Source organism: Phalacrocorax aristotelis, chromosome 1, assembly GCF_949628215.1.
Source record: "Phalacrocorax aristotelis chromosome 1, bGulAri2.1, whole genome shotgun sequence".
Classification (NCBI taxonomy): domain Eukaryota; kingdom Metazoa; phylum Chordata; class Aves; order Suliformes; family Phalacrocoracidae; genus Phalacrocorax; species Phalacrocorax aristotelis.
In genome coordinates this window covers 87,193,662-87,740,662 of record NC_134276.1, presented here as the reverse complement: position 1 = coordinate 87,740,662, position 547,001 = coordinate 87,193,662, and the positions used below count along the sequence as shown (strand labels likewise).

At 40.4% G+C, this 547,001-nt stretch overlaps 4 protein-coding genes and 1 long non-coding RNA gene across 22 annotated transcripts; 2 read left to right on the top strand and 3 right to left on the bottom strand.

Annotated features, from left to right (window-relative positions):
- Positions 1–14,535: 14,535 nt before the first annotated feature.
- On the bottom strand, positions 14,536–62,292 carry MBTPS2 (membrane bound transcription factor peptidase, site 2). Of its 5 annotated transcripts, XR_012661147.1 has the most exons (12): positions 62,117–62,291; positions 56,780–56,928; positions 55,001–55,139; positions 51,021–51,124; positions 48,407–48,534; positions 44,474–44,592; positions 43,326–43,506; positions 36,304–36,398; positions 34,182–34,377; positions 33,985–34,049; positions 28,366–28,441; positions 25,984–26,599 (listed from the first exon to the last, which is right to left on the bottom strand). XR_012661147.1 is itself a non-coding variant. In XM_075096939.1 (11 exons), exons 1-11 carry the CDS (start codon positions 62,189–62,191, stop codon positions 26,495–26,497), a joined length of 1,377 nt encoding a protein of 458 aa, XP_074953040.1. In that variant the 5' UTR covers positions 62,192–62,292; the 3' UTR covers positions 25,984–26,494. The 5 variants fall into 5 exon arrangements, 4 of the variants coding, with proteins under 4 accessions (XP_074953061.1, XP_074953040.1, XP_074953031.1 ...); XM_075096939.1 differs by lacking the exon at positions 33,985–34,049 and having other exon boundaries at positions 25,984–26,609; positions 62,117–62,292; XM_075096930.1 differs by lacking the exon at positions 33,985–34,049.
- LOC142058923 (uncharacterized) lies at positions 61,295–61,578 on the bottom strand. The gene is made up of 2 exons (XR_012661154.1): positions 61,497–61,578; positions 61,295–61,401 (listed from the first exon to the last, which is right to left on the bottom strand). It is a non-coding gene; the product is annotated as an uncharacterized LOC142058923 (long non-coding RNA).
- Positions 62,293–73,982: 11,690 nt separating the features above from the next.
- SMPX (small muscle protein X-linked) lies at positions 73,983–119,345 on the top strand. 9 transcript variants are annotated; one of them, XR_012661141.1, is made up of 6 exons: positions 74,154–74,314; positions 77,987–78,046; positions 83,288–83,377; positions 86,914–87,067; positions 93,456–93,512; positions 93,964–94,174. XR_012661141.1 is itself a non-coding variant. In XM_075096896.1 (5 exons), the coding sequence occupies exons 2-4, from the start codon at positions 78,008–78,010 to the stop codon at positions 87,052–87,054; spliced, it is 270 nt and encodes an 89-aa protein (XP_074952997.1). In that variant the 5' UTR covers positions 73,983–74,289; positions 77,987–78,007; the 3' UTR covers positions 87,055–87,067; positions 93,964–94,174. The 9 variants fall into 9 exon arrangements, 5 of the variants coding, with proteins under 5 accessions (XP_074952997.1, XP_074952959.1, XP_074953012.1 ...); XR_012661142.1 differs by having other exon boundaries at positions 74,181–74,289; XR_012661140.1 differs by having other exon boundaries at positions 74,186–74,334; positions 93,461–93,512.
- Positions 119,346–138,037: 18,692 nt separating this feature from the next.
- On the top strand, positions 138,038–141,031 carry KLHL34 (kelch like family member 34). The gene has a single exon (XM_075096845.1). It carries the CDS (start codon positions 138,038–138,040, stop codon positions 139,820–139,822), a length of 1,785 nt encoding a protein of 594 aa, XP_074952946.1. The 3' UTR covers positions 139,823–141,031.
- On the bottom strand, positions 141,002–366,385 carry CNKSR2 (connector enhancer of kinase suppressor of Ras 2). 6 transcript variants are annotated; one of them, XM_075096786.1, is made up of 22 exons: positions 365,811–366,385; positions 326,728–326,891; positions 314,736–314,938; positions 302,544–302,631; positions 286,899–286,940; positions 270,469–270,588; positions 263,774–263,833; positions 259,212–259,280; positions 242,083–242,229; positions 231,858–231,991; positions 229,013–229,224; positions 224,995–225,084; positions 223,159–223,373; positions 202,781–202,829; positions 201,741–201,913; positions 200,451–200,524; positions 197,933–198,004; positions 191,281–191,348; positions 185,619–185,719; positions 183,915–184,452; positions 146,350–146,546; positions 141,002–143,491 (listed from the first exon to the last, which is right to left on the bottom strand). In XM_075096786.1, the coding sequence occupies exons 1-22, from the start codon at positions 365,872–365,874 to the stop codon at positions 143,276–143,278; spliced, it is 3,096 nt and encodes a 1,031-aa protein (XP_074952887.1). In that variant the 5' UTR covers positions 365,875–366,385; the 3' UTR covers positions 141,002–143,275. The 6 variants fall into 6 exon arrangements, with proteins under 6 accessions (XP_074952887.1, XP_074952905.1, XP_074952896.1 ...); XM_075096804.1 differs by lacking the exon at positions 242,083–242,229 and having other exon boundaries at positions 365,811–366,053; XM_075096795.1 differs by lacking the exon at positions 224,995–225,084 and having other exon boundaries at positions 365,811–365,957.
- Between the last annotated feature and the right edge of the window lie 180,616 nt (positions 366,386–547,001).

Genomic DNA, 547,001 nt, shown 5'->3' with positions numbered 1-547,001 from the left:
TTAATGATAGGACCGATGTTTAACTTTGTGGGTCACTACAAGTTTCACAGCTCTTGGTTCCTTTAATTTGTTTGCAGGATTGAGGTTGAATTTGCACAGTATCACGGCCCTGGCGATTTCATATGATTTCCACAGTTAAAAGATGATGTTCACGAGTAATCATTAATGCATAGTCTAATGTACTACCATACCATAATTTCTGTAAGTTGCAGTAATGTTTTTTCAATGCAAGCTTACGGTATCCTTGTTTTGAAGGCTACCATTCCGCCTGTGCATCCTGAGCAAAGCAAAAACATTCACTGGAGGTAGATCAAAAGAGGCACAAACATCGGCAGGGATAATAACTACATTTTAGTCAGCTGGTGTTCCTTTGACACAGCCTATCTATGAGGGGTTTTTTTTTTAATGATTAGTTAGCTAAAGCATAGGGCTTTGCAGGTTCCCATTACACATCTTTGATCCAATCCTGGATGTTACAGGGGATTACATAGTCCTGTTTGGGTAGATTGGGTATTCTTGGTGCCATTTCACCAGGTATTCTAATTTTTATTTGTGCCATGCTTTTTTTTTTTTTTTTTTTTTTTTTAAACGAAAATCAGTGCTTTCTTGCTCTCATCTCTGATCCCTCTGCTCTTTTTTTCAGACATGCAGCTGCCACGCGACAGCCAGGAAAATCCTGGTACTTTATGATTGCATGTGTCTCTTGCCTTTGCTTATGGCGGCTGCAGATGTTTCAGTTACCTCATTACATAAAGGAGCTTACTGGATTGTTTTTTGCTGTCTTCAGTGGCAGCAAGGAACTAACCCATGCCTTTTGTTCAGTTCAGCCTATTACATTATCTTTCCATTGTGGAATAGCTGGAAGAAGGTAATAGTGATGTTGTCACTTAAGTACCTTCAATTGTATTTGTTCATACGTGCCAGGTGCCTCACTAAATTATGCCCTTATATACACATGGGCAGCTTTACTGGCTTTACAGGGAAAAAAAAAACCATCAATTTGTCATGCAAATCTTTTCCTGGAGTTATTTTTGCTGCTTAAGGCTGACCATTTCTGACTGGAACTTGAAGAGGGGTGGAGCATCATCTTTTTAATTACATTTGCTATGGAAAAAAAGAAACAGTTGTTTTACCATGTCATTTTTATATGGATGGGAATATTATGGGTTAGTAGTGGACTTCAACTGAAGAGGCTAATGAAAAGGCTAATGAATTATTTCAGAGAACAGTATGAAGTCTGTCTTTCTTAAACTTTGACTTAAAGGACAGTTATTAGCCATAAATGGCTTTCACAGCTGTTCATTAGGTTAGGTGGAGCGGGGAAAGCTGGCAAAACAGCACGGACAAATGCAAAAAAGAAATATGGGTGGAAAAGAAGAGGTTTGTCTTGGAAACATTGGTAGAGCTGTAGGAAAAGATTCAACAAGAGGAAGAAATCTGCAATATCAACATGTAGGAGTGAAAGTGGACAGTAAATCACATATGGTCTTACAGAACAGAGCAATAACAAAGCCCATGGAATTTAAGCCTCCGTGTGAAGGATCCCATTGCTGAGGAAGAAGCTAATAGCCTTTCTCTTCCGCTTCTTTGGCATGACTACCCTGTGCATACTACTTAACTAGGTCATGCCTGGGATATTTTTGGGAATCTTGCTGTTAGAAAATTACACCAAAGGGAATTTAAAGAGAGCAATTAAAATAATTAAAGAGATGGAGGGATTGATTTATGAGGCAAGATCAAAAGAGCTGGAATATTAAAACATGTTTCACAAATGCTGTGGAGTTTGGATGACATCATATTTTTAGATTAGCACAGGCTATATGGAAAGAGTTTATTCAGTGTAAGATTACGTGCATATTCTGAAACCAGTAGAGACTGCAATAGTGGGTGCAACAGTGAAAAAAGGGTTGAGACACCAGCATTTGCCAGACTATGGAAAGCTTTGTGCTGAAAAACAAGGGCAGAGGCCCTACCCTCTACAGGTAGATTGGACAGATTAGATAAAAGACACAGGCTGACGGGAACAATCTTGCACTGGAAAAAAGTTGGGACAAAGTCCTTGTGTGGTATGCAATAACCTGCTCTAGAGATGCATTTTAGCCTGCATCGCCTCTGTTCTCTGTACAGGTCCACAGTGGACTGAAACACCAAGTGTTCCACATCTCAAGGCTTTTCAAGCAGAGCACAACAGCAGTTTTAATCACAGGCTCCGAGTTCATCTTCCCTGACTACATCCACCTGTGTGCATTGGTCTGAAAATATTTCAGCTACAAGTGCCACAATCCAAAGTTCACCTCAGGAGTTGAAGTTAAAAACAACTTTTTCCCATAGACAGCTAAGAAATATCCTTTAACAGGAAGATTTTTTTCCTCATGTTTTTAATGACCTCTTCAACAAACTTCAGGTCTTTCTGAAGCCTACTTAGAGTGCACTAGGATTGCTTGGTGTTAATAACCTTTTTTTTCTGAATGGCTGAACAAGTCTCTAAAGCGATGATACATTTGCGACAGGAGTTCACAAAGGTTGTGTTTGCACTTGTTTAGGAATACCAGTAAATCTCATGGGTTTGTCACTCATTAATAGCATGGTCATCTCACAATGATAATTAAAACCTTGAAATCAAACATACCTATTTAAAATATACATGCGCACACAGGTTCTCTCCCCATGCCTGATTCTGTATATTCAAGGTATTTTTAAATGTTGTAAATGTAATCAATTTATGCTAAGCAGAGGCATTTATACAGTACAATTAAATAAGAAGCATAACATGTGCAAACATGTAGCCCTATGCTGCAGCGACTGCTAGAAGATAGTACCAAAATGGGAAAAGCAGGGGCTGCAGACAAAAGAGGGTTAGAGTTTGATGCAGACACTTGGAAGCAGTTTCATCACCTTCTCTGTTTATGCATCATATTGGGTTTTTTAACCAGGTGTGTTTGGTTTGTTGCTTTTTTTTTTTAAACACAGCTCTAGTCCTTTAGTGTTTGCTTATAATTGATAGAAGGCATGGTAAATTTGGAGGGGTAGGAGAGGGAAGATGATAATTCATTTTAGAAAAGTATTATGTGGGGAAAAAGGTCTTGTAAGTTAGTGGTTGTTCTTAGAAACTGATTTGAGGTAAGAACATTGTACCACAATCATGACGAATGAAGAAGTTCACCTCTTTGCAGAATGGTGTATCTTATTATTTAATGACAACTTAATGTTTTCTAGAGGTAAATGTCTGGTTAATACAGCTCAGAAAACTAGAACTCAGTATTCTAATGAATTTACTTCTTTCATTCTTATTTATACTTTTGTGTCTGAGCATGTTAGTGTTTACTAAAACAAATACAATTTGTCTCCCCCGTCTTGGATGCTCACAATCAAATACGTAGACTTGCTGGGGCATTGCTCTGGAGACTTAAGGAAAAAAAGATAGCAAACTGTCTCTTTCAAATTAAATTTAGGCAGCGTGAAGCCTACATCTTACTGTAAAGCATGAAAAAAAGTCTCTAAGAACAAGCATACCGAGTTGAACAAGGAAACACATTCAAGTAGATTACAAGATGAGTAAGGATTTTTTATTTTTTTTTAAGTTCCGCAAACAAGAACCGTGGAGAGTCAAACTATATCATAGGATGTAAGACTTCTTACAGAACAAGAGAACAATTTCAGGAAGTTTTCCTAAACTCAGATAAGAATTAATTGCTTAAATAAGTGCTACCATAAATTGTAGCAGCTATTATACTCTCTGCTTTTTGAGGGCCCTCTGCTGGATTTTAGCCAGAGTGCTGCATTTGAACCTTTATGATGGGATTTCCTTTGATCCAAATAGACTCCAGTCTGCCTCTTTTGGTCAGAGGTTATTTACCACGGAGGGAGACCTCAGGTCCAGTGGCCCCAGGATCCTGGTCAACCCTGCACACCTGCTTCAGGGACACCCTACTTGTGTTAACACACTCACTAATGAGGTTTCAGGCTTGACAAAGACTAACTAATTATTTTGCTAACACTGAGAAGTAGCCATGGAAACCACTGACAGACCATTCCTTACCTTTTCCTCCCCACCAGCATCCTCTAAGCTTAGCCCAGGGTCATACCTCTAACCTGCACGTAGTGGGGGTTTTGGGGGTTGGGTTTTTTTTACCTTAACCACCAAAATGCCACGGGCCTGACAGAGTTTCTTTCTATGTTTCTATAGATGTTTGACCATACAACAGAATTCCCCAGAATCCCAACTAATATTTCCTCATCCCCAAACCAAATACAAGGAAAATCTAGGTGAACATTGCATTTCCACCCCAACTGCAGTCTTGCCCATGAACCCATCACATGATGCAGTAAAACAGGGTCAGGCTTTTCCTTAACATCTGTGTCATCTCGCAGAACAACTACATCCTATAAACAGTCCCTTTTGGTGTTTGAAAATAGCCCCTGAGAAACCTTTTTATAACTCTTATCAGATGACCTCTTCCACTCCCTCTTCATCCCCAGTCATCATCTGATCTCATGGCCAGCTCATCAGGTGATCCCAATCCCACACCAGATGATCATTATCTTGGATAGCAATCAAAGCGCTTGCCTGGCTTGTCCACCTTCTTTCTCATTCCTGTCATGTAGTCTGGATATACCTCTTCAGACATTGACAGAGCTTGCTAGTTCTAGTCTTCCTTTACGCAAGTTACGTTTGATAACTCTATCAGCTTGTTAGAATATCTTAACTGCTCACAAGTGGTGACTTACAGCCCCAGTTACAGGACAGGACCTGTGCTTCACAACCAAAAAGAACATCAATGGAAAAAATTGAATTCTGATGCCTGGTTTCCTTGTGCATAAAGCAGAACGATAGCAAGCTCAGGTGAGGTCAGACAACCAGTGCTGGGGTGGCTGCGTGTGATATGGTTGGGACTTCAGGATAGCCCTCGCCTTGTTTCCATCAGCGATAAAAGAGTAATTTTTCTGTTACCATAAGCTAGTTTTTTTTCCTGTTCTCCTGTTTTGTCTTATCTTTCCTAATAATTACAATCACAAAACCAATAATGCACAGTCCATTTTCCCAATCCAGCCGGGTCACAACATCTTGTCTAGTGATTGATCATTTCATATGTTATGCAGGTGACTGCAGAAAGAGTTTTGCCCCAGGATATCAAAAAACCACACACAAAAGGTAAATGTCCTATGTTTTTCATCACAGCGCTCTGTATCCAGTGGGCAGCATTGTCCTTTCTTTTGATCAAAATTAGCAGTTACAGTTGAAATAATGTAAAAAATAAATCAGACCAATGAAATCTTTAAAACAAAATACCTGGTGAGGGAAGGAATTTCTTCTTGTACCTTTTAAAACTCTGTAAATTAGGGGAAAATATACATGGTTTAATAATTTGTAACCCTAGCCTTGCATAACATGGAGGAAGTACTATTCTTTCTGATCAAAGTGTTTATAGGGAAGGAGGGAAGTCCTGCACAGAGAAGAATGAATGGTAAATTGGTTAAAATTAGAATTATTAATTCATCCAGGCAGCATGAAGAGGCACTAAAACAGATGACCAAAAGAGAGGCAGTGTGAAAAAGGACAGTGGAAAAGATGTTTTACCTGAATAAGAGACCAGTAACACCTTACTTTATATGCATGTTGTACAATACCGTTGCTCATAAACTTGTTCCTTTTAGTTGTCTTTTCTAATTGCTTTTTGAGTGATGATGTCTCTGTGTGCACTCTGTGAGAAATGCTGGTAAACGATGGTGTGACTTTTTTCTCACATCAGTATTATGCACTGGATTCAGGGCTTCTTACATGAAATGCTGTTGCCGCCAAAGTCAAGTCAAAGACAGACTTACTACTGACTTCAAGGGAGCTAGAATTTCAGTCTTTGATGCACCGCAGGCAAGATTAGATTAATACTCTCTTTGTTACATGGTCATTTGACTATCCAGGCAGAATTGTGCATAACTGCATTCAAAATATAAAACCAAAGAGAATGAACAAAATGCCTAAATACATGCCAATAAATCATACTAACTACAATTAAGTCTACATGTGCTGTCATAACTCTGTAAGGGGTATTAGTTTATGTTCACTAGGTCAGCTTTTTTATTATGAGCAGAGATATTACCATATTGCCTGTCATGAGTGAACCTTTTGGTTGCAAGTGCAAGACAAATTCCAAGTAAAAAGACAGTCTCTGCCTCAAAGGAATTTCCAGATTAAATAAAGGTGCCTGTCTAAAAGGCCAAAGTGTCAGTGCAGAACAGCTGTTCCACATCAGGCTCTCCTGTGATCCCTGTGTGTGAAGCTCATCTCATCTAACTTCAGATGTCTATAATCCAGAAGCCTGTATTTGATCTGCTTGTCTTGACTGCCTTCACAACCAGCAGAGAGCCATTTTTAAGATGCGATTCATCTCACCCTGCAGTAGATGTCTAAAACAGATCAGATAAAATGTGCTTTGCTTCTGTCTATTGGCTATGGACAGTTCAGGTGAATTCCACATCAATGGAGTGTTTTGCACAGATTAAATTCATTTCCTTCTATTCAGAGATACTCTCAACACAAAATAAGAGTTGCCGTGTGGGGAGTTAGAGCCATGATTACTCTTTAAAACTTTTCCCCTTAGCAGAAACTTTTGCACAAACTTCCTCATTAAGTTTCTATTGTAAATAAGAAACAACATGTGCTTAGGAAAGAGAGATGACTTTTCCAAGGGAAAAAACAATACAGTAAGAAAATGCTGATCAACTCAGCAGGCCATGATCTCATTTAATTGGCTGCCAGACCATTTCTGATTTTATTAAAGGCATCACAGAAAAAAGTTGGAAGAACTTTGTGAAGGACTTTGTGACTGTTCACAGACAGTTCCTCTAAGAAGTTATCAGGTAACATCTAATTGTAAACCTGTATTCTTAAATGCAAGGTAATTAAATCAAAATGTAGAGTCAAGAATATAATCCAAAGTGACTGATCCGTTAAACCTGAATCCTTTCACAATTAGAGCTACAATGAATAGACCAAATTTGGAGAAAGAGACAAAAATGTGGTTCATCCTCCAAAACTTAAATAAAATTACTAAACCTATTGATAAGGTAAAATATTAACGTATTGTAGCCTGATACCGATACTTCAGCAGAACTCAATAAAGTAATAGTTGGCACTAATTACAGCAAAGTGACTTTTGGAATTAGCGTAAAAATTTTCAGCTTAAACAGCCTGTCGCCTTAAATATCAGAAAACTTACATGTCCTTACAACCCAGAAGTTTGTCAAAAAACATACATTTGTTAATGGATTTTGGTCCTCACTGGTGCCAGTTCAGCCTTTACTAAAATGTCTCAGCTAATACTTTAAGAGAAAGAAATGTCTTCTAATTAGAGCAGTAGGTCAGGAGTTGGGCGATCAGTGTTTTCATTCTTAAACTACTACTGATTATTCCACCTTGGATAAATTAGAACCTATCTGAAAAGTGGTGGTAGCAGCAGTTTCTTTCTCTATTAGTTTGTAAACCTGTGAGGACAGAAACTGTTTTAGCTGTGACATTTTTAAAAATACATATTCAACAGTTAACTATAAATTTGTGTTGTGAACAGTGTATTTGATATTCTACATAAATTTTCCATAATGCTTCTTTATTACTTGCCTTACATTATCTGAATAATTCCTTAGTCAGTCTTTATTACATTCTCCAGTTATTTAACATTAGGGTAAGAAATTTTTTTTTTTTATTTTTTTTTTTAGTTTTTCTTCATTACTCCAAAACTTAATTTTGTACTGAAAGAACTTCTGATGACACAAAATTATACGTGTAGCTATTGTTAATGATTGTGCAGTTGTTCCAAAGATAACAAGTAGTGTGCTTAGAGGTTTTTGGCTGCAACACTTCTAGAATGGCTAATCTTGCCAGCCACGATAACCTAGCATAAAAAAAAATCAGAAAATTAATCAGATAGGAATACTTACCGTATGCAGAGTTCAAATGCAACTTCTTTTTTTCTTCCCAGCATCAGAATTCTGGAAGGTTTTTTTCAAAGAGGTGAGAGGTGAAAATCTTGAGAAGCAAGATTTCAAATACTTAAAGGGATTTCCGGTAGCAACTGTAGCTGTGTTGTACTGGTAACAGCCGAGTACAATTTTCACAGGCAGGACTTTTGAGTACGATTTCCATTTTGACTTTTAGGCTGAAAATTATGAGAGAAATGCAGACTTCCAAAAAGAGACGGAGCAAAAGAATTTATAGAAAAATCAAAACGTCATTCATTTCATCTGTCTGGACAAAATTAGAAGAGAAAAATCCTTTGAGAGTTATGTCAAAGCATAGGCAATGAAGATGCCAGTGGCTTTGATAAACAAAGGCATAAGATCGTTCGCCAGCATAAAGGAAGGCTATTCATACAGGATTTTGTCATTTAAGGCCTTCAAATATCTTATGCAATAACATGGCATTGTATTTTCTTCTTTAAAATTTATTAATTCAGAGTCTTACTTCTGTGAGTGTATGAATCCTGAAAAGAGTGAGTAGCTATTTTATTTCCTGTAATTCCCCAATCCCAACTTCACTCGCATGACGTGCAAATTTACAAATGTCCGTGAATAGATAGTGTCCCTAGAATTTCTGGTTTGGAAACATTTTAATTTTTCAATTAGATCTTGATAGAAAGGTTGCTTTTATGACCTAAAGCAAATGGTGGGTAATTTAGCTTAGTCTGGCTCCTATGCTTTCAGTGTTTGTTGGAACTGTTACTATGCAGAGGTTCAGTTGTAAGACGAAAAGAATGTATTGTCATACCTGCAGGGGTATTAAAATCACAGTTAGGTTTCTTTTCTGATCTAGGCAGTGATATGGTGGCGCTGAGTTTGTACTCTGATGAATTCAAGCAACGAGCTGCTCTGTTCTGAGTGCTCACTTCTGCCTTACTTCTTTTTCTGTTTTGCCCTGTTTTCAAGGGCTACATCTATCATAGTCTACAATACTGTGTCTCGTTGTGCCAAAAGAGCTCAAGTTGGTGTCTCGCCAAGTCCACACAATGCCAAAAGACATTGACTCGAAAAGACATTTCAGAATGTTGAAATTAAACTTCTGGATTACATTTTCTTGATTCCTGTTTTAAAGTATACACTATTGTATTTCTCTTCATCACCTACTCAAACCAGCACAGCCCCATGCAACAACAAACAATACTGAACTGCCAGCCTTTAACGTTTACTGTTTGCTTAGGAAGTGTGTGAGAGCTAATGTGAAACCATATTAATTTGTTTTTTGACCAGCATATGATGAATAACAGATTTTGCAGGAAAAATGGTTCAGGAAAAGACAAGATACCTTTTCCGTGTGACAGCCACTTTTGACAAAGTCAGACAAAGCCATAAAACTTAACTGTAGCCAATATGTCATACAGTCTTTTTGGAACAAAGTTACACAGTTGCCTGACTCCATTCTTTCAGAAATCTTTTCCACAGATTTTATTACACTCTGACACGGTTACACTATGCCACTGAGAGCCGCTGGCACAAGGAGCCCAGGGCTTTCCTGGCAGATGAGACCAACAGTCCTTTGTGTTGCGGGCAGTTACGTGCAGCCAGACTTACTGTAGAGCCTTTGCTGCCTCCAGCACTGTAAGCGTGTAGAAGCAGCGTGTACAGCTCTGCTTTCCTGCTTTGAAACTATTCAGCTGGATTAAAAGACCTGGTCCTAAGAGATAAAAGCTTATCCTGTCATAAACCAGACATGAGTAATGATGTCGGACAACCTCCCACCTATCTGATCTGCAGAAACGTTATTTGCTGCAGCGCTTTCTAATGGTATCAAAACAAGCTCCGTAGGATCATGCTGGAAGGGGTCACAGTAGAGTTGCCGGAGGAAGCCAAGATGGTCGGAGGAAATACTAGTAAGCACCTTGCTCTTTAAGTATTCAGCTTTTCTGACAATATGTTCTTGTCAGCATTCCTACCATTGGATCCCTCCTTCCAGTTATGAGACCACACGATCATGATTTTGCAGGGTAAACCTAAGGGACTCTTTTAGTTTCTTCATTTCTTGACAAGAGAGCAAGTCCACTATTACTACACCTATAGGACTGTTTAGACTACCGACCACTTGGCAACAAACTGGCTTTACTTTCAATTAGTCTTATTTTACTATTGTTTTTCTTTCTCATTCATGGATAATATCAAGCTAAAAATACATTTAAATTTTTTGCGTATGTTTTTATTCAAAATGAAAATAGCAGTTTTTGATGGGAAAGAGAACATTGTTTCTGCTTGTAGGTAATATTTCTAGTCGAATTATGTTGTCAGTAGCATTAGCTTTAGGGATACTTCTGTTAGTGAGCCTCACTTCTACCTTCACAATAATTGACAGAGCCTAACTTTAAGGGACAGTGCATGCGTTATTGGCAAACTAGTCCTATTCATATGACATATTAATCACGCACGGCGTATTTCATTGCCTGGATTGCAGTCTGTCTGACCCCAAGTAACACATTACAGTATATTCTTCTGTAGAACAAGAGTGTTCAGAGCTCTATTTATAAACTATTTAGGAGTTAAATGTCTTGTAAATGTTCCTGTCCATAAAAGCAAGAGTTTCTGCTTCCTATGTATTAGTGAAATGCACCCATTTATTCGCAAATCAGTCTCTGGACTGGTTTTATCAATTCTAAAACCCAGCTGAATCAATGAAATTTTCTCTCATCAGCTGGGTTTCAGTCAAGCCCACAATCACTTTCCCTGCGTGCCTTGAATGTTTAATCAGTAAACACTGCAGGGAAATATTTAACTGCAAACAAAAATCTATCATCACTGCTATGTCATAAACACATAGGGAAATTCCTATTTAATTTTGTGAAAGTGCTTGCTCGCAGCACTAAATATGTGGGATTAAACTGACTGTAAGAAAATGCAAACTGAGAAGCAATATGATGCTTTTGGCCCTATGCTGCTTCTGTAGGCTTTGCAAAGATGCTATCGTGCAGCATTTCAGTCATGGCAGGAATGAACTGGAAGTTGCTTTAGAAGAAGTGGAGGGTAGGTAAAAGGTTGCTATAAAAGCTTAAACCTCCCCTAAGGTCATATTGCAAGCTGCTTGAAATAGCAAATGTTAAAAACAAGTAATGCAACTGTGGTGTAAATATAAAAGTGCTGTCTAACAAGACAGGGAGGTAAAAAGACAGAAAAGATGAGGTACCTCTGAATGAACGGGAAGTAATGGCTATCTATATGACCTTGCATTAATCCTTACATCCCTTCCGCAGTTTCAAGCCCCAATCATATCTCCCATTCACCCTCTGAGCATCCCATCTTCTCAGTTCTATTCTCTCTTCTTTCTTTTGTGTGATCACCGTTTAACATCTTTGCTGACTAGAGGCCTCCTTTAATGCTCTCCCAGTTATTTCCCCTCTGTCAGCTTGGTTTTTCATTTGCTGCATGTTACTCCAGCCCTGCTTCTGACTACAGGTCTTTGTTACCTAGTTAACCTTATTATCTTTCATTCATCTTTGCATCTTTATCTGTTATTTAGAAATCAGTGGAGCTTTCTGTCTTCCCATTCAAACGGCACTGTCACTCGCCCAGCCTGTTCTGAACGAAGCACTGTTTGCTCTCAGATCTGTCTTCCTTTCCTCTTCTTTCCCTAAGCCATACTTTATTCTGTTTGATACTAGTCATTTGCATCCTCTCCTGCTGCGAGTCCTTTGCATGATGTTCATTCCATCAGTTTCTGTCTTCTCTGCTGTTTACAACCTCTTTATCTTGCTCTGCCTGCACTGTTGTTGACTTCTTGACTGAATTAGTTTTCAAAATGCACACCGCTGTTTGGGTTTAGACTCTGTGACAGAGATCATGTTTAAGAGCTAGTATCTCTTTTCTGGAAGCCAGTCTTTCCAGTGCATGCTACTCTCAAACCATCCTTTTATCAATACCTGGAAACCCCGCTCCCCAACGCTGAATTACAACCGCACGTCACTGCACTCAGAAGAGAGGGTTTCTACACAGAGAATTTACAATCCAAATACTGACAGGAAAAGGGATCAGCAAAACCTCATTCATCCTGTTTGACAGTGGCTGAGCTGAGTTTAATAAATCAGACCTTGTAAAACTTAGTCCGATTTGTTAATGGTGGAAATATTATGCAACTTGGACTGTCATCTCCCTGGTTCTCCTAGAAGCCAAGCCACTCCTGGGCAGATGTGGAGATTTTCTCAGCATCTGCCTTAGTTACGCAGTGTCACAGTTAAGGTGCTGCCAATTTTGAAGATGGCTGTATAGCAGACTTTACTGTGAAGTGCAAGCAAACAGTAGAAACTGGTTCAAGGGCACTAAAACAGGCTGCTATTATTTCAGCTGTCCGGGAAGCTGTTGCGACTGTGTGTAACAATATGGTCAGTGCCCTTATTGGCAACCATTTTCTGGTTTTCCAACCTTTTTCCTTTCAGTGAGAAGTAAACCACAAACATTCACTAACACAAATATTAGTATGTAGTAAGCAATGTTTCTGGTGTGCAAGTTGGCTCTTTTTAAAGGACTTGATTTTCTGCTCTGTTGCATTGGAAAAGTAAATCCTTTGGAATGGGAATCTTAAAAACATACCCACATTCAGTGTTCACTTTCCAGAATCTTGGCCGCATCCTTATATGATGCATGTAATGCTTATTTGCTGTAAAAAACCTCTTTCTTCCTAAAGCAAATTACCCTTCAACATGAATCCAGGTTTCACCCTCACATCTCTAATGCCCTCAAGGGAGATAAAGCATTAAGCAATGGATTGTATGAGAGTGTATAACCTGGTATATATAAACTGCTAATAATCCCCATCCAGAAGTGCAGCTGCAGCTGGCAAACTGAACATAATTAGGTACTGAGTCATAATTCTACAAACAGTCCTTCTCAATCATATGACCACAGTAATTTCTTTTAAAGAGATGTAAAGACCAGAAGGGTTAACAAATATATTTGCTAATTAAGTTCTCAGCTAAATCAGGAGTAAAACACACAGGTGCCTTCTTCCTCCTTTCCTTTCTCACGACTGCATAGGAATGGCTTGCTGAGATTCTCACTTTGTCATTTAAAACCCATGTTTTTTCTGACAAAACAAAGGCAGGCAGCTACTAATAACTCTTCAAAGTGGTTCTGGATTTCTTAGTGAGAAAGTGAAGTCAAGATGGGGAGGTGAGGGAGGTGCTGGGAAAGGCAGGAGGCAGAAGAAATACAGGTTGCGAATGCAGTGTCAAACTGGTAATGAATGTGATAGTGGTAATCAGCTCTGACAGGGCAGATGTATTTCTAACTGGCTTTGCAATCCGCAATCTTGGTCTTGGCAGAAAGATGGAGAAAAGGCTAGTGAACAATTCTGTAGGTGAAACCATAATTAATTATTTACAACTACAGCAGAGATGTACAGTGTGGGAGGTGGAAAGGGGCCATTTGAGGCCACACACCTAATTGAGAATCCCTGTCTTTAAGCATACATTTGGCTTATTTCTAAGCCTATCCTAGCTAGGTTGATTTCTAAAACACTATCTTCATCATCAATATTTTTAAGCATTATTTTCAACTTTGCTGACTCATTTTATTGTAATTTTTCCTTTAAAAATAGGAAGACATTGACAATGCCAGATACTTAGCAATTTCAAGTTGTTCATCATCATCATCATGTTTCAATGATCTTAATGACACAGGCACATATAAAAAGTGATATTCTGTTACTAGATTAAAATATTTCGAAAGCAGGAATGATTCAGACAAATACTTACAATTTTTAGAACCTGTTCTAAAACATTGTTTAGAGGAATGTGGTATGCATGAATAAAGACCTTTTGAGTAAGGTAGTTGGCCACAAACCAGTGTTTATTCGTGCAAACCTTTTTATTCATTAACGTGCTATGGACAAAAGAAAGAAGAAACAAGGCAGTGTAATACTCACTGGTTCCAAGGTACTTGTATGTTTTTTTGCGGGGTACTGTTTTATCCCAGTACGCTATATATTGCCTGTCTAGGTGCTTTGAGCAATTCTATTTATTAACGTATTCCTTCTTCAGTGTGGCAGGCTGTAGCTAGGCTGAGTACCTAGTCTGTGTACCTAGGCTGTGTCTATAGTGTGTTGGGTGAGAAGCAGCCCCACAGCGTGATTGCTCCTCAGATGTCTATCTGTGGTGGCATCTCGTTCTTTATTGACTGTAGAGAGAGGAAAAGATGACTATCCAAATGCCTAAAGCAAGTGACTCAAGCTAGGTGGGGATGAATCCCTGAATTCCTCCCCTCATAGCAGCACCCTGTTCAGTCAACCAGCAGCCTTGAAAGCTCGTTACAGCCCAAAGCAGAGAAAACTTGAATTCCATTTGATTGCTACATACTTTTAAAATAAGTTTTGCTACATAACTTTTACAAGATCTGTTTAGAAGAATAGGCCTGTCTTACACTACGCAAGTAAGGGGCCTTGCAAAACACGTTAACTACAGAAAGGGAAACCTCTTGCTTCATTCTATCGATTGAAGAAACTGGGGCATGGGAACTGTTTTCCTACCTCGGCAGGTCCAGTTCTGTCACTGTTTTTTAGGCTATGTCACCTTATTCCACTGTTACTTTAATGCTTGAAATTCCACTCCATATAGGGATGGGATGTTTCCCACTGACGTCAGCATAGCCAGATAATTTCTGTGGTGAATAAGGATGGAAGAAAGGAGTCCTTTATATTTTCATATTGATAACAGCTTATTACTCATGCACAATTTGGCTCTGTTTTCATGTGAACATCGTATTAAAAGATTACTTCATGGGATGTTTAATTTGGACCTAGGATTTTCTGATATCAGGTCTAATTGTCTCACTGCAGTGTTAGATTTCATAGGACAGCATTCCAAAGCCTGGGATGCACCAGCAGCAATTTCTGATTTCAGATGCCCAACTAGCTAATAATTTAAGCTATTCTTAAACCAGATTACTGTCCTTAGGGCTAGAGAACAGCAACCTTTTATCAGCAACAAGCTTGCTACAGTTTCTTCTCAATGATACATCAAGGTCAAACATTGGGAGCAGTTGAAGACAGCCCATTTCACAGCTCCCTTGTTCATAAGCTTCCATCTCCAAAGAAGTATCAAGTTAGCTGTGAATAAAGTTAGATTTATGGGTTTTTTTAAAACATAGAAAAGGTATTTCAGCAAATACTGTAGAAAAGCAGAACAACTATGCAAATTTTAAAGCACTTTTATTCTTTAAAATAATAGTTGTCTTTTCCCCAAAGTTTAAAATTAACGGTAGCTCTTTAACATTGCTCTCCAGCAAGACAACACCTCATTCTCACATGGTTTGTACACATATGTAGAGGAGACATCCCCACACAGACGGCTGCATGATACTAGAATTAATGGCCCTGGATACCAAACTCCTTATACTCCAAAACAAATACAGCAAATATTTTAAAAACCCAACAATCAAAAGACACAACTTAAAACATTCCTGGAAACATCATGGCTCTGGATATTGTAAGTAGGTCCTGGCCAAGATCTCAAATTCACCTATATTATTATATAAACAGTCTGGACAGTGGTTCACGAAATAGACATTGGATTGTATCCTGAATGTTTCCCATCCACTATAGCCCGCTCCCACCTGTGCACACAGCATTTTCAAAGACAGAAGTAACCCCTGTTGTATTTTGTGGGATGCTTGATTTAAGACTTCCATGCTGAGACCAAGTGCTCAGGTGAACCTCTCGGGCAAGAGGAACAGCAGGCGTCATTGCCAGACCCCAGCCTGAATGTCATGCATGAGCTCTTCTGCAGCAGGCCTGGGCACGTGCAGAAGACAACTTCAGGGCTATTTTGAGTAAAAATCTGAGCTAATTTTGGAGGCCTATTAACCCTGGGGTGAGCAGGATCCTAACTGTAGAGCTCGGTGTGCTCCACTGGCCAAAGTCCCTCCTTAGGACTGTAGGTCCCTTCCCGAGCCTGGCCCCAACAGACCACTGCGGGTCGCACCAGGAAGGTGGAGCACAGCAGGCGACCTATCCCGCTGGGGGGTCTCGCATCCTCGGCCCATACGGAGCTGCTGAAACACTTTTCTTCACTGCAAGCTTTTATTTATGGATCTGACAATGCTGTTTCTGTTTCCTTCACTGTAGCTACAGCCTGTATGTCTCACAGCTTTCTAAGGCCAGTAACGATCATTATTTTTACCTAAGCTGATGATAGTTCAGGTCAGAAGTTAACCAAGTGCTTATCAAATTAGCATCTGTGTGTATACACAAAACCATGCTGAAGAAAATATGTTTATTTTGCATTTCAAAGTACACTTTTGATCTAGAAGAGGGCCTTCATTTAAGAGGCGTTTTTTCAAGTTATTTTCTTATTTGTAATTAACAACAAAAATTATTATTTTTTAAACCCGCATGATCATTCGTTTTCTGGATTCTTTTTGCTATTTTACGTCAGAGTATGACAAGTTTGGTTTCACGACTCGTTAATCAGCTACATTCACTATCTAGATTTTTTTCCTTATTACTGTAACGAACTAAGTTCACCAAACCTAGACTCCCAGTTTGGCTGCAACCTTTATATCTTCAGGTACACTGTACAGCTATAAAAGCACATGCAAATAATCCTCATTGCACTTGCATTTGACTTAGTATAGAGCATGGGAAATGAACTGGAGAATCACATATATGAGAACAGAGTGATTTATCACATTTAGTATCACATTTAATATCACATTATTAAATGATACAGTTTAATTTTTACACCATCATTTGCACGTGCTAAAAGCAAGCCCCTCTAAGTAACCCTGTAAGTGAAAGCTGAGATGTTGTCTTCAGAATTGCTTTTGGTATTTTCATGTCAAGATAAAAAATAAAGGTTAAAAAAATTGTGCAGTTCCCAGTTAGGTAAAGTCTCAAGTGAAAAATAGGTTTCTGCACATTTATGAAAATGTACTGCTTGATAATATGTTAAAGTTTTCCCAACTATTTCAGTAATATTTTAACTTCTGGCTCAGTTATATTTAATTGCAGCTAAAGTGGTACGCGAAGGCCAGTTAGGTTAACTACTCAAGCACTCTCCCTAGAGTAACTTGGAAGATAAATGCTGGAAAAATAACCACAGCCCTCATATATGACTAATAACTTACTGCACTGGTCCAGTAAATGAAACAGTGAATTTTGTCTAGTGGTAAAAAGCATACAAGACAAGTTTTGTTCTTCCATTTTTATCTTCAGTGCTGCAGCATTGAGCATTGCAAGCACCTTGCAGAACACTTTCAGGGAATAAATTCAATCACCTGATAAAGAGGAGTAAACAAGTCGCAGTGGAAAAAACCCAAAGTTTGTTGGTACCCAGGAATTTGTGGTTTATAACGCATGTTCATAATCTGGCTTTGTTGATTTTGCAGCGATGATAGATACACGGGTGGTTTGGCCTACTTTCTGCTAGTTATTCAAATAGCTGCAGGAATGAAAACAAAGCCAAGGGGCAAAACATTATAAAAGTGGATTAATTTTTCTTAATAATTGCATTTGTGAATTCAACTCGTGCTGAAGAGGGAATGTGGCAACAGGAGAAGAGTTCTTATTTGTAGGTTAAGGCCTAATCCTTAACACAGAGAGGGACATGACTCCAAGGTCTAAATGCCCTGATCTGCTATCTAGAAGGACAGGCTTTTATTGCCTCTCTGATCTTACTACATGGGATGGTTCTACCCATGATGGAAGCTTGTTAGTTTTATTTGCAGGTCAGCTCTATAAACACCTCAAGGAAAGAAAAAAAAAAAAAGTAAAAATGCTTATCATGGAGTTACTAAACAGCACTTACATCTCCGCTCACAAAGTATACATGCTCTCTTTCTGATTTAAAAGATTTGGTAAATGAACAAGCCACCTCTCCCTGTCATGCCTCTTCCCTGATTTTATCCCACTCCTAACTCGTAAGTTTCACACTTCTTTTCTCCTGCAAGGAAAAAAGAGTTAAGTACACAATTGTGGCCATTGGCCAAGACAACCATAGTCCCCTCACACAGCCTTGTCTCCACCTGGTGCCTCTTCATCGCTTCCTGTCAGCCTGTACACTGCTGCTACCACCACTCCACATCTGGAGACAGATGGTATTTTCCTTATAACATAAGCCTTCCTTTTTCTTGCTGTAGATAAGGCAGCGATACTCATTTCTGCTGCTTCCAGACTTAAGGTCTGAAGAGCAGGAGAAGGCATGTATTCTGCTAGCCTAACTTTTATAAAACAGCCTGTATAGAACTATTATGCACAAACAAAAAAGCTTAGATGTGTTTTTGTGTGAAATAAAACTCAGTCAAAAAGCCTCAGGTCCCACTTCAATTCATGAGTCAAAAAGAAGAGAAATGCAAGGAAAGAAAAGGAGTCAGTCAGGCTTGATTTTTTGCTCACATATAAGCATCTGGTGTGACACAAAATACCCTCATGTACCCCTCCCAGTATCCAGCTGCTGGTCCAGAATGTCTCTGATCTCCTATAGGGCCTCACCCACATCTGCCAGCCCCATGCGTAGGCCTTAGAAACCCTAAGACCCAAACCAACAGGAGACAAATGGGGACAAGTGGGGGATGAGTTTCAAAATGTGGTTCCAAGTCAGATTATTAACCTAATTATTAACACTTTAGGATATTTCAGACCACACTAGATCCTGTGTGGATAACTGAATCAAATTCAGTGGGCTTAGAGGAATTTACACTTCAAAAATATCTGGTAGTATTTTAACAGAGATCCTCACAGAGCTGTGAAAGGGAAAAAGAAACAGATGCTTTCATAATATAATAGCAAGTAAAAAGGATGACATTTAACAAAAAAAAAAAAGTATTTCTTTGTAGTTTGAAAGATTGAAAGATTGCTTTCAGGGAAAGTGAAAAAGGATGTACAACTATGTGTTTTCAGAACTGTCAGAAGTGGTGGTTACATAGTGTTCAGCCACTACTATATTTGCAAAGAACTAAAAAGAGGTAGAATTAATCAGAAATGTAGAGAATAAGATACATAATTGGTAAGAACATCAAATTCTATTTCAACAACGCTGCAGCCTTAAAAGCAGCAAAGCAAACACCAGACCCACATCTGTCTGAGGTGAAGAAAGGGGGAAAAAGTTAGTAGAAGGCTGGGTCACTGCTGCTTAGCCCTCATGAATGCTGTGGATTCTCTCCCAGTTTACCACCACAAGATTAGAATCAAACCTTAAGCTGTATTTCATTGGGTCGTTCAAATCATTACATTGGGTCGCTCAAAAATCATTAAATAAGATTTAAATAAGTGAGTCGAATGCGTACAGATCTACTAAAGATGTTTAAGAATGCTTCTGCTTGGTGATTCAAACTAGTATGATCAGAGACAGAATTATATTAAGCCTTCTCTATAAAGTTACCAGCAGTAAGACTCACAGATACAGTATTTCTTTTAAAATCTTAATTCTGAAATGATATTAGTAATTAAGGCAACTTTCCTCAAGAGGACATTAAGACATCACCGATTTTGTCAGATCAAATCAGATCTGATTTTATTCTAGACTACAGAACATACATAATCAGAACAAGGGATAACATTTTCAAAACCAACTGAAAAACCTCAGGATCCTTCTAGAAGCTTAAATGCTTTGGAAGAAATAAACTATTGTCTCTACCTTTATCATGGGTAAGAGAACAGAGGGGGGAAAAAAAAAATTTCCTCAGCAAGTATTCAGAAAATTGCATAGCGACCTATCTGGGAAATCTGGCCGATGTGTCCGATCTGTGCTTTGTGCCTATTTCTCATGGTAATCTTTTATCTGGGAACAAAGCCATGCTTGCTGAAACAGCTCTGCTTGCATAAAGTAACAGCTTGTCCAATAAGCAACAAAGGACAATTTAGTCCTCAGTACAAATAACCTGGCTAACTCCAGATGAGCTTGCTCAAGAAACTGAGCTATAAAGGTTCATTCTCAAATAAAGATAAACGACCTGGTTACACCACGCCAATGCAGCCCCAGATAGCATCTGGGTACCCAGGTATACTTGTTCCGAACTAGCCAGATGTGCCCAGCTCTGGCCCAGCCTGAATATACAAATCAAAGGTGATACATAACATTGCCTCAATGTCATTCAAAGATGTGACTTTTTAAGTTCTTCACACAGGACTGGCCTTACCACCCAGAGAGGTGGTTTCACTTAGTTGGACTATGACATCCCGTTTCAAATATTTCACTGCAAACTAAGCTAACAGAAGTCCACAAGTCCAGAAGAGAAGAATTACATAGGAACTAAGCCAAGAGAAAGGCATTTGCACCTTCCATAAGAGAGTCACTTTGTACCTTGGTCACATTATAATGAAGCTAGCTTTGCTCCGGAACAACATGTAGGTGTTTGTCTGGATGTACGTCTACTGCAACTCAAACTATTACTGTGATAAGCTGGTAAACAAGGGAAAGTAAAGTGATAGTTATTGCTCATTTTAGGAGGCGGTCAGATACTGAAAACGATAGTGGTACCTTGTGGCACCTTGTCGGTACCCAGACAGAGAATATAAATGACATATGAAGAGTATGAGAATATAGGAGAGAATATGCTAATTGCCACAAATAAGGAATTATATCACTCTTACCTTATTTTTAAAAACAGATTTAAGCACATTAACAATCAAACAATGAATTTATTTCCAGGATACATTTATCATACATAGAAAACAATAGTTATTGTTTGGTTGATTAAACAGAGAAAAAGGCAAAACAAAAACACAATACATTATTCAGTGTGTTCCATATATTTGTTAGCTGACATTTTAAAAATGAAGCTTTTTTCTTTTCTTTTTTTTTTTTTTTTTAAAAACCATGATCATGAACAATGCATAGTGGGAACAAAGGGTCTAGAAATCTAACATTCCACAGCTGTGAGTCAGTGTGAAAAATAAGACTATGTAGAGGAAAAAACCCCACAGAGAATTTCAAAACAATACATATTCCATTGACAGGCTTCAGATAAGATCATCTGAGCGTATGAAATCTAAAAGCAAAGTTGTATAAGGAGAGGAGGAATTTAGAATATTAACAACCAACTTGGGAAGGAAGAAACTGGATTTCTCCAGTGACGGCCTGGAAATAGCTTCCAAACTTTCAGACTAGTATCAAGTGAAGGTCAATTACACTATGGTGCTGCAAAAATCAACCCAAGGTGAACATCTAGAGGTGAGAAATATCCACGTCCGTTTTACTGAATAAGCTACAAGTACCCACACCGCTTACTGAGCACATGGAATGACAAAGTGAAAAAAGAAAAAAGTTTGATCACCAGTCCCTGAACGATTCAGCGAAGGGCTGGAAAACACATCTGCATGCTCTGAAATGTTCACTGCAAGTTCTTTTCACATTTCAAGCCAATGTAAATGGAATGAATGGAATTGCAGTGTCATATCCTGCTCTTTGTTCCTCTCCTTTCACACTGGGTCAGCAGTGTGAAGATTTCATAAAGCTGCCATAACCGAGGTCCTTCGCTGCCCTGAGTTGCTGCCATCTGCTCTTCACATGATCATAGTGGATGAGTCGACGGAACAAGAGTCACTGAGCTGCCACTTTCTGGCAGTCCCTAGCACAATGCTTCCCAAATGCTGCATTAATACAGCATACGTACCCCAGATAACTCAGCCACATTAAATAACTAACCTATATATAGTGTTACGTGAAAATCAGGATAAAGAGAGTATAAAATAACTGCTAATATTGGATCTTACCTGAGTTAGATTCAGCTTCCTTACTCACAAGGTCACAAGAACAAAGCTGAGGCAAGACTGGTTGTGAGAACTGGTCTGAATGCAGGTGTGCAGAGTGCGTATTTTACAAATAACTAGGCTACATAACCCTTTATAATCCTTCTTCATCTGTCATAAATGATATCCAGATAAAAATTCAGATCTTTCAGATAGAAGACACACAGAATTTGTTTTTAAAATTATTTGCTACAGGTCACCTTTTGCCATCATGTAAAATTTATAGGAAACTGTTGGGAAAACTTGGACTGTTGACGTTCTAAACTGAACAAAAATATATGCCTGTATCAAGAAAGCTGAAACACCCTGACTGCCATGTGGAGGTCTGTCCTGAAAACATTATTTCTTCAGTATACTCTACGCAGTCTCGGTCATCCCAGTTATGATTCAGAAAAGCACAAACAGCAGCATTTAGAGTGATGGATTCTAAGGTCACCCTGAAAAATCTGTTTGTAGGTGAGGCCTCACAGAAAGCAAGAAACATATTTTAAACATCAGCTGAACAAAATTCATGCAGCTGTGGTTAGATTACGTCCATCACTTGTCTTCTGTTAACAAAGAAATTAGATCAGTTACGGGAGAAAAACATAGCTGCAATTTTAAAATGCAGAGAAAGCCATGGAATTCATAGAAAGAAAGAAAAAGAAAAAAAGGCTACATTGCAGCGTATGGAGGACTGCTCTAAGTTATCCCTAAAAAAGCAGCAATACAGACAGTGGCTGCATATGTATCTGTTATATGTATGTATACACGTATACATCCCCCCCGCCCCAAATGCTGAGTCATCATCACTGAAAAATATAACTGTCGATGCAGTTGGTTGTTTCATTCTAAATAAAAAGGATGAGTTAACAGACTTGCCATTGTTGTTCATAAATTTGGGCTGACTAATCTGAAAGTTTGCCCATTCTTTTTCTAATGAAGTCTCTTTCATTTAACTTGTATGGAAGCAAGCTGGTTTTAATTTCCTAAGTTAGCAAAGAGCATGTAACTTCCCACATGCTATGAAGTTAGCCATTTTCATGTCTTATCATGCATTATCAGAACGTGCCATGGAAGTCTTTGCTGATATAGAAAAATTCTCATAAAAAACAAATCAGATCATCGACTGATTACACTTATGGAATTCATCTGGCAATTTTCAAGTAAAAGCTACTTGAAACAGTATAACACTTCCCAATGTTAGACATTACTTTTTCCATCTGATACAGATTTAAAAAGCATAGTATATACATAAAAAGTAGTATGTACCCTATCTTTAGGAGTGTTCTGTTTTACACTCCAGTCAATATGCCCAATAATAGTATTGATGGGTTATGTATTAAAGAATACGTTACGTTCTGAGGGGATAATTAGAATGAGAAGTGGAAAGATTTCATTTTAAGGAAAGGCTTCCTTTCAATTTTTACAAAAACAGAAGAAACATTGCAAATAGTCCAGGGTAAAAATCCAACACACAAAAAACATTGTGTCCTTCTGTGTTCTCTCTCACTAAACAATCGAACAAAACCCCACCAAAACCCCTCCCAATAACTGTAGGTATGGCACTTGCTTATCAGAATATAATCCATATGTTAGGATTATAGAACAATGAAATGGATCCACTGAACAACTTTTTCTCCAGAGAGTGGTCCAACCTAACTATTACCTTTGCCCACAGGTAATCTAAGATGTACTGGGTCACCATTCATACCCAGTTTGCTTAAAGTCTTGATTCAAAGCACCTGTGCGTAACTAAATCAACCCTTCCTCAGTAGAATTCCAGCACATGGAGAAAAGGACCCATGAATTATTTTTAAACACTTCTAGTACTATCTCTCTCATAGAAGATAATCAAGGTTTTTACAGTGTACTAGTGTCTGTTTTGCTGAAACCATGACCAGTATCTTCTCCACCCTCTTTTTGATTATGAGGTCAAACACAGACTGAAGTTCTACTTCATATAACTGTGGCTTTCAGTGACTGTGTAAAGTAAAATAAACTGGATTTATTTTCCTCTGATAAAACATCATGTTTTGGTAGCACATTAAATAACCAGGAACAACCTGCCGGCCTCATTATAGCAGATGTAATTTCTGTATGTTAAATCAGAAAGTCTGGTTTTTTTAATCTCTTGCCTACGTCTCCAGGAAGGGTACTATGCTAAAAGATTGTCCCAAGCAGTTGTAGTCAACATGAATATATAAAGTGTCAAAATTGAAATGTTTTTCACATAATATTTTTGAAATCACCACAGATGCATTTGTTTTGCTGTAGATAACAAGACAGCACTGCAACTCTGATACATAAACAGTACCCATTTTGAAAAGTAAATATCCTGTCTTACTAAATGGCATTAAAGCTCGTAAGTGCAAATTAATTTTGTGCACCGTAGATTGGACAAGACACAGAGACAGAGGAAAGTGGCACAGAGCCACTGAAAGGAAGAGCTCAGATTAGTAAGCACCCACTTTGATGAGTGAGCAGGCTTCTGAAGCATGGCTTCAGAGCCAGGCTTTGTGCAAGAACCAGGCTGCTCCTACCCTTCCTGCCCACAGAGAGATGGCAGAGTGGCCCGTCAGAACTGCTTCCCTGAAACCTCTATACGTTTCCAGGGGTGATGATGAGTTAGACTTTCCTGAAGAAACCGAAGCCTGCTGGTAGTTTCTGATAGGTTGTTTTTCCTTTCTTGCACTTTGTGTGACTTTTAACAGTCCCCAAAGGGACCGACTCATGCTGGATTGACTGGAGGATTTACTGTCTCTTACCAGGATCTGCGCCAACATGCCTGGGTTGAAATAGTCGAAAATGAGAGGCACAGGCCTGCCACCCCACAGAGGTGAACTTCAAGAGGCCCACCCAGCCTGTGACAGCGCTGGAGAGGTAAGTAAACTAAGAAAACAACAAATAAACAAACATGCTCTCTCATTACTGCTGGCATCACCTGAAGAAAAGAATACATCTTAAGTAAGTGTGAAGGCTACTGTGCAAAAATACCGTAACACACCAGTGGGCAAATGCAGACATCATAGTTACACATCCATGCAGTAGTGCCAGGCATCGGGCTCAACCCCACTTTTAAAATTACCTAAGCTTTTACCTCTAGTGCCAAGAGAATCTATGTTAGCTGGTCATGAATGCTTCAGTACTCCCTGAACGCCAGTATCTGTGAGCTTAGCTTCCACTTCAGTTCCTGATGGAAAGGCCGTTGCTGTAAAGGAACTCTGAGCTGCAGCAGCTCCTATGGGGAGCACTGTATGAGCCAGAAGTTGCAGGGTGTTCTTCAAAATTTTCTTATTTCAAATATTTAAGCTCCCAAACTAGAGATTATTTTTTTATTTTTTTAAAATATCAGCCCATATTGAGGCAAGGCTCTGACTGAACCCAATTTCTATAAACAAGGCAATATATCACAGGAGGACATGACAGTCAATATGTAATCCTATTGGGCACAAAATATTACAGACTTAAAGAGCTTCAAAGTATGTCAGACATACTTCAGCCAGCAAAACACTGACTGTTCTTCCACTGTTCACTTCAGAACAAGGATATGATCTGTATTCATTTCAGAAAGCAAAGTTTAAATAGTTCAATTCACAATCATATTCTTCCTCTAAACAATTCTGATCCAAGACCAGCTACAGCTAAACGTCATTGTTAGCTATCTTTGAACAGAATGAACCCTAGCAATGGAAAACAACACTCTGAAATACAGAAAACCACCAGTGAATTACTGTACATATTACATGCATAGCATCAGAAGATAGACACCATAAAAACAACAGGTTTCACTTTTAACTGTAAACAGGTGTAACACAGTATTATTTTCTGAGTAAAACAACACAAACGTTACTTATCACTTAGGAATAACTGCGCACAGCATACTTCAGCACTCAGAAACTAAATTTCAGTTATCTTGTAGCTATTGCTGACAAATATTGCCTTTAAAAAATCTTCAGCTGTCATGATACTATACAACTGAATGTGTAAGAAACACAGACATGTGGGCTTTGTTATCCTCCCACATGCCTCACTCTTAACAGACTTTGGCACTTCTCATTTCCATCCTGAGGACAACATGCTTCCAGTCATTTTGGCCAGCTGAAAAGCAAAGATACTAACCCATATGGCCTCTCTCTCCTCATTAACACATGGTAAGCGTTTACTTAGCTTTTCACCATTTTAAGATCAGACTTTAGGGCTTCTTAGAGTCCAGTTTGGTCGAATACCAGATTAAAAAAACAAAACAAGACACTCAAGACTACGCTGACTGAGAAATAATCAGAGACCACACAGATTTTCTGACAATTATTCAAATTATAAAATAAAACCTAAGTGTTTTTTTCTCCCACTTTACAAATGTTTGAGGCTAAATAATTCCCTTATTTTGAGATCTAAATTAATGAAATCTTAGGCTTTTTCCTGTGAAGCTTTACAATACAATTTCTCCAAAATTAGTATAGTGCTTAAAGAGTATATAAAAAGGTTCCTACTTCTTTCTATTAGATTTCCCATTACTATGGGCACAATGTTGTACAGTTTTAAATTATAACAGCAGCCACCAGTGATTGTTCTTTCAGTGTCACTTTAAGGGAATTATTTCAATCTCAGTACTGAAAAAGTTTGAAATGGCAATGGATTAATTATTTCTGTGTACTTTGAGAACTGATGGAAGCATATCCAATGTTCTATCGTGCTGTCACCATCCAAAGTCCCAGTGCAACGTTGGCAGCCAAAAGTGCACTACCACAAAGCAAAACTAAAAAGCCAACAAGCTCTCTGTTTTGTTTTTCTACAATCAGGGAGCTAAGAGTGGCTTCCAGGAATGAGTTTAATATCCACTGACCATCCAAAGCAAAGCAGGGTACAGCATTGATGACTGCCAGTGCTCCTGACAGTGAAATTAGGTACCTGGTTGACACTGGTTAAGGTTCATGAATAATATCCAAGAAGATGTAAAAAAAGAATACAAAATATTTTATTTCCAGTGTGCAGAGAGAAACATATGAGGATTATTTTTTTCAGCTGATATTCTGTTTCACAGAAATTACGTGAGTACAATGAGTTTTACACCATAACATACCAGCTCAGAGAATTGCCTTCATAGATTCATTTGGTTTTAAGCATTAGGCTTGGATACTTAAACAACCTGCACTCTTCACAACATGGATAAAAGCAGGAGACAGCAAAACCACACTTAATACTCCCCATCTTCCTCCCTTGCTTTGTGTGGTTTTGGAGGAAGGTTATAGCTCTGACTCCATGCTTGAAGTAAGAAGGTATTCTAGACCTATGACCTAAGTCTGAAATAATGATTAGGAATATTTTCCAAAACACTCCCTCGCTGGAGTAAGTAAATGGCTAGAATATAATTGGAATTCTGGCCTCTCTCTCCTACTTACCTGTTAGACAGAAAAGTTGAGTGGATTTCTGTACGTGCATGTGCATGTGAGAATGAGGCAAGGGTAGGTAGTTTTTATTGTTGGTAAAGGCTTGCTAACTGTAATACTTACCTCCATTTTATAATGGCCAGACAAGAAGACAGATGACTCAGAAAGGAGATGGGTCAGTGTGAACCTTGGTGTCTTCCCAGAAAAGGGGAGCTTACGTAGCATCTTTACTCTAGTTTTATGGACTACACTGAACTACGCTGTTTAATTTTTCTAAAGCCATGCATAAACATTTCAGTTTCTAAGGCTAAGCATTCTTAGATTAGCCATATTCAAGCCTACTAACCTTTATGTATGCGTATATAGAATCATAGAATGGTTTAGGTTGGAAGGGACCTTTAGAGGTCATCTAGTCCAACCCCCCTGCAATGAGCAGGGACATCTTCAATGAGATCAGGTTGCTCAGAGCCCCGTCCAACCTGACCTTGAACGTCTCTAGGGATGGGGCCTCCACAACCTCTCTGGGCAACCTATGCCAGTGTTTCACCACCCCCACTGTAAAAAATTTTTTTCCCTATATCCAGTCTAAATCTCCTTTAGCTTAAAACTATTACCCCTTGTCCTGTCACAACAGGCCTTGCTAAAGAGATTGTCCCCATCCTTCCTATAGTCCCCCTTTAAGTACTGAAAGGCTGCAACAAGGTGGCCCTGCAGCCTTCTCTTCTCTGGGCTCAACAACCTCAACCTTCAGCCTGTCCTCGTAACAACCCCAACTCCCTCAGGCTGTCCTCATATCTATCTCATTCATTAATAAGCATGTATTAACTGAATTATCATCCTGCTTTTGGAATAGGCTTTTCTCTTCTGTAGAAGAAGAAGGAAAAAAAAAAAAAGAACAACCATACACTGTTATTTAGGTCAGTATAGGGACTCAAAAATGATAAAGCTCTGACATACTGAAGCTGGCCATAATATCTCATTTGCCCTGCCATAAATTCAGGCTTACTTTGACTTTCTCGTCAGAGCTGTTAAGACTCACCCTCAAGAAAGAGTTAAAAAAAGCACTGACCGAAAATATCCTGCTAAGCACACGAAAGTGAGAGTTTTCATTTTGAGCTTGGCACATTAACGATAATCAATGCAGAGATAGGATAGAGATGTCAAAACTCTACAGAAATGTTTCAGAGCATCCTGTCTAAAATGATATCTAACTGAAATTTGCTGGGTCACCAAATTCTAATCAGTTCCCTGCTTGCCTTAAAAGAACAAACATACTTCAAAGGATACTTGCAAAATGTCTCTATCACCACAGGCAGATCGATGCTTAGAAAGTTTTGTCGTGGTACAAAACTGCTGAGACTTACTGAAATGAAAATATAAAGATAAACGAAACATGAACTGTCATTCTGGGATTATAACATTATGTATTTTTGGATTGTAGTTTTGCAGAAAAATCAGATCTGAAATGACATTTCTTCAAAGATGTATAACCAATGTAAATATTATTCTGCTTGGGTTTTGTTTGTAAGAGTGCATCTTTCTTAAACATGGTCACTGTCAGAGTAAAGTCACTCCACAAAATACAATTAGCATGATTTCAGTAAAAGTAGATCTAAGATACATATTTTCAGAGGCAATTGGACATCTGTAGTCATGAAGGCCACATTGTGTAATTTAAGTCCTTTTCAAAGAAAAACATATAAAAAGAGATTATAGTTACCAGACTTTTTCAGCATATGCAGTCCACATGTATACATTTATACTGTGGGTGCACACGTGCACTTCCTCTGAAGGCCAGAAAATTCTCTTGCAGGACCTGCAGAAGATTCCCCCCCAACCCAAGGCTAAGCTCATGGTGTATAAGGAGCAGGGCCGATAGGGAGCAGAGTTCTGTGACTCTGAGAAAGCAAAGGCTAGGAGATGATGCACAGCTGCATTACGCATCTTATCACTAGTCAACCAGTATGTAAGTAGCTTCCTTTTTCTGTTTTCAGATGATACCGTAAGTGACTCCAAGATGGTGCAACTTAAAAACCTGGGAAGTGGGACTCACCATCCTTCCTGTAAATAGTGACTGGAAAATTGCAGTGTCAAGCGCTGCATGACCTTGAAAGACTTCTTTAGTACTCCAAATTCTTCAAAGGTGTACATGAAGCTTCAGCTGACTGCATGTCAAATGTTTATGAGAGACTCCTCAAAGAAAACTGAGGTAGCCTGAGGCCTCCCAGAGTGAACTCTGCTCCATCTGGGTTGTCTCATAAAAAGTCTTGACTCAGTCTCCCAAAGTAAACAGCAGTCTCAGTCTGCCAGCCTCAGGGACCATTTGAAAGCCTTAGTTCTGTGACAGCTGGAAGAAAGACACCTTTCCTGCTAGAAAGCTCCACTCATAGCAGAGCAGAGTCTTATCCCCAGAAAGAAGAGGTTTAGGCAAATTAAGGCAGAATTAGGGCATCACCTTAAGAATGAGCTTGCAGTATCAACAATAGTCACCCTGTCCCTAAAGAACAACTTTGGATGCAAGTTGAGGCCAGCCTCAATGGCCTGAATTTTCCCTGCCAACCTGGGAAAAAATTATAGCCATAAGAATTACCATCTCCAAAGAGATCTTAAAGCAAGAGTTAAAATCCTACTCAATAAAAGTATCTCTTGGGAAGGGAACAATTTAACACATCCTTTGAGAAATTTTAAAACCATAGGCTAAGAGAACACTGAGAACCTCACAGCACTAGTACATAACATACCAAAAGTACTGCTAAGTGTGTCTTAATTAAGAGCAAGATCAGATTTCTTCAGGTTCAATAAACAATTCAAGGACACCAGAACAAAGATGAAGGGAAAATAGTTCCAAAGGCACATAAGGCGGAGAACTGGTCCACTCAGTCACATAAACACATTTTCTTCTGTTAATAGAGGCCTTTCTGATGAGTCAGAAGCGATAATTAGTCCAATGAGCAATGGTACCATGGGATGGAGGTTTTTGGATAGCAAGGAGGCCCAAAAAACGGATGGGTTTGGTGCGGCAACAAGCAGAGAACTTTCCAATACCAAAACTGCCACAACTGTGCCAAGACAGCTTAAAAATTATGTTCTCTCTTACCTTAGCTTAAGAAAAACCTTTGATTTAGGGGAACTGAGAGGAAATAAACAAGACTCTTGGACTACTGAGTGAAGAACATCACAGACAGAAATCCTGGACACCACCCAGCTCAGAAAGTCAGCAGAGGCATCCAAGTCAAGTGATATCCAAAGCAAACAACTCATCAAGCTGAAGGCTGGTATCAGAACATCTGATCAGACCTCTTGTTCATGAGCCAAAAGAGCAAAATGGCTGAGGCAGCCAGTGTATTCAAAGGTTTCAAAAGGCGCACACTGCAATATACTGTAATTTCAAAGTTTGACTGCCTCTTGACAAACATCTAATGGCCACTAACAAGTCATCACCCTGAACCTTAAAATCATTGCGAATGGATCACTAATCTCCTTCCCTTTTTGTTAAATTGACTTGTCTGTTGTCCCTGACAGACACTAGACATGGTTCTAAACTCCAAACCTTGCTGCTGAAGCAATCTCTGAAACACACAGAAACTCTTCAGGAAGTTGCTGGACTGAGCTCTATACACTGTAATACGAGGCAATTAATTTAGTGGCTGTAACAGATCAAACCTAATGGCAGCAGGCAAATCTGTCCTTCAAGGAATAACAAAAGAATTACAAAAATTATGTTCTCCAGGCTTTTCTTCAGAAGACGCTGCTGGGAAGAGGTGAACAGCAATGTGGCTGGGTGAGAGAAAACAGTAATTGTTTTCCCACTCTAATTAAACAATTCTTTGACCTGGAATTAACATTTCTTTTGTTGGCTAATGCTAGATGGTGTTGGCAAATATTGAGAAGAATGTACAACGGACACAATTTTAATTAGAAGTGATTTGGAGACTAGGTTGACCAAAGAGCTTTTCAAAACCTCTTCATGGGGGAAAGGGCATGTATGCTATGGAGGAGAGGGACAGTATGGCATGAGATATTTCCATGTTGTCTCCAGAAGAACTATACGTGTAACCCTTTAATATAGGCTGAAAGCAAAGAAGGATCATCCTCAGCTATAAGGGGAAACAAGCATGGAAATACTGAGAAATCAGACTGTACCAGATAGACCTTCATCAGCAATTATGGCTGTTGTTGCCCAAAAAGCTCCCCAAAGCTAGGCAGTGGCTGTTTTTCAGAAGACGTGGATACAACAGAAGTAGGAGACTGGTCCAGTTTGGGGAAATTATCTTCTAGGTAAGTTCTATCTTCTCTTCATGAAGGAAATCTTGCAGTTTTTGATCCTGATGGGTGATGCAGATACAGTAACATACAGGGATATATGATCTTCCCTCAAGCAGTGTGAATTCCAGATGTGAACGTTAGTCACCAGATTCTTCCCAACCAACAAGGGCCAGAGAAGGAAGCCAAGATTTTGCAATATCAGAAACGGCATGAAGGAATGAAAAACCCCATACAAAATAACGAAGAAACACTGCAAAGTTGCACGGTAATAATGACAGGGCCCTCCATTAAATAGCATCTGTCCAACATAGGGAGAGCCTCTAGAGCATAACAGGCCTGCAATAAGAGAAATCTAAAAGCCTCGAGTAACACCACATGAATTAAACCCACAGTATGAATTTATACTGGGTTACATTAGACGCTTTTTACAGAGAGAATGCTAATTAAAATGATTAATCAATGTGTCCATCCTGAACAACATGCATTCATAATCATTCCTTCTGTTTTGGCTTTGGCCAGATCTCCAGCACTGTAAGTTCATTTATGATTATGATTCTTTACAGGTGTTTTTTTTAATATACTGGAGACAAAAGCTATATATAGCATCCACATCAACAAAAAATATTTTTGCTAGGATATTTTACTTTGAGGAAACAGAAACATTTCATAGAAGCAAGCTATACAGTCTATTTCTTATAAATAGCTAATATGGATATAAATTTTTAAAAATATTGTATCTGGAAGCTTCTTCAAATGAAAATATGAAATAATTACTGCTTCTCCATAAATCAGGACTATCACAACAACAATACAAGCCTAAGTAGAAAATAATACATGCGTAATCTTAGAATGTTTTTCAAACATTACTTTAGTGACATTTCTAGAGAAAGTAACATCATGGTACACACTAGTGCAACTCCCATATCAAGTTGTGTGTTAAATGTAGCACCACTCTAAAAAGTAATGTGTCCTGCAGGCAGAAAGATCACGCTAAAGAATAAGGCATTTTGCTAAAACGTATTCCTATTTCAAAATTCACACAGTACAGGAAGAAATTATCTCCCTTTCTTTACTGTAAAAAAAACGGTTACCACATTCTGATTGGTCACACTTTGGGGGGGGGGGTGGGGGGTGTGGAATCTAACCTGTTGGCTCCAAGCCAATATTGTACAGTGCAAAGTCTGAAATATTTAGAAGTTGTTTCATAGGAATGCATGGAACTCTGTGATGCTGCAGTGGGCTACCTGCTGCCCAAGCCAGGATCCTATAATTTTAGCTCTGGTGTTTTTCCAAGGGGAACACAGAGCATGGGTTGCATTTGCAGCAAAGTTTGTAATGAAGTCAAGCTTTTAGCTTTCAAACGAACACATTCAATGTGCAATTCCCAGGGTACAGTAAATCACTTTAGAATTATATTTCTGTAAATATGCTGTATAAATTGTGTTTTCCCACAGCAACTCCTTGAAGTAGAACTACTTCTTTAGATGCAATAACATTCTTCTCTGACTTCTGAAAGACTGACAGGTTCGACAGTTTTGCAGAATTACTGTTCTGTAGGAAACACTCCAACATATTGGAAACGAGAACGATATTAATTGTTCTAGAGTACCTACAGTTTGTATTGTTAGAGACCAAGAAGGGGAACTTAAAATAATTATCAAAATCTATTCTTAAAATTTGTTGCTGCATTTGGAATCATCAGATATAGAACTGTGTGTAGTTATCACACAGGTGAACAATGTTTTCCTCCTAAATGGCAAGATGGCAGAAATAACGAGTGAAGAGATCATATTTTGGGCTTAAATAAGGGTATAGCATAAACAAGTAGTAATAAAGAATTTGTCACGGAGTATCAAAATATGACCAGCACAGAAAGATAAAGACAGATTAACTAAAAGTATGTTTATGCAAGAATGCTAATGGATTTACACTACCAGATTTCACCACTGTTTCTAAAGCTCTTTTGTACCTATTCCCTGTGCTTATTCAGAAAAGTACAATGCCTTGCTAAGGAGGTACTTCAAGGTGTCTGAAGTAAAATCCCCCCGTGAGGTTAAGCCCTCTGTGAGGAACAGACAGGTTCCTCACAGGAAAGGCAGTAGTTTAACACTTCATACTTTTTTAAGCCCATCTGAAGGTGATTTTCACTGTGCCACTCAAGCTACTAAGTAGGGATACTGATGAGGTTGTTCATTCTTTCCATACTTGCTCCAAGAGCAGAATTACTTTTTACTTGTATACCTGGCTCAAGGATATAAGATTGCCTAAAGAAGAGCCACAGTCCGTTTAAAAGTAAGGAACTAAACCGTTATAGTTATTGAATTCAGGGCACTCAAATAAATAAAAAAATAATAACGAAAAAACTGTGTTGTGATTGTACTTGTGGCTCAGTAGTCGTGGGAATCTGTCACAGACACTTGGATATTAGGTGTGATTTAAGCAGTCATGCTAATATTCCAGGCAAGGTGTTAGAGCAAGATGCCCTAGAGATTTTACAATAGCATTTTGAGAAGTTTACGTGTTAGGAAAATGCAGGTGCCTGGCTCCCATAACTAGCCTGAGTGAGATCTGGTATAGAAATAGCCCTTTCATACTTTTCTGAAAAAACAACCATCTCATATCACATATGGTTTCTATTACCTTCGTAACTCATTGCACTGTGCACATTTCATTTTAGGCCTGAGTAGTCCATGTCTCTCCACTGGCTGTAACAAGAAATGGATTCTGCATTAAACAAGTTAACTGACAAGCGCTCCAAGACCTTGTTCAAGCAGCCAGGTGAAGTAAACCATATTAGAAATCTTTTTTGTTAAACTGTTTTAAGAAATAATACCAACCTGTGTACTGAAGATGCATGGGGTGTCCTACATACAGCATGTCAATATGGGGTGGATGTTTTACCCTGATTAGCCTTGTTTGGTTCTCTAAAGAAGGAGTCACACAAAAGCTTGGAACAAAGTCCTTCTGGCAGTCCATGTTGGTTCGACAAACTTTGCTGGCCTCAATAACTTTTCGTGCTGGCAGACAGGCATACTGCAAAAGGCAATTAAAATTATTATAAAATTTAAAGGTATTTTCCAACAGATCAGGAAAAAGGTACTATATATTCCTTTTTAAAACAAAGGAAGTGCCACACTGATATACTACCAGCCCATGAAGAGCTGAAATCTGATTTTTTTTAGTTTTTTTTGTCAAACCCTGCAGAACCTCTACCTGATACATATTCATCTTGTCATTCTATTTTTGGTAGAATGGGGAAAAGAGGTGTGCACATGTACCAAAATAAAAGCTAACTAATTTTAAAAATGTACACACATGCACAACAAAAAAATCAAGGCATCTAAGTATAAGTCAGTGATTTCTAATGAACTGAGCCTCTATCAACATACTAGTGACTTACCTGTTTAAGAAGTTTTAGTCTTCATTGATCTAAAACCTCATTTGGATGAATAAAACATTCTGTTCAGCAAACAAACCAACAAACCTACCAGCTGCGTGGTAGCTAAGAAGCTATTCTCAACTAAGATGAACACAGGACTTAATGCAGTGCTGTGTCCCAAGTCCTACCTATAACACTCTTTCACTCTACATTCTGAAAGACAAGATCTTTCTTGCTCCCCACGGGGCAAAGAGAGTATAGCAGAAAGGAACAGGAAATGTTTTTTTCCCCTCATGTCTCTTGTAAAAACTCAGTGATAATCTTCCTTTTGTTCTTAAACAGAAGCAAGGAAATTTCTTCACCTACTGTTTGCCTTACGAAAAAAAAATAAAAAGGATTTTCTTGCTTCTTGGCCTGATAGTTACACTGCCCATAGATGCGTGAGTGTCAGACACTCTCCATTAACCTCAGTACAAGCTCTTTCCATTCTAATGAAGGGGAGAGGGCACACTTTCAAATACTGCTGCATAGCACTGCAGAGACTATTTAAAATAATTGTTCAAAGACTCACAGCCAGTCTAAGGATACTTGAAGGTCACAGGCTTCTGGATGCTTTTATTTCTTCTCTGTTCCTAAGTAGCAGCTATAAGCTTAAGAATGTCAAAGCTCAGTGGGGTAGTGATTTATCAAGTCTTGCTGAACTCCAGAATGTTACAAGCCACTGTCATATTTCAAATGAACTGCTGGTCTGTGCTCAGTTCTTAGCGGTTAAATACCACAAAAACACCCTGGAGCAGGAAGTTTACCGTTGTAGAAATTCTAAACATAGCAGATGTAGGAACAGATTTATTTCCATTTCTTTAGGTATTTATCACTAGAGGTCAGAACAATAACAAACTGGTACATGCAGAAAAGTTTACACAGTTGGTGCTTGTGCTCTTCTTCTTGTAAAGAGAACTGTTAGAAATATTACATCACTGTCAACGTGGATCATGTATTTTAACAAACGTTTCTGTTCTTTGAAGAGAGTAAGTCCAAATCCTACTGAGAAACTTTATGTTTCCACATGTTACAAGAAAACCAACACGGTGAAAAATTGGACAATCTCTAGGACCTTCTCTTGCATGTTTTTAGGTTAACCTAGTGAGCAGCACTGCTGGCTTCAGACAAAGTAACTGAACAGATAGTCCAGTGCTTTGCTTTGCCTGTAGTTCTTAGTACCTTTAAGGACTGAAGCACCAAAGTAAGCAATTTCATCTTGTTCACAAAAGTTGTTTTTCTCACCAATCTTCTCATCCAGTGGTGAAAATGGGGAAGGTATCTTTCTGCCTATAGGAACGACAGGTGTAAGATCTTTTCTGGTTCTTTCAGAGACTCCCTGATCTATCATGGGGAAAATCATAACTAATACTTTGGGGTTTTAAGCTGTAAATGGGGAGAATAGCATACACACATCTTTATTACAAACTGTAGGTATTCTTAAGCGCTTGACTATGCTGCGTAAATGTTGGTAAATATTACTAATTTAATTTAAATAATTTCAGATTTATCAAACAGAATTAGCAGTTTAAGTAACTTACCAGGTGGCTGTCCGAGTTACTGCTATATGAAAAGCAAATGTCTGTGAGGCTGCTGTTACTACAACATTCAACTGTGCCGTCGAGTCTTCTATAGACTAAAGAACACAGGCATAGAGCAAACGATCAATATTATAGTAACTTCCTGAAAAGAAATTCGTCTCTGAATAAAGTTAAACAAGCATTCTGTTGCCTTCAAGAATTATAATAATGCACAGAGCCTAGCTGTGGTTCAGTCACAACTGAAAATAAGCTTCACCACTTTAACAATGTCACCTGATTTCAATCATTTCACATACTGATTTTTTCATCTTAATAAATCTCCTCAAGATACTGGGGGTCTACCACTGCAATGTTCTGAGCATTATGAGTTACAACGCACTTTTATCCGTTGCCCCTAACTTGCATTAAAGTTTGGCATAGAAATTTGTTAACTGCTACTGTACTAATTTCACTGGCTGGCTATGGAAATGACCAAGACTCAAAATGTCCTCTTTAAAACGTGAAAGCCTATACAAGATTCAGGTTTTGAAAGCTCCCTAAGCCTTGCAGGCTACAGCAGTGAATAAATGATGTTTTAAACCATGATTTAAATAGTCTGGTACAGAATCTTTGTACGGATGTTCTTTAAATGAATTAAACCTAACCTACTCTACAAAAACAGCTTTAAAAAAAAACAACACAAAAGAATAGTCACTGTAGTAATGTGCATCACAGCAACACTGCAGTACCTTCCTTAGGAAGATCAAGCCTGCGATACTGCTTGCTGCTTTATCACCGCATCACCTGCAGTCCACCAACATGGAGTTTTATGCCTGGGGCTTACAGGTGCAAGCACTGTACCGTACAATCCTTTCTTCAAGTACCCTGAGGCTAAGCAACCACATATATGTTTGAATAGTGAATGACCGTGAAATTAGTTTCCTTATAAGCTACACTGAAAACACTTTTTTTTTTTTAATTTCAAGAAGGCCCGTGGGGCATTGTTTTCTGCCTAGCTTCATAGTCAAATATTTTACTCTCCATTTGTTTTATGGTCAAGTAGATAGGGTCCATTTGCTGGATACATTTTTATTGATTTTCTGGATTTATGTCAAGTTGTGAACTGTCAAGATTTTGAGAAATGACAGCTGCTAGAGACCGAACAGAGTTCACTGAATTTCAGAAGAATATTTCTCACTGCTGGAGGCTTGCGGCTCTGAAAATGCAGACAGACTGGTCTGATTAGAATGCAGCAGTGGGACAATGGACTACTAACACAATACAGCAACCAAGCTTGGAAACAATATTGAGTCTGTAGTATTAAGTCTCTAGTATTTCAATCTAAATAGGACTGGTTCAGTCGCCGAATATACAGTTTTATTATCCATGACTCTGAAATTGCATTTCAGAGAATAGCAGAATCTGAGCACATCTGAGCATTGGTTCTTACTTGTCATCCCTGCCCAGCTGAAAGCATGTGCCAAAGTTGCCCTCCTCTTCAAGACGGATAACCTAAACTGCTAGGTCTCTAAAAGCAGGATCTTACCAATACTCTGCCAGTTTCCAGCTTAAGTAGTTATCTTAGTTCCAGCTGTAAGATTACTTTCATTGCATACTAAAAAAAATTAGTTACCTTTTCAGTCTCACAAGAGAACTATAATGTATCAAAAAACATGGGTAGTTGAGCTGCCTGAACTCCTGTTTACTTCCAGTACAAGGGAAAAATGCAATGACAATTTTAAAGCTCCGAATAGCATCATATAGGTTTTGCTCAGCGTCAGTTCCTTACCTTTGGAATTCACTCTCCATAGATGGTTACCTGAAACAAACTCTAGAGAGCTTTAGGGCATAGACTCACAAAATTACAGAAACATTTAGGTTGGAAAAGACCTTTAAGATCATCAAGTCCAACCCTTAACCTAGCACTGCCAAGTCCACCACTAAACCATGTCCCTCAGTGCCACATCTACATATCTTTTAAACACCTCCAGGGGTGGTGACCCTACCACTTCCCTGGGCAGCCTGTTCTAGTGCTTGACAACCCTTTCGGTAAAGAAATATTTCCTAATATCTAATCTAAACCTCCCCTGGCCCAGCTTGAGGACATTTCCTTTTGTCCTACTGCTTGTTACTAGGGAGAAGAGACTGACCCCGCCTCGCTACAGCCTCCTTTCAGGTAGTTGTAGAGAGCGATAAGGTCTCCCCTCAGCCTCCTTTTCACCAGACTAAACAACTCCAGTTCCCTCAGCCGCTCCTCATAAGACTTGTGCTCTAGATGTCTCACCAGCTTCATTGCCCTTCTTTAGACACACTCTGGCACCTCAATGTCTTTCTTGCAGTGAGGCACCCAAAACTGAACACAGTATTCGAGGTGCGGCCCCACCAGTGCCAAGTACAGGGGCACGATCACCTCCCTGCTCCTGCTGGCCACACTATTCCTGATACAAGCCAGGATGCTGCTGGCCTTCTTGGCCACCCGGGCACACTGCTGGCTCCTGTTCAGGTGGCTGTCACTCAACATCCCCAGGTCCTTTTCTGCCATGCAGCTCTCCAGCCACTCCTCCCCAAGCCTGTAGCGTTGCATGGGGTTGTTGTGACCCAAGAGCAGGACCCAGCACTTGGCCTTGTTGAATCTCAAACAGCTGGCCTCGGCCCATTGATCAAGCCTGTCCAGATCTCTCTATAGAGCCTTCCTGCCCTCAAGCACATCAGCACTCCCACCCAGCTTGGTGTCATCTGCAAACTTACTGAGGGTGCACTCAATCCCCTCACTCAGATCATTGATAAAGATATTGAACAGAGCTGGCCTCAGTACTGAGCCCTGGGGAACACCACTTGTGACCGGCCGCCAACTGGATTTAACTCCATTCACCACCACTCTTTGGGCCTGGCCATCCAGCCTGTTTTTTACCCAGCAAAGAGGATGCCCATACAAGCCATAAGCAGCCAGTTTCACCAGGAGACTGCTGTGGGAAACAGTGTCAAAGGCTTTACTAAAGTCTAGGTAGATAAAATCCACCGCCTTTCCCTCATCCACTAGGTGGGTCACCTGGTTACAGAATAAGATCAGGTTAGTCAAGCAGGACCTGCTTTTCACAAACACATGCTGACTGGGCCTGACCCTCTGATCACACATGCTGCGTGATGGCACTGAAGATGATCTGCTCCATAACCTTCCCGGGCACCAAGGTCAGACTGACAGGCCTGTAGTCATCTTCCTTCTGGCCCTTCTTGTAGACAGGCATCACATTTGCTAACCTCCAGTCAACTGGGACCTCCCTGGTTAGCCAGGGCTGCTGATAAAGGATTGAAAGTGGCTTGGTGAGCACTTCTGCCAGCTCCCTCAGTACCCTTGGGTGGATCCCATCCAGATCCATAGACCTGTGTGTGTCTAAGTGGTGTAGCAGGTTGCTAACCATTTCCCCTTGGGTTATGGGGGCTTCATTCTGCTCCCGGTCCCTGTCTTCCAGCTCAGGGGCCTGGGTACCTGGAGAACAACTGGCCTTACTATTAAAGGCTGAGGCAAAGAAGGCATTAAGTACCTCAGCCTTTTTTCTCAGTGTTGTCACTATGTTTCCTCCCGCATCCAAGAAAGGATGGAGATTCTCCTTAGTCCTCCTTTTATTGCCAATGTATTTATAGAAACATTTTTTACTGTCTTACAGCAGTAGCCAGATTAAGTTCTAGTTGGGCTTTGGCCCTTCTAATTTTCTCCCTGCATAACCTCAAAACATCTTTGTAGTCTTCCTGGCTTGCCTGCCCCTTCTTCCAAGGGTCATAAACCCTCCTTTTTTACCCCGTGTTCCAGCCAAAGCTCTCTGTTCAGCCAGGATGGACTTCCCTGCCAGCTCATCTTCCCACACATAGGGATGGCCTGCTTCTACACCTTGAATATTTTCTTCTTGAAGAATGTCCAGCCTTCCTGGACTCCTTTGCCCTTCAGGGCTGTGTCCCAAGGCACTCAGCAGGCTCCTAAACCGGCCAAAGTCTGCCCTCTGGAAGTCCAAGGTGGCAGTTCCACTGACCCCCCTTACTTCTCTGAGAATTGAAAACTATCATTTTGTGATTGCTATGCCCAAGATGGCCTCCAACCGTCACGTCACCCCCAAGTTCTTCTCTGTTCACAAATCACTGGTCCAGCAGGGCGCCTTCCCTAGTTGGTTCACTCACCAACTGTGTCAGGAAGTTATCTTCCACATACTCCAGGAACCTCCTAGACTGTTTACTCTCTGCTGTCTTGTATTTCCAGCAGACATCTGGTAAGCTGAAGTCCCCCATGAGAACAAGGGCTAGTGATTGGGAGACTTCTCCCAGCTGCTTATGGAATATTTCATCTGCTTCTTCATTCTGACTGGGTGGTCTATAACAGACTCCTACCACAGTATCTGCCACGTTGGCCTTCCCCCTGATTCTTACCCATAAACACTTAACCCCATCATCTCCATTTTCAAGCTCTAGACAGTCAAAACACTGCCTAACATATCGGGCTACCCCACAGCCTCTCCTTCCTTGCCTATCCCTTCTGAAGGGTTTATAGCCACTGCAGCAGCACTCCAGTGTGCGAGTCATCCCACCATGTTTCCTTGATTCCAAGTATATCACAGTTCTCCAGCTGCATAACGGCTTCCAGCTCCTCCTGTTTGTTACCCATGCTGCATGCATTGGTGTAGATGCACTTCAGTTGGCCTATTGATCCTGCCACCTTTTTGGGCGGAGAAGCCCTAATTCCCATATGACCATTCTCAGGCACTTCTGTGGTTTCTAACACATCCATAACCCTTACATCTTTGCTGTCATGTGGATCTCCATCCCTCACCTCCACTGAGATAGCAGAATGAAGGACCTTGCTAGCACACCATCCCTCAAATGTTGGCACGCTGCCTCCAGGCTTGTCTCTAGCGTGCCTGGTTTCATCCCTTTACCCCTTCAAATCTAGCTTAAAGCTCCTTCAATAAGCCCTGCTAACTCCTGTGCAAAGATCCTTTTCCCCCATTGAGACAGGTGTACCCTGTCTGTTCCCAGCAGGCCTGGTGTTGTGTAGACCAACCCATGTCCAAAAGACCCAAAATTCTGCTGGTGACACCAGGCTCTGAGCCAGGTGTTGATCTGCTGGCTCTTCCTGTTTCTTCTCTCATCACTCCCTGCAACTGGAGGGATAGAGGAGAACACTATTTGCGCTTCTGATCCCTTAACCAGTCGTCCCAAGGCCCTGAAATCTCTCTTGATTGCCCTTGGACTTCTCGTTGCAACCTCATCACTGCCTACCTGAAAAATCAGTAATGGATAATACCCTGAGAGCCGTACCAGGGTAGGAAGCTTTCTCTTCACACCGTTAACCTGGGCCCCAGGGATGCAGCAGACAGGTGGGTCCGGTCTGCATGTTGGGCCTTCTGTACCCTTCGGAAGAGAGTCTCCTATGACAACCCCTCTTCTTTTCTTTATGGAAGTGGTTTTGATACAGGGCATAGGCCGGCTTAACCTCAGTGACCCCTCCAAGCTAGATGAACCATCATCCTCGTTATTGTTCGATTTAACTTGCAGAGCCTTGTACCTATTAAGCAAGGGCACTTGGGAAGGTGGGTAGTCACAGAGAAGATGCGCCTGCTGCACCAGGTAGGAACGTGTCACCATTGCCCCCCTATCCTTTAAGTCACCATGTTCAGCCAGGTGGAGAGAGGACAGGGAAACCTATGCATCATGCGTCCTGTCTGCCTGCTGGGCCCATCCCAGGGAAGGTACAGTGCAATTCCAGTAGTCTCTCTCTCGCACTCCCTGATACTCCTCAACCTACTCATCTCCTCCTCCTGGAGCTCTGTTGCTAAGCAGAGGAGTTCCCCTACCTGGGCGCACCTCCCACAGGTGTGCTCACTGCTGCCACCCAGTACTGGCATAAAAGCAGGGCACACAGTGCAGCTGGACACCTGGGTGGCAGCATGTTCCTGCTGGAACTCTGTCTGGGAAGCTGTGTCAGTTGTGGAGGGTGCAAAGCTTAGAGAGGCCAGGGCTTTCTGCCAGGTGGATACCATTGCTCCCTGGTCAAGCTGGCAGAGCTTCAGCGCCCTTCCTGCATGCCCTTCCTCACAAACTGCCATGCCATGCCCTTGCTGACGCGCCATGCCCTGGTCACTAGCACTCCCCAGGGGCTTCTTTTATACGTGTGGTGGGGTCTGGCTGCCGTTGCTCCTGGCCCTGACCAGGTCTCATCAGTCACTGTCTGCAGGCTCCTGGTGGCTCTCTTGGCTTCCCCTGAGGTACCCTCGGTTTGGGAACCTGCCCTGCGCACTGCGCTAGAGTGCTCCAGAGGTGCTCGCCTCGGCGACAGGCACAAGACATTCAACCAATTTAACTTGACTGTTCTTTTTTTGTTCTACTTAATTTTTGTTTGTTCTGGTTTAGTTCAGTTCACATTTTTTTGTTTCTCAGGGGTAAGCCCTTACTGCAACAAGCACTCTAATGTATGAATGAAAACAGAAGGAAATTGACTTCTAGAAGCAATATGCGCAATCCAGATAAAACGGAGTTTATGGACAATGACATTGTGAGGTTGAAGAAGCAAATGAAACATAAAACCCGTATAGCGACACACATCAGAAGAAGTGGCCATAATAAAGCACATCATTGGGTTAAGCCATACAATTTGTAATGCCATGCTGATCAAAGCAGTAAGGTAATGTGTGGAATTTACATCTGCAAAAGATCACTGAATTGATCTATATAACTGAACTAAAAATAGAGGAGACAATTGTATTACTGCTAATAACCAAGTCATGCAATATCCTGAAGAGGCAAATTTCATTATTCAGATGATACAGGATATTTGTATAGGATGACTGGAAGACCAGAGGAATTCTTCTATCTTCTGTCTACCTCTTCCTCACTTTAAGATTTCAAAAAATGAAAGGCATATTGGTCACTGCTTAAGACAGGATGGCAGGCTTGACTTATGAGAAATCTGTCCCCACCAACAAATCCTCAATCCAAAATAGTCTTTAAGACATGATCAAATTACTATAAAGTAATGAAGAGAGCACCTAAAGTCATACCTCTAGCTGGAAAGCTTAACTGCTGTAGGGTCGCTGCACTTACGCAGTAGCCGACCTGTGACTTCTCTGAAATGTCTCCCAGACAGGAATTCCAGTCTTCTACACTATAAACTGGGCAGTCTTGTAGGTTAGTGACAAGGTCTCCCACAAAAAGACCTCTTGGTCCATTGGCAGGAGAATCCTGAGAAGAAACAGTAAAGTCAGTCATGTTATTATACTTAAAACTACAAGGATTTGTTTATAGTTCTGCCCAATAGCCATGAAATCTTTAGGTTAAGACACTATTTCCAGAGAAACAGAAAAACCTCAGGCTCCACTAGAACTGATTATTTCAACTTATGATAGAGCATTACAAAAACAACATACCATACAAAGAATAACTTATTTATTGCAAAGAAAAAGGAAAGGGCAAGTCTCCACGTGTTCCAGGGGACCTCTTCAAATTTGAGTAATTATTTTCATAAAAGTTAATATGCTGTGGTTTTTTCCTACCATTTTAAGTTCAAGAAGTTTAAATTAATACCCCAAATCTTTCAGCAAAGCAGGGTGTACCTATACTTTCGAAGGTATAAAACATAATGAATGTCACTCTCCTCCTGAGTTATATCAATTAACTTTTAGATCCAAGAAAGACTGAATGCTTTTAGCTCTGCTGTTCAACTGGGCTGTATTTGATTAAGTCAGAAAAAAATCAGTCCTTTCCAGAAACTCAGCAGTCTATCTCTACTTTGCTTCCAGCTGACCAAACAAGCAAGCAAATCAGCTCAAAATATTCTTTAACATTAAAAACAGATAGCAATAACTAGAGTGATAATGCAGTTTCCAGTAGATATACTTGGGGCCAATACTGAAAAGAAGTTAAAAAAGAAGTTTTAAAAAACCCCAGAAATAAGCCTGCAAACTCATTTCAAATGTCTAAACAGTTTTATAGTACACTGAATAGCCTATAATTAGTCATGCCATGTTCTTTCATTTCCTAATACTAAAAACCATGAGACTGAGAAGGAAACTTTAAGCAGACAAAAAGTGCAATGTATTAGATTCTGCAGAGTGCTGCACTGACCAAATCTGACTGTGGTAATAAGAGACACAGGTACATTTCAGGTCACAAAGTACATAATATGAAAATGGTACAGATTTTTTCTTACCTCTGCAACCTCAGTGACAAGTGCCCCAACACCCGTGTAATAGAAAGGGAAAAGAATGGCTGGCAGCAGAAATAAAACCATGAAACTTGCAACACCAAGAACAAAATTATGCCACACTCCTAAAAAGAAGGGAAGAATCACATTTATAGATAAACAGTAATAACAAAAAGGTGTTTTTGAAATGCAAGGTTCTACAGTTACCTTCTAATTAAATTTCCTGAAATAATGACGGTAGGAATGGATGAAAAGTTAATTTGTGAACATAGCCATGAAAGAAACATACGTATGTTACTTTACAAACTTAAGTTTCTATGATGTTACTTTGAAGGGGAGTTTTAGAGAAGCCTCTGAACCCCTGAGAATTATACTATCAGAAAAGACAGGGAAGTGCTAAGTCCATTCTAAAGGTGTCATTCTACCATATTGATATTTCATCACTTAACACTACTTTTCTAAGCACGTAGTGGGCAGAGTATCCAGAAATAAAACTGGGCTTCTGAATCAATTATTAAACTACAGCTTCTACGTACAGAGTTGTCATCAATATGAAAAAACTAGCGGAATAAAATGTATTACGTGTCACTTTCTACCACAATAAACTTTTGAATTTAAGAATCTGGGCTTATATGTGAGTAAATACTGTTTGTCCTGGTCAGCAAGATGTCTGAAATGTAGTTGCAGTTCAGTATTTTTCATGGTTATTTCCACTGTATCAATGAAAATAATTACATATATATGTGCCAAACAAGTTTACAAAATTATTTGAAAAATGGCTTCTTTTACAAGAAAATCTGGACCTAAAACCACATCAAGAAAATAAGTTGTGCAATCAGCATTTTCTGACGCATTATTTTGGGCAACCTACTTGCAGCTGCAGTCTTTATAGCATGCTGTTCTACATAGGAAGAAATGAATCACTATCATAGGACACACTTGGCATCCTTCAACATCCAGTACCATACAAATCGTCTCATTTCATTTGTGTTCTTGGACAAATATTTTGTATGACCAATGCAGGAAAACTATTCAATGTTGAAGACTCCTGATTTCCCTCTTACAGTGCTTCATCTTGTTAAGGAGGGGTCTAATTCAATTCTATATTTACAGTGCAGTTACAGGACAGGAACTGAAGTAAGTATGTTTAAAAACATATTAAACCTATCTTTCTTAAACTGTATATAACACAGGAATCATAACATATGGAAGACTCTTATTTCCTCTGGCTATCTCTACACGTCACCCGGTCTTCTTTCACATTTCTAATGCTGCAGAAATGAGAGACGTTTCTGGAGTACTTTAACTAAAGATTTGTTGCCATTTCCACTAGTAGATGTTTCTTAAAGTGATTTCTCTTTCTAAAGTTCTTAATCATATCTCACTGAAAGGCAATCAGACAGATGAAGTGTTTCAGCATTCAGTTCTCTCTATCTCACATCCATACATTTATGTGTGCACACCCACATAAGTGCAACAAACCCAGAAGTATTAAGTAAATATTTAAACTTCATTGTTTTAACTTTTTTATCTTAAATTATTTTTTCAGCTTAACAAAAGATAAAAATCTAAGACAGAAACAAAATTCCTTTGTAACAGTGTGGCCGCCAGAGAGAGTAAGCTGGAAAAAAATATAAAAAAGGTGATGGAACTGCTAGAGGGTGACAAGGAATACTTTCAAACAGCTAGGAAAACATGGGCCTTAATACCATAATTTACACAGTTTGCTGTGTGGAATACAGCAGAAAGTCTAAGATAGAAAGGCTTCAAATTCACCCCAGGTGATCCATAGTAAAATAAACAGGCTCAAAACGAGAGTACCTCTAGAGGCACACTGCTGAGTATACCATCAATTTCATTTTGCAGAAACAGCCTCATCCTTGGATACCTAATTCCTTATACTTAAAAAGGGATACTTTACACAACCCTTAAAACACCTTAAAATAATGTTTTAAAAATCTTTAACTCCTCCTTCTGTTAAAGACAAGACCAAATGTATTAAAAAGGATCTCAAAAAATACAAATATTTGAACTAATTGTAAGAAAGTGCTGCCCAGAATCACTTTTCATCTACTAGGCATGGAATTAATGCTAAAAATATCACAGGTCTTACAAGAACGCTGATTCACTATTCTTGAACTCATGATGCCATCTGCTGTACAACAAATATACTCTTTAATCTCTAGAGTACAGGTGGACTACAAAAGGAATATTCAGTGTTGTTCTCTACTCTCTCTCTTTTACTTAGCTGCCGTACAAAAAATCCGAAAGCATGTCTCTGTAAACACAGAACTTCAGAACACAGGTTCATTCAACTACTCTGATAATGAAGAAACACTGAGTCAAGTTTACTGAATATCACCTTTTATCACTATGAGACATCCCAGTTCTGAAAGATACCTATCATTAGCTGTAAAAAATTTAATATATTTGTTATACCTAACTGGTAACAGGCCACTGATACTAACCAGTCTTGCAACATGCTTGTTCCTACCTTGTATCCCCCTCTTTCAGGTTTCCCAAGAAACCTGAAAAAATATGGCAGGTGTTTGCTTATCATCAAAAACATGCAAGCAATTATTTTCTATTACAGCTTATAATCTTTTTTTTTTCTAGATGATTTCTCAGGAATGTATATAAGCAACCCATTTCGAAAATCAGTATGACTGGTCATTCAGTACTGTTCACAGTAGCTGGAAGTGGAAATTGATTAATTTGAGAAACAGGGCTTCAAAAAAGTTATCCTATTGCACTGAATCATTTTGGTTCATCAGGGTATTTGGAATATAGATATATTTACTTACCTAACATTTATCATCATTTACTTGATTTATGAAAGCTTGAAAACATGCTTTGCTAAAGGCTTCTGTATGCCCAGCCTAAAACCCTCTATATAACTTTTTAGTTACAATATTCAAGAAACAATGTTAGTTTCTAAACATTACAACAGGCTGACTGCCTCCTACTGTCCCCTGCAATAGAAAGCCATCATTGCCAAGAGCTAAACCAGGATGCTAACTTTTCTATCTTTATTTCAATAGTTTGGGAACCACCTTTGTTTCTAGAAAGTCAATAATACAAGCGGTTCAGGTAGCGTAACACAGTCTAATTTCCCATAGTAACAGGGCTCTTCTTCCCGCTAGCCAGAGACTTCAAAAAGCATCAAATCAAAATCATTTGGAAGCTACTTGGAGCCATAAGCTGTGATTCTCTTTGGATGTTTGTGTGTTAGCCTTTACTTCCTCCTAATAGCAACATCAAAACACAGCGACCTGTATAATAACATAACTCACATGTCACTGATAATCACTCACAATACTACTGAAAAATCACATTAATGGATTGCTCCTATTGCAGCAAATGGTAGTGAGTTGCTCCAGGGTGTTCACCTGTGTCAGCAAGTCATGTTTGCATACCACGAGTCTTCTGACTGAGTACTTCCCAGCTTACACGCTCCAAGGTTTTGCTACTTTGGCCATACAATAGGCAAAAAAACCCACAAAAGACAGGGAACTTCTGCACCTGGGCTGGTATAAGAGGTTTTACTGAGCTGGTGTAAGAGCTTTTTCTAATGAGAGAAACAAGTCAGAAACCACATTTTCCCCCCAACTACACAACTGGAATTTCTTATGCACAACTATTCTCAATCAGATCTAGGATATAATAACATTTTTCATGACAGCAAATTGGTACTCATTTAAGCTCCTAGAAACTCATGTCTCTCCTTCAGAAAACAGCACAATATGGAGAGTAATGATCAAATGATTTTCTGAAATCACAATTTAGGTTCAGAACAGAAGGATCACCTTCAGGTAAAGAGAAGCTTTGGTACTTCTTTGTTTTAAAACTTCGATTCTCTATCAAGGATTCCCAAATGATGCCTGTAGAATAAGTAACTGTGCTAAGAAAAGATTTAATAAAAAAAGCACAAACTATCACCTGCACAAAATATCCGTAATTGCTGGACTGGAGATATCAATTGCAAGTGAGTTGTGAAGAGGTCAACAAATGCTCCAGGATAGACAATGAAGATAAAAATCCCAAATCCATTAAATCGTACTTGTTCTCTTAAAAAGAAGAAAACAAAAACGAAGTGGTGTTACCGCAAAGAAACAAATGAAAAACTGATTCTATATAGCACACACATTTTTGTCTACAAGAATAACTAAAATTATAATTATAAAACTAACTTATTTTTCATAATATGAATAACTGAAAGATAATTAAACTAAAGGACGTTTTCTGCAGTAGTTGTCACTTCTAAGCAGCAAACATTTGTGAGCCTGACAAAAAATAAAGGATAAGTTCAATGTCTTTTCTGCATCCTGGTAACAGTAACACACAAAATACTTTTTTAAAAAAAAAACTACTTTCGATTTAGTATATATTTTAACACTTGGGGTTGTTTTTTTTTTAAGTAAAAAATGGCAGCCTGTAGGATGCAGTTTCAAACTAATCTATGAAAAATTATCTGGAAGAAGCAATCGCTTTCCTCTTAAAAAAGCACTTACAGATTTCTGGAATTTATCATTTCTCTGTTCTTCGAATTTAAATTTAGAGTAAATTGTAAACTAACAAAAATGAGGGAAATGCCATCTGAAAAAAATGAAAACAAGTCAAGAGGTTAAAAGGACAAATGCTATTTAAATATATTCGTAGCTGACACTGTCATACAGATAATATATATATATTTCAGAGGTTTTACAATTGCTTTTAAATGACACTTTTTGGAATAACTACTTAAAGTTTTTATGAAGCTAGAAATTTCATAAGGGACTAATAGAGCATGACGATCATGTTCCAAGACAATTACATTCCAATTATTATTCCAAGACAATCATGTTCCAAGACAAACCAAGCACAGATCAGCAAATCCCATATCTTTGCTGAGACAGTACACTGGGCATAACATTTTATTTATTCACATTTATGTATTTATTTATTGTGCACACACAATAAGAGAAGACACAGAATTATACAAAATTAATCAGAATAAAGTAATACATTAATTCCATGGAGTTAACTCACCAGACCTACCCATGCTACCAATTAGTAATGGGCAGTGTAATGCCTATACAGCATTTCATCACTTGGGTAGGAGGTACAGAGGGAAAAAGAAAAAGGCTTTTTTGGGACAAGCCTTGACTAAACTAAGGCTCAAATATTTTAAAGTCTTGAAGTTCACAGTCAATACTATCTTGAACTGAAGCTGTCGAAAGTGTATTAGATTTCAGGAAGTCAAACTGATTTGCCAGAATTATAAAATTTGCCCACAGCACAGATATTTAGTAAAGCCTAAACCTTCACAATTGACCCTAATAGCAGTATAGACCCAACCCGTGCTACGGGGAGAGAGAAAAAAAACAAGTCAAGCAGAAAGCAGCAGCAATGTACATTGGACAAACTATTTTTTCCCCTGGAAACAGCTGGGAATCAATTTTTTTGACAAAAACATAACCCAAACTTGAATATTCAGAGCCTTTGCTCCTGATCTTGAATCAAGATATCACACCACTAAGGTATAAGAATTATTCATTCTGGTTAAAAAGAGGTCAATAGTTACTCCTGGCTTTTCTGCAGTAAGCCAGCAGCATGTGAAGGCACTGCAAAAGAAAGGAAATTTTGTTGCTTCTTCCTGTGCTGGGATGACCAAGAGCAAGTGCTTTATCCTCCACAGAAAAATCCCTGTGAATATTACGGGGAAAAAGCTGAAAGACAAACAGAGCATATGAAACACAGAGGGGCCCAAACCACCCCTTTAATTGAGAACTTTTGGGGTTATAAAAAAGGTAGCAATGTGTTAATATGCAGTCATGACTCCCTACACTCAAGAAAAACAGAGAAACAACTTAGGGCTTCATGCTCATGGGACAGATAACGACGACGTCCAGGAGAAACGCCAAGGACACCTGAATACCAGCCCCAGTAGCCACCACTTAACCCTCTTATGCTAGAGTGTCATTTAGCAGTAATGACTAACCATGTCAAGTAACTTTTTTGTGAAGTAATCATCATAGTTAAGTGGCATTAAAAATATCGTCTTTGATCAAAACACAGTGCTGAGGTTAATAGGGGCAAATCACATTTGACTGAGTTACTGCTTCAGCCTGTTCATACGTTACTTCGCAAGCTATGTTTAAACAAATCAATTTAAAATCTATTTTAAAGTACCATTGTGCAATAGCACATGGGTCCTCTTCAAGTGCCACAGCTGCAGAAATGCAATTGCTGTGGGAAAAACAGGAGCACTTAAGAGAATTGTTATTTTAAACCTGATGTGGGAAAAACAGGGGCACTTAAGTATTATTTTAAACCTGATGCAGCATGGTGTATTTGCAAAGCAGAAGTCCTTTCTCATTAATAGACACTATATTAAAACTCTATCCTTAATTGTGTGCCCTTCCAATTTTAAAATCTAGGGAAGATATGAAATACAGAATAAACAGACTCTCTAGATAAACCAAAGAAGTGCTAACACCATTCACAGGTAAGTAAATGCTCTGGAATATTAGGCTTTGTTGGCTCATGATAATAGGAAAATAATATGTATTACCGAATAGCTGCCACCCCATGGCCGACTTCGTGTATCACACCACTGATGAGGATTGCAGAGAAGAAATAGGTCAGCTGGCTGACTGGCAAATTTACACCAGGCACCTGTTGATGTGGGCATGACAACAAAATAAAACACACGAGGAAACCAAGAAGTACAAAGACAAATCATTCTGCCCCTAAATTTGCTGCCTTCACTCACTTCTTCAGACCCACAACAGAAAAGGGGCCGTTCTCACACAGCACTATCAGTTTGTACCTCTTCTCCCAATTTATTCAATGTATTTTAAAATATATTTAATATATATTCTTTTGTTGAAGGTTAAAAAGCATTCCAGGTCCAAAAGCCTTCTCCCTTCCCTACTTACTCCCCACAGCCCTGACCGAATGTGTCCTCCTCTATATTAAGCTCAAGAAGTTTATAAAAATGTATACAGACTTCCACTCAGATGAGACAGGCTTGGCAACTAATGTGAGCATTAGTTTACAATTTCCTGCAGCGAGTCATGTAGCTATAGTAAAGATCCACCCCTCAAAAAAAAAAACCCAAAAACCAAAATCGTATGGCACTTAGAGCACTCTGAGCCCTAGAAGTTCAAAAAATGAGCCTACATCTGAAATTGCCCGTTTCCCTTCTCTTTGCCCATCCAAATCATGAGACTATCCCAAATTTACAAGGTCAAAAAAAAGGGTAGCCTATTGTTCAACTTTTGGCAGTCTACATATGGCAGTTTAACCTTCAAAAAAACCCCACTTGAGTATACTATTTTAATTTATGTAAGACTCCTCACATTCCTCCTGTTGCTGCAGATTCCCACCACTCCCCAAGTCCTTCACTGCACTAGTCATGAGACACCAACTCCTTCCAGACAGGCTTCAAAGCAGTCACGAGTCAGAGAATGAGGAGCCATCTGCCCTTTCCTCCTGATGGACTTTCCTCCTGCTCGGTTCCTGTCCCCACTCAAGGGCCATACTGCCGTGGGATGATAAGGCCGCTTCTGCTGCTTGCTCTGGGGCAGATCTCCTGCCTGCTCCACAGCTCTCCCCACTCGAGGCAGGGTGCACTCCAGTACAGCCACTAACAGCTGACATGAACACAACTTGAATTCCAATCCAGTGGCAGAGAAGAGATGCTACGGGCAAAACTTCCTGGTCTGTCTATAGGGCTCTCTAAAAACTACCCTTGTGGGACACAGAAGACTGCACAGCCAACTGAACACCTGCCGTTTGATCCTACCTTCATTCAGTCCTGCACATTCCTCAATTACACGCATTTACCCACCCATGCAGCGGAACTCTACAATACAATAGGTTGGTGAGACAATCTAGCTAAAAGAAATCCTTCAAAAGACTTGGTTTTATTCATGTTAAACCAAATCACTTCACTAATTCTGCCCAGCCTGTGATCACGGCCAAGATATTAATCTTAACTGGCATGACTATCGTACGTCACTGCATGAGGACAGCTGGTCTTCAGTCGTTAAGCATCCATTGCTTGTATTACAGCAACAGCTGGTGGCACTAATGCACCAGTTAACCGGCGTTGCCAGTGGCGCTCAGCCCCAGGCACGTAGGAGGACAGACAGCAACAGCAAGGGTTGCCGTCTTAATGCCACCATAACTCTATAGCCTGTTAGAACACAGCACTGGATGCTTTCAGACTTCATGTCAAAGAACCTAGTTTAAGATTCACCGAAAAGGGAAGTTAAGTCTCATGAAGGGTTCTGAAATCAATATCAGTATTTTGTTAAAGAGCATTGTCGTCTTATATTTTATGGTCTTCTGGAAATGCCTTTAGTAAAAGAAGATCCTTTGCTAGTAATTGATCTGCCTCCTTCCCACTTTTGTAAACAGGCAACCAACCCAAGAGGGAGCAGCTAAAAAAACCAGCCCAGTTTCCTACAGATAGGTATTTTAAATAAAGTACATGACTGAACAAAAGAGGAAGGGTATAAAAATCTTAATCAATAAAACATAAGCAGAACTGTATCTCCCCCTCTCCATAGCTAAAGGCTAAACAGATTTATGCTGCAGGCTAAAGTTGAGTTAAAAAAAAGCCTGGTGGAGGTTTTTGTTGTTTTCTTTTAAAAACTAACTCAACTCTCCTCCAGGCAGTCAAATACAAATAACTAATTTAAATGAGGAGAAGGTCCTCCTGACTTGTCCTTTGCCTCTTTGCAACCACACATGGGTCAACTTACACTAGCACAATCCCCTCAAAAAGAATCCTGAAAGTCTTTAAAGGCAGAATTATACAACTATGACCATTCAGAAATGACAGAATGAGGTAGGAAAGAAAGAGAACCACAAGTCAATTTACCTTATCCCCATCCATGACATTACATTGTCCCTATACATTACATCTGTTTCAGTGCCAGTCTGTCCTTGGTTTAAACGGAGTGATATTGCCAGTAGGCAGTCACTGAGGAATCAATTCCACATTGAATTGAGAACATTATCCTAGGTTTCTGCTTCCATAGTTCTAAATCACACCAGATAAATTCCAAAGGCTTGTCTTTACTTTGGTTGCCTCTATGTTATTTTCTCAAAAGAGCAGTGTATTGCAAATGACCACTTTACTCTGGTGTCAAAAGTGTGGATAGATCCATATCATAATCTCAGAAAATGAAGATGTAAGGGAGGCTTTTCTTACTCCAGAGTGCAGCAGACATACATGCTTAGGATAGACCCCGCTGGCATGTAAATTAAAAATTTTCTGTCTCATGTTCAACTAGTGCTCTACTGGACGCACAGACTGCCCACTCCTGTTTGCTTCTGGAGATAATTCAGGAGCAGGCTGTGGACCAGGTGACTGCAGTGGCAGTACCAGCAGTTCTCTCCCAGGTCTGGTTGCCTGCTTTTGCCAACACACACTGCATTTGCTATATTCACCCTGCATGTGTGAAACAGACCCAAACATCCCAAAGGCACTGAGTTTATGACACATGCTAATGGTCAGGCTTCCTGCACTCATGCAATCTAGCTGCACACAGTCAGTTTAGCACTTATAGGAAGGCCGATTATCATGGCAGCACACAATTCCCAACTTCTGTTCACTAGATTAGCTGAATACTTAAATACAGTAAAATGGTTGGGCAACTCTGCTCTAAGCCATGCAGCAGAAGGCAGAGCAATCTCATAGGACTTTCTGCTTTTCTGGAAAATGACCATAGTAAATTCTGGCCAGACAGCGCTCTTGGGGAAATAAGGGTAGGTAGGAATCCTTCCAGGTTAAAACTGTTCTAAGGGCAATGTCAGTTCTTCCATTACTGTCTTGTGTAAAGATAAGAGAGACAGTATTTGCAATCTCTCCCATTCTGTGAAATACATTCCTTTCTAAAATCATACAAGATATTGTCCAGCATCAGAAATCCATAAAACAATTAAATACATCATTATTAGGCCTTTGACTAGACACTGTCAGAAACAGCACTTTCAAATTCACAATTAGGACATAAGTCCTTGAAAGATCAAAAAACATGTCATCTCCTCACTAATGAAACTTTGCTTCCACTATCACACAAAGCTCTTCACACTTCTTTCCTTTTCCACTGATGTTTTGTATTGTAATAAACAAAACTCCTCTCTTCTTGTGGATTATGGATGTGCTCTGCAATTTTAAGGCCACCAGTGCCTCTACATTGCACAGCTCAGAGGCGGCAAATTCTTAGCTCTGTGTTGTACTGCTGTACTTAGTACTATGATAATCTAGGGTTTTTCAAAACTACTAGCCAGTTCTCATTCCTGAGAATTTTTAACATAAACTCTTCCACATGTTTGCCTTCACTTGTCTTCCCCTCTTTTACTACCTCCACTCCCCATTTTTAAGGCTGATAACAAACCAGCAAACTTTTATGTAGATGAGTATCAGGAGTTAGGTTATTGTTGCATGGGAGGATTTAAGCATCACATTCCCTGTTTAGAAGCTGGTTAAGACCAGTTCACAGCTCTCAAATAAAGACCTGAGGAGGGAAGACTTACTACAACTTGCAGCATACGATCATTCTGGGCTTTTGGTGCCTCGGTAAGCATCTGTGTCAGAGTTTGCATCAGCGTCTTTCCGAGAAGAATAACGGAGCCAAACATGGCAACTATACCAAACACCATTCCTATGCTGAACCTACAACGAGAAGCAAGTAGTTTAGCAGTGCACAGCCACAAGAAGATAGGGTATATTCTTTGCATATGTAACTGCTTTATTGCAGTTTAGCACACCAAACTCACAGGGCAAAACTGATCTAATGCTACTACCATTCGCGTATCAACAATCCAATAAAAAAATATTAGCTAAAGGAAACTAATAACAATAATAACATATACTAATAACATTGACTAATGATATAGAATATTTTCCTTGTTTAATAAATGTTTTACATCCAAACCACACCCTGATTAATTTTCAAATATTTTTATGCCCTTCTTACATGTTCTAAATTTTATTCAGTTACCTAATACATGTAACTTGCCATTAGCTATGAATATAAAAACATAACTAAGAATATATCATTAACCACCTGGATTCAAATGGTAGGGTAGCATACATGTTTATTTACAGAAATTTTAAAAATAAAATTTGGACCTTCCTCACAAACAATAAAAAGTGCTAAAGAACAATAAATGATCCTCAACCTTTTTTACAGAAGAACTAAAATGTACAACTGCAAAGGTAGTTAAAATCAACTACTTAAAACACATTGTTCTTCTCACCAATTTATTTTTCATCAAAATCAGTGTTGAAAATCATTTCAATTTACATCAATCCATCCAGTGGTGAATTTTTGTTCAGCATTATTGTTACTATTTTACACTGTCCAACAGTTGAAGGATGCGATAGTTTATTTTCTAGCTAAAATCCTTCAATTCACTACCAGTCCTTCACAACAGCATAATTTTTCTCTTACCATCCTTAATGAAGCTCACTGGGAATTAGCAAATTTATTTATTTTAAGCAACATGTACTTGTAGCATTAATTAAAGAGACTGGTGGAAACACTATACTGTAATAAATTATACACATTAAAAATCGTGATTGATATAGAACTATTTCAAACTGAAATAGCAAAATCATTACATATGAGAAAAACCAATGTGAAGCAGACCTCTCTTTCATTACTCTCTCACTGAAAAGAAATTCAAACCTTACTCATTTTATATTTTCAGAGCAGATATAGAGTAATGCTAGGAAAGCAACTAAGCAGTAGTTTTCTAAACGAGTCCAGGAACACCCATACTAACCACCCCGCTTATTTACCTGTTCCCAGCAGTCTGTGCAATCTTAGCAGGGAAGCGTGCCAGCAGATAGAAGACGGAAGGTGAGCAATGGGCTTCTGAGCAGGTATAGCTGCCGAATGTCTGGGCAATGACTGACAACAGGGACACAACTGCCTCTGAATACAGTTTGAAGCTGCTTTCAGACTTGCTTCTGTATGCAGTATTACATGTCATAGCTGTACTCTTAAGAACTACAGTTCAAACCATCGGTAAAAAATAGTTTACCAATTTCTAGTTTTATAGCATCTCAATATGCAACCTGTATTACAGCTATGTATTTTTCAGCAGAGGAGAAAGACTTATACTGGCACAGTACAATTATGGCAACCAAACTATGGTTGGTTTTATGATCAACCTAGTGAAATAACCATGTCTATCCATTACACTTTTAAGGCTACAAAGTAAAGATGTGGTTAAGTTGTGCTTAAGGTGTGGGTAAGTGTTAAGTTCTCTGTATTTGACAGAAGAAAAAAAATCCTGAATTTATACCATAAATGCAGAAATCTGGGTTTCCATCTCCCCCAGCTGTAGAACTGGCGGTTGAAAAGAGCTGTTTGCCATCGCATGTGAAAAGGTGAGACGCTCAAGCCGTATGTCAGCAGCCAGTCTTCATAAGATGCCTTCAGAGAGTTGGATGACTGCAAAACAATGGAAAATTAGTTTAACCAAAACTGTTATGTGACCAAGCAGTAAACGTGATCTGTTTACATAAAAATGGATGTATAACTTCAGGCAAATGTCCTGCACATTGCTTATATTTTGACATATAGGTAGGTGTGACATGTAATATGAAAAAATCACGCCACTACTTCGATGTAAATCGCAAATGTAAATCTAGGATTGTGAAACAGATCAGGTATCCAGCGTTGTTTGACAAGATCTTATATCAACTTTCCTAGCGATAAATCACTTTCAGTAGTTTTTAAGTACTTAGAAAGCTAAAGACTGAACTGTTCACGGTATTTTTTCAATGTGCAATTATATTTTTAAAATTACAATAGAGAAAAATGTTTCTTTTGGCTTCAGCTGAAAAAAACTGTTTCTATTATTGTTGAGATATGGATCAGTACTGTGGACACCCTTTAGTAAGGGTAAAAATGCGATCTAGGTCTACTTTTCAAACACAGAGACTATGCCTAAAGAGACTGAAATATTTGATCATACTAACAAAAAGCAAGAAGGAACTTAAAATTATCAACCTCTGTTGCAACAGTGATTTCACTATGATAATTTCCCAGCATTTCAAGACACTGCTAGAATGCCTTCTCAATAGTCCCAAAGATTTCTCTTTCTGAGAAATGTGCCCAATAAACTACATGATTAATACTCATCTGCAGTATTATCTGATATTACAGACCAAGAGACAGTTTTGCAATTTCTGCTTTATGTTATATGGCGCTTGTCTTCTCAATAGACTTTGTTCAGCCTGCTTCATGGAAGCTAGTATCAGAAACCCAACAGAGAGAATGCTTTCCTTGGAGGTGAGAGAGGAACCCACAGCTCAGGAAAAGTGCACCAATGTGTTAAGCCTTCTGACACTGAGCAGTTCCCAAGGGAGGGGTGTCTCTGACACAATCCAGACACGTCTTCGGAGCTGTCTGACCTGGAACATTGTTCCCAAGTTTCCTTATGAGCAGCAGCACCTACTGAAGACTTTGGAGAATGCGTAGTTCACAACAGGCTCCCCTCGTCCCCACCAAGAAGAACTTCACACGTTTCTGGCTGTCATCCGTAGTTCTTTAAACGAATTTAGAACTTGCCAAGTTCCTTGTATTCCTCCTGTCCTGCTACAGTGGTGTGGGAGAGTGAGGATCTCATTTGGTACAACTATATTGATAACTTTTGTCATTTTGTGGACATAATTAAAATCTGAACACTAAAAATTTATCTTAAATAACAACTTTCTTAGGACACAAGACCCATTTACTCAGGTCATTGTTCATTTATCACCATTTATCCTTCTGCCTATATATTTCTGTGTCATTTCCTTCTTCACCCTACTGATTTCAGTCACATTTTCGTTCAAGTCAGCTGAGGACACCGACAGAAATTTTCATCACCATGTACTCCCTAATCAACACTAGTCACTCCCTATGACACCACACCACTAAATTTAGTGTCCACAACCACATCAGCATTTGTTAACCCAGCACTTGCCAACTTTAACAGAAGAGATCACAAAGATGGTTACACTTTTACACATAATGCATAAGCCAAAGAAACAAAGAAAAAGACCTCCTTACATAATCTACCAAATAATTAAGAATTATCTTAAAATACATATGACATAAATACCTCTGACATGACAAACTGTTTTTTGGGAATTGAGTAAACACATCCTGTTCATTCACACAGAGTCCAAACCGACCACATACTATTATAATAAAGCCAATTGGATATATTGACTTGGCAATTCAAAAATGATTCCTTTTATCACATGCAAAAACCCCTAGAAATGCCAGAAATTCATCCCTTCAAATTCATTCCAATCACATCACAGCCCCACTGTACTAGCAAGGCAAGAGAAATAGGGGATTTCCAGGAGAAATACGGGATTACTGATCATACATTTGCCAAACGGGGGGGAAAAAATTAAAGGTACCAAAATTCATTTTCCTTTTGCATTTTCCTCACAAGTTGTGTGAATGGTATTCATGATCACTAAATGACTGCATCCCTTTGCAAATTATATTAAAAAGCTCTGTGCAAACTTCTGCTCCTTCTGTCCTGAACCCCGCAGGATCACTTGCATGTGCTCACTGCAACATGCACCCTCACGCCCCGGTGTGAGGTATGTTGGTATCTTTTGTTTCATTTCAAACTTCCTTCACACAAGCCTTGGCTCTGCTTCTTTGAGTTCTAAGTGATCTTTGTTATATTAATTTTACTATAAAAGCAATACCTTTTTTATTTATGCAAGCCTTCAAAATAATGAACGCCTGTTAAATACTCCAGGAGCTCCATAAATATCTGCCAGCAAGCAGAGTCCTTAACATTCTTCTTTGCTGACAAAATCTGTTCAAGAGCTCTGAACCATTTCAGCTTCCTGACCTTAAAAGCTGAAGGCTAACCCTGACTGAATGCGTCTAATGCATCCTTTATTTCTCACAGCAGAAGGAGGGACAACCTTCTACCCTTTGCTCATTCCTGATCCTTCAGGCAGAATGAAATGGGATGATTTAGGATGCTGGAGAGCAGGAATTTAGGGGTCTGCCTGAGTGATTCCCTTTTGTAGGACCCAAGCTCCAATGGAAACTTTCACGCCAGTGGTTCAATGAAGAGCAACACGAGGGACTTAAAATTCCATGTCCCAGCTTGATTTGGCATTTTTCAGTTTGCCAATACAAATGTGTCTTGTAACTCTAGCAATATTATGTGAATTTATTTGTGCAAAAATGCATTTAACCACACTGTTATTCCTTCTATATTATAGACTTTCTAAGAGTCAGACGGCCTAACAAAGTATTTGAAATCTGAACAAAACCAATAAGGGAACAAGCAGAGCAAGAGACATTGCATATTGAACAAGTTTACAGAATAAACATCAACCACCAGTTACAGCACACATCCTTCTTTTTGTTGAAAATACCAACAGGAAAAGTACTCCTCACTCACGCTCTGTATGCCCTTTTGGTACAATGAAACTGCAAGTGATTTGAGGGGACTGCCTCAAAGCAGGGACTGCCTTTTCCTACAGTTGCTAGCAACCTTGGCTTACGAATGTGGTGGGAGATTTACAGTACCAGCAATAAAACAAGCAACCCTCAGTTTCCTGATTATATAAATCTGGTTATTTAATCAAAATTCTGTTTTGGCTGTGGTGCTCACAGTGAAACTTATCATTGAGATGTACACACATGCGATCTACCACTGAGTTCACTAAAATCCCACAGCTCCCACATACTTCCTTACAATTAATAAGCTTTGTCAACTTTTAGTTAAAAGATCAAAGTTAAATTTTAACTCCTGGACTCTCTTGCTTGCTATAGCACTCCAGGCATTCCCCCATCTTTTTCCAACATAAATCAGGCACTAAGTTGGCTCCAAACAATGCGTGGTTTGTTTGGGTTTTTTTTCTCCCTTGCTGCTCCTAAGCTCTACCAGAGGTTGTAACGAGAAAAGCAGTGGCTATTCTTACTTACAAAAGAGAATGCTTTTAAGGTCTAATGCTGAAAGAGATCTTCAGAATCTCAGAGATACAAATGGATCTCAGTGAAGCGGCACAACAGGACCATAACCTGAATTCAGCTCTTGCTTTGCACTCTGAGATTCTTCATCAGACACGAAGTTGCTGCCAAAAGAAAACTCGGCTGTTGGCTGACCCTTCCAGTGGTTTTTGGTGTGTCTCGCTACAGTCAGGAGTGCATTTTCCTGGTACCCAGCCAATCTTCTAATTTGTTTCAAAACAACGCCACGTTTGTTTCCAAATACCTAATACAGACTTGACATAATAAAATTTGAAAAATCTTCAGATAAATTACTGTACTTTTATTGTCATTACATACAGACTTGTATTTGTCAATTAATAGCTCTCATCGTTTACTGAGCTACGTTTGGTCTCCAACAATTAGCAGCAGGGGGAGCCACTTATTTTTCCAAGTTTTCTCACCACCTAAAACTTCTTGTATATTTCTTCCCATATTTTACAGGAGTGACAAAATTAACTTTTTTTTTTTTACTTAGAAATCACTAGGCCCTATCTGCACTTGGCAGAAACAGATACAGCTCCTGGACTGTAACGTTAACGTAAAAAAGAAAATTACAGCACAAACCTGTCATTTTCCCTCATATTTAACCAGCACACATCCTATTTTGCATAACTACACCACAATTTCAGTCATCTCTTCGAAATCACACCTCTCGTGCTTTAAAAAATACTCAACGAAACTTGTGCAACGCACAAATGCATCCCTATGTATAATGAACGATGTCTTGTTGGTGTGTTTTCTTTTCAAACCTTCCCGTCTCCATCAGGAGGGAAAAGATGAGTCTTACAATACTCTCTGAAGATTAAAGTTTATTTCTTTAAAAAGGATTTCTATTGAGTTCTGTCTCAACTTGTTTTTTTTCAGTAGAACTAAGCACATTCAGAAGAAAAAGAAATGAAGGAACTGAAAGAATGAAGAAAAAATTAGTTATGTTTTTACATACAGTAATTTTAGGAAAATCATCCTTATGAAACACATAGTCTAGACAGAAAACTTACTGAATTAAGGGGTTTTTTTAGAAAGACATAACACTTTAAACCCCAGAAAGCACACTGAAGAGCCGCAGGACTCTTTAAGCAGGAGATTAAGAGCTGGCTGCCCGTCGTTCCACAGCTTTGGTCCTTGCACGCAGACCCGACGCACCCGCAGCCGCCGGAGAGGCGTTTTCAGCCCCAGCGACGGGCGGAGGCAAAACGTCGCCCCCCTCAATCCTTCCCCGGCCGCCGCCGCGGAGGCTGCCGGCACAGCGGAGGGGCCCCGTTTCTGGGGCGCGGAGCCAGGCCCCGAGGGCGCGGGTGGCCTCCGCAGCCCGCCCGGGGGGAGGGCAGCAGGGCGAGGGGGGCGGGCACGGCCCTGGCCCTTCACAGCCGCCGGCACCCGCGGAGCGGGACGGGGCCCGGCGCCCGCGCCGAGCTCTGTGGGGAAGGCAGGCGGGCCCGCGGTGCCTCCCCCGCTCGGAGCCCGGCCGGCCGCGGCCGGCAGATCCCGGCGCCGCAACGGGGCGGGCCGGCGCCCTCCTCCCGGCGCCGGCGGGCTGCGAGGGGCGAAGCGGCACTTGCTGCCCCGGCGTGCGCGGGGCTGGGGGCTCCCCGTTCGGCTGTGCCTCCGCAGCCCTCACCTTGAGCAGCGTATCCGCCAGGTAGATGGCGCACCAGCCCCCCAGCACGCACACCACCACCGGGATCGGGATCATTGTTGCGGCCGAAGCGGTGGCGGCGGCCGCGGTTCATGCGGAGGAACCCCCGGAACTAAACCTGCCCCGGAACCTTTCTCCACCGGCTTTAGTGCCCGGTCGGGCGCTTCCGGGCACCGCGTCGAGCTTAGGGCAGGTGCCGGAATTACGTCAGAGCTACGGCGCAGGGGAGCGGGCGTAATGACGTACATGTGTGCTGTTGTTACGCTACTCGTTGAATGAGGGAGGCGGTCGCAGGCCAGCTCTTCTCTCCCACGTCACTTCGCCTTGGCGGGGTTCACCCGTCGTTCCCTGTGGTGGTGGGAGTAAAGCGGGTTGTGGAAGCGCTTCAGCGACGAGGGAGTGATAGGATTCCCTTTAACTACTAACGTTCTGCCAGAAGTTTAACGTTGGCTTCATGACATAATAAAATGGTTTCTTGAGGGACTTTCAGGCAAGCGCTCTCTGAGCCATTGTGTTTCTTTCCCACTATGAGATAGTCTGCTATCATACTGATTCTCTGATTTTATGCCTCTCTTGACCTCTCCTGCTCCTCTTGGGTGTGTTTGTCACTGTTACTAGAAGTGGAACGTGCCATGAGGTCACTAATCATAAGACTTGATTTCTCAGGGCCTTTCCCAGTTTCAAAACTTTTGCTCAGAGCTTGGGCACTGAAAGCAAACACGTACAAGATTTGGCAAAGGTTAAGGGAAAGTGTTTATTTGCCTACACAAACTATGCAAATTGAACTGCCCCTCCCCCCTGTGAAAAAGATGCCGTATTCCTCAGTTTTCACATGATTTCTAAAGATTTTTTAGCAATCAAAACAGCAGCAGTGTGAGAGCCCTCTGCAGTTTGTGGCTTCCAGTCCACCTTTGCTTTGTGCTTCAGATCAACTCCTTGGCCTTGGTTTGTGAGAAATCAGTCAGGAGAACATCTCTCACCTGAAAATGCTTATGCCATCTGTCCTTCAGCTCTGATGAGTTAGTCTGTGGGTTCATGGACCATTCTGTGGAAGAGCTGAGACTGTCATTAGGAGAAGAGTTCATAAAATCAACCGCAGCCTATCTTTTCTACACAGAAAGCCTTGTAGAAGTTGTATTTTTAAATAGATGTACCAGAGTCCTTTGAATCCAAAAATGCCTCAAGCCCTCCCTTTGCTAGAATTTAGGTGTTTTTAATGCTGTTTTTCAGTCACATTTTCAGAGTTTTCAGCTGTTTCTTTGTTCCATATATGCTGTTTCATCCTGTCCTTCCCAAAGCAGATGCTGAGAGCTTGCCTTATGCTACCAGCAGGAAGAACATCTCAGCCCTGAACTCCTTGGCTCTTTTCAGCTCCCTTTTCACTGATAACGTGGCATAACATCCCAAGGGGATGCAAGTATAAAGGGCTGTACCCCAGGAGACACTTAAATCAGCAAGCAAGTAGGGGGAGACAGCCCTGGACAATTTCTCATCATTGGCTATTGTGGGTGTATAGTGGGAAGAGAACTGGTAACACCAGCCTGCTTTCACTTGTTCTCTGGTGAATTTTCATCTCAGGGATGAAAGGATGGTCAGGGATGGTTTTCCACCAAGTTTAGAGCTTCCATTGTCCTTAAACTCCTGCCCATTGGTAGGAGCTGTTCATGTTATCCAAAGCCTTATGAGAACTTCTGAAAGAATTTAATCCTAACATAAAAGCTCAAGAATTACAGGAAATGTATCCAGCCTTGCATGCAGTCAAACTTGAGTTTGTGCACTGACATAGACAACTTTAAGATGTCCTCAGTATCTAAAACAAATAACTAAGTCCCAGAATTATCAGATCTGTCTACGGCTTTTCTACAATGGTTCCCTATCTAGCAAGTTCAATTGTGAATCACTGAGAAACGATGCAGATATGGTTAATTCTACACCTTATTCTTTGAAAACTCAAGTTTTCTCATAGACTAACATGCATTTAATATAAATATTAAAAAAATTATTGTAGTGGTGGTCTTTGGAAACAATGGAGGGGATTCGTATTCAAATAGTTAAGAATGTGAGTACTTTTACTAATGGCATAGTCCCACTGAAATCAAGCATAGTAAAATGGGTGTGGGGCCTGCTGTTTAAAAGATCCAGTCAATAAACCACTTCTGTAACACTATTGTATTTTTCTTCTATGCTCATTTAGTATACTGCATAAAATACAGAACTGAATTTTATAGAGTTGGCATAGAAATTGGCAGTGTAGATAAAAATGAATGTATCTCAAAAACACAGTGTGTATTTTATTGCTGGAAAGTTTATTGCAAGAAAACAAAAATGAGAATTTTTTAGAATGTAGGCGACAGATATTCTGGGTGAACTGTCAGCCGCACTGTTTTTACTTGTGTAACTTTAGTGGTTATTTTGCCCCTGGCAGAAAGGCAAAGCTAATCCTTGTACTCATGGAATGAAACTGCTGCAGACTGTGAAGTGTTACAAGGAGGGACTGCACTTTGCACTTTGAAACAGAAGGTGTTCAGGATTAAAGTTGCCACTTTAAAATTGTTCAGGATGTAGTACAGACGTTGATACACTTTATACCACTGCTTGTTTTTCCTTACAGCCACATAGTAAGCTACAGTAGTGACTAATGCAAAATGCCATACAGTAATCAGGTTAGTGCACAGTGTTCATACCGTGTTAACAAAGCAGCATAATTATCAGAGTTTTGGAAGTCATAGCTGGGGTTTGCGTTAATGGGAGGGTATGGGTGGACCTCAAAAGGACCAGTACTAAAGAATGTTAGAAAAGGATATGTATCAGTCATTGCGCAAGAGTATCTAAGCCCATGCAAAGACTTTAAACAAAAAAGAATAATCTCACAAGCAAAATAATACTGATTAAATGTAATTTGACAAGTAAATACTAAACAGAATGTGTTAATAATACTTTAATTAAGATATCAAAATCAGTTAGTGGCTTAATATCATAGGCATCTTTTCCTAGACATAGTAAACATATTTATCTTAAAATTAATTATCAACATGTCTAATAATTAATCCCTTCAACTATGATCTATTATTGAAGTAGATATGTGATTATGCAGATATTACCATGCATGACATGTTGCAAAACAAAAGTAAAACCAGTCTTAACCACACTTTCAAAAGCTCTGATGTTAGAGGGATTTGCAGGGCTTCAGGGAATTGTACCTGCTTGCAGTCCGTCACAGACTCAGACCTAAACCCAGCCAAGATGCAGATTTTGGCATGGAGAGGTGGTAAATTTTGCCAGTTTGAAGACAATACAGTCAGAACATGACTTGGTTGGATAAGTGTTTGAGCTTTGAGGAGAGTAAATGGGGTTTTCGATATGTTCAGAGTAGTATTCGTTAGTAGGTTGTTGGGCATTGAGATGAGCTAAACAGAGGAAAGGAAGGCTGGAACAAAATGTGGCATGATTCTGCAAACCTTTATGTGCCGGTATAACTTTGAATGAAGGGGGCTTTAATAGGGTACGTGAACATTTGCAGTATGAGTATCCAAATCTAGCTGAGAATTTCAAGTACAGACAAGGATGCATGAAAGAAGAAATAGATGGGTAAAGATTAAATAAATGGTCCATTAAGCACTTACGCAGGCTAGGAGATTGCTTCTGGAGGGAATAAAAAGACCAGAGTAAAGAAGAAATCTGAGACACGGGAAGAGAGCTATAGAGACCAGCATACTACAGAGATGTATGTAGCATTGGTTGTAAACATTTGAAGGACAAATATACTTTCATTTACCTTACTAATATTATTATGTAAACATCTCAGTATATGGGAGAAATTCAGGTAATGAGGTCTCTATTGACATGTAATATATGTGGTCTTTTAAACTGAAACCCAAACAAAAAAAGAAAAACACCTCTGGTCTTTGCTGTGCCTAGAAAAGAAAAGCGCAGAACGTTACACAGTTTTCTTGATAGTTTTTTATGTTCCAGCACAAAACTGCCTTGCTTTATTTAAATAGAAATGAGGTCAAAGTATTCTGTTAAGGTTCAGGATTCGTTTGCAGTATGTAACCTGGTTACCAAACATACGTGCTGGAAAAGTGGGATTTTGACTCTTTTAAAACAAATTAAATTTATTTTTACGTCACTGTTCATATGAATAGTGTAAGTAAAGAAAAAGCACAAGTATACATAGAAACATGACTTTACTAGGTTAATCTGCTACAAAGAACAGTTGTACATGTTTTTTTCACCATTTGTTGTTAATTACTAGTGCCTATAACAAAACAAATTACAGGTCTTTCTTAACTGAGATCAATTTTCAACATTTACCTATCTGTCATAATTCTGTTAGGCACATCATGACTGAAATGACATCTAAAAGAAGGTCCTTCAAAGCTGTTGTGCTTCAAGGAGAAGTGGTTGTCAGACTCTAAAGAAAAACAAAGGAAAAGGAGGAACTCAAGTGATGAGGCTGCAATGCTATTCTAGAATGCAGTTCTGAAAGAATATTAGTTTGAGGCTTCAGCTACTCATTTTAGCTGATAATCTCACTTGCCCACCAGTTGTGCTTTGCATCCTCTGCAACAATTTGGAAGTTGTACATGAGAAAAACCATGGAATATCTACTTGCAGAGTAGCTACTCAGCATGAGATCCTGTGTTGGGATCCTTGCACAACTTTAAAAGTCTGTCCTTGAAAATGACTCTACTGAAACTGCAGGGAAAAAAGCGCTCACTCAGTGAAGGAGGAGAGATACCGCGGGAAGCTGATGCCAAGCAGCTGTTGTGGGGGTCTTTTTGCTTTAAATTACCTGTGAAGTCTCTAGGTACACAAACCCTTATCCTACTGCAGTATGCAAAATAAATATAGAATAGTTTCAGTCTAATGGGTGTTGTTTCATGCTCACTGTAACCTAAAGTAAATGCACATGATAGCATTAGACCTATCAAGTTTGAACTCCAAAACCTGTAGGGCAGCCTTGAACCGTAGGGAGAGAAGTGCACTTAGCTGGAGTAAGTCAAGGCGAGATGATACTTTGAAGAACACAAAGGAGTTTGTAGTTCATTCTTTAGCAGTCGTAAAGCCTGTAGCCCTACTATTCACCTATGCATACATGGCACGTGGCTGTTCTGAGTAACAGGAATATCTTTCACAAGATGAACTGATGAGGGTATCAACACAACTGCCCGGCTGGACTGTACAGGTGGTTGAAGTAGCTGCTGAATCGGTTCATCGTACAGCATAGCACTCAGTTAAACCAGCACTGGTTTTGTTCTGCCTCAAGGACAGGGCTGTAAGGAGCTGCTTCATGATCACATAGCCTTCCACGCAGTGGATAAACTGTAATCTTGACTGGTGTTCCAGTACTTCAAATCCCGTCTGCCCCTTGTCAGCCAGAGTACCTCTGAACTACCCATGACAAAAAAGTGGTTTTGCCTTACATATGTCACTTTATGTTAGGAACCCGAGCTAAGAACTTTTCGTAATAGAAATTAATTATCAGTTTGAGAGTTGGCTGCAGTAAAGCTGTGAACATCTTCATGGATACTCTCATCAGAGTATAAAAATTATGGCCTAGCACCTCACTGATAGTTGGCGGGCACAGGAAACACAGAGCAGGCTGCAGTTCTCAAAAGTCATTTCCAGGACAGGTGATTTTCAAGCACCACTTTTAGCTCCAGATCTTGAGAACTGAACTGTACTTCAAAGGGCTACCTGCTCTGTGGCACAGCCTGATGTGATTGAATGAAGAAGTTTCATATTTATAGTTTCTTTTTTTCAGGTTCGGTATTATCCTTGGGTAGAAGATATTGCCAGTCCACAACCCTACTTCGTATGGGTGCAAAGTAAGATGTGAAGATTTTTTAAAACACTTTGTGTGATTTCCTAAGAGAAACTGTTTATACTATTTTTAACACTTGAGATTTGATATTGTATTGGGAAACATCATTTAGAAATTAGCAGCTGCAGGACTTTACTGGTCTTCTGTGCCAACACTGATTTCTGTTGGCAATTTCTCTCTGAAAAAGGTACAATATTTGTATGGCAGGAGACCACAGATGATTGAAAAATATTCCTGTAGCAGATATGATTCAATAAAAGTAAGGCTTGATATAGATCATGTTTGACTGCTTGATAGATAGGTATGACTAGTAGATTTATTCATATCTTCACCATGGAAAGCATTCATTCTTAATTGTCTTATTTTTTCTGAACATTGAAGTTATGAGAAGCTAAGGATTTTTTTCCTTATGACTCATGGGAACTAAGATAAGTGTCCTGATATTGATTCAAACTTTAAAAATCTTCACACCCACAGTTTATCAATCTTCATCATTTATTTTCTGCTCAGCAGATACAAACCAAAGATAGCAACTGATCAATCACATATGATTCAGCAGGTTGGTGCATTTGTCCTTGAATGTGGTCATTTTTTATCTGAAGGCATTCATTTCTTTGTAATAGCCTTGATATTCTGCTTCCTCCAGCCCATTGCCTGTCTCCCTTGTACTGGGTCCATCTTCCTACTGGGCAGATTTTTCATGCCTCAACTTGGCTTTATTCCTGTGAATATGCCATTTAGATGAGGAATCATCAGAAATTAGCCTTTTTTCTCTTTGTTAGACTTCAGATGATTGTTCTACTCAAGTCTACTACATTTATTCTCACAGTGGGATCACAGCTGTGTGTGAGCTGATTCCCTGCACAGCTGCAATTTTGTTTCATGCTTTATTACAAGAGATAAGTACTTTGCTTTGAGTGGTGCCGAGTCCCCAAGTCCTCTGGTATATCTGTACCTACTTCTTCTGCATCCTTGGGTCAAATGGGTATGATGGCAAAATTCCACACTGAACATCGGGTGAGGTCTTAATCTGGCCATTGAAGACAAGAGATAATAATGTTCAGCAGGTGTAATCAACTGATTGGGATGACCTTCATCATAAGAAATCTATTATGAGATCGAAAAAGGTAACAGATGCCTATTTGAATTATTCTGATTTGTGAAAACGATGAGTAGTCTTTCTCTTCAAAACTTCGCCAATGATTCAGTCAGTTCCTATTTTGTAAAACTTGTTTGCTCAGAACAATATCTGATGCTCCAATGTCATGGTTTTTGTTTCTTTTCTAAATGATGCTGAATCATTATAGCAGACAGGATGTTTACAAAATCAGCGTGTTATTTAAAATTCATATTCCCTTCAAAACCCGCTAGTACCCTTGCTCTTTCTTATGGTATCAGCTTTGCCAGGTATAGTGGCTAAAATTTCCCAGGAGAAAAGTGGAAACAAATTTGTTGCTTGTGCATCATCATCACGTTTCAGTTACTCAAAACATTTTAGTAAGTAGGAGTTTTACAGAATACAAAGGTACAGAGAATATGGCTTTTGGGTAATTCAGCAGTCAAAGCTATGATTTTTAGAACTTAATACAAATTCTTAGATGATGCTAACAACGCTATTAAAAGATGCTGGCACTCTGAAATTTAGAACAAGGTCACTGGCAGCCTCTAATGAGACCATCTTCGTAATACAAGGCTAATTATTTCTTGATGGAACAGTCTGTGATAATAATCACCATGCTTTTATATGGAAAAGAAGGAGCATGCAGGAGTTGAACTAATATTTAGCAGCTCAGAAATGTCACAGAAACAAATCAGCTAATTTAGATATGTTTGTTGATTTCCTGTCCACTAGATAATAGCAAACATTTTTGCATGCTATTTTATGTCACTCATTATTTAAATAGCCTGATGTTATTGTTGTTGGCATAGCTGTACAAGTAGAAACTTGAGGAAGTTCTTGATTTTTTCTTGATATTAAGAAACATATAGATTGGGGGAAACTGGGAGAAACAATCAAACAGTAGATGATACTTCCTCAAACAACATTTCTTTTGACAACGCAGCTAAGCTCTGATACTCTTTCTGCAATCTAGGATTCAAAATTATTTTCAGTTTAAAGCAAGAGTAAGAATGGGCTCTGATGCCTGGTAATCGCTAGCTTCGCTGTATTTTAAGTTTTTGTAGTTCTGCCTAACCTCGTATGTCTGGGAACTATTGCTAAAAGTCTGTATCTTTCATCAAGCCTACTTGCCAAATCACTGTTACATGGAGTAGATATATCTTTACTAAGGGAAAAGAGCCAAAAAGTACAAATAAAATCTGTGTGAGTTAGAAAATGGACGGTGTTATTTTTTATGCCAGCATCCTCCATGTTAATCCTCTGCTAAATCTGTCTGATAGCAGATTTCTTATTTTTAAGTCTTAGTCAATAACTTAGGTGCATTGAATGAAGAGAATAGTTCATCTTGCTCTGCAACTTTAGTGTTCATATTCTTCACCAAAAAATTAGAATGGAGGTAGTGATAGGAAATAATTAACCAAATACTTAATATCCTGGGCCCACTATTCTTACCTGGTCATGAACTGTAATTTATAGGTCTAAAATTGAGATTGGGAAGCCAACTTTTGCATTGCCAAAGATCTGTAACGTGTAGCTACTACTTGGTAATTTGAAGCAAAACTCCAGGAATGTATTTATTAACTTCTTACTTTAAAGAAGACTTATTTCAAGTGAGCCAAGGTTCTGACTGCTCCTCTGTTGACTTGCATTTTCAATTGTAAAATGTTTGCATGACACTAAAACATTTTGGATTATAGTAGAAAAAATATTTTTCTTTTGGGAGCCTCAGGGAAGTCATAGCTGTGCTCTTGAGGTTTGTCAAAAAGCAAAACATTTAAGTAAGCATATTAAGTAATGACAGCTTAAAGAAACAATTCTGACATTATACAGTGAAATGCCTCAGTCAAGAGGTAAGGTACATGCATGTTTCTGTTACGTATCAACTTTGTTTTCAAAACCAATGAGCTGTTCCAGGAAGCAGGTTAATTAGACAAGCTTCTACGAATGCAACAAAAGTATATTTTGAACTATATTGGGATTTTCATACTTCAAATAAATACATTGTTGCTATGTCTTTTGGATCTCTGCACATAAGAAATAATAATTTTATGCAGCGTGTGTCAATGTACTGTTATCTGGCCCTAACGTGCCAGGCATTGAATTTATCATCTGAAATGCACATGTGCCTCATTATTCACTTACTAAATCATCTGCCTCGTGTATTTTGCAGATGAATCTACCAGTCATGGGGCTGTGATTCCCAGTGGTTATTCAAAGGCAATGGTACTCTGCAATATAATAAGTGTCTATTTTTCCCTTTAAAATCTACTGAAATCTACATTTTGTGATATTAGCGATAAAGTTTGGGTTTACTCCTTTTATCACAACAATTTAATACACTTTAGGTGTGATAGTTTATGGCTGTTAGGTATGTGGCAGAGGTAGATTATTTTCCTATTTACACATCACTAAGGCTATCCATTACATACACAACTCTATGGGACCTGATGAGATGCCTCCCAGAGTCCTGAGAGGATTGGCTGATGTTATTGCCAAGCCACTCTCCATGATATTTGAAAAGTCATGGCAGTCAGGTGAAGTCCTGGGGACTGGGAAAAGGGAATCATTGCACCCATTTTTAAACAGGGTACAAAGGAGGAGCCTGGGAACTACCTGCTTGTCAGCATCACCTCTGTGCCTGGGAAGATCATGGAAGAGATCCTCCCAGAAACTACGCTAAGGCACATGGAGGACAGGGAGGTGATTCAAGACACCACTGTGGCTTCACCAAGGGCAAGTCCTGCCTGATCAACCTAGTAGCCTTCTGTGATGGAGTGACGCCTCAGTGGACAGGGGAAGAGCTACAGATGTCATCTATCTGGCTTTCTGTAAGGCCTTTGACATGGGCCCCCACAGCATCCTTCTCTCTAAACTGGAGAGATATGGTTTTGATGGGCAGACTGTTAGGTGGATAAGGAATTGGTTGGATGGTCGCATCCAGAGAGTAGTGGTCGATGGCTCAATGTCCAGATGGAGACTGGTGGCAAGTGGTGTCCGCCAGGGGTCCGTACTGGGACCAGTACTGTTTAATATCTTCATCAGTGACATAGACAGTGAGATTGAGTGCACCCTCAGCAAATCTGCAGATGACACCAAGCTGAGCGGTGAGGTTGATGCACCTGAGGGACAGGGTGCCATCCAGAGGGACCTGGACAAGCTCAGGAAGTGGGCCCATGGGAACCTCATGAAGTTCAACAAGGCCAAGTGCAAGGTCCTGCACCTGGGTCAGGGCAACCCCCCATATCAATACAGGCTGGGGGATGAAGGGATTGAGAGCAGCCCTGTGGAGAAGAAGGACTTGGGGGTACCGGTAGATGAAAGGCTGGACATGAGCCAACAATGTGCGCTTGCAGCCCAGAAGGCCAACCGTATCCTGGGCTGCATCAAAAGCAGCATGGCCAGCAGGTCGAGGGAGGTGGTTCTGCCCCTCTACTCCGCTCTGGTGAGACCCCACCTGGAGTGCTGCATCCAGCTCTGGAGCCCTCAGCACAGGATCCGAGGGCTGGAGCACCTCTCCTACGAGGACAGGCTGAGAGAGTTGGTGTTGTTGAGTGTAGAGAAGAGGAGGCTGCAGGGAGACCTTATTGCAGCCTTTCAGTCCTTAAAGGTGGCTTATAAGAAAGACGGGGACAAACATTTTAGCAGGGCCTGTTGCTACCGGAGAAAGGGTAATGGTTTTAAACTAAAAGAGGGTAGATTTAGACTAGATAGAAGGAAGAATTTTTTTACAATGAGGGTGGCGAAACACTGGCACAGGTTGCCCAGAGAGGTGGCAGATGCCCCATCCCTGGAAGCATTCAAGGTGAGGTTGGATGGGGCTCTGAGCAACCTGATGTAGTTGAAGATGCCCCTGCTCATTGCAGGGGGTTTGGACTAGATGATCTTTAAAGGTGCCTTCCAACCCAAACTATTCTATGATTCTATAAATTGCTTGTTATTGCTATGACAATTTGTTGAAGGAAACAATGTTGAGCTGGTATTTCTTAGGCACATTTGCAAGATCATGGGATTATAAAATGTAAGCAATGGATACCTTTGTTAAAGTAATGATACATGGAAGAAACAACTGTGTATCCCAGAGCTGTTTTTTTGCCTCTTTCATTGGATCTTCACCAGGCGTACATAAGTCACTTATCTGCCTCCAGCTTTGGTTTAACATGGTCTCAATCACAGGAAAGCAGGTCCTTAAACTGTATCAGCAAACTCTTCCATTCTAGGTAAAATACAGGTCTGTTGCAAGCAGCAGAAAGTGGCCAGTACAGTATCACCCACAAAGACACTGCTGTTGTTACCATTAGTGCTGTGGGTCAGGTGGAGAACAGGTAAGGCAGAGGAGTGATGAAGAGGAAAGTTCACTCTTGTGGACAGGAAGCTGTGCTTCTGGGAGTGGAAGCATGAGGCTGTGCCCCACACACAACTTGCTATGGCAGATCTCCTTCAGTAGCCTTCACTGAAGACAGTACTCCAGCCAGCACGAGCGTGACTGTACAATAATGTTTTGCTTCCCTTATGAGCTATAGCATCTCCCCACACACTCTTCCTTTACCTTCTCTTCATCCACACACCCTAGTGTTCAGCAGCCAGCAGCTATGGCCTCACAGGGTCAGAAGCCCTCCTCTCCATGAACGTGGCTGGCTGCCTGCATGCAGGAACACTATGCCAGCCCCCCAAGGGAGCTGCTGTGTGAGTTTGCTCTTAACCCGGCAGTGATACAGTCACACTGGTGTGGCGTTCACCTCCCTTAGTTAGTCCCTCCGAGGTGACTTCTCCATAATTATGTCTCCATAATTATTTCTTTCTCCAGTGTGGCAGTAGGGAGGCACACGCTGCCCCAAACACCAGGGGAGGTGTTGTGCGTTACTTTCTGCCACCATATGCCTGGTGCTTGTGAAAAGCCCAGCACTACAGGGAGAGGGAGGGCAGGAAAAGGACCCAAAGGTGTGTTCCTTCAACACCTTCTGCTTGACACTTGAGCCCTGGTTTTACGATGGTCAAGTGTCACAGGGGACCAAGTTACAGGGTGAATCAAACTCTATATTTAGGAAGAACAACTGGAAGCTATGACAGGAATTCCCTTTTACACTTTGCTTCTCAGCCGAGTCCCACTCCAGCCTGAAGCAGCTCTCAGTGCCGTCCGGGCTGAAAGCATCGGAGCTATTTCAGACACATTAAAAGGATCACAGTCAATACCTCAGCTGGTAGAAGAAGGTACCTCTTTCAGCATCAAAAGGAGGTGCACATACTCACTTGACGGTTTGGAACTTTTCTTATATAAGTAAATAAGTAAGCTAATCTTGAAGGGGTCAACTAAAAACTTGAAAGACCCTTATGAAAACTCTTTAATAACTGCTACGAGGTGACTGCAATAATTGTGGGTTTCTGCTTACTTTAATGTCTTGTGCAGCATATCAGCATATTCAGAGCAGTGTTATAGTTATTGCTTCATAGTCTATGAAAGACTTAAAACAGATTTTAAACAGAAAGTCATTTAAATGCCTAGTGACTCGTGAGAAGCCTAACTGTATTAGCTCAAATACTGTAGTACATAGGTACATGCTTATTGTTTCCTACATGTTGGTTATAGCTAGTGAATTATTACATGGGGGTTTTGATGATAAGAGAGGTGTTCTTTCGTAGTGAGCTTAACAGGTAACTGTAGCGGAGACAACTGCATTACGGAAAATATTATCGCATTTGCCTAGAGTAAGTAGTAAGTTTTTGTATAACAGACTGGAAGCTGCAAAGTGGGGGTTTCTCTTCTTTCTTTTTACTAGCTGGGTCTCACAGTAGCGTAGTTCCTGTCAAAGCCTTTTAATAAGATAATAAATACACTGCAATTCTGTCTCCAAAATACCCATTGTGCTTGATGCTGTGAGTGCGGTGGGGGGGAAAGGACAGCTTCCAGCTGGGGCAGGGGGAGGTCTCTTTCTGTTGTCTGTGTGTTACTGTACATCTCTTGTACGGATTACAAAAGATGCCATTATGATATCCCATCGTATTTAAAGCAAATTGAATAAGTCAGCTTATTATCTTGCTGCAGCCCTGTCAGAAATTATTTTTAGCAGAGGGACAGAAGATAGATCCTTTGTTTTACACGGGTTCTTTTCAAAACACTGATTTATTTCACTGTGGTAGTCTTGTATTTCACAAGTAGTCCTGTTCACAATTGTAAAGCAAGGGAATTTGCAGGGGAAGTCTGGCATAAAACAGCTCCAAACTGAACTAATGTTGCCATTGCTTTCTAAGTTTGGCTCAGCATGCAGCCCATAAAAGGTAAAAGGTAAGGTGTGGGGAGGTTAAAAAGACACCGGGGAATACAGGCTGTGTGAGTCTGCATTTTGCTGGGTGCATATATGTGAAATCCTGTGATGGAAATGAGGGTGAAGAGTGATTTTTTTCAAGTTGCAGAGCTGATTGGAATGCCAGAAATAATTTAATACAATCAGTGCAGCACTCTTGACTCTCTCCAAGATGCATGGCAAAAGAACAAAGGAATTTGTAAAAGTGAACTAATCACTTCAGTAGTGGATGCATCTGTAATCTAAGGTTTATTTTCCTGTGGCTGATGGTCAGTATTGCTCTGGAGGGAAACTCAGGGAAGGGAGAGAAGGGGAGAGAGCCAGAGAAGATTGTCTATTTTTACTCAGTAGTGTGCTGCTGTCCTGATTTCTCTGGTGGTAATGAGGACAGCATGAACTGGTAGGAAAATCACCTCCTCCAAAAGCAGTCCTACACAATTGTATCATGCATCTGTCTTTAGGAACCGGTGTCTGATTGCAGTAATTTTGAACACAGACTTCTTGTGAACCCAGGGCACCTCACTCAGAAGCACGATTGCTGTGCCTGTTTTAAAGTCGAGATTCAGTTGCCTGCCTAGCTCTTTGGGGCCCAAGAAGCGTGTATCAGTGTTTTTGCAATGCACAGGCACGCAAGAGAGAGAAGTACATCCTAGCTTGAATTTCTCTGTGACAGTGTTTAGAAGGTAGATCCACAGTGTTTTAAAATGTTTTATGTTAGCAACCTGATCTAGTTGAAGATGTCCCTGCTCACAGCAGGGGGGTTGGACTAGATGACCTCTAAAGGTCCCTTCCAACCCAAACTGTTCTATGATTCTATGTTAATTTCCTGTGCTTTTGTTTCCATTTTTCATTCTGATTAGAAAGAGGAGAAGATGATAAGAAAAATTAATTAAACGTTTGTGTAATATGAGTCCTATCTTTCCAATAAACCGGAGGATTGTTTTGTATTTATCTTTGGAATTCAACAACTGGTTAACAGCACAGTTATTTCTATGCATAGCAAAGATTTTCAAAAAGGAAAGAGAGAGTGTGTAGTAAATCCTTTTGGCTTTTTGAAATCTGTGCAAATTTTGTCATGAACTTCAGTGGCCGAGATTTCATCCCCCAAAGTGAATTCTGACTTTTTAAAACTACCTCAGATTTTAAGATTGTAAAGGTAAATGTAAAACCACAACATAAAACTGACTGGAAGCATGCTGGTTTTATTGTGCACAGTGGGATTTTTTTTTCTGATTTATTTAGTGGAAGAAATTTAAACCCGAAGCAACCTACAAAGGTGATATCCTCTGACTTAAGGCTATGTGTTGGTTTGGACAGCACTCTTTACAGCTCAGAGTGCAATCAGAGGGAGACCTCTAATGGCAGGTCATTTTTTCTTTAAGTTCTGCTCAGCATTATACGCATATTTAAAGCCATTGTGAGAATATGCAAGAGCAAGTCTTCCATGCAGCTCCAGTGATACAATTTCAGACTGATATTCCAGGCTGAAGCTGACCTACAACTCATCGATACTTTTCTCTGGCACTGCTGCCATGTGACAGCTATACTCTCTGGAGTACCAAAGTCTTTGACCCACTTTTGATTTCTCAGTGTACTTCTACTGTCATCTCCTACGTCATTTATTAATTCTCCTCAATATTTTCTTAGTCATCTCAGGTTAAATATTGTAGCCAAAATATGTTGTAGTTTGCTTGTGATTAATGAACTTATTTCTCACCTTTTAGTATTACTATCTCATCTTGCATTATAATGAGATAGGTTAAATAATCAGACTCTGATGAAGGTCTAGTCCAGTTCAAATCTTAATTCTCAGTGAAAGAATAAAAGACTGAGACAATGTTTCAATTAATGTGATATAAAATTTCTTTCTTGCCTTTTTTTTTTTTAACCTTTACACAATCTTTTTACTTTGGTGTATTTCCCTTTGTTATTGCATATAAATACTGTATCAGTCCGTATTTCTATGCCTGCATAAAATTATATGGAAACTTCTGTTCTTTTTTATCTTATTGCCAAAGAAAATCAATAAATATATATGATTGAAAACTTTGAAGAGAGGCTACTCTGTGCCCAAGCAATTATCAAACAGAACTTTACAGTTGACCACCCTGATCATTTTCAGTCTATCGGCATTAAAGATTTGCAAGGATTTGTGAGTCAGAAAATTATGTCTACAAAACATCAGTGTTTTGTAGCAAGTTATGCTTTATTTGAAAAAGGTTTAAACTGAGGGTTCTGATAATTGCCACGTACATACTGTGACGGAAATAATCATACATTGTTTATCTTCAAACGCTTCCCTTAATTTTTACTAATTTTACAATGCCATTAATGTTTGAGAGATTCCTTATCTCTACTCATCATTGTTTTTAATGTGAAAGATAGCTCCATTTGTGGCTATGAAAGATTAATTGGAGAAGCTCAGGTGTTCGGTCTCCTTGTGATATTCAGAAGGAATAACTAAGCAACTCTGAACCTGAGATGGAAATAGGAGCTGGGCAGATGAAATGGATGCCTGTCAAGAGGCAGCATGGGTCAAGTTCTAGTTTATCTCCCCTAGCTATCAGAATGTCAGAGCCTGTAACACTTTCCCATTTTGTTTGCAGGGATAAGCCTCTGTCTTAAAAATGTCAAAACAGCCAGCGTCACATGTCAGAGCCATTCAGGTAAGAGACAGTATTTATGTTTCTAATATAATAAAGTAACCTCCATTGCTTGGCAAACTGCATTTTGCTCATACAAAACACTGCAGAGGTGCTAACTGGTGATTATTCTTTTAAAGTGAAAAGCTTGGTAGATCTGAAAGCACTGCAAAAGTTTGACTTGAAGAGCATCTTATGATCTGAGACAATAAAAAACCGGATCAGATAAGTTGGTTGATAGCTTGCTTGCATGGTCTTTCCAGTGTTAGGTTATGTCTGTCGGTGGATCAGCTAAGCGAAACACGGTGATACATCTGCATAACTGATCAGCATTATGAGTAAAACTAATTCTCGCAACTATTAAATTTTCCACAGAGTTAAAATAATGCTGGAAGAACTGTAGGCAGAAAAGATGGTATAGGTATTGTGAAGTTTTTCATGTCTGTGTTCCTTTAGGAAAAAAACCCACAACTTCCAATATTTGTTTAAGAAGCATTTTATTTAAAAGCCAAAGTAAAATGAGAGAAATGTTGATGTTTTAATTTTTTTCATTTAAAAAAGTCTTGTATGTTACATACCCCCTCAAATGGCATATGTTCACAAGGATGAAGTTGGTTGTTACATACTTGTAAAAGAAACAGCTGGAGAACTTTCACAATATCGTCAAGAAGTAACATCATGAAGACTGTATTTAGTTCATGCTCTCATTGATCCTTAGCAAAGGCCAAAATACCTCCTGAGCTCCAGAATTTTACAGAATTTTCATGTATTTTGTAAAATGTACTTGCAATCACATTTTCTCAGAGGTTCAGATTCCCTTAAAATTACATAAAGAACACAGAGAGTCTGATCTACCCTCTGTTTCTCCAAGATAATACTAACTCAATGAATTGGAGTATCAAGAAGATTGATTACCTAGTGGCTAGACAGCCACTACTGAAGTTGCAAGGCACTGTAAAAATGCTAATTCTCTTAATCATCACCAACTCCACTGGAACAGGCATGCAAACTTCTGTACTTTAATTCGGTTGAACTTAGCGGAAGCTTGCCATTAATTTAACTCAGTTCAAATTTTCATCCCTTTTTTACAGTGACTATGGAAATATTTGTATGATTAATGAAAAAATGTAGATAATTTAGAGCTCAAAAGTATTTGCATTTTACATTGAAACTCCACAGGCACATACAAACATTTTTACGGAATCAATTTGCCTTACTCTTTTCCTTGAAGTAAAGAAGTAGTTTCCTTTTTAGTTTTATGATGACTTTCCAACTTCTAAATGTAAAAAAATTCTTCTAGTTTGTCCATTAAAAAAGTGCATTAAGCTTAAGCACCAAAGTTAATATTTTAAGAAACATTAAGAAAATACGTAAGAGTATTTTTGCAAAGGTAATTTGAATTATGAGAAAAATAACAGCACCAACTGTAAAATAAATCTATTAAACATTGTGTCAAAGGTTGCTCCAGCAAGGAAACTTGCACTTGAATTGATGCCTATTATACTTTGAGCACTCTAAGAACCATGACGCAAAATGCATATTACCTTTATACATTGTGATTCATAGAATCATAGAGTCATTAAGGTTGGAAAAGACCTCTAGGATCATCAAGTCCAACCATCAACCCAGCCCTACCATGTCTCCTAAACCGTGCCCTGAAGCGCCAAGTCTACGCGTCTTTTAAATACCTCCAGAGATGGTGACTCCGCCAACTCTCTGGGCAGCCAGTAAAATCATATATTATGATCCTTTGCTATTATGTCCTATTATAGTAGGCGCGACATCCCCTGGAGAATATACGTTATGCTGCTGCAATGGAAATGTAATGACACTTTACTGACTGAAGTATTTCATGGTACTCTTGTGTCAGAAGTGGATTCTTTCTGACTGTATGAGATGTACACTAAAATCTTCACTTCCTGACAGCCACTAAATACAGATGTGTGAGTGTTAAAGGTAGCAACTGGTTCCCGAGAGTAGTTTGGGGCACTAAAGGACCAAAATACTGTTGATACCTGGTAACATTCATTGCTGACCTCCCCTGCTCAGTGTGTAAAAGGCTGTGTATAGCCCTGGCTGACAATTATTCTACCTACGAACACCACTCTTAGCTTTCCCCAGAGGTAAGGGTGAGGGGTTTCCTAATTTTTTTTCTGAATTACATTCAGTTTTCTCTGTAGTTGTTTTATTTATTTATTTATTTTTAACTTGAATATGTTTATACTGATGTGGCTTTCCAGCTGATTCCATCATTCTTCTGGACAGCTAAGAATGGCTGTAATGCTCTGGAGAACTTACCCGCAACAGTCCTCAACTCATGCAGGGCTGCCAGCAATTCAAGACCCAACAGTTTCTGATCTGGATCCCCTGTGTCTAGGAAACAAAAAGAACACAAACACATCTCTAAATACCAGTTTAATTGAGTCAAACCAGCAATATATGTTGTATTTCATGTTTACAGATATTTTCCCTTTGATCTGTTCAGGAAGACCTTAGTCCAGTACCTCAGTGTGCATACCTCCTCATTATGAAAACTGCAATGACATCCAGAATATGGTAGGCACTTTCCAAAAACAAAGGAAGATGTAAACCCAACAGTTTTAATAATTAGTATGATTAAAAATAATAATAACACCTAAAAAGTCTGTCTAAAGCAATTATAGTTTAGGATTTCAGGGGGTTGGAACAAAAGAAATTCTGTTTAGCATTTCACTGGGTGGGAGCAGGTGAGGAAGGGATCACTAAGGGTCCTATCTCCACCCTAGTAGACAGGTGACAAGAGCCATGAAAAGTATTTTTAAAACAAAATTGCAAAGTTGTGCTGATTGTAGCACAACACAATCCTTACAGAGCTACACTGGCGTACAGAATTTGGTCCGCTGTTCACCCATTACACGGCTGCTCATCCACAGGAGGGGATTGGCATTGGATTAAGAGGGAGATCTACAGTTCAGGACTCTGGTACCTCTGGTCAGGAACTGTTCGGAAATCAGTCATAATTGTGATAATGGTGATGGTGTGATTCATAATTCATCACATAAATGTGATTATGATGAAAAAAGGCATTTCATACTAGCAATATTTTAATTTATAGTATGTTATCAGATCCAGACAGTGTTAGACTACGTCTTAAAGGCTGCTCGTTTTACCAAGTTAATATTTCATGTCTGCGTAACTCTTGTCCAAACTCCAATGTGAATGCATTTATTGCAGATAAAATAGTTCAAACTGCTTTAGTGTGACACAGATTACTGTGAAAATGCTGAAGCAGACCAAAGAGTGTTTTATTTAATTTAATTAGCAGTCTGGCACTTAGTGGCTCATTTTTGTTTCCTGAACCATTTTCAGTCACAGTTGGTCTGTCAATCAGAGTAGGAAATGCAAGAGCTGGATATCAGAATTAACACGCTGTGGTATGTCCTGTGTGGCCGTGGGAGGCTGGCTTCTACTTTGATTGACTCCAAGGGGAAGAAATGCCTGAATTCAAAATGAGCACCAAGAGGAGAGAGAGATAACTCTTAATGTTTCAACTCTGCAAGCCTGTATGACCGCGCTAGCTGTAAAGTGCAAAGAAGTTTCATATTCCAAAAAAAGAGAAGCTGACTGGAGGTACCAGAACCTGGCGGGAGAGATGCTTAAATTTAAAAATAGCAAAGCTGTTTTTTTCCACTCCTAGATGAAATAATTGGTTAAGTACTGCAAAGCTGAAAATGACCTGCCTCCTGGGAAGTTAGGAAGTGCAGATGAAAGGTTTCGCAATACGTAAACCAATGCTCAGTGAAGAAGCATTATGAAGTGAATACCCAGTTATCTATAAACTACATGGCCCTACAGACATTTGCCAGCCCCACTGAAATGGCAGCATCACATTTCATATGTAAAATAACAGGAAATAGATAAATAGAATAAAAGCAAAGGTTCTTATTTCTTAGCAAATGGATTCTTAGTTTGCTCAACATTTGATTACAGCTCTCAGAACATTTGCTGTTACTAAAAACAGTGGGCTCTTTTCCTGGGATTGCCCAACCTCGGGCATGATCTGCAAGACCACGATTTGAACAGAAGGACAGGATTATTCATCTTCATTTAATGCAAATCAGTCGGATGGTAAACTACAATAACACAGCTCGCTGTTGGAAGGTTCTCCATTTCTGCTCCATAACATTACCGATTCACCCCCTTGTTTTACTAGTGGGAGTCATGATATTTTAATGACATTTCCTAGGAGCAGCTTCTCTTCTGAGATCATGAGATAAGAATAGGTATAAATTGTGCATTTAGTTGATCACGCCATTTGACTTTTAAAATAATCCAGGCTGGGTCACATCAGGAAATAGATGTATTTTAGCTGCTCTTTCCTAAGCAACAATTCCTGCCATTCTTCCCTCAAAAATCTTTACTTTTAAGGTATCTATTATAAGCCTCATTTATGTTATGGCTACTGACTTTCTGCCACAGGTGAAAAATCAGATTGATGCAGTTGTGTGGGTATCATTCTGGAGGGAGTTTGCTAAAGCCAAGGGCTAGCGGTCTGTCTGGTGTTAGAGCCGGCTTAGCCTGCTCTGACCCATGAGCCCCCACTGCAGACCGGGCTGGGGTGGCAGGGCAAAACCCAGCAGGGGCTGGAGGGTCAAAAAGCCTTCTTGCCTTTTCCCACAGATCCTTTCTGCAACCGAGGGGTGTATTCCTAGGACTCAGGCATTACATCTGCAGTTTGTAGCACCCATGGGTAAATTTTGCCAGTAAAATCACATTTTAAACATTTGTGGCTTAAGTTGGCTCAGGAGAGGCTTTCCTTCCTAACTGCCTGTGATTAAGTGGAGTGAGAACTGGTGTCACTTGGGAGCGAGAGTGGTCAAGTGGTTTGGGTGTTATTGTAGGACTTGGGTGATTTACACTTAAATCCTTATTCTGGCACTCTCTGCTTGACCTTGACCAAATTGAAGCAGGCCCAGATGCCTAAAGACACTTTGGTGTCTAGTACTCATTTGTTTAAAGCCCAGTGAAATCAGGGAGCATTAGACTGAAGTGCAGAACTTCAAAAGCTTTCTAGGTAGCTTTGTGTTTTCACTTTCCATCTTTAAAATGGAGATGAAAGCATTTCCCTTTCCCGTGGGAGTGGTGTGATGATGCGTTCACCGAAACGTAAGTGCTCAGAAACCACGATAATGTCTATACTCTTGTCCTACCCCTTCTGAGTTTTGCCATTTACCAACTGTTTATTTATCAGTCACTATTATATGCGTCGTCATTTTCTTCTCACAGGCTAATATTAACATCCCAATGGGAGCATTTCGACCTGGTGCGGGCCACCCTCATAAAAGAAAAGAACTTACACCTGAAGAAGTGGAGGAGGTAAGAAAAAAAGGGGTTCCTGATTTTTTTTTCCCCTCAGGAAGATCCCTGCCGTTGATGGAAGAAAGCCTCTTAATCGATCTTCTAGTGCTACATACCAGTCTTAGGTATCACAGCTGAACACGCACTGATCATTCATGGAAGTAACTGGCCACCTACTAAACACTTCATATATACATTGTTCTGGTTTTGATGCCAAGGCACCTATAGGAATTTAAACCATTTCACCAGCAGTATTTATCTAGATGGGAGTTGGTGGAATACATCAAGGAAAGTTATAGCAAGGTTTTGGAAGAATATGCTACTACCTGCTGCCCTGTGGTGCGATTTATTGTTGCAGCTTAACAATATTGGAACAGGTTTTCAGACCTGATATTTTTTGGAATATTTATCAACAAGGAGAAATTCCATGTGGAGACTATACATTCGCAAATTAAAACCAGAAATTGTGAACCCATTTACCTGCTTTGGGGTGAAAATACTCCATTTTAGACTGAATGCTGTGTTTGCATGCCTGTGTTTTGCAGTGATTATTTAACACTGAGTTTTGAATATGAAGTCCAATTTCTACCTTAACTAATGCTGATCACAAAGATTCTGATTAAACACAGGTATCATATTTCTGGATGATATTAAAACATGTTTTCACCATGTACTTTTACAATAAATAAGAACTAAAACCATTGGTGGAAGAAAAGATACTGGGATACTCCAAACAAACAAAAAAATTAAAGATGGGTGGTTATGGCTTCCTGAACGGCTGGTGACATTTGGTCTTAGACTCCTCACCTGAGAACTGGTCCTGCTGGGCCAGAGCTACAGATGCTTCCCAGAACCAAGGGCAGGAAGGGCTCAAATCGACCCCATACAGCCAGGCTGCCTCTGGCAGGACTCAGCCGGGTGGACTTGCTGCCATGTGGGTGAAGCAAAGCTGTCGTGGCTGGAGGGAGTCGTGCCCTCACGGAGAGCAGAGCCATGATGAGCAGGAGGGAGGTGGATAGCCACTTGTCTCCAGGCATGCAGTGGCACTGCTGGGGATTCAGCCCGAAACAAGAAGCAGGCAGATTAGTTTTGGACAAACCATCATCTCCTCCTGACCTGGTACAGGCACTTAAAGTGGCCAGGTTTTGTAACTTAAGAGCTAATTCTTCCTTTTCTGTTTAAATCAGACAGATTTTTTTTCTGAATTTTGACGTCTTTGTAATAAATAGTGCTCTGTTTACAGAGAACTTTCCTGAAGAAATCAAACCCAGGCTGACTTAACTCTTCTTGAGAAGATTTAAAAAAAACAAAACCAAACATACAAAGTGACCTTGAACATATACTGTGGCTTTCTCTCCTGGAAAGAAATCAAAGCATATTCTTTCTGCAGTAATTAAAACTGGTGAAGGAGTGAAGGTTATTAAGCAGAAACTAATATAGCATGTGTGAATTCTGGTAGTATCTGAGAAATAAAATAAATGAATAGTGTTGATAATTAGATTTGGTTGGGTAATTGAATATTGCTTTGCTTCTCAGTTATGTGAATGCTATATATGAGAGAGATATTGCAGAATGAAACTTCTTGGCCCTGGTTTTATAGCCAATATGCAACCAAAGCATAGGGTGTAAAGACTACAGACACAGAGCTTGCAACCGGAATAGAATAAAAACACTACCAGTGGACTTATCTTTTCAGCTTTCTCATCCCTTTAAGTTTTGCAGCACAGCTTGTGATTCTTTAGATCAGACAAATACAACTTTCTAACAGTGCTTAGCATCTTTTACTATATTTTAAAACCTTAGGAAAGGAAATGTGAGAAAAACAGGTCTTACTCAAAGCATTGGTGGAGTCAGAAGAGAATGTGTGTTGAAGGCCAGTGGAGCAGACGTATTAACATGCAACAGAAATGGGGGGTGGGAAATTCAGAAAATAACTCTTCTTCAGTCAGAGCATTTCCATGCAGGTATTTGTTAACTCTTGTCATATATCTAAGTCACTCTTCAGACTTCCTTCAATAAAACCGAAGGTCAAGGTGTGATCTCAGCTGTGCACTGCACACAGAGTGGGTGATGGGGGGTGGGCAGCGTGCAGTAGTAAACAGCACATACCTGAGATTAGAAGGGAAAGCTAACATCAATTTTTGGAGCGCAAAGCGTCCAAACATGGTCAAAATTTGCACCATGAGAAGGAATGGTATTGTAGATTACTTGAAACAGTATTTTCAACACAGTATCTGCTTATTGGGGTTTGGGGGATGGTAGTTTTTCCCAGTTATTCAGATTAGCTAGCCGTGCAAGAAAACAGCTTAAGCTCATGGCTTAAAGATCAGATAGGAAGAAAATGTCAGTTTTCTAAAATTCCTTGTTTATTTGGCACTTGACATTGCAAAAAACCTGCTTCCCCGTTATCATGTGGTCCATTAGTGAACAGAATAAAGAGGGGTTTACTGGCCAATAGTATTTGACAGATAACATTGTAGTTTTAAAAATTAATTCAAATATTAGGAATTGAATGTTCAAGGTCAATATACCTTTTCAAAAAGGGTGGCTAATGAGTCCAAATACTGAATTAACTCCAAAAAGGCCACCCTAAGAAGACATTCACAGGGTAATCAAAAAAGAAAACATAATTTCATGGTGAAATTACTTGCAGTAAAATATTAATTCATGTCTAAACCTACATGATTCCCCCTCTATGTCAGCTTTATAAAATACAGAACAGGCTGGATGAACCTTAAACTCCCTACTGGAAACAATTCCTTCAAAACATTTATCATTCTAGAATAGAAATTGTCTAAAATACATGCTCCACCTCACCTAGGAGCAATATTACAGCCAAAGAAGTACCAAGAACTGAAATACTGTGGTCCACTGGGAAATTAGCTGAGAAGCTCACTACTGTGTAAGTGCTGTTATTTAGCCTGAATTTTTACAGAGTCAGCAAAATAGCTGTCAGGCACTACCATAATTCAAACATAAAATGACAAAAACCCTTCTGGTATTACAACTGAGGTTAAGAAAAATTAAACATCAACTTGAACTGAGCTTGGATGAAGCTTTTGGGGTCCATAAGCTACTATCATAGCTCTTCTCCAGAGCTGCAGAAGTGCATGATGGTCTCCCTCCCCAGTTTGCCAACAACTGTGGGACTGTGAAAGAAAATAGATGGTAAAAATGGTTCTTTCACTTTTTTCCCTAAAACATGAAGGAGCTGGGAGTTGTCTTTAATGCTCCACTCAGTTAATTTTCCACTGATTGTCTGACAGTATAAATTCTTACACATTTACCAAAAGATCCACATTCCTCTGCACTGGGCACCTTCAGGGTTGTTTGGTTTTGGTTTTTTGGTTTTGTATTTTTTTTTCCCTGAATGGTTTTAGACATTTTAGACAACAACAAACACAACAACATATCTCTTCCTGACCCCACCCAATTTTCATTAGGATTGCATTTAGCATAAAAACATCATTTCCTGTTTCTCAAATAACTGACCAATGCTCATGCTCGAGAGATTGCTGTTGTGGCAGTAAGGTCACTGGTATCCTTTTGTGCAGAGTGTTCCTGCTTCGACAGAGGAGGAGAAAGACAAGAAACATCTCCCAGGAGCTAAGAAACTTCCAGGTCCTGCTGTCAACTTGTCAGAGATTCAGAACATAAAAAGTGAGCTGAAATTTGTCCCCAGAGCTGAACAGTAGCTGGAACAAGCCGGTGAGTAAAAGAGAGGTTCTTTGCATGGTGCTAGGAGAAGCAGGCTGATCCAGAAACCTCTTTGTGTCAGAAGATGGCTTTCCAATTATTTCATAGGGCCCAGAATCACACCCCATATTCCAAAGGAGAAAAGCTCATAATCTTTTGAATTCTTTGTTATTTCAAACATGGAACATGTAGGAGACTATATCTGATGACATATGGCACCCATCAACCAGCCTAACAAAAAGTGTATTCAGCTATTAGGAATATTGAAACCCGCTTGAAAATAACAGCTTCTTGCTTTGCAAGCACAAGTTTTACAGAATATAGGACTTGTGTTTGTAAACACTAGCTACAAATAAATGTATTGCAATGCAAACAAATTTATTGCAGTGATGGACAAGAAGGTCAGTATTTTTAAAAATCTCCTTTGGAATATTACATATTTGATATTATTTTATTTCTGTAATTAGAACTGACACACTAATGGATCCGTGAATTTGATGACAAAAAGTACCCAGTGCCACTTGTGGCACTGGACTTGCTATATATCTCTGTGTGGCTCAGGAATATGATACAGGACCTTGGGAAGATCTGTGCTCCTCTGGAGTGGCAGCAGCAGACCAGGCAGGGACCCTCAGGCACTGCAGACAGCAACAGACACCTATGGGTTGAGCCAGTGGTCTATGATTAGCAACACAGCTCATACTTCATCTTATTTTGAGCAACGTCCGGACAGAGATAAGTGACAAGTGGTGTCCGCCAGGGGTCCGTACTGGGACCAGTACTGTTTAATATCTTCATCAGTGACATAGACAGTGAGATTGAGTGCACCCTCAGCAAATCTGCAGATGACACCAAGCTGAGCGGTGAGGTTGATGCACCTGAGGGACAGGGTGCCATCCAGAGGGACCTGGACAAGCTCAGGAAGTGGGCCCATGGGAACCTCATGAAGTTCAACAAGGCCAAGTGCAAGGTCCTGCACCTGGGTCAGGGCAACCCCCCATATCAATACAGGCTGGGGGATGAAGGGATTGAGAGCAGCCCTGTGGAGAAGAAGGACTTGGGGGTACCGGTAGATGAAAGGCTGGACATGAGCCAACAATGTGCGCTTGCAGCCCAGAAGGCCAACCGTATCCTGGGCTGCATCAAAAGCAGCATGGCCAGCAGGTCGAGGGAGGTGGTTCTGCCCCTCTACTCCGCTCTGGTGAGACCCCACCTGGAGTGCTGCATCCAGCTCTGGAGCCCTCAGCACAGGATCCGAGGGCTGGAGCACCTCTCCTACAAGGACAGGCTGAGAGAGTTGGTGTTGTTGAGTGTAGAGAAGAGGAGGCTGCGGGGAGACCTTATTGCGGCCTTTCAGTCCTTAAAGGTGGCTTATAAGAAAGACGGGGGCAAACATTTTAGCAGGGCCTGTTGCTACCGGAGAAAGGGTAATGGTTTTAAACTAAAAGAGGGTAGATTTAGACTAGATAGAAGGAAGAATTTTTTTACAATGAGGGTGGCGAAACACTGGCACAGGTTGCCCAGAGAGGTGGCAGATGCCCCATCCCTGGAAGCATTCAAGGTGAGGTTGGATGGGGCTCTGAGCAACCTGATGTAGTTGAAGATGTCCCTGCTCATTGCAGGGGGTTTGGACTAGATGATCTTTAAAGGTGCCTTCCAACCCAAACTATTCTATTATTCTGTGGTGATTTTATTTAAAAGGAAATATTCAGCACTTCAACGCAGATTTCAGAATTATTTCTGTCTGATTTCAAACAAGGCCCATAAGTGTCTGTTGTTCTATATTCTAAAACTTAAAGAAAGTAATGATCATTTCTGTCCATGACATTATCCTCTGATTTTGTTTGAAAAGCCTGAGTCAGTAACGATGTATTAGGCAGTCACAGTGAAAATTCAGCTGTACCGAGAAGTTTCAATTCAAAAAAACCCTGGCTACAGTCAGAAAAAGATTGTTGTGTCGCATAGTAGTCATCTGAATTGCCAGTTGTGCCTATTGACAGAAGTCCTTTTTATCATGAAGAGAGGCAGAGGAGCTAAGCTGAATAGGGGAACGTCATCTGGAATTTACTGCACCAAAACATAAATGAAGAACAGAAGAAAACAGAAAGCAGTGCAAAAGACTTCTTGGAATGCAGAAGCACTTTGGACCAGGAATCTTGAAAGAAATGGCATCTAATCTGAGTGAATTGCCCCTATAAACACTGCAGCATTAACTTATTTTTATGTACAGCATAAATATGCCATTTTGAAGGAAAAAGTGTTTAGTTTTTTCTTGCTTTTACCCTGTTGTGTCATAATGTTCCTGTTATTTTTAAAAAACAATGGAATCTTTCTCTTCAGAAAACTTGGGAAAAGGAAAATTAGCATTTTGTAAAATGTAACATTGTAGTCATCCACTAAAGCAGTGCCCAGAGAAATATGAATTTTTAATGTGAGGCTTTAAAAAGGTTTTCCTCTGTAAGAGCTATTCAGACATAAACTTAACTCCATATTTTTTTTCTGAGATGATTGCTATTTGCAACATTTAAAAGACTTTTTTAATAATCACTGAATCACAGAATGGTAGGGTTTGAAAAGGACCTCTGGAGATCATCTTGTCCAACCCCCCTGCTTGAGCAGGCACACCCAGAGCAGGGAGCACAGGAACGCATCCAGGTGGGTTTTCAATGTCTCCAGGGAAGGAGACTCCACAGCCTCCCTGGGCAGCCTGTGCCCCTGCTCTGGCACCCTCACAGGAAAGGAGTTTTTTCTCATGTTTAGGTGGAACTTCCTGTGTTTCAGTTTGTGCCCATCGCCCCTTGTCCTGTCGTTGGGCACTATTGAAAAGAGCCTAGTCCCATCGTCCTGACACCCACCCTTTAGATATCTATAGGTATTGATGAAATCCCACTCAGTCTTCTCTTCTCCAGGCTGAACAAACCCAAGTCTCTCAGCCTGTCCTCATAAGGGAGAAGCTCAAGTCCCCTGATCTCTCCACTGGACTTGCTCAGGCAGTTCCCTATCTTTCTTGAACTGGGGGGGCCCAAAACTGGACACAGTACTCCAAATGTGGTCTCACTAGGGCAGAGTAAAGGGGGAGGATAACCTCTCTCAATCTGCTGGCCACACTACTTTTAATGCAGCCCAGGAGACCATTGGCCTTCTTGGCCACAAGGGCACAGTGCTGGCTCAGGGTCAGCCAGCTGCCCACCAGCACTCCCAGGTCCTTCTCAGCGGAGCTGCTTTCCAGTAGTTCAGCCCCCAGCCTGTACTGGTGCCTGGGGTTGTTCCTCCCCAGGTGCAGGACCTTACACTTGTTCTTGCTGAATTTCATGAGGTTCCCCTCGGCCCAGCTCTCCAGCCTGCCCAGCTCTCACTGGATGGCAGCACAGCCTGCTGGTGTATCAGCCACTCCTCCCAGCTTGGTGTCATCAGCGAACTTGCTGAGGGTACCCTCTGTCCCTTCATCCAGGTCATTGATGAGTATGTTGAACAGGGCTGGACCCAGCACAGACCCCTGGGGAACACCACTAGGTTATGAGCTTACTGAAAGCCTGAGAGAAACATTTAGGGTGTGCACAGTGATTCACTCTAAAGAAAAAATTTCTACAGAAAGGTCAGCAAAGTGAAGGGCATCTTGAAGGCTGTGATGTCATTGTGAAGTAATTTCTGTCTCCATCTTTCTTTTGACATTGTATTGGTTATCAGGTTCTGACAGAGGCACAGATTTCTAGATATTTGGATAGTACAGTCACAGATCATATCTGAAAACCTAGTTTCCATAAGAGTTGCAGGCATCATACACACTGGAGACTAGGAGTTTTGTTTTGGTTGCAGGGCAGAACTAAGCATGTACATAAATTCTACATAAAATTGAGATGTAAATCAGTCACTTGCCACATCCAGCAGCCTTGAATGGTACTAAATCTAAGGATTGTCCCTTATAGACGTCATTCATCAGTTCTGTTGTTTTAGGCATGACCTGCAGGACTGTATAAAACATGATATAGTCAGTGATTTGTTTTATGACTGACCACACCAAGCCAGTAAATATTATCTTTATTTGCAAGAAATCCACACTTATATCTGCCTGATACTTTGCTTTATCTCAAAGAAGGGGTTCCTGATCATCCTTTGGATGTGATGCTCTCTAAAGAATGGTAAACTGACTGGTCAAGAGAAACGCTTGTGCAGAGTGCATACTGATAAATGAGGGTGTTCTTTGGTTTTCACAGTTTGGAAATGAATTCTCTCTCACATCAGTACAATAAACTCTTCATATATTCACTGTCGAGGGATTTCTCTTTGTTAGAATTTTTATATTTCTTGTGGTACTCTGTAGGAAATACCCACTGAAAGTGGTAGGATAACTCAAAATTCTCTGGATAATTTCCATTGTGCTGTGATTCTATAACATGATAACACAAAAGCATCAAAAATATACATAAATATGTCAAAAATACCAAAGGTTTTACAACTACAACAATTATTTCTAACACTTCCTCCTACTGTCATTTTTCATCTCATAGTTTCAGTAAATTGCAAGAAAACATGATCAATTTTGTTTTAAATTTGATCCATGCAAGAAAATCTTGCGTGGTTTTACAGAGTGCAACAGCATCAGCAAAAATAAGGAACATGAAAAACAGTAGGTTGGTTCATTATTTACAAACCATTCCTACATAGTTTGCACTTTAGAGTAACTTTTGTTAAATATTTTTGGTCTTGCTCTTTCACCAGATTAGGAAACATGAATAGACTTGCTAAGATCATAGTTGTGAGTCTAAGAGTTTGTGGGAGGGATATAATTAGTGAGATGTCATGAAGCTGGATTCGATGAACGTCATAAAGCGCTTATTAGTTAAGATATTCCTGTAGTTTAATGCAGCTAGTTTTAATATACAAAATGAGTTGTGGTTCCTTTTCCTTTTTTCCATCTACATTTTTATTTTTGCTGCTCCCTTCGTGCGTGCACGTTTCTACTGCACAACAGTGAAACGTATGCAAAATAAAATAGTAACAAAGTAGCACACACTAATCAGCTAAATATATGTCCTATGGAATAAGTAATGGTAGGAAGCATTCAACTTGTGACAAATGGAACCTGCTATGGCTGAGGTTTAACCTTGGTTGTTGTGGTATCTCATGTGATAACTAGCATGGTGGCTGTACCTGAAGACAGGACTGAGCACAAACTGACATTTCACCTGAGCGTGTATGTTAATCACAGCCTGTTACTGCCGCAGCTCACGTTTGGGTTCTTTCCTCATTCTGTACCCCATCACATTTTGTGTCCTGAAGTGTGGGGGTTGTGTAACAAGACTTTTTACAATGTGCTGTGAAGGGTCATGGGGTCTGAATGCTGGACTTCGGTTTTAAAGGACCAAAACCTTCAGATACAGTGGTCCAGTCTGTTCCTCTTGAAAGAGGCATCCATACTTACCGAAGGAACTTCTCAAAAGGCAAAAAGAGAAATTTACTGCCTTGAAGTTACAAAAGAAGTCTGTCGTGGACATACAGGCAGCACTCCTGGCACTGTGTCCTGGCCATTTTTGGAGACAGGGCTTGTCAGGATCCCCATCACAGTTCTACTCAGAATTTGCTCAGACAAGGATGCTGAGCCATGCCTGGGCTGTTCCTGATGGGGTACCTATCTTGTTCAGGTGTGAGAAACCATGCAACTGGCACTTGTAGATTGCCTGTTGTCTTTACTTGGAAATCTACTAGGGAGGGTGGTTTAATTGCAGAAGCTGAATGGTAGTTCTGTTGACAGGTTACAGAAGCAAGAGAGTTGTATTTTGAGGGCAGAAGATTCAACCGCTGGGATAAGCTTCCCAGGAGCTTAGACTTTATATTACTTGCAGTATTACCTCTTCTGTTACATACTGGGAATGTGCCTTGCAAACAATGAGGAATCTTGTCAACAGAGCAGCCTCTGAGATTGGCATCACTTGGGGAAGAAAGAGAGACAAGGGGGAAAAAAAAAAGCCAGAGAAGTCCCTTAGGGACTAGAGCTCCTATATCCATACTTAATAAGACGTTGCTTGGTGTAGCTTTTAATTATTTACAAAAAATGTTAATTACCCTGGGCTAAAAATACATTATAACTTTGTCCACTGAGTACTGTGGATTTTAATTGCAGTTTCATGCTATATCCTGCTCTTAAACTGCATCTCAGTTAACAGTAGCCATCTGCCTCTCCCAGTGTCACTGCTCTGACACGCTGTTCAATTATTGTGTCTCATGCCTGTGCTCACTTGGACCAGAGGGATATGGTTAAACTGCTGTACAGTAACAAGCAAAGTTATTGCCATTTTGTCCAGCAAACACATCCTGTGCCTTGCTAGTAGAGGAACTCTGATGTGCTATGAGCTCTTGAAACAGCCTCACAGTTTTAAGAAAATGTGTTCATTTGATTAAGCCCAGGCAGCCAGCCCTTGTGTGAAAGAAGGGAATCCTGCATCCAGAGGATGCCAAGGTAGGTCAGGAGCTCTGATCTGCTTCGCTGGAGTGGGAACAACGCGGTGAAGGAGGAATATGTGCTGCAAGAATTTCTGCAGGACCCTTCTGCCAAAGTCAGAGGAGGCTTGTGGGGGATCTCATCAATGTATATAAATACCTGAAGGGAGGGTGCAAAGAGGACAGAGCCAGGCTCCTTTCAGTGGTGCCCAGTGATGGGCCATCCCCAGACCCACTCATTGTTTGGCCTGTGTTAATTCAAAGTAGTTCTTGTAGTTTTCTATCCTTGGTTTCCTACTCTCCTGCTTTGGTTCAGAGTTCCCAGATTAGCAGCACGTGGGGATTTCATGGCCAGCCACCAATTTTGCCCTGTCACTTCTGTTTGTAAAATTGTCCTAAGAAACCAGGTAGTCGGGGGGTTTTAAGATTTTTTAACAGCATGTTTAAGGTTCTTTTGGTTTGCCTTACAGGTTTTTTGAGCCTACTTATGTCATGCTTTCAGACTTTACAACAGAAGAGCTAGAAATTTCTTTTCAAAGAGAAAACTGGAATCCCCAGGACATAATTTAATATCAGAGGAACTTTGGAATCATGTTATTTCCTCGAGCAAAAAAAGTTATTCGTGTTTTGTTTCCCAGAGTTTCTGTGTTCAGAAGTAAAAATATAGTTCATTGTCAGCTGTCTGATGTGAACTGAGTCTCTTCTCTACCACCGATGAAATGCTGTGGTAAGCGCCCAGAGTGTCATTCCTCAGGCCTTTGCAAGTCAAGGCGAGGTTTCCTTCTCATTCTCTTGTTGGATGGTGGAAGTGAGGAGGAAAGCATACCAGAGAGACTCTGCTTTCTAGATGCCTAAGAAAGCTTGAAAGTACACATTAGGAGGTTGATTTTTACTGAGTAAAGAAAAGGGCACATTCTTATGAACAACGCATGCTTCTACATAAACTAGTTTGGAAAAGATTGTGTTTTGTGATTTTGAAAACTGCCTGATAACTTCAAAACAAACACTGAAAGATTAGAAAACATTTTGCTCCAAAGCAAACAAGAATGGATACTTGTATTTTTTCCAAACATAAAATATGCCAAAAACCCCCTTTTATTTTCAAGCTGTGTCTTCAAGCAGAGCATTTTTATTTCTGGAAGAGACAAGCACAAAGTAATAACTCAAAGAACTCCCTACTAATTTTTGGAACATGAGCGTGTTATTCACTCTTCTACCTTCACAACGTTCAAGAGAGTTTGCAGCCTCCTAGAGATGAATAGGCCTCTACACACAGACAGAACAAAATTCTTCAATGAGCCTCTCATTTTGAAACGTTAATGCTCTTAAAGTAAAAAAATACTTCCCGTGATGGCAATGTGGTCCCACAAATCTCTGTTCCATTCTCGAGTGAGAAATATCAGTTTCTTGGAGAAAGTTCCAACTTTTTTGTTTGAAAGCTGAAAATTCTCCTTTAAAAAAAAAAAATTAAAACACTGCTATTTAATAACTGCTTTCCTGTGACAACTCTGTTGATTACTTGGCCCTGAACTTTTATTGTCAGACTCTTTTGTATAGAAACTCCTATGTTCCCTTCAGTGCTGTTCATGACAGATTTTTGTAAGAACTAAATTTTTTAGTAAATTCCCTGAGCTGGATGCAATTTCTGGGGTGACTTTCCTCAAACGAAGCTCAGAAAGACAGGAGGCCTCCGGTAGATATCGAGTGTCGAGGGATCGGTGAAGTGTGAAGATGGGATACAGCCCGCAGGCTTTTTCTTGCTTCTCTCTGCCATATGTATTAAGAAGTAGTATGAATGAACTGCAGCATTAAACAATAAATACCACTGGAATGTATTCCTCTTGGAAATCTCGGAACAGGATATCAGGAATCCCTAAACCTTGAGCTATTTGCTGTGTGAACAGATCCTGCTTTTTAGAGAAGGTCCTGTGACTTAAATGGTGCTTACCCCGAGGTACATGCGTATAAACCCATGCAGAACTAATTGTCACCAGGGAATTGTGGGCATTAGAAACTGTTTGGAGAGTGCGTAAGAGGTAGTACTGACGACTATTAAAGAGTAATGAGTGAGATGAGAGTGATGCTGTTTCTCTGTACCTGGGAACTGTCCCGCCAGCATTAGGTATTCCTGGTGCACCCAGACGCTGTAATGACAGTCGTCATCAGGAGCCCAAAATAAAAAGTAATTCCAGTGTCTCTAAACTTACACAGTTCAAAACGTGTTCAGCAGGAAGGTTTTTAAGTGCCTACAGCAGAGTAAAAAAGTTAACTGCTTTTGAATACATGAAGTGCAACTTCCTACGTTATTAAGAGCTCAGATAGTTTTATCAAATCTACATAAATTGCAGCCAATTAAGCTGACAGTATGATCTGGAATATCACATCTCTGATGTGATAATCAAATGAATTTTCTTCTAAATTTAGTGCCTCATCATTTTGTTTTATGGTTTTTATTCGTTTCATTTGATAAAAGACTACCTAATCATGTTTTCACAGCCTTGTACTCAAGAACCGCATAAATTACTGCATCACTGTACTTTGTCATCTCTTGCAGAGATGGCTTGATGCTGCATGAGCCTTGTGATCCCTGTCTGGGGGCAGGCCATCTGTAAGTGTCATAAGCCCTGCTCTGTACTTAGGAATCGGCCTGCTTCAGCCACCGAATTGCTCCTAACGTGCCTTGTTTTGAAAAGCGTAGCTCTTTTTAATGCCAAGGCTACCTCTATTCCACACTTGGCTGCAAATTACTTCTGAGAATAGGTAACATCATATAGTGGTAGAGCTCACCATATATAGGTAGAACATCATATATAGGTACAGCTCACCATTACAGTGGTACCAATATCTGTTGCCCAGTTGGCAACGCTACTGAGGAAATGTTACATTGCAGATGTTACTGTTTTTTGCTGTCCCTGTCTGCTGCCGCTTTAACCTCCTAATTCCCCTTTGACTTGCAGCAGTAGTCTCAAATACACTGTATTTCCATGCACTACGAGAACTAAGTACACAGCATAAATAAGCATTTCCCACTGGAATGTGTATTGGTTTTACTCTCAGTGCTGGTCATACTTTATTTTTCACATTTGATTTCCTGCAAGTTGTAGCTAGTTGAAAGGAAACTCAGATGAACTAACCTTTACTTGAACTTGGGAACAAGTATAAAGTCTGGTCTTCTCTCCCTCCATTTAGTAGTTATATTAGTATAGCTGCATTTGTTTCTGACTGCAAATGGCTGAGCTCCACGGACGGACATGGATTCAGTAAAAACAGAATAAAGCCCTCAGACCTGGTGCTCAGAACTTACTCAGCCACTTTGGTAAAGTTGCTGTAATATTGCTTTTAATTTAATAATTCAGTTATTGAGCTGATAAAAAAATAAACCGCGTCCTTCAGCTTCCAGCTCTCCTGGGTCTTTGTTCCTGTTTGTTGCCTTAGAGCGAACCTCATCTTAAAATTGCTGTTGCTTCTGCACAGCCTTACAGAGCCTTTCACGGTACAGAAATGTAATCTTGGAGCACACAATAGCTGTGGCCGTGAATGCACTTAGGGAAGAAGTGGGCGATAGCTGCACTCGCCCTGCTTCCTAGCAAATGAACCACAGGAGAAGCAGGCTAACAGGCCCATGTCCGCTGCCGTGTTAGTGCTGTTTAACAGTGGCGGTAGCAGCAATACCGGCGCGCACAGGGCGAGAGCAGGACTGGCAAAATTACTTTTACTGAGGAAACATCAAAGAACAAAAAGCTTCCCCCAAAGCCAAACTGCTGCTGTTCTGAGGGAAGGACATGATGACAGTAACTAACTAGATGGTGTTATTTGAAGGCTTTGAAAAGTGCAGCCTTTATGTATAAGATGAAACCAACACAAAGTGTGTACTGAAATGGAAGAAAATACAAATCCAAAGACTTGAAACCAGATATTTGAGCTGAAATAGGCAGAATACAAGAAAAAGCAAACCTCCAGTTGTTTCTGTGTGTGCAAATCATGCTGTTCTTGAGTGCAGTGTCCTTTCCAAAGACTGTCAAAGACCAGGACAGAGTATGTCCTCTGCTCTACATAGCATTTAAATAAGTACCTCAGATCTTTCTCTTTTGAATTTCTCAATTTCATTGGGTTTATGGTTTTATAAGAAAATAATTGAATTCATCTGTCTCTTTAGGGTCTGAATGGAAGCTTTTATTTTGGAAAAAAAGTGTGATCTCTCTCCCTTTTAGTTCTCAAGACAAGAAGAGTTCTATCTGTGAAGACGAGGCATATTTTCAGTTTTCAGTCCTCCATTTTCCTGAAAGTGAAGTGAATCCAGATGGGCATATCTCATATGTACCTTTGGGTTTTTTTTTAGTTTAAGGCCTTCATTCAAAAAGTACCAAATTAGGCAATGATGTAGTATTGCAGTCCTTTCCATTCTTCATATGCTTTTCTTCTTTTTATTCTTCAGTTTTGCATATCTTGGAATAGATTTGCTATTAGGTGTTTGAACAATTACTTCTGGGGCAAATCAGTTCTGCTTCTCTCCACCGGTGGGGGAGTGAGCGAGCGGCTCTGTGGGGCTGAGTTGCCGGCTAAACCACAACAAGGAGCTATGTGTTGGCTGTCGAGTTACTGCAGTTTAACACATTAGTAGGCAACACCTGAGTCACTGTCGAGCATGTGCATGCTTCAGTCTTTGACAAACAGGTAGAAACCTCGGTGAAGGTGTTCATGTTTTGCTTCATATGTGCAGAGAATAAGAGGTTGACCCTGGCCAAATGCAACTCAGCTGACAGCAGTAGCTTACTGGGTCACAGAGCAACTTGGTTAGATGTCCAAGTGTGAAGTTATTTGCAGTTTGGTTAAAATTAAAGAAATCTGTTTCCCTAAGGCAGGATGAGAAGTAGAGCAATTAGCTCCAACTCCTTCAATAACTTACTTTAATAGACACCGCAGAGATGACTGGAGACTGGCTCCCAGCAAAGCTTTTGCTGATGTGAGGCTAAACACCTCATTTTTGAGCTGAAGATTGACCATCCTTCAGCAAAGGAACATCCTCAGGATCCCAGCTGCAGTGAGAGTTTTGGCATCTAGCCACTTCCATAAAGGCAAGCCTCTGGTATGAAAATCATGTGCAATGGCATTAGAGTGCCTTGAGCTAATGGAGCAGTCCTTCATGTCCCTCACCAGTGGCTGGCTGTTTTTCTTAAAAGCACAGGGATCAGGTACATTTTAGGGAGAACAATGCAGGCAGTTGATTTTTGTAGCCGTGGAGGATGGCAGAACAATGCATTGTACCACCGCGTACTCGTTTACCTCAGAGAGGCACTACAAGCTCTGTGTCTCCCAGTCTTTACCATGGAGGTGATACTCGTGCATGATCCACCAGTGGATACAACAGCCTGGACTCTGCCTTCTGTTAAACACCTACTGTCTGGCTGCCTTCACCATTAAAGAGGGAAGCTGAAGTGCCCCAGGCCCTGGGGGTAGGCAGACGGGAGTGGAGAAGAGATGGCCCAGAGCATATGGTGCCACCTCCTGCCCTGATTGCTGTGTCCCAAGGGCTGGATAAAGGCCAGCATTGTCTTCCCCTGCCAGGGTGCACTAGCATGGCTCAGGTACAAGTCCTTGTCCCTCCCAAGAGGAAACTGGCTGTAAGGAGATGTAAAAGGTTGCAGAGAGAAGAAAGGGAGGTGAAGACCCGCCTCATCCGTAGTACCCAGTGTCTCTGATCACACAGGTCCATTCAGAAACCTTCTTCCCTGCAGAAGCCTGCTCTTCTGCCATCTCAAGAAGATGGTGCTGTGTACACTGTTAAGAAACCTTGAGCCACTTCTGCAAGCAGCATCATGAAGCTTGTGTGGAGATCTGTTTAGATACGTTGAATAGAAAAAAATTGAAAACGAGATTGTCTTCTCTGGGGCTTCACCAATGTCATGGGTAAAGCCAGGAGCCATTTCTGCTCACACTGGATTTACAGTGGGAACTGTCTCCCCCAGATTCGCACCTGAGTACTTCTTTTAAAAACAGGAAGAACAGGTTGAAAACATGCAGGAGAAGGAACTTGCTGGTGGCCCCTCCCTTCTGCCATGGCTCAGCAATTATCACACTTACCCAGCCAGGGTGCTTGAAAAAAGCAGGTTGATTCCTTCTTCTCCTCAAAAGGATTAAACCCTACATTTCTTGCCTCCTTGGAGACCACAGACTACCTTGGCAGGGGGGACCCTTTCTAGACTTTGAGCTAAAGCTAGGCTGCTGTGCAGAAATGAATTAAAATTAATCTGTAGACAAGTGAGCCTGACAGCAGCTTAGCAATGTGGAGCTCAGCTGGCAGCAGGGAAACCTGCTTCCATGTGCCTTAGCCTGTGGATTGCTGTGTACCTTGTCTAAAGGCTAATTTGTGTAGGAACAGTTTCCTCAAGCTGTGCTTTAAAAGAAACCAGGGTAGCTGCTGCTGTGTTTTTGTACGTAGCCTGATGCAGTTAGGTAGGTGCTGAGGAGGAAGGTCTCTTGTGGAAACCCACCAAGCTTTTGGGTGCTGCTCAGGGTTACATGTCTCCCAGGTACTCAGCTGAGCAGGTTTATCAAAACTCATGCATGTGTAGATGGGCATGAGCACAGTTTGATTTTACAGTGTAGTTGGACTGTGGTTTTGAGGGTTAAACACCTATGTCCCATTTGCACCTTAGGCAAGTCAATCGCTGGGACTCTGCCCCACCAGTGCTAAGGAGCACAATCCCATTGCTACTCAGTGGGAAATATACTCCTAAATCGCTTAAGCACTTCTCAAAATCCCAACCCAAATTCGAATATGCAGATTGCTTATTGTTCATTGTTAAGTGTGAATCAGCCTCTGTGTCTTTCTGCAGTCAGATCCAAGACTCTCATACTGATACAGCTGCGGGAGTGCTCCAACAGGAGCTGCTGCATGTAAATTCTGAGAAATACCTCTCTGCAGAGCTGAGCAAAAGAAAACTTTTCCACCCAAACTGTAGACCATGTTGGTGGAAATTCAAAACAAAAAAATGTAATTGGTCTTGGATGAATTTTTTAACAGCAGATGATTCCGCTCACCTTTTCCTTCTACTTCTGTGTGGAAAACATTTTTTTTTCTTTTCAGGGTGTTTAGTCAAATACCAATTTTGTGTTGTGAAACGGTGTCATGGGAAAGTTTAGTTCTTCCATATATCTTCCACTCAATCCTGATACCTCATTTCTAAATGCTTGCCTGTCACAGATTGCAAAGTCAAGTATTAACACTGCAGTCTTGTACAGACAACATGCCTTCGTTTATGTTTTGAAGAAATCTGTTTATTCCAGGGGGAAAAAAATGGGCTTGCACTTGAATCTCTAATAAATGACAAAACCCTATAAACACAACATGTTTGCATAACATACTGGTTACTGATGTGAAGGAACTTCATGTGTACTGTAGCTGTATGTATAAAATACTAAATGGCTCGCCAATAAGCTTTCCCAGGAAGAGACAATTACCACGGTACCTGCAGTAGCTTTGAAGAAGCAAGATAATATGAGGAATTAAGCATATCCTGCATGGACCAGATGTCAGAGCACACAGTTTTCTAATACAGTCAGTTACATGTCAAGTTAAATTAGCTTGCCTGTGTATGATGTCTTGCCTTCATGCTTATCCATCTCTAAAGAGACCCTGTGGGTTATGTACAAGATGGCTGTCAAATTTTCTGAGCTAATTCAGACCTCTCACTTTTCTGTGGCAAGGAGGCTACGAAATCCAGGACAAGGGTGTTAAATATTCAGAAGAGGCTGCAGAGAATGTGGGTTAGGGAAGAACTGCATGGTGGGTTTGGACAGTTAGCAATCATTTTCTTACCATCCTTCCTTTTCCTCCCATTTGCTGTATTGTTTCAATGATTTTTGCTTCATATGAAGTGCTAAGCATTTCAGAAAAAGTATTTGCAAAGTGCACAGAGACCTCCCAGTCCCGATTTGAGTATTTTGAAAATAATACCATGGCCAGCTTCCATCTCTTCTGTAACTATATTTGCAGGGATGTGATCGTTGCCTCAGGTCTTCCTTTTTTTATTGCACGTGCCAGAATTATATTGAAAGAAAACAGGTGGATGAATACGACCACGATTAATCATGGTTCAGTCGTGCTATGATATTATCTGTCGGCATATCAGATGTGCACTATATTTATATGGAACGACACTCACTCATACATTATGAATACTGTTGAGAAGAAGCCATATGACCAGGAGAAAGCAGCATTTTTGGAAACTGTAACTAACACAGAGTCAAATGTGGGCTATTTGCAGCACAGCCTGGGTAAGGTGGCACAAGAGGCAGAATTAATGATGAATAAATTGGAAATCACTGCCCAAATAGAGATGGCTGAGATTTCTATTTTCTTGCTTGGAGAGGAGCCCCTTCTCAGTGTCTCCAAGATCACAGAGCTTCCTGCTAATGCATTAAAAGCAAAAAAATCAATCTGAAAGAGCTTAGTGATGGGTATTGCTTCAGGAGCAGCAGCATTTAGCCTGCCCCAACCCCATCACCCCCACGCTCCCCATCTTTGTTCCCACAATACAGCCATACTAAAGTGGCGAGCCACATGGCTCCACACCAGCCCTGCAGCTGAGGAGAAGTAACCTCCTATCATCGTTTAACCCTAGTCGGCAGCTAAGCACCACACAGCTGCTCACTCACCCTCCCCCCCACCCCGTGGGATGGGGGAGAGAATCAGGGAAAAAAAAAAGTAAAACCTCTGGGTTGAGATAAAGACAGTTTAATAGGGCAGCAGGGGAAGAGAAAATAATAATAATGATGATAAAGGAATAAACAAAACAAGTGATGCACAATGCAGTTGCTCACCACCTGCTGACTGATGCCCATCCCACCCCTGAGCAGCAATTGTAGCCCCCTGGGCCAACTCCCCCCAGTTAATATACTGGGCATGACGTCATATGGCATGGAATATCCCTTCGGCCAGTTGGGGTCAGCTGTCCTGGCCGTGCCCCCTCCCCTCCCAGCTCCCTGTGGACCCGGCAAAGCATGGGGAGCTGGAAAAGTCCCTGACTTAGTGTAAGCACTACTTGGCAACAACTAAAGCATCAGTGCGTTATCAACATTATTCTCATCCTAAATCCAAGCCCCAGCACTAGACCAGCTACTAGGAAGAAAATGAACTCTCTCCCAGCTGAAACCAGGAGACATCCCCTGCCTTCACACCTCAGCAAGGATCACTGAACATCACTTCAGTTGACTGGGATCTCTGGGTGCATCTTCTCTTTTAGTTGAAGAGGAGCACGGAGCAGTGCTCTTTGCCTCGCAGAGTTTCAAACTGCCCGAGTGCCAGTGAAATCCCTGAAAAATCCTGAAAGAGCTGAAATGATGGCAGAGCTCCATCCCTTTGCTGAGACTTTCAAACAAACCCGAGATCCTGGCAAAGCACTCGCTAGGGTTTAGCTCGAGGCAGCTTCCGAAGTGAGGCAAGACCATTCTCTGTGTAAGTTTAATCGCAGTTTAGTTTTGAAGTGGCGAGGGCAGCGGGCGGCAGTGGAGGAGCGTTTGCAGAAGGGTCCCCCTCCTCCTGCTGCCGGGGGGTGCTGGGGGGCCATGGCCTGGGAGGAGGGAGAAGGCACTGTGCCAGACAAGGATTTCTAGGGGTTTAAGTGCCAGGGAGCCTTTCATCCTTACCAGCAAAGGCATAAGGGCAGCCTCTCCCTCTGTACAAAAAGGATTGTGCAAGTTGAACCGCTGTATTTTTTCCCTATCGCTGTAATAGCAGAAGCAGGTAGTCTGGCTGCTGCCCTTCGGGGTTTCCCTGGCTGCCACAGAAATGCGCTTTTTTACTTTCCCCACCCTCTTCTCAATAGTAATATAAAGGAACAGCATGTCCTGAGGCTCCTTCTGCCATGTGAAGTGCTAAAATGTGAAAGATTCTTTTCTAACAGTCATTTCTCTCCTTATGCTCACTTATTAATTTGTCATTAATAAAGGCTATTTTTTCTCAAACCGTTAGTTTTCAAATGAAATGTGGTTTTACCAACTCTACCTTTATCATTACATTACATTACATTACTACAGAACACTGCCCAAATGGTTAACACTGGATCTAGTTTTTTTACGCTGTGGGTCGTTGGTAGGGTTTTGGGGGCGGGGTGGGGAGGGTTAGGTTTGGGGTTTTGGTTTTTTTGTGGTGGAAAACAAGGGGAAATAATTGTTACAGTGAGATAAATCACCGTCAAAACGTATATGTAAATACTGCATCGTGACAGTAACTCTTAAGGGAAACTAGAGGGCAGACTTCTAAAATACTTCAGGCTTTGTAAAGATGCACATAGGTACCTCATCCCAAAAAAACCCCGTTAAGTGCCTAACTCCTAGGGGTTTTGCATGTTTAACCAGCTAAATTCTTTCAAAACACCGTCCTGAGATGACTCAGGAAGCCTACTGCGTAAAAATAATAGTCATTCTTGTGTGTCAGCAGCCAAGGAGCTCCTATTGTAAGTCTGCTATTTATATACCCAGTATAACTGAGCTGCCATTTCCTTATCTATCCCTTTGTCTCAAAGTTATTGTGTCATGAATTGTGTCTTACTGTGTACTAGAAACCACTTTGGGCTGGGGGGCGGTGTTCCATTATTAGATGTGTGAGCATTGCTTAGCATCTGCACGGGGCTCGGCTTCTGACCCGTTCATTGTGGGATGTTTATAAAGACCCTTGCAGTGGCAAAGAAAAGTGAACCCTCATGGTCAAATCACCAAGAAGGAAATGAAATTAAGAGAAAATTAATTTGGATTTTTTTTTTTAAACTTCTCATGGTCCAGTCTTCGAGTCTGGCGGAGATCGGGCATACAGTATAGTCTTTAGGGCTTGGAGTTGTCAAAATGGATCTTGAAGGGCAGCATTAAAGTGTTTAGCATCACACACCTGAGTGAAGGTGGAGATCAATGAAGCAGGAGACTGAGATGAGGCGGAGGCTGTGGAACCAGTTTGGAAATGCCAATTTTATGTTATACTGCAGAGCTGGGCCCTGCCCTCAGCTGGACCACAGTGGTGAAGGACTAGCTGGGGTTAAACCATACTATTTAGAGTTTTAAAAATAGAATATTTCTCCACTGATGTGAGAAACTAACTGTCTTTAGCAACTTCTGGACGTTAGGAGTGTGGAGCAGGAGTTAGAGTTTCCAAGTCTGGCAGACCTGAAGTTGTCAGCCCTTGGAAGCCCCTGTCAAAGAGCTGCACCAGCCTCTTGGCAGTCTGCCGGGGAGCCAGCATGGGGGCTGGTAAGGAACTGCCCAGATCAGTCATGCTCAATGTTCCATGTTGCATCGGGAGAATTGCTGAAAGCAAGACGTTTCCATAAGAAGTTGCACTTCCAAAGCATAAACCTTTCCCAGTGGAGAAATGTTCCATCAGAAAATGTTGGACCAGTTTAACTCTTGGCATACTCTAAGGTACAAACGCTCATTGCATTTTAAATAAACTTCAGCAGCCTCAGCCCGTGCCAACTCTCAAACATCAAAACAATCAAACTCGGCTTTTTCTCCTGTAATTATCCAACCTAATAATTCTCTTGTCATTTTCCCCTTTTGCTTCACTGAAGGAAGAAAGGTTGTGCTTGCAGCACACCAAGATGCTGTTTGCTTCTAGTTTCATTGCCCTGGAATTTGAAATTCATAGAGAGTCATGATATAAATTTATATAGCTTTAATCCCAGATTTTGTATGTAGAAATAGTACCAAAATTCAATTACTTTCAGGACACACACGATTGGACTTTGTTCTATAGAACTTTTTTTTGACATAGCCCTTTCTAAAAGCAGCATGAAATGCACATTTTCTTCAGGGACAAATGAAAGACAAAGTCTGCCTTGCCAAGTTGGAACACATGGCTTTTGAAAGTCTAACCAGTTAACACCTAATGCTTAGGCCTTTCCCCTCAGATATTAAAGTTGCATGAGAGATGGAGAGTATTTGCAATGAAAAATGAATGGCAGAATCCTGGAGGATATGTGAATTTTGAAGAATACTGAAATAAAAATATTCAGACAATGTTAAAGTCTGGTAGGAACTGAAAAATCAGGCAGTAGGGAAACTAAGGGTGGGTGTTTATGTGTTTGACGGTGCAGAGGAATTATCATACTGTACAGCTTGCCTTATATTTTGTTACCTGAAAACTATGATTTATAACAAATTTCCCCTGACCATCTGATATCTGCAAAGTTATGTGTGGTTACAAAACTAACACAGTAATGCCGATTTATCTTTTGTACATACCAATACATCTCTGAAGTAACCTACCTCACTTTAAGTATAGGGGAAAGAGAATTTGCTACCTAAATCTTAAGTTTTGAATATGAACAACCACTATTAGTCTACGTGTTCAGTCTTAACTGATGCTTATGAGAGTCATTTATCAACATAATATTGTTTAAATATGTCCTTTTTATCATTCAGTTCCTCGACTTTTTTTGAAAAGGAAAAAGCCATCGACTCCACAAATGTCAGTAGGTAACAAAGACCAATGGCACTTTAGAAACGCTGTTAGTGAGGCCACATATGCGTGGACTACCTAGGAATCCGGAGTGTGCCAGATATTTCATTTTCTGCAGCTTTTGACCCTGCAAATCTACCATCTCCTGCAAAGTGAAAATTCAGAATCTTTTGCTTACAATTTTTTGTTTAAAAAATACAAATAAGGTTTTTACCTTATTTGTATTATGTGAAAACCCAGCAGGTGTGAAAACCCAGCAGGTGCCAAGCAGTATTGCTTACCATTGGGCATGCATCTCTGGAGAAAATGCCAGCTTATCAGGAGCATTAAGTGGCAGCCAGCATGACAATAACAAGAGACATGAACGTTCAGGTGTGAAAGCAGAGAATCTTTCCAGCAGCAGCATCTTGCTGTGTGATATGTTGCATTCAGATTTGTGAGAAAGTTTTGTACATAATTTAGAGTAAAGCTTTAATATTTGATTGGAGAGCTAGCACCAAATGAAGCGCCAGCGTAAAAGAAGTCTGAGGCAAGTGCCTTCCTCCCGAATCTCTTTTGTGTAGTAAACAACGTTCCTGAAAATCACTGCCCATCATTTTGTTATGTAGCACAGGTATGCATTTTAGAGTTTATATGGCATGAAACAGAATGATTTTGAGGGTGATGGCCCAGTCCTACAAAGGCTTTTATTGCACTGCTTGAGGGGCTGCAATAAGACTGCTGAAAGGGATCAACTGGAAGAATCTTTACCCTACCATAAAAATGTCAGTAACAATAAAGTCACCTTTCTCCAATTTTCAGACTCCCCAAATCAACTATTCTTCTAGAAAAACAGAACTTGGTGGCCTGAATTTTCACAGAAAAGCACAGAACATCTGGGATTTTCAATTTTCTGAGAAAGAATCAAAATTTTTAATCTAAATCAGGCACTTTTTGTGAGAAGCTTTGTTTTGTTAGATTTCCAGCTTCCTGTCCACCCCAAATAACAAATAGCATTTCTAAGCACTTCTAAAACCTGTTGTTCAGATGCTTCAAACCCTCGCTGCTACGGGTCTGGTGCAGACACAGGCCATTAAGGCTGTTACAAAATTTATAGTGCAAGCTACTGACTGAGGACTTAGGAGGCTGTGAGATGCCACACCAAACGTCCTCCTTGGCTGCTGGGCACAGTTCCTGGTGGTGGTTGGCCCTTGCAGCTGTCTGTAGGTTGCTCTGAGTTGAGCGCCAGGCCAATGCACATGCAAGGCTGGTGGGGTGAAGCTTCCACAGGAGTGAACGGGACTGCCACGAGAGCAGGCAGCAAGGTCTTGAGAAGTGCAAAATGCCTTTGGTCCCCCTATTTGTGCTGCCCTACGTGGGACATAAGAGGGTTTGACTTTTAGGAGCCGTGGTGCTTGCGGTGGGTTAGCTCATGATCCAAGCCAAAGGCTGTTGCCCCCACACTCACAAGTCACTTTTGAAACAATCCAGGAATTCTGGTATTTAGCTAATAATATTTTGGCTGTGTTTAACCCAGGTTACACAGTGCAATACCAGTCGTTGTGTTCTTTCCTCTTGTACTTTAGCTGCAGATGCCTGTGAGGCGTTTCTCCCCAGTTATCCCTGTGGTGGGCTACCAAGTACTGACTGTAGGGAGTCTCCATGGCAAGAGCACTCACCACCATATATATTTTCTCCTAGCTGGAAACTTTGCTTTCAGAGACACATCCTGGTTGAGAAACCCCAGTCATGCAATTAACTCTCAGCAGGTGCATTTCGTATTGCATAAATGAATGCCTCCTTACAGAGACTTCATCACTCTCAGTACAACAAAGATGTCCTATTGTGTAAAATGTCACAGCTTTTTTGGACTTTTTTTTTAGTGGTTGATTTTTATTGCTGCTTTTTTTCTGTACCAAATATTTTATCAACCATTATTTTATTCCTAATAATACTTAGCCTGGCCATTTCTGTACATGTCTTTGTCCTGTAGACATCACAATTACCAGTCCATAAAGGGACCTAGCAACATATTTTCATTTTAACAGTGCCCCACCACCCAGGTGTGTTGCTACTGGATATTTTTCACCCTGTACCTGCAAGCTGCTAAGTGATTTTGGTTATCATTGGAGAAATCAGTAGGGTTTGTAGCACGTCGAAGGAGGTAATAAGCACTTTGCAGCATCAGCCTTTAGGCCTTGGCTTCCTTACTGATGAATTTGCTTACAACAGTAATTCCTCAAGTTTCACCATCTCTGTTAGCCTTTTTCTTGAGAATCTGAGTTGCTGTTATGGGGAATGAAAATGAAATAAAACTAAACTGTCGTGGAAGTTCCTTTCTAATCTCAGTGCCGTAAATTTTTTACTACTTAAGGTCTTTAAGACATGTGGCTTCATTAACAGACTATTTGGGCTTACTTGTTAATATGATCAGGGTGATACCTTGAAAAGGGAACCAAGCCCTTGAGTGATGCCTACACTGGGAATCAAATGCTTTCTAAATCAGAGGTGGTATGGGTGAATGAGAATAGCTTAACATAAACTCAGAGAACAATTTTTCCCCTAAATTGATTAATAATTACAAAGAATATTATAGGCAGACACCTGCATGAACCTAGCAGAACTTAGTAAAATGCCACAGAAGAAAAACATCTTTTCTTCTTCACAAGGCAGTAATTTCAAAGGTAGTAAGTACCAGAGCATAGTTCTCATTAACAGAGGTAGAAGGAGCCACTGCAGTGCCTCATCAACAACTTTAATCTGAGCAATTAGTATATACTGCTTGATCTTTGCTTCCCATTATGAATCACAAGTGACCTCATACACTCCCAAAACAATTGAAGATGGGTCTGCAAAACATTTTTATAGGTACAACACTTCAGGTTGTGAGAAGTTGGAGGGAAAATGTTAATGAACAGCAGAAAATTGAAATGAAAACTTGGATTTAATGTGAGGTAAACATATGTTACAGCCACTGTGCTTTAAGATGTGCAAACTGTGGAGAGAAAACTTTAAGAGTAGCTCCGGAAAAAGTCACAGCAGCAGTAGCAATATCAAAACCAGAAAGTGTATCAGAGTTAGTATAGGGTTTTTTCTAATAACATTTTGAAGCATTATGCATAATCAGTCCTCAAAATTTTATTTATGAACTGCTCAGATACAGTATACTTCAAGATATACTTTCCCATCTGTAAGCAACTGTTGATTTTTATCCCGATAAACAACCTATTTATATCAGCGTCTGTAGTGAATCCATAAGCTAAACAAATGTGCCCATTAAGGTACTACTTCATCTAAATAACTATTAGCCCATCACATATTGGATGGGGCAGCTTTCTGGTCTCAGCCAAGAGATACCCAAACAAAAGAAAAAAAAATGACTGAGGAGATAGAAAAGCTCAGAATGCATTTCCATGCTCTAGAGAGTGTAACATTTATATCACATTACAAACCCTAAACATTTTGAATGAGTACTAGTCAGGAAGTAGAGACATTTGTTATGGGAACAAACTCTTTTTTTCCCACTGGAAATGCTGCAATCTGAGGGGTTTTTTCCACTTTTGAAACTGCTACTAGTTGCAAAATCTTGGACTGTTAGGAACCGCATGCGATAGCATTTGGGTAATCTACATCTGGGTTCCACTTACCAAGAAAACAAGAACGGCAGTATAACTCATGTCAAGTATCATGGCTTCAGGGCATTAGGTCTTTTCAGAGATCAAAAATTTAGAATTCATGTTCTTTAACAAATTTTGGCAAAAGATTGATTCTGACTGAGAAAGAAAATGAGAGGTTTTGCTTCTCAAGAGAAAGAAATTCTAAGGAGAAATCATTTAGAAAAAATAGAAATATTTCCATATTATTTTTCCCAAGTATTTCATCAGCCTTTAATCTTGGGAGCTCTCCTGGGAGTGTCCTAGGAGGTGACGGCAAACTGGGGACTTGCCAGGTGTGTGGTGGCTTCCCCCAAGCTCCAAACTCTGGACATGGAGCCTGGGAGCAGTAAGGGCTCCAGCTCCACCCAAGTTTTGCAGGGCTGCCTGACCTGTTACTGCAAATCCACAGTTGGAAGCATGGAGATACCAGAACCCAGGGTCAGCCCAGAATTCCTAGGGGTTTCAGAGCCTCTCCTTAGAAGTCAGAGCCCTGAACTCCCCAGACAGAAGTAGAACTCCCACAGGTTCCCAGATGCAGGACCCTGCCCTTCGGAACACGACTTGGGCCCTCTGAGAGCTGCCACCTTTGTTTGGCTCTCTGGTCCATGGCAGGGAAGGAAGTTTGAGGGAAGAAAAAAATCTAACCTGAGAAAAACTTGAAGATGTAATGCCCTGAGTGAGCCAGCTGCACTGTTGTCTTCTCAAGATGAGAAGATGCCTGCAGCTGGATAAGTGAATAACAAGGCTCTTGCCTGAAAAATTTATAACGGAATTTTCCCTTTTGGATAACAATTATCCGAGAGATCAGCTGAACCATCCAAATAATTGGATTTTACTGTTGTTGTGTGGTTAATCTAATGAAAACTAATGGGAAATATTGGTCCTTTGGGGAACTGATAGACTTCTGTGCTTACACAATACTTAGTCATTTCCTTTAGAAAATTAAAAAATATCCGATGTATAGAATGTAAAGAAGCCAAGCCGCTGCTTCAGCTGGCTTCAACCAGGAGTCCATTCACAAACCACACCATGAATAATATTCTTATGTATGATTTGTTCATGTGTTCTCTTATTCATGCTTATTAACTCTCTGGTAACCACTTGCATAAATCAGCTGCTGTGCCCAAGTAGTTGCAATCTCCAGAAAACTACGGGAACAACTTAGCAACCATGCACAGTTTAATACTACTGCACTGAGCCAAAAATCCTTCAAACAGCTTCAGACACGTACTGATATCTAATCTGGTTTTTTACCACTTAAACTGTTATGGCGGCCATTAGGTCAGTGCAATGCCATTCTTCTTAATTGTGTTGTGTTGGCTAAGCATCCAGTTTATACCTTTCAAAAATGCCATGGATTTGTTCCTTACTTGGCAGGAGATAAATCTGCTGCCATAACATATTGATCTGAAAGCCCTCCATTTGACAGCTGTCACTTCAGAGCCACTGGGCTAAATTGTGTCTCTTTTGCAAGTTCCTTTGCTGACAAAGCTTGGTATCAGTGTAGGTAACAAGAAGTTTTGACAACAGTATAACAGGAGGAATGTTTTCACTTGACTGGGGTTTTTTTTTGTCTTAAATAAAAAGGTCTATTGTGGTTGACTAGACATGCTGTTGCACAGTACTGTACTGCAGCTCCCTTGTGTGCGCACTGCTGAACCTCAAACAGTGGAAAGGGTCAAAACTGTCCTTAGTTCCCCATGTCACACTGTCTGAGGACAGATGTAAATTAATTTGAGGAGCAACATAAGTATGAAAGAGAGAGCGTATGGCTTTCAGTAATTTCTTCATGGTGAAGCTAAGCAAAGTTCATTATCAAAAAGATTGTTTTTTGTATTTCAGTGGAAAAGACCCCATTTTTGTCTAACATTCTTTGTCAGACATATCTAAAGAATAAAAGTTCTAGCCTTTTTTGTTTTGGAACTCTGTATGTGTATCTGCAACCTGCAGCTGTATTTTTAGCTGCTTCCCCACTTATTTCAATCGTCTGTAGGTAAAGTGCAACAAAAATTAGGATGAATTATTTAATCTTTCCAGTATTTCACAGAATCACAGAATGGCTGAAGTTGGAAGGGATCTCTGGAGGTCATCTGGCACAACCCCGCTGATAACGTAGGTCCGTCTAGAGCAGGTTGCCCAGGACCATGCCCAGAAAATATAAATGAAAGCAGATATATTTTAAAAGATATATGAGAGATGCCTAGATATATGAAAGTTGGTATTATTATCCTGAGAGAAACATAACAAATGTGTTGAAATAATGTGCAAAAAGCATGCAAGAAAGCGTAGTTTAATTTAAAGCAGGCTTTTTCATTTAGTCAACCAGCTACCACTAGGAGGGAGTCAAAGGATGAACTCCGCTTTGCAGCCTGACCCCTCTATCTGATGTCCCATCATGGTATTAGTATGTTAACCTGGAGCACATTTGACTTCCTGCTGCTTCTTCCGCCACCTGTGTGGACAGTGCTTCCAGATATATCAATGTTAAAGCAGTTACACAGGAGAAGATGGTCTTTGCAAGTGGTGCCCACCAAAGGGAAGTGAAGGTAGATGAATTAAAGCAGATCCCTTGGCACTTCAGGTTACCACCTCAGGAAGGACAAGGCTTTTGCCAGATGTGTATGAGAATTAGGGAGTCAAAGGAGATAGTCCAACTTTATTTCACATTCCCAATTCAGTAGAGCAATCAAAGTAGACATGTCCCTGGATTTACCTTTTGCACAGGTTTTTCCCTCTGAAGATCAGTGCGTTTGTAATTCTAGGCTAATTCTGCTCCAGACTAACAAAAGTTCATGAACTCTGTCCCCTTCTTACCTTACTGAAACAGATACCCTTTTCATTCCCAGGGTGCTATTTGCTAGGAATGCCCAGATGTGATTTAAAAGTTGTGGGAACAAAACTCTTTCCTAGGTCTCCTAACTCCATAGGAAGCCATTACCTTCATTTCCCACTTGCCCTTTTGAAGAAGCGTTTTTTTGACCCTTTTTACCAATTTTTCCCAATCAGTGCAAAGCTTTGCCCAAGCAGCCCTATCTGTTGTCCATGTGCAATGCCCACAGTATGTAATGCATGCTTTCACCTGATTATAATCTGTAGCATTTGCAAGATTTAAATCCTGCTTCACAGCTTGGTTAAAGAGTATTGTAAAGAAAAGACCCAGTTCTCCAACTGTAACCCGTCCGTCCGTTCTCAAATAGAGGGCTTCTTGCTGCCTTTTTTGAAATGTTGCGTGTATGACCGTGATAGTGGTGAGTAAGAGATCTATAAATGGGTTCTGGTGAGGAGTAAACATCATGTGGTCGTTCACTTTGGAAGCTTGTTGAGTGGGAGGCATTTACTGAACCTTGGTGCACTTGCTATAGTCACTGATTTTCTATGAAGTGCTAACGGAACACGTCTGTTTTTTCCTTTGTAAAGTTGCTTCTTATAAAACAGGCTGCCTCAACAGAATCTTGGGCTTAAATATATACGGCTGGAAACTGTTTAAATAAAGACGAAATTTCATTTAGCCCTCAGGTGATTCATGCACAGTCTTTAAGTATATAATATTAGCACTGAATGTGGTCACTTTATTGCACACATGGAGATACAGCCAAAATCTGGGTTCATTTCATGTTTCCCCTTCTTTCAGCTAATATGTTGCATAAGAGCAGAAAATACTGGCACTTGGAATTGCTGGTGCTTTTTTAGAGTAAATCTTTCATCTACTTGCTGTTAACAAGTTTGGGCATATATTCAGGGCATAAAAGGGAGATGCAACATTAAAACCTGTGATTTTTGAAGGGGAGAAAAGTGAAATTTTGCAATTCATTAATTTATTTAGTTTTATTTTTGAAGCTGCACCTATGTTGAATAGCACAAAAATTAAATTATTTTTAACATAAAATTAGCCATTGCTTTTTACCATGCTTAGAAAACTCATGGACCCAGTCTTTTTCATCCCAGAAGCCAGCAGTGGCACTGCAATCACAGCCCCGCAGAGCCTTAGATGTGAAACAAAGAAAATCTTGAGGGCTGGGAAAAAACCCTAATTCCATGATTGAAAAGAGCTCCTAAGCATGTGCTTATGTCCATCCTTAATCAGGACAACATTTAAGCATTTGCTGTTAAGTACATCCTTTTCTGTTTTCTTTAAAATGGCAGAGTGTTGTTCAGTAGAATAAGGTTGATTGGAGTGGCAAGAGAGGCGCTAGTAGATAAGCTGCAGCAGCTGAAAGAACATAACTGTGGGGATTATTAATGTACCATAAGCAACCTATTTTTGAGTTTACAGACTCCCATTGATCTCTGGAGGAGTTTGAGCTCTAAAAATAACACGCCTTTGGGAGCTGTGAGAAAGAGAATTGGAGCCGGCTGGAGGGAGGTCTGAGTGGATTGGAGCATCATGGAGAGATAATAGAGGGTCCGCTGACTCAAAGGGAGTTCAGGTAGCAATTATAAGAAACCAAAGAGCAGAGAGTACACCTGAGAGAAAGATCATACTATTAGCAGGTGTTAAAATAGCACTGCTTGCAAGCAGTATGCTTTAGACAAAATTTGAGAACAGTGGGCTTGACTTTCCCCAGCACCTGGGCATGGAGGCAAGGCTTATCATCATGAGAATTTGGTTGCTCCTGCATTTGGATGGCAAGTGCCAGGGTTCTTGGGGGCTGTAGTGTTTTTTTGCTCTTCCTGTTAATTAACTAGTCTTGCAGGTACATGGCTTCCTAGAAGACTGAATTTCCTTTGGGTAGCATTGCTATGGCTCAGTTGTGACTGGGAGAACTGGAGACAGCAAACCTTTTGTTGGGTCCACCATCTAGTGAGAATCCTGTGCTGCGGGAGGGGGAAGAAGACAACTGCTTGCTTGGCTGGATAGGATATGATGCCAACTGGGACCTTCAGCCATGAGGTCATAAAGGTATTAAGTGATATTAATATTGATTTCAGTGGAGCTGGGTTTCAATAGTCTGGGATCTAGGAGAAATTAAGGGAGGGCAAAGGAGTATTTGAAGAAATAGAGCATGTTGCTAAAAGTAATCCCAGCAGCCAGATTACTTGGATTATTAGCAACACAGTAATACAGTATAAAACACCTTGTTGTTTCCATTTGTAAACTCACTGACACTTCCGCAGGGGCAAGCAGGGACCTTGCACCTGGCCCACTAATCCACCCTGGCCCTCGTGAGTAGAGGACAATTTTCCCTGAGATGAAGAAAGGGTCTTCCCAGACTCACAGACTGGCTGAGGTTGACAGCACCTCTGGAGACTGTCCAGTCCAAACTCGTGCTCAGGACAGGGTCATTGCTTAGGGCCATGTCCAGTCAGGTTTTAAATATCTCCAAGGATGGAGATAGCACAACCTCTCTGGGCAACCTGTTCTGGCGTTTGACTGCCCTGAGAGTAAAAGTTTTGTTCTCACTTACATGAAATTCCCTGAATTTCAGTTTGTGTCTGTTGCCTCCTGTCCTCTCAATGGGCACCGCTGAGGAAAGTCTGGATCCATCTTCTTTGTAGCCTTATCCCCAAGATCCCTGGGGGATTGGTGAGCACAGCACAGGATGTCTGGTATTAGGAGCTCAGGAAATAAAGAAATAAACTACTTGGAGAATAATGTGGGGGAAGATGAGCATGGAGGTCCCTGCGAGGCAGATGTCTCCTCCAGGATGACACCTGCAGGAAACACAGCCTTACCATCTGTCCTGATTTCAACTGGGATGGAGTTAATTTTCTTCCTAGTAGATGGTGCAGTGCTGTGTTTTGGATTTAGGATGAGAATAACATTAATAGCACACTGATGTTTTAGTTGTTGCTGAGCAGTGCTTACACTAAATAAAGGACTTTTCAGCTTCTCATGCTGTACTGACTGAGAAGGCTGGAGATGCACAAGAAACTGGGAGGGAGCACAGCCAGGACAGCTGACCCAGTCCTACCAGTGAGATATTCCACCCCATATGCCCTCATGCTCAGTATTTAAACTAGGGAAAAGCTGACTGGGGGGCCACTGCTTGGGGACGGGCTGGGCATCAGTCAGTGGGTGGTGAGCAATTGCAACATGCATCACACATCACTTGCTTTGTATATTCTTATTCTTACTACTACTATTATTTTAATATATTTCAGTTATTAAACTGGTCTTATCTCAACCCACGAGTTTTCTCACTTTTACTCTTTTGATTCTCTCCCCCATCCCGCTGGGGAGGGGAAGTGAGCGAGCGGCTACGTGGGGCTCGGTTGCTTCATGGGGTTAAACCATGACGCCATCTAAGACGCTGAATCTGCTAGAAAGGTATTTAAAAATCCCATGTAATCCTAAAAAACAGAATGCTAAGTTACAGCTGTCCTTCATGCCGCAAACCTGCCCATGATGTGTTTGGAGGCAGAATCTGATGTTGGCCTCTTTCAGCGGAAGGATCAGAAGCCACTTTTGACACTGAGGCGCACGTTATGCTCGGATGTGCCTGCTGTGCTCTGCACACCCTCTCTTCTGATCCTGGGCTTGAGCACTTGGGTTTAATCATAGCTAGCAATGTTTTATCCGCCCACCACTAGAGAACAGTCACCTTGTGATATTCAGGAACAGGCACAGAACAGTTTGAAAGAGAAAGGAGAATACTCGACTGAAACACAAGGAGAGAGTGTGTAGGCAGGCAGTAATTATATAGGACAGGATTACACGTGCCTGCGTATCCTGGGGAGCCATCAAATGCAACCTTAAAGTTGGATTTTGTTTTTGAGATCAGAAAGATAAGTACCTAAAATTACCTGATTGGACGGAAATTCCAGCTGAAACAAAACACCACATTGCCTTACTGAATCAGGTTATGAGATGATTACATTGTTTGATTGCTAATGGCCACAGGGCATGTTAGTAGCACTTCGTGTGGTTTTATGACCTCTTTCCTGTGGACCATGCCACCCCCTCACTTTTTTTTAAGTCAAGTTAATTAACTTTTGACTTCTTTATTCAAAAATCACCAACACTTTCAAGCAGTTAGTGTAAGCCAGGCAGGGTTTCTCTTAATAGCACCTCTTTTCTCCAGGGAAGTGTTTCTTCTCAAAGCTAAGCAATTGCAGCATTTTGAATGTCCCTCCGATATTTGTTCAAAAATGTACAGCCTACACACATTCAGGAGCACAGCAAAATCTCACTTTATGTATCACATCATGAAATATAGATTGTGATTTTTTTCTGTCTTGTGGCTTTTTCTCTGCTTTCCAAACATATGTTAAAGGTTCATGAGTTCAATAAAATTTACCAAAACCAGAGATATTCCTCCACCCCAAATACTTGCATCTCGGGTGATTAAATATATATGCTGACAAAGTTAGTGTCTTGAACTTTTGAAAGCTAATTTCAAATCCTGGTTTTCTCAGTATTGAGCTGTCTGGAACCACCAATATAAACAGCAACCACTGATATCTCTTAACTTCAAGAAGAACAGAAATAGACCCTACGCTGGGCTTCAAATTAGCTGAGACTATGGAGGAAAGAGTCACCGTAGACAGGTCAATGGAAATTGCTCATCATTCCCCAGACAGCAGCTAAACATCCACACGCACACCTCGCTTTTACATAAGTAACTAAATTAACTCCAATGGGATTTATACAAGCAGCACAGAAAATGCTATGCTACCATGTGTAGAATGTTGTCTTCAGTGCTGGTCAGTCCTGGAAATTAAAGCAGAATTAGGGGAGGAGTGGAGTTGTGACAAAAATAGTTACAGGAACAGATACGCTTCCAAAAGGAGAGAAGCTTAAAATCCTGTTCAGTTTGGACAAGAGACAAAGGAGACTCACTACCAGTAAGGACTCTAATGGGCAAAGCAGAGAAAGCAAGAGAAGAAGTTAATTAAAGCAGCTGAAGAAAAAATGTAAAATAATAGTATATATATGTATACATGCATATATATACCAGTAACTAGTGTTTACCGGTGAAATTAAATACTCTTACTTGCAGCATGGCCACACTACTGTGCCATACAGCAGGATTTGCCGCCTGTGCCTGCTGAAGCAGTGCCAGGGCTTCTCTGGGGATGAGTCCCAGGGTCTGTGAAGGGCTGGACCACGCTCACCCAAGGGCAGAGGCAGCTCAGGAGCCCCCCACCCCCTGCCAGGCAGCCGGGGGCAACTGGGCAACGGGTTGGGGCAGGGGTCGCACCTACCCTGTGCTGAGGGCAAAGCTCAAGGCTTTAAAGGCCTGAGCTCTTAAAAGAGTCGTGAAGTTTCATCAGAGAGAGATTTGGAGAGTGGGCGGAAAAAGCTAGTGGATCAAAAAGATTTGTTTCACACCCACTCTGTATTCCCGGAGCTTGGGTGTAAACAAGTACACTTAGTGAAAGCAAAGTCGCAGGTGTGGGGAATGTACTCCCCCTCCCAGCTTACAGGTACTTTTCTGCATGCTTTCAAAATACTGTGAGTGCACTGGTAAATGATTAATTTCTGGTCTTGTATTTGTTGCACAGGTCTGAAAAGAGAAACCAAATGGATTCCAGTGAATGGAGATAATTTGATATATTTTATATATTTGTATGAAGACTATGAACTTCCTAACTCTGCAATATCCCATAGGAAGCATCTTCTTTGTACATTTATATCAACACTTTCTTGTCCTTTTTGTTTTACATAGGAAAGTACTGCTTAAATAGAACAGAACACAGAAACTAGCAATGAATGTGTATATATTCAGGAATGATTTTGACCTGAGAACGGGAAAGAATTTAATTTGAAGTTTGAGCAAAAGTAAAATAAATACCTTTTTTTTTAAAAAAATCATTATTTGCAATTCATTTGGTTTCTTTCCTTTTGAAAAAAAAAATCAACATGGACGAAAGAGTTTTAAAAACATTTGACAAAATGCAGAATAAATGAGGAATCACAAAATCACAGAACGGTAGGGGTTGGAAGGGACCTCTGGAGATCATCTCATCCAACCGCCCTGCGTGAGCAGGCACACCCAGAGCAGGGGGCACAGGACCGCATCCAGGTGGGTTTTGAATGCCTCCAGGGAAGGAGACTCCACAGCCTCCCTGGGCAGCCTGTGCCCCTGCTCTGGCACCCTCACAGGGAAGGAGTTTTTTCTCATAATCAGGTGGTACAAGAACGTAATGTCGAATTTCCTGTTGTGTGTTCCTGGTTATAGAACAGGAATCGCGTATCATGTGTAATAAAGGGAAATAAAATATTAAAAGGGTTGGTCTACCTGATGAGTTTAGCTAAATTCTGCATTTGTTGTAGAGCCAAAGTGTTTCTTTTTCTTGAGAATCTAAAATGCACTGGTGTTCTGACATTTATGCATCACCTTTACTTTATACAATGAAAATACAAGATGTGAGCTAGCTGACAGAAAACCTGCAACCTTTATTCAAATGAAGAGGCCAGCCAGACTTGATGGAACATGCTCATGAATACAGGTTGAAGAATCACTGTCTTCAACAGCCCAGATAACAAGGGGACACTGAAATACTGATGCTGAGCAAAAATCATGTATGATCACAGCAACTTTTACATGTGATGATTCATCCCTGACACTTGTTTTATATGGACTGTACATAAATAAGGACTGTTTGATGCAATTCTTTTTTCAGAAATGAGATGTTATTGTTAGAGAAATTTAATACACTGTGTTGCCTTGGCCTCTCTTGTGTTATTTACTGTGAAGGGATAAGGGGAGCTGTTTTGTAATAATATTCTTCTACCATTGATTGAAAACTATTCTACGTGCTCTGAAACTCTCTGCCTGGGTCATGTTTATTCAATTAAAATAAAGATAATTATTCTGGTTAGAAAACAGATTTCAAGTTGAATATTACTAACAATGCCAACCATTTATTTCTTATTTGCTACATCAAACAATACAAAAGCTAACTGGCAATATTTTTGTATTTTATTACAAATATTTGCACGGCTTTGTACAGGAAATTAGAAAAGAGCTCTACTTCTGCAGCTCAATTAAAAGGACGTCCTTGTAATTTTTACATTTCAATATGCAATACTGACATTGCTTACTGTCCTGCTTCATCCTTGCACACTCATGGATGATTTCCCTTAATGCATTCCTTCGAGGAGAACAGCCCCAAAAGACAGGTTGAAATGAAAATGTCAAGAGGCAGAATGCATCAGGAGCACCTTTCATTTACATACCGATAAGATTAACATGTCTATTCAATTGAAAATGAACAATTTCCCCCCACACTGCATTATCAGTCACTGATATTGGACTGCATTGTTCCTGCCAGTATGGAAGTGATAAAAAGAGGAGAAAACTCAGTCCCTGGAGCCAAAAGCATGCTGAAGGCGAGGTGAGTCAAGGCCTCAGCTTTTAATATTCTTTACTCACTTTAAAAATACTAATTTCAGAGAACTGCAGAAAGGTAAAGCCACATTTCCCCCCTGCTTTTACAGTTAGGAAAATTCATAGCGGAAATTCCAGGGGCTGGGGAGAGCTAGGACCACAACCTAGTCATCACGTCTGAACGCACCCATCGCTGACACAGATGTGTGCTGTTTTTGCCAGATTTCAACTCCGTCCTACAAAGTCAAGGGGTACCACCAGTGGCCATTGAAACATCTTAACAGCGGCCAGGGGCTAGGCAGAAGCAAAGAATATTTTTTCTTACCTTCATATTTGTTTTAAACAAAATTTCAAAATACATGTAATTTTACACCATCTCAAGGCTGACAGTTATGGGGTGTGGGCATCGGTGAGGATTCTGAGATAGGTCTTAGCACTACAAGAAATCTTTATTAAAGCATAAAGTTAGCAACTAAATGCTAGGAAAAAAGGAGGCTATGACGGCTCTCTGTGTCTCAGCTGCCAACTGTTAATGACTGCTCCGAACCAGCATGTGCTAGTGATGTTACTTTTCATCTAAGTCTTATGAAAAGCTCTGACTGTAGGGCATGCACAGACCAGTGAAAGATGCCCGAAACAACTCTGCCGTCTATTACTTCTGGCATTGACAATTTTGCCCCCTGGATGTTACATTTTGACACAAATTTAGGGAAAGATTGAGATCTTACAATGAAGGATGAGCACAGAAATACATAATAGCAGATCATGCTAAAATCATGCCTATTTCATATGGTTACGTGCCAGCCTTCGTCGGTATGAACCAAACTCACTAACAGTTATATATTGACACCTTGCTAATGAGGTGATACATGACCACCCCTCAGCAGTGAAGCCAGGGAATGGTTGCAGCAAAATAAATAGTTATCATAACTAAACCAGAGAGAGATAAGCTCCCCTCCGCCCCACAACCCCATACCTTTTAATGAAGAACCCATGAAATAAAGCAAAATAGCTGAATTTCAATGTCATCCCTTTGCTCTGGTCTCCGCATGCTGCTTGCGTGACAGTAATTCAAGGGGACAGCGTTGCCCTGGTTTCACTAAGCCCCGTGCACGTAAGGTGGAGGAAGAGTTTCCTTTGTTAACTCCTACTCAGTTCTCTGCACTGCAATTTTTTTCATCCCAACACCAAAAGAGAGACTTCTTTAATCTAACTGAACATATTTTTCTGAGAAACTGCTAAACATCAACAGTGTGGTGGAGACGTGTTCTGTCAGAAAACCAGAAATAGTTATTGTGCTGTGCCCCCAGCAAAGGGTTTAATCTGATGAGACACCAAGACCATGGCACATTTGGGGAGAGACTTTTAATCATCAGCCACTGAAAAAAAACATGCTCTAATGATTTCTGTGATCATCTGCACAGAAGAAGCCAAACACATTTAACTTAGAGGTAAAGGTAAAGCTAGAGATAAAATAATAATTACTGTTACCGGAAAACTTTTGGTGAGTTTGAATGTATTTCAGTTGATGTCTCTGGTTTAATCACTTTCAATTAAAAGATTATAATGCTTCTGCATTTCTGAGACAAATACCGTTTCTTGCCTTAAAACTCTGGAGGCTTGGCTTTATGCATAACTTGAGTTATAGAATTGAACTGGCAGTTTTGCATTTTCTCTGATGGCATAAGCTATTATTTTCAGTAGTAAAAGGAAAGCCCCACTGTACTACTTTACTTGCTGTAGCAGCAAAACGTCTGTAGTTACATGCAACTGTGTTTATGGATGTGAATTCCCAAAATCAAAGTCTTGGGATGCAGTTCACTGAGTTCAGTGGCATTTTACCAGGACTGTGTTTAGTGCAATCACCAGGGCAATAAAGATGGCCCTTTTATTTATCTCTTGTTCCATGCTATCTGTAAATTATTTATGGGAAGATGTGATAAAAATCTGGCACTTCAGCTATTTTGTATTATAAAAAATTGAAGCTCAGAGAAGAGAATTAGAGAAAGCTGCCCAAGGAAGGTGGCTGCATTTTTCTTGGCAATAGCTTTAGGGCCAAAATGTTGAAACAGTTTTCTTTTGTCCTTGTGACTAAGTCCTGGTTTCCCTAATGTGTGCACATTTAATTTGAATGAGTTTTTGCTTTATAAGTGAAGCAGGTTGAGTAATGAGCTTGGCAAAAAAAAAAAAGTCCTAATTTTGGTATACAAGCTGCCCAGTACTACTGGTGCGTGAATAATTGCAAAGGAAACTCCCCCTAATGCCAGTTTTTCAGCCCTCAAAAAGTACTGCAGATTTGCGCCCTACTTTATGCCCCTAGATAAATAGTTCTCTAGAAACAAAAATCTAGGGGTTGGATATAAGATCAGTCAAACTTGGTAAAATCCAGTTTTCCTGAGTCTTTGGAAGCAGTCTAAAGCCATTTGTAAAACAAACACATCTGCTTAAACGTTATGCTCACTTCCCACTACATTATTTTACACTTTAACTATGAAGTGGATGTTTTTCAAAGATATTCTGCAGAAGACGGGTGAGTAACTGCAAGTGCAATAGCAAACTGACGATGTTCTGGCCCTGATACCAACTGTGGATTTCATATGCACTGGTAGTTGATAAATCTTGTCTGCTAAATAATTAAATCTGATTTTGTCTGGACATCATACTGTGAAAAGTGACCTAATCCTTTGGTGTATTTTTAGTGAAACTGGAATTGGATTTGTCTTTCTTACAGATGCTGCATTATTAGCAAATGTTTTTTACAAGCATTGCAATAGTTTCTATTGAGAGCATTCTTCACCTAATACAGTGGTTCTTCATCTTGATCTAATACTTATGACTTTCCTAGCTAACCTTTTGCAGGATCAGAATGGGTCTTAACAAATCTCCCTTCTATCAGGAGGCATAATGCAAACCCTGACCTAAGCAGAAACACGGAAGGCAGCATGTAGCTGAACTGGACTTTGTAATGATGCAGCACACAGTATTTTCTGTCCTTCTTAGCACGTACATGTTGACCATGCAGTTCCCCTGTACTCAGCACTGGTGAGGCCACACCTTGAATCCTTGAATACTGTGTTCAGTTTTGGGCCCCTCAGTACAAGAAGGACATTGAGGTGCTGGAGCGTGTCCAGAGAAGGGCAACGAAGCTGGTGAAGGGTCTGGAGAGCGGGTCTTATGAGGAGCGGCTGAGGGAACTGGGATTGTTTTGTCTGGAGAAGGGGAGGCTCAGGGGAGTCCTTATTGCTCTTTACCACTACTTAAAAGGAGGTTGTAGCGAGGTTGGTGTCAGTCTCTTCTCCCAAGTAACAGGTGATAAGACAAGAGGGATTGGCCTCAAGTTGCACCAGAGAAAGTTTAGATTGGATATTAGGAAAAATTTCTTCACCAGAAGGGTTGTCAAGCATTGGAACAGGCTGCCCAGGGAAGTGGTAGAGTCTCCATCCCTGAAGTTATTTAAAAGGCATGTAGATGTGGTGCTTAGGGACATGGTTTAGTGGTGGACTTGGCAGTGCTAGGTTAGGGGCTGGACTTGAGGATCATAAAGATCTTTGCTACCCTAAAGAATTCTATGATTCTAAGGTTGTACACAAGGGGCAGGCTTCACATGCCTGAAGAACACAAGAGGGGTCTATTCACAGAGACCGAGAAGGGGAAAGTGGAAGTGAGAGGCAGAAGAGGGCATAGGCGTAGGTTTCTGCTTTGAGAAACAAGCTACGGAGCAAGAGTGATTTCTACCAAGATCCCTGCTGCCATACTGCTTCTTTCCTCCAGCTCAAATTTTCTAACAAGCAGCTCAGCAGGGACACCAGAGCAGGTCCAGCAGGCTGGAGAAAGGCATGTGCTGGGCTGACATATGGCAGATGAATGCTTAGAGGAAGGCCAAAGGCTTGAGGAGACACCTCAGAGCCCTTTGGATCCTTACTGTTACTGAACTCAGGAAAATAACCTTACTCCTTGCTCTCCCCACCACCAGTCCTGGTGTGTGCTGAAGTGCTGATTTGGAGATGCAAGGTAAGTGATGGAAGAAGCTGGGGGGTGGGTGGGGGTGGCAGGTTGAATAAATAGGGCTCTACTCAGTGTTGCTGGTTGCCCTCACAGTTGCTGCCAAGGGTGACCCTGGCCTGGTGGCTGTATCTAGAATTAGGAAGGTCAGAGGAATAGCCAAATTCGTGCTTTCCTATAGAAACCAGGAAAGGAGCACAAATTCTTAATTTTTACTGCATAGTCAAGTAGCAAATGCACACACACGAAAAATCAAATAAAGCACTCTGCCCTGTGAAACACATAGCGTTCTCCTCCTCCCTCTTTCATGTCATGGGAGCTGGGGTATGGTTTACCAGCCCTCTGGCTTTCACAGTGTTCTCAGCGCTTCTCGCATACTTCCTGCATGCACATCCGTGCGCTCATCCTCCGTTTTTATTGCTGAAGGTTAGTGAGGATAAATGAAAGCCTCCAATGCTACTTTCTATGGCCAGTTTAGATCTCTCAGATAATCTCCCATGAGGTCACCAACCTCTTCTAAATGTCATGCACGCATGTGATCTGAAAGCCTTCACAGGCTGTCCTTACGCCTGAATGACATCCCTGTGACTCAGGCACTAATGCCTCCAAATGAGGCCATGTCTTAATTCCCTGCTTTGACTCTTTCTCCAATAAAATGCTGCTGACCATTCTCACACTGATAGCTATGAAGCAGGGCAGTGCAAGGGGGGGAGATCTTTGTGGAGACTGGGAAAATGACACTGGACGGCACCACACGGTTGAGGAAATTCAGTCATCATCAAATTCGTGTAGTTGTTGTGACACAAATGGGACATCTGGACTCTTCCCTGGCCATTGAGAAGAGAGGAACACACCCTGCTTACACTGTGTGTCCAGCAAGGCAAGTGAAAGCTGCATGTGCTACAGTCATGTTGCTGACCTAAAACCAAGGACCAGGTCATCTTCTGGTACCACACCATCCACATTGCTGAAGCAATGCTGGTTTGCACCAGCAGTCACTTTTGCCTGCAGCTTCAGAGAATCGGGGGGGAGAGAGAGAGACACTTGGAAGAGCATAGGTTGCAAGGGAGGAAAAAAGAGGAACAGCATCCTTCACCCTGTGGGAGGGCGAACTTCGTTTCCTGGATTGGTAATTCATGTGTAAAACATATGGCTTGCTAGTTCTCACCTGGAGAAGGGCCTCAGCAGATCATGGGCTCTGGAGGAGCCTGGGGAAGAGTGTGATTCAGAAAGGCATCAGGTGGGACCATAGCCTTCCAAGCCTGATACTGCTAGGGTGGTGGAAGGCCAAGGTGGCAGGGAGGGAGGACTGGGGGCCTCCCCTTCCCTTCAGCAGGAAGGAGACAGCCTGGTCTCTCCCATGGTTGCCCCCATCCAGTCTGCTTGGTCAAGGCTTCCTGCCCTGCTGACCTGCAGGGAGCTCCTCCCATTGTGGGGAAGCAGCCTGGGTGCCCAGGATTTCTAGTCCTTCCCCACAAAACAGGGACTATCTCAGGTCTCTGAGAGCTGCTTCAGTTTGGCTGTTTTCTACTTCAAAGTAATTCTGGCCTGCTTGAGCAGCAAGAGAACCAGTCTGCTGGGGAAGTGATTTTGCATTGCAGGATGGCACGGTTATTTCAGGAAACACACATGTATGTCCATGCGGAGGCATTATTCCTCCAGAATTTGGCTCGTTCTGTCCCAGCATTCACCCTGGTGTTGCATTTCCCAGCAAATCTTTACAAAGAGCAGCTTCCAACTCTGCAAGGGGGTCTCTCTCCTGCACCTGTATTGACTTGGTGTGGGAGAGGATGAATCTGACAGAAGAACAAGGCTGTTGTTACATTCTTGCTAATTGATTTTTTTGCCCGACTGATATTTTACATGCCTTGCTTCTTCTCCTCAAGGCACGTCCAGAAATGTAAATTCCTAATACCCTAATATCCAGAACAAGAACTATTTCTACACTTCAAATTTCAAATAAGATAGAAAACTACCCACTTTGTTTATCTTGATGTGAAGAAGGGGAGAAAAAGAAGAAGAAAAAATAACTCTGATGTCAGTGGTGGTGGAGTTCATTTCCATACTACTCCAGTCAGTTATCAAAAATGTGTTCTTTACTGATTGAGCTCAGCAGAAGTTCTCAAGTCATGACATCCCCAGGGAGCAGTTCCTGTGAAGAGAGGCAGTGCTTTCAGGCAGACACTTTGCATGCCCTTTGTCCTGTACACTTGCAGCTTACTGACATACTCAGTAAATTTTCCAAACAGAGCAATTGTCGTGTCTCCAAAGCAATACACACCAGCATGCACCCCAAGCTTTTTCTTATTTAAGGCTTTTGTTTTTCAGCAAAGCATCTCTATTTAGAAAATTACCTGTGTGAATCACCAAGGCCTGATAAGACGTGCCTCATAGTTCAGAGGGCTTTGTGACTGAAGGCTTTTCATGAGCAGAACGTCCTAGACTACAGCCCTCAGAGGGATTCAAAAGACCATCTAATCCATCTCCTTGCCTCCAAGCCCAAGCAGCTATACTTGCCTAATTCTGGGCAGATTTGTAGGTAATATATTCTTTACAGCACATGTAGGCAACCTGTTCTAGCATTTTGCTGTCTTTACTGTTAGAAAGTGTTTCCTAATTTAAAGCTGATATTATTGGCCTGCATAAATGTAACATATATCGGTGATATTACCTGTGATACTTGTCCAGGAAACATACAACATTGAATAGAGCAAGCAAATTAGAAAATTATGTCAATCCTATTAATTACCATCCTAGGGGTGAGAAAGCAAAACTTTTATTTCCCAAGGCATGCAAGGGGCTCTTAAGTTGGCGGCCTTGGTCTCTTGTGATTCTTCTAAGTCAGATGACAAAAATATTGAGTCTTAAAAGAAAATGAGTTGGTTCTTGATAAACTCAAGCAAGACCTAAAGGATCCCAGTCATGAGAAAAACGGGTAGCTCACAGTCATGTGAAGCTTTACCTTCTCTAATGCCTATGCAGACTAAAACCAAAACAAAGCAGAAAAGGAAGGGGAGAAATGACTAAAAGTTTTTAGAAGTCATAGAATCATAGAATCACAGAATCATTAAGGCTGGAAAAGACCTCTAGGATCATCAAGTCCAACCGTCAGCCCAACACTACCATGTCTCCTAAACCATGCCCTGAAGTGCCACGTCTACCCATCTAAGAACTCCAAACCACTGCATCAGGCAGAAGGTGTAGCTCAGCACACAGTTTATTGCCTTCACAGGCAAGTAGCTCAGATGAGTATGCAGGTGATTGGTGTTATTAGAAATGATGTAATTCAAATGAAAGAGTCAGCGTGAAAAGGGTCAGGGCACAAAATGTGATAAAAGCTTCCTCAGCAATTCTCCTGGTTGGGATTTTTGGCCACGATGAAGTGAAAGTTAGGTATAAGAAGTAACTGCCAGAAAGCACTTCTTGTCTGAATAGTCTTAGGACGGTGAGATGAGGCAAGTACCTGAGATTGGTTGAAGCTTCTCTGGAGCAACAGGTTACTACGAATAGTTGTGTAGTGGACATAGAAAGGCTATAATAGTTTTGGAAAACCTGGACCTTTTTTTTCTTAATACAAACTTTCACCATTAATAACAATCCCAAGAAAATTCTTTTCTCTCCCCTCCATCCAGATTTATTTTATGAGAACATAATTCTAACTTCCCAGCAGACCATTAGCATTCAACACATCAACACTGTCCAAAAGGATAAGCCGAATGAAGGTGTCCATTTCCATCACTGAATGCATAAGCTTTTAAAAATAACCTGCTGAAATGGGCCAAGAGGAGAAGAACTTTACTCCTCCATCCTTACACATAGGTCCCATAGTGATGCCTGCTTTTATGGCAGTCCAGGCTTGCACAGGAAGCAAACGTTAAGTAGTTTAAGGTTGAATAGCTTGGCTCCCCTTGGAGCTAGCATCTGTGACCTTTAAAACACTGTGCAAACCAGAAGCTGGTAAATATTTGTTTCTCAGAGAAACCCAAACAATTAAGAGCAACAAGATTTATTGACAGCAGTGACTTACAGCAGCGACCTCATGGGAAGGTAGTTGCCAGCACTTTCTGGGTGTTTCTGAAGTGCCCATCGCACACAACACTGTCCTGAGCCAAATCGGACAGTTTGGTGTCACCTTGATAACAGATTTACTGCATTTTAGTAAATAGGAAGGACATTGTCATGAGTGGCAATGGCCATTAGGATTGCTTGGCTGCCTCAAGGGACCCTGGCCTCTAACTGATCTTTCTACCTTTGAAAATGCCCTGAACACATTTTCTACTGATGTCTTAGCAATGCCTATTTATTCTCTCTGTTCATCTTTGTAGTTGAGAATTTCAGTGTATGGGAAACCACAAATGGCCTATAGGAATTTACGTTCTCTGCAGTGCCTCTTTTCTGGAGGTTGTGGCAATGTGTTATAATTCTGGAGGCTGTGGAAATGTGCTATTTTCTCCAGTAACTCTTTTCTGAAAATATGAGGAAGATCAGGAGAAAGCTTTACCTGCTTAGATGTGAAAGGAAAAAAAAAAAAAAAGCCCAAACCAAACCTTATAAAACCAACCTTTTTATCATTTAATGAAAATATTTCCAGAGGGTGAGGCAGTAGGAAGCAATCCTGCAAGCCTATCTGCTTCTGAAGTAACCCAAGTGAAAGTGATAGCAACAGCAAAGGCAGCCATGCAACACTGGTGCCTGAAGGCTGATCCCTAACGTGTGTGTGAAGGCTACAGCATGGGAACGTCTGAGCAGAGGTTATTGCTGCCCTTTCCCAGCCTTGCTCACTAGGGCCTGCTCACCCCATACCGGCTGCTGAGGTAATGTCTACATATCAAGATTTAGCACATTAAAGATAATGTGCTGTACGTAGAAACTCGACAGGTTCTCTTCTATAACAGATGAGGGGCTCAGTTGTAAAGGGTCTGATCTTTAATACAACCATTATTCCAATAGGGCCATTGGGAGCTGAATAAGTCCTGCATATCAGGTGGGAAAGCTGGTATATAAGGCTACAGATACTTTGGCCCCCAAAACTTCTCTATGCTAAGAACATTGCATTTCTGCTTGTACCATAGTTGATGGCAAAATTCTCATTGGCTTCAAAGGAATTAAAACCAGGCCCTATTTCCACACAATTGTGTAAACTTTGAACTGGCAAATATTTTTCAGATCACAAAATGCATTTGAAGAAAGTTGCAAAATATAACCCCCTGCTGAAGAGCTGTCAGACTTTTAATAGCTGTTTTGTTTTGTTAAAGGCAAATAAACCCGCTTGGGGGAAAATGGACAGGTGATTTGTATGGTGATTGCTTTCATTTTCTTTTTATTATTTCTACTTACAGCCTCTTAACCATACTCAGGAGTAGTAAAAATATCAGGATGTGCAGTTTGTTTGCATAGGTTGCTTGTTATTTTACACTTACAGCTGGTGGGTGTCAGAAGTGAGCGGATACAGCTATTTCAAGGCATCTCCTGAACTGGAGCATTTTCTTTTCAAGGGAGCATAATCATCCAGCCCTGGAAATAATGTTAGGGTGCTGATGTTGGGAAGTGTGGGAGAATATACATAATGCAATCTATCTTTTTAAAAGCTTTGACTAGTGTAATGGAAGTGCTACACTAGCAGCACACAGTTGGTCCCCGCATAGTGGTGGGCTGGAAGTCTGCCTCAGGCCTGTTTTGTGAAGTTAATGTATTAATTCTGACTTTTTTGTTTGTTTGTTTTTACTGGGGCCGTAGGCACATTCACATGTCACTGTGAGCTAAATGAAGGTGTAGGCACAGAGATTATCTACTCCTCTACATATATAAACCTACTTATCTTTTAAACTCAGGTTTCCTCTGACCTGATTTGTCATTTCCGTAGTGCAAATTAAGGAAATTTTCTTTCTGGAAACTTGCTTGTTGGACTTGCGGAGTGGAAGACTGGAAGAGGCCAGAAGGTAGGAAAGCCATGGTTGTACCCTGTCAAGATGGTCAATGCTGGCCCAAACTACTGTATCACTGTCATTGCACTACCTCCAGAGAGTAAAGAATTTGAAGCATGTGCATTTATTTTTAATCTCCTCTCCCTTTCAATGGTAGGATGTCAAATTTACACCATTGTATGGTAGCTCCATTTAACCGCATTTCTCATTTAACTCCAGCTCTTGTTCTCATCCTCCCCTTTGACGTGGCCAGTGTCAGGATCAGAGGAGGTTCTTAGGCATCAGGGCTGCCTCCGCAAACAGGGGAGGAAGATGCAGCTGGCCTAGTTTTGTGTGAATGAGGACTGGATTTTCTGGAAGAAGCACGGCATCCTGTTGAAGCACCTTCCCCACCCTCACCCCAGAAGAGTACTGTCTCGTTACTGCAAGAGGAGTTTTGACAGTCCACCTGAGAGGGCACCTCAGGCTGACCTGCATCCTTCAGGAGGGCATGTGCTTACCGTGGGTGCATTGCTTGGTACCTCAGCAAGGCTGGAGTGGCCTGTCCATGGGCTGCTGACTTCTAATGTCAGACAAATCCCACAGTTCTGCTGAGAGACAGCCAGAGTCCTTGGGAGGTGGGTCACCTGGGAGACCAACAGACAGGTAAATCTTTGCAGTATTAGGAAGGTGGTTTGCTCTTAGGCATTTTGAACTTTTCCCCCCAAAACTTTCATAAGTTTCAGGTCCATCTGCCCCATGCTTTTCTCTTTACCTGTCTACAATTTAATTTATTTGGTGTGGCAGAAGATCTAACGTACAGCGACAACTTTTCCACTTCAGGCAAAATCCAAAGTTCCCTCAAAAACCCTGTCACTGTGCCAAGAAAATGATGCTGCACTGTTGTGCCAGGTACATACCACTGGGGATCAAATCCCTTCAAGAGTCACTTATGTCAAACCTTAATCTAGGCAGATGAGGCCTAAATAAACTTGCTGGAAAAAAAAAAGTCAATATCTCTACAGCTTTTTGAGCTGGTTTAAGTAGACTATGTGTTTTTTCTGGACAGACAAACCCTCGCACTTCCATGAGAAGCCAATATTTGGCACAAGAACTCTGAAGTAAAAATTAATAAAAATGAACTCATAGTACATCGATTCTTGGAGAGTGCCTTGGGGATAAGCGGTTTGGCTCACCGCTATCCACAGCTTATATGCATGCCCAGTGTGCATCCAGCTCATACCAGGGGAAGAGCGGAGATGAGTGAAGCCATGGTGTGCCCAGGACTCTGTCCTGGAGAGGAAAACTTGAAATATACAGTCCAGTTCCCATATCTACCCTAGAAATTTCTTCCAGGAGTGGAATTTAGAGACTGTGTCTAGTCTGGAGGGAGAAGTCTCTCTCCCTGTTCAGTGAGTAGAACCACCAGTACTTTATATCACTATGGACTGGCTCTGAGCTCAGCCTGACCAATCATCGGGGAGGCTTGCTAGTCATGCACCATTCAGTAACTCATGAAGATGAGGAGGGTGTATAAAACGCATTCCATCAATGCCTTTGCAACACTCCAGCATGGCTTTATTCAGTCAGAAGTCATTAAGACAGAAAGCCCTCTACAAACTTGGTGGTTTGCCATCCATCATCCATCCTTCAGCACATGCAGTTCATGCCAGCTGCACCTTCACCTGGTGCAAGGGCTTGGGCGCTCTCCCTTAGCTGTCTCTCCCTCTTTCAAACCTGAGTGCTTGTGAGCAAATGAAATAGGATTAGCAGGTGCAATCCTTTCAGTCCCACGGGAAAGCCTGAGAGCTGCAGACCATGGAGGGACCAAGTCCAGAGTCACTAGGTAACATGCTGCTGCTAACAATGATGACAAAGATGATGAAATAGTGTGCAGATTCTAGGAACGCATTTAGTGATCAATTGAGTGTGGACATCAGGCTCTCATTATCTCACAGAGTCACAGTGCTAACAGCAGCTGATCACACTGTGACCTTTACTTTGCTAAGCCACAGTCTGTATCTTAGAGAGCATTTGCTGGAATGTGAATTAGGGAATGGAAGAGAGTGTGGAAGAACTGAATCCTAACCAGCTTGTGTGAAAAGCACCTTGATTTCAGAGAGACCTCTGCAGTCTGCAGCAAACTGCATGCAGGCTCTTAGCTTTACTTCATCTATATGGTGTCCTAACAGAGGAAAACGTCACCTGTGTTTTCTCCTCTGTGGTCCGAGAGCACTGGTTGTTCCTTACTTTTCTATTCCTATAAAAACAAGTCCCAGTTCTAAGTTCTAATTACAAGTAAATACTTTAAGAGACCATTGCACCATGGCGGCCAATGCTCCATTTCCTTATCATTTTCTTGGACCTGAGATGCGGTTTTGTACCGGTACATGTATCACTAGGAGCACAGAAACCCCAACAGAGTGGACTGGGCTATCTGCGGTGGGGGCAGAGCTGGGAGCTGCTGGGCCTATCCAACCACAGACAGAAGGACAAGACCCAGCTCTCCTGCCATTAGCAGTCATACAGCCTGAAACTGCAGCTTTTTGATACTAAATGTTCCCAAGCAAATAAAGTTTGGGAACACAGTTTAAGGTCTTGGGGAGGGCGAAGGGCTTCATGGGGGTCACAAATGTTCCTCTTCTAGCAAGAGGGCCTCCACACGTGCTGAAGTGACCTGGGAGCAGAGCAGCTTCCGCTAGGGCTATATGTGTCGTCACTGTGCAAACTCAGCAACTACCACGGGCTCTGAGCAGCCCTGAGCTGGATGCAGAGCGAAAGCACCCCTGGGCAGGGGCCACACGTCCCTTTGTGCCCCAGCTCCAGCGTGAGCAGCGCTGGCTGCCTGGCGAGGGGAAAGCAAGGGCTTGATGCAAAGCACCTCCAGCACCACCAGACCATCACAGGAGCAGATGGACCCCAAGCAGCAGGTGAAAACTGCCCTCCACTGTGAAGTGCTGTGAAGGCCATTAGTACAGCTGCTCTGAAACAGGCTTGTTAAAATACACATTCATCCTTGTTATCCTGCAGCTGCATTGCCTGACGCATCCCACTGTAGTTGCTCTGAAATGGGAACCCAAGTTAAAAACTTGGGTTTAACTCTTTTTTTGTTCACTGGGGAAGCTCACATCTAACCCACTGAGAGCAATGGAAGCCAGAACATCTGTCTTCATGGGAGGTGAGCAAAAGGTAACCTGAAAAAAAAGACAGAGGAAACAAATGAGGCACAGGCTGATTGAAAGACTTCTTTCACAGTTTGACACAGGATGCTTTCTCTCATCGGTGTAGTAAGTGCTGGCATAACCCATTTGGGGCATGGCACTCCCAACCCACGGATGCTAATGGTATTCCCTCCTTTCCTTCTCTTTTTCCGCAAAACCACAGAAAACTGCCACATAGCCATGGCTTACAGATGTGGCCTTGCAGCAGGCTTCACCTGGGATCTCTGCTCTGACTCCTGATCACACCAAACCTCTTCTTCTCCCCAGTGGCAGATGGAGGCTTGCACTAAGCCAAAGTTTCTTGCCCACATCGTCCCCGATGCAGATCCCTCCTAGGTGGCACATGGATGGATACAGTGTGACGAGGGTTTGCAGACTCCTCTGACGGGCCGGGGGATGCACTGCCCTGAGCTGATTTCCTGCTCCCCCAGCTCACGGGGGGCAGAGTGTCCTGTGGGCACCTCCGCCTCCTTCACACACAGACCGTGCTTAAAGCCGTGTGCGCCCCCAGCCTCCCCCTGCCAAAGTGGAAACCTTACAGCCTCAGCCTACCTCACCCAAGCCGGTAATTTTCTCCTGCACTTTTATACACAGACGTGACCTCACCATACATCGCTTTTAGCCGCAAGAAAATTTCTCCCTCTTCCTGTTTTGTCCTTAAAGACTGCTTTCGCAGGCTAATCATCCTCTGCTTTAAATAGATGGGGTGACCCAAATACTATTGTGGAGGATTATTCAGGGATGAAGTACAGACTCTAGTCCAATGATTTTTACAAGACAACTTAAATCAATATGATCTTTCTGATCAGTAGTTTCTAGAAAACCTATATGCTACATCATCCCTGTTACATCCAACATTTGGCTCACTTTTGCTATATTTGTTCATGCGGTACATTATCAAGCATCTGAAGCGTTCGCTCTGCTGTCCTCTGGACTGCACTGATTTCTTCTGGAACAAAGTACAGCTTAGAAATCCTCTGTTGTGTATTTTTGTAATGAACATTTTACAGTAAGCCACTTGTTACTAATGAGCCTAGTTTTACTTGTACAACTCTTTTTATAACCTTTGCTCTTAAAAAATAATTGGGAAAATTTACAATGGTAATTGAAGTGTTTATTAACTGATGGCCTACTTGCAAGATTATACGGAACATGGCATTGCAATTCAGGCTATTTTTCATCTTTGTATAGGAAAAAAAATGCAAGATGGAAGCCAACATTTTTCACAGCACACCTCTGAATATTCTTCTTTATTGCAGACTGTCTACTGTAGTATAGCAATGTTTTCAACAGAAGAAAAAGCCTGAAATCTAAATCTAATTTAAAGTCTAAATGATGCACATGATTAAAAATGTATTATCTGTTTCTAGCAACTCATATATCATTGAAACACCAATGTTTCCCTAATTTTAAGCGCCATCCAGTGAGTCAAACATTAGAGCTGATCTTCCAAATTACAGCTGAGAAAAATAAGATCGTTGCTTGACTGCATCCCGCCTAGTGCTAGGTCTGTTCCTGAGATTCATAAGTTAGCTGTTTAGTCACTGCCCGCTCTCTTGCTAATGGACATTAAATATTCCTCCAAAGGTGCCAAAGACCAGTGCTGCCGCCTGGAGATAATTTGTCCGTTGACGAAGGAGGGTGCTGGCTGAGTAGTCTCCCTAGTTAGAGAAAGCTAACTGCCCAAAAGGGGAGCAGGGAGAAACCTCATTTCGATAATAAGAGCTGGTTTTTTGTCACTCCAGTGCAAAAAGGATTTGGCTTTATTTCAATTACAAGTGAAAGAAAAAAAAAATCTCTGGGCAAATAAACAGTTTTATAAGGATCATGATTCTTACTATTTCTATTAGCTGGCTTGCCATGAAGATGAAGTAGGTCTGAGAGGGAATCGCACAGCAAATCTGCATACAATTATAGGACCTGTTTATCCAGCACGGGTATTAAATCAGTTCAGTTAAATCAGCACCGGCTCCTGTGGCAACGCACTGTAATCAGCTGGCAACTGACCTGTATAAAAGGCAGACCCTGCGCAGAATTCATCTGGAGAGCAAATGATGCACAACCAGTTTGGGTAACATGGCATCACTGTGGGCACAGGCTTGGACGTTCAGCCTAAGCCTCATTTGGCCTCTCTGAAGTTCCAGTGTGTGCAGTCAGTGTTGTGCTGGTACTTTACAACTGCCAGCAAAACCGGTCCAAGCCTGGGCAGTGTCTGGCCTGGCCTTGCTGAGGGAGAGGAAAAGGCACGTTGCCTTTGCCTGTGGGTGCATCACTTGGTGGGGGGACGGAGTGTGTTTTGGCTGCTGGCAATATCCACGGTTGCCCAAGCCACGTGTCTGTCCCCTTTCTGGTATATCTGGATCCAGGGGAAGTAGGATTTAATTAACCATGTGTCCTCAGACCCCAGCTTCTATGGCTTACCATCATGCATGAAGCACTTTACCAGCACCAGGGGGCTATTGGCCATGGCTCAATGGCAGAAGACCGGTCCAGTTTCTGCACATCAGGTGGGTGTCGTGCCCTAAGGGTGTTTCCCAGTGGCAGGTCCCCAGCTGCCTGCCAGCCAGTGGCTTGCCTCTGCTGCGCTCTGGGTTGGGGCACTATATCTGCTTGGGAAGCCACAGAGTGAGAGAGGCTGAGGACCTGATCTGGGCTGCAGGGACCTCTCCGCTGTTGTGTTTTTGGGGTTCCTCCTGTTCCTCTCCAAGCATCAGTCCCTGGTTGTGTCACTCTCGGCTCCCAGACTCAGAGCAATCATGGCAGCACAGGCAAAGGGCTGATGTGGGACAAGGACTGTTGATGGACAGGACGTGGTGCCAGGACTCGCTTATGCCAGAACTGCTGCAGAAACAAGCCTCAAACTCAGTCCTGAGCTGAAGGCACAGCTCCCGTGCTCCCCTGCGCTCACCATTCGGTCTCCTGGGGAAAGCGTGATGCTGCAGCACCAGCTTGCTGCTTTGAAACTGTGGAGGTTTATCTGCACCTTGTGTTGTTCTGGTACCTTTTGGGGGAAAGCGGTATCTTTAGGAGTGGGAGCATTTAAGGCCTGGGCCCTCACCACCAGCACGCATGACTGCTGAGGGGTGGCAGAGGTACCTGGTCTCTGTTTTTCCCAAACAGGAAAAGCATCAAACCAGAAGCTTGGACTCAACTGCACAGCCTTGCTAACAATATCTGAAATACTTTAGACTTGTCCCAACATGGACATAGGCAAAGTCACTGGGAAAGAGAAACAAGGCACCCCTTTCCTCCTTCGTCCCCACTGCCTGTATACGTCATTTTGCTAGTGAGGGGGAAGATTTTTTAGCAAGATCCTGATTTATGGTCTATAATGTCATGATGGAAAGTGGATTCAAGCAGTAAATCAATTTTCAGAGCTGTACAGCAATGAACAATGTTTTTGGAGTGCTTCCCCACAAACAGAGCATAGCACGCGTAGGTATCAATGTGCTTAGCAAGACAGCTTAGGGTGACTAGAACAGTTTCGTGGCATGCATGATCCGCACTGGGATCTAGTCAGCTGCCAAACACCCCTCAGTTACAGGGGTGACCCAGAATTTCATGACATCACGTAAATAAATATAAGCAAATACAGTAAAAAGGCTTTACCTTTGGCTTGAGCAAAAGGTGAAATTTTTCAGTCCTGAGGGATCCTCCTCTGCCCCCAAGTCTGCTGGCTGACGATACAGCAAAATGGTCTGGTGTTTATCAATGCTGTCAAAGTTTGTAAGTCCTGAGCATGTTTGACCTGGAAAGAAAGGTGTCAGGAGGAGATTCTTGAACACCTTCACCCACTTACACGGGGGGAAAAAAAAAAGAAAAACATAAGGAAGCTTTAAGAGGTCAGAATGTGTAGCCCACACAGAGCTACTATTCCTGGTAGAAATTAGACACTGAAGGTCTCGGGTGAAAATCAGGGATAATCCCCATATACGTGCTTCTAATTGAGACAAACTGAAAGTGAGAAAGCTGAGCAGGTCAGCTCCGGCCCGTCTCTGGGGGCTCCGGGTTTGTTCCCAGCTGGTAACTGAGAGCACAATTACACGAAGCCTCGTCTATAAACAGATTTTGGTTTATTATGGGCAAACTGGGGGAATCTATTTTTGTCACCACTTTGTGCAAACGTGTTACCCTTGTGATTTCCAGCCAGGCCATTCCAAGTCAGCTGCTTTGGCTGCTGCTGTCAGTGGAAGCTCCTCTGTCTGCCCAGTCCCTGGCCCCTTTGCTCGCCCGCCTCGTGTCGGCTCCCGGGCGGGGGGACGAGGGGATGTGCCTGCAGCTATTCTGGTAGCTGTGAGTTATGGCAGTATCATGTGAAGCAAAGAGCCCAGAAATGCATGTCAAATCGAACCAGTGACTAATCATGATATTTTGGTTGTCTTAGTGCCTGCTGGACAAAGATTTATGGGCTTAGAAAATCTTCACGTAATAATCCCTGGGCGCTGATTTGATCTTCAGCTGAGGCTTTCTAAGAGAGTGCGAAAAGAGGACAAAAAGGGGGCTGCTGTCCCAGGGGTGGTGAGGTCTAAACTTATCTGAGTTTGAAACACAAACAAGAGAGGAGAAAAGCCAGCGCTCCCTTCTCGTCTGTGTCTGCTCAGAGCCATGCGCTGGCAGCCAGAGAGGATCCATTTAATCTGCCTGCGGAGCAAGAAGGGTCGAGGGCGACGGCTGAGCAGACACAAAGTGTTATTTGTTGGGATTGTCATCTAGCTCCCTCATCTGTCACCTGATGGCCAGCCAAGCAAGTGCTCAGCACAACCGCGGACCATTCATCCTTGCACAAGCAACAGAGGCGAGAAAAGTAAGCATCCTACAGCTGTTACAACATTCAGCTGTTTTTTCTATAAAGGAATGCATTGAATTCACTACAAACCTACTAACTGTCCCCCTATGCCAGGCAAGAGACTGATTTTTTGTTGTTATTGTTGGGCTTTTCTCTAACAGCTGGAGGTCTGGTGGGCATTCAAGCAATGGCTGTTGAGTAGGGCAGCTGTTTCGATACCTAATTGCATTTTAGCTTTAATAACTCAAGGGGAAAGCATTGCATTGCCTACCATGAGCTACTTCCTCTCCTACTGCAAGGCACACTGCACCACCATGCTCGCCCAGTACCAGACCCTGAGATCAGAGGGCTTTCTGTGCGATATTTTGCTGAAAGTGAAGGAAAACGAGTTTCCTGCACACAAGTCCTTGCTGGCGTGCTCCAGCGACTATTTCCGAGCCATGTTCAAAAGTTACACGCAAGAGTCTAAAGCCAGTGTAATCCACCTGCAAGTTGTCTCACCCACCGGTCTCCAGCATGTCCTGGATTTCATTTACACTTCCTTGTTGCCCCTTTCTTTTGAAAGCCTGGAGGATACCTTGGAAGCTGCAAGCTACTTGCAAGTGACTGATGCTATTGGCTTGTGCAATCAATACTTAGTTAACAATCTTGCCTTGGAAAACTGCTGCTTCTCTGCCAATGTGGCCAGGAAGTTCTACCTGCCGGATGCCTTAGCAGCAACAGAAAAATATATTGCCAATAATCTCTGGAAGCTGCTGGACTTGGATTTGACAGGACTGCTGGAGCTGAACTTCAGGTCTTTGCTAGCAGTGGTTGAATCACCAGATCTCCCCATGGTGAAAGAAACCTGCCTGCTGAATCTTGTGCTGCTGTGGCTGAAGCAGGATAAACCCAGGCTGGCTCACGCAAGCAGCCTTTTAGAGCACATAAGGTACGGCCTCATCCCGGTGGAAGAGCTGAGAAAAACCTACACACAGTCAGAAGTGCCCCTCTCCGCTGCTATTAAGTGCTTGATCATTAAAGCAATAAACTACCATACATCTGTTTCCAAACAGCCTGTCCTGCAGGATAAGTCCACCACGTTGAGGAACCAGAAAACTCAGATCATTCTGCTGGGGGGAAGGACAGCAACCGAGGGGCTCGTCACCAAAGTGGTGGCCTTTGACGTTTACAATCACAAATGGCGAGATCTCACGCAGGTGCAGGATAAGGTGCAGAACCACAGCGTCTGTGTAATGGGGAACTTCCTTTATGTCTTGGGTGGGGAAATAGAAAGTGGTGCCTCAGGTGACGCTAAAACCGAAAAGATCTTATCGGTTACGAACAAGGTCCATCGTTACGATCCAAGATTTAACACATGGACCCAAATCACGGGCATGCTGGAAAAGAGATGCCAGTTCTCTTGTTGTGTCCTAGGCAAGGATATCTTCGCCGTTGGTGGAAGGGGTGAGGATGGGTCACTGCATTCGTCTGTGGAAGTCTACAACATCAGCAGGGACAGATGGACAAAGGCCAGGGAATTGCCATGCAAGATACATGGTCATGCCAGTGCCATTTGCAAGAATACTATATACATCTCAGGTGGCAAGTACTCGGACACAGCCAACACAAGCAAGGACTTATATTCTCTGAGCTCGCTTGAAGGGCAATGGATGAAACAAGCCCCCATGAGCATTGCTCGGTTTGGGCATCAGATGGCAACAATCAGAGAAGCCATATTTACCTTTTTAGGATTATATGAACCATTCTCTGAAATAGAAAGATACGACCCTGATCAAAATCAATGGACTCGGTTAAGACCACTGATCTATGATCGATTTTGCTATGGCCTGGCAGTGGTAGAGGAAACGGCTCTTCTTATCGGGGGAAAGAAATGGCAAAACTCACAGGAAGTCCCCACGCAAGATGTGGTTGGCTACGACATCGACAACGATGGCTGGGAAGAGATCTGCAAAGCCCCCCTGCCTTGGTGCGGGTTGCAGTGTGCGGTGCTACAGCTCTCTGAAATGGCCGACGAGCAGGACAGCGACAGCCGGCAGAAGAGGCCGCCGAACTAATGAGCTCATGTGCTGCGGAATAATCATCCCAGGAGATGAGCCAGCAGGGGGGTCCTGGAGAAGAAGAAAATTGCAATGGCACTGAACGCAACAGAGTGGAGGTTTTGTTTTGATAAGCCAGACGCCTGGTGGAAACAGGCAAGAGAGTCTGGCTCCAGCACGGGAAAAGGTGCTGGGATTTACAGAGCTGGAAGCCGATCTCACTGAGGAAGGATGTAGCAAGTAGCATGTTTAGAGGCGATGAGCGAGAATCGTAATCCTTGACTTTTGAAGAATAATACCTAGATACCAACTAATAGGTGTTGCAAGTCAGGTTTTTCAAAGGTTAAAAAATATAACCCATCTTTTCTCTTTTCTTAATCAGAGGTAATTTTCCCAGCTGGTAAGTGCTATTGAAGTTTTATGCTATGGCTAAGCAAAATGAAAGTGAGATGTATAAAGACTAGAAAATTGATGCCTAGGAGAACTAATAATAAGTCCTGCCAAGGAAAAGGTATTATTTGATACACTACGTACTAGGCAAGAATGTCTTAGCTAACCAGCATGAAATTTCTGGACAGAAACCATGGATTTTTTGATATGGAGGCTCAGTTATGGCCATAAATTAAGACAGTGACTGTTTCACAGAAGCCGCTTCTCTCTGAGCAGCCTTTGTTGCAGCATGCCTTTCAGGTGCTTATTTTGCATTGTTTTAAAGACACACAATACCGGTACAGTACACTTCTTTTGTATCCAAACCTTGTGTTAGTTTAAATGGCAAGAGCTGAATGGGTATACTTATTCCTAGACTCTAAGAAACATGTTTCTAGGATTGCTGTAACCAATGCGTTGGTACTTACCTCGGCAGCATATGTTGCTTTGCTGCACCTGGTCATAACAGTAAAATTGCTCACAGCTATGGAACTAGTACATGAGAGAATCCTGCAGTCAAAAAAAGTTTACTTTCATCAAAGAGTACGATGGGGAGGGAGGTAACTGAAGGTTTTCGGAAGTCTATATTCAGTGTCTGTCTACATCCGAAACAGCAACAGTCTTAATTCTTTTCAGCCACGTTGGCAGTTCAAAGGCACAGATTATGGGGGTACTTTAAGGCACGCGGATCTGTGAAAGGCAGGCAAAATGGTCAGGTGCTGCAGGATGGCTTTGGTATGGAGTAAATTGAATCTTGAGTCACAAATGTTCATTTAAAAGCTAAATTTATTGTACTTCATTTTACAGTGTTCCCTTTCTAGGCTGAGAGTTAATACAATAAAAATATAGATGGAAGAACATTTAATAGTCTTAAAAGAAGGCAGCACAATGGATAGGACACATGTTCTTTGTCACTAGACTAGCTTAAAAAACTGTAATATTTAATTTTCACCTTTAAAGCAATCAAGCTGACTTTACTAATGTAAAGTGCAGGCAGAATAGCTGTTGCATAGCAACAGATCTTAGTCTTCTGAACTGCCTTGGTTTTGACAAGGAATCAACTACACAATGTGCATATACATCCATCAGATATAAAGAGGTTTTTATATGAATATATTTACTTTTGGTCCAGTAAAACAATAGCAAGAGAACCTAAATGCTTGGAACAATAGCACAACCCATTTCAAGTCAAGCATTTTTTTAAGAGAAATTTACAAAAACCTCACAAATTTAATATACAAGTCAGTACCCATGCAGTAAATAAATGTCCATTTTATACAAACAATATTCTTCTAATGGTACAAATATTACACTAGATCCAGAATTCTATACAAACGTTAATACATGATTTGTCATCTGTATGGACGTGAATATAGGATTGCTGAAAATGGGCTACGGAAAGGCCACCCTTCTGTACAATTGTGCAAAATCTGCAAAACATTTGCAATCCAAATGCAATAAAATAGCAAGAAAGAAAGAGAGAAAGAGGGGGAGAAAGAGAGAGGAATAAAAAGAAAGAAAGAAGGAGAGAGAAAATAAATCTGTCCATTCTTTCTTTCATCCCTTCATGGATATAACTGCCAGGAAATATCAGCGCTCATAAAGTTTAAAGCACATTCACTGAGCTGTACAGGCAATAGTCTGTTAAGTTGGTTAAGGGTACAGCTCACTGTAAAAAGTATAAAGGAGGCTTTTCCCTTTCACATGAGCATCATTAAATCATGTTGTGAGTCCTAACTTACGCAGCAAAATACTGGAAAGCAGCAGAAATATTTTGTCATGCTCCAATCACTTTTCAAACACAAGCCCATAAGTAAACACATGATTTAAGATTCCCCTCCCACTCCCCTATTGCCGGTATGTGCCTAACTCTAAGGAGCTCTTTCTACCCATATTCACTGGGTTGTCTCCAGCACATCTCAAATCTCACGGAAGTTTAAAACATTTTGACTGGCTTGTGAACGCCGCAGAACCCGGAGACGTCCCTTCCCCTTCAAAAGCAAACCAGAGTCTTTCTTACTCCTTGGTTATTTTCCAGGCTCTGTGGTCAGCTCTGCTCCCATCACACATTTTCCCTGCATACAACACGGCCAAATTTCACAGCTCAGAAATCACATAGGAGACTATTTGAAAAATCCTATTCATTCCTTTTCTATTGTGGGAATTTTCAAAGCCTCTCAGATTCGGAGCATTTCGTTGGGAACCTTTTCCACTGCTGCTTTTCTGGGCAAGAGAAACGCTGCTATCAAGGATGTTCAAAGTCTACATTTTCTCTTTTGCAAAATCTGCACATTATACTGACACCTCCAGTACAAAAGCAGCATAAATGACAGTACCGTGACTAATTTTTTTTAAAAATCGACCAAATGTGATTAAGAGACAAATAAAACATAATCTGGTCTTAAGTAGATACAAACCAGTGTCCCTTTGCACTCATGCCACACCTTAGCAACAGGCTTTAAGAAAGCACAAGGAAATAAGACCTAACCTTTTGATACTTCAATTCACATTAGTCATTTCTGTCTGCTGATTTTCACCCTTTTGTGTGTTTGACAAAGCTGAAACACAGCCATCACATTACACTTTCTCCCTGTTATTTAAGAAAACTCCTAGAGTTTCTCATTAAATATAAAAATTGGTTTTCTCCCACCACCAAAATAGTACCTGCACTCCAAAAATGCAATGCAATACTGGAATTATAAATATAAAATATCATTGTAAAAGTGACCTTCGATCACAAAACCTTTAGCTTGTGGAACTTCCTGCGTGAAAGCCACTGTCTTCCAAAAACGCTTTTAAATTCTTTAATAGCTAAAGATCATGTTTGTTATTTCACAGAAGGTAAACACAAGCAGAGCGTTGCTAGCGTATAAAATATACAAATCCTCATTAAAGACATGGTATCGTTGACCATTGAAGGTTTACTTCACACAGCTGAGTAACATTAAAATATAATTTACTGGAGCTCCCACATATTGATATAAAAACTACTTTATGCACTTAAGTAGAGGGCTGGAGTGTAGCAAATGGACAAAAAGACCTTTATACATGCGTTTCAATGTAAGAGTGAGTGTGCGCTAAAGAGGCGATAAGTGCAGCAACCTCAGACGAACCATTAACAGAGTCCCTCGGGGTGCTGCTTTGATAGATGTCCATGAAGAGATCAAGGTACATTTGCTTCCATTCTTGAAAGTCTCTAGACGTCAAAGCTGGATTATCCAGAACTCTGTCTATAATGGCTACTTCTCCTTCCCTGGCCTGTGAAAGAAAAGGAACAAGCAAAGAGTCATTGCGAGTCACTGGCAAAATCAATCAGGTGGGTGGAAGGAGAGAGCAGGGGGAGTAAACTCAAGCCACGGAGCCCCTAAAAGCAGGGAGACTATCTGACTGCTATATGACTGCTCACACACAGGAGCCCTTCCTACAGAGCATCACATATCACCCTGTGGGGCTAGGGCTTCCCTCGCCTTGTCCAGAATCATCAGAAACAGTCCCTACTCCCCCTCCTCGCCCCTTGTTCAGCTCAAGAAAAAGCAAGCCCTGTACTGTTTACTATTAGTTGCTTGCATTTCTCAGGATGGGTTTCACACGACGAAGTGCCATCTGTTTGCTCTTCTTGATCAGCATGAGAAATACTGCGTGGGTGCGTGGGATGCAGACAGATGGCCTCTCGCCCGCCAGCAGAGCTAAGCCTTTTTTGCCAAGCTTGTCATGGGGACATCTGAGCGCTACATTGCAAAAGCTTGTGCAAGGACCCCCATGTTAATGATAACTCATCGTCATTAAAGATCCAGTGTATGTGATGGGCTGGCTGGCTGCAACCTCCTCCTACCACTGCAGTGGCAAAAAGAAAGCAGAAATGGGTAAAATCTAACAGAGCTGCTGGTATCTCCTTACCCATCATCGAGGCAGGGGATGTGGCTGTATCATAATCACTGGCCAGTGATTAGTTTATCAAGAGATGACAGGCAGCTGGTACGGGTCAGAGCGAGGCACTGATAAACCCGTAGCCGCCTGCGGTGTTGCAGAGATGCCACCCATAAGCAGTACGGTGAAAGGCAATTTTCATGCTTTGCTAACAGTAGCTAATTAATGCTGTGTGCTAGGATACTCATCTTCAGAAACGGAGGTGCAAGGTGAGAATGACCAGTAGAAATGAAACCATGGGAACTCCTGATTACCATATCTCTGCCTGAACTACCATAACCTGCTTCTGGCAGATTGTGGCTGGTACCCACACTTTGGGCCAGGTAGCTCATACGCGCTGGCAGGAGAATGGTTTTGTGTTGTGTCACAGGAAGGAGAGTAGAGGGTCTTTCATTAAGGACTTAGATGACGGAACAGAAAGCCTATGGGCAACAAGAGCGAAAAGGAATTTGGAGGGCTGCCTCAGGCTACTAATAATTTGGATAAATTCAAGGAATGTTCAGAACACCGACTCCAACAGGCCCGTGCAATTGGCTGCATTCAGGAAGGAGAAATCAAAGGCTCTGGTAAAAAGCAAGAATAAGCAATTAGGTAACGGCAGTAGCCACGACAAGCAGTAGTAGGCAGAGGTGGAGCTCTGGGCTACAACAGAGCCGGAAACTTGTCATGGGCCACCACGATGCCATTGCAAAACAGGCACGTGTCACTCCACACCGTTGCTGTACGCAAGAAACAGCAATTGTCTGTCTTTGGTACTTGCTGCCCTTGCGTTTTCAATTATTTGTGTCATGTACTTTAAGAATGATATATACTAATCAAGGTCCAAACAAGAATGGTGGCAGGTTTAGAAAACATGGCTCACAGACAGAGAATGATCAAATTGTGTTTGCTGTGCAAAAGAAAGAAGTCCCAGAGAAGCATGAAAACGAGCACCAGCCTGGTCAAGGGGATGCACTGTTTTTGGAACTCCCTCGAGGAAAGCGGTTGCATTTGTAGGAAGCCATTGGTATAATGTAGCTCAGGTGTCAATAAATGCTAACAAGGAAGATAATCAAGCCTGGCAGCAAGCCATACCGAACCACAGTTTTGGTACGAGCGATCCCACCGTGGCACAAAAGCACAGATACAGTGTGAACCTCCTGCCACCCTGACATGTCTGAGAGTACTGAGGTTTTGTTTCAGTTTCTCATGCTGTAGAAGGCATGTGGAAAGCCCACGTATCTGGACTTTTTCTGCCAGCCTCCAATCCTGTAAAGATTCACAGACCCAGATAATACTACAAGTAGTAGTTGCCTTCAATGAGATGATACAGTGCAGAAAGTTAAGCATGCGTAAGATGTTTTCAGGATGGGAGCCCCACAGCATGAAAATAATATTGCTTAAATGCTTCTCTAGGTGATGGAAAACTAAATTAATTAATGTTGATAAAGCCCTCTTTGATGAAAGCTGTTACAAAATTCACTGTACAATTATCTAGTGACTTAAAATGTGGTAATTTAATATGGTTAACAGGGTCCCTGGGGAAATCCAGCATATTGTTTGCCGAAATCTCTATCAGGACAGAACTGAAACTGCTGTAACAAACAAAGAAGCTGACAGGGAGCCTAAATGAGCTCTGGTGCGTTTAGAATAACCACAAAAATCTTCAAATCTATCATTACCACTATCTATTTATTTAATCAATCCTACTAATTAAATACAATGATCTTATCAGTTTATGAAGAAAGCAAGCACACGGTTTTCTCCTGGACAAGCTCAGCAATCGGCAAATAATCAAGTGTTGTAAAAGGTACTGCTCCCTTCTGAAAGGCTGGCTTTGCTTAACTTTAGACTTCGGCAATTACAGAGTGCGTGCGGTTCGAAATGAAAATGTTCAGGGACAAAAAAGGGATTAAGGTCTGCTCTGATAATTTGGTGTCAAATTCTGTTAAACTAGCTAGAGGAGGAGCAGCTGACTGAGATTTTATCTGCACAGAAATAAAAACTGATCCCCTCACTTCGACTGCTCTCCCAAGGCACGTTTTTCTCTGCTTTATGAACAGCGTTTCACCACGTCTTCCTTGCTTGTTTTGCACACTAGGTTCTGCCTGGGCTCCAGCTGTGCCCAATTAATCTCTGAACACAATGCAGTCTGATCCAACCCCAGGGCAGGATTTTTCCTCCCTTTTTTCCTCCCGCTTTTATCTCACCTTTAAAGTGCTTTTCAGAATTCGCAGCTGGTGCAGCTTTTCATTGACTACTGGATCGCTACATCTCTTTATAAAAGATTTCTTATACTCCAGCTTAGTGGAAATCCGGTGTTCTCCTAAAGGAGACAGGCTGGCCTGCTCCAAGGCTCTGTACAAGTCTTGCAAGGAGTCTGCTGTTTTTTCCTCTACAGTTTCAACTGTAATGAGAAAAAGGGGGAAAAAAAAAAAGAGGAGGAAAAAATAGAGAAAGGAACAATGTATCATTAACATGATTGTACAAAGATCTATCAAAAACCTTTGCAAAATGTTTAACAGGTTTAACTAGACCATAAGGAGACCGCCCCACAGCTGCTAAGTTCCAGAAAAAAGGTTCTGCAACCACAACTGCTCCTTCTCGGTAACTATTGCCTTCAGCAGAAAGGGAGAAAAACTTTCAACAATGTAAAGTCTTGACCCACAAAGAACGAAGAAAAAAAAAGATAAATAGTGCAAGGTGCAGTAATATTACAGTGACATACTGTCAGAAATCACATCTCTAGTATTAACGTTAAATATGCGGGTGACTTCGTTATTACAAGGAAAGGAAGCCCTGGAGACATCCTGCTGAGGAAGGGGATGAGGGATCAGATCTCAGCCCAAGAGTGCTAATATGGCATTGCAGATTACGTTTATGATGGTGGCCTTGGCATGACATGTCATTTTCCTTCCTAGAAAAGTCCACTTCTTTTTGTCTTTTATTTTTGATACTCAAGGGTGATGTTCAATAGTCAGTAATGCTATCACTTGTGGTGTTTTTTCACTCTGCTACTACCGGAAGGACTGGACATAAGAGCTCATTCATGTCAGCCTACCCAGCAGCACGGTAAACCAAAACATCTGTTTGCATGATAGGTTTTTTATGTATTTATTATAGGTTTTTAAAATACTCGTCCTGACTGTTACTGGGAGCATTTTAGAGGGGAAAAATAAAAAAAAAAGAAAGATTTTCCTTCTCTAAAAACAAAATCAAGCAAAGGTTGGGGATGAAATGTTACTCTGATATACGCATTTGAAATGCTTAATTTAGAAAGCATCAAAACATTTCAACTTCTCTCACACCATTTCCCCCAGAAGAAACTGATGACTCTGTAGAAACTTGGGAAGTGCCAGTGAAGTGCCAGGATTAGCTGAGTGCTGACCAGGAGAAGCCAGGGCAGCCCTGGAGGAGCCGCCAGCCGGCAGGGCAGGCAGCTCCGTCCCTGCTGCCCTCACATGCTGACACACCGGTGCACACAGCAGCCGGCGACCGCCTGTGCACAGCCTCCCAGTTGTCTCCAGAGCCCTGGGGACCCTCCCACCCAGTCTTGGCGTTCACAGTGTATGTTTTCCTGGCCCAAGGTGCCTGTGTCCTCAGGATGCTTTCATGAAAGCTCTTGTAGGAAGGCTACAGCTGCTTGATTTCAAGCGTTAATTTTATCCTGTGACTGACCCTGCACCAAGACAGAGCCATCTCCACTGGCGGGAAGTTCAGCATGTGCTGAAGTACCCGTAAGTAGTGCACCCCAGTCTCCTCAGGTGTCTAGAGGTTTTTTTTTTAATTGAGCGCCAACAGGAAGCACAGCTAGTGTTTAGACGTGACATTCCTAGCCCACAAGGAGCTACCCGAGGCCACCTCACATTCAAGCCTGTACTATGCGGTATGGCAACTGCTCACCTCAGGCTCAAGCAAGAAATCCAGAGACCCCAATCTCCACACCCCATCACAAAAAGTGTTTGCATTTGTATAGATCTTTACACAATCAAAGAATTTTGCATTTAGCAACTCATCTAGCTATATCTTTAATCAGTTTATTCCTTTGCCTTTTTTAGGGGGTAGTTGTTTTTAAAGCACTCATTTTTTTTAGAGATATGAAAGTGAAGAAGGGTTCGAGGCCTGTTATTGATGGAGGTGTTGTGGGTCTGTACAGAGCTCCCTAAATCCTCCCATTGTGTGCTACCCTGCTTGGAGAGCTAGGTTCATCATTGTAAGGAGCGGCAGAGCTTAAAGAAAACCAGAAATGAGATGCATTTCTCTTGCTCATCGATTTCTTTCTTATTAAAACATCTAACGTGTTAAAGGGCAAAACATTCAGTAGCTGAATACTTAACGATTGGTTAAAATCCCCTGCGGTCTTGATTTTTATGCTTTCTTAGAATGTCCATGTAGCAAGAAGATCAGATGTTTGGGATCTCTCTATCAGTTCATATTGCTGAACACTGAGGTCCACCAGTCTGACAGCTGGGGAATGGGAGTGATTTGCTAAAGGGCAAAGGCAAAAACCTCCCCACCTCGACCTGACAAGGGATTATTTTATGTCTGTTTCTCTCTTTCTCTTATTCCTTGTTATGCAAAGCAAAAAAGATCTTTCTTCAGGTCTCTTTTCCCCAGGAGCATTACCACAATATACCCTCAGGGGATGAGTACCGGGACAGTCTGCTGAAGAAGCAAGCCAGTGCTTTGACTCCGTGTCATCTGAATTTACTTTGCTAGGGTGATCTACAGCCTGGACCAGCCATGGCCACCACATCCAGGCTTGCCACTGAGAATTCGCATCTTCCTGGAACAGGAAAGGTCCCCTCCGTGGAGGAGGACAACATTTGGGTTCAACCCCGAGGCTCAGTCCTTAATGACAAGTGCTTTTAATGAGCCCGTAAGGCAGCATCGCCCATGTGGGTTCAAACGCCGGGCTGGGGGCTTGCGCTGGCCTCCCTCCCCATGCCGCCAGCCTGGCAGTCTGCACCGGCTGGTGCTGCTCAGGGCTTACCTCCTCAGGCAGGCAGCTGCTGCTGAGCGTAGCCCTCAGAGGGCCTGCCAACAGGGGATTTTTGCTCTCGTCCCAAATGGGAACAGCTCAGAGGCTGCGTGGGAAGAGGCACAGGACTACAGGGGCAGGATGCAGGCAGGGCTAGGCAGCAGAGCACCGACAGCAGGTCTTTGCAATGCATCGGCACATCCCCTCCACTCGGCTGGGGGTGCCTTCCCCCAGCTCTGTCACGACCTCGGTGAGCGGCGTGTAGGAAAGGGGATGGGATTTGGTATAAAGGAAAGAGCAGTGAAGAAAAACAGCAGGTCCCTTCCATTAAATGTCTCACGGCTGCTGAGGCTGAGGGAGCTCAAACAGGGCAAGGCACCGCCTTGTTCTACCCACGGCGGGGGAGAGGGAGGCGGGTGTCATGTTAACACATCCCAAGCCCTTAATATTTTCCAGAGAAACACTGAAGGTGGTGGTACTGCTGCTCTCAGTGGCTCTCAGTAGGCAGGAATGAGATTATACACGAATCTCCCCTCCCTCACCCTTCTGCTAAAGGCTTTGATTGATTTCCTGTAGGTGTTGGTGAAACCCTTGGCACTATAAAGCATCTGAGGTACTTGATTAGAAATACAGCTGAGCTTAAAAAATATTTTCTTTTTTTATATTGGTGGAGTCATGCGATTACAGCAGGGTTGTCTCCTTGAGGAAGAATAAGGCCTCAGGTAATGCCTTTTTTAAGTAGAAGACATGGCCAAATGGGATTTGCAGATGACCTCAGAACAGCAGCCAATACCGCAGGTTGTTTTTCACCCTCACTTGGCTGCTGAGTCATGGGTTGCATCTCCCCGGCTTCCGTCTTTCCCTGAGCACACTGTCAGGTAGCTGTTTCCACGTCCTGCTGAAAAGGAGGGTCTCTTCTCCAAAGCAATAACTTTGTCCCCTGCTCCACCTAAGCCTGAACAACTCTGTAGCAGAAATAAAGCTGCATAAACTCTGCAGCACACAGGATCTAAATGGAGAACCGTATCTTCCAAATACAAGAATACACAGGTACTGAATTTTGTAACAATGAAGCTTCTGCTGCGTCTTCAAGTGAATGCAAAGCTATTTGCATTAAATTCAGGAGATAAAGAATACATCAGTCTAGTAAATGGCGTGTTATTATTTTTCATTATTCTGCTTTCCGCAAGGAAGAGTTTTTGAACTTTTTGTACTCTGCCCTCACTTCTTAAAATGCTGTAAATATTTGTATCTGCTTTTACATTTTCTCAGGAGAGGGAGCAGGAGATTGTGGCTGGGTGGGTGAAACTCTAAGAGGTCAGGAACGGTTTGGGTTGTTGGCATTCAGGAAGAACTGGTGGGAGTTCTTACACTGCGCTGCCATTTGCTGATGAAAAGAGCATGCCCTGAGCTCCATGATGTGCTAAGCGTAACCACCTCCCGGCTCTGTTGGGCTATTCACCTTTCCCTTATTTCCCTCTTATGAACCAAGAGCCTGAGAGCAATAAAAAAGAACATCAGGCACTTGAGTGAAAAGTGAGCAGAGAGGAACAGTTAACATTGGCATTTACATGGATCAAGAGAAGATTGGCCTCTGTAAACTGATGATTCAGGAAGATGGTACTGAATTAGGGCCACGCAGAAGGTCACTGTTGCAACCCAGCTGGCTAATGCATCACCCTCTGGACACAGAGAATCTCTAGGTACGCGTTTCTCATAAATATGCTCTAGATGTATGGAATAACCTCTAGTAATTTTCAGTGGAGGCTCCTGCGCTTCTGTGACTCAAATTTCCCTGTAAAAGCTTGCATGGTTTTCCCCCTTCAGTGAGGTACCAGAGGAACCAGTGATTGCACCGGGGACTTCAAGTGCATATAACTGCCCATGCAAGTATAGTACAACACAGTTAATCATAAATTTTGGCACCCACTGTGCTGGCACCCTTTTTTACTTTGCCAGTGCCTCCTAGTGCCACCCATGCTAATCCTGTCGTCTTCAGACTCCTTGTCCTGACTGATGGACACCTCTGCTGCCCTGATAGCATTCAGTGTTTTTCTGCTATCCTCTTTGCTGTTTGCTACCTTTACAGCTTAGTGATGTGCTTTCCTTCACCCTGCAACTCCTCTCATGCACGCCCACTCCTCTACGGGCAATTAGCCTGCATTTGAACAAAATTACCACTCTCTGCAAATCCTGAGAAAGCTGAGCTGCTGCGAAGTCTGTGACAGAGAGTGAACGAGGCGCAAACAGACTGAAATCCCCCGGCTCCACTGAGATTTAAACTCCCATTTTCATTCCTTTTGGTGAGCTCACTTTCTCTGGCAGGGGAAACAGCCCAGCTCAGCTTTCTCAGGCTCTTAAGGTGGCAATTTTGTTAGAACACATCACCAATTACGTTATTAAAGAGCTGCCATATGTTATTTCCTCCCTACAAATCCCAAATCTTTGCTTCCAATTTGAGAGCGATGCCTTTCTGCTTCACCTTTCGCACAGGGAAGGCATCTACCTGAAGCCTCCCAGAGACTTTCTGTGAGTGTCGGTAAATGCTCCACCAAAACAGAGAGCATCCCTGGCCTCTGGAAAACAGTCTAAAGCTAGATAAAACAGGCCCTGATGCACAAGTCCCTAGGTTGTTTTCTTCTTCTTTGCCTTCTTGACTCTGTTGCATCTACGCTGGGAATAGAGAAGCTTGTCTGCCCCAAGCTAACTGGTAAGTGATATAATCCCGGGACTGACAAAGCATTTTGTGATCTTCCGATGCCACAGCCTGTTGGCTGTGCCATGCCTAACAGGTCTATCAAAACCCGCCTGGTCCTGCAATGGTTTCACTGGTAGGCAGTGCAACAGACAAGACTGCTGATCCCTCGGGGAGGGGAGGCCTCCCGCAGCAAGCTCTCGAGCCCCAGCTCAGGGTATCTGCCAGCCCAAGTGTGCCAACGGGCAGGCAGAGGCAGCAGACATAACGCGGCCACAGGGTCCAACCACCTGGCTGGGCTTGTAAACCCTGGGTAACAGTTAGGAGAAAGACAGAGGGCATCTCCCTATATTTAATGTGAAAAAGCAGAAGGTTGGAAGGAGAGTGGATGTGGGTGTTAGCTGTGTTGGAGGGGAAGGGGAGAAAAGAAATCCTCTAAAGAAGCAGTGGTTGTTTCGCAGTGCAAGGCTTAAATCCACCTTTGCTGCTGTTCAGGTTAATCATTAGAGTTCAATCTGCACCAGAGGGAGACATCTCTAAATGCTTATAATGCAAAGAACCGTGAACTACAGTCATTTTTTACACTATTGGGATGGATAGCAGGCAAACTAAGCTAGGTATTTCTTTTTCCCGCAGACTACAAGCTAAAAGGAACAAAATGGTGAAATCAATGAAATGTTTACAAGGAGATGGTGTCTGCACAGCTGTGTGCTGCGTATGAGGTCACCCCTGCACAGGTATGGGGGGAGCCGCGGTGACATGGAAAGTCAGCTCCTGGTAGGAAAATGCTACAAGTCACATCCCTGATTACTGAGAACAGGAAGGAGCAACAGTGTGTTTAAGCCTGGTATGGTTTAGCAGGCCGGAGGTGCAGTAAGATGCAGTTCAGGTCTACATGGAAGCCAGCTGCTAATCATCTGCTCTGGGTAATATAGAGCTGATTTTCCCTGTTAAAGCACAAATAGAAACCTGTGACATCTTTTATGCCACGTTATGCCCAAATGAAGGCCTGACTGGGTGCATAAGTATGCCTGTGCTTATATATGTATACACGCGCATATACACATACATATATATAAATGCTTTCCACGCGTGAAGAAAAGTTTAAGCAAGCTGAAGAAAAGCTGGGGTCTTCTTGTGCAATGCCTGGCCTTTGCAACCCTCCTCTCTGTTATTCCTTCCCTTTGCCTGCCCTTTTCTGATCTGTGTAATCCTCCATCCTTTCTGGCCCCGTGTACCTGAAAGTGCAGGATTATTCCCCAAGTCTTGAGTCGAGGGAGGGAGGAGCAGTGTTTAAAAACAAGCTTTGATCCATGTGTTTGGTGAAACAGCAGTGGCTGGAGGATCAGAGAAACAGTATTAAATTTGCATTTTATACATTCTTTCCTTTAAAGAGGAAGTATTTTGGGGTTACCAGGATAGTTGTACGTGGTTTCTATTCTCTCCTATTAAGTAAGCCTGCAGGCAAAAAAGATTTTCCCTAAAGAGGGTGTTCACTGAAAGCACCAACACAACAGAGCTCTGCAATATGCTGGAGTTTTCCACCCAATGCCGTGAGGCTGCCCCTCCTCTCACATGCATGAGCATAAACTGGTTTCTTGAAATAAAGCGAACTATGCAGCTAAGTGGAAAAATCTTCTCCATAGTGCAGATTTGTGAAGGTATTTGAGCCATTTTCCACTACAGTCACGTTCTATCAGAAGCAGTTAGGTACCGTAACCGCTTTTAAAAAATCTAACCCTAGCCTTTGTAAGGCCTGAGAGATGCTAAACCTTTGGTGTGGCACCAAAGGTCTAATCCTTTTTGGGAACTATTTATGGCACTAGTGGTTTTCTTTTTGGATCAGTGGATCCTTGCGAATCTTTTTTTCTTCTGAGGTCACCTTTTTGGTGATACTTGAATGACAAGCTGCCTACACCTTGTCACGGCCTTGTGAGCCACCACTGCCTTCCAGCTGCAGTTTGTGAGCTGGCAGGCTGAAGCGTGTTCAACCTCCAGGCTTCAGGGGACACTTGAGCTGGTCTTATTAGAAGTCTCATGCCCACGTCAGTCACCTTTCTTCAGCTTTCCACACAACTGGAATTGCTTATTAAAAACAGCTGATGCTAAACTCGGCATTAGAAAAAAATCGATCCTCAAGGTTTCTCCCTGCAGACCTGCATTGTTGTGCTGACAGTAACATTTAGGCATTTTCAACATCCACTCAGCGATGAAGTACAGGTGCCAGCAAATGGGTTAATATGTTAGTTAGAAGGGAAAACACAGAGAGAGGGAATAATTAGCTCGCACTGTTCATGCTCCCTCTTGACAGCTCTTACACACCTCGAATGAGCATCAGGAGAAGCTCCTCATTTGCTCCCAGCCCTGCTGTTTCATGAGGTTATATTGGTGGGCTGTGATTTCAGAGAGGGCATAAGAATGAAGACGAAGTAACTCCAAAGCTTTGCACAGTAACAGGGAACTCTGATCAGTGGCAGAATGTTTTGGCAGCAGAGTTATAATTGCATCCTTTGGTATTTAGGCACGGTACTCTACTCATTAAGTTGCCTGCAAAGGCATCAGTTTAACCTTCATCTGCTGAACAGATTTTAGTGACTCTTTGGGAGAATTTTAACATGATGAAATAGGATATCCTGACATTCTTCTGTACCACACATTGATAGAAGTGCTGTTTAATTTTACCACAAGCTACCAATGTTGAAGTGAAATAAACAGAGCAATTATATTTTGGTGGTATGCTTCCACGCAGTCCCCGCAGTTCAGAAACAATGAAAAACTTCACGTATTTATGAGTTAAGCCGGGAGCTGAGGCAAGCTGGGTAAACTGCTGTAGGTCTGGGGATGCTGTGACTTTTAAATAGGACGAGGAGGTCCCTACGGATACATCTCGCAAGCGATATATGGAAGTAGTTACTCCTTCAGGAAATTTTTTTTTTTTTTTCACAAACGTAAGCTGTTACAGCACCCGAAGTTGTGAAAAGCTAAGTGACAAACAACATGGACCCAGAGAGATTACTCACCAGTCAGAATCAAGCCACAGCCACGCTTGCATAACAGCAATGCCTGTCAAGGTTTATGGGCTTGATAGCTGAAAGCAAGTCTGAATGGAAGGGGTATGTATTCCTGGTGAGCAACACCCACAGAGAAAATGAACTCTACTTCAGGCTACATCCCGAGTTTGCTTATTGATACCAAAATGTAACACACAGAGTGAAATTTTCAAAGGCACTTGCATCACTTAGGAATTGCAATCCTACTTTCAACATGAAAGAAACATGGTAAATTAGTGTGGGTGGGGGCCAGATTAATTTAATAACCAGCTCAATTACCTCTGCAGTGCACTGCAGTCTGTTGGGGAGGCACTTCCCCAGGCCGTTAGGAAAGGGCCTGAAATACTTCGGAAAACGTTATCCCAGAAGATGTCATATTTATTCAGATATTCAGATTTATTATTGGATTTATAATTGCACATGTTATGATAGCTGCACTGATTAGATTCCAGACTAATTAATCTGCACCCTGATTTACATGTTATTTATGTACGGCATGACACCGCCAAGTATTAAGCACCCCCTGTCAGCTGCTGAATGCCCATCACACCACCACGGTCTGTAAGCACCGCACAGAGTTCAAAGTACCTTTGAGAATAAAAGCTATTACCGTGGCAAGAGAAATGCAATACCATGCAGCTTTTCTAGACATTACTCATGTCGTCAGATGGCATAATGAACTTGTGAACGCGTATGCACCCTAACACAAAGCTCTGTCTCAAAACTGGCACGAGAGTGATCACGGAATGGTCCGCTCCCCGTCCATTGGGCACAAGTTTGTGTGTTTGCACACAAAAGAAACAAGAGAAAGGAAATGAACGTCAGCCCTGACAGACAATGGTTACGCAAAGGCAAACTGAAAATTTGCTGGCTTATTTCCTTTATTAAGCCCAAAATAACACCTTCAAAAAATCCTGACTTCATGAATAAATCAAATGCCTTCATTAAAGAAACATTTACTGCCATTTTCTATACTTTATTTTAAGGCATACAGAAAAATATTTAACAAATGTGTATGCAATTAAATGCCAGGGACTGCTAATTACAGCCCTTCTGAATGCCTCTGCAAAACAAAGATACTCAATACAATATGTTAGAAAGGGTGGGGAAAAGAAAGAGAGGAAGCTGAAGACGATCTAATTCATATTAGCACAGATACATGTTGGCCTTTGGCTACGAGCAGCAAATAAGCCATCGGCGTAACCCCAAATGGCAGCCAAAGGACATTTTAGTGCCACATCTTTGCTTCTGCTTCTCTAATTCATTTCCAAAGCATTTCACCTCTAACTAATTATGGAATTTAATGACAGAATGTAAAGGACTGGCTGGGGTTGCAGGCCATTCCAACAGGGCTTTAATGACATATCCTTTAGGTTGCACAGTCTTTATGTACTTAGCAGTGATTGATCAGCCCTGGCAGAGGCAGGTACTTCAAAGGCAACCTTATATAAAAAATAAATTCTGCCTTTGCCAAGCGTTGGAAAGAGCACTAAATTAAATTTAAAAATCAATTCCTACAGACAAGAGAGTCATAAAAACTCAGTGGGTTTGTCTATTTGGCCAACAGGCAAAAATTTATGACAGTACAGTTCTGTAATCAGTAATAGCAATACAGTGTATGTTTTTGATTGGAAAAAATTAAAGATGCCAAAACAACACTGCTAAATATTTAGGCTGATTTGTGACAGTCCCATTGAGCAGAAACACAAAACATGCATTTTGATGAATTTCCAACTAGTTTATGTCATACTATACTTTTTATTTTCAAAAAAAGAATATTAAAACTATTATAAGCTTTGTCACCTGCTGTAAGGCAGAATGATGTAATTTTATTCACTGCACATTTCCTGCTTGTGAGGCAAAAAAGCATAATTTACTTCTTTATAAAAGGGAAATATATATATCTATATATATATAATTTTATTGGTATTAACATAATGCAATACCATACATTGAGCAAACAGAAAGAAAACATTTCAAAATACATTTTTTTAAAAGTATCTCCCCATCAGATAGTATGAAATATCAAGTAATTAGCATTAACATTATTACAATACACCCTTAGCCAAATATATTAAGGAAAATCCACATTCTAACCACAGAGATAGAGGCAAACATCAACCCATAGGGGACCCAGAACATAATGATAAATACAATATCTGAATCTACTTTGAGTGACATCCAGACAAATACTGGCCCCAAAACAGCCCCCTGGAGTCTGGGTGTTATACAGAGAATACTTTGTGCCTGCTTCGCCAGGCAGCATCGCTCACATGGTTAAGTCCTAGAAGATAAAGAGGAACTGAAGAGTTTATCTGCAGAGTCTAATGAATCTCAGCGTGAGGTATCTTCTCCATCATCATCCAAACGAGTGCCAGTGTACCCTCTGGTAATTCATTACAAATCATTAGATAAATGGAAGTCTCCGCAAGGTCTGTACATACCTCCACTTGACAGAATACACTTAGTTTAGCATGACACAGTAAGGTGACTTCCTTCACTAATGTGAAGCACGCTTAAAAGATACGACTCTGTCTGGTTGGCCTGAACGGGTTCACTGGAGTTCAGTACAAGCAACTGGATTTTACATTTACCATGGCTGAATCCCTCTTTACTTCCTCGAGGTCTGCAGAACAAAACTGAGTGACATCAAAGCCCTTCCCCTGCCAAGACCCTCTTCCCCTTCCGTTCTCCCATGCGGGGGCAGTATTTTCTGCAAATGTGCTCCGTGTAGACTGGATCTGACTTTGTGCCTAGTCCCATTGTGGAAAGGGTGCATTCTTCAAAAGACTGGCCATGCCCTTTGACACCTTCCTGGAGGCCTCATATCCAGGCATGTGGTTGTCTATGCTTTAACAGGTCTGTTCTCTGTTATAAACATCAAAGTTATTCAAGAAGAACTGACTTTCTGAACGGAGGCCATTAGGTTGCTTGCAAGAGGCTGAAGTTGAGTCTCCGTCGTGCCAATTCTCTAATGATAAGTTTATCAACCTTTGAGTCCAATCGGTTCAGTGCCAAGAGAAGTGGATCCCATTTGACATGGAGAGGTGCTATCAACTCTCGCAGTGTATTAGCCTAATATGATAAAGCAGTGATACAATATGTTGAAAGAACTGTGATGTGCCATTATTTCCATATCATATTAGTATATTAGAAATACTGTCATGCAAACAAGAGCAAATAGCAAATCTGGCATACAGTTGCAGCACTACAGAGCTTTTCTAATCTGCATGCAGCTATGCTCGTGAGGACAGAGACATGGCACTGTTCTGCTATTACACCTTGCTCCATTAAAATATCCATCCTTGATGCAAAAGAGGTATTTAGGGCAGAAAGTTATATATTCTCTCTTTGTGAATATGCTTTAAAAGAAAAAAAAAAAAGAACAGAACAAAGACCAATTAAAAAAAACAACCCACAAATAAAACAAGAGAACAACACACAACCTAACCAACTTGGGTTGGTTTCCTCCGCGTTGAAGAGACATTAGCTCATTTGGAAGCACTGAAAAGGGTCACATGAATGAGGAGAAAGGAAGCAAAGAATGTGTCCCAAATCCACCAAACGTGCTACAAACACAGAAAATTATCCTGTTGGCAACTTATGCATGACATAGAAAAAGAGGTGGCACAACACAATCTGGCTCCTTTCGTTATCCTAGCTGACAGTCCAGCATTGTGCAACGTTGGGTGAAGGATAAGATACGGATCTAGGAAATCATGTGATTTTGAAACCATACTGACATTACATACATCCAAAAGCTAGGGCTTGAGAACTTGAGAATCTTTGAGGACCTGTGTTAGCAAAGAAAAGAGAAAGAGAGAGGTGGAATAAACAGCATACAGCTAAGTTATTTACTCAGAGTTTCAGCATGGATGTGCAGTCTCTGCACACAGGGCAGTTTCAAAAGCCCAGCTGCTCTAAGTACATACCCTATTCTATTGTCTACTACACTTATTTGTAATAAAAAATGAAACTTTCCATGGATCTTGAAATCCATTGTGGTTTTAGATCCCAGATATGAAAAGCTGGGGGATGTTTTGTTGTTAATAAACCACTTTGGGAAAGAGTTCAACTGTGCAGAATAAAAAGATGTACAAATTCAATCCAATTTAACTGGTGAGACTTGTTTATCCCTTGTTAAAGAGATTTTTTTTTCCAAAAGACAGGATGAAAAAGAAAGAAAAATATCAAGCATTGCCATTTTTACTCTTCAGCATATCACAAAAGGTCTGGGAAAGCAGAAAAGAAATGTTGTCTCAGTGACAGAAGGCACAAGGTGGAAAGAATCCCAGATGGAAACAACGGTGCCATTTACTCCACCCACGGCAGCAACTGGAAAATGAGTTTCCAGAGAGGCAGAGCAATGCTATATGAAACTGAAATGAGTTCAGCCTCTCCTCCACTGCTGAGATTTCCTGGGGACTCTTTGCATCACCAGGGAGAGGAGGAAGAAGAAGGGGGAGGAAAACAGTTTATATAACTAAATCCTAAGTATAGCAGTTGAGAGAAATTTTTATATAACTTATTGTTTAAAATAAGGAACATTTGGTTCTACAAGCAAAATGAAAAAAATAAAACACAAACAACCCCAAAACAAAAACCCAAAACAAAATCCCAAAACCCAACCCCCAAAACTAAAACACAAATCCCCGAAATACAAAAGGCCAAAACCAGCACATTTCAGGACTCATGGGGTTGAGGGAAGGGAGGCTTCAGTAGATTGCAAAAGGGAATCTTTTTCACATTTCATCCTGTTTTGTACTACAGTTACAGTATTTAAAATAAGAGTCTTGGATTTGTTTAGAAAAAGGCACTAAGTGAAAGAAGATACTGCTGCCTCGTATGTATCATTTTTGCAGCTTCAGGAGATCCTGTTGTCTGATGGATATCGTTAATATAACTTTATCTCTAAAAATTCAGGAAATTTGGTTTCAAAGGTCAGGCTTTGGCAAAAGAAACTTCTCTTTCATGAAAAAAGGTGGCTATGAAACAAAGGAGGGTTATTGAAGTTAAGGCAAGGGCATTACCTAGCGGATGTCTATACCCTGCTCTTCCACACTACCTGCCAAGGCGGGCTGGGACATGTCCTCTGTGTCTGTGGAAGAACTCTGCTACCTTCGACAGATGGTGGGACAGGACTTTTTTCATGTACCTAAAATCCAACTAAATTTTGCATTAGAAGATGATTATTTCTGAAAAAAACCTGCTAATAAGACACACTTTTGAAAAGGCTGTCCAGTAATATTGCTAAGGCTGTTATGGGCCTATCATCAAACACTGGCAATTCGTTGCTCTCCCAGTTTGGATTAGTCACAATGTGCGTGAACAGCCTTTCATTAGGACCTCTTAAGATAAGTGGTAGCATACGCTGTCCTATTTATCTGAAGGTGAATATAATTAACAGGCACTTGGGGGCTTTTCTAAACAGATTTCCTCATTTCTTTACTATATCACTCTTACTGATAGTAACTAATTGTACAATATCTCCTATTAGTGTAGATGCACATTAAGAGTTTAGAAATTGTGCTTTTTGGTAGTAAAATCATTTTACCTTATCCTTATAAACCCTATATTTTTCTTTCTGTATCACTAGCATTAGCAAAATTATTTATGTAGAAAGTCTCCAGCATATGGTTTCCCTTTCTAGATAAGGTTTTTAAAATTTGTTTTGAAAGAGAACAAATACAAATAACAAAGAACAAGTAACGTGCTTTTGGATGGATACTTATTGACAGTACAACTTATGAAACTCATGAGACTTGCAAACATTTTGAAAAATAAACCAACTGCCATTCACACACATAAACGGATGCGAACCTATGAAAATAATGAAGTGAACCTACTGCATTTATCAACCAAATTATGTTTGTATTATGAGAACAGCTTTACGGCAAATGACTTCCCCAGAGAGGTTACAGAAACAAAGCTGCCTGCTATAAATCTCCACGTATTTCTTCAGGTAATGCAGTCACGTAGGGTGTGAGGAATCTTATGTCTGAGCAAACCTGTAGCAGTGGGAGGTACTTTACCCATCAAAATGCATCAGGGCTGGGACCAAACCGCCAAGCAAGAGCAAAGGGATGCTCTGCAGGCCTTTCTGGGCATGCCAACATGTCTCAAAAAACCAATAAAGAGGTAAGCAAAGGGGAGGAGGAAGTTCTCACCTGACAGAAATGTTTGAGAGTCACAATTAATAAGTCTCAAAATGGTTCTCACACAAGAAGTCCTATGTAAGGAAAGAGGCATGGAAGTCAAATCAACTATTTCTTTTTCTCTTTGAAACCTATTTATAAATAATGAAGTCATACCAGAAGTCACTAACAAGAGATAATTTAAGTTAGGGTTTTCACTTTAATATGCTTTTTAAAAAAATACATAACATTTTACCACTGCCACTTGAGAGTACACTTTCTTATGAATGTTCACATTATATATTTTGCCTACTGACTACAAGATGCCTGATTACTAAATCGTATGTTTATGGTAAATCTGCTTTTCAGAGAGGGGTAAGGTTTAATAATAGCAGGCTAACAAACTTACTTTTGAAATAAGTACTTAAGTTTTAGAAAAGGAAAATTCAGGCTTCCCATCTATAGTGACAATCAGTAAAACTGTAACCGCCTTTTGAATTTCTATTCTTTCCTTAATTTGTGTTCTATTTTGTATACGTATTTCTGTATCTGTCTATATATTCATGAGAGGTACAGAAGAACTTTGACTAGAAGCTCTTAACCATTATCTAGTCCAATAATGCAGCATGTCTAGTTATGTACATTCCCCTAAAGGTAAATACTACGTGAGTAATCAGGCTCTGAACAAGAACGAATGCAGACGCTGGGAAAAAGAAATCCCTCCTCCTGTACCATGAACTGCTGCCTGGCTGCTCCTGTTATAAGTCCAGTGGCAGATACATCTCTCCCCTTACTAGGGAAATGGCTCAATGCCTTTTCACAGAGTCCTCAGGAGGAATGCTGGTAGATCTACAAACTGTCTGTTGCTCAACAGTGGGAAGCTTCTATCACTTTCAGGACTGCTCAGGTCTCAGACAGATCCTATGCAGAGATGAAAAGGAGCTGGTATAGAGCCTGGCAATGAGGGTGCCTGAGGAAAGAGGGTTTCGATGACACATCAGTGCAGCCCCCTGACACCCTACTGCAAAGCAGGACCTCTGCAAGTAATCCTGTAAGAAGCCAGTTAGATGTGGAAGCAGTAGCAGGAGTCAGTACTCCTCTGGAGACTGAGTTACTGCAGTAAAAGGACGAAATCAAACAATGATAATAGAGGAATATGTTATCTATAAATAGCAAGTTCACCTTTTCCAGCATCACAGTATATGCTTTAATGTCCCCCATGTCCTCACTGAGCTAAACAAGGGAACACCAAGAGCACAAATGTTACATGAGAAAGCACCACAATGAGGAAGGAGGACAGGGAGGACAGGTGTTGGTGTCAGACTACATATAACCTCCAGTATCTGCTCCTCTACAAGTGCTAGACTCAGCCCCATGAGAACGAGGCACTGGGAAATTACAGGGCTCTGATCGGCAGGCATTTTTCCTCCCACTTACCACAGTATTTTTAAATGTGGAAATGTATCCCAGCTCTCCCAGTATGCACTTCATATACTACAGTTATTGCTAAATAACCCTCTATCTACTCAGTACTAAAGGACAAAATAAATTCCCCCAAACAAACAAGTAAGCAGGAAGCCCACTAGAGTTAAAAAAAAAAGCACCTGGAGAACTGAAAATTATTTAAGATTGTCTTCTACACTCCAGCACCATACCACTAACATACTTATTAGTACACCGTATAAATTTTTCTCTTGTACCATCCTGTCTTAGGCTGTGCACACGTATGCTGAATCACATCTAGATCAGCTCACGCGCAGGGAAGACCTATATTACACTTTTCCCCAGACTCTTGCTTAGCCTTGCAGCTGTGGTGCCTGACACTGCTCTACCCCTCGGTGCAAATGCATCGCACTGGTGTGTGCTGCAATGACCTTCATTCAAAGCACTCTTAGTGCCACCTCTGATAAAAAACAGCCATGGACTTGGAAGCCTGTTGACACAGACTTCTTAAGCATTTATAACCTTTCTTTCCGTGCTACCTTCTGCTAAAGTAATACATCACACAGGGATGTGAAGGAAAACGTTTACATAAAGAAGATGCATTTGCTTTACCAATGCTGTTTCTGTAAACAACAAGAAGCCTTTTGACAATGCCACTAGAGCTCCTAGATTTCCTGTTTGTTTATGGAGGTTTTATTAAGTGATGACCTTCCAGTTTGCTCGACAAATGAGGATGATACCAGCCAAACATCTAATGAAGGAGTGCCAGCCACCCATAAGGACCCCATTTTTGGCTCCTCTCTGGTACGTGGATTTTTTTTTAATGTAGCACATAAAATTGTCAAATTACTAAATCTCACTATATTACTATATTATATTCTTCATAATTCTTAATAATTCTACCCATACTATGTCCCTCCATATTAGATATAGCTCACGGTTATTCTTGTGCTGTACAGGTGTCTCTCTAACATCTGTAAAACTTTCTCCTTTAGCTCATTACTGGAGTCTTTCTAGAGTGATGGTTCCCAAGTATTAAATGGAGCAGTTTGAGTTGTGGCTCTGTCAGAAATCCACAGTTATTTTTCCAGAGTAGAGTCACAGAATCATAGAATCTCCTGAGCTGGAAGGGACCCACAAGGATCAGAGTCCAACACCTGTCCCTGCACAGGACAAGCCCAAAATCCACACCATGTCTCTGAGGGCATTGTCCAAGTGCTTCTTGAATATCATCAGGCTCGGTACTGTGACTGCCTCCCTGGGGAGCCTGTTTCAGTGCTCCACCACCCTCTGGAGTGGTGGAATGCTCCACCACCTCCTCCACCACATCCAACCTAAACCTCCCCTAGCACATCTTCCTGCCATTTCCTCAGGTCCTAAATAATTTGTTTCATAACCATTGTAAACTACTACAAAGACTTGCTCCCAAACAGAGGAGGCCCTCTAATTTGGGACATAAACAGTGAGACAGTTGAATAACCATGGTCAGGAAATAAAAAAAAAAAAAGAGAAGCTGGATGAATTTCTTATAGTTTATACACATTCAGAGGGTGCAAGATCTAATCAGGACTTTAGTGTCCCACTGGGCAATTTAAGAATTCTGAGAATGTTATTCAAGTTTCTGCATATTGGTACTCCAATTGCTGGATTACACTGAAACTAAGTTATGTGTGTCTGGGACAAGCCTCGCTCAGAAGTTGATGTTGCACCCAAAAGACGTGCACATGTGGTATCATCTAATGGTGAGGTTCCTTTCAATCTAATTCTTAGTACTCTCATAAGCTAAAACTAGCCAGTCTATGATTATAATGGCATATAAAGCTCAATTTAATCTACCAAACCTCCTGCATGGTTTATACTGAGAACTGCTTGAAAAGACATGACTTTGTTTCCTGAGCAGGAAGCAGGGACTGTAGTTTCAGTTTGTTGCCCCATGAAGCTGTTGCTATACAGCACAAAAATGGGAGTTGTGGTTCCTGAATAATGCTTTGGACTTCAATACTGAAAAATAAAGTAATGTATTAATTTTGTTATTTATTTGTATCACCAAATTTTTAGTAAGAAATATTTTAAGAGAATTGGTCCTATTATCATAATAGACTATTCTCTATATAACAGTTATCAGCAGCATATTTCTGGAAATTTTTATATATTAACTCGCTTGGGGCTTTAAAGCAAACATAAATGCATGGAATTATTTATGACACGTCAAATTTAAATTTACACAAAAAAATTTTTAACTTCAACCGGTAGAAACCACTTTAGATAAAGAACAATTTAACAGCCCATCATCATGTAACGTAATTGCTCTGTCTGATGGTGCCTTCCATACTGACAACACAAATACTGATACACTGACAAAATCACTCGCATGACCTGGGCATGGCCAGGCTGTCATCTCCTCGCTGCCTGCCTACATCCAAGGGCAGAGAAATGAGATGCTACCCCTGCCACAGCTGCTGACAACTGCAGCAACTTTCCATCCTGGCTGAGGATCTCTTCTCTGAGTGTGTCAGTAAAAGAGACAGATCAAATAAACATTAAGTTACTGATATGAGACCGTGCAGTTACGGTAAAATGGGCGGACTGAGCAAAAAGTGGCATCTTCCTCTTCATGCCCTGTTCTGCTGAGGCTCTTGAGCAGCTTTTGCTAAAATGTACGTGAACGGTGTGAAAGCCCACCCCGTTAGGGGAGGCTGGGAGGGCAGATTATTATTACTATTACTATTATTATTATTATGCTTACGCTGAGATATTTTAATTGAATTGGGAGCTCACTGGAGAAGCACACACACAAAACACTGGCTATGTAATTACTCATCTGGCGAGGCCATTAAGTGAAATGTTGACAACAACCCCCTGGCTGGCTGCGCTATATATAACAAAGGTATCCCCATCTCTCTCTTTACATACTAGCACGTGTTTGATCTGTCCATCCAACTTGCCTTGACTGTTCCCAGGCATGTCATATAGTTTCACTCCAACTCAATTTTTGGTTTAGTCAGATCTCGTCCAGGCTTGAGGAAGACCATATTTAGCAACACAAATGCTGTCAGACGTGAAACCCCTCCCTCAGATCATCAAACTGAAATACACTGCACAAAATTAGCATATAAAAAAGTGCTTTTAGAAATCTTGCTTCTAATTAATTTGGTTTCCATAAAAATAAGGCAGAAATATCCTTTCCTGTTTTAAAACAATGATTCAGCTGCTTTCTCAGGTGTCTACAGTGTCCTGAAAGCCCATCAGACCTATACAGCAGTGAGGTCCTTGTTTTGCTGCAGTGAATTCATTACCTACTTGGGAATATAAAATGAAGAATTAATGATAAAATGTTTCACACCTGGTAGATACTGAAAGCATATATTTTCACCTGGTGAATTTAGCTTTTATTTTTTATGAGAATAATTATCTCTACATAAAAAGCTTGCACAGAAAGGTTTTATGTAAGGTATCCTTCTGGCAAGCCAAACATTGCTATGTTTTCTGCTTATAATTGCTTGTACATTTTTGACATGCAAGAGCTGTTTTCAGAGGTGCTCCGACTGTTTTTGTAAAAAGTATATCCTAAGCCTATCATATGCCAACCAATGCCCTGACCTGTGTAATAAGAGAAAAAACCAAGTTGCACAGGGATTTCATTAGGCTAAAGGCTCCTCTTACAGGAGTCAAATGCTGAAAATATCAGAAGTTCCCCAGTGTATTTCAACTTCAAAGTTAGCAACAAACAAGAAATTTTAAATTATTTCAAATCCGTGAAAGTGTTAGAGTGAATATGATATCTTCAATCAGATAGTATCTCTTCAAGCCTGCTAAGAAAATACTTCTATACACAATTTAGGAGGGGAAAAAAACAGCAAACTAATCAAAGGAATCTTTTGCCATATCACCTTATGTATTCAAGCTCCTGGTTAAATACTCATTCAGAAAAACATATGGCAGCCATTCATGGACAGGGGTGATGAAAGGCATTTGTCAGACTGATCAGGAAGCCCAGACAAAGCTTAAGGATGACATGCCAGGGTTTCATGGCCACAGGATGCCCAGCCACGGAGGAGCCCTTAGCCCTGCTGCCCAGCCTTCCTCTGAAATCCATGCACCCATCAAAGGCCCTTTTGGTGAGAGAGGACGTGGTGTGCCCAGCGGTTTTTAAGGGAAGATCCCGATTAAGTTCTTGGTGCACTGGGGGGAACCAGGAAGGGGTTACTCCTACACTTTCCCCAATTCCTACACTTCCACTAATTCCTTACACCAATTCCTCAGGTTTTTATCCTCAATGATCTCTGTACAAAGGTAGAAAGACATCGGTGTGAAAATTCATCGCTTCTCATTAGCCTCCTCCTCCTCCTCCCTAATTCATCCCCAAGTATCTCCAAAACACAAAAACGCTTCTGTCACATATGCTGTGTTTGACAAGGTACAGCTTCCATACTTCCGTATGACAGTATTGTTTCACAGAACAAACAATCCTGTGTTGAACAGATTACAGCACCAATACCTGGTGTGGGCACTGTTTCTCTTCTCCTGCACATCTGACCCCTTCCCAGTGTGGGAGGGCAGAGCCCTGCTCCTGCCTCAGTGCCCCATCCTGAGGGGCCAAAGGCAACGCTCCCAAGCCCAGTGGAGACCCGCTGTCCTCCTGGGTTGATGGAGCAGTGCACAAGCCCCACCAGCATGGCCACATTGGCACCCAGGTACCTATTTCCCTTTTCCTACAGCAGCTCAAGCTCCACCACCAGCATGAACCATCAGAGTTGTGTTGGAGACATGCACTGCTCAAAACCTTTTGAGATGTCAAAGTGTTCTTTTTCAGGAGAATGAAAATAGGATCTTGGCAGCTTTCAAATGGAAATGAGAGAGCATGACTGTATTTGCTAGCTCTTGCTACCCCATCTAGGGTTTTAGATCACAAACAGGAAAAAATCTCTTTAGTTTCCTCAGAGTTAACCGTATCAAGGAAAAGAGAAGAATGATGAAAGCAAGGATTCCTTCCCCTTCCCCAGTGGACTGCCCCAGCTCTGGGAGCAGCCGGGTAGCAGGGGTACTGCTGGCGTGACATGGTGACTGGGCAGGCTGAGCCCATCTCTTCGGTGAGGAAGAGGAGTGGAAGGAAGGCTGGTGCCTAGTGGTAGGGAGTCAAATCCAGCAGGCAGAGCAGAGCACCAACAGCAGCTCCACCACTGCCACTTTTCCTCAGCATTGCTGTAGCAATCTGCTGGGAAGTCGGGGATGCAATTCAGATATAATTAGTATTAAAAGACCCCTTTGATCCAGGTATTGGCACAAGGGCTCAGCCCACCCCTCCAGCAGCCTCCAGGTGAGCAAATGCTGCCGGTGCCCTGAGCCACCAGGTGCTCGCCCTTGGTCCTGCCAAGGGCCACAGAAAGGGTATCGAGGGCTCGAGGAGAATGTCCCTTACTGTCACCACAACCGGTGGCTGTTGTGTGCAAGGGAACCCTGCTCAGCAAAGGGGCTGGGGAGAATGGACCAGAACACCCTCTGAAGCTGCAGGGAGGGTTACCTATAAAAACAACCACGCTTGGAAACTGCCAGATAAGAGTGCTGTCCCTTCAGAGGACAGTCAGCCAAAGGAGGCTTGTCCCAAGCGCTTCCTGCTGTTCGAGTGTCTTCTGCCTGACCAGTTACGTGCATGGTCACTTCTGCCCTAGCAAGCTCTAGCATGACCCAGAGCAGCTCTGCAGTGGAAATACTCACAACAATTTGCTACTCACTCCTCCTTGTTTGCTTAAGTGCATTTCATCAAAATATCAACACTAAACAAAGAAAATACCAGCATCTATACAGCCTGAAAAACACTGAATATCATCATGCAAGTCAGCTCTGTTCTTATTCCACCATAGCAACCTCCCTCCTCATTGAGTGATTCCTCAAGCTGCTCAGTTAGCTATGTCCTCCACTAATTTCTTTTGGTAACTAAATTGTCTTTTTTTAGTTTCCTTCTCCTCTGCAGTCTTGTATGTGAATAAGCATTAGACACTCTTTTCATCAAAACTATACTTTTATTTTTTCCTGTAAGGCAGAACCATCTTATACCAAACAGGTCCCATTAGTTCTTTTCCTGATTACAAAGCCATGATTGCAAAGTATCTGTTAAAAAATTCAAATCAGGTTCCACAAACACAGAGAACTTGGGAGGTTTGGCTTCTGCTTCTGAATAAATACAGAAAGTAGTGGAGATAAAGCAGAAGAAAATAAAATGATATAGTGTAAATCCCTGAAGTGTCACATACTGAAGGTTATATACTGCTCTGGCCTTCTTGCCCAGATGAACGACCTCAAAAAGCAGTACTGAGAAAGGCAGAGATATTGGGATTATTGGTGGTGTGATTGGTGGTGGGATTATTGGTGCTGTGAAAGGTTTTCCCTGCAAGATGTGAGTGCATGGTCTAGGACCATTCAAGACTTGTTCACTTGTGTAAGTAAAGTGTGTTTACTTGTGTAAGTAAAGAGAGAAAAGGTTGATCATTGCCTTTTCCAGTACCAGGAACATCTGAAAGTCTGGGTGGCAGGTTCAAAGCCAACCAAAAGAGACGCTTTCCTCTCCAGTCTGGAGTTAGAATGTGCAACTCCTTGTTTCCACATGACAGAGCTAAAAGAACATCTGAGCTCAAAATCAATAAAACTCTTTTGTGGAAGAATGACCCATCAAGGGCTACAAGGAAGACACCTTTAACTCTTCCCTAGAAATATGTTTTTAGGCACTGTTCAAGGCAAGCTAACTGAGTTTGCTGGAATGTGGGGCTTAATGCTCCTCAGTGCTCTTAAGTGCAATCACTTGTGCTTGCAGGTTGTTTTTTTTTTTTTTAATGCAAACAGCTAAGAGTCTGAGATCTGATATCGTACTACACAAATCAATGTTTTGGACAATTTTTACTAAGCCTACATCTACTGTGCACAATGAAAAGTTGGACTGCTAGCCAAAATAGTAAAAAAACCAAACTCAGTGAGTTTTTAATTTTGTAAGGATTTTCTTTTTCAGAAGAAAGTAAACATCAGTCTTAAAGAAGCTGTGTATCTGATGGCAATAAGCTCACTAATATTCCTGTACAGCATCAGGGCTTGCTACCAGTACAACCAGATATTCCAAAGAGGCTTTACAGCATTAGACTTGTCACTGATGCTTTCATAATTTGCTGCGACTTGAATTTATGTTCATCTTCCTAAATGTTTTTTATTCCAGAAATATAGGTGGAGAGGTTCTGGAGGAATTATCCTCATGCAACGACATGGCATTATGCTATAAATTTATCTTTGATTTATGTTGTATATTTCATAACTAGAGTAAAAGAAGCACGTAAAAGAAGATTAGAAGAATGAAGAGAGACCTAAGGAAAACAACTTTGAAATATGTGAAGATCATACTACCTTTGATATTTTTGCTTTTATCCGACATATTACAGATTTTACTGTGGCTACAGAGTAACTGCAAGTTCAGTGCATGTTATATGATACGTGTATTCAACAACTCTGTGGAAAAATAAGAACTTTTTCAGTCTAAGTTTTCAATGAGAAAGGACATGAGAAGGTAGGAACAGGCAAGAATTTATCTGTTCTGGTTACATTACGGTGCAATAGGCACTGTATCAGCATAACTGCTGGTGATGAAAAAAATGTTGGTGACCATGATTTGCACACTTCTCTGTGAACTATGAAATACAGCAAGCACATTGTCAGTTTAATCTGAAGGTTTTTAAAACAACCACTTAGCAGGTGTGTGCAGAAACTTTTGGGGGGATTTCAGAACTGGAAATCCACAGTTACATGCCTAAGTGCAGACAACAACCTCCCTTGCTATTACAACCATTATATTTGCCTTGGAAGGAGGAGACACACATTAATAAAACCCAGGAGGAACAGCAATGAAGATCTAGCTATATACTTTTGGTCCTTAATAACACCGCTGGCTTTGGCAACCGCTAAAGATGGGCAACAGCAGACTGAAGAATGCAAAACATACCAGGACAAAATAAAGAAACAGGCTCATGACTTTGTCTTTTAAAATATCTACTCCATTTCAATATGGTACAACCGAGTAAGTCATCTGAAGAAAAAGTCTCACCAGAGGCATCTGCTAATACTTTTGGAAGACATGAGCTAAAGGGACACTCTGAGAAGGTTTTATTTGTCAAAAATAACTGTCACCTCAGCTAATTATGGACAGAGATATTACAGGGTTTCCAACATAATCAGGAAGTTATGCCAGATTCTTCTCCTTGGAGGACAACTTGGGATGCAGAAATGTTTCTTTGCACTGGAACAGTCTGTCAGAACATGGCCTCAGCATAAAATATGTCCACTAAATTACATAATTCTGGGAAAACAAGGCAGAGGCAGCACGGGTGCATTACAGTAGGTTATCCTGTAAGAGAATTGTGTCTGTGTCACTATCAAAACAAAATACTTTCAAAACAGTTTTTCTAACCAGAAGAAAGATTTATAACACCATCAACCTCAATTGTGGCACAGAGCGTTAAGGCTGATGAGATTTTCATTTGAAAAACCAAGCACAACTCAAGGAAACCTGTTCCATAGCTTATCCTCACCATTACAGATTTATACCCTATCTCTAGTCTTCTGCTTTTTGCTTCCATCTCACCCCACTAGATTTTGCCATCTCTTCCCCAGCTACCCTGATGTTTCCTGTTCCCAACAAGCACTACAGATCACAGTCTGGGGAAAGTGTTTCCTTTCTTTATACACAGGAAAATTAAGCCTCCACCACCTTGGTGGGGTCTGCTTTCCTTTCATTGTTCCTTGGGTTACTCTCAGCAACCTCCTACCCCGCAACATGCTGAGGAGCAGTGATGCTTGGAAATGCACAGAGTCTTCTGGTAGCCATGGCAGAAGAGCCAAATCTAGGTGGAATATAAAACCTCACCCCCCTACTCCTGTTTTTATCTGAGCAGAAACCTGAAGACTACAGGTGTCACAAGCCTCGAAGGGACAGTGCTGGCTGCTCGGGGCCATCTGACCATGCCCTCATCCTCCCTCCCCTAAAGTTCAAGAATAATGAAATTATCATCAAGGACCCAAGTCTTATTCATAAAACTGACTAAAGAGCCTAATTTTTACTTCAAGTGACTTTTGTACTCTTGCTATAAGTCCCATAATCTTGTTTAGCCACAACAAGAACAAGCTTAGGAAATTGGCCTTCTGGGATGGAGGAGAGCAAGAAGAAAGGGGCTGACATTTTTGAGTTTCATTAACTGTAAAAGCCATTTCCAAATTGTGAGTCTCCAAGGCAATAATTTTTTCACTTTCTGAAAACCCTGAAATTTCATTCCACCTTCTACCAATAGTTCAAAATTAATTGAACCAAGAATTTCAGCCAGCCTTTAAACAAGTTTTCCCAGGAAAACTAACACACATCCTCTTTTCCTCTTCTTCTACTATGGAGACATTTTACACATATTTTATAGACTGTGCAAGACATTCATAGAATCAAATTTCTCAACTTCTTAGAGTTTGCACAGATGCAAGGATAGCCTGTTTATGCTATAAGATTCATGATAGCCACTATAAGGTGGCCATATCTGCAAGCAGAACTTGTGAATTGAACTGTGGAAGGTTAAAAAGCAAAATGAGCAGAGAACTTAGAAACTATCAAATTATTAATGCATAGTGCACTAATGTCTAAAGTGCATTTTCTGGTTTTAGTTTTACTTTCATTCCTCAGTCTCACCATTTCATAAACCACTGTCAAAATTCTGAGGTATAATTTTTAAATGTCTTGGTATAAAAAATTAGTGTTATGGTTAAATTATCCTAATTCATTGATCAGTATTGCTAGCCCCTGTAAGAATCACATGAAACTTTTGAGGCTATCTTAGGAAATATGACATAAAATACCAAGATCATACAATAACACTGGAGAAGGTAAGCATAGTCCTCAGTGGCAAAAAAAAATGTTTTTTTTTTAAAAAGTATTCTTTAGTGGGAGTATAAAATGTAAATGGGATTTTTCCTAGGCTCTTTACGCAGCCAGAAATAAAGAAACAAAAGTACTCTCTTCCATCTTCTGCAAAGACAGAAACTGGCTGCTCTAGTCGTCCCTAAAGCCATTACATTAAAGTTAAAAATATAAATGTTGTACTCTAAAAGTATGTGCATGTACTTAGCTTGATTAAAAAAAAAGTAAATGTCCTGAAAATGAAATTTATTTTCTTAATTAAAAGTTGAAAACAAATGGCAGGGTATATTCTAGCAGGGAGGAAAGAAACAGAAGAATTCTCAGAATAATCAGCTTCAAGCTTTTTATAGATTAAGTATGATTTTCATACTGGTTTTCAAGTGTTCACATTAGTACAGTAAAGATATCACTTTAATGCCAAATGTAGAGGCTATTAAAATGCTGTTATGTGAAGTCTAAAACAGAGTTTGCTATTTTTACTACAAGAAGATACTCTCTAATTCTCTAGGTCTCATATTCACCAGTTCTCAAGTATTCTATAATGACCGCTTTGCACGTACAGGGAACGCCATGTTAGCTGCAAGCTGCCCGCTGACATGGGCCTCTGGCACCGCCAAGGCTGGTCGGGTGCGGTGCCAGGAGCCGTACCAGGAGCCTCCCCCAAGCCATCCCACCTCTCTCGAAGTCTGAGTTCCATTTAACCTGGAACTAAAGGCACGATGATCCCCAGTTAAGTGTTATTACGTATTTTCTTCAGTCTTGCCGGGTAAAGAGATCAGGGTAAACTTCCTCCCTGTCTGTACCCTGTGGCTAGGCCTTGCGGTGCCGCAGCCTGATCTCTGTCCAACCCTGGATTTACAACCAGGAGAAATCTCCCAGGTGAGGTTTCCTTAATTTCACCTCCTCCTTGATGCCTGTAAATCTTCACACGATTAAACCAACATTGCAAAAACCAGCTGAAAAGTGGTTTAAATGAATGTTTTTTTGGCACCCTCTCCTCACTCTCTAACGGTGATAACAACTCAAATGCTTTTAAACAAATCAGTGGTGGCATTTGATATTCCAAAAGGCCAAAGTTCATCCCTCTGGAATCCAGAAGAGAAGATAGAATTAGCTGTTATTATTTTGTGCCAGCAGTACTCAAAACGTGGAGCTGGAAAGTGACCATCCTGTTTAAAATGCAGCCATTTTCTTCGTGTAAATACAATAAGATCCTGCAGAGAACTTGTTTCACGCTTTGTCCACGAAATCACCTATTTAATAGCACCACACTAGGTACAATGACGTGGAAATGTTAACTATCATCAACAAGATCCAAAACTTGCAAATTGGGGCCAGGAAAGGAGACAAACAATATTTATCTTCTAGATTTTGAACCGCAATTTTTAAAAACAAAGCTAGAAACCTATTTTTTATCTTTAATGAGAACTGACATCCTTGCAAAATTGCCTGATTACAGGGCCTTTTCTTTTTTCTTTAAATAAAGTACCATATTATCACATTTGTTTCATAAGAACTGGCAATGCTTGATATTGAAAAACAACAGAAGAGCTTACACATAAAATCCACATGGTTAGTATAAACTTTGAGCGTTGTGGTCTTCTGAGGGACTGATGAAATCCCAAGGGACAAAAAGATGAGCCTTCAGTTCCCCACCTATCTCCAGGTAGCATCTTCCTTGGCTATTAAGTTGCAGAACGGATGTGAGACCTGGCACAATCTTTCCTTTCTAGAAGTCCTGCTCCCAGAAGTGAGCGACATTAGCCACCTCTGATATCCAGGGTATCAGAAGCCAAGCCCAGATGGAAGAGACACCAGAGGCTCCCTGTTAACAGGGATGGCTGCACTGTGTGGGGTTCTCTTGAGGCTGCCCTGTGTTCAGAAACAGTCCCAGACCGCACTAATGAGCTGGATGGTGGAAGAGAATAGAACTATTAAAATCCACAAGCCCGAAAGTGGGAGGAAATGTCTCCTAGACTGCTGGAAGACAGTCTCAGAAGTTGGAATGATTTTGAGGGATAAAATCCCTTGCCACATTTCATATAACAATATGATAGATGCTATGCTAACAGACACACAGACTTTGGCAAACACCAGGTTAGTCTGTAAGGTTTTTTTTTTTAATTTTAATTTTTTTTGTCTAGTCAGGCTGTTAGTTTTACAAAATGTCATATTTGTTGGTTGGTTGGCTTTAGTCCAATTAGTTAGACATTTTACATCACCTGAGGTTTTTATTAACATGAGCTACTTAACGTGGATATGTGAGAGGCGCAGGAATAATTAGCTCCACTACAATTAGAAAAATAACCATTAAGCAGAAAAGCATCTGGGATACTGTTCAGCACGAACTGAAATGTGAAGTACAGTATGGCTGCAAAAGAGATACTTATTGCAGTACAATGCATAAAACACCCAGGGTGAAGCCATCTTCCTGGTCTCAGCCAGGTGTGCTCCACTCAGGTTGGACACTGCCATCCCAGAAGAGGTGGGAGGCAGCTGGAAAACCCAGGGAAGCTCAGAAAGAGGGATCAGAAGCCTAGAAAACACTGTGAGAAAAACTAAATCAACCTTCCTTACAACCTTTCAGCTTGAAAGAAGAGCTGCAGTAATGGAGCATTTTTGGTTTTTATGCCATAATGGAAAGGAAATGCTAGGCTTAAGGGAACAATTCAATATCCATTAGGACCAAAAAAAAAAAAAATTCCTTTCCAACACAGCAAAGAGGAAAAGCACTATCTGGAGGGAATTAGGAATGCCTACCACTGTGGGTGTTTAAGGACAGATTTGGTAGGTATAGCAGCTCCAGATTTAGAGGGCAGAGCTATATGGCTAACCTTTGAATTCACTTCCAGCTCACTGTCTCCAAGGCATGGGCAGCACACTTACAGCTTCACCAGAGCATTCGGCAGGGCCAAGATTTTAGCCTACATATGCTGCCTTTCTGCAGCGGAAAGGTTTAGGAAACAAGTAAGGAGATGAAGATGCCAAAACATAAGCATCTAGTGTCATTTTAGCTGTCAAAGAGTGTCCAAGGAAGCTGGAGAGGGCTGGCAGAGTGGACACACGACCTACACAAGACCTGTGACCCTCTGGAGCAGCAGCTGGTGGCTAAAAGGAAAGGAAAGTCAGCGAAAGGTCAGGCTGGGACACTAAGAAAATTCACAAAAAATTGCCCTGCAACATTTATTTAATCTTAAATCCAAGAACACAACAGACTTTTTTAAAAATAGATTAAAAACCAAACAAAACTGCTTTGTAACAAATTTGTTTTTTCCAGAGTTGCCTGTCCAACAAAAAAAATTCTAGCAGGATGCTGACTGTTTGCACTGAGAGCTTTAACATCTCATCCTGCTTCCCATGATGAACAGCAATTAAACAAGAATGCGTGTTTACATGATGGCACTACAGAAGTTCAGCACGGTAGTAGTTTAATAAAACTACCTCCCTCCCGTGTCCCCCCAAGCACTACTGACTCAAGTTCATCCCTGCATATGTTTTAACAGTTGCCTTGAAAGAACCTTAGAGCCACAGACAGCAGATGGTACCACCTGGAGTTGTAATAAATATAATCTGAAGGATTTTAGTCCTCCTCTATTCTCCCAGTCCTACTGGTACCATGTCATATTCTTCTGATTTAATTACAACCGATTAGAGAAAGTGTTGGGTTTTTTTTTTAAACTTTGGAAAAAGCTAAAAAATTTAAAATTATACATTTCGAAAGAACATTCTCACGCACACAATAACTGGTTCACTTTTTGCATTGTATGTGTCTGTTTCCTTTGCATTTAGAAAATTTCAGATTAGGCTAAGTCCCTGCTGCATCTCAAAGAGGAATTATCCCAGTTCTGCAAAAATCCCAGTGAAAAACGGCTTCCTCATGTATTTTGCAGTGGTCAAATCTGAGAGTGCCTTTAAAACAATTTTCAGTGAGTTTCAGTGAGAAGATTTATGTAAATGATTATAAACAATGTATGGTTTTCATGTTTGAAATCAAAATGAACACTAGTATAAATTTTGGGGCAGGAAACCCCTCTTTTTATGGAAAACTATATGTTAATTTTTAATTAAAAAACAGTCTGATTTTCCCTTTTGTACACAAAATAATTTCAAAAAAGCTACATGTCCTCATTTAAGAAATGTGACTATATTATGCTTCAGAATGAAAGCACATTTGGAATTGAGGGGGCGGAATCTGCAAGCACAAAAAAGGCTTTTTTATATTGCTACTGAGACATAACAGGCCAACAATCTGGGAAGCAGCCACATATCCTTCAGTATGGTGAACAGAGAGCCCTTGAGGGCTTGAACTGTCTTCCCTGTACCGCTTGGGAAGTGGTCTGCCACTTATGAGTTGTCTTTTCCAAGGACAGCATCTCTGCAGCCAGACTCAGACAAGCAGCAGCAGGGACAGAGCTTGCTTACAACAACAAATGGAAAAACTAAAGGCAAACCAGACTGGTTGCATAACACTTAGCAAGAGAAGTAATGAAGAACACAGGAAAAAACAGAAATATACTCTCACATCCATAGATTCCTTGCTCTACCGCCTAACCCAAAGGTGCCTCTGGTAGCACAGCTCCATTGACAGCCACCAACTTAGTAACAGAATTGAGGATCCTTTGCAAAAAAAGTAGTTTATAGGAATGGCCATGTAAGAAATTCTCTTGTGCATTTCTTTTGCTTGTAAAAAGACGATTTAATCCATATATTTCAGGCAAAAGCAGATGACCTTTGTTGGCAATGATACCCAAACCTATTAAAACCAAAATAAGAGTGGGAAGTCACCTCTCCTTTGCATTTTTAGCAGCACAGGCAATGGAAAACAATTAAAATGTAAAATGTGGCAACAGCATATTTGTGGGTAAAATGCATTCATATGTAAAACCACTAACACGCATAAAATTAAACTACTTTTATTTTGTTGACAGTCCATATTGCTTTCTGAACTGCTACTCAGTAAATGATTCAGTAATTGGCTTTCAAACACTGCAGGCAATTTTTTCTCCTCAAACTGAAATGTAAAATCAGAATACAGAGGATTTGTATCCCATCATTTTTATTTAGAATACAAACCCACTTCTATAATCAAGTTTCTTTTGCATACGAGAAGTGGAAAAGCTTTATTTTATAAAGTTTAAATTTTGAATTAAAGAACATGCTCTGAAAGAAAGATACCTACTCCCAGTACTTGTTTGTTCAAGTTAGTCTTCATATCAATATATTTTTAATATAATAAATAGTATAAAACACTTTTTTATAACACAGATGCATATATGGCAGCTAGAAGATAATTAAGCAACTCTCATTTGGGCTGACAATTTTCCTAAATATGCAGTTGCTTCTGGAAGGTTATAGAAATTCCTATTCAGATAAACATGTATCTTAAAATTTAACAAGAATAAAAAATTTACCCTGACATAACCTATATTATCAACGATGCTGTCCTCCCACCCATTCATTTTGAAATGTAACAGCTCTCATAGGATCTCACTGGATCTTATGACAAATAAAGCACTAAATGGTTTAGTTAAAAAAAAAAAAAGAGTACGTGAAGACATGCCATTCCACCAGACATTTTGTACATAATGCATTTGCTTTGAAAAGCAGACCAGGTGGTACAGCAGCCACTGTCTTGGTCTGCTTTTCCACAATTCCTTCCTACCTGAAACTGTAAGCCAGTGATGAAAATTTATTTGTAAATATATAAACAATCCATACCAAAGCAGTGCAGTCTAGCCACTTACCTATAAACTAACAGGCTTAAGGTCATATTTTTGAACATAACTAGGCAGTATTTTAAGGCATGCTCATTCTGAGTTAACAGCAAAGCTAGGACCTCGGAGGCAGTGGGAGGGAGGGAGGCCTCCTCTAGGTAGACAAGGCACGAAATGCTGATGGTCCTCAGACCACAGGAGCGCAAACGCCCAGTCAGGTGCCACGGGAAAGCTCAAATGGGAATTAGAAGTGAAAAATCAGATCATGAAAACAAAGCTCAGAAAAGGAGCCACTTCATTAGCCGACTTCAGTGCCTGAGCAGGCACGGGCTGTGCTGCCCAGAAGGATGCCAAGCGAAAAAAGCCCCGACGCTGGCAAATGTTCTGGTTTGTACAGGACTGATAGTGGATGCAGTAAGTTAGAGTAACATCCTCCTTAGTGTCCCAGAGGGTGCTGCACTTCATGCTATTCACCAGCCTCATAAGGAATATTTCTAATGTGAAACATTACCTGTCATTTCTTATAGTTCCGCTTATTTGAGACACTACCAGGCTTGTATACCTTTACTAACCTGAGTAATTCCAGAGGGGGAGATATGGCATCTTAATGGTCTCTCCCTTGCCTCTTGGTGGAGATAAAACTAGCTAGGTGGTCAGACGACAGGACACCACTAACGGTATCCTCTCTAAAATGTAAAGTGGCTATCAGAAAAGCAAACCGCCCTATTAATTACAGACACACATCACCATCAAATGCAGTGCCTGCAGTCCAGGCTTTATGCATCATTCATTGTGACTCCCACATTTCACTGTTGCCTAAACCCTGCCAAAGTGGAAAGACACTATCCAAAAGGCAGAGAAGCAAATCCTAGAAGTGGTACACAGTTTCCACTTCATAATGTAGTGCTTAATTAGCAAACATTGATCTTTCTGAGAGATAACCATTTGTCCTGCACACCACAGTGCTCTCGTTAAAAAGAGGCAAGCCTCCCTGTACCTGTATTTCAGAATTTGAAATACTTGACCTTATTCAGAGTATATTTTTTACTAATGCAAACTCTTTCTTGAAGTCAAACGCTGCCTAGGATGTCCCACAGGTACACTTTCTTGGGCACAGTGTGTGACACACTACTTGTTGCTGGTCATGGGACTCCTTAAGCCCATCTGTCTGATTTTGTAATAGCACTGCCACCTTGAGTTTCATTTCTGTGACTGGTGGGTGGGGAAAACTGCTTTCCATATCTCATATTATTCTCTTGCTGGTTCCTAATTCTTCTACTGGGAAAAAAAAAAAGAAAAAAGTCTCAGGCTTGTTACCTCAGCACAAGCAGACATTTGACATCTCTTTCAGCGACTAGCTTGCGCTAACATCAAGGGGAGCTTTCCTGGAGTCCTTTGCAGGATCTGGATATCTCTCTGAGCTGCAAAATGCCAGCACCAGCTTATGCTGTGGCCTTTGACAAGTGTCTTCAGTGGTTTAAGGTAAAAAGCCAAGTTTCAGAGACTGGAGCACGAGGCTATCGTGTTCCTCTGGGACAGCGCTCACTAGACCCTGTGGGACATGGGATGCTGGGAGATGTTGCAAACCTGAACAAGGGCTTGGGGTGATGGAGCAAAATGCCAGGGAATACATTTGAGTGTTCCCAGGCTTAAGAAATGTTGCAAAATCTTTTCAAGGTGACACAAGTCACACATGGAACATTGTTGCATCTATGAGATGCAACACTCCAAGGGGGAAAAATCAATGCAGCAAACAAAGGGCCCCCACCCTTCAGTTGCCCCAAAAGGACAGCCATTGTTTTACTGAAATCTATTTAAGGCTTTGTTATAGTTGTCCACCCTCTACAGAAGATACTCCAAGATTATGATGATGGGGTAGCAACAAAAACATCCTAAAACACGTCAGCAGGAATTAAGGCACTCAGAGTGCAGGAAAAGGACAAAAAACTTGCAGAAGCAAGAGAATGAAGAGGTGAGATATGATGCAGAAGGAAATGGGGTTGAACAGTGGGAAGACAGTCTAAGTGATTTCTTCCTGCTCCAAATACCTTTTCAAACTTGAACATAGACAGCAATGCTTTTCTATCCATATTCCGGAAGAAATCTTATAGACCCTGCACAGTGGAAAGCTCTTGCAACAGTGGTTGCAGGTCCCAGGTGTGAGTTCCCTGGAAGGTGTATCTATACTGCTCTGGCCAGCCCCGCAGCACGTGGAGCCAGCAGCAGAGCTCCTGCCCCACCACTGTCTGGGCAGTTGACAGCATCAGAGACTCCCACGGATGCTACTGCTCTCCAAAGACTTTTTCAGGGAGTATGGAAAAAAGGTGCAGGTTTTTCTGCGGCTAAGTCGGCAGGATCTACAGCCACTACACTCTGTAGAGAGCTAGTATCTGCTTCTATTAAATGGTGAACACTTAGTCATTCCTGTTACTTTCCTACAGACCAAAGAAGTCTTTGAAAATGAAGGAATCACCATCAAAAATACTTTCAAAAATAAAGCAAAAAAATGAAGCAAGCTTTCCTGGGACAAAACCTGGAAATAGTCTCCCAAGAAGATCCTGGAAGTGTTCTTTGGCATTAAGTGGTGAAATCTGCCAACACACCGAGAGCGCAGACAGCAGTGGGGATGGAGGAGAAGGGGGTGACAGTGCCATGCTGCGCAGCTGTCTTCTTCTATTACCTCCCACTAACAGAAGACAAACCTGAAGAGGCCCAACTTGTCCGTCACAACTGAGTCACAGAAACGCAACACACTGTGCCATAGCCATTGACCTGCTCCCCATGTGCAGGCCATCTCCAAAGAACACAGCCAGAAGGATGTTTGGTGCCACAGGTTGGAATGCTTGCCATTTTCATAGCCTCAGGACCAAACACATGGACAAACACAAATATCCCACAAGAAAGTCCTCTTCAATTACAAAGCAAGAGACCATTACAGGACGGTGTCAATATGGAACATCTAAATGATTTACACAAAAGTTGATTTAATTATGGAAGTAAAACAATCCATCAAATATTAGCAGTGCAATGTTAATGTGATACAACAAGACAAAAAGAAGCAACTGAACACACAACGAAGTTAGATCCTAATGGATAAACATAGGGAAGGACAACCCATATTTCCAGTTTACCATGAGATATCTAGACATTACAGCAGAGCTGATATATGGAACTACTTGCAGCATCAGTAAAATCTTGCAGTAACTATTTAAGGCATGAAGTAGTGATTAACAGAGAGCAGACTCTTAGTTGTTGCAAATCAGTGTAGCTTCAGTAGAAAGTCAACAGAACTATGTTAAACTGTAGCAGCTTACGACAGCATCTGAAAAAAAAGCATGGAGCTCCTACTTTGTGGTGTGGCTATTTGACAACAATTTTGCAACCGAAGTTGGAAGAAACGGGTGCATTTTACTATTTGATTTAAACTCAGGAGGTTTTAAGTGGGAATGTAAAAACAAAAAGCTGAGAAAACAAACTTTTGGCAATGATGTTTGACTTGTACAGCAACAACTGCAAAGGAGCTGCGCTCCTTGTCCCACCAAAAAGCAATAGGCATGATTAAGCTTTAAAACACATACATGTACACACAAGAACATATATAATAATCCAAGAGCTCAGAACTATGTCAGGATCATGAATGTGTAAGGCAAATAAATACATTTAAACGGTTCATCTGATACCACATCAGGGAAGGTTCAAGGTGAGGTTAAAACATTTCTAAAAGGGAGGGGATTCCCTTTCTCCAGCCAGTTGCTGGCTTTTTCCCCAGAGCAATGGAGGCGAGGGGGACAATGATGTAGCACGCACAAGGGCACCCACCCTCTTAGCGGACTTAGCAGTTATAAGCAAATCTCTCAGCTCAGAAACTGGGTTTTTGCACTAAGAACACTGCTTGCATGAAAGCCCTCCTGCCTTTTACTGGTAAGGGCACTGGAAAAAGCCAGCATTGCAAACAGAACATTGCAGCCATAGCAACAAGCAATTCAACACTTAAACTCTTCGACAGACTAAACAGTATTTTCTTTCTGGTTTTATAATTTCATGGTCAATAATTCATCATGAGCACTTTACTTGTCTAGCTGGTCATTAATGTCTCAAAAACAATCTCCTGTTAAAGCTTCAACCAAGAAAACCTCTTTACCCAAACTAAAAGTATACAGGGAGACCACTTAAAAAATTAAACTCTTTTTTCCCTTTTAGGAAATTGGTGGAGAAAAGCCCAAGTTCTGGTCTGTTAAATCAAGCCCTAGCCGTTTATTAGTATTGTATGCTATAAAATGTTACAACCAGGAACCGAAAGCCTTAAAACTGAGATTTAAAACACCTAACAGTTTAGGCCTTGCAACAGTATCTCTGAGTAATGCCCAAACAGCACAGGACTCCAGTGGGAAGTCTCCCTGACCCTTTTCATTGACTGTGAGGATTTTTTTTTAAATATATTTTTATTGCTATCAGTAAAAAACCATTTGAAAACCAAAACTGAAGGCTACAAATAGGATAAGACACTCTGCATGGCTGATGAAATTTAACCCTGTTAATTAGACATTTCACAGACTAACATTACCCTAATAAAGATACGGCTTTTTTGGAAAGTGTCATGCATGAACGCAACTGAAATCGTGCCATTTTTAATGGCATCAAATTTAATATCTGCAAAAGAAATCACAGTTTTGTCAAAGGCAAGAGTTTGAGATGTTTAGAACCTCCTGACTAAAGCATAAGGGCAATGGAAAACTGTTGATGTCTCACAAGTAGATTAAATAATGTCCACATGAATTTTAATGCTCAACAAAGGTGCTAACCTTAATGAATTAGCTTAGGTAGGTAGTTAATTATCCAAAGCTTTCGTTACCCTTCCCTGTATCTTTACCACTTTTACACTCCTTTACTGCAGTGAAAAAAAATTGAATATGAAGGAACCAGAAAGCACAAACTCTTTGAAAGCTGCAGGGATTATCCTGCCTTCCTTGTTACTACAGGTAACTTAATCGCAGCACAACCCCACAGTTCATGGCTGCAGACTTTGTTGACTGACCCTACAACTTGGGAGTGAACTTAACTTTGTTAGCAACACGTGCTGAGAAGCTCCATAAATGACAGTGAAGGACAGAGCATGAAACAGACACAGAAATGTGTTTAGATGTTCAGGAGGAGCAAGGACCTTCTCCAATCCCTGTTTATTTGGATTATTTTTGACAAGTAGCACTAATATCTATGGAGTTAATGTGCCATGTAGGAGAGAGATACTCCATGTTATGATTTTTTAAAGCCCCGCTGGTCACATAGTTGTTCTGTATTAACATTTTTGTTTGAAATGTTTTTTGAACTTCTCTATAAATCACAAGGGGAGGAACAGAGGAAAATATACTCTCTTTTTCAACTTCTTACAGCTTCCAGGCCGTCTTGTGATCTGCCTGCCTGGATGCTACACAATCACAGCCTGACGCTCCACTCCAGATGGGGTTGGCTGGAAACCTTACAAAGTATGTCCTGAGACGTACATGTGTCAGTGGGCGAGGATAGTGTCCAAGTGGAAGTGTGAAGAAAGCATGGGAGCAAAATCCATTTATAACTGAGAATTACTAGTAGGAGGTAACTGGTGACCAGCCTATGGGGAAGTGTCTGGCGTTTGTGAGAGGTAGTGCAGCACTCTGACTATTAAGCCTTATACATAAGGCAGATCAAAGAGGTGTGTGACAAGGTGGACCTTGTAAAACATGGAGGATATTGAAAGACTGTTGGGGTATTTTGACAGAAAAAAGGAAAAACAACCTCTATGTTACACAAACAGGACTCTTGAAAAGCCACAGAAATATCCCATACTTACTTTTATCTTCCTGGTTTTCTTCTGCTGCTTTGCCTTCCTCCTCTTCCTCCTCCTCCACCTCCTTCTGCTGTACTTCTTCATGGTGATCAGTGGCACCGACTGAAAGGCTCTGGCAGCAATGGTTGAAGCCGCTATCCCGAGGCAGAGTGAAACTTCGGGGCTTTCCCCCATTCCCATTCAGCACTTGCATCCGCTCACCCTCCACAAGGGGGAAAGGGCCGTAGTGGTCTTGCAGGTGGCACTTCTGGGTGGGCAAGGTCGACTGCCGCCGGTGCTCGGGAGAGACCACGGCCGCCTCGGAGAAGACAGAGTCCTCCAGCGGCAGCGTCTGCAGGTAGTGGAGTCCTGAGCTCGTTAGCGGCGTCTCTATGAGGTCCTGCCAGGAGCGTCGCTGGCTCGCCGTCTTGCGCACCGGCGAGTCGGTGGCGCTCCCCACCACCTCTGGGCGAAACTCTTCGTGTGATGACTGTGACTGGGAGGTCTCCGTGGATGAGAGTCGGCTGTGTTTTGGCTCCACATAAGGGCTTGCGCAGCTCATCTACAATGTCAGCAACGGAGCAATCTTCAGATCAATGTAGACCAAGACCTACTGCTAGTAATAATCGCGTACTTTTCATTGTCACTGACGGTACCCAGTTTAGTAATGAAGGCACAAACTTACCTGATTGACCTGCCCTGCTCCTAACTTTAAGGCATGCACACATCTACACATCTCACGCCTGTGGCCAAATACTTATACTTAGTCATAATAAGTACCCTTATTATGTCCCTTAGTCTTTAAAATAAGCCAACATAATTACTTACAGAAAACTTTGCAGAATATGGCACTACGGAAGACATATGAGATGTGCCTAGTCCATTAAAAATCTTAAAAATGTCATCCAAATGCCTCTTGTCATCCTATCTTGCTAAAAATGTCTTTGTCTTTGTCTTTGCAGTGTTTCAGTGCAACTCAAAGATCTGTGATTTTGGAAGATAAATTATTGCATTCGAATTAAACATGAACATTCTCCTTCCCCAGACTTTCCCAGTTTTTCAATCCCCATTTTTGCATTTTAAAAACTGTATTCAAGTAAGATGTATTAGTAAACATTGTCTGAGTTTATGGACACGAAAATTAAAATCACTAGAGCAGAATAAGGTCGAAGTCCATACTCTGGTTTTATACCAACAGATGCTTCAAGAAGAAAATAAAAACAAATCCCCTTTTGTTCTAATTCATAGACAATCCTACTTTTTCACAACAACGGAACAACTGGTATCACTTTTTGGGATATGAGAGACATTTTTATGTTGGCATTTCTGTGGAAATTCAAGTGTAATTTGTTACTGTAAAGCTTCACAGAACAACTATTGTGCCTTAGAGGAGAGTCTGTGCTGTTACTGAGGTAACAACATTTTGTCAGCAAAGACGATAAGGGGGCGATGCGGGGTTGTATGGATGAGTAGGGGTCCATCATGAACAAAGAACAGGAAGAAAGAATTCTGCAACTTAATCCATTTTGTACAGCAATTGGGATTACAAATCTGTATCCTCTATGCACCAGTGGAAATGTTACTTAAGAGATGCCTGAAGTCAAGTACTGACTAAAAAAATATACTGGAGAGTGCCCTAATGTGCACATGCGCGTGCTTTTAAGCGGGAAAGTAGGTAAGTGTGACACTTTATGTAGTCATTTCTGTACACAGTTGCAGGTGACTTACCGAAGGAGGCCGTGGGTATGTGTCGTATGGGGGCGGTGGGCTGTCTTGTTTGGGTGTCGATGGAGTGTCGGCTTCCTCCTTGTCACTCTCACTCCAGTAATCTACAAGTTACATACAGATCAGATGAAAAACTACCAACACATTTTGATACTGAAGAGACTCACTTTCACAAAAGCAACTGGAAACTCCATCCTTAGTATTACTGAGAGTCAAACCAGTCAATGCTGATTCTATAAACGTTAGCTGCTGTAATTTAAAATCGCTTTAATCTGAAGAGGGAAAATTGAAAAAAATTATGGGGTATACTAAGTCTAATGCCCCATTGCAGAGATATTAAACAACCTGCAAAAGAGCCACAAATTTAACTCTTGTACACACCGTATAAATACATGTATATGGAATACTCCTAATACAAGTATCAAATATTTATACAGCCATTAAAATAATAACGATTGGACATATATTGACTGAAAAACACTGAAAGTATTTTTTTAATAGAAAAGATGAAAAATGTAACTTGCAAAAGTCATCTTCACTGCAAATAACATTAACAAATGTAATTAACACCAACTGGCAAATCAAACAAGTGGTTATTGCACACATGACTGACCAATGTTATTTCTTTATCCATTCTCTCTGTTGTATAATACCAGTTACCCAAGCTTTTAAATTCAATTTCTAATAACAAACAGCTGCATTTAAATATGACAGAAAAACTTTATATCATATATCTGCTTCATAAAACAGCTGCTGCCCTGTTAGCTGTGTAAGAACGTAAAGTGATACGGCAAGGAAAAATATGACAATGATATTTAAGCCCAGAGTTCCAAAAGATGGATGAGAAAACAAAAAGGAAACAGAACTTGTGGGTCAAATTTAATGGGATATGAGGTTTGATTTGTCAGGAAATCAAGTTTTGGTCAAGCACGTTTCATGTGTTTGGTACCTTGGTCAAAGGGGAAACACATGGAGGAACGTACCACATGGGAATTCATATTTATTCTGTTGCAAATATTTTTGAAGCAGAAGAACATCTAACTAAATGGACACCAGACTTTAATATTCAAAAGTTATTCAAAATATTCAAACTTACAAAGGAAAACGGCTTAATTGCTGACTCAGTTCAAGATGGGTAACTTCGACATTCCTCCACATTGTAAGACTTATGCAAACATTTCTGATGTCACTTTGTTTCTGACCATGTTACCTTCTAGTATTTGGGTAAATCATGGTACAACAGGCCACTTTAGCTGAGACTATTCACAGACTAATCACAGGCAATTTGCACTTTGCCTAGTAAGTGTTCAATAAACTGCATGACTTACTACTTTAATAGATGAGGAGAAAAAGATTGATTGTTGCTTCATAAACAATCTAAACCAAAAATCCAAGTGACAATTATTGTACTGTATGATTAATGACCTACCATACCTAATCTTATTCAAGATTTAAAACAAAAACCTACCTTAAAATGACACCATCTTTAAAGAGCTGTCCCTAAAATGCTGTATATTTTTAGATTGTAGTAACGGTGGGGGAAGCCTTATTTAGCTATTAATTTTTTCCAAGCAGTAAGAACGCTGTTTTAACTCTGGATCTTTTGATTTCCTTCCTGCAAGCTTATAGATGAGAAATTATCTTCAAATGGTATAATAAATAGCATAAATAAAGTTTTCAGGACTATGAAATAAAAAATTTCAAAAAATTTTGTCTCTAGAAATCTGCACATAATGTGTTTTTGGTGAATGAAAGACTAAATCAGAGAAACCTCGTTTTTAAGTCACTCCTAGTTTTAAGAAAACTTGTTTCCAGCAACTCAAAACACCTGAAAATATTGGCATATAAGCATGCTTGTTCCTATTTCCAGCAAAGCCTAATGGTGTGACGTGTGGTGAGAGGCCTGTCAGAACTGCATCACCCAGTGAGATTTCTTCAGACTTGGAGCTCAACTGTTTATTTTGAAAGTAAAATTTTGCAGCCTCACTGCAGGTTCCAATTTTGGCTAAAAATCAAAGACGTTCTTGCTGTCAAATCCACATACAATAAAGCACAGTATGATCACGTTTTTGCACACCTTACCTCAGGCAGGGAATTCTGTTGGCAACCTACAGCTTGTCTAGAAAAATTCTGCAGTCACGGGGGTCAATTTCCAGATGAAATGTATGAAAATAGCCTCCCAACAATTTTTAAAAATTTTCTGCTTTTGGCAACTGACTTATTAGAGTCTATCTAAAATGTGCATAATGCTGTCAAACAGTCGCCGTATTTCCCTCTGCAGATTTTGTCCAATTCAGTGACAGACAAGCTTAATGCATTGGGCATATCTTGAAAGCTTTCTGAATGAGCAGCAGACTGCATATATTATATATAAACTAACACTGATCTGCCATTTGCTGACTACATATTTTCCATTTATATAAGCAAGTATTTTTTCCTCTGACTTTATATGACTGGAAAGTGTATAACTTCTCCATCCAAGGAAGCCCCTTGCCACATTGCTAACATTCATCGTATTTAGTACAGTAATTTGATGGTATTTTTATAAAACTGTTCTGTACAGAATGTGACATTGTATTCAGCAGTAGACCCACAATTTGGTGATTCGTACATCTCTGAAGCACTTGAAATATATTTATGCACTTTAGATTCCAAACCATTCAGCTCTTAATTGAAACAGGTTTGACAACTACTGTTGAATTGTTTCAGAGGTACTACAAAACTTTGCTGTAAAGGGCTGAACTGAAAAGAAATAAAAGACCTTTTGTAAAATCAAATATGTAGATAACAATTGGCATAGTCACTGAATATAGAAAATTCCAGCTTCACATTTTTTATAATTGCAAAAATGCTTGAAGTGAGAGGTTTTACTTTGCTAACTTGATGCCTCTGCTAATTAGGGACACTACTGAGCTATTTAACAGACTTTGTGCTGGGAGCCAAGGATAATCACCAGAGGCATAAAAATACTGTACGACAGCAAGGGGGGAATGTGATACTGATTCCCACACTAAGACAACTAAGCAACACAAATAGGATATAGTTTTACCTACCTGTATATGATAAACCAATCTGCGTCAATGGCATTAGAGTGGTAATAAAGAGCTCCGTCAGTGCCTGGGATATAATTTCTGTAGTAAGTGGGGTCTCGCTGATTATCTTCAATAGGGAGATATTTTAATAATAGGTAACATGAGGCCTGAATGCACATGATCTCATGTCTAGGAGCTGGATCATCTGCTGTTTTATTACTCTGTGATTGCTTGGTAGCAAAAATATTTCTCCACATCCATCTGGAGTTTGAAGGGTGTATCATGTCTGCAATTGTGCACTTGGACAGTGTTAGTGTAACTGTTCGTACACCTTTTTCTTTACTGTCCCACATTATTGTAATTCTAGTGCCAACCTGCTGTCAATAAAACTTTGAATTTGGCTTTGAATGCTAAGACAGAGGATTTCCTAGAAGACTCCAAGATGCAGAGTTTGTTCACAGCCTCTTCAAACAGTGACAGATGGTATGCAGGTCCCTCCAAACTGGTTATTGTAGTGCTGCCTGGGGAGTACAGATTCCCAAACTGATTTTGAAGTCTGGTGAGGCACTGAGAACATGACTGGAAGAACAGTGAGCATGGTGCTGCTATCCTGGGCTGTGTGAATGCAGACGGCCTAGTGTTGTGAATGACATGTTGTGCCAAGGACCACACCAGACTAAAACAGGGTGTGGACAACACTCTCAGGATAAGCAGCTGCACTTACTGGAAGATAAGATTAGAATTGAGGCAACAGCAGGTACAACCTAGTTACGTGTGAAAACAACAGAACGCCCAAAAAACCTTTCTACGCATGCTGCTACCACCAAATTATAGCAGTATGCTGTAAGCCACTGCTCTTCAACCCCAGGCTGATCCCTCTAGGATGCTCTGTGGGGAGGCAATCTTCATAGAAGTTGTTTTCTTCATAGAATCTCCTGAGCTGGAAGGGACCCACAAGGATCACTGAGTCCAACTCCTGTCCTTGCACAGGACAACCCCAAAATTCACTCCGTGTCTCTGAGGACGTTGTCCAAGTGCTTCTTGAATAGCGTCAGGCTTGGCGCCGTGACTAGCCTCCCTGGGGAGCCTGTTCCAGTGCTCCACCACCCTCTGGGTGAAAAGCCTTTTCCTAATATCCAACCTAAACGTCCCCCAGCACATCTTCCTGCCATTCCCTCGGGTCCTGTCATTGGTTGCCGGAGAGAAGGGACCAGCCCTGCCCCTCCTCCTCCCCAACCAAGGCAGATGTAATTTTCTGACACTGTCTTTTAATCTTCTACTACTACAGAATATCCTACTCTCTTGATGGTTCTACCTGGCTGTCAAAGTCACCCTAGATTCTCACTGAGCAAAGGAGCTTCTTGCACAGTATCTCCCAGGAAAATGGTACCACAGCAACATGTTGCAAAGAGACAGACCATGCACATCTTCCTCCTCATGGTATCAGACCAGAAGGTCAAGGCTAAGGCTGCTGCTACATAGGTTGGTACAGAATCATGACTTTGGGGGACAAGGAGGACACCATATGGCAATTTTTGAAGTCTAGTGATAGCCTTTTGAACACAGCTGTCCCTGAAAAATGGTTTGAAATATAGTCTTTGTAAAGAAAAGACTAGATTAAATACATTGCTGCTGCAGCTCCAACCTATAACCTTTTTGGGCCAAAAGACAGAACCTTACTGATGAAGGCTGCAGAGCCACAGAATTAAGAAGTGAGACTTTGACCTAGTGGGCAGCAGGCAGACAGGCATCTGGATAAGCTCAGGATCATCATGACTACTGCAATTTTCTGGTGCCTGCTACGAGGTACATCTGTAAGAAAGTGAATGGATTCAAAAGCCAGTTGATTGCCAAACAGCTAGTTGGATAAGAACATTTCTGTGGATCCATGATCCATGTCACTGGAAATTCTGGGAACGAACCTCCCCAACACAACTGAGGACTGACCCGTTCTTTTTCCTGCCTGCAAACAGGATTTCTACTGCAGCAAACTAAAGCAAAGCAACTAATTGTTTTATATATGCCACTTTTTTAAACCCATGACATATTAGACATTAAAAATGAACAGATGTAAAATGCCGTAAGCCTGCAACTCCAAATGAAATGCCAACAGGGCTTTAACACACACCTCAATATAGCAAAAACAGTAGAAATCACAAAAAATTAAATGGTCTTAAAATTAAAGTCTTTAGGGGAAATCTAATTATGTCAACAGGCTTTAGAAGAATGGTTTTGCTCTTGACACCAATTGCATACATTCCTGCATCCTGTGAATTCAAACATGAAATGCAATGTTTAAAATTTTTTTTTTAGTTTACAGATTCTTAAGTTTCTTCTGACGGGAGACACAGACTCCTTGGAATCATGTACCAGAGCTTACTGGCAGTACATTTGCCACTTTTGGCTACCTTCTGTGGCCTTGTCAGAAATAATCCAGCGTCTGTGAACCAGAATCTGAAGTGGCTAATCAAAACCCCTGAGAGAGAAGAAATTCTCTAAAGCAACAACAGTGATACTCATATGTGAATTGCTTTCAGCTGATGAGAATGAGGCCTGATACACAGCAGGGAAAAAAAGAACAGATCAACTGGTGATAAGAACTGACAGAAGAAAGCAAAATAACACCACATTACCTTGCTCTTGTTTGATCCTCTCTCTTTCTGCATACCCAGCAGCAAGCATGTTAATTCTGTTTAGCCATCTGAAATAATATTAAAAAAAGCAGTGACACCAGTCCAGCCTCTTAATTTTTGGGTGCATTTCTACAAAAAACAGACAGGCGCATCTGAAGGAGATTCAGGACGAAGTTATTTTTCACATTAGACAGTTGTTTTCTTTGATAATCTTACTCAGGGAGTCTCCAAAGATCTATGATTTTGCTGTTGAACAAATTGTTTTCACAGCAAAGATTTTATTTCAAATGGAAAGCCATGTATGATGTCAAACATCTATAAAATAAAGGATTTGGAGATAATCAAAGAGCTATTAAGTCTGCTGCTCGCAGATATGCCATCACACCAATACTCCTGCTGTTCTGATTTCTTAAGAATAAACACCACTTTTCAGAGATTTAAGCAATATTTTAAGGCATGAATTGGCAACCTAGCAGAGGAACAGAGCAGAAACTAGCAATAAAAAGAACAGGTTTACTCCCAAACAGACAGTGAAGTTTAATTATGCCATTATGTGTTTTAGAGCTTACCTACAGTGCCAAGTACAAAGAGAAGGAGGCATATCAGAGTTCACTTTTGTGTTTGTGTCAGAAAATCACGGGGAGAAAAGACAGTTGCCTCAATGCAATTCACATCTAAGGCTGTAACCTCAACTTAGACTTGAGAAAAAAAATTCCATAAGATGCACAAATTAAAAAAAAACCCCAACCCAACTATTGCTGTTCTCTTCTAGCAGGGCTGTCATTGCCAAGCATACACTCAATTGCCTGCAGCAGTGCACTGCTTCAACCCGCCCGCTTCCCCCATAGTGCATTCATTACCCAAAGGCTTACGCTAGATCAGGTCCTCCATCAATGAGGCTTTAAACCGCTATGACAATCTCCCATGGCTGTCCATTCCATGGTAAACCTGGAACTATTTGCTCCAGTCATCCTATAGTCAGGATTTGACAGGCCTGCTTTACCAACCTACTGGCTTGCAATTTTACCGCTAGGGTATACAGAAGGACAACTGAAGTCAGGTTTGGGTTTTCTTCAGAAGTGTAAAACCCTTCTTTCAGAAAACTATGCCTGATGGGTTTCATTTGCGTACTGTATGCATGAAAACATGACATAGTATTGTCTCAGCAAGGGATACACCTTTGTAATCCCTCCTCCATGTCAGCCTGCAAGACATTTCAGTGCAGAGTAAGCAAGCACCAGATCATAAAATACAGTTGCTCTCCTTGAAACTAGCTCCTGTCACTGCCCTTCCACAAACCATGACCACATGTATGACCTGTAAATCACATTAATGATCCATAAAACATTGTACATTGGGAAGAAAGCTAGAGATTTACTCCTGAAATGATTACAGAATGCTTCATGTTAGCATACAATCAAAATTTCTGCCAGATAATAGGGAAGCTGAAGGAGAGACTTAAAGTTTCAGTTGTAATTGTTACGAAGTGCCATACAATTACAAAAATACACACATAGGAACAGAAATCCAACAAATTGTGTCTCAGCAATGATTTCACATCTTCACAGCAGAAAGGTGACCCACTACAAAGCTATCTTTTAGGTTCACATTCCTGATATGTGAAGGCTTTCTCTGGGGAATAAAGCTCAGCTGTCTCGACAGCTCTGCCAGCCCAAATCAGAGGCACTGAGGCAGGAACCTCACCCAAAGCACTCCAGCCCTGTGCTGCTGAGGAACCAGCAAAGGCCACAGATTTGTCCGTGTCCAAAGGGTAAAGCAGCACAAGACGACAAGCACCTGCTCTGTCAAATGGCACAGCAGACAGTGGAGGTGGCCCTTCGCTTGCCTCTCGCCTATTTTGGATTTCACATTCCCAATTCAGCTCATGGCTTAACACACAGCAGCGCAGCCAGCAGGGAACAGCCACCTACTGAATCACTTTGGATAGGGCTGCTGATCACAAAACAGTAGAAGATATGACTAAAAAGTTTTTCCTGTTGGAAAACTTCATTCTGTCCTAAATATGAAATAGTATTTTGTGTTAAGTGTGTGCGAGAGTGAGGTAACCAATTAAATTAACAAACACTTAACTGACAGTCAACTGATACTGCTTACAGCTATGGTAGATGACTGTTTCCAGAAAAATGTTATTTTCTGAAAATTATAATCTATTGAGAACCCAGGAAATATATATCAGTCTGAGACAGAGACAGCAGACTGACTTCACATTTAATGATCTTTGGCAGGTCATGATCTGTGTCATGGTTTGGAATATCACCTGCAATGCCTGTGGGGTGAATGAGAAGGTACTGGTGTGGTTGTAAACCATTAACAACCACGGCTTTTGAGCGGTTTGCTAGTTTAGAAACTGAAAGAATGATATTGACTTCTGCATATTTTCTGATATGTGGCTGCTAAAGCTTCTTCATATATGGTTAGAGTGGGTATGGTTAAAGAAATAATGTTATTTTAATAAAGCACGGCTAGAGTTACGGATCATTGAGGTTAGAACTGTATGAGAAATCCAACGCACTGGGCTTGTATCACAGGGAAACGTAAAGGTCTCCTGCAGAACGGCAGAGGAGTAAAACATGCACCCTTTACAACACACTGGGGAAAAAAGTTCCATGTGTACAGTTATACAAATATCCCTTACTATGAATATTAAAAGATACAAAGCCCTAGGACATGGGAAGATTTAAATCTTTCTTCCCTGCGGTGTGCTGTGTCCTGGTAGCCACTGCAACTTTTAGAGGGCAAGAAGCCAAAAAAATATTCCTTCCTTACTGCAAATGCAGCTTTAATTTTCTTGTGAGAATTATAAAATCTATTTGTTAGGTAAGAGAGTAAATACAGTAGCACTGGTAGTTGCAGCAGTCATCTACGTTTTCTTTTTTTTTTTCTTTTTAAGAAGGGCATACATTTCTTGTCAGTATTTGATTAGAACAATTTTATGAGACATAGAACAGGATTAAAAAAACCCCAGTCTTTCTGTAGACCTGTTATATCTGTAAAGAATGCACAGTACTGGCACTCTCTCAGAATAGTAGGAAACGTTTTTATCTTATCTCATGCTCCAGATAGATGCAATGCTTTTAGTCAAAGCAGGGTGTCAAACTGTCCCTAATCATAAAGCTCGAGGATATAGAATGAACTTGTGTGCTGGTTTTGTACGAGAAGGGGTTAATTCTCCTCACCGTGGGGGGGCGGCTACCTTTCCAGCTTCCCGAGCTCTGCGCGTGGCGGGGGGGGGGGAGGGCTGGGAGGGGCGGGGCCGTGGTGGGGCGGCTGACCCCGACTGGCCAATGGCAGGTTCATTCCATACCATGTGACACCGTGACCAGTACATGAAGGGGGGGCAGTTGCGGCTCGGGGGCGGCGTCGGGTCGGTGGGCGGCTGCGGCGCGTGCGGTTTGTTCCGGCGGTTCGTTCCCCCTCTCCCCTCCCTTCCCCCCTCCCCCGGGGCTTTGCGCCTCTCGTTGCTCTCCTTTACATTGCATTTCTGTCGTTGTTTCTTTTAATTTTAATTATTAAACTGTTCTTATCCCAACCCACGAGCGTTACCCTTCTGATTCTCTCCCCCATCTACCGGTGGGGGAGTGAGCGAGCGGCTGTGTGGGGCTGAGCTGCCGCTAAACCACGACAACTTGCTATATGGGAATATGGATACTTTTCAGTGTTTATAAGTACCCAACTGCAGTCTAAGCAGGATGAAGAGGCCTGTAGATGATGTGGGAGAATATCTGGAGGCCTCCTTCACCGAGATGTTCCAGGGGCATTCTCATGTGCGAATACTACAAGCTGACATCATCCTTCCTCTTGATCATAGAGCTACACTAAGGAAGAAAACTCTTATAAATGTCAGTACTCAATATCACAAAAAGAAAGAGGACAGCTCAGTTACGGCAGGCCAAGGAAGTTCTCAGACAAATACTCCACATGAAGTTGCTGACCATATCTCCCTGCCTAGAAGATAAAATTCTGGCAGTCATATATGTCATCACTTAAAAAATGGACAGTTTGGAATATCAGCATTTTTGAGTAAAGAACAAACAGTCAGTCCGTAAAGCAGCAGGCACAGGTACCATGGAAAATCAAAATAAAGTTACATAGAGTATCATCAAGTAGAAATACACAAACTGCCTTCTACATCACAATATTTTCTAGGAACGGGAATAACAATGGATTTCCAAGCAAGATGTTTCTATGACTATACACTTACACTAGCAAAACAGTACTTTGCATCAGTAAAGGATATTCTGTCCTTCTCACCCAGACTAAGCATGTTATATATGGGTAGAAAGAACACTTTTGCTGGTGCAACCATGCAGATGAAAGGAACTTCAGACATCACAACAATAAAGTTCAGTGATCATAGTTCTCCAGACTCCCTACCAGCGTAATGGTGTGGCACAGTCATAAAAGTAGTAAGAAGATGTGAACAGTGACAGTTACCTGAGATTAAAATACCTGTTTTGTGTGAGTGGATACACACAAACAAAAATTTCATATCCTGCATACACTTTTTTACAAAAACCAAACGACTAAACCATTTCATACAAGGGATGATGAAGGAATGGAACCATTTTGAACTTTCAGTTAGACTATGTACGAGCAGTTTTCTACTTTCATTTCTTCTGCTTCAAGTATAAACAGCACTGAAACAACTGAATGATACATAATTAGAATGTATGTCAGAAAACTGACCAAAAAACCCCAGAAATTGATCAAACCAGTCTTTAATTTAACTTAATAATTTGATTCTGTGTTTGACTTCAGCTAGGCTACAAAATGCTCTTAGACAGAAGTATTTTATTATCTCTGCATTTGAAAGATTATTTTTCAGTAACCCACTTTTTTGCAATGTATTGAGTTAATTCAATGTTTGTGAAAGTGAACTACTTTTTCCTGTACATTAAACAAAGAAAAAAAATTTCTTGGTGAGACTCTGCTGGCAACTCAGACCTAAGAATTTCCAGTAATTCCATAGACCTTGACAGAGTTGCTTTAAATTTACATGTGTATAACTCAGATCAAAATTTGTTCAAGCCCGTTCTAAATGAATTAATAAGCACTTATTTCAAAATATGATAAAAAGATTATTTGTGCTGTGAAGTTAAAACTCTTATAGTTCCTGGGTTTTAGACTGTACAATATATTTTTAAAGAATCGATGCATATTTGCTGCTGCTTTCTGATTACTGAACAGTTATATAAATTTTTATCCTTAGAAACAAGGTGCCTTGTCATACTGACTGGAGAACCTGCTGACAGAAATGATTTATCTACTGCTGTAGTTCAGGATATGCCAAATAGACCATGCCATTATTCTGTTTGCTGTGTAGCAAATTGCTACACACTTTTGAGTGACTGCCTTGACAGAATTATCAAGGAAAATCAAGCCTAAAATTTTACAAACAAATAAAAAGGTTTTAAGTTTTCTAACTGAGGAGAGACTTTCGAAGTGAGCCTTAGTCATGCATGAACTTTTGAAAAAAAGTTAACAGACAGCTGTTTCTAAACGAAAACAAGCATAGTATAGTATTGGCATACTTTTCCAGTCAAATATTATCACTAAAGAACCGCCAGTACCCTGAAGGTGCTCTGCCAGGTAGCTGCATCTAGTACACCCAGGAGAGATTAAACCATGATTACAGCACTTACTAACAGTTTTGTGGATTGAGTTTTATCTCCCGTTTCCTCTGTTTTAAAAGCGATTTTGCTCAGAGAGGATGTATCTAAGATAGAAGAATTCTCAGGTTGCAGTAACACATTTTTGTTTGTGCCCTCTGTCATATGATGAAAATGGCATGTTATTTTGAACTGAATTATTTCCAGTTCATGCTGTGAAAATAAATGAAATAAAACCCCAAATATTTGTGTAGACATGAGATTCATGTTTTTAATTCACCATTCAAATGAATTAAGAGAAACTGTGTTTATTTTGTGCTGAAGTCTCAATCATTTCTCTGAAAAAATAGCACAAGTGGTCTAAAATAGATATAGTAAAACTCAGTGCCTAAAGAACTAAGACTTAAGTCCTTGTTCTTCTTGAGTTGCTGAAATTTTCCCCACTAAATTCAATACGACCAAAATGTCACTTCAACATATAGGTTAAATTCAAGGCAGTAGGGAGAATCTGCAAAACACATTCTTTGTAATCTCTACCTCCTTTTTCAAGACTGGCAGAAGAAAAATCAGTGACTGCTTTAAATCTTTCTCCAACTTCTCATTCCCAGGGCCAGAACAGAAGCATCCCCAGAGCAAGCGTCACATGTCTTTGGGAGTATGTTAGGAAGCAGAGTTGGAGATACTGCAGCTTTGCAGGTGCCGCACAGCCAAAAGCAGAAACCTGGAATTCTGAAATTGTATTTGGATGTTGTTTCAGATACTATATTTCTTTCTTTTTAGAAAGAGGGAATCTTGTTTCTAAAAATCTTCAAACCTTTGTTTAAAAAAAGAGTAATTTTTGCATGGATTGAATACTTAGAATATGCAGCCACTCAGAAACAATGTTACTCTGCACTTGCTTTCTCAGCTATTAAACTTAACTTTTTAGATTAACACGTGATTTATTATCACTGTGTTAGTACTAGCTTCAAGAAGTGTCACATTTAAGGAATGTTTCACTGAACTTTGCTAGGTTTCCTTACCTGTTCATATCATCTAGATGTTCAGCAGCAAAATAAAAACTTTTGATCTTAGGATGGCAGGCTTTGAATGCACTGTAAAGGAAAAACATAATTATAAAAATGTAATGGCACAACTCTTTTTTTTTTTTTTTTTAAAATGTAAGATAGTGTGGTCACGAAGGAATGAGATGAGTTCAGATTTCCTGAGCTGTTGGATGCCCCAAACAGTATATAAACATACAACTTTTAGGATTGTGCCAGATTTCACCAAGTAAAGTGCTCTTCAGCTACCCCTTTCTAAATAATGCTTGACTCATATGTGCATAAATATTGTCCAACAGTCACCTGCAGCGTACTATATTTGGATAAAGTTCACCGGTTAAGGATATAATTGTATGTATCGGGTAATTTTGCTGATATACCTATAGGTGTCATTTTTTTCCTGAACAGAAAATTGCCTGAACAATTTATTCAATACAACAGAAAAGGTCTAATTCCTGGTGATTTTTCACATCCCAATGACCTTGCTATTACCTTTAGCTCTAATGACTGCATTTCAAACAGAAAAATGTGATGCGCTGATTGACTTCGGAAAAGCTGTTATAAATCAGCACTGTGTTCTTGAGGTCATTCTAAGCAATGGGCAATTACATCTCATCTTTTCTTTCCACCAAAGTAATCAACATGACTGGGCTGAGAGAATTACTGCATTTCATACATAATAGGAAATAAATTACTAGAAAGAATTTTTTAAGTATGTTGGATAAAGATTGATGGTGAAGTACTTGAAGATCCAGAAAATGTACCTGGAAGTAATTAATAATTTACAGTTCAGAAGAATAATTTTTGAGAATAGCTTGAAGATCTCTCTGAAAGTAAGAAAAAAAATGAGTAACTGTCCCAAAGAAAATGAAGAAAACTGCAAACATGGTCCATGAAGAACATCACCATTTTTCTGAGACACAATGGATTAGAGAGAGTGAAAATTATTTTATTTTATTATATATATCATTATATATATATAAAATCCATTGTGTCTCAGAAGAATGGTGATGATGTTCATGTGTATTGTATTTGCAATTTTTAATATAGATGTCTGTGTGTGTACACATATGTAAATATATGAAAATAGATTTTAAGAAACCAGGGATATGAACTTGATATCCAGGAAAGTCACTGCTAGTGAAGGTAACGTAAAATGGAGACAAAAAGAATTCCTCTAACGCATTAGAGCATGACACCATGTTATGTAAGTGAAAGCAGATGTATAGTGACATCTGCTCAGTTTAGAAAGGCAACATCAAGTTACTGAGACCCAAAACTTGAGTTCTTAAAATTGTTACAGCCTCTGTTGTCTAGATTCTTAGAGGTTTTTTCTTTATCTACCACCCAAGCAAGGAATTTTAATAGCCACATTTTATGTTCTACTATCCAGTAGATACCAAATCAAGTAAAAGAAACAGATTAAGTAGGGTGCAATTCTAAGAAATAGGTTGACTTTATGCTGCTGCCCCAATAAAAAAGAAAAAATGAAGCACTTGAGCGTGTAGCCTAAGGACACGTGACAATAAGCCCAAGCTGATGTATCTTTTCTTTTAAAATGCAGTTTTTATTTTCTGCCCTTTGAGACCATCACGAAGAATTCATCCTGAAGTGGTATGTAGACCAACTGATACAAGGTCAGCGTCTCCTTTAGAACTGTATGTACTACAAATCATACCATTTTACTTTTGCAATTGCTTTTCTGTACAAATTTCAGTAATTCCACAGTCTTGATAAACTTAAAAGCACAGTAAAAAACATTAGAAGACAAGGCAAAAAGTTTTCAACAATGACTAAAAATCTCTCTGTGGGTGTATGCACCTGTCACATTGCTACATGCACTTGAATTTGCATCTAAATAAGAAATGGATTTGTGCAATGGCACAAATCTGGACAGCAGCTCACACAGCTAGGAGAGAAGAAAAGTTATCTGAGACCTTTAGGTCATACCTCAAAAATACAGCAAACTACTGTCATTCTCTTTTTTTTACACTGCCTCAGGACGGATACACTGTGTCAGCAAACTTGAAGTGATGCTAGTTTGGAGTTTACATTAAAGACTGATACCTGGACATGAACTTTGGCACTTTTTTATTTGGATGGTCTCTTTATTATGCTTAAAACTATTGAGGTTAAAGTTTTTACACACACACACTCTCTCCAACCCCCAACAAACAAACAAAAACCCCTAAAGCAGAAAGGAAATAAAAAGAAAACTAGGAAAATAAAGGGACACAAGCAGCCAAGCGGCCGTCTTGCTCTTAATTGATTTTACTCTAGTCAAGCACTGTGATTCACAATAAAGTAAAAAAAACCTTTGGGAAAGATGGCACACAGAAACCACACTCAATTTGTCTCTTCTGCATGAGCTTATTCGGTGATACAACCAGATGGTCAAAGTATAACGAAGTCCATGATGTCACTGTTCTAAGGGAAAACCTTGTCCTTTGTTCCACTTTTTCTGTTGTGTCATTGCATTATTTTTGAGCATACTTACTACTTCTTGCGGCATTCACTGGCTCTGTCAATTTTAAATTCAGGTAGACTGATGAATCCTTCTGCTTTTTCATCCTGCAAAGATAGTTGTAGATATTACTGCTGCTAAGGTGTCAGAAAAAAAACCCACCACAATGAAAACTTAAAGATATTTTCACTTGCCTGCTTCTTACATAAGGAATACTAATATATGCTCTGCTCTGGTAAACCTCCCACAGAAGTCACTGGGACTTTTGCCAAAGTAGTAAGACAGATCCCTTGGTGTAAAATACAATTTTAAATACCCAGTTTTCTCAAACAATTTCACAGCTGAACCAGCATTTGAAAATATACAGAATGACCAAATGTATTCAGGCAATTAGTTATTGTAATTAGTTAATTTGGGGGGAAGATGGACTAATTAGTAAGGAGAAAGGCAGCCTACTGCATTACTGATCTGAAGCTGGGATCAAGGCACAGATGGGATGAGTCTGTGGGAAAACAAGCTTCAGTAGCTCCGTTCATGGAACAACTTGCTTTCTGTCTACTCAGGGAAAAGTTGGTGATCACAATATTTTAGAAAGGTTTTGTGCAAGTGCTTGCAGTGATTAAAAGAACAAGTCCAGGACTGAGTGCCTCCACTTGTTGGCAATGATCTTACCTCAGGATATTTACTGATGTGACTAATAGGGTTTAAAACCGAGGTTTCCTAACTCACCGGCAAAAAGCTTTATTTATATCAGCTTTAGCAAAAAACATGTACTAATGAAGAACATGTTGCACAATCAAAGCTGTACACAGTTCAGCTGGGCTGCTCTGCTGCTCTTAAGTTCAGCATACATGAGCACTAAAATCATATCAAAAGCAACAAAGAAGGAACGACAGGAGAACACAATTGGGAAAACAGAAGTATCTTCCTTAATTGCCAGAGTTTTTGGTGATCTCACTAGCACAGATAAACACGGAACACCGTGCAGCTCATCACTAAAGTTTACACTCCCATGACTAACCTTGAATGACAGGATTAAATAACTACTTTTTCCCTTTCAAGGGTTTGAGGGTAGATTTATCCCAAATTGCTGAGAGCAGGACACAGGAAAGTGTGTTATTTCTCTTGTAGTAAAAGGCAAATTTGAAGGACCAAATACCTCCAGACCTTAATGGAAATTTAGTCAGGCAGTTAATATAATTTCAGTATGATTATTTGGGTGAATAAAGTTATTCACATATATAAGCACTCAAAGCACTGGCTTCCCACTAATCATGACAACAGCACAAGGTATTTGTTGAGACAATGAGCACAGATGCTCACCTCTTCATTGATATACCAATATAGAGACGTATCCTTCAGGACAAACCAGTATTTTTTCCACTTCTGGGAGAAATAACTCTTGGCATCTTTCTTTTTCCAAAGCCAGCCTTCACAGTCCCCTCGACCAAGATCTTTACATGAGATCCGTCTTTTGCTTTTACCAGGAATAGGAGCTGAAAATGACAACGAGTTGATGTGAAAGCATTTGACTTACCCACTAAATCAAAAAGACAGCTGGCCAGAAAGCACTGTATGTTTGCTTAAGAAAAGGAATTAAAAATTTCAACCTCAATTTGCCATGAATAAATTATTACAAACATTCTATTTTGACCACAAAGTCTATGCAAGGCACCATAAATTAAATACCAAAACAAACCAAAGCAAATCATGTTCATTACCTCACAGACCTCACATTCTATGGAAAACAGAAAAAAAAAAACACCACACAGAAAGAAAAGACATTATAGGGAAAAGAAAAGCAAGATATTTAAAAATAAGGAAAATTGTTATTTGTAATTTTCAACAAAATTAATATTTCACATCAGATTAAAAGCACACAGGATATAAATTCATGTACTCTCACACTTGGCTGCCAAACACAACTCTCTAAGTACTTCACGGGTATTCCAAAACCTCTCTTAGCAGCTCCTTTTGCAACCAAACAGTTCCTGAGGACTTTGTACTTCTAAATCCAAGGAGGACAATTTACTATGATATAAATTACCTGACAGCTTAGGTAATGAGCAAGGGCTGCAATAAGGCGTTACATGCACACAGCTGGAAAAATCAGCCATGGGCCCAAAGAGGCTGGAGTCTTAAGTATTTAAAAAAAAAAAAAAGACAACAGCATATATATATCTATGCAGGTAGAAGAGTATTAAGAAACTATGTCCATTAATAATAACACTTCAACATGATCAATTGAACTAAACGCTGGATTGGAGCTAACAAGTTCTAGTTCCTCAGGTACTACAATACCATGAACATTAATGCTGGCAACTCCCTTCCTACCAATACATGAAAACAAATTCAATTTTTACCTTTGTTCTTCTTTTTACTTTTCTGCTGTAGAGAAGACTGCTGAAATGTCTACAAGAAAATCAAAACGGAAGAAGTGAAAATACAATGTTTATATTCAACCACACCCTTATCATAAAAGAAGTAAAACATGGCAAATGCTGAAGTCATCACCAAGTAACACCAGCCAACAGACCTCTAGGCCTAAGAAAAAACGCAATTTTAGTTCATCTGTTCCTAAGGTTATAAAGCAAAATACAGAGTGAAACCTCTTAAAATAGAGCACAAATTAGTTTGCTAAAACAACTGGAGCTTCTTTTCAAAATGGTCGCTCTTCTCTCATTCTGTAAATAAGGAAGGAATGTCTTCCTTTGGTTAGTATAATAGTAAAGCTACACAGTCCATGCATGCCTCAGACATCACCTAATTAAGGGGTTCCTGACATAAATATGCAAATATGCAAATTAACACACTGCCTAATGCAGGTGTGAAGGCATTTATACAATGGTCTTTAGAACATCAGGCAATTTGCCCAGAAATGGGCCTAATGATTTTAAAGACACCAATAAAATTCTGATAAATCGCAACAGGAAAAAACTCTCCCCAGTAAATAATCTGAAACAGAAAACACTATTTTTTGCCAGGTTTTGACTGGAAGTATTTCCCTTCAATTGATCCACTCCCATGAACCAACCCATTGCCTTGGCAATAAGACAGGATGGAAATTACTCCTTAAAATCCTAGCTTATTAAAAATGGCAATACCTACTAACACACTTTATGGTCATTTCTGTTAAAAAATTTTGACTCAGATAATCACCATCACTCTAATGAATTAGAAAAATAATTCTGTAATTAATCACTCCAGAAACTGATGACATGATTTTAGTTGTTTCCAATTTTAGTTTTCTACATAGACAAAGGTATTAGTGCTGAAACTAAGGAAAGGCCACATTACAGGGTCTGAGTATTACAACCTCTTATATCGGCTTACCAAAAATCAAGGCTTTTGTGCCACTTGAAAAAATAAATCTAAGCAAACGCACTGACAGATCTGTGAGCCCAAATCCTGTTCCTAGCAGATAACACAAACCCTCACCCCAGCTTACAAGGTTCCCTTTTCAATTCAAAGAGCTGCTTTTCTTTCCATTTTCTCTTCCCTGCTTCCTGTACACCTGAGCCCACATGCAGGAGGCTGAGGCTCAGCTTCCAAGGGATGTCTTGCCTCACAGCTCAGACATCCTCAAGCAGCAAATACTAACATGTCCATGGGGATAAATTACCAGCAATACAATGTTAATTAAGTGTAATATAAAAAATTAACTGACTTAGTAGTTGTGCTGATCCCTTGTAGACCGCATCTGAAGAAAGCTACCGAACTGTATTGCCACCTCAGATGGTCAAAATAGGCCTCCATTGGGAAGAAAAAAGAAGCCCATTTGCTTTAATTCCCTGGCTCTTGTCCTTTTTTTTCTGCTATGGGCATCAATTCAATCAGCACCATCTCTGAGCAAGCCGAGACAGCAACACCATCCCAGCTTACGTCACATGAAATATTTCGACCTGCGTAGGACTAAGAGAGATCTTTATGGCCCAGGAATAATAGAGTGACCGGAAAGAAGTGTGAAAATAACTCCCTCTTAGATGCTTTGAAAATCTTACCTAATTCAAAGTGGTTGAAAAAACACATGCATGCATAAACCCAAAACCTTAGCACTTCTCAGTTCACGACCCAGGCATTGTCATTCTGCTGCTTGACTTTTCTCCACTAATATTCTCACAGTGCCAAAACAGAAAAGGAAAACTTCTGCTTGTTTTTCTTATAAGTGATTTGAAAGCAGATGAAAGCAATATGAAAAGCTTTCTCTTTAAATGTTTCATCTGTAAATTGAACCTGCAAACATGAGCTTGCACCTCTCAACTTCTGAGTCAGTTTTTGGGAAGAAAGGGTAAAGAAGGGGTATCAGTTTTTAATAGGAAGACAGCATGTAGTTTAGACATCCAGCCATTTTTCCATACATTATGTCATATTGCAAATTAGAAAGGTTTTATTAAATTCAGTTATTACTCTAATTTAGCTCATTAAATTAAATTATAATTAAGGACAAAATCTACATCTGAGTGAAGTTACTGGGAACTATTCAACTGACTTCAGTGATTTTAGCTAATGCTTTAGATTGTTTTACACAGATTTCAGGCTTCAAGTTGGTTCATCCTTTGCAAAACCAGCACCAGCTATTTTATTTTACCCAGAAGAACTATAAGCAGTATGCATTAGTCAGTGCCATTCAGTTTCAAACTCACATGATATCTAAATACAAAAAAACCCAAGTGAGGATGAAATCTAAAAAAGCTTCTTCTGTTGCTTTTTTTAGGAAATCATAGAATGCAATCCACAGCCAGTTATTTTGTAATGCTTAATGCCGTTTTCTCAGTGGTGTTTAGAATCACAGAACGATGAAGGAGGTCATGTCCTTCCTCCTGCTCAGAGCAAGGCTTGCACTGAAGCCAGTGCTGGATCATGTTCTTCAGGGTCATCTCCAGCCTAGATCCAACTGTCTCCGGAGAGGGAGATCCCACATCCTCTGTAAGCAACCTGTCCTCATGTTTGCCACCACAGTGTTTCCCCTTTTACAGCCTAATTGCATGATGTGGCAAATACGGAAATAATATAAATACTTCTTTTAAATGCCATGAGCCCTAAAAATATGGATTCAGACCAAAGCCAGAAATTTAGTTGTACTAAAGCAAGTTTGCTGCAAGACACTGTTTAATCACCCGCCCACAAGGCTGGATTTCAACATATGTTCACTGCATTTTGATTCTGATACATCTTGAGCTTTGAGCAACTGCTTTCACATACATCTTGTCCCAGTTTCCAAGAATTCAACTCTCCTACTAATCCTGAGAGCAAGCATGAAATGAAACAGAAAACAGCATTCTACATTAAAGTAAGTTGTTAGTAACTCGAAATAATAAATAAAATGGAAACAAGACTGCCACTGAAAAGATTAAGTAGGTGAATACCTTAACCCAAACGGAAACTGTCACTCCTGAAGAAAATTTGAAACTGTAATCATATTCTGAATTATATGCTTTCCGGTTGCCCAAAATACAATTAGAAAAACTTTCCATTATCCAAAGGCAAGGTGTCACTTGATGTTCAACATATATCAAAACTCCCTTGAATACCCTGAGCCTCACTTTTTTGAATGCAATAATTTCCTCCTGTAACATGTGATGTTTGAGCTTGTTGTAGTTAATATTATACGTAAACTAAGCCCTCTGACAAATGCACGTCTAAGTAGAATATCAACAAAATATTTAAGGTATATATATGCCTGCCTTTACTGTCAGCAACCTCCAAAGTACAGGTATTTCAAGAGGAACAAAACATCATTTATTAAAGGGATTTTTTGCTATGTGTCATGGTTTAAACCGAGTCGGCAACTAAGCACCACACAGCCACTTGCTTACCTTTCCGCCCAGTGGGATGGAGGAGAGAATCAGAAGGGCAAAAGTAAGAAAACTTGTGGTTTGAGACAAGAACTGTTTAATAATGGAAATATTATTATTGTTATTAATAATGATGATGTAGTGAAAAGGAAAACAATAAAAAAAGAGAGGAGAACAAAACCCAGGAAAAACAAGTGATGCAACTGCTCACCACCCACCGACCGATGCCCAGCCAGTCCCTGGGCAGCAATGGCTGCCCCCTGGCCAACTCCCCACAGTCAATATACTGGGCATGATGTCATATGGCATATGGAATATCCCTTTGGCCAGTTGGGGTCAGCTGTCCTGGCTGTGCCCCCTCCCCTCCCAGCTCCCTGTGCACCCAGTAGAGCATGGGAAGCTGGAAAAGTCCTCCACTAGTGTAAGCACTACTTGGCAACAATTAAAACATCAGCGTGTTATCAACGTTATTCTCATCCTAAATCCAAAGCACAGCACTAGACCAGCTACTAGGAAGAAAATGAGCTCTATCCCAGCTGAAACCAGGACACTATGATTCTGGTTTTTTTAACAAAGGTGCTAGCCTACCTCTAGCCCTACCTTTCTGAGGACTTAGCCTCACACCCCATCAGCCAATGGAGATTTCATTCTGCATAGAACAGCCATAACAGTTCCTCTGTTCCTGCAGCTGTTCATTACTAAACTTGCTATGAGGATTATACTTACTTTAACACTCTTCAAAATGATTGACGGAGTTCTGAAAGTCCACCAGAAGACTCCACAGCTGTAAATAGCAATCTGCCCTAGGGTATGCCTTTCCATGCTTTTAGGATCAGAGCACAGTAATAGAGCTACATAGTAAAAAACTTCTAGGTGGAGGCTCACGCTAACAAAAGAGGTAACCAATGACCTATAACTGTATTTGGTCCTTTAGCAAGAAAGTAATCATGTATAGACGGTGTAATCAACTTTATCTGCACGCACATAATCACACATCAGCGTTTTTGTATGCACAACACAAAATTTTCAAGAAATGAGACTCTCAGGTTTTTCTCTCATTAGCCAAGTTTCTGTCTGCTTTCAGCACTTGGGATAAAGTATTCATTCTTGGTTAGTATCAGACCTTCTGCATATTTGCTTAGAAGGGAAGCAAGATTGAAAGATAGTCATTAACGTTCAGAAGCCTGAAAATGTATTTATTATGAACTACTTGGTAGTAATTTGATAGCTCTCTATTTGGAAAAGTGTATTTAAATAAAAGTGTTAAATAATTTAATTTTCACTTAATTTATTTGTTTTATGCCAAATAGGTACTTCATAAACTGATTTTCCGAAACCAATATTAAAATGGAGTGACTGATATCAGGAGATATGAATATTTGATAAAACTCATGTTATGACGAAAATTAGAGAATTTCTATTCCAGTTGATACCTCACATAAAAGTAGAAGAGAAGTAGGCTGGTTTTCAAAACTATTGATTTGGGAGGACTGGTTATTTTGCCGAACTTCAGGAGTCTGAGAAGGAACTCAAAAGATTTGGGGTCAAACTATTCCTATATATGAGCTTCTCTAATATCTAATGTAAATTCCATGTATGACCAACAGAACATTACATCCATGACCAAAAAATAGATATATTCTAATAGTTACATGAAACCTTTCATGGTTACAGAATTTGTAAGTGTACAAAAAAAAGACCACAATTGAAACTTCTCTGAACATCTGGACTGGCCATAGCAATTAGTACTAAATATGACAGCTCCTAAAATCCTCTTTCAAGTGTTTGTTTCGACACTTTTCTTGAGACATTTTCCACTCGCTCATTTTTGGAAAGCAGGAAGAGAGAACCAGGTTGTGGAAATAATAACCTCCAATTCTTTTACCCAAACTTGAGCTCAGTCTGATTGGGAAGGAAAATGGTAAGTATCTTTATAGGTTTTTTGAGAGCTCAAGTCAAATCCAGTTTTTCTCCAGCTGCAAGTTTAGCCACCAAGGAACCATTTACAGTCAGGCAGTTCCCCTCTGTCACTGTAAGATAACTTCCCCTAATTTCAGCAGAGTAGCTTGTAACATTTCTGATTACTGGAAGTTTCTCCCTCCTGCAGGTGGAAAAGCCAATATCTGGAAAAAAATGAAAGCTGGTGCTGCCAATTATTTGATTGATCTCTCACGCTCAGTACTTTGAGAACACTGGCAGTGTTCTGTTTTCACATTTTTTTGATACACCACATATACGTGTTTCTCTGCATTTGGTGTGTGGAGATCCAAAATTTCAGAGCTAAAAGAAGAGTGAAAAGGGGGAAAAATTCAAAACTATTTATATTACATTGTCACACTATCCACACATAATAACGACCCATGCTTAAGGGTACTCCCAACAGAGGATTTTGCCAAAATCTTTTTTCTTTACCATCCTCTTTAGTCTCCATTAAGAGCTAATGATAGATAGTATTAATTATCTTCATGGATATTTGTAGAAAATGCAGTTTTCAAGAACTATGTTACAAAGGTATGATGAGATAAGACCTCTGGCAGCTCAGAAAGTTTGAAACCTCCTGACAATCAGCAGCAGAATTTCATTCACAACAGATAACTGTTTTGTTTACAGCAGTAACTGGTATTGACCTGTTATGTTTAGCCCTCAAAATAAGCAAAAAGATTACTGTTTATAGTCAGATAGGTCTTGAAGCTAGCTGAATCCACACAGGGCATCTGCAAGGCAGATCTTGGAAGAAAAGCTGAAGCTGGGCCACACAGGACAATATTGGCATAGGAGAGAAGAGACAAGGCATGACTTGATGCTCTGAAGGAATCAGTTACCAGGGCTAAGAGTCAAATGAAGCACCTATGGGTGAAATTACACTCAAAAGGGAACGTACTAAAACGTGGGATAAGGAGAGACTGTGCTCTATGTTATGACCCTATTTAGGAAGGCAAAGACTTCACCGCCTTGTTTGAATAGCTTTGTGTGTTGACCAGGGTTCAGAGACTGCTAACAGAATGAATATCTGCAAAAAATCTCATGCTCGGCATGTCTGTTTGTCAGGTCATGCAGGATGTTTTAGGAAATACTCCTGTAATCAGGAACTCTAAGATTATTCCAAATCCTACTCTATTCTCTTTTGTTCTTCATTTTGCTGAATAAGTGTTCATTTCTTATTTACTTCTGAATTTTGAACTTCTATGTTCAATGTTCTCCAATTTATCTGTGGCTACAACCATCTAGCTGCCCAAAACCGGTACAAAGTGGTACTAAGTTGTAAATAAAGTACTTTTAATATTCTGCAAGAGCTCTAGTTTACACAACCCTTCTAAAAGCCAGGCTTCGCTCTGCATAGGTAAAATACAAGTACAATAACAGGATAGTCCATGTGAGAGAAAATCCAATACAAAAACACAGCAGTGAATTTATGAAAGCAGATCCAGAAGTATTTCCTACACTAAAGTCACAGGCTGATGACACAACAGTCACCATATGTGAGTAATTCATAAATCCATGGTGAGTTGGAATGAAAAGTGATTTACAGACAAAGGATGCCACAGGTGATTAACAATGCCCTGAAACCCTCGGGCTTGCCTCTCAAAAGCAAAATTTATTGAATCAAATCTTGATCTTCTGGTGCTTTGGTTACAGACACTTCTGTTCTCCCTGCACAACGCTCTCTGCTATTGAGCACACTCTATATGAAAAATACCATACCTGCGTTTAAAAGGACAGCATTCACCAATGTTCTAGCTAAGACATTTAATACTAAAACACAGTATGAACATTATACATGAACAGACTTCTAAAAGTGAGCTTGTGTAGTACAAAAAATAATGCCAAGAAGTAAGGTAGCATCATTATACTAAACATCCTGTGGATATTTCTCTTTTAAATGGCAGGTACCCCAGACAGAGAGAAGCATGAATCACTGGTTCTGTCAAATGGGTTGTGAGAGGCACAGACATATTAACAGTCACTGGAAGAATGGATCCCAGAATTCATGGCTTGGTATGTTATCCTACACACTATATTCCTCCTTTTCCCTTAGTTCTGCTTTTTCAGAACTGCAGAAAGGTTTTTCAATACTAAGGCCAAAGGAATGTGTATTTGCAAAAGTTGGCAAAGCAATGGTTTTCTTGGCTGCAGCCAAAAAGTCAATTTCAGATGAGATAATTTTCTACACCTACCTGCCAACCAGTGGCTCTGTTCCTGTTCCTATTCCTTCTCTCCTCTCCCCACAGTAGCTTTATGAAAGGCTTCTAGGAAGTACTACATCTACAGTGCATGGCTATGCCATATATCATGCACACTCACAGCTTTAACTGGAATCCTGTATTTTTGGAGCTCTGACGATGAATTCCAAACGCATGCATTTTGTTAGTGACCACAAGGATAAAGAGATACTGTGTGTCTTAAGAGGAATATGCTAAGAGCTTTTTACTGTAAAAAAGGTAGCCTGAGACCTTAAAGCTGCCAACTTTCTAGCTGCCTTTGTTGTAGGCAATTGCTACATTACCTGTACAGAATAGCCTATGAGGGCTGATAACATCAAGGATGTCTAATCTTTTCACATAGCTGTTCCCAGAGCTGCTATCCAAGAAGAATATGCTAGCTAAGGACAGAACTGTGATGGTCTGAAATGTGATAACAAACGCAGCTTTTCTGTTCAGGGATTTTTATTCATTCTCCCATCCCTTAACTTTTTCTTATAATCTGGGGGGACACTGTGGCAAATGTTGCATTAGCTGGATGCAAATCTGCGGTCGCACAAACTAGTGCAATTTGTGCAGAGTTGTTAGCATAATGCATGCAAAACTTAGAAATTTTTTTTTTAAATCTTCAGGCCGTGTTGAGAAAATAATATATAGTGGTCCTGCTTTCCACCATGAGGGAAAGATTTTCTTTCTTAGTCATTAAGCCACAGGACCCTTGGCTGAAATACTGAAGCAGTAAAACTTCTGGACAATATAAAATTTAAATGAGAGTTCTCACAGTCCCCCACCTTCTTTTCAACTGACAGAACAAGGACTGCAGCACTGTCACAGATGTCTGAAGCAAATGAGGATAAAAAGTTAAACTAGACAAGTGCTGTTCATTAGAATAATTTATTCTGAGATCATTCTTCTGCTCTACATCTACTCTGAAACATATAATTTTGGTACCTCCCACACTGCTTTTATTGACAGTAAGTAATCTAAGGGAGAAAGGGAGGGTTTGAAAACTGTATGTATTCTTTAATGGCAAAAGTCCAAGATGCAGCAGTTGTTCCATCACTGTATATGTTTCAACTGCATCCATTTAAGAAGGGAAAAGAAACTTAATTATCACCCATGACAGAATCGTATTTAACCCTTTATTTCTGATTTCTACCCCAGAGCAATTCCCAGTTTCATCTCTTACTGAAGAGAATGGACCAGTTCGAGAACCACAAACAGGCAGGAAGGCACCTCCAGAGATCATCTTATCCAACCCTGTTGCTCAAAGCAGGGTCAACTAGAGCAGGTTGTTCAGGGCTCTGTCCAGTTGGTTTTTTAATATCTCCACAGACGGAGACTCCACCAGCTCCATGGGCAACCTGCTCCAGTTAAACTATCTTCACAGTAAAAGTATTTTTTTCTCATGTTTACATGGAATTTCCTGTATTTCAATTTATGTCCATTGCCTCTTGTCCTTTCACAAAATATCACTGAGATGAGTCACCTCATATGCACTCCAGAAGCCTCATGGACTGTTTGTGCCCTGCTGTGTTGCCCCTCCAGCAGACGTCAGTCAGTCAGACAAACCTGTTTCAAATGATGCAATTTCCTCCAGAAAAAATCTGGTTTTGCTTAGACAATTTGTCTTATTTATGGGAAAGGTAGGTTTTCCTCTGTATGTTTATCTAAACATTAAAACAATAAGACTATCCAAGCAGATTTGAGAAACTCATTCTGCAAGTGATCTACGTTAGAGTAGAGAGGTGGTCTGTGGCACAGCACAGAACTGATCCTGGACCTTCTGGGAAGGAAACCTAAACTACTGTAAAACACCACAGAAGTCAACCCCAGGGCATTAACAAAATCTTGCAACAGGCCCATGGTCTTTCTAGATGAAAAATCATTAGCTTAAAATAAAGGTCCCACGCCCCCCTGCAACACCTAGGTGCTTGCTTATGATGAAAAGAGTACATACACATCTCCTTCCGTAGCAGCAGTTAGCAACACTTTGACTGTGTCCCTCGGCATGAACTCTTTCATATTGCTCAGTCTGACTGTGACAGAGAAAAGTGTAGGGGATGCAGGGGCTCTGTAATGAATGAGGACAGAACTGAGAAAACAGATTTTTGCTTTATGGAAGATATACTTTTGCAAGCTGTTCTCTGTTAGCACTTGGGTATAATATACTTTCAGTGAAAGAAACCGAAAAGTAATTTTGACTTTCAAAAATATTAAGTTTTTGGTGAAAAATCAATAAAACAGAAAATTGTACATTTCTGGAGCCAGGGAGCTCACAAAGGCTTCAGTGAAACAGGAAATTAGTGCACAGTTGTGTGTGAAAGAAGCAAAGGAGAAGCGCAAGACAAATTACAGCCACCAAAATGCTTTCCTTGCTCATCTCTAGAAGATAAAACATACAAACCCAAATTTTTGCCTTTTAAAGTAGCACTGTCGATCAGGAGAAAACCTTATCTACTGGTTACATTCCTCTTACGGATATTTCCTTATAATAATTTCCAAGGCTTGGAGATTTCTTGGTATTTGTGCCCTTCAGGACTAAAGTGACATTTCCAGAAGGTAGTGCTTTGTGCCTCTTTGTCATTGCACCCATGCTACCAGGAATAGCTTGCAGCAATAGCTGTAGTAATTGCTACATATCAGGGCTGAATTCAGGTAGCTCTTGACTATAGGAAGTAACAGGATCTTGAAAAGAGGGGAAGTTTCCATGGGGAAATAAGGGAAAGGGCGTTTGTATCTCAGCCACTATACACCTGCTAAATTCATAACAAACATGTCCATTGCACCTATGAACTAAGGTAGAAAAAGAACAGTTCATTCCAGGATAAAAGTCACATTACTTGCTGGAATTCAGTAAAATTTCATGCAAGTATAAGATGAAATAGCACTTCTCAGAAAGTGGGGAAAGATAACATTAGGTCTTTTTAATTCTGCGCTGGCTATGGTGACCATATGGATACAAACCAGTTTAAAAAAACCAGTTTTACACTTCATTCTAAAGTTAGATTTCTGTAGTGTTAGAAATATTATCTACTTGGGTTAATCTGAAAGCAAAGGGATATACTTGAGAAATGGACAAAAAGCAGTTATCTCTATAGGAAAAATATGAGGTTTTTTTTTCCCTCCACAGCACAGTAGCAGAGATGGATTGGCTGACTCAGATCAGGCGCTAAGCAACAAGCACTTCTTTCCAGTAAAATAGAAACACCTAATAAAACAGCTTCTGTTCAGGAGCCGCACTGCTGCGAAGAGCCATTTTCCTCCCAGGGGCAACCATACAGTCTCTCACATGATTTGTCAGCTCAAGGGGCCACTGCTGGTAAGCGGAGCAGAGGAGTGGGGCAGAGAGTCCTGCAGAGTCAAAACCGCTATTTTGAAAAAGTCACTTGTTCAGAAGCGATTACGCTGCTTGCCAAAGCATTTTGATAAAACGGTACTCTGAAATGGGCATTTGCACTCCCTTAATTCAAACAACACTTTCACCACTCAGTACGAGTTTTTTAGAATGCCAAATTTCATGACAGATGCCAGCCAGTGTTCTTGGTTCACTGCTTTCGTAGTCCTGATACCTCCCTTTTCCTTGTGCAGAAAGGAGTACAGAGAGGAGCCAGCTGAGAAGTCAGGACCTAGATCTGAGTTCTCACAGATGTGATGCTCCCCACCATATTGCAGTGATAACTCATGCTGACTCCCCTCTGGGCAACGCCTGACAAACACTTCTCTGGTGCAAAATGCTGCGTTTAATCTCTTCTTTGTCAAAAGGGAATAACTGAGGGACTGAATAACTTATTCTACAGTAAGAAAAAAAATCTCAAGTGTGCTATTGTGATTGTACCAGCTACAGGTAATGTAGCTTACTCGTGTACAAATAATGCTAATACCTACAAACGCAGAAGTCCTCTATCACGTAAAAAAAGCAGGATACAACCAGGAATGATTAACTGAAATAGATAACAGAAAAAATATAGAATGGGCATGCGAAAGGAAATTAGGAAACGTTCTGAGCTGGGAGATTTAGTGGCCTATAGATCTACATCACTTGACAATGTAAAATTACACTTTCAAAGCATTATATCATATGCAGTAAGGAATAAATCTAGACTGGCAGGGTTGGACTAGATGACCTTTACAGTAACTCTCTCATTTTTAAAGAATTCCCCACCTTCATCATTGAACGAAATTATAACAGGCTGTTTTTTCTCTCATGATCAGATGAGAAAGGCGGTAATAGAGAAAGTTTAAAATAAAAATTTTCCACAAAAAACTAATTGTGCTTCATGATGTCCCACAAACCGACCTTACCTCATCTCTAGAGCATTTTGCTTTGTTGCAGTAGTTAACTCTGGATTCTAATAAAAATGACAGATTATATAGAAATAGATGTAAAATCTCCCACATTCAATGCCTTCAAATTTCATTTTGGCAACCACTTTCCCAATAAGAGACAATTCATGGTATTAACTGCTTCTTTCAAAGAGAAGCAATACAGATGTGAAAATACTCTCTCATCTGTGACAGGAATAATATTGCTCATGAACAATGCAGATATCATTCCATATAATTAAAAGAACTTAGCACTCCCTCCTGAGGAGATTACATATAACTATTTCATAAGATGTATGCTTAACCAGAACTCAGGTATAAAAGCTGCCTATGCACATCCACTCGCTTCAGTCTTGAGTTCAAAGGACTGAGAGTCCAGAACTGGCAAAACAAACCTGAGATTACCAAGGCACTTCCGTAAGATGAGTTTAGCTAAACAGCAATGAAACACCAGAAACTATGCCTTAAAACTGAGCAAGGTGCCACCCTCTCAGCTACTGCTGAAATCTCTGTTTTATTGCTCACCTCCAACTTTATTGTGTACTTTCACTTCAGGTTTGTGCTTTCCTACCTTTACAGTGGAAGCTAGTGCATGTACAATTATATTTAGACTGTAAAGGGCTAATTTGCAACAAAGCAACAGAGAAATGAGCTTTTTAATCCTTTCTCACTGTGGTAATAGATTGAAATTTTTCAGAATTATGAAATATTTCAAAAACTTCATGATGTTCATTTAATTTCTGCACAGTTATTTGAAATCCAGTGCAGTTTCTTAGCTGGGAATATAAAAATGCCAATGCTTTTTAACTTCAACACAAGTATAATTTTTTAAATCAAGTATTTCTTACAAGTACACTTCTAAGAAGGAGTTTAAAATTTGCTTTGCTGATGATTGATGCCTCTAAGTCTGTAATTGTTCTGCAAGCTTCAGTATTGTTTTAATACTAATATTTAAATGGAGATGAAAGACCAGAGAGAAGAAGCAATAGTAAACAAAATTTTTCAAAAAATTATGGGAATACTTATGGAGAATATTTTTCACAATTCACTTAGGTTAAATTGGACTTTGATATCAACTGCTAGACTTCTATTCTATAGTAATTACAAGTCTAACTATAGACAATTATGAAGACAGGGAGGAGAAAAAGGAAAAGGGAGCCTTGATATTTAAATCCTGCCATAGCTGGACTTCAAACATTTTGAAGAAGAAAATGTACCAACTCCATCTGTTGCAATGGTACAATGACATTCTAGATTTCAGACACCTACTTAAAATCTGTGCAATTTATTTTCAATTTTTTTCTCTACAAATTTATTTTTGTTTAATTACAATATCCATAACAAAAATTCACCAAGCAGAAATTCTTTAAATATGGTAATGCTTACAATTATAATTATAATAAATCGCAAGTTTTATCTGTGGGGTGGGGATTTTTTTTTGGTTTTGTTTTTTTTTTTGTTTTGTTTTTTTTAAAGGAAATAGTTTTACAGTATATAGTGCTTATTAGATGTCATTTCTATTCAGAAGACTTTTGCAACAAATTGATGGGTAGCTTGTACACAAGTTTATTAGGAAACTAATAAGCACATGTTCTGCACTTTCTTAAATACTAGTTACTGAGTATTACAATTAAAAGCTTTCATAAATACATGCATATTCAATTCAAGAATTTTCATTAAAAATGTAGGTACTTTATGTTCAAGTACCTTCTCTTTTTCCTTCCTTTCGTCCTTTCTGCAGAGAGGAATAGGAGGAGTAAGAGAAAATCAACCGCTTAAGAAGAGTTAGAATTTAAAGTTTTCAAAATCATGAGCTTTTGGCAAATTCATTTCTGTATTGAGAACACCTAAATACATACATTTTGAATTCAACTTTTAAAAAACATTTTCCTGTATTTTTCTCTGGAGGGGTGGGTGGGAGGCAAGAAATATCTGGAAAAATGCATAATTTAAGTAGAAAAGTTATTTTTCTTAAAAGTTACTGTCTCCTTTCCAATTTATCTTATCAGCTAAAAACTCATTTTTGCAATAGGACCATAAGCAAACCTTCTTCACTGACAGTATGTTCAACAAGATCACTGTTGCAATCAATTGAACTTTGCATGCCCAAACGGATGCAGACCCACCGCTCCGCTGAGCAAACCCACTGAGATGAACTGGTATGGCAACCTGATGAGGACAGGCAGAGAGAGACCACTCAGATTGTAACTGTGGCCAAATCCCTCATCGTTGTTGCCTCAGTGTCCTCACTGGCAGAGTTGAAAAGAGAGTGCTTGGTTCTCTGTAGGTGCTCATTGCAGCAAGTACTGAAATTAATTATGTGAGTTAAGAGTCACTGAGCTGCGCTCCAACCGCATGGAAGTCACACCTAAAGAGGACACACCATCACACACCACCTAAAGAGGAGAAAAATGTTTGCCAAAGGAGCACCAACTTCATTGAATTTGCAGCAAAAACCCTCCAACTGATGGCTTTTATTTTATTCCTCCCTATTTAAAGTAAAACTGGAATATTAAAGATTGTGCTTGTGCACATACCTACATGTAGATTCAGCAAAATTCCTACGGAAAAAATCTTTTGTTTCTTTCATGCATCCATTCCTGAGCCACTGGTTCCAGATGTATGAACTTAAAATGATACATCTTGCTATTAAACTTACTTTATTTTCAAATACAATTAAAATGATCAAGAAAACTGCTGTAATTATTTAAACATTTTAAAATAGGCTGGTTATCAGCAAAGCGGGAAGCTGTCACTTTTGTGTCACTTCTTCTCTGACACTCAAGTCATTAGGTATTGCTAAATATATATGAACAAGTGAGTATACACTGGAAAAGGCAAAGGGATAGGAGGCAGGAAGGGAGAAGGAACAAACAAGGTCGATAACATAAGTTTATTGGTGTAGGTTTAGAAACAGTTTGTAAGCAAGGTTACTTTTTCTTGCATAACTCCCTACCATATACAATAGGCTGCAAACTTTTCTTCCCATAGCCATGCTGTTTCTATACTAAGGGAAAGTTGTATTCATCCAGGTAGGAGCAGATTATTATTAACCTGATGCACAGCTTCTTTTGACTCATGACAATATCCCCCTGCTAAATAACCACACTATTTTCCTGCACTGAAAACACAGCACAACATACCAAGGAAATTCCTACATAGAATAACATAATGAACTTAAAAAACTGTAATCGTGTGTCAGGGCTTTCTTCTCTTGTGCTCCAAAGGTCCAAGACAAGTTTAACTGCACCATTTTATATCTACAGGAATAGATCACATTGAACACCTGCTTGCACACTAGATTAGCAACAGATCAAACAGTTTGCCTTGGCTTAATAAAAACATTAACACTCTGTGTTGGTATTCCTTTTCCAATACTGAGGAAGAAAAATAGAATGGAAAAAACAAGAACTTGGCTAGAAATCAGTGTACGCTGGAAAACACCTTCTGGAACGGGAAACAAAACAAAGTGAAGTGGTGAAGAGACTTTGTATGTGAGGATTAAACAAATACCATGACTGGTTACAAGAGATGATTACTTCACAGACATAACACAAATTAGTTGTTCTTTTACTATTATATCAGCTATCGCATCAGTTATATCAGTAAATGCTGTTTGTTCACTTTTCAAGGCCGTGACTGAAATGCTCCCCTGACCACACAGTTTTAGATTGTAATGGCAGGTCAATGGTATACACAAAATTGTTAAAACCAGTGATTTTATGCAAATTTAGTATACTGATGGTCAGGAAAATGCTAGACTGGCACATTCTTCTGATCACTTCAGAATATAACAATTTGAGTCTGATGGCATTTTTCAAAATAACTTTTAGCAAATAAACAACCACCATGCACTTTTGAATTACCATGGTAATTTTTTAATGCCATCCACTTTGTTTACAGGACAAAAACATACCATTTCTGTTGCGGTTATTTAATTCATCAGTGTAGTTGTTTGATCAAAGATTATTCTTTTCTATAGAGCCATATATAAAAGCAGCAGAAGCAAGGAGTTGAAGTCAGCATAATTGTGAAAGCTGCTTTTCTGCAGAAAACCTTCACAGTAAAAAGGTAATCAACCTGCACATGTCAATGGCTGCAAAATTCAAAAGGAAAGAGGGCTGGAATTGTAAGGGGAATTCATCAGTAGCTAGTGGGATGCATTCTCAGTCCAAAATTATTTAACATTTATATCAAAAAAGAATTAAAACATCATTGAATGAAGGTAACACAGGTTTTAAAGACCAGTGAATGACATGAGACCTGAATGCTGAGTGAGCAGCATGGTTTCTATTCTAGGGAATTCAGAAAAAAAGGGAAAAGAAAATAGAGGAAAAAATAAAGAAATTAAATGTGTGGTTTTTTTTTTTAATTTCACAGAATATGCATATTATAAAGATAATTTTAAAACAGGGCTTTCAGTAGTTCCATTTCACTGCAGACCCCAGATTCCTGGAGCTTCCATACTGCATGTTATGGACTTGCGAATCATGGGGGCCCAATTTGAGGGCCCAGAGCCCTTATTCTCTGGTCTTTCATACTTAGGGTTGCTTCAGAGACATAGATAATTCAGCAAGCATACGCAAGAAGTCATGTTGCAACATGGCCAACCATATACATTGCTATATATTTAAGAACAAAAAATGCAAGATATAAATTATTAGATTAGGAATACCAGTGTTGCAAATCAGTGATTTGGGAAAGAAAGACATTATAGAAAAAATAAAATAAAAACCAAGCAATAAACATACTATCACTCCAAGTCTACAGTTAAAATGGGTAAACAGTACTTTAAATATTTAAATATTGAGGTAGTGAACAGGAATAGAAAGGTTTTATTACCTTTCTATCCAGCTCCTGGAAATTTATGTCCTGTTCTGGCATACATACTTTAGGAAGGATGCTTAGGATACTCAGGATGCTTCAGGATTGAATATGAAGAGTTGAAAGAATTATGAGGTGAACGGATAGGATGAAAGGATATGAAAACACACTTTCTGATGACAAACCCAGGATGCTCACTCTATTTCTTCTAAGCAAAAGAAGGCTACAAAGTGATTTGATTATAACTTGTAAATTCATATATTGGGAGATAAAATTTGTTAAAAAAAGACCTTTAAACGTAGAGGATAATGGTACATTTATAACTAAGGTTGGACATAGAAGTCAGGTAAACACAGGCTAACAGGTAAAAACTTTTAACAAGAGCAACCAGTGATTGAAACTACATAACGAGCCTGGTGGAGTATTGTATAGCACTGGGACCTAATACAAACAGTTGAGGCACTATAGGTACAAGTTAAACTACAGCTACCTGGTATATCCAGTGGTGTGTGGCATGCAGCACAGAAAGCCACAGTATTGTCTCTTCATCTGATATTCTAGTATGATGAAAACATTGTCTTCTTAAAAGAAAACAAACCAAAACCAAACCAAACACAAATCAAAACCCCCAGTCTCTTTCACTACTCTTAGTGCAGTTTTTCAAGTTACCACTATCCTCTGCACTGAACTCATGCTCATTCAGAGGCTCCCATTTACAAAGTCTTTGTGAAAACTAGGTAGCTGATGTTTGTAAAAAAATATTTTCTAACAGGACAGCCACTTTTTACTGGATTTTAAGATGCAATTTGAGCATAAAGTATGCCTTCATTGTCCTATTTGTTATCTATAGTTTAATAAAACTGTACTGCAGTCAGATAGGAGTTCCTTGTGTTTTACCTGTATTCCCCTGTTCTGTAGCTGCTCACTGCACTGTTTATTTGAGATTTTAAGAAAAGTTCTGTCCAATTTATTACAAACCTCCGGCTCTGCTATGTGGCAAAGACATATAGCTCCATCTGAAAACTAGATTATGGTTTCATAAGCCAGTATGCTTGGGTGCCATCGCCACAAAAAAGGAACTGCATTTTACTACACAGTGGCAGCCAGGTGGCTTCCAGCAACAGGACCAGCAATAATCAGCTGCAGAGGGCTGTAAAGGCTTTGTGAAGGGCTCCTTCCCATTTCCCCGGGGACAAATCAATGGCCCAAGCTTCCTCTTTCTGTTTATTTCAAGCATTTTGCTTCAAAGCCAGTTAGCAGATCAATACTGATGTGTATGCTGAAGAACGAATAACTTATTTTCCTTTTTAATTTTTATAAATGAGTTAGTTCCCACTAAACTTCCAAAAAGATGCTGAAGATTTAGTAGCATTACAAAGACAGGCATCCTTTAATGGTAATGATGCATAAAAAGGATTAGTTGACTCTGGTGGAATTTGTGGTGTTAATAGTTCAGGCATTTTGTGGACGGGTATCCAAAGTACATGAAGAATGCTGGTTGTCAATTCTAAGTTTGCTGTTGCTCATTAACTTCCACAGCAGAATTCTGAAGAATCTTCCAGTTCCTGTGTACATAATTTATTTTTGTACACAATTTGGAAACTAGACATAATGGGTAAAAGAGGAAACCAAGGGAAAACAAGGATGGGACATTAAAAAAAACAAGAAGAGTTTTTCTCACTGGACAGCGTCAGGAATTTGACGTATGCTAACAAAGAAATGTTACTGAGATATGAGTATTCTCTCCATACATGGAAAGTGTTGCAAATTTACCACACTGTTCTTTACAGAGTGGAAAGTCCTCCATTACACAAATAACTTTTCTATATTTTCTTTCTTTCTTTCTTTCTTTCTTTCTTTCTTTCTTTCTTTCTTTCTTTCTTTCTTTCTTTCTTTCTTTCTTTCTTTCTTTCTTTCTTTCTTTCTTTCTTTCTTTCTTTCTTTCTTTCTTTCTTTCTCTCTTTCTTTCTCTCTCTCTCTCTTTCTTTCTCTCTCTCTCTCTTTCTTTCTCTCTCTCTCTCTTTCTTTCTCTCTCTCTCTCTTTCTCTCTCTCTCTCTTTCTCTCTCTCTTTCTCTCTTTCTCTCTCTCTCTTTCTCTCTCTCTTTCTCTCTTTCTTTCTCTCTTTCTTTCTCTCTTTCTCTCTTTCTTTCTCTCTTTCTTTCTCTCTCTCTCTCTTTCTTTCTTTCTTTCTTTCTTTCTTTCATTTTTTTTTTTTATTTCAAGGGCTGTTGCACTCATTAGACTCCTAGTAAAGACATTACAAAGAGGACAGTTTGGGGACACTTGCAATCTCCTTGGCTTCATGTATTAAGAAAACACTACATATCAGTCTGCCTTTGAAAACAGAAATCTCCCCATTATCAGATTTCCAACTTACATAAAGAGCATAAAAATGAAGTTGGAAATAATAATGTAAGAAAAAATATTTAGCATCGTACCTAAATTACTATAAATGAAAAAGAATGGGAATAGCAGTTCTTGAGTCTGGGGACCTGATTTAATTAATGTGTACCACAAGGGCTTACTTTTAATACTAAAGTAGTCATTTATGACATCTCTGAAATTTATCAGACTCACCTATACACTGCAGCACAGGAAGGAGTTTTAGAAGCCAGTGCACCAAGCACTCAGATGGTGTAAAATGATGTAAAAGCTCCATTAGTTTCAATTAATCTACACCAATTATAGTGCGATAATCCCTAGCGATGATTTACAACAGGAAACCGAGTTACTTGTCTCTTAAAGGTTCAGTGAAGCTCCACCTGCCAGTTTTTCACAGCAGACTTCCTGACAAGCCCACACTGCCAGCTCCCTTAGACACTGGCAATCTAGAATACATTCTTTGTTAGTATATGAAGACCATTTCAATTATTTCTACTGTTTTGCTGTACACTTACTGTTTGTATATTCCTCTACAATGACAACTTTTACTGAGATCTAAAATGTAAATACTTTTATGGCGTGAACGTGATATCATATCTAAAATATGGTGTGATCTTCTAACTCCATTTTCTCGACACATTTAAAAACTGGCAAGCTACTGCAATTTTCCTTTTACATCCTATTTAGCAGAATCTTTTCCTTCATATTTACTTGAGTTATTGAGGGCTATATGTTAAAAACAATGAAGGGGAGCATTAGGGCTCCCCTTACCTCAAAGGAAAACCAAATGCCTCCCACAGGTTTTCCTGTTGCTATTATCAGGCCTTTAAAGTACCTGTAGTAAAGGGGGTGTCTGATAAGACTTAGCATATTGCAGTGACATAGATGCCAGAAAGAAGGTTTCTAGCCAGTCTGGATACTGCTGCTTCTTCCCTTTCCATCAATAGCAAGTAAGTCAAGGCAGAGAGACCACACTCCATTTGAAACATGACATCTTCTAGTTAAAGGAGATGAAACACTGGTGACCATCCCACATTTGTAACAACAAAATACAGAATTCTAGAATATTTCCTTGAGATCTAGTCATTGACTGAAGAATAGGAATCAATGCAACGGCAGCAGTCCAAGAAAGGTTTCAACACCACCATAAAAACAAGGCAGTCTCTCATTATAAGCACAGAGCAACAACTTCTGTTAATGTTATTTTTACTCACATGGTATAAAGCAGTTTCTGGTCCAGGTGTGCCCATGACGTCTTGTCTCAATGAGTCCATTGGTAAACTAGGCAACAGCGAGTAATGACTTGGACTACTACTCTTGTCTCCCTTCTTTTTGGACTTTTTGCCAGTATCCTTTTTGCTATTCCTTTGAAACATGTAGTCTTCTTGACCTATTTTCTCATTGCTCATATAGCGAAGCAATGAATTTTCTGTTGAAAGAAAAGTAATGCAAAACATCATTGTGAATTGTTCTACGTATGTTAGTCCTGCTTCCAAAATATAGAATATTCTTGCTAAGATCTACTGTCATTTTTAACTCTTACAGACTATTTCATTAACAAAATGCATTTGCTTCTTTGGCCTGAATATAATAAGAAAGCAACCTTTCGGTAGGGAAAATTCATGATTCTTGCAGTTTTCTGGTATCTTTGACAATAAAAGGAATGGAATATAAAAGAAGCCCCACAGCAATAAATTCAGATTTGGAGTTTTCCAAAAATGAGCAATGACACACTTCTGATCATATGTGTAGTCTTTTTTTTAAACAAGATCCTAACTGATACAAATGACTGCAGTGCCATACGTTCAAAAGTAATTAGCTTTGAACATTCACTCAAGATCGTTCATCGTATCATCCATACTTTCCCCACATACTCTTCCAGCATCTACCAGCTTGTAGATGAGGGACATCCTGAGCCAGAAGCAATGTTTGTGAATTTAGGAAACCTCAGCAGATTTGTCTTTCATGAACTTGTCTGGTCTTTCCTTGTATTAACGTGAACTTTTAGCGTCCACAGCCTCCTCTTGCAAGACATTCCTTAGCTTCAACCCAAACTGCACGAGGAGCCAGCTCTTTTTCTTTTTAACCAGCACACGATGGAGATATTTGATGTCTCTCAGGTCTTGTTTTGGAAAAAACAGCAACAAACCTATTTCATTACTTCATTCTGCACAAGATTTTATAAACCTTTATTATGTCCTGCCTAAAATCTCCCAAACTCATGATGGCCAGCCTACTGAATTGACCCTGGTTTAGAGGCCACTCCATATATCTGATCATTTTGTTGTCTCTTAAACCTTCTTCAATTCTAGTGTATTTTTCATAAGAGGTGAAGAGACCAGAACTGCACACACACCCAGCATGAGCAAGAACTTATGCAGCAGCATAAGAATACTTCTTAATTTGTCTTGTATTCTTTGCCTAATAATTCCTAACATTGTTTTCTTTTTTGATCCCTACTGAACACTTTGTTAATATTTTTATGGAACTATCATTACTGTAACATCTTGTTCCTGGGCGATAATAGCCATCTCAGATGTTATAATTTTGTATGTGAAGTTACGTATCTGGAACCTCACAAACCAGAATTTTGAAGAACTTATCCTTGATGATTTTGAGGTGAATCCCATGCTGCTCTAGAATGTTCTCCATCCAAAAAGAACTCATGAAGACAGAGAAATGTGATTTATAATTCTCATTTAAGCATAACAATATTTATCAGTAATAACCATACATTTGTCCTCTTGTATTATAAAATCAGGACCAGTTTCAAAATGGACTGGATAATACAGCTGGACCAATGAAATGCCAATATAAAGTTAAGCCAAACTGCAGGGCTTTGCAGTCATGATTTTCTTTTGCCTGGCTGAACAACTTCCTCAATTCTAATAGAGGCTCTGCAAAAAATTAAGTGTATATAATGAAGGAACCCAGAACAGGTTCACAAAAATATATATCTAAGCAAGCAGCAAAATGAGGTTGAAACATGTAGCTTGAAGCATGACAAAACCCATAATGCCTTGTACAAGATGTGTGTTCAGATCACTTACCTCTCCTACTATCTCTTTTTATTTTATTGGGGTCTTCATAATCCCCCACCCAGTTATATTCTACTGGCATAGAAATAGGCCTTAGTTTCCCTGGAAACAGAGGAAAAAATTGAGATCATGCACCATAAGGCAGCATTAAACTAGCATTCTTTAGAAGTAAGAACAAATTATGTGCTAAGCTGCTATTCTACAGGGCTGCTTATGAAACAGAATCCAGCATCTCCTCTGAACAAGAGGTTAAGATAGGAGTTCTGTTTTCTTTAACAGACAAGAAGCAGCGAAGTATTTAATGGATTTTTTAAAGTTTAGAAAATAAATCCAGTGCCCTACAAAATCATCAGTGGACTGATGTTTGAGGCTGACAAACACATTCAAATTACTTTAGTTTTCACTGAAAAATATCTATCTAGTACTGTGGAAGCCCCTGGCACACCAATGGAGAGAACTGTTTTAAAGCACATGTGAATTGTCGGTAACAGAAACGTGTCCACATCACTGAAGTACTTTCACAAATAGCATCTTTGCTGGTGGGCTTAAAAGATCCATCAGTGACTGAGTAAGAAAGGAAGCAGAAAACCTCTACATGTAATTTCTTTTGTAGCATTTCATCCACAGAAAACAAAGTACATTACTATTGGTAAATTCACTTTGATTTCAGATGACAAGAGACAGAAAGGCTGAAGAGTATTATAGCTTTTAAGTATTGATTTGGAAGCTGCTTTAGTTTAATTTAGCTTAATTTAATTTAAAAATTTTGATTTTTAAAAATGTTCTGAACTATGATTTCTGCCTATGGACTCCAAAAATACACTTAGAAATTCAGTGAAAGTGTGCTATACAACTTAGTGGCGTTACTTAAAGGGGTCTGAAGATTTTAGCAAGTTAAATCATCTATTGAAACAAAACATAGAGTAGCATAGCATATGGCACAATATCTGGCAGACTGAAAACAAAATGTTTCCACAAGGTCAGACATCGCTCTTTTTTGAATCAATTTTCTGGTCAGAAAATTGAAAAGTGGGAATATACTTTTTTTTTTCTTTTTAAAGTGGCAGTACTTAAACTAGAAACTTCAGAAGTCTTGTTAATTACTTTAGTAGAAAACCCCTACATAAAGGTGATCAGTCTTACTCCACATTTTTGAGGTTAAATCCATGATACACTGAAAAAGAAAGATGTGCTTATAATGAAAACAAATATACAAACATGTCTATCTGCCTAATGAAGTATGGTGTCCATGGGAAATACACCAATACCACGCCGGCAGCATAATGGTAAAAGGCTGTATTGCCTTTTTTAAAAATTGACAAAAAAAGGTGTATGTGTGCAGACCGCAGGATCAGGTCACAAATACGTCATTGCTCAGGAAATTCAACATATGTATTTAACTTTTTATTTATAATTTATTTTACTATTTATGGGCACATATTTAAGTCTGATTGAAGCCAACGACATTTAGAGCACACAGTTAAGAAGTCATTTCCTGAGTGGGGATGTATTCGGCTCATGTTTACTTGAGCAAAAGTAACTTTCAACGGTTACTTTTTCTAGAAATCCAACTTTCTCTTCTTTCTGAGGCTGAACTCACAGTATCTTACTGAAAGGACCTGCACAATTAAAAAGATAGAAAAGCTCCAAAATCATGTGAAGCCTCATTGTTATCAAAAGCTATAGCCATAACAATTTTTCTACAAAATCTCTAACTGTTCAAAGTGCATGTTTTTGCTATCTGGCAGTACAACTGCAATGACCAAATTTGTTTCTTTCCTTAAACACAGGTTTCATTTGCCTGCTACCTCTGCTAATGTCCTTCTTGTTCAGCCCCCTGGATTCCCTAAATCTGTTTTCCCCGGTGACTACACTCAGGAAAATTTCATCCTTGGGTTGTGAACAGAAGCTTTCTGAGGCCAATTAGCAACAGTTACACAACAGCTGGAAGCCAGTAAGAGCATGAAAGAGAAATCCCTTTGTTAACATTGTCAAAAAATGTCAAAAGATTCCAGTAAAGAAATTATGGAGGGCCCTATTAACCTCTCACAAAGGCGGACTGAGAAATATTTTTTAAAAAAGTAAACACCATCACTTAATTAACGATGAGTACATGTTGAAAACAATTATCTCTCCAGGCCTTGGAACTCTGTTTGACCTTCTTTAATGGGTCACCATAAGCCAGAAGAGTGTTATTGTCATTTTCCAGATTTCTGTGAAATCCTAAGGTCATGCCTGGCCATAAATCTTATGCTAACAAATGCCATGTGGGAAACTTTAGAATTTAATGCTGTAATATTTTTAGAAAATACACTTAAATGGAAATGGACTCGATGGTGTGAATTCATTAAAAACGGAGATCAAAAGTGAAAGGCTGTATAACAAATGTGTTAAATAATGACTGATTTTCAGTGAAGTCTTTGATCCATGTATTTATAATCCTTTCTGCTAATAGAGAAAAAGGCTAAAAAAGCTATCCTGTAGCAAAATAATGGATTCAGCAGTCCTTGAAGAAGAAATGTGGTGTTCTTCACTCTAGACCACCAGTATTAAAATTTAACATCTGGAACAGAGAGTACATCTCTGTAAATGAAACTGACTGCATCCACCAATTTTAATAGTTGAAATACTGGAGTAATAAAATTGATATATCCACTTTGAAACCCTAGCAGTTATTTTGTACACTATGGACCTGGTTAGAAAACACCTGAAAACACTCTGAAATCAAGAAGGATACTGAGGTTTTTGCAGCAGGATTGTGTAGTTGTGTAGAAAGGGTACATTTTATGAAAATGCATCCTTTAATGTTGTGCAAGCACATTGCTCCAGGTCCTGAGGATACTTTACACAGCTCAAGCTCAATTTATATCAAGGTTCCCAGGTGATTTTGGAGCTTGGCTGCATGATGCACTAAATCTACACTTCCTCGTAAATTAAGTCTATCTCCTTCTCAGAGGAATATGATGTCAGGATTACTATAACAACTCCAACATTCAGCTTGTGGTCAGTTTAAAAATTGAAATAACGTGGCAAGTAGGGTGAAAAAATATTCGGGTATGTGCTCAGCTAGGACCATAGTAGTAAAAATATCTTTTTTAAACATGAGATTTCTTTCTCGTTTTCTTCTATACCCTAACAACTCTATGACTGCACAATTTTATACTTGGCAATAGAAAACCAATTCTCCCAGTCCAAAGCTGAAAGAATACTAGCTAAAGGAAGAGTTGCAACAGATTCAAAGAGAAAATAACCTGGAGCATAAACATTTGAGGAGCAATACTTGCACCAAAAATCGTTTCTGAGTTCTCACCCTAAATAAGTCAAAATTCAAGATGCGGAAGTAGCATGAATACGTGTGTGTGTTTACATGCAAAATTCTTTCTTAGACAACGCACAACCTCAAATAAAGAGGTACTGCTATATATAGGAAGCCATCATGTCCCATATAGGAAGCTACAGGATGTTAATATAGTATTACAAAAAAAGCATACTATTATCAGTCATACTTCATTTCTGGGACTAAAGAAAAAATAGAGTTTTAGAGAGTAGTGCAGCATGAAAGCAGCATGTCATCTCTTGGTAAATCTGAAGTGGGTTTGATCTTTAAAACTACTACACCTGGGTAAATTTTTCTAATGCTGAATTCCCAAACCTATGCAAGTCTTGCCCTTATACTGGGAGAACAATTCTATCCAATGTTTTTAGTAAAAATATATGGGCATCTGCCAGGTCTCTTTTTTTAAATAAAATGATACTGAAGCTTAATCTGGAAAATTAAGCTGATAACAAAATTATAGCATTTATATTCAGAAAAATCATCAATATAAAACTGGACTTGCCCTCCCTATCATAGTAATTAATTTTTTTCTTGCACGGAATAAGCTCCTAGGTTGAAATTGGACTAAGTAGTACAGAATTCTTAGCAAAATCAATGCCACTGAAAATATTTTCATGCTTAGAAACAAAAGCAGATGCACAAAAATACTAAAATCAACAAATGGTGATTATCCTTACTAGATCAATGCCATACCATATGTTGGTGTGCTCTCTCTCCTTCCAGGACCACTTGTTCTTCCTTTCTCATACTCATAGCAGTACAAAACTGCATCTTCTTCAACCACATTAAAGCGTTTCCGATATTCCTGGTCAAGAAATGAGTTTGGAGATTCGGATCCTGTATGAACCGGCTTGCCCACTATATGTCTGCCAACATCATCACATGGGAGATTTCCCTTTTCATCCCTTTAGTAAACAAGAGAGGTTTTTAATATATTGGGATAACACATTGACTTTTTTTTACTGTGAATATCTCAGTAAACATGGAAATATGTCAATATTTGATACAAGCAGGAAACAGATGCCATCGACCAACATCAGGATCACACATCATATATGCATACATATGCATGTGTGTGCCAGTTATCTGACACATCTCTGCCTATTCATTTATTTTACAGACTGCATCCATCTCATTGGTTTCTCTTGAAAAGAATATAGAAATAAAGCTGACATGCAGCTACTCTTTTTTTTGTGTTTTTTAGAATCTACCTAGCGATTTCTGATTTAGGGCAGAGAAATAACATTGACCTTACTTTTTTATAGTTTCATTTTTAAATATATCAGTTACTTTTAAGACAGGGCTATAAGGCAAGCATGGACAAATTCAGGCTGGTTCCTTACTAACTAACCCCGGAGCAAGAAGAACCAGGGACCAACAATGTACAGACATTTGACATAGTCTTGCACAATCAATTCAAGTTGCATAGGTACATCCACTTGGTATCAAACAGGGTGTGTCTTCCATCTGAGGACAAAGCAAAGCCTCCTTGAGGGATCCAGGCAGCCACAGAGGAGGAAAAAGGGTCATCCTGTCTTGGCTGTGACAGCACAGCACCACAAACCCCCACTGACCACTACGCTTGCTTTGGCAGGCTGCTTTCCCAGAGCAGGGACTGTGTTGGCTTAGAAACAGGGGCTGGTGCACCCCCATCAGGGCTGTGAGCTCATCTCCAGTCACAGAAAGACTTTCTATAGCAACAGTGCTGGGGGACCCCAGCAGGTAACATGATGGAGACTGACACAAAACAGTCAGATGCCAGTCGGTGCTGCAGCTGCCATCAGGGGCTGGCACAGGAAAGGCTCCATGTTAGGGAGAGCAGCCTGAGCTGGAGGGGACTTTACTACGAGCATGAAGTGCAGAGCTACCAGGCAAACACCCTTTGCTACAGCCCTCTGGAGATGAGGGCTTCGTTCTCACGCCCAAAGGTATTCGACAGATTTGAGATGGGCACTAACTTATGACCTTCTAAGTAACCGGCACATGGAAAGTGTCAGTCCCTCTTTCTCGTGCTAGCTGTGTGTGGTTGTCAGGTACCGGCACCAAGGACGCATGCCTTCACGGTTTTACAATTTACATCAAAATATCAAGTCTTTTACTCTATTCTGGTAACAAAAGTGTTTTTTTTTCCTTGGAACTGCAACAAAAAACTGAGAAACAGATGCTGAACAGTTTGATAATACCCAAAATAAAGACATGCCTAAATATAGTTAATCATGGACAAAAAACCTGATGAAATGCCAAAACAGATTATTAAGAAACACTGTACACTATGTGACAGGTTTGTGAAATGAAGTATAGTCCATTAGGATTAAGCTGATAAAAAAATTCAAATGCACATAGCTTAATCTCTCTAAGATTACAGCTTGCACTGATATGTATTAAAAGATTTAATCAGAATTGGTCCAAACTACTGCATTTTGAAGATCTCGATTTGTAGAGCAGAACTCAAAAACTGCTGAGCAGCAAATAATCACTAAAAATACTTCTAAAAAGAGGACGCATTTCTTATCAAACAAAAATATTTCTGTGGTAGTAAACATGATAAGTAGCAGTACACAGGCACTACATCCTTTAAGATAGTACAGTTTCAGTTTCAGGAGCAACAGGTCTTTATTATATAACTACTGCATTCAGAGAAACTTAAGACTTTCCATGAAAATTAACTAAAAGAAAAGCAAGAAGGAATTTAAAGATACATTGACTGGACATATGATAGCCTGTGTCTAAGGATATGGAAGCTTTAAAAATACTGATTCCTCTTAAATACATTCCTAGACCTCTGGGTAGCTACTTCTGTATTTTTTATAGGCCATAATTCTCTCAGAATTTTAGGAAAGCAACATCTGTGTACACTACAGAATTATACTGAATCATCTGAGGTCATGTGAGAGCAGGGTGATGAATCTGCAAGGAGGATCTGCTGCTTTTCTGGCTCAGCAAGCCCAGAGACCTGGGAGAGATGAAAATGCCTGTTCCAGGTGGCAGGTCACAGTAGCAGATATATTTACAGGGAACACCATGGCCACTGCAGAATTTGGCAGAGTGGCCACACTAAAATGCAATCCTGAAATTTGCTCTAACACTATCTAATCAAATATATCTAAACAAGAAAACACTATGGCAGAACAAAACAGTGCTCTTGTTGAAGTTGAAAGTTTCTTGCTTTTAGCTCAGCCTCCATTGTTGCATCATGGTTATTAGGCAAGGGGATACAAACTCCTTTCCTAGTTACAGATTCAGTATTCCAGATAACTTTTGCTCTTCTGAAATAGGATGAGACTGTTACAGACAACAGATTATCCCATATTTGAGAAAATAGGGTACTGAACCTTCTTTTCTAAAGGCTACTGTCTTTTGCAGACAATACACAGATTCAGATCATTGTGGGTCTGATTCAGTGTATCTACCCTTAACAATCAGTTCACCTGCTAAATGATTATAGCCCTAATCCCACAGGGCAGGCTGATAAACAGGTAGGAACAGAATGGTCAGTTACTTAGTACTGTTGAATTGTACCTGAAATGATCTTTTTTACCTTGGAACATAAGGTTCTGTTGGAGGAGGGGGTATGTAGAGATCCTGAAGGGCAGAGCTGTCTCTTTTTGTCGGTGTACTGATAGTGCTGGATGGTGTAGCAACACTGCTTGTGGGACTCCTAGGAATAAGAGGCTGGTTCAAAAGAGAGAGAGAAATAATCAAGATTATCCTTACACATTATATATTTCGTTTGAAAAAGCTACAAGCATTTTATAGATCAGAAAGTTAAAGAAATAGTTAGCAGTTCTAATGTTTTGTGTGCTTTTAAACTGACTGAAATAACACTCATGCTAAGTAGACAGATCTACAAATGGACATGTATTGTGCTTATAAAATTACATCTTTTTCCCTTTTGCACAGCAAGATTATTGCCAATGCCCATAAAAACAGTAATCAGTAGAGCCACTGGTGAAATATTAATGACTAAATAATGTACAGAATCCAGTGAATTCCTTAATTAAACATTGTTAAAAAAAAAAAGTCTAGCGTTTACAGTAAGAGGTGCATAAGTAGGCATTAAATTGAATGTCATCTCCCCCCATCTGCTCTACAGCTTAAGAATTAACGGTGAAAGCTTCAGTTTATGTCTACAGATGCTGTAAAATCAGGTACCTCATCCTCAGAGCACACACACTATGAGACAGAATAAACTGGAGATTATTATTCTTCTTCACTCCCCTGGGCACACTCCTCACAAAGTAACATTTACTCACAGGTAAATAAATTATACGCTCCTTGCAGAATAATCATGCATTCTAGCTATCATCCCAGTCCAAATAGGATCCTTCCTCTTAATCACATCTCTCTCCCTCTCCCTCCCCCTCCCCACCCCCTTCCCCCCCTCCCTCTTCCTCCCTCCCACCCCCGCCCTTTCTTCCTCAACTAACTTGACTACCTAAATAATGACTAACCATCTGAAGACTTTATTAAATAACTGTAGGGCTGGAAATTATAGCAAGATTTTCTAACAGTCTCTATACAGATTCAGAAAAATGAAACGAGAAGAAAACTTTGATTGCTTTAGTCTACTTAATAACACGTCTGCCCAATAATAAAAGCCTTATGTTCTTTGCTTGTGTGATAGCTAAACTCAAGCAGAAGAAAAAGAAAAATGGCAAAACAGCAAGTACAACAGTATCTTCATATACCCTAAAATTAATCTAATATTAAACAAATGCAGAGTTTTGCTTTGAAAGAGTTCTTTCCCCTCCATCTTTTTGGAAGTGAACTCCTTGGAGAAAGAAGTGTTGGGATTAAAGAGAGTTCACCATAACTCTACTATCTGACCTAAATAACTACTGGAGGACACAAACATTTCACATTGTATTGATGGCAGAGAAGCTCTAAATACTGACTGAACGGGTGCATAGAAAGATCCTTCTGCCAGCACTATTAAGAATACTTTATGGCAAACCAACAAGGCATGCCTGTGCAGAATAATCAGTTCTCATTTTCTAGATATTCATCTTGACACTGTAGCATTATGCCTATGCTGCAGAAAACCCCAAGAGTTCAACAGCAGGAAGTTCTTCAAAACGTTGACCTTTCATAAGCTAATGATGAGCCATTGGAATTTACGCTTAACAAGCAAAGCCCCCACTATTGCATTACTTTTTTTCAATCTGTATGTAAGAATAATGCATGCCACCTAGGAAACCACATCCTTTAGCCAGTTACTGCCTTGTTTTAGGAAAAGAGCTGCATTAGATGTTATTTATCTCAAACACAATAAAATGTATGCTTAAAATTTTCTTGTTAAATCTTTGCAAGTCCCCCTTTAGAGAAACAGCTATAAACCAACACAAGTTTTCTCCTTTTGAATGTTAGAAAAGCATGTCCTGTAAACAGTGATGCTGCTAAATTCTCTCCCTGCTCATTAGAGTTAAGGTGAGTATTCTGTAGCCAGGCCAATGAAAAACTGCCAGTATTTACAGGAAGAGAGGGAGAAAGACACACACACACAAAACCAGACAGGTAAAAGACTACAACCACTAAAAACAAGAAGACAGAAGTCTGTAAAATAAGAATAAAGTTGGTGGCAAAAGCAGGTGAAAAACAAGTTAAAAAAAACCAAACAAACTAAAAAACCCCTCTTTCAGAGAAACAAAAATCTTATCCTTTAAATTTTCATCTGTGACACTATAGCCATAGATGTTCTTAAACCACTTACTGATACAACGCTGGTTATTTCCTTCCTGATACCTTGCACCTCCGTGACAAGTACTCTTTGTGCTTGCTGAGTAGCTTGTAGAATTAATTTTCATTGTAAGTCAAAATAATTTTGTGACCTAGACCCTTTTTACACTTGTTAAGCCCAGGCTGTTGCTGTTCATGGCTCATACTGGCTGGAGCACTGAGAGGAAGACAAGCTGGGTAGATGGATTTCTCTTCTCCACTTCGAGGAAGAAGACCGCCCTTTACTTTACCTGCATGAATAAGTAGGTAAGAGGAAATAGGGCCCTAGAGACTAGACTGGTGGCAATCGGTAGGAGTTTATGGTTTATGTCACATAAGGAAAATCATGCTCAAGCCTAACAGTGATCTGGACTTACAACGGGTTGATGAGCCTCTGGTGGTCCTACCCGTCTGCTAGAGGACACAGGTAAAGAATCTCCCTTGTGTTACAGCCTGTAATACCTGGGCTTAACTCTTTATGTACTAATGGTATGGGCTTCATTTCTGAAAAAAAAAAAAAGGATCTTGCTGAAGTCTGAGGATTCTATCAGGTGACGTCACTGGTCCCTGCTAATACACAGCACAGATATATAGGTTGGTTTGTCCTCCAGAACTGTTTGCTGAAAGATGCTGGAAACCACCTGGGGTTTGTGCATCTTTGACAAGTGCATATTTTGGTTCATCTTTTGGCTCAGCAAGGTGGTTACAGCAGTGAGTGCAACAGGAAGAAACGGTATTCAGTCTACCTCAGAAAACCACAAGTTATCCAGCTACCTGAAGGTAAAAGATTCCCCTCAAACTGTTCCCATGTCAGACACTTTCAGAGGTGAAACTACAGTGTAATTGGTGAAAGCCTGATGACTGTGGTATCTCACAGGATGGCAATGTGGATACACCTTCCCAGGGCACCCAGGATAGAAACTCTAATACAATCTAGTACAAGTGTAAACACAATTCTGTAGGATTGTCTCAAAACATACTAGGATGTCTCATATCTTTTCCGTATTTGGGTCATATTACCAAGCCAACTCTCCAAATTACTTGCACAAAAACAGAAAAGCTGTATAACTAGGAAAAAAGGAGAAATCCAAATTTAAAAATAGGTCACCACTTTTTTTAAAAAAATACATTTATCACCACTTCACCAGTTAATAGTAGCTTAGTAAGAACTGCTACACGGTGAAAGGATTCATAGGCTCTCTCCTGGTAGTAGTTCACCACACTGAGAGCATTGCTGTAACTACCACCTTGTGCTGTAGGAATTCAGCTTTCATTTTATAGAGAATTAAGAGTCTTCAGGCCCTCCTGGTTGAAAAGAGAGCCTTCAGAACATGGCCTGTGGGAATGATGCATCTACATGGCATTTTGCGTTGCGATTTAGAGAGACCTCAACTGTTCAGTTTGAGTCAAGCTGTGCACCTGCATGTAGATCACCTCACGTAGCTCTCCAGTTCAATGGCAGCCATTCAGTGGACCACGTGCAGGCACACTGAACAGAAAAACAAATGGAACTTCATTCAAGTCTTTCTGAACTGGCTGCCTTGGAGATCAGTTCTCTTCCAAGGACTAGAGCTTTTTCCTGCTGCAGTCCCTTTTGGTAGGCTGGCCAAGGCAAGTGAAATTGATGAAACAGCAATAAATTTAAAAAAATTTTCAGGTCCAAAGAGTTAAATACTTGACCCATGGGAACAGCTTGACAAGGGAAGTTTAGAAGTTACATGTTAAAACTAGAATAGCCTCAAAAATGTCCCACAAGAGACCATGCATCAATCTTACCCATAATGACAGACACAAAGTCCATATTTCAATACAATTTGGGGTACTGTTTCTCAAACATTTTGGATGCACCACCCTCCTTCAGGATCATTAATTAGTCCTTATGGACCCTTTCCCAAATTGTCAGTTGGGCAGGGAACCGATAACCAACCGTCTCTACTTAGAGCAGCTCAGTTTCTCTAACACAGGGAAATAAGAAGTTCCTCTAACAACTAACTGACAGCACACAGGCATGTAACTCCCGTCTCCTCCAGAAGCTGCTCTGTCCCCGGTTAGCTCTGCCCTGCAGTCCCTACCTCCCTCTTGCTACCAGGACCTATTGCTGCTTTTCACGTCCTCAGTCCTGAAGGAATGGAGAGGATGTCCCCAGTAAATCAGCATATTATTTTCCCTTTTTCTCTCTAAACAATTAATATAATTAATATTTAATATGTACTATCTAAAATTCTTTTTAATGTTTTTTAAAAATCTTTGAACCTTTTATTATCTCCCTTCAAGGCTGCAATATATAGTTTGAGAAACATTGCTCCAGAAAAAGACACAAAATTTTAAAAAATATAAGCAAAACCAAGACAAATTTTTAAGTGGTAATAACTTTATACAGTATTTGCATCAGTAAACAGGTTTTACTACTAATATATTTTTCATCTTGGATCAAGGTTATGACAAATAATCGAACGAATGTTTCCAATGAAATCAACTTTTTATAAGACCAACCATGACATGAAGTAATGAAATACTATAACTAATTCATACTCTGCAGGAAAACCCAGTCAGAATCCATTTTAAGAGTGCTGCAAAGAATGCCCAGTTCCCATGTAGTTAAAAGACAACTAAGAAATTAAGGAGCAAACAAGTTAAAATTTTATTCAAATTTAATGATTAAGAAGTGTAAGGTCATTAATTCTAATCATATATGATGAAAACAGAATATAGCATTGTCTCTAGGTGAATGAGGAGAAAATATAATCAAGTAAGGAAAAATACTAACTAAAAATAATAAGAGTAGTACTTTCTGTCAAACCGAGGACTCTGTTACTGTTGCTGTAGCTTCTTACGAGGCTGAAAGTATCATAGTGGAGATATGACGCATACCTAATCCAGAATAAAGTCTGTTTAAAAAAACTACAGATACCGAGCTGTTGGTGATTTTATAATGGTACAATTTAATCACATACAAAACAGTACAGTGAGCTATTTTAAATATACAAAAGATGACATTTAAATAAACTTGGTGAAGAGTGTGACAGAGTGTTTAAAAGGGGCCAGAAAGTTTTTTCCAAGTCAACACACAAGATGCGGCTGGCAGCTGGACCTGCCCCCAGCCTCACCGACATCAGTAAGAGCTTTTCGCTGATATTAGCGGAGGGTGGTCCACGTTAGCCGAAGCATGGCAACATGTTGCTCTACCACTCCTTTTCTGTATTATAAAGAAACTGGATGAAGAGTCTTCCACACTGCAGTCAAAGTCCAGTTTCCTTTGACTAATTAACAAAGCATTTTCCAGAAGGCAAAGGAGGACTTTGCAGCTAGCTTCTTGCTACTGTGATGATAGCAGCTTACATGAGATTTCATGTGCTCTGAGAATCTTCTCTATCGTACCTTCCAGCCTTGTTAAAGCAGCACTTTGGGGAGCCTCCCTTTGAAACCTCCCCAGAATAACACAAAGTGCAAAGGAGAAATAAAACAGACAATCTAGGGTAGAGGATGTTTATTTAAGTTAGGTTTTGAACCAGACAAAAATTTGTAGAGTTCAAAGATAATTAAATCACCTCTATGTTAAGTAAGAAAGATTAAAAAAATTAAAGGTTAAACTTATTTGGTTTGTTTACCATGTTCAGTAGCAGTCAGAAATACAAACATTGCAATCTGAAAGATCAGTGTAGGCTTTCCACAATCGATGAGAGTATCAGAAAAAGTAACTGAAAGGCAAATTTAGCAAGATTTGTCTTGCAGGCATAACATCTTAATATTTATGGTACAATACCATATTAATGAATACCTTCAATTGCAAACGCAACCACAAAATTCCCCGAGGCCACAGCTGCCTAGTTCAAATGTTATAAAAGCAATAACAAAAAACACAGGCTGAAAAATCCCTTGACTTCACAAACCCTGACATGATTCCAGAATGTGTCAAGGGAGGACTTTGATTATCTGCAAGAAGTTGGATACTGATGTATATTAAAACCGAAAATCATCAAGTGACTGAAAACAAAACAAAACAAAAAACCCCAACCAGCACTTCCTTTAATCAGGACACAAGGGGAAAAAAGGGATGTTTTTCTTTCTGTACGGACTGACCTTAGAGCTGGAATTAATGCCCTTGAAAATACAAACTCATTATGTAGTCGTGCATAGTATAGCCATAGGATAATTGTATTATTTTACTTGATGTACATCAACCCATTCGGTATCAGTTTCAGGACTGCTACACAGGATGCGCAATTCTTCTTTCTTTCCCCTAGCCCTTCATATTTATTCTAAGGATAATAATATTTGTGAAAGGAATATACCATATTTCTGCTAAAAGGAAAAAGAACCCCAAAGGATTAATCAATAATTATGTAGACTGCATTTAACTTATAATTCATGGCAAGACTGCGATGTGAAGACAGAGCTGTTCAAAGTAAATCACTGAACATTCTAAGAAGTATTTATGCCAATTAGTAACCAGTTAATATCTGAATGGTCTAAAAGCAGCTTCCACACTCAGAGACCACAGATGCTTGGCTGGCATATGGCTCACCTAGGTCACTAACATTGAACAACAAGCTCTTAAAAATTTCGTTATCAGGATGCCCTGTCGCTTGCACACCAAACTGCTTGATACATTGCTAGTACCTGCATACTGCCTCCACTGGAAGACTCGTCTAGCACTTTCCCAACTTACAGGCATACTTAGTATCTCTCCATTAAGTCTAGTTTTTCATTAGCTGCAAATGGCAAACTTCATGTTCTTACCTATAGTTATCGACCAAACAAGCAGAATGCAATTTACCAATAATGCCTCAACATCATTCACATTCAGCTAAAATTAAGTTTCGAAGGTTCTCAATTAAAACATCCCAATGTAAATCTCAATGTAAATGTGTCTGAGTTTAATTCACTGAAATACCTACCTTCTACGTTCGCTGCAATAGCTGTTAAACATCTTCATTGGTAAGGTGCATACAAAAACTCAGTCTCTCCTTCTGTGTCAGCCTCCTTACATTAGGGCAAACTTTCACCTTCCCACCTCACTTACTGCAATTTGATTAGGATGTCACACCACATTTTTCCTCTGTTCACTCCATTTGCAGAACCAAAAAACCCCACGGCAGCCAGTTTGCAGATCCTAATTCCCATTTTATCAGAATTTCATCCCCATACCTTGTTCTAGGGTCTTTTTAATATTTTGCTCCTATTTTGTACTTTAACAGAATTATTACTGAGTCATAATTTCCTTATAGCTTGTGTCTGTTGAATAATACATATGGTTCAATTAACTTAGCTCTGGGATGACAGCACAGTTATAACATTTTCAATTATTTCATGACATCCTGATATAGGAAACCAAGTTATCATAATTTCCCCTGCTTCCACAGGCCATAGAAGTACTGCTTTTCCTTACGTTTTTTCCCCATTTGCTATCACTTCTTCCCTCTCCTCTCACTCTGCCTCCCAAGCTCCTATTAAAGAATAGCACTCTTACATGAATCAGGACCGTAAGAAATTTCCCAACAGCCATAGGGAAAATTGAACTCAAAAACCATCCATCTTTTCTGAATTTTTTTCCAAAATTTTTAAAGTAAATTCTGTTAAATAAACATCATTTCTTCCTATTTTTAATAGCTATAAAATTACACTGCACTGTGACTGCTTTCACTGCTTGTTATTAATCAAACATCCAGTACCGATTTCACACTTAGGCTACATTTAAACTTCAACATCATCTGACTTCAACATCTGTTCACCTCTGATCTGCATAAATTAACAACAGAAATCTCCACATTATTCAGCTTCTGAAGTTTGCCTTCACTTCACCCTGGAGCTTTTTCGACACTCAGTCTACTTAAGAAAACTTGTTTCTCACACTAAAATCACAAATTACAACAGACACACATATGCACACTTCACACATAAGTCTTGAATAAGGTTCTGGCCTTTTCCTGGTGTCATGTTTGAAAATAATCAGAACAATATCATCATGATACCAGAATTATATCACTGTTTAAAAGCTTCGCTAATTGTACTTATGTTAGCCTTAAAATTTTTCATATTTTCTATGCTACCAGCAAAAAACCCACAACAAAACCAATACTTCCATCACCCGCCTTCTCCAAACCTGTAAGATTACAGAAAACCTCTATCTAGGGTCAGTCTCATTTTATCTAATACAGATAATCTACATTCAAGCTAGCTGTCCAGACTGCCTTTATCATCAAGCGGACAGAAAGAGGCATGTGTAGGGTCCCGTTCAGCTCTTCCTAAGGCAGATCAGTCTAAAATAGGCTAAGATGAATGAACCAGTAACTGTTATGTCTGTCTGCTGGCCAAAGGGAGTAAAAATGAGAAGCCTGAATGATATGTAGATATGTACATAGCAGATATCTAAAGTTAGATCAGTTGAATAACACCTTAGTATCTGTATTGAGAGTAAGGATGTTGAGATGTAAATCAGAGCCAAATACAACACACTGAAAGATTACTGGATTTTTGCTTCTGGAAGTGAGTGCAGAATTTCAAACAGGCCCACAACTTTAGCTCATGACTGCATTCACTGTAAAATGACCACAGGAATCCTCACTTTCCTACTGGACTTAGTTTAAATGGTGGAAATTGGTTTCTATCCAATTTCTTCCCACCTTTCTGGAGCAGCCTGTCTTGAATTAATTGCTTATTTGCTATTGTATACATCAATGACCCATGTCAGAAACTTCTGTTGTGGGGTCTTCAATGTAATTATTCTAGTGGCAAATGATAAAGTGAAGCAAAAAGAAATATTTGGGAGAATGACCTAATTCACCCAAAGAAATATCGAACTCACCCAAAGAGGATTTAGACTAAACGCATTTGACGCCAGTTAAAGCAATGATGTACATTTTCTTTTGTATTTATATTCTTACTAAAGCTATGATAAAAGTGCAGCTTTCAAGTATGGACTTTCATACACTCATGCATACAGATTTGCACTTTTATGTTCAGACACTAATGAGAGATTTTTGGTTGAAAGCCTTTTGTCTAGTCAGTACTTTATATCTGAAAGAGCAAGACATCTCAATCATTTAAAAACTTAGTTTCAAAGACAATGATGCATTTAACCACTATAAAATAATTATATATTTGAAATAAGTTCTTCATGGCATTAGTTCTTCTTATGAATCTCTTAGTATTTTAAATGGCAAAGACCACAGCTACTGGCAGTGGCATTTCCATACCTTATTTTCCTTTTTCCCGAACTTTGCAGAAGTCTTTTCTCTCTCAAATATACTTAATTTTAAATTAGGCTTTGTATTGGGCTAATAAAAAAGTCCCAAAGAGTGTATTCTCTACACAAAGAAAACAAATTTCTAAACATTGTTCTATCTGAACTCAATGAAAAAAGGGATTATTTGTCAGTTCCATCTGCTGGTTACATGCTTTCATCAGTCTGGACATAACTTTTATTTCCTAGAGTAATCCAACACAGCAACATATTATCCTGGAGTGAAACATGAAAGCTTTAATGAAACCATTCCGTGGTTTTCAGCGCATTGCAGGCTTACTAAAATTAAAGGCCCAGACAGATATCCTGTGCTACACCTCCTTATGTACAAGGGTTGCACCTCAAGGACAACTCTGACACAAATACGACTTTATTTACATGAGGAAATGTTGATGGTCTAGTGGTTTATTGAACAAAATCACCTTACAAATTTTCCTATAACTCCATGACTGATCAAACTGAGAACTCAAGATCTTTTCCTCCCCTCCTGCTTTGAGGTTATACTGCACTGAGAACAGTCAAACCAAAATTTACCAGTCTCTGAAGTATGCTTGTTTCCCCTTGGCTAGAAAAGTTATCTGGGGCTACTTTTCTGCATTGGGATGCTTGCTTCTTAACTTTGAGGAGTTCTAAAAACAGGTTTAATTTCAATTGAGAACAAACTGCAGAGAAATCATTTCAGAAACAATTTTTCAGAGTATACAAGAGTAAATCCATATGCTGCTGAGATGAAGCACAATAAAGCATCACTGAGATAATCTATAGTTAAAATGATGGTGTATGACTTATGATTAAGCTTCATTACCTGCAGAGCAAGGGGCTTCCATCTCATATTTTTCAGTAAAGCTGGTGCTGAGGTAAGCATGCTCTGAGGTCGCTTTTTCAAAGTTAAGATAACACCACTCGGATCCTCTCGTAGTGCATTCACCAAATTTTTCAACTGCCACCCCACCTGGTAACCAGTAAAATCATTACAATAAAATTGAGGTACAGTATTCAATATGTAATGTTCCCTTTTTAAATAAGATTAGTAAAATAACATAATAGGAGTGTATATATATATTAAAGGAGATTAACTCTAGAAATGTGAAAAATAAATTACTGCATAAAAATCACGTCAACTAAAATAATTATTATAATGCATTAAGATGGATATGCATCATTTCACGTTTTAGAATTAATAAACTACTGTTACTCCACTGTAAATGCACAATCAAATCTCAAAGTGTCTTCAAAATTAGCTCTGGTACATAGACTTTAGAGACGAGAAGGTTAAAAAGTCCTGGCTTCTGCCCCAACAGTTAAATGCAAAACTGCGCATTTTATACTCCATGGTTACTATTTGAAGTCCACTAACCACATGTAGTCACACTACTACTACTCCTAGAAGCTTACGCAAGCACAAACCATGTCAGGAAAATCTTCTACTCTTCACACTGCTATAAAAATAAAATCAGAATCACAAAGCCTTTTTTTTAAAATAGTACTTCTTTCATGACAATTTCAGAAACAAATACAGCAAATTAATGACAAAAATGTAGTCTAGCCAATACTCGAGTATTAGCCCAAAGGAAAATTTTCCTAATTGGATTACAGCATTCTGAAATACTCTAAAATTGACTAACATGGAAAGTAACAAGTCTTCTTTATAAATGTAGGATAGAACTTTCTGAATAATTTACTTTGCATTTTTGAAAAAAGTACTTGAAATATTAAAACAGTACAACTCATGACAATGGCTTTCAGTTTAAATAATGCCTGATTTTCGTTATCTATCTTGAAACACTTTAAGTTATTCAATCCCTGCATTTTCAAGTTTGGCACCTGGAGTGGCAATACACAAAATCACACATCCCTTGAAAATCTTGGCCTGTAGACTTAGAAAGTGATTATTTCTGTAAACTTGACAGCTTTTCTACCTTTTTCGCTCTCTTCCCCCCACGAAACAAATGAGTTAATTTTCCTGATGTTTAAAGGATGACAGTTACAAATATTTTCCTGCTTGCACAACTTGTACAAAAACAATATTAAGAAGAAAATTATCCAACTGAGAAGTGAAATTCTTACTGAAAATTACATCTAAAACTCTGAAGTGATAAGGTAACGTCATCATTAAAAGGTTACTTTATACCGTGTCAATATATTTGAAAAAAATCAAATAGGTAACGTGAACAAAAATGCAGATGTTCCTTATCATTGTTATAGTGCAATATGGCGCAAATATATATTTGTTACCTATGTTTAAGCAAGGTAATCACATGTAGGTTGTTACTACTTACTTTTTACCTTATTCCCTATTACAACAAAACTCACTTTGTTTGCTTAATATCACTTATTTTAAGAGCTGATATTCCCATACGAGAATACTGCTTAAGCCAACACTAGTGCTCACCGACAGCCCTGAATCACAGACATGGTTCAAACCTCACCACTCTTCCTCAGCTACTGTGAACCTACCTGTCCTGTTTTCACCACAGCAAAGTTCATTACATCCAGGATGCACTTCTACAGTATCATTATTGTAAACAGAGAAACAGGGTGTTGACAACATGCATCTTTATGGAATATTTTCCAGCTTCCACAGAAGACTTCCAAGCATGCTGGAATTTTTATTTTCAGTCCAATGTACTAGGCATGTGGCTATTACACTTTGAATAAAAGGAATCATGAATGCAGTCAACTTCAGCTCAATTCCCACATCCTGGTGAAGTCTCCATTTTGTTTCAACAGTACCTAAACCAAGTCTCTGTAAATCCAAGCTTTAGATCTTAATATTACAATTTTATTTAAAAAATACCTTGCTATTTACAATACTGTTTTCCTACCTGGAGAGACTTCCACCACTGCTTAGGAACAATATATTGCCCATAGTTCCAAAATGTCACCTTGGGCACATGCAAGGTTTCATCTGCTACCGAAAAGAAGGAATTAAAGGTCTACAGTTCATGTAAGGTACCTCTGTACGTAAGCTGCTGTACACTTTAATTCCCTAATGTAACAACTGAAGACATTTCTGGAGAGGAATCCTTCTGTTGAATAAAGCAGCATAGGGAGCCTTGAGGAGAACATGATGCGGCCCCAGTTACAGAGTCAGGATGTAAAATTTTTGCCATTTAAGTTGGTAGGATGCTGCATGTGGAAGTTGTGCTTTAAAGCCATCTGTTTCTCACTGAAATAGCCAGAAGAGTACAAATAAAACTGGGATTTTTCAGTTATGCTACAGTTTTAAAATTATTTTAAATGTACTTTCATACTTTGCAGAGATAAACTGTACCATGTATTCCAACTATGCCTCACATTGCAATAAATGGTGAGGAAAGAGGATGATGATTATGGGCTCAAGGAGCAGGAAGGGAAGGTGAGCACAGCATGCAAAGATAGGGGAACTAGAAGAAGAGAGAGAGGAAAGCAAGGGAGCACCACAGGAGTGCCCTGAGGGGTCGTGCTGAGTTATTTCTGCAAAGAAGATGTTACAGTACCTTTGCTGGAGAAGTCTACTGCCAAGGTAAAGGAGGGGTAGAAAGGGTAGCCCGTGTCCATGCCACCTAAAGATGATACCGCAAGGCTAAATGAACAGCACTGCTGGGGGATGGCATAAGGAGGGTCATTACCCTCCGAAAGGGTAATGCACCAGGAGAACACAGCTTGTAGGCAGGGTGCCTGCAACACCAGCATCAGGCCACCTCCAAATTTCTCATCTCATCCTACCACTACATGACCAGAAGTTGTGGCCAGGCTGGGACGCCTCATCAGCATGCTCCAGGGACACTTGGGGCCAGCCAGGTTGCTTCAGCAGGGCAAGACAGGCTCACAGGAGCCCTGTGCAGCTGCACATAGCTCTGACATATCCTCCTCATCTCCCCTGCGTCTCCTCCTCACCTCCCACTGGCTTCTCCACCACCTGGAATATCCCAGCGCCCATTAGCCCAAACAGCAGAAAGCTTTAGCATGGGGTGCTGTTAAAGGTCTGCTCCACCAGCCACCACCTCAGAAAAGAAGATGCCCCCAAGAAAGATGAGACATATTTTAACAGACCCCAATGCTTCCTTGACTTGCAGCAAGCACAACTGGATGACAATATTACAACAGCCTGAAATGGAACTTTTATTTTGAATTCCTATTCTAAATTGCCAAGAACTTTGAAGTTTTAAACTATTAAAAAGTTGCTCTTAAAGTAATGACCTTTTTTTTTTCCCAGAAAAATCTATTGCCCCCTTTAAACAGGCTTGGAAAATTAGCAGTAATCTTCCCTTTTTCTGAAAGTCAGCACGACCATTCGTTGAATCTTTTTTTCACACAGCTGCACCCATGACAGTATTCCCAAACTCCTGTGCTCATTCATTATTTCTGCAAGTACTGCTGTATGTCACGAGCCAGAGAGGAGCTCTGAAAAATATTAGCATGCAGGCAGCTCAAATACAATTGGATGGACCTAAACCAAGTATTTTTAGGATGCTACGAGATCCAGTACTAAATAACCTACAGTCTGAAAAATCCAGCACATGTATCCCAAAGAAACCATGGAACAGCTGCATCATTTAAAAGCAGTGTGCAAATCTAATACACGCTAAAACTACATCATCTAGAGGGTGGAATTATAGTCAGATGATAAATAGAACAGAGTCAACATTTTTACAGGAGTATTTCCGTTCAAAGGGTCACCAGAGTCCCACAGAAGTTAATGAGAGGCTTCTGCTTCCATGAAAAGAAAACCAGTGTTTTTTCCCCAGTTACAGTAATTCTTTCCTGACTTGCAGGTTTATAAAAGGGAAAAGTAGCAATATCTTTACACTTTCGAATGAAAAGTAATATCTTCCTGCTAAATATAACCTGCAAAGCCATGTGTTATTTTCTAGTTAAGCAAATATGCAAAACCCACTCTAGTGTTTAATTTTAAAAAGTTACAGGAATGGTGAGATAATCAAAATTCTTATTCTTTCAGTGTTGCCTGTTATAACTGGCATGCAGCCAGAGCTCTTTGACTTATCAACCATTTCAAGCTTCAAGCTTTTACTCATTTTTCAGCTAAAAAAATAAAACTCCTAGGAGGAAAGCGTTTTCACCTTGAGAAATGGCTGGGTTTTTTTAAGAATTTCCATATCTATCACCCATCTCACATATTTTTTTTAAGAATTTCCATATCTATCACCCATCTCACATATTATGAATAAAAATTAGTGCATAAGAAAAAAACCCAACACTGCACTTCAGATCACTGTTTATCAAACCTAGCATGCTGTTAAGTAAGTCAGAATCTGACAAGAAACTATCTGGAGTCATGCTGTTAAATAACAGATTGATTTCCATGAAGACTGGCCAGAAATGACGATGGTCAGCGGGCAGCTCTATGAAACAAATATGTTAATAGCAAGCATCTCCTTCCATTCCTCCAGCTGTAGATGCCTGAAAAGGCTAAAAAATAATAGAAGGCCATAGGTCTTCCGCCTCCAGAAAACACTGAGTGTGGAAACCACAGAAGGATGTTTACAACATTCACTAGCACAGAGATGAAAGCTGTATCTGTATGCAGTAGGAGAAGCAATGTCAGGAGAGCAGCAGATGCCTTTCACAGATTAATCCGGCTTCTAAAGCTAGCATGATAATGAACGTCCACACTTACAACAGTTTTCTCCCAAAGAGGAGAGGTTAATAACATTGTGATTGCATACGCTGCAATTCTAATTAAAAAGTATCTTGGTTCTATTATTTAAATAAATGCAATTTTAAACCAATGTTAAAGTAAGTTCTGTGCATCTTTAGAACGTCACTGATCACACCCTACTGTATCATTGTCCAAAATCACACAGTTTATATGTAAAGTACATTGAAGAAAATCACATCTACACTTGAGAAAATCCTGATATTTCACCAAAACTTTTGCTTACTACCACCAAACTATGAAATAAGTAATTTTTATATTCATTTTTGGCTATGTAAACTAAAGCTCACAGTGAAGAGGCTTTCCTAAGAATAAACTAAGTTAGGACACAAATTAAGGGCTGAATACAGAAGTTACTGCCTCTCATTGAGCTGCTGTAATCACATTTCCCCATCAGAAAATGCACCTGATCCAGAGCATAACTTCTGACTGGTTTTATTACCTTGCTCCTTTTAGGTATTTGCACAGCTCAGTTCCACCATAATTCAACAAACTTCACAAATGTTAGTAACATGACTACAGAGCACTTCGGTAATGGAGACAAGCATCTGTTTTATTCATGGGGGAACTAAAACTTGAATTATCCAGGGACACAGAATCAGTTCTGTATTGAAGCTCGGACACTGTTTAGTAACAATGCTCACCTTTAACTTTTCACTGATACAATCAACCTTTAGTTCAGAGCTACCTCACTGTTTTGCTTCTGAGTCATTTGTAGCAACATCCGAGAACAAATAAATTATTCCATTTGTTGGGAACAGCAAAGACTCCAACCTTATGGGTTTGATAATATCCTATTTTACAGATGTAAGGTCAGTGACTAGGTACAATTTCTGAGGAAAATGGTCTCACTTTGCTTTTTTGGGGTATGGCTCTAGAAAATGGGGTTGATTTCAGTTTGCTCAGTTTCAGTGTACCTCTGAAACCTGAAACATCCTCCCTCACTTGGGTACCTGCTCTTCCCCACAGTGACTGGCTGCCAGTGCAATGACTGTAAGGCATCCCTCTGTTCAACCAGGAGTATAGATTACCGTAAGATACAAGTACTGGCAATTTGGAGGGTTTTCATACAGCCTTCCATCCGCTTGTAGAATGTGGATCTCAGCATTATTTAGCCTCAGCGGGACTAAATGCAGTCTTTCAAACCCTAGAGGGGCGTCTCAAGCACCAAGATGTGCATAATTTCAGGTTAAAGGCTTTCCCTGAAGGCAATGTGCTGAGCTGATGGGAATACACGAGTACGAAGCCCAGTCATACCACAGGCAAGAAGCCAACAGGTCCCTACATTGGAAGCAGGGAAACAAGGATTCTGGTCCCAATTCCCAGTGACCACTTTTTTGTGCAATATAAATGTTATACAAAATAAACACATACTGCAAGGAACAGGGTCTGAAAGTCACATTATGATGAGCAGGTCCTACCCTTTCTTCAGCAAGAGCACAGACATTAAACTATTATGAATAAAGGTGCTGCCACCAGAGCCCCCACTTGGTCTCATTTTCAGGAGCTTCCAGGGAATGTACAGAGAGTCCAGGTGCCTACCTCCATTTCAGCAGGGCTCCCAGTGAGGGACAGACTTCCATTCCCTGAGAAGAGACATTTCAGCATCCCCAGGTGGCCACAGGTGAGCACTAAACAAACTTAAGTGGTGAAAAATGTCTAAGCAGGTGCAGAGAGTTGGTGGTATGAGCTGAAGGCTCAGGCAGGGTTTAGACAGATTGGATCACACCTGTTTCTCACAGATTAAGCTGCAGTATGGATGTGGGTGGCCTCATCCTTCCTCAGGGGAAGGGGACAGCCAGGTTCTCCATATTTCACACGGCACAAGGAATGTGCTGCTGTGCTGCTCCGGGAATGACCCTGCAGTGTTAACCCACCACAGCCATGTTTGCCTTACAGCAACTCAGTTGTGCTGCTGTATGCTTACATCTCACAATGGGAATTTGAGGCATGTCTCTGTGTGCATTGCATATTCTCATATTTAAATTCCCACAATGGTTTTCCTGGAATCAAAATGAGAAATACATACAAACATACATGCATACACATGTATATAAATAATTTTGTTCCAGATTAAATTTACCTTATCACAATTTAATATTTTAGAACAAATTCAATGAGTCAGTAATTCCAAATCTTTGACCCCGCCCTCTTTTCAATGTATAAATAAAGTCCCTGAGATCCCCAGCTGCCCTACAGCTAAATAGTGCTGCTATCCTTGAAACAGATGTTTCACGAGATCAAATTCATACAGTGAAAATAAGTTAACATCTGTACACAGAAATTGTGAAAAAAATCCATAAAGGTCACTAATAACTAATCAAACTGAAAAATCAAAAAAGCCTGTAATTGAGCTGAAAACTTACACAGCATCACTTAGCTAAAGGAAGGACAGGGATAGGGAGTTAAAAGAAATTGTCATAATAAAGCAGTAATTATTTAGCCATGAGAGTTTTTTTCTTTTTTGTTCCCTTTTACTGCTACTAAAAATATGATCCATAGACTATGTACAGCATTCAAGCCACTGAGGTGTTCTAAACCAGTACTGCAGGTTTTTTAAATAAAATTTTACATATTCAGAGTACATCTACTGAAATCAGGCACAGAATTTCTCTGCTTTAATTTTTCCTCCCTCATGACACAGTATTACCTTGCTTTTCTTATGGTTTTGATCTACTTTTACAACTATCACCATCACTTCCTCACAATTACCTCTTAACTTCATTGGAATAAGATAGTGAATTATGCAACAGAAGATCAGGCTGGAATCTGAAGAACAGCTGTGTAATTTATGCAGCTGCTACCTGCACAAAGCACAGAGGTATTCAAAACTATTGAATCCTAACTCCTATGTGGTCCAGGCTGCGCACAATTGTAGTATCAACCAATTAATTTGCACAACTTTGAAGACATCTCTCCTTACCTTTCATCTCCTTTTCTACAGTGTACTTCAATTTTCAGCAGTCTCAGTTAAAAGGAGGATTATTAGCAGCAGAATAATTTGTGCCTTCCTTTCCAAATACACATACCTGAACTTACACTAAGAGTAAATCTTTTAAACTATTTTTATGAGATGAAAGGAGTAATCTGTGTTCTGTTCAATAGGCATCAACACAGTTTACAATAGAAAACTCCAGTTCATAGAATCATAGAATCATTTTGGTTCAAAAATACCTTTAAGATTATCAGGTCCAACCCTTAACCTAGCACTGCCAACTCCAGCACTAAACCATGTCCCTAAGCACCACATGTACGCGTCTTCCAAATACCTCCAGGGATGGAGAAACAATCACTTCCCTTGGCAGCCTGTTCCAATGCTTGACAACCTGGTGAAGAAATTTTTCCTAGCATCTGATATAAACCTCCCCTGGTGCAGCTTGAGGCCATTTCCTCTGGTTCTATCGCTTGTTACTTAGGAGAAGAGACTGACACCAACCTCGCTACAGCCTCCTTTCAGGTAGTTGTAGGGAGGGATAAGGTCAGCCTCCTTTTCTCTAGGCTGAACAACCCAGTTCCCTCAGCTGCTCCTCATAAGACTTGCTCTCCAGACCCTTCACCAGCTTCGTTGCCCTTCTCTGGACACGCTCCAGGCACCTCAATGTCTGTCTTGTACTGAGGGGCCCAAAACTGAACACAGTATTTGGGGTGCAGCCTCAACAGTTCTGATTCTATTGACAAACCTGGTGTCCTTCTATGACAAAGGGACTTGCCTGGTTGACATGGAGTAGGTGGTGGACATTGTCTACCTGGACTTCTCCAAGGCCATTGATATGGCCCCCCACAGTCTCCTTCTGGAGAAATTAATGTGTCATGGCCTAGACAAGTGGTCTGTGCGCTGGCTGACAGGCCGCACCCAAAGGGTGGTGGTAAATAGCTCTTTTTCAAAGTGGCACCTGTCACAAGTGGGGTCCCCCAGGGATCGATATTGGGCCCAATGTTATTCAACATCTTTATAAGTGATCCGGATAACGGGATCAAGTGTAGCCTGATGAAATTTGCTTATGACACCAAGTTGAGTGGGGAAGTAGACACTCCAGAAGGGAGAGCTGCTCTGCAGGGAGATCTGGATGGGCTGGAGGAGTGGGCCAGCCAGAACCTTATGAAGTTGAGCAAGGAGAAGTGTAAGTTCTTGCACCTGGGAAAACATAATCCAGGAGTGCAGCACAGACTGGGATCCACCTGGCTGGAGAGCAGCTCTGTCGAAAGGGGCCTAGGGGTCCTGGTGGACAGAAAGCTCAACATGAGCGAACAGTGTGCTGCTGCAGCCAAGAAGGCCAACAGGATGCTGCATTGCATCAAAAAGGGCATCACCAGCAGAGAGAAAGAAGTCATTATCCCGCTCTACTCAGCGCTTGTCAGGCCACACCTGGAGTACTGTGTCCAGTTCTGGTCCCCGCTATACAAAAAGGATGTGGACAGGCTGGAAGGGGTCCAGAGAAGGGCCACCAAGGTGATCAAAGGACTGGGAAGCTGCCATACGAGGATAGGCTGGGAGAGCTGGGTTTGTTCAGCCTTGAGAAAAGGAGGCTCAGAGGGGATCTCATCACCATGTACCAGTACTTAAGGGGTAGCTACACAGAAGACAGGGACTCCCTTTTTACAAGGAGTCACATGGAGAGGACATGGGGGAACGGACACAAGTTGCTCTTGGGGAGATTCCGACTGGACTTGAGAGGAAATTTTTTCACAGTGAGAACAGTCACCATTGGAATAATCTCCCCAGGGAAGTGGTTGCCTCGGCCACGTTGACCACTTTCAAGATTCGGCTGGACAGGGTGCTGGGCCATCTTGTCTAGACTGTGCCCTTCCTAGAAAGGTTGGACTAGATGATCCCTGAGGTCCCTTCCAACATGGGATTCTGTGATTCTGTGATACTTATTATCTACTACCTGGACATAAAACATATGCTCTAATGATACATTTCACACCACAGACTAGGAAATTTTGAAGGAATTATTTTAACTTCAGAATATACATTATTCTATCAAGAACTTTGTTAACATTGTAATTTAAATTACCCACAAATACGAATTATAACAAGATTAGTAGTCAGTAGCAACTACTATGACAGTATGAAAACAATTTTTATCAGGAATATATCCATAAAGTGTTTGGCAGCACGCTGTCTTTCAGTATTTCTGTCGGAAATATTAATACCATTTACAGCACCTCTTAGAGGGCTTTTTTTTAAATAGGAACACTATCATATGGAAAGAAAAGCAAAATTAAGAACTGTACAAAAAAAATTAAATAAAATGCATAGCCGCCCAGTAAGTTCTGTACAGAGACATGAATTTAACAATTGGGTCACAAGAATACTGCAGCCATTCTTAGCAGATACATCATGAGGACTATGACCATAAGTATAGCTTGAGATATATATATATATATATATATACACACATATATATATCTAGATGCGGCTACAGACTCAGTAACTCTGCTACCACTAGTGGAGAAACTATAAAGGCCTACTGAAAACATCTACAGAAATAGTCAATGGGTACTGCAGCAGAATTCTTACTACAATTACACAGCTTCTAACAAAGACATTGATGCCTTCAAAGTCAGCCCAGGTGCGTATTCCCAGACCAAAGCCAGTGCTGTACAGAGGGGTCTGTGTCAACAGCTACAAAAGAACGTTTTTTTTTTTTTTTCCAAAGAAAAATAATAGAAAAACTCAGTAGTCTGCTGACGGGTTATTCATATATGTTCATCTAATCACATGAGTAAACTATGAGGACTCAATAATACAGTTGCTCATTCTGGGGTACAGCCAGGATAGGAAGAAATCTATGTTTTTGAGTGACCAAATGGCGACAGGTGACCAAGACTGCAATCAGCTGGCAGAGAATACTCCTAGAAATACAGTGTACAGCCACTGAACCCATGTCCCAGTCATATGAGATGATGGGCATCTTCTGTTGCACCAATTTCTTCTATTACTTCCTCAAAGGCCCCCTACAGTAATTTGAGCCTCTTGGAGCTTGACTGTTACACAGCTCCATCAACAGGGTACTAATCCCACAGATGAGGCTTAACATGCCCAGTGTATGTTCTTCAAGAACTGTAGTGCACTGTGACTGCAGCAGAGAGTCAGGGTCAGGTGCTCTGGAGCACAGATCAAAGAGCACACAGAAAGTGGGATATCAGTGCCCAGATCATAGGACCAAACCTGCCACTCACAAAGCCTGAGGGAGTAAGGAGCAATTTCCACAACCAATTGTGACTTATGAGTGACCCTGCCAGTGTCCCCCTTCCATTTGGGGGCACAGTCAACCAGGTTAAATACTTTCAGCTAAGCCAAGCAGGCTGGCTTTAAATTAAGGTAGAAGTGCTCACATAAGCTCTGTTACCATCTAGGAGACAGGTAGCTGCTGAAAGGCTGCACAGCTTGGCTTTCTGCTGCAGTTGAACTAATTCCACTGGCTGGTGACGCAGGTGTGTAGTTAAGCATGAAGATTTCACGTGGAATGAACATAAGGAAATTATCTGAAGTTTGGCAGAAACATGAAGCAGCAGGGCCTGGCCAAGCTTATGGTGCTTTGTCTAACACAGACGCGACAATAACTTGTTTGTTAGCTGGTTTGCCATGCCAGAGTTAGAAGTGCAAGTGGATGCCCACACTGACACAGCACACTATTTACATAAAATGAGCCTGTACTCATCGAAGCGGTGTGTGTTTCACACATCAACTCCAAACAAACCCCAGGGATCAATGGAAAACAGATTCCATGGACAAGAGCATCCAGCATTTATGCTGCAAAAATGGGGCAGTCCTTGTCCATTCAAACTCCAAACGCCAAATCCGAGTGGGGCAGCTGTCAAAGCAGAGAGCTCTCTTGGAGCTGCTGCCACTGACCTCCACTAATTTTATTTTCCAAAATACTTACTTTGTTTGAAAAATACTTGTGGAAAACTAAAATGAAATATATCTACATAGACACACATAAGCACTTTCCTAACTCCGTAACAGACTATATCCTACCTCCTCTTCAGACTACCTGAGAATCCTTTCTCCTTGAAGGATATTTCTTTGGAAGCACAACATAATTCATTTGCATTTGTCAAATTTGTCAAGTTGTTTCTCTTTTTCATTTATACTCATGTAAAAACATTTGCACTCACCATAGGGAAACAAAAGATCATCTTCCCTCACACATTTCATTTCTGTAATATCACACTTCCCTGACATACAGGATATAAAATAATATATTTCTGTGTGTATTTGCACATCTATGTAGAAAAGAGATCATAAATAACACCATATAGTCTCAACACAAATTCCACATTAAAGGGAGTAGCAAATTAAAAACAAAATTTTTCATTTTGAGAGGATCATGACAATTTAGTTCCTGTATCAGTATTACGCAGTAGTTATAGAGACTGTAAAGAAAGAAAAAAGAATTAAACAGAAATTTTGAGAGGGAATTTGGAGGACAGACTACTTTTGCTAAAATCAAAGTATCGTCCTCATACTCTGACGAACTACAGAGAGGTCAGGACAGAGCCCTGCAGGGAACTAGGTTACTTCCATAAAGACTTCCATTTATACTTCTGAACAGACCTAAAAAGCTTCTAGATGTAAATCCCACCTACCTTTAAAATTAAATATTCATGTTAACATTTATCAAACCATTGTAAACAGAGGAAGCCCAAGGGTTTGGAAGGGATTAAAATAATGATTTGGGAGCTATTACTCTATCTTGCCTTTTGTAAAAGCACACGCATGACAGTAACAGAAGGAAGTTGAGCATGAGGCATATTTATTTAGAACTTTTATGATCTTGATCCACTGCATCACTGTTCAAGCCAAGCATCATAAGAGAATTAAAATATTATTTCAAGTTATTAGTTAGTGGAACTAACTTATTTACTATGGAACTGTTTATTATGGAACTAACAAAGTTAGTGGAAGTTGTATAAGGTGTCAAACATCTAACATTGGAATCTTGGACTGACACTGCTGTCCCCTCCCTTATACTCTTCCAGCCCACTTCCCCACTGAGGCTCTTTAGAAATACCATTTCCTTCAAAGCCAAGTTAAGAAGGCCTTAAATGAAAGAAATATCTATGTTCAAAAAACCTAGCTTGGATCTGAAGCAGATCCTGCTAAACAGTGCAGAAAAACTGAATAAACAGAATATTTGCAACATCATTTTTCTACTTACAGGTGTTTTGTTTTTCCCAAAATAATAAGACATCCACTGCAAATTTCATTTTGGATGCATGCACTTCAGAGATTCATATGCACTCCACGTTCAGCATTTCCTATCAGCTGGAATTTGCCAGCTTCCCGCAAACCCTGAGAGGTTCTGTAGAAGTTGAACTCTTCTTATCAATTGTACAGTGAATCTTAAAAACCTGTTCCTTACATTTTCTAAGCAAAGATTAAGTTAGGGTAAGGACCTAGAAAGGTATCATACCCTTCTTAAGTGTTTAGCCTTGCAGAAAAGCAAGGTATAGTCTTGTAAATGTTTCCATTGTGTTTCAGAAGAATTTAACAAAATCTCCTCAAAGTTTTTGCACTGTAAATACAAAAAGAATTCCAGCAACTAAATCCTGTGGATTTGGCTTGGCCCACAAGAGCCCACAGGAACTTCCACAGTAAGGAACGTGCCATATTAAAGCTAGGTGTTATCTACATACTACATAATTCCAAAAAAAAACTATTTCAGTTGTAACTGATAGGTGTTTAAGACATTAAACATACCCGCTTCTACATGAAACAGATCAATACTTGACCATATTCGCCTATTTTGTCAAATTAAACACATTTTTTCATCATCTGTATTTACGTATGTTCTGATGAGTTTTAGCTAACAAACACAAATTTTGGGAATCCACGTGTCTATCACATGTCATATCATGCTTGTATTATATCCGTAAGTCATATCATACTTGTATTAGAAGTATATAGTATGTGCCAAAAATGCTTCCAAAATAAACAAACTGTGCGCATGATATTATACAAGAACATCCTGCTATTCAAGAATCCTATATCATCCTGAGTCTATACCTCCCTGTTTTCTGTTTGGAGTATTTTCTCTACAGCTTTATCACTGACACAACCAGAAAGAGTACTGTGCAATGTAAGCAGTAATACTATTTCCTGCACTTTCAATTGGTTAAAAGGAGGACTATCGTGAGGCAAAATGTACTCTTGAATTATATATGGGCAAAAACCTGAGCATTGCAGCACAGTGCAAATTCTGAATTGCCTGAATGACTTTTTTTTTTTTGTTTACTTTGGGAATATTTTAGACAGGCAGACTTTTCGAGGAGATTAAGGATGGAATTTACAGGGAAGTTTAAAGGAAGACAGTGCCTAAATCCTTTGAATTTTAACAGGGGAGTCATGCCTTTTAGTTACAGAGGTATTTAAAAAAATTATATTCTGTAAGGCAAAACACAGAAGATTCACACAGCTATCTAACCTCAGTACACTGAAATTTAAAGGACAATTTTCTGAACATTAACTTTTCACTGACTTTAGGCTTAATCTTATTAATTTTTTATTTTAAAAATTCAGAAGATATTTACATTCCAGACATCCTACCAGCAACAAGTGGAATACAACCTGTTATGTACTATGAAGATTAAGCATCACTACAAGCAACAGAGGATGTCAATAGAGAATTTAAAACTATTTGACACCCAGGATTAGGACACATATAATAAAATTCAATACAAGTCACTTAAATATTCTCCTACTTTGTCAAACTGCTTACCTGAGAGCCAGTGAGCTTTCTGAAAGAACAGCTTTTTCATAATTTTAAAATGTGATTCTTGTAAGAAGTGTTAGCTAACAGGTTGGATTTTTAAAATAATTGCATGGAATTTCTCTTCCCAATAGTTGTATTCACTCTTTGAAATATAAAGCACTGAAAGCCAGGTATTCACTTTGACAAACAGAATACACTGAAATAATTGAAGAAAATGCAGACAGTTTTAACTATAAAATAAAGTTAGATTTGTGAGTTTTTTAGATTTTGATTCTCCAATTACAAGACAGCACCTAAACAGCAGTTACATGTGAACAATACTTCCCTACAGTTTTAGAGTTAGATCTTTAAAAAATTTAGTCATAGTTATTTCTATAGTCAATATGAGTAATAATGTATGATAACTTACAAGGAGCAAGTTGAAAAACAGATCCTGTGTATGTCTATGAACACTGTGATAAGTGTGAAAAAATTCAATAAACAGAAAAGACAAAATGTAATACTTTCAGAATTCTTTATCTCCTAAGTAAGAATCACTGTAAGTAAGAATACCTCTTCTCCCCAGAAAAACAGATTCCTAGAAATGGACAGTAAATTCCTTATGACAGGGGCCAGAGTACGAAAGGACTGATTTAGACTCTTTCCAAAAGAAATAAAAAGTTTTTTAAAATGCTGCAATACCTATACAGAAGATCAAAAATTTAGCTCTATAAACTGGAAAGTGAATAAAGTCCATCTTTATAAAGGTAACATGGGAGGTGCTATCACATTTCTGAGAGAATGCTAGCTGACCCTCGCTGTGGAAGGGCGACACTAAAATACAAGGAAGTTACTGGTATACAGTATCGAAGATGCCAATTATTTTAATCATATTGTTTATACAACAGAGCAAGAGCAAACGTAAATGTGTGATTTAGTCTATTACTATACATATCCTCTACACTAAATGTTACTGGTGAAAAATTAAATTGTTTGTCTTAGCTCCCTGTGGTCCTTTTTCCTAGAACTAACATCATCTGTTTTTTCTGTACATCTCAAAATACCTCGCTTCACTGATGCAAAAGCCAAAACACCCAAATCCTACATTCAAAACTCCGTCCAACTAGGTAAGAAAGCTCATCTTAAGGCTTGTCAAAACGTTTTTATTATTAGTGTCAGGAGTAACAAATCCATCATACAAATGCAGTGCAGATGTGCAAAGAAAACTAGAATAAATGCCTAGTTGATTGGAAATTTTCAAGTTGACAAGGCAACTTTGCTCATAGCACCATCAGAATTTGTTGGAAAAACTAGCTAGCATAAGGACTGAATACTGGTTGATGTGCTTCCTCAGATGTGTATACGTTGTGATAGCCAAAATAGTAATGTTCTAAAATATTTTCCATATTAAATTGATGTCATAAGCTTTCTTAGTGCAGAAAAATAAATAACTTAGTCATCAACTGTACATGTAAGTAATCATGGGATACAATACTTATGAAGAATCTATATGGCCCAAAAAAGCATTAAAATTCACCCTGATCTGCTTAGACTTATCCAATTACATTGCATAGCTCAAAAGACAGCTTCTTGTCAGTTCAGTTCCACATATGTACAGTATAGTCGATACCAAACTTAGCTGGAGGGTATACTGAAATATTACACTGATTTCTGCAGAGGAGCTGCCATGATGTACAATGGCCTAAAGCTAGAAGTAGAACCCCATGGGGAATGACGAAACACACTTAACAAACAACTCCTGTATTAATAATGGCAATCTAGGATACTTTTTTGTCAGATAAATTGCTTGCAAGGACACATGTAATTAATACCATATAATGATTCTCGCTACTTATACTTTGGAAAAGGAATAGTTGCTTTCTATACTGGCAGCCTGTTCTTTTCTGTTACCAAGCCTTACCTTAGAAAAAGGTAATTTTAACAGTTCACCAATCCTAAATAAAATCACCAGGAACTAACACGCATCTGCCCACACAAAGAGCAATTTGCATGGTATTAGTTTTCTTGTCTATCATAGCTGAAAGACTTGTTTCATCTTAACTTTCCAAGTTTAAAAATCTGTATTTAAATTAAGCTAAACACCCTAGGCACACTATGGGAATTTTACATGCTTTTGTTCTTGAAAACCATGTCCTACACATTCCAGTAGGTTTGGAGAGTAGTAAGTTTTCCAGCTTCCAGGAAGTAATCTTGATCTTAAACCCACATGGGCACAACAGCTCCAACTCTCTGCATCCCTTTGACCCAAACCTCATATTACACTAAACCCAACTATTTATTAATAGAGCATGGGTAAGCAGAAAACACCCTAACATATTTTCCAAGCCACAGCTATTTAGCCTAACTTGATACCTCCAGTGATATGCAGAGGATCAGGACTTAACTTAAGAACTTAAGAACTACGTGGTTTCAGGAGAGAAAAGGAAAATTTAGATGTTAGAATAAATAATGATTTATAAAAACACATTTTTCTACACATTTCTTCTCTACAAATGCTGATGTGCCATGACACCTCTATCTCCAATTGACACAGAACATAGTTATACATACCACAGTTTGGTGGTTAACTTGAATCACTTCATCCCCAGCATGGATTTTCTTGCACCGATCTGCAGGTGACTGAATTTAAAATAAAAGAGATGATAAAGAATACAGTTCTTACTGGTCATCATCTCTCTTTCAGCAGTATGATTGCTAAGCTACGTAAATCAGGTTAGATTGGTAATGACATTCTACTGTGAAATAAAGAATAAAAGAAATATTTAATAAATCAATTCATTGTTGTTGGAGAAAAATAATCTGCACTACTGTACACAATACAATCAAATATTAAGAAAGGTGTGAATATTTTTTTATTAACGGGTAACCAAGTCCTTAGGATTTATTTTTAATTTCATTCCGCCAAAAGAGTCCTTTAGTCTGCCTGATGTCTCTTAAGCCTTGAAAACCAATCTTTGGCTGGATTTTGAACCTATCAAGACAAACTGGCAATTCCTCGTAAACAAATTTCACAGCATTGCCTTTTTATTCTACAGCATTACAATATGGCAATATGTTGCAGAGAGCTTCAGTAAATTACTGTTCTTCAAAGAGTACACAAGAAGAGAGGATTAGGTTAGGTACCAGCTAGGAAAGTCACATAAGTTACATGGTAACTCAGTTACTGGGTCATTATTAGGGTGAAAGAAATGCAACCAGCATCAAAATCCCACAAGGATCACACTTTCAAAAAGCAAAGTTTTCTTCTCTGCCTTTTGTCTCAAAAAACACCCCAACCACAACAAAAAAATCCAAACTAAAAAACCCACAAGAAAAAACCCCAATCCTCCCCCATAAAGCGACATCCCGCCAAAATTTTCCTTTCTTCTGCCTTCTATATTTACAATAGACGTATGGTTTTCTGAGGGAAATACCCTTATGTTTGGAGGAAAATAAGTTCCTTCAGCTTTTCATAGAGTGACACCACTTCGATTTTTCTCTCAGTACTGTGGCTGCCAGCCTACGAAGGCACTTAATCAACTTAAAGGTAGGTGAGACTGACTGTTTGAAAAAACCCAAGTTGCTCAGGAGCAGGCTTCCAAAAAGCTACTACGAATTTTACAGAAAGGAATGAAATGAAATTCATTTTCCAGTGAGATAACAGGTCATCTAGAGAACATGCTCCAGGCTTGAAATGTGGAATGTTTGTAATAACCTATGTACCACATCCCCATTCAAAATAGATATCCAATAACTACGCCATGACTTGGGGAAAAATTTTAACACTGGTGATTATGTTCTAATGATCTATCTTCTGCCTGCCATTTCACTACTCACACTTACTCATTCATATCTCTAACAATCTTTATAATCCTCCTATGTAATACTGCTATTTTAGCTCAGTTGTAGCTACACCTAGACTCAAAATGTTAACGCAAGTGAATCTTGTGTCATTACTCTTGAACTCTACATGACCATATTATGATACAAACTTTCTCCTGTATTGACTTCAGCACTTGCAGCTTAAATCTTGACAAAACAGGTATTTTGTGTAGCAGTTTGCCAAGCCAGTAAATATGGTCTGAAAACCCTCAAGTTGGAAAAGCCTACTTAAAAAAAAATATCATTCCAATTATGCCTTAAACAGACGGCAAGGTGAGGTAAAAATCATTTATACGTCTCAAGGCTGTGGTCTTATTAAGAGATTGAAACCCTTGTTCCTTACTTTTCCTCCCAAGTAAAGAATACAGGCCTTGTTGTAAAGAAATAGTATCTTTTATCACACTATTTAAAGAAAACAGAAAATTGATAAGCTCTTTCTTTTTTCAGATGTATATGCTGATCATTAAGCAAAACGTCCATTCAAGAGGTCCTATTAGGAGGAGCAAAGTGTGTCACATCACAGCTATGCCTTCATTAGCTGGTAATTCAGTTCAACAGGGAGTTGAACAACAGAAGGAATTACCTGACACTGAGGCTCACACATTGATCCTGTACAAGGTTCTCACAATCAGCTTCAGATTTATCCTTCAGAACAGATTTAGCTTTGTCCTTCAGGCTATATGTTGTCTTTGTCCCATTCCCCCAGGACACCCACACTGTCTGAAAGACCGCTTTAGACCCCCTGGAGCACATTTGTTGCATGCCCACAGTGGAGATTTTCATATTATTTCTTCTGAAAGGCCTCTCTTCACTGAGATCTAAGGGCAAACCAGAAACTCAACCAGTGAACAGTAAGTGGGGACACTGGGAGCACCCCCTTCAGAGTTACACTCCTGCTGGAGATGCACAGCATGCTATTACTTTAGAAAATACTCTTTTCTATTGGAGAACCAAATTACAAAATGGCCTTATTTGAAGAATGCATTTGTTTTGTGCATTAAAAGAATGTCTCCAGCATGGTCTAAAATGGCTGCTCAACAAGAAAGCTGTAATCCCTGGTCAGACCAATACTCCCTTTAGATTTGTTACTTCCAAACAAAAGACAGCAGACATGAACCAGAAAGCTCAGCTTGCTCTAGTGCTACAGGGCCACCGGCGAGAAGCTCTTATGGGGCAGTGACCTGTGAGGAACCCTGCTCTCTCATAGTTCAAGTTTCAGAGCTTAGCTCCTTTGAACTACAGGGCTGATGTGTTGGGAGAGATGACTCCTAAAGCTGAACAGCAAGATCCAAACTCTAATGGGCTTCGTAGCTAGACATCAAACACCTTGAATGGCAAAGAGAAAAAGTTACAAAAACTACTGTGTTTCATTAACGTGACTAGCACTGTCATGCTACTGTGTTTATTAAAAAGACAAGTGCTTCTCTGATTTTTCAGGAATGTGTCAGACAAAAAGTTGTGCCAATGTCTCACTTGGAGGAGCAGAATTGGAAAGGAGGAGGTAAAAAAATTTTGTTCAATGGGAAGAGAATTTAGATTCTTACTGTTTCCTAGAAGTTAAATTGTATCACATATAGTAAGCATGTCAACATCAACAGGCCTTGCTCTGGCCATGCTGCTTAGATGTTATTCCTCCCATCTATCAGAATCATACCTTTCTTTTTTTTTTCTTGTTAAAGGAAACAGCTAATAACTGTGTGTTTAAAAGTAGGAGACACCTTACTTTCTCTAAGGTGTTATTAATTTTCACAAATGCTTTAACACACAACAGGTTTTTCCCTAGATAACAGACTGCAGTTTCTCAGTCTGCTGTGAGCATTTCCAGTGAGTGAAAGAGTCAGTAACAAAAGCAGAGAAGTCATCATGACTGAAGCTTCCTGATGTGGCTTTAAATTATATTCATGAATCACAAAAGATAAGAGTTTTGAGGGAATGCATTAAGACTTTATTTTTATCTTTGCCTCCGGGAAATTAAATCCAATATTAGTAAGTCATGGAGAGAAATGGTTCCTTTTCTAATCTGAGAGAAATTCAACTGTAAAAATCATGATCTTTCCTCCATATGTTTTCTAGATTAAGCTCAGCTATGGCTTTGTATGTTTTTGTTTAGTCTTGCTAATTTTACTGATGTTATCTGTGGCTGTAGGCCTGACTCCCTAGAAATTTTGTTTCAAAGTTGAAATTATTTACATTTTCCTTATTCTGAGACAAGTGGCATTCACAGAAGTTCTACAATAGATATTATCTATTGGGTATAACTCATGGATAACCTGCCCGCAGCAGAAGAAAAAAGAAAGAAGAAAGGCTATCAAATTGCAGTTCCTTTGAAGGGATGAAAGCAATATTCCTATTTTATTGAGATGTTAACAGAACTTCACTGCAGACCAGAGGCAGCAGCTGTAAATACCACGTAGGTAGTTCACACTTTCAACAGTATGACACAGTAGCAGGATAAAACAAACATTTCCGACAGCTTCATTTTAAGAAAATGCCATCAAAACCTTTGAAAAGAATTGCCTGAACCATTATGGAACAGTTCAGTGTTGTTTAGTGGCTTGTTCCATGTTCATTGAAGACTATAGACAGAAGCCTTTCCCCACAAAATGATCATTTTGCTCACTTCCTAATAGACAGCCAGTTCCCTAAATATGATGTACAAGGAAAGGAGGTTGTATTTTAAAGGCAGTTGAAAAAGTAGTCTATTATGTTTGGCTTACTGTTTAATACCTTCAGTGAAAATTAGTACACTGGTAATAAGTGTTCCTTTCTATAAGCATTACTCAGAAGTTCATGCAGAAATATATGGTTATTTGTCAATGTGAAGGGATGTCCTCATTTCCATGCATTTATTTATTACGAAATGAAGCTTGATAGATGGAAAATATAAAAGCTGTTTGACTAACACTGCAGCAAACTCCAGCATATCAGCCTGTACATAATAAAGACATTAATATTTTATTCACAGAGCAAGGTCTCCAAGACAGATACTTCCTTGATCAACTGCAGGTTTTTTAGGTGTCTTGCAAGAACAAATCGGAACTGATTCCCCTGGTCCTCAACTGGGAACAACTCTTTCAATTCTAAGGTAAACAAGCACAAGCGTTTCTGCCGTCCAACATGCTATTGGTCCTCAACAGCCAACTAGCACAATTTTGCAAGCAAAATGTAGTCTATAGCAAAGGGAAAGCATAAACCACAGGTAAGGTCAAAAAGGCTTCCAGGCCTGAACATACAGTATTAACAATACTTACATTTTCTGTTGTTCCAGTAATTACATGGAGACCATCATATGTTGATTTAATGTACATACCCTAAGAAAAAGACATCATGGGAAAGAATTTTTAAAGTGTTTCACAAACCATCACCATCCAAACATAACTTGCATATCTCTAAAAGAAAAGCCTTTTCTTAAATTTTTTTTTTGTTTAAGATTTGTGGACTTTTAATATATGCCATGAGGAATTTGTCTCTGGATAGGAAAGTGCTTTCTGATGCACTCTGAGAACAACAGCCCAAATGATTCTGGCCCTAATTAGCAATAGCAAACTAAAACTTTTACCACAGTTCTCTCCATAAATGCTCCCCACTTTTTTAAGCATAGTCCTTCAACTACAAATATAACATCACCTGATTACAAAAAAGCCAGAGTTGCAAGTTGCCTTAGGATGACCAATACCTCCATTTTGCTTTGGAAGCTACAGGAGACTTTAAAAGATTTTGCATCTCTGCAGGCAATCCTGCAAACATAACTTTCAAACTGATAACCAATGCTCTGAAATGTGCCTGCAAACCGGCTCTAAGACTTTGATAGCCTCACTCATCTCAGCAGGCAGGTCAGCTATAAAACTCAAGGATAAAAACTTGAAACATCAACTTTGTTAGCTATCCCACTTCTTTTAAAAATATGTGGAAAAGGAAGGATAGCTTATGAACAGACAGAAGTTCCTGCATGGGTAGTCTGAGCCAGTGTCTCAGACTTTTAATCAAGTCATAATTCAAACCTTTTAACAGCATCCACTAAGACAGTGAGAGAAGAAAAAAGGAGAGATAACCGGCATACGCTGAGCATTCAACAACTTCTGAGGAATCTCCTTTCCCCCAAACAATTCACAGAAAGCAGGCAAATATCAAGCACTTGAGTAAACATTATCTCCATAACCTACTTTTTCTCCTTTTAATGGCAATGCCACAAAGAAGTCTGTTTCTAGCTGAGGAACAGGGTGCATTCCCTGGCGATTAAGTATGGTAAAGAGGCAAAGAAGACGCTATCAGGTTGGACTAATCTAATTTGGGAACCGAACTCATGGACGTTTTGATAGTGGGCACAAGGAAGTACCACCCACTTAATAAAGTGGATGATATCCCCAGTAAAAAAAAGGGACTTTACAAGTTTCTCAGGAGAGGGAGCTCAAAACTAAACTACTTTGCTCTGCACAATACATAGCAGTATCCCATTGCCATGTTGGGCTGTCACAGCTAGAAGAGAACAAAGTATGAATCTGCTTGTTACTACACAGATAGGCAGCCTCATCCTTCCACTTCCAGCTCCTCTATGCACCTTCAGCAATTTTTCCCATTGATTCGCTCCACGCATGTCGCTTCCTGCTTAATTCAGTTCTCTCATATATATAATGGCCATTTCTTACACGTTTATCCTCACAACACCCCTGTGAGGTAGGGAAACACTAACATACACACATTTTACAGACAGGATAATGAGCCACACAAGAGGCTGAGATAGACTGGTATCTGTTATCTGGTACTCATACCTACCCCAAACCAACAAAAACCAGGGCCTAAATCCCTCTCAGGATCTGGTTCTAAGTGACCTCATCATACACCCCGCAACATGGCAAGAGCTGAAATCATGGTGACTTCATGGTGACAGGAACTATGAGTCAGGTCCCCACCCAGTGCAATTTCTGAAGAAAGTCACATCTTTGTTTTTATTGTCAGCAAGTTGCCGCTTTCAACTTAAAACATCAGGCTGAAAGCAGAGGATAAAGTCTCACACTTAATGGTTACACAGTGTTTGTTTTGTGCAAAGCATTGTTCTGAAGGATAGTAAGGTCATCCAAGTATGCTACTGTGGTGGAGTGCAATTGACATCTAATCTAGTCTTTTCTAGATATGTAAAAGTCTTTGAAGAAGCAAAAGAGGAGAAAAAATTTTTGCAGAATTTTCTTTAAAGACTAAGATCAAGATTTTGCACACATTGGGAAAGAGATGAAAGAGGGAAGCTGCAAAAAAAAAAGATTATTTTTATTCCACACATGCAAAATTAATAAACATTATACTAGTACTATGCTACATTAATTTTGCAAGAGTCCACACAATTCTGTTTACAAAGCAGCTTCTAAATGGGAAGAGGTAGCATTGTGCAACAGGAAGATGAGCTACCCTTTCACCCATGTTCCTCCATGCCTTGTTTTAAGCGAACAATAGAAGGGAAACAGTACAGGGAAGAGAATGTTTCTGGCTTATTGTTTGATCTGGAATGGAAATAAGGATACTATAGACATTTACAAGTTCTCCCCTCTCTGCCTCCTTGTGGCTGCACAATATCAACAGTACTTTTAGTGATCAAGAATACAGGGGACATTAATTCGTGTGCTGTTCATTTGTACTGAAATGAATTGGCAGCTACACATCTGAGGTATCCAATGATAATGCCATGGTCCCTATGAATTTTCAAGAATCAGCTAGGTCAAATAAAAGGAAAGATAATTCAGGTAATATGATTAAAATAACCATAAGGTAACCACCTTAGGAATCAAGAACAAATGTATGCTTAGACTAAAGATCAGGAACTCATGCTTAATTACATCACAGATAGTCCTTCCTGATCAATTATGGGTAGAAGTCTAATTTCAAACTATACATTTTATCTTGCTGCAAAATATTATTCAGTTATGGGTTGGAAAAGAGACCTTGTACATTTTTTATTTTTTCTTTTTCTTTCTTTTCTTTCTATTTTTTTAAAGAATGAATACAGAATCTGATGTACTTTTAACATATTTTATGAAATGCTGGATGGAAAAAAAAAGAAGAGACTAGTTCCATTTTATCACACACATAACTGAACTTTGACTCTTTCACTGTGACACCATCTTAATGGAGTCCCCCAAAGCTGCATGTGCTTCTTTCACCCCAGACAGATCTCACAACCCTGTTCATAATTTTTCCCAGCTCCTCCAATATTTCAAGTCAAATAATTCAGGCGAAATATTAGGAACAGTAGTACGCTGGATTCCTGGCAGCTAGGCAGCCAGCCGTACACCTTTAATCAGCTGCCACACTCTGCTGTAGCTGTGACTTATATTTTATGAGTGCTTTTTCACATGACAAACTCATTTTGTGTTTGCTTCAGCAGGTAAAGAGGAACCCAGAACAGTCAGTCTCATGTTCTGGTGGGTTTACCTTTGCATTTTTGAATCTACCAAGCTAGGTGAATAGCTGCTACTTGAAATCATATCGTAGTACCTGAGCTGACTAGGATTAAAATGATAATATGAACAGGAAAAATTGAAATTCAGGATTAACCCTTGCCACAGTTCTCCGATATTCTTTTCTATATTAAAAAAAATAAAATAGAAAGGGACTGTTGAAGAAAACCTTCCCTAGGAAAAGCAGTAGCTGTAACTTGGTTACCTGCTTTTTGTCTAACAAAAGGCATACAGTATTGTGCTTCTTTACTACGTACACTCACTGTTTTCAGTCAAGCAGTAATAGTTTTAGGTTTGTTTCCTGGCAAAAGATACTACCTAAGCTAGTTGGTTTTGTTGCTTTCTAGAACATCAATAGTGTAAAAACACACAAAATTCAATTCTGCTTAATGATACCAGCAAAACAACTTCCAAGTCCTAAAAATAAAAAAATAAAAATAAGGGATTACTCATGGGAGCATGAATGTGCTGGTGATTGCAAAGCTGACCACGTTAATCCATCTCAGAAATTTTTAGAAGAATTTTCTACTCTGACAATTCCCTTTTCACCCTTACTTCACAACCACTGTAGGCCATGTCTCTTCCTGCAGCAACACTCACTGGAGAACATGTGTATGCAGCCAGTCACATAACCACACCTGGGCAACAGACCAGGTGCAGGGGAAAGAAAAGAAAAAGCAGGAAAAAAAAAAAGCAGTATCAAAACTCACCCACCCATAACGTAGCTTTACCCAGTACACAAGAGTTTCCCAATATCATGCCTTCAGAACATTTTCTACTTGCCAGGTTATTTAGTCTGCTTTTCTGATAGGTGTTAGCTAGTTTTAATACCTATAAGACATTGTAAACCCTATAACACAATTACCTTTTTCTTCCGCATTAAGGTTTTAGTCTGATAATTTACATTGACATCTGACTGATACTTACGTTTCCGCAAAAAAAAGAGGTCAAACACAGTGAAGAAACTATTTGTGCTGATTAAAACTTCATCATAGTGCTCCAATGTGTTTTAAGTCATAAAAATTCCAACCGTTTTCTCAATTCCATCTTGTATTTACCATATGAGTTTAGGGAAATAGCATAGTTTTCCAAACTTTTTATATCCTTCTCTTCTCCTTTCGTTTTAATCTCCCTGATCTACTTTAGCTTCTCAGATATTAAATTTGAGAAATGTTAGATATTCTGTTTATGCTAGATGACAAAAAAATCTTCCCAGTTAGCAGCCATCCTTGTCCCTTTCCTTCTACTTGAAGTCTTTCCATCTTTATAGAAGATTTTATTTAGTGATTGGTAGAGTCAGCACAGAACTATCATGAGGGTCAAAAATCTAGAAGGAAGTTGACAATAATCCATTTTTCCATCTCCATCATTGCACAAATCCTGGAAGAAGGTCCAGAAGTTATGAAGCTTCACATTCATCAAGTGCCTCTGATGTGTAGAGGATATTCACAACTCCAAGCTCCACCGTCAATCCTTAAACAGACACACTTAGCGCTCAACAGGCTGTACTGATATGCATTCTCAGCATCTTAATTGAAAAATTGAGTTAAAAAAACCAACCAAACAAAAAGCCTTACAACCCAAAAGCAAAGCTTTTCATACAGAGAACCAAGAGCAACCTGACAAAGATGATCTGTTAGTAAGACTGGCGCTGTAACAAACTGAAAGGTATAATATTTACCCTCCCGGCGCAAACATATCATCCTTAGTTCCTGCTCTGGAGAGCTCACAATCTAGAGGACACAGTGCAATAGAGAGGCAACAGAATAGTGGCATACAGGCAAGGGTGAAGGGGAAAAAAAACGACCATATCAAAAAAACAGCATTGTATCCTAAAAGTTTGTATACTACATAGTTGGTATTTTCCATTTTTAAAAACTGCATATAATAATTTTTATGACAATGATGTGGTAGTCCTCATTCAGCATGAAGACCCTGTTCACAAACACATATTAAATGAAAAAACTCTGCCTTAAGAGCTTCCAGTTTAAACAGACAAGACAGACAGAGGGTATAAAACAGAGGCACAGAGAGGGAACAGATTCTCTATCTGATCAGCTGCCCAGCAGGAACAGACCCACGAAACACATTCTTATTTACAAAAATACTGCTCAACATTTTTCAATCAGTGTGGGTTGACACAACCCTACAGAAAGACTTAAATGAAGGGGGAGGGGGGGGAAGAGAGTCACAAGACAGAAGGGAAAATAAAGAAGAGCTCAGATAAAAATGGACAGAACTCAAAAGAAAAGGTGGTAGAGAGAAAGGAGAAAAAACATTTCTTCATTACAGCAGAAGATAGGATTTTGAAAGGTTAACTGCATTGAACTGGTAGAAGAGAGAAAATTACAGGAGAAAGAGAGGGAGGAAAGAATCCATGAAAAGCTGAAATCCTAGAGGACTAGTCTGAAATGGATTCAGAGATAAAAAAGAAAGCCACTGGAGGAAGGGAAAACAAACAGCAGACTAAAACAAAAGATGGGGCAATATTTACTCGTCCAAATGCTTGGGGTCTTTCTCATATTCGAATTGTGATTTGCCAAAAGAGTAGAAGATTAATTTAGTGTATAATTGCTCTAAATACCTTGGCATACCAAATTTGTCAAAAAAACCCCAAATCAAAACCCAAAACCCAACAACAACCAACCCACAAACCAAAATACTCTCCAACACTACACCATCCAAACTACTTCAAAAACCTGCTGCAAATAGCACAGCAGAAGTGCTTCTTATTCAAGAAAATGAAATGAGAATAAACTTGGTCATAAATTGCAAAAGCTATTTCATTAGGCAAAAACCTGGTCAACTGTATTCTGATCACCTTCTACTACCTCCAAGGATTGTAGGAGGAGATACAATTAGTGATGTAAAGTTGTAGAGCTGTAATTGTTACCAGTGTTGGTTTTTTCCATGCAGTGGGTGTTGGATACTTGAGTAAACAAAAGATCAATGGTCAACTCTTGAGCAACAAATACGGGATGACTGCACTGAGCCTTTAAAAGCACCTGATTAAGCATGCAGAGTTCTTGCAATAAAATTCAATAAGCTACTTCTCAGCAGTGCTGTAGAGCCCTTGAATAACTTATAAAAGAACTTTATATCCCAGAGATACTATGAAGCATATTCCAGAATTTGACAGGTTTTGTGCATAAGCCCACGCAAACTTCTTGGTTGAGTTGATCTTAGTAATTTAAATCCCTTCAGACTTCAAGATCCTAGAACAATCTGAACCATTTTTCAGAAGCTGGTATAAATGGCAAGAACTTCTCACTCATTTCTTCCTGTTCACTAAACTATTTGCATACATTGGTCAGCCTTAGAAAATACTTCACTGTTGGCCCAGCTGCACAAGAAACCAAACCAGCATAAGAAATCAAACTATTTTCAGACTTTAAAATAAAAAGGCTAAATGTCCTATTCCTTTCCATATATACAACTTATTTTAAAAAATTCACTTTCTCATCCTGCATGATGGGTTTGATTAACTGCGTACTTCTTACCAGCCCTTCACTTGGCTTGATGTTTGTAAGCTGGATCACTTCAAGGTGAGCAGACTGGGAAACCAGCGGATCAGATGAGAGCGAGATAATGTGATCACAGACACCAGAGAGAGTTTTACACTAGGAAAGAAAAAAAAAGAAAATAAAATGTCACAATAAGCATACCATTGCTAACTATTTGCATATCAACCTACAACTTAAACCACTGCATTTTCAAAATGCATTTTAAATCACACTGCTGAATCTACAAGGCAGAGGGAATGAGCAAGGACAGGGAAAGGCCTCATTCAGCAGCACAATACAAAATCCGTTTTCTGTGATGACCCTGCACTGACACAGTGTCATACCAGGGAAGAACAAGAGGCAAATGCTTTTGCATTTCAGTAGAAAGAAAAAGGGACTGCGCAAGCTGCTCCCATGTGCTATCAGGATTAGCTGCCCTGCCTCTGAGCTGTGCTCAGGTGTGCAGGGAGCGCGTAGTGAGCTCCCAACCCCCTCTCTGCCCACATCTTTTGGTAAGATATTAAGTGCCCCCAAACCCTGCTACTTTCAGCTGAACATGCAGATGTTCAGCACAGGTGAAAATTAGGATCTTAACGATGACGGGTAACTCCCATTAACTCTGAAGTTTATTCTATACTAATAAAACATGCTAATTGACTTTGGACTGAGTTTTTCACGTTCTACTGCTGCCAAGCATGATTTACTATTGCAAGCGTGAAGATTACAATAAATAACCACTTCACGATGGGATAATTCTTAAACCTGTTATCCTTGGCAGCCTCTTCGCAGCAAGATAGAAATAAAAAAGATTCTAAAAAGGCTGGGATTGTTAAACAGGTTCTGTGTATCTCCTCACCTCTCACTCCCTGAGCACACTCTTCTCAGAAGCTATGATTTTCTCCTATCATTCTCTCATATTTCTGTAAGCAAGTCATTTTTGAGAATTTCAGTGTTTTCTGTGAAGTCCGCCTTTCAGCAACTAAAACTGATTTCTCGGTTCAGGTTTCCAAATGCGTGTTTTGTCAGCAAATTCAGGGATTAGGACATTCTTCTGGTCCCAAAATTGTGGGTACCTCCAAAACCAATTAAGAACCAGCTTAACTGCTCTCAAATTCAAAAGATGAAAGCTAACCAGTCTCCTTAAATGACTGCTACATAACTGCACACAACTGCTGCACTAACCACTCTTCCAAGATAGCAAAGCATACTCCTTAAAGTAAGTAATATCTACAACAAGGCTATGGAAAATTAATATAAAACTGGATACAACCTCCTTGCCAGATAACCATTATAATTCCAAATGCCAAACTACAAATATTGTATGTAAAAAGGAAAGTAAAAAAACTTGTGTTAAAAGCAAAAAAGAAAAATGCAGTGACAGTGAAATCTTAATCCTGTTACAGATCATTACATTGGGATTTTCGCCTCTTTAAATTATTTACAAACAGTTGGAAGCTTAGGTTTGTGTACAGATGGCTTATTTTATGGAACAATAATGTTTCAGAATGAATGAACAAATCAGAATCAAATGGAAAATACAACAAAATTTATATTACCAACATGACCTTCTTCCAAAGATATTACCTTCAAGCATAGACACACGCACACACCACACACCCCTTCTGCTTTATCTCTGTTTCATGATGCAGAATCATTACCGAAAAAAGAAAGTAAAGAAATATATAAAATGAAGTTAAGAATGCTTTGTGCTTTATCTGATTTAGGAACAAATGAAAAAGTGAACTTTACTGTAAAAAAATGTTTTTTATGTGTTTTTGGATACATAAAGATTTATTTGAGCTGACATTTTAAAGAGGTAAAAATGATACAAAATTCCGTAATTAAAATGAAAGCTTAGATTTCCTGTTTGTTTGGGGTTTTAATACAATGCTGGCATGTTATCTGTATTTTTCTCTCTCCTGTAACTTCACTGACAATTATTGAAAAATTATTTTTATAAAATTACAGAATATTCAACTCTCTACATGCAAAGTAAAGAGACCTACGTTGTAAATCATTCTCCCATGATGAAAACTCAATTTTTCATATATCTTTAGACTTGTATTCATCCACCTATTCTTCCTATTATTGCCTTCTAAAACTACTAAATTTATGGGGTCCTTAGGAGTTTCAGATAAACTTCTATTTACAATGAATTAATGTATGATTTTTTTGGCTCCTATTTCCAACTGTTGCATCGCAGAGAGATGCCAAAACGCCCAGAAAAGGAGTGTGCCTGCCACCTAACACAAGGTATGCCATTTCAAGTTCACAGACGTCGCTCCTCAGTAAAAACTGCCTTGACAGATGATGCAGAAAGGAGAGGAGTGAGGCAAGTCCAGGATGTGCCACGGAACAGAAGCCTAAGCTGAGATGCATTAAATAGCTCCCTGGAGCAGCTGCTCTCCCTCTGCCTCTCTGTGAGAGGGGTACAGACAGTCTATACAGTAAGCCTTTGGGGATCTGCATTCCAATATGGTTATATTGGTTGCAAACTTAAAACAAGGTGGTGTGAATATCCCCCAAGAGGAGCTCTGGGAATACTGGAAGCCAAATTCACCAAGTTACTACGATAAAAAATCTGCCATATGCTGCTATGCATTTCGAAAAGATTATTGACTTTCAGGTCTTGCGGCTTTCTTTCCATCTTAGATATTCACACCACCATCCAACAGCACAACATCGTACCCATTTTAAGCACAATAAATGAACTGCAGCAAAGTCCCTAGAGAAGACCCTATGATTAGAGGATGCTCTTTCAGATTAAGGCTTCAAATTCTATGACCTTTCCAAAATGTAAACACTCATTCAACATGTGGGGATGTATATATAACTGTCTTATTAGAAAAATTATATTTAGGGGCAAAACTCTACTGCATTATTACAAAATCCTGTCCACTTCGTGAGTACCCAGATCTGACCAGGGTGAAGACAAAAGTGGAAGACAGAGAACCTTTAAAGCTCCATTAAACGTTTATTACCATGTATTAGTATCAGAGGTGACTAGAAACAGCAAAAGAAAATGGAAGGTACAGAAAAGTGAAAACAAAAGTTCTTGAATTACTTCTCTCATTTTTCTGACCAACAGAATTAGCTCTTTTGCTTCTAATAGAGCACTAGTGGACCTGGGTGATTCAGTAAGACAACATGCCATTAACTAACTGCACCCATAAAGAAAACTTCTCAAGAAAGAGTCACTCTGGATAATTAATGGGACATAATCGCAACATCATCTACTTAGTAATTATGGAATAGTTCTGTCCAGCAAACTCATTTTGTTAAAACATGTTTCACTTTGCTTGTGAGAACTGTCCTTTCCTTTGGAGGGGAAAGGATGTTTGCTGTAGGATGATTTTGGATTTAGGGCTTACTGCTATTGCATAGCAAACTGGCATATGCACATTGCCTAGACTTCCAAGGAATGACTAGCTAATTTGTTTTTAATTAAACGGTTCATCTAATTTCAGAATACTATGCATTTTATTTCAGTTTTCTAGTTCCAGCATAATTTCAAGACCTTGGGAACAAAAGGCAATTTTTTTTAGAAGATGGGTCTGGGTTCTGCTCAACCATCCACAACTTTCAGCAGCTACAAGAAAATGTCTAACAACTCATGTAGTTTTCTCCTGAAAGTATAAGAAGCTTGTTTGTGTTAGAATAGTTTCAGACCTTACAAGCCTCCCTTATCCATTATATATTTAAATAATTTTGATGAAATACTCCTTGGTTAAAGAGTTGGACTGTAAGCAGGATCAATTGATTCTGTGATTCTGTGATTCAAGTGTCTATTGGACTCGTGTTAAAGGCAAATTTTCATGAACTCTGAGCTTGCCCAGAGCCAGGACAGGAAGGAGCCCACTCTTACACAGCAGGTATCCTCTCCCCACAGCAAAGACAGGACAGACCGGCTGATGCTAGGAACATGTCCAGAGGCTGACACAGCCAAAATAATACATTTTTCCTTGCCTTTACTCTCAGAAACACCTCGTTCACAGTTTGTGCACTGTTTTCTTGTGTGTGTGTCTGTGGAGGACAGGAGGAGGAGGAAGGAAATTCAGCCCCAGGAACAAACTAGAGCTTGGATGGCTCTGGGACACGTTCGTAGGGTACAGCTGTGTCAGTTTACAACAGAGTTTAACCAGTGGCTCTGAATGTAGTTACCCTCCAGTTCCTGCCCAGGTTACTGCTCTTGACTTCATCGACCAAGGCTTTTTAATAAGCCAATCAGCATAACTCAGCATACAGGCAAAACAGCCTTTTCACCAGGAGTATGCTTCCTCCCCATTAGGCCTCTTTAAGGAAAAAGACCCTGGACCTATTCAGTGAATCGGGACCTTCAATGGTAAAGGTGCTGCTGCATGGCACAAGAACAACGTTAATTTAATGGAGGCGACATGCTATTGTATTTAGAAAGTTCCCAAGTAAACCACCTTTGACTTCTTTATGCCCCTCTTCCAAAACAGTTCACACTGTGGCTCATAAGGTTCATTCCATATTAATTCAGGCAACAACCCTGCCTAAATCTAGAGTCATGATTGATGCTACTTTACTTCTAGCTTGACTAAATTTTCCCTAAGCTCCCCAGACTGCAGATTTCCCAGTTTGGAAAGATTTTCTTTCCAAAGGATGGCAATTTTCCCAGACTGGAGCTTTCACCTTGGCAGATGCAAAGCCAAAGTGACAAATTATGTAGATGCAAGAAATACGGGGGCGTTATTATCACAATTATTATTATTTATTAATAAAAAGTTTTAAAATTATTATTTTGACAAAGTAATGGATTGACATAATATTTTGCATGTAGGCTACTTAATTAATTTGAGTGGAAGAAAAGCACACAGACAGTGCACTTTTGCTACTCATTTTGTTCCAAACAACTAATGAACGTGTTATTTTTCAGCATAATTATTCAGCACAAGGTGCATCACAGACTTGTATTTTAGTTTCACTAAAACCAGATGACAGTACCACTCACCTTTTCTCTCAAATAGTAGTTACCTTTTCTAACTTTGTAAAACTACATTTCTGTTTATGAAAACACTGTTAATGGGATCAGGATCCTTTATCTTTTGTACCTGTTGGTTGCCCGCTGCAATGCAGTACTAGCTACAGTAAGACACACAGGAAGATGAACATCCAACTGCTCCTACAAAAATCAGCAGGCATTAAAAATGCCTGGCCTTTCTCAAGCTGCACTCAGCTTTCAGTGTTTCAAGTGTTTCAGTGAACAAAGGAAAAGGATTTGGCCATGCCAAAAAAAAAAGCAAGTTACAAAAGATTAACTGAGAGAAAACAAATGATTACATTTTCTCCTTTTGTCACACAGTCCTTGTTCTTACTATAAGCCTTACAGCGATGACTTCAGTTCTCTTTTGCAGTAACTCATCACTGCACCTTAGTAATAAATTCTCTCCTCTATTCAGTGACAAACTTATAATTGCAGATTGAAGCTACACCAGTCTTTACGTGCAAAGCTAGATGATTCAAAGGAGGATGAAAAGTATCACTCTACAGCATCTAGTTGTTTGGTTGAAATTCAAGGAGAAACACTTTCACTCAATAGGCAACTAGTTTATGCCCCAGAGCATGAAGAATGGAAGATAATACTTAGTTTCTACCTGTATTTTTGGACTGTACTGTAACAATATATAATAGTTTTCCAATATTGCTCCTTATTTCAGCCAGGGGGATGAGGATCTAAAGGTGACTAAATTAGATTTGCATATGTTCTGATTCTCTGGTGCTACTTCCATTTGTGCTGAGAAAACGCCTGCCTTCTGCAGCAGAGTGGAAGTACTTAGGGACACAGATAGCTTCAGGGGCCTCCACAAGCCACGGCCTTTCCTCAAACTGTTTATCTGTTATATGTTCCGTTCAGGCAGCTCAGGGTCACAAAGCATTTCTGGTCAAGCAAACAGGCTTGTGTTTGTTCCCATCCTTAATTTTATCCAGGGTAGTGAGCAATCTTAAATCTATCTTGGCAAGTATTTGCAATACTGAAGCATCCTGGCTTGAACTCATTTCCAGGGCTGAGGGCAAAAAAAGCACCAGCCTCCCCATCAACTCTCTCGCCTATGTTATTTGGATGAGGGATATGGCACCAATAAGACACACAGACATTCAGGGCTACAGGCAAGAAAAAAATGTCTTGGCAATGTTAAGTTTAATCTGTTTGGGAAAAAAAAAAAAAAAAAAGCTCAGTTAGTTACAACTGACCGAGACAAAGCATCTTGCTACATGAGCATTCAGGATAAAGTCCTGAGTGTAGGGGTAATGGTTTTAAACTAAAGGAGGGTAGATTTAGACTGGATATAAGGAAGACATTTTTTACAGTGAGGTTGGTGAAGTGCTGGAACAGGTTGCCCAGAGAGGTAGGGAGGGCTCCATCCCTAGAAACATTCAAGGTCTGGTTGGACGGGGCTCCGAGCAACCTGATCTAGTTGAAGATGGAGTTGGACTAGATGACTTCTAAAGGTCCTTTCCAACCCAAAGCATTCTATGATTCCATGATTCCATGAGTGCAAGTCTAACTAGTTAGCTTAAGCCGAACCAAATAATTATTAATCAATTAATTTTAGTCCAAACACTTATTGTACTGTAGGGAATACATCAGTAACTCTGGTAATCTTAGAACCATCTGGACCCAGACTTGCATTTGTAGACACATGAAATTTAAACAGTGACCTAAATTTTATTTTGGATACAAAAAGAGGCTTCTATTAGAGTGAAGTTTGCTGGGCCCAGGTTGCAAGGTATAGACTCTTGTAAGAAAGCAGGCGGTTACTTTTTCTTTATTTTTCTTTAATAGGACTATAAAAATGATACCTTTGTCAATGCATTTTTAGTCAACCATCGTTCTACAACAAATATTCAGATATAGTGGGCAGGAATGAATTATCGTCACTGTGGTTTCTGCAATGCTCTTAGCAAAAAGAGAACATTCTGATCCATTACTTGTTCTTTTCCTTTTCAATGTAGTAACTCTTTTTAAATTTAAATAGCTCATTTGTTTTTCAGAAACTTCTGAATATTAATTTCACTCTGCACTACCACTTTCTATGGTTTTACAACTCAATAAAACTTTTTTTTTTCTCCAGGAAAAGCAGTGTAATCTTAAGAAAGTGAAATTCTTTAGGAAAACTTTATTTTTTTAATAGAATTAAACAAAAAAGATAAATCAGTTAAAACTTATTATTAATCTTGACTGGAGCCCAGCTTCTACTTTCTATAATTAGTCCTTCTTGCTTTGCTCTCACTTTAATATTCTACTGCTTCACATGGTTTAATCTGAACTAGATATTTCCATCATACACAGCCCTGAACAGCTGAATGGAATCAATGAATTTCAAAGATTTTAAAGCTCCATTCAGGCTTTCACAGCAATTAACTTATAACTCCCTAAATAAGCAGAACTGATACCCTTTTAAGCTGAGCAGTCTTCCATACATTTTATGATCTCAAGTTAAATCAATATAAAGGTTCTAAATATAAACTAGCAAGAGCATACTAAATTCCAGTTTTGAAGCAAACACCACACCTCTGGCTTATCCTTTCACATTTAGGTCCACTGTATTTTAAAACCTGATCTTCTTAAGTTAATATTTTCTATTGCCATCTACTTCTGTTGGTATTATTTTCTGGTGATATTTACTTTCTGGTTCTAGTAATAGATTATTAGAATTATCATTCTTTAATTATTTATTTATTACATTGCTTACTGAGCAAAAGACAACCTGGGAAAGGCATATTGAGAAATGAAGTGGCAGAAATATGAAGCATTTCTCTGTATTCATGAATATTTCAGAAGCATCAACATTTTAATGAGCAAAACCCAACACATTATTCCTGTGTGGTTTTATCCTTCTTATTCCACAGAAACCAAGTGTTTCTGTGAATGAATTCAGAGCTAGGAGATGTTTTTTCCCAGACACACTTTGCAACTCCACTCAGGAGAAATAAACAAGTTGAAGTAGGTAATTTCTTCTTAAAGCTTCATCAGTTTTCCATAAGGCCTTTTTCCTTTGGATACTTTTTATGTGTTTAGTTGAATAACACAGATTAATTTACTACTTAACCTAATATTGTGAGTGACAACCAAAATGTTTTTCTATAGCATTTGAAATGTGAATTGCTTGGAGTAAACAAAAATCTTTCTTTCTTGAATATAAGCTGAAGCTATACAGCTCTGTCTCCAGAGTACCCTTTCTTAAATGTATCAGTGATATCAAAAAAGCTAACATTAGAATAAGTTTATTGACATTAAAACAGACGATCTATGGACAAGGTAATTCAGCAGTCTTCACATGAACACCCACACTGCCATCTCTGAAAGAAAGAGGGCATTCATTTGCTTTTCAAAAGAAATTACTGTCACAAGAATATGAGCACAATAAGTACTTTTTGGCCCTAACTAATTAAAACAGAAAAATTAGTCCTTTAACTGAGGATCTTGCCTTTGGAGAGGGATGTTGCCTACCCCACCATGCTTTAGAGGAAAGCATGAAGACTCAGTGATGGGTTAACTTTGGAGGCATCCAGGTATGCACTTCAGTAGCAGCAGAGTGGTTTCAAATACCCTGCCTGTGCTCGCACACCCTCTGGCCCCCCAATTTGGCACAAAGCAGGCTTGCTCCAGGGGGAGTGGGGCAGCAACCCCACAGGAGATGTGTGGTTACAGAGCTCCAGCCCCTGAACCACAGCACACAAGTCCACAATAACACTTTGAGCCACGTGAACAATGGAGATGATCAACCCAGAACACAGGTTCAACTTGAAGTAAACCACTGGACCACTGATAGGTAATGAAGGCAAAAAATCAACTGCTCCTAAGGTGATAAGATTCTTGGTATCCTAAAGAGTAGTAGTACATAACTGTGTGTGCTGGTTTTGGCTGTACAGAGTTAATTTCCTTCACAGGAGCTAGTATGGGGCTGTGTTTTGGATTTGTGCTGAAAACAGTATTGATAACACAGGGATGTCTTTGTTATTGCTGAGCAGTGCTTACACAGAGTCAAAGCCTTTTATGCTTCCCACCCCAGCAGCGAGTGGGCTGGGGGTGCACAAGATGTTGGGAGGGGACACAGCCAGGACAGCTGACCCCAACTGGCCAAAGGGATACTCCACACCATATGGCATCATTCTCAGCAATATACTAGGGGGAAGGTTAGCTGGGGGGCGCTGCTTGGGGGTCTGGCTGGGCATCAGTTAGCTGATGGTGAGCAATTGTTTTCATTTGCATCAGTTGTCTTTCTTGGGTTTTATTCCTCTCTGTTATTTTCCTTTTCATTATATTATTATTGTTGCTGTTTATTATTATTGTTGCTTATTATTATTAATATTATTATTCAATTATTAAACTGTCTTTATCTCAACCCATGAGTTTTCTCACTTGTATTCTTCCAATTCTCTTCCTCCCATCTTGCTGGGGGAGGAGTGAGCGAGCGGCTGTGTGGCTCTTTGCTGCCGGCTGGGGTTAAACCACAACACTGTCATTTAATTTATTTTCATTTCTGTAGCTGTAGTTCTTTTTTACTTACATAAGAAAGATCTTTTAAATTTTTATTTCAATCTTTAGTGGGAACAATAGCTTGTAACAAGGATTTCCTTAGGCTAATTGCATGAATTGCTAATTAGTTGTAAATCATTGCCTTTCACTTTTGTGAGGAACCTTGTTGCCTTGTGTCATGAAGAGAACGTGGTATGTGAAATTATACGGGGCGAGCCCACAGTGAACATGGCCATATGTTGGTACCTGATCATTCAAAGGCAGGTGGATGTGATGCTGGTCAAACACCACTTCTACATCCAGGAGTTTGCACAGTTCACACATGGGAAAAGTACTCAGAAAATGGACTTGCAATAGCTTCGTCTTTGAATTTAAGAAGAGAGGATTTACTTTCTCTGTATATAATATCTGTGTGCATACCCTCTCCTCCCAATCTTTCCTAGTTCTCCCAGCATTTCTCATTTCTTCGCCTTTCCAAAGCTTATTTCTATTCTTTCTATATCAGAGAACCTTCTTTTTAATGTTCACCTCTAAATTCACTGGATGTATAGCCTATAACAGAAGATTTAAATTCTTAATCCCCCTCTAGAATATCTTCAATCTAGTTTGTATTCGTGTATTCAAATATTGTTTCTCATAAGGTATCTATCAACCTCTCTTTGACATACAAAAAAACACCATGTACTCTCTCAAGATCTTGACGTCAGTGGGCTGTTCCCCCATTATTTTAATCTACCTGTTAGATTGCTCCTCCTCAGATTTTCTAATTGGCTAAAGCCACACCACCTTTCTTTGTCTTCCAAGGAGAAGGGTTGGAGGGAACTGTGACTGCTTTCAATTCCAATTCTATCATCAACCTTTCCAGCTGTACTTGTAAAATGCTCCCTTTCAAATTCAAAATATGATTGAAAATCCCATCTTTTAATTACTCAGTCACAGATTTATCTCTTTCCTTGATTGCTTTTGGCCAGCTTTTGCCCCATGAAATCCAATCCATCAGCTAAAATGCAACATGGTCAGAAATGACCCAAGTTACATGTAATATATATAGTTATTTTTAATCCTAGCCTTCAGTAAAACATTCAATGCTCTGTTCATGCTTCCTTGCAAGCTTGAGCACTAACTGTAAAAGCTAAGCTCTCCACAATAATTCATATGTCCATCTGTCACCACAATAAAGTTACTGCAGATGAAAGAAATAAGCCTATGTGAGTCGGAATGATGTAAGACAATATAACTTTTGAAACCTGTCTCAAATTTGTGTACTCACATATCATATATGAATCCCTCTCAGTTTCCTCAAAGTTTTCTGTTGAAGACTACATTACCTGATGCTTCATCAGCTCTAAACACTGCCAGCTCCCTTTACAATTATAGAATCGTAGAAGCATAGAATGGTTTGGTTTGGAAGGGACCTTAAAGATCATCTAGTTCCAACCCCCCTACCATCAGCATGGACACCTTCCACTAGGCCAGGTTGCTCAAAGCCCCATCCAACCTGGCCTTGAACACTTCCAGGGGTCATCCACAACTCTGGGCAACCTGTTCCAATGCCTCACCACCCTCAGAGTGAAAAATTTCTTCCTTATATCTAATCTAAACCATCCCTCTTTCAGTTTAAAGCCATTAACCCTTGTCCTATCACTACATGCCCTTCTAAAAAGTCCCTCTCCTGCTTTCTTGTAGGGCCCTTTCAGGTACTGGAAGGCTGCTGTAAGGTCTCCCTAGAGCCATCTCTTCTCCAGGCTCAACACCACAATTCTTTCAGCCTGTCTTCATAGGAGAGGTGGAGAGGTGCTCCAGCCCTCTGATCATTTTTGTGGCCCTCCTCTGGACCCGCCCCAAGAAGTCCATGTCCTTCTTATGTTGGGGGCCCCAGAGCTGGATGCAGCACTCCAGGTGGGGTCTCATGAGAGCAGAGTAGAAGCAGAAAAACACCTCCCTCGACCTGCTGGCCACGCTTCTTTTGATGCAGCCCAGGATATGGCTGGCTTTCCGGGCTGCAAGCACACATTGCCAGGTCATGCTGAGCTTTTCATCAACCAACAGCCCCAAGTCCTTCTCCACAGGGCTGCTCTCAATCTATTCTCTGTCCAGCCTGTATTTGTGCTTGAGATTGCCCCAATCCATGTGCAGGACCTTGCACTTGGCCTTGTTGAACTTCATTAGGTTCGCACAGGGCAACCTCTCAAGCCTGTCAAGGTCCCTCTGGATGGCATCCCTTCCCTCCAGTGTGTCAACCACAGCACACAGCTTGGTGTCATCAGCAAACTTGCTGAGGGTGCACTCAATCCCACTGTCCATGTCTCCAACAAAGATGTTAAACAGCACTGGTCCCAATACCAACCCCTGAGGAACACTACTTGTCACTGGTCTCCATTTCGACATCAAGCCATTGACTGCAACTGTTTGAGTGCAGCTATCCAGCCAATCCCTTATGCACTGAGTGGCCCAACCATCAAATCCATGTCTCCAATTTAGAGACAAGAATGTCATGAGGAACAGCGTCAAATGCTTTGACAAGTCCAGGTAGATGATGTCAGTTGCTCTTCTCTTACCCATCAACACTGTAATCACCTCATAGAAAGCCACCAAATTTGTCAGGCATGATTTGCCATTAGTGAAGCCATGCTGGCTGTCACCAATCACCTCCTTATTTTCCATGTGCCTTAGCATAGTTTCCAGGAGGATTTGTTCTATGATCTTGCCAAGCACAGAGGTGAGACTGATGCCTGTAGTTCCTTGGGTCTTCCTTTCTTTCCCTTTTTAAAAATGGGGGTTATGCTTCCCCTTTTCCAGTCAGTGGGAGCTTCACCGGGCTACCGCGACTTCTCAGATATGATGGATAGTGGCTTAGGAACTTCTTCTGCCAGTTCCCTCAGGACATGCAGATGCATCTCATGAAGTCCCATGGACTTGTGCATCTTCAGGTTCCTTAGATGGTCTCAAACCTGATCTTCTCCATCTGGACGATAACTTCTTGGTTATGGCCAGTGGAAGCAAGGTCAGGCGACACAGGAGGACTAAAGGGATGCTGTTTGTCACTGTAGGGAGGAAATTCGTGTGGCCAAAGCTCAGAGTTGAAGCTGGCCAGTACTGTGAGGGACAATAAAAACGGCTTTTTAAAATATGTTAATGGCAAAAGGCAGGCCAGAAATAACATTGGTCTGTTACTTGATGAGAATGGTCACCTCGCAAACAGGGACATAAACAAAGCAGAGATGTTTAATGCTTTCTTTTCCTTGGTCTTCAACACCAATGGGCTACAGAACCATGGCTGTGGGAATCATCAACTCCCAATCAACCCTGAACTTGTGTGGGACTTGCTGCTCCAGCTGGATCCCTATAAGTCTGTCCTGCTTTCAGCTGTGATAGAGTTAATTTTCTTCATAGTAGCTAGTATGGGGCTATGTTTTGGATTTGTGCTGAAAACAGTGTTGATAATGTGGAGATGTTTTGGTTGTTGCTAAGTAGTGCTTACACTACTAAGTCAAGGATGTTTTCAGGTCCCCATGCTCTGCCAGGTGCACAAGAAGTTGAGAGGGCGCACAGCTGGGACAGCTGACCCCAACTGTCCAAAGGGATATTCCATACCATATGTCATCATGCTCAGTATATAAAGCTGGAGGAAGAAGAAGGAAGGGAGGGATGTTCAGAGTGATGGTGTCCGTCTTACCAAGTAACCGTTATGCATGATGGAGCCCTGCTTTCCTGGAGATGGCCAAACACCTGCTTGCCAATGTTAAACTGTTATTTCAACCCACGAGTTTTCTCACTTTTACTCTTCTGATTCTTCCTCCATCCCACCAGGGTGAGAATGAGAAAGTTGTTGTGTGGTGTTTAGCTGCTGACTGCGGCTAAACCACGACAAAGTCAATGGGGCCTGATGAGACTTATCTGAGGGTACTTAAAGAGCTGGCTGATGTCATAGCGAGACCTCTCAATGATTTTTCAATGCTCTTGGGAATCTGGAGAGGTCCCAGTTGACTGGAAGCTGGCAAATGTTGTCCCAAGCTTCAAGACAGGCAACAGGGATGATCCCAGTAACTATAGGCCTCTCAGTCTTACTTCTGTGCCTCACAAAATTATGGACAAGATTATTCTGGGATTTAGTGAAAAATACCTGAAAGACAGCACAGTCATTGGTCCCAGCCAGCACGGGTTCATGAGGGCAAAGTCCTGCTTAACAAACTTAATTTCTCTTAATTTCCTTCTATGACAATGTTACCCAGGTAGTTAACCAAGGGAAGCCAGACAATGTAAACTTTTTGGATTTCTGTAAAGCTTTTGATACTGTCTCTCACAGTATTGAGTACTGTCTCTCCTGGAGAAAATGTCCAGCATACAGTTGGATAAACACATTATGCAACGGGTGAGCAACTGGCTGTCAGGTCGGGCTCAAAGGGTCACAGTCAATGGGGTTACATCGGGCTGGCGGCCAGTCACTGGCGGGGTTCCACAGGGATCCATCTTAGGGCCAGTGCTCTTTAATGTCTTCATGAATGACTTGGATGCAGGACTGGAAGGAATACTAATTAAGTTTGCTGATAACACAAAATTGGGAGTAGCTGTTGACACTCTTGAGGGCAGAGAGGCCCTACAGAGGGATCTGGACGAATTAGAGAGCTGGGCAATCACCAACTGTATGAAGTTTAACAAGGACAAGTGCCGGACTTTGCACCTGGGATACGGCAACCCTGGATGTACATACAGACTGGGGAACAAAAGGCTGGAGAGCAGCCTCGCAGAAAGGGGTCAGAGGTTCTGGTCAACGGCAAGTTGAACATGAGCCAACACTGTGCTCTGGCAGCCAAGGGCCAGCCATGTCCTGGGGTGTATCAAGTACTGCATTGCAGCTGGTCAAAGGGGGTGATTGTCCTGCTCTGCTCTGTGCTGGTGTGGCCTCACCTTGAGGGCTGCGTGCAGTTTTGGGTGCCACAGTACATTAAGGATACAAAGCTACTAGAGAGTGTCCAGAGGAGGGCAACAAAGTTGGTGAAGGGTTTAGAGGGGAAACTGTATGAGGAGCGGCTCAAGTAACTTGGTTTGTTCAGGCTGGAGAAGAGGAGACTGAGGGGAGACCTCATCGTGGTCTACAGCTTCCTCACAAGGGGAAGAGGAGGGGCAGACACTGATCTCTTCTCTCTGGTGATCAACGATAGGGCCCGGGGAAATGGCAGGAAGATGTGCCAGGGGAGGTTTAGGTTGGATATTAGGAAAAGGTTCTTCACCCAGAGGGTGGTGGAGCACTGGAACAGGCTCCCCAGGGAGGCAGTCACGGCGCCAAGCCTGACGATATTCACAAAGCACTTGGACAACACCCTCAGAGACATGGTGTGAATTTTGGGGTTGTCCTGTGCAGGGACAGGGGTTGGAACTCGATGATCTTTGCAGGTCCCTTCCAACTCAGGACATTCTCTGATTCTATGATTCTCTTATAGCGGCAGTTCTTCATTCTCCCAGTTCTTGCCTTTGCCTTCTGCAACTTGGTGGTGCAGCTCCAGCAATTGCCAGTGAAGACTGAGGCCAAAAAAGTTGTTGAGTACCTCAGCCTTCTCCATATCTCAGGTAACCAGGTCTCCCATTTCCTTCCAGAGAGGGCCCCTAGTCTTCATCACCACTGTACTTATAGAAGCTTTTCTTGTTGCCCTTGACATCCCTGGCCAGATTTAGTTCTATCAGGGCTTTAGCTTTCCTAACCAGATCCCTGGCTGCTTGAGATCTTTTTTGCTAATTTTTAAAAGATATATACTGTATATCGCAGATGTCAGAATGCTTGGCTCTGACAGCAGAAAACAAGCATGTACTGAAAGCTAGGCTATATATAATGATTTCAAACTTATAGCACTTCAACTTTTGCCAAGATTATGCAATTAAAAACTTCATTACTTAAATACTTGCAGAGATCAGCCTAGCAAGGATGAAGTCAGCCTCACTAAAATTGCTAATTCTTTGTGCCCCACAGGGGAAAAACGTCAGTGAAACTTAAAAATACAAGGAGACATTTTATTCCACATCTCTGTGAAATCAAAGCATCAAAAACTTATAGAATTCAGCTTGCCAAGCATTTGATATGGGAGCACTGAAAAAGAAAAGTATAGCAAAATTTACTGGGAAGCTCGCCTTTTAAAATAAAGAAATGCAGTATTTTCTTGCTTAAGCTCCAGTAATAAGAAAAGTAAGGTATCAAAACCTACCTAAATGTGAAATACAGTGAATAAATTAAACCAATTCATTACTCACTCTTAGGAAGAATATCTTCGTATCTAACTTTTAGAAACAAGCTCAGGGTAAACTTAATACTCACTGAACTACAACCACAACATGAGAAAATTTAATATCTAAAACTTAGGTGCAGTTTTCAGACAAAATTTACTCAAGCTTTTGACTCTCCATCCACCAAAGTACCAGCATTTCAAATCCTTCCTGTGTTCTGATGCCTTGATGACTTTAATCTGCTTTATTTATTATCAATAACACTACAGATTCTGGTAACAGACCATTGTATTTATGCTGAGAATTCAAAAGGAAAGAATTGCATTGATTTTCCTATCACTAGGCTAGCTCCAGGCTCCTATGAGGTATAAAGCTGTATAAATGAAGCTATATCACTAACACAAATATATATGATTTCATAGAAGCCTAGCAACCAGCTCTCTCAAGAAAAAAAAAGTAATTTTTCAAAATAATTCTTCTGACCATGGTTTATCTCAGATGGGCCTGAGTCAGTTAAACACAAGCCCTTGCAAAGTTCCATAACATCATTACTATGCACAAGAAGTTCCATACATTCACTCAGTCATACCCAGACTAGGTTACTATCATACTGGCACTGCACAGAAAAAGCACAAAACACACAGCTTTATAATTTTATGTAGTCTATACAAATATATTTATTAATAGAAATCCAAACACTACTCACCACATGAAGAATTTTATTCTCTGTTTCATATACCGTGCAATCCTGAAAAAGTAAAGCAGAAAAGGCAGATTAAATGGATCCAATCATTCACCCTTCCTAAATTTATCCTTAAAAAGAATACAACTGAATTGAAAAGTCTTTAAGACGAAACAAAAGATTTCAAAGTCTTAAACAGAATAGAAAGATTCATGTAGCCAAAGTGTGAACCCACCACAGAAAGGAAATACTGGTAAATGTTTATATCTGTTCACTAGTTCTTGTTGCTTCCTTCCTTGAGACAGATAATGATCTACCTCCGCTTTACATTCTTTTGACACGTACCAGCTAGTCACACGTATGCTGGACAAGTGGCTTCAACCAGCAGTCCCTGACCATAGGCAAAAATTACCTGCTTCTAGTGGTAATTCTGAAAAAGGGAGGTACCAGCAATGGTCTTAAATAACTAAGACAGAAAACTAAGCTGAGCTGAGCTGAACTGACGTTTGCACAGTTTGCACACCCTGCCAAAGGAAAGAAGGAAAACCCTGGGAGGAGGAAGAAGAGAAAAGGTAACCACTGGCTGTTTATAAAACTCCATGCAATGCGAGGGAAGACAAACACAATACAAAACTCACAGGGAACTTGAGCTGGACCATCTTATTACATACAGGCTGCTGTGGACTGCATGCACTTTGTTGTCACCTTATGTAGCATGTGAGGCAGTTCCTATAAGTAAGACTAACAGATGGGAGGCTGGGGGCTGTGAAAGTTTTTCTGACAGGCCAAAATCTCAGTGGATATAGAGAAATGGAATTAGTAAGGCAGCGAGCACATGAAATACAACAACACTGGTGAAAGAACCACTCTTTTCTAAGTTCATCAGATGCCGTAGCTTTATGGCAATTAGTGGAAGCTCTGTTGAGAACAGACGCTTTATAACCTACCTAGTAACCCACATGAAAAATGTGACTGAGTTTCCTGGTTTAAGTCTCAGTTTTACATCAGTTTTTCCTATTAGAAAACTGACTTTTTTCTATACAACTGTTTTAAAAAAATAGAACTTTTAGTCCATTAAACTCTTCTAGTGTTACACAGGCAAGAAAAACCAATGTGTTTCTAAGCGTTATATAAAGCAACCTATGCAGAAGTAGCAGGTTGGTCAGGGAGTATTCTCCTAATAACAGCTGTTGGCATTCAGGAAACATTTGCCAGTAAGTACAGCCGGAAAGAAAATCTAACACGTTTAATTATATGCAGACATCAATGAAGTATTTGCAATCTTAGTAGCAAAACACACTTTTCATTGTTATATGTGGGAGGGCACGTAACATTTTCAATCTGGATACATCTATGTTCTCCATGGTTTCTTATGAATCATTTCGTAAAAATAGCAGGAAGGGATTGCAACATTTATATTGAAGAAGAAGAAAAGTAGTACTTTCAAGCAGACATATTTCATTGGTAATAGGAAGAGTTTACTATAAGTTTAAATATTCAGCTTAAAGAGGATACTGTTTGAGAAGCCTCACTTACTAAGGGAAGAAGGATTCTGGGTTCTTAAATGCTGTAGAGCTTTATTACAACCAAGAAACCGATGAATAACAGAGAAAAACTGCCATGTCCTTGAATGAAACTCTTCCACACAGTCACAAAGGAAACAAAAGAAATATGCTTATTTCTGACAAACCAAGAGTATTTTTTTAAAAAATATTTTTTTTCTCAATCTACAAAAGACAGTAAAGCAAGTAGAAAACTTGGCAGGCATTCAGTCTATGTATAGGGGCAGGTGGCTCCACCCTTAAATGCTCTCCTCAACACACTATTCCCTACAAACCCAGGCTCTGGAAAGAGCAATTGCTAAATGACTTCATCACATAGCTGACAGCTGATTGTTACCGCCACATATTCATATTCATGCAAGAGTTCAGTAAACCATAAAAGACAGAAAAACTGGAGGAGAGCAAATGCAATGCTTAGGTAAAAAAGCAATCCCAAAATAGCCTTTTTCCATACATGAATGACATCCAACTAAACATAATTCAAGCATGAACTCAGGGAAATGTACAGGAATGGAAAGATTCATGCCGGCATAGCCCAGAGCAGCCCTGAAGTCTAGGATTCAAAGAAACTTAGAAAAGGTCACCAAGCTGATCCCTGCATCGTAGCAAGCTTGTTTTAACTTCCTGCAGCCATCCCTAGAGATGAGGGCTGAGACTGCTTCTGAATGATCCCAAGAGCAAAACCTACAAGTCACTTGCTTTCATAGTGAACAGTTTATTTCCCCTTAGATTTTTAAAGTCACTCCACTGCTTTGTGCTTTATCTTTAAGCAAGTGCTGAGGATAACTGTGCCCACCCTTTTCAAACATTCCGCTAGGTAGAATGGTAAACTGAGTGCTTATTGCTGGGGGCCTTTACCATTTAAAATCATTGCTTTTTCATCCCCATCTCATTTCAACTAAAAGAGCTTAAAACACTTGAGAACTAAAAAAGAGCCACTAACTATACAATCAGAAAGAAATTTGTATTCTTAATAGCATACCACCCACAACCAGAGAACACCTCTTCCTTCCATACCTTTACTAAAAGCCCGTATCTTACTCCTGAAAGTTCATCTGAAGTATCTATTTAACCACAGTATCAAAACATTGCAATTAAGGTAAGAAACAGATCATGTGCAAGTTTAAGATCAACTTTTTTCTACTTTAGAAAAGTAGGAACACACACAAAATCTGCAACCAAGCTTTACTCCTTCACAAGCTAACAATTTGCTATGCACTTAGTGAAACAATACCGTGAATACCCCTGAACTGAAATACACAGATACAGCATGAAGGAGATATTTTACTTTCACTTGTTTGTTCTCTGAACTTCACACATATATTCACTGACAAACTAGAACTAAAGCTAGGCTATATGACCTTCATCTAATGAACCAAACAAAACTTCAGCTGAAACAGCGTAAGGTTATCTTCCAAATGCACATTGTTTTCTAAAAGATTAATAACGCAGATTGCTAATAAAGCAATAAAAGCAGTTCTGCCTTAATTTATACCTCCTGAAGATGTAGCCAAATATTGGTCATTAGCAGTTTCAGAGAGGAAAATGGGACAGTATCATCCGCAAAGAAAGAGAAATAAAACGGGAATATGGTGGAACAACTTAATTACTAATACCAGGTTTTCATGGTCACTCTTTCCAGCTCTGCCTTATGCCTCAAAAATGACCTCAGAAGTGACCTTTGTGGAGGCAGCAGGAACTAGGTCCTAATAGAAAAGACTAGATCCTAATAAAAAGGGAAACACGAGGTCCAAAACTGGAAGAAAAAGTTAAAAAATGCAGGAAGAGAGGTAGACATGAAGAACAAGAACAAACCACAACAATCTGGGAGAGCGTTCTTCTGCACTTTCAATCCCGGTATAATTTTAAAACCTATTTTTAAGTCTAGCAAGACCATGCTACACTGCAACTGAGAGGCCATCACTTCTATTTTTTCCAGAACTTCTGACCTTCACAAGCACAGTTCTGCATTATTTCCACAAAAATAACAAGTTTTATCTGCAAAGATCCTACTGTAATGTCATAAGTAATAATTACTAAAGACACTAAATTAAACCCACTGAATTAGACAGCTCTGACAATGCTGCAAAATGTGCACATCTCACCCCACCCTGCCCCAGGCATTGCTAGAAGAATTCACACATGAGGCAATGAATATAAAATACAAGTATTTGTGGATCTTTTTTTTCAAATACAATCTTTATGACACTTTATTTTTTCCATTTTATTTTCTTCTCCCCTCACTATTATTGTCTTCTTTTTTGTCTTAGTATGTCACAGAAGTGGGGAATAAGGTCAGCTAATTACACCAGCACATTTCTTATTCTTCAGTCCTCTTTGCACCCGAGTTGATTAAATCTCAACTCAAAATGTGCAGTACTGAGATCTAGAAGACCTGCCAACTCATCCTACCGCTCATATATCTCACAAGGAAAAAATGTTCATGCAGTTCTCCAGTACTATAACTATGGGATAATATTCAGCAGAAAACACTTCTAATTTTGCATATATATGATCTGGTTTACAAGTCAGAGTCGGCAACCTGTCAAATTACCTATTGCAATTACCTGTCAAACACTTCTCATGGTACTTGCAGGCTATAAAATTGAAACATACCATCATTGTTAGTATTACTATTATTATTTGTGGGTTTGCCACATATTCTAGGCAGCTGCTGCACTGCACGCTTCTTGGCAGTCTTAAGTTCCCGTCAACTCCACGACTTGACTCCAGAATAAAGTTATGCTAGCTCAGAAAATAAAATATATGCATACAAATAGTTAAGTGATACAAAAAAGGAGACTTGAAGAACCATGTTTATTAGTTCCTTCAGCAATAAATCAGCAACATTCCAGCATTCCTAGTAATCCTTAGATCAGAGTGCTCAAGAGAGGGTAAGGACTTATTTCACTACTTTCTTGTTCAGCAGGAATGCCTTAATTGCTCACGTATATTTAGTCATCCTGACTTTTTTTTTTCCTCCAGGGCAAGGAAATTTCCTAGGCAGAACTGATACAGAAGCAGGTTACACAATTGTCAAGAAGAAAACCCAGATCTCCTGGTTCTCAGATAACGTTAGCCCAAAAATATCATTTGTGAGATCATATGATAGCAGTATTGCTCAAAAGCAGGCTGTGCGGTGCTACAGAGATGGAGTCAACTGGAGCATCTTGGGAAGAACAAGAGTTTGCCATGACAGCGTGCCTTCTCCAGGCAGCTTCAAGCTGCTTCTGGTGGTGCTTCTGCACTGGCTTTTTCATTTGTTTTCCTCTGCAATCCCACTGAATATACATGAAGGTGATCTGCATGTTTGTGTTTGTGTATATTACACTGTTTTTACTGGTATTTTGCTGATAAAATGTAGGCAAGGTTAGGAACACAGTTTTAAAAGTGGTAGTGGAATTGCCTGGGAAATGCATCTTTCATGAGCAATCCCACACATCTTCCATGTTGAGTTTTGAGAGGGCAACAGCTAGATTTCATGTACTGCTTAAAAACAGATGTCTGATAGAATTGCTGTCACCATTATTCTGAAGTCACGCAAAATGTTCTAAACTATGTAACTCCAGTTCTCTATTTGTAACAAAAATAATGAATTACATGATTACTAAAAGAGGGTTCAGACTCTCGTGCATTGCTAAACCTTTGGTATAAAATCGCTCTTGAGCAATGTAGCCATTGGTTGGAATTAAGCCAAGCCGTCCTTTAAATCCCTTTGCTTCTCAAATTGATTAGAACTGTAACTGAATCCTTTAATACCAGTATATGTCAAATGGATTGTCTGTTGGTCTTGCTACTTAGCAACAGTAAAGAATAATTAACTTGAGAACGCTCAGACCACAACGCCCAGTCCCTTCAGCCTCAGCACTGCACCAACAAAAATAAGTTGTTCTGGCTTCAAGGAGCCCACTCTGAGCCTGTTCAAGTGTCACTAGCTCTAGGGAATTCATGGCATTGGCTCTACAAAGGCTCATTTGGTTTGAATTCTGCCCTCTTCAGCTATGGCAAGAGAGCCACAAGACTGAGGTTTGATGGAGTTGTCACTGAAGGTTCTCACAAAAGTTCTCAAAAACAATGATGACAAAATCTAAAGCTTTGCCAACACATGAAGAAGACAAAAGTTCTGTAGCTTTCATAGTACCTTCATTTATTATTATCCTTCATCACTTTTATCAGACTGGGACAGTGGGACGTAATTTCCAAACAGGTACAAAGGTAAGATAGATTGAGTCAATTTAGCCTTTCACAACTTAGAAAATGCATGGAAAATGTATCAAATACAGCTGATGGCAGGATTAATAATGACAGCTTTGAAACAATAAACTCAATCATATAATACAGGCTATGGCAAAATACTGTGTTGTATAGAGCATGATGATTAGAAAACTGGAGGATATTAGGGAACTCTGCTCAGACTGGCATTTACAGGTATGTCTGGGTAATTATTGGAATAGTAAAATACAAATTGGCAGATATACAGATCTGTTGAAACCCCCCCTCCAACCCCCTCACAAAAACCAGAAAAAAAACCTCTTAAATGTCCCCAAAGCTGCAGAAGCTGGCAAGAAGGAAACATTCTCCTCTGGCAACAGGCAAAGAATTAAGAGCATGACACAGGCAGAGATTTCCTGAGATGCTTTACCATATCTTTGATTTTAAGAGGTCTAGCAGGACTTTGGATACAAAAGGTGTAGGTTTGGGGGACACTGACAATTACAAATGTTTGGAACAGAGAGAGAGGAAGAGGAAATACCTTTTCCTGTCTCACTACCTGAAACGCAACAGCAACCTCCTCTTAAGCTACGCAACAACCCAGTGCTTGCATAAGTAACCCTTGGCTGCTGCCATACAAAATGGATTTTTAAAATTACACAGCCATTGTTAGAAACCTATATCGATACCGTATTTCTAAGTGGACTTCCCAGAATATATGCTATCCCTGACTTTCTTCCCACTGAGCTGCTCCAAAAGTCTGCTGCTGTGGCTGTTCCTCCTCCTTCCGCTTGCCACAGTCACAGGGAGCTCTATCCTCAACTCTCCCCTTTTCTGCAACCTCTTCCCTATTGCTCAGCAGCCTCCTGAAATCATGCTGCTTTAATTATCATCTCTGTGCAGATGAGTCACAGATCCCTCGTCCCTTCTGTTCACATTCGCAGTTCAGAATCTCCTCCTGGATATTTGCCACCAGCCCTAACGCAGTGTGCTGAAAAGCTGAAATCACGTTTCTTCCCAAACCCTCCCCGCTCCCCCTCTCTTTCCCTATCTCTGTCAACAACTCCACCACCTTATGTCCCACAAGCTCACAACCTGGGTGCCATTTTCAACTCCTCTTTACTTCCCACACAAATCCTGTCGATTTTCTTCCCACTGCCGTTCAGAAATATTTGCTTTCTTTCCCACTTTGCTACTATTATTCAATCCTTGCAGTTTCTTGACACTGGGTCTATGGCATCCTCACTCTATTATTCCCTGCCCCTCCATGCTGAAGCTAGAGCTCATCTGTATCTCCAGCAACCCACTCTGTCCTCCCCCATTGGAAACATGCGTAAGAACCAACAGAGATGGGAGAAAACAGAAAGGTGAGCACACACCATTTAAGCTACCAAGGGAAGAGGAAAAAAATCTCTATTGTGAAAAATATAATGCAAGCTACTAAATAAATGTTACATAAAAGGCCACTTCCTATGCAACCTACACAAATGCTTCTAAAAGTCTAGAGCCTTTCCCTGAATATTTAATGAACCTACAGTTCTCTAAGTTCATAACCGTTGTGTACAAACTAATAGCATTTACCCAGCTTACTGAGTACTAAGAGTTGTCTTTTAAATTTTATTTAAACAATCTGCGTGGAGTGGCACCTATCACCATAGTAACAAAATACTTCATGTAAAAATTTAACACAAATTACATAAATCACCCACAGATCAAGCAACTACTGGGAAAAACTGCTTGCTGGATTAAGAGAGATGCAGTATGTACACTAAGCTCTTTTCTTCTATCTTTCTGGAGTCATCTTCCATTTCCAATTATTTCTACCCTCCTTTCTGTAAAAGACATCATCTTGCTTTCCTTTGGGATCTGGTCACGTATTAGTTCTTAATTTGCATACAGAGAGTAACACTTCTTCCTGCTACACCGTTTCTAAAATGAGCTGCTATACCATTAGGTCAGAAACCGTAGCAAGTATTTTAGCACCAACGGAAATCGCATTGATGCTTGCTCGTGTATCCTGCTAGAATCTAAGTGCTTACATGGTCTAAATTGAATTTCAGCTCTTAGGGTGGTTTCTCTATGCAGCGACATTCTCAGCAGGTAAAAATAAAATCCACTGAAACTCTCAACAGATGAGAGGTTGGAAATGACGCAAAAATGTTCCATCCAAAGGAGAAAAAAATGAAAGTCAAAACACCCTTTCTTCCACACCTCTAGTTCAGAAAAATAAGTGCCATGTATTCAAAAGTAAATCTTTCATTACTGACACCAAAAATAGTGTTTGTAGCATGATGTGTTGTGCAGTTCTTAAGTTTTCAATGTCACTTTCAAGACCATTTAGAAGTAAATAGTTCTTAACTTTTCACTTCTGCTTTTCCTCTACAACTGTCATAAAAAGAATTCTGGTTTACAAAATACAATTGCAGCAAAATATTTCAGCTTTCATATAGTGCCTAGTGGTTATGCTGCCACAGAGGAAATAAAATTAATCAAACTCAAGAAAAAGTAATGATATTTAGGTAGATGGCATTTCAGGCTCAGCTATGACTTGGATGTTTCATATTGGATCATCTGAAATTCTTGATGTATTTTTAATGGATTTAGGCAAACAAACACACACATACTTCACATTATATTCCTGAAATAAAGATTGACCCTACACTTTTTCATGCTCAAGGCTTCTACTAGCTACCTAGCAACACGTAGTTTCTGTAATTCACCATACTGAAGAGAAATCTTGCTTTGCTGCACCTGGTTACAGAGATTGTACTGTCTCTGGAAAGGGAAATAAATTTTCAAAGTAAAAGAAATGCAGACTCTCAGTCTTCACTTCTACTGATATGACCAACATATTCTTAATCCATCATCATTAATAAATAAATTTAGCATTTATGAAGAATTACACAGGACTCATGCCATACCCTCTGTCTGCCTCTATTCGAATGGAAAATGTGATGCCACTCAACACGCACTGACACAGTGCCCACAAAAATCAGTCTAAGAAAAAAATATGTTACTTAAAGGAAACGTATGAGATACTAAAAAACAGTTCTCCCCTCTGTCTAGACTTTATCTCAGTTTCCATCAACTTTCTGCTGCTTTCTGCAAGTACTTCCATGAGTGCATGAATTCACGCAAGAGTCCCTGACTCTTTCACCACCACCTTGACCCACTCAGGCTCCTTTTCTTGAAAAAAATTAACAGCTGCATTGGTTTACCAGCATATGCCCCATCAGAAAGACTACTCTTTTTTCCACAAATTATTCTGCTTTGTCTTTCATTTTTTCCCATGTTCAGAGGCTGTCAATCATTAATCTGGAAAGAAAAACAAAAAACCTAACAAGCCAATACCAATCCACTTTTGCTTTCTGGTCACTAAGCTTCTTATGTCCTCAGCAATTGTTTGGGTTTTGGGGTGTTTTTTTTTTTCCTTCTTCCATCTGTGAAGAAAATAAACTACTTTCTCTACGAATGGAAAATAAATGCAGCTAACAAATTCACAGGACTTTACAGGATGGGTTTTTATTAAAGCATGCAGTGGCTTCATAAGCTACTTTGAAAATGTCACATCACAGAGTACACAAGTTAAGGAAAGAAACTCTCTTTACAGCATATTTCTCAATGACAGCTAATGAGCATCAAATTATTTCTACTAGTGGCTTATATCCCTATAGACTATTATTGAAGTTTTAACCTTTGAGCTATTCCATGCCTAATCCCATTTCAAAAAGGACTCCAAAATTTAAATCAAAAGACAAGATATCTACAAGTAAGCCATTTCAAGGGGGGGGGGGGGGAAGTATAGTAAAACAGCAGAAATGAACTACCAGAACCAGAAAAAGGCATCAATGTTAAGCTCCTTAGGCACTTTTTACATTACATTAAATTACATCTGAAATTTTCCATAGAAGTATGCTATGGAGAAATAAGCTACTCTACTATGAAAAAGAGAAAAACATTGCTAAAGAGCATAAATTGAAACTACTTTGATACAGATTCCTGTAAACAAAAAAGTTTCATATTTCCAACAATCCTTCAAATTCTATTTTACCTTATACATTATACATTGACTTCTAAATGTGAAGAAAACAACTGCACAGGATAATACGTCTCCTGAAACACCACTACTACTGAGCACTGCTTTGAACCTTATGCAACAGAAAATCTTGCATAAGAGCAGCACTTGAAGGATACAAGGTGAGTCTAAATTTCTGTCAGTGTTACATGCAACGAGTTATAACACTTCATATGAATACCAATTAGATGCCATGTACTTGAGGCAGATATTGCCTAGGTATTGTTTTCAAGGGGGGATTTTTTGTTCTGTTCTTAACTTTTCACCACAATTACTTAGCTACCCACTGTACATTTACCCCCCTACTTGTACACTCATCAGAAATGGGGCGTTTTGTATAAACAGTGTACTATGCATGTATAAGTTTTAAATCCAAGAATGGCCTCCTTGCCATCAATTATTTTTATTAAAAAAAAAAAAAAGGGGGGGGGCAGGGGGGATTATTACCATGGTAGGCTAACAAAGATATTCCTGCAAGCATTTGATAATAAAGCTGGGGTGGAAGGAATAATGTTGAAAATTTAAATTAAAAACTTTAAAGATTAATACATGTTTCCATCAAACACGTGTTGCTTTGAAAATCCCAACATTTTGGAAGCACAAAGCAGCTTTAATGAGGAACCAATCAAATATTCACACCACTTAACTGTTAAAGCCAGTTTATTAACTAAAGATACCTGAGGTAATTAGCTAGTTGGTATGACCTAAAATTCAAAATTTTAAAGCCGTATTTAGTGAGTCCTTAAAGTCCTTAATAACCAGGGCTTAAAAACAAAAGTGAGGAATTGTGATATTAAAAAAAATTATGAGATACACCTTGTAACAATAGTATTAAGGATATTAATTATTCTTCTGTATTCATGTATTTGATATTGTCCTTAACAAATGAATAGAGCCTTTTTGTATTATTGCATTTGGATTCTGAGTCGGGGCAGGGGCCTAAGGAAGTAAATTCCCTTTTTATCCTTTAAAATGGAAAATAAGCCTGCACTTAGTTTCTCAGTGAGACTTAATATTTGAAACTTTCACCATGTAAGCTACAGCATTTGATTACAAAAAACACAATGTCATAGAAAAATAGTGCAGTACTCAAGAAATAATGTGTGATCCTTTTCAATATCATTTATCTGAAAGATAGCAATGGATAGAAGCCCAACAAAGATTACCCCTCTAGCATGGGAAGTGAGCTCATTGGGGGATGGAGTGTATGGACACTTGCTTTTTCAAATCTCAAAACATCTTTAAATGGGGAATAAGCTCCAAAACACTCAGCTGAGGCAGTGCACAGGGCACTTCTGTATGTGCTCTCTATTAGGGCTTTTAGCTCAAACTCCTAGGTGTCTATGTGTCCAGACAGAGTTTTTGTGGATGGTTGTCTTGGTCTTCCCTAGCTACCTTCCAGCCTGACCATCACCTCTCAAATTGCATCACCCCAGTTCTCACCTTGTATCATCCAAAATCTGGGTTTACCTCCATATGTTGCTGTGAGACAGATGAAGTCAGGAGTATGTTCTGTGACAACAGTGCAAGCCAGGACCACGTCAGCCAAGTGACTGTTCTCCATTTCTCCACCCCTGTTATGCAAAATTGCTTCCACCGCATAGTGCCTTTTCAAAAAGGTGTTTAGGCAGAGCAGTAATTGCAGTGGAGCTTTTATAAAGGAGTATTTACAGGCCTACAGCTATGCTTCTGGTGGAGCATCTTGCTAAGTAAATCCCACAAGACGTTAAAGCTGCGAGATAAACACCAGTGGTTTTAAAACTAAATAAACACAGCAAATCATTGTGAAAGCTGATTAAGTGCTACTAATGATCGCCACTAAACAGCAATAATAAGAACTACGGTGTTCAGCAGTAAAGTTTTCCTTAAATGTCTGATTACTTACAAAGTCAATATAAAATTCGACTTTTCAGACATTCCCAAGATTTCCAGGGGTTTAATTCTAAAGAAGAAAGCTTCTTTAGTGAAACTCTAATAGGCTCCTGAGGAATACAGAACATTGCAAATGATAAAAAAAGCTGCCTACAGATTGCCTAAGAAAGCAATAAATCATCTATTCCTTACAGTTACCATTGTAGCTACTGCTACCTTTCTAAAACAAAACAGCATGCTTAAAAGGACCAGTTCCTGGCACTCTGAAGCTGAGCACCCCAACTAACTAAGTGAACAGCAAGATTTTCATGAATGCTGTAAAGACAAGGAGTTACTCATGTTCTTCCTTATATGTACTGGTGACTGGAACAATTCTGCAAACATAAATCTAAATTAATGAGTAAGGTAAGGTAAAAAAACACAACCCAAAATAATCTCACCTCCTCCCCATCCTGTACACAAATATCTCTTTAACACCTTTAATACCCATCAAGAAAGAACGGGCCTTTTTTGCCCGTTGCAGTGCAAGCAGACAGTGCTCAGCCTCCGATTCCTATGGGGATGCTCCAAGCAGACAGACAGGTTTAGGAGAGAAAGGCAGAGAGTGGAAGGGAATGGTAGCAAAAATCATCATAGTCTCATGGATTTGTTTGTTATTTAAGTCCTTTTTTACCTCCAATGTTCTGCTGCAAGGGAAGAGTTGATTATAAAATGAAACAAGAATGCAAGCCCTGAATTAAATAAGCCATCAGCAGGGAGGATGGTATTAAGAGTGAAAACCTTCAGGAAGTGCCTATGAAACAATATCCTAAGGTCCTAAGGGGGAGAAAAAGAATCCCTAAGCCAGAATAAAACAGCTGCATAGAAGCAGATGATTAGCACGAATGCAAAGCAGGTTACAATAATAACTTGCAGTGCTCTTAGGGACCTGCTTCCACTGGCAAATATCCACTGCACACTGGCCTGTTAGCTGGGTCCTGGGCAATGCGCAACACACATGGAAATTGAAATGGTTAAAACAAAGTATGTGCTAATCTGCATTTTCTTCCAAAGTCTGTCTCTAAGTAGATATTAAAACTCCAACTTTTCTAATTATTTAAAGGTTAAAGCACAGACACTCAACAGATTTTCTTAGCTTCATACTTGTAAGAGAAAGCAGTAATTCTGTCATTTTTTTTCTTCATTATCCATTTAGCACTGATAACAGGGTGGAGGGGAACCCAACAACACTTAATTCTATGAAGAAACACTGACATTATAATTAGCCTTAAAACGTGCAGAATAATTCAAGCAAGGCAGCTTAATTTTAGGGTTTTTCCTTCCATCTTGCCTAAAGAATAATTTTTGGTTAATAAATCTGAAGGTTGGCTGTAACTTAAACAGTACCAAAAAAAAGCATTTTTCAATCCTGCCAGTGCTCAGTTACTGAGGTGAACACTGGAGTTCTATTTTTAAATATTATGAATGTCCTAAAAAAAAAAAGCCAAATATATATGAAAATGTAAAGACTCTATATTTTTAATAAACCATTAAGCTTTATAAAAATCTATTGTTGGCTACTGTTACAAGAACAGTTGTAATATCACCTTCTGTAGGTCTCACAAAAAAAAATTTTAATTAAATTATATATTATTTTAAGTTAGTGAAGTACTATAAAGTACTTTGCATACAAAAGGATTCTGAGACAGAAAAAACACCTGATAAGGTGATACTGAAACATTCCATTTACAGCCTTAAGAGAGCACAATGAGGATTTTCAGTATGTTCAGTGATCGTATAAAAGAAAAGCTCAGTGAAAACATTTTTAAATGCTACGTTGGAATGCATTTGTTTTAAGTAGAGATCAAACCACATGTGTTTGGGACTAGTAATGGAATTTTTCATTATCATTCTTCTGACTACAGCCAAATTCAATTTCAGACCATGCTTAAATTTAGGCACATAAAGGCTCCTTTCGACTTCAAAGTATGGATTCGTGTATTGAACTGCTTCCTGATTGGGGAATTATGTCAGTTTTGGTGAAGATAAAACTGTTTTTCTCCAAAGGTATTAAATACTAACATTTGCCCTCATTCACACTGAAAAATATACATAGAGAAATATTTACCTATATCATAGTGAATTAGCAGTATTATGGATAGGGCTGGATTTGTAAGAAAATGAACTGATATTGAGCTAATTCCTGGGAAATACTGCAGCAGTTGATATTTTACTCACTTTCTCACTAACAGTGGACACATGAAATGGATCAGGTGGATCTTCCCCTCAGTTAAAAATCCTAGGCAGTGACGCACAGCTATTTCTGTAGAAAATGAGCCGTTTGGCCAAGGGGAAGGGATGCCCTCCATGCCTCCTCTTCCCAGACTATCGACCCCTTCTCACAGCTCACCAAGAGCACAGCAAGCCACAGGACAACAGATGAAAAACACGCATTGTGCAAAAGGACGCTAAGGAAATGAAGGCCTGGGCTCCTCTTCCACAGCCACCACCGCTGGCACCTCCACCCCAGTTTGAGGCAGGGTGATGGCAAGACACTCAGTGGGAAGCACAGGGCAGCTGAAGGACAGGACTAGTGGGGCACCCCTTGGCCCTCGGGCCTGGGAAGCAAACAGGCACCCTTGCTATGTGGCCTTTGGGAAGGGAACAGCCCATGCTCCATTTCCACATCAAAAACCCCACACATAATTGAGGGAAAATTATTATAAATAACAGTAATAACCTAAAAAATTGAGAAACTTTTGTTTCCCAAGCTTGAACACACAGGACTAGCAATACTGCTCTTCTCCAACTCAGGTGGGAGGCAAACCCAACTAATTGTCTGTGTTGCACACATTTATGAAAGGGTCAGAGAAAAACACATTTCTTTTATAAAAGGGAGAGTATCATCATACACAGTCATGCCAAGAAGCCACAGAAATTTAGCTTTGCTCAGTTTGGAGTGATGCTTCTTAAAACCAGAAAAAGTCTCCTCAGTGCTCCTACCTAGCCTACTCTCTCCCATTTTCTCCACTCCACCTTCCCGAGGGCAAGCACTCCCTCAAACTTCTGCCTGGCAACAGTGATCCCTTCCCTCTGCTGTTGCTGAGCCACCGGGCAGCCCCCTTTGGACCCTATTCCCTCCACATGATGGGCACTGCTGCACCACATGGTCAACTGATGGTATAAAATGGCGACAAGGCCCTTCACAGTCACCAGTAGCAGACTGGTCTCAGACATATATGCATCAGGGTGAATGATGATGCTCAACTGAACAGAACTAGTTTAACTTGCCAGGTGATTTCTACAGAAATTGGTATCAACATTAGTTTGAACTTGCAGTGAATGAGACTTTTACTGATTCAGCAGAACAACGGGCAAAGATAGGGATATACCTAAAGCACACACAGAGAAGCAACAGAAGAGTGGGGAAGGTTCTCTAGATTGCAGTCCCAAATTAAGCCTGACAAGCAAGTGCTTCTCAGTACCTACTTCTGGATTTCTTGAGGGTGGGATGTACAAAAGTGTATACAAAATATTCTAGCCTCACGGGGACATGTGTCATCTTAACAGGCATCTAGATAATATGAATTGTATGAAAGAGCAGATGACTGAAGGCCAACACATACAGACTTTTTGAACCAGATAGTTAATTAAAAATTAAAGACAAGATACAAGAAACTAAGTATGCAAAATATCAAGTAGCTTTCATAAATTTACAGTGATGATATTAGACTAGAGAACCCAAGATGAATCTCACTACTGAGATATGCAGAGGTATATACAAAGTGCAACCCAAACTAGTATTATAAAACAAGGAAGCAGAATTTCTATAAAGCATTTACTAACTACTAGTATTCCCTTATTTTTGTTAGACAATTACATAGACAGATTAATACAAAATTGTGCGAAGAAGGTAATGGCCATTTAGAATTTTGGAAAAAATAAATTGCTAAGCAGATGGTCTCATACCTGTTGTACTATTGTTGTTAGTTCCAGACAGAGCTGTATGACATTATTTCTTGTTACTGAGTAATCTGTGACAGCAGCAAAAGGTGATCTAAAAAAAAGGAAGAAGAAAAAAATGTTGAATAGCACTAGCATATATCCACTTGTTTCACTGGTGTACAATGCACTTAATAGACATTGTTTCTAGAGATATTAAAATCACACAGAATACCCAAAATGTACTACTAAAATTGTAAAACACAGGATACATTCATTATCCATGGAAAATGTTCACCTCTCCTTGTTTTTGCAGTATTTAAGTTCCTCTTTAAGAAATTCTACTTAAAAAAGCATTGTTTCTCACAGCCCTCCAGTTTACTTCTGGACTGGCTTTACGCCCTCAGAAAAAGCCCACCTTGCCTTCTGCATTTGCTTGGGAATACCTTCATAGAGGCAACCAGAGGCACTGCTTCCACCTGTGATACGAATGCTGTCCAGATGTGAATCAGATGAGAAAACCACTTGGCTGATTCATTGGGATTCCTGGGACCTGGTCTAATATCTGGTAAAAGTACTGGAGGGACTCAGAAGTAAAACCTTTATCCAAAGGGGAGAATAGCGTTTAGAGCCAGAGGTGCATCATTGCTCAGAAGCCGCTGCAAAGACTAAACTGGAGGCACAATCTAAAATCCCCCCCCACTGTGCTACAATCAGAAGTGCTTAATGAAATGAATAGTGCAATCCAGCATTTAGAGACATCACCTACATGTATCCTACACCTTAAAACTTCATGTTAGAACATTTAAAATGCTCACCTACCTAGAAGCTTGATTGCTTTCTAGAGGCACTGCTAAAATATATTTGGTTAGTGAGGCTGGCAGTCATCTGATTTTTATACTAGAAGTCTGTGTTAAATTATTAACTCAACTTGGCCTATCTTCCGTATTCAATAAGTAGCCAAACACTAGGCAGGGCTGGTATTTTCTCCAAAAGGAGTCAAGATTTTGACTTCATCAGTGTTGCAAATGAGGTTTTTATGGGCATTATTAGCATCGCAAAGATAGCATTTCCCAATATACCTGCTTCAAACATTAAAAACAAAAAAAGGTGGCAAAGAACCACAAGGATTGTAATGTCTGAATAAATTAACAACAGATCATGCCATGTGCCAAGATCTCTAAACAATACTTCTGGTGTGGTTGCCTTTAAATTAAGCTGGGTGACGAGTCCCCTCCCCAGCTGCCTTCTTCCATCACATCTTAGAGCATACATATTCCTATACACTTTTAAGAGTCTTACAGTGCTGGTTGGTATTATGCCTTCCTCATTTAACCCTAAAGACAAGTTTCCAGTACAAAAAACTCTGCTATAAGCACGTCCAAATGATAACTACAAATATAGTTCTACTGGTTCTTAATAGGTTTCTAAATTTCTTCTCCATATGCAGTACTACTGAAATTTTAGTGCAGGCAGATTTGGAACTGTCCCTTAATAAACCCATGTGAACTTCTCAATCTCTGCCTGCTTCTTCTAATGCCCTCTTTCTTCTCCGGGGCTCCCAATCCAGCCCTGTTTCATAAGACAGAATGAACTTTGAGGTGCATACTCAAGTTTAGCAGCTTTAACTTGATGTAATACCTCATACAGCAGTACATTCTTTTTAAAATAAAAGTACAGAAATTAGAACTTAGGCAGAGTTTAAGAAACATAAAAGCAGCAAGAGAATGAGGACTTAGTAGACAGCACGTGGGTAAGTTCCAAAAGGTGCCTTGCAAAAGCTATTTGACATAGACATATAATCCCACTTCAAAGCCCAAGTTTTATGCAGTATATGGCAACTGTACAGTAGGTACACATTACAGCAGGCCTGCCCACAGACACACGCACAGAGTATCACTGAAGTTCAGGAGACATGTGAGCATATTAAAGGATAAAAGGTAACTGAACTGCTTGGTTATGAACTATAATTTGGTTTTTAAAAGTACATTAGCCAAGATGTACAAAACCACTGATATTTTTCCTTTAAAAACTGTAACTGGTGAGGTTCTGAAATCCACCTGAAACCTTCATTTAAAAAGGTCATGTTCATTTATGAACTCACTTTTATTGAAGATGAATGGAATCAAGACAGCAAATGGTATTATTTTACTTTAAGTATGGATGTTAATACAATTTGATCCTCAAATTACACAACTGGAATCTATTTGACATTTCAAAGCCTCCAGCATTTCTCTAAACAAAATCGCATGGTAGGCTTTGACTTGTAATACCGCATCATCTTCCCTCATACTTTTACAATTTAGTTTGGTTTCATGGTTCATGAGGAAAATAATGACATTTTTACCGTCATTGCTCTTAGTGAAGATGATTAGAAATGCCCCAAATAAACTTTGTTGACATTAAAGAACACGCAAAGGGACCGAGACATTACTCATTTTCGTTACATTGAGGTTTACACAGCGAAGATTTACTGAAAACGGCATGTGAAGCAGGCAGCAAGGGTGCCAGCAGGAGGGAGACTACTCACTCAGTAACTAATATGCAATATTTTGAAAAGTGCTTCACAACTTGGAAGGATAAGAAGAAAGGTCCATGTTATATGGACTTGGCTCCTGCAGAAAACATAAGGAGTCCTTGAGCTGCCTCCTCTGTAGGTCTCTGTAGCTTATAAACCAACTCCCTCATATCAGTTTCTGTGATGCCTCTCTGGCGTATTGCTGCAAATTGGACCAGTAAAATTGAAATTCCCTTTCCTCCCCTTCCCCAGTTCAGAGCACTTCCCCAGGGGCAATCTGCATGCACAACTATACAGCCACTACTGCATAAGCAGCTGGGGAAATAGTAAGGACAAAAGCCTCTTTAAATATTTACTACCAAAGGAAATGTATTTTGGTATTACATCCCAAGGCTCAATTTCAACAGTGAAAGTCCAGCAAGACTTAGTATAACAACATGCCAGCAGTTTCAACCAAAATGTCAACAGAAACTTCACTGCAGGATCCCTGATTTGATTTCATAAATGACAGTATAAAACACCAATTTGACAAAAAAACCTCTTCATTAATAATATATCCACTGTTTGTACTTTCAATACAGGACAATAGCATTGAGTTAAAGCAGATGAAACAATATGTATAAATGCAAATAAAGCCTGCATACACTATGACTTTTCAACTGGCTGCTAAAACACTTTCCTACTCAAGGCATCAGCAACACACCAAGCAAAAGGAATTCCTTGTTTAATTTGATCACTGCTCTCCTTTTAAAAAAATATTTCCTCGACTTGGCTGAGCCATTTCTAACAACTTCCAATTTCTACTCTTTTCTTTCAAAGTCACATCTTTCCCAGTCCCTTGGACCTTTAAGTCTCAGGTACCCTTGAGAACAACTGCAGTTTCCAGCCCTGTGCTGTCCAATTCAGTCTTTTTAAGTTAAACAAGAACAAAAGAACTGCCTGGGACTGGGGCCATATGTTGCCCCACTTCCTGCTGTGACATGGACCTCAGCATCCCATTGTCTCACCTTTCTCTCAGCCATTTCCAAGACCTTTTTCCACATACGTTTCCCTATTCATGGAACTTTTTTTATTCACTTTCTCTTGTAATTCATTTGTTCTTCCTTCAAAACCTCCCTGTGATTCTCTTCCTTTGCAACACCCACATAAAACACCCTTGTAGCTCCACAGAGCACCTACCTGACCACCTGCCCTTTCCATTCATTTCCTCTTCCAGACCTCTGTCTGATTCTCTCTTCCATTCTTTGACTACCCCTCCTATGCCTCGTATTCTAAGGAAAGGAGATTCATGCAATCACATCAATACTTCTGCACACACATGCAGGATGTTTTTGCCCTTGTTCTCACCTTTTCTCCCACCTTCTCCTTTCCAACATTTGAAGCTATTAGCCATTTATAAACCACTTTCATGAATGCATGGTTGATAGGTTTCAAGGATAATTAAGTTCATACATGTTTTGTGATCGTACATGCAGCTGGAAAAGTGGGAGCCTCTGAATTTTTCCAGTGTGTGAACTGACACTGTGAGCCTTCACCTTATTCAACACCACAGATTCCAGCAAGATGAAGAGCTTCTAAATACCTCATTCGCAGGGGAAAAACACCCTTACAATTGGTGCATATTTGGGTTTTTTTAACATTAAAGTCAACCAACTTCAAGACCCTAACCTGCAGGAAATCAGGCTTTTCTAACACCAGGCATGACAGAGCTACTGGTTCTCTTCATGTTTTTTAAACCAGTGTTTGAGAGAAATAATAACACACCTCTGAAACATTAATATGTTAATACATGTGTAATGCAGGCTGTAACACACATGCATGTACGTATACAGTTTTAGAAACTGAGACCTAATTAAAATCTTCAGCAGTATCAGCATCTTTCAGAATGAAAAAAAATTATCTAACATTAATTCATTAAGACAGCCTGAAGGATCCGTAGGAAAACCAGCTACATCGATATAGCACAGCTAATTCCCTCACAGAATTAAGAAATAATGTGGTTCAACAGCTATTCATACTCACAGCTCTGCACATGAAGGAAAACCCTTCCCAAACAATTAAATAAAGATGTATATTGTGAAGGCGATGCATACGCTTGTTATTTCTACATCATCAACATTTTCGGTCTCATATGCTTTACCCTCCTCATCTGCCTTCTTCATATAATGTTTACTTAGGGGAAAATTATCCATAGAAATAACTATTTTACTTTAAAAGGTTGCAATTTGGACAAATACAGACTGCTGTTAGCAAAAGCATTGCCCCAAAATAAAAGTTAATCATATTTCACCACTAGTTGTAATACTGAGCTATTTCATAATGATAGACATTGTGAGGAGTTTAAAACCACTATCATACTTATTTTAGCATCCTAACAAGTGAAAACATCCTCATAGCAGTTTGATTAAACGTAATAGTCCAAAATCTTTTAAAGACAGAGGTAACAAAATCAGTAATATAACTCAGTCTCCAAAGGTCACACATTAAGCTCTAATAAAAATCTGAATGTACAATATTGTTGCATATATTTTTGTCCCAAGTCCATCTAGGATTCATAGTTTTAGGCTTTAATGAAACAAACATTTTATTTGTATTTCTAATGGAACTGCTTTATGTAGAAGCAGGGAGGAATGCAGTAAAATTCACACTGGATAAAGGAATTCTTTAAATGAGTGCTCTGTTAAACATTTACAGCTGTTCCAGTAGCACAATACGGGTAAGTACCATAGCGTTCTTAGACAGCACTTACTGACAGATTTGGCATACCATTCAAACAAGCATAAAGGGAAACGCATAAGGGAAACATTAGATTCACAGGTTTAAGACTGAAAACCAATTGACAGTAAGTGAATTATTTGTGTGGTGAGTAAAGAATTGCTAAACTCTTTGGTTTCTTTTTGTTTGGGTTTTCATTTGTTACCACCACCCCCACCACCCCACCATCTTGTGTGCAAACCAGATTTACCCTGTCAGGACAAGCAATAACCAAGCACATCTAACAGGACTGCATGAAGTCTCTTATAAAGGAGACTAAACAAATAACACTTTCTTTGTAAGTAAGAACTTACAGGCTTGCAAACATTCAAGCATAATTTTCCCAAAGAATATTCCTCTTTACTTAAAACTACAAAATAGTCACACCATAAACATCACCAAGGTTCATTCACTGAAAACAATGAGACAAAGAAATCCAGCTGAACACGTTTCACCTACAGTGGAAGAAAATGTATGCATTGTATATGTCACCATGGTGAAAAGAGGGAGATCCATTTTTGAGTGGGGAATGCATTCTGCTACCACAGTGCTTTCATACAAAACAGGTTTAAAGGCTGCGCTGAAGCTGAACACCTAGAATTGTTCATACATAAAAATGAGTGTTTACATCATTGCAGGCTGCACGTCTCTGTAGACAACAGAGCATCACCAAAACAATTTACACAGCCCACAGTGAGGCTGTCCAGACTTAACCATTGAATCATTCAAATGCCTTTAACTTTAAGCACAGATTTTAGCCTTACTTAATAGGTTTTATTTACACATATAACTACTTTGCAGTATATTAGCACGTTTAAGCCCATGCCAAAATGACTTGCCCACCTGGGCTTAAAAGTCAAAGAATTACACCCCACCACTCTGTGAATGGCCCTAAAAGCAGACCTAGACTTGCCAGGAAGGCCTTTTACTCTAAAATTTTACATTTTGTTACTGCTGTCAGCAATTTGACCCATATCTTTTATATAACCAACAATTTCGGGGGAGGGGGTAGATGTTTGTTCATCTCCTTGTTCCATTTTGTTAATGTATCATATATCCAGACAGCAGTGGTAAATTAATCAGACTGGCACACATTTGTCAGCCTGCTAGCTTTTCTCTGGCCACAGCACTGAAAGTCTGGAATAGAAAATCTATCTCTACAAGATCTCTTTGTTCCTACTACTTAGACTTCAGCATAATCTCCAGCAGCAGTTTAAGATTTTTATTTCCAAAAGGGGGATAATGCTAGGGTGAGAACAAGGGATACAGGAGAGCTGCTGTGAAAGACATATTGAATCACTGCCCACACAGATGGCTGAGTCAAACAGTACACTAAAAAAAATCCAGTGTTCCCTCACAAAGCCTAATTCACAGCCATTAAAATTTGTGACACAACAGCAGACACAAAATGTTGTAGTAGTTATCTCATGGGAAGTTGATTATAGTTTCTTAAATTCTTAATTGAAAAATAAACTACCATATTATCTTAGTTGCACCTTTAATGAAGACTCAATTAAAGCCCTAAGAACAACCATCCCTTCCTCACTCCTAGTCTCTAAGTCTGCATTTATAGTTTATACAGATATTGTTACTATCTTCTAAGATCCAAAACATTCTTCTGATGCTGCACAAGATATATGGTACGTGGGGTCCTTGCTTCAGATAACATGACCCTGCAGAGTAGGCAGGAGCAGAAAGCCCAGAAGCACAACTAAGAATTTTTTCTTGAGTAGCGCAGTCAGCAGGAAATACAGATTTCCAGGGTGTTTGGTTGGCGAAGAAGCCAGAAGTGCGGTGGAGGTGAATGAAGACAACATATCAAACCAAGAGCAATGTGGAAGATGGCACCAGCAGAAGCAGGGATGCAAACAAGCTGTGTGCTGGCAGAGCAAGGAGACAAGATGGGAAGAGACAGAGCTCATGCAGCTGCCACCAAATGTCACCCCAGGTCAGGTTCCCTCAGGATCCTTCCTCTACCTGTTAAATCTAGATGTCCCGTGAAAGAAAAATGTTTTGGACTTGAAGGGGAGAAATGTGGTGCTTAAAGGATGTGTAAAAGATGCTTTTGCTCTTAAGGCTGCCTTCACTTTGCAGCAGCCTCTGACTCATCAGGTGACAAACTCAACACTCAACATTGTGCCAACTTCCGATGAAAATACAACCTTCTGCCTGTCTGTCAGGTGGTTTGGTAAGTTCTGGAAGAAAAAACGTTGGATGAACCTGAGCACCCTTCACTCAGGAGTCATCACAATTTCAGCAGTACAACCAATAGGTAGTAGCAAATTAGTAAAAAAGGAATGAGATATGAGTAGAGTATAATTGCTGGCTGTGTCCTAACCAAAGAGAAAGTTAGTTATAAGCTCAGAAGAATTTTCTGGGATCCCTGTGATATCACTGCTTTTCAGTTCCTGTTTGCCTCTGGACAAAAATTAGGAAGTTTTCACTGGTGCCACTGAAGATGCAAGTAACACGGTAAAATCCTAACATTGTTCTGTTAAAGACGAAAAAGGTAGTTTCGTTCTCAAAATCCTCCATGAGTTCAAGGTGATTTTAGAGCAAGAAAGTCATGAACAAATGATGTATATTCAGAAATCTCAGAGAGGCAGCAAACACAGACACATCAACACACAAAGCAATAATTTTACAAAGTGGTTTTCAGGTGGACTGTAAATACGTGCTGTAAGAACAAAACCTTATCTGGATTAAAGGAAATAATTATGTCTAATTTCAATTTCAACTAAATGTGCAGATACTACTGGACATACTACTGTACAGAAATTTAAAAAATACTTTTATGAGGTTAGAGATACCTTAGTGCCACAAAATTGCAATGTATTCCTGTTGTGGATCCTACTTTAATCACAGATTTTAAAAAATTCTCTGTTATACCTTATGTTTACCTTGAGGGACATAACACTTTTTACCTCAATTTTTATTTTTAGATCAGCTGCACCCATTTTTCAATTGTGTTTTTTCTTCATTCATTCTAAACATTTTCTTTAACTAATCAGTTTGTCTTTCAACTACGTTTTTTTTTGATTGTCAGCATTCCAGTTTTCCTAGATCTTTGACTACTTATTTTGTATTTTTGAACACTGTACTAAAAAAAAAAACCCAAAAATAGATGGAGATCTGTACTCATTACATTTGCCACTTGGCTTCCAGACTGTAGCATACTTTGTGGTCAGGAATATAAAGCAGAGAGTTTTCCTTGCTTGACCAGAGTGCCACTTCATAGTATTTATCTCCCTCCTGCTTTGATACCAAAAAATAAATTTGCATAAAATGAGTTGCCCAAAGGTTGTGTGTGTTTTCACTGTAATTCAAAAGAAACCTTGAGAAATACATTTATCAGAACTGCTATACCTAATCTCAGCAAAGGAAACACATTGCGCAGAAAGCACTGAGGTTTCCTCAGTAGGACAGAGTGTGTCAGCCCTATAATAGGCATGAGAATCTCTAGGAACCTGACACATCAGAAACGAAGGACGATTCAGAAAGAAGGTATATATTACTGCTCCAAAGAATACAACTTTCATGAATTACAGGAGTAAAGACTGAAAAGAACACCAATGATCTAACTGGAAGTCTAAAACACCTGAATGACTGTATATATGATTCTCTAATTCTTGAGAAGTATTACTGGAGACATTTTGATGCCAAGTTGCTTTGAATACCAGATAAATAGTTTGTGTAGCTGTAGCCTAAAGTGTGGTTTTCTATCAGCCTAAGAGCAAAGTTAATCGTCAAGTGGAAATGCACCATACTTCCACAAAAGACTCTTAATAGTTATTCAGGGAAGCACCAATCTAACCAGCAAATTGGCTTGGAAAAATTTGAAGATTAGGGAAAGAGTATAAAATAAAACATTATTAAGCTAAAACATTTTTTTAAGTCCTCTGGAAGAGAAGATAGATTTTGTGGGCTGAAAAGGTAACAGAAAGTTAAAATTATTCTGAAAAGTTTAAGGCCATAACCTATTAGTGTGATGACAGTTTCTTTACAGGACATTATCAGAGCGCTATTTCACACTCCTCAAAATCATCAGCCAGCCTCTTTTGAAAACAGCTAGAATTCTCTACTAAGTTTTCCAGTTCCTAAATGAAACTAAACCAGTAGACTTTTAAAGCCTGGCAATAAAAGTTACCCTAGTTTTCAGTAAAGCTCAATCCCTGACATATGTCTGGAAGTAGGACTACTCCAGGCAGAGACCTGGAACAAAGAGCGTTCTTGGATTGGTCCTGCACAGTGGCACCACAAAAGCCACAGTGAAAGTAACTCAGCAAATCGCAAAATTGTGCCTGGCCTAACAAGGTCCTTATAGATAGTAAGTGTCCTGCAGAAACATCATAAAGAGACAGTTCACTACAGCAGCAAGTGAAGCACAAGTCATATGGAGTCATCACCATTCCCTACACATAAAAACCATTTCACTGCATTTCTATGCAAGTTGGAGCTGCTGCTAGCTGCTTTTTCCAGACATGACCCGAAAAACACTGCATAGGGGCAGCCTAGTATCACTGTTACAATGGAATGGATAACCCTAATAGCTACTTTAGTCCTCCTAAAGGTTTGCTCCCCCCTCTCTCACACCCCAGAAATGGAACTGGTGTTAGAAACCAACCAAAAATTTAAAATTTGGGGCCCAGATTTAATAGAACAGCTGTGCAGAATAAAATTATTTCCATGTTCCTGACTTTAAATACGTTATTTTAAAAATCTTTCTATCTCCCCCTAGTGGCCCCAATAGCTTCTTAGAAGGAATATAATAAGCAGAACCCTATTGACCTCCAGATATTCCCACTTCCTGAGAAAAATGCAGTCATTGTCCTGCCTTCATCCTAATTTGGGGCTTCAGAAAAAAGGAGGAACAAACCTAACTGAAATACCCACAGCCTCATAAATCAGAAAGTCTTAATATGTTACAGAAAGCATTTGCCAGAACCAGGTGTTTAAGCTACACAGATCTTCAAAAGGACTTTCCCAGAAATCTGGATGAAATATCACTTCTAGAAAGCATTATTTGGATAGTAAAGACATCATTGATAAAAGTGGGCTACCACCATGGCTGCCCTCATTTTCAACTTCTTGAAAGTCCTGGGTCTGATCAGCTATCATTTCAGATAAATGCAAAAGTAATTTTGCATTTTACTGGGAGTAGAACTGATATGCATAGTTTTAGAAATTATTTTAGAGATCTTCCCCTACCAACAACAAAACCTGCCAACAGAATTATCTCTGACAAACACAATATAGCTGCCTTTATAACCATAATTTTACTAAGAGGTAATTCTCAACATACTTCTGAGCTACAAACAAATTTTACAGACTGGATTTGTCTTTTAATACTAAAAGTGCACAATCTGAGCACAGTGCACAGTACTACAGTGACACGTTAGCGCTCAGATGCAGATGTGTCCTAGCATCAACAACTACTTTCTTCTTTAGTAGTTCAACTACTAAATTCATATTAAGATGCTAAAATTACATTGTTTTTCAATGTGTTAAACGTGTATATATATGCGAAAGTTTAATTTTTAATGCCAGACTATTTTATGCAAAAAACAATAAATCTCAACTTTGTAACGAACAGTACCCATTAGCTACAAATCCAATAAAAAAACAATTAAGGTTCTTTCTAAATAGAAAGAAATGGCAAACACTGATCTGCCTATGCAAAAAGAACATGGTTTTTTACTGTTCCTTCTGTTTAAAAACCCAGAATGATAGGCTGTTCTCTGCCAAAAATTATTTGCAGGGAGAAAAAGTGAAGCCTATAGGTCTTCCAAGTAACAACAAGCTAGAGGTACAGCTAAAAATATATTCCAAATTTTTCATGTCTCAATACTAAACTCTTTCCATGAGATTGTACTGTTTCTCTGTGCATCCAATGTAAACATCTAAAAAGAAATTTAGGAGCACAACTTTAGTTACTCTGGTTCTGAAACTTCAGGAAAGGCTAGAAAGGGAGGAGAAAAGAAGATGCAGTGGTATCTGCAGTCTATTGAACAAAAGAAAGAGTTGGCAATTCAGCTTAAGAAATGGAAAAGACTCATGCCTCACCTAAACCTTTCATATGGAAACCATTTATGGGCCAGAAGCCAGTTTTCCTCAGGAAAATGAAACACAACAAAGCCCACAGCAGTAAATCCAAGCGATTCTGTCAGATTTTAAGAATTACACAGAGATAATACTCTGAACGAAACTTCTGCTGATGGATACAAAGCAAGATACACCTTTAAGTCAAGATACGCATTTTATTTTCACAGATAAAAATGTCCTGTGATGCATTTTATAAAGACATACAGATATGCTAATTTTAACCACTTCAGGAGTTTCAATGATCATCTTAAATACCTGCATATTACTCTTGTTATCATTAGAAAAATATTGCTACAGATATGCTAAACGAGACCGCTTTAGTTCTGGTCCCACATCCTTCCTAGGTAATAGAGGTGAAAGTATCAGACAGTTCGAATTGCATCTACAGTTTCAAGATGTATTTCACTGCCATTTAAAAAACCTGAAATGCTATATGCATGTTTACACATACACACACACTGGAAGTATATATTGATACCTATATAATGAAAAGTATGATAACAGTTTTGTGGATTTCATACTATCAGAGCAATGAATCTGAGCTATGCAGGTCAAAGTGGTATTCTATATTAATAACAAAATACATATATAACTTACTGATGTCATCCTGTTGCTATATTTTATTACCAGATATGTGTAGGGTTGCAGTGCATTTAGAAAGATTGTACTGCAATGCCATCTGAATTGCATGCTGACTTAACAAGAAAAAATTGCTACAAACATCCTCTCAGAATTTGTAAATTAATTCTGCTTCTATTTCAATGTCTACATTACGCTTTGTAAAGAGGTTGGGGTTTGTGCATGTGCATGATCTGGTTACCTGTGACACATTTGGGAGATTTTACCTGTCCAACCAAGCCAGCAGACTTTTAGCTGCTCCAATCAGATCCACTACTGATGTCAGAAAATCATTTGGTAACTTGCGGCTGGTCCTTCCATCATAGTGACCACTCCTCCTCCTCCCAGTGATGAAGTTCTGCAGATTTTTGGCAGAGGCATTCAGTTTGTGAGAAAGGGTTTTTAGATTTTCTGTTTCCAAACCATAGTTCTGCATTGAAAAAAAAGACAAAGAGAAGAAAGTTAGCTTTGCAGCTGAACATGAAGTACCGAAAACAGCAAGACTGCTCTTCTGCTTCAAAACTTAACTATTCCTAATAATTAAAGTAGAAATACACCCACTCATTAGTTTTTAAATGTATGGCATGTTCTGCTTCTAAAGGGCATAAAAATAGAACAAAAGAAGAGCAAAATTATGAGTGATCTCTTAGCTGGTTTTAAGTGAACTGAGAAGAACACCTCAAAATGAAGAAAAAAAACTAGTCTGGAAGATTGATTTTCAAGGCAGTGCATCACTCTCAGTAATCTGATGGTTCTCTCAGTAGATATGATGGTTATGGTCCAGACTCCTGTGCCCGTACTCACACCAATTCCTAAGATCATATTAAGCAAGAGGGCTTGCAACTAGCAGAAGTATGCAGTATGGACAGTGTGACACCAAATTGCTTTTGCTGATTTCAGTGAAGGAAGCACGTGCATTTCCTTCTTTTTATTCTTCTAAGTAGTAAAGGACCCCCAGAATCACAGACACATTGGCAGTCTGCACAATGTCTGTGTTGCCCTTTTAAAGTCAAGCTGTAAACTTTGCTTCCATTTAAGAGTCAATCTCTTAGATTTAAATTATGTTCCTTAGCTGTGCAGCAGAGACAGAAATAATTATGTAGAAATATTAATAAATAGCACTTGAAATTCCTTCAAATACACAAATGTTGCTGAAACAACACTAGAGAATGCCCTAATTTAGTGTTCAATTACAATATAATATAGTACCATCAGTGATTTGTTATTTCTAGAATAGATTTGGTTTTTTCACAAATGCAAAGAATAATAGTTATTTCAAAAGAGACCTTCTTTTGCCTTTGTAAAGGAATAAGCAGTCGCATAGGCTTGAGTTTGTTATTCCTGTAAGACAAAGATGAGACTTCTGAAGGTTCTCCTCACCTTAACCACATCACATGGTTATAACAGAGGATGCTCACAACTTGTACAGTTGACGATAGAAAGAGCCACTTACTATTGAAGGTGGACCATTTCCTACCAGAAATGATGATGAAGTAGAATGCAGAAAGCTCCTCAGCTGCATGCAGAAAAATGCACTTCCTAACCACCCCCTATCCTCACCAGCTCACACACCAGGCCCCCCAGTTTGGTCCTCACGCTAATCTGTCCATAAGGAGAAGAGACAGAAGTAGGGATGTATTTGCCAATGTTAATTTAAGACTGATGAAGCTTATTTACCTTAGTCTTTTTTCTATAAGAAATGGGGCGGGGGGAGGTGAAGATCATTACTTACAGCAGTTGTCATGCTCCTAATCCAAACCATATACTAAATGAACTTAATCTCCTCTTTAATTATACAGGGACTTTAATTATACATGAAGATTACACTAAAGCCAGCTCCAGTGGGTCCCCAGTCCCCAGCCCTCCCACAATGGCCACTCACAAGCAAATGGGAGATGATTGTTGCATGGAAAGACTTTAGCACACAGCTTGTCTTCCATCTCCCAGCCAGACCCTTTTTGTGCTTGCAAAGCAAACACACTTCGTGAGGGAGCCACTAGAACAACAGCCATCTTTCCGCAGCAGAAGATGCACTTTGGGACTCGGCTTAAGGGGCAAGTGGCCACACGCTGAGGTTGCAGTTTAAAAATCTCTACTGTAATTTCAGAGAGCATCCTTATTCTGGGCAAGGAAGGCTTTGCGGGCATGTTTCTCAACTGCACAGTTTCTGTGTAGGCACCGTCGTCTGCCACCACATTCAGTTCCCAAATAGACAAATTGTGTGTTTGGGCAGTGACTTTTCCACCGTATAAGTATTCAATAGCAATTATACAACAGATAGAGTTAGGATATAAATAAAAAATTACAAGATGAAAACAAAAAATTAGGATGGAAAAGTAAAACATACTTTATTATGCAGCTAAATGGCTCATAACTAATAACTTATTAAATCAGTCCAAATTAAAGAGATAAACATCAGATAAAAATAAATTTGTTTTTGCTGCCGTTTTCTGCGGTTGTTGTGGCTGAAAGAGCACGATGGAGATCAAGGACTCAGTAGGAACAAGTTGGGGAAAAAAAAAACCCAGGCTCATTCTTATTTCATCCTGCTTCTCGAGCATCTAGCTCATTTTGTCAAAATTAACGGGGTAAGAAACAAATGAAAGATATTCTGGATGATAGGTACATCACACAAAATGTCTCAGAGATCAGTCAAACCGAAACCCCACCACAAGCAAGCCCCACAACACTCGCGCAGCACAGCACTCGCCTCCCCAAACATGGGGGTAGCGACCAGAAACCGCAGGCTGGCCACAGGGCTCCTCTGGGGTTTCCTTATTTTGGACACACTGAAATGTTGAACTTCTTAATTCAGGGGGCTGTTACTAAGAAGCTGAGTGTAATTATCCAAATACCGTGCTTGCCTTCAAACCCCACGAGGTAAATGTGAGTTTCCTCAGCGGTCACCACACCGCCACTCCCAGCCCCCCTCAGCCTTGTGGTTCACCAGCACTTCAACATGCCACTTGCGCTTTGCGCCTGACCCAGGGAAGAGCCCTGACTCCCTGCCCCGCATGGCTGCTGCCCATCCACCCCAGGCTGAGCCAACACCTGCGATACTGAACACCACAGACTAAGCAAAAAGTTAATAAAAAGTTTACGACAGGAAAATAGGGTGCATGTGTTTCTTTAGAGAATCAGCTCCTATAAAAGCTTGGTGGCCTCTTGTTAATATTTCAAGTGATGGACACCTACAGACGTACTCTTTTTCAGATGTCTTTTCTCACTGTCAGATATGTGGAAAGGAAGAGACAACGTTAACAGATACAAAGTCTATTTCCATACATATTCATCAACTGTGTGTGTTTTCTTGAACATAAAAAAACCCAAGGGACAAATTTAATGCCTAAGCTACACATAAAATCCAGTCTTATGAGGAATGGCACTGATTTCGGTAAAGCCTCCACCTGTAATATGAGAGACATATAGCCAGAAATGGAAAACGAAGAGATAAATTTCAGGCAGAATAGATTCTTGCGCAGCTGTGTTTATTGAAGCCTTCAAGTAGAAGGATCCTAAAACAGCAGCCAAGCTAACAAAACCCCCACTTTGTTTATCGCTAATATTTCTGGCCCACATTACAAAATGAACAGAGAGTTGCATGTTCTAATATTGGAAAAAAGCTTGCTCAAATAATAACTGCCAACTTTAATCATACTTTATATGTGACAATATACTATTAACAACACAGTTTTCTTAGAAATACACTGCATTTATTTTCAAGCAACGTAAGAAGATAATTGCAGGCAAAGGAGACAATTCTTTGTTTTCCCCTTCTCTGCATTTAGCCAGCACTAACACAAGTTATGCTTTCATTAGCCAAAATAAATTTACATTTGCTGAAAGAACCACCAAGAAATCTCTGCATGCTTGTAGAGATTACAAGAAGCTAAGCAAGTCTAAGCATCCGCTTTCTCAACAAGAGGCCACAGAGCAAGCGACTCTTCAGAGACACCCCGCCTCAACAGGAACGTCTCTAATGGAGTCTCTTCTGGCAATCACAAAACAAGAACTTGATGAAGCTAAGCTACACAGAGTAATAGCTTGTCAGCAGGTGTTCGAACTAAAGGTGGTGGGAGCTATTAATAGACATTGTACCTGCTAATTACTTTTCTGTGGCTTCACATGACAGTGTGAGTGATGAATTGTAGGCCTTTTCTTCACATGCTGACAAGCAGCCGCTCTAATCACCACTGATGAGGTTTGCTTTTTTTTTTTTTTTCTTTTTGTTGAGGGGAGCCTAGTCCCTCTGCCAGCCCATCCTTGCACCAGCACCACAGGGCAGGAAGAGAGTTTGGTAACAAAAATTTGCATGTAAAGCAAACTTTTTTTGCATGAGTTTGATTAATGTTCATTAGCTGTCAATTCTGCCCTCCCACCCCCAATTAAAAAAAAAAAAAATCAGAGCTCATTTCAACTCTTTCCTGTGTTAAATTCGCTTAACACTTGCTGGCAGGGAAGCACACTTCACACTGCTAGCTCAGGTTAAAAAATAAAGCGTTCCTAACTCATGTAGTGCTAACTATCTCTGCTGGCTCAGGCAGGGTGTCTAGAAGCTGCTGAGACCTTTGGTTTACAGCATTTTTATGCTGCTCATTGCAAGGGCAAAGACATCTCAGCTTACTAAAAAATCCAAGCTCAGGTACCAAAAGCCATCCAAACCTAAACACACCACTATATGCAACACAGATGTAGCCACAGTCCTAGTAAAAAATCCAGAAATCCCTTAGAACAGATGTCTCGATCACAACTTTTATGCAACCACAAATGCCTCTACATCTCCAAGCACAAAGGCCACATTAAATTCAAGGACATCGTTTGACTCCTACAAATAATCCAAGACAGAGAAATGAGCATATGGCCCCTCTGCCTACCTCCCTAAATAATTGTTTCTCCTTTTTCAGCCCAGAAAGCTGCTGCAAGCTGTGCAGAGAGAAAGGCATGTGGCAACCAGTGCTAACTCTTACTGAAGAGACACAAGATGGGAACTGAAGATACTACTGTAACACTGGTGCTTGGAGCAAAAGGCAAATAAAAAGAGTTTCTCTAAGCAGGCAGAGCAGATAGCAATGCTTACATCGATTGATTTCTGCTGCCCCTCTGGAGAAGGCAAGCAGACTGTATAAACTACAGAAGGAAAAAGTTTGTTTTTCTTTGGCAAATATTTGTCACCACACACAAACGTTATTTTTTAAAGAAGGAAAAAATGGCAACCTTTTGAAAAGACTAATATTATAGTCTAGATAGCTGTAATGTGCAATAAGTTACATGCAGATTATAATAAATTATGTGTAAAGAAATGTAACTTCTTAGTTACACTTGATGTCTCTCAGTATACAGATAGCAATCACAAGGATGAAATTGTAAGTTTCCTCTCTAACACAACTTTTTAAAAAGTCTTTTTCCACTTATTCACAGACTGAATGCGGGAATTTTAGGTAAGGGTAGCACACATGACAGCTAAGAAATGGACTTAAGATAAACTCAGGCAAGCTTAATTCTGCTCCTCACTATTTTTCAGTGCTTTCATCTTCCATCTTGAGCATCATTTCTGTAGGTAATATTTATTGCTTTTAAACAAGCAACCTGGAAACAGTAAAGTTCATAGAGTCCTCAGTTCTCCAGAAGCCTGGGGAAATTTTTAAATCAATAATCAAAATAACATCACATGGATACCATGGCACCTGGCAGCCATTTGAAAACCAGGCCTCAAAATCTGGGGTGGCCAAAAATTTGCCAAGAAAAATTCCAACCTTTGCCTCTGAAGTTGTTTTTAAAAATGAACAAAATGCATCTGAATCTCATTCTCCAAAACACTTGGCTGAACACATCCCACAAAGTATGAGGCAGATAGCTTACCAGCCCAAAGTTGCAAGCGACTGAGAACACAGCTTGTCATATGGAAGGTGCCTTATGTAACTTTATACCTCATCAGATCTGCCTACAACATATATTTCTAACGACCCTTCCTCCAGCATCACAAAATGCCAACACTAAGGTTATCTCTCCTTCAAATAGCACTGACATATGGGGTAATTTAGAAGTGCACAACACATGAACCTTACACATGTGTTTCATAAACACAGAATAAGTAGATAAGGAAGAAAAAACAGATAGCTCAAATGACAGCATTTACTGCAATTCTTAAACGTATACTGATTAAAAGGCAAATGGTTTCAGAGAGTATAAATATTTGTCCTATATGTTAGCAGTCAGAAAAAAACTCAGGTGCATGATACTAATAGACCTGCAGAACCCAGGAAAGATTCATAATCATCATCCCCTTTCCTGAAAAATGCCCTTCTTTTTCCACAGCACAGTCAAGCAACAGATCAAAAAGCCAAGCCCTGGTTATGCTTTGTAGCACTAATAGAGCAATTATATAACTTCTTCTTACTCTTTTTCAATAAGCAGTTTCTGCAAGACCAAGTGCTCATTATTTTTTTTGTTTTTCAACTTTCTCATGTAATTTTGTCCCTAGCCAGCCAAGTGCTCTTATTTCTCCAGAACTCAAACTACCAGCTACATATTCAGTTACATGCATTTCACAAAGTCTTAAACGGCTAATCAGCAGTTTAAAAAAAAAAAAAGAAACCAGAAAGAAAGTAGGTTGTTATGAACACACTACCTTTTTAAACATTTTACACTATAACAGCCCTTTTTATCCAGTCTGCTTTTAACTAGGAGGTTGTATTTTTAAAGATCCCTTCTGACCCAAACCACGCTATGACTCTAAGAACCAGGGCATATATTTCGCACTTGCCCAAAACTCCAAATAGCCCAAAGAAAAAAGCAACTAAAAAAAAGTATCTAGGATCCAGAACTGATTCTTGAGGAAGGCAGCAGAAAGGACACTCACCCTTTGCATATAGACATAATTATTGCCTTTGGCATACCCCAGGGTTTACTGCAGTTCTGTATAAAAGATCTACTAACAAAACCAAAACATTTTCAACATGATCTATATAAGCTACCAGAAATCCTTTAACTCCTTAGCTTTATTGATCTGGTGATGGACTTCAGGCTTTTCTTCTTTGCAGTTAAGTTAGCTCAGGCTGAAGACAGGGAGGCAGATGGTGTATAGGCAGACCTTTAACTTCCAAAGGGCGATAGTAAAAAGGTTAAGTAACTTTTCTGCTATGAGCATGCAGAATATTAACAATAAATCCCAACTTCAGTACATACAAACCTCCTTTCCAAAATGAAGTCTTCCTCATTTAGCACTACAGTGATTAAGTCTAATATTGAATATAACTGACAAAAGTAGTTTTTAAGACCTGACTAGTGATAAGGGCAAAGGAAAGGATTTTTGTGTGAGAAACGTCAAGAAGATGAAATTAAGAAAAAAGGCATAATTCTTAAGAGGAATCAAATCATCCATGGGTAAAGCAGGTCTATTTTTTACATTCATTTGCATATAAATGTTTTGTGTTAGTGGTAAATTATAAGTAATTTCATGCTGTTAGTGCACACCAATGTTTTCTCTGCCAAATAATAATGCTGCTTCATCTGCTGCAATCTTCTAGCTTTACAGATTCAAATAGACAGTGTTTATTAAAATTCTCGTGCAGCCATAGCAGATTTAAGTAACTAGTACGAAACCAGTACTGAAAACAGTACGCTGTACAAAGCAAAAACTGTTGTGTTTTGGGTTTTAAACTGTATTCTCATGAATACAGATTCCCTGAAGAAGTATTTTTCAAATTCACGGGGACTTTACTAAGTTCTTTGGTTAAGGAAAACTTTAAAGCATCCAAAAGTTATTTGCAAAGATTTCTAAATATTCTTATCTTCCCAGAACAAAATATTTCCCACTTTAAGGTCTCCTTTTAAAAAATATTTGAAAATGTTCAGTTTCAAACAAAACTAATTTAATCTTCATTCAAACAAAATATACATGATATTTTAGAAAAGCAAAAAAAAAATCCTCATGTAACATGGCATCGTGGTGATATGTCAGGCAAACTAGATCACTTTCTTAAAGATGGAAAAAGAAACCTTTGGCTAGACAGTCTTCAGCCTTTCTCCAGGCAGCAAGGCAAAGGGTAGCATTTTCTGGGAAAAATATGATACCAAGGAAACAAAAAATTTAAGAGCCCATGGACACTGCGCAAAATATGGTCATACCCAGTTTTGATAAATTAAACTCTATCTCCTGACAAACAGATGATGGAATAAGAATTGCATGCATTTCTTCACTGTCTGCAGCACAGTTAGGTACCTCAGGAGCTACAAGACCTCCAGGTGCACTCCAAACATGAAGACTGATACAGTGATCTGATGGCATTATCTAAGTAATCTGTTCTTCAGTATGCATTTCTCTTTTCAGAGGCATCGCCTCCACTTTTCCTCAATTTACTTTCTGTTGGCACTGTTCAGTCACATCCTGTTCTTCAAGCAACCATCAGAGAAACAAGGCTCATCACACTTTATGTGTGGATGAAGGTCTGTTACACTGTTGTTTTTTTAATGATGAAATGTAAAGCAGTCTGAGACTAGCTTCACCACCACATACATACTGAAAAGGATCATGTTCAGGCTAGATCTGGGTGGTAATTTTTATAACTGATGAACAAGCTTATGTTTTATTACATGGCAGTAGACTGGAGAAAAAATACCACCGTACATAACTCAGCGCAGTTTCTCCTGTATCTCTAGAGCTGGACACGCACCTTCCTAGTTTACCCTTTGTCAACCTGTTTTGAGATGTCAATTATTTTTTGAGATTTTGTCAATATGAATAAACATGCACGTCCACATCAAGCAGGAATCTACCTGTTGGTGCCATCAGTGTGATCTAGGTTTTATGGCCCAGTTTGAACAGAAAGGGAAGGTCAAGAGATTTGCCTTGCTGGAAATAGAACAACTCTACAGGCATATAGCTGTCATGGAGGTTTCTGAAAGACTGATTGAAAACCATGCAACAACTTCTAGCAGCAATGAGATACCATCACAGACCTCACTACTTCTTTCTTTTAAGCACAGAGAACATTTCATTTACCTTGCCCTTTCTGACATACGGATTTTATAAAACACAAAACTGCACTGAGGCAAGATAATCTATCGAACATGTTCCCACCTTCACAGACTGAAGAAGAGAGGGAAGACAACAAACCACATTAGTTACATTGCCTGCTCTCTGCTGGAGCACGTTCAGCTTCAGTGATGGCATGTGGTATGTACGCCCCCACCATTATCAGCGAGCGTGACCTGTAACAGCAGTAACAGCTGGGCAAAATCTTTATTCCTCCTTCTCTGAAGCACCACAGGAAAAGAAAACCTGTGAATCTCACCCCCAGGATGCTTGCTCTCCTGTCAAGAGCACAGTATGGCAGGCTGGCAGCCAAGAAAGGCTCTACTAAGATGGGTGGCAAAGGCCACCATTTGTTCTCTGATGAGCTAATGAACACTGGAAGATCCATTTGTTGCTAGTGCTTATGACAGGAGGGAAATACTGTGAGAGACCATAGCCACCCACCCACCTTCTGTCAAAAATCAATAAAGAATATCCTTTAAATAGTGCTATCAATCATAACTGGTTCCCAACTATTATTGTGGCAAGCAGTTTGTCTATTTAGCGCTGTTCTGTAGGCTCTACCTGGATTAAGGAGGTCCCATGCTCTCTCCACAGCAGCCAAATATGCTTGTTCAGGCCCTCTGGTTTCCTCCAAGAAAATGTTGCCCCGTGAACTACAGGCATGCAACACAAGCAGCTGGTTTTCCACTTGCCATATCCACAGCTGACCGGGCAGAAACTCTGAGTAAAAGTTTGCCCTGAAAAAATGCTGGGAAGGGGGCAGGAAGAAAGCAGCTCTTAAAACACATCAGCCATCAACATTGCAGAAGCTTTCCTTGTTGATGGCAACTCTGTTTCGGAAAATCTCCCCTGCAGAGTGGGAGCAGGAATGAACAGTGGGAGGTGGTCCTGTCCCTTCAATTGTCAATGCCAAAAACTGCGTAGGTGATCACTCACTAACTTGGAGAGAATGGCGAGGAGTATCAGAAGTGACAATCCTTTTGTCTTTTAATAATCAGTTCAAAATAAATCAGAGATTATGCTTGCAAGGCAAAATTAACATTACTGTTCCTACCCCATCATGCCACCCATCATCTCCAGCATCCAAACAGATCTTAACTCAGTTGGATCATACACTTGTAACTCACGCCAAATTCTGTCATGAACCAGTGAAACAGAAAAAATTATCAGATAATTTTCATTATAAAAACCTTGGACAGTGACTACCTGCACTAGCAGTTACCCTACATTGAAGAGTCGTAGGCTTAAAGTTCTCCTGAACAATACAGTCGACATTAGGGGCTAATCAGAAAAATGGGCAAGCACTAACGAGGTCAGATACTTACTGATGCAATAAAAAAAGGAAAGCCTGTAAGTATAGGATCAGTAGAGCCAAAAGGATTGTCTCTGAATTAAATTTCCTAAGAGGTTTATCTGATTGGTGAACAATAAATTCAAATTAAGTCCACTAAAATCAATAAAACAATCACATCTTTTATCCCTGAGGAGCCATCAGGAGCCAATTGTGAGACTGCAAAAACCTTAGCTTAAATTAGAAGCTGTGATCTGAACACATGCTGTTATGCTTCAGAGATGAAGTTTTCCTTAAGACAAACTCAGAAAAGCAAACAACACTGTATGTGCAACAAGGACCAGGAGGGCAGAGACTTGCTGCATGAATTAAGGATGCGGTGTTAGCCTTCGGTACAAACTCCTTATTTTATATGCAACTTAGGTCCATACACTTTTGCCTAAGATAAGGGAGCTACAAAGACAAGTTGTGTTTGTTTGTCTAAAGATAACATCTGTAATTACATACCCAGGAAAAAAAGAAATTACAGCTAATAAACAAGTCTTTTTTCTGTTAAAAGAGGTTATTTTTGAAAGAGCCACAATCTGTCTCTCTGTGCCTGGGAAGAATGGTCATCAGTGTTCACCATAACTTAATTTTTGCATCAGTTAATTAAAATATTTACTTTCTTGTTTCCTTTTGCACTGCCTGATGATAAAAAGTACTTTGTGAATAACTCTCTTTATGTTCCCTTCTATATCAGTAGCATTTTTTTCAGGACAGCATCCTTTCCATTATTTAAAAAACAAATGAGTTAAGTTATTGCACTGAGCCACTTTGCAATGTTATTAGAAATGCTACTCCAAAGAAAAGAGTCTAAGATGTGTTTAAAACCTAATGTCCTCCCGTATAGAAAAGCTTTTCTCCCCCTTTTTTACTTTTTCTTTTGCATTTTGGGTTTTTTTTAGCTCGCTCTCTTCATTATCCCTCACATTTATCTCCCAAAGATCCAAGGACAGGATATTCAGAAAAGCTGCTGCACACTGAGAATCCACAAGCCCTTCTCAAGAGCCCTTCAGCCTACCATCTTTGATTGCCTCTACTGGGATTCAGCTTTCTTAAAGCTGCTTCTGAGGCTTGGAAAAGTAGTAGGCATTAAAAATCCACAAAACACCACTTTAGGCAGACAAGTACATCTTAGCAGAGCTGTTCACAATCCTTTCTACAGTGGAGAATGCAGACAGTGTGCCCAATCTATCACTAGTCTTTACAGGCACACAAAAAAGTTTGTAAGAAGGGTGAAGTCAGCGCCATACACCTCACCGAGGGGATAATCCCAGTAACGCATGACGCGACGTGACTGAAAAGACCATTACCAAAATCCTCTCTGTGCTCCATCAAAGATGTATGCATTATTTACACATACGATAATTATTTCAGTATTTAATCCTTTCCACTCTGAAATATAAGCAGCTATGTTTCAGCAAGCTCGAATAATCATCTAAAACATAATTTGCATGAAAGGAGCAGTGAAAAATGACATGGTTAATAGCAGGGCATTTTGTTTGTAAAGGGCAACCAGCACTCAATTACTGCATTCACATATGTAACTGTTTCACATTCCAAACCAAACCCAGCCTAGTTCTTTTGTGATTTCAGATAAACTTTTCTTCTACAAAGACAGATATGCAAGCCTTAAATCTCTGATACCAATTTATTTAACAAGCTCCATCCTATCAGTAGATAATGCTCTTTATCTTGCCTCTGGTTTAAAATGCTAAATTGTTCATACATTACATGTCAGGAGTTTCTTGAACTACTTAGATAGTCTTTAGGACTAGAAATCCAAACACACAAACTGAATATGCAAACACTGTTCACTCCCCTCCCTGTTTTGCCCCAAGAAGTTTACCAGTGCACAGAGCAAGTCTACTGCTTCCAAGATAAGTTCCTGATGGCCAATTCGTGTGACTCCAAGATCTTCCAGTTCTTGATGAGTAATGCGTAGTAGCTGGTCACCACTAATCTTCTCTCTCTCAAAGTTCTTTATATATTGCTGCAGGCAATCATCAAGACCTGCAGAAACAGGACGGAAGAAGGGAAGGCAAAAGTTAGCAATATTTTGTACTGCCATAAGGAGTAAAAATGGGCTGGAACCAAAAACCAAGCCAACGGAGAATACTTGCCCTTTCTTTAAGTATTTCAACATTACAAAAAATGTAATGCTACCCAGAAATCTTAAGATTTGGAGAGCTATGGCAGCCATGGCTTTTCAACCCGTGGACAATACTAAACTCTCCTGAACCCTGAACAGAGCCCTGAATTCCTGTAGTATACTGAGTTATGAATGCCTACCTGGCAGCCCCTAGTAACAGGTATGTTAGCAATGCCTCCATTACACCTGGGAGGGGAGAGAAGAGGGAACAATGGAAGAGAGTAAGACTTGCATCCTACCCTAGGTACAGCATATCAACAGACGCTGTTAATTATTACAGCGCTGTAAGAGACTGGAAACAAGGGAAAGCATATGCACCAGAGCCAAATTCTAAGGGAACAATGAGAGTGTGAATATGCTTAACACCATACATCCAGGAGCTATCAGTGCCTCTTAAACTTGCTCCCAGCGTACCTCTGCCATGGTATGTCGCATGACAAAAAGGGTCTGCTGGAGATGCCCTCAGCTAGGAATCCATCTCTTCATGGGGCACTTGACTACAGTGCCCCATGCAGTGACACAAAAAATAGTAGTGCCACATCATTGCATCTTTCCGACTCCAAGACCATTCGTATGCTCCTGAGTCACCTGAAAGTTCACAGATCATGCCAACCCCTAAAACTAGCTCCAAAGAGCTCTAGAGAACAAGAAAGGTGGCAGCACTGCAAATGCTGGGTCCCAACTGCAGCAGCAGATCCAGCTCAACGTACCACAGTTTACAAACTGTATGGAGTCACTAAGAGCACACAGATGCTTACTGAGCATGAAAAGCCATTAAAATCAAGACCTGGGTGCACTCCCCAGAACAGTGTAATCGGGGAGCAGAAACAGGCCTGTTGTGCCAAAAAAGATCATAGGAGTGCACGCAAAATATTTGCTCAGGACATGGATGAGTGCAGGGTTGTACAAGACCAGGTCCTGCTTTAGCGGCCACACCTACTCTAGCTATTCAGTTTGATTATCAGTTTAATGACATGTAGCTGACTACACGGTTTTGCCTGGAGCAAAGAGCACTGCAGAACGTGAGATAATCCATCGTGCATCTCTTCCCCATCAATCTTTGCCCAAGAGTACCAGACCAGTACAAGGAAGCTCTGCAGCGGATGTATCCTTGTGCCAAGGGGATAAGGAAGACTCGGGTATTTGGTGGTCCATCTGAAATTTGTGTCTGAATACATTCTGATGGATCAACGTGACTGCTACCAAGTAGCAGGATTTGACAAAAACCTGAATGCATTAATTTAGCTGCTTCTTGAGAGATACCACCTTTCTGATGGTTGTCTTCAAACAATCCCTAACATTGAGAGGACATCTGCTCATTAGGTTGCAAGGAAGTGAGAACATTTTACTCGCTAATCAAAATGCCTGAAAACTCTGAAGATACATGGAGGAGAAAAGATTGATCTGACTGCTGAGCTCCAGTTGTCTCATAAGAGCCCCAGCTTCTCATTCACCCCTTTTAGGGTGTAACCACACCTCCGAAGACACTCACATGAGGAATATGTTGGTACTGCAGGCAGGGATGCCCCAGTACCAGGCCAGCCTGCCATTCCTGGCTCAGCCCTTGGGCGAGTGTCACCCACACTCTGTCCCTGCTCCCACGCACCAGCACAATCTTCACATGGCTTTAACTTCTAGAATTCACACACCAAAACTAAACCACACACAAACACACTGTAAACCAAACACTCCAGGCCCAAGACACGGGAGCAGGTCCCCAATTCCAGCAGCCTCCGACTACAACCTTCCAGAGCCTGGCACCTGATTTCCTGCCTCCCAAACAAAGCCACTTAAAGGTCTAGGTTAAACAAGCATTTGGAGCTATGCCTTCCATTCATTTCCCTTTCTAATCAAACAGTTGCTCAAATATACTTGATTACAACATATTAACAGAGAACAAAAATGGTGACCCAGGACTGATCATGTATTGCATCTTGCCGCATAGCCTGGTTCTCAGATGTGCTTGCCCAGGCTTGTGAGGAGCTAAAAATTGTTCCCTAATTCTCCAACAAAGAAAATACAAATGGTTAAACTTTAACTAAGAGCAACGTTCTACTAAAGCTTTTATTCTCCTAAGTTTATTCCCCTACAGCAGGGAAAACCTGAATTATCAGAACCACCAAGACTGGTCCATAAAATGACTTGGTTGTCACACATATGCATGAAAAAGAAGACAGGAACACTCACTGAGGTCAAAACAACTCAGGCTGCTGCTTTGTGGGGTGCCCCACTGGATTTTTGATACTTTTTCCCTTTGTACTTATATAATTAATACTCTGCCTTTGGCCTCAGAACTGTTTGTTAATCAAAAGTAATGTTTCACTGTAAAACAACACAATACACGCAAGATCTTAATTTCCCTCTTTCTTAGACACCATTGCTTCAGAATATGTCAAAGAGCACGAGTCCTGCCTATTCCCAAGGCATTTCAATGGGAGCCCTCAGTTCACCCAAATGCTGCCGCCTCTCTTACATGCTAGGCAATGCTCATCATTACTAGCAAATGCACAAGCAGCAATAAAAATCAGGTACTCTTCTCTGCCTGACACCTGAAAGTAAGGCCATTTACCAAGTCCCAGTGCTATAAGAACTCATTCAGACATTTAAATTTAGGTTGCAAAAGGAAATAATTTTTCTCGCATCTTCTTAAATCCACTTTACTTGTTCACACACACACACGATACCATTATCCTGAATTATCTGACATGAGCCTTCTTGATTTATTCATATTCGTAAGTATTTTCTCCCAAAGCCCTTCTTAGGCCAAGTTTTCCATCTGATATATTAATTGCATGAACTGATTTTCAAGCACAGTGCCATGTATAATGGCATTTATTTTTTGAAAGAAAATGAATATTCTTGACAATACATAAACACTTCATCTAAAAATGTATTAAAAATAGGACATAGATATGCTTTTGCTAAATGACAAAAAAAGAAGGCAGTAAGTACTTCTGACATTTCTGAACTTTAGTCCCACACCGTTTACATAGACTGCTGAATAACAACATTAAAATATTCAGCGTCATCAGGTATCAAAAAATGAATTCCCAGCTAAGAGACTAGCAACACAAATCCAGAGTAAGTCATGACAGATGCATTTAATAAACACTTATTGACAGTTAATTCTAAATAAAGCCACTACTCTTCCTTTTCCTGCCCTCTATGTATTTTTGTCATTCAGATGTAATCTAGACAGATGCATGTAGTTCATGTAGGGTAAGAAAAAATTTTAAGACAACAAAAATATTACTGACAATTGCTTGACTCATCAATTTCGTAAAAACTACAGCCAGGAAAGAACAAAATAATTTAACCGTAGATTGTGTGACATTTTCAGAATAGCTTGCCACCATTACTTCCCCTCAGTCCCTAAACAGAACATTCTTTTGAAGTAATTTATTTCTGCCATTCTATTTCTTAATTAAAGAGCAGCAATTCTTTTTGTAAACAAAACTGTGCACAGATAGGAAATAATAACAATGCAGAAAGGCTACTAGCATTCCTCACCCACACCTTTTATCCCCAGAGCCCCAGCAGACAGCCTTGTTTGCCAGCAGCCGGCCAGCCGCCGCTGTTTTCAGATCAACAGGATGGGAGCTGCAGGGAACAGGCGTTCCTGGCTGATAACGTCATTTAACTTGGGACAGGACAAGATATACCAAAGAAGCATCAGCTACCTGGGGTCCACAGAGACACCCTGGAAGCTAACAGAGAAAGCACAGCTTTCTTACGAGCACTATCTTTTATGATATTCCTGCAAGACCAGCATCCACCCAACTTCAATGTAGTAAGAAATTTTTCTAGCTGTCAAGGTCTGCTCTGCTTCTACCCCCAGATGCCCTCATATCAGAGGATGTCACACAACCCACGTACCACAGGAATCCCAACAAATAACTCCATCTGATGTACTATTCCCTGTTCCTGGCCATGGATGCTGTTAAGGTTGCCAAGCATATAGCAGTCCTGGGTATTTCAGGAACAGTGGCCCTGTCCAAAAATCAGGTTTGTTTTTATATTCTGGAGGCATAGGGCCTCATAGTATATCAAACAAGTTTTGTGATGCCAATACACGAGTTAACAGTCTCATATTCAACAGCTCTGCTCCTCACCCAAAATAACCCCAAGATTTTTTGAGTATATGTAAAAGCATAGATATTCCAATAAGAGAATTTAAAGTAAAACTGTATGATGGTACTACTTTTCCTTTTAGACCTACTCTTTAAAGGAAACACTATATAAAGTAACTTTTTTTGTTGTTTTTCTTGAAAAATTCCTCACCTTGTGTTCCAGGAATAACATAAACCTCCAAGAATGCTAACTACTCAAGAAGCACTCCCCTGGCCCACGTGCTTTCCACCTGAGTTTATCAACCATGGAGTCTGGCAATGCTGTCCAAATCCTACTCTACACTCATTACCTGGCCAGTTTGTCTGGGGCCTTTAAGATGTTAATACATTGCACATCTTTGTCAGCTGGCATGCCCCTGAGGTGTTAGGTACACAGATGGACTATTCTGTGCATTAACAGAAAAGAAGCATCTCTCTTCATTAAGTTTAAAGCAAGCTCAACCTCATCTGTGGAACTAAACAAATAAAAAACAACAGCAAAAGCAAAGAAAGCTCCTCCAAAAGAAACTGCTCAGAAAAGTCAGTGCTTTTAACAGTAAGAAAAATTTTTCTAGAAGTTTCTTTTGCAAGTAGAATATACTGGAGCTGTTTTTTCCCCCTATTCCATCATTGAGTTCTACCTTGTGTGGCCAAGTCAGAATTCATCAAATCAGTAACAATTTTTAATGGCTCACTGATGCAAAATTGGGCTGATTTCTATGCAATGAATTCCTTTTATTACAACAGCACAGTAGAAACTGAACAAGAAATGTTTAATTTCATTTTTTTTACTGATATGACTTTTCTGGAATAAGATTGCAAGATGCAGTGCCACCCTCCAGGGAAATCTTCCACTCTTGCAATTTCCTAACTAATAATACAACTGCACATTTCATGATCTCTCTGAGGTATTGTCTTATTTTGAAGTACGTAACAGGTTATCTTTTGAAACAAGCAAACCAACAAACCGCCCTGTAATTCAGTGTCAGAACAGGTAATGCACATCTGTTGTAATTCAAAGTCAGATGACCTTCTCCATGAAATATATACTCAGGTTCTGATCCCACAGTCTGCTCCTCCTCTGCAAGCAGTTCAGTCTTTCCTCCCATCTCTAAGAGACTAAAAAAGTATTAGAGTAGACTTTTTCTATGGCTAGATCTGAATTAAATTTGTAATCAGCTGCTCAGATATATGTAAGAAGATACAGTTCTAAAAATAGTGACAACTAGGTAGAATATTCTTCCCCAAATTGGTAGCAAAAGAATTTTTTCTTAAGATTGGAAAACTACAGTGAAAACAACAGAGCTTGTGTCCTTATCAGCCTTCTTTTCAGTCTGGGGTTAAGGGAAAGATGATGAGTATTACAGGTTTAACTATCATACCTGAACCCTTGACAAGGAAGTATATTTTTATGCTCCCTGGTAAATCAGAATGAAGATGCAAACTGACAACTTCCCCTGGCAAGTCCTTGTTCTGTAAACCCAGCATTTACTGAAAAGCAGTAACATACAGACAATACACAGAAAATTTTGTGTGGAAGGGAAAGACACATAGGTTTCTTAAAAAACAAATGACAGATTTGGGGCTTTTCTTTTTCTTTAAATAAAAGGCAAACAAATTCATCTTTCAATTTGAACATCAAGAGTATGAATCAGTACCTGAATTCCATTAATTTTACACCTTAACAAATACAAATTCAGGCAATAGGTCATGGTACGGAATTTAGCAAGTCACTACAAAATTTTTTAACTAGACTTTAATATAAGCTGGGCATTTATGTGGCACTATCCAATGCCTTTTCAGATTGTAAACTATCATTTGCAACATTTTTACCTAAACCAGCATCATGGAAGGATGGAAGGGACCACTAAAACATTAAATATTCAGAAAAAAATCACAGTTGTTTCCCCCTTGCTCACCATTAAATATGCATTAAATTTAAGCCAACTACTCTTAAGGACCTTTGAAACTGCACATGAGCCTACATATGTTTCAAACTTGAATATTCAGCTGAGTTCCTGGTAAGTTAAAACATTGTGCTATGATGTACGCGTTTGCACCTAGGCTTTATTAATCCAGAGCCTGTAGGCTACTAGCCTATTCACTTTAATTATACAAGAATACAAGCTTTGCTTATGTCAAAGAGCAAGACAACCAACTAGAACACTTCTCCCTCTCTTCCAACTCAACCAGAGAGCTGCTCCTGGGCAGACACTGCAGGCAGCCCAGAGCAGGCAACTCTCCCCGCCACAGCAGCTCCTGTTTGGGGTACACATTCATATTTCCTCGCTAGAAGAATGAGAAGGGAGAACAGGAAAGGCCACGTTTCCCCACAGTCTCTACGTGGCAGATGGGCATTTGGAAACTCTCCACGTCCCTCGGTCTGAATGTCAACACAGAAATCAGGAGCAAGCCAAGCCAGCCGCTTCCCTACCTGAGAGGCAAGGATAATTCTCCACTGCCCACGTAAGGGATGCTCACTGCTTCAGGGTCTTCAGCACCTCCTGGGCTTCATATGTGACAAACAGATGTCACAGTTATCAGTGCCAAAAGACAGAGCAAAGAACAGAATGTTTTAAGTGACATAGATGGCAAATGCCTACTGTGGACAGGACGGCCGCAAAAAAGTAACGCCCCATCCCAGAGGAGCGCTGCAAATAGGATAGCAAAAGAAACACCAGAAGCAGCTTTCATTACAGATTAGGAAAAAATTACAATATATTTAAAACTGGGGAAAAAATTAATTGCAGGCCCCAGATTAATGAATGTGTGCAGAATTAATGAAAAAAAGAATCGCCAAATGCCTGGATTACAGCAGTGTCATGGTCTCAGCTGGGATAGAGCTCATTTTCTTCCTAGTACCTGGTACAGTGCTGGGGTTTGGATTTAGGATGAGAATAATGTTGATAACACACTGATGTTTTAGTTGTTGCTACGTAGTGCTTACACTCGTCAAGGACTTTTCCAGCTCCCCGTGCTCTGCCGGGTGCACAAGAAGCCAGGAGGGCAGGGGACACAGCCGGAACAGCTGATCCAAACAGGCCAAAGGGATATTCCATACCATATGACAGGGGGTGTTGGCCAGGGGAAGCAGCAATTGCAGCTCAGGGACTGGCAGCATTGTTCAGCAGGTGGTGAGTGGCTGCATCACTTGGGTTTTTCCCCGGGTTTGGCCTCTCTCTCTCTCTCTCTCTCTCTCTCGTTATTTTCCTTTTCATTATAGTATTATTATTGTTGTTATCATTATTACTACTAATACTACTTCTACTATTACTGTTTTATTTTAATTATTAAACTGTTCTTACCTCACCCCATGAGTTTTCTTACTTTTGCTCTTCCGATTCTCTCCCCCATCCAACAGCGGTGGGGGGAGTGAGCGAGCAGCTGTGTGGTGCTCGGTTGCTGACTGGGGCTAAACCACAACAAGAGGCATTTGCAAATGAGCGGGACCATTACTTTGTGCACTGGTTATATACAATTTCAGGCAAAAGGCCTCTAACCACAAAACGTAGTTGTCCTTCACTCTGTAGAATTATTCTTTCTCACTCACTCCCTCTCCTCCTTCTCTGTATATATCTGAGTCAAAGAAAATTCCAAAAGCATTAAAAGCAAACAATAAAAATGACTGAGAAGATCCAAATAATTATTCCTTCAAGCATAACATGCATATTCATAGACTACAGGATAAGATTAAGTGTTTTCCATGTGCAGTTTAGGGTAGATGTATTTTTCTCTAGGAATTTTCAACACCAAGCTGCGTGGAAGTGTTAATCTGCTGGAGGGCAGGAAGGACCTGGACAGGCTGGATCACTGGGCTGGAGCCAACGGTTTGAGATTCAACAAGGCCAAGTGCCGGGTCCTGCACTTGGGTCACAACAACCCCATGCAACACTACAGGCTTGGGGAGGAGTGGCTGGAGAGCTGCCTGGAGGAAAAGGACCTGGGGGTGTTGGCTGGCAGCCGGCTGAACAGGAGCCAGCAGTGTGCCCAGGTGGCCAAGAAGGCCAACAGCATCCTGGCTTGTATCAGGAATAGTGTGGCCAGCAGGAGCAGGGAGGTGATCGTGCCCCTGTGCTCAGCACTGGTGAGGCAGCACCTCAAATACTGTGTGCAGTTTTGGGCCCCTCACTGCAAGAAGGACATTGAGGTGCTGGAGCGTGTCCAGAGAAGGGCAACGAAGTTGGTGAAGGGTCTAGAGAACAAGTCTTACGAGGAGCGGCTGAGGGAACTGGGGTTGTTTAGTCTGGAGAAGAGGAGGCTGAGGGGAGACCTTATCACTCTCTGCAACTACCTGAAAGGAGGTTGTAGCGAGGCAGGGTCGGTCTCTTCTCCCTAGTAACAAGCGATAGGACAAGAGGAAATGGCCTCAAGCTGCATCAGGGGAAGTTTAGGTTGGATATTAGGAAAAAATTCTTCACCGAAAGGGTTGTCAGGCATTGGAACAGGCTGCCCAGGGAGGTGGTGGAGTCTCCATCCCTGGAGGTATTTAAAAGAAGGGTAGCTGTGGTGCTTGAGGATATGGTTTAGTGGTGGACTTGGCAGCGATAGGTTAGCGGTTGGACTCAATGATCTTAAGGGTCTTTTCCAACCTTAATGATTCTATGAATCTATGAAAACAGTAGCTGAAAGGTACTAGTAACTAAAAACTACATTTTTAGACGATGAAAGAGAAACACAACACATTAAAAACCCCACTTTATATGCACTGGATATATACTCCTATATGCAGAAAACCATGTTGTAGAACCAAGAACTCATGAGACTGAAGATGTGAACACGAGAAGCAGCAACGTAATCCAAATTCAGCCTCTCCTGAAGGTATTATAAGTGTCAAGACCCTGGCTACTAGATCAGAGGTACTGTGTACAGCAGTGCGGTAAATAAGGAAGGTATCACACTGGGCTCCTGAAGAGATGGGCAAAATGAAGAATTGAAATAGAGGCAAATGTTAGACCTTGCATGTTGCTCTGTTCTTTTCAAGGTCCTTGCCAGGAGAAGGGCCTGTGGTCAGCCAAAGGAAAGCCACCAGCGAACAAAGAGATGGCATTATCCCAAGAACTTGGGAGTAAAAGAGTGTATTTGCAACAGCGGTGGGTTGAAACATAAGTTTGGGGTGGAAGAAGTCCCAGGTCACTACTAATTCTGTAATTAAAGATCAAATCCTGTTTGAGGAATCTAAGTTTGAAGTGTCTGCTGTTTCTGTGCCTACAGATACACTCTCTTTGCATGATCATGAACTCTTATGAGACCTGGATATATTCATTACATGACCGTGTTGGCAATAAGTGGCAATTTTGTTCATCAGAAAATTGCAGAAACATCAAGACTAAGTGAATCCTACATGGCTCAACAGCTCTCTTTTACAAAGCCTTTCACACTGACCAACTTTTAAGGGAGTTTTTTTTTAAAAGAAAATGAAATTTAAAAAGGGAGGAGGAGAGACAAAAAGTGTACATATAGACTAACTACAAGCATATTTTAAAGATACACAAGACTGAACTGGGTGCAGTGTCTAATAGGACAAATTTTCAATAAAATCAGTCCTTGCTGTTAAACTACTTATAATCAGGACTTATTATGGCCAGTTAGACTTGTTAATTACAAGAATATCCAAAGTGTTCTGTTTAGCTGTTGATAAATGTAATCACTCATTTCTCTGGGTGCTTTTTGTTTCCATTATGCCCATCTGTAAAGCAAAGCCAAATCTTTACACAAGCACATACAGGTTTTGCAAAGTATTTGAAATCTTAAAATGTGGATAACACTGCAACAACCAGTGTCAAGCTCTATTTCTATGAAATTCAAGGATTAGTATCCCTGATTATCAATATTGTTCTCAATGTAAGGGGTTGTAATTATTGTTATATTTAGGACTCTTATTATTGGATTACAACAACCACATTGTTTAGCTACAGCTGTGGCCTTTGCACACGAGAAATGCTGAAGTGTGCTGAAAACTTACTGTGGCTGATAATGGCAGCGGAAATCTCTTTGCTATTGGAAGGGAGAGAAGACAAACAACCCACAGCATCATTAAATATCAGGAACCCCTCAGATGAAGCTAATCAAAGGAGTGCATCTATTTTCTTCTGATAAACACAACTACACCCAACTGCAGGGGCCTAGGGCAGCCACAATGGAGACAGGATGAGAAAGTGTGCATTCACCCTCGTAATTCCATGTATAAAAATGACAAAGAAATTTTAAGCTCAGGGTTAGAAGTTCAGCACCATTTGGGAGGCATCTAGAGATAAACTAAAAATATCTGAATCGTAATGATCATCCCCCCCCCCAAAGGAATTCTACTTGTATTCTGAAGAAAGAACAGACAGGCTAACGGTGGGGGTTGTGTTTGTTTAAATGTCATATTCTACCAAAATCAGTTCTTCAAAAACTTGGCCAAGCATTATCAAGATTATAAGACTACAAACACTGAATGAAATACTCCTCTAAAATCTCAAAGAGGAAATCCCAGTACTGCCTCATTTTTTTCCTACAAAAATGTATACCCTTATGATTTCTGAAGCAGCTTTGAGGACACAGAATGTATCTTTGCAAAAAGCAAGAGGAGAAAGTGGCATTGTCACTTGACATGTAATAATATATTTTTATGATGCACAAGGATCCAGACAGTCTAGTCTTATTCACGGTCCCATGATGCTACAGTCTGTACAAAGTAGTACACAAGAAGACATGGCCCTGACCCAGGATGCTTGATAAACTTTTCTTTTCCTCCACGAAATTCAAGCTGGCTAGCTAATAAAGGCAGATCCGTCCACAGCTACTTTTATTTCTACTCTGTTTCACTTCACAGTTTTCACACACCATCACACTCTTTCCCATTTTCCACATGTGCTCCAGTTTGCAGAGTACTTCAGGAAAGGGGAGACTTCTTGGGTCTAATCACTGGTTAACTTCTTCCTCAAAGTATTACATTTCTGCTCCAATTATCACATGTAAACTAGAATACACTGCAACTAGCATATAGGCATTGTTCAATCAGCATTATAAAATTAGGGTTCTAAATACCATTCACCAACATGCATTTGATCTGTGTTTCGTCAGATAATCTTTTTAAATTTCATATGTTCCCAGTTTTCCCCTCTTAAATTATTCCTTATACAACATCTGCCTGCATCTCTACCACTGTAGGGATTTGATGTTTTCTAAGAACTTGCTACCATACATCAGACTACAAGGAGTAACTTTATTACTAATTGGTTCCCCTAAAAGATAAAGCATTTTATGAGCCAGCACAAAAAGTTTTTCTCAGCATGTTCCCTTCTGATTTTAGAGTTTCTAGAGGTTTATCTTTGTACTAGTGCAAAGCAACTTTACATGATTAAAACACAGCTTATTGCCAAACATACAAGATTAAAACTCAGCTTATCACCAAGTTTACAATATTCTGGTGCCTGCAAACAAAAAGGCCACATCACTGGTCTACACTGGCAGGCAGCAACGGTCCACCTAACAACAGCACGTGGCTTTATTATTTCTCTGACATGTCTCTCAAGAAAGCAATAAGCACTAATGATATTAAAATAAGCTGAAGTGAGTACCACCGGGTTCACACACACCACCAACATAACCGTGCTAGAGCCAGAAAGGGCTGGCAGGGGCCCAGCGTGCCCGAGGCAACCCAGCCCTCCATCTCTCCCAGCCCTGGGCCTACGGCTGCCGTGTCTGAGACCGCAGTTGCACTAATGTGCAGCACCTGCCCGCCAAACAATTTTGCACCGCGCAGCAATGACGGACTACCAAATTCCCAAATATGACTGTAAGCATTGAAATGCAACCTCCATATCCCCTACGGATGGCAGGCTTTTTCTAATTGGTGTGGTATTGGCTTCTTCAACTCTTCAGATGGGGCCCTAAGGCTGAAATACCCCCTCAGGACTTGAGATACTGAAGTCTTCATTTTCCATAGCTTTTCACTGTCTCCCACGATTATTTGCAGCTGTGCTTCACACTAGCACATATGACTACAGGAAGCGCAAGGCCATCAAGCATCCAAGCCTACAGCAGGCAGGCAGGAGGGAAAGTTTCTTCAAACTCTGAGTGAACTCCCTCCCGTTCATTCTTCCTTCTTGCAACGCCCATGCAATTCCCAGGCTTGGAGCTCTCTTTAAGCAGAAGCTCGCACAATTCATCACAGTGTGAGATTTGGGACGGTTTTAGGGTTGTGGGCAGAAAAAGCTGTACATCCCCCTCCACATGACAAAGCAACATCTGTAACTTAAAATCACTGGTCAAATACTTTGATATGTGTAGGAGTGTCTTGAAGAAGAAAGGGAAAGCTATACTTCTAATATTCATCACTTCCATCACTGCACATATGTCCCAGTAACCATCCCACCCCTCTGCAAAATACAAATGAATCATATATTAAAGGGAAAAAACAAGTACAATATGTAAGACAGTCAGAAGATGTTTATGTAATCCAAGCACACCCCTGACATTAACCAAGTAAGTAAATAAGTACTGGTTGTTCTTTCAAATGCCTTCCCAAGTTTGCATATTTACAGCGGGCTCCAGAGCAGCCACATTAAACACACTGTTGTTGTCACAAGAGGGGCCCTTCTCTCCTCCCTCCCTCACATGGGCTAATATATGCTCTTACGCAAAATAGTCAAATAAGCTCTGCCACAGCCTTTATTATAGTTCTTCACCACCAAAACCAGCTTTGCTGCCAAGAATTTATTACATCAGAATGCATCCTTTCGGAGCAAGCATCGTGTCCCCAAAGGAATAATACCACAGTTGTTGAAACTTTCCTTTACCTCAGTACTTTACACTGTCTTCCACCACTGGAAAAATCTTTTAATGGTTCAGATAATGCTTCAAGATTTATTTGGTGATGCCATCACACCAGGGCCGATGGATTTCATGCAGCCCAGCAGCATGGTTAAAAGCAATGCAATTAATTTTGCAAGACAAGTAATTCCTCAGTTTTGCTACAGTTATATTGAACCTCTCTCTGGAGTAACAGTGGACAACATGCTAGGCTTGGTTGGGAGTGCTTATACAATGACTTCCATCCATGCTCATATTATTCTTCCTCCCCCTGCATTTGGTTTTGCTTCTAAAACCAGCAAAATCATCCAGCGTTCATGAACTCTATCTGACTTCTCTCAGGAAGGATTTCAGAATTAAGAGAGAAGCCTAATGACATCGCCCATAATTGGACAGAATATGTACAAATAACTTTACAAGCAGTCCTACAAGTACAGCTTTACTGCATCCTGATATGCACAGATCCAGTAAGACATTTCGGTTCTAAGCTTCTTGGCTAAGACAATCTGCTTCAAACTATGTTCAAAGCAGAGAGCTTTTCATAAAAGTATATGCAAGGACAACTTTACATGCCTGCTCTTCCCCACTCTCCCTCTCGCTCTTATAAAAGAGAAGAACACATTCCATAATGTAAAAGCCGTAAGCCAGTAAAGTGGGAGTGCTACCCACACAACTGGATCATGGCAAAACACATTTGTTAGTTTTTTCTTTGGCAATATACTTCTTGAAATAATGTTATCAGCTTTGCATAAGTTGTAAATACATAAAATTAAAAAAAAAATCTGTTGAAGTGACAACTGAAGTTACACTTTAGCTAGTTTCTCATTTTGCATAATCACGATTCATCCATGTAAGCAAAAAGCAGTAACTGGTAATTAGACCCTTCACAGACTAAATTAATCTACGGCAACACATTAGTCTCCTTCAAGTCTCATCAATGTTATGTCCCCAGGAAAGAGAAATGAACATTCACATGGAAAGCAATGTCTGCACGCATCACACAAAATTAATAACAATTTGTTTTTAAATATTAACTGCGTAGCACTAAATTAATGGTATGAAACCTGTCCCTGAAGCTCTTTTCCAAGGAGAGGATGAGGTACTTCATTAAATATTAGTATTACACACTAGATACATTTGCGCAAAATGCTGCCGTCTAGTGCTACTAACGTCTTGTAATACACACATATACACACATTAACTTAACCAGTGCAGAGGCCTAATACTGGGAAACCCAAAGAAAACCTGAAATCCCCACACTTTGCCACTGGTGTAGGCAATGTCGAGACCAGTCTACGGGAAGGTGGAAAATGCACACTGTGCTCAGCCTCCCAAGCAATTAATGTAGAAAGAGGCCAGAAACAGCACAGAAAACGTGCCGTCAGTGAGAGCTCTACTCGTACAGAGCCCTCCAGAAGGCAGCACAAGAGAAAGTGCTGTTCTCCTGCATTTTGCTTAGCTGTACTTAGAAAAAGCCTTTCCCCAAGCCACATGGAAGGCACGGCAAACTAAACCAGAGCTGAGATTTAACTAAGGCTGCAGTTCCACAGGCTCTAGTTCATTATTGTCATAGCTTATCAGGTAAAAGGAAAAAAATACATATAAAATTTTACCACTGAATTAATTTTGAGCTTGGGTTTCCTTTGTGTGATCTTCATCCTTTATTCTGCAATATCCCTGGCTGGTAGAACTAACTACTTGTATCAGTCAGCGTGAGATAAAGTGTCCTGATTATGGATATTCCTGCCCATTTCTGCAAGATATCACCAGGAAGTAAATACTGTTTAACACTTTCTGTGCTACCTGCATGCAGCCAACTGTAGTATACTTCTTGATATTGCTCCATTATCTCCTGCCCATATAAGCATTGCTTACTTTATATTGAAAGAGGATGGAGAGGGTGTATGAGTGTAAAAACACAAAGTATTTTGGTTAGCACCTCATCCAGACCTAATCAAAAGCTGGGGGGGGGGAAAAAAAAAAGGAAAAAAAACCACACCAAAAAAGTACAACAAAACATCTGAATTTTCACTCTGCAGAGTTTAACAGGACTTATTGTATGTACACATTTTCTTACTGTATGAGAGATGCCTTATTCCATATTTATTCTTAAAAGTGTACCTGCAACATAAGGTTAGATACCATTTCAAGTAGTTGTAAAACCTGAATTAATTACTAATAATTACTATTCTGATCATAGGAATTCTGGCTGATTTTGCATGCCTTCCTTCTTATCGCAGAAGACTGAAGGAGAAGACTGTCCTTGTTACCTGCCACAAACTCCTTTGGTCTCATTAAAAATAAACTTCCTGAACCTGAGTGAGACTTGAAGAGTGGGTTTTTCTGAAAGACAGAGGACATCTTTATTTCCAAGTACCTGCTCTAAGGTATCAAATGCATCATTTCCACCACCATTTCCAAATGCCAACCAGTCTGTTAAACACGTATTTATCAGCTGTATTCTGACCTTGCACTGCATCACATGCATCCTAGTGCTTACGTATTATTTCAGAACTCCTGTTAAGAAACAGTAATACCTAAGCACTCTTCAGTTCTTTTAGAATCTTTTTGCTAACTTGAACTATTTCAGAAATAAGAGGGTTTTCAATAATAAAGCATGCATGAAGTTAAGCACTGGTAGATGGGAAATGGCAATTGTAATGCCTATAAAGATAAGGTGCAATTCCCCTTCTCATGACAGGTTCTGCTCTGCTGAAGTCCCCTTCAGAGCTTGTTCTCTGCATAATGGCCATTTTCACAACTGTAATAGGGAGAAAAGTAGAAAATGGAAAAAATTTCTGAAGCTTTAGTATTAATAGCTTAGTATTAAAATTTCAGCAAGTTGTTGGTATATTTTCTAAAAGAAAAACAACAGTATAACAATAGAGGACATGCAGATTTCTGGGACAGCACGCTTCAACAAACAAACGAAGACCAAATTTTAGGGTGAAAATTATGGGCAGAAGGAGCTTCTGGAGGCTCTTGACTGGAGCGGTTTGGCACCACACTGCCCCATCACCTCAGTCAGCCCATCCTGCAGCCAGGCAACAGGACTGCTCCCTGAAGACCACTGCCTTCTGCCCAGCTGCCCTAGGCTCCCTCAGCTGAAACTGCAGCATTCCCATCTGCAGCCCACTGCAACAAAACAGAAGTACTGTGGTCTCTGCACAGCAGCAAGAATTTAGTTGGCAACATCTGAGCACCAGTGATGTAATCCTTAATAAATGAAAACCTGTAACATGGCTTAAAATATCCTGCCATGATACTATGCCTGTGAGACTATGTGGCCAACTTGTGGTTACAATCAGGTAAGAAAATCTTAACCATGGGCAAGATTTTGGCAAAAATCCTAACGGCCATATTCAGCCAATGGGCAGGGAAATCGTGTTAGGATTCCCACTTGGAGAACCCATCTTACCATGAAGCTACAGGCTGCAAAAGACCAGGTAAGCTTTACCTATATCATCATCACTCTCATTTATTCCTTTCCCAGCAACACCACCAGCAAAAATTTTTCTCAGCACATCTGTTATTCCACCATCCTAACCCACTCCCTCTCTTCTTTATCTCTTCCTTATTCTCTTTGCAACTCAACAGGAATGGGAAAACCATTTTATTCTAGCATTCATTTTTCACCCTCCTGTCTCTCCCTGCATAGCTTCAAGGTCAGCATCTCCTGCAGCACACAGCTTTCCTAAGTGGCAGGAGCCATACAGCAGACTGACAAGAGCCTCAATGATTTAGCTGCTGCATGAGAGCCGCTGCTAACATTAGTGAAGCTACCCAGAAAGAGTGCTGCTAGTTTCACCTTACTGCTGTTACTTGGAAAACCTGTGACTAGCAATAGAGGTATCAAAGTCATCCTCCAAATTTCAGGCTGGCAATATCATGGTGTGCCAGAACCAGAAAGAAAAGTATGTTTCTTCAATGTAAAAACTCAAACTCCGAGCAGCCTGTAGGGATCCTCCCTCCTTATCAGGAGAACTGCTTCTCTGCTATTTGCAGAGAGAATCTTATTATAACCTATTCACATTAGAAGCCAGTCTTTGGCAGACAGAGCAGGGCTTTGACATCCAAGCATTCAACAGGAGGTCCTATTAATGAAACACTTTTAACCCACATCGTTCAGGTAGGGAGCGATTCGCTAACATGTGTCTCACAAAGTCTGAGGACCACATTGGTGTTGGGCCCATCTCTTCTGACACAACCTGACACTCAGTCATATGTTAAGCTCTGAAGCATCTGTTCCATAATAAACTGTTACATGCTTGCCAAGAACCTAAGCACTGCCTTTTGGGTGAGTATTGCTAAGTTGCGAGCCATAATTTAATACTCATCTGACATTGATGGTGACCCAGCGTTTAATGGAGCTTAATGCTCTTCTGATGCCACTGATTAAATTATTGCTCAGTAGTCCAGTTTCATAATCTACAATTTGCAAGGAAGCAAGACAGATATACGGGCACTGTCTCCTCTCACATCAGTGAATCAGTTCCCTAATTGAAGTTATAGGTAAGTACACTACAGTGCATCACTCGTCAATACAGGGTTTTGTTCAGATGCTTTAAGACAATTATATTATTATGAAAAAGCAAAGCACGAATTATTCCCAAGCGCAAGGGGAAAATATGGGTAAAAGCATTGACCCAGCATGTGCAATGACTTCATAACGTCCTGAGCACTGTCCAGGAAACTCAGTGCTCTGGCCAACAGGAGTTTCTATTCATTTTCCCCCCGCTAGGTTGTTTAACAGTTTGGTCACTGCTTAGACACAGCTGTGCAAACAATCTTTCAATGTTTGGCCTGATGCTATGGAACTCCATCCCAAAACGTCTCTCCCCTCCTTTCTGCACATAGGACGAGGAAGGCTAATTGGGACACAGAGGATTAGGGGCTTTCACAGCCCAACTTAAATCATTAGATCCTAACATTTTTGAGCTTTGAAAGAATTTTACTAAGTAAATTAGCGGTTTATATTTACATCTAAGACAGTTTGTAGCAACAGTATTTTCTAAACCATCTCAAGAAGGCCTATTCCCATCTTGAGAAAAAAATGCCAGCTGAATGCCCAAACGTTTTAGAACAATTAAAAGCAATTAAACAAAAGCAATAAGAAAGCAATGTTTTAAAAATGCCTTGGATGAGAACAACTAGAAGAAGTTTCTGAGGGTATAGACATAAAAAACAACTGCTTTTTTTAGCTTCCCAGAAAGTAAACCTTTCATCCCACATGAAACAGAACAGTCGGCACACAAGTACTTTTGCAGGACTATTCATTATTACATTAATTTCACACCTATTGGCGACCTAAAAACGTACCACCCTCAATAAAGTAACTAAGGACTAACTACATGCAAATTGAATGCCTGATGCTAGCACAAACACAATACTAACACTGCAAAAATAAAAAAGTCAAAACCAGAAAATCCACAGACTAAGGTTTCCAAGGCATATGTACCTCAGCCACACTGTAGTTCTCAAATATGGGCCTCACTTCTGAGACCATCCATGATTTTAACTTCAAGCATGTGAATACTCCTACCGAAACTGGAGTAGATTCGCACTAGTGCTTTATGTAAGTCTGAGCTTGTTCGTCTTGTTAGGTGATGAAGCTTTAGTTCTAGCAGAAAGTTCGGAGTTACTCATGTCCTTTCAGCTGTTAGCAGGCAGAGACCAAATAATTTAACTGATATTATGGAAGGTATAAACGTCAGACCTAAGTATGGCCTTTACAGTCTCTCTCAGAAATTAATGTCATTACCCTAGAATATTGTGAAAATCTCAAATGCATCAGCATTTGGACGTCTTTTTAAAAAAGCTTTCCCATTAAACACACATTATTAGCCAGTGTTAATATATAGAATATGTTCCAAAATTCATTCTAGTACAGTTTTATACAACGATAAGGCCTACTGAATTCTTCCTTCATTTTTGGTTTTTATCCAGAAATGCTTTAATATGGGTAAAATAACTCGACTCCTATGTTTTTCTGAATTTGGACTTCAAGACTTTTCCATGTTATGCATCAGAAACAAAACAAAACAAAAAAAACACACAAATCAGCAAGTGTTTTGAACATGCAATAGTCGGTAATTAAATTTCAGTGAGTTAATCTCTGCCTAGAACCTCAAAACCTATCACATCACCCACAGGAAAAAGCTCCCCATCTCAAATCCCGCACTGAAATCGCAAGAGGCAGGATCCCAGATGTCTTCATGTGAGGTGCTTGTAACATCTTACAGTTTCTGAGACCTTAAGACACTTTGCCAAGGACAAATGTATTTTCATGATTCTACAGGCTGTGAAGTATATACAATCCTTCCTCCCTTTTTAAAAGAAATATTTTCTGTATTGTCAAGCCCACAAAATTATATTTAGTTCTAGTAATAACTGACCTTTTTTTGTTTGCGTCTTACTCTCCAATTTCACCTTCCCCACTGCTTACCACCACAGTTACACTTCAGCCAGGCCTGAAGAGAGGTTGTTTTTATCCTCGCTGTACAAAAGCAGCTACCCTCCAGAGAGCAGAAGATTTTCTTCTGCAAACCCAGTACTCATCACTCAGCATCCTCTAAATGCCAATAGGAAAATTTACCCCACTGGCATGCAGGAGAAACGTAACAAAGTATTGTTTTTCTTGGTCAGGTTTTCACAGTTACTTCTGAAGGAAAACTTTACCATTCAGCATTTATAGGGGGAAAAAGTCTATTTTCCTGCACCTCAGTTCTTCCCAAGACCTTTGACTGCAGCAGTCATCACCTGAAATCCACTGTCTTTCTCACCCAACTCACGGATGACTAAGGCAAGGAGAAAGAAGTGTGTCTTAGCCCTGCCCCAACTCATCAATGCAAGTGGGAACAGCCATAAAAGTCACCTCTCTCATTCCCAATTCCCACATACAAACCCACTATCCCTCTCCTGCCTATGCCTTGCAGCGCAGGTACTTCGGGTCTCTCACTGCATCCGTTCCAGCTGAGGAAGACTTTGGTGTGACCACCCCCTACCTCTACCCAAAACCCACCTGACCTCTGCTTAGAGCTTCCCCCTGCAGGCAGTTGGATGGGCAGCCACCCACCCCCCACAAGGCCAGGGGAGAAGCTGCAAGAAGCCACAGCCGCCACCTCCTCGCTTTTGCTCAGTGTTTCAGCCTGCTTCCTCCCATCCCTGCAGGACGGGATGCCATTTGCTGCCTCCCCATGCACCACCGGGACATCACTGCGGGTACGGAGCTGCCTGCGTGCTCGTGATTAGCAAAGCTGGCAGAAATCCTCACAGCATGAATTCATTGTGAAAACTTCTCCCACCACAGCTTGGGGCAGGTCTGGGTCATGTAGAAGAGCAAAAGGAAGGATAGGGGTTGATTAGCAAACTTTTGCTGGTATTTTCCATGGCATTCCCTTCAGTGTTCCCTGGAATTTACTATTAAAAATTAGTGTTTGCTTTTAAACTTTCACACATTATGTATTTTCAGAATACAAATAGTTACTTGCAAATTTTTTTATTAAATACCAATTTTGCACAGAGGAATACACCTCAATTTAAGAAAAAGGTCCTACAATTATGGACTCCTGAAGGAATTAGCTTTTTATTTTACTGTTATTTGGAACCTTTTGAATATCAGGCTGAAAACATAATAAAAGACTGCGCTTCCGTATTTTGAGGATTTCTGAGGCTTAAAAATTTTCCTTTAGTTTACAATTGAAAGATGTCATTTTTAAAGTTAGTCAGAAGTCTTTTCCAAATAGCTTTCTAAATAGCTATCACCAGGGAAGAAAAAAGCAATTCAATGAATGTGTCACTGTTACAGAAGTAACGTTGCATCACGCTTATAATATTTCATTAAATAGCAGACCTTTAGAAGATGAGAAATCATTCGTTTCAATCATGAGTAAAAATATTCACCTTTGCACCAAACACTAAAAATGCCCAAACATTTAGAGGCAGTAAAAAAGGATCTTCCAGGCTTCTGCATGACATTTAGAATTATTTTATTACTATTTTAAGATTTCAAGAGTTTAAAAACATTATTTTAGGGAGAAGGAAATGTACTTTGCTTAGGCCAAAAATCTCAACGCTTGAAATTGCTGCATCCCAAGTAAAATTGTTAAAGTACAATTTTTTCACTTAATTACATTTTTTAAAAAAAAAAGCGCATTGCACTAGTGATTACTGCTAACAAGAAAAGACGTGGTGATTAAATGTTTCATGTCCTTTAATAGCTAATCTGAAGTGCTAATGAGTGTTCAAAACATGACAAAAATGTCAATTGTTACAAAGCTTCTCGCTACACTGTACAGCAATGAATAAACTTGACTTTTTTGTTCTGCTTGAGTCAGAACCAGAACATCGCAGACCTGGTAGCTTAAGCACTGGTTGCACAGAGTTACTCTTTATAGGGCTTCCTTAGAGGACTCTCCAGGCATTTCATCTCACACTACCTACCGATGAGGCTTTCTGATTTCCCTCTACTCCACACAGTCCACACTTTCGTACAAGGGCAGCCACCAATTTCAAAAACGTAATTCTAATTAAAAACACAATATTAAAACCCCCTTGACTTCTACAGATTAACCAACCTGAAAGAGGTTTCTTTGTTAACCGTGAGAGTTCGCCGCACACTTTCTCTGGACGCCGGCCTGTCTCACGTGCCAGGTAATTTCACCCCAGTGAGCACATTAATAGTCCATGAATGCTGCAGGGAAGCATGCAGCTATGGTAAGATGCCTCCCCCCACCAGCGGTGGCTCCGCACCAGCGCTGCCCCGGCTCGGCCGCAGAGCTGCCACCGGCAGTGACCCCACTGCACATAGGCTGACTGTGCCTGCACGTCAGGAGCTTGGCATCCACACCAGTAACTGCACAACCACGGGCCAAAGCAAGGGCCAGGGAAGACTTTCCTTTGGTTCCACTATCAAAAGCATAAAGCGTATCCTCCTGCTCTTCCTTCTGATCTGCCTTGGCGTGTGGTAAATGCCATAAGCATTTTTCATAATATGTTACCATTATGAACTGAAAAAAAATGGTGCCTAATTTGTTCCAGACTTGTTACATCAGTTACTTCAGTTTTCTACAATTTCTATGTTAGAATGTTTTGGCTTCTTTTCCTAAGAGGCTTGATATTTTAATATCATCAGTTCTCTTATGCAAACTCAAAACCAGAAAAGGCTTAGTCTTGAACTGTAAGATGATGTAATTTCAAATTTTCCTTGAGAAAGTCCATAAATAGTCTTGAAAGTGTTCCTTGAAACACCATCACAAATACTGGTACAAATAGAAGCTAGAGGTTACAAGAATGTCAACATTTACTGTGACTTTATTAATATTGAGTACTCTCCGGGATCTGTGCTAGTTTTCGCTGAGATAGAGCTAATTTTCTTCAGAGGTGTTAGTATGGGACTATGTTTTGGATTTGTGCTGAAAACAGTGTTGATAACACAGGGATGTCTTCATTACTGCCGAGCAGTGCTTGCCCAGAGCCAAGGCCTTTTCTGCTCCTCGCCCCACCCCACCAGCGAGTGGGCTGGGGGTGCACAAGGAGCTGGGAGGGGACACAGCCGGGACAGCTGACCCCAACTGACCAAAGGGATATCCCACCCCATATGGCGTCATGCTCAGCATATAAAGGTGGGGGAAGAAGAAGGAAGAGGGGGGACATTTGGAGTGATGGTGGTTGTCTTCCCAAGTCACTGTTATGCATGATGGAGCCCTGCTTTCCTGGAGATGGCTGAGCATCTGCCTGCCCATGGGAAGTGAATGAATTCCTTGTTTTGCTTTGCTTGTGTGTGTGGCTTTTGCTTTACCTATTGAACTGTCTTTATCTCAACTCACAAGTTTTCTCACTTTTACCCTTTCGATTCTCTCCCCCATCCCACTGAGGGAGAGTGAGCGAGTGGCTGCGTGGTACTTGGTTGCCAGCTGGGGTTAAACCACAACAGGACCCCAACTAATACTTGGAGCTCATTTTAACACATGAACATACTATACAGGCTCACCAAATGATCTATTAATCTTATCTGTAGAGCACTTTAAAAAAAAATCTTTAAAGTCCTGTTATGTCCTGACCAGTAACCAGTAAGTTACTTAATTGGTAACTTACTAAGCAAAATGTACTGAAGCCCCTCACAACCTTTTAACAAATGGTATGCAGATCCAGCTCATATCCACAGCAACACCATGTATCAGTACTTCGTCAAAGCACTGATATTTCTCATGCAGCTTCAAGGATCTTCTGAAATAGATTTTGATGGTGTATTTGTTTATTTGTCATTAGCACAAATTTATTTTGTAGTGTCTCGCTTATTGTAACTGATAAGCACTGAGCAAGATCAAAGCAGACCTACAGTTTATAGCAGGCAGGAATTTAACACCGAAGCGTTTCCTATGGCCCAAAATAATTTAATCAGATAACCTATATGAAACACAAAACTTGCAGTACTCCTCTTCTAGTCATATATTGCCTCCCTCTTTGCACATATGATGAACTAGATTATACAGGGCTTACATTTTACAGAGCCTAAGACAACAGGCATCCATCCAGTTGGTTTCCAGCACCAAGCCTCTCCCAAAATACTGTGTTACGAATTACAAACACTCTCTACCCGCCTACATTCAGTCAGAATGACAGTGAACCAGATGGCAAATTGTGATGGCTTCTACTGCTCAGCCAGATGTATGTGCAATTATCATTTGGTTACCAGACCTCTCCCTCCAAATAACCTACACAATGATTCCCTTCACCTTTTCTGTTGTGCCATCCAGGCTGTGACGTCCTTGTTGAATGATTCTCTACTGAGGTATAAAGAAAGGTGCCTACTTAAGCCCCTCTCCATCCCTTCCTTTTGGGGAAGTGGGGCTAGTTGGTCTTTATTTTTAAGACTCCTGTATCTGCAAAAACAACCCAGCTTGCTTGGTCAATAGGCTCATCACCAATAATATACTGAAGAGAAGCCTAATTTGTGAAATTTTCAGCCACTAATAATGACTTTTTCCTTTTTCAGTGTGCTACAGAATCTGCATCAGCATGACCACCGAAGAATTTGTCAAGGGACTGCTCGACAGCTGGGACAAAAGTTAATGGGGTTGTTAATCCTCAGTCCACCCCACAGCTTTTGGCATAAGAAAAAGATAGGAGGAAAAGCAAGGTACATATGATTTGTTTAGAAGATGGCTCCATCTCAACAGCCGGCTTCCCAGCTGGGTGAAGTTCCTCAGACCTCCAGGTCTCAAATAGGGAGTGACAGGTGGCATGGCAGTCTTCAAGTCCCACCTGTGCACACTCAGATATGCGTGGAAGAAATCAAAGCACTTCAACAAGGAGACCACTGGAAAAACATACAAAGGTTCAAATAATCTGAAGGGCATCAGCCAACACTGAGTGCCTTCGGAAGTACAGACAATACTGCCTCTTCACTTAGAAAAGACATTTTTACTGCCTGACAGCTTTTAAAAAGGTTGCTAGCAAAGGCATACTGTGTTGTAATGATTTCTTTATTTAAAACATGTTCCCAAGCTTCATGTATTAAACTAAATGCTGCTCAACTTAGCCTTGCCATAAAGCTGAGGCATTTACACATGCAGAACAAACTGTACCTTAAGATGCTAAAAGAGACTGAAAATATTTTCTGTGTTAATGATTAACAAATCTTTGTATTCTCCAATATGTAAAATGCCTTAATGCCTTATTATTTCTAAGTTATATAAGTCCAAGACAGCGGCATCATACAAAACCAGCATCAACAAGAAATGAATCTGTCAAAGAGCAAACTATTTCTGCCCACCAAACAGGATACATGGAGAGTAATATGGAGTGGTTTTAATTAGCTGGGCATATAAAGCTGTTAGAAGACAAATTTCTTTCATTAAAAAAAGCAGCCAGTCAGTTAGAAATGCTTCAGTGCACTTAAAGTAGAGATGACACAGGGCATTTAACCTTCTCCCTCCCCCCATAATGAGGAGGAGCCAGAGGACTCGCAATGCAGTGGGTGATGGGCAGCCTCTTTACCTGCCGCTGAAACACTGGCAACTCCCAAGTAATGTGAACAGTACCGAGCGACCAGCAGCACGTGGGAAAAAAACCAGACGTATAAAGAACTATTTTCTGTAATTTTGTTCAGACACCTGGGATAAGAGTTTCTTACAAAATGAAATGTAGGGTTTTTAAGGCCTTCCAGCATTGAGTACAGAAGTTTTGTGTGTCAGCCAAAATGGTGCCGCTGGCAGCCTGATAGCCACAGCAATACGCTGTTACTTTGCCAAATGGCTACTTAGTTTCAGCACCGGATACTACAGGTTTTGCTACTGGGTAAGCATCCTTGTGTTACGGAGTACAGGTAATTTTCTTTATTACTTGTTTGGTTTTGTTTTTCTTTTCTTTCATTAATCTTAGTGAAACACTTACTTATTAGCAAAGGCAATTTCTCTTTCCCAGGATTACATCTCATACTACATAGCTCCTGAGTCAAGCACTTAATTCATACATGCACTTTCAAAAATGTTACAAATATAACTTAGAAAAAAAAGAAAAAAGAATTTAATGTAAAACAGAAGTGACTGAGAATATGTGTGTACGCATAGTATGCTTTTTTTCTCCTTTCCACTTAGAATCATAGAATCATGGAATGTCCTGAGTTGGAAGGGACCCAGAAAGATCATCAAGTCCAACTCCTGTCCCTGCACAGGACAACCCCAAATTTACACTTAAATTACTCTGCTTTCCACATCATACATTTGTACCCCAACATACTGTTCCCACTTCCCCCCCTTGCTTCAGTCTAGAGGTGCACCCCAAGGAAGCGCTACGCCAGCTCCTCCTTCTCCCACAGGGGCCAGGGGACACATCAGAAACATTGATGAAAAACCCACTCCACAGATTATTAACAGAGGAGTTACTCTGCCCAGGCCCACAGAGAGGCTCGTGCACTTAAAGACAGAATTTAGATGCCTGAATTTAAGACCACAGTCATGAAAAGCCACTCTTAATCTTTCAGGACATGATTACAGACAGTTTTGTCTGATCAAATTAGGATGGAGACAGACCCATCCTTACCTCCAAATCCTGTTCTTGCCAATGCCACCCCAGGCACACCAGCCACACGCACGCGTGCGCGTGCACACGTACACACGCACCAACCAGGATGCTCAAGTTATTTAGAAGCACAGGGAACCTTATGCTCCAAGCCTTTGTTCCCAGGAGTTTTAAAAGATTCTGGATAAAATGAAGAAGAAAATGAAGAGACAGTCCTGAAAGCAAAGCTGGGAATCCAGGGCTCCCCCTTGCAGCTAAATGGGGATTTGATGGACAGCAGTTTCTTATTTTTAATGTGGTTTTGGGAACAGAGATTACAAGATATCGTATGAATGTTGGATTGTTCCCCTTCAGTTCAAAACAAGTCATTGTTCCGGGATGGGAAACTGTGGTTTCTCAAAAGACAAACATCCCTTCTTGCTTCTTTCATTAGACCGGCAAAAGCAAATTTAATTCAAATTAAGAAAATTCATAGTCAAACAGATCCACTGGAGAAAAACAATTGATATTTATGTGCTGTTGCCACTTTGCACTCATTACAGGGGCTAATGTTTTGCAAGACACATCTTTTAAACCTTACTAAGCTTATTATTTACTATCTCCTGACAAGTGTGACTTCATTTCAAGAGCTGGCACACATCCCATTGTGAGAATGTAAACTTTAATAACTTATCCTAATTAAATATGCACATTTAATGCTAAAAACAAAAGCTAAAATGCAAAACAAAACAAAAAACATTCATTTGACTAAACAAAGCAATTGGATTAGAGTACACAGAGCAAACTTAAATAAAGTCACATATGCCACAGCAAAAAGTCATTAAGGGAAGGGAGAAAAAAAAGGGGGGGGACGGGACACCAAACCAAACCAGGCAGACAACTCCTTATAGCTCGCCTTATCCAACCTCTCTGAACTCCTAACTAGTTTACTTCCCATCTGTCATATGATAATAACATTAAAGGGAGCACATTTAAGAAGTCATCAAAAGTTCATTCAAGTCAATTGTTCCTATGGTGCTTGATTACATGAAAGAAGGTTGCATTCTTCTAGAGGAGCTACGTGGATTCATTTTTCTCAACACCAGTGGCTGATTTTTACCATTAAACCATTTACAATTTATCATTTTGTGCTGTTCCACAGTGACAGAAAGATTCTAACATAGTAAGCAGTAAACAAATGACCTCTTGAGATTTAAATATGTAGTCATGCCACTAAAAAGCTATTTTTATTTGCTCATGTTTAAATTACTGTAATCTAGAAGCCATTTTTTTCCAGGGAGTACAGTCATAACATTTGACATTAGTGAGATGTTCTGAACTCAAAAACTTTGAGCTACAACTTTGTGGACTGCCATAACACTTTCAAAGACTATCAAAAGAAAAGTAACTTAGATAAATTCGTACTTTTAGAAAAAATTTTATCACCGATTGAAACTAAATCCCAACACACATCAATCTTTTCCTTCAGTAGTCTCATTTTAATTCTTTCTTGAGGTGAATTTTGATTTAGTAAGATTTATCAAAACAGTATTCTGCAGGAAACTCCTTATAGTATTTGAGAGCACTAAATGAGAGGGCACAGGCTTAAGATTTAGAGTTTTAGTTCTTAGGATAAATGCAAGTCAATTACCTTGTGCATATATTGCAATTACAAACATATACAAAGTGAAGAAATCTAATGAAATGACAACATTACAATCCCTAGGTGTTATTTAATTTTGACCGTTAGTTGAATTAATTTCACACATATGAAATTGAATGACCACATTCATTTTTCCTTTGGATCTAAAATGTCACCATTCTCACCACAGCCCGCAATATATTAAAGACTGAAAAACAAATGTCATCTAAAGTAAGGGTCTTTTAACTTCATTTTTTTTATATAAGGGACTGGGCAGCAAAGTTTTTATTCTGCTTTACCTTCTTTTCAACTAGCAGTCAAATTTTGGGTTAGTGTTTGGTTTTTTTAAGGAACGCATCACATATCAAAGTTATATTTTCTGTTGTGCTGTTACACAGACAGCACTCATTCCACTAAACAGAAGTTTGCGCAGATTTGCAGAGGTGAAAAACATTCAGGACACAGTATCCTGCAAACTCAAGCCCCTATTCCACAATCCCTGGCATTCAGACGCCCAGGCATCCACCTACAGCACGCCATCACACCCTGCTTCAGAAAGCACCATCCCAGGAAGACAGATAAAACTCTATGATCTGATAACGCCACCAGAAGCAGTGAGTAATTGTCCAGTGTGTTCAGGTTTACTCATTCATATCTCATTAGCATTAGTTACCTAGGTCAGTGTGGCTTAAAGTGAGGTGAAGGACAATGGTTAGGATGAAAGAGAGAAACTAGATGATGTCCAAATAAGTAACAGAAAAGGGTTGTATTGAACAAGACAGAACACACAAGGAATCAGTGAGCTCCTTTCAAACTAACTTTGTACACTTTTAGTAATTGAAATTACCTTTAGGCTTCCACAGTGTATTTCATCTTTTATTCATCTAGCAAATGCTACATAGTATGTGGGGTATATTTTCATAGAAAAGTGATTTTTTGTCTTGCACCAAATGTTTTGTTTCTCGCAAGACCTTGGGCTGCTAAGGTGGTAAGACCATTTGCAAATACTGATATTCCATCAGGGAGATGGCTAGTGCTCCTTCATTAGCTTCGCCACAACTGTTCAGCTGTCTTATTCAAGCCAAGGCAGTTACCAGGAACACCAAAACCTTTATTTAAAAAGAAAAAAAAAAACACAAGGAAACATGCTATTCTGAGGAATACAGAAGTTTCATGGCTGTGTATGCACAATTTTACTTTCTATAGTTGCTAAGAGAAGCTTCATCATAACTCACGCAGGCATTCAAATGCTATGCCAGTAATGTAACTTGCTAAAGCAGATGTTTAAAACAATCCTTTGAAGGCTATGAAATATCCAGTCCTTTTAAAAAATGAATTTGTTTGCTCTCAGGGAATCCTGTCGTATACCTAACTTTCTTCTTTTTCCAATGATAAACGGTCCTCCTTCCTTCAGACATTCAGATGGACACTTATATGGAAATTTCTTATGTGCACTGATTGTGCTCCCAGGCTGAACCTCTCTCTCAAATCCACACACAGAGCATGACAAATTATTCACACTGCACTGTGCTCTTGGACTCAATTATCCGGGCTCCAGAAATAGGCTTTTGACCACAGACTGCGTTAAACAGCTAAGAACCATATGGTTTAAAACATACAATGAAATAATGGCTAAAGTAGTGAAAAGTACATTTGATTTTGAAGTCCAGTACCCAACAGTGAAATTACTGATCACAGGTATTTTCAAGAGGACTTGTGAGGCACAACACTCAAGACTATACTAAAAAGCATAAAGAGAAATTTAAGAAGCAATAAGCCTCCACACTCTAGTTTAAACTAACATATAGTTAGTTTTATTTTAAAATATTTGAAGACCACAATATTTGAAAATGAAATATGTGCAATAAACACCTCCCTGAAAAGCAGTAATGACCACTTCATCACTGTGCACTTACAGAAAGTTTTGGAAACAAGCAGAAGCAGACTACAAAAACAAAAACACACTCACAGATTTGGTTTTTTTTTTTCATATTAGCTCTAATAAAACAACGTCTACCAAAAAGACCCATACTTGACCTCTGAAAAAGAACAGAGACAAAGGGCATGTGTTTTGACAATATTGTCTTTATTTGACAATAAAGCAACAATAAACAAGGCAGCCAGAAATCAACCAGTGCTGGACACTCAAGAAGGATATTTTGGATATTTCACTCCATACTTCAGTCACACTTTAATCAGACTAAGACAAGAAGGAAATTTTTATTTGATTGGTTTTTAAAAGGTATACACAAAGCAGGACAAGTGTAAATTCACAACAGTTGACTGTATACAACGTAAGTTATTTTTTCAGAGAGCAACTCCTACATTGCATTCAACAGGTCCCTCAACTACTATTTCTTGAATATCTAAAACAAAACAAGGACAAGAATGGCACTGCACCTTGCAAATCTGATGAAATCTAGTCAAAATATCAAATGTGTGAAAGCAACCGAGAAAACTACAAAGCAGCTGAAGAAAGTAAGGAAGGCACATGTCAGTCATGGATACCAATGAGGGGAGTCCAGTTACAGAGACTTTAATTATTAACAGGGAATTTAATCAGGGTATGAGAGATAACTTTCCCACTATTATGAAGAATGCCAGCGAGCCTTCAGCAACCGCACCCAGCCATGATTTCAGGTTCATCTCTCTAAAAACATTAAGGTCTCTAGTCCTTCTCAAGAAGGGTTTCAGTGTTGACTCAGAGGGAAGAATGCCCTCTAGTGAATTACTCAGACAACACTGGTATGTCCCACCTATATCTACCTGGCCTCATTATGCAGAGGAAAGTTTTCTTCACCTTCTTACTAACATGAAGACTATCAGGAGAGAAGGGAAAGAGAAAAGGAAGGGAGGTCAGGGAAGAAGAATCTATTTTAAAATAGGTCATTTATAGCTGTAGCTATTGGCAACTGGTGGATGTGGCCAAACTAAAAATAAATTCTACACTTCAACAGAAACAGTAATATTATGAACTTCTATACGGCCAACAATCATCCTCTGTGGGAGGCAACAGCCCTTTAGAGGTGACCTAGCCAGCTGCTTAGCAGTATCCATGGGTATGTTCAGCCTTCCAAACACAAGAGGGCCAAGGAGAAGGTGGCAGCATTGCCCTGTCTCATACACACCCTTAGCTCCCACCCCAGCACTCCTCCAGACCATTTTGGCCACCATGCACAGGAAGATTTCAGTGCACCAGTGGTACTAGACCAAGTGGCACAGGCATAGCCCCATCAGTGATATCTGAAGTTATGTGAAAATGGCTTATATGCTTGTGCAGCTCAGCTGGACATCCACTGACAACCCACAGCGGACACCAGTAAAATCCTAGCAGAGAAGTCTCCACAGCATTCACAATCTAAAATTCAGCATTACCAAATAAAGAGCCTGTTCCACTTAAATCAATGGCTGTTTAATGCTGATGTGAGTCTTAAACCATTTATTAAAAAAAGCCACTTGAACCTTTAATTTAAAGGCTCAATTAATTCTCATCAACTTTTTGCCCTCTTCTTCACATAACAGAAAAGGTATAATACAAAAGTACAGCACTTTGCATCCCACTATATTAAAATAATACACTTCAGCTGAACATAGTTTAATTACAGCTTACGCTGATACACTCACTTATTAATTAACTGTTTACTTGGCAATTCCCACCATATGGTACTGTAGCAGATGTTAATCACGTAAGGCCAAACACTTTGAAATTACTGTTTTAGGCACTTCATCTGAGGTACCAAGTGCCCTAAATTTCTACTTAAAAGATAAACTGGAAATGCTGAGCACCCTACAAGACCACACTCAGAGTTATCTTCTCAAAGATGATATTATTTGGCAGATGAGCAGAACAAAAAGAGCTAGATTTTTAAGCCTCCAGTGCTTTCAGATGACTTGATATAGACAGTGCTGAATTCCCTTTGCATAAAGGAAATGCCTGCACTGGAAACCTCAAGGGAAAATTCATCTCATCTACCAGAGATCTGCTAGCCCCCATATACGGTGAGGGCGAAACGTATGTATGAGTGGATGTTCAGGGTAGCATTCCAGATCTTGGGTGCACCAGATCAGTGGACTTGCGTCTTCCAACCCTTCACCCTTCAACTGCAGGAAAGGAGCATTATCAGGAGCAGCAGATGCTTGCTCTTGGACAGTCAGCTATTTTAAAATTAAGAGCAAATGTCCTGCTAGGTCCAACTGTCCCACAACAAGAAATTAAACTCACTTGATAGGGCTGCAGGCAGGTTCACGTGTCAGTTGTTTCTTCTGCATTTTGCCTATAATATGGGCCCAATATTGGGCTCCCAAAATTTTTCTTCTTGAAAAATACAACTTATCTCCATCTCCCAACTTCACCTTTTTAGAAAAAGCAGAAGTGTTTGAAAAGCTGGAAGAAATGAATGAAGATGTGGCATTTCAGAATTTCATAACACAGCCCTTCCAGAATTGGAATTCTTTTAGTAAGATATTTGGGAACCCTTATCCTACAGCATTTGTCTTGATAACTATTCAGCCTCTAACCTAAAGTTTCAAAAGCTTCATTAAGTAAATTTTTTAAGCAATAGGTGTGACAGTAGCACAGTTTGGGTTTTTTTTTGAATCTAGAACTCTAAAGCTATGTTACTCTGCTAAAGGTAAGGGCTTGCCACAGGTGATCATTGATGCAGCTATCCTATTAATTTAATGAGGAAATGGTAACTTCCTGGAAAAACAAAAACAAAACAAAACAAAACCACCAAAAAACAAACCAGCAGCTACGTAGCAAGGAAGCCTGAAGAACAAGCTTTCTCCTTCTCCTGGTTGCATACCTTTGAATGCAAGCCTATACATGAAGAATTTTGTCAGGAAACAGCTTTTCCCTAATCCTCTGGAAATCAGTAACAAATATTACTACTTGACTCTGAGAAATACAGGACAACCAAATGCCACAGTAACTTTACTGAAGATTAAATGGTTATCTACACTTCTGAGGATCAGACAGAAAGGCTAGACCATTTGCCAATTTGGGTTTTACAAGATAAAACTGCATGTTTTATTATTGTTGGAGCATTAAAAGACAACTACTTGCAAAGATTCTAAAAATATATCTGTATATGTATTTCAAAACTCTCATCTGAAAAGTGATCTGGTTTATATCGCTGCCTTGCAAAATTCTTGACACCCACTAACCAGAAAAGGCATTTGTAAATTGCTTGGTTTAATACTGCAGCGTGCAAATAAATCTGAATAAGATCAAAATATAGAGCTTCACCGAACTGTTGCAAAAGACCACTTGAGAAAACATATTGTGAGGCCATATTTAAACTAACAGATGTTTCAGAAACAGAACAATATGTTCAAACAAAATAAAGGTGTAAACGGGCAGTGTTAAAAAAGCTTCACAACTAGCACATTAATTTCGGTAGCGAGTGAGATCACCTCATCCCGGAAAGCTCCCTCCCGAAAAGATCATTGATTTAGAAATGAATTCTCACGTTATGCCTAAAATTTGGCTGCATGAGTTATTTGCAGAGTGGCTGCTTATGTAACATTGCCTTTGCTATGGCAACACCAGGGCTGTGAGGCTTTGACACATACCAGTTGCAATCGCAGTTTCATTTTCTGCTGATAAACAATGGCAGGAGAGGTTTTCTAATCACAAACCAAGACACCCTAAAACACATCACCGTGACTGATGTGGTGGCCGTTGATACTGCTAAAACTCCCAGTGTCAGAAGGGCAAGCAAAAAGTGAGAGATCCACAGGAAAAATAAACAAGCCAAAGAGAGAGAGATCTTCCAGTACTGCTTTCCATTCACTACAGGTTTAAAGCTAAAACTAAAACTAAACTAAAGTTTAGAATAGTGCACTTTGGCTCTTGACTACCAGGCTTCATACAAAATCCCCTTCCCGAAAAGACCCCCAACCTGCCTTACTGAAACTCTTATTTCTTTCTTACAAATGGAGTAACTATCTATAAATTTTGAAGTTTGGGAGTTCATTGAAATTGAGCTCCAGCTATGGCACTATTTCACATTTTTCTACAGCTTTTCTTACTAGGCATTACAGTAAAAGTCGTAACTCCATTTAATAGCATCACTTCAAAGCTAATAGAGTACTATATGTACCCTCTGATACTGCAAAATTTCAGTTCGGTTTTCTTAGGAGAAAAAAAAAGTTTTAATATTAACAAACTGTAAAACACTTGATCTATTCCACATATGGCACTTAGCAATGACTATTCCAGTTGATGACTATTCTGCAGCTCATCAGTCATCTACACAAGCTTCACAACGAACTGAAGTTTCAGAATCCAAGTATTTTTCGTCCTCTTAAATATCCAGCCTTTGTTTCCCTGAGACAACTCAGCCTTTTACACCTTATTTCTAATACTCACATTTGTTAAGGGTGCTACCAAAAGCAATATGAACGGAAGTAGCCTAAGAAAGCACCTTTAATTCAATAAAACATTGAAAACCGAAAAGACTGACAAAATTGAAAGCCCAGTGCAAGCACACCTCTTCTCTACCATAAGGCAGATGCTCACAGGCGTCTATGGCACCACAGTCCAGCCTATGCTCCAGAAAAATCTCTATCCTAAACTCTGTCCATAACACAGTCTTCTTCAGAGAAAGCCAAGGCAAAAAATGAGGTAGGTCTGATAGTGACCCTGAATACAGGAGTCATCCTTACTGTTTCTAAGACTCAAATCCATTTGCTAGATCCCAGCGCTGCGAGAGGGTTTGTGCCTTCGATGATGAGCTCCCCTCTTGCTACCTAATGGTTCCAGAACTGCAGCAGGACCTGGGTGTTGCCACAGAAGTCCTAGGGCTCTGCACGTGCAGGAACAGGAGTAAAAGGATCCCCATAGCAACATTTTTTAAATCATTATTACGTATTAGTCTTTTGTTTCAGAGCATTCCCACAAACTCTTGCATTTTCTTGACAAATAGCACATAATTCCTGATCCATCAAGTGGAGAACAATTATTGGCAGCCCATGACAACTCCATGCAAACGCACACGCTACTGAAAACAGACATGAACTTCTGTACGTGAAGAGCAGACAGACACTGAGTTCTCAAATCCATGTAACAGTCAGCCATCCAAACGGGGAACTTTGGCACTCTGCTTTTGCTTTGCTAGCAAATTCATGTTTCTCCTTCTCTTCCGTCAGTCCTAAATATTTACATTCTTCTAAATGCTGGTAGGGCACATTTCATAGAGGTAAAAAGCCCCCGTTCCTTAGCATTAGAAGTCTTTAGAGCAACCTCGTGACTCAGATGTCAGCTTCTTGAGTATGGCTACCATTAGAACAGTTTAAGCTGTATGAGCTTAGTATAATCTCTATAAGCAGTTATTCTGCAAACAAAAAATAAATATTTAAGCTTTGTTAGAAACAGTAATATTGATTTTTCCAGGTAGATTGTCTTTTTGAACAGATTATGCTATTGAACGACTGGTACTGAATTAAAACTAGAATATTGTTAACAGCAGCAAATCCTTATCAAACTACAGCCATTATAAATAACCTCAGAAAAAAGAAGTTAAATTACAAGACTCAGTTAAAAGCATCCCGATGTTTGGAAAGCAATTGCATGTCTTGAGTCTTCTCAGCACCTCAGAAATCTAAAACACATTGACATGTTCCCTTCCTGACTCAGTGAAAGCCATGACGTTTGACGGCGCTTGCCTATGCAATGTGTCAATGTCTTGCAACGCAGCAGTGGAATCCACACGTGTCCTCCAAAGGGGAGGCAGAGGAGGTGATTGACACAGCTGCAGCTCACTGATCCATGCAGGGCCTTTAAAATTAGTACTAAATAGATGAAAAGCAAAATAATACACAGTTTGAATCAATTTAAATATTCATTTTATCCTCCACATACAATGTGCCATCCTGTGGGAGAGATGAGCTAATCCATCTGTTCTTTTTTCAGCTCTATGACAGTTAATCTTCTGTCAGTGGGTTCATTTTAAGCCATACAAAGACTCACATGCTGACACAGGCTCTGCTCGTTTTGTTCTATCCATTTGCAAAGTTTTAACCAGTACTTTGGTCCACAACTTATTAATGTACACATTTTCGTAGGTCGAAATTTAGGTGGTCACTGCTTTGCATAACCAGTTCCAGGTACAACTCTCTGTCTCAGCAGCGTTAAGAGTCCATAGGCTGTTAAAGGATCTACAGACCAACCATGTATATCAAGGAATTAAAAAACAAGAAGACATTGGAGAGACTGTATTTATTCCATGGCCTTGAGCCTGCTCCCTATCCAGCCATCCAGACCAGAGCTCGGCACTTTTATGTAACACTTCTGAGTGGGAATACTTTCCCTGTCTTCATTTCTCATACCTTTAATATTAGACCCAATGCTTTATCACTGCCCTGAACAAAATGCCACAGAGGTAATGGCTCTTTTGCCTAAATAAAGAATTCCAGGCAGGGCCTTTTATTGCAAACATTCAGGTCATACCAGCAAGACCATCACAAAAACACTGAGAGCAATAAAATCTGAAGTGTTTCATTTCCCCTTACTTTCAGATAACTGTAAACAATGTTAAGCAGTAGGATTTTCCTTTTTCAGGAAACATTTTGCTTTGAAATTTGAAATCTATTTTGAAGAACGCTCTTTACGGAGCTGATCTGAGCAGGCATATTACATAGCAGGGCACCTACTTGAAGGAAGAGGTTAAAACCCAGTTCAGCATTTATAATTCTGTAAAATAACCCCAGTAAGTCAGCAAAATATTCTCCCATCTTGAAGTCCAATGTAATTTATGCAAACCAGACTTGACTGCTGTTAATGCAAAGACCACTAATGCACTCACCCCAAAGTTCCCACGATAAAGACACATTCATGTTTTACTCATTGAACTGTCTTGGGTACCTCCGAAAACACAGAGACTCTCAGAAATTTAAGTTGTTGGAGAGAATGTGTTTAAAGCAGTAGAAGAACATATCTTCACCTGGATGTTTCCAACACTACAAATGGTACGTGAGGAAAATGAAGTTGGTGCAGCCAAGACCGCTTGCCCTTATCCGCTACCATCCTTCCTCCAAACTCTACAACGTGTGATCCATCAGCTAGGACCAGACTTGTCCGTGGCAGCTGGTCTTACTCACTTCCAGGCTCAACTTCTGAAACTATAATGGCTATCTAGGTGGTTTGCCTCAAACAGTGCTAGTCAAAGGCAGGTGCTTTATCTCTTTGCACCTCACTCTAAATGAAGGGTCATCTGTAATTCAGAATACAAAACAAAGAAATGAAAGCTTGAAGCAACATATATGTGTTTGCTCATTAAAAATGAAAGTTCTCCAGAGAAACAATCGAGCAGTCACACCAAAATAAACAGGTTAAACACTAAAAAGCAAGCTTCATAATCCAAAAAGCAGGCATGATTGCGATAACTGCTTTTTTTTATTGTGAAGTTCACATAATTAATTTTAAAAACAGATCTACAGCTCTGTGCATCAGTCACAGATTTCTAACCACAAACCTTCATCCAGCTTCACAATTTTTAATGTTAGCATTTAGCCAGCCTGTTGTTTTTAAATAACTGATTTTATATCAATGCAATACAAAAGCAGACCATGCAGTGTTCTTCACCTGTCAATTATGAAAAGTATTTGATGTATTACATTTCTGAAGTGTTTTAAAAATGCAGTATCTGCAAATTCATTTTTTTTTTCTGCATTCCCAAAATATGGGGGAGGTATCTCAGACACTGATTTGAAAAACTCCTACACAATCTTTTATTTTTTTTTAGAGGTAAAAATGTTGGAAGCTAAATAGCTGTAATAAAACATTTTGAAGTTGAACAGGGTTTGCTTTTAACAGTGATCATCTGTAGCTCCTTCAAGTTTTTTATTAACATTCACTAATTCTTTAAGATATGAAGTATCACATTATTCTTTTTTACTATGCTTATTATTCTATGGGTTAAGAATGCTTCAGAAAGAGCAAAACTATGTATGTTACTGAATATAATTATAACTCGACAGCTATAGATGCCAGGATTGAATAACTGAAAACATATGCTATACGCCTGAAATTTTAAGGATGATGAAACTGTCACATTAGTAGCACGCAGCATGTTTTAAAGAACTCCCACAATGTAGCAGTTGTTCAAAAGTTGTACCCATCCGGTCATTCTATCTTTATAAAGATATATAATACTAGATGGTGATTTATTCAAAACACAGCTGCAGCCTAAGTTAAAGGTGCTAACAAAAAAAAAAAAAAAAACCGAAAAACCGAAAAACATAAACCCACCACCACCACAAAAAGACCTTTTTAAGTTACAGTGTTAAAGCCAAAGCAGTGCACGCAGAGTAACAGAAAAGCATTTCCAGAAATTCCAAATTTTATTCTCATTAGACTTTATTTGGGGGGAGGACAGGTGAGGGAGCGGGAGAAGCGGAGCAGCAGCACAAATACCCGTCAGCCCAGCGGACTCTTCCAGGCTGATGTAAATTACGGACCTTTAAATGCCGCCCCTGGGGACGGCGACCGCGGCCCTCCCCCTCACCCCCACCGCCCCCCCCCCCCCCCCCCGCGTGGGTGCCCTCGGCCCGGCCGGAGGAGCGGGCTGGGCCCCCTTCGCCCGGCGAGGCAGTTTCACGGGGTGGGGCGTGAGGGGGTAGCGGGGGGTGGCGGCAGCCCCGGCGCTCCCGAGGGCGCGGACCGACCCCCCGACCCCGCCGCCTGCTGAGACCCCCCCCCCCGTGTCCCGTCCTCCCCTCCAGCCGCGGGGCGCGGTTGCAGCCCACGTTAGGTCAAACTTTTATTTCGCACCGCATCCGCCGGGAGCGGCCCGCCACGCTCCTCGCATCCCGCCGCTTGTTGGGGGCGGGGGGACGGCGGGGCGGCCCCATCGCCACACCGCGGCCGCCGCTCGGGAGCATCCCGGGCTCCCCCAGGCAGAGCCACCGCCCGCCACCCGGCTTTATGGCCCGCCGAGGGTCGCCGGACGCCCCCCCAATCCGCTCCCGGGGGCAGAGGGGGAAGCGCGGCCCCCGCACCGCCGACCCCCGCGCTGCTCCCTCGCCCCGGCGGCGCGGCCCCGACGGCCCCCCTCCTCCCAGCCGAACCGTGGAGGGGAGGCGGCGTGCGTGGAGGCGGGACCCCGGCGCGGGGGAAGCCGCGGAGCCCTCCCGCACCTGCGGGGATGGGGTTGGGGCGGGGGGGGGGGGGGCTGGGGACACGGGGACGTGGTAGAGGGGCACCGCGCAGCCCCGGCACCGCTCCTCACCTTTCATCCAGTCAACGACTTGGCTCGGCGACCACTTGCTGACGGGCTCCATGATGAGGGCCATGGGGGGGCTCGGAGGCGCGGGGCTCGGGCGGCCGCCGCTCTCCGGGCGAGGGGCGAGGCTGTGCGGAGCGGTGGGACCGCGCTGCCCGGGGCCCCGGCGGCGGCGGCGGCGGGAGGAGAGAGCCGCTAAATCCCCGCTTGCCTCCGCTCCGCTCGCTTGCTCGCTTGCTCGCTCGCCGCCTCTGTGCCTCTCTGGGGATTTCAGTGCATGTTGCCGGCTCGGCGGGGAGGAGGAGGAGGAGGAGGAGGAGGAGGAGGAGGAGGAAGGGGGAGGAGGCGGCGGCACGCTCCGACGCCTCCCGCCCCCGCGGACCCGTGGGCAGCGGCGGCGGCTCCCGGTCTCGCCGAGGGGTCGGTCCCCGGGCGGCGGAGCGGCGAGCGGTGGGGTGGCTCGGCTCGGCTGGGCTGTGCCCGCCTGTGCCCGGCGGCTCCCGCGGCTCTCCGCGGCCGCGGCTCCCGCGCCGGTGTCTTTTTCTCCTGGCGGAAATGACGAGGCGGCTCCTGCCACCCGAAAATATCTCCAAGTGAAATGGGAAGCGACACCCGACGGCCGCCCGGGGCGGGGGGAGCGATGGGGGTGGGGGGGCCGGGATGACTCTCAAGGTGCCGCCGCGGGGGCGGGGGGGGGAGGGCACGACACGACGGTCCTGAGGCGGCGGCAGCGCCGAGCACCTGCTCCCGCCGAGGCGGGGGGAGCCTCCGGGGGGGCCAGCCGGCGGCACCGAGCTGGCGTTTAGGGTTGGTTTGGTTGGTTTGGTTTTTTTTTTTTCCTCTTGAAAAAAGCATCGCTGCGTGGGCGGGAACGGTTTTTTTGGGTTGGGGTTTGGGGTTTTTGGGTTGGTTTTGTTTGTTTTGGGGTTGTTTTTTTTTTTTGAGGAAAGCCCGACTGTAAAACGGCTGCGATGGACGGTGTCGCCGGACGCCTGGAGGGAGGCGGGCGGGCAGCGCGGGTGGGGCGTCCGCCTTTGGCCGGGGTCTGTTGGCGGCCCGGAGAGGAGAGGGGCTGCACCTCGTTATCTTGCCTGCCTCCCCCCGAGGGCTGCAGCAGGTGAGGTCGACCAGCAGAATGGGGGTAGGAACTGGGCAGCCTCAGGCGGGAGAGGGCGCCGCAGGGGGATCCCTTCCCCGCGCCGTCCTCCGAGTTGCACCTCCAAGGTGTTCTTGCACCAGATGCAAAAATGGCCCGTCCCTGCAGGGGACCATCATTGCTGGAGCTGTTAATCTTCTCTTCGTTGTGTCCCCCCAGGCTGCATCGTTCTGGAGGCTACCCCAAGGGGGCAATTCCCACAGACCCTGTGCCACGGTGTCTGTCTGTAGGAGTCCCTCCCAAGCTCAGAGTGGTTGCTCCTAGGATGGCAATGGGTGCTTTTCAAGCACCCTTCCTAGAAGCCTCTGCTCTGATGCAGTGGTGGCCCCCCTGGAGCTCCAGGCAGAGGCTAAATAGCACTAAAGGGTGTTTTCCTGCTAGTGAGTTGGCCAGTGCAGAGTTTTGCTTGCATTTGCATTTGCCCTGCTTCTCCTGCCAAGGCTGAGGCAACGGCCATCGAGATGTTCCCTTTGACAGTGTCGGCTACTGAACACCAGCTGCTGATGCTGACATTTCATATCTGTACATGAGAAAAAAGAGGATTCCCTCAGCCCCAAAGTGGCAATGGCGGAGGCATCCCTTTGCATGGCATGGGCAGCGACAGAAACTCTCCCATTTCGGCCTGTGGGACTGCAGCACTAGCCATGAGGGTCAGTAAGGCACTCACAGGGTTCGTACCACCCCTCCGTGGAGCCCCGGGAAGATCCTCCCTAGCAGCACTAGCTAGGCTTGACCCTCACTTCAAAGGTTGTACTTCTCCGTGAGAAGAAACTTCTTTTTTAGTGAAAACTGGGGCTTTGACACTATAACTTTCCTTGACTCTGGCTCTAGACATGTGTCTCCTGTGTCACATTCCTGCCAGCACACTGGTGAGGCAGTCTGCTTCTAAAGAGGTTGCATTACCTAAAGCCACGGAAACAATAAACCTCACTTGCAAATTAAAGCTGACTTTTTCCTTATGAAAGGTTTGAAAGGTATGCAGGATCCTTACATACTGGGTTATTGTTGTTGAAAGAGCGTGTCATAATTGTAATTAGAAACCAGCAGTCTGAAAGGTTTAGAAGTAAACACCCAAGATCAGACTGAAACCTGGCATATAATTTATAACACCATTGTGCAATTCTCATTGTGCTGAAAAGTTCTTCGTAGGTGAGGAGAGGGGAAATAAGTTCTCCGAGTATATATATGAAGTCCTGTAGTTCATAATTACAGAACGCACTTAGCTCGCCAGGGTAATTTGTAGCTAGCTAGAGCAAGTTTTTCAGTAAAGCACCTGTGACCCAGTACTGTCCCAGTGGTCAGTATCTATTACCTTTAAAGCCCCTTTATAGTGGTTCTAGCAAATTTATGGAAGGGTAAAAGGTGGAGCTTACTCTCCCACTTCAGTAAACAGATGTTGTGTGAGCGTGGGAACTAATTTCCTTTATTGTTCTTCTCACGGGACATTGCCATCTCATAAATACTGGGGTAAATCCCACTATTTTACTCAGTTCTTGTTTCAGTCTCACTGAAGATGTTGGCTTGGCTATTGTGGGGAGGGTTTGGTTCATTATGAGTGATGATAAAATTATTCAGCCATGGTATTTATCTTGGTGACCTATTACAGCAATGAATTCTATAGTCAGGACATGTGCTACATAAAAGTATTTTTTTAAATTTGCTCTAAATTTATTGCTGCCTGATTTTATTATTGTTCTCTCTTTCTAGGGTAAGAAGTCAAAAGGAGAGCTGAATGACTTTTCATGTTGACCTTCTTAAAGTGCCTCAGCCAAAATGCCTTAACCAAAGTCTTTTGTCTGTTTTCATCTTTTGGTTTAGTGGCCCTCATCTTGCTGTCACACCTGCATGAGTCAGGCCTTTTATGTAAAGCGTATGGGACAGAAGCGTATGGGCTTCTGCACAGACGCTGAACTGCAGGATTATGTCCTAAGTCATCTTTTATAATTATTGTGGTCCATATAGTGCATTTAAAATTACTGTGTTTAAAAAATATATATATGTCCTTGTTAGGTAAGCCTCAATTTATTAGGTAGTAAATGTAAAAGTAAGTACGCAGTAAAATTTAATATTGAAAGAAAAACAAAAAGAACAGGAATGAGTTTATAACTGAAGTACAAGGCTGAACCCAGCAGTATAGACTATATATCTGCTTAAATATGCATCCTCCTAACACCCATGGATGTGGATGGACAGCTCCAGCAGATAAGTTTGGGCACACACACCTCCTGGATCAGCACCTCAGCCTGCAAGCTCACAGGAGAAGCTGTTGCCTTTCTGTCGTGGTACATTGTCAAAACCAAAACTCCCTAGAGTTTGACTGGCAATCATAACTGCTACAGCAAGACAAATTGTAAATAATGGCAGTAAATAGTTCAAGTAAGTCTAATAATATGCTTTTTTGTGCCTATTTAATAAATAGGACAGCTCCTGAAGTAGAGCATTGCTCAGTCTGAGTAATGGTGGCAGAATTAGATCCAAGCTCTAACACTGGTACATTGACTGGGTATATAAAGCCAGGCCCTACAATGGGTACCAGTGACGGATATAAGCATAACTGTGGATTCCCCAGAAACTGCACACATTTTCTGCTAGGATCTTTAGAAAACACACAAGGTGCTCAGCAATGAGAAGTTGAAATCTTGCCCTGAAGATATGAAAAGGAATTTACCTCTCAAAAGATGGTGTTTCTCATGCTGGGTATTAAAGCCAATTCTTCTAGAGGAAGGAAGATGAAAACAAGATGAGGTGAACTAACAGTAACTAAAGCTGAGGTCTGATTAACCCAGTTGGATTAAAAACACGAAGTGAAAAAGCTGATACTTTCTTCAAGGTAAAAAAGCTTGTTTGTGTTTTGCTAAGAAATAAATTCCTGATTTTTACAAGCGAGGCTTTATTTGATGAGAATTGAACTCTTCCATTAGTATTAGCTCATGCTACAAATATCTGCTTTGGATGCTGTATCCACGTTACTAGAGAGTATTTTATTCCACAGCTTGGGACAACGTGTAACACAAGTTGCTACTCTCCCTGAATAAAGACACTGGGTTTGTTCTTTGTCTGGTAGGGCTGCCATCTGTCCTCTGCCTTCAGAGTCTGTCTGAGCCGATGCCTCATCAGTGCAAGGACTGCTGTCCCTGCCAGGGCAGGCGTCTTCCAGGATGTGGGAATGACAGAGAGAGGGAGGGAAATAATGAATAGCCTTGGTGCCAGGGGGCAGTGGGCAAGTGAAGGAGGAGCAGTGTCAACGGTCCATGGCAGAGCAGAGGTGCAGTAAGGTAGTCTCTGAGGAGGGTAGAGGCAGGGCAGATCAGGAAGGTTTAGAGGAGCAGAGGGGCTTGGAGTTGGAGACCAAACCCAGCTCAAGGGGACACACTGTACTGACTCATTGTCCTTGGCACTGGAGCAGCAGGAATGTGTGGAGGGTCTGGAGTGGGAAGGAGGTCCGTGCCACCTGAGGGGACCAGGCAGCTCTCCCGCCTGTGTCGCGGGGTGCTGCATGGCCCACCGCCCCACTGGCAGCCGGCTATCACTCACTCCGCGTCCATGGACAGCCTCTACCCCTACAGCAAAGAGGCCAAAAAGACAATGTCACTCGCTTAATTTGGGGTCTACTCTGAGATCTCACTGCTTCCTCATTTCTCACCACTCATCTCCTTCAATCTGCCTGAAAGAGCAAGTGTTTTAAAATAGCGTTTCAAAGGCAAATATCTTGCCCCTAAAGTATATACCTTACATCCCTGAAGGTTTAATTCGACATAAATATGGGGGAAGGAGCAATTGATATTGTTTTTGCATAATCAGAAATACAAATCATAATCCCCCAAAGATGTTTAATAATTTAACGTATTCAGAACTCAATTGAGGCTATTAAGAGATTAGAAATTAGATTAAAGGTGGCTAAAGGGTAAAAATTCAAGGACTTCAAACACCTTTTGTAATGCAAAGGCTCTTAAAAAATGAACAGGCTGAGAATTTCCCCAGGAAATTCCTATCATTTTAATTAGGTTCCTTCATTTAAAATAAAAAAAGAAACCGCTCCATACACCATTTGAGTCTCACTGCCTTTCCTGAACAGTGGACTCAAGCAGTTTCCTGCTGAGACCTCCCTGTTCCCCAGGTTTGCGGGGATGTGCAAAGGCTTAATAGATTTTTAAGATCAGGAGGGACCACCCCGACCATCTGATGTGTCCTCCTACATTGACGCCTGCCAAAGAATTTCACCCAGCCTTTCCCGCAGTGAGGGGAATTATCTTTCCTCTGATCATATCTCTTCTCTGCACCAAATTGTATCCATTTCTCATTTCCTCCCATATGGAGTCAAGTGTGTGGTTCATTTTGTTGCTGAAAAGAACAGGAATCCCTGGCAATGTGACGGGCTCTTGTCTTTCTGCATCGCACTGTTGCTCCCAGCCAAGGCTCTCGGTGCAGCTTCACAGCGATGCGATGCTGCCATGGGGAAGGTGCGGGGCCAGCGGCAGAGGGGCAGTGGATGTGTCCCTGCAGAGGGCTTTTCGAGAGTGTTAGCCACCTGGCTGGAGGTATGGGGGAGCTGCCATCTCAAAAGAACAGTTTTCTGTTTCTTCATGAAAATAAATACACATAGGTGGTGTTAAGTTTTCTTTTTTTAGGCAGGAGCTCGAGGAGGCTGTTTGTTTGTTCAGCTACCGTGCTAGGCTAAAGCTGCCTTTATGCTACCGCAACACAAATGCCCCACTTAAAACAGTAAGAAACCCAAGGGAAGTGTACTTCTGTGCTAAAATTATTAGGAAAAGATTATAAAAGAAAACAGCTACTAATTATTAACATCAGGTTCCCACTCATTATTAGTATCACAAATGTAAAATGGCTGCCAACAAGCTCAGAAATCTCATTAGAAAGAAATGTCACAGTTTATTCCTGGTTATAAATGCTATTTTATTACCTTTGGAATGGTTGGGTGGCTTGGCTAAATGCAACGGGTGGCTCCCCTCGAGGTATATATTTTTACTGATGAATTTATGTTGGCAAAAGAATAATAAATATCTGATTATTTTCTAAGAAATCCTGAAAATAAAACAACATTCTAGAATTGCCAAAGAATGTAGTCACGTAAATTGCACACTGGAGTACAAAAGAAAAAGAATAATGATATGGTAATATAAAAAGGGCAAAACCATAATGAGAAGGGACATTTGTCAGTATACTCGAAAAGCACAATCTGTCTCCCTGGTAATTTGGTGGAGTACAGAAAGTATTACATGCCATATTACAAGTACTACATTTTATTTCTGACTTCAGGAAGCATTGCCATATGTCTTCCAAGCCAGACATGGCCTCTTAAATGTAGCGTGTTCTTTGTTCGTGCTGTACAGGCTCTATCCCGCATGGACAGTATTTATTCGGAATAAATTAAAGAGAGTATGAATCTTCCAGTGCCGCAAGACTTCCTATCAGCCAGCTTTTGTGGATGAAGTGGGCAGGAGCTATTTCGCTCCTAATGACCAGGAAAACTTGACAGATTTTCTTTATTTCTCAGACCTGAAAACTTTCTCTAAAAGCTATTTACTACTTTCAAACGTGTTTCATGGGAAAAGGAAATAAGACACATATTTTCAAATATTCATGCTATAAAGCAGTGTATCTATGTAGCAACTAAATATGCCCTGATGTGCCCTGATATTGCCGTAATTAGCAGTTATTTGTGATTTCATACATTTACATGAAGCTTCATGTTTACAGCTTGAGAAATTTGTGACCTAAGGTCCTACTCCTCTGAGCTGTCCCTTCTGGTCCCCACATTCTCCCTGGAGCTATACTGGGACTGTGCATGGACCGGAAGGTCCATCCATACGGTGTTACATCGAAACCAAAGGGAATTTAGGGAGGCTGCTGGTCAAATCAAAAGGACGCCTGCTGATCAGTGTTAACCACAGTACAGGTTAGATTTACTTAAATATGTAAAGTGTTCGGACACCACATCAGTGCCATAGTTTGGACTTTTCTATACCACCATGTCATTAATGTTCCTTTAGTACTGCTGTTTACAGCAGACCTGGTTAAAGCATAAGAAACAAGGATAAGGCAAAGGAATATTGTTTTATTAAAGGGATGTATGAGGAATATTTTTCCAAGTGAACGCACTTTTCTAGTGTCAAAGAATTGTAATAATGAAGGAAAGTAACAGTATAGAAAGAAATGGTGGACCAACCTGAAAAGGTGGCGTTACAAAAGGAGAGAAATGGAATGACAGGGAATGCGCTACAGGAAGCAATACAATAATTAGAAGAAAGTATTACAAGAAATTGGTAAAAAGGAGGAGCATAAGAGGAGACAGAAGCAAATGTACATATGGATCAGTCTGTAGGTACAGTTGGAATTAAGGGTGGGGAGTGAGAAACCAGTGAAGTGGGAAGATGTGGAAGGCTATTGAAATTGGGAGGAGATAAGGGAGAAAATATATTATCACCAAAACCAAGAGATCTAAACCAGGGTGACTTTGAAATACCTAAAGGGATTCAGCATGAATTAAGCCACAGAGAAGGAGTCAAAATAACTTTAATTAATCAGAGCAGCAAGAAACCTTCTTACAAAACGTATCCAGATCAGGTGCAAAACAAAATCTTTTTTGTTGCTATTTTTCTTGTTCCTTGGTGGGTTAGGGCAAATGAATTGAACTCTGCTGAACTAAAAGTACCTGGCTCATTCACTAGCACTGGTCTCAGCTGCTACAGAATAGCTCATGTCCATATCATTAAATAGACTTTACCTCTGAAACCAAGTGGCTGCATGCAGCCTGCATGTTTTGAGTGGTTCCTGACCATGCTAACACCCAAATTGTGCTTGGGACTTGTGTGGGAGCTGTTAGCTGGCATAGCCCAAAGCTGTGCTGGTGCACATTTGAGCAGTTTGGTAGCACAGGCATTCACATGGCTGGAAATATTACAAGACCCTGATAGATTTAATACTGTGGACCTAACGACAGGGCCTACATTCATGATGCAGGCTCTGGCATTGCTTTCCAGGTTGATGCTCTGCTGTAACGTCAGACTAGGGCAGGCAGCATCCATTCCCTGCAGCAGTGAAACCAGGGCTGGGCAGAGGCCCGGACAGTCTCCAGCTGGTCTGCCAATCCATATACTTTGGCAACCAGCAACCAAGGATGTGTTCTAGAGGTGTCATAAATCCCAAAGGAGAATCTCTGGGGTGCCCTGGAGGTGACCTGAGCACAAGTAGTCAATACCACACTACAGGTAAAACCACTTTCTCTTATTTGTTAGCTCCCTCTAGCTTCACAGCCTCAAATTCCCACCTGAAAGTTGGCCATTGTCCTACCCAGACAGCCTACTGTTAATCATGAGTGCTGCCCCAGCCCTGTGATGTCCTGAAGCTTTTGTTTCTGTAGCTAGCAAAGATGAGCACTGGGAAGTCAGGAAATAGGAGTCACAGATAGGAAATTTTGGCAAAGCTCTCAAGCACTGTTTGAATAATTGCTCAGCAAAAATGCAAGAGACAGACACGCTTCAGATTCCTCTAACCATCCCAATTTTAAAAACTCTATTCATTCCAGTGACAGCCAGGTATCACACCTATCTAATCTAATCTAATCTAATCTAATCTAATCTTCTGAGGCATTTCCATTGTGCTCTTCTTTGTAGTATTCTGAGCATTTTAGAGAATTAAATGAGTCTACTGCATAATCTAATTAATATTGACCTTTGGATCTCTTCTTGCTCAACATGGGCAGGAGGAGAAGGCACGTAATTCATCTAGTTTAATTATTATTTTTAAAATTATTACAGGGGGAAAGCAATGATAGAGAGGAGTCCTGGATTTTAGCCAGAGGGCATCAATATCTATGCCTCTTCCAGTATCTCGAAGGAGGGAGTCCCAGAGAGAGCTTTCCTCTCATGATGTTGAACAACACTGGAGGACTTTGCACTAGCATATCCAGATTGTTCAAAGAGCTTTTCAAGCTTTTCAGCTTCAGGTATGTAGCATAGGTGCATTTTAATGTTTACACACCCAAAACAGAACTGCATCAACTTTTAAGACGTGCCTTGCATCTGTGCTCAGGTTCATATCAGAGCTTGCATAATGCATTACGCTGATGTGAATTCCTATTGTGCAAATGTGGTCATATGGCTTTTTAGAAATAAGTCATCTTGAAAATAGGCTGGAATGAGTCTATTGGGACTGGTAAAGGTCAGGTCAGAGTCTGGAGGCACCACAGTGATTTATTTGTACACTTTCCCTTTCTTTGCAGATCAGCTGCTGTCTCTTGAAACAGCCTGAATTTTACATTTTCCTTTCCAGAGCTGAGGTTATTTCTAAGTTGCCTAGATTGCATCTGTCCACTCTGAAGGTCAACAATGCTTAGAACCAAGTCAGTATATGACAGTCATGTACTTAGCCTCCAACCATCCCTAGATGAAAAATATTTTTCTATGAATCGTGACTACTAGAAAATCCAATAGCAATGAAAAGTCCATGATGATTCCACAGCTAAAAACCCTCACTGAAACCCTTATCTGAAGGTAATATTTCAGGACCACATGCTGCCTACCTACAGAAGCTCCATGGCCAACTGACCACATCTGTTCATTTGACACAGGTGACACACTGTGCCAGATGGTGATGCTGGGAGGGACAAAAGCCTTTTTAGTCATTGCTTGCCTACTCAACCCTCCTTGTTTTATATCGTCTCCCTGTGTGTCACTTTCACACCACAGGTACTTAGACCCAGTCTGCAGCTGTAGCACATTAGCAGTGGCACTCAGGTGTTAAAGAGAAGAGAATCATAGAGTCATAAGACCATAGAATAGTTTGGGTTGGAAGGGACATTTAAAGATCATCTAGTCCAATCCCCCTGCAATGACCAGGGACATCTTCAACTAGATCAGGTTGCTCAGAGCCCAGTCCAACCTGACCTTGAATGTTCCCAGGGATGGGTCATCTACCATCTCTCTCAGCAACCTGGTACATTATTTCACCACCCTCATTGTAAAAACATTCTTCCTTTTATCTAGTCTAAACCTACTCTGTTTGAGTTTAAAATCATCATCCTATCACAACAGGCCCTACTAAAAAGCCTGTCCCCATCGTTCTTGTAAGTCCCCTTTAAGTACTGAAAGGCTGCAATAAGGTGTGCCCAGAGCCTTCTCTTCTCCAGGCTCAACAACACCAAGGCTCTCAGCCTTTCCTCATAGGAGAGCTGTTCCAGCCCTCGGATTATTTTTGTGGACCTCCTCTGGACCCACTCAAACAGATCCATGTCCTTCCTGTGCTGAGGGCTCCAGAGCTGGACGCAGCCCTCCAGGTGGGGTCTCATCAGAGTGGAGTAGAGGGGCAGAATCACCTCCCTCAACCTACTGGCCACACTGCTTTTGATGCAGCCCAAGATACAGAATCACACAGAATCACAGAATGGGGTTGGAAGAAACCTCTAGAGACCATCTCATCCAACACCCCTGCTTGAGGAGGTACACCTAGAGCAGGGTGCACAGGACTGCATTACCATTCCCACCCTCCTAGTATCCTGCATGGGTATACATGTGTCTGTCCTTTGTTCCATACACAGAAGTGGCAATGAAAATGGAAGTTCTCTGTCAAACCATTAGCAATGAGCAGTCCAGGAATCCTAGACTATCACATACCATTTCAATCAGTCCTTTTCATTACAGGGAAAAAGGTCAATGCTGGTTAGCACTCTGAACTTTTTTCTCTGTTCATTCACATCATCACAAGTCTTCCCTGGATTTAGTTTCAGCCAGCTGGTTTGTTTTGGTTTTTTTTTTCAAGAAGAGGGTAGCTGCTAAAATTGTAAATGCAATATGTAGCAATAAATTGCTAAATGAAAACCTGAAAATTTACATAACTGTGTAGCTTCCTTAACCAGCTCTATTCAAGGGAGATAATCATCCCATACTCTCCAGACTTCATCTCAAAACCCAGCTCGACTGCTCTTCTGTGACAGCCATGCAGCAATAGCTGGGGGAGGTTAGCTGGATCTGTGCCCATCTGAAAGCCAGAAACAGTCTCCAAAGGCACAACATAAGCTTTTCAGGGAGTCTTCCTCCTCATATACCTACAAATACCTTGCTTTCATTGCAAATTTTACATTGCCCAGAAGGGAAAGTTACTCAAACCAGGTTTCTGCTGTGCTATAGAAGACTGGTATGAAGTAAATTACTTCAGCATTCAGATATTGCAAACAAGCAGGAATGATTCCATAATTTAACCAGGGCCATCAGTGAAGCAGCTTTGAATCACCTCAGCTTTCACCATGGAAGAAAGTAACCGCTGTTGGATGGCTTTAATGATACGGTTGGCTTTCTGGGCTGCAAGTGCAGCCAGGTCATGTCCAGCTTTTCATCCACTAGTACCCCCAAGTCCTTCTCTGCAGGGCTGCTCTCAATCCCTTCATCCCCCAGCCTTTATTGATACTGGGGGTTGCCCCAACCCAGGTGCTTGGCCTTGTTGAACAACATGAAGTTCAGACAAGCCCACTTCTCAAGCCTGTCCAGGTCCCTCTGAAGGGCATCCCATCCCTCAGGTGTGTCAACCATACCACTCAGCTTGGTGTCATCTGCAGACTTGCTGAGGGTGCACTCGATCTCACTGTCTATGTCACTGATGAAGATATTAAACAGTACTGGTCCCAGTGAGGGACACCACTTGTCAGTGATCACCATCCAGACATTGAGCCATTGAACACCACCCTCTAGATGTCACCATCCAAACAATTCCTCATCTACCAAACAGTCCACCCATCAAATCCATATCTTTCCATTTTAGAGAGAAGGATGTTGTGGAGGACGGTGTCAAAGGCCTTATAGAAGTCCAGATAGACAACATCCATAGCTCTTCCCTTGTCCACTGATGCAGTCACTCCATCACAGAAGGCCACTAGGTTGGTCAGGCAGGACTTGCCCTTGGTGGAGCCATGCTGGCTGTCTCAGATCACCTCCCTGTCCTCCATGTGCCTTAGCGTAGCTTCTGGGATAATCTGTTCCATGATCTTCCCAGGCACAGAAGTGAGGCTGACAAGACAGTAGCTCCTCTTCGTACTGTTTTTAAAAATGCAATGTTTCCCTTTTTCCAGTCCCCAGGGACATCACCTGACTGCCATGACTTTTCAAATATCATGAAGAGTGGCTTGGCAACTACATCAGCTGATTCCTTCAGGACTTTGCGATGCATCTTGTCAGGTCCCATAGACTTATGTATGTTCAGGTTTTTCAGGTGGTCTTGAACCTGATCTTCTCTTACAGTGGGAGGGACTTTGCTCCCCCAGTCCCCGTCTTGCGGTCCGTCCACTTGGGAATTGTGGGAAGAGAGGTTGCCACTGAAGACTGAAGCAAAGAAGTTTTTGAGTACCTCAGCCTTCTCCTCATCCGTTGTTACTAGTTTGCCAGTCATCAGACGGTGATATGCTTTCTATGAACTTCCTTTTCTGGTTGGCATACCTGTAGAAGTCCTTCTCGTTATTGTTTGCAACCCCTGCCAAGTTCAGCTCCAGCTGTACCTTGGCCTTCCTGACCCCATACACAACCAGGCAGTGTCCCTATACTCTTCCCAGGATACCTGTCCCTGCTTCCACTGCCTCTGCATTTCCTCCTTGCCCTTTAGTTTGATGAGCAGGTCTTGACTTATGCATCCTGGTCTCTTGCCTTCCTTCCCTGATTTCTTATACCTGGGTATCAAGAGCTCTTGCGCTCTATGGAAAGCATCCTTAAAGGTCTGCCAGCTCTGTTCTAGTCCCTTGTCCCTGAGGGCAGTTTCCCAGAGGGTCCTATTGACTAACTCCTTGGACAGCTGAAAGTTTGCTTTCCTAAAATTCAGGGTCCTGACTTTACTCTTCACCTGACCCGTATCTCTCAGGACTGCAAAATCCACCAGTGCATGATCACTGTAACCCAGGCTGCCTCCAATCTTGATATCACTTGTGTTGGTGACCAACAGGTCCAGTATCACATCCTCTCTGGTAGGGCTGTCTATTACCTGGCTTAAGAAGTTTTCCTCAATGCATTCCAGGGGTCTTCTGGATTGCTTGTAGCTCACCAGTCTACTTTTCCAGCAGATGTTGGGGTGCTTGAAGTCCCCCAGTAGGACAAGAGCCTGCAAGCGCAAAGCCTCCTGGGGTTGAAGGAAGAAGGCTTCGTCAGTATGTTCCCCTTGATCAGGCGGCTGATAGTAGACACCAACCACAAGGTTCCCTTTGTTGCCTCAGTGTCTGATTCTTACCCACAAGCTTTGCTTGTGGCTGTTCTTCTGAGACAGCTCTTCACATTCTGTTCCTTTCTTGATGTAGAAGGCAATGCCTCTGTCCCTCCTTCCTCACCTGTCCCTTCTGAACATCCTGTAGCCATTGATAGCTGCACTCCAGTCATGGGGTTCGTCCCACCAAGTTTCAGTAATGGCAACTAGCTCATAGCTTTCTAACAACACAGTAAGAGGAAAGCTGCCTGTGTAATTTTACAGCCAAAGTCTGTAGAGAAGGAGACACAAGTGTTTCTGCTTCTCCAGCCTTCAGAGGTAATTTTAGGATGACTTGAATGGTCACCATGGCCTGAATGACCATGATGCATCTTGATGAAAGAGCTTTGACAGTAGTAGTATTTGCTAAACAAGAGGATGCAATATGCCTTAGACAAACAAAAGAACCACCTTTGTCCATAGCTCATATCAAGAGGAAATGTACTCCCTGCTGGCAATGCTATCAATGAATCTAAGATGAACGCAGTGTGGTGTATTTGAAAAACTACCAGTCACCCACTTTTTCCTTTCAGTCCAGGAGAGAAAAAGTAACAGATCAACAGGGGAAAATGTTGAGGAGGTTTTACATCTGACACATCCTTCTGCACTCTACAGAAAATTACCATCACCATCTCCAGTAATTACAGGCTAAATTCTTCACAAATGTATAAAGCAACATGAGTGTATCCCAATTTCCATGGCACCTGTCTTATTGCTAGTGCAAGAAATCTTTCTTATAGCTGCCAATAATCATGGAGAAACTCAGTGGGTTACACAGTGATCATTTACTGAAGAAGGAAATGAGTCAGTATGTGAAAGATAAAACCTTGCTGGTTAATATGCATTTATTTGAAGGATATATAAGTCTTAGGGACTGATTTTGTTTGGGGCACTATATATGGGATCACATACTCTACTGTAAATGCAATTACTATACAAGTACATGCAGTAACTGTGGAAGGAATTTAGGGTACAGCTGGTGGCATCTTTCTTGGTTTGACATCATAAAAATTATTTTGACCAACCGGTCCAATGTTACTGTGAGAAGCTAGAATTGATACAACCTCTTAACCTGGAGAGAGGTTTTTGAACAACATGTAATAAAAGATATTTTCTGGATCTATTTTTCTTTAGCAAAGTTGCATGTATAAATTTAAGGCATCAGATACAACTAACTGGTTCTGATCTCTGTAATTGTTATCCCACACCTGCTCAGACCTGTGCTAACCACTTAGATTGTTCGCTTTTGTTCATCCTACCTCATACATATCACTTTTGTGATGAAGAACCAAGGAGATATTTATTGGAAACAGTGGAGAGTGGTGCTGAGTGCCTCCCCATCATAGCACGTGATACAGCTGCCAATTCAAAAGAGTGGGCAAGTTTCCTCTGCATCACCCTCCTGCCTGTCTTTCTTTCTAAGAGGTCCTTTTCCTCTGCGCTGTTAATCTCTCCGACCAGCCATGCAGGCCTGCTTCCAAAGCCTTTTGTGTTAGCACTTGTTCTAGTGGGTCCAATTTTCCTTTGAGTTAAACCCAATTAACTCCAGAATAACTCTATTAACTTCAAAGCACCGAGCAAGGGAGCATTAAGTGTATGGAAGATGGCATTTAGTGTATCAACTTTGGTAGCACTGCTTTCCCCAAAACACCCTTGCACATGAGGAGAGAGCAGGAACCTCGTCATTCATCACTGCCTATTAATATCAAGCGTCTGGAGGTTTGTTTTAGTCTCATCTTTGTCACAAGCTTGTCAAAGAGAAGAGCAATGGGGTTTTTTTATGTTTTTGAAAGTTGTATCATTTTTCAATTTTGTTACTTCGTCATCATGACCTTTCTGCTCAGAAAAAAGATATATAGTAGGAAGATAAATTGTTCTGCTCTTTTTCTCCTAAAAGTGAATTAGTTCATTTCATCAAAATGCGTCATAAGTCTCTGTCAGTCACATCAGCCTCTTCTAAAGTAACAACTGCAACACAAAAACACATATCAAAACACCGTGCAAATACAGTGGTATAACCATAAGATTATGTATTATTCTCTTACTTTGTTTTCAGAGAGTAAAAAGAGGAAAGAGAACACTTATGGTGAGAAAACACTGGAGTTTTTCAAAGGTTAGTTTTCCACTGATATTAAGCCAGTGTGCGCACTGCTCACACTTTGAATAAAGCTTCAAAATATCTCACGCTATTTACCCTTTGTATATGAAAAATCAAGTGTGTTATAATTTGTAGTCAAGTGGCTACTTAGAGGAGCTCAAAGCATCAGAGAAAATTATGTCAGACTGTAAAAAAGGATTGTGTACATTTGCACCCAATTCAAGGCACTCACAGTAGTTCACAAGAGTCAAAAAAATAATAAAATTAGCATTTGTCAATCACATATTCAGTAGGAAATCGGTACTGGGGGAAGGTTATCTTTTTTAAATGCTATGTTGGGGAAGGATTGACCAGTGAATTAACTTTCCCGTACTCCAGAAGTATTTCTCCGTAACTACATATCCAAATTTATGCACCAAATCTTTTAATGTGACATTTGAATGCAGACAGTGTGTAGTTTATGTTTCTGCCACAGAACGGAGCAGGCAGACTCATTTAACTGTTTCCAGTCTTTATTCTTTCATGATATTCATAGGGGTAGCTCCATTCCCACCAACTCTTGAGAAGTACATTGATGTCTTGAGCAAGCTGAGATTTTCTTTTCTTGTGTGCATTTACATGTACATATTTGGGATTAGCCTTTAAAAGCTTTCCCACTGTATTTGTCCCGGTGCTTGACATAACCACCTGTCGCTGCCTTCATATTTATATAACATCTCTCATTCAGGGGTCCCAGGTCCCACAAGCATTAATACAAGAAAATGTGTAATATTCCTCTGAAATATTTATAATCGTCTTCTTGTGGAGGTGGAAAACACGGCACACAAAGGTTAAGCAACCTGTGGGGCACACACAGCTGGCAGCCCCAAAGTCCTGGCTTCCAGTGTCATAACCACAAGACTCTTTTTCCCTTTTGGCTGCTTCAGAAAGAAACCCTGTAACTCCCAGAGATGTTCCCAAAAGGCTGTCCCACAACACTCCTGAGATTTTTATCTCACAAGATTTGGTACTGTGAGAAACCCAACAAAACACTGGTGTCCCCAGGAGGATGCTCTGATTTACTGGTGGGGGGAGAGAGGTTTCTGCCCCCAGCATGCTCACGGCAGAATGTCCCCTGCAGTGCAGGATGCAGGAGCAAGTGGCCACTGGGCAGCCCCTCTCTGCCTCACCTCTCTTTGAAGCTGGACCTCATATGGCACCCATGCAGCTGGCTCGTATTGGCAGGGGATAGAATCATAGAATCATTAATGCTGAAAAGGACACCCAGCTCTTCACTGCTCTCATGAAGGAGGTCTTTGCAGCCCACCTGTGCGTGGGGCTGGGGCGGGAACATGGCTGTGACTTATTCAGCCATATCATTGACCCTCTGGTCTCTGTAGCTGTTGGGTTCTCTCTGCAGCCTCACTGCTTCATGCTTTCGCAGGCCTGCTGCCCCATCAACGTCTCTGCGGGGCAAGGGGAACCAGGACTGGGGAGGGAGGTACATGCGGTTGCCTCTACTCAGGGTGAAATTCAGATGTGGTCATGTAGGTCCCCCAAGAAATTTTGATTCCCTCACAAATTAAGTGTATCCATTCAACCAATATGTCAGTTAGAGTATGCAGCGAGTATACATTAAGTAGCTAGCAAATGTGTTTTCAACTAGTATTTGTTTTTATAAGTTTTCCAGATCTTCAGAAGTGTAAAGAAATCTAAAAATAAAGAAGTAAGATATGCAACACTTCCGAACTCTCACAAGTCCTTACTTTTTCCAAATATTTGGTATCACTACAAGTATTTTTTGACTCTTAATGGTCTGTCTCAACTGCCCCCTCTTTTTACATGTTTGCCTTCTCTCCCAGCCTCTTGATTATGAAATGTTCAGAAAGTGTGCTGTCTTTCTTGCATAAGTTCCCTGCATACTTGTGTTTCCTTCGAGGTTGAATTTGAGTTCACCCACAACACCTTGGCACAGTTTAAGGTGTTTGATATCTTATTATTAAGTAATCTAAATGAGGTGCAAGATTTAGTAATGAAACCTAGAGTTTCATTTACCAACAGTGAAGCCACTCTTTGGTTTCATGATAAAATTCTGATATTCTGTAATCCTTGATATAATTTTAATATTCTATAATTTTCTTGATATAATTCTAGAGCTTCCAAAAAAGTCAGATCTTCTCATCAAACTTCTGTTTTCATAGGGAACCTAGAGTCCAGCTGAAGTTATGAAGATGTATTATAGCAACAGTATCCATGGAGCTTAGACTTTTCCATCCAAAGAAGACGGACTTTTTCCCCTCTAGGTTACACAGCAAATGTAAAACTTCCTCAAAGACAATGAAAATATGGTGCTGTGTAGCAAGCAGAGTCATACGGAGGTATAGACTTTATCATTCACCTCTAAATTGTTTTCTCAGCAGTCACTGAAAGGCACTCTGAAATCATTGCTGTATGGCAGGACGGCTCACATCCCGATTAGGCAGGTGTTACTGGCGGTGACACTGAACATTAGCTCTACCCCTGCTGTCCACATCTTCTCCTACCACGTACTCTCACACTGGGGCATCAGCCCTACAGCCCACCCTCCCACCACCTCCATCTGTCAAAGCCCAGGTGTCTGCAAATAGGGTCAGCAGTGGCAGGGGCTGGGATCAGGGCAGGCAGGCAGTGGTGGCGGGAGCTGAGACACAGGGTGGATGCCTGCATAAACAGAGTAACAGCCTTTGAGCAGGCAGTTCCTGGACAATTCAAATTAGCATCTACATAGGAAGAGGGAGGCTGTCTGGCTGCTGCCTTGGAAGTGGTTTGTGTGATGCCAGCCACACTCCTGCCACAGGTGGGGAACCACGGCTGATGTCAGTTTGCACCAAAATAGATCAAGGCAGTATTACCTTTGTGCTCCATAGAACAAGACCTGCAGTGAGTGAATTATTTAGTGGTGATGCACATCCCCTGAATATTCTTGCCCTATTTAGGAGTGTGCAAATTAAATAGCTGTTATGAAATCTTTCTCATTAACCCCTACATCAAACGCATACCAGGCAGTTTGGGCAATAGACTGGTACCTCAGCTATGAATCAGTTTGCGTTTATTGCTGTTTCTTTTTTCTTCTTCTTCTTTCTCTTTATTACTTCCCATATTTTAAAGTGGTAAGGAATATGATACAATGCTAAACATTAAAATTAAATCAGAAGCAGCGTATTGAGAAGTACCTCTCCTCTGAATGTTGAAGGGCCTTTTGTAGGTAAGGTGCAACAGAACAACTTGAAGCTTGTCTTCTTGAGGAATTCAGTAGAGGTGAGGGCTGGAAAGCAGAACTCTTACTAAAGCTTCACATCAGTTTTAGTCTGCCATGATCTTTTATGATGTATTTTGCCATTCTTGTGCCTTTTTCATGTAAGAGAAAGAAGTGGGTCCGGTGCCTTTGGGACAAGTTCAGAAAAGGTGCATAGAAAAGGGCCAGATTTATTTGAAGTCCTTCAGTTCTCTTTCTGCCTTTGGGAGCTTAACTTCTTAAAACACATGCAAACATGGAGGAAAACACCCATTAAGAGAGCTCCACATGGCTGAAGTGCAGCTGGCATGGAGCATGCTGCTATTCTTGCTTAAACACTTTGCATATAAGTAGGAGCAGTAACCTGTTTTAAAGGCAAGTTTGGGTGGGGACACTTGGGAAAGTTATGGATAATCAAGTGGTGAAGTTAACAGGCATAAGTTCAAGCATGTTAAACTCCTTGGACATGTGTTTTCACTCAGAATAAAAGGGCTGGAGTTTGCACCAATTTAAACAGATTAAGCTACAGAAAATGAAAGCCATTCTATTCCTGCATAAAAGCACCCATATGGCGTTTATCAACCTGCAGTTTAGGCACACTTACATTCCACCTTTATTTGATTAACTTTCCTGCATGCCTTTATAATAGGCATGGTCTATGATTTTTCAGTTAGTTCAGGGACCCTAAAGTATGCTTCTTTTACAAATACTGTTCCAGGTTTATAAACTAATATAGAATCCATCATAATTGTAATTGCACTAAAATTGCTGTAATAGTTGCTTAATAAGTACACAAGATTAAATAAGTCTACGTTCAAAGCAAAAAAAAAAGAAAAGGAGACATACTATACTCGGACTAGCTCCCCAACAGAAATGAGCTTTTGTACATAGGTGCACAAGTGATTTTTTTCCCCAGACAGTACTAACTCCATCAGGTACATCTATGCTGTCACATAACTCCCCAGTTCATTTCCAGGTTCTGTCCTTTAATCATCCATATTAGTCCAGTCTCAGACTCACGTGGCATGAACCTACTAGATGACCCCAAAACAAAATATGTGCCTGCTTCTGAGGATGCTTGGCTCCAGGGCCTCCTTTGGGAAGGGTGAGACTGGTCCAGGTTTGGCTTCCTCTGCCTTACACAGGGTATGTCTATTAGCAGGTAGCATGGTGTGTTGGTGTGCTCACCACAGAGGGAGCCCTTTGGAACCAGGGGTAGGTCCCCTACACCATCCACATTTTAGGTTTTCTTTGGACTAACTCTAACTTTAGGAATGCATTAAATGTGCTCCTGTGTGCCAAATGCCATGCTCTCACTCTCTATTTCTTTCTATTTAAATTTAGAGACCTTCTGTTTTCATTTAATCTGATTGAAGGTACATCTACCTCCATGTTTTTGTCCATAGCAAGACTGCACTGTTGAAGTGAGTCTCTTGGTTGTCCTAACTTACCACACTTTGACTCTTATTAGAAACAGGACCTTGAGCAAAAAAAACTTTTAGATTAAAATACACCAGAAGGGAGGATCCAGTGCCACAACTAATGCCCTCCAGCTGCAGGTGAGTTTGCAGCCGTGGGACCAGACCGGAGATGCTTAGGGCTAATGAAACCCACAAATGCCTGTGTCCACTTCCATATTTACACTTGGGTTTGGTACCAGGTATTGCACCTTTTTAAATCCTTAGCTTCCCGCTACAGTCAAGTAATTCTGTAGACGTGACTGGATACCAAGAGAAACTGTGTAGCCCCAAGGTGCACGTGGCACTTGGACTCGTAGAGTCTGCATTTGGTCACATTGACCCCTGCTAACAGCTACAGGAAGGACTGAAGTCCAAGAGTTAGCCTTGGCTGCGATGGTTTGGAGGGGCAGCAACAGCAAGGAAAGAAAAAAAATGCAGGTTTTGGACTTGCAAACGCAGAATTAAAAATGAGGAAATAATAACAAGAAATAAATGATGAAAAAGGGGAAGGAACTCCTCCGCCACCCTTACTTTAGTGTACGTGTGTCTATTAACCCAACATTTCCCTGCTTAGTGAAGCAGGTACCATGCCACAGTGTCAGTGCTTCCTGTTTCTTTGGAGAGTTACTCCCAATGGTTTCATTTATCTGGAATTAATTTGGAATGTGTTTGTTGGCTTATGTGATTAAAGGCTCATCTCCCCACACACAGAGGAGCACAGAGGCACATGGGCAGGCAGGGGTAGGGGCAGCAACCTCACCAGAGAGAGGTACTCCGGTCCCCACTTGTCCCCAGGCTGTCACAGGAGGTGACCAGCCCCATGATCTGGGGGACATCCATCACTACGGGGCCAGAGAGCGTCTCTCCAGAGCCTCTTACAGGCTGAGGTAGGCACTGCCCGCGGTTGGATGGCACTCATGGGGTTCAGGGGAAGAACATTTGGGGACTGTGAAAGGCTTATTATGGGATGTTCAGGGGAGGAACCAAAGGCAGGGAAGGGAGGGGTCATAGTTGAGGGAGAAGCAAACATGGCAAATAAAGGGAAAAGGAATAAATGGGGCCAGCTGGAGGTCAGCAGGGCCTGGTCATTGCAGTCTGCCCTTTCTCCTTATTAAAATACATTTCTGGCTATTTACTGGGTGAGGGGTGCTCTATTCTGTGTGCAAGTGCAGGTATGGGGGGGTCTTAGTCCCAGCAACTTGAAACAGGACCATGGGTCAGAAGGACCATGTGTTGGTGCTGCCACAAGTGGTACAGATAAGGCTGCGTGTCTCACTGTGTGACTGCTAGCGAACATCAAGATGGACTAGCCAGTGCACCAGATAAAGGCTTGGGAGCCAAGTATAGGAGCAGCCATGAGCTGAAGTTGGATATTGGAGAGACCAGAGGGTCTGTGCATTGGCTACTGGAGAGTCCATGGGGTCCAAGCTGGTTACCAGAGTGACAGCGGGGTCTGGGAGTTGACTACTGCTAAGTGCTAAATCCAGACCAGCTACCAGAAAGACCAGTTTGCATGTGTGTGTGTGTGTTGGACATGAGGCAATGGGGCAACCGGGGGAGCCAGGGACCAGCTACTGGGTGCACTGGGTATCTAAGGCCCATCACTGGAGGGATCCATAAAGCATATGTATGTCTTCGGGTGAGTGTGTGTTTGTGTAGGCCTGAGTACTGGAGGGATCCCTACAGATATAAATTTTCCCCCAATGGGCTTTCATACTGATCAGATGGAGAGGGGAACAGGATGAGGCCTTTGGTGCTCTCTGTGTTTGTGTGAGTGCAGAGCATTTCAGTCCATGCTGATCTGTCTCTCTGTCTGTGTTTGTATGTATATGTGCGTTCTGTATATGTGTATGCGTGTACCCGCTGGGATCACGCGCTCCGCCTGGCTGCTGGCTGGACCTGGGGAGCTGAGTGGAGCTGCGGCAGCCTCGCCTTTGTCAGGCTGCTGCCTGCAGCAGTTCCTAATGCTGTTCATTGCCTTCCCGTCGTGTACAAACACAGCCCTGATATTTTTACCTCCATTTATTGCTGCAACAACCTTTCCTCTGGTGGGAGGGTGGGAACTGTAATCTCCTCCAAGGCTGATGCAGCTGGTGTGGAGTGGATGGGCTGTCAAATGGGCCAATGTCCTTCCCTCTGGGGAGCAAACATGTTGCCCCTGAGGTTTTCCATCTGGCAGAGAAGTAGCAGTCCTGAGGTTATTACTGAGCTCAGCTCCCCTGTCCTGAATTACTCCATAAAATGAGCTTCCCAATTAGAGATTATGATGTTCTTCCACTATGTTAAGCTTACTGTGCATTTAAAGATGGTTTTATAGAATTTAGCTTAATGATGGGAATCATCCTGTGGCTGATGCAATGGTGTAACACAGACTTCAGAGTAAATTTCTTAAAAATGAATGAGTGTTAAAAACATGTTAATAAAATGTTATTAGACTGACCATTTTCAAAGGTTTGAGTCTCTTCTATGCTTTCCTAGCACAGCTAATTAAATATTTTTAATTATGCAAGCATTCATGTTAATTTAAAAAATAAAAGGCAATTAAAAATATCAATGGAAACTAAAATCATCATTAAAAAGTCTGATTGATCATAGGGATCTATTTTCTCTATTGATCACAGGAATCTATTTTCCACTGAAAGGTTCAGATGTTGGAGGGTTTTTTATATTAATATTATTCCAGCTCTAACATATCACATACTGTATTTAGGATTGATTTTCTTGTAATTAGCACAGAAATTTTTTTGATAAATTTGAAAATTTGCACAGAAAATAGGAAGATTTGTCATAAAAGATCATTCAGAACATAAGTCTTCTGGGAGTTTTAGCTTCCAAAATCATTATCTGACATCAGCAATCAGTCTATAAAATTTGAAACTGAATAGATACAGAATGCCAAACAGTCCAGTTCACAGCAATCTTTACAGTTGTACACAGCCCACGATATTGTTTTATGACCTCCTGATTAGATACAGGCAAGGACTGACAAACAAACATTGTGTGCCTCCAAGTACAGACTCTGAGAAGGGTTCGTCTTGCTTAGGTTTAAGTAACCAACTTTAGATGTATCAGTCTGAGCAGGTAACCTTCAAAGTCCAGTTAAGAGAAACAGGCATTTGTAGAGAATGATTTGTCTTAAAGATCTATCTTAGAGGAGGAGGAATTGCCCTCTGGAAATAACTGTGGCTTTCAACAGACTGTAAAATGATCCAATAGTGAATAATTCAGACCCAGACATTTAATTTCTCAGAAAATCTAAGGCCGAGTAGACTGAGTCCATACTCTATGTGCATAAGCATACAAACCCAGAGGCTAATGTGACAAAGCAGAAAAGTAACGCTGGACACGTGTGTGCTTGAGCAGAAGTCAGGAGAGCATTGCATGGTGCCGCATTCTTCGGGCATCCAAAATCACCAGTTATCCCCAGAACAACATAAGAACTTTCCTGGGTGTATGAAGTGTACCTAGTTTGAGGAGGTCATCCATATTCCCTTCATTCTTGGTTTATAGACTTATATCTTTACATGATGTAACTTGATTGAAATAGGCCAAAAACCTTCCCCATATATTTTGTACGGAATCTAAAATATCATGTTTATGGTCAACAGTTATGAAGTGTCTTCACATATACTACACATATATGTGTACTCACATATACATGTTTTATCCTGAGCTTAATTAAATCAAAGTTACGCCTACATACATACATACATACGTACACACATACCTACCTAGTGGATTTTTCTTCTGCTGAGGTACAGCTATCTACGCTTTCTCTTCCAGGCATTCCAGCTAGTCATAACTCTAATAATGATATTTCAGAGCATCAAAACTAATTTTCCTTAGTCACAGCTGCACATTATATGTTCCTCTTGGTTTGGGGTTGTGGTTTTTTTGGTTTCTGGTTGTTTGGCTGGGGATTTTATTTATTTGGGTTTTTTTTGCTTTTCTATTTATAATGTGCTTTATAGCATCAGCTGATCTAATGCATCCATATGTGTCTCCATACCACAGCTGGAAAATCCCACAGACAACAGCTCCAGCTTAACTCTGTGTTGCCATAATACTTTCATGGACTGTGTTCCACACTTTGATGTCCAGCAGTGCACAGGGGACGGTAGTGATGCTCAGCCCAACAGTGACTGAGAAGATGGATGTGACCCATTCTGATCTCCTGATCTTCTTTGGGTGAAGGGTTTGGTTTTGGTAAAATTTTCTTAGGTGAGTGAGTGGCAAAATTCCCACTACCTTCAGAGGGAGCGAGGTTTTACCCCTAGAGTGTTACTATCCTGCCAGGCCTCAGGTTTTCAAGGAAGCCGTGTGTCCCAGAACCAGAGCCTGAAATCAGGGCTCCACCTTCTCCACACAACCAAAAAAACAAAGCCTGCTCACACCACCTTAAAATCTGATCTCTCCTTTCAGTTTTGCGAAATGCAGATGAAACTTCAGCTGATACCAGTTTTAGGTTAAAAGCTGTAGAAGTGTCTAGTCTTTCATATTAAACTAACAAGGAAGAAATACTGTTTCAGTATTGCTAACAGGTAACATTTTTATGGCTGAACTTAAATCTAGTGAAGCTAGTTGTTATGCTCAATATCTCAGTTTACGGGCAAAGAGGAAACAACTTATATAGAAAGACAGGAATTTATTGTTAATATAGCTGAAACCTTAGCAGTCTAATCCAAGAGTTATTATTACTCCAGATGCAATTATTACACAAAAAGAAAGAATATGTCTATGCAGACAATGTTTTAGTGGTAGTAGTAATAATAATACAGCTAAAACTGACATGCACGCCCATGAGCTTCTACCCCTTCTCCTGGTGTAATGCTCCCCCTTCCCCAGCTCCTCTGAGTCCAAGGGCTGCTGCTTTTGCTCAGGTGTTGGAGTTGTGGAGGTTATGGGGAGTTGTTGGCATCTGTAGCTCTTCACCAGGAGGGATTTGGTGTTCATGTTGACGGTTTCGTTTTCCTCACTCTAGGATTTATTTGGATTCATTTTGACATGTTAGCTAACATGCTTTTACAATTTTGCTCTTTCTTAATTGGTCTGAGCTCCACATCAGATCTGAATTTGCTAAGTATAGAGTCTTTTACATATACTAGATACTGTTTCTTTGTCTTTTGTTCCCTCTAAAACCAGGTTTGTCCAGCTCCAGGTCTGCATGTCTTTAGCTGACACTGGTGAGTTGTTTATAGTTGTGGGTTCTCCTATGCCAAACCTGAGCCCCATCTCCTGTCACCCAGTGCTGGGATGCCCCTATGCTGCACCTTGTGTCTGCACATCCCAGAGCCCCTGCTGTCCCACCTGAGTGGTATTTCTCCTACTGCGTCGTTACTGTGCAGCCACAAAACTATGGTGGTACCATACAGCCATAAGCAAAAGAAACCAAATTAGCCACAGGCACCTGTTCAGAAAGAAAACTGCAGTTAAAGCAAGTTGAAGTGAAGCTCTGAGCAGGTCAGACAGCACAAGCCTGACAAGCTCCAGCACTGAGGTCTGGCAAACCCAGCACAAAACCCATGGCCATATATTGGCAGCAGTGATGCCATGTTGCAGGGCTGTGCAGGCACACAGTTCAAGTCCTGCCACTGAAGAACATTGCTACCTTGATATACCAAATACAGCAGGTGAAAAGGGAATCTGTGGAAGAGATTAATTTCCAGCACATCTTGGAAATGAATTTTTTTAGCACTAGAGAAGCTGGGAGAAAGTTCTCTAGACGGAAAGATCTAGACGGAGGGGGGACGTTTATATTAAATTTATGGAAAGGTGTTGAGGATAGTTTTTGAAAATATTTACCTTCTTTAAGGATAGGCGTTAAGACTGAAATATCCCCTCTCTATATATATATATTCACTAATCCTTAACTTTTTTCATGTAGAAAACTTCTTCAAAGTTTTTTGCCTGACGCACCACAGTTATATTTATTTCTGTATTCTAGATACTGTAGATACAGATGATGTTAAAAAGACATACCCCATATTTGTGTAGCTTTTCTTTTCTCAGGCTGCTTTCTCTTGCACCTTCAGACTTCTCCCTGAAGAATTAGTTTGGTTATTTATGCTGCTTAGTTCACCAAGAATAAAGCTGTATTTTCACACAGACCTAAAACTGACTGAGCTCATAAAACACTTCACACTCTGATTTGTGAGTGTGGTGCAGTCAGTTCTTTGTACTTTTTAATCTATGTCGAACAGAGGCCTTTTACATCATTAAAAATCTTACTTAAATTTGTTTTAGGACAAAACTAACACAAGTGATCTGACAGAGACTCCTTTCCTAGCTGGCCTTGCTTCTGCCACTGAGTCTGACAAATCACTTAAGTAATAAACAGAAAGAGGAAAGATGACCAGAGCTGCTTTATTAAGCGATTGGATTAGCCGCAGGGCCATCCTGCTGTAAGCGCCGCTCGCTGGAGAGCTGCAGGACAGCCCCACACGTTAGTCAGGATGGGGCTCATAGCCTGGCCGTGCTGCAGGCACAGGGGCATGCGTGGGGATTTTGTGCTATGCAGGATGCCAAGTTAGCCGGGGAAGGCCCAACAAGAGCTCACAGGCTCCCGCGGGGACAGCCTGCATTTCAGGTCACGGGGGCACAGAGCCCATTTCTTTCGCTGCTGAGCATGCTCGCCTTGAGTATGCAGAGGTCGTTAGGTTAGGTGGTGGTGGACTCTGCTGACATGGTTTGTGGTTGGTTTCTTTTGCTTCCTCTGAAGCTCAGGCGGGAGAAGGGGATGGGCTTTCCAGCACGACTGCTTCAGCACTCACCTGGGGGCAAGACGCATCTTCCCCTGCAGTGCAAGCCCAGTTTAAATCCCCACCGTAAATCACTTCAACCTCAGGCTCCCAGGGTACATATGACTTCAGCCCTTTGTTTTTTGACCAGAAACACAGGGCTGTGTGCACCTCCCTGCAGGCAGCAGCCACGAGCTAAACCAACCTGAAGCAGTTTGAGCCTGGGGAGGTTCCCAATGTGCAGCACCCGCAGGCGGAGCAGCTCTGCAGGAGCAGACCCAGCGATACCCCCCTCACCGAAAGGCTGCCAGGGCGAAAGTCCAGCAGTGGGTGCCCCCCGGCCTGAGCAGCGGCTGTGTGGGAGCATCAGGACCACACTACTGCTCTTAAGTGTTTAACTTGCATCGTAATCTCATTTCAAGTCCCTGAAGTCTTCAGTGCATGTAATCTTGAAGTGTGGTAATTCAGTGAATGTTATGCTTGAAAGCTAACACCTCTAAACTCATTAAAAGTGTTAGCTGAAAGGTTTGGCATCTTAAATGAGAATATTTCAAAAAGATTGTGATATCAGTGTTCTCTGGGGAAATATCAATTCTAGAAAAATCAGGAAAATATTTTAATAATGTTTGACATTTCTATGTTTAAATAGCGGCAAGTACTTATGTTCCCTCATTCTCCCCAGCTCCCCTCCCCAGCTGGAAATGTGAATGAAAAGTAGGACTTTTTGCATAAATAAAAGCAACATTTTAAATCTTCAAATATATTATTTTTCTATCGCTAACAAGAAGAATATACTAAAAACCTGAAACGAAAACTACCTTTTTTCCAGCAGGAAGTTAGGAAAAGTCTTCCTCCTCCCCTTCAAGTTTGATTTCTTCACTTACTCCAGTGACAGGGAGGGCAAGGAGCGTGAGACAAAGTTAAAGATGAGAGATTTTTTTAGAATGAAGCAATGACTGTAAATGTCTGTTAATTTTGAAATTTTGTTTAAATCTAATCTGTAGAATTGAAGAAATCTTATTTCTCTCAAGATTTTATAGCTTCTACAAAACACACTGTTTAATATTTTTGTATTTAAATGTTCATGTTAGGAAACTTACATTTCTAGAAATGGCCAAATTTTAGAGTATCCACATTTCCCAGTATGAAACAGTGAATATTGTTGTCACTTTCTGCATACTGACCTTTTTGAAAACTATCTCAATCTAATCACCTGTGACATTGGAATATATTTTTTGATGTCATATTGACTAAACATGAAAGCAAATATTTCAATAACAGAATGAATGTCTGAGAGTGTCTCATAGGGGCAAAGCACATAACATGTTTTTGATAGAAAGCAGCAGAACATTACACCCTTTTAGCAATTAAATAATATAATACTGTAGGAATGGCCCTAAATTATAACATTTGGAAAATATTGCCTTAGATTGCAATCAAGAAGGAGAAACTCATGTGAATATCATGCCTCACTAGGTTTAGATGTTTGTCGTATCTTCCCCAGCTATATATTTTCTCTTTCCCTGTCTCCTTTTATTTCTCTCTCCACCATCATCCTACCCCTACCCATTAGATAGCGGAATATCAGAGATAATTTATGGGAAATCAAATTTACTGCTGGTTAATACAAGGTACACTGACAGCTTATGGTGGGTTTTACCCATATGGACAAAAACACAGACTGATTTAAATATAGCAGATAAGGGAAATTTGTGTTTATAATTCTATTCATGTGCTTGTGGAAGAAAAAGTAGTCAAAGTAGCAGAGTCTTTTTTCAATGTGATTTTGCTTTGGATGGTTTAATTTTTTTGCATACATTATTTACTTTCCTTCAGTGGATTTTGAGAGAAACCAGCTCTGATAAAATTTTTAGATGAGCATTTTCTAACCTGTTGAGTTGAGCAATAAGCTTCCTGGCTTCTTAAAAATAATTCCCATTATTCATGTTACATACAGGCAAACCACATAGGCTTTGTTTGCCCTTTTTATCTTTTACAGGTTAACTGAATAATTAAGGAGTTCAACAAAGTGAATGTTGTAGAACAGGAAGGCCAAAAAGTCCATAATCAGAGCCATTCGGGTCACTTGGCTTAATGACTAGCAAAGAATACAGTCTGAAAAATATTTTATTCTACAGAGGGATTTGGTTCTCATGCAAATGCGTAATTAAAAAAATGACCCAGATTGTTTATCCCAGAGAGCATCTGTTCTGGTTTTCTAGAGTTGTTTAGTTTGGCAACTTACTATCAAAAGCAATTTGTATCTGGTATATTGAGCTGACTGGTCTGATAATTAGGCTGGGCATTCTGAATAAAGTGTTTTAATACCTTATTAAAAAGTTTGTACCACATGCGCCTTGAATATTCCACATTAAATATTCAGTTATACAGTCAGATTTTTGAAAGAGAATAAGGAGTGAATTAATAAAATCATTATTAATAAATTTTCCCTTTTTGGCTACCTGTTAAGCACATTACAACTCACTGTATATCATAATATATATTATAATGGATCTCTGTAAATAAATATATATTTACCAAGCTGTATTGCTGCTTCTGCACTTTGAGTATTTTGCTTCTGTCTTAGACTTCATAATATCAAGCTCCCTCTTATTGATTTCTTCGTTTTTATAAAGTCAGTCACTTGGAGTAGGAAAACCTGGTAAATCTGAGAAAGATGTTAATATTATTTTGACATACTATGGGTACTTTTATTCCAAGCAAAGTCATTCTTTTATCTCTGTGAGATATACAAAACAATAAACAAACCTGCTTACTAAAGATGCTGGCATTTGACAAAGTATTTGCCTTAACAACACTGAAACATGATTGACTCTTACTAAAATAAGATCACATTTATTTATCCTACATTAAACAGCATGACCTTTTCAGTACCACTTTACATGTCTTAGATTTGCTAGAAAAGTCTCCACGGTACAATTAATGAACTGTTCCACTCGTGGTAATGAAATCACCAAAGACAGTCTGTAGCTGTCCCTCCCCAGATGCCCCAAAGAAGCCAAAGGGAATTCACTGTTGGTAAATTTGGGGATAGTGTAATACAGCGTTTCCATTTTGTTAGCCTAATGTGGTCCCTTCCTTCCCCAGAGTCTCCACATGTAGTTTGCTTTAATGTCTATCATTCCTGGGAAGAGACTACCAGAGGAAACAGAAACCTGCAATACAAACCGTACAATGCTGCCGCAAGCGCAGGTCACTCAGAGGCACGTGCATGTATGCGTCTACCAAGGGGACAAGAGAAGCCCATTTAGGGTAGCTGCACCCAGGACGGGCTCTCCTGCACTGAAGATGTGGTTGCAAATGTGTGACGGTGCAACGCCAGACATGTGGACCTGCTCCGCATCCCCTGCGGCTCAGTGTGCTCCTGCAGGCTCCGGGGTTGCCACCTGGCTATGGCTGCAGTCCTTCAAACATAACGTAAAATCCAAGGAGAGGTTTAAGCCCAGAGGAAGACAGTGCTGAAAGACCTGTTTCCAACAGAAGCTGGATTTTACCCCAGGTTTTTATCTTTCCAAAGATGTTATGTTGTTTTGCATAGACGTTATATCAAACTGTTCTGTCGTGGCCAGATTCCAGTTCTGAGATGTACAATTTTCATCAGTTGTACAAATGTACAAGGAACTTCAGGATTATTTGTGATTAAAAGTTATTAGGTTTTTGCTACTCTTCAGTACATGCCCATCTAGATATTTTCACCCTCTCCAAATGAATTCTCTGTTCTCATATCACAGAGGGATTTCATTGCTAGGTAACATAAAACACACCTGTGTTCTCTTATCTCTTCTCGCTGCTTCCTATTTAAACTTACATTTCATTCCCAAAGTGCAGCCACATTGTCTGTCAGCTTCAAATAACAATTTTCTCTCCTTCCTATCTGACTTAATTTGCACAATTTAATTTTGGTTAACCTCTCGTCTTCATAACTTAAAAGACATGAACGTGCAACGCCTGGCACAGATTCTTGCATGAAAGCACAGGACGGGGAGTGATTGCAACTGTCTTGCAATAGGAATGAGCAGAGGTTATGGTCCCGATCCGGAAAAACACTTAAACGTACACTTGTAAATCACAAGAACAATGCACATACATACCCTTGAGCACATGCATAGCCGTACTGCTGGATTGCCACCACTGTTTTTAAGAATAGACCACGTGCTTTGTGTTCTGATACCTATTCATAGCGTAAGCACTGATATTTCATCTTACAGTATTTTTTCTTTGTGTAACCCAAGAGGTAATTCAGAAGCTATTGGCATATATGTAATTTGTTTCCCTGTCACTGAGTGCTGTGCAGAAGGAATACATTCTCTCAAACATCACACGCAGACTAGCTTTCATTTCTTAAACATCCATGGGTATACTGTCCCATAAGCAAAAATAATACCAGATTTATTTTTTGTTTAAGGAACAAGAACTAGAACTTTTAAGGAAGTTTCAGACACTAGAATTTTTTAGATGTTGCCATATACTATCTTTGTACACTCTTGTGCTTTGTACACAAAGAAAAAGCCTAGCTTTCTATCTACCTCTCCTGAAACCACAGTTTGACAATCTGCATCCTTATCTCAGAAAATGTGAAAAACAAACCTCTTAATAAACATTTTTCTGCTTTCATAAAACAACAAGCAAGCCTCTGCAGTCTATGGCTTTTACATGCTGGTACAGAATGTTCTATTCACCCACTCATTAAAGAAAAATAAACCACTCTATGAAATAGTGGAAAATAATTTTCCTGAAGAATATACAGGCATTTCTTTGAACTATGAAGAGGTAGCTGTGATGACCAGACAGAAGTACATGTGCTTGATCAAACAGTTAACAAGGTACAGAATGCTGCAGAAGAATCTGAAGGAGAGAGTATTCAAAAAACAGTGGGAAGAAGATTAGTGGTGATTTGCAAAAGATTAACAGGACACGTTTTTCAGCAGTTTGCTAGTCTGGACACAGGGAGTATCTCTGATTCTTCAGGTGTACATGGGCAGTATTGTGTGAATGTGAACGTCACAGCTTGCTTAGGGAATCTCTGGAGGAGGTGTATTATTAGGGTGTCCTTTTTGAAACACTTAACACGTACAGTTCCAGCTATGGAAAAAAAAAGGAAAACTACAATTGAAGTGTTAAAGTCAGTAACATAGCTCTTTAGGGTCTCATTCATCAAAAATGTGTGCTGTGCATGCTTTTGTTATTTATTTATTCAGACAAAAGTATTATATCCTGATTATTCTGTGTAAATACAATGAGTATGATTTTGTTCAGTGCAGAATATGATATGGGTCTAATGGGGCATATTATCAGTGTAATGTCTGCAAGCTACCAGGAAACCAAAGGACATGAACAAAATTACAGACAACCCCAGTTCCACACAGGTACATTTATATCTCTCAGCAGGTGTAAGTTACAAAAAGATCCATTTATGTAATCACTTAGCATATAGAAATTACATTACTAGACTATGCCAACATTTCTACAGTGTCTAATACTGCCCTTTAACATTACAAAATGCTATCTCTCAGTTCCCCTATCCTGCAATCTTACTGTATTTTAATCAAGGCTCCAAAAGCTATTGGCTGAATATAGGCTCCGGCTTCATGTTTGAACTGAGTTTGTAAGATCTCAGCTTGATTCAAAGTAAGAATCTAGTTAATTTATTTACCAACAACCCTTTTTCTGATGGCCTGCAGGTTTTCTTAGTACTTCTAACATCACAGAGGGTGGATGGGTAGCCCCTTAGACTCCTGTGGTCAGCAGGGAAAGAAATGGTACTTTGCAGAATCACTTGTTATCTGGAAATAACGTTTAAAATAGATGAGTTTAATTGCCCTCTGAATGTCCCTCTTTCTTCACTGACCACAGAGACAGGCCTGGGCTTTGTGCCTGGCTGACACAGCCAGCCAGCGTTGGACAAGGTGGATCCCACCCCACAGGTAAATGGAAGGTGCTCTGTGACCAGAAGGTGCTGAGGCATCAGCAGGTAAATCCTCCTCACAGCCTTGCGACTGCCCCTGGTACCCTGTCTTCTGCCACCAGAGACAGAGGCACGCTGGGTATTCGGTGGCTACGGGCCCTTAGAATAACAGGCCATGTGCATTTCTATAATAAAATGCTGATCTTCAAGTACTTTTTAACTACAAGTAATTAAGAACAACAACAAAAATGCAGGAATCAGTAAAAATGTAAAATTGGGTTTCTAGCTAGCTCTGGTCAGCACAGATCTCAAGACATTTTAAATAGTCAGGTATTTAAAATACCATGCACTTCACATGCAATTCCTGGCAAGTGCAATTTGGCTAACTTTTCTGGCCTAATTTCAGAGTAATTACTTCTACCTAACACTAACAGTTTTTCCCTAGCAGGATACAGTACTTCCTGCTTCTTACCTCATGTTATTGCAGCCTACAGATTATTGCATTGAGTTGTGCCCAGGCCTGTGTGCACGCCGGGGCCGCGGGCGCTTTGTCCGCAGGGCTGCAGGCAGGCAGGAGGCACAGCCGTGCTGGCCTGCCTTGGCGTGTCCTGCACCCCTTCCTCAAGTCGGGCTCCTGGCGGGCCTTGCAGACCAGCTCCAGTGGTTTCCAGCAGCACTGCTGCAGCCTGGCCGGTCCAGAGGACAGTCCAGCAGCTGAGGCTGACCTCCTCGTGCAGAAGACACTGCCCGGGTGTCTTTCACAGCTGGAGACCACTGCACCGTTCACATTGTCTGACGTCGGTGTGGTGTTGTGAAGATGAGCAGACGACTGCTAAAGACATATTGGGAGGGCCTGATCCCACACCTGCTGGTACCAGGCGGAGTCTGCATCAGGGCGAGGATGGAGTGCAAGGATCTGGTGTAGTCAAGGGAAGGGTTTCCCCCGTTTAAAGCCTCTTTGCAGTAACGCATTTTTATAAGGCTCTGCTCATTTGTTGGAATATATCCACCTAATTCCACTGTCTGTCATACTGGCCCAGCTGCGCTGGAAGACAAGATGGTCTTTAGAAGAAATGTTACCTGGAGTAAGGTGCTAAGTTTTAGCAACATATTTGTACACTTCCACAGCGATGCGCTGTATCCCCCTCAGTCCTGGATCTCAGCTGCCTTTCCCAGACTGTCTTGCTTAAGTCTGACATGTACAGGCATTAGAACAGGGTCTTGAGAGCATTTTTGTGTTTTAAATACCTTGAGTACTTGGACCACCGTATTTGTCTGAACAGCACTATGTTAAATTGAGCTATTCCAGTTTTTCATCAATATTTCATATACATTGTGATGCACAGCATTTGTTTTCCTGTATAAATGTATCTTTTCCATTATATCGCCCTTGTCTCTTTACCCTTCTCTGTTGTCTTATTAGGGTGCTTCCTAGGCCATAGTAAAATCAGTTTACAGGGCTAGGGACTGTGTACATGCTGCATATTTGGCATTTTCCTCCTAGCATAGAACACATAATTTATAATCTGAAATAAATCTACAGTAAGTATATTATGAGTACAGTGTGGATATATGGATGTTTACTTTGGTGTTACTCTGCATAAATTTAGAGTAGTATGGGCATAAGGTCACCATATGAACAAGGAGCACAGCATCTTGGTAAGGAGCTTCCTTAAAAGTGCTCAGACGTAGTAGCTTCGGTCAGAGCTGTGCAGAATCCACACCTTGCACTCGGCTCAGTGTCAAGTTGTTTTTCCAAGCTGGAGATCAAAAGGTAGCAGTGAGCCAAAAGATTTGCCCTGCAGAAAGTGGGACAGAGAGGAAGTTACCAGCAGCTGCAAGCTGCCATGGGCTGGTGGAAAGCTAGCGTGCGTAGCCCTCATGCCCTGACTTGTTTCCTTGAAGCGGGTAAGGGAGAAATTGCAGATACTGAGGGGCTTCAGGAGGATAACAAGCATAGAGGTAAGACTGTATGGATATGTGTGTCACTGCAGCAAGCTGTTTTCTAACCAACCAAACCGTAAGCAGACATTTGCGTAATTTAGTATCACAACAGGCACCGATTTGTGAAAGAGTAAGTGGATGGCCCATGCAGAACACAGTGGAAACATTGACCTCTCACTTGCAAGAGGCTTTTGCTGCAGACTGCAAAAGAATCTAACTCCTATGCAGAGACTGTGGCGTATAGAGTAATCTTAACAGCTAGCATTTTTGGTTTGAAATTTGTCAAATAGAACTGGAGAAAAGTCAAGGCTATTTTGATGCAAATACTGATTTAGATGTTATTTCCTCTTTAGGTGTGTTGTGGGTGTTGGGCATCTTTGAGTATTGCTACTGACTGTCTGTTAGAGATGCTGTGTTTTTACATCTGTTATGACTAGAAGAAATTATAGTCACATAGACTGAAACTTTTATTCTCATATATTTTGGCCTCAACACAAGATGGAAAGTAAAAATAGTTGAAAATAAAAGTAGTTGAAAATTAATTCAACTGAAGGCATACACTTGCTAGAGACTAGTCATCATATTCCCATAACATGTGGTGGTAAAGTCCAGTCTTTTTGCTTTATCAAATTTCTTAGAGAAGTGTTCAGGTTCATTCTGACAAGTTGATGACAATTGCCATATACCACAAAGCACTAGAAACTGATGCTTTCATAAAATTTTGCATTTTTTAGAAACTAAAATTGAGTTGTCCAACACAGAAAAACATGGATTGCTGCCTTCTGAAAGCAATTAATAACTGCTTGCAAAAATATTATTTGTTATCACCAGAATTCTACTTTACATTTCAGTAAGGGAGCTCATCCTGTAGTTGAAATCCTATTAATGTTGTTTGGCTGAATCAGTACAAAATGTCATTTGCAGCTGAAGACTTCTGGGTGCTGGATTGCTCTTACCTTCTTTCCCGCTTTTGCAGCACCGGCTTCTAAGGACTCTTCTTGGAGAAGCTCTCTTATGAGAGGACAGGAAGGGTAAGGAGCTGCCTGTTTATGTCCATCTGCTTGCACAGCAGCTTGGGCATCTGTCAGGACGTGACCCTGCAAACCTCACGCATTGTGAAGAAATAGGGGTTTGTGATGGTTGGAGCACAACCTTCCACCACTGCTGTCTGCAGCTTCTTCTTGTGTGATGGGGACGACACTTGCCTTCTCTGAGTTACAACTGCTCTCCAGCTGTTGGCTGATGAAGATCATTCCCTACTCTGAAATGATATTGAATAATAGTCACATTTCCAAGAAAATGTCAATCTGTGCAAGCTTGTTGAGAAATTATTGCTAAATATTAGCATACTATAAAAGGAGTGAGAAAGGAAGATCCTTTCTTCAGTTTTATCCTGTGCCACACTGGCTCTGTCTGAAATTGCTTCTAGCACACCTGCAAAACTCTGAGAAAAACATTTGAGCTATACCCTCTGGAAGAGATACTTTCGGGAAAAAAAAAAACAGTGAAAACCAGCTATGCTCAGAGTTGAAGTCCTAAAAATATTCATACTATCCTGTCTTCTCATCAAAAGCTACAGGAACCCCTTAGGAAATGATAACATGATATAGTGCTTAGGGATGATGGTGATGATATATATGTGTGTGTATATATATATGTTTAAAAAAATCTGATGATTATATAGACATATAGACATATAGACACAGAGATATATAAATATAGAGATACAGAGATATCATCTAAAGCCACAAAAACCTATTAAAATGGCAAAAGAGCTATTGGCTGAAGCTAACCCCAGACAAGATTCAGGTGATGCTGATCAAAAAGAGTTTTCTTTAAAGACCAAAGCTTTGTTCCCAGTTTCTGCCAAGGGCCTCTCACCCTCACTTAACCAGCTGGTACAAGGCCCTGGGCTTCCACCTGGTTGCCCTCAGAGAGTGGGTGATGAAGTGGAACAAGTTTGCAAAAATGCCTTCTTGATTCAGAGAGGATTCTCCTCTTTGCTGGTAATCTTGACAAGGGTTTGGCCATGGCATTTGTCTCCTCCATGCTGGCATAGAGTAACTTGCTGAAACCAAAGCCAACCCACAGGATGCCTCCAGCTGGGAGCCTGGCTGGCCACCGTCCTCGTGCCATGGCTGCTGTGGGCTCCCCAGCCTGGCTCCAGTCTTGGTCAGCATACAACACCAGGAAGATACCTTGGCTCAAATCAGTTAAAGAATCTATCAATCCCCAGCTATGCCAAAATTTGTGATGACAGCTCTGACCCTGGGGAACTGTGGGGCTGAAAGGACCAGAGAGGTAATGTGGGAAAAGGCCTGGTCTTGTGGAAGAGCACGTGCCACTGGAGCAACACTTCAGTGCTGGGACCTGAGCCTGATGTTAGGAAGCTGTCCTCCAAGGGGAGGCCTCTGCTCCAGTTGCGGTGCTAACAAATAAAATGCCCCATTTAATCCTCAGCTCTTTTCACTTCTCCCAGGATGAAACAGAGCAAAATCCCCAGTCAAAGTAGCTTTCTCAGGCAGAGATCTGGCTTTATAATATGCATGAGACTCCCTGAAGTCCACCAGGGAATTTGCTGTTGATATTGATTTTGCACGAAGCACTTTCATATGTTATAGCTGTAAGTGACAGAAGAAAACTCTAAGAGAGGAGAGATTCATAGAGAGATACATCTTTAAAGGACAATGTTTACAGATAGTTGAATAAATGTAAGCTAAATAGGGTCAACTTCCCTCAGGTTTGACAGAGATATGGTTCATTTTCAATAGCCATAAGCATTGAGTATGAACAGCAGCATCTTGAAGGATAACCCACTATGTTACACACACAGATCCACTCCACCCTCCTCCCATGGGGACGTTAAGGAGCACCTGATAATTTTACCTGTGGCATTTTATGAAATTCATTCAGGAAATGTGTTGAGAAACCTACATATTTTCCTCAGAAATTTATAAGTTATTAATTTGCTGGGCTGGAAATGGAAGGCAATACAGCGAGGAGCAGCTCAGAGTGACTGTCAGTGGGTCTACTGTCTCCATCACTGACACAGCACCGTGTAGCTGAGGTCTGGAACCATTCCTAGAGCCAACACTGAGATAAATATTCAGTGTTTGCCTTCATTCTGCATTTCTGTTTCCTCTTTTATCAGGCTTTTTTCTTCCCAGTTGACCCATCTGACATTCCTGCCAATGACAGACAGCTCTCCTTGGAAGGACAAGAGAAAGAAAAAAAATAACAGGTGAGGTTGAAGCTGTGATACAGGGTTTAGTGTGCCAAGCATTGCCAAAATAAATCCTACACTCAGCAACAGCTTTTTTCCCATACTACTGCCAGTCCCGTACTTTAAGGCCCAATTTCCCTATGTCAGGACAGGTATTTTAACATTTCCCTTTAAAAATAGCTTCTCAGCCTAAAATTAATTTAGAAGGGGATGACCCCACTGTAGGCGCATTGTCAGGCAATATATATACAATATAAAGGCTTCTTCACCATATTCTTCCCTGCAGCCATGGCAAGTCAGCACCCCTGCAACCTTCAGTTGATTGTAAACCCCAGCGAACAGCTTATAGAAGAGCGATGTTAAGTCTGCCGTCACTGAGGACTGGACTAACATACAGATTCAGGGCAAAGTGAGGGCAACCTAAACTCACCAATGCTTTTGCAGGGATTTGCAGTACTGTTCTTCCCAGTGGTTCATGTGTTTGCATCTACCAAGAGGCACAGTGAGCTATTCTTTGACTCTGAACCAGGAGAGAACGGAGCCCTCTGGGCGGCCAGCAAGCTGGCGACAGCTCGGGTGCTGGTGCTCTCATGTGCATAAGAATGACGGCTAGCTGGTAATGCCAGATCACATCAGGTGGAAATGCTTCTTCAGCTCAATACCCACCTACTAGAACCAGCATGGCCTACCTTATCTTGGGGTCATTGGTTTCCTAATGAAGTCAAGAGCTGGGAAAAAGTAACAAGTTTTGTTCCTGTTAGTGCTATGATCCCACATTTTTAACCACTTGGACTCATTTGCCACCATGCCAATAGATTTTTATTTTCTATTAACTTTGACCTGAAATAACAAGGGCCTGTCTGTACAGCGGGCTTCCTTGGTCTTATGCTGAGAATTTGGGGATTAAAACACACCCAATACAGACATGGCAAAAAGTAAGCAGCAGCTGCAGACTACAAAAAGGTGTTACTATATGGCAAAATGTCCTTTCAATTCAAGTGGTTCTGATGGTGTCAAATCATCTGGGAGCCCAACCCTACAAATATCCTCCAATGTGGCTAAACAGGACCTCTGTTCCACTCCGCTCTGCTCTGCTGGGGAGGGGGCAAATGCTGTGGGAGCTGCTGAGCTGTCCTGGTGTGCGCCATCAGGGCAATTGCCTCTCCTCATCTCAAGCTCCTGCCAGAGTTGGCAGCCCTTACTAAATCCGCTAAAAGGGCACTTGAAGGTGGTCTGATGAGGAAATGTAGATAACAGAAACTTATGTCACTCCTGATGGGTTCTTAGAGAAAATACGATTTCTTCCTGTGAGGCAGGATTTATCAAATACATTTGAGATCTACATATTTTTCAGAAAGAAGAAGTACGCAGAATACCATGCATGAACTGGATGAGCCTGAGAATGTATTTTTTTCTTCTTTGTGTTGTCCATAATAAGTAATAACTTTACCAATTTTGTTATATTTTCTTAGCAAATAACTGCCTGATTTCAGTTGCTTGCTAGGTTTAATTCATCCTACCTGTCATATTGCTGCAGCTTTTTGCTGGTTGTTAGTATTGTGGTAATATGTGGAACACCACCTGATTTGTACATCACAGGTTAATATTCCTGTTGCAGTTTAATTTGCATTGCAGAGGTGTACTCAAGGAAGCCGATTTCCATGTCTCAGTGGAGGAAATTAATGGTAGAAATGATAACAAATTGTCAAATTAAAGCTCTGAATATTAAGAATCAAAAATGAAAGGTGTGTAAGAAGCAACATTATGGTAATTTCAATGAGCAGAGTGCTACCTCCTAAACTGCAGTTTTCACACATAGCAGCCAAAGCATTTGTCTGGGTGAACTCTAGCTCTATAGCATGCCCAAGTTGCAGTAATAATTTTATTCTCTAAGTATCCTAGACTGCCATAGCACTGCTTTCTAAAACATACTTCAGATAGGGAGGTTTTCACTTACCCTTCAGAAGATATGAAATGTAGATTCATAAAAGCCTGGTTAAAACATCAGAAACTAGCATCGCTTGCTGGAAGCTTGTTTTATGTTACTGAATGACATACTTAGAGAGCCAATGGCTTTGGTTCTTTTATTTACACATTGTGTCACAATATAATGTTCTCTTTTTTATGAAGGAAGAAACAGCATGATTGTTTTCTTTATCTTTCCTTCAGCAGTACTGAATGTTGTCACAGGAAGGATGAATTACATCATTAGACTCTCTGTGGTAATTAATTCACTGAGGTTTTAGTGCTGCTCTGCACAGTGAAGACAGGTGTAGTTGCACCAAATATGTGAAATTAAAATATTAAGTGAATCCCACATTTTTATTCAGTGTGACTATCAATGTATTGGGTGTGTTAAATTCCATGGCTCAGCTCATGGCTGTCTCCCTGCATCTGGACTTTGCATCTATTATATAACAGTCTAAAGGTATCCTCTCTCATGCACATAGAGCCATGATAAGCATCACGTAAATGCCTACATTTCACAACAGTGAAAGACATAGCTTGTCTTTACACTCCACATATAGATATCAGAAAACACCATGCACATAAATGACTACAATGTTTCCATAGAAACTAATGTACTTCAGGTAGAAAAATTGAATGAGATTTATAAAATTTATTTTAAAAAAAAAGCAAAAGGTTAAATAAATAAGGAAGGACACCAAGTCTTCTCACATTTTTGTCAAAATGCTCAAAAGATGTTCAGTCCAGCCCTTTATAAAGTATCTTTTAAAAATCATAATTGATTGGTGGTAATGACGCTGTCCAGGACAACTAGACTGTTAGCTTATATATTTTGCTCTGTATGTCTGTCTCCAGTAACTAACCTGGCCAGTGTTTTGCTTCCTGACATCTTTACAGACAGTACTGAGGACAGTGCAGAGGTGCCTGTGGGATGCCTGTGTGCCCCACACGTGCCCTGTGAGAGCCTGGCACAGCTGCCTTCAGGAGGCTAAAACTCACACTTCAGCACACGGGTGGTTTGTTACTAAAGAGAAAAGCAGAACCAGTTCAGGAGGAGGCACTGCTACAGCCTTTCCTTCATTAATCTTACAGAAGAAAATGAGAGAGGCAGAGCAAGCACCACCTCTCCACTCTCCCTGAGCAATTTCTGTGCTCGGAGCTGCAGTGACTGGACCAAACTGGGAGATTTTCTAACTGAGCTCTGCTGACTTCAGAGCTGGGATGGCAGCATCCCTGTGGCCACACAGTTCCTGGCACTCACAGTATATCCTATACATTCCCACGCTCGCTGGCCACTGTCTCAGCGTGGGGCTTTTGGTGCTCACCCAGGGCTGGAAATATTTCATAGTGACAGGAGAGCGGCTTCCCCCTTTTCTGCAGCAGGCTGTCTGTTCCTTGGCAACTACGTGCTGGCTGTCTCAGCTCCCAGTCCAGCTGAATCAGCACTGCTGGTGGTGCTGGTGCTGCCTCCCCTGAATCTGTAAGACCTGCAAAAATGTATAGGCAAGCCTGAAAGGGTTACTGCGGCAGAACAGGACAAAGAGTGAGCAGCATTTTTCCATAATTGTTTTCTTTGAAGGATAGGGAACAGTTTAGTTTCACCTGGCATGTCATCAAAACAGGTTTCCCAGCTCTGCCTCAAGTCTAATACAGACACAAGACAGATGTTGTTATACATTTTTCAGTAATTTTCCTGTCCATGTGTCTTGGTCTTCCCTCTATGACTCCTGCATAATTCAGGTTGCTTACAGTGGTTTGATGTTTCCCTTTGAATGTCTTCTTATTTATTTGCCCTCCTGTTTGCCATGACTAAAATCATAATACTTGTGGTTTAACCCCAGGCAGCAGCCAAGCACCACGCAGCCACTCGCTCACTCCCCCCTGGTGGGACGGGGTAGAGAATCAGAAGAGTGAAAGTGAGAAAAGTCGTGGGCTGAGATAAAGACAGTTTAATGGGGTAAAGGAAACAAGGAATTCATTCACCACTTCCCATGGGCAGGCAGGTGCTCAGCCATCTCCAGGAAAGCAGGGCTCCATCATTTGTAATGATTACTTGGGAAGACAAAACTCCATCACTTTAAACATCCCCCCTTCCTTCTTCTTCCCCCAGCTTTATATGCTGAGCATGATGTCATATGACACAGAATATCCCTTTGGTCAGTTTGGGTCAGCTGTCCCGGCTGTGTCCCCTCCCAGCTCCTTGTGCACCCCCAGCTCACTCACTGGTGGGGTGGGGTGAGGAGCAGAAAAGGCCTTGGCTCTGGGCAAGCACTGCTCGGCAGTAACAAAAACATCCCTGTGTTATCAACACTGTTTTCAGTACAAATCCAAAACACAGCCCCATACTAGCTCCTGTGAAGAAAATTAACTCTATCCCAGCCAAAACCAGCACAAATACTTTACCACCAGTTGAGGGACTGCTACGACCACACATCAGCAGCATGTTCCCGGGGTTCCTCTGCAGTCCCAGCCCTGATGAGGAAGCTCTAACCCCTCTGGGTCTTCAGTGAGGCATGCTGGACACCCCAAACAGCAGCTTTTACAACAAAAACTAAAGAAAGGTCTCAGTGTCCTGTTATCCGTGAGGCTTTTTTTTTCTAGGCTATCACCCATTAAGGGTAAGGGTTTTGCATCATTTAATAAGTGATACCACTGCTTAGAAATGTGTATTTGAGCTTCTTTTGGGAAGAGAAAAGTAACTAACTACACAGTAATGAGGTGGCTGAGTATCTAAGAGGATAGGGTAGTGGACAATAGAAACTTTCATGAATTGGTCATCTCTTCAAACTAACTCAGGCTCACCACAAGCAAAAACAGTTTTTACCTGTCAGCCGGCAAGTGCAGCTCAGTTCCTAGCACAGCACAAACTACAAAAATCACAGCTGCCACCCTCTCTTGGTGGACTCAGCAGTGAGGGCCTTGACACAGACTGAATTACTGTCTTGTTTTGGAATAGGTCATTGCAGGTGAGGAGTGAAACACATGGATTTGTAGCAAAAATCCAACAAGAAGTTACGTTAGGGCTGGCTCCATCCATAAAGGAAGTTGGCAATGAAGCATGTAATTTTGGAAACTCTGGTGTCTCCAGTGTCGTCTGAACCCTATTTTAGGTGCCAAGACCCTCAGGACCTTAGCAGCGAGCCCTCTGGACACACTTACCCTGCCCTGCGCTGTGGCGGGAACAAAGGTGCTACAGAGGGATTCCTGCTTTCAGGCTAAGAGCAATATTGCAGCATCAGTCCTGATGTGTCTTATCCCTCCTGTGCAGCCAGACTAAGGTGCAAAGCACAAGTTTCTGTATACTAAAGCTAGGCATCTTTAAGGGTATTTAATCTTCCAAGTCAGTCTGCACATTGACACAAACCCTTCATTTGCCTTAACTCTAGATGCTTAATCTGAATTTAGAGAGAACTACCTCAGGAACAGCAGCTCCAGCTGCACCTTCCTACTGCACAGGCAGTGGTAGGATGTGTCTGAGCAATACCAGTCATATCCTAGCCCGTCTTATCAGCAGCCCTTGTGAGGTCTGATCTAGCAAAAGATTTTACTCTGTATTGACTTTAAGTATATGCTATTCCTCCTTGACTTCAACAGAATTACTTATATGTTTGCAGGTATGCACAAGCTTAAGCACTTTGTTAGATTAAGTCTTTTTCTTTCTGAAAATGATGGAATCTATTAAATAAAAGCAGAGTAGGAAATGCTTGCTGCAGTCTGTTTAGCAGTGGGAGCCAGAAAAGGCTCAAAGAGTGGGTACGATATAATAGCTTGAACTGACAAAAGAGATGTTAGAGCTTGCATTCTTCTGCTCGTTGGGACCCATTTTGAACATCTTGGTAAGTCTCGATCCTCACAAATTGAAAGTCAACAACCCTTAAGAAACTGGGTGCTTTCAAGGCATTCAGATGGAGCATCTTTAATCTCCAGACAATTCGGAAAATTTTCATATCACCTCCTTGAGAGTGCTGCAGGTAGCAATTCCATGTAACCTGTCTGCATTGGTCCCTGAAACACTATTAAACTTGCACTCGAATGAAAGTTCTTGTCTCCATTAGCTGCTTGTGGCAGGGGGTCACTTGCCATACATGTAGAAGAAGGCTTCAGAATATAGTGGGTGCTGATATGACCTACACTGAAATATATCCTAACAATCTCTGTTGCAAAAATCGCCATATGCAATAAACATACACATATCAGAAAACAGAGGAGAAGTGGCAGGATTAACAGGTAGGCAAAACAGGCATTCTCTGGGCAGTCCATCTGTGCCCAGTGAAGTTACACATCTCAAATCTCTGTCAGCAAACCTGACAAGATAAAATGCTTGCAGTATATCTAATTAAATCTCACAGTTCCTAATAAACACAGAAAAATACACAGTAGTGTGTTTCAGTGGCAAAGCTTATGATTTTATTAGAATGTACTATTACTTCAGCAGGAGAGCAGCTTATATTATCCATAGATAGCAGCTGACTGTTAAATTGGCAGATCAGGCATTACCTGTTGGCAAACAGACTAATTCTACCATTTTTCTTACAGCACAGAGTTAGAAGCCCTCAACAATATTATGTTGTACTGCAGAGGCTGCAGAGCTGAGCTTTGGGAGCAGAGAAAATTCAGGCATTTTTCTGCTGGTTTTGAGGAAGAATTTGATGGCTATGTTCATGCTGAGTAGCAGCACAGAGCTGCATATGGTCTCAGCAAGAATAATACTCTAGCTCGAGCAGTAAGGTATTTCGCCCCAGCCTCCTCTTGTGACAAGACACTGTATTGTCCGCAGAGGGTAATGAACCTGTTTTCACAAACAACATAGATGTCCACTGGTGATTCACACTATAAAAACCTGCTTTTCTGTTGCTGGGGTCCTAATCCTAGTTCCCTGTTTCTGTGCAGTCATGTTATAATTATGTGTCTCCACTGCAGTCTATGAACTTGTTAACAGCTGTCTACATCTTTCAGTTGTGATGAACTCCCTATCTGTGACTCCCCGATAAGCGTCCATTTTTCTCCAGTCTTTTGGCTGCCTTGCTCATGCCCATCTGCTAGTGTGCCAGGATGCTGCTTTCAGACTGGACCCTTGCTCCAACAGAGGTCCTGGGAGAAGTTAAGGTTATGCAAGTAGCCTGTTTAACACTGTCTCACAAGTAAAAACGTCTTCCCCTGTGCCAGCTCCAAGGAACTTGCAAAACCAGTGTGCTGTTCCTCTAGCAGCCAGGGTTGTATGGGATAGGTGGTCCTTTTTGCTGCTCAGCTGGAAAGGATTTGGGGTGATTCCTATAAACATCCTGGAGATCCCAAATCCAGGGATTAAGGATGCAGGTCTTCAAGTATTTCCCGTGTCCAGTGTGTACAAAGCTCTTGTTTCCATATTCCTGTACCTGCTGAAAGGTCAGAAGAATGCTTTAGGGTGACTGTTGCTTGTTGCTTTGAAAATTTTGTGTCTGAGTTAATATATCACTAGTTTGTCTTAACTTCCAAGGTAATATCCTGAAAGAGACTTGCATTTGGCAGATTTTTCCAGCAAAGTTACTTTTCCTGCACAAAAAGTAGGCAGTTCATAACCAGAATAATACATTATTAGCAGAAAAGAAGGTAAAACCAAATGAGGTCAAAAGACCTTCTGGTGACTAATATCTTGTTACTCACTGGACCATAAAAATCGCTTGAGCTGGATGAGAGTTTGCATTCCTTGTGTGTAAATATCATGCTGGGGATGGCTGGTAATACTTTGGGACCAAACTAAACAGCAGAACCAGAAGTGCCTGTTTGCTCTAAGAGAGCAAACATCTTAAGTTGTACAACCTGCCTAAAAACTACCAATGTGTTATAGTGCTTGCTCTCATGAAACTGAGGAAAAATATTCACGTGTCGTTCTTCATTAAAATGACTCTTCAAAGTATAAGTCACAGGCTAAACAAGAATGCTCATGCACAGAAAGATCATAAAATATTAGCGCATTCAGTAGAGTATACAAGATCTAGAAATGCTCTTTTTTTCACTGAAAAGGCAAAAAATCAATAGAAGAAAAGCTACAACTCTTGTTAATTGCCAAAATGCCAGCTGTCCTTGCTAAAACTCACTCACATAGATGGTAATAAATGGAACTGTTTGCTACGTGAACAGCTAATTGGAGTGTTTGATGATGACCTCTTTATTTTTTTTAACAGTGACCAAAGAAGCACTAGACTGTGAGAGACTCTCTTCAGGTACACTTAGACGTGAGGAGGAAGCAAGCAGAAACAAATTTCATATAGGAAAAAAACTGGAGTGTTGCAGCCTATGTTTCTTTAGCAGAGCTCCCATGTATGACTGCATAGAAATTTCCCTCCTGTTTCTCAGTTGTGTTGGTTTTCGCTGGGACAGAGTTAATTTTCTTCACAGTAGCTAGTATGGGGCCATGTTTTGGATTTGTGCTGGAAACAACTTTAATAACACAGGGATGTTTCCATTACTGCTGAGCAGTGCTTACACAGGGTCAAGACCTCTTCTGCTCCTCAGCCCACCCCACCCCATTATAGTTCAGAATATAATGAACTACTTGAAAACCCTCCCCAGGTGGGAAACCCTTTCCTATGCCAAGCAGGAGAGGTGTGTTCAGTGCACCTGAGGTTGATCAATATGATACAAAGCAGCACAGAGGAACTAGCTCAGTGCTTAAGGTTTATTTCCTGTGGGCAGAGCTAGGCTAACACTGCTGTGTGCTACTTCTGGGGCTTGTTCAAGTTGGTCTTAGCTATGTTTGGTCTTAGCTATGTTATCTGTGTTATCTGCTACACAGTACAACTACGTCTTGAGAGAAATAAATCAATGCCAAAGAAAAAATACTCTGCTATGGCACATTTTCACCACTGCTGCCTCTCAGAGTGGCCATGTTCAGAAATGTTTGATAGGAGGAAAGAGGAGTCACTACCCCTCCTAAGGAAGGGACAAGCTGCAGAGAAATGGAGGTGGGAAGAGAGGACATGGGCACAGATAAGAGTTAATGGGAAGAGGGGAATGTGTTGGTGTAAACATTTAGGTGAGTTCCCAGGAATGCCTGGAATCTTTATTGCTGGTGAATAAATCTCACCAGAGCTGGCAGCTGCAGGGAAGCTCAGACAGTTGGTCTAAGGTATGAAATGAGGCATAAAAAAGGAGAGTTGTCCAAATTGTCATCTCTATGCTACTGCCTTATCATCAGTTCTGACACAAATATCATCAAGGAAAGATTTATGGTGTGCACTCATTTTAGTTCTTTGGATAATTGGATGCTAAATACACACAAAGCTCATCTTCCAGATATTTGAAGTCCTTCCAAATTAGGTAGTAGCTCTTTTGGAACTAAAGATTTCATCAGCCTGCCCAAACATGCATCCCTTCCCCCTCAATGGTGGACCTCAAATACTTTAGCCTTGATACACCTTTGAACTGATCCTGGGCAAATTACAGGTGTTTGTTTAATTTTCTTGGGGTAGTTTATTACCTATTTTACATTCAGGCTTAACATGAAGATCAAAGTTGTATCCACATCATAAAATTATTAACATCTGTTACAGGCAGCCAATTGGTTTGGTCAAAACCTGTCCAGCCCAGAATTCAATCAGCCACAAAATCATCATCAGCAGTTACCCTGCCCTCACTGTCCAGGTCACCATCATGTTGGACTGGAGAGAGCCTTGACCTATGCTGAGCTTTCTCTCACTCAGGGATCCAAGTTCCTGCCCCCAGAAAGCAAAAGCCCATCCACATCAAGGGTGCTCCCCTGCATGAGAGGAAATAAGAACATGACACACCATGAAATAAGCACACTGAAGCAAAGCTTGGGATTAAAAGAATAGGGAATAACTGAGCAAAAAGGAATGGGAAAAGATAGAGACCTTGTTAGCAAGCCTAAATGAGAACATGTGATGCCATTCTGGGGAACAAGCAAGGGGAATGGCAGAGTGAGCCAGTACAAATGAGGGGGCTGATCTGAATGGAAATAAAGAGCATCACTACTAGGGAGCATCCAAAAAGGTCGGCAGAAAGGCTTGGCCTTGTTGTGCCTTTGAGGAGAACATGACTTTAAGAGCTTGATCCAAAGAGACACTGTGCTCTGGAGCCAACCTTTCATGGCATCCTTCCCTGGGTCCTCCCCCTTGCTGAGCAAGGGCAGCAATAAACTGCAGAGCACTTTGTACTGACTCAGCTTTGTTTGACAAGCAAAGGACAGCTGGAGCTCAGTACTCCCTTTTGTCCTGCGGTGCTTGTGTAGGCACACCCGCTCCAAGGGGAGCATTTTAGAAATTCAGCAGATAATGGCGTTGTATAATCACCCCATCAGCTCTAAGACAAGCAAGGATCCCAGGGCTAAGAGGATGCTATTGAAAGCATCTTCTCTAAATCACAGCTCTTTGGATCAGGCAGTCATATTGTCTCCATGGGAAAGCCATGATTGCTTTGACAAAATGTGGATTCAGAGAAGATATAGAAAATAATCACCCTCCTCTCATTATCTGTGATATTTCTTTCATATTTTTCCCCGTTTACTTATTGAATAATTTCAAATGCTCCCTTGTTTCTTTGCCCCTGGCCCTTCCTTTTCTGTCTCCAAATCATCTTTCAGGCATTTAATAGCTTTCCCTCCTCCTCCCTTATTTTATCATCAATTAGATTTTTTTTCTCTGAGAAGTCTGAGGCCGAGAGCCCCAGCAGGAGTCAGGTGGCACAGCTTTTTTGGTGGCACTGGAGCTCTGCCGATTCCTTCCAGAGGAAGATCTGGCTCAAAGATTTTAGAAGCGCCTGCCTTGCTGATGCTGCCACTTTACAGGGCCCTTGCTGTGCAAATTGATATCTTCAGAGGCCTCTTCAGATGCTAATTCATACAGGAGGTACTGACACCCGAAGAGGCAAGGCAAGAGGATTTTTAACACCACAAGGTAAAAAAGCTGTAGGTGTCTGCATGCTGGTTTCTGGTCAAGTAGGAGGAGGAGAGCAGATTGCCTAGATCTCACCTTGCTGAGTTTTAATCTGCCTCAAAATGCCCTCCGGTGCCTGCGAGAGGTTTGCTTTTTGCCTTCAGCTGCAGACTGGAGTTCAATCGCACCTCACTCATTGCTGCACAGTGGGTGAAAACTCTTGACCCATATATTAATCATCTGAATCAACACATGAAGTCATTGTCAGAGGCAAGTGAGTAATCTACAAGGAGAAATGTAAATATATGGAATAAATCCTGTCTACTTTTCTGTTTGCTCATTGTCCTCCAGCGTCTCCTCGCAGTCCTCTAGGAGACAGGAGGTTTCTCAAATGTATTCATTTTGAAGATTTCTTTCCTTGGGGATCAGCTAGAGAAATATCTTTGGGAATACGCACAACTTGTTATTCGTAAGTCACGCTCTGTTGCTTAGTCATATCCCTGCCTCTCTGTTCCCGGCTGGAAGCATTATGTGACACCTGTGCTCTACATAAGGGCGGTAACAGGACCAGCTTCACATATACTTGTACATATACACCTATACATGTACATCTATATGTATGCACGCATGTATGTGTATGTATTCTCAAATGTTTACAGAGATAAATCAGTCTTAACCACATAGTTTCTGCTTCCAGCAGTACATTTCTCAAATCTGTGGGGAGACTATCGCAGACTAAAAGCTCTGAAAATGTGACCCTGCACAAGGTAGAGCAAAAGAAAGCCCCTGGTGTTAGTAGTCCAAACCACTCTGGCATTATTCTTATTCTGCTGGCAGAGTAAGCAAGGCAAATGCATCTGCAGAGCCCAGTGCTGAGAGTCAGCATGTAGTGCAGGAAACAACTAACTTTGCCTTGCAACAACCTTGTGGCCTCCTGCCCGCTCCACAGCTCCAGGCAGGGCGACCCAAAGGCTTCTCCAACTCATCTTGGCAGGCTAGAGTCAAATGAGACTGAAAGTGTATCGAGAAGTCACTGCAATTTTAAGGGAGCCATGGCAGCTACCTGGACAATACAAATAAAGAGAGACAGAAAGAATACAGCATCTGGCTACAGCTCACAGGCCCAATTGTAGAATTCTTTTCCCTTTTAAAATAAAAGAAACATTACTGCCCACTGTCCTTATATACCAGCCATGTCCAGGCCACGTTTCTTACCCAGATAATTAAGTCAGAGCACGGTTCATTAGGAAGACAGAATTGCTTCCCTTTTCTATGGCTGAGTGCATCCACCTGGGTGAAAACACCACAGTTTCCCATGCACAAGGTGAAAAATAAATACACATAAGAAACTAAGAATAGAAATAAATAAGCTGGAAAATAGGGCTTCTGCCTTGTAAGCCATATCCAATGGCTTCTACCACCCCTGCTCATATACGTGCAATAACACAGTGCCCCCTACACCTCAGCACAGATTTATTTCAGAATTAGCTGTGTTCAAGTGACACCAAAGCAACACCATCACTTGCTGGAACACCTGGTTTTCCCCAAGAGGTTTCAGATCCAAAAGCTGAGATCTGACCTGACAGGTTTTTCATGGTGTGATTGCAGACATGTAAATTGGAGGCAGCCAATTTCATTTCACTCAGGAGCTTAAGAAGTGTAATTCTGGGGCTCTGAAATATTCTAATTACTTCTCTCCCGATGGATCTTTGTGGCTTGAATAACACTAAAATTGCATGACATTCCACCCCCAGAAAATACATAATTCATATTTGCAATCCAGCATCTGTATAAACTCTATTCGGCTTCAGGGAGAACATCAATTTCAGAATGAGGGAATCCCTTATTTCTTTATAGGGGTAAAAATGTAAATTTTCATGCCGGCTGCAATTTTCGTATTATTATTCATCCACAAGGAAGCAAGCACTGTGCTGGTGGTGTATGGTGCACCAAGCCAGTGGTTCATGTGTGCTATAGGAAATATGTTCTGCTTGATCGGTGTCATGTTGGCATCTCAGACTGATCGTAGTGAGGCCTTCACTGTCACCAGAACTGACGCAGTGGCACTGAGACGGGGGACTGCAGCAGGGAGGCAGCTGACTGGGCATCTGCTGGGTGGGTGACATGGGTACCACTGGGAATGGAGAGCAGCGATGGCATTTACACTGATTAGTGGAGAAGAAGACATTCCCCGTTGCCATGTTTTGATCAGTGCAAACTAAAACGTGTCTCAAAACTGCTTCGGTTTCATAACGATCAGTTAGTTCCCAGGTTAGAAGCAGAGACAACTCTGGGGCCTGCAACAGAGGCTGCATTTTCCGGAAGACAAAAATCTGGAGTTTTCCATAAATGCACAAAAGGAAGCTGGGAATTAGGCAGAACGCTCTAATAACGGGTGTGAAGTGCGCACGAGATGGAGATGTGATAAAAACATGTTTGTTCATATCACTTTTGTGCAGCATCCTCACTTTAACTTTGTATTTATTGTATTCCTTTGAAATGTAGCTGCTTTGTAAGTATAATTAAGAACGGGTGCCCTGCACTTTGCAAACATGGGGATGCTGCCATGGCAACAGCAGGGGAACGCAGAGAAGCAGCTCTCTCTGATTAATGTAATTACATAGCAAGCATGTATAATGCCTTTAAATACAGTCTACTTTTGCATGAAGGAGGCATAAAATGGATATTATAAGTTCTATATATGTGCGTTAACATTCCAGAAGTGCTCTTTGTGCATGTTGCAAGATCATCCTTTGTAACAGATTATGCACGTCATGAGGGACCTACCATTGCATGGCAATTAGGTCGATAGTGAGGGATTAGGAGTTTTGACTTCTTTTGAGCTCAAAGTGAGGTCGTTCCCTACTTGGTTTATTTCTGTTACATTTCAGGGTTATATTTCAAAGTAAGGTTTTGTAAATGCAGTTGATTTTACTGCTTTAGGGTTAGAAACTTCAAGTCCTTATATATGTGACCAACTTTATTGAAGTTCGGAGTCCTAGTCAGGTAAAAGGAGAATTTTCAGGTAAGTAAAATTCCCTGTATGCTTAAGTACTGGTTGTGTCAAGCCTCAGGAAAATTGGTGTGCACAGGCGGCTCCACTGAGTAACTAATTGCCCCAAACATTAATCCCTGTTCTGCATTCCTCAAACATTAACCCTCAACACCCTCTTCTTTCCAGAGAAGCATTTTTAGCGTGGAGGGAACAAAGGGCTGAAAACCGGGATGTTACTCAGCGAGGCAGGGTGGTGGCTAGCTGTCTCAGCCCCTGTGTTTGAATGGCTGGTTTGGTAACATTTCAGGCAGCTCAGCCAGAAGCCTTCAATAAAGGAGTGGAAAGGGAGTTTTGTGGGAAGAGCATAATTTTCCTTCCAGGGCAAGCCTTGGATCTGAAAATATATGTGATGTGGTAGCGACTGTAGGAAGGTATGTAATATATAGCTAATACCAGTGGAAAAATGGAAGGAAGCTCTGGGGCCAAGGATCCTTTCATGAGGCCAAGAGGCATGAAAGCTTAGCACAGCTCTTGCCAGGTATCAGTCGGCTCACAAGAGATATGTGCTCCCTCTTGGAGCCCAAGATCATCGGGATAACACCACTGCCACTTGAAACTCTGCACATGTTTTACAGTTGGAATTTTTGGAAACGGAACAGCAGCTTACAAATCATAGGTAGTATTTTCACAGATAAAAAGAGAGGGCATCTGTCTAGAAATGGAAGTCTTGGGATCCAGAGATCAATCTTCTGTGGACTGAGAGAATTATATCAGGTTGTGGTGCAGTAGATCAGGAATGGTGCTCCCCCATGAATTGTGCGATGTGTTACGAAAGGCCTGTGCATTTGCAGTAACACAGTTTCCTCTGTTAGCACCAAGACATTGAAAACAGCTATTTTGTGGTAACTACATGTGCTCTCACTTTGAGTATTGTCATTTAAAAGCCTGTCAATACAAATTATCGGTATTACATTCTTAGACTACCTTCCCTGAAACTTAAGAGCCAGATCCTTTGCAGGCATGAATCAAAACAAAGCAGTGGAGCTGTGATGACTTCCGCCAGCTGGAGATCTTATCCAGGATGTTCTCTGAAAATCGAGGTGCCAGACCCTGAGTCTAGCTAATCTATGTTGGGTATGTGAGCAAAGGGAGGTGCAAAGCACTCCAGGAGATGTTGTCCAGCTGATCACTTTTATGATCCCCACATATTTTTGTTTGTTAAGAGGACTCAGGAAGTGAGCACAGGAATTAGTATTAGAAGCCATCTCTGGGGTTGATGGTCCCATCCCCCCAGCCCCAGCTCTTTTACTATATCTAATTACATAGTCTGTTGTCACTTGTATAAGTCTTCCCAACACCACTGTTTAATCAGGAGGGCCTGCCACTTTGCTTTGTATTCTGGATTGTGGAGACTGATTAGAGCTCACTGATTTTGCCAGGATGAAGAATTTGTTGAAAAACTAGGTTTTGACAGCATGTTTTGCTGGAAGCATGTGGGGTTTGGTTTGGGGTTCTTTATATTTATATTTTTATTAATTTTTTTATATTTAAGATCTTCAGCATTATAATTTGAAAAATATGTCATGGTTTAATTTTAAATTGTGACAAAATTCTCTTACATTAAATTTTTTCTTACTTTGTCTTACACTGGAGAAAGAGAGAATAAAAGTACATTAAAAGGAAAAAAATCCACTTACAGTCCAGCTATTTCACCGAGACAAAGAAATAGACAATTAAATATTTAAAATGTTTCTGAACTTTTAATCAGTTTTGAAAGAAATGGAAGCTTTTAAATTAAAACTTATTTGCGTAACAGGCTTGCCTCTTATTAATGATGCTCTTTACCTGCACATTTTCCATTTGTTCATTATAATCTCTCTTAAACGGACAATTCATTGTAGCCTCCCATTAAGAACTCTTCTGCATGAGCAAATCTGCCAACAAAAGCCAAGAAATAATCAGGAAATGACTTCTGTGAAAGCTCAGCAGTGTTCTTAATTGCCGAGTACTGGAGCATCTAACGTCTGGGAACAGAAGGACTTTCCTAAAAATTGAAGAGAAAGCTGACTTGTGAGCTTGCATCTCTCATAATGACTCAGAGCCAGACTCCTGACTAAGAGAATTTCATTGTTCGTTCCACAGAATATTGTTAAATTACAAATTAGCAAAAGTGCTAGTCTGTACTCTCAGGCTGGCATATGAATATGCATTATTCATTGCATTCTCATTATTTCCATTTCCTTCATAAACCAGGAAATGAAAGACTAAAGAATTCAGTGCGAGGTGAGCTGAAACTATTGATGCAATCAATTTTAGCCATATGTTCATTTTTATGTATTTAATCCCCACTTTACCCCTTTTCATTCTCCCTTTTTCCATTCTATCTTATCTGTTCCATCCGCTTGCAGCCCTAAAAAGCACATACACACTGTCTGGAGCACAGGCTATTTTTTGCTTGCTTGTTTTTTAGTGGAGCGTTTAGAGCAATGGAAGACTAAACTCTTACAGTAGCCTCCAGTTATTGCAGTAATATAATTGTTAAGAATACCTGAATCCCTTATAACAAGAATTGCCATCACCCTGACTCACCTGTAAATCAGATTTTAACACTTGGACACAACGTTATGTACCCTTTTTTTAGGCAGTTTTAATGAAGTGTCCCATTACAAGGTTTATATTGCAGTCTTCTGATTTTAATTTTTGTGTACACATGAGTAATAATCTATTGGATTGCTCCCGTCTTCATTACTCCTGGTAAAGTCCTCCATTTATTAATCCACTGCATCACAGGAACTATCTGAATTTTCCTTTTGAATTTCATAGTAACTGAATAGTGAAACAAAGAAGATATGAGACATTAGATTTTGAAAGTGTGTTTTAAAGAGGTGCTTTGTCACCTTCTCAGAAGTCCCAAAGGAATGAGTGACTTGAACATGCACCAAATACCTACCGCTTACCTGGCGATACAGACCAGGTAATTGGAATCAGGGCTAAATGAAATTGTGTATTTTGCTTTGAAGGCTATACACACAGTTATAATTTTTCATGACACACTATGGAAAGTGTTTGAGCTGCAAATGTCAAGGCAATGAAAATTAAAAGAAAGTTGTGCTTTTTGCTCTTTGGGTATCCTCTTTAATCAGGTTTGTTTGCATACTGAATTAAAAGCTGAGCTCAGAACTACACAGTACAATTATAAACTCTCTCTGAGGTCTGCTTTTACAACTTGTTCTCTAGCAGCTCTGAAAATAAAGAGTTCAACTCACGATAAGCCTCTCGGTGCTTATTTTTAAAGACCCCGCACAATTAAACAAGACCAAAAGAGATCCCATGCGTTGAGGGCTGGTTCCCATACATTGGAACTTGTTAAAGAAAGCAGCCTCTGACTTGCACAGAGGTTTCCTCTACCAGCCAAAGGAAACGGGTAGGCTGTGTTTAAATCGCTGGGCTTCAGTGCCCTGGTGCCCTGCTCAACACACCATCCCTCCTGGGCCCCCTCACTCCAGGGGGACACCAGTGTGTGAGGGGCAGGCTGGGGTGGAGCAAATACCTTCCAGCCTGGGATGTGTTCAGGATGCAATCCACACACACACTGAAGCCCACAAGTATAAACAGAGGCTGTGAGAATTTTTACCATTGCATAAGATCTTGCCCCTGATAATGAAACTGTGTCATATTTTTGGCTTGCCTGAAAAGCAACATCTTATAGGTTATTTTTGCTTTCTGAGCATCAGCAAAACTCTGAGGCTGCTGTATTGAAATTAACAGCAGCCTCACCACTAACTTCAGTGGGAAAAGTTGAACTTCGGACTTCCATCCTCTTTTCTTACTGCTATTTTGAATGTCCCCACCCATGAAATCTCTAAAATTTCAAGGATGTGGTGAACACATGAAATGTCTGTATCGTCTACTAGATCAGTGGATGCCGTTACGCAAATAAGTTAAGAAACTTCAGTTTCTCTCACATATCAATGAAGATATATTAATTTTGTCTTCACGACTTTCCAACGCAAAGGAGAATGTGCCCACATTCTGAGGTTTCCTTGCTGGTCCTTGATCATCTATTTTCTGAGTGTTCATGCACTAGAAATTACATTGCCTGTGCTTTGTTGGCACAGTCTTAATAGACAAAAGCACAGTATTTTAGGGTATAAGGGAAGCCTTCCAGCATGCTCCACTGGGCAGAATAAACACCAGCTCTTCTTGAAACCCTTCTGTATCCTTTATTCAATGCCTTCAGCATATTCTTAATCACAAAATGGCAATCATGTGGGGGATAGATTTCCTCCATGAAGCCAATGAACTGTTGATTAAAAAGGTTAATGTTGGCAAGTATGCTGCTGCTAGAACTGCCTGATTTATTAATCTGAAACAAATGACCTCATGAGCATGTCACTGAAGAGGTGTGTTCATGTGAAGGCTTAGATTTGCATGCATTTATTTTCTGTGCGGAATTGATTAACCAAAGTGAATCAGTTTGAGCGTACTTGTTTGCATCTGTTCACTTCAAATATTTATTTGTTTTCTAATTAAGAGAAGGAAATCCTTTAATCAGTATTTTTATAAACAGCAATATATCTTTTCTTTTTCATATACTTCACATTCATAATTTGGAATTTCAGGTCAGTGGCACAGATGGGGCTGGGGAAGCAGGGGTACCAGGAGTATATTTTCCTTCTGAACCGTCTCAGATTGCCCTTGACCCAGCCCCTGCTGCCTGACAGTGCTCTGTAGTAGTTAAAGGTAGTAAATCAGGGTAAAGTTAAATTGCGGAATGCCATGTCATGTGGAGCCACCTGAGCTAACACCGTGGGAATATCTAGAATTCAGGCTAACATCCTTACACCAAGCAGGAGAGCATATTCTGCAGGCATAGCCTGGAAGCATAGGTAGATATAAGCATGTTTAGGAGATATCCAAGTATCTGTTAAGAAGAAAATCTGCCAAGATATGTCTGTTTCCTTTGAATCATCAAAGCAAAGCCAAGAAACAATTATGCTGGAAAACCTATTTGCACTGTAACTTCAAAGGAGCAGAGTGTTTTGGAAGTACTGCCCAGCAAAACATAAGGGACGGCTGTCCAAAGCAAAGATAAGCTTGCACGATGGGCACTGACTGATGTTCAGTAGACTGTCCCTCTGAGCTCCGCCCTTTGTGATAGGGCATCACTTCTCTAAATTACAAAAGCTCCGTTGCACCAGGTCAGTTACAGTAAAGTTTTGCATCCGCTTGGAGCTCTGTACAATTGTGGATTTTTTTCAATTTTTTTCTAAAGGCTCCCTTTTGTTTGGAATGTCCAAGATAGATGTTGGAGTGGATTTGTCTAACTTCCTGTCAAATCGGCGTGTATTCACAGAAATGTCTTTTGTTGGTGTGTCACAGAAAGTTACATAGCATAGTTCACTGTGGAGATTTAGCTAATCTGTTTTAGCATGAAGCGCTTGCTGGATTTGCAAGCAATGGGACTTCTTGTTAGACAGTGGGTTCCAAGACCTTCTTTTACTTTTGGGGGGCTTAGACTCTTAACAGGATAAGGAGTTTGTCTTCTCCTGCATCCTGCCTATTGCCTACCATGGAAAAAATGGAAGGGGCTTAATCTCTACTTTTTCAGAAGCACCCAAAGCTAAAATTTGCTTAGGAAATGGATTTAAGGGATGATGTGGATGGCAGTTTCCAGAACTTAACTCTGGAGTCAGTAAACACATGCTAATGAAGTCAGCCTATTTCCTCTGCTCAAAAGAATTCCAACAGAAAATCGATAAAAGAGTCTTCCTATTTCCTCGCTAGAAGTTAGGTTAGGGCATACAGGCAGCAACGAGAAGAAAGGGGATTCCCTGTTTTGATTTAACACTTATTTATTAGATTTGCTGAGCGGCAGATGTGAGACAGATGGAAGAAGGTAGCTGCATACCAAAATAAACAGAAGGCATTAGAATAGCATATTTATGCTTGTGCATTAAGCTTTGACCCTTTGTTCTGACAGTCAGCATTTAGCAAAACACCCAGTGTGTACTTAAGTGAAAATATAAAATAGGTGGTTTTTGTAACAAAAACTTCAATGTTGGCATCTTTGACAATAGGTAACAACTGGAGGTATCTTCATGCGGTTTTTCTCAGTTATAACTGATACTGCACTTGCACTAACAACAAGAAATTATTAATCTCTTTTGTATAAAGCTCTTAATTAGGTTTTTCTGTGTGGATGTGTAACAAACCTAGAGCCTGGCACATGAGAACCTTTGAATGCTTTACTGACTGCCTTTCTTCAGGAAGAGAGTGTTACAGCTTACTGGACTGCTTAAACTGAAAGCGGGTTTATCTTATGAATTATTTGTTTCACAGTGGCAATTAAAGGACTACATGACTAATTGAGTCTCACTTGTGCCAGGAACTGGACAGAGACTTAAAGGAAGGCAATTCATGTCTTGAAGAGCTGTTACACTAAATTCAGAGGACAAGGCACAGATAGTGTGGAAAGAGGGAGGAATAGGATCCCAGCAACGTGATATGTTTCTATCTCCCTAAGAGCTGCTCAGCAGTAGAGCCAGAGACAGAGATAACACTGCACCGTCCCTGGCCCTTAGTCTGAAGCTCTGTGTGCCAAAGTTAAACCTTTCCCACAGAATGCCCTAATGGTGCTACCTGCCTGCTGATGAGAGGACTGGAGAAACCCCTGGGATGGTACCCAAAGGCAGCTGCAGCTCAATGGCCGTTGAGCCTAAGTCTGTCCTTACAAATGTGCATGCACATTTCCTTATAAATCGGGGAGCGGGTGAAACTTTAGACAGCTTTTATAGCTTTATGATCTTTAATAATTACCAGAGAGATCAATTTAAATTCAACAAACTGGAGTAAGCTTTGTTGCTTTTTAAGACAGTGGGAATTTTGCCACTGATCACCATGGACCTCAGATTTCATCTTTTCAGTTTTTGCAGAGTGGGAGAAGGATGTTCTGCTACACAAGAAAGCTGTAATTTTACATGAAATGTATAAACACCTGGCCAGTAAAAAGAGCAGAGTGCTCATGTGCTTGGTTTAATCAAATCTGGTTTGAAGCAATTCTGCCTGTTACCAAAACCTGTAATTCCTTTCTACAGACATGCAGTCACTACTCACCTAGTCTATCATCTTTTGGTCATTTTTCTTTAAAAGTGCAGCTAATAACTAATGAATATGAAAAATCCATCTGGTCACAGTCTTAGGTTTCCTTAGAGGACAAATGTAGGCTTTACAGTGATTAGACACTTTGCTTTTAACTTCGGTACCCAATTATACCTCATACTTCTTAAACTGACTTTTTTCATCTGTTTATGATCCTATCTTCAGATTTCTGACTTCATATTTGCAGCTACTCTGGTCATTTAGTCTGTCAAACTTCGTTCTCGTGGTTTTGCCAACCCTGGTCTCAGCATAGTGGGATTTCTGATCATCTTTGGGTGAATCTCCGCTCTAGGTACCCTCATGGGACTCTGTGTCGGTCAAAATTTTCTGGGGCTATTTGGAAGAGATGGGTCTTCAAATTTTGGGCTGACCTATTTTGATTGTATTTGCTTGTAGTTAAGATCGTATGGTGTGATTGAATTCAAGGGGCATTGCATCAAGTGTCCTGTGAGAGAACTGTTACACTAACATGCAAGTCTACTTTTAACCATCTGTATTTCTCTCCAGAAAAAAATTTTTAATGAAGTCACTTATCTTTTGTATCTTGGTAAAGGCCAAAATAAATTTTGTCTTTCTACTTTTCTGATTGCCTTCGAACTTATGTGGGAGGAGAGAGAGAACATCTGTCTCTCCCTTCTCCTAATGTCAAGAGGGCTTTTGAGAAGGATGAAAATAAAAACCAAAAGAAAACCTGGACTAAGGAATGGAGAAACATCTAATTGTTCAACTAAAAGAAGGAAATTAGGATCAATGAAAAAGAAGAATGTGGGTTACCATTTTGTTATTAACATAATCACGGCTGTCAAATGTACACTCCTGGAAAACAAAAAATCTTCTTATGCACAAAGATTGATAAAAAGAAAATAAATTATCCTTGCACCAAAGCATGTTTTTCAGTCTTTTTACTTCCTTGCTATTGCCTTTGATGTTGTCTGTATTTTAATAGTAATTTTCCTAGGGTTTTGGTTTATTTCCTGGGTTCAGTCCAAATCCTGTTGGGTGCACTTAAAGAATATCACCATTCTGCAGCCAGCTGTATCTGATCCAGAGCCTGAAATGGTTATTCATGCTTTTGTTACCTCAAGGTTAGACTATTCAAACTACTTGCTGGTTGGTTTCCCTGATAATGCCTTCTATGGACTCCTACTGTTACAAAATATGTTTGCTGAAGAGATGCACTGCCTGCAAAGTCACTGCAGTAGCTATTAACTGCTCCATTTATTAAATTTACATTATTCCATGAACCTACAAAAACCATGAACAGCCTCAGCATACCGTCTCCCTAAAAATTTTAATTTGTCAATACAGGGATAGACTGTTTTTTGCCTGCTTCAGCAATACCTTCGTCTAAGAATTGTCTCTGTGGTCTTCAGTGGGACACTATGGACTAAGATGAGTAACAAGAAACATAGCAGACCCGGCCCTTAATGAGGGAAATCTGTCAGATGTCACAGAGGTAACCTTCATGAATTATATAAAGCACCAATTTTTATAGTGTTTTATACTCATTCCAGCTGTTGTAAGCCTGCAAATAGACTTTAACTACTTGCAGTAATACAACAGAATGCATTCTTCCTTCCAGCATTCAGTGTAGTTTCCATTAGCCCCTTTATACAAAAAGAAAAACGGAGCAGAACAGCAGAAATCTTACCATAAATACTTTTCTAGTTTAATAACAAAATACAGAGGAATCTGGAAAAACAAAAATACATAAATTCACAGATCTTCTAGCTCTGCATGCATGCATGCGTGTGTGTGTGCCTATGAAGGACAGGGAGGCAGAGGAAGAAAGAAGTGCAAGGAGGGGGAGCGCTGAGACATAGACTGAAAATTGCAGATGAAAACTTAAGTGTCATCCAGACTTAAGCCTGTTAGAAATACAAATCTACATTCTGACCCAGTCAAATACCTAATGAATTGGGTGTTGCAGATTTGATAAGACAAGAAAAAAATCCTAACATCCACTTTTATTTATCTTCTTCTGTTATGGTTACAGGATGAACCTGAAAAGAGGCTGTGGCAAGGTGTGTGTTGGTCTCTTCTCCCAAGTAACAAGCAATAGGATGAGAAGGAATGTCCTCAAATTGTGCCAGGGGAGGTTTAGTATGGATATTAGGAAAAATTTCTTCATTGAAAAGGTTGTCAAGCATTAGAACAAGCTGCCCAGGCAAGTGGTTGAGTCACCATCCCTGGAGGTATTTAAAAGATGGTACATACGGCACTTAAGGACATGGTTTAGTGATGGAATTGGCAGTGTTAGGTTTACGGTTGGACTCGATGATCTTAAAGGTCTTTTCCAACCTAAATGATTCAATGATTCTATGATTGATTCTATGTTCTGACACCACCTCAATTCAACTGTTGACCTGCCACCATATTATAACATCCCTGACCCCGGTGCCATCAAGCAATTGATACTGTTTACTGACATACTGCACTGGCATCTCCATCTTTTGTTGGCCGAAATTTGCCCTCTCTTCTCATTGTATGAGGAAATGCAAGATGCCCCTTGATCTGTCACCCAAGAACGAACAGCTGCACAAGTAACCTGTTTGGTTTTTTTTTAAGGCATCACAAGCAAAAGGAGCAGAAAACTTTCAGACAGGTCTTTTGCACAGTGCATGTGGAACTATGCTTTCCCTGTCTACCATGGTCAGAGAGAACCTCTCTTAACAGAGAAGCAAAGGTAGGAAAGCATCCCTTGCAGCAAAAATTAGCAATGCCACCCTGTATGCTAATTAAGTGCTTTAAAATTGTGTACTGATATGCATTGCACTGAATTGTGCAAATGAGGATAAAATCAAACCCATTTTCACCTTTTACATCCTCATAATTTATTTATATAGTACTGCCAGGGTATAAATGCTTTCATGCAATGTGCTTTATGCACATGTATGAAAAATTAAAGAAAGGAATATCTTCATCGAAACCACATAGAGGGTCCACTACTCTTTCCGCAGTGAATTCTCCAGAGCAAAAGCCTGAATGAATAACGGTGATTTATAATGTGTCCTGAAGGTCAAAAGGCTCTGACTTGGACAGAACAAAGAAGGAATCAAATTCCAGTGGAGGGTGGCCTCCCCTGAGCCCTTCTGGCCTCCAGTCTCCCTGGCCATACAATTCAAAGGATTATTCACAAAAATACCTCAGCCGATCACAATTTTTAGTGTGATTTAGAGAGAAAGAAGCTAGACCCCAACTATGTGGGACTACGCTTGTTAAATCAACACCTCCAGCTTCACACAGAACCATGTGGGCAGCAAAAACCTGAAAAGCAATCTATATTCTCCCCATTATTGTGGCAAAAAAACAAACCACCACCAAAACCCAAACAAAATAAACTCAAGAAAGAAAGCAGGCAGGCAGGCAGCTGAACTTTCTAAAAAGGGTGCATTTGAATGTTAGAGATGTTAGAGGTGACTCTCATGAGAGTGGAGAATTAGGATGCTGTAAATGACTCTGCTGAGGAACTACTGCTGAAGATGAGATATGGGTTGAGCTGTAAAAGCTGTTTCAACCTAACAGGGACTTGTGACAAGTGGAAGGTCTGGGGACCCAAAACTAGGTCCCGACTGGGCAACTTATTGGCCAAAGTTGTTCATTATCCCATTCCCTCTTGACGTGCTATTTCTATCATGATTGAAATATATCTCAGCACACTCAATCCTGTATATACCTGCCCTCCTGCCAAGGCCTAAGCAGCACAATAAATAAAAATGACAAATATAGGTTTACCAGAAATTATAAATCTAGGAAATATTAAATTCCATGGGAATTATTTATAAGAATAAATAGCCAGCTTTCAAATATCCCATTCCTTACTACCTACATAAAAAAAAAATAAAGCAGATATCAAATGTGTGTTCAGATACCTTTGGGAACAAAGAGGTAGACTTGGGAACATTTTTAGAAGAATGGGTCTCGTCTGAGATCTGACCTTAACTAGGGAAAGGGGTAACAGGGAGATTATCTCTTCTGTGCATCAGTGAAATAGGGTAATAGTCCCAACAACTTTACAATAGTTTGGACCAAGCTTCTTTTCTGTCTTTAAGAGAGGCCTTAGAATGCTGTGGCAACAAGTAATGGCTGAGTGACCTTATCCATCCCAGCTGGGACAATAAAATCTCATTTCTCATTCAGCAATGTCAAAAGGCTGTTTGAAAGAAAAAATTAGTGTTTCGTACTTAGCCATTCACAACATCTGCAAGGCTTGTGCTTGAAGCTATCCAAACTAACAGAAGCCAGCTACAGTTGTTTAAATTGTTTTGTTAATAATCCAAATTTGAGGATAAAGAGATTAGTCAAAGAAAAAAAGGTAACTGATACAGTCCAAGCACTGTGCTGAACATAAATATAGAAGTGTGACATCAGTGGGCAAATATTAGTGTGTGGTAAGCAAGGACTAATTAGTAAACGAAGTAAGGAGACAATAGACCTTGTCCAAAATCTGTTCCTGTGACTTGTCAAAAAAGGGCTAAGTCAGCCTTAATGTTTAGTAATAACTGATCCTATAGAAGTATGCGCATCATTTAAACAGCAGCATCATGACCCTTCATGAGGATTTGATATTTTCATCCTTAGTCAACTGCATCATATATGTGTAAATTAACACAGAGGAGATTATATTCTGAAGTTATCAGCAGGGTATTAGGCAGTTAAGCTGCTTAATTTTGTCTTGTTCAGAAACCAGAGCAATATGCCTTATTTCTCGTCTAACAAAACCAGCAGAGGACTGTGTCATCAACACATTCTGGATTCCCAAGAAAAATATCCATCCTCAAGCTAATGTCATCTGCAAATGTATCTTCCCCGCTTAGCAATCAACCAAAAGGAATCAGTGTTGAAAAAATGGTAGTGTGATGTAATGTGGCAGCAGAAACAAGAGGAAACCATGCTGTGAACCTTCCTTTAACTCGCATAAAACTTCCTGTCCCATTGAAGACTTTTCTGCCAATAATACCAGCCTCCCTGGGAGGCTGGCAGTCACTGGAGGCAGCCAGTGCTTCATGAGTGCACCACATGAAAGGACTGATGGAAGACAATGCAAAGTATTGTGCACAGTTTATTCAGTCTTGCCAATCTCCACAAGAAAAGCTGGCTTAAGGCAAAGGTCTGGCTGACAGCTGAACATATAAGTCAATAGTCTCACTAGGCATCTTGGACTTTGTCGTGGAGTGTGTTACAGATTCACTAAGAGAAACTTGCTCTCCTCTAGCAGCATCTTTGGTGTTTTTGTACACAGTACAACTTCCCTAATACTTGTTTAAAATCTGGTGGGGTTATATTGTCTGGCTGTAGATTGAGCTTCCCTAAATATATCTGGAACCTAAAACATTTAGTTCTCCTACATATTTATTGTATATATACAGATTTTGGAAATATGGTTATTTCTAGATTTTAAAATAGCTTGTCTTTTCAGTTAATGTAGGCACAAATCTAACGAGACAGAATGGAGTTTGCAAATTGCATTTACAGCAAAACATTTATTCGACGGATGTTTAGGGTACCTGGAAAGTATCTCTTTGGCTGACATACAGCCTACCTGTACTGACACCAAGAATAAGCAAAGCGGAGAGAAGAGTCAGCTATTGCTTTACACCTTCTGGAGGGGAAAAAGTGAATGAAGGATTCTGTAAAAAGACCAGCACATTGATCAAGGGGGGGATTTAAAATCATCTAGGTATTGACTAAGTGAACTGCAATATTGAATTTATGGAAGAAGATTGTTGTTAAGATTAGTGCAGGCACTTTCTGAACTACCATCTTGAGCTGCCAACACAGTCAGGACACATACGTTAGAAATGAAGTCAGTGAAATCACGCTGAAAATGAGTGAATGTAATGAGTAAGTGAGAGCTAAGTTCACTAAACGAGAAAGTGAGAATGAGTAACTGTAAATGAGACAAATGATTGAGTTACTGAGGCAGGTTATTGAGCTAGTGATCTTGAGTTAAGGCTGTTATATAACAATGTCCTCAATTCTCTCTGATGGTATGCATTGCGTAAGTCAGAAAGTGTGTTAGAAAATGCTTTCAGCTCTGCAGAAAACAGAATATGCTGGTGTTGAATCATTCCCCATTGTAACATACAGAAGCGCTCTGCTGCTGCATGTGATATCTTCAAAGGAGATTTCAAACACAGGTCTTACTTCTCTAACCATTCTCTACTATTACTCTTCACCATTCTATAATAGAGTATTAAAATACTTGATACAGGAGCTTTTTTGTCAAATGGATCTGGGGACTGCAGGCATTTTAAAAGAGGTAGAGAAAACAGTGGTATCTTCTCTTAATCCAGAGTATTAACATTTGGCAAGGATGAGTCTGCTTTTCTTGGCAGCAAATGCAGCATTAGTTTTGAGGAAATCGGAAACAAATTAAGGGAACACTATGGAAACCCCTTTGGTTGGACTTTATGGCATTGTAAAAGGGAAGTCAAACTGACTTTAACAAACTCCCTGGAAAGACTGGTTTTTAAGACCTAGGTGCTTAAAAGCATAAGGATGATACATCCAGGCACATGTGCAAGACATCACTTAAAGGAGACAGATGCCCTAAAAACCACCAAAACATAGAATCATAGAATCATTTAGGTTGGAAAAGTCCTTTAAGACCATCTGGTCCAACAAGGTCTGGGCTCAGCCATCCAGCCATTTTTTTACCCAGCAAAGGGTATGCCTGTGCAAGCCATGAACAGCCATTTTCTCCAGGAGAATGCCATGGGAAACAGTATCAAAAGCTTTACTAAAGTCCAGGGAAACAGCATCTTTAGTACCAGAACATACTGAAGTAATTTCTATGGTAACATGCAGAGTCACACCGCACAGTTCATCTCCCTTGATCACCAACATCGTATATAAAATTGGAGCACTCCCCAGCTCCTGGGCCTGGCCAGGTTTGACTTCTGCAGAACTGAAGGTGCAGAGAAGCAGAGCTGGGGTGCAGAGGGGCAGAAAGAGGGCTGGCATGTTCCTGAGCCTCTGCCCTCTCAGTTGCCTGTACAGAGATGCAATACGTGCTGTGGTCTGAGTATCCAGAAGCACTCAGGATCTCCCAAGTGAAGTCACAAACTAAACTTCATTTGTCAGACAGAAAAAGATGCTCATAAAGCCATCTCTGGAAATTCTCCCTTCCACATGCTCTGTTCCTACAGAGGAGAGATCCTCTTTGGGCTGAGAAAGAGACAAAAAGGCTGTTGGCCTGCTCATGCTGCTCCAACTCCAGTTAGTAACAGGGGGAAGAGTCTTTAAAAGTCCACATGAATGGGAGATAGGTTAGGTGGCATTTTTCTGAATTGATAAGGAAATACCTAGGATACAGCATCCTTGTGCTGAAGGTCTGTCATATTTGGAGGGATGCTATTTATCCAGGAGATGAGAAGATTGGGCTTGCCAGCTTACAACTGCAGTGCATGGGGACAACAAAGTTGGGGTTGCATATGGCAACTTGTGTCAGACATCACTGACTGCAACAGCAATGTTGTAGTACAGAAGTTACAGAATCACAGAATCCCAGGTTGGAAGGGACCTCAGGGATCATCTAGTCCAACCTCTCTAGGAAGGGCACAGTCTAGACAAGATGGCCCAGCACCCTGTCCAGCCAACTCTTGAAGGTGTCCAACATGGCTGAGTGAACCGCTTCCCTGGGGAGATTATTCCAATGGGTGACTGTTCTCACTGTGAAAAATTTCCCTCTCATGTGTGCCTTTTCTCCCCAGCAGTGAAATAATACTTTGTGTGAAGTTTAGTTTAGAATATAAACTATGTGTCACAAGGTCTGCCTCATTTTGCAGCTCTTACCTGGTCTACAAAGTGGAGCATACAGATATATCATAGACTTTCTCTGACGAGTCATTAGTTTTTCTTGTTTGTGTCATGACAGCTAACTCTGACTCAGAGCATTGCACTAAAATGTCATGGCTTTAATGCCTAGGACCTCAGAAAAGGAATCTTTTTTGATAGATCACTGCAGGTTTTGCGTCCATAAATCTGCTGATCTACAGTCAGCTCCAGTGTTGAAGGTTTTTGACTCATGCTGCATGCTGGGCAGTGCAGAACAACAGAGTCCCAAGGAAAATTAGTCATCATCAGGAAGAATGTGATGTAAAGAAAGGTGGACTCCTGGGTTTTGTTATTGTTGTTTTGGTGATTTTTGCTGGGGGAACATGGCCAAAAGCAGAGAGTACAAAAGTAATTTCAAGTAGTTGATATTCAAAGAAGCAAGATCACCTGTGATGAATCTATTGATTCTGCTGTGTTGGAAGAATTTGCCTATGTGTTATTGAATTTTTAAGCTAAATTTGAATCAAACTGTAGGGGATATAATTAAGTTTAGATCAATATAGTAGCAACATTGGCATCAGCATTGGCTTTGGGATTGGCACAAACCAGACATTTTGTTTTAGTAAAGCAGCGTCTTACTTCGCTTCATATTCTGCAATAACCTACTGCTCAGTGCTGCTGCCTTTGAAGCCAATGGGAAAACCACCCACTGGCCTCTGTGGAAACAGAACTGCATCTTCTCTTTCTAGCATGCTAACCACATTAATATGTTCCTGAGACCGTGTGTGAATCAAATAATTCTGAAAGTTTTATTGGTTTCTATGAAAAACAAACTGTTTTTTCCCCCCAGCTTTCTGCTTTAACATAGTCACTTAAATATCCAAACCGTAGTCAAATGAGTATGCCTGAAACTGTCCAAAGAATGACTTCTGTATATGCTTCTTGATTTTAACTTTGCTGTTGCTTTGTGTAAATCTTTTTTAATTTTAATTTATTGATGTAAAAATATTAGATTTTGCCAAGTTGATTATTGTTATTGTTATTGTTATTGTTATTGTTATTGTTGTTATTGTTATTATTATTATTATTATTATTATTATTATTATTATTATTATTATTATTATTATGAAGAAGAAGAAGAAAATATTTCCATGCCAAATTGAAAGAAAAAAAAAAAACACAGGCATTTTAGAGATACTTCTTCAATTTTGCACCATTTGGTTTCTCAGTTCAAAGAACAAGGACAGCCTCCTGGTTAAAATCCTGGGCCACGACTTAAATTCCACCTTTAACTTTGTTACACACTTCTTATGCAGGTTTGATCACTCCATACAGTGACTCCATTCTTTCTGTACTAGGAGGTGAAAAAAAAGTTCATTTTTTCATCCTACCGAACTCTTTCAGTCAAAAGCCGTTACTTGTCAGTTATTTCTACAACACATAGAACAGCGAGGGCCCTATTTTGGTTGGAATTTAGTAAACAACAGAACATTAATGTTTGAATCTGTAACAAGACCATTTTTGATGCTTTCATTGTTGTGTGTCTTGCATAATTGTCTTTTTCCTAGAAAGCTTTCAACAGTTCATCCAGCATTTCCAGGAGAATCTTCACAGCATAATAGCTACTGACATCTGCTTAAATATGGTAATAATTTGCTCCTTATACAACAACTATGAGCCATAAAATGTATTGTATGTGTCAGACAAGAAAGTGCAGCTTTTTCCAGGGTACATAAAGAGAATATTCATTTTTTATCTCATTCAGACAATTGGAGAAAAAAGAAGATGAAACAGGTCTTGGTGATAAAACACTAAACGGCACTGCAAGGCTTAAATAATTTAACGCCTTTTTTTGGTGGATTCATTGCCATCATCAAGGATTTTCATGTGCCATTATGGTTTAATGATTCATAATATAATTTGCAGTAACACCTGTGTAGCCCTGGGTAACTTTAATCTCACTGTACATTTTTCTTTCTTCAAATACTCAAAACTACCTGACAAGGTTGGTGCCTGATGAGTTCACATGCTGGATGGTCTAAAGTCCACCTTCCAGATCTATCTCACCACTTCTATCCAGAAAAGCCAAAAAGATACACGTAGGTGAAACACCTGTTGTTAAGTGCCAGTTGGTAAACTTTAAATACATTTTCATGTATATAGTCCACTGTCTCTGAAGTTACAGGACTAGCAAATCACAGAATCATAGAGTCATAGAATGGTTTAGGTTGGAAGGGACCTTTAGAGGTCACCTAGTCCAACCTCCCTGCAATGAGGAGGGACATCTTCAACTAGATCAGGTTGCTCAGAGCCCCATCCAACCTGACCTTGAGTGTTTCTAGGGATGGGGCACCTACCACCTCTCTGGGCAACCTGCTATACTGTTTCACCAAAGTAATTGTAAAATTTTTTCCTTATATCCAGTCTAAATCTACCCTCCTTTAGTTTAAAACCATTACCCCTTGTCCTGTCACAATAAGCCTTGCTAAAGACATTGCCCCCATCTTTCCTACAGTCCCCCTTTAAGTACTAGAAGGCTGCAATAAGGTCTCCCTGCAGCCTCCTCTTCTCCAGGCTCAACAACCCCAACTCTCTCAGCCTGTCCTCATCGGAGAGCTGCTCCAGCCCTCCGATTATTTTTGTGGCCTCCTCTGGACCCACTCCAGCAGCTCCATGTCCTTCTTGTGTTGAGGACCCCAGAGCTGGACGCAGCACTGCAGGTGGGGTCTCACCAGAGCAGAGCAGAGGGGCAGAACCACCTCCCTCGACCTGCCGGCCACACTGCTTTTGTTGCAGCTCAGGGTACAGTTGGCCTTCTGGGCTGCAAGCGCACATTGTTGGCTCATGTCCAGCCTTTCATCCGCTAGTACCCCCAGGTCCTTCTCCACAGGGCTGCTCTCAATCCCTTCATCCCCCAGCCTGTACTGATATGGGGGGTTGCCCCGACCCAGGTGCAGGACCTTGCACTTGGCCTTGTCGAACCTCATGAGGTTCTCACAGGCCCACCTCTCCAGCTTGCCCACGTCTCTCTGGATGACATCCTGTCCTTCTGGTGTGTCATCTGCACCACTCAGCTTGGTGTCATCTGCAGACTTGCTGAGGGTGCACTCGATCCCGCTGTCTATGTCATTGATGAAGGTATTAAACAGTACTGGTCCCAGTACGGACCCCTGAGGGACACTGCTTGTCACCAGTCTCCATCTGGGCTTTTAACACTCAAGCTGTCTTGCAGATTACCAGGTACAGAGAACCAACTAAATACATTTTGTAGTCCAGTATGGGTATTATGGTGACAGCATATCACTCATCTGCAGACCTAATATCTGTAACCACTGGCTTAAAGCAAGCATTTAATTGTGCATTCAGGCAACTTGCCTTGCCTTGCCTTTTATTCTTCTTCTTTGCCTTCCCTCTAGAAAGTAGATGGGGGTCTGAACTCTGCAACTGTGTGATACAGCATTCCTCCACATATAGGAATATGTGATCCAACCAGTGCCACTGGTAGACAATCACAAGCATCACTCTGATTCAGTTTCAACAAAAAGATGGACAAAAGTTACTATGAGGTAGTGCCAAAATCCACTGAAACCAATGGGAGTTTCTCCACTAATATCAGGCTGTGGATCAAAGTCTGTATGTTTTAGTCACTGTGAAACACTAAATCTAGAATTCAAGCTATCCTGTATCAGTTGCTGTTAGTTGTATTGTTTCGTATTGTTGGTGTGGTGATCAAAAGAAGTCTTAGAAAGGAACCTGCTTTTTATTGCCTTTAAAACATAAAATGTAATTTGAAAATCAGTTATTGTAACTTTACATTGAAACAGTAGAGAATTTTTTAGCTAAGATTTGAGTTTAAGCGCTCCAATCTCCTACTTACAGCGTCAATCAGTATATGTTCAATATTTTTTCCTTAAGCCGTTAACCAAAGCAGCCTAAAGTTAAGTACCTGAGTTTGGCTTAGTGGAGTTTCAAGATGTCACCAACTGCTCCAGAAGTCATTCTATGGCTCCTTGTCACATCAATTTATAGGTTTTTTGATTAGTGACCATATTGCTGAGTGGGATCTAATTATATTCAAAATGGTTGTATCTTTTTTTCTTTTTCCAAATATGAGCACACTATCAAATTGATTTTCTTTACAGGATTTATTTCTTTAGTTTAGTGTTAATTAAAATTGAACTATTCTGGACAAAACATTCCTAGATGTAAAGCCCCTTAACCAAAAATTTGTACTTTATAGTTGAATACATTTACTAGCAGGCTATGTTTTCTGTTGTGCTTGCTACAGTTGATGCTATTTGTACGTACAAACAGCTCTTCTTGTGGCATGGCTCATCTCAGAAGATTTTAGTTTGATACTTCAGAGCACCAAGTCTGGGAATTTGTTTAAATAAAGATAAGGATAACATGAAGTGTGTCTGGCATATGAATCCTTTTAAAAGCTGCTCTGCAGAGAAAAATGCCTTTGAATATTCAAGATACAGTTTCGAAAAAGCAATTGCTTGAAATTTATGCATTAAATCCTCCTTTTAAAATGACTGCACTCTCCATTGAATGTTCTACTTCTTATTTAGGAAGCTGGAAAGGGATTTCAGGGCTAGGTACCTGGTTTGCAGAACCATCCCCATTCTGTTTGGTTTGCAATGTGTACCCACCACTTCATTCAGTGCTATGCCTATTTACACATAACTTTTGTTTAAAAATTTATATCTATCAGTATTTTCATAGCAGGGAAGAACTGCTGTTTTAATTATCCTCCCATAAATTATTTGCATGGAGCCTTTTCTCGACTTCTCTGAAGTAGAAATATTTTGAAAATGCAGAGTGAATAAGCCATTTTACACCTCTCCGGCCATTAGAGGGGGAGGTTAGAGCATTTCTAATGCTCAAACACTCCATCATCTGATAAATGTGGATGTGGAGGATGTGAAGGCTCTTGGTTTGTCCATCCAAACCTTGCAAATCTTAACAACTGAGGTGAGTATACTTGAAAAAAGACTTTCTTGCTTCCTTTCAGTTTGACCAGGAAAAAAAAATTATAACCCTAACTAGTTTGCCTACTTTGAATAAAAAGTCGCACAAGCATCTTTGAAAATTAAGACTAAAGGCTCTATCAAAGGAAGGAAAATTCTTCTCCCCTTCAGACTACTTGAGAGAGATTATTAGTCTCCTGTGGCACCAAAGAGCTGTTGACAGAAACCCAAAAGGCCTCATATATCCTCTGTGGAAAGGAGCGAAAGAAGATTTTGTAACAGAATGAGGCATTCAACTTCCACACGTGATACTTATCATGATAGGAGCACTCTGTGGAGATGAGCAATTTAGGGTGCAACTGGACATCAGCAATGGGTTCACAAACATGCTTATCTTGGCAATGGCTATGCATAAGCCATTACTCAAACCAATTTAGTTTAGGTTTTGCAGGATGATTCAGAAACCTTGCTAATGATAACTAACCAATTTCACATGTTCCAATTTCCAAGGAGCAAGCAATTCTGAAAACAAACCTTTGATTTCTCTCACTGTAGAGTCAGGTTGCCCAGGCTATGGCAGGTTATATATAGACATACATGTTATGCATGCATATGGGTATATGTGTATATATGTACATATATATGCAAGTGCCTGTGTCTGTGTGCTGTCCTCTGCCCAGGCCAGTTTCAGAAACAAAGCATTCCTCTGTGCCTTCCATGTACAGGAAGCCTGTGGTGCAGCAAGGCACAGAGCCACTGGATGTAGTTACAAAGTTCCCAGAATCTCATCACGATTCATTTGTCTGAAAATTTTGGTCCTGCTGTGCCTTCCGAGACCTGTGGAGTTGAAGGTAGGCTGCTGTTCAGCCAGCCTTAATCTTTTTTCCTGTTTGCACACTTTTTTAAGTTGCTCAGATTGTTTTATTTTGTGTTTATTGTCATTGTTCTTAGTTCTTTGTATCACAACAGCATTTGGCTATTCACAAGAACAAGGATCTCCTCCTTAAAAGAGCTTATTCTGTTTACATTTGCCTTATCACTACTTTCTCTCCCTTTTGCATGGAGTTTCTCAAAGATTTTCATTGAAAGCCTCAATGATTTACTTGCATTATGCACATAAACCAGCTAGTCTTCAAGAGGACCTCTGGTATCTCAGAAATGTTGCAGAGGCTTTGATCAACTGATAGCAGCATTCACCATATATTGCCCCTCCCAACAATGTCGACTATTCCTAACATGTTTTGTGTTGCATAACTCTGCCATGAAATTTAAATAATTCTTTTTATTTAGAGAAGCGAGGAAAGATTTTTGGCAAGTCATGAAACTTTGAAATGGAATATCTTTCTTATGGACAGAATTGATACTTTTCCCTCCAAAATAGTCAAGAACTTTAATAAGTTTTGTATATTATATTTTTTGAGGAAATCAGGAATTATAGCAATGAATCATTAATGCTACATTGTATTGTAGCAACACCTGAAAGGTATTTGACAGTTTTGGATTACTGGAGAGTATGTTATCTTTGGAAAATACTCGTAAATGTAATTCTTTTCAAAATCACTATTATTTAGCACCACGTATAACAGCTGTCTATAGATAAACATGAGCTTTCATACAGCCTGGACGTGTTATCTCAGACTGTAGACTTCCAATGTCTATTAGATCTTGCAATAATTATTATCTCTGAGCACATAAGATGAAGAACATTGAAATCAGTCAAAAAATAATTTAAATCAGCAATGTTCACATGGAACAGTCTTAGACTTGTGGCACAACATGGATTTGTGAGATGACATTTCAGAAGAGGGATGAGGGGAACTTACATAAAGTCATTCTGTGAAGCCAGATAGTTTTGCAAGCTGGATTAATTCTTCCATGTGTTGAACACTGGGGTAGAGGAGATCATCCATGTCCATCAGTCGCACCAAACAGCTTCCTTCTAACTTGACCAAATTGCACCTGAAAACCAGCCAGGGTTTAGCACTGCCGTTGCAAGGCTGTTCCAGAGCAGGAGAGCTGCAGACTCCTAATTCCCACACAGAATTTAACCGCCCCTCTGCCAGTGTGAGTTTAAGTAGTTCTTTTCCCTCCCTCATGGATCCATGAACGGCATACGTATTCCACCACCACCCTTCACCCCGCCATTCTTCAACTGGCTGGACTAAATGTACACATGCCTTTAATCTCTTCTTACAGGATAGCCTTTCCAAAGAAGAGAGATGTTCTTTCCAGTAGCTTTCTGTGATACCTTAATTCAAAAGTGTTTTCCTGTGGTAGAGCGTATACTGTAGAGAGCACACAAGATTCTCCCATTTCTTTAGTATTTATTTGTAAAAATGTGAAAGACAGATGTCTATTTAATATAGTACATTGTTTCATTGACTTTCTGGTAAGTTTTTTCTGTTTGTTTATATGATGGTAGGAATCTCTTCCATCATATTTTCCATCTCCACACTGTCGGTTTTGTGTAAAACCTGCTATGTGCCTTACACCTTCCTGTGCACAGCTAGTGAGGAACACCATGGCCTTTATTAAAAGTCATGGGAATGCATTCAAATAATACAAAAAAACTAGGAGATCTTCCATATTCAAGGGCTTTAATAAAGTGTCTAAGGTAGAGGAAGCTGACCTCTGAAATTTATCTCTATATTACAGCTTTTCCTTCCAATCTAGTGGATGCTTGACCTTCTAAATCGAGCCCCCTTTCTTTAAGAGAAAGAAAACCAAACCAACGTAACAGCTTTTTATTCTTCATCTTACGCACAAAGAGGATAGTGAATCTGTACTTGTATGAATAACAGAAATCCTTGATATGATGTATACTAGCAGCCCAAGGACAAGGAGACCACTAATAGTGTTTTTTCCATATTTGAGTACGCTAATGGATGTTTTCAGCTACAGTATATTTCTAATATCAAAGAGAGGAGTAAATCAAAATGAGCATTCCCATTTATAACACACTTTTTCCTGTGGGGTTCTGCACATACTTCCTTTGAAGTATTTTCCACTCCTCTGATAGATTTTTCAGTACATTTTGATGTGACAGGGGAGTTGACAAGATACTGAGAGTTTAAGCATTTAAAACCTGACCAAAAGCCCACAGAAGTCTGGAGGAGACTTTCCATTGCCTTCTTTGGGGTCTAAATCTGTTTCTTAATAAACATCCCTGATAAAACCTGAGGTTTGTGAACCCCTTGTCATAGGTACATTTCGTTCTTTTTCCTTTCATTTCTCTCTTATGTTTTGTCAGCTAGACTTTCTGTCAGCCACCTCCACATTTTTTTCTTCTTTTACAGTGTAAAGAAGTTCCTGTGTTGGAAACCCAAATCTCTCAAGTCCATACCAAAAATCAACTCACTTTAGTTTCTGAAGTAGAAGCATACATGTGATGGTGCCTTTGACAAGCAATGGGTAAAAGTTGCTCAGAGGTGAGGACATGCAGAACTAGCAAAGTAAATAGACACATGCTAAATTACTGAAGTTATGTATGTGATCCAATTGGTTTAATACTCAAGCCAAAAAAAAAAAAAAGCCAGAAACTTCTTAAATATAGCACAGGAGGATTTCTTGCTCAGGACTCTGTTATACGCAGTTTTCCAGGGTAGGCTAAGTTCTGGAGGGCAAGACCCTGATCACACAGGTTCATGGCAGGTTTGCACTCAAGAGACTTCCCTTCTTGGATGTGTTCCTTGGTCCTTGTGCTTCTGTCTCAGCTCTGCCCTGCCTGCCCAGGCCCTCTTGACTGGAGGGGCAGCAGCCCTTGCTAGTGGGCCTCCAGAGCACTCTCAAGGCCTCCTGAGCAGCCACCCCTGGAAACACCTGACGTGAGAATGATTTGGTAGAAACTTTCCAACTCCATACCTGAGGGGGAAACAAAACAAGAAGTTACTTGTTTTAGTTTTTAGTTACAATGAGTCTGGTGCATGTGTGTGTCTTTGTATATAGTCATGTATTTATGTAGACAGATCCTTCCTTCCTTCCTTCCTTCCTTCCTTCCTTCCTTCCTTCCTTCCTTCCTTCCTTCCTTCCTCCCTCCCTCCCTCCCTCCCTCCCTTCCTTCCTTCCTTCCTTCCTTCCTTCCTTCCTCCCTCCCTCCCTCCCTCCCTCCCTCCCTCCCTCATAAACGGTTCTAGATATTTGATTTTATTCCCATTCTTCTGAAAATCAGAACAAACAGAATGTGATGAAAGCTGTTTTTATTTCCTTGTACCAATAGCACAGATTAAAAAAATGTGAAGAAACTGAAGAAACTGGAAAATAAAAAGGTGACTTAATCATTGCAGTTTAAAATATGTGAGGGCAGGAGAGGTAGCTAAACGAGGTACAGGAAGGACATTTTATAGGAAAAACCTTCAACAGCCTTAAATAATTCACAGTCTTGATTTTAGGGCAGAAAGTATTCTGTCCTCTCTCAGTTGCCATCTTAAATTTCCATAACATTTATTTTTCTGGTTAGTGTAGAGGTAGGAGAAATAAAGGAGGGTTCCTGTACTTCTAATGATATATGCAATATATTCCTTCTAGATTTTCCAGGTCCCAAATCACTGAAGCCTATGGAAAATCAGTTTTTTTGTTTTATAGATGATAATTCTAAAAACTGTTTGTTCTCTCCTTCTTGAACTTTGTACATTTGAACTCATGGTAAGTAAGCCAGACAACAAGTGAGATACGAGAAATATTACTAAAATGTTTGTAAAGTTTTATATATTAGTAAAATTAGTAAATATTAACATATTATTAGTATTATTACTAAGATTACTAATATTAGTAAAATTGCACAATATTTCCAGTTTTACTGTAAACTTTTTCATATCCTGAATATCTAATATCATAGTAGTAGAGGATTTACAGGCATTCATTTGGCAAGGTCTATTTTCAGCTTTCTACTTTTGGTAACATGCTGTTCTAAACTTATTAATATAAAACTTTCATGTCATCTTCATGTAGTTCTTTATCACTCATATATTAGTTATGATGATAAATGAATGAAACGTCAGTAGCGCTGGTAGCGGGAAGAGATATTCAGGACAAAAGCATGAAGCAGTTAAGTTTGTTTTTTTGAAGTTAGTGGAAACAACAGCAGCTAGTAGCAAGTCACACATGAATGTCCATGACTGGACAAGAAGATCAGACTTTATGCAAGGGGAAACTGTGCTGTATATTGTTTTACCAGGGAGACAAGTGGCTGGCAGAAAAAGGCAGTAGGCACTGTGGAGTCTCCATCCTTGGAGATATTCAAAAGCTGCCCGGACACAATCATAGGCAACATGCTCTAGGTGGCCCTGCTTGAGTGGGGGTGGCTGGATGACATGACCTCCAGAGGTCCCTTCTTACCTCAGCTGTTCTGTGACTGTGAATATCTAAAAGAAAAGCAAAAAAGCAGTAGGCACTGCTCCCAGAGCAGTCACTAGAGCAGAGCACTTCTGTGTTTTCACTGGGAGTGCTACCAAAACCTACAGTAGTAGCTCTGGAGGGCTCGGAAGGTCCCTCTTCAGCCACAGTACCATGAAATGCAGGATCAAGACAAGGAACAAGAGAGCTGTGCTTCCACGTCCACCTCCACCTGTTACTTTCTGCACAACCTTGTAACTGCCCTCCATTTTCCTCATCTGTAACGAGTCCTGACTGACCTGAGAAATGCTTAAAATCCATAGCTGAAAAATACTACTCCTGCTATACTTTTTATTATTATTTGTACAGCATATCTGACAGCTATCCTGAGCAAATCAGTAGACGCTGCAATAAAGGAGAGGATTAGAGAAAGCATGGAAATATTGTTCTCTACAGCAGAAGAGCCCGTATGGCTTTGTGAAGAGAAGCTGTGCCACACAAAGGTGTCAAATCTCTTCAGAGAAATCAGTGACTGTGAGAAAGATATAATCTTGTCAAGATGCATCCTTGTATTTTTAAAGAGCTTTTGGCAAGGTTCCTCATCAAAGGTTCCTAAGAAGATAATCTGACATTGATTAATAACTGATTAGAAGGTGGAGAAAGAAGGGTAGGACTAGTGGCCAGCCTTATAGTGGTCAAGGTCACAGGTGGGATGCTACAGTGGTATGCAGTAAGATCAGTGCTTTGCAATATCATCCTGAGAGATCTGAAAACATGGGCAGCTAGTGAATTGACAAATGTTTGCGGGTGTTATAAAATTAGGCAGGCTAATAAAAACTGAAGCTGGTTGTGAAGAATTAAAGCAAGACTTCATTGGTGAGCAATAAAATTGTTAGTAAAATTCTACATTGGTAAATATGATGTACCTGAGAAAAATAACTTCCCTTGCATAATCATAAGCTCTAAGTGAGCAATTACAAGTCCAGAGGGAAAGTGGGGGATCACTGTGGTCAGCTCTATGAAAACATCAGCTTGACAGTCAGCAGGGGTCAAAATCAAAATAGAATGGTAGGGAAAAAGGAATAGCGGGGAAAAGCTAGAAATTATGTCCCTGTGTGCCTCCAGTGGCACTCACATCTTCAAAGCCATGTGTAATTTACATCCTCCTAGCTATGAATGGGTATAGTAGAAGTGGTGTTCCCATTTTACAAGAGGTGGATGGTGCTCCTTCCCTGGGCAAGATGTTGTTCTGTGGATTTACTGCACTAAAATGTTTCCCTACAGCAGTCAGATGTGATGACAGGGAAAATAAATTGTTATTCTGTTTGAAAGGGAGAGGACTGTATATGGAGGAGGAGGCTGTAATAGCTGTTTGCATACCTGTGTAAATGACATGGAGAAGGTGAAAAGCGAATGTTTATGAAGTATTTCTCACAGAACAAGAACTGAAATCATCAGGCCACAGCTTTAAAACAAATCAAAATATTTCCCCCATGCACACACTCCCCAAAGTGCCTGATTAAACTACAGAGACTCATTCCCACAGGACCATGCAGGGGCCAAAATGGAGAATATCCATTGCTGAATATTAAGAGCACTGGCCTGAACACATCCTCTAGTACTGAAATCCTGAAGACCCAGAATGCAAGATCTTGTTCACTCTCTATTTCCCATTCTCATGCATTTCCCTCTCATATCAGACACCAGTCTCAGTCAGTAGGAAAACCTTTGACCAAAGCTTTAACGGCTTGTGTTTTGTACAAAACCTTGACTGATATTCCTTAGGAGTGCTCTTCTAGACAGACAACCGGACCCTGTACCCAAGCGAACTACAAGGCTGTTTCAAAGTCCTTGTACAAGTGAGTTTTTTTTATGTAGAAACAAAGTTGTGGCAGTACATCCTGAACAAACATGAACTCCATGCTCCCAGCTGTCCAAAAAGACTGCACCATTATGTTCAGACAGTTATTGAATCTGTCTGAAAGACAGAAAAGCTGTTGAAGAGCAAACGATCTCAGCTGGTGTGTTGTTTTAACACAAGAAAACAACCTGCCCTAGGGAGCACTGCCCGAGTACAAGGGCTTCACAGGCTTACAAAACTGGACACTGCTTGGGACTCCTGCCCCCAGGCAGATTTCTTTTTCACTGTTGGGTTTCAGGTAATCAGCCAGATATTACCTGTTAGGAGAGACATTTCATAACAATTTTAAAGATATGGAGAATATTACTACTATTTCAAAAGTAACCCTGCCACAGGAAGTATCATGAGAATGGAAAATACCTTTGGCTAGAGCAACTGTAGTAAATCCAGAAACTAAACAGATTAATTGTTCTTTTTAATGTGGCTAGGTGTACAGATTGCCTCCTCATTAGCCAAATCATTGAGAAATAAGCTATGCACTGGCAGGTATCTCATGGATGAATTTCATCATGAATCTAAACTCCCACAGATCAATTTTTCACCTTTATCCAATTTACTGAGTGATCCCATGAAGAAGTGAAGGCTCACACTTCTCAAGCAAAGGTAAAGAAACGATCTGCATTCAACAGGGCATTTTGATAATTTCAGTATTCCATTTCCTTACCTTCTCCCAGACTCTGACTTTTAGTAACTTCTGCTGAATTAAGTGACGCAGATGGATTGTAAACTACTCTTAGCTTCAGGTCTGTTCATGGGCTGTGGCCATTACTGTATTAGATTTTTTCATTACACTGTGTGATTGATCATCCTGACCAGGTCAGACTGCTTATGTGTGACCAGAGACACATAAAAAGAGCAAAGCTGAGTTATTGGTGCATGAGTTTTCTCAAAGACAGGGAGCTGAGTGTGTGGGGCTAGAGGAGTAGGACCCTGCATTTTACGGAGTGTTTAAAACCTTTTCTTTTATAGTAAAGCCTTTTACAAAATATCATTATTAGAAAAAAAAAAAAGAAGCAGATATTGTATTAGTATTGTATTAGTACAGGCTGAGATCAGATTAAAATTTAATTGTTGTTGTATCACATTCCCATAAGGTAGTCACAAATGGCATGTGCATGCAAAATCCTAGCTGTATGAAGAGTAATGTAGAGCCATTACTGATTCCTTCAGGGAAGAAGTTACAGATAAAAGGTTCAATGTCAGATAAAATACTACTATCTTTTTCCAAGGAAAAATTATAAAGAAAATGGAATGAGGTCAGATTAACTGATGTGAGCAAGAAAAGGTAAAGGACTTCCCTTGAACCAGAAGGGTTAAAAGTCCATTTATGATGATCATGTCTGTCACAAGACTTTTGCCAAACCACATAAACTGTACACAAGGTATCCAGACCCGCCATCAGCTGTTGTAGAACAGCTCAGTCATTTCATATAAAATAGGTGGTCCATACACTTTTAGGAGTTTCTGTAATTCACTGAGGTATTATCTACTGAAGTCTTCAAGGCACAATATGAGACCCAGACCCTCCATCATTACAGTATGTGGTAATGAATTGGGTTCCTCTTTTTACCTTCAAAACAGGTCAAATCCCTCTCCTTACCAGTCCCACCTAGTAGCCCTTCCCCTGAACCAAAAAGCAGTGCAATCAACTACATCGCACATGCCAAAAAACATTGGTAAGCATGCCATTCAAGTGCACAAACAAAATAAAGATAAGTTACTGCTCCCTGCGATGAAGCATTCAGTAAAGAGAAACAATTAGTGCATATCACCAAAATGGGTCCTCTGTGTAAAATGTGAATAACATCATGAGCAAAATCCCAGTTTCAGAGGTGGAAGATGGACTAATGGCACAGACTTCAGAGAAGGCAAGACTTTTCTGTGTTCTTAAAAGGCACATGTGTGTACATGGGCTGAGAATTTTGTATCTTTGATCTTCAGAAAGTGAAGGTTTTTTGTTAAGCCTAGTTTCTGGGTATCCATCTTGAAACACCAAATAGAGGTCTGATTTTGACAACAGGAATACTTTTATGCACCCTTCCTCTTGTTCTTCTGTACTTTCTTCCCTCTCCCTGCAGGTACCAAGTAACAAGTACCTCCCCACAAGTATTCCCACATCTAATTAGCTATTACTTGTTATTTTTTAAGAATTTCATAAAATGTAAGGGCAATCCAGAAGCCCTGAATTGTATCATTCCATATGAATCATTTAGGCCCTCCATCATACCCTTCATTTCATGTGCCCTTTGAAACAAAAATACTTTAAGAGATAGAAATAAACTGATATTTAATATTAAGGGAGGTACAATAATCCCAATTTGTCACTTCATCCTGACAAGCAAAGGCACTGCATTTTTCTATCAGGCAGATATACCAAGTGCTGTGGCAGGACAGCCTTGTGCTGTCTGAACAGATGAGTGAGGAGGGTTCACCGCTGTGAACATTGCTTCTTGGCCAGCAACAGCCTCCTTGCAGAAACAGAGACAGCACTGTGCAGAGGAGGACCCCGATGAACAAGCATAACCACTAGCTCAGAATGGGGAAGGTAGAAACTGGCCATTTGTTTTCTGTATATGGCTTAAAGAGGTACTTAAGGAAAAGTAAAACCTACCCTGAATTTTAAAGCCTCTCTTTAATAAACCTCATACTTTGTGGAAATTATTTGGATTGGGATTTTCAGAAAAAGGATTGATTTTGGTATACTCACAGTGTACCCCTTAGTTTTATCAATTCACTAAATGAGTTTTCCAATACACCATCTATACAATATTTCTTTGCTTTCTGACTTTAATAGTAACTGACAAATTCCAAGTTTCTTTACCATTTTATTGTCTCTGTTCATAAAAAGACAAGCAAGAGAAAAACCTATTAAGATATTTATTCCTTTGCTTCCTTTTGTCTGAAATGCCTTTTCAGTTTCAATTTAATTCCTGGGGAATGCTGACTCTTTAGTGCAGAAAGACTGTAGTTTTGGTCACAGTACTGTATTTGCACTTGAAAAGGAATTTGTACAACAAAATTTTCTGGGTGAGGACATGGCCTCCAGAACTTAAAAACCTCCTTTGAAAATTTGATTTTAATTAAATTAATAGATGTGAAAGATTTTTACATGACACTTTTGAGATATGCTGGGTAGTTCATGACAGAAGATGGTTATAGTGAAAACTATATTCTTAAGAGAGACACAGAGAGAGTGTTTCCAGCTTCTTGATTTCCCTTCCCTCTCCTGTTCTTCAAAAATGTGAAGACCGGTGAGAAAAGCTCATTAAAATTTCCAAAGTGGATTGTCAGTAAATTATACAATACTAATAGTTTGAAAAGGAATATTTTCATATTTTTATTTTGCAGTGTTCCTTCTTCCGCCTTCCTCAGCACCCATTTTGCTGGGACAGGTCCAGAAGAACAGAATTGAAGAGGTGGAGCAGTCCACCTCCTCCACCTGCTCCCCTCTCCCCACTGGGCTCGTCCAGGATCACTGCAGCCCCATCCAGCCATCCCCAGCAGCTGCCCAGCCGAGCTGCACCATTTCATGTTTCAGTGCCTGTGCAAGCACCAGCCTCCCAGTGTAGCAGTTGTACTACACGGGCTGCCACCTCCTCCGCCTTTGTGTAGACATAACCTTCTTTACCCAGGTTCCTCTGAGCTATTAACATTTTCTTGTCAGAGCCCTGCCAGCCCCTTGTATCTTATCAGTTCATATAGGTAGATAGATACCTGCTTCCAATGTTAACGAGTGGTTTGTGGAAGGGAGAACTGAAAGCACTGCAGTCCCCTTTGGCTTCTTGCATACAAAACTAGAAGTCTGTTCTAGCATCCATACCCCTTCCACATATTTGATTCTTTCCTTAAGTGGGTTTAAATGAAGACATGCTGCAAAGCAAAAGATTTGCTTTTTGTGCTGTTGCAGGGACAGCTGCCTCGTGAATTTTATTATTTACTAAGAAAAAAAAACATGATCTGTAACCTGAGAAAATAAGCTTTGTGGAAAATATCAATACAGCCTGGTCTAACTTTGAAGACTGGTTACAAGGAAGGAAAGAAAAAAAAAATCATCTCTATTAGTTGAGATATTTCTACACAAGTCTAAAAGAAATTAAAAGAGGCTACAGACTTGGACAGTGTTGGATTCAGCCTCTTAACTCTTTCATTGACATATGGAAATAGCAAAATTTTACAAGTGTTCTTTACATTAAAATGGAATGAGTAAGATTCAGATGCCTGCAAAATACCGAAAGGCAGTATAATGTGTTTCAATGTTTTCTCAGAAAGATTATCTTTTATTAAAAATAAATAAATGGTGCTCCTAGTCCTTATGGAAGGAAAGCAGAACTTCTGAACAAAGCCAAGTGCAATGCTCTTTCCCTGTATCCCAGAGAAAAATCAGATAAAACATAAGATTGAAGATGGAGATGCATTGTAACAACATGCATTTAGTCTGGAACATAGTACAGCCAATTACAACTCTGAGTTTTAGCAATTTCTTCCGGCCCAGGTTGGGCTTTGGTAATGAGCCAGCACCCTGCCCTAATGTGACACTGGACTGTAACTAGAAAGGGAACAGAAATGCAGCAATAAAACAATTTATCTCCCTTTTCCATCCATCATTTCCTCTGTTAGTTTGTCATCATTCCTTTTTCTATAAAAAATATGGAACTTAGTGTCACTAGAACAGTATTTTCCCATCTGGGGTCCAGTGACTGGTGATAGTCCCTATAATGAGGAAAATCCCAAACGAGCAGACATACAGATATTCCTAAAAATTGGCTGTTATTCACCAGCAGATGAAAAGTGACTTCATCTTTTACTATCAATATTTCCTGTTTTATCAGTAAGTATGTAACATTTTTGGCACCCTTCCCCTGTCCCATCAAATGACAAGTGTTTCTCCAAGAAAGGAAGCCCTCCAAACAAAACAGGCTGAAAAATACCAGCCTAGAGGCAAATCAGAATATAAACGCCATGGTGGCAGATGACTTACAAGTACAATAATAAATGATACGCCTACGTATAAAAAGTTTACCATCCAAATTTAAGCACCTATTTTCCCCACCACTTAATATCTCCCAACATGACAGACTGTCCATGGTTCCTTTTCTCTCACAGATACAGCCGATAAATTGTTTTATTGCTCCACCTTTTCTAAAGACCATTAAGGAAATCAAAGCAAAAGCTTTGCAATTCATCAAACCCTTAAACAGCAGCAGTTACAGTGGAAGGGGTGGGCGTAAGAATCAATATGGTTTTCACTTGTGTAAGCATTTTAACGTACTGTGAAAATTAGCTTGTTAGGAGATTTTATGTTGCCATTTTCACCAATGTGTTGCAACTCCAGAATGAAAACCAAGAATAGGCCAGGCTCTAAGTTGTAGAGTATGGTACCATTAGACATTTGCCTACTACTGCAACTACCTTACACCTTTCAATTATGCAAATGGTGTGTTGAGTCACAATAAAATTGAATGAAGCCTGGCTATTGGGGTAGTGATGCCTAATGTTAGCCCATTCACCTCAGCACTGGACTTAGAGAAAACTTGTTTGTTTAATGAGACCCTGGAAAAGCCTCACCTGTGATCAAACTTGTTTCCTTCAAAAGCTCTAAAAGCCGTATAGTTAAGGAGCCCTCAATTAGGGGTATTTGTACTTTACATTAAAAAGCAGCCTCACGTGCTTTGCTCCTTCATCCTGTCACTCCTGTGCCTGTGAAGCTGTAGAAATGTATATTAAAATGACAAAACTAAAACATGCTGTACTCTCTCCCCCAGTAGAAGAAATCTTCTGATTCCCATTTCAGCCAAGAATACGTAATCTGATCTCTTCAAGGGAAACCAAGAAGCCACTCAGCTGTTCATTAGCAAAGACGGGCCATAACCCCGTGACATGTGCTGGTCTCAGAAACACTTTGCCAGATGATTTTGTGAACTCTGCCCTCTGAATTGCAAGGAATAACTAACAGTTCATTGAGGTGTGAAAGAAGTATGGCATAAAAGACTACCTCTGCCACAAGTCACATATCAGTATCTAGTGACCATTAAAACAGCTTAAAATAGCATTTACACTGAAACAGAATGGCTAAAAGTATGGAGAAGTACCATGGTCACAGTGATGACTCAGTCTCATTGTCTGGTGGGATGTAGGCATGTATGTACCCGAATGTCTTTGAAAGTCAGAAAGCAGCCCCCAACTTCAGACTGGAAAGGAGAAACTTAGTGAAGCCTAAATCTGGGATGCCTTGGAAAATCTTAGCTAATGCTCCCGAGGCTTTGAGAACTGCTATAAATGGAAAACTAACCTCCCTGTTGCCCTGAGACAGACAGGATGGAAGCATACAGATAGTCATCTGGGGCAGAAGCAATGGGGCACCTAGAGGACCAACAGGCTTTTGCAGGGCAGCTTAGAGCACTGTGGTCTTGTTTATTCTTCTTCTGCTCAAGGCCGTGCCACCGTCAGCCAGTGACAGAAGAAATGTCCTCACAAAGGGCATCAGGGATATCAGTAGCCCCAGCCCTGCTGTGGAAAGTTCTGACAACCAATATGAGAATGTGGGGAAAACAAAGTTGAAAAGGGACATTTTGTTTTAAAATCTTATTTATGAGGTAGTGCCTGCTTTTGCAACAAGGTAAATCATTAAAAGCACTAACAAAACTACATTCCCAGCTTGTGAAGGATTTTTTCTGAGTTCTTCTGTGTCTGTGAATAGATGACTTCTTTTATTCTCAGTCACTTGGACAGTATGTTTTTAAAGGCACAAGAAGCGTGTGGATAGAAGTTAGGGGAAATGGATTAACTATTTCCAGATCTGGTAGCTAAAACTTTGTTTATTTTGTTGGGATGCTGTGGCAAGTAATTACTTACTGTTAAGATGGGGCAGTGTCCAATAGGAATGCACCAGTGAAAAGTTACAGATACTTCTGTTAGATAAACCGTTTAAAAATGCACTTTAGGATATATAAATGAAGGCAGAACACCCCAATATTTGTTAAAGGATTTTTTTGCCTTGTTTATCTTTTGCAAATGAAGCAAAGGCACATTAACTGTTACCTGTGCAAGGCTGAAGTGAAAGCATTTGCTTGTGCTAAGTGTTTTCTCATATACAAATATTGGACTAATGAGCAGCTTTCATTACAGTGCAATAAAATCATTGAAAGGATTAATGGTGCACATGCTCCAATTTCAAGATAGATTAGTCAGAGCTGTAGTGGAAGCAACATTGAAATTCATGAAATATGTACTGTAACTGTGTGAAAGGCAAGAGGAGTAGTTGCAGAAACCTAGTTGTCCAAGAAAGTTATAAGCTAGAACTAGAAAATTGCAAGTCTCAGCAACTCAGTAATGTCCCTCTCTTGAAGGCTGCAGCCTTAGTAGCACTTAGTAGTGCACCCTCACTTTAAAAATGGGTCACTCTTCTTAGGTTGGCCGACTTCACAGAATCACAGAATCCCAGGTTGGAAGGGACCTCAGGGATCATCTAGTCCAACGTCTCTAGGAAGGGCACAGTCTAGACAAGATGGCCCAGCACCCTGTCCAGCCAAATCTTGAAAGTGGTCAACATGGCCGAGACAACCACTTCCCCGGGGAGATTATTCCAATGGTGACTGTTCTCACTGTGAAAAATTTCCCTCTCGTGTCCAATCGGAATCTCCCCAAGAGCAACTTGTGTCCATTCCCCCTTGTCCTCTCCATGTGACTCCTTGTAAAAAGGGAGTCTCTGTCTTCTGTGTAGCTACCCCTGAAGTACTGGTACACGGTGATGAGATCCCCTCTGAGCCTCCTTTTCTCAAGGCTGAACAAACCCAGCTCTCCCAGCCTATCCTCGTATGGCAGCTTCCCAGTCCTCTGATCATCTTGGTGGCCCTTCTCTGGACCCCTGCATGGAGTCTGTGCCCAAAGTAGCACCAACATTGACAGAAAATGCTAAGTACTGCTCCTAAAACTTCTCTTTTATTAGGAAAAAGGGTATTTGACTTCAAACACTTGTCGTTAATAGAAGTGGCAGTACAAAGAAAAGCAGTGTTGAGCCAACCTATGGGAGGCTTGCTGGACCATATTAAGAACGAGTGCAACATGTAGGTGGGAAAGGAGCAGTCTGAAACCAGCTTTGATTCCAACAGCTGTTTATTTGGGGAGAAAAAAGGAGACACTTCACAAGCTTTTAAAGTCACGGCTGGGTTTTCTAGGTGATTACTTTTCTGACGCACACGTACAACAACAGGAACAAAACAGTCACTCTGGTGACAGCCAGAAGATCTTTGGTTCTCTTAACTGAAATCCTCCAGAAAAATAGGTGACTCTGAAAGGCTGGATCTACATCAGCTGGCAGCTGTGTTTTGTTAATAATAATGGTATTTTCATAGCTGTGTGGTATATGCAGCATGCTGTCACAAGGTGGTTTCCACTTCTGAACACCATGCTTGGAAAACTGCTGAAATTTTGGGCATTTTTGCTGGCAGAGGTCTATAGCTACTATATCAAATGACTGCCTACTTCAATGGTTAGTTAGTATTACCAAGCATATAAACCTGTTCTCTATTCCACCGTGCACTGAGTGTTGCTTTATGCTGAGAAGGACAACTTCACTGTTTTCTCATAGAGATATTTTCTGCCTTTCTGATATTTTACTAGAAGAAATAACATTTTTTAAAGTATATGGAATATACATATACTTCTTAAAGAGAACATTCCCTCAGTGAACTTTCCTCACATGTTTTGCCTTCTTTATATTAGTAGCTATAGTATGTCACAGTCCGATCAGGGAATTCCCCAGCACTTTTAGTCCACAGTTTAGTTCACTAAGCAGTTAAGTTTGACTTATTACTAGCAACTAAAAAGCAAAATATTAAATGTCACTTGAACTAGAAATGACAAGGTATACACAATGATTTCATTTATGTGACTTCGAATTCCCATCTGTGCAGGCTTTCTGCAGCACAGACCTGCAGTCAGCCAACTGGAGAGATCCTCGCTCTTGCTGTTTCATTCCTGGCCCGTGTTCACACCACAGTGCTGAGGAGTGAGATACTGTGATTGATGTGGATGCTGCAGTGAATTTATCCATCTACAGACACAATGTTGCATTTGGGTAAAATTAATGAAAAACTGATACCTGCAAATCATTAAAAAACCCAAAACCAAACCAAAACAGAACTCAAGGCAAAACATCTTTGAGTGTGTAAAACCCCCCTAGAATTAAGATCAATATGTTATGATACAGTTTACAATATCTAGATGTCAAAGGATTTACCACGCATTGAAGTCTATGGAAACTTACAGGCAGAAGTAGCTTGCTTCTTTTCCTGTGTCACCACTGACTGTGACACAAGGAATGAGAAACTTCTCTTAAGCGAGAAGTGTTCTAGGCAAAGCAGGCTTAGGGAGTACATAACTTGTAATTTGCAGCTTTAAGCAAGTGATAATTTATACGACTGACAAATTGTAATTGCTATGGGAGAAAACACTAAATAAAAGGCCAAAGAATAATGACTTTTTGAAGACAACGAGTTATAAAATTAAAACAGGGTTGGTCACACACTACATACTTCTATAATTAAAGGCAACTTAAGTGATAGTGCTGACAACTTTAGTATGAAAAAGTTTCCTATTGACACAGATTTAATACTCTGAACTATGCACTATGTTCAGTGGGGTAAAAACTTCTGTTGGATATCTAAGATATGCTTTGGGATAGATTTGGGATCTATTGCTTCATAGGCTTTGGGTTGCTGACCTCTGAAGAACTTGTCCAGGGGCTCTGTAACTGGTGTAAATCTGCCTTTTCCTTCAGTTACAGGAGTGTACTGATTCAAATGAGCAGGAACAGAAAATGGGGAACATAACACTGGTGGGATGAAAAGTGCTTGCCTAAACAATGAGGATCCTGAAAGCTCATCTCCTTTAGCAGAGAAGGTGAAATCTGTAGAGTCACTTTCCTGATCTCCCCTATGATCTCTGCAGACATACAAGAATTAAGATTTGGTCTATCCTGTGTCAACTTGCACAACGCACATCATTTGACCAAGGAATGGTGTCATGCAGCTCTCACTTAAGTTGGTAGAGAAATCAAGATAAAGTCCTGGAGGTCCAGATGAAAGACATCGTGCAACATTAGAAGCTGCTTAGATGAAGAGAAATCAGCTTTTATCTCACAACACTTCCAATAATTTCCTTGTTTTCAGCACTGGCATGTAAATATTTATCAAACCAGCGTACCACATGGCATAATTATTAAAAAAAAAAGGCATACGAATCCAGCCCTCCAGATATATAGCTGGCATAATTACTTAAAGATGTTGTACACTGGTGAGGAGGATGGGTGGGATTTTTCATTACATATGAGAAGGAGAGTTATTGGCAAGTAAACAAGGTTTATGCATATGAAGCCAAAAACTGTTCTTTAAAATGGAATAGTTTGATGACTCTGTATATTTTGTATTGGTGGCAAGATTTTGGCAGCAGAGGGGCTGCAGTGGTGGCCTCTGTGGGAGGAGGTCAGGGGCTGCCCTGTACTGGACACAGCCAGTTCCCGCTGGCTCTGCAACGGACTGGTAACAGACCTCCCTGCCTTTATCTAGATCCAGGAGATTTTTTGTTTGCTGCCCTTGTTCCTATAAGGAGTGGGAGTGAGCGAGCAGCTGGGTGTGCATCTGGCAGCCAGCCAAGCTCAACCCACCACACCATGGTATCAGAAAGTAAAGTGATAAATATTGCAAAAATAAGGTACATTCTTATTCTGTTTAGTACTTACATAACATTGTAGAGAAACTTAATTAAAATGCTGCAGTACTTGAATTCTCTTTCTTCCCCAGAGCCCACTCCTCTCGCTTTACTGCTCTCAGCAGTACCTTTCCCTGTGAGTGTTTTATTTTCAGCTCTCTCTGGAAAGTTGATAGCAGTTGTACAGACATGATATAAATCACAACCACCATGGCAAGCCCCAAAACAATATCTCTTGCTCACCATCTGAAAGCTATCCTGTCAATTTGTAACTGGCTCTTTAGGCTCCTTAGCCTGCTGGGATGTGCTATTAGATCCACTCCTGGCAGTCTTTTCACAGCATCAATAGCAATCCCACGATCACTTACTGCATGACAGCATTCCTGCATAAAGCTGTTTTCCGAATTGAGGAGCAGAAGTGGTTTTTTTACATCCAATGGATGAGCCCAAGTAATGGAGAAAGCCAGCAGACTTGTGAGAGGCATCATAACTGGCTTCAGATAGGAGCATCTGTGGCAGCTGACCAAAATGGCAAGAATTAAACCAACCAGCCAGCCATTCCTCAGCCTTCCTCAGCAGCCATGATTCACTACCAACCACAACGGCTGACAAAACTGTAGATTTCTAGACACATTACAGAAATTGTCATGTAACGATGTCCCTGAACACTTCGGGCCACTGAAATGACTGTAGATGAGTGACACGAGCATATCCTTTTTCAAACACCCTCCAGCACCATCTGCTTTGTTTGCTGTGTGTGTATTCAGTAACCATCATTTTCATGACAACCTTTTAAAACAGGTGAACACTGAATGCGTTAAAATCCATCCTTGGAACCGGAATGGCCAGAGCTATGGCAAGGGGTTTAGCGCTGCTGGGGTTGACAGCCAGGCTAGTCTGCCTGCTTTCCTGGCAAACTGAATGCACAGGCTGCGGTAGCATTTCATCAGACTGAGCCAGTAGCAGAGTGTCAGGGATACAACCCCCATTGCCAAGCAAAACAGCTTTCCATTGTGGGACCCCTGATGGCTGCCACTTTCTGCACACCCACCAACCAACCAGCAAGAAAGTCATTGCAAGTAACAGCTACATGATTCTCAGGCAACTATACGTTGCTATGACCCCATCTCTTCTCTACAGCCAAAGATGCTCTCCAAGACATAAGGTTTTCTGTGGCTGTAGGATATATAGTAAGGTGGTTTTTTTTATAAATACATAAACTTTTTTTTTCAGAAAGACATAGGTGGTTCCTGAATTTACGAGTTCCATTAAAAAGTCATTCTCCTGGCAAGCTACAAGTTTATTTTAATATCCCTTCCTATATTCAGAACAAGATTCAAAGCAAGATACAAGATTCTAAAAGTGGTTGCATTTATTCCCTGCTATTTATTCCCTGCTAGGCACTCCAATAACTGCTTTAATTTTCTAAAGCACTAAATACCTATCAGCTCAAATGAAGCGAATAGCATCAACTTGGTTACTAAAATGCCAGCATTTTGAGAAAGAGATCTCTTTGGAAATGTCTGACTAAAGGCTTAGAAGTCTGCCTCCAAAGGCACGTATTTTTCAGCTCAGTCAGTCCATACTTCTGTAATGGAGACAATTTTGGATGTATTGGCTGGATATGCAGTTAAATAAGACTGCATGCTTAGCAAAACCAAAAAGAGTTTTTGATCTTAAGCTCCCAAACTGATACATGCTGACTGCTATATGAGACTGAGTATATGAGTATTTATAAATGACTGCTATATAAGACTGAATCTATGAATGTGTATATATATATGACTGTTATATAATATATGGCTGTTGTATGAGACATATGAAACTGTTATGAGAGACTGAATTAGGCAGTTACTAGCTCCAATAAAATTCCAAGGACCCTAGTGTACCAACAAAACCAATTATCTGATAGAAGTATCTGTTTTCTTTCCAGAGACTTCCTCAGCAATCAGTTTTAAATAACTTCCTTTTCCTCCTCAGTGATTAAAAAGCATCACTAACTGTACAAAATATACCTTTTAGCTATAATTATTTGAACATTGAACCAATCTCATTCCTGACTCGCTCAGTAATTTCTGTCCCTTGGAAATACAATAACAACATATATGCATGTCAACCCGCTACCTGTCTCCAGAGACCTGGGTAAAGACTTAGACTTCAACAGACCAATAAGATCTTCATGCTGAGGTTAGGTGGAGGCCCTCATGTACATCAAATTGATAATTTTATTGTAGTGCAAATAAGGATTAGAATTAAAGTTGCTATGGAAACCCTGGTTCAAATTTTTCTGAGTTTAGAAGTCTTAAAATCAAGGCACCTGAAAGTATGGGCAAAAGGGTATCTCCAAAAAGAACGAAAAATCATGTGGGAACACCCTGTAATTCCAGCAGGCCGGGGCAATTATTTAAAGTGGTTAGACAGCATGAGTGAAACCTGTGGAGAACACAAAACTCACCGTATTTGGCCAGTGCACAGGTACGAACGTGACGCTACAGTGCTCCCTTAGTGGAAGGCTCTCATGCCTTGACAGCCCTCCAGACACATCTGGATCCTGGCAAGCTGCAGTCATGTAAGAAAGGACATTGCAAAAAAGCAACACACCAAAGCATGTTGTGGTCCCTTTCCTCTTCTGTGGAAGAAAACAGGTTGATCTGTGTGGGGTGGGACCACAACAGAAATGTTTCTGATGGACCTGTACAGCTAGAGTGGCTCCTCTAGTGTTGAACAGTGTCCAGAGGCTCCCTGGGCTCCATCTTTTGTTGCAGTGCCGCTACAGTTTTCTTCCTGTGCATATTGTTTGGTAGGTAAGGGCTTGAGACATATGTGCAACCTTCCCTTCCGAAGGGCCGCTGCTTCCTCCTCTCTGTTATTGTGCTCGTTAACAAGTTATGGGAACTTGGCCCCTCTGCAACGTCAGATTTGTATGAAGCCAACCAGTAGATTCACATGGAGAAAGAGAGAGGTACACATGGGAGTGTGCATGGGTGCACATCCACTGAGTACAATCTCAGGAAACCTCTTTTCCTTAAGCACCTGCAATTTAATGCCAGTCAGGCAAACTCTGGTCTTTTTCCCTTCCCTGACAGTTCAAATAAACTGATGTAGAGGGACCCTGGGCTGCAGCTTTGCACCACATGTTCACCCTACTTCAGCAAGGGTAAAAACAGAGCCACAGAGAGGTAGGTGGTGTTCACAGACCCTCTGCACATTCTTCAGCAGTGGAACCTGAAAATTAGATAATATTGCCCTGACTCAGGGCTGCTTTCCAATCTGTAATGCCAAGAAGACATATCTATCCAGTGTGTTTCCATATAAAATCTGTGCAAGGCAAAGGTTAGATGCTGAGCACATCAGAATACTGATTTAGGACTGGGATGTTTCCTTCTCTCCTTGCAGGCAGCTCTTCTAAACTCTGCTTTGTTTTTATCAGTGTGATTCCCCTTCCTTCCCTCAGATACTTCCTCTGTGTGGAATATACATGTTTTTTCTATCATACAAGTGTTGTTTTCTTTCCCCTTCCAGCTTCCATCTGTAGCAACCAGAAAAACTTCTTATATCATTTGTAAAAGTCTGGTTTTAAAACTTGTCTGTTAAAACTGTCTGTTTTGATTTAAAAAAATATTACTTCAAGGCTGCGTATGTGCAAGAAAGAACCCTCTTTCCCCTTCCACCTGCCCTTGGCACCTCCATCTCCACTTGTTTGGTTTGCAACTACAAAGGAAGGCTGAAAGCCCTTTCAGATGATGACAGTAAGCCTGTGTTTCAGAAGTACTCACTTTTGGAGTCTATTCATCACTTGGGTTTTGAGACAGACAACAAAACATGGTTTATTAACCAAAAATCTCATTTTGCCCAGTCAGAGGAAAATATGGGCTGAGAAAATGTCATCAACATGATCACACCCAAGCTCAGACTTAGGAAAGATGCATTCAGCCAGTCCTTTAGGTAAGGTGTGACACAACTCATGCAATGTCAGTGTTTCATTGAAGCCACAGTGCCTGGATGCCCCGGTCTACAGGACTGTCACTTTTTAAAGTAGGTTTCTAGTTCTCAGATTTGTGGGGGAAAGCTGAAAGACATAACCCAATTCAATGACGCTACTTCAGAAAACAAGTAAACCTCTTTTTATTCTGATTTTAAGTATACAGTGGCCTTTTGTTATGGGTCCCCATGGTATAAATCCCAGTCCCAGACAGCCCAGCCGCAAGTGAGTAGCTTTAAATGAGTAAATGAACGTTCAAACTGGGGGGACAAAGGTGGCCAAGCAGGAATTTTACCTGCCTCCCCCTTGTGCCACTAGTTTTGTAGGCCTGACAGAGGGACTGCCAGCTGCGGAGAGGCTGCGTGATCTGACAGACAATTGCTCAACACTTGAGGTAGCAACAGCACTTGTATCATAAAAAACCCTGCAGTGCAAGGACAACATAAACAGTACTATAAACAATACAGTTCTTTCAAAACAATCCATTTTTAAACATTTTATAATTGGAGTACTGTCTGGATTAGATCAGGTCTGAATTTACTTTCTCCATTACTTTTAGCCACAAAATTTACCTCACCTCGTTCAGTGGAATTTTTCCATTAATGGCATAAACCAGGAGAAAAAATTGTTTTGTGCAGGTTTATACAAATTCCTGTCAGTTATGATGAATTCAGCAACAATAAATATTTTTCCCTTCAAAAAAAGCGAAGTTTTTAAGGGAAGCATGTATCAAAATACCTCGGATCTTTCCCACCTGAAAATCTAAAATACAGTTTCCCTCACTGAACGGCAGGACTCTCATGGCCTCCACTGTGAAAATAAGAAGAACAGCTTGCCTGCACTTAATCATAAATGCACCAACGACAACAGTGCATGTACATGTGTCTGCTGCTTTCTGTACCTAGGAACGTTTATGCAGAAACACATTCTCTGTCAAAACTGGAGAAAGAAGGCTTTTCCCTTTGGAGTTTGCAACTTGGGTAAAGGAAACCTCCTGAGCCAAGCAATTCTGCATATTTCGTCATTGCTCTTCGTTCTTTAGAACAAACAAAAAAAGTGCCACAGCACAACGTGACATCAGGACTAACAGTCAGAACCACCATGTCTTTCCCGTTTCTCCTCCCTTTCATGCCATGCCCTCACTCATCACCTCAGTCTCCCCCAGCACCAACAGGTATCCCCACAGGCTTGCTGACTTCTCAGTCAGATACCCAAATGCCATCCGCTGGGCTGCTCATCCTGTGTTGAACCTTTTGTTAGGAAATAGAGACTTTCCCCTCCTTCTCCTCCTCCTCCTCCTCCCCCTGCCCACCCATAAATGCTGCCTTTGGCAGTGGTCAGGCTGTTGCTGTTAAGAACTGCAACATCTCCTGTAACTCTACACAAAGTGTTGTCTGCCATCCAAACCACGTGCCCAAGGAAATTACTGTTGGAATAACCAAGAGTTTATGTGGACAAAGGAGCAATGATTTGTAAATTCAGCTGCAGCCTTATTGCTGATGTCTCACAATAGAAACCTGTACCTGATTAGCTGCCCATTAACTCTTACTTTTCCTTTGTAATTACTGCTGCAAAACATAGGTCTCCCCTTGCACTGACTATCCTTGTTTGTGATTACTTTTGCTCAAACACATTAGCATTCCTGTTGCAAAATGGAATTTCATTTTATTATATTCTGGAAATACCATCTAATCTCTGATCTCACTGCTGTGGCATTTTGATGCCATGGCAGTCCTCTGCGGCAGTGTTTGACTTACTACCTTCTAGGAATTTAATTATCACACTATTTACCACTATCCTCACTTGAGATGCCTGGAATAATCAAAACATGGAAAAACTGAATATTTTTGTTTTCCTGTCTCACTATCCAGGAGGGATTTCATCAAGCCATACGTTGCCTCCAGTAATGGCAGATACCCACAGGGAATGGTCATGGGGGGCCCGGGTGGGAACAGTGTCACACTGGCCTGAACTGAGACCCAACTACTGCCTTGCACTGGGGCTGCAAAAGCCCTTGGGAGAAAGAAAAACTGGGGAAATTGGTAGGTGGCTCGCTCTGTTGTAGGTCAAGTTGTCTTTCTCCTCATCCACATTATCATAGCTCTGTGTGTTCAGCCCTTTAAACATCTATCACATTTATCAAATCATCAATGAGGAATATGACATGAGTAAGGGTTATCTGTCCCTTGATTAAATGTTCAACATGAATCATGGGAATGATATTTTATTTGGATTTTTTACAAGAGGGGATATTGCAAGACATGGCCTTGATACTTTCCGTTTCTCTCATTTTCTGATGGACTTTACATACAGTATATGCATCCTGCAATAATCAATGCACCAGTGCTCAGAAATGAAAATGAAAATCTACGTTAGGGAGAAGTTTGGGAATGGAGCTTTTGAAAGAGCAATATATTTTTGTACTGAAACACAAAATAGAAAAAAGAAGAGCAGGGCTTCAAGGCAAAAGAGAGCTAGCGTGTTTATGACCTAGTTACAACATGGTACCTTTCTCTTCTGCTAAGTGCATTGACTTCTTGGTCACACTCTTGTAACATAAATAGGGCAGCTGAAGATAAACTATTCCTCTTCTCAATTGGAGCAGGTTTTCACAAAATCAAGAAGGGGAAAGAAAATGCAGTTCACATCTAGGCAGTCTATGAGTTTGCTTGTTTGTTTGGGTTTCCCTGCCCTCCCCAAAAGAAGCTCTTGCATGCCTCTAAGTTTAATAGGATATGGGGACACATAATTCAGGGCAGTAATTTTCATGGACTGTAGCTTTCTTTTATGCACTGAGATCCATTTTTTTAAAAGCATATAAGCATGGGAGCCCTAGTATTTCTTATGTCTGGAAGGCAAAGGATTCTTAGCTGCTGTTGACACTTATACATACAAAGGAGCAACCTGCAGAAAGATGGCTCCTTTATGAAATTCAGCTTTATCAAAGCAGACAGCTGTCAGCTTCTTACCCACAGCACACATGAGGAGCCATGCCACAGCCCCCTCATGCTGCACCAGGGATTATCCTGGAGTTGCTGGCTGCCCTCGATCCTTCCCTCCTACAAAGCAGAAACACGAGGGGCAGCTGGCAAAGGCCCCTCTGCTGCCTCTTGAAGGCACAACCAGCCTTTGCAGGGACCTTCGCCCGTCCTAGCCCCACGGGTCCCTCTCTGCCCTCAGCTCCACTGCTCAGAGGCTTTTGCACATTAGAGACCTGTGCACGCAGGACCTCCGTAGTTCAGGGACCCACCAGCAGCCTCAGGATGGGGCTCAGCCTCCTGCCCATCCTGGGGGTCTCCATAGGCAGAGCACATTGGTTGTGCTTCTCTGACTTCAGCTCAGAGAAGCCGTGGGAAAAGGGGCTGAGGCAGCGGTGACCATGGCAGCCCATCAGCAGGTGTCCCAGTCCCCTGTCCTCCCAAGTGCAGTGCAGATGTTGGTTCCAAGTCACAGCTGAACCACTGCCTGCTCCTTACCTCCAGCACAGAGGCAGACCCTCGACGGAGTCCCTCGCTGTCTGAAGCATGGTCATAAGTCTATGAGGGATCAAGGACCAGGCTGTCTCATGGCAATACATGGCACCAAAATGGTTCACAGTAAAAAAGACAGCAAGGGCTGTAGGATGAACCACAGACTGAAATCTTGCCTAGGAGGAAGTCAGGCTTTCATGGACATCATTCACCCTCTAGGTCCTCTGTTTCTTTCCTTTCTGGATTAAAGGAACCTGAGTTTTTGTATGGAAGAAAAGAAAAAGGGTTTGGGTTGGGTTTTTTTTTTTTACTGTTTCTCCCCCATCCTTCTTTTTCCTACATCCTTCCCTATCCCTCAGTGATCCCAATATGGTGAGACTGAATTGTTGATAAAATTCTTTCCAAAGTGTAGCCTGAAGTTGGCCACACTATTGACAAGCCAGATTTCCCCTGGAATTGACTGTGGTGTCTGTTTGTCTTCCCCCACGGACACCACACTAAGAAGAAGGCACTCTCCTGCTGCTTAGGATCCACAAGCACAATTCAAACACCACAACCGCAATCTGCACCGGGCACTGGCTTGATAAAACAAGAGAGCCATGAGACAGCAGTTTTACGTCCCCTGTGCTTTGCTGCTTCCTCTGCACATGATATTTAAAGAGCATTATGGGATTCTGTGCACTTAATAACTGCTCCCTCAGAAGGATTTGGTTGCTGAATACAAATATATATACAAATATATATTGAATACAAGAGCTATGTGATTAGGCTTCATGCATTTTGGTGCATTTTATTACATTTTCCATTACCTTTTTTTTTTTAAGAAAAAGGAGAATTCAAGCAGGGAGAAAATGCTTTCTCTGTGAACAGCCTTATTGCTAACCTCGTATCTTGCAAACTCCCAGGATAAAGCTTGTCCCTCAAGACCTGTGGCTGATTTTTGAATTGCAAAGAGTTGTATTTCATAAGTGTAGTAATATTTGAGGAAGCCTGCCCCCATCATCTCCAATTATCTCAGGTTGAAAAGTCAGATGCCTAAGCAGATACTGGTTATTCAGGTGTTGGTAGTGTTTAATAACTGCTTACAGCTGGGAGGAGAAAACTGTCACTCTTTACCTCCCTTTTCTGTTCCCTTACCTGACACCCTCCCTTCCATCCAAACTGCTTGCTCCCTCAGCTTCTTCTCTTCTCTACCCAGTCTCCTACTCTTGCTTCTTCTCCCAAGCCACCTTTTTGCCTTTTCTTACCCTTTGGCTTTTCTTACCTTGCCCTCATCATCTCCTTTCCATCCTGCTGTGCTCCCAGTAGACTCCATCTCATGTCCCATTCTTTTGCCTTGCTCCATCTCTGCTCTGCTCTCCCTGGACCCTCTGCCACTCCCCCATGCTTGCTCATCTTTCTGACTTACCCCTACCCTTACCGGCAGCTGCCCTCCTTTCCCAGTTGCCCTTCTGCTGCCACACCCACCCTCTTCCTTGCCTTGTTGCCGTCCACTTCTCTGGCTGATCCAGGGTTTGAGGAAAATATTACCGTGGCAGTGTAATTGCTGAGGAAGCAAGCATACGGTTCTGCTGCAGAGGATCTGCCTGTGGAGCACACATACTACATCTCAGGCGTGGGTGCTTCATATCCATCAGTACATCTGCAGTCTGAAATTAGAAATCTGAATTCTTAATTGTACGCTCGGTAATGGGGCCAAAATGTTGCCATGGTGAAATAACAAGAGGAAGGATCAATGATAAGACATTGACAAATGAGATTTCACCAGGGCATATGGTCCCACATGAAAAACAGCTCAGACTACCCCTGTCCTGTAACGCATCTTATTTTGACCAGGATAATGGAGGTTTTGTTCCCATGTCGTGAAATTAGCTTCAGCATTTGGGACTGGGGTGATCCAGAATGGGAGCTTCTGCAGTGTTTTTTACTGATCTAGACAGTTTTGTGCCCGTATGATGATATGTTTTATACCGACTCCACGCTCAGCACTCCTCCTGACAACGTGCCTGTGAAAGGCACAGCACTGACAGCTACCGTAGGGGCTGGCAGCCATATCCAGCCCAAATTGCTCTTTATGTCTGCTGGGACTGGGACTGAAAGTAGTGGGTTAAAACTGCAGAAAGGAAAGTTTTGGCTGTTCCTTAGGAAAAACTACAGCATTAGGGTTGGTGAAACGAAGCAGTCAATTGCTCGGAGATCCCAAAGATCCCACTGTGGGAGGGTTTTGGGAAGAGGTCAGACTAACACCTCTCAGAACCAGTTTTGGTAGATATCCTGCCCCAGGTCATGGGATAGTCTGGATGACCTCCTGGGCCCTGACAGGCCTATATAGTTTCTGTGAATCTGCTTGAGGGTTTTCTAGTGCCCATTTCTCTGACTGCATGAAATGTCAGGGAGTTTCTTTCTACTCATCTCTGCCTCCCTCCACCCCCCTTTAAAGCACATATATTATATTGTGACTGTATGTTTTCATAAGGGCTTAGTTTTAGTTGCAAAATATTTATTTATAACTCTTAAAACTCTCTTAGTCTAAGATCTGGATTATTTCTATTTTACATCTAATCAAGAAGCTGGGCATTTTCTGTCATCCCTCCCACAAAGATGGATTTTGCACAGAATCTCAGAAATGTGTTAATTTCACTATAACTTCTTTACATTTTTAATGTTCTAGTTAGCCTATCTACCTGATAGCTTAATTACTCCTTCACTCTTCCCAACACGCTGCAACGGAATGCAGTTTTTATTTCCCGACCTTTCATTTTTTAATAATTCATCCCAGTTAATCTAGGATGATTTTTTGCTGAAATTTTGCACTACATGTAAATGGACATTGCTTTTTTTTCCTCTTCTGATTATTTATTACAACTGTCTCTTTTTTTCTTTCTAGGAAGTAGACAGTTTTTAGGCCCTTGCTCAAAAGCTATTCCAGTGTCTTTTCAGCAGAAGCTCTATTGAACTGTCCCCTACAGCAAGACAGAGAGCATTTGTTTGTGGATATATGTAATATCAAAAATATGTTAGATGTAGAAATATTGAGAGATGTTTTCCTTCACATTCTGGTCTATGCTGTTGCAGGCTGGATTCCCTCACTGGGCTATAAGGTCCTTAAGGGTCAGGCAGGTGAATTGGGTACATCACATACATATATATATTTGTGCATATACGTATATATACACACATATATATACATGTGTATATATATGGGAGAAGAAAACCTATAAAGAGGTGATGAATAAGGAAAGCCCTGACTCCATCCCATCCTGCATGTTACTAGCTGAAGCAGGCAGCCTGATATCTGCAGAAAAAGTAAACTGAGTCACTACCAGTGGCCAAGAAAGCAGCTCCCCTTCTGCAGCAAGGTCAGGGCTGCAACACTGCAGGTACACCTGTGTCACAACAGACAGGATATCAGCCCAAGCGCAGTGCTGCTGTAATGTCACTCTTGGGATGCACCTTTCCACATTAGGCATGGCAGCCAAAGGCTTCACCACTCTTTTCTTTGTAGCTTTTCTGGTGCTGCAAAGGAGAGTTGAATTTCCTTGGACTGCTTTGATATAACAGACATTTCTGGTGCTGTGCTGTCCTTCTGATGTCCAGCCAAGGCTGTGACACCTGCAGCGTGGGGTCAGCAATGTCATACGCTCCGGGCTGTTGACTCACCGGTGGACCACGTGGCGTGGTGCCACCTGGATGGGACTGGTGCTTACGCTGTCACATCCAAAATGTTTGCATACATATGTCCGAGTGCAAGTATGCTCTTAAAGTGTCCCTTTGTAAAGTTCTTTTAGAAAAGAATAAGATGGTAGGAAAGAGCTAGAGGGTTTTCATCATGAAAAATAATTTCAGACTGGTAATTTCCTTCCTTGATGGGGTAACAGGCCAAACCAAAGCTCAAATGTGGTACTGAAGTTGTTAAAGCTTTTTGACAGTCTCATACCTATTTTCAGAAGAATCTTGGAAAATATGGTCAAGGTAATAGTGATTTAAAATGGATACAGGACCAGTTGAAAAACCCTCCTGAAAAAGTAGTTTTGGATGTTCCCCTGTCATTATGGGAGGGCATTTCCAGTAGGGTCAGCCCTGAATATAAGTCTATGAAACATTTTCAGTGATGGCCTGCATGACAGAATAGGCTGTATGCTTATAAAATCTGAGCATGCTACCAAGCTAGCAGGGGTTGTAAGCACCTCGAAGGACAGGATAAGAATTCAAAATGATCTTGATAAATTGAAGGAACTGAAATCAATAAGATGAAATTCAATAAAGACAAGTGCAAAGTGATACACTTAGCAAGGAGGAATCAAATGCACAAATACAAAATGAGGAATAACTGGTGAAGCAGTAACTCTGCCAGAAGAGGCCTTGGGGGCATTATATACTGTGAGCTGAATATAAATTAGCAATATGATCCTGCCTTCAAAATGGCTGATGACACTCCCAGATGTATTAATATAAGTTATTACAGGTAGTAGTTGCTCTCATTTGCTTGGTACTGGTTAGGTCACTGACGGACTACTGCATCCCACTCTGGACAGCAAATTTAGTGGAAAAGCAAAACAGTCCAGAAGAAAGACACAATAAAGTTTAGAGAACTGCAGAATGTCAACCTATAAAGGAAAACTGAAAAAAAACCCCTTTAGTTTTTAGTGAGAACAAAGACCGTTTTCAAATATATAAAAAAGTCCGTTGCAAAAACCACAGTCAAAGGAATTGTTTTGCCAATTGAAGAAGACTGGAAAAGTTGTTGTTGGCTTAATTTTCAGAAAGAAAGAATCAAATTTTATATTAATAGAAACAAATGGACAATAGTCCAGCACTGTATTGTTGAACATTCTTATTGGGGTAGGTGGTATTGTAGGAAGCCTTTAAGACTGATTGGAGAATTAACTTCTAGTGCTGGTCTAGGTATACCTATCTTATTTCACAGTAGGAAAATCAATTTAATAACGTCTTTCATTATTTAACACTATCTGAAGCAGCATTGTAGAACTCCAACTCCATTTTCAGTTCTTGCTTTAGTAGTTGTCTTGCTCAGCTATTAATTTCAACAAAAATCCTGGAGATAAGGGATGGACTGAAAATGCCTTTTAGAATTGTGTTGATAAGATGCTGACACGAGGGTTGATTCCTTTATGAGCACACATTGCAGTGTGGACAAGCACAGAATAAAGCCATAATTTCTAACCCATTGTGTCTACAATATAACATGAGAAAATAAATGAATGCAGGTATATAGAGGTGCAGAAGGACTTCAGGAGACAATATTAATCAGCACAAGTAGTGGCACCAGTGTGGGAGCAGCACACTTGTCAATTTTTGCAGGTGTTGGAGCCAAGGAGGATGTTGAAGTAGGATCTGAAGGGGAATGACAAAGTACCTTTGCAAGGTAATCTTTTCCAAGGATTAGAATAAGAAAAAAAAGTAAAGTATTTGTTTGAAAATGTGAAAGCCAGGTGACAGCAACTTGTATTGGGGACAATCAGAAAAGTGTTGACTTTTTTAGAGGACAGGAAGTGATAAGTCACAGGAAGAGACCTTCAGGAAAAAGCACATGCTGGTATGCTAGAAGGTTAACATGGTCATACGAAGACAAGGATGCTATTGTCAGGGTGGGAGGTTGGGGAACTCAGATGCACCACATTATTCTGGAGGGGTGGTAGGTAGAAAGGCTGCTTTTGCTTGAGCTGTGAGGTGACAGCTTAGACCCTGAACAAGAATTTCAGTTGCATGGATGGCTAAGAAAGGCTATGTCTTTGACATGTTATGTGGAAGCATCTTGCATAGTCTTGATGTGAGAACTGAGAGAGAATTCAGGTAACACCCAGGTAATAAGGCTAAGTGACAGGCAGGATAATGGGATTGTCCAAAGCAAGGGAGAAAGCAGCAATGGAGAGGAGTTAGAGCTAAGAAATTTTCTTGTAAAATATTCAGCTTGGATTGGCAGTGGAACATCCAAAATTGGATGCCAGGAAGACAGGCCAGATCTGGGACAGAGAATCACATTTCTAGGTCATATCGTCCAACTTCTCTAATACACAAATCTTTCTACCCATCCACACAACCAAGACAAATCTTCATCAACAGGAATGTTTCTGGAGACTATGATGCAGACAGAAATTGCAGAGGGACCTCCTACATAGGAGCTGGAGGCAACATAAAACAGTCCCCTGGAGAGCAGAGAGGAACAGTAATAGGAATGGGAGAGGAAAGATTCAAAGACGCCAGATGAAATCAAGAAGGATATCACAAGGTATATGACAAGTGAAGTTAGTTGTGCCTCAGTACCGTTTCTTAGTAGGAGCAAGGAGACAATCCTCCTCACAGAAACTGAAGCCATAACTTGCTAGGACCATGAAGTTCTTGTTATCCAAACTGAATAAGTGCATTTCAGACTCTCTTCTCAAGGCTGGGGGAGGTTTTATAAACCTTTCAAGTGGCCATCTGTTACTGAATGCTGTAATTTCTGCATGTCTTACTCAGGTCTGTACGTAGCCTCTTTCATACTTAACCAGTGCATAAACTCTGTAATGCGTTTCTGGTACTCCTCAAGTCATGATAAATTATTTTTGCCTTGGGATGTCAGCTTCTATACCCTCCAGGACTACCTCACTAACCAAACCACTACCTAGCACTGAGCACACCCCTCTCCTGGAGCTGTTGGGTGAGCTCTGGGACATGAACTGTATGCAAAGCCCTAGTGCTGGAGTCTCAGCAAGGCTTTCTGCTAGCACCTGAGCAGATGTCCACGTTGCTCAGTGGTGGACCCACCTTGGCTCTTTGTAATCTTGTGTGATCAGGTGGAAGTGACAGGAAGATACTCAGCCACAAAGCTCCTTACCTAAGCAGGGAAAATGCTCGTAAGGGAAAGAAGACTGGCTGTGACAAAACCTCCAGAGACAGCATGGTGAAGTTAAGCACAGGTCATTTGCGTTACGTGACTTTTTTTAACTGCCCTTATTATTTTCAGAGTACTACTTAACATTTCCTGAGGGAAAGACTAATATTTATTAGCTGAAGTATTATGAAATTATCCTAATTTTATGGCTTGAGCAATAAAGATGTACAGTGGGTAACATTTATTCTCTCAGAGAGACCTGGAATTCATCTGTAAAATAACTGTTCTTTTTCTTCATTATTAATAGACTGCCATTATTACTAACCTTTTTTAGTTTATATGATTATTTTGTATTGAAAATCTACTTTTTTTGGTATTCCTTTTGGTAATCTTGGATGCTGTTGCTATGAGTAATGAAAAATTAAACAGTGTGACTGTAGCAAGAGGACACTTAGAGCAAGAAGATAAGCTGAGTCACAGGGAGTGCATGGCCTTTTTCCTCTGTCGTGCTTTCCACAAGGCCTCCCAGCATCACAGGCACCGGCTCCACAGAGGAGAATACAGCATAGCAACTGCCTACATGCAGATAGAAATCTTACAAGGTCCAAGGTCTCTCCTTTTTATACCAGGAAAGTACTTCTACTTTTAGAGTTCCCTATATGCTTTCCTTTTTCTTTTTAATGGTCTTGCCATCTATACTAAAATGCTGCTATGAATTTTCTAAATTGATGTCCAAGTCATGAAATGAGATGACTACTGGAAAGGGAACCAAGAACTGCCTGTTCCAGCTTGAGAGTCTCTTTTCTAGGTGTAATTTTCTTTATTTCATTACTTATCATTCGAAGATCATAAAATATCTTTTCATGACCCTTCTGTAATGTTCTCTGTTGCACTGAATTTAAAAATTGAGATTACAAATATAGAATAAGGGGAAAGAAAGAGACTCAATTTCAGCTCCAGTGAACAAGCTTTATTTCCTCTCACTTCTTGCTGCTTTTGTATGCCAGTCTAGCTCCAATGACACTGGAGATTTATATCTGCAGCCATGGCAGAAGAATTGGCCCAGGCACTGAGGGAGATGAATACTTCAGAAACAATGGACAAATAGTACAAAAACCTCTCCACCATTTCTTTCTCTATAGCTGTACAGAGTTTGCCTTGCCTTCATGAACAAACTACATGGAAATATACCTAATAAGTATTCGAGAAATATCAGCTAATATCAGCCAATATTTGCAGCTTCTCAGAAGCTTCAGAGTAAACTGAAAAAAAGCTTTATGTTCTTGGTCCTGGAAAAATATCACCAGAGCTTTAAACACAGCGTTAGACTACCAGCCTCTTTATGTTTTGGCTAGAACTAATTTAAGGATCCCCCTTAGCTTTCTATCAGTGCATGTCTCAGGGGAAAAAGTGCACTAGCCTGTCCTTTTTCTATACTATTGTTGCATCCCCAGGAAGCAAACAAATGCAGACCTGCTATGTATCACAACAGCCAGTGCAGCAGCCCCATCAAGGGATGATCCTTGTCACCTGGCGACTACTTTCATGTCTAAATGATTCAAGCTTGCTCAGGTGTCTGTTCTTGCTGCATTTTTCCCATTTCTCACTCTGTGGAGACATTTTGGGTCCCAGGTGGAAACAGGCTTGCACTACCTTAAAAAAGGGTGAAAAGCAGAAGAAGCCAAAGCTATCACATTAGGACCGGAGCTTCATAAAGAATATTTGCAGCCACAAATAGCTTGGCACACATCAGAAGGGACAAGGCTCGCAGGTGCAGTGCCCTGCACAGGGCACCTCTCCTTGTGGAAATGACAGACGCAGAAAGAAGCCAGGAGGGTACAACAGCCCGAGGACCTGCGGGTTGGTTTGCACCTTGCAGGCTGCTCGATGGATTCTGCCTGTCACCAGCCACAGTGACACACGCACAGCGGTTAGGATCCTCCAAGTGCTCTTTTATTCCTGATCTCAGATGGGAGTGAGCCAGAATATGTAAAATGTGAAGGAAATGCAATGCAAGTCATTAATGACAAAGCAAATTGTCATTAATTGCCTGTGCTAGGAGAAAATTGGAATCATGACATTTGAGTTATTTTGCATATGAGGCCAGAAAATACTCTACGTTAATAGTCATTCTGGAAATTGCAAAAAAAGCTTTTGAGGTGCAAGCCATATTTATATTTTTTTCCTATTAGTCAAGTTTCCAGGACTTACAGTAACAATCTGTCTAGCACAGTTTTATCATAGGTACAAAATTGTCAAGACCATTTTCAAAACCTTATTTTTTTATAGCCAGGAATTTATAAGACCTTTAATGATGTTAACTTTTTAAGTAAATACGTGATGCTATAGGGCAAGATTAAAAAAATAAACATCAGTAAGATGTTAAATGCTAAGGAAATATTGACCCTGAAAAACAATTAAAAGTTTTAAAAATTAAAATGAGACAGAAAGAAAAAATCATCACTAGAAATCAGAAAGCTGCGATATTGTGTGGGATGTTGCATGTACAAAAACATAGCGACATATTGTTCATATAAAAAGAAGATAGAGTTTGTGCTGAGACATGTAGATATACCCTAGACACACATTTTGTATCAATGGTATTTTGCAATGAAATCTTTATCTTACCATAATATTTGAGCATCATCAAATTGCATAAACATCAACAACTGACATAAGGAGTATTTGGGATTGTTCTTATCATAAGTAAAGGAGGCTGCTGTTACTTTTTTCACTACATGGAGCGCAGATATCACATGTATATTTTTAATATTTTTCTCTGCCTATTAATGCACAATTCCTGAAGCATTAAGATCCATTCAGAATCTGTTCCTGAACCCATTAAGCAAGAAAACAAGCACAGAAAGAGAAATCAAAGATCTCAGTTGTTACACTGGCAGATTTCTAGCCTGCTCCCAGCCTCCTGTTTCCATGGCTATCTGAAGCTGCAAGTGCTGCTGTGGTACTTTGCATCTCCTAAGAGTGTCTTCAGATAGATAAAAATGGAGTCTTATCTTTCCGTATTGAAAATAGGTCAAAACTGGCATCAGAACTTGCAGAGAGTGGATAACTTTAATTTGTAAATACATACTTTCCTGGCCTTGACCCTGGGAAGGGGGGAGGCAAACAGCAGGACAGGTTTTTCTGGTTCAGATCCAGTGGAAAAGACAGATATAGCTTCTCAGATTTTCTTCAGTGACAAATCCAGGACTTCAACCCCTAATATACCATTTGGATTTACCTTCACTTTTAACCAAAATCTGGATCTCATGGATGTACATCTAGCTTCTTCTTCAGCTGTGAGGCTACAGCCTCAAAAGTGAAAGGAGATTAATAGGCACAAAAGGAAGCCCCCAAAATTCCCCCAGGCAATAGAGTGACTTCAGCCTTTTGGGCTGAAAGGTAAACAACCTTCCAGTTCAATGGGGCAGCAGGGAGGGATTATCAGGTTAACTTTCCTACTAGAAGCAACATACCTGAATTTCTGACTCCTCACCTCGGGGACTTTATTCCCAGAGCCAAAAGTCACCTAGGGGCTAGCAGGGACTGCTCTCCTCTTTTCTGCTGCTGAAGGCTCTGGCCACACCGTGTCCTGGGCTGCCTCCGTGTGTGGGAAGGGTGACAGCCACTTTGCTGAGGCTCTTCTCTCCCCACACCTCCCTGAGCTAGGACACAGGGAGCATTTGTGGCAGTGCAACAATAAAAGCACCTCACACAACCTGGGTGAACTGAGTTGGCTCAAACAGACTGTCATGTCTGATGTGAACTGAACAGGAAAAGGGGCTCTCTCTGATTTGGCTTGAATGACAAATGGTTAGCTATTAAAGGTGAACAAAGAAGGAAATGTAAGGGAAGAACAGAAGAAAAGAAAACAAACCACATTTTTAGCAGTATGATTTGCTTTGGGGATTCCAGAGCTTGACACCTGCTCTGGGAATATGTTCCAGATGCTTTTTCAGAAATATTTCCCCATTATTTGTAAATGGCCAGGATTATGGAAGTGTTCATTCCTCTTAACAGAAACATCTACCCTGTGAACATTTATTTCTGAGCTAGCTGGCTGGGCTTGTTTATGGTCCATGGAGAGTGATAGGCACACGGAAGGTCTCATCCCTCTCATCCTAAGGTAGGGGGTCTGAAATACATCAGAAGTGCCCATTTCTTTCCACTGACGCTAATGAGAGACCTACACTGTGAGGTCAGATTAGTGGCCTACAAAGTAGACATCTCTGTTTGTACAGATAAATCCTCCATCAAGAAAAATGCTGACATTTTTCTGTTATAACAAATTTGATTCCTGTATCCCATCTCTCTCAACAGACAAAACAGCTTGTCAAGGGAAAGGTGAAACTAGAAGGTAAAAATATAGGTGGAAGTGACTTTAGTACAATGAATAATTTGACTGTAAGGCAGTGGCATAAAATTAGGCCTTGCAGCATATCACTAAACACAGTATTTTTCATAAATGTCTGAAATATGCTACTGATTTTGCTGATGACTACCATAGATTTTGGCTGGCTTTTCCATTTCATAATCCCAACTCCTTGACTTTTTTATGTTCTGCCATTGCACAGATATTAATGCAACCCTAGTGGCAAGTGTTCAGTAGCCCAGATGAGATGCCAAAGGTTAGTAATGACTTTTGAACAAACACTGCTGAAGTGGCAGTGCATACTTGAAAAGGCACAATTTTCCCCAGCAGTTCAATATTGTATTTTAACTTTGTACACAGCCTGTGGGTGTCTTTTTCATTTGTCAACAGCACACAACAGAGCACTGCCATTTTGCACTCTGGTGGGAAAGCGTTCAACCTAGTTGACTCTCTTTGCTGCATGGAAATTATTTACTTAGAAATACTACAGTAGAGGGCCAAATTGCTTTCAACAAAAAAACCCAATTACTTGGGATTTTTTTACAGGATGAAGACATTGATTGTGGCGGCAGCTACCTCTATTGTTAAGTCTAAAATGATGCCGTGCTGAACAAACTCTTCTTAGGCTGTTACTTTCTCTTGGTTGTGGAGTTTGTAGAGCAAGACAGGAGGGCTGTTCATCAAAGGAGAGGGAAAGGGAAGGTTATTCAAATATTGTCCATTTAGTTATATTTGGATTATGTTTCAATCAGATGGGCTGAAGAATGAAAACTGCACAAGTACTGAATTCCTTTTGAATAAATTGAGGTTATTTTGTACATTTTCTTGACATTTAAAAGCTAAGCTGGAAGGTTGAGGCTGTGATACCCTTACTAGAGTTTATTCTGCTTTTAGAAATACATAGGAGGGCAGATCAGGTACTACATGACCATAGGAAAGGAGAAACTAGGTCTTACCTCTAAACAAGGAAAAAAACAGGAGGACTGAAAAGTTCAGCTGACAAACCAGTTTAATGTAAATTCCCAGAAATACAGTGATACAATTAATCAATCAAATTGTTTGTAAACTGCTAGGAAATAGCAAGGAGATAAACAACAGTCAGTTTGTGGGGAACAAATTACAAACCAACTTCTCTTCCATGGTAGCATGGCAGGTTTTGTGGTTAGAAGAAAAAACATACAGGATTTACATTTTGGCTTTTGCTGCCCTTTTGACTCTATGAGACAATAGTTTTGTAACCAAGCTTGGGGAACTTGGAGATAATGGAACCACAACAAGTAACAAAACTGGTTGGAAAACAATGCTGTGAAAATAGTTGTTGGCAGCTAGTGGCAAACCAGAGGGTATTTGGAGAGGGGCCTGGCAATGCCCTGGCTGGAGTCCGGTGCTGCACAGAATTAATGTGCAGGAAGAAGGAATAAAAACTCCTGCTTATGGACCTTGAAGATGATGGGGAGCTCAGAGGAGCTGCTGAACAGAAACAGAGAAGCGTTGTGAGTGGGGTGGTGGTGCAGCATCATAAACAGGAGTGTCAAGTATAAGGCACATAAATAAACCCTCCCCTTTTGCCAGCGCCCATGAAGCTTCAGCCCAAAAAGCTCCATACTTCAAGACAAATCTAGAAAAACGCAGCCCATGACTGTAAGATTGAAAACACTCACTTCAGAAAATCTGAGAGGCATATTATAAAGCCTTTCTACTTTTGTAATGGGTGGATGCTAATAGGAGGGGAACAAATAGTTCTCCAGACCTATCCATGGAGGGCATGAGAAAGCAGTTAGCTAAAATTGCAACAAAGATTTACATTGAATAGGAAAACTTCCTAGAAGGAAAAAGACAGTAGAATCTACACCACAAGACACTTTAAAAGGCAGGTTACACAAATGTTTGTCAGGAGTGAGTTAAATACAGCTGATGTTTCCTTAAGGCAAAGGACTTCTCAGATCTCTTTCGGTTGCTTTCTATTTTTTTGATTACTTTTTTATTACTTCTGTATGTTTCTATATCAAAATCTTACACTCTTCTGAGAGAGAAAATGAGCTGGAATATTCAAAATGAACAATCTTGAAAAGATGCCTTACAATAAAGAATATAATGTTAGCTCTTAATGAACCTAGTCTTCTAAAACAGTTAGGGCAAAACACTAATGTAACTCTCAGACTGTGACAGGACTGAATGATATAGTGAATGAACTTATGATCTCAATTTCTAAACATAATAGGCCTTATTTAATCCCCACATATATGCAATCTGCAACAGTTCACTGAATTTATGAAAATGGAGAGCTGAGGATGTAAAATCTGGTCTATTTGTTATTTGTGCTCTGTACATACTGCTAAATGAAAGGAGACCAAAGAGGAGACCGGAGTGTTGGATCTCTGCTCCTCCATTCATGCCCTGGCTAGCACCAGCTAGCTCCGTCTGAGGCACCACCCAAGCATAGTTCAGACCTCTCTCAAGAGGCAGTGTGCATGTGATTGTGCCCAGCTTGGCTCTCTGCCAGAGTCCTCCTCCAAAAGTCACCCTTCAGCCTTTCCACTCTCAAGAACTCCCTCCCATCTCTCCCAGAGAAATGCCATGTGTGGCTCAATGACCTGCAATATGGAAACTTCTGTGCTGGACCACACCACAGCTTTCACAGTGTCCCAGAGACTCCAAGTAGGAAAAATGTACAGAAATGGCACAGAAATGCCACCGGAGCTTCACAGATGGCTCTGAGGACACTGCCCAGATCCAAGGGCTAAATCAGCCCATCTGCTCAGCCTTAAGGAACTAGCTTTACAACACATGGAGGTGACCAGTGATAAACACTTGGCGCTCTTCTGTTTAGTAGCGTGACCACGGTCTGTCTCTCTCCAAGTTGCCTTGCACAGATGTGTCATTAACTCTGCAAGATCATTTGTATTTTCTGAATGGAAATGCCTGAAAAAACAGCAGTTTTATAGTTAAAATAGGGTACTTAAAACCCCTTCCTCATTTCCTATACTAAATCTGGAGACACTTGTTTTTTGACTTCCTACCTACCATGTAGTCTTAAAAGTCCATACGCATCATGTAATGGATATATTTTTTTACAATAGTTTCTCTTCCTAAAATTTTTCCATTATTTATTTCATGGACTAATAAAAATTAGAAGTGGCTAAACAAATGAAGATCAAGCACTTTCACAATTCTGATCTGAAATTTATAAGTATTTGGAAGACATTGCAATGCGTGGTGGAAAAAGCTGTGTCCTATCTAACAATCATTTTTAACTGATCATTTTTAACAGTGAAGGTTACTTCGTTGTTATCAGCAGCCATTCTGAAAAACAACCAGAATAATTTTCAAGTTGTAAGTGGCAAGCAATTACTTTTTTCTGAAAATTTTCTGATATTTTAATGAGCAAGATATATGCAGCTAATAATTGCCTCTTTGTTACGTTGTTAAAACATCACTAGCAACAAACGAATGTTGCTGCCAAGTATTTTAAGTTTGTGTAGAAATAGAAGAATTCAGGTGTTTTGTGAAAATGATGAGGTATCAGAAGTATTTTTCCTCATAAATACGAAAAGTAGAGATTTCATGAACAGCGGTGGAAAAAGAAATGAGATTTCAAAGCAAGAAGAGTGAAGGATTGAATGTAGTTTCCTGATAAACTTGCCTGAAACATCCACTGGATATTATCAGGATACCTGCTCTCTTCAGTGGAAATTCTATCCTCAGGCAATAAAAACTTTGTCATAACTGATACATATCTGTAAAAGGTTTTCACTTCAACAAACCAGAGCATTTCTGAAGGAAATAAATTAAAGAGCATTCCTAACAATTTCTAAGGCTGGGACACCTACACATAAGAGTTGTTAATTTATAGCACATTCTGTTCTGAAAATAGTCTGGAGAATGAAAGCTGAATGTCCCTGATTTGCATCTGGGTAAGATTAATGACAATTATAATTCATTCTTTAGGTACATTACATTCTCTGTGGTCCTCAATTACAATTTTCTTTGCTAATTACTTCTTTACAAGTCTATATAGTGCATGTCCTTTTTTTGGCCCATAAATGCCATTAATTAAGGTCATTTTAGGACCATACTCCTTTTACTCACCAGATGGCAATTGTTCAAAATATTATGGGTTAAATTAATTCCTGATCTGACCCCATTGACTGCTTTGCACTTATTCAAGAAACAATGTGGGGCCTCTTCCAGTTTCATCAGCACGATTACAGAAATGATAGCATAATGATGATAACATAAATGCCCCTAGATTTTCCCTGGTGCTTATATAATGCACGTTTCCCCTGCAGCTTTCTATTGGATTCATTCCCATGGGCTGATCCCCCCGTGTTAACAATCCCAACTATGAAAGGGGGGAATCCTCCAGCTGCTCATCCCGTGAGCTGATGATGACAGGAGCAGATGTGTCTGGTTTTTTGGGCTAGTTGAAACCTGATGAGTTCCTTTCCTCTTATTCCGTAAGGAGCACACAGCACATTTTAATTGCTCTGTACCCTTAAGAATTTGTGCTCCCAGGGTGTGTGAAGGTCAATGAAGAAGACAGCTAGCACAAATATAGAGTGCAGTGTCTGCATGGGGGGACTACTCTTCCTCTGTGTGGAGTACTGGTTGCATAGGAAGGGCAGCAGAATGTGTTTGTGTGTCTCTCCAGTTCACAATGTACTGAACCCTAACAAAAGTCTCACAGCATGGTAGGTCACACCATGTATCTGCTTGGGTTGCGGACAATTCTCAACCGCACAAGTGTGAATGCTGATTGCATGGCAGCTAGCTGGGTGAGTTGCTTGTTCATTGTCATTGCCTTGGGTGACATTCATGACCAGGTCTTTGTCTTCTGTGGGCACAATGCCGTGCCACCTTCCAGCTCAACTGAGACCTTTGGTAAAGCACTCAGGAGTCTAAACAGAGCCGACCAAAACAGGTTTAGTGGTTTTTGAAGGATCCTCTTTATATCAAAAAAGAGGCAAATTCTTCAAAACAGAACTGCATTGTAGGACTGCTATAAATCCTAAAAAAATTACATTGCTATTTGGCGTACATGCATATACACAGTGACTATGCAAATGCTTAGAGCTAGGGAATATCTGTTTGAGAGACACAATACCTAAGTGACAATTAGAAATTCTCTGCTTTAATTTAAGTATGGTACGATTCAGTTGCAGATCTACGCATCTAGGCATATACCTGCATTATCATAAAAGCATATGAGCATAGAGAACATTTTGTGCATTTTCATCTGTGTCTTTGATTGACATATGGATACAAGTGAAACCAATGAGGAATGAAGCTGATATTTTATTTCAGTTAGTCTTTGATTTAGTATAAGCTAAAATCATCACCTCTTTCAATATTACTATGGTGTCTGGGCTCACAGTCTGTTTCTAGGAGTATGCTTAGGAGGAGTCCTAAAATAGGATGTTCTTTTCTTCATTGCTTGAGATTGTAAACACTTTTTGTAAAATAGACTAGGATCGCGCAGCCTTTATTTTTGTTCACTTCTCTCCAATGGATTTGACCCATTCCAGAAATATAAAATGCATTTGACTGCTTTTGACAAAATACAATAGCATACCATGTTCCCCAATAAGGAGAGGACCTCAAACCATCCCGTGTGCAGCTGAAAGGAAACTTCATTCTTATGCAACATTTTGGCAAGAGGACAGGCCAGGGCTCTGTTACCATAAGGGCTTATGGCGTTCTCCCAGGTTGTTTGTAACACAGGAGACAGACACGCAAGCTCCAAGTGTCTTTCTAGCTTCTTTAATACCATTTTCTATACCTCTCTGCTGAGCACTCATAAATCAGCTACCTCAATCTGGAGCTCCTTTTCTGGGACTGAATCAACATTTTAGCCTGCCTCTGAAATCTCTGAGCTTAATGGCCTTGAAACTAACCTCTGTTTTTCCACCTGCCACTCTCTCCTGTAGACAAACTTTCTGCTGTGACGACAACATCACTTCTCCTCCTGGTGTCTGAATAAACACCTCTCTCATACTGCCATAATACCCAGCCATTTCCTAATCTTGCTCTTTTTCTTTCCCAGTGAAGTTCCAGCTGTTTTCCTCCATCCCGAGCCAAAAAAGCTCAAGACCCTTTCTCAATCCGGTCCCATTTTGATCACTGCAATTTCCTCTTCTGTAGTTTCCCTGACATTCACCTCCCCTTCCCATACAGATTGCTTCCTCCAAAAGCAGTTCGATTGTTTCCATTTCAGACATCCCTGTCCTCAACTTTCAAGAACACCTTCCCACCAGATTTAACTGCTTACCCTTGTGCCTTCACCTCTTTGCCTAACTGTACAGCTGAAGGAAGATAGGAGAATTTCAGCCCTGCTGCAAATGGGTTGAAAATCGGCCACCTCTAGGAGGGAAGCCATTGATTAACACTAGGATAGGATTCTGCCTATGTTAAAAGCAGAGACACATTCCCTTTATTTATATGTATCACGCTGGTAATGCAACTTACAGAGTTCTTAAGCTTTTGCATCCACCTGCATCTGTTCATGTGGACACATGCTTAGTTTTACACTATGGCTGCCTTTCTCAGTCAGGTATGTCTTGACAGAGCCATTTATCCATCTGAGTGACTCAAGCAGACACAGGCCAAGAAAGAAGTTTAAATATACCCATTACGGTGCAGGATGATTAATAGAACATAGTTTATGCTTCATTTGTCAGTCACATTTCTGGAAATCCTGTCTGCTCCAGAAAGCTAGACATGAATCCAGCTGCAGCAGGTGGAGCTTCAGTTTACATGCCAGCAACTGGCGTCACAAGAATGATTTAGTAGGTGTAAATGCCATCATATAGAAGTCTCATGTAAGTTCCTCTCTGTTGCTAACAAATGTTCACCTTTTGCTCGAAGTGATTTCATTGAATTGCCATCAACGAGGAACTAAAGCTAACTTTCCCCCAAGGGATAATGACTCAATGCACTTCATAAAATAAAGTGTGAAGCCTGAAATAAAAATATTAGACAATATATTCTGTCCCTGTGAAATACATAAAAAGGAATTACTCCTCAAAGTAATACTATCCCATCTCTGTATGAAATTCAATACTCCTGCTGATCTATTTCATCTGGAGAAGGTGTTTCTCTCTTTTAGGCTCTAATATGCAGATTTGCTAGGAAATTGAGCCAGTTTTCTTCTGCATCCCTCTTTAAAAAAAGCATTTTCTGTGGCCTTTTATGGCTAGCCATGTGCCCTCAGGGTTGCAAGAATATCTACTGCATTTTGTAAAGGGAATTAGAATTACGCTACATTTGTGGTTTAAAAAAAAAGGGGGGGGAAAGAAAAGGGAAAAAGAAACTGGCAATATCAGAATGAATGTGAAAATAGGTCCAACAAGTTAAATGAAAACACTTTTTTTTGCAAGACAGTTAAGTTAAGGGACAATGTTGTCTGAAAAGCAGATTTGCTGCCCAGTATGGAATGAGTCAATAACCACACACTCAGAAGAGACATTGCTAATTTATTTCAGGGTTGCGCAAGCCTGGGTGCTTGGTAGTTCTCCACAAATTGAGCACACCAAAGCTGGCTACCTCATTATATTTATACAGTAAGTCCATACATATTCTGCCTATCTAATACATATTCAATCTAATCTACATAGGTTGCATAACAGCATTAAGTCACTCCTCTTGGCTCCCCTTCAGATCCTTCCGCTCATGCCTTCCTCTCTTTGGGGGTCTTGGTGGTCTTTACAGATGAAGTACCCTAACCCCTTTTACACATATATGGCCACATGTTACGCAAGGACATTTAGGACTATTTTCTCTTGCCAATTTTCCATAATTTTCTTCTAAAAGGAACGCTTGTCCTTGATTAAATGGATAATTGCTGATGGCCAAGATATCCCGTCCCTAAGCTTAGGTTAAATATTAAAGGAGTCTAGATTCATGCTAGTTAAACATATACAATACCTGTTTTTTCCAAGGAGGTGTTGTTCTCTTACAACAATACCTCCTTGAAGACCACAGGCCTTCTCTTAAGCAACAATTTAATTTTCAGCTGTTTGTGATACCTGCCACCCAGGAAACTATCATGCATAAGTATGAGAAAGCAGCGTTTCCAATAATTACATTTGTGGGTCACCAATTATTTGTGGGTTTTTTTCTCTTTTGTGCAGCTCCTAGTGAAAGATGACTCCTTGTCCACTGCCATAAATCTTACTTGAACAGTATATATATAGATGAGCTTCTTAATTTTAAACACCTCAAACTGAAGAACATTGGCTTCAGCATGTAGACTTTCCTAACACCAGGAGACATTGTTACCAGCAAGAAGCTTTGACTTAAAAGGCAGGAGTAGCACAAACACCTGGACATTTACCTGACCAAATATAAGGTCATGCAAGACATGCTGTACCTTTGGGCTCCCAAATGGGAAATGACAAAGTCCTGGATGTACCAGGTGATCATCAATAACTATGATTCACCATGGTAACCAGCCACCTAAGAGTGAAAATCAGCCTTGCGGCGTAACACATGTGGTGTTTCCAGTGGAAATATGAAAATATCAAAACTGCTCTAAAAAGCTACAGATGTCTCCTAGAAGTCTATATCAAATTCTGACCAGTCAAGTCCAAGAAAAAGTCACAGAGATCTAACACTGCAAGTGTGCAAGTGTGTTCAGGGGTATGGAAAGATAGGAGAATATGATAGAAAAACCTCATTTATTTATGTCAACAAAATGAAGATGGAGAGGGCATGTAATTGCTGTTCATAAATACATATAGGAGGAGAGAGGCCTGCAGGAATGCAAAAGGAAAAAACAACCACCGAGTTTGGGAATAATTTTGGGGTATTGGCACAAGAGCAAATCGATGGAAATTAGAGAAAGGTACTGGAGCACCCTTCCAGTGGTAGCAAAGGAACAACTTCTGTTTCTGAATGTAACAAGTGCGTGAAAGGATCAAAATAGCTCTCTGTAAAAGCAAATGATCCAGGAATTCTCTTCCGGGTCTGTATCTCCCATGGCTACACCTCAGTTCCAGAACAGGCCTGGATGAGTAACTGCATAAAGGCTGAAATAGCTCATGAAGTGCTAGATAAGATATATCTATAGCAATTCAGTTTCCTCCTAAGCTGGTAGCAGTTCCATTCTTAGCATGAACAGATTTTTATTTCTGGGCTGGCTACAAGCGTTTCAACTAGCTAGATAGCTGCTAACTACCTCTAAGTGCCAGCAGCAGCTCAGCTTAACCAGAGTGAGCAAATGGGCGTCAGTACTTGCAGCCAGTAATTCCAGCCAATTCCCACTCCCTGCCTTGGAGATGAGCAGCTGCCAACAAAAAGGGGTGAACAGGCAGGAGCCATAAGAAGGTTACACTTCCAAAATGCTTGAGATGTACCACTCTGGAAGGATAGATTGAAACAAGATGTTAACTAACTTATCCTCACCACTTGAATGCCTAGTGACATCAACCCCATACCTGACACCATAAGCAAACTGTAGGGAGAAACCGGCTTTCCTCCCTCATCAACTCCATCAACAGTGGAAGAATTACTTCAGAGGCTTTCGGCATATTTGTGTCTCAGCTTGCAGCACCCTGCCATTGCTTAAATCAAGCTGAGCAAGAAATGAAGAACAACTGTGCTCAGTTCCCTTATAAGTTACAGTTATGTTTCCAAGTGCTCCATTCAAAGATATATTAATAAATTGTGACCTAATGTGACAGATATGCTGTGCCCATAATTTTTCTCCTCTTACCTGGCAGCACTTTTTAAAGGTAGTAATTTTTTGACTGCTGTTCTAACAGACATGTTCTTCAGTCCGCGCACCATGGCTGATCTCATTGTCAAGCTACCTTTAGTCTGGCATATATCTGTGTGGTTTAAGCATAGGTTTACTGAAACGATCATGGTCATTATCTCTTATTTTCCTTGAATGCATATCACCTCACACAAAGCTCTACTATTATCCCTGATATGAGCATATGTGAGCAGGGTCATTTTAAAGACTACTTCAAAATATCACATAATATTTTCCCTAATGGCACAAAAATGATTTCCAATTTTGCAGAAAAGTTATTTGCACTGTTATATAGCATGGTTAATAGCTGAGGTCCATAAAGACTAAAATCAAGACATTCCATCATGGTTTATGTCTGGCTGCCTTTTATTGATAGGTTTCTTTACTATATATGTCCTTTTACATGAAATATCTCTTCATTTCTAGTGAGTTAATTCACCCTATCTCTACTGTTATAGCTACTAGTGGATCCTTCACATGTTTATACAGGATGGTGTAATTTTTCCAAACACCAAATTTTTCTTCTTATTTCCATAGATGTGAAATTCTTAATTATGTATTTGCTGTAGCATTAAACTAAAGTAAATAAATGAGGTTTGACAAGATGGAGACGACAGTCTTAAGCCATGCCATCTGGGAACAGTGGGATTTGTTTACAGTTTCATTTCTGACTCCAAATCCTACCGTGCCCTAGCATGTAAAGATCTGTTAAGGAGCAGTGCCAACAGCTAAAACATGTCCAGCGGAACTGGACAGCGGGCTGTAGCAGTGTTTAAAAAACTACAGTTTACAAGCTCTTAAAGAGCCAAAAGTAGAAATTGCCACAAAATTGCATTGATTCTGCATCCTTGTAATGTGACAGCAATGTCAAATGAAGAGTGGCATAATTTTTCAATTATGCAAAATGCAAAACTTCCAAAAAATTCAAAACCGCTGGCACTCCTGCAATAAAAAAGGGCTCAGGTTTGACTTCAGTTTATACGCTTCCTTGTAAAGGAGGAAAAAGACGATGTGCAAAAGCAGGAAGACCATGTGGAAGAACAAGGTGTGAGCCCTGTCACATGAGGTAGGGGTCAACTCCTGGCTCAGGAACCGATTCCTGATGCTGGGTAAATCTTTTGACTTCTTTATATACAACAGAGATCACAATGTCTCGTGGAGTGGAGACAGCTTTTTAAAGCGGTGTTGTCTTTCTCTTCTTATATATACAAAGCCTGGCAACAAGGGGCCATGACTTTGGTGGGGAATATACACACTCCTAGAAGGAGATAGTATTTGCTGTTTCAATGGAAACAAAATGGAAATTTGTTTCAAATTCAAAATGGAATTTGCTTTGAAAGGAAATCACATCCTATTATTTTTATTTCTGTCATTCTGCTTTTTTCTGAGCTACACCAAAGCTCTAAATTTCCTTCCAGTCCTTGAAAAGCCTCTCATTTAGTTATTTAATTTAGTAATTTATATAATGCTTATGATCTTGGCAGTTGGATGCTTTGCACGAAAGTAAAAATTTAACATTGCATAAGCCACCCACAACAGGTAACAGAAGTTAAATTACTGCTGCTGAGGCTATTGAAAACCATGACAGTCAAATTAACTAGAATAAAAAATGAAAAAAAAACCCAAACAACAAAGCACAAACCCAAAACAAAACACAAATCCATCAAATGCTAAATGCAACACATCAAATTTGCATCATACTCTCCAAGTCACAAAACTCGGAAACTGGCTGGATCCTAGTGCCAAGCCGGAAACACCTTCTTCTAGAAAAAGCCCTGCCCCAGTCCTGCTCACACCTAGGACCAGACTGGCTGGTGGAGATCCCTCACTGCCAGACAGCAGGGGTAATGGATACAGACCTGCCTCCCAATTGTCTTGGCTATTTGCTTTTGAACAGTAAAAGCATTTTCCTTCTCCAGAATGTGAAAATAATGTTGCTACCATCCATTTCAAGGAAGAGGCAGGGTCAGGTTCAGTGTCCCCAGGAAAATGGACAGAAGTCACACAAAGCCATGAGCCTGCGCTAAGTCAGGCTGCATTTCCCTCCTCACACATCCGATGCACGTCCTCCCTTACTTAGTTTCATGGGGACCACATGGCTCTACGGTTCCTGAATGCTGGTTTTATGTAATTAGAAAGACCTCTGGGATGTAAGGGATTTTCAGCTCTCATGTGTGTGCAGAGAACAGTATGTTAATTGATTTAACTAAGCCTCTGTTCAGAACTCTTTAGGAAAATAAAATCTTGCTTTGAGATGTAACGTGAACCTACAAATTAACACTGGGATGAGAAGTAATTCATTCAGCAGACTGTTACTGAAATGTCACATGTACCCAGCCTACATTGGCAAAATCAGGAGCTTCAAAAACACGCAAACTGCTGCCCCCCCAAATCACTCCCCCCCTCCAAATTAGGCAGCTAAAATCTTCAGAGGTGCTGAGCACCTGCAACTTGTTCTGACTTCCACATCTAAAAATCTAATTCCAAGGGAGGTGTGAATGACTATTATCTTTCAAAATCAAGCCATTTGGGTAAAAAGGTAGCAATTTCCTGCTCTTTTTTTAGGTTCTGTCTGCATTATGCTTTGTTTTTCCCATTTCAGAGATCATAACAGTTTTACCAGCTTCATATGAGCATAGTGTTTGTTACGTAGGAAAACACTAAATAAATGGCAGAAGTTATTAATTTCTCATTACTTCTGCAATGAACACGCTTCTGACAGCTGCTGGCTCCAGAAGGCACTAAGTGAGTTTGGCTTCACAGGCTGCTCCGAGGGCAGAGATTCCCAGCCTGCAGCCAGGTACCACTGTCAACTGGCAGAGCCGCACTGCAGCCCGAGGGCTGTGCATTGCTATCCCAGGCAAAGAGGTGGCTCTGAAACATTCAAGTTCCTATGCACGTAAAACCCAAATAACACAGGCAGTAATCGCAGGAGCCCACAAGTCCAGCAGTAATCCCATAAATAATTCAGTTTAGGGCTTCAGTCTGCATGAGAGACATTGAGCTGAAATACAAGAATATCATGAATACAGAGATCTAACCATTTTTTTTGTGAATATTGCAGAAATAGTAGTATAGCCATGATGGTCTAAGAGCAGAATTAAAGCAAAGTTTGTGGGGAGAAGTGAAATGTTTCATTAGACTAGTTTGCTAAAGCTGGAAACAACAGAGAAGTGATTGGACACACATGCTCCTCTTCAGGCCTGGAATAGAAATGGCAGCCGCAAAAGCTGAAATTAATCCATCAGGCTGTCTGAAACAAAACAGTAGCATGTACCTGTGGAGACAATCATCGTGTTAAATGCTCTGGAAAAGAATGAGAAATATATTTATCCCTCCTCAAAACTAGAGAGGTTAGCTTGGGGTACAGGGTGTTAAATGAGAACATGTCGCAAAAGAGGTTTTAAGAGAGATGACTTCTAGTACCTGTCCTCCTATTTTGGAGGTGTTTCATTGAACCTCTGTGTGAATGACCCCCAAAATCTCAGAAATGGTGTGGCTGTATTGAATTATCTCCCACTGGAAGATGGGTGTTTCTGTCCATCATTGGTTGTGTGAGCTCATCACAGTTGTTTAGTCTTAGCTATAGTTTCCAGGAGGGCGTATGGCTGCAGAAATGCCTTGTAAAGTCTCCAAGGATGATATTGCTATTGTGAGAAGATGTGTTGCCAAATGCAACGTTTGCAGCTCAAATACAGTCTCAATCTCTTTGGTACCTGCTAGCCCCGAGTATTTGTTTCTGGGGCAGAAGTTTGTGAGACTGGAGCTATATGAAAGGTAGGAGTTCCAGTTCTGACAAAATGTCTTTTGGTTTAGGATCTTCTAAGGTGTTAATGATCATTCCTATAGGTCCCAGATTAGGCTGGTAACAATAGTGCTTGACAGTATTTTAGGTCCTTTTAACTCCTGGATGCCATTCACCTGACCAGGACAGCACACCTGTCTGGTGTCTAAATAATTAAAGTGATCTCCATGAGTGATCTCTTCAGAGCAAAAGAGGTGTGGTCTAAAGAGTCTGCATCTTTTGAATAGTGCCTGACTTTCTTCAGGCAAGCAGATTTATCTGAGAGTCTCTTACTACAATTTGTAAATTGTAGTCTGATACTGATCAGGCTATCTAAGGTGATTTCAGTGAAGTGATATTCAAGGGGGTTTGATGGAGGGACACTTGTTACTGAATTTGCTACAAATCAATGAAGAAATTAATGTTTTCAGTGTAAATGACAAAGCTTTCATTTAAGTATATAAGACAGAGCACAAGCTTTGTAATGCAGAAACTTACAGTCTCTTTTTATTTTCCTTTATATTTTCCTATTCCTGTTTTTTGGGGTTTGTTTTTGGTTGGGTTTTTTGTCTTTTAGGTATCTCATGATAAAGTAAAAGTGTTATAGAATTACCTTTGTGCTTATACTCTGCCTGTTGTCTGAAAAAATATTGACTGAAATTAAGCAGTTCAGGATGAGGATGAACTAGATGATTTTTTTTGATTTGTATGGGCTGGAGCACAGAAGGTTGATATTCATGTTGGGGACATACTGAGGACAAACCAGGATGCTATCAGAGAGTGGGAAGTGGGGGACAGGCCAGGGGCATTCCTGATGGACATGACAATACTCTAGTGGGGATGTAGTTATGATAAATAACTGTTTCATTGTGGAGAAAATGTATTATTTTCTGCACAGGGTCTTCCTTGGCTTCATTAGTCGTAGTGTTATCTAGTTGCATATTTACACTTCTTGCAATTTAGGATAGACTTACTTTGTGAGACAGGAAAAAAATTGCAGCGGTGGCTGGTTTGTTATTTTTCTCCCAATTCTTTTCCTGAAATAGTCAATATAGTGGTCCAAGATGAGCTTTTGTCTTGAGACTTCAAGTCCAATATGTTTCCTTGTCTTCTTCCTGAAATTGCCATAGGAGTGGTATTGGACTTAACTTCTGGCTTGGCTTATTAAGGAAGAAGTATGAAGGAGTCATTCTAATTCCCCATATACACATATGTCACCTGACTGTTCCTCTAGGGAGACGTTTGGGCTTTGGGAGCTGGCAGTTCATCTTATGCTAACAGATTTTTCAATGACTGAAGGTGCTTGAAAGCTTCTTTATCAGGTAGGGGCTGGGGCAGCTGTTGATATGTTACTGGTTCTTGTGTTCAGTGCCTGTCATGGTTATTATGGTGGCATTTTGGAGTAAGTTGCAGAATGGTGGGGGAAACTTCAGAAGCACTTCATTTTAGTCTGTTTCTTATCTTACTTCATCATTTTAAGTGGTTAGATAAAGAAGACTATATTCCAGGTTTATCTAGCATTCTCGTACATAATTTCTATAGCATATTTGGAATGGTGAATCTTAGTCGAATGGTTACTGATGGTCACGTCCTCCAGAAGACTACTATGCGCCTGGAATAACCTCATAAAGTAGAGGTCATTTTTTTGATCTAACAATTTGTCACCCCTCCCTCTGCTAACACACTGTCTCCATTTCACAGATACCAGCTGCCTTTTCTTTTTTGTAATCTAACTCATTAACTTAAAGAAACTAAGTTCAAAGTAATTGCTCTCTACTTGCATTTGTCTTTGAACTTTGCTGCTTCCATTTCAGACCTGCACAAGGCCTTGCAGTCCTGAAAGTGATCTATTTTCTCCAACCACAGTAATTGGTCCAATAAAAAAAATATTACCTGTGCCTTCCCCTAAACCACCACAGGTCCTGCTTGAAGTGCGGTGGCATGCTTCCAGGTTCTCAGCTGAGGCAGAAGGTCAAAAGGATTATAAACAATTAAAAACAACTTAATCCCCATTAAATGGTGGTGAGTCACTGAGGAATGCCAAGGGCATATCAAAAGTTGTTGCAAGGAGACAAGCTGTCAGGGGGAGGCTCTATGAGAAAACCCAGAGGGAGCTGGTCCTTCCAAGGTTCCCATGCAGGGGGCAAACAGGCACCTTAAAAATGAGCAAGATTTACTTTGGTTTTTAGAAAGGTATTTTTTACTAGTAGTGATTTTGCCCTGAAAAACAAGACTTTAAAGAGACTGCCTGCTTGTGGTATTATTAGCTACCCTTGCCCTTAGAGGGAACGGCACTTCAGGATGAGAACTGCCACCAAGCATGTGGAAGACCCCACAGTTAATAGCTAAGAACTACAAGTCAGGAACATGTCCCAGGTCATGCCTGCGTGCGGGGAAGTGCATGGTTAGCGTCTGAGTCAGAAAATGGCTAAGACTAGGAGGAAGAAAAGGAGAAAACTATTTTCAAGGTTGGATAACTCAAGGATACTTTTCGTAGGTTAGCTATCAATGCCGTGAACACTGACTCCCCCGAAGCAACAAGTTTTAGTCACAACAGTTCTAACTCTGTCAATATGATAACACCTATGAAGTGGGCATTTAGAAATGTCAATGTTTCTAGAGTTTAAAAAGATTTTAAACAGGAACTGATGTGTTTATGCACCATGGAAACTTCCAGAGCTCTCTTATTCAGGAGTGTTTTGTTTTCTTGCAGTTGCCTTGATGTGCCACCTCACAAGCTAGGCTTACTAGTTAGGCAAAAATCTTCTGAAACCCTCAGGGGTGGGATTGTTTCTCAATTGCACAATCGCCTTTTTAAGTTTCCTTAGAGTACTTGATAAGTAGCTACTGCCAGACAAAAGATGCTAAGAGTAGGTGGGCTGTTGTTTTACAAATCTTCCAGTCCCCAGAATCTATGATTGCCTGAAAGAAATGAGAATGTAATGCCCTCGAAGTGGTTAGCAAATGAAGTGAGGAAAACAATTGTTTCAAACTGAATCTTTAGCCTACAATTCTGTCATGGGTAGGTATAAAAGAACGTCTTCTATTCTGCCTATGGCTATCATAAAATCAAATTATTTTTGTGTTGTCCAAGCTTTGTTTCAAATAAAGTAATAAAGGATGAAATGATGGGGCTGGAGAAGATCTTGTGCATCTTTTCTTTTCCAAGCTTTTGGATGAATCATAGTCACACATGTCTGAGTAATCAATTTCACTAGTACATTTCCCAAACTCCCCAGCTGTAACTAGGACAATGCAGTTAGAGATTGAAAATGTCTTTAAAAAAAGAAAAGAACTTAATTCACCCAGCTCCTTTACACCCTGTTAAGGGTAATTAAGTGCCTTTTAATCAAGGTAGCAGTAGATAACCTATACTGCTGCAGTGACCTCTGCAAAGTAGACATGAGGCCACAGGGGTAAACCGTGTGTTCTGTCTCCAGCATATCGCATTATAATCATTCTAGAATTAGGGAATGCTGTCAAAAAGTATATGTTACAGTGTAATTAAAGACAGTATTACAGCATAAATATAAACATAAATACCTGTATAGATGGATAGATAGCACACTTATGCACACATAAGATATCTAATTCTGCTGGTAAAGGATACCTTAATCTTGGCATTTCCTCACTTTGGAGTGCTTGGCTTTGCAACTGTTAACAAAAGTTTTGCTTTTCTCTTATTTGTGTAGCGGAAGGGAGACCACCAGGTTGCAGCAGGACTGTGTGCCCTGAGCAACAGGTGAGACAGGTGGACAGCACTGAGACAACAGCCAGGAAATTTCACTCTGCTGCTGACTACAGCACCACTTTCTGCTATGACCCTGGGTCACGTTACCTCTCCTCCTGGTGAATCCAACTCTAAAACCAGGGTGGCACAGATTGGGTCTAGCCGGGCTCATGTCAACCTGCTGTGCCGCTTTGGCCTTGGAGAGTGCCAATTTCCTTCGAGTGGGTGGCCGGTGCCCTCCGTTAATCTGGTGAGAGATGATGTCTACGCCTGACTTGTGAATAATGCAGTCTGAAAACAGGACACAGAAAATGAGGCAGTCGAATACTCAGTTTTGAATTAGAAGAGGGGAAAAACAGCAGAGTACTTAGTTTGCTGTCGTACATAAAGAAGTCTAGAAAATATGAGAAAGTCGTATATTAGACAGAACTTATTAAAGTATACTACCTGTGTTTATTGGTTTCTGTTGTTTGCTGAAATTTATCCATAGCTGCTGAGGATAGTTAACGGCTGTTACTTAACATCTTCTGCCAGACAGAGAATTATTAATAGAGCCAAGCTAATGTGGGCACTAAACAGACCTGATTCTTTGCGACTGGCAGTTGTGCTCTCTCCTGAATTCGTCATCAATCACTTTACTGTGTATCTCAAGTAAAACACTGAAGTCGCATTAAGTGCATCAAGCAGAAAGCTGATTAAACGCTTACCAGTACCAAACTGACATTTTGCTACAGCAACAAATGATTTTACACATCACTATCTTTGGGTCAGAAGAATTTCAAAGTTATATGATTATTAACCAATTTATTTTTTCCATTTTCCTGTTTCTCCTGAGTATAAATTTACTGTTGTGACAACTAACAACCACCAAAGTTTTCTACAATATTCTGCGAGAATTTTGGTACAAGTGTCCTTATTTGCAAAAAAGAAAACTTTCCCGAACAGATTTAGCTTCTTCCTTCTTCTCCAGTAAATAACAAGTAAAATTAGTATATTTCTGTAGGTCCAACCTTTTTTATTGTTATACTGAGTAGTCAAAATCTCTTCTGAGGTGATTTTCTGGCAATCCAGAATTATTTTAATATCCCCTATTAATTCTTTTCGAGAATGTAAGTTGTCTTGGGGAAGGAAAAAACTTATTTCACTGGGGACCATTTAAGCCAAAAGATCTAGCTAGATATCCAGTAGCAGTTGAACCATTTTCTCCTTCTTTTATCTGCAGTCATATCTTCCTCTTGCTCCTCAACAGGTATGGAGAGATATCATTAACTCAGCATGCTCAGCAGAAAGAATGCAGTAAATGTCTGTGTGTGAGCATCTACATCCCCTTCTTTCTGTGCCCCTCTGTCTAAACTGTCTGAACCAGAACAGACTAGAGTAGGCTGAAGTATTCAATAGGTAGCAGAATTCATCTCTGATATTGTCTTGTATTACTAATTATGTCAGGTAATACCTTTCATAGCAAGAATATAATTGTTTTCAGAAATGAAAAAAGGGAACCTATTTTTTTCACTCAGGAAGTCCCATTATCTACTACTCCAGCAAAAAGACATTTTGCACAATGCTTTTTCCATTCAATTTTTTAAACGGGGGACACTTATTTGTCTTTTTTATAGAACTCTATAGAGAATGGGTTCAAAGCCCAGAAAAGCCAGGGAAAGCTAGCAGCTGCTTAGGATGGTTTTGTGTCAAGATTATACTTAAGATACTGAATTTTATCTAAAATTTTTTGCCTTCTATACACCTTTTCTATAATTGATGCACAAGGGAACTTTATGCTAGAGCCATCGTAAACTCCACAAAGAGAAAGAAAAGATAAAAAGTAAAAAAGCAGAAGAATAACCTACTTCAGAAATAGAGATATGACATTAGATACACAATACACCATTCTCATTATCACCACTATTCATAAGGATGACTCACACCAATAACAGATGTGTGTTTATTTGAAATCTTTTTCCCTTTATTGTTCTCTACACAATCAGAGGTGATGAGGTGACAGTATGCCTGCTTTCTTTTATATATTGATTAAAAAAGGAAAAGAGAATCTGCCTCATTTCTATGAGCAAGTAAGCATAACATGCTTGTCTGTATTTCTTATGCATTAAAGAATTCGCACAGGGTCATGAGCAGTCAGCATTTATCCAAGCCCACTGACACATGGGTGTTTCCAGAAGAACCCCCATTAACTTTATGGTAAATTATAGACACAATCTCTGTGTGTGCTCAATAGAAGATTAGGCACCTATTGTCAAAGAAGAGTGAACAAAATTTTGACCAAACCATACCAGACATAGACTCTACTTTGTTTTACCTTAAAAGGATATTCTGTTCAATAAACCAAAGTCACTCTCACTTCCACACACTGGGATTTGTGCTTGCTTGTTTCTCACTTCATATTACAACAATTCAAGACTCATTCAGCTAATAGCATAGTGTCAGAAAGGGGAAAATTACTACAGTCTGTTCATCTTTTATTCACATGCTCTGTGATATTTTGTTATTTAAATTATAAACAGTCATTTTATGCGTCTGACTCCTTGCCATAGATCAGGAATTTTTATATAGAACTGGGACCTTGCATGTGTGCCCACCCTTCTTCAAAGGAGGTCTTTACTTCAGGTCATAATGGAGGTCTGATTCAGGTGGAAGAGGTTTTTTTCTGTTATTTCCCCTAGGCAGAAGATCAAATGTCGAGTCTGAGATTCCTACATACCTGTTGGACCTACCTAGAAATCATCTCTGATTCCTACATACATTTTGAACTTACCTAGAAATTACATCTGTTCTCTGCATCTGATGGGTTTGATTGCATTTCTGGTTTGTTTTTTTTTTTTGCTGATGCACTGTCAATCTGGCAATCCAATCCATCCTGTAAGAAGTTAGCATCGCATTATGACTTTTCCCTGAGAATGAAAAAGATGTAAAGCATCCAAGATGCTTTCATTCAGTCATTATCTGAACAACAATTCAGCTAATTAATATTACAAGGAAATAGAAGCCCTAGTCTAGCACAGACAGCTCCATCCTCATCACAGCTGCTTTCAGAAAGCCATTTGTTGGCTTTCCTCATACCAACCATAGAGGGAACATAAACTTAGGGCTCTGGGCACCACCTTGAGAGCTGTACACTAAAAAGGTATCTGCTAGCATGTTTACACTGCATTGGCTAAATATTTTATGGGATCTAGCTCTTGGATCGATGATTTGCATTCAGATTTGCAAAGAAGCTGGTAGAAAGAAATGCTATGGTGAAAGATGATGAAAAGAAGTCCATAGCATTTTGAATTCCTATTGGCCAAAATGTGTATATGGACACCTAACATGGCCCCCGTGATGCAGGGTTACATATTATGCTGAACTAAATCCTACATCTGAGCCCTAAGTAAGGATTAAAACAGACAGATATAAAAATAGGTCAGTAAATCAGTGAGTTACTACTGAGTTAGTCATCACTTAGTCCCGTCATCAGGCAGACATGATAGAAAATGAATCTATACAAGTCCTAAAGTAAGACTGAAAACTGGCAGTTCACTATTTAATTAAAAGTAATTGGTGCTTATATAAATACAGATAATGATTTTCAGGCGCAGATTGAAAACTCTATGTGGGGCAGGGAAATTATATGTGTCATTGGAATATTTTACTTTTGAAATCAAATTATTCTGTACTCAAAAGCCACAGCCTGAAAGCTGTTAACAATCCCATAACATACATAAGCTATTAGCAGGTAGCTATTTTCAGTGGTGGCCAGTCTCCTCTCTTCTTTCCCATCTCTCACCCTGAACATAGATGAGAGCTCAACAGAAACAGAAGGCACAACACTTGGGTGGCTGCTCAGCCTCTCTAGAGTCTTTCAGAAAACACAGAACTAATCATTCAGTAATTTTACAGGACAGAGTTTAGGCTCAGTCTAGCTTTGGGGCTCTATTTTCCTGATATATTTTCACATACTTTCATATACTGATGCATACACGCACACAGTTTTTCACACTCTACAATAATAAAAGTATGTTACACCTCTGTAGGAATACAAAGATAAAATATGAAAGAGAAGATCCTTTGAAGGGTTTGAGTTCCTTAACACATTTTGTTCTCAGTTTTGTAGGGGTTATGAATCAGATGACAAATTCACAGCAAAACCCGGAGTTTCAAGCCAGCAGGTACCTATAAATGCAGGAAAACTGCAAATGCTGTCATGAACTGCATTTATATTCCAAATCCTATTCTCAGAGGGAGTCAATTGCTGGATCTTAGGACCTCGCTCTTTTTGAGGTTATTTGCTGAACTGAAAGGCAAGACCCATATCCTTCCCCTCACCTCCAGTGCAGACAATTTGAGCCTACTCCACCTGGGAGGACCTCTCTTTCTGCTTAGTCAGTAAAGCAGATTTATATTGATACACCCTCTCAGTACCTCAAGTCTCCCTGCCAGTACCTTCAGAATAACACTAATTATGAAATCCCTGCCTAAAGTCTTAACATTTTCTTAAATACCAGATATTTTATGTCATCTGAACTCACAACGTTAAAAATTAGAAATGATTGTGGATTTCTAGAGAGTGGTAGTCATGCATCCATCAGCATCTTAAACCAGGTTCCACACCTCATGATAAAAAGAAATGTCATATATTTATCTTTTCAAACTGAGTTGAACAATTTGTTACAACCTAACTGAATAGAGGGTCATAGTTTTGTCTTTTCAGTAAACCATGGCACAAAGGTACTTTCTAACTTTATTGTGAAATTGAAGTCTACCATGAAAACTAAGTCTATCCTAGGCCTCTATTTTCACATAAACTTTTTTTTTTTTCCAGAAAGTCAGTTTGAAGTCACAGGCTTCTACAGGATCAGTTTACCAAAATCACTTCCCCCATCATGTGAAGACTTCATTCATTCAGCAAGTGATTTCAGCAAGAACTAGGACAAAAAGACTATGAGTCCACAGCAATTTATATTTATAGATAACTATGCAAGTGTCCGTAATACAGCACTTCATAAAATTTTCTTGGTGGTGAAACAGCAAGCGTTTTACTTCATATCACAGAATCACAGAATGCTAGGCATTGGAAAGGACCTCTGGAGATCGTCTTGTCCAACCCCCCTGCTTGAGCAGGCACACCCAGAGCAGGGGGCACAGGACCACATCCAGGAGGGTTTTGAATGTCTCCAGGGAAGGACACTCCGCACCCTCCCTGGGCAGCCTGTGCCCCTGCTCTGGCACCCTCACAGGACAGAAGTTTTCCCTCATATTCAGATGAAATTTCCTGTGTTCCAGCTTGTGCCCATTGCCCCTTGTCCTGTTGTTCAGCACCACTGAAGAGAGTCTAGTCCCATCCTCTTGACACCCATCCTTTAGATATTTATAGGTATTGATATAATCCCCCCTCAGTCTTTTCTCTGGGCTGAACAAACCCAAGTCTCTCAGCCTGTCCTCATAAGGGAGATGCTCCAGTCCTGTGATCACCTTGGTAGCTCTCCGCTGGACTCTCTCCAGTAGTTCTCTGTCTTTCTTAAACTGGGGACCCCAAAACTGGATGCACTACTCCAGATGTGGCCTCACTAGGGCAGAGTAGAGGGGGAGGATAACCTCTCTCGATCTGCTGGCCACACTCCTTTTAATGCACCCCAGGATACCGTTGGCCTTCTTGGCCACAAGGGCACAGTGCTGGCTCAGGGTCAGCCAGCTGCCCACCAGCACTCCCCGGTCCTTCTCAGCGGAGCCGCTTTCCAGCAGGTCAGCCCCCAGCCTGTACTGGTGCCTGGGGTTTTTCCTCCCCAGGTGCAGGACCTTACACTTGTTCTTGCTGAATTTCATGAGGTTCCCCTCGGCCCAGCTCTCCAGCCTGCCCAGCTCTCGCTGGATGGCAGCACAGCCTTCTGGTGTATCAGCCACTCCTCCCAGCTTGGTGTCATCAGCGAACTTGCTGAGGGTACCCTCTGTCCCTTCATCCAGGTCACTGATGAGTATGTTGAACGGGGCTGGACCCAACACAGACCCCTGGGGAACACCGCTAGTGACAGGTCTCCAACCAGACTCTTCATTGTTGATCACAGCCCTCTGAGCTCTGCCATTCAGCCAGTTCTCAATCCACCTCCCTGTCCACTCAGCTAACCCACACTTCCTAAGCTTACCTATGAGGATGTTATGGGACTACCCCTGACAGTCATGCCATCATAGAAGGCATCATATAGGCATCTGGTTGTTATTTGAATACTGTAATGAGCTACAGCCACCTTGGACCACTACTTACAATGATTTTTTCCCACATCTGAATTTAGTCACTTGTTATATTATCTGCCCTAGCTATGACATGAGTAATATCTTCCCAGAAGTTTTCGGTTGGTGTGGTGAGGGTTTTGGGATAGGCAGAGACCAGAGTGACAAAGCAACGGTAGAAACAGGGGTTATATATTTGAGCAGTGATCTAATGATATGTTTTCTCAAGTCAACAGGGGATCAATAAGTCATCACTAGGTAGGATTGTGTGGTGTATCAGTTACCTAGTTTACAGGCAATTTTGGCTGGGAAGCAGAGGGCAAGCTATAGATTCACCACTATTTTGTCTTCCATTCCTCCACTTCTATCCTCCTTGCTCTGGGCTAGATACAACTCATGAAATGGATCTTCTTTCCCTACATTTGGTGTGGCATTATAAGTACATGGCTCCATCCACAGACATGCAGATAAAAAGGAACGTGTGCACTTTTGTGAAAAGCCTCTCCATGTAAACCACTTTCTTGTCTTTGAGTTGCCACTGACTGCTGCCAGCACTGATTATTCTGATTACTCGTAGCAGCTTGATGTTATATTTTCTGTGGCACTCTTTTCTCATCATTACAGGCCCATGTGTAATGAGGAGACAATCTGAATTGCGCAGCCTTGTACTGGTGAGGATGTACTAAGCCCCCTATGATTCCCTGCCTGAATTCCCTGCGCTCGCAACTAGAACTTAAAAGGATAAAGAAGTGAAAATAAGTGTAATTCCTATTAAAAAAATTCTGTTCTGTGTAAGTTCTTTTCCTACTCTTATCAACATTGGAGCAGAACATTTTCCAGTACAAATAAAGTGAAAAATTCATACCTGTCACTTGTGATTCAATTTTCCTCTCAAGGTAGCCAATAAACATCAAATCCCACGGTATAAGTTTTTTAGTTACTTCCCAGGGAAGAAGCTTATTTTTAAAAAAGTGATTCAAGTCCCTACTGTATGCATTGCTTGGAGTGTCAACAAATATGGACCACAGGCCAACCACACAGGAAATGCGACATGATTAATCCTATTTAATTATTGGTGGGGAGAGTGTAACTTCCTAGCAGTCAAAGCACCTGAGCCAATTCTAAATTTTTTAACCATAATTTAACTTTAGTCATCTGTGCTGAAACTTCCTAAGCTGCATATCTACTTCAGGTTGGTTTTGTGGGCGTGTGGTTTTTAAATTTCAGCTAAAACCAGGTTCAGCCATTTCTGAGAATGAGACTAGGGGAAAATACATTGCTTTGCTGTGCCAGAATACTATGGTGATAGAGGTTTTTTGACATCTGCCCTACACTTTCAAGACAGACCCCTCAGACTTGGAAAATGAGTGCAGCTCATGACAGCAGTCCAGTTGTTTCCCCAGCTGACATCCTCTTCTTTCTCTATCCCTCTGTATACAGTTAAGCCTCATGTCCTTAGATACTGGACTAGTTTGAATTTTACATCTTAGCCACTTGCACATTCTATCAGTCACATCTGACATGCAACTGGACTGTGACCCATGCTCAAGCTGAACCTGGCTTATTGGTCTGCTGAGACTGATGCCCATTTACTTTCAGCCACACTTGTCTGAATTAAAGCCATTAAAACCATTAGCTGTATAGTGTGACTATGTTTAACGTCACACAGCATCACTGCAGATCTGTCTATCACTGCCAGAGAAGCTTTGCAGCTACAGCTTGACAGCTGCTCTCATATGCGACCAGCTTACATCACCCCAAATGACTGCAACAGCCTTTGAAGCTACAGAATGATGCCCACCAGCACGAAGGAAAGAGTGAGGATGTGTGGGTGCGTGGTGGGATGTGCAGAAAGAAGCAGCTGGAGAGAATTGAAGCTTCAGTCAAGTGCTGTATTCCAGCAAACCAAAACCAGTACCAGTTTTCTTTATTACAAAAAAGTTTATCATATCAATTTTATTTTTAGGGGCAGCCTATCTTTTATAAGTATAGGATATATTACTACTTCATATGTTTGCTGAAATTAAGTCAAATACTGAAACACATAGCTCCTGATCTGGCAAATTACCAAGTATAATGGGTAATGCTTCCAAAATATATTGAGACATTCAAGTATTTAATATTATTTTGTTGACAAGAATATCTTAAAACAGATCCCTTCCCAATTTTAGATTTAGCATGAAAACTGAAGAAAAAAAATCACATCTATAATGTTAATGTTCATAAATATTTGGCTCAGCTAATACCCCAAGCTTTCTTGTGTTGAAGTTCAAATAGCATTCCCATTGCCTTCAGAAAGCCTGGACCCACCAGAAAAAGGTATATATCCAGCCTGGATCTCCTCATTACCTAACGTGAATACATTAAATTGTCCAGAATGAATTATTTCTGTATCTTTCTCTATGTACTGTTAAATAAGGTCTGAATGTTATTAAAAAGTAAACATGTACTTAAAGTGTTAAAAGCTTGGCTAGTCATCTTCTTTTCAAATGTACCATAACTACACTATATAAATAAACTAAGAAAAGAGAAGAAAAATCTTTTTATTAAGCAGCATGGGGAAGACTTACTACTTATTTGCAAACCTGAAATTTCCCCTTTGACTTAGCTTCCCATTATAACGTGATGATGGACATAGCACAAGAACTTGTATTGAACAAAACAGGATTATTAGGCATGAAATTTTTTTGGCACAACAATTCTTATTTGTCTTCTGCTTTTCACTACCTCAGTCTATCTTTCTTCTCTGACTAATTGATATTTTTCAAAGATTCTTTATTAACATGGCTGTAGGGGAATCCCCATTATATTTGTTTATAATATGAGGTAAGCAATAACTTCTGGATTTCAGACATAGTATTCCAAAACAAAACCGGAATTTCCTCTCTTTTTTTCAGCCAGCGTCCTTCAACAACATGCAAGTGAAGTGATCTGCTCTGTTATGAGGGAGGACCCTCACAGTCCTTACCTGCCCCGGCTCCTCTCTCCTCATCTTGTATTTTTGTGAGTCATTTCAGGCCCTGGAACTTCTGGACTCAGCACTGACACCCAAATTTTTCATTCTGTTTCTAAAAAACATGTAGGCCTGCAGAGAATCTATTATGTAAACAATTAAAAGAACAAGAATTTTCAATGGTGGAATGGCTTCACCTAAAGGCAAAGTTTCAAATATAAAGCATCTTCCTTTCAGATAGTAACTTATCTTTTTACAGGGGCATAAAAAAAAAAAAGGGGGAGAAGAAGAAAGAAATATCTCCTTGTTTGGCTTGAATCCCCAGAAAAAAAGACTTTGAGGCACATGACTCAGATGTTCTGAATGTTGTAAGTGCTGAAAGTACAAATACTTGTACATGTGCAACCTGAAAAACCACTCAAACTGGAAACAGGGAGATATGGGCTTTGGGAAAACTAATTGAGAAAAAACCCCTGTGCTTCATTGATTATGACAAATATGATCTTTGAAGTTGTTACATCAGCAAAAGAAGAGCCATGTTAAGACTTTAAAGCATTTAACTAATCCTGCAAATGAGGTCACACTGAATCAGCTGTAGCTTTACCTGAAATAAAGTAATGCTATCAGTGCAGCGAGTGCTATCAAAAACCTGTTTTGGGGCAGTGGATTTCTTAGGATACTTTTGTGATATTTCAAAAACATTTAGTCAAAACAGGTTTCCAAATGTTTGCTGTAGAGATATGCTCCCCAGAGATTATGATTTAATCTTTAAACTCCTTTAAACCTCAAAGACTGTTGATTTCTTCTAGAGGAAAAGTAGTCTAAAAACCCCCAGTGTTCACCTTTTATAATGACACTGGCAATTATTTAACATCTGGAATGCCGAAGGTGAATTTGTTGTTTTTCCCTACTTAATATTCGCCTCCTCTGGAAAGCCTGGGAGTAAGAGTGGGGATGAAGCATCTAAAATGTTACAGTGCTTTTGCAGACCACCTTTAGCTATTGGTTTGAGAAATACTGCCCTAAAGGCTGACACAGGTGGCGAGGCCTTGCACGGGCTGGCATAAGAACCTGGCCGGTGCATTTTCTGCCATTAACAGCAGTAATGGCTGTGAGCAGATATGGTCACCCTGCAGGAACCTTTCAGGGCTTGACTGACTCATCACTTTGCTCAGCACGACTGCTGGTGCATAATATGTCAAAGCAGCTCACCTCCAGGTGCTAATAAAAGCCCCCCAGCAAATAAATAAATAAATAAATGGTGAGATCGTTTCAAACAAAACTGCTGCCCAGATTGGTGCTGCATTATTAGACAATTAACACTTTTTGTGCAGCAGGTATTAGAAATCAAGGGGAACCATTTGTACATGATTTGCCACCTAGCAGTCATGCTGCAGAAATTAAGAGCAAGCTCTGTTCAAAGACTGTTGTTGTTAAAGATCATGTATTATCAGATTTTGCCTTCAGTGAAAAAAGGAAATGAAAAAAACACTCCGCCAACCTGCTCCCAAAGAGCCTATAAGCACAGCCAAGAAGCCAAAAAGCTTACAGTGTTTTGAGCCAAAGCAGAGTTTGGCAACTGTTCAAAATGCAAAATAATTTGTTAAAATGCCCACCCAAAATAAAAATCCCATGGTTATCTATGTGATACACACTTAATTCCTTGACAAGAAGGTGGTGTGCATTTAACTCAATGCACAGTGACTTAGCTGTGTAGCCTCCATTCAGCATTTTAATCTTAATGACTTCTGTGGTGTCATATATTCATCCAGCTCGACAGATTGCAGTTGATTTCGAATGAATTCAGGTCAAGCTCCATGTCTAATAAGGCCTAAATATACAGGGGTTCTTCAGATCATCTAAGGGAACGTACAGGAGGAGTTAGAGAGTGGCAAATCTGAATCTTTTAGCAAAGATTAAGCCTTCTTATAGAGAAGGTGAGGAAAGGGCAATATTGCACAAGACAGTTTGGATAAGCAGCCCCAAATCCCTGTGGCATGTGTTGCTGAATGCTGTTTGAGGGTGATTTAGTATACTGTTATTAAAATGCTTCAGAGTGTTTGCATTTTTATTGCCTATGTTATTTTAATCTATAGTAATTTCAGCCATGTTCTAATCTGTCAACTTCATCGTATATTTGCGAACACTCTCTACTCAAGTGGCTCTGTTATGGAGCTGAAGTGCAGACAGTCTTGTTGATAGGCCCTTGAAATCAGCTTAATTATTAAATTCCCTTCAAACATTTCTTACATTCACAACAGCTAATGTAACCAACACTGTGAATCTAATTTTCCTTCAATGCAATGTAGAAATAAAAATCTCCTTGTGCAAAAGGCACAGGTCTTTCTGCTTCAGAGCATGACACTACCTCATTCTGCTGCAGATGGCAAAATAAGGTGTGATTGCGGCATGCAGCAATTTTTAGGGTTAGGCAAGGTATACCTTAGCAGCGGGCAGCAGATTAGGGCAAAAATCAGTCTTAAACACAAAAGCAAGAGCTACTCCAATTTTCTTGAGAGTTAACATGGCTCCAAGTCCAGCCTAAAGGGCAGCACCAGCAGCATCACATACCACTTGAGCAGGCGTCTCCCCCGTCACCCTGGTAAGAGAGGGCCCTTTCGTGAGTCCATGTTTTTCCTCCACCAGGAGAAAGCTGAGAAAGCTAAGAAAGCAGTGGCAAGCAGATGAGGGGAAACAAGAGGGAGAGGAAGCCAATCGCTTCCCATCTCTCCTTTCAGTCAGTGGTCCTGGTTATTTCAGCCATCCTGGTACAGGCAGTCAGCAAGACTCCTGGAACAAGGCTGCTTGCTCATTGTCTCTGCGCTGAACCTTTATGCCACCACTAACTTTTGGCCAAAGCGCAAAGCAGCCTTAGCCTGGCCCTGCATCCCTTCACCGTCAGCTAAGCAGCATGTACAGCAACAGCAGTGAGATTAAGTGGCACAGGCTTGTGTCTGGGCTGGCATCCAGCGGAGGGACTCTGCAGAGCCCCAGGGTATGTGTTCTCAGTAAAGGCAAAGCCTGGACAAAGCCTGTGCCATTGCATCTGCATTGTTACTGTTGCTCATGCTACCTTCATTCAGCCAGGGAAGCTTGCTAACATATGCTGCAGTCATATGTACAGATATGCTGGATACACCTTGGACATTTATGTCCAGTCTCTGGATATTTATGGTGTGCTCATCACTACAATATCTGGCCGCTTATACAATTGTGCAGAACTTGAAGAACTGTTGATGCAGGAGAGTGAGAAATAGTTTGATTTTTTTTTCCTTATTCTATAAGGTATTCTTATCCTAGGGAACAAAAATGTAGATAATAGGAATTCCACTGCAGTAATATTTAACTGGGAAAGGAGACCATAATTAGGCATTGAAAGACTTTACAAAGGACTGTATGAATTTTTTCACACTCAAAATGTTCAACTTATTAGAGGATTCCTTTCTAAAAGGTATGCTTTAGCCTAACTTGGTATTACCTGACTTGACAAAGGACTGTAGGGTTATGTCCTGCAGCTTGTGCTATTTGAGAGTTCACACAGCCAAATAGCTGGTTATTATGGTCTCTCTCCCAAAAATTGTTCATCTATTCTCAACACTTCTATGCAAAACACATAAATTGCTTGAGCTTAAGAAAATAATTCTATTATTTCACAGGAGTTTACTGTGGTAAAGTTAAAAAAGCTGCAGTGCAGAAAGTTGTTATTCAGCTGACTGTCCTAGATAACAAGCTAATGCAACGCCCATCCTTTGAATATCAGCGAAAAAATTGATATCTTGGTGATGTTTTCAATTTGAAAAATTGGAGATGCCCAGAGGAGGTGACACATATTAGGAAGAACAGTTTCAGGGAAATAAAAGGGATTCAAATGAAAAAAGCTTGGAGGACTTGCAAACAGCCATGCCATGTGGCTGTGTCTCTCAAGCTCTTACACCCCCACGCACTTTCTATGCACATAATTGCATTTTCCAAAAGACTAGTGAATTTCAGCACTCAATTTCAAATGCATGCCAATGTGGTTTTGTCTTTAGATATAAGTAGATTTTTTTGTTTTGAGGCAGAGAAGACACAGAGTGTTATGATTCTGCATATAACACCCATACAGCTTTAGATTTTGTCATAAGGCCAAAGGTTTAGTAGCTGTGGGGGTTGAGCCACCTGGGAGAGAAGCCAGCCTGTAACTACGCAGTTACCTCTAGCGGGGTCCTTGTTTGACCACTGTCACTGTAGTATCTCAGTGCACCTACTGAAAAATAGAAGTAACTAAATATTTCTCATGGCCTAACTCTTAATTTCTCAATACTGAGAAAGATATATATTTTGTTATAGGAAGGGGTTTTTTTTCTGATGTGTATGTATAAGAGAGGAGGATATTAAAGGACTGTCCTTTATATTGGTCATGTTTATGGTCAATGACATTTTCTAAGAGAAACTGTAGGCTAGATCTAGATGCTCAGTAAGAATCCTACAGACTAGACCAGCTCCAGGAGAAATCATGTTCCATACACATGCTTCCTTCCTGTTGATCCACAAAAGTTTGCCAAAAACTTTAAAGTCAGAGAAATCAAATACCAAGAAAATTATTGTAGAACACTTGTAGTTTAAAGGCTCTTCCTTTTAAAAATGGCACATAGGTGTGTATGAGTCTCTGCAAAGTGTCTGCTAAAAGGCTTTCATTTGTGACCTGCACAGGATACTGGACCCACTGGATTTACCACTTTTAGCAGTTCAAAAAAGGCATTTCTGCTAGATCTTTGGTGCAGATGTAGCTTTTGCCATTCAAGTGGGCTAAAAAGCTAGGAGGCATGATACAACAAGCCACAAAAGAAACCCAAAGAATAGCCTGGAAGGCTGCAGCACACTTACTCTACTCTCACTGAGTATTCAAGAACATCCAGTGGAAAATTTGGCTTTCTACAATGTCCCCAAGCTGTATGTATAGCAGGGTTACAAATTGCATCTGCTTATAAGTCACTAATGGCTTGCTATTCTCAATTCCCTGCCAGGCTAAATCTTAGAATGAGAAAGGCTTTACTTCATTTTTCCTCACCAAAAAAATTAGAGCCACTCACTGTGAAAAACAATAGGAAGTGTATTTAAGGAAGCTGAGATTTTGCTAGAGAATTCTACATTACCTTCAATAATATTCTGATAGGTAAGTTCAGGTTCCATACTTCCCCGTTACTTTCACAGTGATAAATAGCTGTTAAAATGAAATATATTCTGTTTGTTATACCCTATATACATAAATACACAGAGTAGAGTTAAATTTGATTCTGAATTATTTTAATCCAAAGCCTAAATACATACAAACAATATTCAAAATAGATGTAACAGATCTTTAGCTGCTGAAAATCAGTACAATAGCCAAATGATGAAATTAGGAGTACGATAATACCATAGTAGCAGCATGTTTTACCTGAGTTAATGCTGCCTGCATCTCAGCAGAACTCATTAGCCTTGATGGAGCTCTCGGTTAACATAGTTACACAGCAGCTGGTACCCAGGCTAATTTGTTTAGAGCTGGTTTGGGTAACCCTGCACCACACATAGTCTTTCAATATAGACTTAAGACACAAGGAACATTTCAATTCAATTTACAAGGAAAACTCCACGGCTTGTGCATCTGAAATGTCAGATTATCTCATAATAAGAGTCCTCTGACTATATTATCTGTGACTAGAATTATCGTTAATATTTCACTTGCCTTTAAGGAAACACCAGAGGCCTGAAAAAAAGTGCTTGTTCAGTATCTCTATTTAATCAAAAAAGGTTTAAAGTTCTGCAGAGACAATGGAAATACTTTAAAATCAGTTTGTAGTATAAGTTTTGGAGAGTTTTTGGATGATGCCATCACTGGACTTTTTATTTTCCATCGCCCTTCATCTTTTACGGTAAGTTATGCAAAGTGGATGTACTGTGTTACAACTCTTACCTGGAAGGATTTAATTTTTCTTGCTGAAAATGACTGGCAGAGAGGAAGGGAGAACATACAAGCATCTCTAACTCTTTCAATGGTTTAATTTATAGTTGGGCTGACACTCAGAAATCTTAGAAATTTTATAATAACCAGGAGACTCAGAATATTAGCTAGAGCTATGCAGAACACATTTCTCATGCTGCTCTACCAGCTCTGCTCCTATAAATCCATGTCATGTCAGCATCAAGCCTTTCTGCAGCAGATGAACATTTGTTCTGGTTATGCAATTGGGAGAAAAAGATGCACTCAGGACAACAGCAGGTAGTTACAGTTGTGTTGATCATATGTACAATAAAAGCAAGATTTCTGAAAATGAACCATTAGAGGCTTAATATTATTCCTTGCATTTTCTACCACATAAGATGATTTTGTAAAGTTCAGTCAGATAACAGGCTGTAGCAAGGCAATGTTGAGTGTAAGAACTAACGTCAGAGGCTTGTCCTCAAGCTCAGCTGAGACCCTGATACAACTAAATCATCCCCATTATGTCCTTAGTACTAGGATGGGCTAGTCTGGCCCTCGCTCTTAAATACAGTATCTTAAAGCTCCTCCTAATTTATGCCTGCCTGTGCTGATCTCTAAGGATTTTCCTGGAATTAGTATTCCTGAAGCCATGTCTATTCTTCCACTGCAGGACTGGAACTAGAGTGAGAAAGCAGGAACCAAACGGAGATATTAAATAATGTCCAGCAGATAACAAGCACAATGTAATAAAGAATAAAACGATCATGTTCAATTTCTGTATAGGAACTGCTTTTTCTGCCACCCTTTTTCACTTCTTAAGTACTCCGTGTTAGTGTAAGGTCTACAGGTAAGTATGAAAAGCAGTTCAGACATAACAAAAAAACAACACAGTGGCACAAAGTCTAGTTGGAGGCCAGTGACTAGTGGTGTACCCCAGGGGACAATACTGGGTCCAATCTATTTAACATCTTCATTAAGGATCTGGATGATGAGGCAGAGTGGGCAGAGTGTACACTCAGCAAGTTTGCTGATGACACAAAACTGGGAGGGGTGGTTGATGCACTAGAGGGTCATGCTGCCATCCTCAGCAGGCGTCCTCAGCAGGACCTGCTAGACCTCAGCAGGTAGGAGAAATGGGCTGACAGAAACCTCATGAAGTTCAGCAAGGGGAAGTGCAAAGTCCCGCAGCTGGGGAGGAACAACCCCGGACACCAATGTATGCTGGGGGCTACCCAGCTGGAAAGCAGCTTTGTAGAAAAAGAGCTGGGATGTCCTGGTGGATACCAAGTGAAACACAAGCCAACAATGACCCTTACTGCAAAAAGGCTAATGGTGCCCTGGGCATCATTAGGCAAAATATTACTACCATGTCAAGGGAGGTGATCCTTCCCCTCTACTCAGGGCTGGTGAGGCCACACCCGGACTACTATGTCCAGCTCTGGGCTCCCCAGTACAAGAGAGACATGGACATACCGGAGAGAACCCAGTGAAGGGCCACAAAGATGATTAAGGGACAGGAGCACCTACCTCTCATATGAGGAAAAACAGAGCTGGGGCAGTTCAACCTGGAGAAGAGAAGGCTATGGGAGGGTCTCATCAATGTATATAAATATTTGAAGGAGAGGTGCAAAGAGAAGAGACCCAGTCTCTCTTCAGTGATGCCCAGTCACAGGACAAGGGGCAATGGGCACACACTGAAACACAGGAGGTTCCGCCTAAACATCAAGAAACACTTTTATTACTGTGAGGACACCTTGGAGATATGAACATGGTCTTGGACAACCTGGGTGGCCCTGCTTGAACTGGGGCTTGGACCAGATGACCTCTAGAGGTCTTTTCCAGTCTCAACTGTTGTGTGATTCTGAGAGAATATACAGTGTAGGAGGGATATACCACATTGATATGTCCCAGTTTATGTTGTTTCCAACATTGTGAGAGAATGAGGGAAAATCACAGATAGATTCATGCATATCCATCTCCAAAGCCCTTCAGTAGTTGTCTTTTTACTTCAAGCTGTTGGTGAAGAATCCAGAATGAAGGTGGACACAGAAGGTCTTTGAAAGCAGAGAAGTTAAATATATGCAAAGTTCAGTTCAGTAGGAATATCTTTCACTCATTAAGCTCCCTTCTCAAAACTCTCCCTTTCTACAAGAGGTATTGAGAATTAAAACCTGAACTCATTCCCTTTTAAGGCCTTTAAACATTGCACTGAAGTAAGACAAGAGCTGGCTTCTTTTTCAATTACCATTCAGTTGCATGATCTTGAAAGGTTAGATTGTTTTACTTCCCTCTGCTTCTTTGTCCATCTGTATTATAGGGATAATACTTCTGACTTTGTATTACAGTTGGGATTTATTGGTAAAAAGTACGATGTGGACTCCATCCTTAAATGTTTTTAAAAAACAAGGCACTTTATCTCTACCGGTAGTATGAGCATATGTCAGGTGTAATAGTCTTACTGCTTGTGCTAATCAAGTCCTGTTCTTTCATTATCCCGTGGATGTGGAAACACCTGAAATGCATGTGGAGACTTCACAGCATCACGCTCTTTTCTCTCCCTCTAGAGTGGAGGCAGGCAGTAAAGAGTAGTGATGAACACTGCCTTGAAGACTGATCGTACTACAAATTTAGGGTGAGAGGATGAGTTTGCTGTGGTCTGCATGAGATGTCTTTTAGACCTCTGAAACAGAACTTTTCCCTGAGTCATTACTGTAATATGTAACCATAGTGTCCTGCAATGACTGTTAATGTTCTGTATCACAGTTTTATGGCTGCAAACAGGTCTGCGTTTAGACTAAATCAGGCAAGACTTTGTCTCCTCTAGCCGCAAGCTACACATTACATTTCTGGTCATGTAACAGGGAAGTTGCTTTGATGTTGCTAGATCCCCGTTTCTTTTCTTCCCTGGCAACACCATGGCTGTCTCCAGCACTGCTTATCAGACTTATTCCAGGAGCCTGGTTCAAATTTCAAAGCAAAGCAGATTTTTAAAATAACTCTCAGATCTCTGGCTTTGCAACCACTTCATTATTGTGCTTTTTTTCCATATGAGAATTTCATTCTTTCCCTTGAGTGGAGCATATTGAACTTTCCTTCTTAGGGCACCTTCTGGTTTCACTCACTCATGCATGCTAACTTTCACAGCCCAACAATAGCAAAGCAGAGAAAAATCATTATTCAGCAACTCAAAATCTCTAGAAGTAAGAAGAGCACTCCTGTGAACTTGGTATGCTGTATGGCTGAATCTGACCCATGCTTCTTAAACCATAAGCCATCTGTTCTTGAGCCGTCTGGATTTGCTTTGATTCCTGATGGGCAGATAGCATTGCTGAAAGGAAACATGTGTTAAAACAGAGCAAAATAAATGTCACCAGTCACCGGTGTGGAGCTTTAAACAGAGAGATGAAATGTAAGACACTGCAGGCTGCAAAGTTCCTCCTTTTTCTGGATAACGAGGGATTTCTATTATTTTTTAAAGACAGATCTTTTCACAATAAAACAAACTTACACAAAGTGTTCCTTTTAACAATTTCATGTAACAGCCAGACATTTGTCAGCACAACAGTATGACCATCTATCTTTATTACAGCAAAAACTGACAAGAGAAACATACAGCAGTAGCCCTTTGATCTTTTATCTTCTCACTAATAAGGAAGGAGTTTATAGTGAATTGATATCGGCCTTTCTGTGAATTGAATGTTTCTTCCCCACCATTCATTCAGTAAAAACAGGTTTGATTTTGACCCTAGAGGAATGTACACGCTAGTTAATCAAGCCCAAAACAGTAACCGAAACTCAAAACCTCTGAGATTTGTGACCTTTTAAATGTGAACACAGAATCTGTGAGACAGGCACATCTCTAAACATAGTTTCCTTGTCTAGCTATGTTAGAGGCTATACAAGCCATGCAAGAACACACTGCACTTCACCACCAGGACACTGCAGCAAAGCCCAAGAGGTGCTTGGGGTCATTTCACAGTAGACTTTGATTCAATATAAAAAAAGTACTCACCCAGCATCCTCTGTGAAAAAAATGCTCTATTTGCAGCTGGATGTGCCCAGTTACTTACAGTGCATCCACAGCATCCCAAGCAACGGCAAAAAAGACTACAAAGCTTCGTGTCTGTAACCTGCATATAGCCAGGTATTTGCCCCTCACATCTAGCCATTGCAGGTGACTGCTTGTTTGAAATATCCGAGCATCCTTTTGGCAAGGGACCACCTCACAGGCCATGCACCATGAATGACTAATTGAATGCAAAGAGAAGCTGATACAACTTTAATGTGGGAACTTTGTGTTATTCAAACCACCACTTCTGTTCCATAAATCACAGGTCTGAAATTATAGAAACAGTTGAAATACAAGTTTTGGGTTGTCAACAGCATACTAAGTTGCAGTGTCCTGGTTTGGCTTTCCCAGAATTTGTCTTTGTCCTCATACTGCATAACATTTTTATTGATGACTCAGTATGAAAGTGTTACTGATAAAGCTTGTGGGTGTACAGAAACCAGAGGAATTTCAAATGAAGCAGGGACTAGGTAGTGTGCAAGCGGCTGGTAAAAAAGGTGAAGGCAAAATTTGTGCAATTATAAAATGGCCTAATGTAGAAACAGGACAAGAAGTCAGATGTCATCCTTATAGGATAAGAAACTACATCTTAGAAAATAATAATTATGAAATCAATTTGCAAACCATAAAGGATAATATGTAAATATTATAAATATAAATATAAACTACAGTAAAATGTTGTAGCCAAGAGGGATAACACACTGGGGAAGCTCCATCATCTGCATAATTGGCACTAGGATACAGGCCAGTGGCACTATCCACATTTTGACAAGGAATCAGACCAGAAGCATGAGAAACATTACAGGATGAATAAACACATCCTGTAAAAACACATCCTATAATGAATGACTCAAAGTCCCGAATTGATTAAGCTTATCAAAAGAAGGACTAAGGGCTAGCTGAGGACAGTCTTTAATATATCTCTAAGGGAAAACAAGTTGATAGTGGAGAGGCATCTGAACCAACACACAAAGATTTGGAAAGATGCTACAGCTGGAAGCTGAGACTCAAGCCATTCAGGCAAAAATATCGGGTGCATATTTTCAAAACGTTTAACTCAAGTTTGGATAGTTTTTCAAAAGATATGGTCTAGTTCTTGCACAAATTCACCTAGCAAAGTCCCATGTCCTTCCTGTACAGGAGGTCATGGCTAATCACAGTGTTCCCCTCTGGCTATAGATTACAAGTGGTACAGGAAGAATTAAGCATCACTAAAATGAAAAATATTCAGTCAAAATTCTGCCCTGTTCCACTGGAAGAGCAAAATGCCAAGAAGCAGATGGAATATGATCTGTACATTACAGTGGGGTTTATCTTTTCTAACTTAATTGCCAGCAAGTAGCTGAAACTTGCTGGCTTTTCCAGGTTTCTCTATTGTCACTTGAAAAAAGATAAGTATCGCCAGAGGAGCATTTATCCCTTCTATCTCTTTCCTTGATTATAGAGTAGGCATAGGCAACCAGATAACTACTTTTAAGGTGATAAATAAAGAAAAAATAAAAGGCCCATCATAAAAGCAAAGGAACAATAGGTCACATCTGAATGATTGTTTTTTTCCTGTTAAATTTAATTTTGCAAAACTGCATTGCATGACATAATTCATAAAGGCCAAAATAATGGAATAATTTAAAAATAGTTTTCATGGATTGAGAGTTTTTAGTGACTTGCCATTAATGCCATTTTAGTGATTTGCCATGAATTATGTCATTTTATTATCTTTGTTTTTATTCATGTTATCAAACACTGCTGAAGCAGTGTCCTCAAGACTTTGACACCAAAATTTCATTACCAAAAAAAAAAAGTGTTTTAAAGATTTTGTCATTAGTCTAGTTCAATCACAAGGAACAATAGTAATGTTCGTTGTTACGGCAACAGCAATATTTGCTCAGATCCTATAACTTCACCTACATAAGTGCTTTTACACTTACGGGCCTGTGGGCCAAGCCTTTGAGTGAGACAAAGCAGCAAAGCTCTGCTGAAATCACTGCTATTTCATGCAAGATAATAGGATGTTGAATACAATTAAAAAACAGCTAATAAATAGTTTCAAGTGCATATTTCTTTTTTTAAAAAAATAAATATAATTATAATATTTTTTAGAAAAAATGCTTTCTCAAATCAAAATTACTTCAAATATGTATGATGTTAATTCAGTAAAAAATGTTAGTGTGATATTTCCATGTATTTCCATTTTCAGTAGTGCCAAGCCAAGGCCAAAGCCCCAAATTTGAAGGCATTATGACTGAGTCCTGAATACCATGTTACATTTGTAGAAGCCGAATTAAATAGTCATGGGCTAGGAGCCAGGCTTGCGGGAGTTTTCAGCTGCGAAGTGGAGGCTATTAGAAATTATCAGCTGTAATACATGTATCCTTAAGAGTACACGAGCTATTTTGAGCAATACAGAAGCTGACACAGAGCCAGATCTGCCCTTATCATCACTCACGCTACTGTTCCTGATACCTGCCACCCCCACTACCATGGTATCCTACAAAAATAGTTTGTAAATCTCTGCTTTCAATGATTCAGGCTGTATTTGTTACAAGCAGACTGGTTGTGGGAACTACATGCTCTCCTTCAGGGACAAGCACAGCCTTGTCCAGAAGCGGTCATCAATCAGGGATACCTCAACTACACTGGAATGCACGCTGAGGTTCAGAGCCCCAAAAGGCCACTAAAGCAAATGAGGATAGCTGAAGTTCCCCAAACCACCAGCCATTTCCATGTTCCACAGGTTTCCTTATGCAGCAGGAGTCATCAGGGAGCTGCATCTGATGATTTTCCTTCCGACTTGTACCGGCAGAGCAGTTCAAATCAGCCATAAAGTCGCATTTGGCACCAGATCCAATCACTCAGCCCTTTGACAAAGTTCAGATCTGAATCCCAGTTACATTGACCAGGTTCATTTCTATCTTTAAAATCATGTTCTAGTTAAATGAGCCTTTTCTACAAACTTAGGAGGGGAAGTGTAATTTAGGAGAGTGGAAGGTATTATTTTAAGGTTGATTAATTGAGTATGCACCATACTGAACACCACTTCCAGAGGCAAGGGGTGCACTCTGTTACCAAATGATTATTTAATGACTCATAATCCCTGTGCATGAGATGTCACTCCTGAGGAATTAGTTTTAAATGGAGTAGTGGTATCTACTCAAGATGTGGAGCTAGATGTCAAATCAACGTAATAGCTACCTTTTTGCATCAGCCAACATCAAATTTCAGCAGTTTGTAGCTGGAATCACTCATGCATATATCCACCACTGGAATGATTCATGACTGCAGAGTAAGGAAAATTATTTTAAAAAAGCTTTTGGTGCCAAGTATTATACTTTGATGAATTAAACTTTGAACCAAAATATTTGCATTCCCGCTTTTGAATATCCAGTTCAATTTAGCACTTGCCAATTGAGTTGGCTAGCTGCCCTCCTGTAATTGTTATTTAGTCACTACCTACATGTAAAACACATGCAGTAACTCACAGCAGAATATTGTTCACAGATTTACCAAAAACATGAAAAAAATGGAAGACATCCCGAGGCAGCAAATTCTGTATGCCAGATTTGCAGGAGTCATCACTTCATCTGCCTCTGTCAACACATTTTACAGAATACTTAATGCAAACTTCTATAGAAAAAAGAAAATTACAGAACAATGAATAAAAGTGTTTCCTCTGAGAAAAGCAGCCATTGAACTGTTTTGTTTGTCTTTTTACTAAGTAAGAATTGTGGGACATTAATAGTGGGTCCATATGGCCTTTATAAAACACATTTCATTGTCCGGATTTAGAAAAGGACTTGGGAATATACGAATGGTTCTACTGGGTCAGACCAAAAGTCCAGCTAGACCCAGCGACATCTTTCTGACAGATGCTAACAAAGTTCCCAATAAATTTGTTCAACTGAACTTAACCATTGTTTTAAAAGAAACACTGCTAAACAGAAAGGGAGTGAGCTACTGAACTAGTGCCTACTTCTGAGATTATAAATACGCTGCCTGTCATTATACTGCCATGGAAAACTAAAATAATCATAGATATAGATATAGATAGATATAGAAGTTTCAATATCTGCCTTGTATAGATTTAGTAATCTTGATCTAAAGTGGCAGCAAATGGACAAAGGAAAAAGCCACCATTTCTGAGGAAAGAATTTTGAACATGTTGAATTAACAAATTCAGTAAAAATCAACATTTATTATAACTGAGTGAATAATGCATGTAGAATGACACAGAGTATTTGGCAAACATAGGGGAAGAATAAAACATATTATCTCTAGCCATTGATAGCTCCTTGTTTATTTCTAGCACATAGAAAGACTGGTTTGTATGTGCTAACGAATTAAGGCACTGAAGTCTAAATATTTGGGACCACCATGAGCCTCACAAAGCTTCTGAGATCAGTACAGGACTAAAGCCTTGTGATAACATTATTTTACCTAATTTTAATAATCCAGAATTAGGCATCTGCTTGGTATTTAGTGGAAAGATACAGGCACTTACAGAGGGCAAGCCCAGTGTTTGAGGCAGGTGATGTATATCATCCACTGCAGCCATTTTTCTCTTTTGCTTCCATTGGCTGTAGGGGCAATCTAGACGAGACATCTGCTTCTTAAACAGCTATGGTCAACTAAAATGAACACCACCTTAATATCTGATCAATGGAAGAAGTAAAATCAACCAAATTTTTTTCCTATTTAAACCATATATTCAAGCCTACCTCTTCCATCTCTAATATGAAGAAACACAGCGCTTACCATTTCCAGAATACAAACTATCTGTACTAGTTAACAATTGATTTCTTTAAGATAGCATTGATAAAATATTTCCCAAGATTATCTGACAAAAAAACCCATATAAACTTAGAAGAGATGAAGTGAATGTTTCCGCAGAGGACAAAACATTTTTGGCTAAACAAAGATGTTCTGAGTTAATCAAAGTTGTGGGGAAAAACCCACAAAAAGCCAACAGTTAATCCTTTCCTGTTATTGACACTTAAAGAACAAATGGTGTTTTACACAGGTCAGTAAAAGTATTTAAATCTTCCGATGACAATTAAATTGTATATTTACCTGTTGAATAGCAGTATGTTCTGACCATCCATGTTCAGCCAGGTGTTACCAGGAAGCTTCTTCAAAAATATATACATGGATCTGCTAGTTTCATCCCACAGTTTCTTTAAGTAACATATTATACATGCTCCTTTCACGTGGATCATTGCCATAGCATGTGGTTTTCACTGTCTGCTTTTTAATCAGATTTATTGTTTATACAATAAATGTTAATGATTGTGTTATTGTGTTATTATTCATAAGAAAAAACAGGTGGAGGACTGCCCAAAGCCAAAAACAATCTAAAGGGGAGCTTCATGAGCACTGAAAAGCTCTGCCTTATTTTTAATTGTATATGTGGGCGTTAAGAGGAAAGAAGGGCTTCCATTCCAGAATTTGGGTCAAACATGGGTGCATGCCACATCTAAGCACCTAAAGAAGCAGCATGATCTTTCAAGATGCTGACCTGCCTTCGTTCCTGCTGACTTCACTGATCACTGAAGAAACCGTTTTGAACAGAACTAACATGGCACAAGACCACAGGCACACACTGTTGTACATTTAGATGGCTGGAGGAGATCAGACAGCTCTTTCCATTTGTTATGTTTTACAGCTGCTAATTAAACAGGCCATTTTGGATAAACATGTGCTGTGTTCATGACTCAGCATCTGATGAACTACGTGGGATGTAGATTTTAAGAGATTTGTAACAAACTGCTTTAAAGATATATTCTCAGTTGTTGAGATTAAAGAACCAAATATAAAAGAGGTATTTAAGTAGGATGACATGCAGTGTCTTCACTCTTTCTTTCAGGATATCTCATCCAGGAGGATTGCACCCTGAAAAAAACAAATTAGACACCTAAGCACGTTATACAGTGAGTGGGAGATACCTAAATACTTAAATCAAACCAGGATTGGACAAAAATCCAAATAGATATAGTTCTATGAAAATATGTCCATCACCTGGTTGAGGATACATTTTCACAGCCTTATGATGTGTTTCTGTGAGACTCAGGCGCTGAGCAGAAAATAATAGTGTAAGACACTATTCCTGGGACATGAGTTTTGAGTGGTCAGTCCCACTGTGATAACCTTGAATTGTCCATGGGGGGTCACGTCACATCACCTGGGACTCACGTCAGCAGATGGGGTGCATGTGCAGTAGCAGAACTGCAGGTTCTTCTGCAGCTAAAAGCCCTCTGAAGCCCAAGAGGTTTAGCCCATTTGTTTGTGAATTATGGCCTTGATGTAGGCACCTGAATTCCACCTCAGTTGTTCAGAAATGCTTTTTTTGGACCTCACCCTATGTTCCCAAATATCCAGCCAGGAATCAAGAGTACAGATGGTCCTGTTTGGGAAAGCAGGGATAAATCAAATTAAAGAAAAGCAGAAGGGCCACATTAAGCAATATCTGGCCTGCTTTTAGTGGTTTTGCCATACAAATTTGTTAAAAGAAAATACCCTGTCCTCAGTACGTTGAAACCATCGTTTAGTGCATCAGCTCTTTGCTGTACGAATTACACCTTCAGTTCTTCAGTGCAGTTCAGTGCCTATCACTGACATGGAATAGGATCTCCTTTCTCTTAAAAAATGTTTGTCAGTTGGAGTCTGTATCTAGGTCGTTCCTCTTGGGTACAGCTCTCTATCTCATCGGATTAGAAAGAGTAAACCTAGCACTATACCAGAAAGAATTCAGCTGATGTTATTATTCCAAATATCCTGTATGGTGTTTCTTTGTTTCCTAACTACTTACAAAAAGCATTCTCAGAATAAAAACTTATCTGACCAACTAGCAGGTTTCATAGCTGATCTCTGACTATTAACTATGTGCCTTAAAAGCAAAGTCTCAGAAAGGTAGTCCTTCCTCTAACCCTTTAGTCTTGTATTATGAAAGATAGGCCTCATAACAACAAATTGCTCTTTATTTATAATCTTGTACACACTTTTAGGATCAATAATTTAACTGGAAGGAGCTAAAGGGTCAAGTTAGGCTGTAGAAATATTAATAATAATAATAACAACAATAATAATAATAATGATACAAACAACCAGAATGTGCATAGAGTTTTCCATCCATAAATCACAAAGGCAGTAAGTATCATTAGAGACATTTTAGAGGTGAAACAAAGCAAAGAGATGACTTGCCTGAGGTGACTAAACAAGCTATAGCATTCAGTTGCTTTTGCTGGCATCTTACGCCAGTATCTGGCTTACATATGTGACCTGGCTTTGCCCAGCAGCACATGAGGTCACTACATGCTCTCTATTCTGGACCTCAACGTTAAGCTAGTTCTGTGGGTATGAAATCTGGAAAAGAAGTAATAGGTACCTAGAGAAACATGTGTGTGAGAGGACAGGGAGACAGAAAATAAACAGTGATATTTTTTGTTCAGAAAGGGGCACTGTGACATGGAAGAAGAGAAGAACAAACAACTGGGAATCTAAGCATATATTTTCCAGAATGGAAAAATAGGAAAAAGAAGAAAAAAGCGGGAAAATAGTATAAAAAGCACACCTTTCAAAAGGAAGAAGGGCAAAGAGAAAGTGAGAGAAAAGAAGAGGAGCAACAAGGGGAGAAATGACAGAACTTACATTGTGAGAAAAAGCAGGACCATTCGCATTGGGAGGAGTCGAACCGTGCACAAGCTCAAAGGCAAAAGGAACCTAATGGACAATCTTTGTCAGCTGCAACTTCAGGTTGTCACTTGTAAGCCACCCATCTATGAGCTGCTCTAACATACTGACAAGCCACGTCTTGTTCAACAGCATGGGCACCCTAGGGTTTTTCAGCGGCACCTGGTTTTGCTCAGCCATGTGCTGACAGGGCTTGTCACTGGGGAGCAAAGGCACCCAGTGGGATTCCCAGTCCAAAGACAGCTGGGAGGACTTCTCAGCAGGTGTGCTGGAATTCTTTCATCATATTGGAAGAAAGCAGTAAAGCAGTTAGAAGGCAGCCTTTTTTCCTTCAAATATCCACACACTCTTTTGAAAATAAAAGACCAAAAACCAAGGGTTAGGCATTTTTTCAGCTGTTAAAGGCCCTGGGGAAATGATGACTCGGCTTGTATTTTATTTGCCAGTTCTTGTGCTCAGAAAGTAAGTGGCATGTGGCACACAGATCTGTGAATCCGCCTATAAAACTTAGCAAAGAAATCAAAAGGCACAGACAAGGTTAAAAAGTGTCTCAAGCAGGAGGAAAGAGTAATTTCCAAGGAGGATGCTTGTGGATGAGTAGAATGAAATTGATTTACTTTGGCTCACTTGTCTTTTGAGTGACAAACAGATAAAAAGTTTAGCCTATGAATTGCTGGCAGAGGTCAGCAAATGTCCCAATCCACATTACACTAAGATACCAGTACACAGTATAAATTTCCATGTAACTCCAAAATGGCTGAATTTAAAAATACTAAAATTTTCCCATACACATGCATCTCCAAAAGAATGTTTTTCCAGGCTTCTTCAGGAAAATAAATAAACCAAACTCAGCTGTAGTTGCCAGTAAAATAGTATTTGGTGAATACCAAGCATGACACTTCTGCTAAGTAACAGTGCTCTTTGTGTAGCTCCAAGAGGTTGGAAGAACATAAAGTCACTGACAGAAATTTCCACAGTGGTTTTGTCAAATGCTTTCAGCACAAAATTCTAGGTGCATACATGCATTTCAGACAGCACGACACATCTAATACTCCTTTTCTGTTTCTATTTACTTTTCCCTCTTTATATTTTTTCTTAGATAACATGAAAATTAGATGTCAAAATTTTCCATAGTTCAAGAGTAAGACTGTCCTAAGTATTCAAAAGTTAGAGCATTTGACTCACCCCCATAAGCATATGTGCACATGCTATGTGTCCAGAAAACTCAAAAGCCTCTGAAAAGTTTGAGTTTATATTTAATGAGTCATTGGGAGTTTAAGATTTTAATCTGCATGAATATGATTCTGAAGCTGAGGTTTCCCCAAAACACAGAATTTCATTGCTCCCACAGAAGTCAATGGGAGTTTTAACAGTATAATATATATGTAGATGTTAGAACATAGGATAAAATTTATGTTTGGAAGTATCTGTCAGGTACTTTCATGAAACTTTGTCAAGCACAGAGGAATGATAATCTAAGTACTTCTTGGAACAGACCAAAAGAAAGGCCATAAATAATTCATCCTTAACATCCTACATACTATTTTTGAGTACTCGAGACAGTATTTCACCATAGATGTATACTAGGGCATGAATTGAATACTCTGTGAGTCTAATATAAAAACTGAAAATAGAATTGTCCTTATTGCAATTTGGGCCATTCTTCTATTTATAATAATTCCTGCCTGTGAGAAAGCTCAAAATGACAGTCTTGTCTGATTTTGGATCAGTGTGGAAGAATCTTTTCTTTGTGGTAACCACCTTCCTTCCAGGTTGGATCTGTTCCAGAAAGCTCTCAATGGACAAGCCAGAGAGACTGTGTTCATCCCTTAAGTGAAGATCCAGACTCCTTCCCTAGGCATTGCCAGCATTCTTAAGGCAACTTCTGCTGCCTCATTGTTAGTCCTATTCATTTGGTAGATTACTTAGCACAGAGGTCCCTATTTAACACATTTCTTATATATCTGTTGGCTTCTTCTTGCTTCCAGGACTGGACAAAAGAATCACATCATCCTTAAAGACAAAAAATACTGATGTGTACAGTCTTTGGTGACAGGTAAGCAATTTTAAAATTACACAGGAAAGTTAAGCACAGGATCGTTTTCTTCTTTCCAGTCTTCCAGGGAGGTCTGATCCACCCTCTGACTTGAGTTTGGCTGAAAATGAACTTTGAAATTTCCTGAAGTTTCTTATGGCAGAGGCAGTGCACCACTAGAAGCACAAATTTTTATCTCAACAGATGGATTGGCGTGGAAGTGATCTATAGTCTTGTGATGTTGACTCTCAAATCTACAGATCAAGAACATCTGTTATTGCTTGCACTGTGAAGTCCTCTGCTTGAAAGAATAGAAGATACTGGAGCTGGGTTTGTCTATAATTTGCTTAACTAGGAAGATATTTTTCCGTACTGGTTGATGCTCCCCCAACCACTTTACCATGGGCAGTAACTTTCTTAGGGATCTCTCCTGCCAGGTCACATGGAAGTTCTGAAGACTTGACACACAAATCTGCTAAGGGTTGCTTATATCCTCTGTGTACTTAGCCTGAGCAGTCATTGCTATCTGTCATTATTTTTCAACCAATAACTTATTTAGCGCAATAATTTTTCAATGAAACATTAGCATAATAAAGTCTTTTTTTGCACACTGTGGGTAATTGTCCTCTACTTATTACCTCTTCTTTCTTCAATTTGTTCCAGGATTGTTTCTTCAGGTTGTTTTGCTGTAATACTTATCAGTCTCAGTCCAACAGCAGTCAAATAAAAAACTTCCCACAACCCATGAAATTATTTAGAACTGCTCAGTTGCTGACCACAGCATCCTTCACATGTGTTGCTCTTTCATCCTTTCCTTGTCATCCTCACCACTCACAGCTTCTGCTAATTAGAATGCAAGACTTATTTTTTATGTGCCTCCACTTCATCCAGCATCACAAGGTCTCAGACTTCATAGTGCTTTGCAACACAAGTGGAATGTTGATAAGGTAAGTTAGTGTTGGTGTCTCAGCACCCTTGTATGTGGTGGTTTTGTACAGAGAAAGGCTGATGTACAACAAAGATTCAGGGCCACAGCCCTAGGAAAGAATAAGCACACACAAATTAATCTTTTCATTAAAGTATGCAATACGTACGCAATATGATAGAACTGCCTTTTTGTGTGTGTGCATATGTGTACCTTTTTAGGTGTCTCCCTAATGAAACAGTTAAATGAAGTATATATTTTGCCACTGAAGCTGTTCTCTGTATATGCCTTGCACTCTTCCCAAAGTCTCACTCAGAAAGTTTTCATATTCTTCTTCAGCTGATAGTGTACAGATGGATTCTGTAGATTGGCATGAGTGTAAAATAGCATGAACTGTTTTCTTGCATAGGTACATTGGATGGCACCTAAACTGTAGTTCTAGAACAGTCAATGGAAACTTAAATAAATACTACTTTTTCCCTGCGCAAATGTCTCTGCAAAAGAATACTTCGATGCTTAGTAAGAAAGCTCCACTGACTGGAATTACACAAGGTGTTTGCACCAGCCTCCAAAGAAAGAAAAAAGCTTTTCATTCACTTCTTTAAGAAAAAACCCCTCAAGTAAAATTAAAGTTTCCAAATAACTTCACATTCATGTGAATCACTGGAAAACAATCCCATGCCCAGAAAGTAGGAGAAATGGCATCTAAATCCCACATGATATAGCAGGCTCAGACACAGAAGTGGAACTCCTCTGTTTTCCACAAAGTGCGCTCTTCAGCTGGTTTAGGGGCAAATTGACTAGGACCATGAAGCTCAGAGCCAACCGGTTCATCACTATTTTGCTTGTGAATCATTTTTCATCCAACAAAATGAAATCTTTCTACACATAATCAATTTACTTAACTCTTCATTAGTGTTGCTTGTCTGATTATTTATAATGAAGTAAGTAATAAGGCATTGAGGAATGTGTAAGTAATAAATTAAAGATGTAAAGCATTGTAGATCACCTGACTTTTAAATGAAGGTATTCTCATCACTGGAATTTATAAGGAGGGCATCCAGTTAAAGGGTGTTCTAGTTTTATCTCTCTCCCATGGACTGTATATCATTCCCTTGGAAGTTTTCCTTCTATCGTTCTAAAAACTTGGCACGTTCCTGAACATCTGACATTATACTATTTGTTACTACTATTGTGAAATATCCCACCGTAGACGATCTATTTGAATAGGCGCTGTTGAAACAACAGATTCCCCGTGTTGAAATTTTAGTTGATGAGCATCAATGCCCATGAAAGAAGCTAAAGCAAAAGTGCTCCTTTCACTGATATCCCAGTCCTACTGCTCATGACTAAATTCTTACATTTGATTACAAACTTAAAGGAAAATATGCTTCTATTTTAATCCTGCTTCTCCCGCTTCTGTTAAACTTCCTTTTTTTCATTGTTGTGATCAGCAATAAGTGAAATCTTGAATCCCCTCAGTTAACAAGGGATTTTGCTGATGATCTAATGGCTCCAAGACAGTACCTTTCCATGAATGTGGATAGCATCAAAAGCGTTGTAAGCAAAATTGACAAGTATTATTTTACACTGGTTTTTAATGCATTAAAACTTTTTTCCTTTATTTTATTCTTGCAGCGTTTAACGGATATGAATGCCTAAATGTTGTTATTTTAAAAAATAATAACCTGCATTTGCTGTGGTAGTACTAGCACTCCTTTGTTAGACCCTGTAGACAAAAATAGAACAAAGTCAGTTTTTACAGGCAGAGAATTGAAAATCAATAGTCTTTCAAGACAGAAAGAGCAATAATGAGAAAAGTGATGGTGTCAGGGCAGGGATATGGGAGGAAGGTTTCATTCACATAAGCTATCATATGAACAGAGCAGAATAAAACTGTGGAAGCAAGTTCTCTTAAAACTGAAGCTGACTAGAATGTAGCTATTTAAGAAATGAAAATATTCCATGGTAGCTTTTGTACAGATACAGGAAAGTATCTGGCTTTTTCCTAGAACTGCAGAAGGCCGTCAGAAACTCCTTCAGACATATGGGCTTTGTGTATGCTGTCCCGGGGTAATGCCTTCCAAAGTACCTTGGTGACTGACGTCTTTTATTTCCCCTGCTGTCTAGCTTCTGAAGCCCCACAAGGGAAACCATAAGCATGCCCAAGCACAATAGGAGGAATTTCAAAATCATCATGGATATTCTTGGTCCTCTAGAAACCCTTCTACTCTGCACCTGAGCTTACTGCTCTTTGAGCAGCCCCCATTTACCAGCATGTTCCCCAAGTACGGGTGGTGGCTCACGGTTGTGCCTCCACTTTGCACTGCTTAGTAGCACAGCGTGCCTCTCGAAAAAACCCATGCGGGAATACAGCCCTTTCATTTATAGCATGGTTCCTTCACACGTCCACCAAACCCGAGCCTATTATCAGAGGACAAAATGAAGTCAAGCATCATCCCCACTCATGCCTCCATGAAAGCTGTGTTACAGCGCCATAATTTTGGAAATGTTATCCATAACAGCTACATCTGGGCAAAGATGAGCAGAGGGCCAACCGAAGGACCTTGAGATTTGAGACAAGGACAGAAAAGCTAAAGAATATTGCTTTAGTGAGGTGTATAGCTGAGGTCTTTGCTGAGGAACAAACACCTCAGGTACAGAGAACCACTCTTGATAGATGTTTAATGTGAAGGGTTACTGATGCAGAAAATCACTTTGCCTCCCAAGAGTCACCTAAAGATTAAGAGGCTAAAAGTGATACCTCATGCAAACAAGAAATATCTTTGTCAAGGAAGCAGACATTCTTCCTTAGCTAGATGAAAGTTAGCAGATTTTGTGGTCAATGGGAAGCAATTCAATAGTGATTTGCTGACATACTTTTAAGAAAGGCAGCTTACATAATGCACAGTTATGCCTAAGACACTGTACTGGTGTAACCCCTGGGTGGACAGAGAAAGCAAAGAGATTCTGTACCTTCTCTTTAGCTGTGTTGGTCTTCATATACCTATGAAGTATTCAAAATTTTCTCCTGAAGCTGGAAACGTTAAATAAAAGACCATGCCTTTTATCTAATCTTAAAATAATTTCCAACCTGCCAGAATTCCTCAGTACAGGAAGTAGCCTTAAATTTCAGGTTTGCAACAACCTCTAGCTCAGACTCTTAACACAAGTACAATATGTGTAAGAAAGCACATATTTCTGTTCTATAGTCTACCTTAAAAACACAAAAAAGTATGAACTTACCCTGAAAGTTCTGCAAACGCACACATCTCCTTTACAACACAGCTCTTCCAAATAGATTTTTCTCTCCTTTCTGATTTCTGAATAGCATTTCTTTGACAGCCTTAGGCAGCCTTTGCCTTATTCAATACAGGGGTTTTGTTTGTTTGTTTGCTTTCCATTATTTCCTATTCCAGAATAGTGGTAGGAAAAAAAAACCTTGGCTTTTGAGACCTATTTCCTTTGCCTCCCAGCTTGCACACAAACATTTGAAAACAATATTCTGGCAGCAGTAATTTTTTGTTTTACTAGCGTCTTGGCTACTTATGTATATGTCATCATTCTGTGTGTGATTTGTTGCAGGATAACATTCTCACAAAGGTCAGTTAGGTTTGTTTTTTTTCTGTGTGCTCAAAGACTGTTGCAACTGCAAACACAAAATCAATTAGGTTTGTCAGGGTTCATGCTGAACCTAAAATGAAAGCATTGAGAGGTCAAGACAAAACTTCACAGCTGTTCACAAATAGAGCTTCCAGAGAAGTTAGACAAACTTGGAGTCTTACCATCACTCATAATCTTTTTACTGGAAAATCTTCCAAACGTACCTCAAATAACATCTACATCGTTTCACTTTGCAAATATTTAACCCTTACTTGCAAAGGAAGAACAAACTTCCTGAGTCAAACAGGGAAAGAAACTCCAACCAGCCCTCCTAGTTTACAGCTGTGAGCCTGCAGCACATGGATCCTTGAGGATTTAGGAATTTCATCTAAAAGGCTAGTGAGGAGTAATTTAAAGTAAAACAATTTCCTATTTATAATGCAAGACCTACAAATGTTCCTGTTTTCAGGAATTTGTCATTGTCTGTTATTGCCTGAAAATTGATCAGATATTATGGTGAACGGTGGCAATATGTAACCATGGACAAATTTAGCAGAACCTAAGTTCCAAGCTGCAAATAGAAGCATAAATCCCATCATTACAAAAGGACTTGGTTCTTTGAGAATGTACCTTAGCCACAGGTTTATTTGATAAATATTTTAGAAGTAAGTTGATAAGTCTGTGCTTGTCGTCAGCTGTTGGATAAATGAGCTGTCTTCCATAAATTGTTTCTGAAGTAATCCACAACCCAGCAAACAACCCTGCAGTGCATATGGCTGCTGTTTGGACAACTAATGTAGCTGTGAACTATTACAAATACAGTCTCCATGGATAATGAAGAATAAATTTAGTCTTTGGATTCCTCAGCTGTATATGAACAACAGTATAGCTGTACAAATATTTACGGCCGCCTTGGTATGTGTTAAGGACATAAAATCTGCACTGCCACCACAGCACAGAAAACATCTGCTATTACAGTAATTCAAATAATAAATGACAATATGCTTTATAGTTAAATCTATATAAAATTTGCATCTTCTAATGATAACTTTAAAAAATACACAAATACATTTTAGAAAGCAATGCAAATGCTAAGCTGCTGCAGTAAAATATTAGGGGCCATGTCCGGGCACCTTACATCTTCATGCCTTGCACCTTGCTCATGTTACAAAAGTACATAGGATTCTCATGTCGCCAACGGTTAGGTAACAGCTGAGCATCTGTCTCCCTTACTCGCCCCTTACAATGATATACTATGGAGTTCTGTTTTAACTGCCTGTGATAATGATTAGGGAGGAGAAACACTGGTCTCTCAGACAAGTGGCCAGTCTGACATTAACTTCAGACATCCCTTAAGCTCTCGGACATTCAAACTGCCTTTTGCTCCAAGTCCAGTGACGCAGCCATGTGATGCTCCCGCTTAAATCCAGGTTCCTAGATGAGAAGGCCCTGCACCCTCATTGCATTGCATTAATGAAGTCCATGAGTTTAGGGACAGCAAGAAAACTAGTGCTTGCTTGTCCCTGACCTCACTTTACCTTCAGTCAGTGCCAACTCACCCTGTTCAAATTCACTACCTTGCGCAGTACTTACTGAGGAGCCACAATGCTGGGACAATGCCACACATCTGCATGCATTTTGACATACATCTGGAGGAGAGGAATGCATTCTACACAGAGATTTTAAGGAAGTCCACAGACCGCAGAAGGTCCCCAAGGTTTAGCATCTTACTCTTACTGAAGTTGGAATCTCTGCCTAGCCCAGAGACCTAGGTGGAAGAAAGCCTCATGATTACTTTGATTTAGATTCTTCCTGACACTTAACCACAACTCCCTGTACATAACAGCACATAAGGATATTATTCACTCGAGCAAAGTCCAGCAGCGGAGTATGTAATTAGATTTCAGCAGAAATTAAGATGAGTAAGCCAGCCTGATGCTGCTAATACCCCATTGCCTCATCATTTAACTAATCCCAATTTAAGAAAAAAATATTTTGCAGTAAAACACACTTGAAAATAAACCCACAGAAAAGATCATCTTGGACTACACACATGAGCATAATATTTTCTAGCTTATCTTTGACATATGCTTAATTTTCTGCACACAGGTATTTTTATGTTTTCTACTATATCTCCCACTGGTGGAATTTCACATAGTCCTGTGAGGAGAAATCTTCCAATAAGAGATATCATCTTCATATTTTTAGGGCCTTTACAGTCTTCATTCAGTGTCCCCTTTACCACGTACCTAGGAGCAAGCATACTCTATTTTTGGTCCTTTCTCCTGTAAGACAGCAGACATCCTGATATCCTTTACAACTGGCAGAGTCTGTATGTCATCAGATACCCTATGTATGGCGTGGTATTGGGCCACATGCATTTGATTGTGACTGAGCTAGGCTCACAGGTCTATCATGTAATAAGTGGACCATGAACTGCTGTAAGGAGATGCAGGGTCACTCCTGCCTCGCTCTGGCATCGCAGACCATTACATCACCCTGTTCATTTTGGCATCACTCACTATCCTCAGAAGACTGTATGCGTTTGTATGTAGGAGAAAAGGAGAGCATGTACAGAAAACCCTGACGAATTTCCCTGCTATTTCTGGAAGGCAGCACAGTGAAACTGTGATCTCCCCCACGCAGAAAGGCGGCCTGTTTCCCTACCAGCAGGATGAATATTTTTCAGATGAAACCCCATGAAGAGCAGTTGCTAAGAAGAAGCACTAAATAATACCTAGTTTTTTATTGTTCTATTTATCAGAAATATAATGAAAATAATATTTCATAACATAACATGTAACAAGATGGCTTGTGCAATATCAGCATGCAGGGGCCAGGCTCTCTGTCAAAGCTTTGTTCAGATGTTAGAGTGTCTTGACTAATCCTATCATCAGCTGCCACCGTGTCAAGATATGTCAGCCTTAAAAATGAAGAAATACCTTAAGGAAATGATGCCTTGCAAGGAATAATGTTGATTTTGGATTTAGTGGGAAGATAATGACTTATCTTTTGTTGAAGAGCCATCTTGCACAACAGGTACTACTTCCCAAACACACTCTTAGTTTCTAACAGCTGCTCAGAAACATTTTTTAAATTTTAAAAGTGTTTTACTTATTATGTTTCACCTAAATTGTGCTTCAAGATTATAAAAAAAACCCCACCAGTCCTGCAACAGAGATCCAGCAGAGGTAATTGACTTGCTGTTGAATCTCCTGAGATCTGGGAACTGATTGTAAATGAAACACAAGCTTGCATTTGAGTGTGTACTTTCTCAGACTGATAATATATTCTATCAGACAAACTTGATCTACAGCTGACTTACAGTGCAAGGATTGGTATTCTGGAGTCATTGCTTATTAGCAGTGCTGATTGCCATGGTAATCACACTGTTTTAACTGTACTGGTTCTGAAAATAAGGACAATTTCAAATAGCAGGTGCCAGCTGATTGCCATAGTAAAAACAGTGCTCTCAGAGAGCTGTGAGAAGATTGTTTTCATTCTGCTTCAGAGAGCTATTGCTGAACAATTATTCATTTGAACGTAAAGCTAAATAATTATTAACAACAGAACCCACAGGGTGAAATCATGGAACCAGCCTCACCAGTCTCAGCAGCCCCTGCATTACAACCGCACCAAAGAGAAAGGACTTTGCTTTTCTGTAAATGGAGTTTATTTCTGCAGGAAGATGAAGACCTTAAACAGTAATGTTAATTTTGCTCAAGGATCTTTGGTGTATAGACGTTCATAACTAACAAATGCCTATGTCAACAATACTGACACCTTCACATATCCGTCACCTATCCTAAATTGCCTTTCGCTCCATTAAGTGTTTTATCCACTAAGTGTTTAGTTCCATAAGACTAAAGAAAAGCTTTGCCCAAGACACCCTCTGAGCTTTTGTGCACCTCCATGCAAAAAGAAACAGAGAGTTATGTTCTAGCTGCCAGCTCTCCAGGACTGCAATAAGTGCATCACCTTCAATCTCAGAGTTGTTTAGGCACATTAGTATGTGATTTTCCATGCTACTAAGTCTTCTCTCTCCTATTAGTCAGTGTATTGGTCTGACATCGCCAAGTTGTGTGACTCCACTGAGATCTCAGAAGAAAATAGCCTCTCATCAGATGCTTCATAAGTCACAGGGTCATGTATGACTCTGGAAGGAAATACAGAAAAAAGTTAGCCAGTTTGTTCTTTGGACTTGTTATTTTCTTATTCAAAATAATTTAAAAAAGGATTAAAAAAAAAAGCAAAGGACAACATAGCTCCAGCCTTTCAGTTTCAACCCACTGTTTTTAATTTGGGAGAGAAACTTGGGTGCAGTGCTAGTTTTCACTGAACTAATTCACACAAAGTTGGGACTTAGTACACAGGTGATTTCTTTAGGTAGGTATACAGTATTCTGACCAAGGCAGAGGATTGCATCAAGAACAGATCTTAGTGAGTGAGAAAACATCAGAGTGGCAATTTAGAAATACTTACAATACAAAGGGGGGGGCCAAGGGGAGGAAAGGATTTATACCATATAAATATAAGAAAAACTGAAAAAATAAAGCAACTGTTTTTTCCCACTAACAGTAGGCTATCATTACCTAAATTTCTTCAGTGTGGCTTTCCTGACAGATTAAAAATGTTCTCTGGCTTGAACACTAATAGTTAACTTGACTGTTTGGTAACACTCAGAACTGCACCAAGAAAAACTTACCAATATTGTCTGTAATATACCTCCACATATAGCCTTTCACCTGCTTTATGTCTGACAATTAATCACCAGCTGTAATGGTTATCAAGTGCAGTACACGCTACAGGTAGTCTTCAGCACACAAGATTGATGGGAGCTATGGCAGGAAATTCAGTTAGATATTAGATAATTTGTTCCAAGATAATTTGCTTACTGCAACTTGCTTGGACTCCTGGGGTATTTTGCTAAAGATCTTAAATGTTACAGACTTTTTCTGCACACATCACAAATCTGATTATCTGTTTCTCTGCCCTTTGTACAGACATAGTCTCTCTTGCCTTTCCCAAGTGTATGAAAATAATGAGTCAGCCCTAAGCCATCAAATTATGAGTTTGAATGGAGAAAAGAAACCACAGTATTTTAAAAGAATAAGTGTAGAGGTTCTAATCTTTTTTCTGTTAAGATCTGTTTTCTAATGTCAAGATAACAATACGACAAACAAATGCTTTCTTTAATGTTTAGTGTCAGAATTATTTGAAAAAAAAAAAAAGAATAAAGAAAAAAGGTTATATAATGCAGTCAAACCCACAAAGAAATAAAGATACCAAGACATGCAGGGCCCATATGCTCACACCAACAGCTGTCAGATGGGGAGGGACAGAACGAGAGAGTTCTGTTGTAGTCCTGTTGTCATGTCGTTCAGCCTAAACATTATCAGAAGAAGCCTCCCTAATTACCCTGAAATGGGTTGGAGTGCAGCAGAAAACAGACAGGATAAATAACAATAATAACAGCAACAACAAAGCTAAGCAGGCTGTAAACTCCCATAATTGAATTCATAAATCTGAATCTTTTAGAAGGTTTGCACTAGGGCTAATGCGGCTTGACCTAGAGTGATTGTTGATGCCGCACCCATTATAAGCCTCCTACCAGCAAGCAGTGAGGGGGAAAATAAATAAATAAACCAACAAGACTCCCAGGACCACTTTAGGAATAACCCTTTCTGTCTGCCATAGTTATCATTCAGCCTGCAGCATCTCAGCGCTAGCTGGCTAGAGACAGCAATCTAATCATTGCACTGCAGCAAGCCAGGAAAACACCACTCCAGCTGCTGAAATAGAGGAAATACTTCACAGACAGTGGGCAGCTGATAATTGCCGATGTCAAACAAGCTTATTAAATGGAAAGATTTCATCCCCCACCCCACTGTCCCAGCAGCGGCACCCTGTTCAGCAACGTGACAGTAGTCCCCAGCAGTGATCTGAGACACTGCAGCTTACAGTACTGTTACAAGCCTGAGGCTTGATCCTGCAGAGCACCAGCAAGACTCTCACCCTCACCAGCCTCAGCACTATTCACCATCCTGCTCCCCAAGAGAGAGGTCACTTGCAGAATAAAGTTTGCCCTGGGAAGGGGTTGGCATTGTGTGAGCCCTTGTTCTGCAGAGCACTTTCTACACAGCAATCGCATCCTGCTCTATTTGCCTTTATTTTGTTCTTGCCTGTATTGTTTTTAGGGGATATAATACACTGCATTGCTGCTAAATGTACCTTCAGGGCATAATCTTTCTGAAAGTTATACTGCTCTTTAACAGCTGCTACCTGACACAAAGTAGCACATTATGTGGCCTCTACAAATAACAGCAACTGTAACAATAACAGCATTTTGATGGCTTTATTAACATATAGTCATCTGAGGCTTGTAAAATATGCATGTAACACCTTTGAATCTCTGTAGCTTGACGGTGTAATGTCTCCTTTTTGTTGGCCAATAGCCTATGAATTTGGGTCTTTATTCAACATGCCAGTGAAACATCATCTCCATGAAATTACAACAAGGAGGTGAAAATTACTCTGGCTCTCAACATCTCTCAGCTTTAGCCATGATTTGTCATGTTACGGCTCAAGTATCTTTCCAAAGGTCCAGGCTGGAACCACCACTGAAAACATCTGTGTACAGATCTCTGAGCATCTCTGGATGGTTTTGTTTCCTTTCCTACAGCCATAATACTGGAAAACAACAACCCTAGTTTCTCTCCAGCTGAGGACAATGTGGTCTGGACAGTGTCCATTTTCTGTGCTAGGCCTTCACATGATTCTTTAAATTTGCAATATCCCTTTTGGGATATCTAGGTTATAGTTTAGGGTGCTAGAAAGAAGTTGTTTTATAAATGTGTGGTACAATCCCACTGATGTCCTTAGCTTGTGAAGACAGTTTTGAGTTTGAATACAAGACTGGAAAAAGGGAAAACCCCATATTCCTCCTCATCCCCCAATGGACAATTTAAATCTATTTAACGTTTCTTTCTAATCAGATCGGAGTACGCTTTATAGGTCAGAATAAACTTTCAAAGCCTTAGTACAAATTCAGTTTACTCATACTTCTGCAGCAAAAAACCCACAAATGCTGAAGAATTGTTCAGTAGTTCATTGCAGGAGATTGTCCAGAGAAGATAAGAGACACATTTTTCACTGATTTTCTGTGTCAGCACCTAATGCAAAGTTCCTTTAGCATTTACTAGAAGTGTTAAATAACATTTCCTAATACTAATAGCGTTCATCGTGAGTTTCACAATACTTTGATATTCATTGGTTGGATATGCTTTGGTTGTGGTCTATCACCCTCATGCTTTCTGTGCTACCTCTATAACCATTTCTTACACAACTCCCATAAAAATTATTCCACAGTTACCAAACCCTCTTTCTTAATGCAACTTTTTATCACCTCATTAAAATACTGTATTAATTTACATTAATTTGTGCACCAAAGCTGGGGTCAGAGGTTTTTAACCTCTCCCTTGGAAAGCTCTCAATTTTAAAGCATTCAAGTTCTGAGTTACCTCCTGGATAATGGTTTTTTACTCAGCTACTGTTACCTCAATTTTGCTTTTGTCTTTGTTTATTTCTGGAAGTGCTTAGTACATCAAACTTTAGCCCAAGCACCCTAAACTCCAGAGACAGAGGCAAAATGCAAATTAGTCATGACTGTGGGAATCGTGCAAAAAATGCATCGGATGAATAAAATAATACAAGAAAAAGAGAGAAAAAAGGTAGGAAGTACCAGGTATGTTCTGAAAGCAGCTTTATTCTCACTAGTAGCAGGCCAAATATTCTCACCTGGAGAATCATCATTGCTAAATACCAGAGACAAAAGGTACAAATTATTTTTATGTTGTGTTATATAAAATGTTTATAATGGAGGTTTTGTTTAAAAGAGGAGACAGAAAATTCCAAAACCACTCAGCTGTTACCGTCACCTATTCAACCTTGACACACTTGTAAGAGGCCTCAGACTCAAAGCTTCCTCCAACTTCCATGTTTAATCCACATGGAACAACTCATGCAGGTCTAGTATCTATTACTGAATCAATCAATACTGCACAAGAGAGGATGGCAAACACCATTCTAGTTCATCACTGTCAGATTTTAGCAAGTTCTTAGACAATATTTTCCCTTAACATTAAGCTGCTGTTTCTGACTTTAGTTGCATCTTTCTTAGGCTCACAGACATGTCAGGCGGCTCTTTTTCCTCTCACAGAATAAGAGGTACTGTAGATGTTTCTCCACAGATATAACTCAGAAGAAAGTGCTGCCAGCAGTAGTAAAAGAATGTCTACAATAAATTTGCTAGAAATAACCTGTGCCTTTGTTACACGAGTAATATGCCAGTTTGCCAAAGATTATGTCATCGCAAATTTATTGTGGGTAACACTGGAGCTCATTTTGACACATGGGGAAAAGACCCATTTTTAGTCTCTATGGAAATGTTTCAGCCTACAAATAATTTATAAAGGAGAGGATGTTGTACGCTGAAAGTTGGCTTTATGTGCTTTTATAAGTGAACTCTCAGAGGGCCTGGGTTTAGGAATGCCAGGCAGTACTGCAGAGTTTTGTCCAAAAATTAAAAGCAGATGGTGCATAGCCAGTTTTTCTCCATGGAACATTTCTGTGTATACATAAAAAGTTGGTTAGTTTCTTTTTCTAAATGTCCTTTTTTGAATTTCACAGACAGGGCTTCACTTCTGAACTCTTGGTCTACAACAAACATGGCAATATCTCGTCATTATCCTTACTCTGTCCTAAAGCTTCCTTTTTTGGTATGCGACGAGGCAAAGAAGAAAACAAGAGACCTTCACTCTTTGGCCATTCACAGAACACACCACGAGTTCTCTGTGTTAAGGAGATGTTCTGAGCAAACATTTCCCAAAAAAGGACGGAGATTCCTATATCACGTTTTCCTACTAAAACCCCTGCCTGTCTAACGGGATTTGAAACAGTTCCTCTGCTTTGTGCAGGGCCAGTTCCTCCAAGCACTCCCAGATCCTGCAGTGCTACATCACCCAAAACCATGGATTGCAACTAGATATCTTAACCTTGCATGTCCCCTTTCTAGCGTTCACTAATCAGTTGTAACCATCAGATTTGTGTGTTAAATATGAGAAGTATTTAGCAATGCAAGCTAAAGCAGCGATTTGTAACATGCAAAGATGAGTATATGAAGGACCCCCAAGTCAGCTAGAGCTTTGAGGGGGATCTACATAGATCATCATCTTAAAGTGAGCTACCTAAAACAGATCAAAAGACTTTTCAGTTGGGGGGGGGGGGGGGAAGCTCTATTTTGTTAGAGCAGAAATATGAGGGGTTTTAACAGAAAAAAAACCCACCTCAAATCCACTAGCTCAGATGCAAATGAACCTTTATAATCCAATTTCTCCCTGTCCATGGTATCTCTGCTTCTAGGACTGGTTTCAGCAAATGCAGTGACTCTCTAAGCTGCCCCAAGCACAGCCCCTCAATCCCCAGAAAGTTTCTGTTCTGTTATTCCTGAAGCCTGTCTGCTTGTTACACCTCTCCACTGCGCTGCCTCCTTGCAGGAGCCCAGCCCTGGGCTCTGACTCCCTTGCTGCAAGGCCTGCTGTTTTCCTCCCTCTCCCCACTTTCCAGGAGGTTCCATAGGAAGCGACTCATCTTCTTTAATCATTAAAAATTGGCATTAAAAAGTATGAAGAAGTACATCAAGCGCACTGGCTATCACAAATCCACATTTCTCTACAAAGACATCCAGGAAAGATATGGAAAACACGCCTGCTTTCTGTCAGACTTTGACTGCCAACTTGGAGTCCACACCTCCACTGGAAAACAGTTGTAGGTAGTAGATCAGAAAGGGAAAACTACTTCCCAAAGATTACTAATGCACAATGGCAAGATGATGTTACCATAGTTTCTGCTTTGTCCTTCACCCTAGTATGCCTTATAACCTGGCTTCTCTTCTGTGAGCAACATTCGAGCGTACTTCCTTATATCGGCACACTCAGCAGTCAGAAAAAATATATTCTTGTATTAAAGCGGTCACTTGGGCTTGGTATAAAATACAGTAAGTAGTAGAAATCAACTAAATATTTCCACCAAATAATAGAAATCTGCTAAATATTTCCACCACATAAACGTGTCTCACTCAGGAAACCTTCTGTTAAACATGAAGCAGATCTAATTGCTCAGGAGGGATGAACAGACTCACCTTTTTTTCCCCCTTTTTTGTCACAGTACTCTCAGACTCATTTAAAGCACCAGAAAAATTAAATTATGAGTTTTATTTAGAACCATAAAAATCTTGCACTGAGCTATTCATCACAGAAAAAAAATTGGAATGTTTTCATTTATTTATCTGACATTTATATGTACCATGTACCCTCTGGAAACCATGAAGCTGTCTGTCCTTTATTTATGGAAACAAGATACCAGAAATAGGTGCACATAGTTTCAGAAAAATCTGTGCAAACATCCATTTCCTCCCTCAGTCTGCTTGAAACCTCTCTATTATTGAAAAATTGATGTTCGTTGCACTGAATACTATATAATGATGCAAAATTATGATATTCCAGAGGTTGGGAAACTAATACTTTGGCTCTAACACAGACAGAGTGATAATGCTGATGTTAAACCACTATATTTCATGCAAGGCAGCAGTAGTTCTTCTCAGAGATGTCAGCCTTTCTAAGATCATAATACTTAAATGATACCAAGACAGTTACTCTATTGCATTTTTAATTCACCTTTTTATTTAATTTTGCAAACTAGAAATTGCAGAGGGTTCCTGAATTTTCCTGGATCTCAGAAGTGATGAAAGAATAGTTTGCAATAAGCAGTTCTTCGATGCATTCCCACTTTTTTTTATTTTTTAATTGCAGATATACCTGTTTGTAAAGTGTGTTGTTTCTTCCCAAATATAATTAGCATAAGCCACCAATTAGCCAACAAATTAGCCAAGAAATCATATCTATCTGCTGGGTGTTCTCTGCAAGATTACACTATTTTGGGCCACAAATGAGTCAGTACATAAGGCTAGGTCACCCATCACCGGCATGCGGTACATGGTGGCCCGTGCCTTCATAGCCCGGAGCTCAGTTTCGGTAATACACATTCTGCTCCCACGCAGACTCATGCAGGTCTGTTGTGTCCCACTGAGGCACAAAGCAAGCAGGAATGGCTCTCTAAGGGGAGACAGGATCCAAGGTATGAAGTAACGGTTTTGAGACATGACTCCTAAGACCAGCCAAATGTGATCCAAAAATCGGTTATCTTACCCTTAATAGAACCAGGGCCATGAAAGGGAACACTGCCGTGTATAGCCTTATATTTAGACAAGAATATAAGAGCACCTTGCAGGTTCTTGTCCATTCTGGCCACAGTTAAAACATCCCAGATGGGGCAAAAGTACTCTCTGAAAAATTTTCTAGGCCTTATATTTACACTGACCTAGAATTAATTTACCTGTGCTGGATTAAGCCTTGCAGCTATCTCTTCAAGATGGGAAAAGTCTGGCTTGCCTCCTTGGCAGCAGGGAAGCTAAAACTAACAGAGATGTACCAACAAGCCAATACAAGTCATAAGAACATAAGCAAGCCGAACGGGACCCCATCCATCCTGCTCCTCAAAACAGCCTGTGCAAAGTGCTTAGGTAAGAAGTATAAGAACAAAGTTACTTCCTCCACATCCTTCTCCCAGCTCAGGGTGCCGTTATAAGGCTGATTAAGCCGATATAAATGAGAACGCCACCCTGATCCCCAACAACTCAGCCCTGCTCACCCCTTTGTCCAGGAATTGCCACATACCAGCACAAAGAAATGACAGAAAAGTAACCCTACCACTAAGAGTTTAATTGTCCTTTTTTTCAGAGACCTGAAACAGCTCAGCACAGCATAAGGTGTATGTCAATACCAGCACAACAGGGTTGTGGGCCTGGGGCAGAAGGCCAGATGGCTTAGGATGGGGCAAGACCATAGGAGTGCTAGTGAACAGAGTTATACTGCTGCGGGGCTGTGGGTTTTGCCATTTCTCATCCGGCGGCTGCAGCCACAATTTCCAACTGACACCTTTCCATAATGCTGCTTTGCAATTGCTGTTTGGACCCCTCCATAATTTTGGCCCCCACAAATGCCAGTGAGTTCCAAGACTAATTCTGCCCTGAATGAAAAAGTGCATGTCTGAAACCTGCAGCCTGATGACATCTCTGTTCCCTCAACCCTTTCCCTTCCTACCTGTAGCATATCAGGGTATTTAATCTCTCCTTGTATAGGAGCTGCTCTGTACCCCATCAATCCCTACCACCTTATATATATAACACATATAGTATATATCTACTATACTATCAAGAGAGAGAGCTATAATGTTTTAAAATTTTTTATTTTAAATATTTTTTTAATGCAAGGAGGGATGCTCAGACCTCCACAAATGTACCCAGGATGTAGATGAACTATGATTATTCACAGTGACATAAAAGACAAAACAGAAAACATCTTTTTTTTTTCCCTCTCTAATAGCTCCTAATGTTCTATCTGCTTTTTTGAACAGTGCTGAGCACTGAGCCAATGTGTTTACAGAAAAGTCTCCGGCGACTCCAGGCTCTCTGTCTTGCATGGTAATGTAATGTTGATTTAGATCCTCTCGCTGTGGGCATATAGCTAGGACAGGTTTTCCTGTGTACTTTACTTTGCATTTCTAGGTACAGAATACAAATTTCATGTCATGTTGTCATCTGTATATTAATACATAGATATGAGTATACATATATGTCTATTATATATGCAGAGACACACACTATCATTATATAAGTTATAATTATTTATTAGTATATTTAACAGTAAAGACCTCAGCACAGATGCTTAAGGAAATCCATTGTTACCTTCCTCCCTTGTGAAATTTGACCATTTATTCCTAATTTCCATTTCCTACCGTTTAAGCAGTTATTAATATGCCGAGGACCTTCTCCGCATCCTACCACAACTTAATTTCTTTAAGAGTCTTCCACAAAAGACCTTGTCAAAAGCTTTTTGGCAGAGTATCAACTGGATCATTTCTTCTGTATGTGCAGTGATGATCAAACAACTCTAACAGATTTGCAAGGTACTAATCCCCTTTCAAAAGCTGTGCTGGTTCTTCCTTATTATATATACTTACCCTTTTGTCCATTGGGCCTAGGATGGCTTCTAACAGTCCACACGCTACCAAATTCATAGGTTGTCTTAAGATTTCTGCATTCCCCATTCCACTTAAATCCTTTTAAAAGTTGAATTTATATTCGCCATTTCACTCACATCTAGTACCACAACTGATTTAATCAATAGACTCCATAGCATAGCTGAAAGTTTCCATTTTCATATTTATGTTCCCTTAAGGCTCCCAAGTAAATAGCAGCTGGTTCTGGTAATTTGTCTACATTCATTCCATCTATTTCCTCTAAATCTTATTCTTTTGACACCTTTGTTTGAGAAAGTCCTGTTTTCAACTCCGAATCGTGTAACACGAAGCCCTCTGGTTTCAACGTCTTCTTGGTGGTGACGCTCACTGAAAAGAATTGGTTTAATTTTCCTGCATTTTTGCCCTGTGAGAAGTACTATTAAACCATGATCATCTCTTGGCCCCACAGTCTTTCTGGCAGGCTTCCTAATATGTTTGACAAATAAGTATATTTATAATTTTTATGCCTTAAGAAAATTGTTCCCCAAAGTCTTTATTTTCCTGCCTTATTAATTTTATATTTAACTTGTTTATGTTCTTTTTCCATTTGAATGTGATGTTCATTTTAGTCTTTTAACTCCTAGTAATCCCCCTTACTCTGATGTTTAACTTTGAAGACTTATTTGGAGTTCTTTTCCAAGTTTTCTTTTTCCACAAATTAAATACATTTATTCCGAGGTTCCAGTATGTTATATTTAAGCAATCTCCATGTTAGGCCACAATCATTTTTTTTCTTTGGCTGTTCCTTTTTATTTCTTGGAAGTAGTGTCTTGATTTTTATGTAGTTCTCTATCATTGCAGGGAAAGGGCTAAATCTGAGTGTACTGTGATAACTATTGTATCATGGCTATTTATCAGTAACATTCTGAACTCGGTCCTGGATCAGGATAATTCAAGACTTGTTTCTCCTGATGTTGTTCCAGTGACTGCAGTCATTTCCAGGGGCTGAACACTGTTCTCTGCATCACACATCCCATCATGACACTCACCCTTCCCTCTTGGAGCTACACAGTGCTAGTCTTCTCTGCCACCTCCATGAGGATGTCTTTGTCACTGTCACAAGACCAGGAAAAATTCAGAGGAGAATTTCAATCCATAGAGACTTTGTGTTAATTCTCAATGGACTTACCTTGTTTACCTTATATGATTATAAGTAGTCTAGAGCCAGGACTAAAACTCATATCATCTAATTCCAAGCTTTTCCTTTAGTCAGCATGTTTCTGTTCATATTAATCTCTGTCCCTAACAATCTGATTTTCAACAATACACAGACGGATAATCAGCAGTATGAACTTCATGTTCAGCTGCAGAGGTTCCCTGCCAGCACGTGGGATTTCAGGGGAAGGAGAGAGCTCTACCAATCTCATGGCTATGTCCCTAGAAATGGTCTTGAAGCACTCGCTATCAACAGAAGCCTTGAAAAACAATGAAGCAGGCAAGACTTTCATGGTGTGAACTTCAGCCATCAATTCAGTGCCCGTTTGAGGTCCTGGTCCTCCAGGCTGAAGGACCATGAGGAACAGACATATGAGATGATGCTTTATGGTGTAAAGCTTAGTCCTTTCTTTTGACCACAGCATAGCCCAGAAGCGTCTGACCTTACTCTGTGCTGTTTTCATGCCTCACCCTCTGCAAGGTAGCTCCACTGTATCAGCCACAGGGCTCCTCCAAACACAGACCGGAGTCCTGATACCCACGCGAGGGAGGGAGTGAGTGAGTTGTGGTTTAGCCCCAGTCAGCAACCAAGCACCCCGCAGCCGCTTGCTCACTCCCCCCTGGTGGGACAGGGGAGAGAATCAGAAGAGTAAAAGCGAGGTAACTCATGGGTTGAGATAAAGACAGTTTAATAGGTAAAGCAAAAGCTGCGTGGGGAAGCAAAGCAAAACAAGGAATTCATTCACTGCTTCCCATGGGCAGGCAGGTGCTCAGCCATCTTCAGGAAGGCAGGGCTCCATCGCGCGTAACGGTTACTTGGGAAGACACACGACATTACTCTAAATGTCCCCCCTTCCTCCTTCTTCCCCCAGCTTTATATACTGAGCATGATGTTGTATGGTATGGAATATCCCATTGGTCAGTTGGGGTCAGCTGTCCCAGCTGTGTCCCCTCCCCTCCCGGCTTCTTGTGTACCCAGTAGAGCATGGGAAGCTAGAAATGTCCTTGACTAGTACAAGTGCTACTTAGCAACAACTAAAACATCTCCACATTATCACCGCTGTTTCCAGCAAAAATCCAAAACACAGCCCCATACTAGTTACTACGAAGAAATTTAACTCTATCCCAGCTGAAACCAGGACAGCAGGCAGGCAGGCATCTGGCACAAAGATTTCTAAAGGGATAGCACATAACTTTCTTTGTTGCAATAAGCTAAGCCACAACGTTTTCCAAGAATGAATTGCGGGAGAAATAGAGTGTCTTGTATTATGGGGAAAGGGGGGAATTACAGGAAACCAGCATAAGATTTACACCACCAACACAGATACAGTCGACATCCATGCAGTCTAATAAGTTGTACTAACTTGAAGCAAGAGCAGTTTGGGTGATCCAGATTAACAGTTCCATGCAGAAGTACTAACACACATTAAGGTTAAGGCATTTTCCTTCTGTACGGGATTTGAGTTATAAATGGAGCTAACATCACGGAGAAAATAAGCTCTGGGCCATTTTCCTATGAAACAATGAAAAATGTGAAAAACAACTTCAAATAATGGTTATTTTACTCTAGCATCCGCATAGCCATGCTATGCACTGAACGTTGCTGATTAATTAATGAAGTCCATCTGATGATGTCTCCCTGTGAAGGATGTACAATCTATATTTCAAATTACTTTTGAAAATTTAATCATCAGAAAGTAGAATTTGCTCATTAGTTAGTAATAATATATTAAGTTCCTCTGTCTGTCCCCAAATAGGATGGATAAAGACTAATTAATTAAAGGCATGGCACAGAATATGTTCAGACCCACTGGTGGCATAAAAAGTAGCAAAGGAAGCTATAAATCCTGGATGTTAAATGTGCAGCAATGTGTTAGTGATGGACAGCCCATCACTAATGCAGATACTTTAGCCAAAGTAATAAGGAATTACTTCAAAATATACAACCTAAATACAGATGTTCCTCACCCTAGCTCCAACTTGAAATTTCTCTTGGCTAGGATTTTTTCTAGACCAGTATGGGAGTTGAGTGTTTAAAGCCTTTGAAAGAGATATTTCTGTTCTCATCCTGCAACCAGTTAAGGCAATTTTTACTGGGTAACAGAAAAATCTCATGAAAAGTACAACATATTTTGCATTGCCCACAAACACCTGTGGAAATATCGTAACTGGAATCATCACTCTAACTGTAGCAGTCACCATCTGCCTGGCAAATGTGCAGAGTGCTTTCTCAGGAATAGACTATGGTATTTAGCCCAAAACTGCAATAAGCATCATAGTCACAGTGCCCTGCAGGAGGGAGTAGAAATGCTCTTCTGTCTCACCTGACTTCCCAGTTATTCTGGAGGTGATGTCTATGTCCTTGACTCTTAATGGAGGAGGAAATCAAGCCTGCCCTATACAAACGGCCAGTCTGTTGAAAACAGGGTGCTGCCATCTCAGTGACTTGCTGCTAGGAAGCACAGCCCTTGCAACCCTGAGCATAGGGACATCACAGAATGTCTTTGCTCTGCTCTGCAGAAGGGTAAAGGTTAACAATAATCCAAATTAATTACGATTAATTAAAATCTATACTGAACATGGATGCTTTATGTAATTAATTTATCATGTCATAAAGACATTTACATATATTTGCTTAAAGTTTGTCAACATAAATCCAGTTAGTAGCACAGAAATAACTTAACTTCCAACATTTCTACTTCTGAGATATTTGAAAGCAACCAAATTTATTTTGACTTTACAACAATTCACATTTGGCAAACTTACAAGGCAGCATAATAAATTCAGATTGGCATAGGAAATATATCTAAATTCTAATAAGAACCAATAGCATTTATGTGAATAGTTACAGGACATAAACCAGAAAATTAAAAGGCAATTGTTTTGCAATGTGGCTTATTGTGTCACTTGAATACTGATATCTGTAGAATGTAATGAGGCTACAGATACTTTGTACTAAGCTTATTTTACTCACAGACCAATATCATGTATGTTAGTCCAAAGACAACAATTCTTATATTTTTCTTTTTATATTCATACCATGCCTCATTCCTCTTCAAAAAAAACATCGCATATACATTTCTTCTTCATTTGTGGTCTTTACACATTTCCAGTCAGCCATACCTATCATACAGAGCAGAATATCTTTCCTTCCCCAGCAAAGTATAGGATTTTTAATCATCACTGATTCTCATTGTCATTCTTCTCTGCTGACACTAAACACATGTACCTTAATTTGCATATTAAAATCAATGTCACAGTCAATCATTAGGTGTTTAATGAACTCATAATAGTTGACAGGGGTATTTTTCTGTCTCCTGACTACTGTGTAACATAAATGATCTTATAAACATCCCATTTGCCTCTCATAGCATATCCCTTTCCTGCAGAGCAATTTAAATGCATTTTAAGGAAGCGGGCCCCAAAAAGACTGATTTCCAAAGGAAGACAGAACGTGCATCTAAAACACATCTACAGAGGAGTAGGTGGATGTCAGTCAAGCCATGATAGAGTTCTCCCTGACTCCCACACAGTCCTGCTTCTTCTTTGCATTTCAAGGTTAAAGACAGCTGCATGCTGACTAATCTTCTCCCAGAGTTCAGTAATGAGTAGTCATTTCTGATTCGCCATAATAATAATTTTTAACAAACTGGTTTTTCCCCCACCCCTTGGCTCTGAATGCCAAAATAATTCTACTGAACACAGGGGGAATACAATCAAGTCCAGGAGCACCTTTAAATTCACAGTTCTCAAAAATCTTCAGCCAGAGTCATGTTCACTTCACTATTGTGTTCCTTCATTAAAACTCCTCCTTTTGGAAAGGCACTGCAATTTTGAAAGATGTCTCTTTGAACCAGTTCTGTTACCATAATTTTCTATTTTTCTGCAAAAATTCATGACTGACTTTTTTTATTTTTCATCATCAAATATTTGCCAGTTTTTTATTTGTGTGAACTCACATCAATATTTCTTTCTAAAATCCTTCTAAAAATTTTTAGAATAAAAATGTTAATATTCAAAATTATGAGAAATACATCAACTTTGACCTCCTTTAGTGATTAGCCTTATATAGTGTCAGGTAAGGGGCATACAGCTTCAACCTCACTCTCAGAACTGCCTGCATCAAAATCTTTTCAGGGTCCACACACTCTTTCTGCTAAGGTGAATTGATTTTGAATATAGGATAGAGATGGTACCTGCAGGTACTCATTAGCTTACACTGTCTGATTCACCATTTTGGAACTGCTACTTACAGTTCCTACATTTTCTAATAGCTTACTAACCAACTACCTGCTTTTCTCTCCATTACCCAGTGTCAAAAAATTACTTCTCTATTTTGTGGTTTTGCTGTTTAAATCTGAAATTATTACTCCTTTTTTACTTTCCGGTTGATTAACAGAGATGGTCCTAAGTAACACTACACACATACTATTAAATGTTTTGTTGTCACTTCTTTTGCTGATTCTCTGGGCTGGAAAGCCTGATATTTAAGTCCTTCTAACAGGACTGCTGCACACACCTCTCCTGACTCCTTTCTGAAGGAGTCAGTGTACTGTCAGAGGGCCGAATATAGAAGGCTTCAACTCGCCCTCTAACAAATGCACGCCATACTCTAAATGCAAAGACTTTTCACTCACAGAACTGCTGTGTGAAAACAAGTTCCACTTGCCAGGATGAGTTCTGTAGCTTGGCTTGATGCCCCTGTAACTACCGCTTCCAGCGAATGAGCTTTCCTCTGCTCACTTCTACCATAGCACAATCTACTCCCACTCTCTTGCCTGCCCATTAAAAACAGAAAGGTAAAGAATAATTGCTTTCACAAAAACAGGAATATGCCATATAACAGAAAAATAATTATAAGATCCATTTCTTTTAATAAAATTACTTTCAAAAGCACTTACCACGATCACCCCATCTTATCTAGCATGGCCTATTGTCAGAATTCATACTGATACTGGTCTAATTTAAATAGAGAATTTTGTAAAGCACAGATTTTTCTTCTTATGTATCTATGTGACTAAATACACACACTTCTGCTATCCTGTGGGCTAGCTTGTGCTTGACTCATACAAACACCTGAAGGGAGGGGAATAAAACGCCAGTCTGCTATTGGGCATCTCCGAATTCCATGTAAAATGTTTGCTTTGGGGTTTTCCTGACACAGTACGAGCTCCTAAGTAAAAGGAGAGACCTGGCCAATTACCATGGGGCTGAGGGGAATACTCAATGCCATGTCATGAGAAATCACAGTTTTCAGTGTTTCTTCATGTAATCAGACGATTTTGTGAGGCATCAGCCAAAGTGATGCTGTCACAAGCGCTGACAGAGTGAGTATAAGTCCCTCTAGTCCCACAAAAACCAAACTATTTTGCAGCATTTTCAAAATGTTGATGATCACTAACCTATTATATTTACACATTATATTTATGTTTTCATAAAAATAAGAATAGAATAAAAAATGCAGCCACGATTTAAAATAACAAAACGAAACAGCAGAGAAACTGTTTTATCTCACATGCAGCATGGGCCAAATGCTTATCAGTGCAGGTTACCTTATTGCTCTCATTGTAACTGTGCTGACTGTTGTTCTGGGGATTTGGTGTGAGGAGGCTAACTCGTAAGGTTTTTATCAAGCAGCTGGAGAGTCCTGCTTGGCTGCACAGAGGACACAGATATTGAAGATTTCAAAAGGTACTTAAATCCCCATTTCCCAAAACTGACTGGAAGAATTGCCTCACCTATCTCAGAGATCACAGTCCCATCCTCAGGTGGCAGGCTGTAGGGCTTGGCTGACCAAGCAGGCATGACACCATTCCTACTGGCCTCAACATTTTGATAGGTACTTGACTGTCCAAGTCCCTGGAAGGCAGGAAATACAGGAAAACAGCTTTCTACAACTTCTCTTTCAATTCTCCCTATGTGGAGGTGTCTAGAATTTGCCTTGCAATGAAAAATGTCAATCTTTTTGAAACAGCATGAGGGAGGAGTGTGGGTTTTCTTGTTTTTTGAATCTTCCTCGTGATTTCCAAGGTAAACAATCAATACTTCTCTTGGAACTGAAAATACTTTTTCAATCAGTTCTATTTTTAAATTCTTATATGACCTTGAAAAATTCAATTTATCTTCCTAAGGCAGCAATTTGCTTCTGAAAACTACCTGAAATCAAGAGAATCCACCCAGCTAGCCACTTCTCTGATACTGGCAAATTAATGTACCAGAACACATGAAAGAAGAAAATGTGGTAGAGCAATACTCTTTTCCTCCCATTTTTGTGCTTGCTAAAGCACTTGAAGTAAAACATCTATTAATCTTTAAAAAACATTGCATTTAATTACCCTGACTAATGTTAGCTTGTACCAAATGTTACAGATATGTTTTCCTTCATACAGTACAGAATGTTCTTCTAATTTTAAGTTTGTGTAGCTAAACTCCAGTCCTTTGAGCAATTTCCTAGCTAATTTCTACTGTCAACTGGCATGAAAGCAGCTTCTCTGCAGTCATCCAATCACCTAGTTCACTTTTCTTCACCCAAGCAAGCATAAGAAATGCAGCAGTTTGATGTTTCTCTTTTCAAGTCCAACAGAAGTACAGAGTAATTAGCATCAGCTTCCACAAGATCATTATATTTTTTACTAGAACCTTCACAAAACGTGCTCTTCCTCACCAACAATTCTGGATCTGACTTGCCTTGTATTTTCAGGTGATCTAGGTCGGCTGGGGAAGGGCTACAGAATACAATACTTCTTATAAGGTGTTGCAGGGTTGAGGTGTCAGGAACTTCAGCTCTCACTAGTGTAACAGGTTGTAGAAGGTGAAAATGGATCATCATTGGTCCAATGTTACCTCCAGCAGAGCTCCAGCAAGCCAGACCGGTTGCTGCTTCTGACACCAAGGGTTGACTGCTAAATACTGGGTGGCAACTAGTCCTGAAGAGGTGGTTGGTGCAACAATATCATGTTCAGAAACAGCAGTCTCAATCCTGACCCTTTCTATTCCTCTGTCAACAGTGGCAAAATGAGCCTAGTCTCCCAGGCCTCTCCTGGGACCCTCCTATTCCCTCTAGTGCCCATTGCACACCAGTGTAAATCAGGCTGGACTGCAAAGCAAAAACAACAGCTGTTTCCTGATATAAGAAGTAGAACAAAATGTTTTCTACTCTTTAAGCTCTCAAGCAAAAAGAAAAAAACACATATATATATATTTTGCAAGGGTGTAAGAGAAAGACATTTTGAAGCACATTCAAACCCAGCAGTTATAGAGTACAGGAATAATAAAGGATAAAAACATAAATCAGTTCGCACAGCTAAGTAGGAATATGTGAATCATTAAACATTTTTGAAGTGGAGATGCAGGCAAAGTGGAAGGGATAAAGACTGTTGTTGCTTTGTATAATCTTTCCCCTATGGTACCGAGTCCAACTGAGATTCTGAGGCTGTCCTATGGAGGGCCAACATATTTTCTTCTTAAAGAACATGAAAGTCCTTTTAATCCAGTAGTGAGATATGGAATGCAAAATGTTAATGAAGTCCCTGGTTCATTAAACTTATCTTTGATCCAGTCTGAATTATGATTATTCTGTAACAACCATTACAAAACACAAAACAGAAACAAAGTCAAATATTGGCCCTGCTCCCCTCTGTACTAAGAACTGATCACAACCACTCATTACAAAGAAAATCCACATTGCCAGGAAAAGTCTAAAATGCTTTATTCATTATCTCCTGGACACTTACCTGTTTGCTAATGTA

What these genes read in the sequence shown, in the direction of transcription:
- MBTPS2 (XM_075096930.1), bottom strand. Translation starts at nt 62,191, where the DNA reads ATGATCCCGATCCCGGTGGTGGTGTGCGTGCTGGGGGGCTGGTGCGCC. An exon ending in CATGGGGTGGCAGCTATTCG is followed by an intron (nt 48,535 to 51,020) that starts GTAATACATATT and finishes CTTCTTTTTAAG; the next exon opens with AGAACAAGTACGATTTAATG. An exon ending in ATTACGGATATTTTGTGCAG is followed by an intron (nt 44,593 to 48,406) that starts GTGATAGTTTGT and finishes CCTTCTTTTTAG; the next exon opens with GAGTGTGGCATAATTTTGTT.
- SMPX (XM_075096911.1), top strand. Translation starts at nt 78,008, where the DNA reads ATGTCAAAACAGCCAGCGTCACATGTCAGAGCCATTCAG. An exon ending in CACATGTCAGAGCCATTCAG is followed by an intron (nt 78,047 to 83,287) that starts GTAAGAGACAGT and finishes TTCTTCTCACAG; the next exon opens with GCTAATATTAACATCCCAAT. An exon ending in CACCTGAAGAAGTGGAGGAG is followed by an intron (nt 83,378 to 86,913) that starts GTAAGAAAAAAA and finishes CCTTTTGTGCAG; the next exon opens with AGTGTTCCTGCTTCGACAGA.
- KLHL34 (XM_075096845.1), top strand. Translation starts at nt 138,038, where the DNA reads ATGAGCTACTTCCTCTCCTACTGCAAGGCACACTGCACCACCATGCTC.
- CNKSR2 (XM_075096786.1), bottom strand. Translation starts at nt 365,874, where the DNA reads ATGGCCCTCATCATGGAGCCCGTCAGCAAGTGGTCGCCGAGCCAAGTC. An exon ending in AGTCGTTGACTGGATGAAAG is followed by an intron (nt 326,892 to 365,810) that starts GTGAGGAGCGGT and finishes CTGTTTCTGCAG; the next exon opens with GTCTTGATGATTGCCTGCAG. An exon ending in TTACTGGAACAACAGAAAAT is followed by an intron (nt 259,281 to 263,773) that starts GTAAGTATTGTT and finishes TTTTAAATTCAG; the next exon opens with TCACCTGCAGATCGGTGCAA.